This window comes from Bombus flavifrons, chromosome 5 (assembly GCF_040668555.2).
Source record: "Bombus flavifrons isolate JBK064 chromosome 5, iyBomFlav1_principal, whole genome shotgun sequence".
Taxonomy (NCBI): domain Eukaryota; kingdom Metazoa; phylum Arthropoda; class Insecta; order Hymenoptera; family Apidae; genus Bombus; species Bombus flavifrons.
In genome coordinates, this window is record NC_138446.1 from 8,748,139 (window position 1) to 9,272,435 (window position 524,297).

The window sequence follows — 524,297 nt, forward strand, 5'->3', positions numbered from 1 at the left end:
TACAGAAACGACTACAGTAATTCTAGTAGCAGTCACAAGAGGTGCGCCGATCGTCTTAGTGGAATCAATGAGAACGAGTCGAGCGTGAATGGAGTCGAAGACTTCAATTGTTCGCGTCCGATAAATCTCGATTCGGTCGACGGGAGCTCTCGATAGTGCGTATATCGGCGATCGTGGCCACTATCGATATCGGGAGGCCACGCACCGTCGTCAGAGCGTAGAAAGTGCTGCTACGGATGTCGAACAGGTGTCCCCACTACGATAGCCTAACCTCGGCGCTGCTTTCAGTGGCTCTGCAGTGTCGGATGTACACGTATGTGCGATGTACGGGATGTGCACCTGGAGGCGTTCTTGTTACTAGGTCATAAGAGGTGTGTATCAATGAAATTCGTGCTAATCAGTCGTTGCTTACGAAAAGTAGATATTTACAGTCATGAGAACCGCGTGTGTCATGTAGAACGCCGTCGTGTGAAGTGCATTCATCGCCGTCGTCATCTCGAGAGAGAAGTTTGACCGATCATTTGCTTCTAGCACCTGGCGTCTCTCGCCAGTCTGATCCATCACTACGTCGTGTGTGTTGCATTCCTCGTCCCGCTTTCTTTTCGTGTTGCCACAAACAGTCCGGTGCTCCATGAAACCTTTCGTTCGCGTGTATAGGATTACAAAAAAAGATCGCGTGAATATACCTATACGTGCGTCCGGGATCGCAGTGACGTATCGATACCTCGTTACGTGCCGAGATGACTCCACGCCGGCTATTTCCACTATGGGCTTCTAATAACAGACTTTTATGTGGTGCTTCGTAGAGCACGAAGTTCGACGGTCGTTTATTTCGCCAAGTAATATCACGTAGTGTTGCCCGGGACGAAAACGAGACCGAAGGCGAAACGGAGGCTAGCCAAACAGCGATCGAAAGAGCGCGGTCTCGACCGAGGATAAAACTGGGTAATATCTTTTTAGCTCGTGTCACGCGACCGATACTCGACCATGTGGTGTTGCAACGTAACGGTGCTGCGTGGATAGGTATATATAGGTATAGACGGGACAGTTTCTTCGCGTAGACGCGACTACGCAACTAATTATGCGACTTTTGCAATGATGTGTGTTGGCTATTTGGTGGATACAATAGATATACGGTAATCGTATATCAAAGCATTTACGGAACATCCATTGATACAACTGCAAGTAATATACACATTTTCTTGAACCATTTTAGATCTTGTGGGTTGATGTTTATCTCACAATCTTTTACTAAAATCGTTCCGTATTACGTTGTCGTTGTCGCTTAATAATAGTAATTGTATTAATGAAAATTAGCTTGTACGTTTTAAACTTATTATAGCATACTTTCACGCTATGTACTTTATTCGATATAATAGTATACTTTTGAAAGAGACAAGAAGAAATAGTACTTCAGATTTGCATCGCTGCCAGTCCTGATAGGGTCTCGTGGCCCGTATCTTCTCAAATACATCTCAAATTACACATTTCGAAACAGTCGAAACGTATAAACCTTCAATTTCCCACTGATTTTACGGCCTCTCTATATCGTTTTCACCTATTAAGTACACATATATCGTTTTAGTGCGGCGTGCGTTACGCATTTCCGATTCACCGTAGAACCGTACCGCGCGGATTCCATCTCGTTCTTGCCAGTCCGGTCGTGAAGCGAGTAATCTTATTCTACCGGCTATGTCGGTATTCCGTTTAAAGGAATGCGGCACACCTGCTCGTCTTTTACTGTATTCCCAAGGTCTTCCATCGAATCCCCATAATGTATTAACCCTTGTCCCTTGACTCATTTTCAACCTAATTATTCTTTTCTTCTTTTTTTGTTATTAACAAATTCTCTAATCTTATCTAAGATCAAAAAGAAACATTAATACACGCGATTTCTTATTTTTCTTTTTAAGAATCTTTATCTATTGAGACGAGAACAAAATTGAAATATAAAAATTCGTAGACAATATATCTGATGGATGGACGAAAGGGTACATACGTTATGTAAATCAGATTTTGATCAACGGAATAAATACGCTAATATTGTCTGTATTGTTGTCTTTTGGTACAGGTCAGTTTCATTTCTTTCTCGCTCTTTTACCTGATATTCTAATTATATATCCTGTAAATCTAACACCTAACCTTACTTTGGACTTTAAACTGTAAAACTAATAGTTCTGACACTTACACTCTTTTGCCCGCCCACCAGAGATATAAGAGCTTCGAAGCACGCGTGAAAATGTCGAACAATAATAATTTCTTTTTCCTGTCCTTACGTGGAACAACGTACGATCTATACCGCGGTGGTTCGCCGCGAATAACCTTCATTAACGGATGGATAAATAATTCATGAAGACAAAGCCGGTTCTTTCCATCGAAGAACGTTAAATAGGTAAATGCAGCATACCTCGGTGGTGATTAATAAAACGAGTGAAAGGTCTGGCCGTGTAAAATTCTCTCTCGTCGGTTGATGAGTGAATTGGCCAGTTCAAGACGATACGTTATTCGACCTGCAAGGACACGTGTACCGATCGGCCGGACCCCTATGTGCAGTTAGAACAAACGATTGCCATTGCGGTAATAGTCTTGGAAAACGTGATCGCGGGGCTAACGTGTTAAAATCACGTTTTGTCGTTCCGAGATGGCATTCACGGAATCCCATACACCTGATAATGCCAATGATTAGCATATTTTACTTTGAAGCAGCGCTTTGTAATGCTAACGATAAATACACGAACGATTTGCGTTCGGCTAATCACGTTATGATGAAATTTCCTGCCGGCATAGCGTGCAGTTCAGGAATTTGGAAAATTGGGGGCGCATCGTGCGCACCGGCTCGGTAAATCTCGTTTATCTCAGAGGTTAGAATAACAGCATTATCTTTTTAGAACATAGTATCGGCATTTATAGTAGCTCACGGAAGTACATATTCAAAAACTTTGTAACGGAAACTTGCGAATAGGTATATCATGTGCGTTATAGGAAACTTTTTAAAACTTCATTAGTACTATAATGAGGCATGGCTATCATGATTACATATGTACGTTGGTAAAATTTTAAGCCAATCCGGAAATTTACATAAAAATTACAAAATATTTATTTCAAACATATATTTTGTTGAAAATTAATATACAGTGTGAACAACCATCTGAAACACATAATAGGAAATGAAGATAGTCAAATTGAATACTATAGCTTACTAATATAGTGAATAAATTGGATGTACAAATAATTTGTCTACTTCTGTTAAGTATCTAAGTGTTTGCAATAAATATCTTGTAATTTCTATATACATTTTCAAATTCATTTCAAATTTCACCAATATAATCACGTCGTGTCACGTGTAATCGTGTCTCATTATAGTACTAATAAAATTTTTTAATGTTTTGCATAATATATTTGTAAAAAGTTTCTATAAATGTTCAAATACTTTCTTGAGTCACTATATATATATATATATTGCTTTTAGACGATCCAGTTACAAAAAAAAGACCCTGATTTTGGTAACATACAAAACGAAGAATATTTTTGGGGAATATGCACTGATTAATTTTTAATATTTGATAAGATAAGTTCCATTAATAGATACTAATTTCTACAACTACCGCGATCTTCGATAATTTTATATCAGGCAATAGATAAGGTTAATATCTGCCATTTATACTGAAATGAATATTTCATTGTCGTCTATTTGGAAATGGGACGTCCTGACTAAATTTAACCTTGCTGCATAATTGGTTCTAAAAGGATTTTTCTTTTTATGGACGCCAGGAAGAATATAGTTATTAAACGTTGCTAATTAATCCGTTTTAAACTGGGCTCTAGCATCGCGCGATGAGATTAAATGGTTCCAAGCAATTGCGGTAAGATTTTATTGTTAGAACGTATTCCCTTCTCTGTTTCTCGCGTTAATTATGCGCGAAACGGTGAAATGTCGACTAACCTCATATTTTATGCACTACATCCGCCTCGTTTTTGAATTCGATACGTGTCGAACGATCTTCGTCGCAGGGTATTTCGATTGCAGGTGCTAGCTAGTGAAAAATATTTTCTGATAATTTAGTGAAAACAAATATAATTTAAAAAATTGAATATACGTGTTTCGTTTTATTTTTTCAATATTTATTAACTATTTTTCATTTATAACTGAAAATAAAATTCTATCAATAATTTCATACATTTAATTTATTACGGTTAACAAAAAGTTACTTCGAATCCACAATTTAAATACGGAAGATAAAAGAGGAATTTAGATAATAAAAAATAAATCCAACGATACAAAGAATCGAAAACAATATCATAAAAATGTTTTTATTTCCCGTTTAGCTCACGCCTTCATAAAGCTGTAGAGAATATTATCCAAATATTGACACAAAAAGGAATACTACAAATAATTACCTTAATTAACCTAAAAAAATGTCATCTGAAATTACCATTATAAATCATAAGCTTAAGGTGAAACACACTGAATTCACAACCTAATTTAATAGGATTTGTTTCTGCTAACATCTAAGTAGTAACAAGAACTCTTAAAGGGTGTTCCACCTAAACCTATTATTCCATGTATACTAATACTACGTAATTCTCAAGAAAAAGCTTGTTAAAAAATATTAAAGTTAAATTTGTCAAAATATTAACACATTTCGTATGCTTTTCTATTCAAGCCACGTGTATTAACTATTAATGATCCATGTAGCATAGATTGTGTTCGATACATTAGTACCTTAAGTACGAATTACAATTTTTCTTACAAAATTGAATTATTCTTTTTATGAAACTAACTTTGCTTTGTCCAGCAAATTATCCTTTAACAAAGCAATGAGTAATGTAGTTTAATTCACGCGAAGGGCTTTCGAACGTGAAACATTAACGCTAAGGTAACGCAGTGTGTCGCGACAGTCGCAAGTGCTGTGATGCATTCGACAAAGAAAAACGATGGGAGGGAGAGAACGAAACGGGCCGCGAGACGACGACGACGACGACGACGATGACGACTTTCATGAGTGAAATAAACCGTGAACAAAACGTGCATTGAGTGAAAAGAGTAATTTGTAAATTCACGAAGTCTTTTACGTGGACGTGCACGCACAGGTCTTTCATAATCGGTGGATAAGCGGCGCGTATTATTTTTCGTGCGCGCCGGTATTATCTGAAACAAGCGATTTTACTGGAAGCCTCTTAGAAACCTGTGTTACGCCGCCGGTAGTGCGTCGTAAAATTCGCGACCACGATGACAATTATCCATTTACAGATATACGCGCAATAACTAACTTGGCACGAATAACCTTCAATTTTTCTATTTATTTTTCATGTCTTTATCATACAATAGGCCAGGGAAGATACATATTTATCTGTTACTATAAAGAGATTTTATAAATATAGAGGTTATGTATTATGCAAAAGATCTTGAAGCTTGATTAGTACATTTCGCTTTTGTTTCTTTGTTACGTTATACTAAAGATTTTGAGAGTTGACTAGCTCATCATTATTATGGTTTAGAATTATGGGGTTTAGAAGAAATGTGTAGGTACGGAGAAGTTGTAGAACATTTATTGCAGGCGTACATTTGGTAAACGTCACAGAAGTATTTGATCAGCTAATCATACATTTTATTAAATAAGTATTATATTATATATATTCGTGAGACCGTTCTGGTACCAATGGATGATGCATAAATTACTTTTGTGACTTACACGAAATACATGTAATAGAATAACATTTATATACATTTTTATATTTGTTTCATACTTTAGCAACATAACTAGGATAATCATATCTCATTACGATGTTAACGAACTTTCGAAAAATTCTATTAATACGCATAAGATAAGTAAAAATGTTCTTCGATGAATATTCATAAACTTTCATAAATCAGTCTGATATTGTAATCCAGAAATGCATTGTTAGCCTCGGCGTTAAAATTCCTAGAATGTCGTACTCTGGAAGTTTCGACGACGATTTAATCAAATTTCGATCTCATGTTTCAAAGCAAAAAACGAAGATGATGGACCGATACGTTTGAACTATAAGGTATGTTTGCAAAAGTAAACACGCCTAAGCGAGCTTTATGAAAACAAGGTTCGCATGTACATATGTGCAGTTTATCGATGCTCGCACGAGAAGCCTTTAAAGACTGCTCGTTGTACTGTAACGAGAATTGTTCACGACACTCGACCCACACGATCGCGGCTTTCAACGAGTCACGCGGACCTCTTGTGATTGGATTTGTAACACTACGTGCTCGAACATTATAGTCTCGCGTATATGCGGGATGCTTGATACACTGTATGGATCGATAAATTAGGTATACCACTTATATACGATAGCCCCATGCTTCTTATCATTTCGTGCATTTAATAGCTGTTGTTTAGTGGTAGCCTTTTTTGGGCCTTTTTCCTTTTTCTCTTCTGCCCGCCCCTCCCCCTCTTCTTTCTGCATCTCATTGATCGCTAGGGACTTTTAGAAGTTAGGAAAGCTTGAGATGTTAAGAAAATTAGTTGGCTAATGTATTGTCAGTTTGTGTTTATCATGTGATTGTAGATACCAGAAAACGTGATTCTTTCTACTACTTTGCAAATGCTATATATGTAGTAGTGTGCGAAGTCTTAGACCATCTATGATAGAAATCTAATAATTCAAGTATGTATTATATCTATAGGAAAAATCAATTGGTAGAAATATGTATATCTATGAGATACAGAGTAAATTATGAATAATAATAGTAATAGCAATTACAGCTAATTATAGCTAGGAAATATTCCTATATAGTGCAAAAAGACACGAGTCCTTGAATGTCGTCTTTATGAACATACTTATTTGCAGCTTGTTTTGATTTTGAAAAATTGTTTGAAATATTAAACGTAGGATGATAAATAATAAAAATAAGAAATATTAATTATTTCGAATTAATCGATGTTCTTTATTAAAATGGAATTAACAATAAATTTAAAAATAAACATCAAGCGTCTTTATATTTATTATTCATTTGTAAAAGCAATTTTATTTGATACATAGCTTTGCATGGCAGTGTATATGTGCCTAAATTAGCGCGCGAAAATTTTAAGTGACTACTAGAGTCAAGTACACCGGAAGTATATCCAATCTTGCAGTTAATATTACAGTTTGCTTTGAACTAAACAAATTTTCTTACTTCAGCACACGTACGCACGCACATAAAATGCATATACAGGGTGATTGGTAACTGGTGGTACAAGCGAAAAGGAGGTGATTCTACGCGAAAAAGTAATCGAAAATATAGAATAAAAACCTTTTTTTATTTTTTTTTTAATTTCTCCATCGAGACAACGATCTACAGTGAGATCCGTTATAACGAGACGCGATAAAGTGCACGCGTACCAAGCGAAAATTCAAAGTCGATTTTTTCGAAAACAAAGCCTCAAACGAAAAATTTTTATTCTATATTTTCGACTTCTTTTTTCGCGTAGAATCACCCCCTTTCCGCTTGTACCGCCAGTTACCAACCACCCTGTATATACACATTTCCATTATATAAACATTAGGAAAAGTTAGCGCAGCTATATTTTTTTTTTTTTTTTTTTTTTGTTAATTATGAACTAACATGGAATTTCGGTCGGTGATTTCTAAATATAATGCAGAAAGTTTAGTATCAGTGGAAACTTTGATCTATGCAGTTGGTATGCAATTCAAAAAAGTTCAACCGCCACTCAAAAGCAAGAAAGGTGGTCTTTCTTTACACGATAACACTCGGCTTCGTGTTCCTTTTTCAATTCGTCAAAAAATAAAATATGTCAGATAACAATTTTTACCACATCCTCCTTACAATCCAGATCTGTTCTCTCTAACTACCACCTATTCTTGATCAGTGTCAAACTTCTTTGTAATTAATTAACAATTTTAAAAATGATACTCAGGTCGAATCAACGTCAGTTAGTTCGTGTTTTGCAAGTAAATGTCGAGCTTTTTACAACGAAGAAATACACGAGCTTGCAGAACAGAGTTGTCAAAGTAAATAGTAATTATAGCGTTAAATGAAATTACGTTACGAAAACGTTCAGAATATTTGATTTTCTTCTGGAAATCCTCGCGAATTTTTCCCGGCATCTAAGAAAAATAATAAAAAAGCAAGATACAAGATACGATAATATTATAATAATCAGGCAAGATATAATAGCATTGTACAAATTTGGGTTGGAGTATGCGTGATAGTGCGTCGCGATATTCCAACTAATCTGCAGAGCGTTTAAAAAAAAATATATCATTCAACACATTTCCTGTATAAATTCCGTTGTTAATTTAGTCGCTATTACCCGGAAAGGTTTCTGCCGGTTTTGTGACCCGTATAAAACGGCGCGTAATAACGGTATTCGTATGATACTGCGATCTTCATTGTATCGCTTGTATTGTCGAGGTTCGCCAGCATAATTAGAAATATAATACTACCGGCATTACGAATTTAGAGTGCGAGATAAGAGGTTTAAAAATTGTACCATAGTGAAGGATTATATTATCAAAACTATGATATAGAAACTGTGAATACGAATCGATCGATACGGAACTGAGGAAATGTTAAAGATAATGGTTGGTCAGGGAAGTGTAATGCTAACTGCGCGTTATAAAAGAAAATATTATTTGTTAGTAAGGGATACATATTGACAATACTTGTTTCGTTGATATGTGTGTATTTGTATATATATATATTTTTTTATTTTTATATTATTATTATTACATTATTACTATTACTATAGTCATATTACTATAATTATTATTACATGCGAAATTTGATTATTATGTAAATTATATCTTCAGTATAATCTAACAATATTTATTTTTGTTAAATGACATGATAACGAACTCCATTTCAGTCCATGTATTATTTTTGCAAATAATATAGCACCACGCGTAACCAAATATTTATCTTTTATTATTAACACCTGTGCAAACGAGAGCTTTTAGTCGTGAATACACGCGGTGTTAAAAAGTGACAGCTATAAAATTGCGAAAGTTTATATTTGTTGAAAGGAATAAAAATTAATTAACGATTGATAATATTATTTTACTTTTTCAGAGATATTAATACACGTACACATATTTAGTTTTTCAGGCATGATTTTAAAAAAAGAAGAATTATTGCAACTACTACCTGTACTATCACGCATAGTTCATTCTATGCTGCCCTGTTTTTGTGCGAGCTTTAGTTCAAGCCATTGGCTTGCACACCACAGGCGGTGCACATCGTCGTTTATTTTACGAACCTTAAATATGTACGTGAGCGACTTTAATGAAAAGTATAGTATGAGCATATGAGATTCATCAGATATAAAGCGTCTTGATAAACGCCCAATTTCTGCACATACAGGATGTTAAACAAAAATAGGCAATATTTATAAAGCATGAATTTAGACATCAAGACAACGAGAAAAATTTCTATACAAAAACGTCGTTTAAACTTTCTGCGTTGTCTTAATATCTAGAATACTTTGCTTTTTAACACACCGTATACGCAGTATCTTTTCTTAGAAAAGTAGGAAATAAAAAAGAGCACACAAAGAGAATAAATATTCCTATAAGAAATTAGACAAAAATATTGATCGAACATTTAGTATTCCTTGCGGTGAATATTATGAACTTTTAAAGACATTCTCAACCGAATCATATTTTTCTATGGTTAACAAATTTCTCAAATTTGACAAAAATAAGAAAGAATTGTTATTAATATTAGCGATTTCTCGTTACAATTTCATGTGATTAAATTTTTCTTAAAATTCTAAAAGTCCGTCTTGAACTAAGAACAAGCTCGATACGTGAACAATTGAAACATCGTAATAAAGTCCAACTCTTTTCTATGACACCTTGTATGTTCCATATCGTAAAAGCGTATCTCCAAAGCGACATTTTCTCGCACATACACATATATTAGACTGCAAAGTAACGATACTTAATAAAGGCCTCGCGTGCATATTATTTTAACCTAGTTTTATCACCTTCGCGACGACGTTAGCCGGTTTCTTTGTCGATAAATTACTCGGTCGGGACGAAGAACGAATGGAATGACGCGGGCAGACGCGATTTTCAATGGAAGAATTTCATTCGCGGGCCAAACAATGAACGGACGCGAGGACTTGAATCGCCGCGCGAGTTAATTACGCCAGGAGCACTCGTGTCGCGAATTGCATCGCTCCCGAGGATGCTTTGCCATGAATTCTCTCGCGTATATTGGATCGGCCTTGCTTTACGGCTCATTTCGTGCCGCAGCAACCGGAAATGGAGTGGATCCTCACGCGAAAATAAATTGGACAGTCACGAAATAATATTTTCTCTGTCTTTCTTCCTCTTCTGTGTTTTAATTGAGTGAAATTTTATTTTTTTGGCGAAATGGCATTTTCAGAGTCAATCGAGAATGGGAATGGTTTTTCGAATGGCGTGATAAATATGTGCAGAAAATTTAATCGAAACGTGATTCGCGTTGTTTGCGAGAAACGTTATTTCGAATTTTATTTATTGTTCGCATGTAACTCCTATCGGCACGTTTCGTTGATTCATATACTTCGCTTCGATTTACGGTTCTGTTGCGGTGTTTCATATCTGGAAAAATTGTAATGATGTTATCGTTTATTTATAATTGATACAACAACGTTGTTACCGTTAGTTACGTTTCTGGAATACTTCCGTGACAGGAAACTTGGAAATACGTATTATCGTTAATTTTGCATATATAATATTTTCCTGAACCAGCTAAATTCTTTTTTTCTTTCTTAATTTTCCAAGTCACAGATACAGAATAGCTTTCTATTTCGGAAATGAATAATAAAGTGTTTGTTAATAAATTCCTGGCCTGTTCTTAACGTTTTTAATCTTAATGTTTTCAACATGTAGAGATAAAAATTCAATACAAATTTGGCACGGTAATTCGAAACAAATTGTTGAACATTCTGAATAAAGGAATTTAGAAGACAACGCCTGCATTGAAAGAAAAAACATATCCAACCAATCGTTTTGTCCAATAGAAAGCTTTTCTTCTGAGAAGCTCACAGTAAAATCATTTATCCGGGCGAATGGAACTTTAATTGAAATTCCTTCAATAGTTTGAGAAAAATAGGTCGCAGAGTTTGAAACTATTCCTTTTAAAAAAAAATGAAAGGACACTCAATTATAGATTTCCTCAGAATACATAAAAGTTGAGGATATTTGTTCATTACATACATACTACGACATACTTGAAGTAACTTTATCACAACTTTGCTTTGTTATCCAAAAGCAAAGATACAAACGTGATAAAAGGTAGGATACTCAAGATGAATCGCAAGATTCGCGTAATAAAATCAATTCGCTTTCCATAGGGACAAAGAGAGACAAAGTTACCCTTTCAATTCGCGTTTAATTTTCTAGCAACACCTAGTTTCACCGGCAGAAAATACGGCACGGTACATTAGAAACTTGTGCTCCAGCTCCCAGCAACGTCGTTTAAGATTCACCGCGATTCCGTCGATGGAAAATCGATGTCTCGAAGGGAACAAAGTAGCACGTTGCTCCATTTACGATGCACGCTGGCGCGTTATTGAACCGTTAGCTCTTAAACAATGGCAAATCCCCGGATTTGTTTAGTAATTCCCCGAAAGCAAGCTCGAAAATGTGTTTTTAAAATGTACGCTGCGAAGTATACACCGACTGATGAGGATATTTGAAAAATTTACCATAGAAAATTTTTACCATAGAAATTTTTTAGGAAGTCTCGTTAGCACTGTAATGAGACAGGACTACGATGGTTATATTGATAAAGTTTAAAATCTGTCTGCAAATGGACGCATGAGTTCATTTATTTATTAAAAAGTCAGTGTACAATATAAATAGTCATTTTAAGCATATAAAAAGTAGCAAATATTGAGGTTTATTAATATAATGGATAACATACATTGGATATTCAGAAAAGGTGTCTACAAGGTGTACGAATACTTTCATGAGCCGGTAAAATTACAGAAATACGAATATTGGATCGATAGGTACTGACGATTACAGTGGAAATCCAATTACATAAATTTCATTTAATTTGATGAAATTACAGTTGGTGCCTGATTAATTGAATTCCTGGATTGAATCTACATACTTATCTAAATGCGAGCTTCTATTATAGTCACTAGCGCACTTCTTTCGCTATGTTGATGTACGAGATCATTGAAATTCTTGAATCTTTAGATTCGAATCCTTCAATTCACAATTAAGCAAGTGGAATTTAGATTTGAGATGTGATCAGATATCGCGATGATTATACACGCTCGTCGTTCGATCGTCTCAAGGACTCGTTCACATGACAATTTCAAACGCTCTTTAAAGATTCTTCGTTTGTTTCGCATGCAGTAAAATTTCATTTATTCGCTCAAATGGACATCTGACTATTGGATCTCAGATATCCGGACGTAAACTTCTATAAAATAAAGATGAAAAGTAATAGACGATGGAGGAAATCGATGAATTTATAATTCCAATTATGCGAATTGTCTGTCTCCTCACAGATTCAGTATCCGAATTTTTGCAGACATTAGACCTGATTGATAAACTTGAAATTACTAAAATTTAAACGAGTTCCATTGTTGTCGTAAATTCTATTGCTTTCGCAATATTTATATACATATATATATATATATACACACACACACACACACACGACTACTACGAAATACTTTGAAACCCTTTTAGAGAAAACGTTCCTCCAATGCATTACGTTTTCACAAATCGCACAAAAGAAATCGTTGTTCCAGAAGGGATGAAAGGGGTTGATCGAGAATTCGAAGTTATATCGAGATCGAAGAAGGGAGTTATAGGCGCGGAAACGATATATCGATAGGACGTTGGCGCGCCACGGGCAAGTTGAAAAGCTCTTTTGTAAAATCCATAACGCGTCCGGCATGAACGTTTTGTACGTGTTTTAGGAAAAGTTATTGCAGTCGCCCGGCGAGAAACACAGCGCGAAACTCTCGGCCGAATTCGCTGCGGAACGGATGAGACGTGCCTCGAAAGTGGCCGAACATCCATCACCAGGATGAAACAGAGAAATGGAAATTGCGTTTGTTAAATTCAACTTCTGACCGATATTTCTGACGAAACATCCTGCTTGTGATCTATGATCGATCCTAGCGATGCTTTGATCGTTCGTGTTGAAGCATCGATCGATTAATTAAATTTCGATTTTGACAAATGTATTTCGAAGTACACGTTATTAGGTTGTTGGAAAAATTCTGAGCGAAAGCTGAGGAAAATTTAACTAGAATTATACGCTCTTTGCCATCTACGATTTACAGTCTTACGATCTTTTTTTTGACAAATTTTGCCAATGCTTTGGCATGGTTTTCATCAGATACGTTCTTCTCTTTTCATGATACTCCTCGAGTATCAATCTGAATAGAATAAATCAAAGCGCTTCCTTGGTAATTTTCATAAGAATTTCATAAAGAATCAAAATGTTTTTATGTTATCAATCCGCGAAGGGTTAACGTTGCAACGTTTCTTCAACATTGTGTTCTTAGTAAAGAAAACTCGGAAGAATCGCTTAATAATTTTTTTGCGTCACTATTTCTTCCAATTACTATGTATACTATGTCTCATGTAGTTTAAGGAAGTTGGTGTATTTATAATGTGATAAATTATGCGTATATTACTTGGTTCTTAATGAACTGGATATTACAATCGTTCTTAAGCTCATAATTCCATTTCAATATTGTAAAGCTTTTCTCATATTTGTCCTTTATAACGAATTTTCTGAAATGTCTTTTACAAGCTTCTACGATATTTCATTTCTTGTCCATTGAATAAGTCCATTAGCCAGATTTAGATATCTTTTAAATAAGTTTTATAAACACCTCGATAAAGAATAATGAGATTATAATACACACAGCGATCGCATGATGTTGTTCGAAGCATGCATTTGCTATGTGCATGTAATTGCGTCGGTAGAAATATTGTTGGTTTATTGCTGTATTATCTATTAAAAATTCAAGTGCACGTTGTACAGGCGTCACGCTTAAAGTCACGGAAAATGAAAGAAACATATAAAGAATGTCATTTACGTTTCCATCTATTTATTATGATTACACTTTGAAATGATGTTTTGTATTACATCATATTATTACAGCATTATCTTGTGATAAGAAATATCTACGTTTATATAAATTCCCATTTCCAAACGTATCAGTTATTGCAGGTTAGATTATTTAATAAACTACATACACGTAAGCATACGTAATAGTATTGGTTTGGCAACTAAGTGATTGCAGATTTTGTCATTATCACCTAATGACAAAATCCGCAATCACTTAGTTGCCAACCCAATAGTTTCTTAAGACTTTGTTTGGATGCTCAGAATTTTAATATCAATATCATTTCTGGTATAAAACGTTAGGAAGGAGAGTTTGAAAATGTAAAATTTTGAGGATGAATTAGAGCGAGAGAAATTTGTGCAAACTTAGGATTGCAAATATAAGAGAAGGATTTTTAGAATTTCAAGGTAGAATCATCTTGTGGTTGAAATTCGAGGAACAAGGCAAGAGTGTTTCGAGATGTCAGATTCGTGTGTAGAATAGAATTTTACGTAAATTCGAGTCCCCAGAAAAAGAAACCGACATAAAGAATTCATACAAGATAATAACTTTTACATTATTCAATTTCAAGCTCGATGTTTTTAGCGGACGAATCGAAAGACAACGTCGAAATTTTGTTACATCTCCCATTTAATATACAGAGTAGAAATTAAACGAAAAGAAATGATATTCAACTCTTTGTTCTTCCATCTAAACGGTCATTCGATTCTCTCTAAACTCATTTTCACAAACATTCGAGATCCGGATTCAACGTGAGAGTTTCACGTTTATGAAAGTGGAAGTTGTATCATTAACTTTTATTCCCGGCTGCTATCTCGCCGTGTTCGGAATGCTCGTTTCGTTTAAATTCAGAAACAGTTCAATCCTGTCCGGTTTCTTCACGAGCTTGAAGACTGACATGGAACAATTTTTATTATGTTAAGAATTAATTCTTTCCCATTATAAGCGCGCCTGCATGTTCGGTGCTGTTTCGCAAGCTGTGACTTGAAAATCCTTAAAATCCGATTGTGAATTGTAAATATTATTATTAATAATAATTGTAAATAAGGCGAAAGGTGGATTAGACGTTTTTCAATATTTTATGTTATCAAAAATGGTTACATACATAATCTTTTTAGCCCCTTGACAATGATATTCAATTTTACATGAGGATGATTAATCTTTCTTAATCTGCGATATTTTATGTTATCAGAAATGACGTCGCATAATTTCAGTATCTTAAGAATTATTTTGTTTAATCAATTTAATCAATTCATTATTCATTGATTATTCATCAGATCTCTTACACAATTTTAATGAAACCAGAATAGAATTCTGATAGAGGAATGAACTTTGCGCTTTTATATATAGAACATGCATTTTATCGATTAGCATTATATGATCGCCTTCTATTTTTTTTTTTTTTTTTTTTTTTTGCTTTTTAAGAATAACGATAAACAATATCATTACGTAACATTATCGATGATAAAACGATAAGGAATATATTTTCGAGATTAAATTTTTAAAATCGAAGAATGTTCAAGCATTCCAAGTTGAAGTGAACTACATGATAAGACAAGAAGTTTCTTCTCTTCTCTACGTTTTAATATTTTATATTTCCATTCGATGTCATCCAATTCTAGAGAAAAATCGCATGCTTCGACATTCCAATTAATTACCTAGCCGTCGCCATAAATTTCAATTTTCGTTTATTACTCTTTCCTATCATATGTTTACATGAAAAAGCTTTCCGATTAAAAAAAAAGGTATTCAAAAAAAAAGTGAAAAATGACACGATTAACGCATTAAAAGCATCACGAGGACTGTTGCACACGTGAAAGCAGAAAACGAAACGAATGCCGTTCGAAGGTTGGTTTCCATTCACTCTGGTGCACGCAATTTCGCTCGAACAATCGAGGCAACATAAACGATCGAATAATTCCCGTTTGTACGATTATTTGTTCCGAACTATGCACGCGCTGCTACCTACGGTTTAAATCGTTTCGAACTGTACGCCGCTGGCCACCGTAAAACCAGATTCACTTTAATTCCCATCGACGCGATGAAACGAACTGCAAATTAGCCCATGTACCATTTTGTATGGCAACGGTTCTCAAACTATTTTATAAATTCACTTACAAAGCAAGAAGAGCAATCAAAAGTCGCAACAGCAAGATTTGAAAATGTCAATGCTTCTGACAAAAATTTATTTTCCATGAACATCATCCTACCAGTTTCATACGTTTCTATATGGAAATTAGAAGTTAAGATAAGAAGGTACAGCGGTGAATAGACTTGTGCATGTGCATGCGGATATGCAGATTTAAATTTTAGAACGAAAGAGATAAAAGCCGACAGTAAAGATTTTTATCTCGAAATATTACAACGAGTATTTTACTTTGGATACTTTATATTTTATATTTGTCGAATATCTTATGCGTTCTGTACATGTTTTCGCACAGGCTTAATCACCAGGCTGCGACTGTTCATGCAAATCCATATTTTGTCAATACAAATGGATCTTAAATAGCATTCGGCTATTGTCATTTTACACAACTATTGCACGAAACTGATAGCTCTACTATTTTTGGCTACAGTTACCAGTTCCTCGGTCTTAAAACTGTTACTTTGTTGATTCTACGTTGGCCCGAAAATTCTTGTAGAATTAATTACAGTAAACGATGGATTTCAGATTTTCTGTTTTCACAATTACTGAAAACGTACAGGTATATTTGCCAAAATTAATATTGGCTTTTATTTAGGCACAGACATGGCTATATAAATCTACTTATAATTAATAATCCCTCGAATTATAATGATTTATATGTGAGACATTTAGATATATATTTTAAACCGATTCTAGCGATAAATCTCGTGTCTCTCTAAATACACGCGTACGGTTCGTCATATATTTTCTACTATTTATTGTACTTTAATAACGATGATGAATTACAATATATTTAATCTTTATATTGGAAAGTTATATTTTACGAGCAGACTAAAGATAGAATTGTAGATTTTAGAGATAGAATCAGATTTTACAGGGAAATCTGATCTATGTCGACACATCTGTTCATCGCTACACAAATTATTCACGTAGAACCAGTTATCTCTTCCATATTGAGAACCAATGTCCTATTTCCCTTTTCTCTCTGTCTGTTACTAATTGGATAAGAGTTACACTCACGAATCGATAGGATCTCTCTGACGATATCAGATGATGCTCGAATATTAATTTGACTAGAAATATACAGATACCCTATCCAAGAGAAAAAGGTTCTTTTCATCAGCATTCCTATCGAAATGCACGTGTTATCGTCAAAGGATCGTCGATACAGAGCGATGCTTCTCACACCGCATCGTTGCATCTTGTGAATAGGATCTCGTGAAATTGCATTCTGGTAACGACTATTTTGTACGCGAGCGGATATTTTTGCAAGTTGAATATATGAAACGAGAGAAATGATCAATTTTACAAGAAATCGATTTCCCGAAGTTTTCCTTCTTAAGATAAATTCGTTACTAGTAGTAACTGCGAATTTGATATGCAACAGTATGCAAAAATATGTAAAATGTTTAAAATTTAAAATACAGTTGGCACATGAAACAAATTTCTGCTTAGATTACATTTCTTTAATTATGTTCATATAAATATGGAAATATACGCGATCTAGATTTATTAAAATCGAGAATGGTTTGTTTGGCAAGATTGGATGCTTATTTTTCAGTTTGTGAAAAATTTTAAACGATACGAAACTGTACATTTGATAAAAATACTGACTGTTCGATTTTCTAAGTTCTGCTGTTGCATGATAAATTTTTGTCTAATTTCGCGATGTATAAATGATTTGTTTTACAGTTTGTGCAAACTTTGAAATAGATACAAAAATCCAGCTTTCAGCGACATTTAAAATTTAAAAGTATTCGAATACCAAGTTAAGAATTCTATTTATTTGTAGAAAAGAGAGGATACCGTCGCGCGAAGGATAAATAGGGTTTTCATATTTTATCATCGGCGTCGAAAGCGGATGTTTCTTTCGTGAGAAATTTCATTTCTCGCGCCCGAGTGTATCAAAGGATGAAAGATGCTGATAGAATTTTTTAGTCGGTGAAGGCGCTGTGACGTTATCAGACAAGTCGCGCGTTATCTCGTGTTATACAGCGATATAATATTCGATTGCACTGCGATTCTGTGCAAAGGAAGGTAGAGTAATATTCAAGGACGCTGATAAAGTCAACTTTTCTACCTACGTTGACGGAATTTGAAACGATTATGTTCAAATTTACTTAAGAGTCACTGCTGGTAGATAATCGCATTCTTTTAGTAATTCAATAGAACTAATATAAAAAATTGGTAACGGAATTGATAAAAAGTCACGATTAGGGTTGTCGATAATTCCATATAATTCCATAGGTACTTGAACTTCCGAAAATTATGAGATCATCTCTAATAAAACTGTATTAAACTTATTACATATGAATGACGAAAATAATATTATAAAATAATCTTCCGATGATATACCTGTTGTTCCAACTATTTTTTACTCTAAACTATTTACTTATTTGCCTTTTTATCGAAATTTCTTTTGCCTTTTTTATCGAGATATTATATCACTCGAATTCTGCTCGTTTGTGAGAGAAGCAGGATTATAATTCGTTGATTGAATTGGTAATAAAATTATTACCATCACTCCATGATTAATATTTATTAATTAATTCCTGACGTTTTAGCAAAACTCGAATGGGAAATACAACTGAAATAAAGCTGTTTTTATCATCGAAAGTATTTTTACTTTTGTAGTATTGAAAACCATGTAACATTTGCAATTCTTTTTCATTTCACTGCTCCAATCTGAAGTCAAAGAAACGATAATTAATACGAAAAAATTCCGATGTTATTAGTTAAATACAATAACAAACAGAGATAGAATCTTTGAAGCAAAAATATACCGATGAACTATAGATAATTATATGTATTATAGATATTAATCGATAATTAAGATAAAATTTGGAATGCCAAAAATAAGGAAAGTGGGTAAAGCAAAATATCTGGAGAAGGATGAAGTAGGAAGCAGCTACAAACTAATAGCAAGGGACAGGATACGAAAACGTTGAGGGACTTTAATTACTAATTGGCAGAGGAACAAAGAAAATGTATTTTACGTAATTTAGAAATGAGCACATTAAAATATTTATCAAAAGGCTGCTATAGGTTCGATGCTATCGTATTAAGGAAGAAAGATTTATAAGAAGATGGAATAAGCGAAGCAATGATAAAATAGTTAAGTTTTCTGAAAAATGCAAATATAGCTATTGAACTAATTGTAAGCCAAGCACAAGTATGTGATGATATACAGGGTGGTTGGTAACTGGTGGTACAAGCGGAAAGGGGGTGATTCTACGCGAAAAAAGAAGTCGAAAATATAGAATAAAAATTTTTCGTTTGAGGCTTTGTTTTCGAGAAAATCGACTTTGAATTTTCGCTCGGTACGCGTGCGGTACGTTATAACAAATCTCACTGTAGATCGTTGTCTCGATGGAAAATTTTTTTTTTTAGTTTTTTTTCTTTTTTTTTATTTTTTTAAAAATCTACAATGAAATCCGTTATAACGAGACGTGATAAAGTGCACGCGTACCGAGCGAAAATTCAAAGTCGATTTTCTCGAAAACAAAGCCTCAAACGAAAAATTTTTATTCTATATTTTCGACTTCTTTTTTCGCGTAGAATCACCCCCTTTCCGCTTGTACCACCAGTTACCAACCACCCTGTATATAAAATCAAATGTTGAATAGTATAAATAGGTGAAAGAGAATAAAGATACATATTGATTTTTAGTATTAGATATAAAAGGGAATAGATACATATTGATAAAGATACATATTGATTTTTAGTATTAGATATAAAAGGGAATATCTATGTGTGTTTGGAGTTTAAGTGTAGATGAGTGTGAGTCTTTGGATGTGATGGGTGGTTCTTAGAGTTATATGGGGATGAATGGAAGTTAGAAATATGTGAACCATTCCCTTCTCCAAGCTGTAAAACCGAAAAATAAATAAATAAATATATATATATATATTTATATACACGTAGGGAGAGAGGAAGAAAATCGATACCTATGCATTTTCCAAACATTTTATTGGACAACTGACAGAAATAAACGCATAAAGGACAGAGAAGTTCGTCGATAAAAATTTCTAAACGACCCGGTTTCTCGACGAACCATATAAAAACACGTTGGAAAGTCTCGTTTCGATCGTTGTAACTATTTTCATCGAACCGCCTTCGATATGTTCCTCTAAAAAAAGGCCAAAGACTCATAAATCTGATGAGGTTGCGGGTCGATCGTTTAGAACACGAGCCATAAAGAAACGACGATTAAGATGGTCGATGGCACGGCATCGAAACCGCTATTTCGCCGCAGTTTTAAAAGTTTCGCGTGTCTCCGTGAAACTTACTAATCCGTTATGTCAGTTATCGTAGTTGATCAAAGTTCGGAACAGATTTTGTAGGAAATTCAATTAAGTGGTTGAATTTAAAATTCTCATCAAGTTATTAATGATACGTATACCTTAACGTGTCATCAAGAGGTTGATAATAAATTGATACGATTAATATATATCACCTTAAATATCACGTTAAATATGTAATGTTCACCTATATTATTTATTTTAAAACATTAATACGTAGTTCGTATTCTTTAATCAAATAATCTAGATTTCAAAATTACATTTCCAATTTTAATCTAAAGCCTTGATACACAGATTCGATACCTACTCTTACAAATACGTACATGATAACTTTATTCTATGTTTTAGTACAGTAGCACTGTGTATAACGTCGTAACATTAGAATGAAAATGAAATGTTTCTCGAGGAAATAGTAGAAAATACCAAAAGAAACATTTGCAAAGAAGAAGAACGTCGAAGCAAACTGTAATCTCTACAGGATCCAATTCGCATTCACGAACCTGGTGTTCTGTTTGTTAACATGGCCATTGAGGTGAAAATAGACCGTGTCTCTCATCGGAACAGCGTTGGAAAAATTAATTGCGTGTGCACCAGTTTCGAAAATAAAATTCAGTTATTTTTACTCGTAGCTCCGCCGTGAATTTTTCCATTATAAATTTCCAAAAAACAGACTCTAGAAATCTGTACCTAACAAAAATTAAAATATATACTCACGATAGAATAAAAATTGCACATATTTTAAATAGGAAAATAACATACGAGTTACCCTTTATTACACGTTCAATTCTCTTGCGAGTTTTATAAAATTACACTTTATACTTTAAACTTTCTTATGGTCGTCGCTGTATCTCCTGCGTTATGGGGGGTCCTATCGTATTTCGCGTGTGCATTCATAGGACCCTACGAAACATTGAGCAACCAGGTTCCTTTCCGTATCTCATTTGCACAAGTGCATTGCACCTCGACTCATTATTATTCCGCTAATTTGCCTTCGTAAATGGCCGGTGTTCCAGCATGGGGCTGCACCTTGCGAAACACGATTCCTTCCACGAGATATTCGGCGCCTGATTCTCAACCTGGCGATTTCAATTTTATAATTAACTGTTCTCTGTTGCAACATCCGATTGCGTATACGTGTTATTTTGAAGAGATTCGAGGATTAAAAGACACGGTTCCTAAATGTCTCGATAAATTCGCATTCTCTGGAAGATGTTACGGAATCGGTGATTATTATCTGTTGAGTAATCGTTTCACGATCTGGTGCTGTTGCCAAAGATCGAATTATTACGATGATTGGGACAGGTTCTCATTGAAAATTACCATATTATTTGATCTTGTAATCGAAGATGTATTTCGAGAACAATGCTTGTAGAAAATATCGTAAGTGCGAAAAAACTGAAAAATGTTGAGTTTTTCTATTGGAAAATCTACATACCAGTGAGAATGCTGTATCATAGAATTTAAGTGGAATTTTCTTTCCTACAATAAATAGTTTTTAATAACGTTAGAAGATGGTGTCACAATATTGCCTTTATAGAAAAATATCTAAGTAGCAATAAATATTAGTTAATTGTTTTTTGGTCTTTGTCTGTGCCATCCACTGAAATTCTAAATGAATGGAATATCGAATTTTTTTTGCAACCAAGAGATGGCACAGACAGGATTTTCTACAGATTTGACTTGCCTTTCTCAAGAATTTATTGATACATTAATGCAGAAGTTTTCTTTTCCAACTGAGAAACTTGTTTCTTGATACTTACAGCGTTCTCTGCAAGCGCTCTGCAATTTTAGAGTCTGATAAAATTTACCTTCTCTGAAAGATGGCACGATTGATCGATAATTGGCAATTACAGTCTGTTAGGTAATCGTTTCGCGACTTAAAGATGTTGGCAAAGATCAGGTCATTATAAGTTTTAGATAAGAAGTTTTGCGAAGGAAAATAGTGGGCTTTTGTAAATTGCACATCTTTAACTTGCATTATTTATTATGATTGTTTTGCGACTCGAATATACTGTCAAAACTCGAACAATTTTTTGTAAAAATCTTGGGACAGTTCATTGGGAGATTCTCGGCGAATTTCGTATTTTCGGATAATTACAATCTAAACGAAAGTTCTAAATATCTCAATGTCCCAATAAGAGATTACTTCACCTGTTGAGTAATCGTTTCACGATTTGCAGATGTTGCAAAGATTTGGGTTACGAGATTTCTTGATGTAAATTCGTCGTTGTAGGTGTTTTGATACATTTGTTAGTTAAAGATGGCTGTAATATCAAGAGAATTTTGAATATCTTGATAAATTTGCATTCCAGATACAAATACATGTATGTCCTCTTAAATGATTACTTTGTCATCAGGAGAAAAACTTATGGAAAAAAACTTAGAATAAAATTGAGAAATCTCATATAATTAGGCGATTAAATAAATTCATTGTGTTTTTAAATTTCGAACTTTGTATCATCATAATATGGAAGAAATTCCCAAGTGTTTAGATAAAATTCTATTTTTATTTAACATCGGTAAAACAACAACTTCATCGCCTTAGATAATCGGCTCTGGATTTAAAAAAAATGTTGCGAGACGATGTTAAGACCATGAGAGTTTTCATGCAAATTCAGGATTTTACGTTAGATGGGTAGATAAACTATCGTTAGTGCTTTTGTTTTACTATTACAGGAATTCTCGAATGTTTCAATAAATTTGCATTCTCAAAGGACTTCTAAATAGTTCTGAATCCACAATTTTAATCTCTTGGGTAATCGTCCTACCGTTTAGAAATGTTACGTGAATATATCGGAACCGTGAGAATTGTGCTATAAATAAACTCGTTAGCAAAGATTCTGTCAGATTTTGTAATTGAAAGTAATCGTAGTATAGAGACTAACGAAAATTTCACAGCGTTAGAGGAGAATTAGGGAGCATGAAATATTGTAGTTAATTTGCATCGCTACGTGGCTAGCCATAACGTTGTTGCAGAACATCTGCGACTCTGAATTCCTGTTTAATACTGAAACGTTAACAACAACTTTAAACTGCTCTTAGCGAAATTTATACAGAAATAAAGATCGTTCGTTATATTTCAATAGTTGTGATATTTTTGGAAATTTCAGAGTTCCAAAAACTTTGTGTTTTGTCCTTTTTCCTTCTTTTTTTCCTTTCGAAAATTTATGAATATACAAATTTGTATTTGTATATTCGACAATTTTACAATTTTAAGAACATACAACTTTATTTTCTTAATTTTTGATCTTTAAAACGATTCGTATAAATCAATAGAATGTTTCATGCAATTAAAGGAAAGATCAATATTTGCTATTCGATTACAGCTGTGATTACAATGTTATCAAGAATTTGTTTTAACTTTATATTTCTTTATTCTTGTGTACTTTCGATGTTACAGTCAATGGCTTATTAACCTCGGAATAAGAAACCTAGAAGTATTAAAGTGGTATTTGTAAGTACTTAAAACACTCGAAAATATCCGAAGATTAATCTTTATTATCGTCGTGGCATCTCTTGAATTGGATTTGAAATATAAAAATACACATGTACTGAATGGCCTTCATCAAACGAGACGAAAATTTCTTTCGTATTTTTAGTCATTGAAAATTCGTATACACATAATTAAACACGTTCTTCATTCCATTTAAACAATTTATTAATGCATAAATTATTTTATTATATCCATATGCATCAACGTAATACAATAATTCTATATAAAATAATTATATTACATATTATTATCGCCAAGATTTTCAATTTAAAAAAATTCTAAACGAATATCCAAATTTCGTCTCAACCTCAAAATTCTCCAATATCCTAGAAAACTATAAAATACGAATTATTCATTCGATACGACAAAACTGCACCTAATAGAGTATCGTACTGCGATCAAAAACAATTATTTGAAATGTTAACCAAGCCAAACTTCCATCGATCCTCGTGTATCACGATTTCGAATTTCTCGACAGCGCTGTGTCAATTAAAATAAAATAGTTTCCCAGCAACTGCGGTTGTTCCTATCGAAGAACCTTTCGTGGGGTTGCTGCGCGAAATCAAACAAAATTCCGCATTTCCGAGAAGCCAACGTAAAGCGTAAAGTATCGCGAATTCGCTCGCGGAGCTCGACTCCAGAGTATTTTGTTTGACATTCCCCATCCATAGGGTCGAAGTTCGTCCAGCCGCTTATTGCCTGTGCAGACTTGGCTGAAGCCTGAAGCCGAGTCCTCGAGGCGAGTGCTCATCAAACTTCGTGCATCCCACCGGCTGTGGCTGGTTGCTGGCTGCTGCGCGAAACTTGCATTCCTGCATGACAAACGACTAGGATTTTATTAATACGAGCCGCTTTGTCTTTTAGCGAAATTGTCCACATGAGTGGATGAGTTTGAAATGAAGGACTATAATGGAACTTTTCAAAAAATCGTGATGAATTTTTTCATGGAAGTCTCATGCAGGTTTTCTTTTAACCTTTTTACAGGTGAATTTCATAATTGCAAAGGGGATGGCTGGTTCTCATTTGAAATATGTTTGTGAATATTAATATAGGTATTTTGAAGAACATCCTCCTCGCTTGTGATCGAGTTTAAAATTAATTGGAGCATAAAGAATTGCAATGAAAGTTGTAGAAATTGCCGTGATTCTTTCATGGAAGTTTTGCTTTACATTCTTTAAGGATTTTATCAACGACAAAGTCGATTCTTCTTTCTACTTGATATACGCATCTCTGAATACTTTTAACAAGATTCCCCTCGTCAGTGGACGAAATTAAAATAGAAGAATTGCAAGGAAATTTTTCTGAATTCTAATGAATCCTCTTACGAGCATTAGATTTTCTTTTAACCTTTTCACAGGTGAATTTATTAATGTCAAAGACGATAATTAACTTTTTACTCGAAGAAATCTGCATTTTATTGTAACACGTCAAACAAGCTTTACCACTCTTGCTACTTGTTTAAAAAAAAAAGAAAAAGAGGGAAACCTCGCGTGGTAAGCATCGCCGTTTCCGTTGCATGAATTTTCTCGGTAGCAAGCAATTATCAACAGTTATTTACCGCGACACTCTATCCCGATCCCGATGAAAGTGAATGATATGACTGAGACTTTAATTAATTAGCATCTGCCAGGTCTGCCATTGGCTGCTGCTGTCTGCTCGCGTCGTTTTCCCAACTACGTTCTCGTTAGACTATTCTCTCGTGTGTTGAGCACAAGCACGTGCACACATCCACGCATAAATTTGCCAGTTACTCGTTTGTTTCCACAAATTTCCACGGAACACATGCAACGTGTCACGATCGCTCGATCATTATTATAATCGCGACAACGAGCGCGAGCTTCTCGCTTTCTGTGCACGCTCTTCTCGCAATTCTCTGGATCTCACTGCAGGCGGCCTTCTAAGCAGCTTATGAACTGTATAAGTAATAGACCCCATTCTCCAGTTCTGCTCTTCCTTCCGCTTCTCTTGTTGCGCCTCTTTTATCTTGCCTCGCAGCTACCTCTGGGAATAGAAAATTGTTTCTACGCTGGTTTAGACTACGGCCAATCAGACGTCTGAGAAATGGTTAATTTAGCGAGACGAGAAATCTCCGGATTTCGTAAGAGCTATGGGATGAGCACTTTGAGGATAATTGCTAAATTGGCTTTTGACTTTCTTCTCATCTCGCATGACTACGTTTCGAAACATCTTGTTTCCTTCTTGACTTTTTAACAGGAATCGTTGGTATTTTTACCGGCTTGACGGAAGAATGAAATAATCGATGAGACGAGGAAATCAGGAAGTTCTTACGTTTACTGTAGAAATTGGAATAGAAGGTTGGCGATGGTCGATAACCTGGCTGCGAGGTTCGTTCCTTTCTGTGGATATGTATCTCGTTTATCAGATTTTGCTTCTATTAAAACTTCATCTCTACAGAAAGATGGGTACTTTAAGACGATGAGAAATTTTTTGCGATTGTTTTTCTATTAGGTTGTCCGAAAAGTGTCTGTCTTTTACAACGATGCATCTTTATATAAACATGAAACCTAATCCGTGGAACGTTGTGATGTTTATCTTGATAGAACAAAATCAATCATACGTAATTCGATAAAATAATATAAAACAGAAAATATTGTGCATCCATTATTTTCTTATAAAACGAAAGAAACTTTTCGGACGACCTAATACTTATTTCTTCTGATTTTAAAACGTCCTACTTTCTTCTGGCAGATTTGCCAAACTTCGGAACTTTCTATTTGATGAATTTGAGAATACGTTGAGATAGGAATTGGTATTTTTAATATTTATTGCTTTTCTAACAGGTTTTGAAGAAACACGTATTTTTGCGAAACTAACAGAGTGCTAACTAGATTTATTTAGAAATCCAGTTAGCAAGAAGAATCGAGAAAAGAACATCCTCTTCAGATTGATATCACGAGATCGTGTCCCTAGAAGTCTAATTACAAGACAAAAATGCAACGCCACTCATATTGAAGCAAAACTCGATTACGTCAATTGCGTTACAGATTTATTTTAATTATACCCTTCCAATTAACACTTGTTCCTGCTGTATCTCTTCATTCCACTTCATAACACTTGGAAAATTCTCTCTCCTGTCCTCTCGTAAGATCAGCAACAGATATAAAGTCGTGCCTTGAAAATATTCGTGAGACTTGAAAATATTCGTAAACTGATACGTGTGATACTGTAAATTAACGATAAAAATCTATTTATTATAACAATTTTATATCACATCTAACTGAGATAATAATCTTTCAGGTATAATTTAATTTAATTCTGTTTTTATAAGAGTCTGTAAACTTTGAACGCTGAAGCAAGATTCTACAAATTAAGTCGAGCTTCGTTTAGCTGGATTATGTCGAACAATATTTACAATTCGTCAAAAGCAATTCTTTAAACGAATTCTTCGCAACTAGCATTAAGATCAAACGATTCTGTTCTTAAATTATCTTGAATCTTGCTTAATGGATATCTTATTATATCTTGCTGTTATCTTCTTCATCATACATATACTGTTAGATATGGTTAATTAACACATTCTATTCCGATAAAGTTAACAACTTTTCTAAGATTATTTGTAAAACGAATTTCTTTAAACTATATACGATCTACAGGATCTCGTAATGAGTAAATTCTGTTCCAACGTCATTTTTAACTTTCTGCCTGGATATCTATAAATCGCCCGCTCCCGCTGTCAATTAACTTGCTCCGTTTCGATAAAAATAACAATATCTCTGTAAAATAATTCTAAAGAATTGTGTAATAATTTAAAAGAAACGGATATCTATAAATCTCACGATGCTGATAATAATTTTATTCCATTGTCGGAACATCAACGAAATAAATTTCTCTAAATTATATAATATTTGTCATCGATTCACTTTTCAGTTTATTTCAAGAAATCTTATTTTTAATATTACACGTCCAATCTTCGAAACAAACTCCGATAAGTCTGACAGTATCGTTAATTAAATTACTCAACCGTTCTAAAATTATCAAAACCAATTGTTTCGACGTATGATATTTACGATCGGTTCGCTTTCCAATTTTTAATGCGATTCTTTGTCTAATTTTCCTTTTTTTTTTTTAATATTTTTATTTTTTTTAAGTAAAAATCCTAAATCACATGATATTTTTCGTCACGTCGTTTTATTCCTACAGATTTATCAATTTCGTTAACGAATGTTTACAACTTATCTCGCTCTTGCGATCTAATAAAATATTATTACGTGCATTTTTATACCACTATACAATAGTGCCATAAATCTGCCAAATCCATAAAAAAAGTAGGTTTATGTATATAGCAGAAAAATGAGAACAATGACTGATCTTCTGATATCTTTAATTCGTAAGGTTTATTGCTGGTCGCATTCAAATAAAGTATAGATATGGAAACAATAATAATAACAATAATAACAGTCGCTTATTGGTTTTCGTCTATCGCGACATTATCTCGACAGCTACAAAGATTTTTCTTCAATTTGTCTTTTTATCAAACCAACAAACGAGTTATTATCGTACTATAGTAGTAGTATCAAGCATTACAATTGAAATCAAATAAAAATTCATTTGAATACCTTACAACGTTACTATGCTATATATTTTTAGTTTCCATAAAATTTCGAACTCTTTTACGCTTCATGTTGCATATACACAACATACTGTACTTTATTTTACGTTGTACATCAATAATTTATTAATTACTTAAACGATAAAATTAGTAAAATTCGGTAAAATTAGTCTCAAAGTTTATCGCATTATTTATTTTCTAAAAAAAAGAAACTTCGCTTTAGAAAAAATGTTGCCTTGTGTCCTCTTTGACAAATTTTTCAAAGAGAAAAGCAATATCTTTCAACATGTTTTTCTTATCGATAAATAATAGAAAGAAAATTTAGTAACAATATTTAATGGCAATTTTAAAACAAAATTACTTGCTGCAAGGATTAGTCGCACCAGTCGAATTGATTGGTTTTACAAATTTATTTTCAAATTCCTACTTCGTGTTATATCTTTTTCCCCCAATGATGTAACGAGTTTCGCAACGATAACTAAAAGAATAATATAACGAATTTTCTTTTCTTTTTTATGTATTCCAACTGAAAATAATTTTGTATCAAGGTTACTTATACCAATAGCAGTCAAAATGGCTGGTACTTGTCAAAGTGTACAAGGGTCCTGCGATCTGTTTATCGAAACCCAATTAACAAGTTTCCTCGTTTTCTACAACTTCGCACACGTTCTCCAAATTTTTACCGCGTATCATTCGTTATATCAGGAAAATTCCGGATCAATCGCTGGATCGCTAGATGCTAACGCTAGAAATATCGCATCAGTCAAAATAACTGGTTCTGCAATTTTACAAATTTGTCAACCCTCGTTTAGGTCGTTCATGGTCCTAGATGGATTAATAATACCAAAAATGTACTACATAACATGGAATTGTTTCTGTGAGAAAGTAATAAATCAATAAATATAAAAATTTTTATAACGTTTAATAACGTTTTGTTCTCGTACTATTTTAGATTATCAGGAAAAAAAATCGACAATTTGTTGGAATATAGCTCGATCAGAAAAATCGCAAGTTAGCCAATTTCTTGCTCAGCTTTTACCGTCCTCTTGTTCCTTTCCAGAGCCATAAAAAAGCTGACCAGCCGGTGAAACAGCCTCTCGATCCATCGTCGATCAAAACGCATAAAATGTGGCACAGAACTGTCTTTGTTCCACGCACTCGAAATCCCGCTTCGTTCAGGATGAGTTCGCCTCTTTTTCTGCCCATTCATCCGGTGTAATATTCGCGGTGCATCGACGAGAACACTCGCTACGAACCGCGAGAATGAAAAGCCAAAGATATAAAACGTAAGAACGAGCACAGTGTGCGCTTAGGTGTCGCAGAAGTCTGTTTCACTTTGTTTTCTCTTTCTGTCACGCGTACAGATATCGTTTGAGCGATATGGTACTTGAGTTTCATGGACACTTGTATAGTTGTGCAAAAAAGTTGTAATGACTGATGAATAATAGATACTTTAATAATTAAAAAAATAATAATATACGGAATATGATTCGAAAACTATAATACAAGTTAAGGGAACGTAATTTTTCACGCAAAAATGATAAGTCGATTTTCCGTTCTGTGGTTGCCTTTCGACAAAATTGAAATTGATAATTTGTCGAGTACATTTGCATTTGACTAATTTCTCACCGAACAAGAATAGCCAATTGGCAGCAAATTATTCCGAATGCAAAAGTAAATTGAAAATGTAGATAGAACGAGATTTTTTCATTTGATGTCTCGTTTGTAAGGAAATTGAATCTGAGGCCGTGTCGGGCACGTGCGATTTTCTGAAAAGCAAGGCATCGTGCGAAAGCATTTTATTCCGTATTTTCCACTTATTTTCGCGTCGTTTCTCATTGTATCGCGATTTCCAAATCACTCTGTATATTTGGTTTTCGTAACGTCAACACTGCGTAGGCAAACTAGAACTCGCATGCCGAACCTAATTCCTCTGGTAGTGTAGCCTTTCAAAAAAATTCTTCCAATGCTTACGAATGATTTCACTGATGTTAAGTCAATTGTTTGATATCTTTGACAAAGAAATAAAGATCAAGAATAAAATTTCACTGCACAAAAAAACGAACGAAACGTCAGTAAATAAAAAACTATTATTCCATCTATTTACTCGATACTGGTGTAGGAAAGAGGCAATGTGCCTCCTAATTAATAATTACCACCTAATTACCTTCTAATTACCACCTAATGACAAAATCCGCAATCACTTAGTTGCCGAGCCAATATTATTCGACATATGCATACATTTACGCAATACCAGTGAATATAACTAAAAAATAAACAAAGTAATAATAAATAAAAGAATATCAATTTTATACGGACTTCAATTCAACGCTATTCAAGAGATACTTATGTAATACATATCGCGAGAAACGAGTAGAAACGAATCGATAATGGTAAATGGTCCCCCATATATTATGCACGTGATAAAATAAACGGCCTCGCGTGACTTCCGGTTCGATTGTAACCCGCAAGAAGTCTTACAGGAGTCGAAACGACGTTTAGCTGGCCTAGCGTTACACACGAGAACGACTTATTTGTGCAGCACATTAAAATACTTATAACAGGCTGTTTAACTCGAATGGCTGGAACGAGTGTTCTATCTATTTTCGCGGAAATCAATGGTTCGATTGCAGCCTCGGTAGCGTTCCAAGATGAATTTCAGGCTCGTTTAGAGGATTCAGTTTGCTCGAAGGATTAATCTCGTGGGGATCGAAGTTCGTTTTGGGTTTGGTGATTCGTTGGGAGGAAAGAGGGGCTTGTGCATTGTATCATGAGATTCTGATACATCGATGGACGTGTACTCGTTTGTGTTACACAACTATCTGCAATCTGGATTATGCGAGAATTAGTGAAAATGGTGAGTCAGTTACGAATAGATTTCAGAATCGTGGATTGTCATTTACTTAAAATTCTGTAGGCGTTAGAATAGGTTCAACCTTGATGTTATTCTTATTTCTTCTTCACGTCTCTATGTCTCTTCAGATATCTTCCTTTTTATAAATACTTCGTTCATAAGAAGCGTGGAATACAGAAGAAATAGCGAAATTCTATGGAATACCAAGAACAAATATTTTGAAATTATCTACAGAGTGGTTGGTAACTGGTGGTACAAGCGGAAAGGGGGTGATTCTACGCGAAAAAAGAAGTCGAAAATATAGAATAAAAATTTTTCGTTTGAGGCTTTGTTTTCGAGAAAATCGACTTTGAATTTTCGCTCGGTACGCGTGCACTTTATCACGTCTCGTTATAACGGATTTTATTGTAGATTTTTAAAAAAATAAAAAAAAAAGAAAAAAACTAAAAAAAAAAATTTTCCATCGAGACAACGATCTACAGTGAGATTCGTTATAACGTACCGCACGCGTACCGAGCGAAAATTCAAAGTCGATTTTCTCGAAAACAAAGCCTCAAACGAAAAATTTTTATTCTATATTTTCGACTTCTTTTTTCGCGTAGAATCACCCCCTTTCCGCTTGTACCACCAGTTACCAACCACCCTGTATATTTTAATGATACCTATCGAAGTATAACATTCATATCGGATTATACAGGATAACAACGATTTAAAGAATAAGGAAAATAAAAATTAGTCGAATTTTCCATTGCGAAGCACAACAAATTTACACGAAAAATTCTTAATCCCAAACTACTGTAGTCTTCAAACTCTTTCAAACATTTAAATACATTCCTTCCATTTGAAAACACGAGTTCTCTTTCTTCGTTAATATCCTCACACGTTCACAAAAAATAAGCGATAAAATCCTTAACCAACAGAATAATCCAAAGATCAGATTTCCAAACTACCGTATTCTTCGAATACCTTCAAACTTCTCCAACTCTAAATACCAGTACGCATTTCGTTCAGCCCAGGAACATCGCACAGACCACACTCGCAAACTACAATTTCCTTCAAATTCTCTGTTTCTTTCTTTCAGATCACGAAAGTCTTAGCCAGCGTAGTCATGTAATTCAGTGGATCACGATAGCTCACAGTGTGTCTGATCTTCCCTGAGTGACGGGTAGCCGAACGGTCGTTGAACGGCCGGTGCACAGAACGGCCTGGTCGGACAGGAAGCTCGTCGCGTCTCCAACCGCGAAGGATCGGGTGATGAGCTCAGGGTACCAGGCAACCGGCCCCGACACAACATGTTCCGCTCTAAAATTCGCATTCACACGTGTCGAGTGATACTGCTCACGTCGCTGGTATGGTTCCTGGTGGACGTGATGGTGCTGATGCACTATTCGGATTGCATCGGAGGGTCCGGATGGGGTTGCACGGAGAATAACAAACAACAGCAAACGTTAACCGAAGAAAATTTACCTCATTCGAAAGAAGCTTTAATGAAAGAAGAGGAACAGATACAGTCGGCTGGACAAACGAGCAAAAGCCGATATAAACAATCGGAATTACATTTATGGAGGCCAGCTAAGGTCGTCCGAGAGAACAAAGGGATGCCTGGCGAGGTGGGTGCGGCGGTACACATTTCGCCGGAAGACGAGGCCAGGCAACAGGAGCTGTTCAAACTGAACCAATTCAACCTGATGGCCAGCGATATGATCTCGTTGAATCGGTCACTCAAGGATATTCGATTAGAGGGCTGCAAGACCAAGAAGTACAACAAGTACCTGCCGGATACTAGCATCGTGATAGTGTTCCACAATGAAGCATGGAGCACGTTGTTGAGGACTGTTTGGTCGGTCATTAATCGGTCTCCGCGTACATTGTTAAAGGAGATCATATTGGTAGATGATAAGAGCGAGCAAGGTGAGCCTGAGAATAGTTGGTGGTAGAGGAACTGGGATGGTCTGGTCTTGGGAGTGGTCTGAATAGATGGGTGCGGTTTTGAATGAGTTCATGAGGTTTTGTGTTCGTGCGCTTCTCCAGTAGAGAAACCATTCCATTGGTGGGTAAATCTAAGGTTAACGTGTATACGTTGGTTAAGGAATATAATAGCATTTTTAAGTTTAGCATCGTGTTAGATATTTTTGTTTCGCTTTCTTTGAAGAAGTGAAAGGGATTATATGTTCTATATATATCTTATAGATTCTAAGATACTTTTCTATATGCTTTCTTATTTATATAATTGCCATTCTATTTTTTTCTATATTTTAAAATATCTTTCATTCGGTCTAAGCAAATTGTGTAAACATTCTCAAAATCTTGGACGATTGCACACTTTTCTTTCACATTCTACTTTCAAATACTCGATCCTTCTATACTGATTTCTAACATTAGAAACTCAACCTAAATGATTCACAATAAACATTCACACCAAATGTCTAGAATGTGAAAGTAGCAGGGAAACGTAGCATTATATAGAATTTAATTATTGTCAAGTCAACCAGTTCCTACTGCCGCAATGGATGTATTATTTTTCAATATTCAGTCATTGTGATCTGGTAAACATTGCTTTCACTTCTCTACGCTTTTTTGCTCACGCCATGCACTCGATTCGTAGATCACTTGAAGCAAGACCTGGAGGACTATGTAAAAACGTTACCGGTCCCTACATATGTGTACCGTACAGAGAAAAGATCTGGTCTGATCAGAGCTAGGCTCCTTGGAGCGAAACACGTGACAGGACAAGTTATAACGTTCCTAGACGCTCATTGCGAATGCACAGAAGGTTGGCTGGAGCCTTTGCTATCCAGGATCGCTGAAGACAGGACAACCGTTGTCTGTCCCATCATTGATGTGATTAGCGACGATACCTTTGAGTACATTCCAGCCAGCGATATGACGTGGGGTGGTTTCAATTGGAAACTGAATTTTAGATGGTAAGGACCACTGAATTGACTTTGTGAACAAAGTTCTGTAGCTGAAGACTGGGAGTTCCCGATGTGACAATTTCCAAGAGCCGAGGTCATAATCACTTGAGTTTATGTCTGTGCATCATTACATAGCTATTTGTTATATTTGTTTCACGCTTGTTTAATAAACAATTTAATGTCGAACGATTTCTAAAAATTAAAGTTCTAATGACTCGAACTACATTAGATTATCTTCAACTTATATCTAAAGCAAGGTCACTATTTCTATATAATTCCTATGTATTTTATCTTTTTAAAATTATTTCCTATATTTGTTTTACATTTGTTTGTTAAACAGCTTACTTACTATGAGACGATATCCAAAAATTGTAATTCTAATGATTTAAGCTATGCGGATTATTTTTCAGTTTAACTTTAACTTTTAACTTAAAAAAAAAAAAGACTAGCCTTTAATTCCACAAGCCTTTATTGTCATCTTCATGACGATATTTTCTACCGATAGATTGAATTTTTTAATTCATTTACTGACGCGAAGTTTCGTTAATCTTCAAGGTACAGGGTGGCGCAAAGAGAAATGGACAGAAGATTAGGGGATAGAACAGCCCCTCTGAGAACACCGACGATGGCCGGCGGTTTATTTTCTATTGATAAGGATTATTTTTACGAATTGGGAGCGTACGACGAGGGCATGGATATTTGGGGCGGTGAAAACCTCGAAATGAGCTTCCGGGTGAGTATTGATCGATGACAGTATTTACTTTATGCGGTCAGACTATTTAAATGAAAATGAAGTTATAAAACGCGAGTAAATAAAAGTGTTTTGGTCACGGAATAGGTGCGTGTGCTATTCAAATTCATATCTAGTTAATAATAAAATAAATAATAATAGTAGTAAAATAATAGTTAATAATTTATATATATAAATCGTTTCTTTTTTGTTTTATCATTTGCTTTCACAGCTAATTGCTCGTTCTTAATGCTGTTGGCTCGATGAAAAACTTTCCTTTCTCTGTTATCTATCTGTAGCTGTTTGTTCGATCCTCTCTTGTGTGGCAGAACTTTTATTCGATAATTAACACGAGAATTTGAAGAAATTAAAAATACAAAGGCTTCTTGAAAGTTCTAGAGTTAAAAGTAATCGATAATTTTGATCAGAATTGGGCGTTTTGTCTAAAATAATTATCCAAATATTATTAATTCCATTTCATCGAATAATTCATCCGGATAAAACTTGTTCGTTATATCCATAACAAATTATCTTCTCCATTTCATTATCATTTATTGAGATAATTAACAGAATAATTATTGTAAAATTATTCAAATCACAATACAAATTATCGTTAATTGTTTTTGCCCCCCCCCCACTTAATTTTGTAAGCGTGTCTTCATATCACGTGAATTGACAACACGCGTTTCACGCATACTTAATCAATTGCTGGGTATTATTATTATTGATATTATTTAAATAGTACTAACTTTTCATCACCGCAGTGATTACTATAACTAATTTAATAATAACAATTCGATTAAATTCGTAATCGAATAAAGTCTAATCCGGATAAATATCTATTCGATCGAATATTTTTGATTTGTTACTTGCAATTAAAATTTCTTGTTTCTTTATAATAAATTATCGTGAAAAGATTTTGCCCAACACTGTTTGTTACACACATTGGATCTATTTATTAAATAATCTAGTGAAACGTTTGAGTTTGTGATCCCAAAATACACGGAGGGTTTAGCTATGGACATTTTCATCTTCATTTGTGAAGTCATAAGTACCTTGTAGGTATGGCAATGCGGTGGGACGTTAGAAATCAGTCCATGTTCACATGTTGGACATGTGTTCCGAGACAAGAGTCCGTATACATTCCCTGGTGGTGTCAGCAAAGTAGTTCTACACAATGCGGCTAGGGTGGCCGAAGTCTGGATGGATGAGTGGAGAGATTTTTACTATGCCATGAACCCAGGTTAGATAACAGCGTGTATCATTTCATTTGTATACTTTGTTTTCTTTCTTAATTCAAGTATCAATTAATAGACAGTTAATTATAGTTAGCCAATTGATAGTCAATTTGTTTGACCCTCCTCGAGTTTTGCTGTAGAGAAGTGTGCATTTTTTTTTCTTTTAATTATCTATAAACGAAAATATATAATAACAATAATGTATTGTAAGAAAGATAAAGAAAGTAAAAACAATTGTAAGTTTAACGTTTGCCATCACATGCTAAAAAATTGTATAAACTAAAAGTTACATAAAATACACTAGTATGTATAACTTAATTAAAAAGTAAGATTGCGAGCATTTACATGTACTTGACGGGTATCTGATACAACCAATGCTATAATATTATTCAGATAAAAACGTTGTATTATAGCACACTTTTTTATTTACTTCGAATAAAAAATTTGATAGAGTATTAATCTAGCGTATCAAAATAATTTCGTAAATATCTTTATAGTTAGTAACGATCTATATATTAAAAATATTAACACCCATAGCTATATGTAGTTGATTTATATTTGACTCTAAAATTAATCTCAAGTGTGTTTTTTTTTCTTTTTAGTGTGATATTAACCAAATTATCTTTTAACATTTACCATCGAATTTTATATTAACATAAATGTATATCACATATTTTTATCTAAATATATAGTATATTTTTTTTTCTTTGTGTGTATATGTGTGTGTGTGTGTGTGCGCGCGCGTGCGCACGCGCGTCCGTGCGTGCGTGTGTACGCGTGTGTGTGTTAAAGAATTCTGGATATTCTAGTTACATTTAGCCATGAGATTTAATTTGCAGGAATACTGTTGATTTGTTTGTGGATTTACAAATATATTTTGGTATAGTCTTAACCACTCATCCATCCAGCCGACTAACAAAATAAGTTTGCTTGCTTCTTTGTTTGATACATTTTATAAGCAACGATATTATAGGTACCAAGAGAGGAGAACACGAGCGTCCATCTAATCTGAACTTTTTTAATGTATTAGATCTTTTTGTTTCTTGTTTGTTATAAACTATCCATTTGTAATTGCTAACATACTAACAGAACTGAGTTGGTTAGATATGGATGTGTGGTGGGACATTGGAGATCGCAACGTGCTCGCACGTCGGTCATGTATTCCGTAAGTCAACACCATATACATTCCCTGGTGGTACCAGCAAGATAGTGAACCACAACAATGCGCGACTCGCAGAGGTCTGGTTGGACCAATGGAAGTACTTCTATTACAACATTAATCCAGGTAGCACTAACACCAGCATTTCTGGAAAGAGAATAGACTGCAATATCGCTAACATCATCTTAAACTTTCTTTTTTCTTTTTGGGATTCTATCTCTATCTCGCATGAATTTTTTTCTATTGGGTGATTGGTACGCTTTTATAAGTTGCATTTAACTATAAAGCTTAAGTGCAGTTGGATACCAGCTACATGCGCATATATCAGATACCCGTTAATATTAGGAAACTAATGGAGAAGTTCCTTTTTGTTTCGTCCATCTCTAAAGCAAGAAAATGCTCTATATAATAGATGTAATCTCAAGAAAGAGGGTTATAATAGAAAATAAAAGACACAGTGAAGATATTACTCTATTCAATCTAAAGTTTCCTTACATTTTATCTTGGAAGAGGTACAGACTTACTTTTTCAAATTTAACATGTTAAGAAAGGTCAATGTATGATAGCACAATTATTTCCAATAGCAAGCATATAGCATCAGTACAGCACACATGGCAATGTCTTTATTTTGGCACATACTTTTAACACACATCCGTCTTTCAGTGAACAGTTATATGTATAAGCACACTATCGCATTATAAAGTCTGTAAATATTAAACAAATATTATTATTATTCAATTGTTCCTTCTGTTCATAGGAGCCCGAAACGTAGCTGTTGGAGATGTATCTGAAAGAATTAAGTTAAGGGAACGTCTTAAGTGTAAAAGCTTTAGGTGGTATTTGGAGAATATTTATCCAGAATCTCCTATGCCACTAGATTATTATTATTTGGGTGATGTACAAAACGTTGAGACACAATCTTGTTTGGACACTATGGGTAGGAGAACAGGTGAAAATGTTGGAATTAGTTACTGTCATGGATTAGGTGGTAATCAGGTCAGTAACTAAATCTTCTTGATTTCTTTGAAAGTAGTAGATTTTTTAGTATTGTTGAAATATAATTTTTTGTTTTAATTAGGTGTTTGCTTATACTAAACGACAGCAAATTATGTCTGATGATATGTGCCTTGATGCAGCTAGTCCCCAAGGTCCTGTCAAAATAGTGAGATGTCATGGTATGGGTGGAAATCAAGCATGGGTTTATAATGAAGAGGTACGATGTAAATAATTTAAACGCAATTTTTTTAAAAAAGTAATGATATTTCAATAAAATATACGTTTATTTTTTAGACAAAAATGATCAAACATACTAATACAGGACATTGCTTGTCGAAACCTCGTTCAAACGACGCAATGCAACCTGTATTAGCACCTTGTGATCCACATAACATCGGCCAAAAGTGGATTATGCGCAGTAAATTCAAATGGCAAGCCAGCTAATACGAGGTGTTTACAAGTGCAACATTTATATGTAATACTTGTTGATTTATTTAATGCTACATTGAAGGACTGATACTCAAGAGACTTCCATACATTGAAAAATCAAGGAGAAGCACTAGTATTGTACTTCATAAAAACAATTCAGTATCACGTTTTGTCGATCTATTAAACGTCGATGGGATTAATAGTGATCATAAACAAGAAATTGATTACACCTTGAAACTGAGAGATTGAGGTTGATGCTTTTTAGTTATATAGGATTTATTTACTGTTACTAGCAGTATCGTGTATTTACTGTCATTTTTCATGGTATGCCTTCATTGATAAATGCACAAGTGTTGAAAAAAAGAAACCTATTTCCGACTGTGTATGGATATGCACAAGTGATACAAAGAGACATGTATGCGGACATTCTTCTTTTTTTTCTTTTCTAGTAAACAGTAGAGAGGAAAGCATATCAGACCACTGTTATAAATAAATAATTGTTAATACAAAAGAGAGACATATTTGATAATATGGGATGAGTGCAATGCTGGATGACTGGAAGATATATCAGTGCACTGAAACACAGATATGTTAATGGTATAAATGACGTATTACTACAGGGAATGAATGATGGAATGCTAGTGGAATTATTGTGACACTACCGATTACGATTTAGAACTTGTATTGTACAATTTTCTAGCAATTAGGGAAGAGCACTGGATCTTTTTATACTGATATTTCTAACAGTTCCTTGTTGCATCTCGTTCATATATAATTTAGTTGTTACTTTCTTTTTATTCGTTTAAAAAGATAAATGTACTTATACCTGAATTCGCCATAGCAATATGAGATTAACGAGATATCGTTTAAGAGTATAAAAAAACTACTATTGACTGTTATTCACTGTACTGTTATACTTTAAATACTTTCTTAAATTCAAGACAAAGTGTCTTCCGCATTTTCTTAACAAAAAGAAATGCTAGATATCTTTATGATATTTTAACATTTTACATAGCTATAATTCTTCATAGATTTGGACCATTTTTGTTTTCTGCATATTTAAAGCGTGCTAAAAATTTAGAGTGCAATATTCTTGTCGAATAAGACACAACGGAAAAACATTTCGTGTAACTAATGTAAAAATGTTGTTATTAGATTCTGGCGCCCTTCCCTTGCATTACATTAAACTAAAATAAAACATCTTTCGTACTTTGAAAGAAGAGGAAAGGTAGTCAACAAAGTAAAGCAATGTTTCTGGAAAATGTTCGCTATTAGTTATACTTACATTCAAAGCTGGGGGAAGAAATTAACTGATTCTATAACTTTAAACGCGCGCGCGCGAAGAAACGCATTAAACTACATTTATAATATATTAAAATATATATGACACTAAAATTTCAATTTAGGAACGTTAATGTCAAGGAATATACTCAATCTTAAGTTACATGAAAGAATGGTGATGGTGCAACAAATTATCGCGTCTTTACAGCTTAATTATATATTTAATTATTCGTGCAGGGCGATAGTATTTATTTTTGTACAGCAGTTAATTTTTATTGAATCAATATATTATTTGAATATGCGTTTAATTGTATTAGCAGAATTTGTAGATAATTTGTTAGTCGTTTAAACATTTAGTTAAATTCAAGTAAGTGCACAAAATATAGAAAAAAAAAGATAAAGTCAATAATAATTTGTAAACAAATTTTAATCTTATAAATTATCCATCGCATCGTCAATTTATACGTATTGTTTTATCATCTTTATTTTACTTCATCTTAGGCTTAGAATTAGAATTATTTATAAAAATTATATTATTAACAAAAATAATTGTAAGAATTACATTGGAACATTAAAGATTACTTATTGGCACACACATACGAATTAATAAAATTTATTTTTAAGAAATTTTCTGTTTCATCAGAATATTTATGCATATGTATGTAAATACCATTTAAGTAAAAAAATCTACTTTTTCTATCGTTTATAATAAAGTCAAATACTAGAATGAACATACCTTCAAAGACAATAAAATATTCTATATATGTTCTATTGAATTTAAATAATATATGTGCATAATATTTAATTTCAACAAACAGTACTTTTAATATATTTTTTTTAAATTCCATACTTCTTTAAATATTAGTTAATTTAATCGAGATAATATGTATTCCTTTTTAATGAAAAGTTTTCATCAAATAACCAAAAGAAAAAAATTTATGAGAATTATAAAATTATTCTAGCGGAATTTAATATACATTATTAGACCAATGAAAACATAAATATAAGTAGATATATCATAATTTTGATGTGCCTCCAAAATAATTTCTAAATATTCTTTCTAATAAAAAAGAAAAATTCTACCCTCATATTATCAAATATTGCTTCAAAAAATTTAAGTCTTATGTATCATGTTAAATTGTCATGAATCTATTAAATACAACACAAAATAATCTTGTTTTTTAATATTATCCCTTTACCAGAATAAATCTAGTAACTAATATCTTACAACAAAGTAGTATTAAAGAGTCAAAGGGTTAAAATAAAATGGACAAAATATCATTATGAACTACATATTACATTTATTTACTGTTCTTTAACTTCACGTAACCTCCTGACAGCAGATCTAACAGAAGCAGCAGCTGTTGTTGAATATACCCATGCACCTCCAGCAACAGTCCTCTTGCAACGTTTGCAGGACCAGATACCCACTACACTCCGTTTCATAGCATCCTATAATAAAAGAAATAAAATAGAAATTGTAATCTTTATTTACTTCGCATTACTGATTATAAGATTTATCTCTCACCTTGCCACAGAAGGTGCAGGTGTATTTGCTGTGTTGGGTAATTTCCATTTTCTTAACCATCTTTCTGAGAGAGGCACCATATCGAGTACCATATTTACCAGTGATTCCAACCTTCTTCGTGCGTTTGGCCTAATAGATAAGACATAATCGTATTTCATAAATTAAATACATTTACCATTTATAGCCTAAATGTATTTATAGATCACAACAATTGATAAAACATTTATTTACAAAAAAAAAAACACTTGTTTGACACTAATAGGTTAACCAACCATAACCATCTTTATAATATTAATCTTTCTGACAAACTTTTATTATAAAAGAAATTAAATATATTGCATTATTTTGTTTCTATTTTATAATAATTAAAAGTTTATTGCAATATGACAATTAAATAGCGATTTAACTGTAAATGCAAACATAACCTCAAATCACTATTTCTACACAAATTATTTGCAATAAATAAACAATATATACAGAAACATTTTGTCGGTGATCCTTTTCAACGCAAAATTATTAACTTCATCAATATTTTAACAAGATTCACAAAATATTACCAAATAACAATTCTTACCATTTTGCACAAATATGATATACGTTCCAAAAGAACCGGAAAAGAGAAGAGACTTTAGAGTCTGATATTCACTACACGTCGTCACCGGAAATCGTAATGCAATGGTGCATTCACGAAAGGCGCGAATTTAAATCGCGCGTTATAGAAAATAAAGACATTCTCGCGCGTACTCTTAAATAAATACTAGAATAAGTTATCACGATCATTTTCATCATTTTCGAAATACCTACAGCGGCTACAAAACGTATCGACAGACCATTGTATTTATTATAGTATTCACCTACTAATTAAATAGGTTCAAAGTACATTAAATTTCGTATTACGTATTTAGTAGTACTCTTATACAACTACAAAAGTTGTAATGACAATTAGATCTGATACTATAAAAATGAAATGCAGAACCTAACAAAGAAACATTGAAAAATAAGGGTGTATGCCAATACTTTTTGTCTAAATCTCCTAATACAAGAACATACGTTTAGGTACAGTGGATATGCAATCTTAAGTGACCAAAAAATTTCTATATTATATATATATTTTTATTATATATATTATATATGTATATATATATATTTTTTCCATGAATCATCTGCGTTGATCATGCAGAGTGAAAAGATGTAAATTCAGCTTTAAAAAACATTTCTCCTTCTATATCGCCACCTGTATTCTTATTCTGCGCGCCATTTTCAAACTTTTTCATTCCTCATTCCTATTGTACAAATCTGAATTGCTCTTTGAAGTCTGTCTTATATCGATTTTTACATTATGTTCTTATTCTGTTCGACAGAACGATCTTACAGAGTAACTACGGTTTTACATACAGAGTCTTACAGAGTACTTCTTACTCAGTTGTTCTTATTTTTATTTACTTAAATGATTATAGAATTATTCGATATTGTGACATTATAAAATTACAAGTAAAATATAGATATAAATATGAATATACAGCGGCTGACAAAAGTATTCGAACATTTACCATAAATGATTTTTATAAATATATTATGTGTATTGTACGAAACTTAAAATTTCGTTAGCACTATACTGAGACATAACTATCGTGATTATAATAGTCAAATTTGGAACCAGTTCGAAAATATATATAGAAGTTACAAGGAATTTATTACAAACATATACTTAGTGAAAAATTAGTATACAGTATGAATAGTAATCTTAAACATGCAATTAGAGCTAAAGACAATATCAATACATATTGTCGCTTATTAATACAGTAAATAATTAACTGTTTAAATATTTTAGTGGCTTTTGTGAAGTTAATGCTTTCAATAAATATCTTACAACTTCTATATTTTTATAACATTCCCAACACTGTTTCAAATTTTACTAATATAATCACGATATTCGAAATTCCAATACGTAATTTATATATAATGAATAATTTCAATATGTTTCGTGTAATATAAACATAAAAAGTTTCTAAGAGTGTTTGGATACTTTCATGAGCTAAGTAAATAGTTTCTAGTCTCTTTGTCAAGGCTGGTCAAGGATTCGTTGTGTACACTGTGCAATGACGTGCATGAGAACGTTCCTATAACTGTCCTAAATAGTATTATTTGTTTCAGTGTCCTTCATAGTTTGGTCAATAGTAGACTCTACACTACTCTGCAATCTCTAATTCATCACAAGTGACAAGCACCCCGCCTATAGAAAAAAAAGAAGAAAAAAAATAGAAACAGTGACGTGTAGACGAACATTGAGAACGCTCGAAAACTGGCCTGAAATGACGTAGCCAGTGGATCCCAGACTAAGACTAGCCAAACCCGTGCGCGTTAAATCAGTGTTGCTCACTGTTGGCGATCCGCGGGCTAATAGTCTATAGTGATTCACTGATCGCTTATCACTCCGCGAAACCGCTAACCGTGGCACACGTCGAATAGAAGCGCGAGAGTGTCAATTGGTAACAAAAGCACCGGTTAACGATGGTTGTTAAAGTCTACATATCGGGTATCAGCGGCAACAAGGAAGTGAGTGGAAAAAGAACGTAACCAAAGAATATCAAGATATTTTATCCCCGAGACCGAGTAACGAGAAAGAGAGAATGTGTGCGTGCCTGTGTGTAGACCTATTATATATATGTGTATGTGACTTAGAAGAGAATGCCAGATTTACGGGCACCTGAATTCTTATTCGATATTTTCACATTGGATCGAGTTACGTCGGAAAAACTTCACGGTCGAGGCGTCGATTAACGACCGACAATGTCATCAAGTGAAAATTCTTATTGAACGTGACACACTACACGGTTTATCGATCGAAATGATTCATTTATATACGCGTCTAACGAAATGTAGTTATCCTTTGATTGGGTGTATTAAAGAACATATATATGTTAGATTCAGTTAACATGATTGCCACACGAATTTTATGTACATATTTTACACTGTCAGTCGTAATGGATTAAAATATACTACACTATAATTTTTGCTGAATATTGTGTTGTATTTGCCCACTTTCTCTCTGACAGTGTTATCAAAGTCATTGACATTGTTGACAATTTCTTAGTTCGCGAAATTTATTTTAACCTCAAAACTTTAGTAACGTAGATCATTGATGACCATCGTGGCAATCAACGTGTTAACAAACTGATTGTACCTCGTAATTTTGTGAGAAATGTATACATACAACGAAGAGATACACAGAATGCCGAGGGATATGTATTCCTGGAATATAGCCACAGGTTTTGGGTAATCGAATCTTTGGATTAACAATAGGGTTGTTAAAGTGAATCTATTTGAAATCGTTCGTAGATATTTAGTAGATTATAACGACGCAGTTTCAGAGGTCTGAATGACATTTTGTAAAATGAATAAACGCTTGCTTTTTTGTTTCACTTTCCTTTTATGTATCTATTATTTTAACTATTTTGATACATATTTTGTACTTTAGTCGTGAATGGTTCTATAATGTTTACGTTTGACGTTGTAAGGAGAATTTATGTGCCTTTGATCTTTTACTCGATTTTTACCTCAATCTCGATCCATGATCAATTCGTACCCATTTTTTCGGCACCATTTGTAATACCTTTAGATTTTAATAGTCGCTGATAAGATTATAACGGCATACGTTTTTGTTCAAATCGATACGTTACTTCATGTTGCACCAGAGACTGAAACAGATGAAGTTTCATTTACAACTTTCGAAACTTGCTCTTTTACTAGTAGACTGCGGAGTTTTATGCATTTATGAAAAATTAAAAACTGTAAAACGCACAAAATACGTATAGTATGCAGAAATACATATAATATCTAAAGTATAATAATCTGTAATATTCAGTGGATGAAACACTTTTCTACGCAGGTTCTATTTATTTAGTTGCATTCATGAAAATTAAAATTTGCACTTGTCTACTTTTGTTAGTGGACTACTAATGTCCATGTGTTTATGGAAGATTTAAATGTGCAAAAGTGTACATTATGAAATATAGGAAATATTCAAACAGTATTTAGCAAGTGAAATAAATTTTTATTTAAGTTCTATTTTTACTTATGATAAAAATTAGTATATGAAATAAAGATATAAATTTGCATAAACATTCATAGTCTACTTATTAATAATTAAGCTTAGATCGTAAAGAAAATATCCAGGCTTTATATTTAACTGAATTCTTTTAGGTAAAAAAGAGGCAACAACGAGTATTGATGATATTAGATAGCAAAAATGTAGAGTATGAGACAATTGATATAACAGAACCAGGAAAGGAGATGGAAAAGGAATTTATGCAATCTAATGGTATTGCGAGAGATAGTAAATATCCATTACCTCCACAGATATTTAATGAAGATGAATACTGTGGGGTAAATGTCATTATATCAATTTTGACAATTTGTAATCTAAATTATAATAAACAATAATAACAATAAAAGCTAAGAAAATCTAGCTTCAGAAATTAATAGTAGCTTATACAAGATTCTAAAACTTAAACTAGAAATTCTCTAAATGTCACGCTTGAACTATAAATGATTATCATGAATTATCTTACAGGATTATGAAGATTTTGATTTGGCAAATGAAATGGATGAATTGGAAGAATTTTTAAAAGTGGAACCACCTGCTAGTGGAAAAGAAAATGTTCCTGATTCAAATCAAAGTGAGGAAATTCAAGAAAATGGAAATACTACAAGTCGAGAGGTAAATATTGTTGGTAATAGAATTCTGTTTAACAATTGTAAGGAGAATGTTAAATGTACCCACATATGTTACTTAATCTATACGTATATATTTTTTTAACATTATTCAAAAACTTGATCTGTAATCATCTTAGTTATGTTTATTTGCCGGTGTTTTGTCCTTGGTACTAAATTTGTATCCTGTCCATACTAACTACTACATGTTTATTTTAGCCTTCCACAGACAAAGAAGCAGCTGCAATACAAGCAGAAAGGTAAGCACTATAGATATATTGATTGCATAATTTTGTGATCAATCGTTTAAATTGGACAATTGCTATAGCTGTAAATATGTGTAATTGAAATTATTTGTTTTTATTTCTACATAACAAATTGTTTAAAAAATAAGAACTGTTTTATTATAGATATTTTAATTGCATTTTTTATTTGTTATCTTAGTGTTGAAGAAAGAACAACTTTACCAAGTGAAAATGTACAGTCAGATGAACCTAAATCTATAGAAAATGATGGTGAAACAAAACCTGAAGAAGATACTACGGAACATACAGAAGAAAATGTTGAAAAAAATGAAGACAAATCTGGTGATCAAGAGAAAGAAGAGTAGATGTGAAATAAACCCATATGATCGTGGGACATTTTATATTTCTTTAAAATCCTTGGTTTTCCACCGAAAGGGATATTTTATAAAAGCTATATTTATCACACTTCTAAGGCTGAGTGAAGGTACTGCCAAGATAATATTTCTGCTTTCTGCAGAAAATATAGTTAACAGTATAAATGAAGCATAAACGATACTTTTATAGAAATATTTTATATTTGAAATCGAGCATGTTTTCACCATCAGATTTTTTATCTGACTAGAAGATAACAAATTTCACTTTTCTTCATATCAGTAGATAATATAAATTTTTTAATTTCTTATGCTGATATTTTACATTGTTTATATTATATTTTATTCTTTACTTTTAAACAAAGCTCTAATAATGTGCTAGGAGTAATAAATTTTCAGTATTGAGAACGCTTTTTTGTCCTGTTACTCGCTAAAACTATAGCAATGAATTTTAGATAGATAAATCCTACTCAGAAATTTATTTTTTTGTCTCAAATTTCTTATTCATTAATTATTCTTAATCATTTTATAATTACATTAAACTGTTTTTAAGAGTTTATTAAGTGTCCTTGTATATTTATCAGTGGTCCAAGCTATAAATTGTAGACTTACCATTTGTACTAAAGAATGGCTTCCATTTACAATGATTTGGTCTTAAATTGTACTAGTGTCATTTGATTGGTTTTGTACGAAATTTCTTAGTGTGTAGTAAGTTCGGACAGTACGACACTCAGTTTTGTATGAAATGCAATTCTTATAAAAGACGACACGAAATTAGTTATAATAGGTTGTACCGATGATATTGTATGCACTAACAATTTTTTATGGTCAAATGCATCTTAAAATAATTCTTGCTATTACTTCCAAAAAACGTTAGGCTTAATATAGGTCAGATTTCTTAGTTGCACGTGATATATCTGATAAATTTGTTTAATTTGTTACGATTATATTTATAATCTAATTCGCATAGATATTCCTTAATTGGAAACAGGAATAGGGTAACTTATAGCTGATTTCCTTTTCTCATGCTGAAAATGTTTACTTATGAGATCAAAAATGAGTGAAAGTTTAATGGAGACGTTAAAACCCTTTTATCAAAGGCCTATTCATTATTGTTTGTACAAAAAATTTAATATTGACTACATATATTTATGCAGTGTTACTCATCCAAACAGCTTGACATAGTTTGTTTTACGATATACACACTTACTGATCAGGTAATAGACGGGTATTAATCACGAACAAATTCAAAGCTTTATGCGAGTGTTATGAACTGTTTTATTATGAAATGAAGGTGTAAAGTATCAAGTTCATTACACTACGTTTATGCATGAGATAAAAAGCCTGACTAATTTTAATATAACGTACCGCAGCTTTTGAATATCAAATATATGCTATTAAAATCAGACTAGGAAAAAAAGAGAAATTAAAAAGCTTTACACATACGAATCAAAATGTCCACCTCGTTCTTATTAAAGAATGATATATTCACGAGCAACAGGTGTTGGACATGAGCATCACAGTTAATAAATTTTAACATTATATGTATTGAAAATATATATTTACAAGAACAATGTTCATTATACATGATATATATAAGTCATGCCAATCATTGTTACATACATATAAAAATTTACTAATAAATACCATAATAGAGAAGTTTAAAAATTTGTCTAATAATTCCACATATACAGATTTGTCATCTATGTAAGTGTATCATACGAATCTATCCTATGTACCTGTCACTAATCAACATTCGCTGGCCATTAATTGAATTTATACATTCTAGGAATGTTTTTTGGTAAGTAAATTACTTTTACTTTATAAAACCTGATATTTCTCTTTTTAATAAAAAGCAATTTAATATACTTCGTAATGTTATACGTCAATTTGATGTTCAAAAATCGATCTAACTATCGTATTAACAATTTTATATATATTTATGTATTCTTCATAGCATTAATTTTTAAAAATAAATATTTGTTTTCCATATTAACAATGAATAAACGACTAGCATTAACGTTAATAAATACGAAAATAAAACATCGAGTATGTAGAAAGTAAGTTTGTCAAGTTTAATAGATAAATTAGCTATTTTTACGTAATAAACTGACTACAGAAATATTTTAAACGTATGGCATAATTACATTAAAAAAATATATTCCTTAACATTTTGGTAATTATTTTCAATTGAAATTTGTTAAAAAATGAAATTAAACTCTAACATCTGCATAACGTGTGTGTATATTCGTAACACAAATTCTTCAAATATCTTTCCCTTGTATGTTTGTAGTCTCCCCTACGACGAAACGAGAACATCCTGGAAACAATAATTGTCGTGTTTTTGAAGTTTTTATGAAGATCATCTACAAAATAACTGTATACAATGAATAAAATTTTATACACATAAATTGTTGAAAAATATTAAAAATAATATTTAAACAAGTACAAAATTTTTCAACAAAATCAAATTCTTTTTAAATATTTAGTAATAGGAAGGAATACTTCAGCTATAGAAAGATATCACTTTGTTTAAAATAAAAGGCAATGTACCTTAAAACATTTGCTTTTAAAGTATGTCTTTGTATTCACAAACGAATAAAAAAATAAATCACGTTTCATTTTTGTAAAGTTTTGTTTATTTTAAATTGTTTATGTTGGGTAATTAGTACTTGCTGTGAAATTTTATTCATATTTCTCAAGATATACATATTATACAATATTTTCACTAATATAAATTTATTGTGAATGCTATAAACGTTGAAAATTACTCTGTGGTAACTTACAGTATAACAGGTGTACAAGTATTGTTCGTAATAACAGACATCTGTGTACACTCAAATGATATAATATAATGCACATATGGTTCTTAAAATCACAGCTCTAGATACTGTAATGCAGCTCTTTTTATAGGCACGTTTCAAGGTAAATTGTTTTTTGAAGGGTCTACGGGCTTTCAGAGTTTAAACCTTGTATGTCTCATAATAGAAAAAGGAGCAAAAAAATAAAAAAAAAATAAAAAGAATGAAATTAGTAAAGAAAAGTTATAAAAGATAATATATAATAATTATACTTTTAAAAAAGATTATTACATGTAAAAGCTGCATCATCAATTCTAGATACCATTCAACAGTCACACAAAGAATCTGATTAATATGATAGTGATAAGCTTCATAAATTTACATTTTTTTAACATTTTCCATAGTTAAAAAATTTGTATGTACTTTAGTAATACATAATAATTATAAAAATGGTTCTTCATTTTATAACAAATGATTTTAATTTGGTATATGTGACTATTTATGAAAAATGAAATCACATATTAGTATCGGTAAGTAACATTGTCATACATCATTTTGGTGTATGTTTTCAAAAACTTATGTTTAGTACTATGTTGAATATTATGTTAATATTTGTACTTATTCACACACTATTAGCATGTATTAAAACAAAATTAAACTCAACAGTTGACACTATTATAATGAGAATTAGGAGAAAATCGAAATACTAATGCCAAACATATTGTTGATGCAAAATATCATGTTTCGTTATGCAGATATTAAATGTTCTCATATCATTAATTTCATTGATCCATGATGATCCATGTTTACAATAAAATACATATCTATCTTGATATACAATACTATTTATATACAAATTGAAGAACAAGATGTTTAAATAATAAATAAATAATATTATTTAAATACATCTTGCAATACTTATTAAATTCAATTTAAGACGTGTACTTAAAAACAAAGTAATTCTATAATTTCCTTATTTATTAATTATATAATTGCTTTAACGACAAATTTATCCCAAAACAATTATCTAAACCTGTAGAGTGACTACCACATTATTATGCAAATTGTATTTTTAACTATTAAGTAAAAATTCTGTTTTATCATTCAGATAATGAAACATTCTGCATTATTTTATATTTTTTTGCTACAATTGTATGAAACTATTGGAAATTATCAAATAACTTATGTCGTATACAAAATTTCCAATATTATAGTTCATATTATAAATTAATATCATTTTTATAAATTTTATAAGTTACTATTTATAGCAACATGAAAAAACTGTGAGAAAATTAATATTCTTTTACATAGCATTTGAAAAAACATTATATATTGTTACTCTGTAACAAAATCATACTTTGTGAAATTCACAAAACATTGGCCTAAAATATGCTTTAAAAAATTAACTTTTTGTTGCTATTAAAATTGTAACAATCACTGAACTATAATTTTAATAAATAATTACATAAAAGATATTTTTCATTACACTTTGCGCATCATATAATGCATGTTTTACTGTGGGATTACTTGTTCTGTTGAAGTTCATAGTTCACAGTATATAGAGCAAAAAATAGAAAAAAGATTGTAATTGTTATATTATGCAGGAAAGATCAATCAATCTATATATGATTGATTTATCTTAATTAAATAATAATAAAACATATTACTTACAACTATACATTAAGAACAGAAAATCAATCTACAGAAGGTTCACATGATTTCTTAAATACAAATATAAATACACAGTTTTTAAAGTATATACTCTGAATACATGAGAACAAAATACATACATATCTGCATACATTCACTCAGGTATTAGTTGAAGAATAAACATAAAGCGTTCTTTCACGTTTTTTATACAATATTTCGGGAATATTGATTTAATAAACAAAGAGGTTTTTTTTATTATTGAAAATTATGAAAATTATGAATATAAATCGCAAATTGAGAATCATACATGAAAAGTGTTTCTAAAGTACCACACTTTTAAAATCTATATTTATACATTCTGCAATACCATAAAAATTAATTTGTAAAACATACATAAGATAATAAACAAGATAAATGCTTTTACAAAACTTGAATTACATAATACAGTATTGCCAACGCTATGTAAAATTCTCAATACTTTTTAAGAAACACTTTTCTTCTACATATAACTTGTACTATATTGATTTTTTCTGTTTAAGTATATTAATAAAATTTTATATATATGCTATTTAAGCGTAATAATAGATATCAATACTGAAAATTATTAAATAATAAGGTTAGTTGTAAGTAATAGTCAAAGCATTTTCTTTGACTATTTTGATAAGTAACTTAAACATTGTGCAAAATTATACATTTTTACTATGTGCAATTTTAACAATTGCATGAAGATTTTTTGTACTAAAACTTATGCAGTAACCATGTTTAATGAATTTTCATCTTTTTTATGTATAAATATTTAAATAAAAAGTTAAGAAGGTATTTGCAAGTCAGAAGTGTAATGATAACAGAACATGAAAAATGATGTTGCTATTTTAAATATGTACTTCTTGTATGATGATGAATTATGTATTATGATTACACAATTGATCACACTGTTTGATATTTTCTTGCAATAAATCAAAAATAACTTACAAAAGTTAGCAGTGGTAATGATATAAACAAAATATTAATATCTTTTTTCCTGTAGGACTTCTTTCTAAACTGTATTATGCTTTATGATTATACTTTAGAGAAACATGTTACCTTCTGCACCTGATTTTCTATCAATTCATCTATTGTAGATACTAACTTATGATATAATATGCTAATAAAATATAATTAATCCGTACCAAAGTATTTCTGTCCAAAATGATTTGGAGCAATGCTATGAATCTCTGATGTTAAAATTTTCATCTGTAAAAGAAAATTTATTTTCATTCAAACAATTAAGATATGTTTACAATATAAAAATAATTCGAAATAACTTAATTAATACATTCAGTAAAGAATGTCTTAAGGCAGTTGACTTTTTTAAAAGCTGTTAAAAAGTTAATATTTGTTATCAAGCTCATGATTTCAGGATCGGCAACTAATCTGCCTTTTGGGCTTAAAGTGAACTTAAAGAAAGTTTAAAGCCTAATGAAATAATCTTATGATTTGTGTACAGAAAGAAAGCATCTAATAAGATACTGTTATAATCAGAAAGTATACACACCTGAGGAAAGGCAGTGACTAGAGACTTAGCTGCAATTGGTGTACAAAATAAATTTGATAAAATGATATTTTCTTCAATTACGTTATGTTCTTTTAGGACAGCAATTGCTTTTATCACAGTATTCCCAGTACCTTTCATTTAAAATAAATCATTGGTTTTACAATATTGTACACAAAAGAACTTAGATGTATGATCTAAAGCTGTTACACTTACTCATTATTGGATACATAAGTAAGACTTTCCTTTCAGATATATCATCTGGAAACTTTGCATAAACTACTTTGGCTTCATGGGTGTCTGCATCACTTTCAACTAATATTTTTCCAATTCTTATACTACGACAGCAGTCTCTTAAACCCTGAAAATGCATTATAATTAATATGCTTTTACAAATCCAGTTATTAATAAAATATACCTGTTCCATGGCTTCTCCGCTTCTTACTATAGACACACCACAATTTCCTTTCTGATACTTTAAACCATTGTATTTGGCACCAGTTGGTGTAGTTACCACACATTTGGAAAAAGGTAATTGATTTAAACTTTCTTCTATCACTAGTCTTATCTAGAAATGTTTAATTTGCTGTGTACATAATTCACAACTTATCATAGATATGTAAGTCATAAAATTAAAAAATACTATTACCATAAAAATATCGATTTGATATAATTCAATTACTTGTAATAAATTCTACAGAAAAAATATCAAATTAATATCATCTCTAATTACAGGAAATACAAAAATAGATTTCATTAGATAGAATTAACTATATTTTTCGGTGAAAGCATGAAAACACGATGCGTACAGTGGACGAATGGCCACGTCTGACGAAACGATTTGTTCTCGAAAAAGAGACCAATATTATTAAATTTCTACTCATTATGAAACACATGTTTCACTCACGATGCATGCAGTTTTAGTCGTAAGTGCTTAAAACAAATAAATATTACCTCGAAAATACATGACAATGCGTCAGAACATATAATTAAATAGAAAAACAAGACTCACCAGACGGTCGGCGTAGAACTTGAAATCGCTCCTCGTGGTGTTTCTGTAAACGGATATGCATTGTGTCCATTAAATTGTTTAATTGGAGGCAAACGACACAATGACACAATGCGCCGGCATCATGCCGGCATTTTAAAGCTAAAAAAAAATCCTTGTATACGTCGATACACGAATCATTTTCGCCGTCGGTTTACTTACTTGTCTCGCAATATAGTCTGCAGTTCCTTTACTTGATTATTGCATGGAAGGATTTTTAAGTTCGGCCCGTAAACATCACCGATATCGTTGCTTTCGTTTAATTTCTTTGGGATCGGTGTTACCTCCGTGCTACCCATGCTGATTTCTTGTATGCATGTACTAACTTCGTACTATCAGGTACTATACTAAGTACTATGCGTAGCACTAGATACTATTATATTATGCAGAAATGAGAAGATGGGTAGGCAAAGGAATGTGGGTCTGATTGGTTATTTCTTGTAGACCCAATGCAATCATAAAGATATGCAATTGTATTGGTCAAAAGTGTTATATATATAGATACGATAATGTAATAACGCGTGATGGTAAGCTGGGAGATAAATACTGATATATATATATATTTAGTATACGACATAATATGTATACATACTAGACATGTACATATCAATGGCGATAAAGAGCAGTGCCTCCCATGTTCTTATGCCGACCCGCTGCTCTTTTCATGTCTTTACAGATTAGTGTAGGTACTTGTCTAGATGTTGAGTAAACGATGTTCACAGTATATATTCGCAAAAAAATCCGGCAGACCAGCCATTAACGTGTTAACTAGAGTATCTATTTAAGATTTTATATTGCAATGAAATAATAATAATAATAAAAAAATCTGACATTTAACTTATTTTCCAACATTTTTTCCTACATTTATTTTATTTAAATATAATTTTATGTTACCTCAATTTTATTTACTATCAGATCTTGGTAGAAATAGAACAATTTCTATTTAATCTTTTAAGAATAATTTTTGTGTGTTAAGTTAATTATGTATCGAGAGATATAAATTAATAGAGGATATTTTTTGAAATTAATAAATACATAAGCTAAATGTTGATTGGATGAGGCGTGCACCAATCAACCAGCTTTAGAGTCGCTTTTAGTGAAAATTGAGGATATAGTGTTTCTAAATAGAGCGGCGAATTTGTTAATATTTAAGTAGTTAAAAAAGAATGTGTAACGAACAAATAACATTAATGATTTCATACGATTAGTTAAAAAAGAATGTTCCGTCCTTACAAACCATTTTTAGCACAAAAAATGTATTCGAGACATAGATATGGTAAATAAAATTATTTTGAAGATATGACAATATAGTTATATTTGTGCAATTAGTCTATTTTTTGGAATTATGTTTCATATATTGTATAATTTCATTTAAAGTTAAAAAATTGATAATATATAGCATCTGACTTATATAACATATCTAATTATTTTTCCCATGACAATGTCGATTATTTAGAGGTTAGATTTTTTGAGGTTTGATACATACAAATAAGATGTTACAATTAAATGTAATAATTTTTTGTAGTTTTTAATAGGATTTTATATTCATTGCATTTTATGTTTAATGAATATTTAGGAGGTAGAGGTGAAAGTTCTCAGTCAGGAGGGTCACATTTTGAACGTGACAGCCATGGACGAGGCAGAGGAGGAGGACATCCACCTTGGTTGAGAGGCAAAGAAATAGGGCTTTATTATAGAGATAAGGCCAAACAAAAGACCAAGAAAAAGGAAACTCAAGGTATTAAGTTACCTGAACATCTTCAAGAAAAAATTGAACACGTGTTAAACAATTCTAAAGGATATTATGAAAAATTATATAACAGTGCATACACTGAGGATACGTATGATGTGTTAGAAAATAAATATGTGCACATTCGTGACTCCCAATTTAAAAGAAAATTCATGAATATGGTATCTGGTAATATGCAAGAAAATCTTGCCAGAGCTTTGCTGGTTAAATCAAAATTAGAAAGAGATATTGAACTAGATAAAAAATTATTAAATGAACATAGGACATTGCAATCAACGCAGGAGTATGAAAACATGAAACAATTCAGATTAAAGTTACCATCATATCATAAAAGATCAAAAATATTAGATTTGATTAAGGAAAATCAGGTTATTGTAATAAGTGGAGAAACTGGTAAGTTTTTTGTATTTCATTGCAGAGTTTATATTAATAATACAATTGATTTTATATAATGCAAGGTTGCTAATATAACATATTCACAAGCTTTTTTGAATAGTTTATTACATACAATTATTATACAGATGCATTTCAGGTTGTGGAAAAACAACACAGGTTGCTCAGTATATATTGGATGATCAAATAGAACAAGAAAATGGTAGCATTGTGCGAATTATATGTACTCAACCTAGGAGGATATCAGCTATATCTGTTGCTGAGAGAGTTGCAGCTGAGAGAGCAGAAAAGCTTGGTAAATCCGTTGGTTTTCAAATCCGACTTGAAAAGTATGTTATTTCTTATTTCTTCTGTTAAATCAACTTTAGGTTGGATTGTGTTGTTTGTTTTTTATTTGTAGAGTATTGCCGAGAGATAAGGGCAGCATAACATTTTGTACTACTGGAATGTTATTGCAATTCATGCAAGGTGATCCAGCCTTAAAAGAATTTTCTCATATTATATTAGATGAAATTCATGAAAGATCTACTGAAAGTGACTTCATCCTTGCTTTACTGAAACTAATTATCCCTAAAGTACGTTTAATTACATCTAGATTAAATTTAATGGTATTAATTCCCGTTATATAAAAAAAATCATTTTTTAGAGACCTGATTTGAAAGTTATTTTAATGAGTGCAACACTTAACTCTGAAAGATTTTCCAGTTATTATAATGATTGCCCAATGATTCATATTCCTGGCTTTACTTATCCAGTAACAGAATTTTATTTAGAGGACATCCTATCCTTTACAGGGTAAGTTCATATTCGATAAAAACAATATAAGTAAACAAATGCGGTACAAATAAACTGAACAATACAATTAAATTACAGATATCAATTTCCCGCATTAACTGCAATACCTCAAGATCATAAAAAACATATCAAAAAATATAAACAGGAACAACGAAAAAGGGACGAGTTTCATGATGTGCTATATCCTTATGTACAACAGCTTATAGCTACGGTAAGTATTCTTATTCTATGATTATTTACACTGTATTTATTCTTTCTCTTATTTGTTTCATTTATTGCATTATAGAAGAAATATTCAAAAGAAGTAATTGAACAATTACGGAATCCAAACAGTGAGAAATTGTCTCTTGATCTTATAGAACTATTAATTAGGTACATTTGTAAAACTAAAGATCCTGGAGCTATTTTAGTTTTTCTTCCTGGTATGATGGATATAGTAAAGCTACATAAAATTATGCTGGAAAATAGACAGTATCCACAAAGTAAGTATATTTGATATAGCGCTTAATGTAAAACTCTTATTTTCATCATAATTTTGGTTTAAACAAATTATTTAATGTTTGTAGATCAGTATGTTATTTATCCTCTTCATTCTCGTTTGCCAACTGTCGATCAGAAGCTTGTATTTAAAACACCACCCGAAGGAGTTCGGAAGATAATAATTGCAACTTCGATAGCCGAAACTTCTATAACTATTGAAGATGTAGTATATGTTGTTGATTGCGGAAAAATGAAATTTGGTAAATTCGATCTCCAAAAAAATGTTCAAACTTTGGAACCTGAATGGGTATCGTTAGCTAATGCTAAACAAAGAAGAGGTAGAGCAGGCAGGTAAGACATTCAAAGACAAAATTCTAAAAAAAATTTTCTTGTTATTTAAAATATTTATTATAATAATAGTATGTTATATTCTTTTTAGAGTAAGAGCTGGTGTTTGTTATCATTTGTACTCAAAAGCTAGAGAAATGGCACTAGACCAGTATCCTTTACCCGAAATGTTAAGGACGCGTTTAGAGGAAGTTATTTTACAAATAAAAATATTACAATTGGGAAAAGCTAGAACTTTCTTAGCAAGTGTTATGGATCCCCCAAATATGAAAGCTATAGATCTATCTTTGGATTTACTCCGAACTCTCAACGCGTTGGATGACGAGGAACAATTGACTCCTTTGGGGTATCATTTGGCTCAATTACCTCTAGATCCACGTACAGGTACTATTCTTATATATTAAATATAATTTTACATAATTTATATCTTTATTAATATTTTTTATTAATAAGTCTATATAATAATCATTTTATTGTTTATTCTTACTAGGGAAAATGATCATATGGGCATCATTATTTTCGTGCGTAGAACCAGTTTTTGCAATCGCGGCGAGTCTTAGTTTTAAAGATGCTTTTTACTGTCCACTTGGAAAAGAGGAAGACGCACGAAAAAAGAAACTCGAATTAAATATGAATCAATTTAGCGATCATATCGCTTTATCTGAAGCATTAAGAAGATTTGAGATCGCGTATAAAAAAAGTTATGCAAGTTCTTTTTGTAGGGAATATTTCCTCTCTTTTAGTACGCTCAAACTACTTTCTGAAATGAAAACTCAATTTGCTCAACATTTGTGTCGAATGAAATTTATGGATTCAGAAAATCCTGCTGACATTAATGCTAACAGGAACTCCAGTAACATAACCTTAGTGAAAGCAGTAGTATGTGCTGCATTGTATCCTAATATTGCTGTTATAAGGTATGTCTAGTTTTTAGTACAATAATAAGGATAATGAAAGCGGAAATATACCTTAAATTTTATTTTATGTTCAGGAGAGTTACAAAAAGTGGAACCAGAGCATGGACTCCAGAAGATGGCACCGTTACTATACATCCGTCAAGTGTAAATGATAAAGTTAAGGAATATCCCAACCCATTTATTACATATTTTACAAAGCAACTCTCGACAGCAATATATTTGCATGATACTACATGCGTTAGCGCGCCAATTTTATTATTTACTGCTCCAAAAATGTCTATAAGTACGTGCCTTCTGTTGCTTACATAATTTTTAATCGTATATATAATACAATATATATTATGTATATATAATTTACAATTGTGTATATATTGTGTATATAATACTTTCAATTGTTTCAGGAAAAGAAAGAGGAAACTATTTTATCAGCTTAGCAAACAATCAAATGTTTGCTTGCGATTTGCAAAGTGCACAACTTATTCAGGTATAAAAATAGATGTATCTGTAAAATAAAATTTGTACTTAATGAATTTGCATAATTATCTATAATTTAATTACAGAAATTACAAGAACAATTCAATAATATGTTAGAGTATAAAATAACACATCCGGGAACAGTATGCTGGAATAGCTTTGAAGGCGATGTATTAAAGTAAGTTTTATGTTTTAATATTTCCTTCATTTCTTACGTATTTCTAAAAAGCGCTAATATCATTTGTTGATCATAGTGCTATCATAGAACTGGTCTCTCAAAAAGACGAGGAATTGGGATTCTCTAATTCTGATATTCAAAATTGTGAGGATGATATGCATGATAAAGTTTGAATAGGATTTAATAAACTATGATAACTATGGCTTTGAAGCATAGCGAAATAGCTAGAGGAACTTGGTTTTTTAATTGTCTTAATTAAGTGAACCCCTAAGATATTCTAGTAAAATAATTCCTCCTATAGTTTTATCTAATTATAATAAGTAAAAATATATCAAGTTTGTAATATATATTCAGAAAATAAAGTTTTGGAGATAAAACAAAAAATTATCAACCTTGCAAATTTAATTTTCAAATTTACTCGAATCCTACTACATGATTATGATATATTAAATACATCGTTGCACGATTTGAATATAGAAGGTATGTTTAACATGTATAGAATTTCATTTATTTATATATATATATTTATATATAAATCATAAACTCTCTCTCTTCAGAAGGTTAATGATTTGTGGAGAAAATGCAGTAATTAAGAATATTCTATGCATTGTTTTACTCGACGTAAATTCATTGTGCTTGAGATCGTATCACATACACCGTTTCTAAATATTTTTTCATTTACCTCAAATTTTCAGAAATTTAATTCAAATTTCAAATTTTCATAAAGAAAGAGAAGAAAAGAAACAAAATTAGGAAGACAATTGAATTGTGCGTAAGAACACGTATATCTTTCCTAAATACTTTTTCATTGAATTCAAACTTTCAAGAAGTCAATTCAAATGTACAAATCTTCGTAACGAAAAGAAGAAAAAACATATTAATGAAATTTGCCAAAGACTGAAGTCAAACAAAAAAGATAGTCGCTTGGTAACGGAGGTTGACCATTTAAATATGCGCCTATTGTGTCGTCATCCCATAATCCATAGGAAAAGTAGGAAGCATCGTTTAACAAAAAGATTTTGAAATTTCACGAACGAGCCGCCTCCCCTCCGTTCTAGTTGTACGTTAGCGCGTCGCCGTCGCCAGTAAAAATGAGCCTGGGGTCTGGCACGAGCTGATAGCCACCGTGAAGAGAGAAGTAAATAGGGGGAAGAGAAAGAGGAACGAGTGAAAAAGAGGGAGGGTGGATAAGGGGAGGGACGTTCTGGCAATACACGAGCGAGGCACGTAGCGTCCGATTCAGTCTGCATCCGACCGCCGCGAGTGTCGCGTCGTGAAGCTGTGGTCGAACTTCGGGGGGGACACGAGACTCCAATACGAGTCAGAGTCTATACGAGTGCTCATAGTACAACATCGCGATCCCGTATCCTATATTTAAATCGTATACCTATCGGTTATACGTCGTATTCGCTTCTCAACCCTTGAGTCGTGAGCTGTAATACGAGAGAGAAAAGAACTGGTGAAAAATCGTAGTCGCGTGTATTGGTGTTATATAGAGAGGGAGAGAAAGAGAGAGCGGGTCACTGAACGACCGTACGAAGGTAGAAAGAGGGAGAACGAGAAAATAAAAGAGGGACGGAGAGGGATTTTCGTCGCGACGTATACATACGTATATACACGTGCGAAACCGAGGAGAGACGTGAAACACGCGCGTGCGCACCCGCGTATCACACATATACACATATATACGAAAAAGAGGGAGAGAGAGAAATAACGACGACACGGCGCAGGAAGAGGTAAGAGAACCAGTGACACCGGGAGGGTCGGGTGTTCCTCGTGCAAAACCGCCACCGGAATATATGTCGTGAGTGTGCGGCCGAAGATCCGCGGATAGAGGCCGGCCGATAGTGCGTTCCGGGGTTTAAGAAGGGAAAAAGAGGCGAAGACTCTCTCGGTTGAAAAGCAATGCGGGTTCATTGACTGCGTGCCGCGCAATGGCCGCATGTTCGTGGCCGATGCACAGTGCATGTGTGACAGGAGCTACGAGGAGGACGACGCCGAGGACGACGAGGCCGAAGATACCGGCTACGACCAATATCAAACTCGAGACCTACTGAAAGTTCTTCTTCTCCTTCTTCGGGTCCCTACATGATCGAGAAACTCATCTCGATCACAGGCAGCGATAACAGCGAGGAGCACTGGAATTTTTCGTGCTTTTTACGTGAGTAGCTTTCATACTACCACCTTCCACAAACTGCATACATATTTAGTTACTGTTCTCTGTTTTTCATTCGTTTCGCTGGAAAGTTGTAAAATCAGGAAACCAACCTCCTGCTGATATTCGAATCTCGATAAACACGTCCGAAATTTCGGGACGAAACGGCATTTTCGAATTCTCAAATATCTTCGACTTATGATTATCGAGATCGGTGGGAATACCAACATTCGGCGAGACGTGCAATGTGCTGCTTTAACACTAGAACTACCAACGATTAAAGTACGAAAATTAAAGATATATAAAATTTTATAAAAAGTCATTCGAATCGGCAGAAATGCAACCATCCAAACCGATAAATTTGCGAAAAATTAGAAAATGATTATTTTGTGCATTATGGTGGTTCTAGTGTTAAGAATACTAATTCTCAAGATGTTGCAATGCATTATAGCAACAGCGTTAAATTTACCTAATTTTATCGCTGCTTTTACGGTATTTGATAATTGAGGAATTCAAATAGTACTAAATTTTATACTAGATACAGATTTAAACGTTGTAAGAATTTGTTTCAGCTTTTTAGGGTTATGGTAAGGTACAGTTAAAATCGTTAGCGGCATTATCTTGAACCAGTACATTTCTTGTTTATATTGAAAATCTGCACTTCTGCCACTTACATCATTTACCATTTCAACTGTTCAATTTTCCCTTTCGCGTTGCGCGAGTACTCGTTTTAAATGTGAGTTTCAAACGGAGTGAACGTGTTTCGAGAGTATCAAGGGCGTAGGGTCATTCACTGCAACCGGTGTTTTCTCGTTCAAAGGTTGTTCGTACGTCAATGCCCTATTGTAGGAAAATATCTTGATCGGAGAATATCGATATTCTTTTTCGAATATTGCTTCACATGAAATTATTTATCATAATAATTTCACTAGCTGTGCGAACGACAATATATTTGACCCCAAAATTTGTTTGTGATATTTAAAAGTCAAATAAAAAATGTATAGTGGCTCAGTAAAGCATTTGAACATCTAACATAGGAAGTATGTATGTATCATATAAAACATATTAAAATTTTTTTATTACTGTAATATAATATAATTGATATAATCATAATAGTCAAGACTTATTATAGCGCTAATAAAATTCCAAAATGTTTCGTATAACACACATAATATACTTATAAAAGGTTTTTACAAGTGTCTGAATATTTTTGTGAGCTACTGTAAGCCAATTTTTTTTGTGTAAGCTTCAATGAAACCAGATATTTTCTCATTAAAAATTAATTCCTTTACATTCGAGGACGAACAGCCGAAGGACGTGTACGTCATTCTTGCAATGACCTTATCACCAATACGCTGACCTTACCTACCGTAGGTATTATAAACATCGTACTTTCGTAATAACACTTAATCGGGCGGTTTTGTCGCAGTGCAGCCAATCTTCTTTCAAAAAATATCTTCTGTACATTGAAAATCTATAGAACATGTACTGTATCTTATTAAGAAGAATAATAATATAATATTTATGATTTCTTTAAACGATTGATACCGTAGCTCTATTTCGCCGCTTTGTTCGTTAAGTTCACGAACCTTTATAATTTCGTATCTAATCAACGAATGCTAGACTTTGCCACGAGTCGGCAGCATCTTATCTTCCAGCTTGTCGTTTCTATAGCTATGGTTCTTTTCTCGAAATTCGAACGAACTATCTAGATCAAAAATAACCACGAAAAAAATTTTGAATATATGCAGATAATCTAAATATAGAGTTGGTACTCGTCCTTTTTTTCTATATCGAGACAGTTCATTGTTCGCTAGTGCAGAGTAATTTTCATCACCGATGTTCGTTGAATGAACAGTATTATCGGTGTCAATGACAAGAAGGGACGATGTTGGTCCAAAGAATCGCAGACATGTATCTTTAGTGGTGGTTATGCGAATTAAGCGTGCATTTGATTTCCTATGCTCGAAAACACCGATTAGGCCGGATGGTTGTACCGTTGAAAGGAACAACTTCATTTTGGAACAAATCCAACCGGTTGACTTGTGTATTCTAATCAAGTAAATCAGGATAAGTACGTGTTTTTGCCCTGTTCGATTTTGTGGTAATTAACTAGCGTGGAACCGGAAAAATGAAGTTACACACTGGTTGCCGGCCTGACAAACGGCTATTTGCATTGTTTATGTTTCCTTTGTTCGTGCCAAATTAGTTTTTCCCGGTGTATTGTCATTCACCTATTCTTATCTTACGTGTTTGAGCGCGCACACCTTTCTCTTTCTATCGCTCCATTCGTAAGTTTAATTATGTGGTAAGTGGCTTGTTCGTGGGTTTCGATATAAGTCTCTTAATGCCGTTGGAAACAAATCTGAAACAATGTTTATTTTAATTTACTTATTCATAGCGTCTGCAACGAATAGGTTAGGTGACACTGATAAAGTTTGTTTATGATTTAAGAAATGAATCAATTTATGATATAATAATGTTTCTAATTACTTATGTGATGTTTTATAAAAACTAACAAATTCTATAATCATTTCGAATAAATGCAGTCAATTTTATAATAATTGCTTTTTCATAGTGTAAAAAATAATATTATGGTGGATTCCTTAAAACGACATTTTTAAATATTGATCTAGTTCGATCGACACGAAGATAATCACCGAAATTCGAAGTCGTAATCTCGTACGCAGTTATCGGTCGGCCGGTCGTGTTCATTGATCTTGCTGTTTAACAGACTGAGATCGTTGCACCCGTGACATGAAACGTACTACTCGCGATGAGATAATTGTTCTTAATCATCGTGTATATTCTCATTGATAGTACGCGTGACTAAATATATCTTGAGCTTTCTTAAAAATTTCAAGCGATACGGATCCTATTTCTCTTTTCTTTCCAAGAAAAAATAAACGACATCGAATCTGGTTCGCACGTCAAAAACGTTGCCAATATAATGTACGAGCCATTCGCCCGGTATAAAAAATTCAAATTTACCGCTCACGACCGTAAATAAAACATCAACACCATATGAAAACTGTAAAAAGAGAGTAACGATCAGCTGGAATCGGCCGATTCTGGATACGTTTATCTATTTTTCGATATTGTATTTTCGGTCGGCATTCACTCACGGCCGAATTAGCGACCGTTACTTTCGGTACCGGCGCCATAACCTTTCTCAACGTTGTCGATTTCGATCAGCGCCACTAGGCGCGTCGAGGGAACTGAATATCCCACAGTGACCTGTTCGCATTAAAAAATTTAATTATATTTAATTAAGATAATTTATTACTTCGATGTAGAATGAGGAGGTAGAGCAACTTTGTAATAATAAATTATACATACATAGAAGTTTTCTGTGGTAAGTGATCAAATTCTTTCGTGAGTCATTATATATGTAGTACATATGTATTTATGACCGTGATACCTAACCCTTAATTGGACTTAACCCTCGTCTGGTTGTAGATGAGATTAGAAACCCATAACGATCTCAATTAACATAATTTTAGTTTACTTGATACAAAGTGTTTTCTGTATTCTAAGTTATGAAGGCTATCAAAGCCATTGAGGAAGACACAGAATATAAATTGAAATTAAATATTCTAAAATTAAGAAACTTGATTCTAATCTAACCTAAACTGAATGGTCATCTACTATATAACTCAGCAATATCAATTAAGAGTTAATTATCCCTGAAAGTTTAAAAAATCGTCTTTTGACCAGTTTTTCGTTGTAAATACTACCTACCCACTCCATAGTGGAATAGGTTGCGTGACCACGTCGTTACTAATTTCACGTTCGAAGGTTGACGCATCGACAAAATCGTCGAACGGAAATGAAAACGTTAGCAGGCCATTGGTGGTTTTCTTGCACGCGAGGCCATGAAAATTAAAACGGTGTTGGTTGATCGCGCCTTAGGCCTGTACAATTCGCCTCGACTAATTAGAGACGCCTGTCAAAATCATCTCTGACCGGAGCGAAGGAAGATGTCCACGATACACCAGCGTTTCTCGTATACTTGCCACTCATCCGTGACTAATGCCTAACAGTTGGCGGGTGAAAATTGGCGCGATGTAAATATGGGACGAGTTCTCATGCGCACAGCGTATGTCCGCTCGATTTACTTCGTCAGCTTCAGACGCGACATACAGTGCGACTCGTTCGCCCCCACTGTATTCGTCTTTGCTCGTGATCGCTGCTACTTTGCGACTTTCAGCGACTGACAAATCTCGTCGATAAATAACCGACTATCCAGAGTGTAATGGCGGCGATTCGGATTATGCGAAGAATTCGGAAGTCGATCGCCGCAAACATGCAGCCGCTGCTAGTCCGCGCGTTGTTGAACAAAAATAGGTGACCTATATATGTCGCATGTATATGTATCAAATGTGTGTATACTGTATACGTAAATGTATGTATGGTGTATGTATTTTTGTTTCGCGAAATTGAAGCAGATTTTTTAAATGCTTCTTTGTCATCGAGCTTCGGAAGCTGTAAACGTTGTGTTGCGAGAAATGTTGGCAGCATTTTTTATTTACGTTTCGCGCGGTCTGTTTGGAATAACTTCTGGCTACAATAAGCTGCCTCGACGTAAGGTTCTTCGCGTCTCAGTTTCGTGGTGCAAGATGAATCATGTTTTTTACGAACGATAAAGTACATAGTTCTTCGTCTGTTTTATAAATCTATGAAATCTTGCTATATATACATATACATATATGTATAAAAATAATTTTCTTAATATTGTATATGTACTTTGGCTTTTGAAATGAGACTAAAGGGATGGCGCTGCAGTCGTCTAATTAATTTACGATACAATACACAGAGGGTGTTCCAAAAGTCTCTTCTATTTCAGTTACGTTACTTTTTGTAGTTAGTTCAGTGCGAAATATTAACAAATTTACCAAAAAGAGGAATATTAATGGTTACGTGGTTTCTTAGAACAGGCAAGAGCCGTCAGAAAAAGAGCAAGATGAGAAACAATAACAAACGTGCGGTAGGTAAGGTTGAAAATAATATCGGAAATAACAACGCCTTCTTTAGGTGTTCTTTATGGCTGTTCGATCAGAAAGCCGCTATTTTCGCGCGAAAAGCTTGCTCGTCCCGTTTTTGTGCCGACCTCGTCTCTGGTAACGGATTACCCAGCGGACATGATTACCTTCGGCACTGCTAATAGACGATCATGAATGAACGCGTGAACGCGAGTCGTTCTCTCGCGCGAGTACAGCGTATTCCAGATATTCGTTGCGCGAATATTAGTTATACGGGTCGCAAGTAGCTCAAATATGGCGTAATCCATACGCCATATTAAGTTACGATTATACTACGGATATTTACGCATTTTCGAGAAATTTTATATTATATTAATAATTAACATTATAAATCCGTTTTGCTAAAATGCGAGATTAAAATATGAAAATTCGAAGACCATAGCAAGGTTAAGAATGTAGAAGTCTATAGAATACGTAAAATATCCGAACTAGAGGACTTGTTACGAATTAATTAGAGGACTCCTTATTACGAATAAATAATAAATAATGCACTTGAAAGTAGAGGAACTAGATATTCGCTGGAAATTTTTCTCCGGTTCCCTTTTTTCTATGATTCATTTCTTTGTTTTCTGACGAGAATTGAATTGGATTTTTGCAGAGATTATAGAGCATTTCCTGCTGTGTAGCGGTGAATTTTGGTAGACGCAAAGTAAACACGTTTCGATGTGAATATTGAGATGTAACTGTTCAAAATTGACTGATTAATTTTGACCTGAATTTTTGTGCATCCGTCGCCACTGTATAGTGGTCTACAAATATTGACATTACCTAGTTGTACCATTTTACCGCGTCTTCTTCCGCCATGTTTCTTTTATTTTCTAGAAACTGAAATTACGTGTTTATATTGGCAATGAAGACTTTTGACGATTGCTGGGATAAGCATTCACTAATTTAAATCTTAATTGACGAATTCCCGTAACATCTCTATCCTAAATTTCATCGTAAACACCAGAAATGATATCATAAAATTATAATCTCTATGAAGTAATAAATTTTCATCAAATTTTCAAATTTTTACTATGATAGGTACATTGTAGAGAAAATAGAATCAGGTTGTTCACGACCAGAAAAAGCAACAGGTTATTAACCAAACAGTCTGTGTTTGCTTATTCCACGAACTATATTCTATCTCGCTCTACTCTTCAAAATTCGTATCATTCCTTAACACAAACTTTTGAAGCTTGCTTTATGATAATGTTCCAAAGATGTTAGGTATCCGTGATAACAACTCCTATACTTACCATTAGCTTTGATTCAGAAACGTAAACAACTTCCTCTTAAATATATCACTAACTCACCTTTTGTTTTTTTAGACAGTCGCAGCCGATCTCCGCAGAACTCTTCCACGGAACGCTGCACCTGCAAGGATACTGCTAATTTACCAGGATTCGTCAACAAACGCAAAACTTCCCTACGTTTTCGCTCGAAATTTCACGAACTTTCATAGTTAATCTCTTAATCTGCGATTCCGACGACTCTACCAAAGACACAGAGAATTCTGACGAGAACTTGAACGATCTCATTTAAATTATCTTTGAGAAAAGATCACAAAGAACACGTTGATTCACTCGGAACCAGTGCACCGTGCACCGTACATCAGCTTTATATCGATCGGTTCGTTCGTTTCTAAATTTTATTCGGACTTAATGCTCGCGACTAGGTGTTTGGACAGAAAATCGGCACGGAGTCGCGGGAATAGCTGGCGAAAATGTTCGTTTGCTGACGAGAGACAACAGCAGGGAACTGATCGCGGTGGAAAATCGTCGTTGGAGATCGCGTTGAACGTGTCGAGGTGGCGGGACTTAGGTGAGGATATTCCGTCGCGTTTGACGTCGTTGTCGTCGTCGTGGTGCGTTGTTCAGCCTGTGGTTCGGCAGTGAGAGAAAGATAAGAGAGAGAGGCGGGCAGCTATAACCGACAACCACACGGTGGACATGATTATTTCAAAGGATCTGTTCCTCTTTGGCGACCAAGATTACCTGCGCCTTCCCAGCAACGAGAAGCGCCAGCAACGGGCAATGGGCCGACCGATCATCAATGCTCCCAGGTAAGTGATTCTTTTACCGATACTTCGTAGCTAGATTTACTTTTTTCCGATATTTTTTAGACGACGGTGTGGAAATAGTTGACTGACGTTTGCTCGAAACAATTGGAAGGCTTCTTTCATTAGATCGATGTTTTTTAAAATCTCGACGATGATGTTGGACGGAATAATCTTTTACTGTGAAAAGATTTGAATTTTTATGGTTTTGATATTCCAAATGGAAATAATGATTTGAAGAGCAGAAATAATTCTCGGTTCGAGAAAGAATAGAGTGTAGAGTAGCGGATTTTTGAAGACACTTTATTGTTTTCTACTTTATTACTTTTTTTTAATTAATTAACAATAATTGTTTGTTCAGACTTGTCAAGTTTCGAAAAACTAATAGTGAATTGTAGATGTTATAAGTTTGTTGTGGTATCGTATGATATATGTAATAGTTTTCGATCATGTTAATGTTCTTCATTTTTGTGAAAAGTTTATGTGGTTATTTCAGCTATTGAGTAGATTTTGAAAAACATTGAGCAGGCTGCGCTTACAATTGTTTCGAGCAACGTAATCACAGTACACATCTGCGAGTGTAAGACAAGAATATTTCTTCCAATTCTATTTAATTCTATTATTCTAGTAAAAAAGCCTTTCTTATATCAATATATACATTTTTCTAATTTTTGAAAAGAGAAAGAAAGATCAATTTGTCAATAGAAAATGAATTATTTTTAAAGACTGTATGATATTAGGGTTCATCAGATTTAAATTAAAATCAGATAGACGATAAGTTGTTGTTAGATGAGTATTTAGAAATTAAATACAATTTGAACAACGTATAATTTAGCAAACAAAGTGAACAAAATATACCGAACAAAGACAACCAGAGCTTAAGATAAGAGGACATATCACGTTTCGCGTATCATGGAAGGAAAAAGTCATTATTATATTTGCGAAATTCTAAATTTAAACACACGCCCGTAGTTAATTTTCTTCAACTCAAAACTCGATCTTTCTTCACTAGCTTCTTCACTATTTTACCTATTAACCAAAATCTCCAAATTATTCTCAACCTCTTGAACACATCACAAGAAAAATTCACGATTTGCTAATGCTTATCAAGAAAATCAAACTACTCGAAAAATTAGTATGATATCAATGTCTTGCTTATATTTAGTATATTTTCCAGTATAGTGTCGTTAATAACATGCGTAATCGATACGATATTGAACATTGGTAATGAAAAAGGAAGAAAAGTAAAGACTCGCAAATAAAAGACGAAGAAAAAGTAAAGAATAAAAAGAAAAATAGCAATTAACGTCATGTACGATCGTGCTCGCTAAATACCTTATCACGACTGATACAGTCGATGATGTCTTTCGAAAGAAAGTGCTCGCCCCTTATCTATTCATGTCGTAAAAAAATATATCATCGACTAATACGTCGGCAAATCTCAGCGTGCAATAAAAAGCGTCCAGCATTGGCACAACCATGTCTCGTCTCACGACCTTCCGCCGTGTCATCATGTTCCTCGATGATTTCCAGCTCCTCTTTTCCCCCATTCATCAACTTTATATTCACGTTTTCATATTTATCGAAATCACTGTTGTTACAGTTCTATACATACAAAGACTAGAGCAGAAACACACGATAAATCGCATTTTTCATTTTCACAGAGCAGCAATTTTAAAATTCACATTGTCCTTTTCTTTGATTTTAAGGCTAAAGTGTATCTTTCCACTGTCTTAATAACTTTAAAAATATTGTCTGTCATAATATTAAAATATCAAAGACGTATTAAGGATCAAATAAAGAGAAAGAGAGAGAGAAAGAGAGGTTTATCACAAAGTTATAAATTATTTCGATTTCTTCAAATTTCACAAATCTGTAGGATTTATTGTGGAAACAATAGAGACAAGAAAAATATTAAACGAACGTTAAAAAACAGAATTTAATAATGTAAACCGTCTGAAAAAAGAAATTGCAAACGAAACGTTGCGTTTAACTCGACATCGGTCTTTAAAAAGTTAAAATACTGTTTGTTCGAATAGTTCGATCTTTAGCTTCTACGAAACTTCACCAATTACATCTTTGGCCCTTATCGTGTCTTTTTCCGCTTTTAGCGGCGTACTTTGCACGAACATATTACAAAGTAACATTGAAATTAAGAGATCAACAAAAATGTACTTATCATATCTTTTGCCTGTGATCTTTATATACACATTGCTTCTCTATCAAACAAGGAAAAGAACAAAATCATCCACCACATCTTTTCCTATCTTCGTTACTTAGCATCTCCGTCTCTCTTCTTCGGTAAAATTTATTTATAACGACGCGGTTGTTTATCGTGGTTGATTTCACGAGCGTCGACAGTGCTTGCTTGTTTGCGCACGTGTTTGTTTGATCGTGCCTTTTGTTCCGTTGCCCCGTCGTTCGATCAACAGTTTCGTTAATACTAAGTAATGCCGGAACGACGTTCGAGATCTTGAAATGTTCGTTCCTCCTTTTCCCTCTGATTGTTTCTCGTGATTTGTAATTCGTCATGTGACGAAGCGTTTTTACAAACAATATTGTATTGTTGGATTTTAATTGTTCATATATTAACAATCCTGTCTCGCGATGGTAGAAAGCTGCAGTGAACTGCAATGATCTATAAAAATACTTAATGTTACTTTACGAAGCGAAAACACACAGAATAGCTTTAACCATAACGCGAATAAAACATTGCGCTTTAGCATCATCGGCTGGTTCTTCTTCAGTCAATTGAATTGATCCTTTTTTACCACACTATCCCCATTGCATCTTCAAATTGGAAAAAATATCTCGGTCCATCCCTCCTTACTATGTAAACGTACATCTTTTGTTTGTTTGTTTTACTTCATAATCTATTTAAACAAACTATTGGCTTGGCAACTAAATGATTGCGGATTTTGTCAATACCACCTAATGATAAAAATCCGCAATCACTTAGTTGCCAACCCAATATTTTTCACTAATCTTACGATAATCTTCCTTCGAAATGTTTGGAAACATTGTGCGAATTTTTTCAAATTCTTTCGATGATTGCTACTTATTGAACCATATATTTAATATAATACGCCTTAAGGATACCATAGCCATGTCCACATAATACACATTTACACGGTAAGTTGTACATATGTGCAACACATGTGTACATATGTATATGTGTACATATATATGTACATATATATGTGTACATATGTGTATGTGTACATATATATGTACATATATATGTGTACATATGTGTGGATGTACATATTAGCGTATTTCGACAATTACAGAGGAACAATTTTATTAGATGAAACGCAGACGAACGCTGGCCGTGAATTTTCATTACGATTTCGCTGCGGTTTGCTAGGTTTTCGTAGGGATTCCGCAACTTTGGGCGACCATTCTTTTGATTTTAGGGTTTCTACGGCTTTCCGTGGGGATTCTGCAATTCTTAGTGATTCCGTGTAGCGACTCGGCTGCGCTCCATAAATTTCTATACGCATTCCATAATTTCCTTCGCGAATCTTGGAATTCTCGTTCTCTCGTATTTCCTGCGACTACTTTTCCAAGAGTTTTCGATTTTTAAAGATTCTATAACCCTTTGCAAACTGACCTAACAATCTTTTGATATTTCACGCGTTCCCATAGGAAATCTCAGAAGCTTCTTTGCGGATGTTGAAATCCTTGGTAATTCTATAGTTTTGTGTATTTTCACGTGTCTGCTGGGTTTCGTAACTTTTCATTAAACAGTCTCGGAGGTTCTTGAATTTTTAAAGATCCCATGACTTCGCATAAACGGTGTATGACACCTTTCCATAGGAATTTCATATTTTCCTTCGCGAATCCTCAAATTCATTCATAGCGCAAGGATCAATTTTGATTATGCTTATTTTTATTATATGTATTATATGTATTGTATATATAATATTATATTATATGTAAATTTATATTTATATTTATTACATTTATATTATATGTAAATTTTGATTATGTGGAATCTTTTATTTTGTGATTTTTCGCTAGGATCCTCGAATGTTCCAAAATTTTATATAACTTTGTACAGACTCACGTAACAGTTGTTTAATACGCCTTTCACCCCATAGAAACTTCATACACCTCATCTTTACCTATCGGCTACGTAACTGGTATCAATTGGGTAGTTTCTCTTCATCAAATTAGTTGAATTGACTTGTTCCGGCGTTTGGTCGAGTGAAATCGAGCACTTTTGATCAGGTTTTGGAAACGGACCCTTGAATTACCACCAACCTTACTCCATTTGTGTTTAAAGGGTCTTCAAGAGAAAAGAAAGTGGAGTCCGCAGGCCGGATACGCGTAAAACCGCAGTTCCCAGAAATGATATATAAATCGTATTTCGACGATCATCAGAGACCTCTCCTTGCTTTCCGGATCCAAGTTTCGAAAGTATTTCGAGGTATCGATTACCACTTCGCGTCTCGTCCTTTCGAAATCGTACGCAGGTTCTGTATTTTCCTGCGGCTGGTGAACGAACGAGGTTCGACGCAGAGGAGAGCGAGCGAATTTTCTCGAATATTTCACTCGTGTTCCAACAGTCCACTGTACATACAGAACTTCAATACTAAAATTCAATCTCTTTTTAACATTTGATAAAGAGTGATTTCTCTGCTAACTGACAATTCTTCGAAGTTTCGAAATCAGCGCATATTTTTCCTTTCGAAACTGCACACAAAATGTAGAAGCATGTAAAATACTCAAAGATAAGATAAAATAAAGAATTAAAGTATTAATGCTCGTTATAATAATTGATAGATAAAAAGACATTTTTCATGAACATTAGAGCACAAGTTCTTTTCGATTCTCTTTTTATCTCAATCTGTTTAAATCGTGATTTGTAAAATAACACTAATAATATTCGTTCAATCGAGTGAAAGAGGACCCAGAGGTCTGACGTTTCTGGAACGTGAAACTTCAAAGAGAGCAAAAAAAAAAAAAAAAATGAAAAAAACAAACTGGAAGTTGTTGTTACCATAATCACGTTTCGAAAATGTGAGTGTCAAGAGATTAGTTGCTGGATTGTTTATCAGTGTGAACGCACCAAATATGAGCTGATACAGAGAACACTGTCTTGGCAAATTGTAAATAAAAAAAAAAATCGGAAGGAAAATAACGCGTTGGAAAGCACGACGTTATCGTAGAAGCCACGGGATGTGGTCCTTGGTCTTTAATTTTTCCAGGAAAACGTTCGTAAATCAAGCTTTGTTTCGGTAGAAAACGACGTGACTGATAACTTTCGTTTTATCTGTCACGGCTATTATCAATAATGCTACCAGCAAATCAATATCCAAACTTTCGTGCAACGCTGTCCGCTTGTGGTCATTTAGCTTCCTGCGATTAATTTTATTTTTAGGTTTGTTGATGTTGGATAATCAACTTAATTATTGTTTTTTCGTTTTCCTAATCAAATTTATGGGATATCAATATTTATTAGATTTCACCTGTTTGTACGCGAAAGTACAGGTATGAAATCGTGGAATGAAGTAAATTATATTATACAAGACGATGTACAAATCACAAGAATAAACAAGCAAAATTTGAATTGTACCTAAATGTGTAAATATCGCTGCAGGCAAATATTCCATGTTGTCGTTTTAATTTGAAAATTAATTTAAGAGAACGTTAATCAATTGTAGCTTCTACACCACGAGTAAATGAAAGAATGTGTAAATACCACGAAGAAAAATTCCTCGCTAACTGTTAACTTCCAAATTAAAACAGACATCGTATTCTCTGTCACAAATAAATAAACAAAATTCCAATTACGAATACGAAAAAACAGCTCGTTTAAAAAGAATCTGTCGACGCGTTTGACGTAAAACTCGTTCCGCTAATTGGTTCTGCCTTAACCAATTCCACCATTCATTCGAACATTTCCGTAGAAAATCTGTCCATCTAACACGCGACCATAGAAACGATGTCGTGGCCGGCAAGAAACCGATGAGATACGAGATCTCCTGGACTTTCAACGGTTCTCAATTAGAACATCCTGCTACCTGGCGAGCAACGAGAAATCCATCGACTTTTCTTCCTCTTGGACCGGTTCACGCCCCTGTTTCGCCTGCTTACTTACTAGCGCCGCTGATAAGGAGAACGCGAGCGTGCACGCGCGTATCGCGCTCCCTTCCCATCGCCGAGAGTGGGTCACGCATGGGAAACTGGAACGGTTTCATCTTAAGGCGGAAGACTCGATTTTTCTCCGGAGGAGAAACCGCCGATTTTTCTTTCGATCGGTTTACAGTTTCTAGGTTAGGCGTCTGTAAATATTTATATATATATATAGGGTGTTTTGTAATTAATGGTACAATGGAATGATTGTACGCCAGTGGGATACAGTAAAACGGTTAGACACGAGGCTCCGTTTTAGAGAACATTGATTTCAAGTATTTGTCTAATCCGATGTGACTGGTTTACGGTTTTCAGGGGAAGCGCGTGTAAATATTCGCAAATATAGGGTGTTTTGTAATTAATGGTACGAGGGAATGATTCTACGTCAGAGAAAATTGATTTGAAATATTTATCTAACCCAATGTCTTTCGATTGGTTTATGGTTTTTAAGTGAGCGTGTAATATTCGTATATATAGGGAGTTTTATAATTAATGGTACAAGGGAATGATTGTACGCCAGTGGGATACAGTAAAACGGTTAGACACGAGGCTCCGTTTTAGAGAACATTGATTTCAAGTATTTGTCTAATCCGATGTGATTGGTTTACGGTTTTCAGGGAAGGCGCGTGTAAATATTTGTAGATATAGGATGTTTTGTAATTAATGGTATAAGGGAATGATTCTACGTCGGAGAAAATTGATTTGAAATATTTATATAATCCAATGTCTTTCGATTGGTTTACGGCTTTTTGGCAAGGCGGATGTAAATATTCGTATATATAGGGTGTCTTATAATTAATGGTACAAGGGACTGATTCTACGTCAGAGGGATACAGTAAAATGGTTGCTTACGAGGATCTGTCTTTGAGAAAATAGATTTGAAATATTTATCCAATTTAATTACTTTCGATTAGCTTACGATTTCTAGGTTAGGTGTGTGTAAATATTTATATATAGAGGGTGTTTTGTAATTAATGGTACAAGGGAATGATTCTACGTCGGAGGAAGTTGACTTGAAATATTTATATAATCCAATGTCTTTCGATTGGTTTACGGCTTTTTGGTGAGGCGGATGTAAATATTCGTATATATAGGGTGTCTTATAATTAATGGTACAAGGGATTGATTCTATGTCAGAGGTATGCAGTAAAATGGTTGGTTACGAGGCTCTGTCTTTGAGAAAATAGATTTGAAACATTTATCCAATTTAATTTCTTTCGATTAGCTTACGATTTTTAGGTTAGGCGCGTGTAAATATTTATATATAGAGGGTGTTTTGTAATTAATGGTACAAGGGAATGATTCTACGTCGGAGGAAGTTGACTTGAAATATTTATATAATTCAATGTCTTTCGATTGGTTTACGGCTTTTTGGTGAGGCGGATGTAAATATTCGTATATATAGGGTGTCTTATAATTAATGGTACAAGGGATTGATTCTATGTCAGAGGTATGCAGTAAAATGGTTGGTTACGAGGCTCTGTCTTTGAGAAAATAGATTTGAAACATTTATCCAATTTAATTTCTTTCGATTAGCTTACGATTTTTAGGTTAGGCGCGTGTAAATATTTATATATAGAGGGTGTTTTGTAATTAATGGTACAAGGGAATGATTCTACGTCGGAGAAAATTGATTTGAAATATTTATCTAACCCAATGTCTTTCGATTGGTTTATGGTTTTTAAGTGAGCGTGTAATATTCGTATATATAGGGAGTTTTATAATTAATGGTACATGGCAATGATTCTACGTCAGTGGGACACAGTACAACGGTTAGACACGATGCTCCGTTTTCGAGAACATTGATTTCAAGTATTTGTCTAATCTGATGTGACTGGTTTACGGTTTTCAGGGAAGGCGCGTGTAAATATTCGTAAATATAGGGTGTTTTGTAATTAATGGTACAAGGGATTGATTCTACGTCAGAGGGATACAGTAAAATGGCTGGTTACGAGGATCTGTCTTTGAGAAAATAGATTTGAAATATTTATCCAATTTAATTTCTTTCGATTAGCTTACGATTTCTAGGTTAGGTGTGTGTAAATATTTATATATAGAGGGTGTTTTGTAATTAATGGTACGAGGGAATGATTCTACGTCGGAGAAAATTGATTTGAAATATTTATCTAACCCAATGTCTTTCGATTGGTTTACGGTTTCCAGGAAAGGCGCGTGCAAATATTCGTAAATATAGGGTGTTTTGTAATTAATGGTACAAGGGATTGATTTTACGTCAGAGGGATACAGTAAAATGGTTGGTTACGAGGATCTGTCTTTGAGAAAATAGATTTGAAATATTTATCCAATTTAATTTCTTTCGATTAGCTTACGATTTTTAGGTTAGGCGCGTGCAAGCATGTATGGCTTTACATATATATGTGATGACTTGTAACTTGAATTACAATAGTTGAAAGAGGTGATTCTATTAATATTGAAAAAATAAATTAAAGATGTGGAGCGAAGCGTTTGGATACAAGGTTTGGTTTCTGAAATATTTATCTAACCTAATTTCTTTCAATTGGTTCACAGTTTCTAGGTTATAGACGTGTAAATATGTGTATGTCGAGTGTCTTGCGGCTGATAGTTCAAGAGGATAACTCTATGTGAAAAATAAGTCGAAGATGTAGGATAATGATTTTTATGATTCTAGAGGAAAGTAATTTGGAATATTTATCGAATCTAATTTTTTTCAGTCGGTTCACGGTTTCTAAGTTACACGTGTGTAAATACACGTATACATAGGGTGTTTTGTAAATAATATCTCAAAAGGATGATATCTACGTGAAAAAATAAGTAAAAAATGCAAAGTTCTTGGGTATAAGTTTTTGCTTTTAAAAAAATCAATATTCCTTTAAAAAAAGGAAGCGTTTCATGTATCTGAAAGGTGGTCGAATTTATAATTTTTCGGCAACTTATGCAACACCGTACATAAAGCCACGGGGACTATTTAAAGAAACGCATCGAGAGCTCGCGTTATCTCACGAACGAGCGCAACCAACGCGTCGGGATTCAAGTTCAATTCGGTCCGGTGCAATGCACTTTGGCCGTGTTCTTTCGAGAGTAGATGGAATGATTCATTCGACGGAATTAGTCAGAGTCGCAAGAGATCGATCGTTGGAAACCGCGCTCGATTTCACGGCACGTTTCGACGTCTCGGAAACCGTCGTCGATCGTGTCTCCATTCGTTTCTTTGTATCTCCGTCATTCTCCCATCTGAATCGGTTCCTTTCTTTCTTCGATCCTTCGAAACCTAATTTTTTCGAGTTTCCACGATATTCCACCGATCGATCAAATCCATTTTCGGAAAATCTCTCGTTTAAACGATTAGATTTAATTTCTATTTAGCCGATAACGATGATCGATTCTTCAGAAATAAGACGATTAAAAGAGCAACTGAAAGATAATCTGTTTCAGATGATACTTGAACGAGCAAAGGAATGAAAAATATAAGAGTAGATTATTATTACTATCATTTGTTATTAACGCTTTGTCTGTGCGTTATCCAAGATGATTCATTTTTTAATTAACTCGTAGGTATTTATGATCGTATCTTTGTGAAAATCATTACGTATTGTTACATTTAAATTTCTCGCGAAGCATCAAAGATCGAGACGTTAATATTTTTAAAGACCATTATAGGGTTAGTGATATATAGCGTTAGTTAATATTAAGAAGGAGCGATTTAAAGATAATACATACGAAAAAAAAGAGAGAAATGAAAAGAAACGAAGAATAAAAGAAATAACTGAATTATTCACGCAGTGTAGAACGTGAACGAGGAATTCGCTTAGTTGGAAAAGACGCGTGTGGCGTTTCGCTGCAGCAGCCACGACCTCTCCATAAAAGTCTCTCGATAACTGGGTTTCTCTCGACGTTACTTCTCGCGACATCGCATTCAAAACATGATCTCCTTTCTTTTTCGCCTTCTCCGAAGCGCTTGGCCATTTTTCGTCTGCCTTTCGCGAGCCTTTTCGTGTGGCTCGGTCGCATAAAATCGACCATGGAACCTGCTCCGATGCATAATGCTTAAACATCAACGTTAGCTGCTTAATTACTTTCTCAGTTTTGCGTTATACAAGTCGATTATTTCGTTAATTTTCTATTTTGCGTAGTTTCTCGAATTTGAAATTTCATACTGACATTATGGTCCATCGAAGTATGAAATTTGTACGAAAGAATGGAAGATACTTGAGAAAATGTATCGTTCGAACGACGAAACAAATATTATTCGTTTACTTTCTACAAAATCGTAGACAACTCTCGAAAACGCATAAATTTCGAGAATTTCTATTTCTTTACAAAAATGAGGAATCTTGCTTTCTTTTCTATGGTTTCTATATGATTATGGAACTTTAGAAAAGGGATCTATGTTGGACAGAAGATAGGGAAGGTATAGAAATAATGGAACGAAACAGATTTCTACGTAAAGAGGATTTTGTATAGAATTTCGTTCATCCATGCGAGGTACGATCTTTTGGTTTTGATTTCCAGTTGTTTTGAAAATTCCTCACAATATTCGTGATATTGATTTTATCCGTTATCCCCAGGTTGCTAAATCGTTCGCTATCAACAAATATATATTAGACCTCTGGAATATGTTAGTCGTAGGAAAAAGTTCGAGGTATTCGAGTCTGGATACCTTGATAAACAAGTTTCAGGCTCAGCGACCGAGTCACTTGTGTACACAGCATTAGAAAATGATTGTGAGAGCCACGTTGAATATAGCGATATAAGAAAATAAATTATTTTCCAATTTCAATACAATTTTCTTTTTCTTTGCATACTTTTCTCAACGGTTCTATCTATATGACATTCGGAACAAAAATCTCTTGATCCATAAAGCTAAAAACACATACACCAGACATTTCAAACGATCCCATTTGCAATCGATCAAAGTCAGAAGAACATTTTTCAAAGACTTTCTAAATCCTTTCAACCGCAGATAGTCTTCAAACGTTTCGATACCATTTCCAACCTCCGATCGTGTGTTACAGCGTTGAACAGTCGTTCGTTAGATTTCCTAAATATTTTCATTCGTAGTATCAAACCAATGGTCAAAACCGTAGGAATTTCTCAGTATATCGTGTAGATTTTTCGATAGAACCAGCGTGGCAGGTGCAACAGTCTTCAACCTCGTTTACAGTGGCGAAAAGATAGTGACTTTTCAAACAAATTTCCATTCCACGGTCGAAACGAAATTACAGAAACATCCCTAATGCGTTTCTTCGAATTCTTCCAGCCGAAAATTGATCAATAATTCTCAGCCTTCATTCCTATTACCGCAAACCTAATCACGAGCGATCGACCTACCGAAACTTTTAGTCAAACGTTTGCCAAATTTTCTAGACATTTCCGTTGTTAGCTAAAAGAAAACCATACAAATCGTCTCCCGATAAACTTTCCAACTTCTTCAAACTATGAGAGAACCAACAAGTGTGTTTTATCTGCTTGCATTATCATCGTGACAGAGATGGTAATTAAATAATAATAGTAACAACAACAACAATAATAATAATAATATAAGAAATATAATATAATATAATAAATAATAATATAAGAAATATAATATGATAAATAATAATAATAATAATAATATAAGAAATATAATACAATAAATAATAATAATAATGTATAAATGTTATATTATAAATTAACAGAAAGAACAGTATGATAAACACAATATCGTTGCACTTTCACAAAATCGAATATAATATCGCGTTTCGCGTATTCGTTACTCACTAATTCTACGTCACAACAACACGACGAACTTCTCTCGACCACGATAAATTCAACTCTGACAGCATTTACCACGCTCATTTCTCCCTTAACAAACCTTGGTAACGCTTGCAACACTCCTTGACAACATTAACATATTTTGACAACGTTTATAAACAATCACCCCTCACGCCACTTCCTTCCCTGACGTCACACCATCCCACAATAATAATAATAATAATAATAATAGAATAATAATAATAATATAAGAAATATAATATAATATAATAAATAATAATAATAATAATAATACGAATAATAAGAATAATAATCATGGAGGGAAACCGTGTTTTCTTGAGGCAGAGTAGGGAAAAAGGCAGCGTGTGGAAGCGGGGCGGGGAGAGTGTATTTTGCCTAGGCGCAAATAATAATATAATATAATATGATATAATAAATAAGATATATAATATAATAATAAATAATAATAATACGAACAATAAGAATAATAATCGTGGAGGGAAACCGCGTTTTCTTGAGGTAGGGTAGGGAAAAAAGCAGCGTGTGGAAGCGAGGCGGGGAGAGTGTATTTTGCCTAGGCGCAAAAGTGGAACGAAAAAAGAGCCACTGAGGCCCGGTATTCCAACGGCCGAGACGGTGAGATGAAATCGAGGACGGTGCACGCAGGCAACCGTGCTATTAAGTAGATTGAATATTACCCTATATTCGGTAGACGCAATCAATAGCCTAGAAAAATGCGCTATTCTCCTCCGTAGCCTAGCGCGGCCTTGAATGAACTATCAGCTTCGCGTCTAATTTACCACGGAACAGCGTCTCTCGCGTGCGTACGCGATCTTCCTCCACGGAGAGACGCCTTCGATTTGTAGCGAAGATCTGAACACAATCTTAAAGACACTTGAGCTACATAGAAGCCAAAAAGTCAATAGGTTGGAACTTGATCGTTCTATTTCCAGAGAAAAACAATTGTTTCAATAGAACTTTGTGCCGAGATATCTGAGCTACAGAGAAATCACACTGATTTACCTTGTCGGTTACTTTAGCTGTTTTAGAATACTATGTGATTGCGTATTCTGGGTCTAAGATTAAGATCTTCTTGAAAAAGTCGAGCTATTCTTCACTTTGACTTGTGAACTCGGTTTTTGCAATTTTTTCGTGTTTTCAGTGGCTGATGGGAAGTTTGAAAGATCAACGATACGCACAGGCTATTGTTGGAAGTTTAAAATTGGTTTTCCTCGTATCTTCTGATTCTGAAATGTATAACTCTGATTACGTATACCAAACGTAACATCAAGGGCTTGTTGAAAGACCAGAAACGATTTGGATTCCGAGTGATTCGTTTAGCTTTCGAGTTATTCTTTTTATAGCGTTCGATGAACTGTTGTATTTAAGTTGGAGCAGTTGGTTAATAAATTTTTCAATGGGATGATTCTTCCGGAAGAAATCGATTTAAAGTGTCACGATAATACCACGAAACTTGTATACTTTCTTAATATTTACTTTCTGAAGGAATACTCAAATCTGGAAATTCGATCTCGATTAATCCTTACTGTATAAATCTTTATCTGATTATTTTCTTAGAGGATTAAGAAATTAGAAAAGCATCGCAAAAAAGAACAAACGTATAACATGTACATTTTCCACAGAAGAAATCTCCTCTAGAAATCCTCCACTAGATTTAATTAGATATTTATATTAAGTAATATTTACTTATCTACAACACTTACTTATAAATTATACTTATCTATAATAAGTATTAACTTATTATAAATAATTAGCCATTATTGAAAATTCTCAATGCGAGAATTGATTGTAAATTTTAATAAATAAAATAAAAAAAAAAGAAATCTCCTTAAGCTTCCAAAATAATTTCACCGAAATTCGATCCTCTTCTCATATTAATTTCTCAAAAAAAAAAAAAAAAAATTCAATTTTTTAACATATACGTAAATCTTTTGTTTAACTATATCTTCGAAGAAATAATCGCAAGAAATACGAAGAACACCCCAGGGAGGAACGAACTCGAGGAATGTCCGATGTGAATGAACTTCTCGTACGTTGCCTATGAATGACGAGTGTTTGGAGTAGCGTAGAAGGGATCGAGTGGCTGTTTAGGGTTGAGCTTTGGTTTCCAGTGAAACCTGCGACCCGAACGACTTCTAGGAACGCACTTGGAGCATTCGGCTTGGACTTCAACCATAGCCAACCTTGTAATCAACTATAAATTATCGGATCGAATCACAATTAGAATCAAGTTACGAAAGGATTCTTGTAGTGGGTGTCGCTTTCACGTTACACTTTCCAGCTTCTTTTCTTTCGTTCAAACGCGCGTTCGAACGTTTTCTACGTCGGTTCCCTTTACACACATAGGAAACCACGAAACCTGTTTCGTTCTCACACGATGGTAATTTTCGAGTTTGGAGCTTAGACGTTTTCCCAACGACAACTCCTTTCTAAGTGGCGCGCTGATTACGAATGCAAAGAGCACTGTTAGTCGTGTTTAAATGGTAATGAGAGTAGTAATTGAATGATTTATGAACGATTGGCGTTACGTCGCTCTATAATTTCTCTGTTATAAATATTCCAAGCTACGAGTCCGTAATTATCGTTCGGGATCATAGGCAATGTGATATTTCGAAAAATTAGTGATATTTTTATCTCGTACGTTCGAACCATGCTATTTTCTCTGATTTCTAATTGTATCGTTGATATATGTACGTATTTTCCTTCGACGTCGTTCATCTCTGTTGTTTCAATAGAATTTTACACTATCGTTTAGCTTTTTATCCGGAGAACCGAGTATCACGAGTGGTGCGAATCAGATCGCTGCTATTTCTCGTAAAATAATCTTGTGTATCATTAGAAAAAATGACTGATATTCTTTCAAATTATGAAAACGTATCGATTGATTGATTCAACCGTTTAGAAGTGATCGATCGATTCCATAAATTGAAACGTATAGCGATGACGTTAGAAACAGTTTGCTTTAGAATTTGCTATTTTTCGTTATTATATCATATAATTTATAATTTAATTATAATTTAATATTATTATCCTCCCGCGATAAATAAATTTACGAGAGCATTACTCAGAATCGAAACTTTTCGTTTTAAAATTGCCCAAGTCTTCGACCGTTTCTGAATTGCCAGTCATGAGTTCAATTTGTGGAAGAACAAACAATTGATGCGGCTGGACGAAAATACTCGCTTAAATTGTAGCCGTGCTCCTATCGAAAATCGATTCATCGTCTCGTTCGCGAAACTCTGCAGACGCATTGTTAGATCGCTGCTTTAGCTGAAGCATCGAATGAATTTCATGCAAGCTCAGTCCGTTTGGAACAGTTGGTTTTACCAACGAAATCATCCGCTTTATCCCGTACCCCTTCTCTCATTACAATCCAGGAATTTTTCTGATTTTTCCTGAAATTAAAAGCGTCGGAGAACTTTCATTTCATTTCCGGGAAATAAACATTCGACCTTTCTATTGAATACATACGAATTCTCTTGAGATTTAATCTTCGAAATGAAAGGAATTTTGGGAAATTTGAATTTCTATTTAATGTAGACCAACCTTCTTTCATTATTTTGATTTATCCATAGAACTCTTATTTTTCATAAGACCTTATTTATTTCTATAAGATTTTCTATATATCTTATTGCTTTAACTTATTAATTTTATTACTTTTCAATTTAATTCTAATTTTATTATTAATCTTATTACTTTCTATATACCTTAAGCTTTGCTCGATTCAAAGATTTATTCGTCAAAATAAAAGATATTGGAGAATCTTATTTTCTATTTAATAAGAACGACGTTTATTTCATATCGTCTTTCTATCGATCCAGATCATGTTCGACATAACGAACGAAGAGTATGAATTTTGTAATGATCGTATGACAATTCTAAAGATTCTGGTAGTCTCGAATTGTTCTTATCTTTTGATATCGATACGTAATACGTACATTATGATGTGTGCATTATGATTATCGTTCCAATATATTCTATCGAATCGCCTATCGTAAACCGTGGCCATTTATTTTATTTCTCTTTCGATTGGTCTATCGACGATCGAAAGCAGCAAACAAGAGATATTCAGTTTAATCGATATATAACAATGCAGTTATCTCGGTGCTCTATTTTCTGATCTATGAAAGAGACACTTCAAATTTCAGATCGAATGTAATGATAAACGGAACATCAATGATTACTAACCTATCCTCTTTTTTTTATCTATCGTTCTATCAACAATTATGTTCCAAATTCAAATCTACAAAGAGTATTTAAGATTGAATCGATCATGTTGAAAATTTTCCTTCTTATTTCATTAAACACAAGTTTCAGTACTTTAGAAACACGAAATTGCATCTATTCCTTATTTTATCTTATTATGCTATTACATCTATCAGAAACATAAATTAAATTTCATTCTGAGTGATAACATTTGTTTCAACGTCATTTCTTTTTTAAACAATATTTTCTTCTCTTTCTGATAATATATCCTTCGTTTCGGTATTTACGTATTTGCATATATTTAATATTTCCATGTTGAACGTAACACGATATGCAACATTCGTAGCAGCGAATGTATTCAAAGATTCACATATTTTACAATAATCGAACATGTAAACGTGAAATTTATATGTAAAATACTACACATTTAGCTGGCTAATTGCCAACTTGTGAAACCCCATGTTTTCATGCACGGATTCTAATAGCACGATCGAATCAACGAGCGTACAGTCCAATCGGCTACTGTACAATCTACCTTCTGCTATTCGCTTTATTTACACCGTTCTCCATTCACGGTTATCGCGGCAAATGCGTACAAATTCGACGCAATCAGGCCCGTTCTTGAACCTGTATTATACCCACTCCATTTCTATTTACTCTCTCGGTTCCTGTGCCTCTGTAATCAGCAGTCGAGTCGCGTTCCTTCAATGTAACTCGAGGGAACGCACGTCCATTCGAATCGACGATAGTTTCAAGGACTATGGTAGTCTTCTTAACTCGCCAACAATCAATAGTTTATCACGAAATGTGTTCAAATTGTGTCGATTTTTTTTACTTTCTTTCGAATATAATCGAGGACCTGGTCGCCAGTGACCAGGCAGCTGACGCGATTTTTAATCGCTATGCATGTAAATTTCTATTTTAATTGTAAAAATATTTGAATTTTAAAAATAAATGTGATCGAATAATACGGGAAAGTCTATCGTAGAATAAAATCATAAAAAACATTTTGATAATGTATTTAGATTTAATTAACTATTTGATCGGTTGGAAATGTTTGTTTAAATGGTTTTACAATACCTGACTATTCACGCTTTCGTATACTTCGTGTTAAAATTTCCTAAAAAATGGGATTATTGTAAAGTTGGAAGCAGTTGGAGCTCGAGTAATACGCAGCTTCGGTTTAATGGAACTTGGATAATCGAGACTCCGCTTTTAGTTTCCTTAAATTCCATAAAATTAAAGACCGCACAACAATTTACCGCATCGTTGAAAATGTTTGTCGATTTCCTTAAGTTTCGATTTATCATAAATTTCATATCGTCTCTTTGTCACCGTGTCATTTCACAATGCCTTTATGCTCTGATAGCCTTTAAGGGTTAAACTTCGCAAAACTGTAGAATCCAGGCGGTAGAAAGAACGACGAAAAGCAAAAAAGACACGACAATTCAATAACGTAAAGTGATAAAAAAAAAAGAAAAAAAAGAAAATTACAAATGAAATATTGCGTTAATACAAGCGACGACTTAGCGCCGAAGATCCAGTTTTCCATCTAGATAACGCCTCGATACCTATTTACGGTCTTCGCGATCTCTACTCGATATATACTTGTCTACTTTGTTGGTTAGCAAGGGGCAAGGAGACGCCCTGGTCTTGGAAGATTCATCGCGAACTCATTACAGTTAAAGCTATGATATATGCGTGCTCGTTTCATGGGATTATTTATGCCTGGATGCAGGTGTCTTTTCTCTGTGTCTGCAGACGTTGCATGCTCGTTCCATACTCGTACGCTGTTATTTTTGAGAAACGCTTTTAACGAATTACGCTTCGCTTTTACATTGCTCATTGAAAAACGCTTTATTATCTCTGATCGCTTCGGGTGACCTTGGTCGGATACATTCTTTAATTATCCCGATGCACCTCGAGCATCGATAGAATAGAATAAAGCAAAACGCTTTCCCCTCGTTACACCTTGATATTTCTTTTCATTTTGCCCGTAACACACGATAAGTTAAGCTTCGGACATTCACAAGCTTCTCTCTGATCCGCATAAATAAATCCTCGTTAAAGATCCACGATTGAATCATAAATTACGCTAAACTGAGACCTATAGAAAATTCAAGAGTGCAAAATTATTCAAAGGGATATACCCATCACTATATTCGTTGGCCTCTGCTACCACTGTTTCACGTTAGTTTCTCGATCGTAGCCACGGAAATGCGTATCTTCGTGAAATGCTCAGTCTGCTCGCAGACCTACGAAAGCCCACAGACCCAGTTCCTCCTAAAACGTGCTCCACGTCCTATATAAACACACGAAACATACAAAATTCCTTGTTTGCTAGTCTCTCTGGAATTCCGTGTGCGCACCGGTGGCGAATCAGGGTCCTGCGAGTCAAAAGCCGGTCGACGGAACGACGTCCCTCGTCCGGACGAGTTATTAACCATAAATTTGTTCCACGGCTACGAGGCACGACTTGCTCCCTGAATAAGAAGCGCCTCGAACAAAAGACAAACACCGAATGCTTGAGCATTGTTCGGCTGCACCTTGTGATTTTCAGCGTGGTCTTTCGCTACTTCGGCCTGGCCTCCGTGACGTGATTCGTCTTAAACGAGGCATTTGCATTCCTCCCTTGGCCTCTGGCTCGTCTGATTTAAGAAGGGAATATACGCCCGGGCCCGTTCCTCGTCCCGGACGTTTCTCGATCGCCTGTTTCGAGCGAGTGCGCGCTCGCGCGCGCACTCGCTCACGTTTGAGTAGCCTTCTCTTTCCGGCGCGCGTAGAAACGAGTCTGTCTCGAAGAGACAGAGGTAGAAGGAGTCGCGTGAGGCAGGTCAGGCGTCCTCGGCCACGGAGAATGATTCATTTTCAGAATGGGCCTCCTCTTCATCGAGGTATTCGCATGCCTGCTGCCTTTTCTTCCACGTCGACGAAACGTATACTGTTGCCGATGAAAGTATCGCGACATTCGTTCCAACCTTTTGTCCATATACCGCCTGCGTTTCGTGAAACTTTCTTTTCTTCCAGGTGTCGTTTGTTATCCACGTATAACTGTCGTTTATTATACAGGCACAGCTGTCGTCCTACACTCCTGATATTTTAAAATATAATACGATGTTTGGAGACTCGGAACGGTAGTGTTAGATGCTTTTGTCAAATATTTTGAAATTTCATTAATATTGTAAAATGAGACGTATCAGCGTATCGGTTGATCTTTGAACGAATGTGAATACGTACAGTGACTGTAAAAGGTACTTTTAAAAAACTTTTTTTTTTATTCAGTTCTACATTTTAATTTCGTGGTATGAAATTTCTGTGGTCATATGACAGTAAACGAATCGTCCACAAAATGGTAAACTCTACTTTTTGAAACTTCCGTACTGAAGCACTTGACTGATGCTTATCTTGTGATTCCATGGATTTTTTTTTTTTTTGTATTGTGTACTTTGTGGAATTAACCGATTCGCCAAATAGGAGGATCAAATGGTGGGGAATTTAGTATACTTGAACCTTGGTAATTAGTGTGCAGACATACAAAGGTGTGTTAGAAGTTACAAGTCATTTGTTAAATATATTTTGCTCTGAGATTGACCAACTATTTCAACTGTTATTTATTCGTTGTGTTAATAATAAATATTTTGTATCTTCTATATACATGTATTTTCAGATTAGTTTCAAATTTCAATCAGTATAATCTTCATAATGTTTACGACGTTTTAAAATGTTTTATACAACGCACGTAAAATATTGACAAAAGATTTCAACAAGTGTTGGAATATCTTCATTGTCATATTACTGTCCCAATGAAATTTCAAAACGTTTTAGAAAACATGAAGGCATTTTATTTTTTGTATATTAGGTTGTCCGAAAAGTTTCTTTCGTTTTATAAGGAAATAATAGACGCACATTGTTTTTTGTTTTGTATTAGTTTATTGAATTGCGTACGAACGTAATAATAGAAATGTAACGAAATAATTCAATAAAATAATTTGTTGTCCATTTATTATCACCTTATGAAACGAAAGAAACTTTTCGGACAACCTAATACTTTCGCAAACCACTGTATTTGACTATTTGCGAATTATGTTTCGACTTTCTTCCCGATTCTACGTTTTCTTTTCTTTCTTTTGTCCTTTTCCTATCCTTTTTTTTCAAGACTTCTACTTTGGTTTCTTTTGAAAAAGTTTCCTTTGCGTGCGTAGTGATTGATATTTCGGAGGTCTCAGGACACTTCGTTTTGGGAGAAATTAATCTCAGTGTCCGTTTTTAGGTCAGTTTGATGCAGATTGTTCAAAATTATTTATTAGTGGACAAGCGATGTTACAAAGAAGAATAGGAGAATCGAGAATTCGCGTCTTTCGACGCATGAACGTGTCTCGGAAGGTTTCTGTTAATGTTAATTATTTGACTGATGAAAGCTTCGATTAATTATGATTGGAATTCGTGACACGCAGAAATGTAGAAAATTTTATACTGCGTAGAAAGAAATGTCAAATGGAAAACTGCGCTCCTGGAATTTTCTCTCTATAATTGAAATTTTGCTTATCAAAAAACAAGCGCATCGTTTTAATTGTATTGTTTAATTTTTTATATTATGACTATAAAATTAATAATAAAAACTAGGAATCTAATCCCTTGAAATTCACATACCGTGTGCTCATATTGCTCTGTCGTTAATATATTATTATGTCCTACTAATGTACCGTTGCATAATTGTAATATTATAACAGGAAGTTCTTAAGGAAAATTGACCTTTGATCATCGATTATATCGTTCTCGTTGAAACTTTGATAATGAACTGTCGAAATTTCGTTTACGTCAGTAGACTTGCTCATTAAACTTAAACCTTCGTAGTAGTTTATACGTTTTATGGATCTTGTAATATTCATTAAAAAATAGCGTATAACCATAATATAACAAGAAAAAAATGTTCCATCTCTTGTTAAAATCTTTCGTGATATGCCTATGTCACGGTATAGTATGTTCATAACAACGTAAAAATATACCAAATAACATAGAGAGATATCCGTAAAAAGTCAAAGACCAATCATACTTATTCACTTTGGCTCACTCTTCTCTGAAACAATTAATTACCTGTTTTTCCCATGAATCCAGCTTTTCCTTGAACGACAAAATTACTTTATTTTTAGTGCATACGTAGACAGAAATAGCGTAGAATAATTGCAATGATAAGGGCAAGTATAGAATTATTCTTGTACGACTCGGTTTGCAAGGAACATAATTACGGAGATAGAAAAATTCGTTTCGGTGAAACGACCGTGGAAGGCCGTATGTATCTACCTTGGATTCGTTTCTTCGATGGTCACTCTGGATGACACCGTGTGATTACTCGGAATTTTAATAGTTTTGTCATACGAGTGAAGGGTACCGAGAATGATTTCTCCCGTGAGAGTGACACTGACCCGCTTCTCGACTAATCCGTCCCGTTAGAGAGTGATTTTCCTCGTGAAAAGCAACGAACACGAGGAATCGTCCAGTTTGATGTAGCATCGAAACAAGAACTATCACTGTGTAGTTAAATGTATTAAATAGAAATTTCAAAAGTAATTTGTTTGAAGTAAAAAAAAAAAATAAAGAAGGAATTGGCGTATATATAAAGAAAGAAGAGATAAGTTACATAGCTGAAATTAACTTCTACTAGTTTCTACATCTAATAATACATTGGTATTTTTACTAAACCGAAACCGAAAATTTTGTAAAATAATTTGCTACAAGTTGTCAAACACTCATCGTTATAAGGATCTTTAAAGAAAACACGATCAGACGTTAATTATCCTTCAGCATCTTCTGTCATTTAGTACATCACAATGGGACATTAGTAGAATACAATAATACATTAACATTAACAAACAAACTATATGAGATTTACAAAGTATAACAAAAATATAATAATAAATAATATAATAAAAATATAATAAACAACAACAAAATATAATAAACAAATATGAAGTATTTCAAGGAATAAAATACTCATCAGAAGTTTAGCAAGAAAATGACCAACAAAGTCTCCAATATAGTACCTATTGCGCGAACAATAAAATTTGACAAAATTTAATAGAAGGATGTGTCAAAAAAATTGCTAACAACGCATCGACCGAAGAATAAAATTTAGCAAAAGAAACTATCAAACAAATATCCAATATATCACTCGTCATGCAAAGAATAAAATTCGATGAAATCGAAGAAAAAGATCTGCCAAAAAGTGTCTAACAACGTCTCGTGCGAAGAATAAAATTCGGCGAAGGAATCTTCCCAAGAATGTCTAATATAAACACCTGGATCCAAAGAGTAAAATTCGAGCAAAGTATCTCGTAAAACTGTCAAACGCTCATCGTTACAGGAATCGTCAAAGAGACCGGCGAAATAATAACCGAACTGCAACTAGATTACTGAAACTAGTATATGGTGTCTGGTTCTGGAATGAAATAGGAGTGTGCCAGGGATTCCTCCGGCATCGAGTGTGGGACGCTGACCTACCTCACGCGAGCCACGCCACACACGCTCTTTCCTCTTCTCTCCGTCTCTCTTAGGAGAGTGTGGCGAGTTTATTATAGTTATCTATCGCTCGTTGTTACACGAGCACGTTGTGTGAGCGCACACGCCTTCCGTTTCGAGTTCCGCGGAGAAGATCCCAGAGAGAAGTTGAAAGAGAATGAATAAAACGAGGAAGAAAAAGATAGAAGAAGCCAAGGACGCGTGGCGGAGAGGCCGAGTACGAAGAAACGGAAGTCACGTTCCGTCGTGCTGCCAAATTCGAAAGTGTAACTCCGCCGAATTTAGTCGACGATTGGCGTTCGACTGTGATTGGCGTGTGCTCTCCGTCGTCGTTGTTCCATCGTCCACGTCTGTCGTTCCAAGTATTTTAAACGAGACTCTGCTCTCCGTCCGCCGCCAAATTTTGACGACAGAAGTGGTCCGACCTATACGTAAGAACATAATTTAAAAAATCCGCTATTATAGTTGTGTAGTTATTAAACGGGGAATGTTTGTGTATGGCAAAATGAAAAATTTGAAGATATACAGAACGCGTATGATATGCAGCGACGAATAAAAATAAAATATTCGAAGTAGAAGCTAAGACACAAGGGATAAAATAAATTTCTATTTAAGAGCAGAGGCTATAACGATAATGGTATTTTAAAAAAAAATAATAATCGCGTACGATGAATCAATTTCGATTAAAAAATCATTCAAAAACCATTCACCTTTATTTAAAGACAAGAACTTGCGAATAATTATATCTGTTAATGAGAACAATAAAATAAGTACACTGTTTTGAAAATAATCGCTAAAGAACATTTGTTACTATTTTAAGTAAAACGTAGAATGGAAAACTTGCGAACAATTATATCTCTTAACGAGAATAATAATTCCTGTCATTTTATTAATGACAGAAAATGAGGCAATTTTTCGATATACAAAAAGGCGCCAACCATAAAAGGAATATCCTTTTATCCAGAAGTCCATTTTCTTTCGCTCTTCCGTTCTATATCATCATCTTCTCTCTGTTCTTGTTTCTCGTTACGGTACGTACGTACATCTTCCTTAATCATGTACTATCATCCACCACAATAATGAATCCATTCGATTACGATGCGAATGTGGTGCAATTTACACGCGAAGCGAACCAAATTTCTCGCAAAATCATTGCGCTACGTATGTACGTTACAGACCTATCTTTCGCAGGATTATTTACGAGCCGATGCCGCGTCCTCGAGAAGCCGCGTCGAGAATGAAATTATGACACGAGAGCTGCCATGCTTTCGCCCCGATTTACGATATCATCGTGTCGTGCCGTTAAATTCGGTCTCGCGTCTAAAATTGTCTGTCTCGTCGTCCCACACGATCAGCTTATTTGTATCGCGCGACTTGCAGCCTTACGAATCGCTGAACGTTGCTTTCCAATTTTTCCTTCGATTGATAATTACTCGTTTGTTAGAGATACGGTGTTTTTTTTTTTTTTTTTGCTTTTTCGTTGTTCGTTAATGGGAGTTGAGAACAAGTCTTTCGAGGATGCTAATTATGTTTGAAATATGGAGATAAAGGGCGAATGGAAGGGACGAATGACGATCGACGTGCAACATCGAATGGATCGGAGTAATACGTTTTTACCTGCTACGTTCTTTCGGTTATTCTCGATGCAATTATATTTTTCTAACGTTACAAGACATCTTCGTACGCAATTTGGACGAAATACGAAGAAGATCTTATTGGCGTGCGTGATTTCTCGTTGCTATTTCGTGTTGAACTTTCGATCTTCCTAAGACGTTGCAATTTGTTGGGGAAAATTGAGAGCAAGATAGAAATGTAAAAATTGGAGTTCAGTTTTTGACGAATGACAAAATATGGTCGGAGATTATCAAGATTATTTTATAAGCTTATTGTTTAACAGAAGTTCGACGAGATTAAATTTTTATTTACGAAACGTATCTATAAAACGTCAATTAGCTACTATCTGTATTATTATTTCAAAAGAAGATTCAGATAATTTGGAAGAAACATACTTCTATTGGAGTAAAATTCGCTTTTAGTGACGAAATCTTTGAAAATATATTTTCGTATCCTTAGAAAGATACGTGGCTCAGTTCGTTTAAGATATTTTTTCTTCAGGATAGAGGTAGACGTCGTAATTAAGCGTGAGTTCACTGGGTAAAGTGTTCCACCACGGAATAGACCAGCCATAAACTAGTATTAACGCAACTAAGATAACTAGAAAACCTGAGTTACCTTATCGTTGGGTCGTTATCGAATCCCTGTCCCTTCTACGACTCGCCGAGCTTTTAACTCCGATAAGTGAAGGTGTATTTCGGAACGTTACTACATAACGATCCTTTGCTTTCAGCCGAAGTCTTTCAGTTTTATTCAGTTCCGTTCCGATTTCGCGTTCAATCTAAAATGGAAATGAAATTTTGTTTCGGTAATTAAATATTCGTTCGGAGAAATTATTCAGAGAGACGTTGCCTAATTAATCGAAACGTTGAAACAAGAGACGTTTCGTCAAAACAATCTCATTCAAATGATACGTTCAATATGATTCCGTTCATTTTCACGTGAACTCCGTGCACTTTGCATTTTCGAATTTCCCATATACTAGTTAATACGAACTATCACATATGTACACATATTCGTTTCACCATTCATACGATACACGTGTTTGTGGACACATGAAACTTATTTCTAACTTACAAACTTGTCTAGACCTGTACGATTGAATATATCTTACCCATTAGCGTGAAATTGTCAGCGGACAAATATTTGTCACACACAATTGGAGTTCACTGTACAACGCGTAACTGGCTGCTGCAACTACCAATTCTTCTCCTTCAATTCACATAATATGAACCTCGATGAACGGATTCAATCAGCAAAAATTCGTTCAATCCAGCACTGACAAATATAAATATGATTCATATAAAATGATGTTCTATTGGCGTGGCAACTAAATGATTGCGGATTTTGTCATTACCACCTAATGAGAAAATCCGCAATCACTTAGTTGCCAATCGAATACTATGAATAAAAGCAAAGAAACGTTCGCAGTCTACCAAATTCAAAGGCAAAAGCGATCGTCTCTGGAAATCGATCGACCGGCGTCGGTACACGCGAACTTTAGAAAGACGATCGGTAGGGAAACTACAGGCGCGGCGTGAAAAACTGGTAAAGAAAAAGAAAGTTAGCCGGTGGAAGGAAGGAGGAAAGACAGCCACCCAGCGGGGGGACACGCGACGCGAAGAATAATGCCCGGGAGCGCGACTCATTATGATTACGCGTAGCTGCGAACGCCGTCGGAACACGTCGTCCCGGCATAAGAGTAAGAAAGAGACCGGTTGATATCGACCGTCCCTAATACACGCGCAGCTACGTTAGTGCTTGCACACATTCGCGTTGCTTCACCAAAGCCGCTATTTATTCCGTGTGCGTATTCGTATGAACGGGCCAACGACAGAGAGCGGAATACCAGACGTCAGTGTGGCTCTGGTGCGAACGTAGAGACATCCGATGACCGTATGCAAATCGCATCCTTGACTCGGCGAATGCAAGTACATAACACGGACGTGTACACTCCGTTAGGCGTTGGTGTATATACCTGCGTCAACGGGCCAACGACCGGCGCCGTGGACGTCTCTCTTTCTCTCTAAGTCTCTCTCCTCTCTCCTCTTCTGATCTCTTTGCTCTCGAGACTTTGCTTCTTCCCTCTTCATCATCATCGTTTTTTGTCTTCGTTTCTCTCTTGCTCGGCTGTCCGTGGTCTCGAGGGCTCGAAACCAGCAGTGGAAACTTTCTCCCTCGTTTCAGATATACATGGTGTCCTGTAGTTGTGCTCCTATGCACGTACGGTATACGCAGATTGCAAGGGGGAATTTCGTTTTTCACGAAAAACGAGAACGGAAAGTTGGGAAGAAGTTTGATTGCGTAGAGGGTTGTTTTCCAGAAATTTACTGTCCTACGTTCGATGGGTATGCGCGAGTTCGCGATTCCTCGTTTTCGCATCTTTGCTGTTTCGCAGGTGTTTGGTGGATTTAGTTGGTCGTGTAGCGAATTTTTACGCTTTACTCGTATTTGCATGTTTGAATGTGCGATTGGATTTATACGTTTGCTGGGTATGTACGCGTTGGATCTTTCTCGCTTGGCATTTTTGTAGCGGCTACTTAGTGGATTTGGTTGGTTACTTAATGGGCTAATACCGAGTTTGATGCGGAATGGTGAAATCTTACGTAGAATTTGTATTTGAATGTTTGCACGTGCGATTGGATTTGTATGTTTGCTGGGTCTGTACGCCTTTGATTTTTTCCTTTACGAGTTCTGTATTAGCTACTTGGTGAATTTGCTTGGTTACTTAATGGTGTAATACCGACTTTGATGTGAAATAGTAAAATCTTATGTGCAGTTTGTTCTTGGATACGCGTAATTGATTTCATGCGTTTGTCGAATTTGCACGTATCTGATTCTTTGCTGTAGTATTTTTATAGCAGCTGTTTAGAGGATCTGGTTGGACGTTTAATAACGTGATACTCGGTTTGACCTGAAATAGTGAAATTTTACGTGTAGTATGTATTTGGCAATTGTTAGTTTGAAGAACTAAGAGTGAAATTGGAATTGAAACTAAATTTTCTCGTAGACCTTTCGTTAAATCGTTACAATAATCATATGAGAGATAAGATATTACAAGCAGTATATTAAAGAAATATATTAAAATATTACCTGCCTCGATAACTATACCATCTGCAACCAATTCTTCGATTGTTCTTAATATAAAACTTACTATACATTACAAACGTTAATAAATAAAAATTATTTTGTAAAGCTCGACATCTTCGAACCTAACAGATGATTCTCATTCTCCGTTATATCATGATACTAAAATCCTACTGTTTGACAATAAATCAACGAAAATATACTTATCACGTTGTTCTTCTCTGATCTTCGTACGCACCAGTTACGAGACACTCTGTATACCACGTGACGATGTAGTTTCTCCCAAAACGTCGACGTTCTTTCGTAGCTGGTCGAGATACGGGCGGGCGCCGCTCGTTTCTACGTGGATATACCAGCCACGGTTATTTCTCATGACTTTTATGCGTCGTAACTTAGCCCGGGATTAGGACCTGGAGCCAATGTTCGTCGCCGTCGCTCGTCGTAGGCAGAGAGTCGGGTTTCTTCTTCCTCAGGAGCACCAGGGGAACCATCGTCGCCTGTGCCAAGTGCGCGACAAGTGCGCTCCTTCTCCGTTCGTTGCCTCCAAGCAGGGCCACGAGACTTCGAATAGAGGGTGGATAAGAGGGAACGTGGTTTTGCTTCGTTGTAAATAAGTCTGGAAGGTTTAAAGACGGTAGAACGATGGAGCATCGAATTCCATTGGGATTTACATATCGTCGTTCTAGTTCTTCACCGTTTTATCTCCACTAGCTTGTAAACCGAGAAAATTAAGTTTAAAGTTGATGAGGCAGATGAGGTTTAGTATGATCTAACGATTGGAATTAGGACTCAAGCGAACCGAACGTTTGATGCTCTCTGAGTAAAACTTTCGACATATTATCACAAGTTGAGATATACTTGGATTGGTTAATTGCACTTCTTTTTGTAGAAATGAAATTAGAATGGTTGAAATTAAAAGCTAGGGCGATGATATGAGGCGTTGGAAAATCACGTCGATCAACTCTATGAATCTACAGCGGGAAAAGGGTGATGGTGTCGCAAATGTAGCTTTTGAAATTTGCTTTAAAATGTACTATCGTTCGTGTTATCTTCTCGCGATGAACGAACTTGCGCAAGCAAGTCTGTTTGTTTTATCAGAGTTTTCGGCTATACGTAATAGACGAAAACAGAGTAATCTATTGTACCAATATCGAGATAAGACGCTTCCAATTTACAAAAGAGAAGTTTCCCTAACGATCAATCACCTTTCCAGTTGGCAATCGGTGGGGAAAAAAGAACCGCTAACAACCGAGTAGAATCGCCGCGACTGTTCAAGAACTGTCGGAAAAAAGTGTGAACCACGGTGACCGATTTCGTGCATCGTTTTTTCCATTCTCAGATACAAGAACCGTGTATTGCAGTCGTGCGAACAGTCACATAACGTAGCCGACTCATAGAGCCAGTCGTAGAATGAAATTCATTTGATTTTTTCGCCACGCAAACCTATTTAACGCATCGAAAGATTCAAAAGAAACGGATTAGTTTACGGATCAATGATAGAAATTTCCAAAGAAAGCTGCGTGTGCAAAAATGTAAATGCAATTTGCTGGATCATTCGAATTGATCGATCAACGCGATCAACGATGGTAAGATGGAATTTTCTTCGGTTTACTGGGATCTTCGAATTTGTATTCGAGTGATGATACTGCGAAGAACAAAAACAAGTTTCATCTTCATCTTCCAATTTTCTGATGGAACGTAGTGATAAAATGGCTATTATCAATGGATGAAAAATATCTTTGCGTTTGTCGAGATTTTGAAATGTTTCCTTAATGGTGTTGCGAAGATCAATGTTCTTCGTCTTCCAACTGTCTGACAAAATATTACAAAATATTCTTAGCTTTAACGAGATTTTTACAATTTTCGACCGTCGATCTACTCTATTCGACTACTACTTAGCTCAGATTGCTCAGCTCGATCCAATTTCTATTCCACTGACTCGAACAATCCTATCTTGCTCTGTAACGCGCGAGAAAGATTCGCGACACTCTGTCAGCGAGTTGTCGAAAAAGGAAAAATATTGAACTAATCGGTTCAAACGGCGACGTACGGCTATCGTCGGACGGATCGTGTCATTGTTTCAACGGGCACGGCTCAAAGCGACAGTATTGTGCGCCAGTATTGAAACGCACTGCGTGTATCGGACCGAAGAAACTGGGACGGCAACAAGAGCGATAACAAAGAAGCTACTGCAACATACAGCGAGCTTGCGACCACATTTCATGCACCTATATATCTCTAATATGTTATATTATATTGAGATACTGAGCAGCGATTGACTAAGCGACTGACTGAGCAGCGAAGACTGGCGTAATTCTCCGATGGATACGATTACTTTGGATTAGATTTAGGGGAGTTACGAAAAGTTTCTATTGCAATATATATGGAATTTCCTTGGGTTTACTGAGATCTTGAAATCTTCATCTCAACGAAGACGTTGGAAGGTTCATTTGATTTCATATAAATAAGCCTGGTCTTTTCTTTTCTATAATTATTTATAGCAACCGTGTAAATCTTCTTTCGTATTGATAATACTTTTAACTCTATTCTTACAATCTAACAACGACGTAAGAATTTTTACGATAGCTATACACTGTCCAGCATAAGTGTTGGTATACTTGCTCATGTTCATTACAAGCTCCGTGCTTCTAACTCTTTTTACTTTCCAATTACATTGTTATCAATCGTAATCGTATGAAAAAAGCGTGATCGTCGGTTATCCTTCATAGTTTCACGGGATAATCAGGTTGAGATGATCCAACGTGTACTTTCAACAATCGGCAAGCTAAAGGTCAGGCGAAGATGAAGCGATTTAAAAATGTCAGTCTAACAAATTGGATGAATTTCTATCAAGCGTTACTTCTCTTCTGGCTTCTTGCTTGTTCCTTTCTAACTTCCAAAAGTGTTTTGTCCAACTTCTTCAAATATCATTTCCTCGCTTTTCATCGCGAAGAAGAAAAGAGACGGACCGAGTCGTTGAACCTGCGATTCTCTTCGAATGGAAGCCTTTCCCTTTCGGTTCCGTAATCGCGAAAATCTCGAGCACGAGGGATAGGAAGAGTCCTCCCGTGAGGATCGTGCACAGAAGGATGCAGGATCGCGGGAAAAGCAAGCGGTCTGCCGAGCAGCGGCACACCGATAGACCGCATAACACGTCGGGCTGTAAGGCTATTTCTGTACGGGCGCGAGGCGGTCTCCGGCATGTAAGAACCCCTATATACAGGGTGGTCCATATAAACGATATCGTGTCTAAACATGTGCGTTATTTATACGAATATTTATATAAATATTTGGCCGAGAATATTTCGTAAGATATTGTTACATCGTTGACGGTGCACCGTGAAATAAATCTTACCTCATTTTCCGCATATTTTTCGAGAATATGTCAATGTCTGTAAGATGAACAACGTCCATTCTTGACGTTTATAAAATAGGAAATGTCAATATATGTTTCTCGCTTTCGACGTTTAAAGACGTCAAACCGTCGATTCACGTCATAAAGGTCGTCGCACAAATAATCCAGAGATTAATAAAAGTAGATCATGAATATTTATATGTAAATGTATTAAGTTTTTATTAAACATACGTTTGCAATGAATACATATCTTGCAACTTTTGTATACATTTTCCGATCAAAGTTTTATCAATAGAATCGTGACAGTCGTGTCTCGTTAAAGTGCTAATAAAATAATAAACGAAATTTGTACACAGCGCATACGATAGGAAGATGAAACTTCTCTGTGCAGTCGTGTGACGATAATAGGCGTCACCGAATTGAAAGAATTTAAAAAATAGATTGCATATCCTCTGTTAGATGTTAAATACCTCGTCCACGATTTTACGCGTACCAAAATCAAACATTCACCGGAACTCTTACATCATCGTGGAGAGTCATATTTGAAAACGTTCGCCGGGAAACGTATTCACTGTTTATTTCCAAGCGAGGGGAATGCGTAAAAGGCACGAGTAAACCACGTTTTAATCAACGTTCGAGTCTCGTTTCTTCGTCATCAAATTCCTGACCAGTTCCGAAAAGCTGGCCAGCTGGAGGCAATAAACGTTCCCGTTGACACGATTATTGCAACGCAGCCGACGTTCAACTATTAAAAGTCTCGTCGATGATGCGTATCTCGTCGCATCCCGTCGTAAAACGTTTGTTTACGAGAGCAAAGACGCGGTCTTCGTTCGACGTAATCATTAGGGCTGTGTTTCAATGGGTCGGAGGACGCGCTACGTTTCTAACCCGTTACGATCGATGGAAAGGCAATAAAGTGTAAAAAAAGAGAGGGGACAGGTTGGCTGGAACTATTGGTAGGCTGGCTCGCGACACGAAATTCATTTCCGGCACGGTTAATCCGGATCCAAGGCGAGGAATAATCGCTGGCCCATTGTTCCCACGCGACGCTTTCAATATTCGCCAACGATTGCTGTTCTCGTTTAAACGTCGCTACGTTCCCAATGATGGAAAGATATTGGAAAGTTACTGCGGTTTGGCTATGGAACTTGATGGGCTTTGCGAACGACAGCAAGGTTATTTAGGTTGAATTGTGTTTGGTAGCTTTGAAATTGGCTGCAGTTTCAAGCTTACTGATGTGAATTTTTGGATTCTGCGTGGATAGATACATAGCTAGGTGTTGGAAAGATATTGCAGTTGGTTGAAAAGTTATTGGGTACAAAACTCGATGCATTTTGTGATTGAAGATATGGTTTTTCAGGTTGATTTATGTTTGGCAGCTTTCAGATTGGCTGAAGTTTCAAAGTCACTGATGTGGATTTTTGGACTTTGCATAGATAGGTAGGTAGCTAAGTGTTGGGAAGTTACTGTATACAAAAATTGATGGATTTTGTGATTGAAGTTATGGTTTTTCAGGTTGATTTATGTTTGGTAGCTTCCAGATTGGCTGAAGTTTCAAAGCCACTGATGTGGATTTTTGGACTTTGCATAGATAGGTAGGTAGCTAAGTGTTGGGAAGTTACTGGATACAAAAATTGATGGATTTTGTGATTGAAAATATGGTTATTCAGGTTGATTTATATTTGGTAGCTGCTAGATTGGCTGAAGTTTCAATGTCACTGATGTGGATTTTTGGACTTTGCATAGATAGGTAGGTAGCTAAGTGTTGGGAAGTTACTGGATACAAAACTTGATGGATTTTGTGAAGATGTGGTTATTCAGGTTGATTTATGTTTGATATCTGTTAGATTGGCTGAAGTTTCAATGTCACTGATGTGAATCTTTGGACTTTGAATAGATAGATAGGTGATAGCTACTTAAGCTAGCTGTTGGAAAGATATTGGCAAGTCACTGAAGTTTAGGTACAGAATTTGATGGACTTTGCGAGCGAGGGTATGGTTATTCGGTCTGAATTGTGTTTGGTAGTTCTCAGAATGGCTGCAGTTTCAAAGTGATTGATGTGAATTTTTTGTTTTTGGATAAATGTTAAATTTAGTTAAAAATATAGGATTGGATTTTACAAAAGAAATCAGTCGCTAAAAGATGCTTAGCCTAGGCTACAAACATCAATCAACCAAAATAAATCAAAACATCCAAACCAATATATTATTCAATCTTCTACCTTAAGCAAAGAAAAGAGAAACAAATGTTAGGTGGAGGCACGGAATTAGAAAGTGGCGAATGCTGTCAACGGGCAGCTAATTATTTATAGTAGCACCTTGATAAATCAAGCTCGACGCAGTCGGTGTGGGGCCGCGTCTTCTGTAACCAGACCCACCAGTTCGTCGAGCAACCAAGATTGTTTTCAATCAAAAGAATCCGTTTGATTTACGACGTGATTACGAGCCGCGAAATTTAAAGGATCCTGCAGCTTTCTCTTCCTTACGTACGAGGAATAAAACAGATGTAAAGAGGTATGTGTATGCGTGTGTATGTGTGTGCAATCGACTCAAGGAAGAAAGGCGTGCGGTGTTTCGAGAAGAATTTTCATTCCGGTTATCGCGTTGGTTTGAACTTATCGTCGCATCGGTTAAAATTCTGCGCACAAGGCCACGCCTTCAGCACAGCCTGTGGATCTGGGACGAAAAACGTGCGCGAAAAAATTGGGGAAAAGAATCTGCTACAGGCCGTGGGACACGAGGACGGTCTTATCAGATACTATTATAATGTTCAACAAAATTTTTCCATGAAACAATTGTAGCATCTCTTGGTTTAACTTAGGTAGTTTTTTTTTTTTTTTAACAATTTTACATGTAAGTTTGGGATGCAAATTTGCCTAATAATCTACATCAAATACTGAAATTTTATTAGAAATAAAGGATGTTCTATAATTTTTGAACAGTATGTTATATGTAAAAATATACCGAGTATTTAGAATAAAATATTTATTATAATATTTAGAAGGTGAAATACGCCTTTAGATGTGGATTTCCATTTTGTTGTATTTGTACTAATACAAATTTGCATAAATTTGCATCTGTAGTCTAATTATAATACGTAGGATATTTAAGAGATGATGTTACTGTATGAGAGTGGGTTTCTTTATGGCGGACTAATGTCTGAATTTTATAGTATAACGTATTAGGTCATCACATAGGAAAACGATGGTTTGTTGAACTCATCTTCGCACTAGCCACGTACAAGACTATAAGATTCGAGTTAAAAAAAAGAACATTGATGACCTTGGAAATAACATTGAAAATCGCGTGAAACGAAAAATTTATTTATACATTATACCATATTTGTCATCTTGAATAGCGCAACTTTTTTCGTGGAGCATCTTCGACGGAGATATTTAGGTGTCCTGTTTCTCGTGACTCATACCGTGTGTCTCATTTTGACAGGATGTAACTTAATTACAAAATTACGGATAAAAGGATCTGTAATGATCTCGTTCTTCGTGGTCATTGCAACTATGTATAGCAGAGCATCATGAAGCGGTAAATTTAATTTATAAAAGCTGACCTACAATAATAAGAAATGGAATTCGTAATCGCGAAAGCTATTTCATCGTTTGAAAAACCGTTTAAATCCTTATCTTCGCGACATTATTAAGATATAACATTGAGATTTAATTATATAGCTTAAATTATAATTCGGACAAAGAAGAAATAATTTTTAAATTATAATTCAAATATTCAATATTCTTTCGAAGTGACAACAAGGCTGTCTGCATTATTTCGAGAAAATATTTTCTAAATTTAAGTACCACTCGAATTCCTCAAAATGACTTTTGCAAGACACGAGCAAACGATAGACGATATGAATTACGAGTTCCACAGAGAGAGAGTTTGGAAACGTTGATCAAAACCAAACACAGCTGTTCTTTCCACTTCTTGAAACCGCGTCTCCAATCCTTTGCAGAACGTTGCATCCAAAGGAAAGTAAAATTAACAAAATTCTCCTTGGAATCATATCAATACCACGAAGTATGCACGAATTTGTGGTAAACAAAGGATTAGCCTTAAATTATTAAATCAATCTTAATTTAAATCTTCGCATAGTTATAAATAACGAACCAATAAATGTATTTGTTTCCGTTGAAAAGATTTCAAATAACAATATCAACATTGGTGTATTTTTTATGTCTACTTCGTAAAAACATCAGAGAAAATACGTTATGATTATCCAAAACCGATAAACAAATATCTTTTCCCGAATGCAAAACAAAATTCGGTTCTGCAAAAATGAACTACAAACAGCAGTCTTCGACTGTTTCTCGGAAGAATCTCAACTTTTATTTCATTACCATATTCCAATGAGGGAACTTAAACGGAAAAATTTCGTCATCTGTGTATCTTGTAAAGAGAAATTTCATGGTTCGTGTGTACCTCGCAAAGGAACTTTTCATCGCTTCTGCATCTTTCATTATCAAAAGCCTTAACAAACGCTTAAGACAATTTATAATACAACATGGTACAATATTTTAACAAACAAATTCACCAAGTCGTATCAGAGATCATCAAACACTCTGTGCTATTAGAAACACCCTTTAACTAGCTAGCTATATTAAAAAAAAGGAATTTTCCCAAACTCTCAACGACTGTGTTAACTTCACATTGCATTAATTTAAAATAGCTTAATAATATAGCTTAAAGTAAGACAATAATTTAACAAATCAACTCGCCAAGTAACATCACAGACTATCAAATATTCTGCGCTAATGGCAAAAACACGGACGTCTGTAGTTAAGGGTTAAACTCCAACGTTTTACTGCCAGGAGTATCTCAATTTCTTCAATTTCGCCCCCACTGGCGAGGTTGTCGACGAGAAAATCGAGCAGAGAAACGATCCCTCGACGGCGACGAAAGACGACGACGACGATGACGATGACTATGGCGGCGGCGCGAAAGAGTCACGAGGGGAAAGTGATAGGATTTAATGCCCACGGCGCGCCGTTTGATAAGATGGCCAATATATGTACAATCATGGTGGTTATCGAGTCGTTAGCACCGCGTCGCACTGACCTTTAAGCGCGGGGGTCAATTCTGGCTACTCCTCCGGGCCCGTGTCACGTACGTACGTGCTTATTTTCTCATAACGCGCGGCAATTGACGCGCCTTGCCTCGATTCCGCCATACTTTCGCTCGTCGTCGAGATTTTCGACCGGACGTTCCATCGTCGCCATTCATAATAACACTTTTGAGAAACAGAAAGAGAAAGATCTCGCAAACTCTGCTCGACTCGAATTCATACAGCTTGAACCGTCTATTATCGCGCAGTTTCTAGTTGTTTGATAGTTTTTTAAGGATTTTTGAGATTTTTATCTTTGAATTAATTATTTAAATTACGTAAACATTTTATTTTTCGTATATCGTACATCGTAAATATACGTATTTATATAATTAAGTATTTTTTATAATTAAATACGTTATACACTGCTTGCCAAAAGATTTGCAACATCCCGCGTACGAAGTTGCACGAGGGTGTTGCAATTTTTTTGGCGAGCGGTGTATATTTATTTTAGAAAAGCCTCACTATTTTCTTACGTCGACTTTTGCTCGTGTTTCGGCGTTGAGATGCTCTAAAAGTGTCCCACATATTTTTTAACACCCTGTATATTATACTACACATAGCCCTTATTCTGAGTAACTTTAAGATAATATTTGATTATTTAATAAAGTTGTCAAAGTAAAGTAGTAGGAGATAGTTTTGGTTTTTGAAGCTTTTTTGCTACGAAATAACCGTCTCATTTTATAAATAGGTAAAGTTTTTTCTTGGTTTAAAATGGATTTAAAATACTTTCCTTTTAGTCAGTTTCTATTCTCATATCAAGTTATGTGACCTCGATGTTTTAATGCTCAACGTAAAATTGTCAATTTGCAATTCATATCTAAGAAGAATCGAAGCATTGACATTTATAGCGCAATAAAATATGATTTTGAATGGGAAAAATCTCGTAACCGTGAATATTGAAATTAATTGCAAATCTTTGATCTCTCGGCATTGAAATAAACCGTGTTCAAACCCAATTCAAACCTAATTCTTTTTTCTAACATCATTTATTCTAAGTGTTTTCGTTGTTTTTAGAAAAGACATCACTTTCTTCCCAGTTAAACATTTTTCGTTGTGAACAGTTTCGATCATTTTTTATCGGTAAACAGGAGAAAAATACGTATCCTAAGGGCCTAAGTTAATTGGTGTTTAACAGAGAATATTAAGTTCGTAGCTCGACGGAGATTAGAGTTTCTTGTGCTCGAGCTTCGTAACCCAATTAGTATGCATGGAATAATTACTGTTAGCGAATGCACTAGAAAATCGAAACTGGTACATCATGAGGAAATATGGTTTTATGTACTAAAACCGAACGACATAATCCAACTAGACAAAACAGTGATTCTACATGAAAAAATAAATCAAAAACGTGGAATAACATTTTTCGATACAAGCCTTTGATTTTGAAAAAATTCGCTTCAAATATTTGACTGGTATGTCCGATCTAACTCCGCTCGATTCCCTAATTGTAATACTAGCAATGGTCCATTAGTTACAAGAGGATTTGTAATAAAATTCATAATAACACTTTTACAACAAAACTTTATACAAAAACATTGAACAATTATTGAACAATTTTTTATTCAAATAATAGAAATAGGAAATAGACCACCAAATACCAAGTACCATTACTGGGACACGACGACGTGTTCACGTTGCATACCTGCGACTCCCACGTCGCGTCGCCTCGAATCCGATCCACGATCAGCTGCGATAAAGTTGCACCGGACGTTTCAGCTGGTCGCGATGCATCGACTGCATCCTCGTGGATGCAAGTCGTCCCTTGCACACGCGCGTATCCACATGTCCCGTACGGTGTTAACCAGGTGAATATACACGAGAATATATACATACAGGGTGTTCTATAATGAAATTGACAAGTTTTATTAATAGGTATATTTGGGGAGTTATTATGAATAAAAAATGTCATAGATGCAATAGGTTTTTTTAAATTTATCATGTATATATGTAATAGAATATTTGTTAAGTAAGTTTGGAATCCATAAAATTACAACTAATAGACTGTGAAGAGTTATACCTTTATGAGCAATTTAAAGATACAGTAGCGTCGACGATGTATATAATATGCAAGGATATATAAAATATTCATAGTATCTGGCGTTAGGTTTACAATAGGAAAAACAAGTTTCTATTTAAGTCTTCTCTCTTTCTCATTTGTGTTCATAAAAATGTCCAGGCTACTGACGATGTATTTGATATCTTACAGTTTTGTCGTACTAGTACTAAATTCTATAAGAATTTTATAAGATAATTTTATAAATGCCTAGGTTCTATTATAGATCTATTTCATCGAACATTTTTCTATAGGATAGCTCAAAATCAGTGCTGTATCGTTGATTTATGTATTGATAATTTATATTGATAATTAATTCTTTATACTTTATTGACATAGCTACAATGATATCGAAAATCCGAAACTTCTTTCTTTTATCATTCTCACTAATAAAAGATATAAAATCTACACATAAAAATGAACCAAAAAGAAAGAATAAAGTTTTTTTCTTTAAAGCTTCATTTTCGAAAAAATCTAGTTTGAAGATTCGTAGGATATGTATAACTCTACGAAGCGCCAACCTCACATATTTCAAACTCGATTATCTCCAAATCTAGCTTCTATACGAAAAAACTTTACTCTTCTTTTTCGACTTGTTTTTACGTGTAGAATGACCTTCTGTTGCTATACAATACCAGCTACGGGACACCCTGTATATAAACACGCGTAAAAGTACATATGACGTGTACACACGGTCGATAGAGGAGCTAGCTAGCAGCTACGTTGCCTTTTGTGCGTGCGCGTATCTCGTCGTACTCTCACTTTCGACGGTGTTCGTGGCACGCACACGATCACTCGAACAGCACGCTCGCCGTTTCACGTTGTTGCATTCCGTCACATCGGCCTCCCTCCGAATATACGCGCGTTTTATTGCCGGCCGAGATGATTAGCGTGCGCGGCGTCTATCGAACGACGTGGCTGGTGAAATGGAATGAGGACGCGGTTCGGACAGATAAAGCAGTCGCGCGGTGGCCCCTTATCTCCCTCGAAAACGCGTCAACCGACCAACTCGGAGAAATCGTCGACTTTCGCGAATTTTAGAGACCCGAATTTACGAGAAGTTAATTTTTTGGAAACATTCAGGAGTAAAAAGGGTGAAAAGAGAATGGTCGGAAATTTGATGCGTTTCTTAGGTGAGATCGAAGACTTTCCTGGAGAAATTTTTATATTTTGTATATCGGAATAGGAGAGTTAAACAATGTAACTTTCTTTAGAGTATTTTCAGTTAGTATTTATTTTATGTATGTGCGTCGTTGATGAATGGAAAATCTATCCCTTAACAGGAAGAGCTAAGGAGCTTTATCTTATCCTTTATACTAAGATGAGTTCTTCTGAATCTCCTTTGGATCTGTTGCCTAGATATTGTTACAGTGAATTGCTTCTATCGATTCTACTTCCATATTCGATTATTGCTTTGATTACTGGCGCGTTGTGAGTTTGCGGATTTAATTTTATTTTTCTACGTCAATAAGGAAATTGAGAGGATGATGAAATAATGATATGATAGTAGTGAGATTGACCAAGTGATATAGGGATTATCGAAGTTCTTGTCAATTTTGTTATCGGTTTCTTAATGTTATTTATATTAATTAAACCAGGCTATGGAATCTTTTAAGTTTTTCAAAATAGAATTTCTGCTCCGTGAATTACATCAATTCCTGATAAGAAATATACTATACTGTATATACTAGATATCAGTGAATTTTGCAACGAAGTACGTATATAAAGCACAAATTAATTTGTCTAAAATATACGGTTTATACGGGCAAAAATTTCTTGAAGGAACTGTATAACGACATTATAAGCGATACAATAATTATTCGAGGTGTGTTGTTTCAAGCATCTAAAAAATTACACTTCAGTGCAGTCATGAAAAAGATTATACCTTTATTTATTTAGGGGGAAAAAAGAACTCTAAACGTAACCTTGTAAAACTTCAAAGAAAAGGAGCACCTCATAAAGGTATACCACAATCATCTTAAACGTCCCTTTTCAAAGCATATCGAACGACACAGGAGAATTTCGATCGATCCACTAACGACGGAATAATCCCAGGTAATCACGTTACGCGGTTCACCCTGTATTCCTGTGAGCATTAATTACGAATCGGTATATACATCGGTCTGATCAACTACTGAAACTATTTCCCCGATGCTCGAAAAGGGGGAGGCCTCGGGTATATCCGCCCCGAGGACGGACCGAATCTCGATCGGCCTCGAGATCGATTCCAGCCGGATCATCGAACTTTCCCGCGGTTCAGGTTCCGCCGCCGGTGAGCTGGTCGGACTTGGGTCTCGCGCGATCTCGCGCGCCGCGGCTCGATTCGATCCGATCCCGGCCGACGGTTGCCCGTTTCCTCCTACGAACTCGAGGGGACGAAGGGGCAACAGCAGCCAGCCAGAGCAAGCAGCAGCCCACGGAAAGGTCCATTATCGGTCCTCGATATCCCATTCCGCGTTGCGGCCGCGAGAAAGGGGGTCTCCGGTTCTCTCCTCTCAGACATTGCACTCTCGCGCTCCCGTTCGACTGCACCGAGGGCGCGTTGCGTTCGCGTGAAAGATGGTGAAAGAAGAAGGGAAGGAACGAGAGTAGCCACACAGTGAACCGTGCGGCGGGCGACCAGCGTGGACGAGTCGTGGCCGTCGAGAGGGAAAGAGGGGCGGGAGGGAAGGAGGCCAGAAGGAAAGGACGAGTGACAGGAAGAGACAGAATCGACGAGCGAGTATAAGAGAGAGAAGCAGGGGAAACGGTGAACCGAAAGAAAAGGAGGGACTTGATGGCGGAGGAACCGAGAGGTGGTGTACAGAGGGAACGGAGAGATATATCCAGCGTGTAGAAAGAGAAAGGCGGACGGTGTAAGGAGGAGGGAACGAGCGATACGAAAGAGACACGAAAAGTTAGCGAGAGATAGAAAGTCGTGTGGAGAACGCGCCAGCGCGAGTGAGCAACGGAGATGGAATAGGGGTGGGGGGAGCAAACGGCTGGGCTCAGGTGGTGGGGGGGAGGCGCGAGAGGGACGAGTCAAGGGATCGTTGAACTCCGGCAGTGATCGCAGTCTGTGCTCAATGCGCGGCTGCGTGAATGTGCGCGCGTGCGTGTATGCGTGAAAGTGCATCGGTGTGTGCGTCGTCGCTGCCGCCGTCGCTGCACCGAGTGCACCGTGCATACGCGCGCGCGAGCTCACAGCCACATCTCCTTGGTCGTGTGTTGCGCGGCTGTGAACGAGAATCCACGAGAGAGAGAGAGAGAGAGAGAGAGAGAGAGAGAGAGAAACGACGGAGGAATCGAAGAGAAGGAGAAAGAGAATTGGCGGAGGCCGTGAGCATGAGCGAGAGGACAGCATAAGGCCAGGCCAGTCAGTAACGATGTCATTAGTTTAGTCAGTCAGCGAGTCAACAACTACGCTGTTTCGCGGCCGTTTCGTGTGGGTCCCTACGGTCCCCGGGCTTTTTACCCCGCCCCCGGACGTTAGCCCGCGGATCTCTCAAAATTCATGACAGGCATTGTGTCCAATTGGTGGGCCAGTTTTCGGTTTCGAGAGCAGGGAAACCGCTACGGGGCCTCGCCGTGTAGTTTCACTCAACCCGGTTTCTCTATTGAAAATCATTTTCTTCCTTTTTATTACATTCTACGTTTTTTGCACCTGTTTCGTTTAAAGATAGATGGAGGTTTTTTGCGTGGAGGTTGGAAGGACTCTTGTTGATCTGTTTGTTGGTTCGCGTGGCACGCGATAGATATTGAAATAATAGAGTTAGAGTACCACAGAAGCGTTACGTTAGCTGGCAATTAGAGCTGAGTCGCTCCGCGGTTAACCCCGCAATTTCTTAATCGACCACGTTTTCGCAAATAGGACACATGGCACTTCCACGATGCCGATCTAACGTTTGTTTGTTATCGTCGCCGATCCTGCGTCGGAGGTTGAGTTGGTCTCGATTATAGCCCGACTTTTTGAATTTTATTGTTTCTTAACCTTCTATAATTGGAATCCTGTCTGTTTCTGAAGAGGTTCCCGTTTTAACTTGAAAATTGAGAGGCAACAACTGTTATAAATAGATTGTTTTCTAAATATGAGACTACAGTCAAAAACGAACGAAAGAAAACGTTAAAAACTCCGTTATCGATAAATACACGTCGTAAAAAACAAATTTTCTAGATTGATTACTTTATCTATTAATTGTAACTGAATATATCTAGTATCTAAATAGCTCCGATAAACAACTATTCCAGAAATATATATGACCATAAAGAAATTTTTCCATGCGTTAATTCGTAATAGAGTAACAGAGAGGCACGCACGGAAGGTGTGCACGCAGCGCGAGATAATCAGGGTAACGCCTACTCAGACAATTACCGCGTAGATTCTAAATAGAGCCAGGTAGCTGCACGCGAATATTCCGTCGAGTTGAATCACCGCGGCCCTATACCTACACCGCTCAATATAATTAAAAGATCCCTCTGCCGTTCACATAACTCAGATGCCCGAGGAAATACTAACGCGTTAAGCGCGCAGTATTTCGTCGCTAACATTCAATCTACCCTGGCCGAATTGGCGAGAAACGCGATCCCCCTATTATTCTAAGCGATTCGTCTTATTATCCAGCTTCTGGACCTTACGAGACTATCATTTCGTAGCAAACAGGTAGTATGGTTAAAAATAATTCCTCTACCTAGCAACGATGGCCATTTGATCTTTCCTTAAATCAAAACCGTAATTCCATTTCAAAGCTATAATTCAAAACATCCTCTATTATCGGAACTGCTTGGTTATCCCCTGTTCTACTGAAAACGACGATTTACCGTACATTTATTCGTTCATCGACCTTCAAATGCTTCATTCGCTAAGATAACATTCCGTCAGAATACGCATGCACTGTCCACAACTAAAAGCTTCGCGATATCAACTGCGAGACTCGACATTACATTTTCTATGTGATAACATAATATTGCGTATAATGTATATATTCAACCATATATGAATATATTGTACTATAGTTTGCTGTTAAAATATTGCAGTAGCAGAAAGCTGCACAGTGATTGACAGAGACTGACGAAATGAGGGCGGATGGATTGGAACAAAAATTCGAAAATACCGCGGACCGCAAAGGGTCAAAAGAATGAGAAGTCCACGGTATATTCGAATCTTTTGATCGTCATCGTAGGCCAGCGAGGTTTCCCAACCTCGCGCGCCACGTTTTCGCGTCTCTCTCCGCGTCCGTAATAATAATAACTGCGAGAAGAACACAATCCCCGCGAACACACGATCCCGCGTTGTGCAATGCTGCAACTGCAGTGCACTGCACCACCACCACTCTGAACGATACCGCCGCCCCCCACCACCGTTATTTTACCCCCGCCATCGTTATTTTACTCCCACCATTAGTAACGTAGCCGCCGCCCGAACGACCAAGCGACTCGCGAACGTATGTATGTATGTATGTGTAGGTGTTAACGCGACCGTGTGAGTGTTTTATACGCGGGTCAATGACTCGTCGAGTGCATAGTTTGCGCATGCGCCGTGCTGTGTGCGTGTGCATATCGGCGTGGCGCGGATTGCACGTGCAACCACCGCGTTTCAACTGTGTACCTCGCGACACTAGCTCGGATATACACGCGTGTGTATATACGTATGCGCTTGCCGCATTAAATATGTTAATGTATGGTGGCTCTGACTCAATAGTACGGCCAATATTCCATTGGCGTATCGACCCGGCGATATGCGCGCGTATTTTTGCACCGACCACCCTCTCCGACTTTTTCCCTCTCTTTCTCGCTGTTTTTCTCTCTCAAGCGTCGTTGCTCCGCTGCCGGTGCACCTGCAAAAATCACAGACCGGCAGGATGCGGAGGAAGGACGGTGCACCGGTTGTTGCACGGAGGGTTCTGGTGGGTCTTTGCTGCGTGTGCTATTTACTGGGTTTTTGCAGTAAGACGGATTGGATTTGAGGGATTGCAGAGATTAGATTTGGCTTAGATATATGACACATGGTGGCTACAGGAAGTATTAGCACACCATTGTGTTTATCGTTGCATTTATATACTGACTAATTGGGTCTAAGTATATTAAATATCGTATCGTTTAGTATCGTTTTCATATGACTAGTAGAATTTGATAACGGGAAATGTAGAGCCTAACAAAGGAATACTTCATTGGATAATAAGGATGTGCTATATGTGTGAACATTTTTTCCATATGACTGTACATGAAAAGTACAGAAAAGTAACGATGTTACAAACGTGGTTTTCTAGATTTATCTATACGTCACTTTCCAGCGATGAATAAACTCATAGACGTTTGTCATCTGTTTCTTGAGAATCGAGTATTTATCGTGTATACCTATGTATTAAAATTAAGAAATTGATGAATAGTGGAGTCGATCATGATCTGAGAGGTTTAAAGTCCCAAGGTTTAACAGTTGAATTTTCCAGCTGTATTCTATGAGTGTAATCAAGCAAAAATTATTCTTTGAACATATGTAGGTCATTTAAAGCTTCATCGAAAGGTTACGATACAAATATGAAATATAGAGAGAGAACAGTAATTGGCAAAACATAGATGGCAAAAAGTCAAATTTTATTTAAATCTTTCTTAACTTATACTACGAATTTTTCGAACTTAATACCCGAAGCAGAATGTCCCGAACGATTTTCTTTTTGTGCGAGACTTAATCGTCGATCCTATTACCCAAAGTGTTCTCGGTGCCAGCGAAACTCGTCAAGATCGACGAACTCGGTCGTTGAAGAAACGAGGCGCGCAATTGTCTCTTATGTAAAGCGAGACGACAAATTACACGCCGCGCGTTCCGTAACGTAATCTTCCCTTTCCCTAACGATGTTGCATCGACTTGCTGGCAAAACGGTGACGCTCGTCGAAAGGTGTACACTGTGCACGGTCTCGCGCGCTCGTTGACGCGCGTGCGAACGCGGACTTGCGCAATTTTTCGGCTCGTAAAATTCAGCGGGATGAAAAAACGTCGTTCCACCGTCTGAACGGTACGGTGGGATTTTGAAAGGGAGTCACGAAAGCAAAGCGATACAAGGACTTAGTTTCGTTTAGTCCTATAGCCAGTAATTTTTCGGTATTTAAGATCTGTGGATTAGAAAAATCAGTGCTTTGGAAATTTACAAATTTGCATATTGAAACCATATATATGTATCATAGCAATTACAAATGAAATATTTTCACCCTCTACATTTTATTTATTATCGATTTGTTATATTTAGACTAAATTGTTAATTATATTCGACTAATATATTATATTTCAACTATTTCGATCAGAGAAATTGATATTGATGTACTGGAAATTAAAAAGTAATACATTTGTTGTTAGAAACGTAGCATTTCGCAGGATGGCTGGAACTTAGCGTCAATCACGTCATTAAAAATGAATCAAGTCAAATCTCCAATACTAATTCGTGCAAGTAAAAAGCAGAAGATATCCAACAAAATGCGATAAATTATTATATCTAGGATACTGATAATCCGGACGACTGTAACTCATCGTTCTCAATTAACCAAACAAAATTACGCTATCGATAATATATATTCATATATTCCTATAATTATGCGATTGCGAAAAAAAAAAAAAAGAAGAAAAAGGAAGGAAGAAGGAAATTGGACATTGGCGCGTTAATACCTGGTGTTTTTCTTCAATTAGTACACGACAAGTTATCTTAAGAATGATCGAAAATCCCGTTACTAGTAATCCTAATGACGCACGTCGTTGAACAAAATTCATTCGATTGGAGTTTCTTTCGAAAGGCCGAAGTAGGACTTGTCTGTTTCTCTGGTTTGCGATATAGAAGGTACGCCATTAGCCCCCGCGGGCATGTGATACACATCGAGCATGCAACTGCCGGTGCGTACGCATGCCTCTTATATCACGGCTCATTAACGTGGTTAATTAGTTTACTAGTACAACCGTAACACGGCTGTACAACTCGATTCACGTCGTCGCACGTTTCATTGGGAATTTATAGCGGTCGCTTGTGAATAAAGTTCCGTCGTAGGATTCGCGGCATTCCTTTCTTTTGCCCTCCGCGTTGCCTCTTCTTTTTGTACTTCGCTGCATCTTCTGTTCTCTACGCGACAAAAGTCTCTCTTGTTCATTTCGCCACGTATGTGTTTGATATTGCAGAAAGGATGGAATACAAATTTTCCTTCAAGAACATGAAACAGTAGAGAAGATGTGATCTAATGAGGATTTTAATTAGAATTGAAATTCACAGAAGTAAAGAACAAGTAGGGTACACGATGTATTTTTGCATCTATCGATTTGACCTGCGATTCTTTCTTTAGTATTCGTTGCATGTGTTTCACTGATCTTCGCTGATGTCCTTGCTAAAATATTCTCCGCTAACATGTTAAACGCATTGTTAAAATCAAAAGGATATATATATATATATTTAATGTAATTATTATAAAATTTCTGCGTAGTATATAGACACTTAAAATAGATATTTAGCGATTTTCGTTTATCAACTACTGTAGAATACATAGTGCAGCGTCGCAGAGTCCAAAACAAATACATAAAACTTTAATACCCGAACTCCAAATTTACATCCGCCTTCGTTCTAAATTTATTCCCGTCTTTGACCCAGCTCCACTAATTTTTTCTTTCTCTCAAATCACTTAATGAAATCCTGTTTATTTCCTGTACGGTATTTAGTCATAGACACTTGTCTATCTTTGAGAAAATTCTTATTTTTGTAGCAAAATTATGGACAAATCTAATTGCAATGATTTTATTCTTTATAATCGTCATCGCGATCTGATTAAATTGATAATTAGAAGCGAATATGCAATAACAAAAATGGCGTTTGCAATTGTCAAACTTGGCAAACTCTTTATACACAGATTCCTTTTCTCTAAATTGTAAGTCAGATTAAGAAGGTTCTTTCAATCTGATAAAAATACGCTATGATGTAAGCAGTGAAATTTAGGTCAAACTAATCAACTCCGGATTTTATTAATTTCTTGATTTCGACACGTATATGCGCGATTAGTGTTCAACTTTCAAGAAACAAATGACTCGTGTACTTCTACGGGTTCGTTCGTCGCAAGAAAATCACATAAATAATAGCAAATTCGAAGCTTAGAAAATCGTGTGGTTTCCAAACTACTACCAGTAACTACCAGATATCCAGTTCGCATAGTAAATAGCAAAAAATATATTACTCCTATGTTTACTGATAAGTAATTTCAACGATAAAAAGATAATAAATGTTGCTTCTAACTACCGATTCGTTATTAATTTGTACACGTTGGCCAGATTCAAATACTGTTATTATAAATCGAGTAAAGTATCCATTTAAAGTACATATGTATATTTATGAAGAGTAGTATAAATCAAGCACATTAACGTCGATACAGACAACTGTCCAGCGTTTGAACTCTGTCTCGAGTGATTTTCGCCGGAAGGGTTTGCTGTTTATAGTTGTTGCACCGAGTCGTTGATCGATGTTGTTATTCGCTGGTTGCAGCCGGTTTTCCTTAAAGATTATTAAGGCGGCGCGTACCGACGTCGTCGCGCACCGTCGTCTAATGAACCCTTCTGCTCGAATATTCCAACCAGAAGGTGACTGACCTCCATCAGTGCCTTGAACATTCGACCAACGCGTTCCTTCCGTCTAACAGTCACGACGTGGTTACTGTTAGTTCGTCAAATTTGCCCGAAACACCGTGGCCTCGTTACGCAACCAGGGAACCACCGAACGAAATCGTAAATCGCCGTTTCAAAAGGCAATCTCGAGGACTGTGAATCGGTGGAAGAAATGGTCGGAACGATGCCTGGAATGTGCCAGCCGGTGTGCGTTCCGTTTCTCTCCGCAATTTTTTAACCAGGTTTTGTAAACAAAGAAAGAAGGAGGATGATTAATGGAGACTCGTCGAGGAATCTCGTTTTTGTTAATGGCTTTTAATAGCAGCGTTTTTCTCTGTTTTTGACGATCATTTAAAATTAGAGGTCTGGGCTGATTACGGAAAGTTTGGTTTTTAGGTCGTGTTTTTTTCCTCTTTTTCTGTTCTAGTTTCTACCTCAATTTTTGCTGGTTACTCGATCGAGAAATTTTTATTACATTGGTTTATTCAATTGTTACGAGGTCGTGAATATTTACGATCAAAATAATGTAGTAATATAAATACGAAAAGATGTAAGTCTACGTGTAAATATGTAGGACACATGTAAAATGTAGATGTATATGTAAAATATTGCCAGTATTAATAGTAATCATATATTATTCCGTAAATGAGATACATTTCGTACAGATTGTAGCTTTATACGAATGTCTGTAATGTATGGATTTTTATAAAAATCTGAAGTCCAATTTTTGTCATCTTCTCGAATGAATATTTACTGAAGTTCCAAGAAGAGTTTAATTTCGATGAAATTTTGTGGAACGAGTCAATAGGATTATTATTCTTCCATATAATATTTGAAGAGAAATTCCTCCTAACATTTCACCTTTCCCTCGCTTTTTACATTTCATACACGTCAAAGCTCCAAAGATTATTACTATTCTAGCTTTAGTAAATTAATTCCTGAAAATATGCCGCGAAATATTTCAAGCGCATACTTAATTTACAAAAATCAAGGAAAGAACTAAAACGATTGTTTCCAAGTAAGCAGACTGATTCAGACAGACTATTACACATCGTGTGTCATAAATATAATTCGAAAGCATTGTTTAATTATCACTTTCTTAATAAACGCGTTATTAATTTTCAATTTCTTCTTGCAATATCGCGCCTTTCTTTTTGTTTCAACAGGTGTTTACCGTCACACGGTTACAAAACAAATTTATGTGTTTAATTCTGAAAAAAAATTCTAAAAATTAATCTATATATATATGATATCACGCAAAGTAGATTAAGTTTGTCATTAGACAGTCGTCGACTTAAGATTCAGAATCTTTCGTTGTATCAAAAATAAGATCGACGGAGACGTATGATACGTCGATCAGTAGGAGAAATTAGAAACTGGAAGTCGTATCGAAAGTAAACGACCAGATAGATCGGCTTATCGATTTGAATGAGCGTTGAGTGTCAAGATCGAAAAATCAGTTGCAAGACAGTAGCGGTTGGATAGAAGGAACGAACAGAAGCTTAACGTAATCCTCGTCTGACTGGTATGTGTACCTAACGATACGAACACTGCTAACAAAACCTGCCTGGCGGAAGGTCAGTGACCCCTTCAAACACTCGAAGCCGCCGCCTAATGACTGGAATCACCGCGAACGGATCAATTACTCTGCCCCCCTGGTGCAATTAAATCACGACGTGGGGTGACGCGGTGAAACAATTGCCACGATCTGTCTACCTTTAACGTTACATCGTTACATGTTGTGTTTCAAGGGTGGAACAGTCTCTTAGTTATTTCAAATTGGTTTTGCAGGTCGTTTATAAGGAATTTTGATTGCTTGCGAGGGAAAGAATTATAGGATCAAATTAATCAACAAGACGTCAAAGCGTAAAACATTCCGTATCTTCAAAACTGAACTACCTCATTCGTCTAAATAATGTTTCGAAATTTATGAACGAATAATTAAACAATCATGCTGAAGCGTAAGGCGTTCGATGTTTAGGAAACTGAACTACCAATAATAATGTTTCCAGACTTGTGAATTAATTGTTAAATAAGGATCTTGACTCGAATTAGTGTTAGATGTCTAACATGCAGAGATCGTGTAACAACGTTCCTTTATATCGATTTAGAATTTCGTCAATCGTTTCTTGATTTACATACAAATATCTCGAAGTCACTATTTTCTAAGATTTAGATCTTCGACAAAGGAAAAATTTCAACCGAAGCGGAAAAACTTCATGTCAGAACAACTAATAGTTTCATTAGAAGCAGGAAAAGGGAATATAGTTACAGTCTACACCTAAAACGATTAGAATATCGAAAAGACACACGTAGGGATAAATTCTCTCCAAAATCTGCTCTAATTCAACCGATATTCCATTAAAAGTTATCGAGACTGTAACTAAAATTCTCCTGGGAAGTTCATCTTAATTCGATCGAATTTTCATTTGACATCTTCATTCTATCGACTAAAATTTTCCAACCTTCAACAGCCGATCGCCTAAAGAGTCACGTACACGACAAAATTCAACGACAGTCGGACGAAACGACCGACGCCAGAACATTCGCGTCGTACTGAAAACGAGGCTGGCCTCTGTCACTCGAATCGCGCCAATTACACGTTTATTCCGGTTTTGAAATTCAGATTGCTCCAGCCGACGGCTGTAACAATGTAAGCGTCGCTCGCTGTCCGCTCCGCCTAACGCCAATGACTATTGAACCTCGACGACAGAGTAGACCGAGAGAGAAATAGAGAAAGAGAACACACACACACATTTAAACATACACATACATACATACGCACATGCATACACATGCACACACACGGTCGTAAACTTTAAACTCTAACAGGTCGGTGACCCGACGCGACGACCAAGTTGGAGCCGCAACCGCGTTCATTTCATTAGACGACGGATACTTAGTGAAATTAGTATTAACACTCGAACGAGGCGGTCGACTCTCACTCTCGAGCTATTGTGGCCGACGTTTTCCGGAAAAGAAAGCTCTTCGCGTTGCCTCGCGGAAACCAGCGCGGCCAACGAGTATCGCGAGCGCGCATGCGCCGTTGCGAATCGATTCGTTGCGCGCCGTCCTACAACGCCGATTTCACGCGTCCCGAGTATTTTCGGAGGTCTCTCGGTATTTTTAGGCGGATTTTTAAGTTTATACGAGACGTTTCGGGGATTTTCCGGCGATATCGCGGAAGAAATACTTATATGTGGAAGGCCGATGCTGGAAAATTTGGGAATTTTTAGTTCATCGTTCGGAGGTGGTGAGAAGTTTCCTTTGCTCTTCGGCTCTGAAATTTGATATTTGAAATTCGACGCGCTGAAATTTGAAACGCGAAATTTAAGATTTCCAGATCGAAAATTTGAGGTCCCGAAGTTTCTAAATTTGTGATATTTACATTTGGAGTTCGTCGTTCGCGTGTTTAAAATCGGAAATCTAGAAATCTGTATGTTTTTACACTCGATATCTCAGAATCAGAGCGACTGAAATTCGACGCTCTGATATTTGAAACGCGAAATTCAAGATTTCGAAATTAAGAATTTGACGTTTCGAAATACCAAACTTTGTAATACTTGAGTCTGAAGTTGCTCGTTCGCGTATTTAAAATCTGAAATTTTGAAACCTGAACGCGTGACATTCGAAATCCTAAAACCTGAGCGATTGAAATTCGTAATCTGTAAATAGAAGTAGGCTTCAAATTTAAATCTTTTATATTAGTAACCTCGAGATTTAAATGCCTAGAACTTGAAAATTTTATATTTGTAATCTCTTTTGAAATTAAACATTTATAAATTCATCGAATTTTTTCTTTTATTCTCGCGTTCTACCGCAACAAAATTTTTCCTGCATGTTTCAGTAACCGCACAAGGACTCGTACCGCCACCTCGCACACTACGATTTCTCGCGTATTTGTAAAATCTTTGAGATCGAAGACAAATGAAATGAGATTTGATAGGGAGTGTACGAAACGAACGTTAATGTACGAACTTATACGGCAGGTCAGTGACCTCGTTGGACACTTGGAAGCCCGTTCTCCTGTCTAATAGTCACGCTACGACTGTTAGTCATACGAATAGCTTGCATTTAATTTTCTTTTCCTCGCTTATTATGCACCCGCGTCATTAAGTCCTTTTTTTCATCTACGATCGTTACGGGAAAAACCGTGAACATTGTCGGTCGTTACTGCGATTTTTGCGAGCAGTTTCCCACTCGAAAATTTCCACCCTGTTTCTTTCGACCGATGCAATTAAAAAATCATTACCATTTTGAATAACTTTGGAGGATATCTACAGAGAAGAACGATTTAGAAATTTAAAGAAACTAAAACAGAGATTAAAATTTGCTGTGCTAAAGAAAATAGAATAACATTGAACTAATAATTATCATGGAGAAGCTGATCTCGGTCTTCTTATAATTAGCATTTCATTCTTCAAATTGTTAATGATCTTTATGGTAATGCGTGATTTTTTAAACATTTTACACGACGCGCTGGTACACTTTTAAGAGCAAAATCGATTATTTCGTCATAATCGGTGGACGTGTAAACTTTCTACACTGCCGTTTTTATATTATTTTCTCGGATGTTGTATAAGCAACATACCAGCAGGCAAGAATAAACGTATTAAGTTTGTAGAGAAACCTGTATTTTCTTCGTAAATATAAAATGCAGCATAAAAATAAAAGAATAATGTTCATTAACTTTATTAAAATACAGCAGGATATTTGTAAACCAATTTCTCATTGAAAAATTATAAAATCACATTAAAATCCTACGTTTTATTTAAAAAATTATACGAACCTGCGTACATGCATAAAATCTTAGAAAAGGTTCTCCGATATAAATAGGTCAATAACATTTTATGGGAACGACTAACCGCATCCATCGATGTATTAAAACATATGCGATTTCGTTTAGTGGAACGTAAACAACTTTCAACTAACCTTAATATCTCCATCTAATAACACCTTATTTGTATCTTCTACATCCCTGTATCTGCTGCACGTCTCTAGAAACATCATTTTCTACCTATTGTACTTGCCAATATATCTACTAGAAAATATGAAAATAAGACATCCTATATATTCGATGAAAATAATCGCTAGACCGCGGATATTTATGCAAATTCAAAGTCTCGCGAACACGATTAAAACGTCGGAAGCTAGATAAAAAAAATCGTTCTACCTACTAACTATTACAGAAAATAATATACTTTTCATATTTAATACCACGCTGTGCTCATATCGTGTATCTTTCGATCTTCAAGCTCCCTATAAATGCATCCGCAGTCTAATCACTGGATCGCGGATTTTTATGCATTCGCGGGAAATTCGAAGCTTCCAAAATGCCCACAATTATGCAAAGATATGTAAGAAATTTGAAACCAAGTATTTATTACCATACAAATTTCTATTTACGCTCCATTTCTTTTGTTAGTATGCCTATAAGAAAAAAAAAAAAAAAAAAGAAAAAGAAAAATATATAAAAAAGCGCCTAAAAGTCCAAGTCTACTGATTCGCTATACCAGTTACTGACCAACCAAAATGGAACGTTCTCTACAGGAAGACAATCGAGAAGGTTGGAAAACCGAATCGCGTGAAAGCTGTACAGAAGCTCGAGCTTGTCGCGTCCCGCGCGCTGGCGCGTGCAACGTGCCGGCGACATCGATCGGAGAACTACTTTCACCAAGGGTGAATGCCTTTCGACTTTATTCTCGCCTTTATCCGCGTTCGCGACCAGGCCTTCGAGAGCAGAGAAAGATATACGGCCAGCGTATAGAGAGTAGGTACATACGTCACGCGGCTCTCTTGATTCCCGGGCTGCTGCTTGCTTAGAGAGCAGCGAAACCTGTTGCTCTTTAATGGCTCGAACTCGGTCGTTGAACGTACGCTGATTCTTTTTTTTTTTTTATCCCTTCCTCCCTCCCTTCTATCTCATGGATATATACTGGGATCGATGCAAAAATCTCAGCCATGCTCGGTTAGTTAAGGGTAGATAGGGATAAATAGGGTAGCCCGTGAGAGCATATTATTCTAGTGGATTATGGTTTTTATCAAGGAGTTCTTGGGGTCAGCGGTGACAATTGTATATAGGAAATTGGATTGATAAAAGAAAGGGAAAGAAAGTACACTTCGACCATACATATCAGCACACTGGCTGATGTAGAGTGCAAACTAAATGCTTTTCGCTGCTTTTATTTTGCAGTTATACGTTTGTTACTCGATTCGCGTTGTATGTACCTTGTAACGTAGAATACCATGTAAAATTTGCGAATTTGTTAGTGGACATGGGGTAGAGATTGATTTAGATTATTTAGGTTTATGTAGAGGAATTTTGACAGTTAGTTTAAATTCTTATTTTTATATATACTGTAAAATATATTTCATTTAATACACGTTAATATTTGTGGAGTATTTATGTTTTGTATTGAATGTACATCGACATCTCTGGTATTCGCATTTTCTAACTAATTGTATGGTACGTAATACACTGTGCACATAATTTACGTCTGATACCTGCGCTCTTTACTGTTTCCTCGAATGTAGATCTTCTGATTTCTAAATCAAATATGTCTTCAACTGTTAGATATTTACTCTTAGGTATATCTTCCTGTTGAAATTTCACATATACTTCCAAAATTCCTGCAGGCACATGGAACACACGAAACAGGTCTTGGCGTTTCAAATGACTCTTCGATCCCTTCTAATGCCCTAACGTTTGTCATTCGCACCTAACACGCTAACGGTCGTTCACACCAAATAGACGAAAGGTTCGCTCTTACAGTAAACATGGCTAAGTTATAACCATGATTCCAAGCTATCACATGTTAACGTGTTTCCAGCAATTTTCATTAGACATATACGGTATTCTTGAAGCTTACAACATTGTCAGTACAGTAGAATGTCGACTATGCGAATTGATTATGACGCACTCCTCTTTGGATAATCGATCCTTTCAAATAATCGAATAACTTTGATTTCACACGAGAGAAGGTAATTTGTTTTCAATTGCTTTATAAATATTAATACATCGCTTACAAAAATTGAAAATCGTTACTACGAACCGTTTCATTGCGCATTAACCGAGCAAGCAGAAATACAGAAATCCAGTAGATTTAATAAATCGACATGCCACTCGTACGACGTTCCAACAAAAGTTGTGTATAAAATAAACGTTAAAAGACTGGACAGACACGAGTGATGGATATAAAAGTCAAAGTGACGTTGTTAATAAAGAATGGAAACTTTTGAATAAATGTGCGACAATCTTCTTCGGTTTCTATTTATGTTTCACAATTCTTCTCACGACACTCCGATCGCGAAGTATTTTGTTGATCGGTTAATCGATTTACGTAATTCGTTTAATTTTCTGAATAGGTGTACTATTTCGTTTGGTACTCTTTCCTATTAGAAGACAGTGGAATTGTAGGTATTTTTTGAGAATATCAGTTGGTTCGAAAGATTGACCAATCAGAGACCTATTTTCGTATTCTGATATCCTTGGCTCACCCACTTCCAGCCAACTGTGCGCCATTGTAGCACCGGTTTCCGACCGTCAAGGTACGATTCCCTTATTAAGCTATATCCGTCGAGACTTCTGATTTTCATCGACAACGCCGTTCGAATGGGACACGCTCGTGGACCGTTTCGTGTCATCTCGAAAAGAATTTCAATATCGATCCACGTTGAAAGTAAAACTCGTTCCACGGTTGAGCATTATAGCGTGAACGATTTTCCAATAGATGCGCCACATACGTACTTTCGTCTATTTCATATCTTTGTCACGACTGTACATACGTATACACACAAGTACTTGGACATTTGATGCAATTTGATCAAAACATTGATATTTGTACTACGTTTTCAATATCATGATAGAAGAATGTCTGTCTATCGTTTATTCTTTAATTCTTCCCATCACTCGGATCAACTGTTCTGCCAAAGTATGTGATTATTAATATTGGCTTGGCAACTAAGTGATTGCGGATTTTGTCAATACCATCTAATGACAAAATCCGCAATAGTTCTAATGGTTCTGATACCAGTCCAGGCATTAAACGTCGAAGTTAGAAGGAAAAAGAAATATAAAAACGAAATCAGGCAAGAATAGTGGTGTACGTGAGCTAGTAGCTTGCTGAGCTAACGGGTCCTCGATATTTCTCGCGTCGGCCTTCGGTGTCATAGTCGGAAGCGGCATAGTTACCCGAAAGAGAATAGCCGTATCCCGTTTTGCCTGGAGGCATCGTTTTACTCAGCCTTCGCCTAGGTCGCTCGAATTTTTGCCAACACGTGTATTTTACTATGTTACTCGTGCATGCGCCCAAGGACGTCCGTAAAATATGGACATTTTTTATGTCACAGTAACGAGAACGAACGTTTTAGTGTCATTCGGGGATTTTTAACCAAAAGAAGGAAAATACTTTGAACGTGTGTTTTATTATTATATCATTAATATTCATGTTTAATAGTCTCGCGTTAATTGAGTCTCTTAGAAGTTGAATTGATCAGAAAATATTACAATTTTCGAAATTTTGTCGTTCCGTCTGAATGAACATCTTCGACCATGAAATGACCCACTCAACATCGTAACGATAAGACAAAGCTGCATTTTAATAATTATGGTGTTTGGTCTGTCTTTTTTTTTTTTTTTTTGTAAGGTGGAAGATGTCGTTTGTTAATGGACGAAAATGATGGGGTTCGAGCCGCGGAATAAATATGAAAGTTTTATTATAACGATGAAGTACGTTTCGGGTTTCATCGTCCCTGAGACAGCTTAAAATTTAAATAATCATGCATCTGCAGGGATTTGCATACTGTCAGTGTTAATGCTGTTTTATTCGATAGGCTAAAAGGATGAATATCGTGATAATTTGGGATAAGTGACGATACAGATTTGCAATTATCGGTCCATTTATCATTTTATTAAGAGGAATTACATAGCAGTGTGCAAGAATCCGTTTCATCTAAGTTCTGTCGCTTTATCGCTAAATCTACGCTAAAACAGAGATTTTTCTTTTATTAAATCTGTTGATTATGCGATTACTAAAAGCATTCAGATGTTCACTTCTATCAAGATAGCTACATAATTATACACACACTATTCTATTCATTTTTATTATTTTTATTATATCACTTTGATTAGATTTTTTGTGGATTAAATATGATCTATTTAAGTTACCCCAATTCTATCGAGATGAAACATTTGGCTCTTAATAAGCCAAACACCATCCATTCGTTTCATCTAAAATTTAAAAACTGGTAAAAAATAGTTTGTTTCTTGTGAAATACCACGTAGCATATTTCATTATTAACGTTAAAATTTAACAAATCTCCGTTAATATCACGTTTCATCTGGCTCGCAATATCTGTATATCTAAAAAATAAATTAATAGATCGATGATATCAAATATCCGTTTATTTATAACAACAAACTAATGATATATGCAAATAAATAATAAATAGACTTACATCATGAGATATTTTTCCATTCTCATACTACCAAATTCTTATCGATATCGCGTTTTATCAAGTTTCCAATATCTTTGGCGACTGCGTGAAGAAAAGATCGTACATTTATATTAATAAATATCTTTCCATCTGGAATCGAGCAGGCGAGATTTCAATGTTTCAAAGAAGGCACCGGTGCGCGTACCCCTGGAACCTCGTTAAACCCAAATCCTTGCATCAGCACGGAGAGAGAGAGCAAAAGAAGAAACTCGAAAGCCAAGGTTCCACCGTGGCCAATCCGCACGCAAGCGAATCGCGGACGGCCCGTGACAATGCAGAACGATCTCCCGCCAGAAAGGGGACGTTTTTTCCCCCTGTCGCGTTACGTAAACCCCTGGAAAAGAAAACGGTCCTTATAACCGCTTTTTCGTTGCTACATCGCATCCGCAGTTTCATCGAACGCGCGAGATCTCTTCGAAAAGAGAATTTTGGCTGGTTGGATCAATGAAAGACATTTCGATGAACTTGGGGAAATCTGATCTTATCAGAAGATTTTTTTTCCTACGTCCATAAGTCGCGAAAGAAACTTTGCTGGTTTTAACGTCAACGTTTTGTTAAATATATTTATAAAATAGATTAACAAGAAGTTGAAAATATTAAATAATTTGATCTACTTTATAACGTAACTCTTTTTTTAGAATGTTTCATTGTTGCGTATAGAAGTTGCATGTTTATTTCATGACTCGGATCCTATCATCTGGACCCGTTAAGAAAAGCATCTTCCAAACTCGTTAACTTTCAAATTTCAAGTTTGCTTTGGAAATAGCCTGAACTGAACCGTAGCCCAGGAATCTTCGCGCGTCGTTTCAACAGCCACATGAATTTGCGAACTATTTCAAGAAAAGTTTTAGTATAAAATTGAAACGAAGAATCGCTCGTATAAATAACAATATTGTTGTACTTTCTTCGAACTCGAGACAATTCTGAACAATAGGAAACGCATCTTAGAGACTGAAACTTAAGAAAGCACGTCAGTGGCAATTTTCTACGTAAATAACAGTCGATGAAGAATAACCAAGCGTCCGATGATATATTTTCTGTCCAAATTTCGGTCGTATTTACCCCAAAAATCGACTCAGCTCCGAAGAAACGAACCACGAAAAGAGGCTAACGTAAGAAGAAAAAAGCCAGGCAAGAAAGGAAAAAAAGAAGGGAAGGAGAAAAAGGAAGCAAAAAGAGGATCGAAAAAGGAAGCAAAAAGAGGATCGAAAAAGGCATCAATCCTCCCAGGGGCCGATGGATCGACGATCGTTGCGGTGCCCAGCGCGATGATGATCTACGAGCGTTTTCTGGAAGGCCCGGCAGCAACGATCCGGCGATGAACCGCGAGAGACCGCAGGAGAAGAGAGGAGAGGCACGTGGCGAAAAGAGAGGCGCCTCCGACGTTTGGATTAGTTCGAGAGAGAGTCCTTGACTTTTGGAATGCGGACCACTGGGGTCCAGGTACATCCAGGTAGCCCAGTGCCGCGGTTCATCGTCTGTATATATGTATATATACATATATAAATATATATCCTATATACTGAATCCTCTATACATACACTACCGCTCAAAAGTTTTTGAATCGTTCCTTTGACAAGAGAGAATTTTTTCGGATTTTTTTTTTTTTTTTTTTTAGAGGAAAAATATTCCTGGTGTATTGGACATTTGATGTGCTTTTACGTACTTGATGTGTAGGTATAATTACGCGAGTTATTTGTGACGTTACACTCTGACCATTTCTTCAGGTCGAAGAGTAGAAGTAAACGAGGATATTATAAATATTATTTTTTCATTTACTTATATCTTTAATATACTATGTTTGCTACATTATTTTCTATATTATTTATAACACTTGTATTTATTTACTTTTAGACGGATAAGCTAATATACTATATATTTTCCAAACGAAACAGCCAGGCTTATTATTACAAATCACGAATACGTATTGAAAATGGAAGAAACAGGGAATCATATGATTTTTGAAATTCGCCTTTCTGTCGTAATTAAATCGCGAATATCTGCAGTGACCCGAAGCGAACCAACAAACTGTACTATTTCTTATTTTACTCTGTCTTATAAATAATATATCACTGTATAATTTCTCATTCGTTTCTTCTTCTTTCACAACCTATGAACATCAGAAGTATGGAATATCTTACATTTCTGAGGGATAATATATACATATGTATCTCTTTCTCTATATATATATATATACTTCTTTGAATGTATACGCGGGCCAACACATCCCCGTTATTCGTGGGCCGACAAACCAAGATAAAAGGACCTGGTGGCTCTTGTGGGGTGTAACACTCGCTGCACTGCACCTGCTCCTCTCTCCAGGCTTAATTATTGCCGTGCAACGCCGGAGCGAGGATTCCCGGCGCGTGTGTTACCTCGTTCTATGTCTCGCTTTGGAAATGGTCGATGAAGGTAGAGCGAGAGAGTGGGCTTCGAGGAAGTTTACCCCGGAGAGGGATGATTGACGAGGCTTTTCGACGAATTACAGGCCGACCTCTGCCGATTGTGGGAACCGTGGCTTGCGGATGGACGTTGATAGTAGGCCGAATGTGGGCCACTGGCTTGGAAAAGCCGCTTTCCTTTCGTGGTGAGGGTTCGCTGTTCTACAATGACGTAGATAGACCCGGTTCGATGCAGCGCGGCTCGATGAGCTCGGATAGGACGTTCAATGGGGGTTGAGCTTGAATTTCGACTTGTTTCGGCTGGGTTACGTTTCCAGATGTCGACCGTTGGAATTTGAAACAGAGTGCCGTAGTGGTAGGAATGTGCATTATAATGTATAGGGTGTCTTGTAACGATGGGAAAGGCGATACGTATAAATAATGAGGGTGAGGTGAAATGGAAGAAATAGATCAAAAGCTATTGAGGTTTGAGTGCTTGGAACTTGAAATTAAATATTGGCGTGGTGAAATGATAAATAATGATAATGTACGAAGGTGCTTTGTAATTGATGACACGACTGCAAAGGCAATGGTATAGATATCTTTTTGGCTGCACTAGGTTCCCAGATTTCGACTGTTGGAATTTTAAATAGAATACTGGGCTGGTTGAAAGATCGATCATGATTTATAGAGTGTCTTGTAAACAATTGTACATTGGAGGTAGTATAGTTAATAAGAAATGCATAAAAAGGAGAAATAAATTATTAGGTGTTGAGGTTTGAATCGTTGGAATTTGAAATTACGTGTTGGAGGGTGGTGAAATTATGAATAATAATACAGAAAGGTGTCTTGTAAGGTGTAATATAAATGTATGATAAAGGTTGATACAGAAAAATAAGTGGAGAACTTTGAAGATTTTGGTGAAAGGTTATAAATTCCAACAAATTGTTATTCTTATCCTAACGAAACTTAGATTCTTAAATATACGATATTGCCAAGTTGAACGAATAAATCTATCGACAAGCTAGAAATAATTTGATCACTGCACAGTATTAAATAAAATATCTATTACGAATTCCAAAACAATGAACAATGACACATTCATGGATAATAATCTCAGCACAAAGAATTCTGATACTACGTAGGAGAAGAAAAATTACGAAATCGAACAGATGAAGATCTTTGCAGTAAAAGAGCCTTAAAGAACAGCTAATTCGCGGTTCGTCCGTGAAAAAGTGCACGAACGTTTTTGCGTAACAGGTGTAAAAATAGTCAAGAGACGATGTTTGCCTAGCTGTGTTGCAAAAAAATCGGACGAATGAATACACCACGTCCGCGTCTCTTCGCTATATGCACAATTTCTTTTCTTATTCTTCTTCTTTTATTTCTTTCTGAAACTAAAATTCTTGGCGTACGAACGATCGAGATATATTAACCAGATATTCGTTGTGTTTTTTCTTGTTTCAGGTAAGAATCCAACACGGAATTACATTAACGTCTTCATCGTCGATAACGAGTAAGTCGACAGGCGGCAAATTAATTATTCTCTTTTTTTCATTTTATCGATATACGAGCAAAAGTTGTAGCAAACAGGATTAATATATTGTCGTTTAAGAGATTACGTTCGTTAACCAATACTCGTGAAATCGTTGGACAAATTGCACGCGATATTTAATGGTCTAAAAGGATAATAGTGTGTTTTTATCGTGGCCATGCTAAACGTTTGCAGAGTCGTTTATCGTGAATGGCGGGCCGTCTAAAAACTGCAGAAAATTGATTTGTAGCGTCTGCCATGACGCTATTATATTATACTAATTATCTAATTTCGACTTACCTTCGAAATCTCCTCATAAATTATTCGCCTTTTATTCTGACGATTTTATCGGAGAACGACTGACGTGTTCACGACTAATTTTGACTTTTTTTTATTAGTTTTGCTTTTTAGGACGTTCCTTGGCCCATTGGAATATTAAGTTTCTAGGTTATTTTATAGTAGAAGCATAAAGTTAATGATATTTAAATAATAAAATTGCTATATTAAGAATTCACGAACATCACCACTTCTTTTCTTCTTTTCTATTTCTTAAATTGGCCAATTAAATAGGATGATAATTCACACGAGTGAAGCGAAGGAAAGAGACGTTCGTGAATTGAATTGTTATTCGTTCGTGGTCCCTGTACTTATTTTTACAAACAAAACTCGCCACCTTTAATCGATAACGTTGAATGTTCCGTCTACCGTGTGTCCCAGATTAGCATCTTCATATTATAGAAGAATATTTTTAAGAAAATATTCCAGTGGAAAGTATACCGAAAGATAAAATATTCGAATGGAATCTTTCAATCCCATCGACTAGAAAGAGAGAGAGAGAGAGGGAGACAGAGAGAGAGAGAGAGAGAGAGAGAGAGAGAAAGAGAGAGTAGCCACGAGGGTTGATTGGTTAACGTCAAACGTCAGTTTGCTAAACGCGGCGAAGCTGCATAGCAACTCGTGGTGGACGTTGCTTCCAGGAAAAAGGCTGATTATTTACCTGACCAGGTCAGCGGCATGAGGTGCTAGAACCTGATGTCCAGACATTGCTAAACGATCGAATTTTTATCTCGGACAGATTGGCGAAACATTCAGAAGTTTCGTCTGCGTAACTCAAAAGATAGGAATTAAATGCATATTTGTGTTTCTCTTATAAATATATTACACGTTATAACGAATACCTTATCCCTGTTATACGATGTATTTTTATATATCATACGTTTTGTACGTCGAATTAGTTATCGAAACGATACACTTTTTATGTTATACGTTGGTTCGCTTCTACCACAAAAGGTAATTTCCACGAGCGAAAGGAAAATTTAAATGGTTAGAAGCGAAAATCTATGCGAAACAATTCGATAATATAACGCGCTCCTTCACAAGGAACTTAAAAAAGTCCATATAAGAAGACTCCATGGTCATCTATGATCCTCCAATTCGAAAATTCTTCTGAATTCTTTGGAATTGTTCAATTTTTAAAATTCCTCGTAAAAAAAAAGAAAAAGAAGGAAAGGAATGTCATATGCGAGACTCGATACGATCATATAATATTCTCTTAGGAAGAAAAAAAAAAAGGAAAGATCTGTGCAAAATGAATCGATCATATAACGTGCTCGTAGCCGAAAAAATGATAAAATGTTGCATGCAAGATGATTCGATCGTATAACGTGGTTTTACACAAAGGAATTAAAAATAGAGAGACAAAAAGAAAAGAGAGGAAAGAATGTTCGGAACAAGATTCGATCTTCGATACAACGGAGAGTATTCTCCGATCTGTGAAAGATTCCGTGGAACAAGGTGGATGAATGAAAACGCGAGATCGCTTATAATGAATCAGCTTATTTGCGAATCTAGTATGCAGAACGGGTCGATAAATACCGTTCAAGGCCGAGCATTTACAGCAGCCTCGGTGCTGGAACGCAAGGTGTTCGTCTGCGTTTTAACCGCGTTTCAACGCATAGAATCCTCCTCTGCTCTCTTCTTCCTCTTCCTCTCGCGAATCTCCAGAGATCTCGTGATTCGTCGGTGAAAAATGAAAAAGACGATTGCAATCTGTAGTTCGCATAAAAAGATATTCCTCTGGCGAGGTTTTCATACGGCAGTTTCATTCTCGCTGGGAAATAAATTTTGATTTACGCGCGCTTATTTCCGCTACGAAATAAAGTATAAGAAATCGAAAGAAAGTCGGTTTTTCTTTTCTTCTTTCTCTCTTTTTTTATTGCTGCTTTTGCTCTTTGTATCTGCTCGTGTTAGACAGATTTGTCCGAAGGATTAATGGTTTAAACAAGAGTTCTCGTATCGCCGCTTTGAAGTCTCGACGTTGTTGCTGGAATTACGTGCGAGAAAAAAAAAAGAAAAAAACACTAGTTTGCTTTGACGGCTTCCATCGAATGCAACGAACGAACAAGATTCCCGTGCCAGAAACTCTGTAGATCGTGGAAAACCGAAGCACGATCTAACGTTTCGGCGTTCGTCTGTCGGATCGTCGTCGTGAATTATTCATAAAACGACGAAAGACGAGGCTGTTGCTGTCGTTGGTGACGGATCTGCGGTGTAGGGAATTTGGTTTGACACGGTCAGATACTAGATTAGATTAGAGTAATTTATGGAGTGGATTAGCGTTGAGATTTTCCAATAGATGTCACAAAGTATAGATATATTTCTAGCATTAAATTGCTGATTTTTATGCAGTTTCATATTGTTGTTTTAATAACAACGGTCGAACCTTCCAAACTCCTTAACTCTTCAACATTCAAACGTTCTTCAATACTTTGATAGTTCAGTATGTACTCGGTTTTCCAATATTCTCGATGCGACATTTTAATGTTCCAACTGGTTACTTCAAAATTCTCAATACTTCAACACTCTACTGCTCAGTATTTTTACATTCTTAATCTTTCAACATTGGAATATAATATTCCTAATATCTCTTTAATACCCTCAATCTTCTAACATTCCATTGCTCGATACTCAAAAATTTTCAATTCTTCGCTACACGATAATTTAGTATTCTCAATGTAACATTTCACTGATCGATACTCTAATATTTGCAAGCATTCAACATTCCAACGCTGAATGAAATTTTGATATTCTCTATTCAATATTCCACTACTCAGTTCTCCAATATTCCCTATGCAACATTCTAATACTCGATACTTTGTACTCTTAATCTTTCTACATTGTACTAGTAACTCAATTCTCCATTACTCGATACTCAACAATTTCCATCAACATTCCACTACTCGATACTCCAACATTCCTAGTCCTTCGATCTTTCATTACAAAATACTTTAATTTTCTTCATGCTTCTACGTTGCACAGCTCGGTATTTAAAAAATGTCCGATCCTGCAACGTTTCATTAATTCAGTATCGTAAGATATTCCGTAGCCTCAACATTTCGCTACTCGATACTCATCTAACATTCCTAATCCTTCAACGTTTCACCGCTCGATACTCCGATATTCTCAATCCCCACCTCCCGCAACCACGTTTGCCTGTTTCGCGTTAACTTAAAATGTTATAGCACAAGATCTACACAGAGTACAGCTCAGTGTCCACGTCGTCGGGGCCTCAAGGTCCAGTTTCGCCGTTTGCTCGGTTCTCCTGAACAAAAAAAAAAAAAAAAAAAGAAAGACAAAAAAGAAGAAGAAAAGGAAAGAAGAGGAGAGAAGAGAAGTCTGCGTAGAGAAGGAAGACTTATGCGGAGGGGCGCTGGGGATTTTGACGAAGCCACCGTTTTTTGGGCCACGTCATTGCCTCCCAGATTACATGCATACTCCTCTCTGGTAGCGTATCGCGTGGTCGTGGTGTTTGCGTGCAACGAGAGGGGCCCCACGGAGACGGATACAAGCGCGCCATCGCGCATAGACGCGGCAGAGACACGCGCGACCGACCTTGCATTTGCTTTGCATATATACGACATGGCTTTGGGCATGGTCACACGGAACACAACCTTGGCGAGAGCATAAACGAACGAATGTAAAGCGGGTAGAGAGAGGGAGATAAGGGGGGAAGAGGACAAAAGGGGGAGCAACGGGCCCACGTCACGCTACTTTCGGTTTTATCGTCGTATATCCGGTCGCGGCGCGATTTCCTCGCGGCCTGGTCCAACCTGAGCATCGTGTTTTCTCGCTTTTGCACATAGTCATTCACGGATTTCGAATCGAACGATGGTCAATTTGCTTCGTAGAAAAATTTGTCATGAGGTTTTCGGACGATTCATTTTTTCATGATTTTCTTTTTAGCGGAGGTATGATGGATTTTACACCATTTGTGATGCTGTAGTGTAGATTCGTGAGAGATGTTGGAAAAGCGTCTGCCGGATCTGTGGAAAATTTTTGGAACAATTCTCGAATATCTGTGACGCGGTTCTTTGAAGATTTCACTCGTACGCGGAACATCTGGAAGGTGTGCTCGATGGATCACGACCTTGACGATCTCTCTGGAAATTGTTGGAAAATTTTGTCAAAAATCTTCCAACGATCTCTAATGCTACTCTACTAGATTTCTCTCGTATGCGAAAAATGTCGGAGATCTCTTGATGGAGACCGATTTCTCCGGAAAATCTTTAGATTTCTCTCGTATAAAATAGATTTGGAAGATGTTCTCCTCGTGGAAAACCAATTGATGATTTTTATTTCAGTGAAATTCTCTGTCCGATCGACCTTGCTTTGATATTTATTTCTCCGCATAGATCTTCTTCGGCAGATCGTTGGGATGATTTCTTTCTCTCGTATGCGAAAGATTTCAAAGATGTTGTCTTGTTGGAGAACGATCAGCTTCTTCGTAGATTTGTCTTACGGCGATCGTGAGAGTTCCGATTATTTTTAATCAGCTGGAATTATTTTTTATCGTCTCGATTAAATATTCGAGTTGTAGGTAGATGGCGAAGTAATTTGCTAGAGATTTTTGCAGGAAGTTTTGAATTTTCTGAAACATTCGAGAGGTTGAATACCTGGAAAGGATTTTTAGATGAATTTAGAGCAGTTCGATGGCGAAAGAAGTTATAAAAAAGATACCTAGTACTGTTATTAAGAAGATTTTGAGAAATTTATGTTGTGAAAGATGGATGAAATATTTATGAGGGTTGGTTCCAGATACTTCGATCGATCGCAGGTAGTCAGTTCCTTGATCCTTTGGAGAAAGTCAATGCATTAGCGAACCTTTAGTCATTCTCAGGTAATTTTTTAGGCGGCCCCTGGTATTTCGAAATTTTCGTCCCATGTCTCGAAAGTTCTTCAATTTTCTACTATGAAAGAAACTACAAGCTACGACATATCTTCTGTATAATAGTTAATTTTAACATACTTGCTCGTGCCACATTATTCTTAAAAAATTATGTCATCAACAATTTTCTTTAGGGCAGAATGATAGGAAATGGCCAATTGATGTATAGCTCAGAATATGAAAAATATTTATAGGACGTGATTCTCTAAATTCCGAAGAATTACAAAAGCACAATTTTTTATCACCAATATCATAGGACAGTTGTGAAAATAAGCAGTTGGAGGACAGAGCGAAAAATTGGATGAAACAGATGGATGAAATCCAAAAACTCCAACGCTACTTTGTGGATGAAAGTTGATATTCGTATTGTATATAAAAAATAATTGACAAAAATATCTTTCGATATCCCTAAAAAGTTATAATTTACAATAACGAGAACAAGTTTGGATATATTTGATATTACCGATTACGAGAGAAAATTTTGAAAATTTCTAATAGTTTTCTTTCATTTTAGATGTCTGTAATATTTATAAAATTTCTAATATTTCCAATATTCCAAGTATTTCTAACTTTCCAGTATCCTCAGAATTTCCATTACTTTCAATATTTCCAGTACTCTGCATTTTTCGATATTTCCAATATTCTCCAGACTTCAAGTATTTCCATTGCTTTTCCCATTTAACTTTCTAATGTCCCTAGTATTTATGTTATTTCCAATATTCTGATCGTTTCCAATGATTCAAAAAATATTCCCAATTTTCCAATATTCCTAGTATTTGCATTACTTCCAGTATTTCCAATATTTCCAACATTCCAATAATTTCCTAGTATTCCAAGCGTCTTAATATTTTTTGTTTTCCTAGTTCCAGTAAATTCGTAATATTTCCACCGTCTCGACCAATTAATATCGATTCCAATATTCCAAATCGAATGATTCGGCGGTTAGCCAGGTGAGAGAATTCTCACCTAAACGGCCAAAGAAAACACAGCATCAGCAGCCATTCACTCGAATCTCTTCTCACCTCCGAAAATCTCGCCGGTCTGTCAGTGTTGCACCGTCGCGTCGTCGCAACAACGTTCCAATCTCGAAGTCAAGGCTGATGGCAAAGTTATCGGTAACCGGAACCAATTGCTGCCAGTTGCGCATTTTCGACAGCCTCTTTTACTCAATGTCTTCTATTTATACCGTCTATATATTTCCCTTGCCCCTGACGACAATTTCAATTACCTCTGTAACCTTTGTTTAAATATAAGAAAAAGAAAAAAAAGGAAAGAAGGAAAGATAAAAGAAAAGAAATACATTTAAATTCCTTTGGAATCCACCGCGTTCGATTGTTGGACTTGGAAATCTGCCTTTAAAGAAAGAACCTCTGAAACGTGGAATACATTTAACTGGAAGCGATATTGAGAGAGACGTGGAACATGGTGGAATTTAATAATTGAAGGGTCGAGTAGAAGAATGATTCGCGTGTATTTTTTTTTTTTTTTTTTTATTGAATATGTATGTATAGGAAGAGTAGAACACATTTGATGTAGTTTCTAGTCATCGAATTAGCTTCACCGGCAATTTTTTACGATATCTTTTTATTCCTTTATTCTTCGTATTTTCTATTCTCCTATTTTTCGTATTTTTGAATTAAATGATCTAAATTAACGAACCTTGTATACTATTGTCTACGTATTTGGTAATAATCCGGGCGTTCAATTTTCACATTTATTTGCCATTTATATTATACCATTTGTCACGTGTATGGTACATAGAAATTTTTGAAATATGACACAAATATCTTTTCACTGATCACATAGTGACGTCTGATAACTAAGGTATAGAGAGACTCGTATCAAACTTTACTTTACTCTTCCATATCAGCTTTAATTATTATATTAAATTATACGGATGATATCAAACTGAAATTATTACCCATAATCTTGCAAAGCTTGCTAGTGCCAATACAAACTTTGTTCATCGATGACATTTAATATCTTGATATTTCTACCTAAACATAAGCAGATTCTTACAAAATACCGAAGCTTAAATTTGTACTACAAATCTTTTCAAATTAAAAGTCTCGTCACTTTCTTATCACTTTTTGCCTGTACTCTTTAAATTATTGAATTATACGGATGATATCAGAATGGAATAATCATCGATTAACCTAAAAGCTTGCTCCAGCTATTACGTGTTCGTGGTGTTGGTTCAGATGAATTGAGATTCCTCGAATTCTTCAGTTTTTCCAGTTTGATGGCTCGTGTGTTTGAAAAGCCGCGACGACCAGTCCTCGTAATTGGTAGGAAACTCACCAATAATCGAGCTCAGCTGTTATTGAGGACGATGAGAGTTATATAGAAACGGTAATAATTTAGAAACTGGTCACTGACGATTCCACGACTGCCATTTCGATGACGTTTCTCGAGATCTGAGTCGTTTCTCGTAATTGTTCACATTTTCGCAAATCACTTTTTCGTCGATAGACACGCGAATCTTGGTATATATTACGCGTATTATACTAATATCAAATATATTAAACTCGTATTATATTACTCTCATACATGGAATATATCTGTAGCTACAGCTACATTCAATTCAGAAGAATTTTCTATCGAAATTCTCTGATTAAAATAAACGAGAAAAAAGCACAGTTTCTGATGAGAACATAGCGAAGCTATTGGGTTGGCAACTAAGTGATTGCGGATTTTGTCATTAGGTGATATTGACAAAATCCGTAATCACTTAGTTGCCAAGCCAATACAATAACTGTTGCAATTAAACTGAAGTCATTTTTTCATTGTCCTTTGCTAATATCTTTTTCAAATTTTATACGCAAAGTCCTTATAGTTTCCTATTAACTTCGACTAAATATAATTTCAAAGAAAATTAAGAATTAATAAAAAGAAATTAAGAAATAGTACAATATTTCAACTATAACGATATCGTCGATTATTTTGCAAAAGAAGGAGTTTGTATATTACATATATAACATATTTCATTCAGCTAATATTTTATTTCATTTTATTTAATAAAAGTTTCATGTACGGCTCAGGATTTTTCTACGATAATATCCTTCTTTCTTTACTTTTCGATATTTACCGTACTTTATAAGACATTGTCTTCTCCTCTTTCTTAATTAACTACATCCATCGTCGTCGTTATTTTCTCATACAGTCTTAGGTATTCGTATAGCTCATTGTCAAACTAACGCGATTAATATAACATTAAGGTAATACAATTTTCGAATCTTCTCTTCCCAATGGTTGTCCGAAAAGTGTCTTTCCTTTCCAGACATGTCTTTTACAACGACGCTTCATTATACAAACGTGAAACCTAATCTGTCGATCGTTGTAATCTTTATCTCGATAGAACAAAATAAATCGTACGTAATTCGATAAAATAATATAAAACGGAAAATATTGTGCATCCGTTATTTTCCCAAGGATATCCGCAAAGTGTGTACACAAAGAGTTACATAATTTTCCATTTACTTGGATTTAAGACCGAGAGCGTAAAACAGAATTCGAAGCAATGGCATCATAGCTATTTTGCAGAAGGAAGTCCGTAGGTGTTCACCGATACGTAGAGCGTGCTGTTCGCTCATCGCGTTAACCAAGACTGAATTTCGAAAGAGCATTTATATTTTGTTGTCAGCCAGCAACGTTATCTTCAACCTTCGCATTGAGTTATCATGCTCCTTTTGCAGGCCGATAGCGTATCAGGTGCGTGGTTAAATTGCATTGTTTCAAAGCGCGTTATTTTCGTTATCTATCTGGCAGAGGGCACGTTTTTACCGATAACCTTGCGAAAACTCATAAAATCGAGCGTCGAACACCGAACGCTCGCCTCTGTGACGCGCGTAGCTTCGTAAAACAGAAATTCACAACTTTTTATATTGCCGTGTTTTACGCTCTAAACTTTGCCGAGGAAAAAAGTCGAGAAGAAAAGAGGAATATTTTACAAGGACTTATCAATGCATCTTCGTATCCCTTTTAAGAGTATCGAGGATACAGTAAATGTTAGAAAAAGATTTACAATTACAAGCTTCTATATTCAATGAGCAACGATTTTTGTTCCATGCTTATAAGTTTTTGAAATTGTCTCGATTTTCTCTGTTTTTCTTCCAATTGACGTTTTAATCTACCGCCCGTGACCGAACTTGCTACGAACTCACGACCGACCCATTCGAATATGGATACGTCGTTAGTGTGGTAAAAAGTCGATTAATATGCTCGCGGTCGATGAGCGTTCCCATCGAAAATCCTATTAATAGGCTTCCGCTGGGTAAAGTGTTAATTGTTCTTTCGGTCGAGTATTTCATTAACGAAGAATATTGGAATATACAGAAATTACACGTAAATCGTGCTTCAAACGAACTGCGATATATTTTCATTAATTGTTTTATTGAAGCAATTAAAGTTAAGATTGGACTACAATTTTATTGAGAAACGTGACTTCGTGTTACGAGATAACATGTCGGAGCTATAAATTTTCGACGAAGCAGAAGAAGCTTCAATTGTTATCGGTTAAAATAAAAATTCGAAGAAGAAATAAACAAATAAATAAATATACACGTATTGATAAAATATTACAAAAGAGTTTAAAACTACCAAATAAGAGATCCAATATAGAAATTAGGGGGTGAGATAAATTCTATTAGCAGTCTACGCTAAAATCATTGTACATTCATATTTTATTTCTTTGGAAAAATATATAAATTTACATAAACGTGTACGATGTACCAGCGGCAAATAAAACAAAAATCCGCAGATTTATTTTGCTTTGCAAACAAAAAGGTAGAACGTCTCCATTCTTCTAGACGGCTGGATGTGAACGAAAGAAACGCCGACGATTAAAGAATAAACGTGAAATGGTTGGCCCGTTGGTCGGTTCTGGCTATTGCTCGTCGCCTCCTATGTGTTGTGTGTATCGACATGCACACAGCACCGGTTTATTTTCGAGTCGTGGCGCAAAGTTCGCGTCGATAAAATCTCTGGCCGTCGAAGAGTCCAAGCTCTGTGCCCGCGTCTCTGATTGACCTATCCCAAAGTGGCCGTTTATCACCTAGGTTGCTGTCTTCTCGCTGAATAGTTGGGCAAACGTGAGCGCAGCGAAACGTGCGTACCCGCCAAAGTACACACAACCGAGAGATCGTCTGGCGGACGTGCTATCGTTCGCTCGTTTTCTCCGCAATATCTCGGCAAAAGAATAGACGAATGGCTTTTTAAGAAATTTCCAATGGAAATAGTTTTCCGTATAATCGAGAAACAGATTAGTTTTCCGTATAATCGAGAAACAGATTAGTTTTCCGTATAATCGAGAAACAGATGTGTTTTACGTGTTGTGACGAGGGATGGAATTCCGAGGAAGTTTAAAGAGAATTGATTTCAAGAAAATCTATATAAAATAGACGAACGATTCGTTGGAAATTCAGTATTTTCTGTATGACAGAGAAACGTTGGATTTTAATACGATAAGGCATGCAATCTCGCTGCAGCTTGACGAGCCAAGCTGAAGGGAATCGATCTAAGGAATAATCACGTAAAATAGACGAGTGGTTCGTTGGGAATTTAACGAGGAAAATGTATTTTAATATCTGGCAAGAAATGGGATTTCGAAATAGCTCAAGGTGTTAGGTAATGGAGGATCAATGTAAAAACAAATTATGCAAGATAGTAACGATTCCTTCGTCATTGGAAGCGATAACCAGTCCAATTAAAATTAATTCACGAAACATCAACCACGTTTATCCGCGGATTGTCCTTCCCGCGGTAGACTCGTCTACAAGAAAGACGGTTGAGCTCGCGAAGAAGATGAATCGGTGTATCATGGTTAGCCCAGATTCGTGGACTGTACGAGTCCCAATTTGGTGAATCAGTGTCCGGAATTTCGGACCGGGCAGACGGGCCAACCTCAACGAGACCGAAAGTGAGAATTTTAGCGCCTACCAAGGCTGCCGAATCTCCGCCGATAAACACACGAACCGTGGCCGTCATTGACATTCAAACACGCAACACACACCGGTGGTACGTTCCTTCTGCCAGTCGAATCGAGAAAGAAGATAGAGAATGGTAATGGTAGAAGAAAAGGGGAAGAGAGAGAGAGGAAAACAGAGAAGAAAAGGAAGGAAGAGGAGAAAAGAGCGTGAGAGGATGGTTGTGGAGGAAGAAACAAAGGGAAAGGAGAAAAGGAGGAGGAAAGCAAAGGTCGTCGTTGACCGGAGAAACCAGCGGAGATGGAAGAGGGACAAGGAGGTGACTCGCGCCGATTTCCGACCTTGAGGGGAAAAAGTGGCGAACCGAGGATTCCTCCCGTGGCCGCCATTTTTCTCTTCCAAACGCGTCGATTTTTCGAGTTCGATGAGATTCACGCTATATTTATTACGTAATGTTTCATAGAATTATCATTTTCTGTTCACTGGTTTGGAAGATTCACAGGTAGGCGTTGACGAAGATTTAGGGCTGTTTGAAGCAATTAGAATTTTATTGCATGTATGTGACTCGGATCGAGTGGTTTCTTGATTCCTTCTTCGAGAAGGTTCGCCTTTCCCTGTTTTGGCGATGGCCTGTTTTACGTATTTCATTAGATTTCAAGTCGTTAGGACGAACGAGACAGCCCGCGACTTAAACTGACTCCACGCAAGCCGGAACATCTTGTCGCTGAAATTAAAATTCCAATCCTATAAAAGTCAGAATACAAAAGATAGCCGTCAAAACAGGCAGAAGAGTAAACAAAATAACTCACCCCTAAATCGACTCTATACGATTCCAAGCAAGAAGACGATATGTACGTTTATCAAAGACGCTAGAACCGCCAACAATTTCCAAGCAACGAACCGAAGCACGAGAAGATATCTTCGGAAGAATAAAAACAGATGTAGTATCTCGTCGTTCTAGAAGATTTTTTAGAAAAAGCGAAACACAAAATATATCCGTTAAATGAACGGAATAACTCACCCTTACGTTAACTGTATATTGTATACGATCCCAAAGCAAGAAGACGATATCTACGCTTATCAAAGACACTGGATTCAGTTTAGGTTTGCAAATTGGGATTAGGTCTCCAAAGATTTGCAAGCAACCGGCCGAAACACAAGAAGTCACCCCCAGAAGGACAAGAAGACCGGTATTCCGTTGTTTTGTCGGCATGCATCGTCGCCTCCTCCCTGCTCGCCCCGAGAATAAGCATCGTAAAGATCGGAATTGCTTCTTGGAACGTTCTCCGGCCCCGCCAGATGGATCTCTTAAAATATACCCGAAATTCCACGTCCGTCCAATATTTGCACGGCCCGACCGGCCACGGACAGGATATATATCCGGAGACGCGGGATGCATCGGGGTTTAAGCTTGCGACCAAGACTCGTCTGCTCTCTTCTTGGGCCATGTGTACTTCGTTTCTATTGTTGGAAACTTTCCTCTCTTTCTTCTTCTTCTTCTTCTTCTTCTTCTACTTCTTCAACTTCTTCGTCCTCTGTTTGTTCCATGGAAAAATGAGACGCGGGGTGGATCGTTCCTCGGGGAACGAGAAAGGTTCGCGACCGAACGAGGGGAAAAGCTGTTTTCTCGAGGGGAAAACCTTGTTGTGAAAGGAGAGCCTGATTTTTAGGATACGTTTTAGGGGCGATTTCTTGGGGTTCTTTTTAATAGAGGTACTCTCGGAGGACGAAAGGGTGAATCGAGCAGCCTTATGCTGGAAGTTTCTGGCCAAGTTTCCTCTGTGTTGGACTATTCTCGATAGCGTTGAGGTCTCGTCCACGAGAATCGAATTGCCGGAGTTACACAACTGGCTAATAGATTGAATTATACGGAAGATTTTGTATATTTATTCGAGTGTTTATGTGTCCAGCTAAAGTCTAGAATATCGTGACGGTACATCGTTGAACGTACGTTACGTTCAAATCTGATAAACTTGAACACACGTTCTACTGCTGTTTCTAATGTTTTCATGCTCAGGATCTAGAGTATAAATATAATGTATAAATACTGTATGAATAGTATTTTAGCTTTAGTATTTCCTCTTAGAGAATTGCTTTTATCGTGAAAAGACCACGTCTATGTTTGAACTTGTTTGAAGTGGTTGCTACGTTGATAAACTCGAACGCACGCTTAACTCTCACGTAGAATAGTTTCACGGTTGCTGTGTACGGTATGCTCTGTGTATATTTTTCTATATTGCGTAATACGCTACAGTACATGGTATTTCAGGTTTAATATTCCTTTTTAGAAAATTGTTTCTCGTCAGAAAATTCGAGGCAAGTGGATCGTGTTTGTGGAGGCTGCGAGGATGTTGAAAGGTTTCTTGGCGAAGAAGCTGGCTCAATTTACCGCTTTTCTTCGAGACTCCGGGTAGAAGGGTCACGCGAAGTATACTTTACGGTAAAAGTTTCGGAAAATTCTGTCTGAACTACTTTTTTCAATAATTTGCCGAGCTACGCCGATGAAGGCAATTTATCAGTGTGTATACTGTACTCTTTAATCAACAGTTTGGAGCAAAGTCGACGTACAAGTATCCCGGTAATTAATACTCCTTGTAGAAAAGTTGTTTTCTCGGTAATGTTGGATGGGCTTTAACGAGAATACGCTTCAATGAAGTTTTCTCGTTACAAAATATTTTACAGCGGCCGTTTGAAAAGTCGATAACCACGTTTCGACAATTATTAGGAATCACCTGGGAATTTTAATCCGATCGTTTTCCTCTTTAAGTTTAACACTTGCTATTTATGATAATTAGTAAATAATTTGTAATAATTTATAGTGGAAATATATAGAATATCTATGTTATAATAACTTGTAATATAACGAAGAAATTGTTGTAGCATTATTTATGGAATTATTAGCATATTATTATGGAATTAGCATACTATTATGGAATTATTAGACAATTATGAGGAATCACCTGGAAATTTTAATCCGATCGTTTTCCTCTTTAAGTTCAACACTTGCTATTTATGATAAATAGTAAATAATTTGTAATAATTTATAGTAGAAATATATAGAATATCTATGTTATAATATTTTGTAATATAACGAAGAAATTGTTGTGGCATTATTTATGGAATTATTAGTATATTACAGCATGGTATAGTTATTTGTTAATTAAGAGGTAATTATAGTATGTTTATAGCGTAGTAATTTAATTATAGATATAAATATAATTATAAGAAAGTTAAGGCGCGTACGGATAATTAGTAAGTCGATGGTAACCAGTTTAACAAACGTGTCAAAGGAGCGGTCAACTTTATATCAGGACAAAGACGAATGAACTGTTATTGATAGCACTTAACGTGTCGGTCGGCGAACTACCACCGCTCTTCTCGCCCCATTTTTAACACGCTGATGCTTAGCGACGAGTAAAATTATTTATGCGTCACTGACACTTCAGGGAATTCGTAAATCACCAGAAACGCGAATATTATTCATCGATTTCTCCGCGAAAGTGCTCCAACGTTTTTGTCGTTCTTCTTTCTTTCGTCCAACTATCGTAGATTTTCCCTTTCTTTTTATTTCGTTTACTAAAAAATCGTTTCAAATGAATTTGAATTTTTTACTATTTTAGTTTTAATTTTTACCATTTTCCGTGCTTTATCAAGTTGCCATTGATTTTTTTTTTAAATTGTCTTCTTTTCTTTCTATTTCGTTTATTATAAAAATAAAAGCGTCTCAAGCGAAATTCTACATCCTCCGATTTTTCCTCAGTTTTCTCGGCTAATTGCATCGCATGGTATTCGTTTCTGCTGACAAAAATTTCTTCTTCCTTTCCGTATCTATTTTTTACAAATATGCAATCGAATTTCAATTTTCTCGAAACGTTCCATCGCCTTTAATTATCCACCGTTTTCCTCGTGTCGTTCAGTGTAAAAATATTTTAATCGAATTCTAAGCTTCTTGCTCGTACGAAAGTTTTTGCTTTTACATTCGATCGAAGCTATTTCGATAAACCATTTGGCCATTTTATCTATTTCCAACATTTCTAACTGACTTCTCTTCTATTTTTCTTTTCTAACACAATTGTCCCCTGTCGCTGTTAAAACTGCACAAAGAAGAATAATTTTAATTACGTAGGTGAATATATAAATCGACATTTACTTTCAACAATTTCACGATGTGCGTAAATACAGAAGGTCTTCAGAGATATAACTTATCGCGTCTAAGACAGTGACAACCTGAATGACGAATTAATTTGACGTTTAAGACTCCCAGTTGATGGGTTGACACTTTATAATTTAGTGAGAGAACTTGTTTCTTCAATTTGCCAGAATACGCGTATATCTTGCGTTAGATCTGTTAGATCTGTATAGTTTCAGGCATTTTTTCTCCGCTGTATGCATCGGTTTCTGACTATGCATTTGGAACTCTGCCATCTCGATAATGGGATAATTAATTTTCGTCGTGTTACGTTCACTAAGTTACAATATTTTATGTTACCACGGAATTATTTAGCAAGCTATTACTTTGTTACAATTTTTACAACAATTATCCAAAGAATTATTCTGCAGTTCTGAAAAATTCCATTTAACTTAGGTTTCAATGAAATTCCCAAATAAGTCACGCTATCTAAAAATAAATATACTCGAACTTATGGACTAACCTGTGACAATTGTATCATATTTTCCAAGAAGACTTTTCTTCTCTACAATAAAATCGCCAAGATTCGTTGTTCTCGAGCCCCGAAAAACTCGGTTTGGCTTAGATCCTCAGGATCGCGATAGTTTACGTTGCGACGATTATTTAGCAGAGACAAACGTACGGTTGTTTCACTGGCCAATTTTTTACGCCTTTACGACGAAGCCCCGAAGGAATTACACCGAAGTGGCGAAAAATTCGGCTCGTTTCCACGTTCGTTTCGCGATGCAAACCGACAGCCGCGCCAATATCTTCGATACTATTCTATTTCTGAATCAACGAACAACGCAGACACTTTAAAATAACAATGCCAGCCACTCCACCCCGTATAAAAGATTTCACCGTTTGCAATGTGGCCGCGTATCTTCGAAAACAAAGAACCGAAATAAAAGAAGGAACCTCTATCGTTGAATCATTCAGCAGAAAATCGCTTTTGAATCGCAGACAAATTTCAATATTTCTTCCTTCAGACCTTTACCAACCTTCTATAGAAGCCGGTGCATACGTTTTTAATAATATTTTCCAATACCATACGCTATATGAGAAATTAAAGAATCCAAGAACGTACAAAATGTACGTAATATGGAGAAATATATCAAAAGTATTCAAAGTGACGCAGTTGTTATAATTTTTAATAGCTGAAACCTATCTTTGCGTGTACCATCGTTCGTAGATATTAGGACATTTACAGAAAAACTAGGCAAAACGTGAGAAACGATCGAACAATAATTGTAGAAAACGCTGTAATTGCGAAGAAACAATTTTTCACGAGAAAGAGAAAACATACGTTTTAATGTAAATAGTCCAAGTTCGTGGAAAATAGAAGTTTGCCTGTAGAAAAGCTTCGTATGTGCCAGCTCTTAATTGCAAAGGAAAGTCAATGTTCCATTCATTTAGACTCAAATGGATGGCATAGACAAAAGCTGAGAAGTAATTAACTGACGTTTATTGCCACTTATACTTCTTTTTCTGTCTCCTAGCATTATTAATAATTATTTAGAGGGAGAAAATGCACTTCAATTCCGTACTATCCTCATTGGTACGTTTTTTACAAGCATTTCAGTTAGTTCATTTAACCTAGTTTGGAACCTCAAGCTTGACGAACTTGTATGTCAATATCGTAATAAATATTTCTCTGCAATCGTATAACAAACATCGATTGTTTTCAACGTTTCTATTCATTGCATATCTGTCGATTATTATTTTAGTCAATTTTAACATTATTGTATTATTACGTATAAAAATATTATTAGAATATTATTAGATTCTTGACTGTATTTGCTATCATATTTTCTGTCATATTTTGCGTTACGTTCTGTATGTTGTTATTCGACCACAGGCTGCTAGAAATGCTTTCATAAGCCAGATTTTAATTTTGGCCAATTTTGTTCACTCGATGTTCCCCTAACATAATTTCAAGCAAAAAATTGTGTAGCCGCCAGCGTATAATTCGCAGTTCACTGCAACCCTGTAAAATTCCTGTGAATAGCTTTCGTAACTTTACATCGTGTGTTTAGAATCGTTTTTTTCTTTTTTTGTGCAAATATAAAATTCTGATCGATTAATTACTCTTCCAGCAATGTGGATCAACGTTCTGTATGAAATCATCAGATGTCGCATTCAAGAACAGGAGTGTAGATTCCATTTTTTTTTTTAATTGTGTTAATAACAATATGAATTTGCATAAAAATCTGCAATTTATTGATCACAGTAGATCGACGAATGGTACAGAGGCTGTCGTCTCCTGGTCACAGCTGGCCTCTGGCACCTCTATTTCACGGTGTTCCATTTGTCGGCGGCTAATCTGCTCGCGTACGTGGCGCATCGCTTGATTTATCGCACAATTTCTTGCTTAATTTCGTGCTGACCCAGGAAAATTCGGTCGTTTCGATCGACCTCGAGAAAATTTCCTTCATCGACTGTTCTCCATAACGAATTCTTCACAATGGAACGTAGCTCAGTGAAAGAGCTAAACAGATTGTCTTATGAATTACGATATCGAAGTAAACACTAAATCGAACACTATTTTGCAGTAGAATCTATACACCTACGTATATTCAACTCGTAATCATCTGTGTTACTTGTTTTCTGCTAACAAAGTCTTCTCAAACATCATCAAACGGCAACAAACCTTACCAAAGCAAACGGAATTATTTCTCTAAAACTGCTATATCAAATACACTGCAATTGTAACTACAGAATTTTATTTTCATTGCAAACAAACTCACAGCGTCGACCAACAAAGCATCCACAAACACCATCAAACCTTATCAAATCGGAATGAAAACGTTTTCTCTAGAAAAAGCCGGCCAATCGTTCGATCGGTCGGCAAAAAGTAACGATTCAGCGTATCATCGAAGGGTGAAAAAGAGAAAAGGCGTTGGTTGGCAAGTGATGGTTACTTGGAAAGGGGGCGTAACGTTGGCCAACTGTGTCGCGGATGCGGGTCTTGAATGAACCGGAAAGAAGGGACATTTGCCACGGACGGATGTAAGAACGCGAACCGACCACGAGGTAAATAATAGAAGAATCGACGCTTATACGTCGTCAGCGGGTTCGGTTGGCACACTCGGTGTTTCTTCGTGTCTTGTGCGACCTACTTCCGGCGCTGGTCGCTGCATTCTCATCTTCGTTCGCTATAATAAACGCGACGCGACGTGTGTTCACTACGATGCACACGAAATGGAAACATACGTGCCACGTGAACGACTAATTACGAAAGCGAAACTACCACCTTATCTGCCGTTTTTTCCCCCAACAGAACTGCGCTTGGAAACGCGACGCAACGACGTCGTCGTTTCTTTTTGCACGCGCGAAATTGCACGCCGTCGAATGTAGCCGCCCTTTCCTCCTTTAAATCGTTGTTCTCGATCTAGAAACAGCGGACGAATGTTTCGCAAGAAGCGGAGAATCGCAGTGTAATTGAAATGTTTCGAATGATCGAGATTTAGAGTAGTTTGATAAGGTTGCAACGAAGGTGAAATCGCTCGAGGTATGGAAGCACGTTCGCTGGGCTCGTTTGCAGACGTTTGCCGAGGTTTGCGGCGCGGTTTTAGCGATCTGCTAGTCGCCTAGCAGGTCTTCCGCAATTTATGTTTGTCTTGTGTACGTTTAGTGTCGCAAGGTATCCGCGCGTTTGGTTATTTTCAGTGAAGGTGCACTTTTTTTTACAAAATCGTATAGACAAAATAGCTTGAAGAGCACGGGAGAAAACATGACGAATCTATGTCAAGTTTACGATCCTGAATGCCATTTTATGATTACAGGTGTTTGATATTTTACCATATTTTACCATTTGTTTCGTATGTCATTTCAAACGTTCACGTCTCCGAGACGCTAAGCGTTGTACGCAGCTTTTAAGTCGAGCTATATTACACGATATTTTTAGTTTTGTTTGTACGTCAGCGGGATAATACGACATAGCTGAAAACGGAAACAACCTGTTAGGTTCGGAGATATAAGCCTCTTAGGGCTAGCTTTTCAGTCGACCAGATTTTTTAAAAAACGAGGACGCAGCTAATAAGACAAGAAACATTTTAATATCTTCGATAATTTTAATATCGCGAGAGGCAACGCTTGCGAAGCTACATAGAAAATGGAGCAACGTGTGTTCAACTACAGAACCAAGTAAAAAGGTAATTTCCTTAACGCGCGCAGCAACCGAGTTTTAAAACTAAGCTGAATATATTACACAGAATAGAACCTAGTTCCCATCTATCTCGTCGCTCTAAAGTTCCGCTAGCAGCCAAACAATCAGAAAATTTACAACAAAATCACCAATTACGTAATTGCGTAATTTGAATAGAACATTATTCTGAAATGAATTATCAGAGAATTATCGCGGAGACGTTGCCTAAACGACGCCATTGCGCGATTACCGCGAATTTTACGTTCCCAACCCACACGTTCACCTCCATCCTCCTATTGTGTTCACACGCGTGTCATTCTACGCTCGCACAAACGCATAAATACTGATGGTCCATGGTCAGACCTCTGTGAGAGGAACTACAGGCAGAAACACACACACACTCACAGAAAGAGAGGTAGAGGTCTGGCCGTTTGACTGGAGGTTCGCGTAATCACCACCTCCCATGTAAACGGCCTGGCAATGGTAATAGCTCGTTTAGAGCACTTGCATGCAGTTAATTTCGCCCTCCCGGGGAGAACACGTCTGGAGACGAGAGGAGACAGCGACGAGATCGCGACGTTTCTTTCCGATCCGCGGCGACACGCTCCACGAGAAGGACGAGAACCACCGCGCCTCGTCCTGCCGTTGTTCTATTTCGGAAGCGACGCGTAACATCGCCATCGAACGCGGAATCAAGCTTCGTCGATTATTCCTGCGTGTTCTTTCGCGATTGACGTTTAATTGGTTAATTGGTTTGTTCACGCTGCTTACGTCTGTTCGATGGTCGGATGACGATGGTTTCGCAGATCTGCTTGACAGTAATGGAGATTTCCATCCGATTCGATTTCCAACGTTAGTAAATTATAATAAATACGAGCACAATTATCTGGCGAAATAGAACGGCTAGCGTGTCCGATCATAAAATCCCTGAGCTTTTTCGTCATACGAGACTGACAGATGGAACGTCGATTAACAAACGATACCTCTTTATTCCTAACTTGTGCACGGTGCGAAAAGACTCATCGACTTGCCTCTGTAAGTCTCACCCTGTACATTGTACATGGTGCTGCATACAGAACGCAGGACCTACAAAACGTGCATTCAACGAATTCACTGCCACACTCTTCTTTCTCAGTCTTTCTGAAGCCGAGGATCCAGCAGAAAGCGAAGCCAAACTAAACTGTGCTACGTTCCAAAATATCTGTTTCAATCCGTATGACACGCGGAATCGCTTTAACAACAAAGCTTTGGCTAAGCTGAGCCGAGCTAAATTCTAGAAATTCGTGCAAGCAAATATTTGAAACCTGGCATAGCATTACCGACGATGGGATCCGAAACACTTTCAATCGCTTTGAGTCTGTATGTACAGATATAGCGAAAGATCGAAATCACCGAGTCGAACGAACGAACTGAACTGCACTGAAACGCGATTCGAAGTTTAAAACTCTTGGAAATCTTGGTAGTTTTGAAACTGTTGACAGTTTAGATACGTTTCCAGACATTGACTAGCGTTCTATATTTCACGAGCTTCTCAATTATTTTTCTCCAAACATTAAGCTTTGGAAAATTCGAGTTACGACAAATACAAGACCCAAGACTTATCGTACTTTAGAATCACGTTTGCATCGATTGGTAGCTCGAAATTTCCAAGCCCCGATAAGTGTTGAATCTTTTCGAGATTCGAATCATGTCCGAAGTGATTCAAATTTGTCGCAACGCATACAATACAAATGCGAAGTGATTCGTTTCATTAGACCCAGTGACGGACGAACGAGAGTTTAAAAGATTGTTTCTATATAATTTTACGATAATTCTACGACAATGCCATTTTACAAAAACAAACGTGATATGTATGCCAGAGCGGACAATTGTTACTAACATAGCGAAAAATGCGTAGCACGAAGTTGCTCATAGTCACTTGCAAGCTGCAACTTTAAACCTTCTTCTTGCCGGTGAATCGCCGTAACCCCCGTGGCAGCGTTGCTCTCCACCGAGAAATTCATCGGCGCGGATCGTTTCAAGAAGTCAGCCTTGCGAGAGAAGAGAAGATAGTTTACGCGAGGAGAAACACATCGAACGAGCGGTCAATTATGCTCGACCAGTTGTTCGACGTATGCACGGACTGTTCATCCGTCTGCATGGGGTCCGGATGTTCCGTTCTTTCCCTCCTTGTCGGCGTGTCGACGATGTTTCGTTCTCCTCGTCGGTCATTCAGTTGCTTGTCCACCTATCGCGAGAGAGCCAGTGACGAAGAATTAATTGCGGCTGAGTCCTTGGCGCTCCTCCTCACGGACGCGACGTGGGGCGATCCTCTTTGTTCGCCTGGACGTGGCTTCCCGTATCAGCATGCGTGCTGCGTACAAGTGTGGGTTCATCGGGTGCAGGAATGCACGCAGCGCTGCGCTGCCTCCGCGTGCGGCGATCGCACGATCAGCCAGAACACAGTTTGCGGAATATCGATGGGTCACAGCGAGGTTCGCTGCAGACCAGCGATTTCCAATCTTTTCCAATCTCGCGGCACACGTACCACACTGCCGGCCAATGAGTATTACCAGTTATTGTTAATACTGATTTCACTTTGTTTGGTATATTTACGTTAAGGCGATACGAATTGATTAACAGATTCGTTATGAAATAATTAAAAAGTACGAGCAGTGGACAAGCAGTGGATTCAAGCTAACGTCACAAAGTGTCCAAATATGTACTTACGGCCGCCAGTGCAAACTATTAGGTTGAGTAATAAGTTCATTCGCGTTTTCTTAACCCATTTAAAAGGAAGCGAAATAGTACGTAAAAGTTGTACGTAAATGCGACATTATCGAGCAATAAGTAAACGGCGTGAGTCGCTGCTTTGCCAAGATGTGGAAAAATGTATCAGGAGTAATGGATACGTTACAGAAGCTCGCTACAGGAATTACAGGCACGAAAAGAAGTTGTATAATTCGAAGGAAAATATTGTAAGACAGTAGTATAAAATATTTCAATTTCTTTTATTGCTGTCGAGAGTCGATTGATGAGCAACGTTAACTAGACAGAAACAGCGATTCTCGTGTGATCTTTGACAGAGTCGACTTCCAGTTCTTCATCCGATGGTTCTCGATCAGAGAAACTCTGCCGATAGTGTCGAAAGGATACTCGTTGGAACTGGCGGAAAAAAGGTTCCTTCGCGAAAAACTCTGAGAAATATCGATAGTGTGATTTAAAAATTGATGGAAAAGAACATTTCTGCCGTTAGAAATTCACGAGCAATCGAAGTTCTGTTCACCACGCACAGAATTCACGACGAAGTTAATCGCTTCGTTTGGAGATTAGCGAAACGTTGAAATTCCTCGCTTCGGCAAATTTACAGCCGATCAAATAATTTCGCTGAGAAATTCTTCAGGACTTTGATGAGGAATTCTACGCAAAGATGCTTTAAGGGTCCGTAATAATTCATTGGAAACTACACAAAACAAGCCATACTACTCGGGAAAAAGTCAAAATACTTCAATTTCAACTAGAATCTCTTGGCGAAGTCAGGCATTCGCTTGGATAATTGGCGAAAAAAGTTGTTCGCCTACTCCAAGAACTCTTCGACGAATATTATTCCTATCCTTAGGTTATACTGGTGTCTTTGATGAAGTTATCAAAGAAATACATAGCTTCGTTCAGAGATTAGCGAAACATTGAAATTCCTCACATGAGAAGATCCACACAAAAGGTGGAATAACTTCACTGAGAAATTCTTAAGGAATTCAACACTTCTGCTCGAAGATTCCTTAAAAATCCATAATTTACTGAGAAACGCGCGAGCAGACTGATACAGCCCCTGGAATAAAAAAATTCCGAAAATGTCGAAAGTACTTAGTTTTAACTAGAATATCTTAGCAGAGTCAGACGTTCGCTTGGATGATAATTGACGAAGAAAACTGTCCACCTTTTCGACGAACTCCTCGACGAATATTATTCCTAGTCTTAGCTCATATTTGTCCCGACGTACGTCTCGTGCTTCGACAGTGGAGGCAAAAGCCACATCTGGAGTCGTCGCGAAGAGAAGATCGTAAACGACGCAGGGGTTCGAGCGGGCCAAGGAACAAGAATGTCTGGTGGTGATGTAAGCGCAGTTAGGCGTGTTAAATCGAAAGAATAGTCTGAAATATCTTGTGGATTCAGCAATTCCGTACTTTCCAAGATTACCTTTCGTCCTCGCTTCGACAACTTCTTATCTACCTTTACGTATTATTGCATCTTCTTAGATAAACACGCTTACAATCTTCGAGCAGACTACCTGCAGCGTTTCAACGTAGAAGATGAATTTTGTCTACAGCTATCAAACCGTTAGTACGATTTCCCTTTTTTACAACTATCGAAACGGATATTTTTCCCGAAATGAATACCATCGTTTACGGAGAAAAGTCTGGCTTCACAGTCATATTCCTCGTTCTCGAACACGAAATTCGTTCATTCGCGTTTCCATCTCGGAAAGTACGTTTTCCCAATACCAAATCGCAGAACTAAATGCGAGTAATTGCCAATAAAAAGAAAAAAAAAATACCTGAGAAATACGAATATTTCTCGCTACGTTGTGCACGCGCAAAGTTTCGTGAAAATCGGTGAGCCACGTTTCGGTTCTCGTATCGACTTTGATCGATAGTCCGGCATCGATTCGCATAATCAGGCGTTGTTGGTAAAAATCGACGAAAGCTTCCGCGTACTTATGGGCGACGGTGTATATTCCGAAATGAAGATCGGATTTGCTTCGGTTACGAGTCCGTGCCAAAAATCCGCCGACGACCCTGACGCTGAAGGGAGAGAACGCAGAAGAGGCTGAGGGCATCATCAAAGCTCACCGTGGCCGACCCGTGGGTCCCAGAAGAGGCCAGCAGAGTCTCTCTCGTGATCCTTGGAGGCGGCAGAAAGGGGGATGAGGGCGATCCATTGCAAGGCCCTCCCCATTATGCCCGAACAATGTAACAAATAACCTCATCAGACTATCTCAGACGCCATTGTGAGGCGTCGTTCAGCGTTCGTCGGAGAATGCACCTTCGCCGCCGGTCCTTCTGTTTTCTTTTCCCTTTTTTTCCCCTCATTTTTCTCCCCCTTCTTTTATCGTCCCTCTTTCTACCTTCTTTTCTATATATTTCCTTTTTTGTTATCTTTGGATTTCGCGTTAGTCAGAGAAACACGGTGGTTCCAGTCGAGAGAGACGGATGTCTGCAGGTTTGAAGTTTGAATAAGCAGCCAGAAAACGTTCTTCGTACTACCCCCCGGTAGTAGGTTTCCGATCGAACGTGGTAGTAGTAAACTATGATTCCAGTTATAAGTATTAGGATACTTGTCGATACTCGCTATAAATCCAATGCTCTTCTCCGATTTCTTTTCATAATTATCGTATTACAAATCCGTTATATCGTTTCAATATAATAATAAATATTAGGGTACTTGGTCGTTACGTTGAAAAACTTTGACAAATTTTACTTCATTTGGTATCGTAGGTTATAAAACAGGAACGAAATACTTACGTTAAAATACGTAGGAAGTAAAAGTTACGAGAAGCGTACAGTTTCTACTAAACACCAACTGGTGCGTTAAGCTACCACTTGGTGTTGGACTGCAGTGACGTGCCTTATAACGTAAAGCCTCGTCTCCACCGAAGCAACGTCGAACCACCTTTCGCTGCTGTTCGGGTTTCTTGAAAAAGTCGCTGCTTGCTTTTCACTCGACGTCGAAATGTCTCTTCGGTGCGAACAAAATGTTTCCACAAGCTATTGTTCCTTCCAAATGTCTTGGAACATTCGACAACACGAGGCAACAAAAAGCGTTGCTCGATGTTGAATGATGACAAATACTATTCTCTTTGGGGTACAAAGTATCGTACGAAAATAGCGTATTCTACGGTTTCGACTGATCTTTTTCACCGCAGAATCGCCACCTTGCCGGTCGTTCCATAAATACCGGGACACCTTGTATAGGGCTATGGGGCCTGGCAGTTTTGTAATTCCCTCCGGAGGCAGATTTGTCAAGTGTCCTCGCGTAGACCGTTCAAAGGGAATAGAAAGAGCAAGAGAGATTCTTCTTTTGATGTCAGACAGGATTTTCCTCCCTCGGAGATTAATCCGAAGGTCGGTCATTAGGCGACGTTGGCCAGGAAAGCTTGGAAATTGGCCGACTAGCTTCCGCACGGTTAACTCGCGTCTCTTTCTATCTTTTGCCTTCCCACGTTCCTTCTTTTTCTAGTTCTTTCACCGGCCCACCCGAGAGTGCGGCTGTTTAAATTTAACCCGGGCTCGATCCTCCTTTCTTTCGCTTTTTCTTTCTCTCGTTCTTTGCCCCGAACAATAAGGTCGGTGTATAGAACAGCCTTCCCTGGTCGACGAGGACGATGTACCAACCCTTGTTCCGGGATAATTCCGGCCGAATTGGCGCGCTTCTTACGTAGACGACGTCTTCAACTTCCGTCGTCGAGCACGTTTTTTTAAAGGCTGTCTCGGTTTTCGGGTCTCTGGAAGAGAGCACTTGAAGGAGATGGAGGGAGGTCCTGAATTCGAGGGCGAAGGTTTATTTTAGGACGTATGTTTTATGGAACAGACAGTTTCGACGAACCTTCTGTGGAAGGATTCTAGTTTATGGCTCGAGTAATTTTTTCACAAGACTTTTCTTCTTATTTGTTCATCGTCTTGATATTTTTCTTTGTTTATTATATAGATTTACGAATACGAATTGCAATTGGTATCGATCAATCTCTTTTAATTGCCACGAGAGTTACCTAACTTGCAGAAAACATCCCACTTATACAATGTAATAATGTCACCCTACTTCCACCAAAATCGACCCAAATAAATTTCAACGTACCACGATATTTCCAACGTTATTAAATTTATCTAGAATTCCACCTTTATCTACCAGGTTTTTTATCGAAGAAAAAAGAAACATGCTATTTATACGACAAGTAATAATCACAACCTATTTTCAGCAAAATGAATGGAAATAAATTTTAATACACCATGATATTTCCAATCTTATTACTTAAATTTATCTAACATACCACCCTTATCTACCAACTCTGTTACCAAACAAAATTTCCAAGCAAACTACTCTATTTATACGCTATTAATACTCATTAATCGTGCAAACCCGAATAAATTCCAATGTACCGCGATATTTTCACCCGACATTCTTGCTACTTAAACTCGTCTAAGATTCCATCCTTATCTACCAACTGCCATATGAAAAAAATCCCCAAGTAAATTACTCTGTCTATACGCTATTAATACTCATTAATCGTACGAACCCGAATAAATACCACCGTACCACGACATCTGCACCCAACGTTTTTACCACTCAACTTATCTAAAATTCCACCCTTATCTACCAACTCGTTCACCAAAAAAAAAAAAAAAAAAAAAAAAAAGAAAAAGAAAAAAGAAAGAAAAAGTTCCAATGAAATCACGCTATCATCGCATGCATAAACGCACATAATCGGCGACGTATTATTTAAAATTCTGAAAAATGCCGCGACAGAAAAGATGGCCAAGGACACCCTATCTACACGGTACAATAATCGCCAAGCTTTTCACCTCTGCCTGTGTGGGCTCGATTGCATGCAACTATTGACACTAAACGTTGTTTAGGTCGGTCAGTCCACTGGTTTAGCCAGGAACAAGAACTCGGCCCTGGGTTTTGGCTGTGGTCCACGAACGTGGTCCGACTAGCCAAGCGGACTAGTCCGATCGATTCCAACCGCCCACGCGTCGCGATTCCCCGGTTCTCGTGTTCGCGGCCTTTATCTCGGTTACGGTTTTTTACGTTGGCCAACCTCGTTCCACCGTATATAACCGTTTGAAACAAGCAAGCAGCGCCTAGTTTTTCCCCTCTTCTTGCCGCACTCTCTGTTCTCCTCCCCCCTCGCTTTTATCGGGTTTATCGCGCGATTTCTCGCGGGGTGGCTTCGTCCATCCACTTCCACTCGCCTCTCCCCCCGCGCGTAACCGTGTTGGATAAATTTTCTTTTTTCTTTTTTTTTTTTTTTTACCACGCTCATTATGCGTCCTGCGTTCTGCTAGCCGATCGGCTAGTCGCGTTTTACAGCCTTTTTTTCCTCCGCTCTTTTCGACGATCTTAGATTTTTAAGGCCTTATAAAAATGTCCGAACTCCGCGCGAATTATACGACGATTTCTTTTTTGTTCTCCGGTTTAGATAGGTCTCGTTGGTTCGTTTCAGTGGAACGTTTTTCCTGGGATTTCTCGACGGTGTTGGGTTACGTGGCTGGCATTGGATGCCTTAGATTGGAGGAACCATGGGGTTCGTTTTTGGGGAATTCAGTTTTAAGAAAAGAACGTGGAATTCTTGAATGGGAGTTTCCGACTATTTCCGAGTTTGTTAGTTTTCTGATTCGTTCATTTGCGAATATAACGTCGGCTCTACTTTTACGTGTGATAATTATTTGAAATAATAGCTAGATATCTTGAATTGTGTGAGTAAGGTTAATGCTAATAATAATTCATGCTCCGTGTGTATACGTTTTATAGACTATAAATGTACAAATGTTTCTATAAATTCGGTATTTATCAGTAATTATTGAAATTTCCCAAATCTAGAAGCAGTTCAATTAACAATAAAAAATCAAACTTTCAAAGCTTTCAAATAATTTAGTTAGTAATCGATAATAAAAATCTACAAACTCTGCAACAATTTATTTCCTAAGGAAAACATAAACCTTCGGTAATTTCATTAATGAATCAATCGTTAAACCTTGCAATGGTTAATTAATCGATTCAATTAAAAGAAAATTAACCGATTACTGGATCGACAGTAAAACTTTGTAAAACTCCAAGTAATTTGATTAATGGTCGAAACTGTCCATATTCTGATAATAATCTAGTGAATAATCAATAGCGACATTTTCCAAGAAACTCACACAATTACGAACGTTTATATTAGACGATTGATGTTAATCGAGATACGCCCTGACATTGTTCGTTAATTTCGGAAAATTTGCATGAAGATTCCCATGGAGAAGACGAAGTTCTTGCAACCTGTGTAATATTTCTCGCCCTCCGCTTTTATCCTGATAAAGAATTCCCGCTACCGACGCGACGCGTTAATTCATTCGACAATTAAATTAATGCAAATCTGTCCGACTGCTCATCCATTATTCTCGAAGCATCGCGATCATGACAACGATCGATCGTTAATCGTCGAATCCTCCTGTTTTTCTAAGAAACGCTCGACGATGAAACCATCGATGGAAACTCGTAAAAGCTGAGCTATTATTTCATGACGTTACTCGGATGATGTGCAAGCGTGTCTCTGACTGAATGTTATTATGCAATGATGACACAGTCGAGCTGTGATCACCACGAAAACGGCGACGGAATTACAGAGGCGGCCTTTCATCGTTGCTAAGTCTCGAAAACCTGCACACCGATTAATGACAACGATCCAGTCGTTTCTGACTCTTCATTGCGGTCTTTGTTTCTCTCCTTCTTTACATTTTTATCCTTCCTTTTTTCTTTCTTTTTTTTTTCTTTATTTTTCATCGATGAAAACGTGATCGAGATCGTCGACTATCTTCGATCTTGATATTGTTGACATTAGTTGCCAACCCGATACATTTTTCCCTCTGTACAGGTAACTCGAGGTTTATTTGATCACCTGAATTAATTAGCCGATGCTTAGATAGATAATCTTCTAGATGATCTTGCGAGCGAAGTTATGACCACGTTTGACGCGATCAAGTGTAAGGAATATGATACGTAGAAGTAAACGTGTCGTTATGTGGATTTATAAGAAGATTCGTATTTTCCAGAACATAATTAAACGAGATAGAACCTTGGTAGAAAATTATTTCGCCTATCAAGTAATATAAAAATTCCTGTACTTTCCACGTTTCATATATTTTTGCTTATTACGTGAATTCTATTTAATTCTGCTCTTACAGGTTTCCTGTAAATTCATAAAAATTCGCAATTCAGTTTTTCCAATAAATCATTCCAATGAAACTAGGGAAAGATCATAGGAAATCAGAGAGAGAGAGAGAGAGAGAGAGACGATGAATGATTGGAAGAGTACTATACTTTCGGGCACAATTGCATTGTTTTCTAAGATAGGAATATATTTTTTTTTTAATTCTGATCTCATACTCGTCATTACTTATTCTCGCTGTCTTTTCTCTTCACATTTTTCCTCGTGCTTTTTTTAAATTTTCCCTCAACGAGAACGTGATCGTGGTGGAATTATTTGTTCGATGTAAGCATAAGTGTCACTGGACACGCAACGAAGCGACCTTTCTTGCACGACACACACACGTGTCTCGTCGTTTTTGCACGATCATCAGGTCAGATATTTGGGTCAATTGGTATTTTGTTAATTAATCTATCGCCGCCGTTAGCACGCAGGGATTAAAGCGAAATTAAAGTCGCGGGGTTGAAATATCGAACACGGTGAACCAGTTTGAGATGGATTTCCATCAAATGATTGGACTCTGGTTTTGCGCTTTGCTTTCTGTCCAAAGCAAATGGATAAGTTTCCACTGTGGTACTTGTATTTCACTTTATCGATTCTTAATCTGCGATAAATTAAGATTTCAATCTTTCGATCTGTCGGAGGGAACTGTTTTATCGTTTTACGAAATCTACAGAAATACATTTTACGTTCGAACGTAACGAAACGATCTGCATTTACTTTTGAATTATATTTGAAGAACGTTTCGCATAAAGTCGATCGTCCTTACGTTTTTCTAAAAATATTTGAAATTCCAGAATCACCGTAATCTTAAATCAAATCTACTTGAATTATCTCTGAAATATATTTGACAAATTTGACCAAAAATTACATTCCTAATGAATCGATAAATAAAAATGAAAGTTATTTATCCGATTTTCCAGATAAACGTAAACAATCTCGCTCTGTTTGAAATGTTCATTTTCGATTACGTGGATATTAAGATTCTTCGCTTTAATCGTAAACCGTGAGAAAAATCAGGAAACCAGCGAAACTGTGTTTAATCGTATTTTTTCGTGGGAAAAACTCTGCTCTTCGGTTGTAATGGTTACACAACGATTCACTCGAGTTTCTACGAATCAAGTGAAAGGGTTAAAGCAGAAGGGAAGAAGAGAGCAGCGTCCTCCACTTGGGAAAATACGTCACGTACGATCGATCTAAGCCAAAAATCATCGATGTCGAACGACAGTCAGGCTAATTTTAGAGGCATGTTTCAGGATCGATTCGACCGGCAATTTATTCCTTTCACGCAGCCGGCCAACGCGGAGAAAACAATAGTGAACGTGCGCGCGCGCTATCGTAAATAGCCAGGCGTGATTTGCATAAGCGCCGCGTTCACAATTTACGAAGATTCAACGTTCTTTGGCAGTTTGGCGGCAGTTGCGGATCGCTTGAACTTCTGTTCCATCAAATATTACGCGTTAAAATCGATTCGCGCGAAATATCTTCTCTTTCCCTTTCATTTCCCATCGTATTTTCCGTCCTTCTTTCATTTACAACAATTTTCGAATTTCGTGAGAAACACAGAGAAACCGGAAAATTTCAGTTCGTACGCGATCCAACAGTAGTCACTTTTTCAAGGCAGAAATTTCTTCGTAGCTGAACGAAGGTTCAATTGGTAGCAGGATCAATTGCATTATATTCGAAGGAAGTAAAATGCATTGAAACGCGAGCACGAATATTAAAAATGTTGCATCACGTTCTAATTTGCAATTGGTTTCGTGTAATTTCCTATTCAGAGATTTTGGAATTTAGGTAATACTAATTGGATGTATAGTGAATAAGCGATAGTTAACACGAAGAGCTATTTCTAGCAAAACCAGTCGAAAGGACTGCAGAATATTTTTATATTTACTGATTTATTAATAATTAATAATTTTATATTTACTGATTTATTAATAGCAGAATATTTTTATATTTACTGATTTATTACTTTCTTACGGAAGGAATTTCATGTTATACAGTACATTTTTGGTATTATTAATCCATCTGGGACCATAATCCCTAAACGAGACTTGACAGATTTTCAAAAATTGTAGAACCGGTCATTTTGAGTGCTATGGTATTTTTAGTGTTAGCATCTAGCGACCCAGCGATCGATCCGGAATTTTCCTGATAACTGATATCGTCATATCGAATGATACGCGATAAAAATTTGAAAGACGCGTGTCAAGTTGTAGAAAACGAGGAAACTGGTTAATTGGGGTTCGGTAAACAGATCGCAGGACCCTTTTACACTTTGACAAGTACCAGTCATTTTGATTGCTATTGGTATAAGTTGCCTCGATACAAAATTATCTTCAGTTGGAATACAGAGAAAACAAAATAAAATTCATCATATTATTCTTTTAGTCATCGTTGCGAAAGTCATTACATCATTGCGGGAAAAAATATAACATGAAGTAAGAATTTTAAAATAAAATTGTAAAACCAGTGTTAACAAGTATCGGATGGGTTCTGTGTAGTAAGCAATTGTGTTTCAAGGTGTTGTTTGTCATAACGCTTACTTTCTATTTTTAAGCCTAACTTACGCATCCCATTACCGAGACGATTAGCGTGATTATTCCTGCTTTTTCTGAAAATATTTATTTCCCCAAAAATTATATTTAATATACGATGTGACATGTTACATTACGTCAGTCGAGGTTTGGCCAAGAAGCGATGCTTTCTACGATATTATTATCGAAAGATAGAACAAATTATTTGCTTCTTTTTAATAGAATTAATTCAGCTTTGAAATCCCATTATTTTCCATGCAATTTAATCTGCATGAGTTTTGACTGCAATGCTTATATGAGAATAACGCAATTTTCAGTTTTATTATTTTTTGTCTAATTTGTACGCAATTCCATCGTTTTCTATACAGGTTCATTCAGGAAATCTTCGGAACTTTCGTCTGTCAGTAATTTCAAAAATTAAAGTAATTTCTAAATTTAATTGCTTTCTGTATCGTATACAATTTTTGGCTATCGGATTTTCAATTGAATTTTTGCATACATTTTTAAGAAATTGAAGAAAGTAAAAATTATTTGCTTCTTTTTAATAGAATTAATTCAGCTTTGAAATCCCATTATTTTCCATGCAATTTAATCTGCATGAGTTTTGACTGCAATGCTTATATGAGAATAACGCAATTTTCAGTTTTATTATTTTTTGTCTAATTTGTACGCAGTTCCATCGTTTTCTATGCAGGTTCATTCAGGAAATCTTCGGAACTTTCGTCTGTCAGTAATTTAAAAAATTAACGCAATTTCTAAATTTAATTGCTTTCTGTATCGCATACAATTTTTGGCTATCGGATTTTCAATTGAATTTTTGCATACATTTTTAAAAAATTGAAGAAAGTAAAAATTCCAGAAGACTCTGTTATACGTCTGGTTAGTAACCACTTAATTAGCAGTTTAACAAATTGCACAATTTTACGCACAAAAAGGAAGCCAGATTTCCTCACTTTGTCGGAACGAAAGTTCTTAACGGGCGTTTAAACAGCAGAGAAAATACACGGAACACGGTGGTCGGAATATTTGTCGAGCAATTATTTATTCGCAGAGAAAATGTGCACATAATGTTCGGAAAGAATTTCTGAAAAATGTCTTCCAAGTTCCTCGTTCAACTAAATACGAGATACCAACAAAGATAGTTTTTCAGCAATCGAATGATTATAATTTTGACGGCTGTAAACAATGAAAGAGAAAGTTCTTGCCTTTGCTTTTTTGAAATAGCCAAATGTTACTCTTACCTTGTCAAAATCGTTCTATTTCTTAATTATTTAGTTTCCTAATTAATAGATATTTAACATCTAATTCATGTAAATTACAAAAAGATTGATAGAATAAATAATAGAACGACTAATAAAAATCGTTCATGACATTGCATGCTTTGTGAGTTTTCTAATACAAATTGAAGCAATAACAACCATAAATTTTATCGATACAATCAATGACAAACAAAGCACAACTAATAAAATAATAAACTAATTGTCTATCTAAATTCCGTCTTCTTAATTCTATTCAGAAAGATGTAAATTTCCATAAATATCTGCGATTGTCTTGTGGAAAAACTCGTGAAACTTATGAAGCAATCTAGTGTTATCTGATCGCAATTAAAAACCATAATATCCTTTTACTTTTCACCGCAGACGAAGATTTAAATGAAAAGTAAATACAAAGTGGTGGAAAAAGACAATATAGGTAGGGAAATGGCATTTTATTACGAACTTTAAATGAATCTCTCGCTAAGATCTCGTCATCGGTGCTTAAAGAGAAGAAGAGAACCTGTCGTCGATCAACAGAATCTTTCGCAAGCCGATATTAAAACCGATCCCAGTACTGCCATTAACACTTATCTCATCGAATCGGCGCGAAACAATGGTGAAAAGGAAAATCAACGACACGCGACTATCATCGTCACGCTGTCGATGCAATGTATTTTCATCGATGATGACACGGACGAGCGTCGTCTAGTCTGGAGGGAGAAAGAAACACTTCCGTGGAGGGATCATTTTCATTGATCCGCGTGTTGGCAAACGTTTGCGCAATGTTTTGTACACTGTCGGCTATAAATATTAGGACTCGTTACATTCATTGAAAAACTCCCATAAATTCTACTTTATTTATTATCTTTCATTCTAACACACGTATATACGAATGAAATAACAGATTCATAATAAAATATCTAGAAAACACAAGCAATGAAACGCATACAATTTCCACTGGATATCGGATGCTGGCCTATAATAGTCGTTTCATAGTTATAGTTTGTTATTTTATTGCCCTAAGCTGATAGTATCCCACGGAAATTTGACGAAATCAGACGAAAGTGAAATTTTCTTCTACAAAGGTGAACATATACAGTGGCTACAAAAAGGTATTTGAGCAGCTTTTACATTTCATTTTCATAGTGTCAATTTCTTATTGTCATATGGAAGCATTATCAAGTGACACAAAATTAAGGTTTGATATACTTGGATCTGATCAATTAAATAAATATTAATATTAATAATATTGTGGTTAATAATGGTGGAAATGTACCTTTTGTGGCCACTGTACAACCTCGATCAACAAATTTTTTGGAATTTTGGAAAATACGAGTGTGATCCAGCAAAGGACGAGCTGTATTGGATAATTCAGGGTGAAAAGAAGATTTTCCCCAGCCTTGAAAAATTGGCGAGCGGGAGAAGTTTTTACAGGCGATGAAGAATTGCAACTTTCATCTGGACTTAAAAACTCGCGAACAAATATGGTAAATTCGTTGATATTATTGATCGATGAAATGACTTGTGTCTCTCTGAAGTTCGTGTACGACACGAAAGATGAATTTACATGAACAGGTAAACGAAAGTTACCCAGCGAGATTTCTCCACATAAACAAAAATCAGGAAAAATAGAGTTTCAGTCGCATAAATTGTCAGAAATACTCGCACCTACAAATAAGCGTCAATTTCTAGTAAATTACAGCTCAATTAGCATAAGAGCAGCAGCTAAAGTACAGCATGAAATAAATCTAGCGGATTATATATCTACAGAATTATAAACTTTATTCCTTAGCACCATTACACCAGATATGACCGTTACAATCTTCTGCCTTGTATCGGATGTGCCATTATCTCATCCGCGCAGAATTTCCATTGTTTCTCAGCAAAAGCATGCCCTTGGTAGGGTTTAGCCCTTTCGCTTCGGCAGTCCAGTCCACCGAAGTACTGTCACTGTGTGAACGGAAACGCGCGCCAGAAATACGCATAGTGTGCGTGGTTGCTGTATATACGTTTTCCTAAGTCTTAAATAACAATAATTCTTGTAAGAACCGTATATGAAATATCGTTTCACTGTCAATGCTTTTAATAGACTTTCTAGCATGAAACAGTATACGATCGTTTGGATGTTTGAAGTACATTGCGTGAAACGTTTTCATGTTGTTTCAACAATGAGTAATTTTAAGAAGTGATTAATCCAATATGTCAATAAAATCAACAGAGAATGTTCTCTGTCGATAACGAAAAAATATATTATCGACTACAGATAACATTTGTATATGCATCATTTGGATGCCGAGCTTGGGAGTTGTCGCGTGGTTGTCACGTAGGAGACACTAGAAATCACGAAAATGATAGATCACCGGTGATCTCCTCGCGCCGTACTTCGAACGTTTCACAAATAAGGTGAAGAAATTGATTTTTGTATATGGTAATAAAATTTATTGTGGAAATCCAACAGAGTGACGGTTCAAAGTGTTACAACAGAATGATTCAAGGTGTTTTAACAGACTGGTGTGGAGCGCTTATTTTGGGGAGGGTTTTTATACTGAGGTTTTAGTGCCTCTGGAGGAGTTGTCGTCTGGTGTATCTCAGAGGCGGCTGTTCCGTTACTATTTGGTGTATTGTTTCGATGGCTGTGGCATGCAAGACGTCTAGCCTATCCTATTATCGTTTCTGAGCGTGTGGCTTTCTTGAGAGTGTGACATGGTCGCCGCCTATAAGCGGCGCTCGAGGTGAAAAGGTTAAACGACTCAGAAACCCAATATTTATATTGTAGTATCGTAAACTATTATGATTAGTTTTATTGTTTTGGTATTTGACTAGGTTAGATGCGTAGTAGTGATATATGTATGTGAATATCAGTGTGTGGAAGTATGTTTGTCTCGAAACAAATGAACGTAAACTGTTCAGTCGGTTAACAGCCGGGTATGGAAGAAAGTGTTGAGACGCGTGCAAGTGCGTATCCATGAATATCTTTGCAATCGCTTATCAAATAAAAATATAACTATTCTAATATGAATTCTAAGTGTAAATTTAGTGTTCCTGTACCATTATTTCGGCTATTGAGATCCAAAATTCTCAACAAGTTTATTTATTATGAATGAATTAAACAGATGTTAATTAAACAGGGAACGATGGTTATTTAACATGAACTAACCACAACAACGTATTATAATTAAGACAATTATTATAATACGTTTTTACTATAATGTAAATTTTATTATAATAGACAATTATTATAATAATAATATTAAGATAATTAATTAGCAACTCTCGTCAGTATGGATTTAACTCTCAACAACACTAGCAACACTATCTCGACAACGCAATTCGCACTCTCTGGCTTCTCAACTCATATTGCTGTTAACCCCTTAACCTACAACTACGGGCATAGCCCGTAGTACGATGATAGGGCCAAATGTAAATATTACGTGCATAGCCCATAGCAGATGATCGGTCCAAGCGTAAATATTACGGGCATAGCCCGTAGTACGATGATCGGGCCAAGTATAATATACAGAGTGGTTGGTAACTGGTGGTACAAGCGGAAAGGGGGTGATTCTACGCGAAAAAAGAAGTCGAAAATATAGAATAAAAAAATTTTTTTTTTTTTAATTTTTCCATCGAGACAACGATCTACAGTGAGATCCGTTATAACGAGACGTGATAAAGTGCACGCGTACCGAGCGAAAATTCAAAGTCGATTTTCTCGAAAACAAAGCCTCAAACGAAAAATTTGTATTCTATATTTTCGACTTATTTTTTCGCGTAGAATCACCCCCTTTCCGCTTGTATCACCAGTTACCAACCACCCTGTATAATAGCATGTTTACGTTTTCGGCCCAAAATTCTCGAACTTAAATCGTAGGTCAAGGGGTTAATTCGTTTATGTCTCTTAGCAACCACTCGTCTTTTGTCTTAGCCTCACCACGCACGTGCTCAGCAACCGGCTGTTTATAATTCGCACTACACCCCTCAGGCCCCTCGTCCACGATACCGCAATATAGAGCTACAGTATTCTCATAGAAGAAAATGTTACCTTCCTCGCGTACGTTCTATTCCTCTGAATCGTTCATGAACTCTAAATAACTGCTGTAACAGTTTAACGTGTGGACGAAACGCCGCTAGTGTGTCCGCTGGTAATTCGCGGCTATTTCATCGGTGGAGGCGTGCGTACGCGGTCGAATAGCGAAATGTAGGACACTCGGGTCTAGGCTATGTTATTCAGATTAATTGTCTTTTAACTTTGTCCAGGCAGAAACGATCCGGTGGTAGCGTGACAATGCCAGTCACGATGTCAACGCGATCGCTTTCGCGACTCGTTTATTTTCATTCGAATCTGTCGCGGTTATTGAGGAAGCATCGATAGACCAAGGATAACCGCGATTCAGCGGTCTCGATCATATTTATGTTTCACGGGTTCAACCTTTCGACCCGGACACTTGCCACTATCTTTTGTTATCTCGTTTCTTTTACGATTCAAAGGCTGAATTTTTAGACATCTTTGCTTGGAATTTATTTATTTTCTCGTACGAAATGATCATGGACGAATGGTAATTCTTCAAATAGTTTCTTAATTTGTATTTATTTATTTTTTCTTTTTAAAGCTTTTCATGAATTCTCTTGACTATATCGACGAAGACAATTAAACTGTTCTTGGAGTAGAAATTGAATCGTAATGGAAATATATACGATGTTTTTTCTTTAAATATGTGTTTTGGTATAATAGAGTTTGACAGTTTATGGATATATGTAACAATCGGTGGTTAAAATAATTAAATCGTAGTTGAGCAGGTGCGTCAGGTGTGTGAAACGCGTGCATTCGGTGCATTCACTAAGTCAATCTATTTTTAAATCAATATTTAATTTCCTTCCCTCTCGTGTTACATTTCGTACATTAATATCCAATTTCATCTCTTTTTAATCGATTTTTAATTGAATTTAAACGTTCCAACAAATTTGCTAAATAGATAGAATCGTGAGAATCGACCACTGCGGAAGCAATTCTCTGCGATTGTCCACGATGGGACCAGCATTCTCGCGAATATAAAACTGGTGAGAAAAGAACTGCTAAATATTCGATATCGCTTTTAACGTGTGTAAAATTCAAATTTTCGCTGCCATACGCCTGAAAATTTACCGAAAATCGCCTCTTTCTATTCAGTTGATAGTCGGCTGGACCGCGAGTCGCCACCGATTATCTAGATATTACCATGAACGAAAATGGTAAATGGCGATAAATTTCGGATGAAAGGAGGCGAGCCACGAATATCGGCGCGGCGCGAGCACCGAAAGTGGGTCAGACGTGTCCAGCCACGGTGGAATGTTAAAAATCAGCATTTGCAATTCGCGCGCGACCGTTACTTCTCTTGATTCATTAAATTAAGCGTAACCGGAATGATAGTCGGATGCTCGATGTGATTGCGCAATCTCGTGAGACTTCCTTGTTTTAGAAAGCAGAATACGAACGCGTTCGGCAAATATTTGTTCCATTTAATTGGTCAACGTTCGCACTTTCTTTTTCGCCGCAGCTTTTCCCTTACGTTTGCTCTTTGTAAGAAAATTACAATTATGTTGTAACGTCGAATACGACAGGTTGATATTCAAATGTTTCTTTTTTTTTTTGCGCTAGTTTTTAATTCTTAAATCCTTCGAGAATTTTTGCTGAAATTTTGTTTTTTCGTTAATTATTATATTAGCAGGAAGAATTCTGATCTTCTGTGAAGAACATGCACTAAAAATTAGAATTTATGTCTTATATATATGGAAAAGATTATAAAGAATTTTTGAAAATTTCTGTCCGAGATCTCCGAGCTCGATAACGAGATATCTAAAATCTGTCAGTGTCTGTATAGCGTAGAAATATAATTCGCAGAATTCTCGTATGAAACTTCTATTCCTATCTTTCGAGATATCTGGAATTTCTTTTGATCTGGTCCATTTAAGAAGCGATTAAAGGGAGCTTTCGAAGGGTGAAAGTGGTTTCGTTGAAGTTAACGGGTTGGAACGATGTTGAGGCTGTGGCGGAGTTCACGGAGCCGGTTATTCAGCGACCAATCGCAACTGTAATTTATCAAGCAATAACAATTTTATAGTCGGTTGAGCACCGCTCGTTTGGCTACATTGTTGTGTCACTTCTCGCGCGTAAGTTTGGCAGTATTCCGCTTTGCGCTCTGGCGATTTTCGACATTTCGATAAAATTATGAAATTTAGCTGAAACGAACTCGTAGACGACGTCGGACTAAAAAGTAAGATAACCGCTGAATATTAATAAAATATATAGACAAATTAATGAGAAATTAATGGCTCACAGCCATCTTACTTATCGCCCTATTATACGATCACTAAATACGATAAATTATAATTATTCGGTTGAAAGCTGACTGACGTCGTATTAAAATTCAACAAGCTATTATTCGTCGACGTAACTACTTTCATTAACGTCGTTTTCATTCAAAACAGGCGTATGAAAATTAAATCGTTTCGCAATCGTAACAACCATTGAAACAAAACAGCAAGGTTCTAATAAAAAGCTTTAAACAGACTCTTTAAAGAAAGATATCCCTAACATATCTGTTGAACTAATTATTTCAAGAAAAACTCTACACATTTTCTTTTGTATATCCGAGACCTGGAAACCGCTGTTACGAAGAGAATAGAATTTAATGAAAGGAGAGGACCATATTATTATGCCATTGAATATAAATTATGTTTTGGGTTACAAAGCCTAGAAACAAAAGAGCTACAAGTAGATTTCTATTTCTTGTAGCCTCCAGCTAGAGCTACAAGGTCCACTTTTTGGTAATGTCCGTTGCTATAAATATGATAGGTTGTCCGGAAAGTGTCTTTCTTTCGCAAACGTGTTTTTTATAAGAATACACCTTCGTACAAACGTGAAATAAAGTCTGTGAAATGTCGCGGTGATTATCTCAACAGAACAAAATGGATAATAAAATAATAAAATAATATAATACAAAAAATGTTATGCGTCTATTATTTCCTCATAAAATGAAAGAAACTTTTCGGACGACCTAATATGAACGTGCTCCCTATCATTTTTCCTATTGTACTGTAACACTGTAAGAGTGAGAATCTGGATCAGCATACACTATACATGTACTTATACTTATTTCAATATATTTTTCTATTACAAATTCACCTATCAGCCAACCTCAACAATATCCAATTCATGCGTGTTCAATTCGTTCAAAAACATCTAAAAGCCGGAAGAAACGGAACACGCAGGAGAAAATCCCACTGCGTCGTGCTAAAACCGTAGATTAATTCAACGTAGCCATACCAACAATTGAAAGAAAAGAGCGATCGTAAGACTCGTAAGATTCGTAAAGTTAAATAAAAAAGTTTCATGGTTGATAAGAAGTTAGAGACGTTTCAAAGAGATATTTCAGAAACTTAGTCCCCGATGTAATCAATTCACAGGTGTATTTCAAAAGCATTGAAACGTAGAAAAGATCAAATGCGAAGGCGGAACTGCGTGTTCTATCCAGGTCGTCGTAATATCATAACGCCGTGACGAAGGATCTAGGAAGAAGAAGAGGCAGGGCCTTCTGATATATTGCGGACTCCGGTCTCCACGTAGCTTAGAGAAGGGAACGGGGGAGGCAGTGTGACGGCGGTAGCAGTTATAAAGATTTGTAGGGACAGGTTTCCGACTACCTACGAGCAGCTGTTGCGTCCTAGCTAGGAGGAGATCGTAGTAGATCTTCGGCGGTGGTTGCTCGAGAGACCGGGTCCTCTTCCTCGTGGTCTTCGTTCTCCTCTTCGTGGTCTTCGTCCTGTCCGCGTCCTCAACTCTCGTAGGTCGTTCGAACGCGCACGTTCACCCGTGTATACACCTACACTTCTGCGGAGAAGCACGCCACAGCTACCCGGCAACCTACCTACCTACGTGATCCTGCCCGGCTAACACACTGCCACACTAACAACCGCCATTCTGTCTCGTAACGGTACATCAGTCCGCTCCTATGCGGTCCTTTCGGACTCTGTCGCTCTGCGGAGGATCGTGCCACGGAAACTTGTGCACGAGATCACGAAAACATGCAGAGTTGAAGCTCGCGATAGGACTTTTGGCGGGTTTTTGGAATATTGGAATATTGGCTTTTTGGTGAATGACAATTTTAAATGATAGTTAAAGATAGAGTGTATAGTCTTTGGGGATGAGAAGACAGTCTTTGGGTGATCTTTGGAATATTGGAATATTGGCTTTCTGATGGATGACAATTTTAAATGATAGACATAGGGCATAGAGTCTTTGGGAATGAAGAGACAGTCTCTGGGTGATTTTTGGAATATTGGAATGTTGGCTTTTTGATGGGTGATAATTTTAAATGATAGTTAGAGATGGGGCGTAGAGTCTTTGGGAATGGAGAGACAGTCTCTGGGTGATTTTTGGAATATTGGAATGTTGGCTGTTTGGTGAATGACAATTTTAAATGATAGTTAAAGATAGAGTGTATGGTCTTTGGGGATGAGAAGACTGTCTTTGGGTGATTTTTGGAATATTGGCTTTTTGGTGGATGAAAGATTTCAACGATAGTTATTGAGGTGTAGAGTCTTTGGCCATAAAGAGGAAATTTTGGGACGATTTTTAGAATGTCGAAATATTGGATCTTAGGTGGGTCAAATTTTGAAATGACAGTTGTTGGGGTGTAAACCCCTTAGCGATAATATCTATACGAGAGCGTGAATTTTAAAAAATTCTCTTGTGCAAGTTAAAAGTAATATCCTTTTTCAAAGAAGTACACAATCCTTGTCAAATTTTCAAGAGTACGTGCTTGCGATGATAATTTGTTTGACCGATGGAAGAATCTTTCAAATGATGTTTATTATGGTTTTTCAAAGAAAAAGGAGCAGTATCAGGAAGGTTCTGACAGATTCAAGGTACCTGTTAAGAAGCTTTTTGCGATCTACTTTTAGAAATTTACTTTTCACCAAACTTTCGACAAAATTTTCCAATTAAATAGAGTACTAGAGATTTGCGGTGGAAAAATGTTTACTTCGGCGATCTCTCAATCTATTATTCCATTTAAATAGAGAGATAATCTATTATTCCATTTAAATAATGTCAAGATTTCAACAACTATTTCTAGAGCCAATATACGTAACGCGTAACAGGAATAAGTAGCTGTAGGAACCAATTGCCACTGAGTGGCTTACTTTGCTAAGTAAGAAGCGCTTCTCGGGCGTTCAATTTGCAAAGTTAAGTTATATAGTGGCCGGAGCATCGCAGTTATATGTATAGGTAGCCATCTGAACAGAAATTCTCGTCTAATTAATTCCACGGCTGTTTTCCAAGTATTCCCTATCGAAGACCATCCTCTGTGTAGCTTACGAATAGTCGATGGTCCAATCGCAATTGGCCGTTCTAACGGTCGTTGAACCTAAATTGCGCGATCGTTAGAATAGAAGTTGTAATGTCGAATTCTCCCGTTCTTCTATTCGCCGATTCTCCTTTCTCCGCTAAGATTTTCCCCTCTCGTTTGTGTTTCAACTGGTCGGAGATCGCCACGAGTTCACGTTCTACGCGGCGCGTACACGTGTTCCTTGTGTCACGTTTGAAACGTGTTCGACACACGGCAGTTGCATTTCCTTGGGGTTCTCGCTTAAAGATTTCCCTGTGAAATGAAAGGAGAAGAAAGACGCGAGAAAAATGGTTAATCGAGTGGTTTGGAGACGGAAGATCGAGCAACTCGAGAACTGCCTGTCGAGTTAATATAAGAAAAATTGAAGAAAGGAAGGAAATAATTGATTTAAGGAATTTTATAAGATTTAGGGGTAGGAAGAAATAATAAATTCAGGATCGTTGGAATTGGTTTAATTTATGCGTAATAAATCGAGTAAAAGAAAGGATGGAAAATTAAGGGTAGAGAAAAGGAAATTTCGGAATTAGTTAGATTTGTCTAATGTAGGAACAATTGGGAGAATACGAAAGAAATAGCCGAGTGAAAGGTTTTAAAGAGCATCTGAGGATGGGAAAAAGGAGATTTGAAAAGCAAATAGCTAGGGTAGAGGATTAAAATCGGAATAAAGATGCAAATGATTTTGTGAAAGGATTGCTTTGAGAAGAAAGTAGATTATGAAGTCAATTTAATGTAATTGTAATGAAAATAAAAATAAAAGAAAAAGAGGTGATTCTAAGAAGAAACTTCAAGGAATTCCGGACCAGATTCAGACGCCTAATCTTTGGTACATTCGCAATAAAACTGAAAACAGGCTAAAGAGTAAAATAACGATAGATAAACGATAGAAAAATGTTGTTTCAAAGGAACAGAATAGGAATAATAAACAGTTGGAAATAAAACAAATAAAGAAAGCAGGAAGACTTACAAAGAAGACGAATGAAAGTGAAAAGAGTAGCGCAGAAAGCACAATGAAAAGGAAGAACAAACGTGACTACAGTCAACGACCAACATGTTCCAACGTAACATCGAAAGAAAATAGGAATATTCTTTAGCGAATTCAAAAATCAATTGTTTACCTGTCCATTCGGCTCGTCCACAAATTCTTAACAACAGCAATCCTTCCGAATCACATCATCTGACACATGCTGACCCTCAAACCCCATCAAACACGAACATTTAAAAATACTCGAGGATACCGATGGTGTAGAAGACTGAATAAAAAGATCCACTAAAAAAATACCACTTTCATCCCAAGTCAACGTCTCCTGACTGACGAATTCTAAGCTGACAAGTTCTGCCACGCTGTGTCTATACGCAAAAAGGATCGACGATGGTTCCAACGTACACACATACAGGCTGTATGGGCGAGTAAGGAGAGAAAAAAAAGATAGCAAGAGTGTGTATGTATAGTAAAGGGAAAAGAGAGGAAAAGAGTGTAGAGGGGGCAAACAAAAAGACCTAAACAAGAAGAGAGAAAGAGTTTGAGGCGGGAGTTTGCAAGAAGGAAGAGAGACGACGCGAGATAGAAGCCGGTGCACGCGCGAGCGAATCGATGCACGAGTGTGCGTGCTCGCGTATGCGTGCCGCGAGTACTTTCACACGGAGGTGAACAACACGCCGCGGTATCCAGGCCAGGGGTGGCCAACCACTCCTCTTCCACCGAAGATACCAATACTCTCTCGTTTAGTCTCTCTCTCTCTCTTAATCTTTCAATTTTTTTCCTTTTCTCCATTTCTTGTTTGTTTTCCATCGAAGCTACCGCAAATTCTAACGAAAACGTTTTATTCCACTTAATCCACAGAATGCTTCTTCTTAAATTCTGATTATATGCGCGATAATTAAAATTTCTTGTCCGATCGGAATTTCGCCATCTAACTACGTATGTACGTTTCGTCTTAAAAATTATTTCGAACGGAAATGAAACTGTATATTTGATTCAAACTCCGAAATTCTTCTCCTCGAGTCACGATTATATTTAGATAACATAAATTTCTAAAAACGCTGTTTATTCCCTTGACACACAAATGAAATAGAATTCGTTGTGCATTAAAGATTTAATATAGCTGGACATAAAATGCTGTACAATTCTTGGAGTCTCGGAGACGTCAACGTTTGAAATACCAGGCGAAAATAAATCACGTCACCCCAGACGTGTTTGTACGTCAAAGGGCTAATATCAAAATAAGAACAGCAATTCTCAAAGCAACTGTCGATTTCTTGCCTGATCAGGATTTCTCCAATTAATCGCAAACCTCTCATCTCGAGTATCGCTTTAAACAATAATTTATTGCATTCAAACTTCGATATTCTTCGCATCTCTATTATTGGGTTGGCAACTAAGTGATTGCGGATTTTGTCAATACCGCCTAATGACAAAACCCGCAATCACTTAGTTGCCAACCCAATATATTTAACAGCTGTGTAACGTAAACTCGTAAAGACAATTTACGCTAATATCAAAGTAACGACAATAATTCTGCGAACAACTGGCAATTGTGATTTGTTTGAATCGAATTCAAACTCATCTTTCCGAACCGTAAGCATCGTTCCTTGACCTGGCACAACGTAGATAAGCGACGATCCAGCCCTTCGTTCGAATCTCGTTCACCTGGTGCTGCGGAGGGCTCGTTATCGCCTTTCGAATCGTGGCGTATTCACTCGATGAAAATGGGACGCACTGCAGCTCTGATTCCCTCGACGTGAACGCGACCCAAGATCCTTAGGATCGAGAACGATAACCTTCCTTCCTTGGCAGTATACGCTCTGCTCTGGCTTTCGACGTTCCTGGTATGGAACTCGGTATCGAGAGCCGGCTCTCGATCGAGATGGAAACCGCCGTGACTTTGGGTCGATCGTCCGCACCAATGGAATTGTCCAGATGCAATCTGACTTCGTTCGTTTCGCTGCAAGGATCTCCAACTATGTCGAGTATCAGACGATATGCGTCGTGTTTTGAATACGAGAAACTGAATAGTGGTTACAGGCAGACTGATTGATTAGGTTTGCAAGAGGTTTCGATTGTTCGGTTTGGTTTGATTTAACCAACTTAACGCGTTCTTCGTTTGTAAATTCTTCTTAGTAAACGTAAGTTATGCCGAATGGAATAGTTTATTTGTGATAATTCATGGTTGAGCATATAGCTTATTTGCTGAGTTAAGTATAATTTGAGGTATAAAGTATAATTATTATATTAATAAAATAGTAAATTAATATATTAATTAAACGAACGATACGTTTTATATAGTGAAATTAAAATAGTAATACGTCGCTTATTGTCTTTTTTGTATACTCTATAAGGTAGATTACAATGTTCGAGATGGAAGTATTTCTGACGCGTGAATAATATTAGGTCGTCGGAAAAGCGTCTTTCCTTCGCACACGTGTTTTTTACGACAGTGCACCTTCGTACAAACGCGAAACCAAGTCTGTGAAATATCGCGGTGTTTATCTCAACAGAATAAAATAATATAAAACAAAAAAAGATTGTGCGTCTATTATTTCCTCATAAAACGAAAAAAACTTTTCGGACAACCTAATACTTATCATGTAATTTATAAATGGAAATTTTACAATACACAGTCCTCTAAATTAGATATAAAATATGTGATTTCCGACTTTGAACACTTGCAACTTCGAGAATGGGTTGGAAGACGTATGAATCGGAATTACGTTGAACCACACGGTGAACACGTTAAAACACGTTCGTGAAAGATTTTCAATTTATTTTTCCTTTTCGTCAAAATTATGTAAGCTACGCTCGATCGTACGAAGGAACTCGATCAATTTGGAATTTCGAAATTATATTTCAAGAAGAACGTACAGAGAGCTGGCGTTATCGATGTGCAAACAGTCCATTTATAAATAGGCTCCTCTTTATCCTAGAAAAAGTCTAGCATATATGTACACCATGACGCAACGATTCTAACAAGAATCAAGATAGAGCGAATACGAAAAATCCGCGATACTTTTGCACCGCTACGTTTGCTCGTACGCCTGCCAGTCTGCAAAAGTCTTATCTGTAAATGAGCTTCAATATTTGCCGCGTGCCACGGAGGAAAGTCGAGCGTCGAACCGGCGAATAAGCTGTTCATTGTGTTGGCGATAAAACGCGTCTCGGTTCACGGATTGCGACGTGAATCGCGAAAAAATTCGTCACGAGCTGCCCCTCTGGCGCTCCACAACGTTTGCTTCTGAATTCTCCGTAGCTTTGCCTTTGACGCTAGCTAGGCGAATTTTATACTCTGAATTTACTCGAATTTTGTGTATTTTATATATTTTACACGGAAGAAGAATTTTGTATATTTCACATATTTCACCAGAATCTCTTACATTTTATGTATTTTTATATTGGAATTTTTATACATTCCGTATATTTTATTTGATTTTTATCTGTTTCATATACGGGAAAAAGAAAATGGAATAAAACGGCTGAAAGGTAGATAAAAGAAAATAGTTCGTAGGGTTGCAAAAGATCGTGACGTGTGGTGGCGTAGATACGATAAAAATTGGTATTTCTTAGTTACAACAAAATTAAAAAAAGTAAAAAGAAAATCAAAGATTTTTCTCTCACGAACTCCACTTTTAATTACCAAATTGACATCCATCTCAAAGCTTCCCTTTCTATTTAATGTTTCGTATCTTTGTGATATATAAAATCGTCTTACGATGTCATTCAGTTTGTCCAAATCAGACTTCAACACTTTGCAGAATTTATTATATAAAAAATATATCTAACATTTATTATATAAAATATTATATCCTGCATAGAAAAAAAAATTACTCATTAATATAAAAATATCGGAAAATGTTTCCCGTTTATGTAACGAAAATATCTAACGAGGATATAATTAATTTCTTCATCTCATCTACAGATAGGCTTATAGATGGTAATTTACACGGTAATTAACACCAAGTGTTTCTCTTTTGTCAGAGCAAAATAGGAAAATCAAAGTGGTCTCGTGGAAACGTATGTAACGTGTTTCTATGACGCGGAAGTCGTTGCCAATTACTTTGACGTCGCGTGGATCGCAGCTACACGAAACATATGTCACTGCCGCGGATGATCGATGTCGTTGGTCCATGTTACGCGACCGCTGATGAATGCAGCCAATGACTCGAACAGGGTGCATCCGGGTCAATTAAGATGGACGAAATTAATATCGGAAGCCAGCGGCGCCCGCTTTGCTTTCAACCCTCGATTTGGCGACGTGGGATCGAATCGCGTGACCTCGTTGCATCTTCGTGTTCCTATCGCTTCTCCTTATTTAATTTCGTGTCGAGAATGATTTATTTTCTTATATCAAAATTCGGAGAAGATTCTTCTATTCCTATCTTTCTCATCACTTTTAAATGCAAGTAGAAAATTTTAAGATATTCAAATTGGATATATTATGGATATTATGGAAATAGGATGCAAGAGTAATCGTTGGAGGAAGGTGTAGGGAATTCAGGAAATTTACGCATAGTCTGAATTGTCGATAGAATTATTCTTTCGTGGAGTAGTTTTCTTTATCGAATATTATGCTCGAAGAAAGTGCAAGGTTGTTGTAAGGTGTTATATCGTACTTTTTATAGCACGTAATTATATATGTAATTAATTTGCATTTACTGACGAACCTCCACTCGTTAAATTCGAATTTTTGGAAAACTTCGAAAGTACGTCTAGTATCATATTACGAACTCGAAGAAAAGTTTTCTTCATTGTCGTTATTTCGTAATTTATTTCTCTATAACATCGATTGCGATAAACTATTCCTATGTTTATTAATATATTATTCGATGTCTTATTTGTAATATATCGAATCGTAATTTGAACTTTACTTCAACTTTATCAATGAAATTTCTTCGACTATTCCGCCTTCTGAATTAATCTACCGTATCGTATGACTTGCAAATTTCACATTATGTATCAGTGATCTATTTATTATCATACCGTTGCGTCATCGCCAAAACAATTTATTTATAGTAACAGTTGCTATATCCTATTATTATAATTCTTCCAATAAAAAAGAAAAATTCCAAACAACTACGATCTTCTTAACAAATTAACATTGAAAAATCCAACTACTGATTAGATGTTTATAAATTAGGGAAATATTTGATATTCTTCTGTCAATTATTTTATACATCGATATCCTTTACGCGTTCGAAATATTTATTCGCGTCACGCTGAGTAGTTAGTGGTTCTACCGACAATGCAACATCGTTAGATTGTCACAACGATGCCCTCCCGGCCATAAATTAACGTGATACAACCATGTTGAAACATTGAATTACGTAGGAGTAAAGAACACGATTCTCAGCTATGCAGTTGCTAAAAAGACAGTGTTTCCTAGCAATGAAGAGTATAATCGTTCCAAGAGTGAAGCGTGACAGCTAATGTCTCGGCGACCTCTGTCTGACTCAGCCGTCACTTTCTCCTTAAAACGTTACACGTTCTCCTATTCAACTACCTATTCCCTAAAACCGTTTCAAGCTTCGACATATGCAACTTCTAATTTTCCCCAACTTACGAACGTATCATTTACCTGGAAAGTTTTACAAATTCAATGTTACCAAACATTATTTCGAACTGGTGTGATATTTCATTGAAATAATAGCAGTTAGTCTCCAAAGTCTTTCAATCGTTTTAATAGACGTTTAAGATCGTTCATACTTTCTAGGATGAACGATAGGACCTGTTACATGTGAAAATAACATTTGTTCTATCCAAATGTTATTTTGGAACAATAGTTCTACTGGAAGATATTGGCTTGGCAACTAAGTGATTGCGGATTTTGCCATTAGGTGGTAATACGGTATTTGATGGAGGCCGACGATTTTACGGCGGATGGGAATGTCAGTTAGATTCTGAACTTGTCCATACTCGTTCGTAATCCAATATTCTTCGCACGACACCTAAATATTATAAAACCCGTCTCTACTCTTCCAATATTTAACTCCCGTGTTTCCATAATAGAAACCTACGTGCGAATAGAAATTGAGCCATTGGGAAATCAGGTTGACTGGATGAATTGGAAACTAAAGGAGGATGACGATATTATAAACGATATTTACTATTCTTTATATCATATCTTCCTGTAGATTGTTAAGAATTTTGGATCTTAATAGCCGAAATAATGGTATAGGAACACTAAATTTACACTTGGTATTCATATTAGAATAGTTATATATTTATTTGACAAGCGATTTCAAAGATATTCATCGATACACACTTGCACGCGTCTCACCTTCTCTCATACCAGACTGTTAACCGAACAGTTTACATTCATTTGTTTCTGAGACGCCGCGCACACACATACTTCCACACACTGATATTCACATACAAGTATCACTACTACGCATCTAACCTAGTCTAGCACATACAATTATACATATCTCAATGTAGATAAACACGAAGCTGCATAATTACAGATATTACAAAAAGTAAATAATTTTATTTTATCAAAGTTCCACATTAATGGAATACTCGAGTACAATCAGACGTGTCATTGTCCGGTTTGGCTTTTGAGAGACTGTCGTTGTCAGCATCACCATAGGGCAGCAAGAAAAGATTCGTTCGTGTGGTTACCGTCGATTCGCGAAGGATCGAGGAGATGAGCGCAGGTGCGGAGGAGAATTTAGCGACGTCGTCGGCATACCAAAGGAGAGCGAGGATTCTTAAGGAGCGTGAGCTAAGTGATGCGAGTCTCTGGCCGTCCGTCGTGCATACGCGGTGCATTGCCCTCGGACTTAGATAGAATCGTCTACACCCACACCGGGCCCCTTTATGTCACTCCCGCTGTGCTCGCCTCGCTTCGTTTCTCTTCGCGCGATAACACTCGCGGAATCAGCTTTCCAATGCTGATCGAACGAAAGCGCTGGGAAATGACACTCTCGTCAAATGTCTTTCCGGACAAGGATTTTTTTCATGGCTCCAGTTGAAGTAGTTTCGTTAGGATTCTTGGAGAAATTCGATCGATCTTCGATCTTTTTCTATCTCGATCGTGGTCTCATTTTAACGAACAGAAAGAATTTATAACGCGTTAGGAAAATTTGTAGCATAAAATTGGAACGACGGAATACGCGCACATCGATAATCCTTTTTCATATCTCATTCAAATTTTGGAGATAAATCAGTTGGCGTTAGGAAAATGTAATCTGATTGAAAATAGTCGGGAAAAAGGTGGCAGGGTTGGTAGAAGTATGGAAGGATGTGATGTTGTTATTTTTCTTATTCGATTCTATTCTGGAACGATATAATAATTATTTATTCATTTTTGTTTCAGGTATTTCTAAGAGGCATGGTACTTTGTTGTTTAAACCGGTCAGAAGCCATACTGATCGACTCTATAAGTTGAGAAACAGAAGTAAGTGACGATATTTAAACAATTGTTCAGAGACAGTTTTTGATATGAAAGTAAGTGAATTATTTTTTGAGAAATTGCACAGATAACAAAGTTGAGTTGATCAGTTTAGCGTCTGAGAAACTCGCGCTTCTCGCTAATTTCCTGGTATTGGAAAATCTGTTGCAAGTTATTTTTCTATGCAATAATGTGTAACAAATTCGTAGAATATGTAATAGATTTAAATTGTACTAATTCTATGAATCAGATTTGTTGGTAGGACTCGTTATGGAGATTATTATGTAGCGGAGAAAGTTGTGATTTAAGCTAGAGAGTCGAGGTTTTAGTTGGAGAAAGTGGGGTTTATTGTTCATAGATTTAGAATTTTACTGTTATTGCCGCGTGGCAGGCGTTTCATGTAAAGATTTTAAGAAGCTGATAGTCCAGACAGACGATTTCGAATAATCACTGTTTCATGTTACATAGAAATTGAAATTAATTTGAAGAATTTACGAAAGTCATCATAGACACCACTTTTCTAAATCTACTATCAAATCACTTAACAATAATGAACTGTAATTCACTAAACGCGTGTATCCGTAATTCACGTATCCTTTTCGCTGATAGTCTGAGCAGCTGTCGCGACATTAATTAATAAAAAACCACATATATGTCATTTACGAGTAACGCTATTCACATGATATTGGGTTGGTAACTAAGTGACTGAGGATTTTATCATTCGGTGGTAATGACAAAATCTGCAATCACTTAGTTGCCAACTCAATATAACTCTTCAAATAAATAGAACAACTCATTGTAGTGGTCATTACAGTACTTGTAATATAAATGACGAATAATAGGAAATATTATTGAGAAAGATAAAAACAGCAAAAAGCAACTTAATACAAAATACAATAACATTATCTTAAACACATATTATATCTAGTAATTGTCGAAAGTAATTTCATTAAATATCGAGGCTTACTATATAATGCTGTGTAATGGACAATTGATCGTTTAAATACATCTGTGATTTCTGCGAAACACAGAGTTGCAATAAATATTTTATTGTTGTTATTGTATACATGATAGTCGTGTTTCGATCTTACAGTGCTAACAAAATTTCAAGATGTTCTGCATGATACGTACAATCCTGAACATAACAATTTTCCATGATAAGTGTTCAAATATGAGTCAGTCCATATCAAAGCTCGACAACAGCGTGACAACGTGGAAAAGTAAGATCGTCGACGTTGGTAACGAAATGCTGTACACCTGCTATTTTAACACAGTAATTAACGCTAAATATACCAGATCAAAGTAAAAGCTGGTATATCAGACTTCTAATTTCTACAACTATTATAAACATACAAGTGTGTTTAATCGTATTAACAGCTTACCTTTATTCTGATAGAAATATGATTATATATATTAAACAGTTTCTCTCGTACTGCTTTAATTCCAATGAAATATGTACAAGATGTACAAGATGTATATACAGGATGTACCGAAAGTACACGAGGACAGTTGCTCATGCAAAAGTAAGTCGAATATGTAGAGTGTAGAATTTTTGATACGAGACCTCGTTTGCGGGAAAATCGACGATGAAATTTCGTTAAGTACGCGCGCACTCGACAGGTAACGAGAGTCGGTTCAATGGGTTTCTTCGCACTTAGGCGCTCCGTTCTGTGGCAGAAACCGAAACCAGCTGATTCTCTGTGCAAAGTAAGTGGAAAATATCGGCGCAAGATCGATACGAATGACAATTCTTCATACGAAGTTTCATCTTTGAGAAAATCAATTACAGTTCGCATCAGTTCAGTGCACTCGACTCTCGTTGCTTTCCAAATTCACACGACGGCACTTGATGACTTTCTCGTAAAAGGAAACCAGAAATTGTCACCACGATTTTCGGTACGCTTTGTATATTAATTGATCAATGGTTCTAATATTAAGCGCTGCGAACCTCCCCTTTTCCTTCTTCTTCTTTTTCTTCTTCTTCCGATTAGCATCTCGTAAACAGCATTTCTACATTGATCGTTGACGGTGATCTCGCGTGCAAGGATCGTGTTCCGGCGCGGTGTGGTATCGCATGTTGCGTTTCACCGCAAATAGTGGCAAACGACAGAGGAGAGAAGTTCGGTGTTCGGTTTACCGTATCAAGGGGACGCGACATACCGTCTCTCTCGACGCACCGGGCTGCGTGTCGGTGTCTCGGTGCGCAAAAGGCCGCGAATAAAATTCCGACCGCGAAGAAAAGTGGGACGCGCGTGTGCTGGCCGGCGAACGGCCGCAGAAACTGCACATTTGCATCTCTGAATAACCATACGTCACCGCGATCGCTACCAGCGCGGTGTAATAATTACTCGACTCGAGAGATTTCACCCGGTGCGACTAGATTCTCGCGCCTGTATCAGGCTAGCTCGTCACGTATTTCCTAATCTTTTATGGCAAATGATACACGAATGTTAGTATTTTGACAATAAATGTCTTAAATGACGTATGAACATTGCTATATAATATGCGTATACATATGTGGTCCATAAGTATCATATTATTGATATTTAGTGTAGATGGAATGCTTTGATTTTCTATCTGTTTTGCTCCAAAGACAGTAACGACGACAAAAACTTGATTATTTTGAAACGAAGTGAGGCTTAACGTTGCTGGAGATAATTAACAATCAGATTAAAGTATGGCAGTCGTAAGTACATATATGCGCTTAAATTCTTTCTCACGACATAACAAAACAATATCTCTTGGCATATGGTCTAGAATTTTTGCACAGCGTGTATGTTGAAGGGATAGACGATGTGTTTGCACAGCTGCAAATGGAACGGCCGTGTAAAGTGTAAGGAGAACGGATGATAGGATATTGTCAGCGAATAGATTCTTCCTTCGTTGGTGTTGTTGGGTATTTTCCTTAACGCTGCGAAGATCAGTCGATTTGTTTACATTGCAGAATTCCATTAAAGAATTGGAAAAAGTGATTCTCCCTGCCGATTCGTAAGATCTGATTTCGAGTTATAGGCGAGTATCGCAGCTGGATTGTTAACTGGGCTTTTGTTTCTCTAATGTCTCGATATTAATGTCGATGTTGCTTTCAGTAATGAATTAATAAATCCGAATAATAAATTATCAAGTTATTTCTGAAACGTTGATTCGTACGATTACGCGATAGGATTTAAAGTTACTAATAACAGAGGTTTCTTAACTCGAAGTCGAACGAAGTATCGTTAAATCTTTTCTTCCTTCGACAGAAATTTAATAAGAATTTCTGAAGCAATAAATAAATTTCACAAAAGTATCGAAGAATGTTTAGTATCCGAACTAGTCCGTATCCGACTAACTAGTAGTATCCGAATTAGTCTTACGCGATTGAGCAGCCTCTACTATTTGATCTTATAAACAAATCTGCCACAAAATTCTAAAATATTCAATATTTAAACTAACCAATAAATTTTCTGCAAAGTACAAGAATGTCCAATATTTAAACTGCTAAATAAATTTCTTACGAAACATGCAAACACTCATCCTCGATTCCAACGTATGAGAATGATGGAGAACGCGGATCATCGTTTGAATAAAGAATCGCGAACTATATCGAAGCCTTTGTGATGAACGCCTTCGCGGTGTGTAATTAAAAAACGCCAACGCTCGGACAAATCAATAATCCAACATTTCCATAATGGACGTCGCGGCTCATTATACTGTCAGATTCAAGGTGCAACACACGTGTCCCGTCGCGATTATGCGATCGGTGACTCGTGCATCGCATTGCAACTCGTCACTGCATCGTTCGACGATATTTGGCGATCGTGGTCCCAATAATCGAACATAATCGAATCGTACAGTTCATTAAAAACCGTACAATCTATATATCTAATCGCAAATATTATTCGTTTTATTTTTATATAACAAATAAAAGAGAATTTTCTGATATTAATATATATCTATAGATATAGATATATATACAGGGTGGTTGGTAACTTGTGGTACAAGCGGAAAGAGGGTGATTTTACGTGAAAAAAGAATTCGAAAATATAGAATAAAAATTTGAAAATTTAAAAATTTAACAAATTAAAAAAATAACGTCAATGGAGACAACGATCTACAGCGAGATCCGTTATAACGAGACGTGATAAAGTGCACGCGTACCGAGCGAAAATTCCAAGTCGATTTTCTCGAAAACAAAGCCTCAAACGAAAAATTGTTATTCTATATTTTCGACTTCTTTTTTCGCGTAGAATCACCCCCTTTCCGCTTGTATTACCAGTTACCAACCACCCTGTATATATAATATGTATATCTATAGTATTATGCAAAGAAATTGAAATTAACTTAAAAAGAAATTCAGGTACCTACAGAGAGATTATTTTGCAGTACAGTAACATCGTAGAGTACGTTATAATATTATCGAATAAATTATAATTACGATCTATTATTACCATTAGGATAAAATTATTAAAATACCAAGATATCATTACGGCAAATTTGAAGATTAAAGTACTAAAAGATAGACGGAACTTCTATATTTTAATTAATTTAGTTGATAACTTTTCTCATTTTATTTCATCTACTTGCCATCCCTTTTTCTATTACATTACATTTTATTAATATATTATTACGTCTATTATATCTACAAAAACAGTAATTAATACTTTCCAATTAAGGGCAGAATTGTGCAACAGAAATGTTACAAGAATCCTATTTCGCCATACTCAAAAGACCTAAAGAAGAAAGTTACTGAATCACCGAGTCTGGTGATATTCTAAAACACGTATTTACAATCGATTAAGATCAACCATCTTGTCTCTTTTCAATTTCTTTTTATTCTAATGCTTTTTCAATTTTTTTTTTTTTTTTATTAAAGCTTGGAAAATTATAGGCTACATGGTCGAGATCTTAGTTTAGCGTGCGCGTATTCCTATCATGGATTGCTCAGACAGCGTGAAATTTATGTGAATAAAAAGAAACGTTGCATGTATGCAAACGTGTACGTGTAACCGGACAGAGAAAGAGATGTTTTCCAGTTGCTGATTACACGAGCATCGGGAAATTTGTGCCAGCAAAAATCCAGCCAACAACCAGAGGAACTGCTTTCTGCTTGTAAACGGAGTTTAATGACTCTGTCAGACGATAGACCGATTAGCGTTGGACGTGCTAGATATTTTTGACGATAACTCATTTTCCCTCCCTTCCTCCACGAAATTTGTCTTCGCAACTGGTTTGTCTAGTTTTCGCCGTGAAAACAAGACAGAAGGTTCGTTAATTACATCGAATATCATTTTTAGATCCGAGTATTCAATACAAGAATTCTAATCTCTAAATGGAACTGTAATTGAGCACACACGATATACGAATAGGTGAAGTAAATTAAATTCCTCTTACGATATTTATTACTAGACAGTTATTATACTATTGTGAGGGTTGCGAAATAAGTAATTATCGAGGAGAAGCTGTATGATGCGTGATAAATTAAGGAATTGAATGAAAATTGATAGACAGTTGCGCAACTGTTTGTATGAAGTTTCCAAAAATAGGAAACGAGAAGGTATATTAATGGCTATTTAGGAATATTTGTAGACAAATTTCTGTTAATAAACAGTTTTACAGATATACAATACTAAGTAGTGTTCGCTCTATAAACAATTCTATAAAAGAAATATATAAAGATTCATCTCTATATGTCTACGTATATTCTTTAAGAATTGCTTTGTATGTCCATTACTGTACTATTTTAATATCGCATCATTGTGTTGCTAGTAAACAACCTATTTATAGCAGTCACCAGTTTCTATTTCTCCAATCAGAATGAGATGCAATTTTCTTGGTGCGCAGGAGAACATATGAGAAAGCATTTAACGATACGTTATCTGCTATTGAAAGACCAATAATGCAGATGGCTCAAGATTTTTGCTCAGAGTATTGTACATTCTCACTTGGATCTTTGGATATTTCTCATACCTATTTCGAAACTGTAGAAAATTAATTAGTCGTGAAACAATACAACGGAATATTATTTTGTCATACTTGTTCTGATAGTTAGTATAGATACTTACATGGTTTTTATCATGAAAAATATACATAACATCCAAAGTATAATATCAAAAGTATGACATCACAGTATAATATTTCTTACAATATCTAGCGGACGAAATGAATTTTTTGCTTGGACTGTATCGCTTCAACTAAGTTATAAGAATATGAATTTGCATGAACATCCGGAGTCTGGTAATAATATTTGCTCCGATGCATTGCCTACCGCCTTCTTTGCATTTATAAGTTGCTCTATCAAAATGCACGAAACTCAACGTGTAACAGTTACATCACTAGCATATGTATCAGTAGCATCGGATGTATTAACTTAATACTTTACACGATGAGGGAAGTATAAATACTAATAGAGGAATAATTTTTCTAAAAATAAGTCCATTCAGCAATTTTAATTTGATAAGCTTTCAGACGTTCCTAAGATTATGTGAAAGATATAGAAAATGTGCTAAGGATTTTTGCATGGTGGTGTAATATTTAGTGGGTCGGTCGCGTGGTATCCGGCGCAATCGAATTCGCCGCGGTGCACCGTTTCGACCCGCGAATTCCCAGACTTTCCAAAGCTGGAAATGTCAGGAGGCTGTGAAATGTTCGCTGCCAGCAGCGACCTTTGTCGCGTCTCGCCTCGCGGATACGTCGCTGCCAGAGATAATTGCTGACTTGATCGGTGCCTGCTGTCTACCGATTCGAGTCTCTCACACTTGAATTATTTTTAGGTATATTGGGAACTTTGCAAATTTGCAGACACCTTCTGTATTTTTAATATCACTTTAGCAGCATTTAAGGTAGATTTTCAGGTTTAAATTAAAACTGTAATTTTCGAGGAAATATTATTTCGTTTAGCTTTTTTCATTCCAAAACTTTGCTGGTTCTTATGGAAAATTTTTTTGGATGTTTAGGTTCTTGGAGTTTATTCTGCGACAGGCTCGTTTATCTCAGTTAGAAAAGAAACTGTAGCAAACATTGGTTACCTACATGTAACGTATGTGACATGCAAATGAATATTTTAATATGAACTGATAAAATTGCAGGAGAAGAACTGTTAAAATTTTTTCGAGGATACCCTTCTTTTATGGGAACAATTAATATTCCTTTGTTTTTTTAAATTTTCTAATATCTTCTTATTGTTAGATAACTGGATTATATCTTTTAGTATTGATCTGAGGATTCTAAAATAGGGAAATCAATTGTCCTATTGGATTTGTGATATTACGTATTTCCGTTTAAAAGTAGATTTTTAAGAAAATTGATTACAGCTTGTGATATACTAATCAGTATATCCTTATAAGGATATGTAAAATCGAATGAATATTTTTACACGAACATTTAAAATTGAAAGAATTACATAGAATGTAGTAGTTTGGCACACAATTCAATAACAACACCAGAAGATTGGTAGCAATGAAATCATGCTAACAAGGTAACGAATAAAAGTGTCAAAAAGTATAAAAATTTTTATGTAGAAACACTAGATATTATTCTCCTACTATTCACTTGGTCGAGTTAAAAAAAAATATTCGTAAAAAGGATAGATCACGTTGTGTAAAATTAAAAACTCTTTTCTCTCTTAGTATCGACATGCAGTGGTCTGAGAGCTCGAACTCGAAACAAGGCGTGTAGGAGAGAAATAGGGAGAAAAAAAAGAAAAGGTTCAGACGGGTGGCATTCCATTTCGATTACCTTGGCACAGATCCTTTCTTCGGAATCGTTCCGACCAGACTGTCGTATCACATTAAAATTTACCTCGTGCGCGAACTCGGTTATGCATAAATAAAAGCCGATGCGTTTAAGGTCAGTAACTCGTCGATCACATCTAATGCACTCCACCAATTTTTTCTTACTTTCTTGCTGACAAACAAAGAAAAGGAGAAAACTTATTTGAAATCAGAATATTTTTATAGATAAAATTGGAAAATTTGGAGATTTGAAGAATAATTAGGAAACTAAACAATTTTTAGAAATATACTGGAAAATAATCAATCTTTTCATGGTATTTTCTTGGCACCAGATTTTTGCCATCATTTTTAATAGAATACTTTTTAGTTCAGTCGCGTTTTATCGCTACGATTGTTATTTATCTAAAATGTTTCTTTAGTTTACTTCATATACAGGCATTTACATATATATATTTACCACATAGATCACATAAAAATCAACTTGATCGACTTTGTGTTGTTGCTTAAAAAATTGCTTGATTCTAATACGAGGATGCATCAATAACGCTTAGAAATCGAACAGTTAACCTGGAATAATCGAATTCTGCAATTTCATCGTTCATCAGGTCACATTTGATTCGATCTCAAACCTGCGACAGCCTCGAGCGTTCTGAAACATGCATTAAATTACAATTACAAGCCTCTGAACACAAGCTCGTAAACAAGCTCCTAAACAATCGATACCAATTTACTTTCCCCAAAGACAATATCCATGCACACACTACTTGGCAACTTTCACCTATAGCAATTAACTGAGCAAATACGCGTCATCAAACCCAGCCAAACCTCGTCCAACTTGTCCGTGTAAGAAACTTCGCGGCTTTCCCTCGCCCCTCGCCCATTTTACCGCCGTTTCTCTGAAGCAACTTAACTCGAAAGAAACTTCTCAATACCGGAGAACTCCCTTGGCCAAAATTTCCACATCGCCGACACCATACATCAGACACGGTAGCAGCCTCAATTTGCAATAATATCAAGCGTTACTTCATCGAGGATGGAAAGTCCACTCTCGAGACGAACAGTTTGACCCGTTTCTCAAGGTACAAGAATTTAACCAGTAAAGACAGCCCTCCCTTATTGGCTGGTCTCTCGTCTCTCGGGTATAAATATTGTCCGGTAATCTCGCTTGGCGCATCGTAACTCAGAACATCGGGCTTTTAATGGGTGCAACATTTTGTCCAAAATTGTTACCGGCTTATTAACGAACCTCTCCACGTTTCCTTGCCTCTTCTCCTCTTTCGTCTGCCTCGTTCGTTGAGGAACGCTGCTTTTACGGGACATTACGTTTTCATTATACGGAGACGGAAGACTCTCCGACCATTTCCAGTTTCTAAAAGAGATCGTGATTTACGTTCGCTACCGATCATTTTATTTGCATTCCACCTCGATGAGACAATGCTTTTTCTTCGCAGTAGGGGGAATAAGGTTGGGCTTGAATGAGGTTTCTAAGAATGTTGAAGGATTCAGGTTGGTTCGGACAATGGTTTGTTAAATTTCAAAGAATTATTGCGGGCACTATGTTAGGTGAAGTATTGAAAACTTCAGTTTTATTGAAACAATATCCAAGAACAGTTGAAACGAGGGAAGCTCGACGATTTGAATTCGGTTGGAGCAAATTATCACATCTCATTTAACCACATTAATAGTCACCACCCCTAGTTCATTATATGTATTTTGGACTAAATCTGAAATTCTAATGAGAAATCAAGAAGTAACAAAATCTAATTAAATGAAGCAACGAAATCACCTGAATACCAACCAGCCAAACACCAGACTCTAAATCATCATTCGGAATAAAAACAAGAACTAACCAGACACGAAACCAAAATCAGCTTACAGAACCAACGCAATCTGTCTAAACCAACCTGTCTATCTATTAATTTAAACTAACCAAAAGGCAAACTCTAAATTATCACCTAAAATCCACTCAGAAGCAGCAAACAACCAAACCGACCTAAAACCACCTCGATCTATCCCCAACCCCACTTATCTATTTAACCCATTTAATCGTCCTGCTTGGCAATTAAACCTCCCAAAATCAAAGTCCAAACTCTAAATTCCCACCTGAACTTCGTGCAAACCCAAGAAACAGCCAAACGACAAATCAGTCCAACTCCGATAAATCAAACACAACCCTCTAAAAGACCAGACTCCGCATGGTCCGTCGAAGACCTACCCTTTCCACTTCCACTTGCGCGGGAAGGAAAATTCATCCCCATGGAACACCCCATTCGTCCTGCAGTTGCAGTCACTGCAGATCAGTATCTGAACAGCAAAGTCAATATCATTCTGCGGTGGCTAATATCGCGAAAGATGTTGGCGAGACAGGTCTGCGACGACGGAAACGGGACTCCACCCCTCCGTGTTGTCGTCCTGGCGGCGTCGATAATTACGAAATGCACGGCACAGGTTGCGGCTGGTCTCACAGCCGCTCGCTCCAGATCCAAATTTCTGGCGGGGCGAGGTCGTTGCACCCGCGGTCGAAGAGCGACGAGAGCGAATTCGAGAGATCGAGGGGGGTTCCTCCCGGCGTCCGTCCGGCGCGAGGTTGCGGAGAAGGGTGACGGGTGGTAGGCAGAGAGGTTGATGCCCGGGTTTACTTCCTAGTCTGCCGGTTGCCTGTATCGACCGGATAGCGTCCCGACGTCTATAGCGTTGGCCGACTCGGCTCTCTGCCCTGTACTCTAGCGCTGGCGAGCTCTCTTTCTTCCTCTCCTGCGTCCTGTGTGTCTCTCTGATTCGTGGAACGAGGGATTCTATCGTCTGCCGCTGGAAAAACGTAGGTCAGTACTGGACCCACGTCTGGAAATTATTTCGGGGGTGGATACTTTGAACGATGCTGACACAGGTGACTGGCTCGGACGCGTTGCTGAGTGATGGGATTTTTAAGTCAATTTGAATGTTAGAACTTGGTTTTTGAAGATTACTGGGATAATGTAGCAGGGATGGAAATATAGCGATATTCATACGTCATTGGGACATTGTTTCATTTAGAAGATGGAATTTACTCATAGCAGAATGGAGTTAAACAGACGTATGGAAGTCTTGATCAATGTACAGGAGTCTTGATCGGTGACATTCTTGTAATTATTTAATTGACAGGTTGTCCGTGTTTGATTATCGAACAATTAATAGTTGATGGGAAATTTTTGTAAAGTTTTAGTTAGTAAGTTAATGGTGTTTCTTCGGCCGCGCGTGATATTTTGCACGGTGCAAAGCCGGATGTTAGTGTGTTGAGATTTAGGGGCTATTCTGCGTTCTAATGATACGGTATTTGAATCTCTGGCGGTTTGGCTTGGTTAGTCTATGTTAAACGCCAGCTATTTTCGGATGCATTTCCAGACTTGCGTAATTAAAGGCGTACATTTAGTTCCTTTTATGAGATGGAACAATTCATTTCGTCGTTGTATCCTCTTATTTCCGAAACCTTCTTTCGAGGAGAAAGATTATTTTCCAACAAATCTATCCAAAAGCTTTTCTTCCAAAACATTCGTCATCCATAGCGACTCAATAGAATCATTTCCACTTACAAGCAATCGTCTTATTTTTCTCGTCGTTCGCGACGTTGATCATCGATCCCAGGAATCAACTCGTCTATGAAGATTGACGTTCACCGAGTGTAACTTTCCAGGAATCGAGGCACGTTAAGAGGCAGAAATACCGACATATTGAAACGGGTTAAATGATAATCAGAGACCGTGGGAGTGGTAGTTCCTTAGGGTGCGCCGGTTGTTGCTCGTCAAAGAGCATAGCATCGAAGACCACTGAGCGTGGTCGTAGCATCGTTTCGGCCAGCTTTTTACTTCGGCTAACCACATTGTTGTGATCATCCGGTGAACCTGTTTTCGGTAAATTACCGTATTTGCCGGTAGTGTTGCACGGTTGCAACCGTGTTATTAGAGTCGAAACCTGGGGACCTTTTTGGACCTTTGCTTGTCAGGGGAATTGGTAGACATTCTGCTGAGATCTGGTGCAATTGTGCCACGAATAGTCTTCGTAAATTGAAGCTCACAGCTTGCAACTCAGAGCTGTACTCTTCTCAAGAACGTGGTACATTGTAGTATTGTGGGTGAACTATTTGGGTTAATTCCGAAGTCGAAGTGGAAAATCGTGTTCTGAATTCACGTTGTAAGTTGTAGAACTACTTTTTATTTGGTTATTTAACTACAAAAATTGGTGTAATATTTAGAAGCACCGTCGTAGAGTACTCTTAACTGAATTAATATAGAAGTTAATACTATAATAAAAATAATAAAAATACGATGTTGCGTTCTCTTATAGCAAACATAGTCAATTTAATTCTTCACTGAGATACAAAAGGGACTGTAGTAAATATTAAAATTTTAATTTCACATTTTTACAATAGATATATGTAGAGATAGATATTCTACGTTGTGTTATTGATTGAGTTATAAAAGGGATGCAATATGTAGAACTACTGTTATACAATATTCTCAATTAAATTAAAATTGAAGTCTAAATCTACCTAGTAGATCTTATAAATAAAAGTACCAATTCTTTCTTGTACTTTTTATATACCAAATGGTAACACGTGCATTTATTCTATTATATTGCTACTGAGACACAAAAGAAGTGTGATATATGTTACTGTTGTACAGTACTCTCAACTAGGTTAACGCTGAAACTAGCGAACGAGTGGAAAAGAGTGTTCCATGACGTTTTCGTAAAATTGTAGCTCCAAACTTGGCTTTCGTAGAACAAACATAGTACTACGTGTTTACGTTCAGCGATTTAATTGAGAGAGAAAAAATGTGTGCAATACTCTTCGCATTGTTGGGTTTCTTATTTAGGTTAATTACTAAGATGCAAATGAAATCGTGATAATATTACACTCTTTAAGATCTGTGCTGAGTTGGTGAAGTGTGTTTGCATGAAATACTTCATGACATTGCGTGGTTAAATATCTCCTGTAATGTGACGTTCTTTTTAGTCGTAAATCTGATTAGAAAAAGATAAGACAAGATTCTCTATGATGTTGAAGGATACCGTAAATGGGTCGATATCAATGAATAATGTATGTGACCTATCGCTACAATTACTATAATATTGATGCTTAATATTTACATTAATGATCGATCTAATTGTAAAAAATTGTAATATATATTAATATTGTGATAAAAAATATAATTACGCGATTGTGGGAAGCTGCTGTGGATGATGGAATACTAACAAACAATATGTATCATACACCTGCGAATAATATATAAAAAACGATTTAACTTGTCGAATCATCTGGATTAATAATATTCTGTATAGTTTTAAATTTACTCATTCACTCATCCTCTGCTTCTTACAATTAATATCTTTTTACATCCGTACAAAAGGTTGTAACGCTCATATTTGCGGCGACTTAAAACATTCTTATTGAAAAACGAGCGAATAAACCTATCCTATAGACCTATAAACCTATAGACCACATTATTTTTCAGAAGTTTAACCTGTTAGCGAGAAAGAATTAATTCCTCGTGTAAATTAGTTGTATTTTGATTGTCATAATAATAATTTATCTAGCTATAAATTTAATATGATTGTATCTCGATTTACATCTTGTACTTACATCATCGTTTTCATTAACATCCTATCATCGGTTTTAGTTAACATATTTATGGACGACCTTATTAAAAAGAACAAAATTATTCTATTTTTCATCGTACATATTTAAAACATAATTTCTAAATATTATATCTTGAAATATTTAGAGGAAATTAATATACACATTATGCAGTTATTGTACTTTAGAATCTTCGAGGATTGTCAAATAAAAATGATCTATACACGCATTTATCAAGATCTCTTAAGAGGTTATATTAGTAAATATTACTAGCAAATACGAACATGATGCAACAGATGTATTCTGAATATGCATACATACATAATAAATGCCTGTGAATAAAAAATTACTGCTTCAAAAATACCAACATTTTGGCATTTCTATTGTAACAATTAACTCGTGTCAGCCAGCTAACAGGTTAATGCGACTTGATACAGCCATGCTTTCACACAACACAAAATCTTCATATTTCCAGTATGTAATTCGATTGTGTCGAATAATTCCTTTCGATCGGTCGCTACTATTCTTCGAGTATAAACGAACGTTCTCTTATGTAAACTTCGAGAATCGATTGTACGATATCTAGCGATAACGCGAGAACACGAGATAGTCTCGTCTCGTACCACAACAAGAACTAACGAGGATTTTCTTGGGGTTACGCCTGAAATTCGCGGTTCGTTAGAGGTTATGTTGCGAATTTGCGAAACTACAAAGTGTCTCGATGTTTCTCACGTTTGAAAGCGACGGGGCCGCGCGGTGCAACGAACAATTACGTAACATGGCAGCGGCGAGCGAGCAGAGTTGGCAACCCTGTTCTCCTTTGAGACGCGCGCACCTCCTGTATTTACATATATTTACATGCTAATATATAGGGTGCATCGGTTAGTGTTACCTCCTCGAGCGATTCGTTTCTTAGCCGCATTTACAGATCGAAAACCGATTCAGAAAAATGTGAGGAGAACCGGGTTCGCGCCGCATGAATGAATGGTGATAGAGTGAGTTTTATCGGGTTTACCGGTGTTTGGTGCTTGCATCGTGTTGACTCTGTATAGAGCAGGTAAGACGAAAATTTGAAATTCGTTTTTCTTCTTTTTAGTGTAGATCAGACTTCTATGTAAATTTATATTTTCGTGGATACAATTGAAGGAATAGAAATTAGATGGAGATTCGTTATTCCTGCTAAAGATTATAACGATTATTCTATCGTATGTACATATATGCATTCTGTGGATTTTCAATACTCATATTTTGAATGAATACATGAGGATTCGCAGTCTAGTTATATGCATTTAAACTGTAATTAATTCAATTTGAAGTTAATATATTAATAAATACTTTGAATCTATTATTTAGACTCTCTTGTATAATTGAAATAATATTAGTGAAACTTTACACGTCACTATTGTAAATTATTTATACTAATAGATTTTCTTTAATTGGAAGAAATATAGTAATGAAATAAGTGAATTCTATGTTATGTAAGGTTATAAAATTATACGGAATAAAAATGTCTATAACCTACAACTTCTTACTTGTCGATTCACTAATATTATCATATATATAGTTAATAAATCACAGTCCAAAAGAGTTATAATGAATTTTAGATTATCTTTTAAATTAAAGAATACTACTTATACAGTATTCGTTGTATTAAATAATATTATATGTGTAGCAATGGTACATCGAAAATATATAATTAGATTAAATTATTATAGATAAAGATATTTTTTGATATTGAAACATATTAACTTTGCAAGAAATAAAATTGTTAAGAATTAGAATTATACAAAGCAGAAGGTTATTTTAAATAACGAATTCATTAAAAATATTAAAATTAATATTTACAAAATATACGAGTGATGTGAATAAATGGTAGATATTTGTGGGGATAATTTTCGAGCAGAAGTCAGGTATAGATTTCGTATGAAGAACATTCATAATAACATCAGGTTATGCGAGAAAGGTAAATAAGGGTGGGGAAGTGCCGAATTCTCGCAGTCTTGAATTGGGCGGCGTTCTGTTTACTTCGATCGCAGCTCCGGTGTATTGCGTGTAATTTCTATTTTACAATATATCTTCGTTTATTCGTATTATGCTGATTATAAAATATGTCTGTTAATTATACATATAATTATACATATACGGTGAGTACAAAAACTATTTACGAAACATCGTATTTATTTATTACGACATTTACAGTATATGTATATGCTAGTTAATTAAATCCAAGTATATTAAATTTTGTATTATTTAATAGTATGTTCATATAAATACAAAAGTTTGATAGAAATTTCCATTCTACGTTACGACACAATTCTCAATTTTAAACGATATTCGACGTCTCGTTTTTTTTTTTTTTAAACGACGTTTAATATTATTTGTATGTAGTTCCGAATAAAAGTAGGCTAAACTAATAATACTTTTATTTGGGAGACCCAGAGCTAAAACGATTCTTGTTAAATTCATCGTGTTTTTAGATAAAAATGTGTTCCAGTAATAAAATATTCGAATAAATGATTCGAATATTTTAAACGAATACGTACTTCTAATAATAAAAGTTACATTCATCACTTGATGTGGGTAATCGATAGCATAAAGAAATGATCTATATCTTGATGTATTATCTAATGGAAATTAACCAGTTTCATAAAAAATTCTCTTATAAGGTCTATGATTTTACGATTAGATTAATTCTAGCTTTTCTAAGATATAATTATAAATACACGGACATACGATTTTCTAAGATACAATTATGTAATCTAATGAATATTCTACATCAAAGAATTGAAATACATTGAACATCGAATTACGAATGTTACAATATTCTTTTGATCCCCTGGTAAAAGGCTAAACACGAACAAAGGTTGTTTTTCTCACAAGTCCTACACGTTATGCAAGAGATGCTATGCTAGATTTTTAATCAAGAACGGAAACATAAAAGATATGCAAATCCACAATATATCTTTTAAAACAAAGTTTTCGCATCTTTTCGACGATATCGAGGATTGTTTGACGAGGTTCGAAATAAAAACTACCTTATCGTTAATTTTCAAGCGTCGCTCGTTATTCAGTTGCGCAATCGGTGTATCGTATAATTGAATCAAGCTTAATATAGCCGTAATGAGAATGCATATGCGTTGCAGACAGTATCGCTAACTGATATCGTGTTTCAATTTACATGCGCTCGATAATATTACCCGACGCGATATCGACGCTGTATTTTAATTACCTGCCGGCGTCAGTCCGTAGAACTCTCGTCAATTTTTTATTCTTCGTTCTTTCTTTTCCTTCGTAGTTCTCGTTCCTTGCTTCCTTTCTTCGTTTTTCCATCCTAAAGTGCATATGTCAAATAAATATTTTTATCTGCCCTGTGACAACTGGTATAACCGTTATTTAATACGAAATCGTTCGAATTAATAATCCCGAGATAAAAGATCAGCGACGAGATACGTCAGTCACATTTCTTACCTATAATGGCATACTAGTTTCCCAATCGATGTTGAATGTTTCCTATGTCGCGTGTACGTGGAAATGTTGGTAAAGTTTACCATTCTGAAAGAAAAAGGATAGTACTTGTAGTAGATATCGGGTTCGAAGTGTCTTTTGCGATTCTCTTTCTTATAGTTTAATGATTGATATCTGGCTTAAAAAAGTAGATTTATTGTGTCGTGTAGATTCTTCTATAAAGAGCTGATAAGAGAATTGTAAGAATATTGTTAATTTTATTTGAAAATTTCTTTTCTTCTAAGATTCTTTTTTATTAGTTAATTAAAATAAAATAAAATATCCCTGTATTATTTAAGAAACATTCCTTTTTTTAAAGTCTGAGTGTTTATATACAGGGTGGTTGGTAACTGGTGGTACAAACGGAAAGGGGGTGATTCTACGCGAAAAAAGAAGTCGAAAATATAGAATAAAAATTTTTTTTTAATTTTTTTTTAATTTTTCCATCGAGACAACGATCTACAGTGACCAACCACCCTGTATATATATAATTTTTTTTAAAGGGAGGATTCATTGATTTTACAAATTAATTAAAAGGTGATTAATTATACAGTTCTAATATAATCTAATAATATAACATAATATACAAAATAACATAGCTTCATTTTCGAATCTCAATTTTACCATGCTTTTTATCATACGATTATAGGAAAGGTAGAACCAAAGTTATAAACTCCTCGATATAGTATTCACTAACATAATAAATTTCCTACTGTTCTGAACAAACTGGGAAAGTATAAGAATACATTATGAGACATTTAGCGACAGAAATTTTTCATAGCCTAAACACGATGTAAAAAAGCTAAACGAAATATCGTCCATTGATGTTTTTCCTGTATCTGGGTGCATGTAAAATCCGGCAACTCATTGACGACATTCTAAGACCTCTCAATCTCAGTTTCCTTGTATTGGTGGGCTGTGAATTATTTATGGAATATTTCAATGTACAAAAAAAGTACAATAATATGTAGAGTGCACATACTACACACACGTAAAAGAAAACATTTCAATTCTCTAAAGAACTCGTGTTCTACTTCTTCAATTGTATGCGTAAGAATATAAATTTGCATAATCATTCCCAATTCAGTTATAACCACAAGACCCTTGGCGGTTCATACTATTTAAAATAACAATTGTGACGATACTTATACCATGCGCAGTACTCTACTACTCCTGAAAACCAATTGGGAATGAAATATCCAGGAAAACAGCCAGACAACTTTTTAGGTAACCTAATTCTCCGCAGTAAATATAAACGCAATTAAAGTCGAAAACGGGAATCACGCTAAATACACGATCATTGGAACCGCTGGAGAACGTTGTAGACGATAATGGCGGTTTGGCAAGTGGATATGGGAACAACGCGGCAGCGTCTCGTAAACTTTTATTGCGCAAAGAACTTAAAGGATGCAAACCAGCCGACAAATGAAAGACACGCCCACCGTAACAATTTCACTTTTGCGTGTTTTACGGGCGAGCATTTCGAGCCATTAGCGTGTAAACTGGTTCCGCTCGCGCCCTTAAACAGTCGACGAAACAATCCCCCGTGAAAAGTTGTCGTAAACTGACCCATTTAGGGTTTCGACGATTTTCCGCTCGTTGATTATATCGAGCGTGCTCGTTTGTTCGCGTGGATGGGAAGAACGTTGTCGAACGAGGATTGTTTTCGAGGCTCGTGTAATGAAATTCGAGTGGATTCTTGCAAAGGAGTTTCTTTTAGTTGCATTGTCGTCCTTTGCTGTTCGAAACGAAGGGAACTTTTCAATTGGAGTTTCGAGGATCGTTGTTGAGTCGTGTAATTAGATTAGAATAAGAGCTTCCTCGGGGCAGTTTCTTTTAAATTTGATCGTGTCGTTTCAGGTTTAGAATTTAAATTCGAAGCTGGAATTACAACCTGGAATTGGAGATCAGTCGACTCGAAAATTACAAAGTTAAATTTTTAACGCGGCACGTTAGATGCAACGTAGTTCAATTCTCGATTCTCTTTATCCAATTACTTCCACGCGTTTCTTCAATATCGGAAAACACCGACAGATTGCAGCGATTTCCTAAACAAAGAAGCAAAGTACAAATGGCTGGTGCAATTGTAAAGTTCCGTTTCAGTGGTACAGCATCTTTCAATCGATCTGTAAATTTCGTAGCACGATCATTTGCCTAATGGCGAGTTCCCATGGACGGAACTGCGGCGTGTTCGGCGGCAATTCGCCCGCAATGCTTTTCGTTACAGCTGTTGGGAAACCGACAGCAGTGTTTTCGATAGATAGCGAAACATATTCGCGGATCGAGTCCATTAATCCTTTCTCTCTGCCGAATGCTTTCGTTAATAACGGGCTCGAGGCTTTTGACCGGGTTTGTAAAGATTCGTAACCGGCAATGGGCTTGAATTTACGAGAATAATATAACGTACGGTACTTAATCGTGCGTTTCAAAATATCTGTTAGCCGATTGGGGGGGGGGGGATGTTGAAATTCAGTTAACTGAAAAGTTTCTTCGAACCGATCTTGTTCAATCTCTTAATTTTGTTCGTCGAATACTTAGATTATTGGCTAATTTGTTGGACATACATGTGGAATGCTGGAATGAAATAAGAATTATGATCTATAGGATTATCAGCTGCTGACGTTATGCGAATCATTTATATCTTTCGTTGATATTGCTTCATCGAGTTTCACTTGAAAACTCCTGTTAATAAACTAAATCAATACCATGTTTCTTTATAGAGTTACATACCATAAGGATACCGAGCCAACTACCATTTGTTTCAACATGAGTTTCACTATCTTCAAACTTATTACTTTCCATCTTTGAAGGAGCATCGTATCTCTGATAAATAGAAACAGACCCGTTGCTTTTAGTTTCTACCCGCCGGGCATCATCTTCGATCTCCATCTAAAAATCCTACAATATTCTCCAATGAACAAACCGGTACGCGTTGCTACATGGTCTTATCTGCATATGTGGCACTTTCGGCCAATACGCGTCGACACGAATAAGAAACCAGAACCAAATGAAACATTGCATAATGAATTTTCCGATAGATAAAATATTTAAGAAATAGCCTTTCCTCGCAAGAAACGTTCATCCACCTTCGATAATTACATGTTTTATTCATACTATCTTCTACTATCCTATAATATCAACTATTGTCTTTATTCACGTCGACTGTATACCGTTGCCTGAGATAAGATCAGAGGCAACAATTAGATTAAAGAGCTTGGTCCGCAGAATATTTCATACATTTGCAATAATTCGCAAGTGTCCAAGTACTTACACACGATACATTTACATAAATTCGAAGAAGCGTCGCAAGGTGGATCAATGAAGGGTGTCGGGGTTGAGGACATCTGGCAGGGTTGAGAGCTGCTGGCGGGCCAGGGTGGCAGCAGAGAGCGAAAGAAGAAGGTTAGCTAGGTTGGCGGGGGCCGGATGGAGGGAGGAGAGGGCTGGCCGACGAGGGATGGCGGAAGGTTCAGGTGGAGGGGTCGATGGTGGCGGAGAAAGGTCGGTGAACCCGGGGTCGATATCCGCACGGCGACCGACCAACCTAACATCCACCCCAGACTCCCTGCCTCCACCAGCTGATCTACCTGATCTCTCCGATTAAATTGCGCCAAGGTATACGCTTTTTCTTTCCGGCAACCGCGCCACGAGCCGCATCCTTGCACCCGTCTCTAAATCCAGCCACGTGATCCGGCCACGAACTTTCGCGACCATCACTTTCGATAAAATTGAAAAGCAAAAAGTAGGAGGAATCGAAAGGAAGAAATTCCTCTTTTTGTCTTTCGTCACCTTTCGCTTTTTTCCTATTCTAGTCGTTTGGCAGTTGGCTTACTTAGTATTTCGTGGAAGTTCCTCCTCGGGTTTTTAACATTCCAGTGAGCGACAGAAGGCAGCATTTTTCTTGCCTCTCAGACTTTCTGATAATCATCTTTCTAGCTTTGCACGGTATTAGAATGTTTTTTTCATTTTTCTTGTATTATTCCATTTGGAAGACGGTACTGCAATGGGCACAAATCAGCGCGGTTCCCAAGACTCTTGCGACATTATCGTCGCTGGTTGACAGTAGAAAGAATGGGCAAGATTTAGACGATGCGTTGTCTTTCAGAATATTCAGGGTTTTCTTTGTAGACCTTAGAAACGATTTTTCGTTTGGGAAATGGTGATTGAAAGAGGAAACGATGGATACTTTAGTATTCACCTGTTCTTTGAGAATATTCTAGGATTTTTCGATGGAGATTGAAGATGAGATTCGGTCGCTAGTTTAGACTTGGTAGAGAGTTTCACGTGCTTTGTGAATATTTTAGGATGTTTCAGAGGATCTTGGAGCTGGTATTGGGATGGAGGAATAGTAGTTGAAAGCGAGAAGGATACACGTGTCCAGTTGACGTTGACACGATAGAACGTTTTCATAGTTTTTGGATGATTTTCGAGAATTTCGTAAAAATTGTTTTATTTGTGTTTATAGAAATTTTTGTATATAAATGAGACACCGTATTGTAGTAGTTACCGCATTATAGAAAGGTTTTTCTATACCTAACATATTTTTATCCTTGTTATTTATATTCATAATACACTTTTGATACTTAATTTTCAACATGAAATTGTAATTTAGGAAACGCTCTCCTGAATATTATTTTTAATTTTCATTTCGTTAAAATCCAAAAATATTTATTTTAGTAAAAAGGTTCTTTCAGTACCTATTTTAAAAAAATGTGCTTAAACACACATGACGTGTTTTCATGTAGATTAGTAATTTCAAATTTTTCGTCCACCTTTATTCATCACTTTACCCTCTGCCATTTTATAATCAGAGGGTAGTTTAAACTTCCCCTCACGACAAAATCATCGCCATTTTCAAATAACCTTTTCAGGTGAACGTTCTACTTTTACGATTTTTCTCGCGTCAATCTCTCATTACCTTTCCAAGGCATCTTTTTTTTTATCAATTTCCCTACGTTTTTCGATCACTTTTTCCTTGTTCTTTTTTTTTCAAAAGCTTCTTTGACACCGCGCGGAAAACAAACCCATTCGAACTTTTTTCCAGATTTTTATCTCAACGAGGGTCCCTTTTTGTAAAATGCTCTTCCTTTGGTAGCGAAGTCAAGCTCACTTGTTTTAAATGTGTACGTAACCACTTAAACCCCCTGAATACTTCGTGCAATCTGAAGTCTAATTTTCTTTGCGAAATCCTGCTGCTTCACGACCGGTATAAAAGAATTCGCTAGCTCTTCTAATTGGAGTGTTGCAAGATAAATGAGCAAGAGCAACGAAACTTGAAAAAAGAACGCCCCGATACGCTGCTGCTGTTACAAAATTATTCTTTTAGTTCGTACCTCGGATCAATTAACCCCTGAAGTGTCAACATGAATCTCAAATGATTTTCCGCTTCTTTCCGGCTTTTGTACCTTCCTAGTAAGAAATTCATTTTTGGAAAATTTCCATTCGATTGTTTACCATGCCCATTAATGTATTAAATTTGTATCGTTGTTATTATGTATTGTGTATTATTATCATTTTTAATTCGTTTTAAATCACTGTCTATCACATTGAGTAAATTTGTAAAATATCATTCATTTGAAATTTATTCTTTTACTACCCTTTTAGTGTAAATTTTGCTTTCAAATATCTTCTAAAATTGTTTCTACGGAAATATTCATTTTGTAATCATCAATTTTATCTCCGATTTCTTTTCATGTCGATTCAAATAATTTCCATTTGCCATAAATTTTTAAATTAGAATTAAAGATATTCCAGCAGACAAATACCATTTATATCAAATATCTACGTTTTATTTAATCATAAATTAATCTCTCAATTTTTCCTCCTAATATAATTTTCGATATTTTATCCCATAGCTGAGTCGCTTAAATTTCCAGAAAATCAATACCTTAAAGATGTACTTTGCACGTAGCCTCCTATCATTTCTGATCTTTTTATTTCATTAGAAATTGCTCTCTAATCGTTATTCTCTCTGAAAATAGCTTGCAGTTATTCTACCACGGAAGTGTTTCTTAAATTTCCGCGAATATCCTGTACGTTTTATATCTACAACGAACGGGGTACATTACAGTTTCTGAAGAATTTAAAAGTCGAATTCTCGTTTCTGTTGATTAACCTTCATCGATTTGTGAATAACCCTGGCGTTGTAGTTCCCTGGATTGGATTAGCGTGCCGGGTCCGCCTTAAGCTCCCGTGTTCATATCATGGGATCCTGTCGATCCTTCGTGATTAAACCTCCTCGAACACATACATCAACCACCCTGGATTATGGTAAATGCACGTATTATGGACGAAAGACGCCTTGAATCCATCTGTTTCTTGCTAAATAGTTTCTGCTTTCGACGTTATCAACGTTATCTTTACTTTGTTGAGATACAAGATTTCCCGATTTTGGTACTTGTCTTTCATTTGATTTCAATTTATGTGTTTCATTTAAACATGGGGTGTTCGACGCTTGGAAATTTTATTTTACAATTCTTTTGTATAAAGAGATAGAATTGTGAGATTTATATAGAATAATATATAAGATAGTGTAATACTCGTTGTGTCACATTATGAACAGTTGTGTTATCCATTAAATATCATAAATATGATGAACACTTTACTGTAGATCGTCGCTTCTTAGACTTTTCCCATTCGCGACCCCATTTTTCTCGGAAGAATTTTACGCAACCTTAGTCGTATACATAAAATAAATACTCAAATAAAACGTGAATAGATAACGATAAATCAAACAATTTTAATTTTAAACAGCTCTTTGTTATATTTATAACTCTGTCGTTTATTACCACTTACAAGGACAAAACTAAATTTACATATTAATGAGGTAAATGCGCTTGTTTATTTTTGCACGAAGAATTTAATTCTGGCTGAATATCTGATGCAATGGAGCATCTTTATTTTAGTATAGATACGTAGCAGAAGATGTCAGAAGTGTGTTTAAGACAATTTTAGAAGTGATTAGGTATTCTGTTCCAATTTCAAGCAAAAATTCATTTAAGTGACTTTTTGGAAAGCTGGATTTTTATATCTACGTCGATTAATAACTTGGTGAATTCTTCTTGATTCTTTAATGACAGATGATTGGCATTTTAATTTCAGCGGTGTGTGGCAAGTTTCCCATAAAAGCGTAAAAATCTGCAGTATATGTGTCGCAAATTGCGACTATTTTATCCTAATTTAAAGAAAAAAAGAATAAAAGAAGAAGACACTATAAAACTAAACAAAGACTAGAGTCGACCAAAGCCTCACTACACTTTGATTAAAATGATAGTTCTTCGACACTGAAGAGAGTCGAAGGGTCAACAGTTGGACCTGTCGGTCCCGTAGCCGCATTACGTCTCATTATCGGTAATTGTAAGAATAAATCTTTGCCGACGATCTTCCGTCGGTGTCCGGTCAGTCTGGCCCCGGGGTGCGCATAATTTCCTCCATGGAGCGCATTTAAACGCTTCCTCCCCTGCTGTCTCAGCTTCCAATTCAGTCCGGAACGTCGCTAAAAATACCGATACACCGAGTGAGGAACCCTCCCGCTAAACTCGCGACCATTTTAATTTCAAAGGGAACACCGATCCATCTCCATTTATCGAACCTGATTCTCTTCTCAATCGATCGACGCTGTGTAAGCAAGCTGTAACAGGCTGGTTGCGTTTAATCGAATTAATTGGTAAATGAGAGTTTGAAATTAAGTTTAAGTGGAATTTAAGTTGCAGATATAATCTTGAAATAGTTATAGTTTTAAATATACATAGCGTTCATAGTGTTGGAAATAAGTGGTGGATTGATAGGTTCGATATTAAGTTTCAGATTCAATTTACATTTAATGAAATAGATCTCGTGGTTATGTTTTAGTACTTTAGAATGTAAATTTGTATTAGCTTTTGTTGCGAGTATTTATTGAGAATAGGGTTGCTTCAATATGTTTAACGCGGAATTTGAGATTATTTGACGAGAGTGACTTTTAACATATTAGGTTCGAGTGAATTGATGTTGACAATTTTTAAATACTCTGATCTTCCAGATAATTCCTATCTAAAGAAAACACTTCTGGAATGTGGCACATTAGTTACTCTAAATCCAATTCTAATACTATAGTATCGTACGTACATAGTATGTCGTACTCGAAAATTTTTCAAAAAGAACGTTACAGATCTGTTAAATAATTAAATAGAAATAACAGTAATCAGTAAATAAATGTTTCAGAATTCTTCTTACAATCGTTGCAAGGATATTTAGAACATCGCGAAGATGTGAAATAAGTAGAAAAAAAACCAATTATACTATGGACGGTTATCTTTGGAAATTTCAATCGTCACGTATGTACATCATACATGTACTACACTATGTTCATGTATTATGTTTTGCATTGAATACTTCCATAAAATCTTTCTCAACGTAGCGGCCCGATACGAACAATCAACCATTTCAAACCTCCTGAACTCACACTATCGTCTCGACGATTACAATGCTCCCGTTGTGCCGGTTATTCTAACCAGCTGATCTACGCAAACACTGACCAATTCCGTTATTAGTCTCTGATAGGGCAAGACACATTGCCCGCGTGGCTGCTTATCACTCGTGAACGTATTATGCCAGTACATGTCCACGAAGTTATGGCGCAAGAAGTGTATACGCGTGTATGTATGTGTATACGCGTAGTAAGAGTCATATGCAGTAATATAGTATAGAACACAGATACGTAAAGACACGTAGAACGGGGTCTCTGAACCCCGCAGATACAATCTCTCTCTGCGCACGCTATCTATCTATCTGCTTGGCTGGCGAGAGAGCCGGCCTCACATACCTCCCGTCCTACGTAACGTAAAAATGCGTCCCGACACGCGTACAGAAAATATACACGGAGTGGCCTCTATTCACCGGCTCCTAGATACGCTGATACGCGGCTGCTGGCTCGTGCCTACCGGTATCTCGATCTTTTTCCTTCTATTCGGCCTCTCGGTCTCTTTCATTCGAACAGGGTAGATGCGAAGAATCACAAGTATATGTATATGTGCAGCGGAGGGTTTGGTCCATGATATTGATCATGCGGAGAATCGAAATTTATTTGTCAGTGTTTGAAGAGGTTTGTGAGTTGTGTTAGGTTTGCTTATTAGTTATTGGTGGATTGAGGATGGGTTTATAGAAATTTGTATCTTCGTTCAGAAAAGTTTTGTTCGTAGGAGTTTGAAGAAGTATGTGAGTCGGGTTAGGTTTGATTGGTTTACGATGATAGTGACCACGTAGAGAATCAACATTTCTTTGTGAATGTTTAAAGAAGTTTATGAGTTGGGTTAGGTTTGCTTATTAGTTATTGGTGGATTGAGGATGGGTTTATAGAAATTTGTATCTTCGTTCAGAAAAGTTTTGTTCGTAGGAGTTTGAAGAAGTATGTGAGTCGGGTTAGGTTTGATTGGTTTTATGATGATAGTGACCACGTAGAGAATCAACATTTATTTGTGAATGTTTGAAGAGGTTTGTGAGTTGGGTTAGGTTTGCTTATTAGTAATTGGTGGTTTGAGGATGTGTTTATAGAAATTTGTATCTTCGTTCAGAAAAGTTTTGTTCGTAGGAGTTCGAAGAAGTATGTGAGTCGGGTTAGGTTTGATTGGTTTACGATGATAGTGACCACGTAGAGAATCAACATTTCTTTGTGAATGTTTGAAGAAGTTTATGAGTTGGGTTAGGTTTGCTTATTAGTTATTGGTGGATTGAGGATGTGTTTATAGAAATTTGTATCTACGTTCAGAAAAGTTTTGTTCGTAGGAGTTTGAAGAAGTATGTGAGTCGGGTTAGGTTTGATTGGTTTTATGATGATAGTGACCACGTAGAGAATCAACATTTATTTGTGAATGTTTGAAGAGGTTTGTGAGTTGGGTTAGGTTTGATTGGTTTACGATGATAGTGACCACGTAGAGAATCAACATTTATTTGTGAATGTTTGAAGAGGTTTGTGAGTTGGGTTAGGTTTGCTTATTAGTTATTGGTGGATTGAGGATGGGTTTATAGAAATTTGTATCTTCGTTCAGAAAAATTTTGTTCGTAGGAGTTTGAAGAAGTATGCGAGTCGTATTAGGTTTCATTATTACTTGGAGAATTGGGGATGTGTTTATACAAATTCATATCTTTTATTAATGAGAATACGGTTTTATACATATTTTTAGCAATAACGGATTTATTTGTAGCATTTGAGCTTAATGGAAAAGTTTGTGGATTGGGTTTGAGTTAGGTCTGTTTACTTCACGCACAAGTTCATAACACAAGCTGTTTAGTTCGCCTGAATTGTTAGAGGATTGAGAATGAGCTTATGCAAACTGTCATTTTTATTATTCATATATCGATGTGAAATGTAGATGCTAGTTCTGTGCCAATTTTGTAAATGTTAGAACAGGTTTAGGATATCAGAATACAAGAAGTACCAATTATCATTTTTAACGTATGAAATCTTCAATAGTAATTTTCTTTACAATAAATAACGAAAGAGAAAAAAATATTGAAAAATATTGAAAAATGATGATGGAAAGAAAGAAGCAGACATGCGAAAGGAAAACGACTGGCTAAGAGGAAGGTGTAGTTGAATTAACTATAAATCAGAGCGAATTCAGGCGATGAGAATTATTTATGGCCGGCTCGATCGGACTCGCACAGACCTCTTTGAACTGTGTTTCTCTTACGGTGCACCATAAATACGATAGCCGTGAAGAATAGGGACGGCCGTAAAATTCAAACGGTCTCGCGACCACGATTCCTTCTCTCGTTATAGCTGTAATATAGTATCTATTAGCGTAGAAAACTCTTGCAGCTTCTCGTGTCGTTGACGTAGGCTCCATTCGAGCCTCCAGCTCGAAGTTATCTTCCAATCAAATTCTCAATTTTCAGCAGCGTTTTACTTCTTGTAAGGAAAAATAGAAATTTTCTTTTTATCGTCATTATATCGAACCATTATGTTGTTTCTTTTTTGTCAATTTCTAATACAATTATCTTGAAACATATTTTTAAAAAGGCTGATGTACATTATTTGAATTTGAAAGATTCAAATTGAGCTCAAATTTATATTAGAATTTCAATGTATATTTGCGATTTGAAATTGAAATTGGAATCTACATTTAAATTTCGCAAACATGCACTACTTACGAATTATGAATAAAATAAGAATATAATAGGAATTGATTCAAAACGAACAATAATATTCCATCCGTTCTTATTTCTAGTGAAATAAAATTCTACGAATTTTTTATTCGACTAAGGAACATCTAATGTTACGTGTGTTATTACATCAGTGTCGTTTCAACATTGTATTCAACGCAGTATTTAGGACTCTATAAAGAGTTGTTCACCTACTCTGTATTCTGAAGTCAATCTTATAAATACGTCAAATTAATAATTTGTTCCCTATAGAAACAAGTAAAAAACGATCTAATAAATCCAATATATTATTTCTCCAAAAGAAGGTACATATGATTATGAGTTTTTAATCTACAGTCAATCTGATGAATCCATCACAATTTAATTATTTCTTTTCTATAAAAACTACTGAAATAGTCTAATAAATTCAGTTAGAATTAGAATAAGTCTAATAAATAAATATAATATTATGCTCTCTCTAAGTATAATAAAACGCATATAAATCAGCTACATTCTAATCTGGAATCGATCAGATTAAATCAATCAAATGAACCGTTTCTTCTCTATAAAAAAACTACCGAATTAATTAATAAATTCAATATATAATATCACATCTCCTCCAAAAACAACAAAAATAATACCCATATTAATTAGCTAGACTATAATCTGGAACCAATTCGTTAAATCAATCAAATTAACTAGTTCTTGGCTATAAAATGCCACTATGAAACAATCTAATAAGTTCAATCTACTACATTTTCTCCAAGACGAAGAGCACATACGTATCTGTGTCGATCGATTTTTCTCTGGCTGACGAGAGAAACCACGGAAATCGTTGGTTCGGTTGGACAGCCGACCCCAGGGGTCGAACGATCACCGGGTCGCGGGTTCAAGCGTGTGGTTCGTGCGCGTTCCTCCGGCGAACAGGCTGGCTGAACATCGGGCGAAGGGGTCGAGATGTGCATTGGCCGGTTAAAATGTGGGGCAGTGCTGCGATTCGTCCTTGGTATTCGTGCGTTTCACAGTCCACCTCGAATCCGTTCGTCCTTCTACCGGGTGATTCTCGCGGTTCCAAACTGAATTCGTGACACGCTTCGCGATCTCGATTTCCATCTTGGCCTCGATTCCCCCGATTTATTTTATTTGTCCCGGCAGTAGATGTTTTGTTTAATTATACGCATACATCCACACGGATAACGATTTTATTTAATCGTATGTCGATCGTATGTCGATACGATTCGAGTTTGAATTTTAAATCCGATGATTACAACGTTGCGTTCCATACAGTTTTTATGATCTTAATAGCTCCAACTTGTGGCTCGTATCAGCTCGTTTCATTGGAACTTTTATGTAAAGTAAAGGTCACGGAGGTTAATCGCTTTGGAAATTTCAAATCCAGTGGGAGAATTTAATACGTTTGCTCTAAAATTCGGGGATTGACCCTTCGTCGTTGTGACACGTGGTTCATGTACCTTCCAGGTCTTTTAGATTAACCTTCCCTGGTATTAATTCGGTTTTGCTGTATAGTATCCATTTACGATATTTTATGCTCCTTTCCTGACAATGATCTGACAGCATTTTCTAATTTTTCTATTTTTCTCAGCCAGTAATACGTAGCAATATAAAACATCAATACAGTTGCAAACAGTGCTATAAAAACATCGTACAAACCGGAATTATACTTATCAAGATTGGTATAATTTCTGTTCCAGGATGTTATACGAATTACTGCAAGAGTAAATTATAGAATATAAATGACTATTACCCATATGATAATTTAAAACCAATGTTATTAATACTCGTAAATATCAGTTTGAAACATACTAGGTTGCCCGAAAAGTGTCTTTCTTTCGCAAACGTGTTTTCTACAACAGTGCACATTTATGCAAACGTGAAACCAAGTCTGTGAAATGTCGCGGTGTTTATCTCAACAGAACAAAATGGATCGTACGTAATTCGACAAAATAACACAAAACAAAAAACAAAACAAAAAATAAAACAAAAGTCTATTATTGCGTCTATTATTTCCTCATAAAAAGAAAGAAACTTTTCGGACAACCTGATAGAAGTGAAAATAAAGGTAGAAGAGTAAATCAATAAAAAAAAAAGAAAAAAAGAAAAATGGAGGAAAAATAAATAGTTAGATCGATAAGGGCGAAATAAAACCATTTCAATTCCTTAGAGATATCGAGAGTATCGATACAATCGCACAGCTACCGAGCAATCAATATAACTAAATTGATAGATACAACGCTATAAAGCCGTTATCGGTTTTTCTATTAGAATGAAAAACTGCAATCAATCGTAATCTTTTTTCCGATAATCAGCGAGAAATCCGGTTATGGAGGGTTAACAGTCCTCTCGTTCCCTCTGAGATAGCAATGGCGAAAGAACGTTGAAAGTCTCGTGATCGTTCGCGCGACTAAAATTTCCTTAGAACACGCGCAGCTGCGATCTATAGTTCGCGTGATCGCTCGCGCGATCGAAACTTACGTAATTGCTACTCGCACGACCAAAATTCCTACCTGCACGTTGCTGCAATTGCCCGTGCTATGTATGTACGGTTGCAAATTGTTTTCTTGTTCTCTCGTGATTGATTTATTAGCGATCTTTGCAAGAGTTAGAAATTCGATTTCTTGTTCGCAAAATCTTGGGAATGGTGATCTCTGTGATCGTTATTATACGCAGAGATTAATGCACTCGTATGTCTGCGAAAGTCAGGTGGTTAGTGTTAGAATTTTAAAAATTGTAGATTTATTGGTACTTTGTGAGTTGATGTTTGTATTTTATCATTTTCTGACTGGCCTGTTTTTCATTTTGTTCGAAACAGAAACGAAATCTAAATGGCAAGTATTTATAAGACTATTTTAGACACCGTAACTTTATCTTTATTACAATTCCCACAGTTAAAGTATCTATGGAACTAACAGTGTAAAAAAGCCAACAAATTACCTCCAACTTTTATAAATATTCGAGACCTTCCCGTTAATGTATATATAATCCATTTATTTAGATTACAAAATGAATAATTAGCAGGTAAAACTATCTTTGGTATTATACTTTTATCTCTACCGTAGTTCCAAAAAATCCTACATATAACACTCATAGCTTTAAAAAATCTACAAATATCGACGAACTGTTCCCAGATTCCACAAAAAGAATTCGGAATATCCCAATTAATTTTTCACCTGTTCGCATCTCAGAAGTATCTTTCACATCGTATCTTTCCCTTCGTAACAGTTTTCAAAGATAGAACATACAGCAAATGTGTATTCAAAGTCCGACAGAACAACATGCAAGAACAGGAATGATGTGATTGCTCGTGTAAAAAGAAGCAAAATACGTAGAATAAAATTTGTTTCATTTTCGAATTAGTTTCGAAGAAAATCGAGCTTGAACATTTATCAAGCGTACTTGACAATACTAAATTCGAACTGGACAGGACTAAATAATCGACAGGAGGTTATTCTACGTGTGAAAATAAGTCGAAAACGCGGAGTACAATTTTTCACGGGACAATTTGTTTCCGAGAAAAAAATTCTGTTCCATATATTTTTCTTTTTTTTTTTTTACACAAAGAATCACATCGTTTCTGCTTTTACATGATAGTCGGCCGGACTTTGCACATATAGATACATCACAAACGACATCCAAGCACGATCAACACGCAATCCCCACGAATACCAATCAACACGTTGAAATTTGTATTTTCCTGCGTCATCCCTCAACCTGTCCACACCTCTACGCACTCTCATCGTCATGGGTATTACTATTCTCTAACCACAACCTACACCATTCACGACAGATGTCAATACGCGTGGAAATGCTAACGAGCACTTTTCACCATGCTGCACACTCTTCTCCTTGCTTGGTATCGCCGGCAGCGTAGAAGAGTATCTACCACGTCGATATGCAGACAGAGAGAGGATCGTGGTCGTCGCGTTCATGACTCGCGGGACTTGCGTGGCTCGTGATTTAGTCACGTAGCTGGCTCGTTTAGCCGTGATCGTTAGCGGTCGTGTTATATGGGTGTAACGTGATTCTCGTGTCACGTAGCGTAACGCGTAAGCCCTTCGTGCTAGCGAAAACGAGAGAAGGAAACGACCGTATTGAACGAAACGAGCGGTAGAATGAAAAGGGTTGGAGGGTAGACTTCGTGACGTTGTGTCGTTCGAATGGACTGATATTTGGAAATAACCCGACGCGTGCTTCAACGAAAGTGAAACGAGCTTTCGTGATGTTTAATGGACAACCTGCTGGGGCTCACGAGGCTTTTGTCGAGGTCATTGGTTCTCGGCTGATTTTCGGGGTCGTTGAAAGTTGGATATTTGTATTATTGGCTGACACGTTGATTTCTGCATCATCGTTGAAGCTACACTGACGTGGTCAAGTTTTGATCAGGCGGTTTCTGGGAAGGTCGATTTCTGTATTTCAGTTGAGAATCTGCTGATTTCTCAAATTTACGCTGAGAATCTCTTGATCTCTGAATTTTAGTTCACGTGTCAATTTCTACGTTTTTATTGGAAATCTGTCGATTCCTAGGTCTGATTAAAATTATGTCGATATTTAGATCAAACTGTTCGATATTGTAAGTCTAAGTTCGAAGTGGCTGCTTCTAATTACTTAGACTCTGCTTCTACTAATCTCCGTAATCGAGGTGCCCGTTGTAAACCTAACACGATCATACATTATATCAGAGAAATTTGTTCCATTTAATGTTGTAACAAATAAACAACAAGAATAGGAAATTGATCCAGAAGAAGAAAATGAACAAAACCAACACTGACTATGACAGAGAATATCATAAATCTACAGATCCTAGATCCTAAAAGAAGCAAAACTTCCGTTGATTCCGCGATGTTTACCAGGTCGCGGGAACAAACGAGAAAGTACATTGAACCTATGGTAGATCAGCGGCTGCCAGTTTCGTGATAACTAGCAATGAGTCAGAGAGGGCAGGCTCATGGGCCTCGATAGCCTTTACCGGCTGGCTGGCAGGCGCGAGATTGGGAAATCAGACATTACCGGCGTTTCCGTCTGCTTGTGCACGTATCACGTGTACCGCGAACAGGATAATTTGTGTCGAACGCGTGACCGTGCTGGCTGAGATTTATGCGCGGAATAGCCACGCGCTAGTGTGCCTCGATGTTTATCTAAATCGCTGTCCGATCTCTCTCCCTTTCTCTGTATTTTGCTTCGGCTAACTGTTTCTCTCCTCTCACGTATATGATTGTTGGTTGGTTTTGTGGCTTTTGCTTCGAGAATGGGGACTAATCTTGGGCCGTTTATCAGATGCAAATGTTCCGTCTTTGCGAACGAACGAATATGGATAAGGGTAATTGGTTCGTAGCTGCAATTTTGTTGCTTTAAGGAGCAGTCCAGTAAATTTGCCTATAGTGTTTGATTAGATTAAAGTCGATTAATGACTCGCAAGGTGGTGAACGTTTTGTAATTTAATGAGCTATCGTTTGTACATGTTTGGTAACGTGTATATATGTGTTTGGAATTATCAGTAGGTAGAATTTATAATGCAAGTTTTCGGTTTGTGATTTTACATGGGATTATGAACCACCGTGTTTAACGTGTATAGTACGTGCATATTAGTTGCATTAGGGAAATTGTGACAACTTTAAGAGTCGATTTATAAAGAACTTATAATAAGCATGTATAGTGAATAGAATTTATAATGAAGTTTTTAATAGAGTAGCTAAAAGATTAATAAGGGAACGTTAATATTAGATGATATTATCGTCACTAAAATCTGGTTAATATAACATGGTTACAGAATGATGTAAGCCCGGGAGCTAAAACACATCCATTATCCTTAATGACGCAAGGAATTATGTTCGTCGCAATAATTATATCCACTTTAAAACTACCAAGCGATCAATGACATAACGCCTCATGTTTTTCTGCTTTCAGGTAAGAGTCACATGTCATCGTTTACAAATATTCTTCCACTTGCAATTTCGAAGGCATTTAAACACTGGACCTGACAAACGTAACATCTTCAAGGTACGGTATATATATATAAAATTGTTAGAAAAAGTGCTCATATTCCATTTTATTTATCATAGCATTTACATACCAATTAATTAAGTCCAAGTATATCGAGTTTCATATCGTTTGGCAGTACTTTCATATGACTACAAAAATGCAATACTATGAAACGTGGAGACCTGATAGAGAAACGTTTCATTGGAAAATAAGAGTATGTACCTATAAATACTTTTTATGGCCAGTGTAATTGTAGCCACTTGGCTAATAACTTTTACTCGAATGTACATTTTTAATAATTATGTCTGAAACGTAAAACTTGGATGAGTAGTTTTAACGAGCCCGCAGCTGGTATGATTGATGCACACACGTGGTCTAAGCTGCTTGTTAGCGCATTAGTAGCGTACCGAGATTTCCTCGAAACGATGTCAAGGCCGTGACCTAATGCAAGGTTGTTGTCCCCGGCGCGTCTTTCTCCACCCCTTCCCCCCTTTTTCTCTCTCTTTCTCCGTAACATCTATTTTCCGGTGTTGGAATTTTCACCGTGTACGAGTCAAACTCGTGGTGGAATCTATGTCGAGTATGTGGAAACTCTGACATTGGTCGTTCAGAATCTGATTAAAAATCTACTTTCTTATAGAGAAACATAGTTGGGATGATACGGTTTTTTTATTTCGTTGAAAAGTCACAAGCTTAGATACGTTCGCAAACAAACCATCTCGTACATAGGAAATTAGAAACTTCTGTTCAATATCCTTCTGTGTCGTTTATTCTGTTTTATTCTGTTTACGCTAGAATTGTCGAAAGTAGCAAAACGATCCAGATTTTTGATTATTATGATTATTAAAATCATGTGGGTGTTTTATTTTAATTATAAAATTAATGTCATTTTTCACTGAAAAGATTCCTTATTTCCATCATATCAATGCGATTATGACAATTCACTCATGTATAATATGTTTGAATACCTAGACACGTTCTACTATATGATTAGAACTAAATCGATATGTTGAACATATGTCGAGTAACGTAATATACAGGGTGGTTGGTAACTGGCGGTACAAGCGGAAAGGGGGTGATTCTACGCGAAAAAAGAAGTCGAAAATATAGAATAAAAATTTTTTTTTTTTTTTTTAGTTTTTCCATCGAGACAACGATCTACAGTGAGATCCGTTATAACGAGACGTGATCGAAAGCCTTAAACGAAAAATTTTTATTCTATATTTTCGACTTCTTTTTTCGCGTAGAATCACCTCCTTTCCGCTTGTACCACCAATTACCAACCACCCTGTAGAACAATAGCGAAATTCTGTAGACAAAATGTACCAAATATTTCTACTAACTGTTAATATCGAAGCAAAATGAAGTACACGTGATATTATACGCATCTTATAGATGCTCCTCGAATCTCGGTACTCGTTGTAAACATTATTCGTAAATTGATATTGTATAAGATGCGTGCGTTTTATGAAAAATAGCAAATTATGTCATTACATCGAGGAATTTCCAGAACCTGTTTTTCAAATTGTCTGCCATATAACATTTTTTTTTACGAACTCCTTATCTTGTCTTACATATAGCAAATTGTCGTCTCGACGCACGAAACACGTAAACTTGAACGACTTCCGACCGATTTTACCATCACAATATTTCAGTTTCATCAAGTATATAGAAAATATTATCAAAATGTATCCGGTTGATAGTAATATGTATCTTATCCAATACATTCTCTCTTTCAACTCTTTCAACCCTTGTAAGGCGCATACGGTGATGAAGGAAAATGTTGGCACAGACCAGACTTTCTTGTAAAATCCTATGTAAAATTCTAAACTACATACAGTCTACAGTTTTTGTGTCCATTTGTTCATATATATCAAGCACCAAGCCTATAAAACGTAGAAACACGACAAAGAAGAAGCTTTATTATTTACGCGTGATTTGTTTTTCGTGTAACGTGGCTATCGATAGATTTCGCAGAGTTTGTCGTAGCCGCATAAATTTAAATACACTTACGTGTATGTTATCTAAATAACAATAAAATGAAAAGCAATAATAAAAATTAAAAACATGATATACTATAGTACACGACTTAAGGAAACGCATTTGTACGCTATAATACCAGACGCTGTATAGTCGAATAATGCATGTCGAAATAAAAAGCTTCTTGCCTTTCTCCAGAATCTCAAGAAAAGCGGCACAAGGGTCAAAAATGGACTGTCTCTAAAATGTCTAGCATAACGACAGCGCCCATTTTTCTGGACCTTTGGCATCTTCCATGCGCCGTTTGACCTCTTAACACACAAATCTTTCCTGAATTTGATTATTCCGTGAAAAATTTCAAAATCGAATCGTAAAATGTTCGAACATGACTGACTCGCATAGTTCTACCTTATTACGCGCGTCAAATGTAATTTAAATGCAAGAATCCGCTAGAATCCTGTCTTCTTCGATCGATTTCCACGGGTCGATTCCCCTGGCGACATGAATGGAACAGAAGGCACGATTCGCATTTAGGTCTCGTAGAACTGCTAGTCCGGCCGATAAATATGCGACGCCGCACGTCCGCGGATCGTAGGAAGTTCTCGTCGCTTTCTTTCCTCTCTGGCTGCATTCCCTTGCCGCTCGCGTGTAGAAGCCGACGACAACGACAACGACGACGACGACAACGACAACGACAACGACAACGACGACAACGACAACGACAAGGACGACGACAACGACGAGAACGGTGAGGATCGCCAGCATCGCCGGATCGGTGTCGGTGACCCGTCATCGAATCGACCAGCTTGACAATTAGCCGCGTCAGAATCCCAAACGACACCGTATCCGACATCGACACCTTTCTAATCTGCATGATAAAGGGCCGATGTAATTAAACGCCTGGATAAACGTTCAAGACACCGTATGAAGCCTATTATGCCACCGTGAGTCATGCCATTCCTATCGATTATCGTTTTGGTGCGGCTAATTTAATGAATATTATTACGCGATATCGATTCCTTTCATCTTCCGTTTCATTATTAATTGCTGGTTTCCAATTGACGAATTAATGAGCCTTTGTCTAGGAATTGTTTCGAGCTGTTAAAGCACGATGAGCTGATTCGTCGTTTGGATTGTGGATCTTTTCGATAGAATGGTTTCTCTATGCCGACGTTGTCTGGCATATTACGTTTTAATAACCTTCATTCTAATTTTATAGTTTGTTTTATGGTGTTATTAGAAATTAAATTAATAACAGTCGAAAGTGGTTCATTATCGAAATTCATTTGCCCGTTAAATTTTTATTATTATTTTATATTTATTATTGAAGTTAGGTAATAACTCTGTCGCGTTGTTTGGTTTCTAATTAGAATTACGGTTAGATGGGATTTTTCATGCCATCAGATTGCTCGTAGCTTTTTCAGCCGGTTATAACAAAGGTAAATAATAAAATAAATAGTTACAGGTTGTATTTTTTATTTGTTTTGGGAATCGTGTACATTGCAGAACGATGAAATATTGAAGCGTTCAGGGAATTTTAGTTTGTTCTGGTTTCCCAATTTTTGGTCACCTTCTCGTCATCTTCATTAAACTGTGTAAATGATGTCGAAATGGAATTTCTGATAAGATAATTTAGTTAGAATATGTGTCCATTAAAACACCAGGACGAAGTATAATCTCTTGCATAGTGAACAAAATTAAACATAAAAATTAGTAACTCGAAGATGGAATATTCCTATGACTAATGAATATTCACAAGATGCGTTTAAACATATTTCAATATTTGTATGATCAAGGAAGACTAACCAAAATGAGACACAATGATCATTGATTTAAAAATCTAAGGTATCTTATTAAACAAGAATTACATTACTTCAAACTGAGATCTATAGCGATCAATGAAACTAAAAAGAGTAATTAAACACCAACTAAAAGGACAAAATAATTACCGATCTAAAGTTGTAATGTTCTATCAGCCAGGAAATATATGATCAATGACTCGTAGATCTTTCATCTTCCATCGTCAAAAAAAAAAAAAAAAAAAAAAAAAATTATATCAATTCCAAATATAGAGCTCTCAACGATCAATAGAAATCATTCATCAAAAACGAAGGTAGTGCGACCAAAGACTGGAAGATCTAAAATATCCTACAACGAAGATCGCTAGAACCAAACACAAGCGAGACATAAGAACTACTTGGCTACTGCGTGGCTCAAAAATTTAATGTTCTCCATAACAAAAGCAGTGAGAAACAAAAGAATCCAGTGACTCAAGAACTTAACGTTCCCCGACGCAACCAACGAAAAAAGCAACCGAACGTTCCAGCAACGTTTCACTCCCACTCTCCCTTTTTCTCTCTTTCTTTCTGCCGCAAGTAACGAGGAACGCGTGCTTGAAAACGCGACTGTAGACCGTGGCAGACTATTCTCTCGCCTCGGCAGTCGCCTCGCTGTCCTTCTCCTTCGGCTCCTTCTCCTCTTCCTAGTCCAAGGTGGAGGAGGTTGTTGCACCCTCCTCGAGCATTGTGCATGCGTGCACGAGGGTGCCTAGCCCCCTTCATCCTCTATTCTGTATGCAACCCGTCTCTCCTCTCCGCGTTGGTGCAATGACACAGCTTCGTGGAAAGGCATCATAGCGGAAGCATCCAGGATTATCGATTGCTCCATGTCGCAAGCAGCGCGATCCTGCGCTCTTTCGCAAGGAATAGCATGCTAATTCGGCCAGCTTTTTTCACCAAACTTCATTCTTACGGACTTTCCCTTGAAATTCAGTTCTTGCAGATTTTTTCTTGAAATCAAATTCCCTTTGATTTAGGCATTTATTTTATTGTTAGTTAGACGTTTTAGAATAAATCGTTCAATGTCAAGGATCAATCACTAAATTGATTAATTCGATGTGATTGATCAGTACATAAATTAGTAGCTGTTTTCGAGACAGTTCGACGTGTGACTATCGTTTCAGCGTCATTGATCGTCCTATCTCGAAAAAGGTATCATGACGAGAGAATCCAAAATTATCTAGCGCCCAGATCTTCCTTTGAAATTCGATTTTCTCCGACGTTTTGGGTTCATTTGCTTTGAATAATTCGATCAATTTCATGTGATTTCATCGACTGAAAAATTAAACCATTATCTGAATAAGGATTGTCTTCGAGAGTTTTATTTGTGGTGATTGATTTGTCATTATCGGTCGTTCTATCTCGAGCCATGCAACTTTGCGTTCTTTCCTCGGAAAGTACCTGTTCTCCGAGATTATTCCATGAAAATGGAAACAATGCACGATCTTTTGCAATGTACTTCAAACAAAACCAATCGTCTTCACACTTCCACTTCTATCACTGCTCCTGAAAAATCTATAAAACACCCTTTTCCAAACCTATCGGAACATCGCAAAGGAAATCTTCATATTACAAATAAACTCAAAACTCACTCGAACCTTGTCAAAAACCTACGGAAACCGTTCAAACTATGCGAAACTCTGCCAAAACCTTCTTGCAATCAGTCAAAACTATGCCAAAGAGAATCGTGATATTTCAAATGAAAGCAATCGCCTCCACGAAATAACAGTCTCCAGAGATAACTGTCTTCCACATCCACCATAGCTTCTCAAACACAAGCTTACGAAATCTGCTGTTCTAAATCTACCAAGAAGAAAAAGATCTTACTGCAAATAACATTCAAACTCGTTCAAACCTCCTCAAACACCTACAAACATCCATGAAACATCGCGAAAGCCCATAAAGTTTTCTCCAACCAAGTAAAACGGTGGAAAGAAAATCGTGATATTTCAAAATGAAGGTTGCTTCAAAACGCATCTCGTGGTCTCGCGCGGACGGTTACCAGCTAACGCGTACTCCGCTTTTATTATTCCCTTTCGGGTGGTTGGCGCGCGCGTGCGCGCGCTTAGAAAACTCGCGTATACTGGCCTGGCTTGGTACTTCGCGAGCAGGAATATAAAGCGTTTTATGGGTCTGTCTGGAGTGCGAGAGCGTGGCCGGCGCGGCGAAGAACCCCGCTCCGCGCGAGTCCTCTCCGCGTCGGCGAACGCGAGCGCGCGGGGTCCTTGCGCCCATCCGGCTGGACTGGATCGAGAGCAGTACGCGGCCCGTTCGTTGTTGTCCATAAACGCGTAGAAGCCGCTATAAATCAGCCCGTTTATCGAGGAACGAATCCCGTTCGCGGTTCGTTAGAAAATTGCTGCGCTCCCTCGGACGAACCTTCGCCCCTATCTTCTTCTAGATCCTTCTCAAACGTTCCACTGTGTCTCTGTTACTCCTTGAAGCTGTGTTGGCGCTGACGGTATGGTGATAGAGTGACCGGAAGTTGTAGTCGGAGCATGATGTTACCGGCGGAGGTAGTTTGGCGGTTGAGATGAGATGTTGCAAGGTTTGCTGTGGTTTTGTGGTTTTTGCTAGAGGAGATTATTGCGAGGGGCTTTTACTTTGGTCGATTTTGACTTTGAGAAGCGTAGGAAAGTATGGCGTGGCTATGTTCTTCTAAAATTAACAGACAATCGCTTAAAATTCCATCGCGTCCACACTATGATTACAGAAATAATTGTTTTACCAAGTGTAGCAATCTTTCGTTCAGCTCCGCGGAGATCAATCAAGAAAATTTTAATCACCAGACGGTAAGATTTACGATGAAGGTGCAGAAGTTAGCCAATACGGAAGGTGTTCTCCTACAAACGTCTGTTCATTGACTTTCCACAAAATTACTCAAGTTGTCTGTGGTAAACGTATACTGAACACCTGTCATGTAATAAAAGTTCAAAACTCAGACATTCTTCCATGATTCTTTGGCTTTCCTGAAACTTGGCTAATAAAAGAATTTCACGATATTGTATGATAGAACAATGTGTACTCTGTAACTTGAATATTTCCAGTCGTCTGTGTCTTTGATGTGTGTGAATTTGATTTTCTTGAATATTTTTTTCGGTCAAGAAAAATCGAGAATTCCATATCCGACTTAAATATTTAGAAAATTAATTCGAAACATTTTCGAACACTATTTCTTACGAAACATTTGCTTCAGTGTAATATCTATCTACATATTTCGTCAGTCATCAAGCTCTTCATCCATGTTATTAACTTTCTTCAAAATTAATGAAGACGACTGCAGTAATACTTCCTCCCTGACATCTACATATTCTATCAAAGTCAACGTTTTTATCCATGTAGTTAACTTTCTTCAAAATTAATCGAGAAAACTCCAATAACGTCCTCTGCCTAATAAAAGTTCAAAAGTTCATCAAGACATGAGAGGTCATAAAACTAGCAATCATAAATGTTGTGACACTCATTTATTACAATTATTGGAGAAATAACAAATTGTACTTTATTGAATAGTTAGAATACGTGGGATGCGAATTAAATAACCAATTTGATGGTATTAACTAAGACTAACTAAAAATTAAAAGCAATGAAAATCATTCAGTTTATACTAATTTACGTAATATACTAATTATAGCGTACAGTATATTTAACACATTGTTGATTGCGAAATAAATTTCGCCGCAGTTCCAATATATTTTTAAGAAATATGTCAACGTTTATGAGACGGAGAACGTCGATTTGCATCTCTCGTCCTCGTTTATAAATAGACGGCGGATGTTTGTACGCTGTCAGGAAATTTAAGAGTGAAAAAAATGTACAACACGTCCATAATACATAAAATATCCAAGTATATAGTCAATAAATATTATACAATTTAATCAATGAAACACGTTTCTATTCTAAACTTTCGCTCCTTTCGTTACAACGTTCGTGCATTTTCGGAAAATTTCAAGATACAAAAGTCCACAGCGTGTGTCTAACATACAAAGATATATAACATATCGGAAGAAAATTTATTACGATATTTAACAAACGAGACACGTTTCCATCTAGCTTTCACTTTTTTTTAGTTACATTCGTGAAAATATGGAATTGCATAAACTGTCTTGTCCGCAGCCTACTTATAAAATGAAATACGTCGATTCACGTACGTTCGCTGTCAACGATGTGCCTTGAAGCTCGCTTTCCAGAGATAACTAAACTCTGAAAAGTCCTCGGAGCGGGTAACTGCGGGGCGCGTTGCCCTCCGCGATCGTCGGTGAAGCGGCGTGACACGCACACAGGTGCAAGTTGGCGCATTTTTCCGCGGCGCGTGCAGCGTGATGCCGCATCACGTGTCTAGAATGTTACTTTCACTCGAGGCACTGCGTGCGGCCGCCGCGCCGCGGTCCGTTTTGCAACCGGCCGCTCGCCTGGCAAATCCGTCGTCGATCGCCCGCGGAAATCTCGCCAGACGATCGTTCGGCAACGGCCGCTTCCATCGGCCAATCGATCAAACGCGTTTTCCTCGCGACTCACGTCGCGGAAAGGTCGGAACACGCGTCCAATCAAAGCTGAATATCGCGTTATGTAACGTGCACGTCTGATAATGGATATCGAGTTGTTGCATTGAGTAACGTTGTGTGTTCAAAGCGAGGAGGTTGTTGAACTTTTGCTTGAATCGTAGTGGTGCAGCGTGATTTTGCAATAGGTTTGCTTGATTAGCTGCTGATTCGTAGTTGTGCTTTGCTGTGTGCAATTGTGCAGTTGGCGTTGGTTATGGCGGAGGTTCTTGACTTCTCAGCCGTTTTAAGGTTATTACGGTTGGCTGCATTGGCCAAACTGGGTTATTTGTTGTTGTAAAATTGGCATATAAATCTGCAACTTAGCCAAGGTTACAACTTATAAATAATTAAACAAGAATTTGATAAAAGTCGGAAACCCACGCGAATTTAGAATTATTGAAAATCTATCGAATCAGTCGTTGCAGTTTATTCGATTTTGGTTATATCTGAATTTTAAATCAACGGAACTGAATCTAAAAAAAATCAACGGATATGTAGAATTTCTAAAGATCTAACGTGATAGTCAATTAATTTGTCCTTAATCCGGAGTCTTCCACCTAATTTCTTAGTCTTTTAATTTTGCAATAGAAATTTCTACAGAATAATTTATTCGCCTCTAAAGACAGACGAAAAGATATTTATTTTTGCTGAAATACAATAGAAGTTCGATTATTACCTGGCTTGCATTCATGTAACTATCTGATCAAGTATTTATTCACCCTTAAATAGAAATAAAGAAAATCAGAAATAAAGAAAGTCACATTCCTGTACATCTATATACACTTGTGTGCATTTACTCAAGCCCATTAACATTTGCTTCTGAATTGCTTGCACAAACAATTTCCAACACAGCTTCCTCAAAAAGAAGAAGCAGCAAGCTCAAAGAAGAAGCAACCCCTCGGCTCATATTCTTTGCACAACGTTGCCACCAGCCAGTCAAATACGTGCGCGATTCTTTTCAAACGAGACAAGTACCTTGACCTTTTCCAATGACCGTCAGCGAGGCACGATCCCTCTTCAGCAACCCTTCTATGCATCAAGGTTCTCTGAAAACCCCATGCGCGCGGATTTCACGATACACATTGCCTGCAAACATCGACGTCCCTTTGAATCTGAGAATCCAATGCACCCTGACCTTCTTCAATGACGTTTCAGTTGAAGATCAACCCCGCTTCGAGCCTCTGTACTCTTTAAAACGACGCGTTGATATATCTTCGCTCTCTTCTTCACGAGTTCCAACAATAATCAATTCCATCAGCAGGACAAATACGCAGGAACCCTCTGTGAAACTCTCGAGTTCCAGGCGTGCAAATACCTTGACCCTCGTCTCGGAACCCTCCTGTGTCGTGTCTCGGGCATCCCTTCGACGATTTCACGTTGATGAAAGTCACTGTTGGTCGTATAATGCTCTTGATCTTGGAGAACTTTAGTGATAGATGGTAGAAGGTGTCTTTGGATTGATATTGATTACTGAAAGAATAGTTAGATTTAAATAGGGGTAATTTAAAGAGTTGTCGTTCTTTTTGTCTTTCCTGGCTTTCTACACCCACTGTAAATTGATACAGATGAGACTCGCCGGATTCTGCAGCAATATTCAGAAAATTGGTATTATTGCAATTTCACGTTGATGAAAGTGAGTTGACTCGTGGATGTACAGTGCTCTTGGACTTGGAGAAGCAATAGATGGTGGTTGATGATAGATGATTCTTTCTGGGTTTTATTCTTTTTCTTTTTTGTTTTTTTGTTCAGCTGCGGTTAATATAGATGGGACGTACTTGAAGCACTTTACAAAAATTTTCAGAAATTTGTGTTATTAAAATTTCACTTTTGATGAAGGTCTTGTAGTATTCTTGTCGAGTAACAGATGATAGAAGATGGTGTGTTTGGATTAATTTTGATTATTCAAAGGACGGCTAGATTCGAATAAATGTGGCATAGTCGGCACTTTTTTTGAGTTTTACTTTCTTTTTTTATTACAGCTGTAACTGATGGATATCCATTTACGTAGATATAAAAGAGATTCGCGGAACTCTGCACACATTTGTATTACCGTGATGCATTGTAATTTATTCAATTATGCAAATTGTATAAATGCAGTTACTTACTATCTCCAATAGTATTTCCATATTTTAATATTACGTCAGGCAATATTTTTCAAATCACAAACAGAGTGAAGAAATATGTTCCAACTGTTGTGTATTTTATTTTTTCCCTTTCACATGAAAGTCTTCGTATGAAAAGCGCAACATTCGAAACTTTCTCCCGCGATCTTCAGCTATTCTCCACCAAACAAAATCTCCAACTCTCGAATTAAAAAACTTCACTCTCCTACTACGAAAATTATTTTCCTGAAACCACGAACTGCCTAAAATTATATTCGTCCGATCGACTACGCACGACCAAATTGTATCGAACGCATTGGCGAACTTCGCCTCGTCTCGATACTTATTTCTAGCCTTCGGTACAGGGCTCGCGTAACAGCAGTAGTAGCGCTTCGGTAGTTGCGTCCAAGTGCATTTCACCGAGATTACGGGTGTATTGACCCCGGCGTCACCCCCTCGTCGCCCTTCCGCCACTTTCCTCCGGCTGCATCTCCTCTCCAGCCGGAGAGCGTTGCCTGCCTCCTTCCTCCATGCATTGCCTCCCGGCCGGAGGTCGCCGACGACGACAACGAGCCCCTCCCCTCCCCCCTCCCTACTCCCCTTCGCCATTTTCCACCACCCCTCCTGACCCTGCACCCATTAAACGAGAGCTACGCCGCCGGCAATCGACACTGCGACATCTCTCGCTTCAACGAACCTCTGTGTATTATAGCTTTGTAGTTCTTCGGGGGTGGATTGTCAGCGATGTTGCTCGTATTCGTGTTTATCGTTGTGTTTTATATTTGTTTTATTTTCAAATAATCGAAAATATTTCCTCGAGAAGGGAACTACTGATCGAACCTAAATCAAACATCAACGTTGTAGTCGATGATACGAGAAATCTTCTCTATAGATAAGAATTATGGGGAGAGAATTATGGGAAAAAAGGGAGCGTGAGATAAAACGTGGATGGAGTGAATTGCCTTGGAAGGTTTAGTTTCTTATCTTATTATTAAAGTTTGTTTTATTCCGTAAATGTTAGAATTAAAATTCCATGAAGTAAAGTATGTATGCTTTTATGTTTGGATAGAAATACACTCAGTTCGTAACGAAGCTTGGAAGATTAGTCTGAGAAGACATCGATCGATCTTCCGGCGAAATTAAGAACCGAGTGAAACCAAATACGGACATTGAGAAACAAATTTGAGATTCAGCAGAAATCGACAAACGTCAACGCTATAATGCTAAAAATCTTCCTGGTTTCGCCTAATTGCGATATTGCAGCACCCAGTCTCTCGCAGTGAGAAATGAGCAATGAAGAAAAAGCACCCCATCACGGCCATTCCTCTGAAACTGTGTCGACGCCTCTCGAGCGTGGTTTCCCTGTGAAATTAGAAAGTCGCTCGCCGATATTAGAATCACGGCGATTACCGGTGATCCGCGATCGGGCCGCAGCAGATTCACGATCGGTATCTCCTCCGTAAATCCTTCTATCCCGGATGAAGCTCTCGGGTTTCTCGTTTACATGCTCGTGTCGTGGAAAGCAATCGCGTGCATCTCGTCGTTTTGTATCGAAACGACGTGCATACAAATAAACTGTATACACACACGTGTTAGAGGCACACATGCACAAGCTCGCTAAGGTATTCGAACCTTCCTGCACACCTTTTACGAGTATGCATTATGCGTGTTATACTTCCACATTTTGAAATTTCATTAGCACCGCCATGAGACTCTACTATCGCAATTATGTTGGTAAAGTGTGAAACCAATCTGAGGAAGTGTATAAAAATTGCAAGGTATTTGATATAAATAAATATATATAAAAAAATATATATTTTTACAAGATATCGCAAAAGTATTTAAACAGTCAATTATTTATTATCCTAATAAAAAGTTCATTTTCAATAGAATTATATTTAACGCTCGTTGGACGCTCAAAACGCCTATTCATGCTGTGCACTAATCTTTTTCATACTAATTTCCACATATTTTACATAGACGCATCATTGATGATTGTTAACGAAATTTCCAAATATTTCATGAAAACCGTTAACTGTTCGGTGTTTAACAACATTTGAAGATATTTTATACGTCGCGTATAATACGAACGTAAAAGATTTCTATGGTGAGTGTCGATGTATTTTCACGAGCTACGTGTATATACGTACACGTTGGTCGACACTCCCACCTGCAACCTAGTTCGCCTCGATATTTATAACGAGACACCTCGAGAACGTTCATGCGTTCTGAGGGCGGCTCTGACCTAGAGGGATGATGATCGACGACCGATTAGGCGAGCCTGAATAGCTCGGAGAAATTCGAGATCGAGATGGTCGTTTTGGAGAGAGATTCGTGTCAGTGGAACTTGTGGGATGAGACGTGGCTACATGGTGGGGCGTTAGAGAACGATCGCCATGCGTTTTGTGTGTGTTCGTTGCGGTTTGGTGGTCTTGCTTATGTCAAGACTTACGTCTCTTTTTTTGTGGTTTTGATTATGAAGGGACGTTTGGTATGAAATCGTACATGCAGAGTGCTTTATATCCTATTTTTAAATTTCTTCTTTTTATCGCATTTTATACGTAGCTTTTTACGTTTCTTGCTTCGTGTTATAGATAGGCCTGTTAGAAATAAATTGCAGATTTGTGCCTTGTTTCGCAGATTTTTATGAATGATTACTTCTATTAAGATAAATTATTTGGTTTTTTTTCAGAAGTTAAACGTTAATTATTTGTTTTTTTAAAGGAATTTTATATGAAACTTACATATACATTTTACATAAACATTTCAGACATACATTTTATACTTTGGATTTATATTTGGACCATAAAGCACATTCTTCTGCTTGTACCATAAACACTTGCCACCCCGTGGATAATACACAAATGGACAAATAAAATACAGCAGACATCACAAGATATAAAAGACTAATTCATACGTAAAGATACGTAGACACAATGTTTATATGTATGTTTATACGTGGGTTATTAAATATCATAATTCATAACCTCGTTATGTATAATCATACGGGCGTATTCTCAAACAACGAATAATAATGGATTCATAAATACGAAGTATCGTATCTTTTCAACTTGTACAATAATTTTCGATACACCTTTCGTATAAAACACAAATACGAGAAATAAACTACAACGTATAAATATAGCATATAAAGGCACCGTATTCAAAACTATAATTCATAAGTTGCGTATGCATAATCATAAGGGTGTATTTTCAACTAATAATAACGACACCGTAATTAACATACGCGATGATGGCCAGCGTTGATATGGAAGGAGGGAAGCTCGTGATCGGGCTTATTAAACGGCAATATCCCTCAACCCTTTTAATTGATATATAGCAATGCTGCATCATAGTAACAGCACACCTCGCAACCCGGTATTACTATGTAATAACAACGTGTATAATAGCTCTGTTGCAAACAGTGACATCCCACTTGACGATCGCTCATTTTGCCTATCTTAACTGTTATCTAACCATATAAAAGAAAGACACCCGGTATCAAGGTAGAAGTAGTAAACCCGAATAAAGAGAAGTAAAAGTGAAAATTGCGGTAGAAGGGGGTGAAACTCGACGAGCAAGCCGAGTTCTAACAAAAAAGGAAAGGTGCTCGTGGGGTTTCAATAAAGCGATCTCTTGCTTCTTGGTCGACGATTAATTGCTGCTGATAATTTATTACGACGACGTGTTTCTAAACAAGCAAACGTTTTACGACGTTCGCGCGTTTGCATACACGTTGATTTATGAATGACGGAGGCGAAGGAGTTCTGTTTTATCTTCTAATTTGGAACATTGCGGCTGACTCACGAATGTGTCTGAACATTCATCATAGAAACTTTTTCGTGTTCGTACTGTGTCTGATGTGTAAAACATTTTGAAACTTCCTTGGCACTGTATAATGCACGCCGTGATGTACGTTGCATCGTATACCATGCACGTCGCACATCATGCCACGTTATATATTACGTTCTAAATAATACAAAAAGACAACGAAAAGTTAAACTACATATAATATCTCCATAATTGTCCGCACACGAAAGAGAAAATACATTATTTTGTCACTTTATCATCGTCGTTCACCATCGTAAGACACCACAAACCTCACTGAAAATATCAAAAACTTTGCAAGAGATCAGACTATACTATGAAACATCCACATTTCTCGGTGAAAGATCATTATAACATTCTCGCGCCGCGATAAAAATCACAAAAATTAAACAACACACATTACGATTCTCCATAAAGGAGAGGGAAAATTCTTTTACGCTTTAATTTAGAATTTTCCTCCTTCGGCTTGTCAGCCAAGCGCAGCCACGGGTTTCCTCGAACTTCGACACTCGCGTGCGTTTAAAACCCTAACCTCGCACAATTTCTACCCACTTTTTATTCTCTCTCCTTCTCTCTTTCTCTCTCTATCTTTCTCTTTCTCTCTGAATTTTACCACCTTACGCTGAAATCGAACACCTGGCGGGTTCATAGGTTTCAACTCCCTCGTTACACCACCGATCGAGGGGCTGTTATCGCGAAAAGCGACGCGTCAGGACGCAACCACGTTCAAGGCTGCGGCGAGGCGCATTCCGCCGTGGCTTTTACCACCTCCCTGCTCACGTACGCCGGAACGAGCGCAACCAGGAACCTGTTTCGTCGGTCCTGCCGGTTTTTCCCTTGTCCCTCTTCACTCTGCCGCCCTCCGCTTCTTCCTTGATAGCACGATACACGACTTATGTAAAACGTTGACTGCGCGCGAGCTTTTGCTAACCATCTTCGCCTTCTCCACCATGAACTTTCTTATTCAACGATGTTTGTAAAGATAGAGATAATTGACTATGTTTGCGACTAGTGTTGGTGGGCTTCTTTATGAAAGATCGGTTGTTTCTGGCTTCTTGAGATCTTCTCTCATCATTTTGTTCGGCATTTTCGTGTTTCTAGTAGCTAGCGATGGGTGCCTTAAGCGATTTGAATGATTTTAAGTTTATGTCAGAATTATTATTTCTAGGCATCTCTGTGAGAGATTGGTCTTTTATGAATTTCTAAGATTTTCAAGCATTTCCTATTCTGATAGTAGCTTTCGTGCTTGTGTCACGAGTAGAGCGTTGGGTGCAAAGAATGGGCGATGCTGCAAGTGACGTGGATCATTTTGGGGGAACCTGAAGTAAAGTGGGTAGGGAAGATAGTAAGTGGGGTAGTTTGTATAAAATTTGAATTTTGAGATGATAGAGGATAGAGGATATATTTTTAAGATGAATAAAACAATTTTATATTACAAATATAATAATTATTCGAAGAAATAAATATTTCGCTATTATCAACAACAAAATATGTATATTACATTGTCTATAATATATAGAAAACAATGTGACTGTAAAATCGATTGTATATAGATAGCATGGTATGTCCTCAAATTGAAATACTCGTAGAATGAACCGACGAATCTAGTAAGTAGTATTAACCTTACATAGTCGAACATTAGATATCCTTTACTACTGACGCACACGTTGCGTCGATTAGATGATCCAATATAAGTAACTATTGTATCTTTATTCTTAAATTATTGTTTTAGTTTTACAACACAAACTTCTAATATTACCGACAACGAGTTTGGTAAGAAAATAAGTAAAGTGTTACAAGTATATTTTAAGAGATTGGTTCAATTTTATGTAACATTGTTCATAGCGTGAAAATTGTTCAAGCTACACGAGTCTATAAATGGCGGTAAAAAACGACGACAAATAGAAGTAGCCGCGAAATGGATATAATGGAGGAGATAGAGGAGCACTTTCTAGACTGTATCGTGGTTCATTAGCGATTAGCGAGCGTTCGAACCGTGCCCGTTTCCATCTTCTGTTCGAAAGTCCCCGCGGAGAGCGTTCCACTTGCGAATGGATCGGTGACATGTAATTTTCTCCGCGATATTACGCGGCCGTCTTTAATTCGACAACTGAACCGTGTCGGTTCGCTTCCGACAAAACTAGTTCGCATTTTTATCGATCACGAAGGGAAACCGGGTGACACCGGAAAAAGAGAAAACGATTTCCAGCCTGCAGTTCCTGACAGTTTGATCGATCCTTTATTTACAACTTTGTTTTTCTATGAAATTCAATTTTTGCAGGAATTTTGCAAGTTTTATATTTTATCTAGTAGTTGGGAGGAGTTTTTTTTTGCAGCAAATATAAATTTTCGAGAATTTGACAGTAGTTTTTAATCAAAGGATTCGTTGTATGAATTTTGTAATTTATTTGTTATTGCTAAAATACAGTTATCCTAGACGTTGTGTATTATCTCGTCATTATTTTAGATTTAATTAGTTTCGATAAAATAGTGTATCTTGGAGATATTGACGATACAGCGTCCATATTAAAATCAAAATAATTCCAAAAATAGTTTATAGAAGAAATTTCTTTTAGGCCAATCTAGAATTACGAATGGAAATTGTGAATTATAATGAACAAAGTCGAAAATTAGTATGCGATGTTTCGGGTTTCCCTTGCTTATTTCATTTCTTTCTTACTTGCAATAAAATGTCATAAGAAGTATCGTAATTTAATTAATTGAAAGACCTTACTTCGACAATCGACATTCAAGATTCTACGAATTTATTTTGAAATCTTTATGACTTCACAACTTAATTAATACCTTCGCTGCATTTGCTATTCACGTCCTTCTTGCGTTTCTCAGCCAACGTAAAAACCATTCAATTTAATCAGCACTTTTTCAACTAACTTACAATGAAACACGGCGATGAAAAAATTTCTGTAACTTAATTAGCTGGAAAAACTGGCGATGGTGTACCAGGCACTGGGCAAAACTTTCTTTCGAACGAACGAGATCCTGAATCACGCGAAATTCTCTTATTCGTGGCGACACGATAAGGCGGTTTTCCGCGCCACAGTTTCTCGGCTCGTTACGAGGAAAAGTTTCGAGAAAGAAGAGAAAAGCGTGTGGCGAGGAAAGTTCCGTGGCTCGTTAATTAAGCCTTTTAGAACAGATCGCTGATAGAACCGATTGGAAACCGGTAGCTTCAACTTGCTACGAAGTTTCGTATCAGGCGAGTCCTCGTGGGAAGATCGTGTAACGCATTACGTAGCAACGATATGGCTTGATTGCTTTCGTCAGATCATCGTCGATCTTACGATCAGAATTGCACAAAATCCAAAAACAAGATTCACGAACATCGCTATTCACCGGACATAACTAAATCATTATCAAATTTTCATCAAGCCCTATTTCATCTAAAGAACACCAAGAACAACGTCTGGTTCCTCTAATATTCTAAACTTGGAAGAATTATTCGACATTGAAAGAAAGCATCTATAATATCTAAAATGCATGTGTAATATCATACGCCTAACATTTTCGAGAATTTCAATTCAGAAACAATTTGTACCATGCAAAACCTATAATCATATCCACCTAGCCAGGAAATATTATCAAAATCCCTTTATGAAAATCCAACAAACAACAGAAGCAGCATCTACAACTCTAACAATCACATTCACGAAACTTCCAAAGAAGATTTCGCTCTTCTGAAAAAGCGCCAAGCCTATCGTCAAACCGATCTAATTCAACTACAGTCACCAGCTCAGTATCTGAGAACCACGCGATACTTGGTTAATACTAAACGCTTCCACCTACTCAGGAAACATAATGCATTATCGAATTCTGAACAATCTACAAGCCATATATCAAAGACGAAAAACAATCATGAGAAAGAGGGAAGAGCGCCCACGGGCCTAACCTCGCTAACCTAATCGGTCCCACGATCCATCCTAACACCAGCGTACACCGATCCAGGGCAGCAAATCGTCTCGGAAGAGCAAGTACACGCTGGCACCGGCGTCGCAGAAAAATCGGCAACGAGAAGCCGGGGGACGAGAAGGGAACCCGGACGCCCGGTAACTGGGCAACGTCCCACATCAAGCGGCTACGTCGCGTCGGAAACAATATCCACCTAAATCTGCCTATGAATCCAAGTGCCTGGCTTGGTATCGTTGCCCGATATCCGAGAAACGCTCTCCTCTCCACTACGTCTCTCTTTCTCTCTCTTTCTTTCTCTCTGCTCTTTCCACTCTTGGCTGTGTGTCCCGTTGCAGGAAAGCTTGGGCTCGGCTCGGCCAGCCTGTAATCTCTCTTATTCTCTCGCTGTTGACACGGATGGAATTAAACGCTGGCTGCTATACACTGTCTGTCAAAAGTTCATGGTTGCTGCAGGCTTCTAAGAAGGTTTCGGGAGATGATGGAATTCGATTAGGTTATTAACATGGGATTAAACGTAGGGCAGTGTGTTATTGTTCCAAGATAAAAGCAACTTGTTTGTAGTTGCTTGAAGTTGTTGAAAAGCAGTCGTTTGTAGTCGTTAAGAAGAGTTTCCGATTGTCAAGGGTATCAAGCAACGTGGAAATTTTTGGACATTTAGCTGTGCTAGGTGGTTCAGAAGCTTTTGTAGGATGAGGCGATTGTTTAAGTTTAAGAGATCGTTGTGTTTGGTTCAGAAGATAGGATTAAACGCAGCGATGCGTACATTGTCGAACGTTTAAGGGTTGTCAAGGGTTTTAAACAACCTGGAAATTTTTGGAAATGACATTTTTAGAAATTTACCTTTGCTAGGTGTTGAGAAGCTTTTGGGAGATAAGATAATTATTTACATCGAAGGTCCAAGGAATTGTTAGATGATGAGACTGAAATTAAGCAAAGTCGAGTACACGCGTTTTGTTAAAAGATTAATATTCTAGAGAGCTTTAAAACATGCGAATATTCTTGAAAATTGGATTTGTAAGCTGCTGACAAGCTTTTAAAGAACGAGATCGTTGTTTAAATTCGCAGTTGCTGGGCCGGATAATCAAAATGGATTATTTGTGTTAAACTACTACTTCATAACTTCACGTTCTACATGGTGTTGTACGAAATGTAGTGTCTGTTGATACAAGCACCATCAAATGCATTTCTACCATTACGACAATTACTCCAAACGATTCCAAACAGAAGTTGAAACGTTACTGTAGTCAAATCAAGATCGATAGCTGCCTTTAATTTGAAACTAATCGTACTGATAGCTTCCATAAAACAATCTTGCACCAAGTGAGTTACTCGATTATCCATAATATCTGTGCCATTAAATTTTGATCTGCAACAAAACTCGTCGAAATCCAAGCTCGTAGAAGTCCGTTTATCTGAATCCATTGAGAAACAAACGGTTCATACAGCTGGACTTCATTGATTCACCCCACTACCCATGGTTTCTCATTCAAATCATAAGACCTCAGATTCGCATGATCGTACTCGATCGAATCAGAATTTCAGTTAATCCTTCCCAGAATGAATTTAACAATATGAAAAAGGAAACCACACGTTGGTCACTTTCTATTGATTTTTATTATCGTTTATCGTACAATGCACAGACAATATACACCGAAAAGATTAAATACGAGTTCCTTATCGTACGATAAATGGTATTCCAATGGCTACAAGAAGTATTTACAGCATTGCTATATTTATTACAGTATTTACACGCTAATTAACCAGGTGCAAGTACAACGAGTTTCGTATTACCAGCATTTTCAATGGCACTACAATTTGATACTACGAAAATGAAGTATAGAACCTGAAAAACAAAATTTACTTAACCTTTCTCAGTATATAGACAAATATAACAATTAAACTGAGAGTGTTTACGCGTTTACGGCAGATTTGAAGATGCAAATATGCGCGTAACAGGGAAAAATATACCAACTACCCAAGGCATACGTAAGGTACACTTTACGATATTTCATACATCTCCATCCAAGTTCCATTTTTCCAACTACACTCGTCTAATTAAACACATCAATTCCAACGAATATCCATCCCAATAGCAATTGCCCTACGACTTTTGAACGGTGGTGTACGCTGTTTGAGCACTCCGCGACAATCCCTGTAAAGAGACATACACAGAGAGCACCCATGGATGCAGCTGCAGCCGCAATTGGCTTACCTGTTCACGTGCTGCGCGAAGGTGACCGTGCCTCCTAGTCAGGAGTGCATCGAACGAGGTATCCAGGCTGACACCCACGCCAGAACGTTTTCTGGGCCGAAAAATCGCGGGAGAGCGCCGTTCACTTCCGCGTGGCCTGCTGCACCGCAGTTGGGAGAGCGAGAGCGCACGCAACCGAGCCAGCCAACAACCGATCGACTCGACCAACCGAGAGCCAGCCAGAGTGCAGGCGAGCGCAGAGACCCGGGTTCCGGGTCGGTTTTTCGCCCTGAAAACGTCGCGATTGTCGAGGCCCAGCCTGGGCGAGCCGGGCGTGACCAGTTCTCCATTTTTCTTTCTCTCTCCTTTCTTTCTTATTCTCTCTTTCTATCGTATCCTGGCTTTCTGTGATCTCTTTCGTCGCCCCTTTTCTCTCCGCGCCACTCTCCAGAGAAGCCGCCTTCCACTCGCCAGAGAAACGCGTGTCCGTCTTTCGAGACGCGTCGCCTTTTCCTTTTTTCCTTTTCCCTTTCCTTTTTCATCCTCCTTTTCCTTTTCCATCGGTGAATGCTTGTCTACAGAGAATTTTACGTAAGACAGTCGAGGCTAGGATGAGGTTAGCCGAGGCGTGAGGTTCGCGAACACTCGTTACAGCTTGATCATGCATGGTGCACAGATACGTGAATGATTTTTCCAAATGACGGTAGGATGGCTGCGTTTACCCGTCGAGTTTAGTTGTTGCGGCTATTGTTGTTGGATCGAGTGTGGGCTTCGAAGGTGGACTTTTTCGACCATGGTAGGGACTATGCGTCATTGACGATCATTTGCTTCTCGTGGGGACCCCTTCAGCGGGCAGAGAATTTTTGTGGCGCGTAATCTTCAACCGTATGAAACACTTGCAAATTCTCGTATGGATGTTCGCAGCGTTAATCCTTATTTAGGATATCATCCTTCGAAGATTTACGAGATTCAATCGTAAACGGATGAAGAGATGCGAGCGGATCAGCGATCGTCAGAGACTCGAAAATTGCTTTCGATGCTCGTATTACGATTGATCAAAGGATTTGGTAGATTCAGTGTAATCACATTTTCCATCCGCGCTGGATCAGTGTGTGCTTCTTCGTCTGGACGTGAAAAAAAATGCGTTCATACTCAAATTGTTTCCAAATTTCGATTAGTCACGCCGGCCGTCACAGACGAATCGCGAGAAGCAATCTGATCAGATGTGAAGAGAAACTGAGAAATTACTTTCGATGCTCGTATTACGCTTAACGGTTCGTCAGAGTAGTCAGGTATAGTAATCACGTCGTAACAAACCATATTTCATCTCCACTGGATCAAACTGAATTCTGTCCCCTGAACAGCAAAGAACGACCGAAACGCGATACACGTTCATCCACCAGTTGTTTCGAAAATTCGATCAATCACGTGCCATAAATGGATCACCGGTGTGCAATCGTATCGGTCATCCACGGAAACTCTAAAACCTGTGAAATACTTACTTTCGATGCTCGTATCGCGATTAACGATTCATCAGAGGATTTACGTATCGTAATCACGTCGCAACGAGGCATTCTCCACCTCCACTGTATCAAACCGTGTTCCCTCCCCTGGACACCCACCGCCTGTCCCAAAAGCAATCTCCTCTATCCCCTTTCGCCGTCAGGCAACAGTGGAGCCATCCAGTGAACAGGCGTCGCGTGACAGTAAAAGGTGGAAGAAAAGAGACGAGAGCGCGCGAGCGCTCATCGACCAACGCGATCGACCGTCCAGAGAAAAATCGATTTCGCGGTGTAGGAAACGCCAGAACGCGCGGAATGGCACGCGGTGCATCGATCGCTCGATGGTCGATGGAGCGGCGTGCACTGGCGTAGTCGTCGATCCGTGGCCGGCCGCGAACATACATACGCCCACGGAGGTTTTTCACCGTGTTGCTCGCCGGTAAACACGACGTGACGAGAGACTCACGTTCCTCATAGTCGTTTACAATTGTCGGATTGTTGGATTTTGCCAAGAGGCACGAACTCGGTCAGACGACACGAATATCAACGGTTTTCTCGTTCGTCGCGTTTAATTAGCGCGGACCCCGTTCGGCGATTCGTGTTCGATTTCGCGTCTCTTTCCAGCCTCTTCTTCTTACTCTCTTTCGCCGTCTTTCCGGTAGACATGGTGGCCGGCTGCATCGACGAGAACTCGTACATCAAGGTCCTCCTTTTGGTCGAGAGGTATTTTGTATTTTATATTTTTCCTTCTGATATGTTATGCCTGTTAGTGTGTTAGCGTGTTCGTGGGTGGCTCTGAGAGATCGTACGTGTGGGTGGGTATTAGGCTGGTTTTATACGCGTGTTTTATGTACGAGAGTGCGATGAAAGTTATTATATATTTACGTTGATGGGAAATTGAAAGAGAAAATCGAGCCAGGTGATCGTTGGGCATTCGGTGTTCTCCGAGATGTTTAGGCACGTTAAGAAATCCATTTTGAAGGTTTAATTGAGATTTTATATTTGGAAAATTGTACGTATGAGTGAGTACTAGCTTGGTTATATATATGTATATAGCTTGTATACGAGAGTGCGATGAAAGTTATTATATCTACGTCCGTGGGAAGTTGAAAGAGAAAATTGAGCGAGGTGATTCTCTGATCTTGAGTGTTTTTAAAGATGTTTGATCTCCTAACGTATCAATTTTCAAGGTTTAATCGAAATTTTGCATTTGGCAGATTGTATGGATGAGTGGATATTAGGTTGATTTCATAGGTTATTTGTATATGTTGGTCGCCATTACTTACGTTGATAAGAGGAAATTGAGCCAGGTGATTCTCGAATCTTGAGTGTTTTGAGGGATGTTCGATTTCCTAACGTGTCAATTCTGAAGGTTTAATCGAGATTTTACACTTGGGAGATTGCGTGGGTGGATGGATATTAGGTTGGTTTTATGCATAATTTCTGTATGTTGGACTTGCTTACGTTGAAATTGCAAAAACACAGGGTGGTTGGTAACTGGTGGTACAAACGGAAAGGGGCTGATTCTACGCGAAAAGATAAGTCGAAAATATAGAATAAAAATTTTTCGTTTGAGGCTTTGTTTTCGAGAAAATCGACTTTGAATTTTCGCTCGGTACGTGTGCACTTTATCACGTCTCGTTATAACGGATCTCACTGTAGATCGTTGTCTCGATGGAAAAATTAAAAAAACATTTTTATTCTATATTTTCGACTTCTTTTTTCGCGTAGAATCCCCCCTTCCCGCTTGTACCACCAATTACCAACCACCCTGTATATTGGTCGAAGTAATTTTTGCATCGTGAACGTTAAGTTTGGCTCCTTATGGCGTAAATTCTAAAGCTTGAAATGGGGTTTTGCATATTGTAAGTTAGGTGGATATTAATATTAGAATAGTTCATATTGTCATCGATGGTATTTGTTAAGTAAAATAAAAGAGTACAACTTAGAACAAAGTACTCCGACGTTCGATAACTTAACTTGAAATTGTTACGCTTATTTTTCGTCCAAGCAGCACCTTGGTAATCTTTGTATTATTCGTAGCTATTACCTTCGATTGGTTTACATAAATTTAATCTAATAATTCGTTGCGTCATTTAAGAACAAATAAATCGTTACATAAACTTGTTTCAGAATGTTAAATTATTCATGAATCTTCAATAACTAAATCGAGAACATACGTAGACACGAGAAAAAGCGTAATTCATCGTCGATTTTCGATTATCCTCTTGTTTTTCGATTATCTGCAAGATTCCTGGGATGTTTGATCGACATTCATTAATCATAAGCTTCTCGGAATATTCTTTGAATCTCGTTGGCGCTAATACGTCGAGCTGAAGACGGTTGAAGACGAGCGATTAAGAAGGCGCGGTTTCCTGTCGATCCGCGAGATTAAACGGAAATACGTGTTCCATGAATGTCAAACGAGTCGTTTCGAATTGAGAGTCGAATTTAGCGCCGGCAGAGTCGATAACCAACTATCACTTGGATTATTAATATAAATAACCCATGTGTCGGTATAGATAGCTCTCAAATAACGCGATATTTCCGCGCGAAAATCCATGTACTATTATTACGATTCTGCGTTTACAATAATAAAGATCCAAAGATTTAAAGAACGCGGATAATATACAAAAATATATCCAAGGTGGAGTATTTGTCGATTGCTAGTAAACAAATTATTACGAAGATTGCATTTCTTTAGTCTTCGCCAGAAAAACCTTCGTGAAATCGCTCAAAAATACGCAGTCTAATTACGTATAACGATTGTTATCGAACACTTGGAATTTCTATACTTGAATGTTATACATATTTATTAAAATTCAAATTCTTAGATGAAAGTTGCATTTTTTTTTCTTTTTTTACATAAAAATAGATAGCTGAATAGAAACGAAGATGTAATCGTTGGAAGGTAATAATCTATTCTTCACGCCACTTTGATATTCACCGTCGTTTCGATTATAACCCAGAAACGATTTCCAAAACGAAAACAATCGGTAACACGAAATCTGCAACTTTCATATACCTATCCTCCTTATTCTGCGAGGAAACCTACAGTGTAGGTCAGAGTAAGAGCGAGCGATAATAACCATAATCAGCCAGAGCAACGTCCACCGTATCCTCCTCTGTTTAACACCGAGAGATCGAAATCTCTCTTTTTTCCCCGATCCATTTCAGACGTAACTCGATTTCTTTCTCCTGACCGATCTTCCATCTCGATGTTTTCTAATCGTTCGCTCGGAAGATAACCGCGCAAATAACCGAAACGAACAAAACAAAGGAAAGGAAAAAGTGGAGCGACGATCTAAGGAAACGATATCGAACGAGGGGAATTTCTTCAGCACACTTTTCCCGCCGCGCCGGTTTGCTTTTCATCGGCTTCACCACGTGTTCCGGCGTGCGTCGCTCGTAAAACGTACTTCCTGATGATCGTAAAACGATTTCTTGCGCCTCTCGCGACTCCCTTCACGGGCAATTAAGGGGAATTGGGTCGGCTTTGGTCGGTCGCCTCTGGTGAAAGATAGTTTCGCCCCTCTTTCGTCATCCTCGCCGGCTGCGGCCGCTGTTAGATGCAAATACACGGCCGATAATCGCGTTCCCAGTCGATGCTGAGGTCGTTGATCGTGGAAGTAGGAGCTTTGTGAAAGGAAGGGCTAGAGGTGACGCTGTTTTCATCGGAATTCATTTGTTTTGGTTCGCTCGTTTATTAGAGGCGGTTAGCTTCGTTGCATTTGCATTGATAGCCACGCGACTCAACAAATTTCAAAGTTGCTTTTACCGAACGGAAGGTCTACGTTATGTTTCCTATTTTTATCGCGTACAACGGTATATTTATAATTCCATCAGTTTCGCGTCAGAGGGCAAAATTACTATACTTGTGCCTCCATCAGCTTGGCCTTAGTTTCGCACCAACGCTGCCTCATCTTCGCTTGTTTTGCGACGCTACGAGCGGAAGGTCGCAGTGTTCTCGCGGATAATCACGTACCTTGTCAGCCTTACAACGTCCATGGAATTACTCGAGAACATTTCTCTAGAAATTTTCAAATGTCTCTCCTCTGCAGTTTACAATGTTCGAACTCTGCCGCTGTCCAAGCTAAGCAGCGATTTCTTTTATCGACGCACGATAGAAGAGAAGCGCGATAAAAAATACGAAGAGTTTTAGCCTTTCGTGGTTCGTTTATTCGTGAGATTGCTCGGGTCTAACGAAGAAGAAATCACGTCGAGTATGAAGACTTTTGAGATTTTTTGGTCGAAGAGCTAGAAAGAGCTTTTAATGGAAATTAATTTCCTTTGATTCGTTCGTTTATTAGAGAAGATTACTCGAGTATAGTCGAGGATTAGTATGTCGAATATGAGGCATTTTGCACCTTTTTGGCTGATCCATTTACGCTGTGATTGAATAAGAGAATAGTACGTCGAATATAAAGAATGTTGGAATTTCTCTAATCGAAAAGTAAGAGTGTAAGGATGATTGGTATAATTTGCACTTCGTTAATCTCCAGTCTGAATAATCGAGACTACAGTTAGAATTCCAAGCGAAGTTTACAAAAAAATGCATATTCAATCCGAAGAATAGAAAGTACAGTTAGAACTCAAAGCAAACTTCGTTACAAGTACATAGCTCACAATTAATCTTAGTCAAATTGAATCTTGATCATCATTTGTACGAGAAGAATGACTCGATGTTCTAAGGCGAACAGTTGATAAAACGGTTCCCTTTATTTAGAAAGAAAATTCGTTGACGCCTAGTAAATTCAGAGAAACGTTGAAAAATCAAGAGAATTAGAAAATTGAAAGGAAGACATTTGCATCGAGCAAACGATAAATAATAGTCATCGACGCTCCGAACTACAAAAAATCCGAAGAGGAAATCTATGGAAAACGAGTTTATTCGTTCTTTCCTCGACTAAAATTAGAATTAAAATAGAAGAAACGCGATCTACAAAGAGATAACGTGTTACCGTATAATAACCATCAGGAAACAACATCTCTATCGGGTTGCACACGAGGTTGTACACTGTACACGCTAGAAAAGACAGTCGTTGAACCTGTGCCGTGCACAGGGTGTACCGGCAACTGACGTGGATTAATTGTTGCTGGCGACCAGCGGGGTTGTCGCGATTTTTTATCGGATCGCGGCGAAATGACTTCATCGTTGCCTCCGCCGCGTTCGATTGCGTTTTATTAGCGGCGGCCCCCTTCGCTTATCTCGATGCAACTCGCAAACCCGACGACGCTTCTCCGTTGAAGACTTAATTGCGCCGCTAGGCTTCTCCTTTCTCGTAGTTTTACTCTGCTAATTCTGACTTACAGACGCTGCACGTTTTCTCGCTTCAGTTGCCTCGTTCTTATCTCCGCTTCGTTCTTCGTTCCCTTTCGGTTTGCTTTCGCTTCGATTTCGTTTCGTTTCCATTTGTTTCTTTTATCGTAGATCCTCCTTAACGTTTTCCCTTTCGATCTTTCCATTTGGTTAACGAGAAACAGATGAGCGATTAATGGTAACGATTGTCTCGGTAAAAATCGTTGCTACGTTGGTTCGGTTTTAATGGAACAATCGAGACGCTTGCGAGAGACCGTTCGAAGAGGACGGAACGAGCATCGACTCTGTTTATTGGGAAATTTTTACCACACACTACAGATCGCTTATTTTAACACAGTTTTACAATGATGGTTTTTTTAGGTTAAGAGCTTTGTTTTTAAGCGGAAGACATTGCTAAATGTTTGTAGGTTTATTTATAGAATAACTTTCTCTTCTTTTCGATTTTGTATCGGCGAAAGTAACGGACACGTCGGACAAACATAAAAAAGCACTAAATATTTAAATGCACAGAAACTTTATATTGTCGTTCGCAACAGCAGAACTCGCAAATTTTTCTCTTTATTTCTTCGTTGTAACCATCGTTTCCTATTGCGTATATCGCGTCAACGTCATTTAAATCGCACGAATAAAATAACATGTTTCTCCTCGTTTATCAAGCAACGAATTAAATCGAAAAAATAAGATAAAATAGTGTTCGTTGCTTCGAAACGAAACTAACGAAACAACGTTGTTGCTTCTCCGCCTAAAATACCATACGATGTACGTAAAGCAACAAATTAAATTGGAAAAGTAAACCATACGATGTACGTAAAGCAACAAATTAAATTGGAAAAGTAAACCATACGATGTACGTAAAGCAACAAATTAAATTGGAAAAGTAAACCATACGATGTACGTAAAGCAACAAATTAAATTGGAAAAGTAAAATTAAATATCTTCGTTACTATCTTGTCGTATGAAATAATTTTTCACCAGAGCTCAAGTTTATTGCACATCTAGCGGTTATCGAGATGCACTGGCTCCTTTGTTCCTCGAACACGCTGCAAACTAATCGGACGAGACTCGTAGCATGTACGTGTCGTTTGATTTATATCGTCAGAGCGATCCATCACGAGGGCGCGACAATTTTCTAACCCAGGCGAACGTTTCCTCTTGGCCGCGAATGTTGATCAACGTTGGTGTTCATTACGAGCAATTAGAGGCGGACGTAAGGGAAATTACGAGGTATCAATTATGTGAACCGACAGGTCGCGTCGGGCACCGGAAACTCGATTAAACCCTCGTCTGGTGCCGCGACGAATTCTGAATTCGTCGCGAATAAATCCGTCCAATTAAATTCACACTTCGCTGCAGAAAATTCCGCAAGTCGGATAATTCATATTTAATATTATCCGCCATAGGAAGTTGATTAAAAATTTGCAAATTCACGCGATTTCAAAATTCAAAGGAAACAAACTTTAAAATTCATCCTACGCGAATTTCTCCGGTTACATTTTTAAATCGTTACGAAACATCGTCAGCTGGAAATTCACGTTAAACGAGAACGAATTGCTCATTTTCCTTTCAAAAACATTCAGATTCGGTATTATCGTCTTTGTGAAATTGTTATTTGAAAATAAACTTCGAAATTCCTCTCGTATAAATTTTTCGAATTACATTCTCATGTTCGTTTGGAAAATTGTTTTTACTAAAATTATTAGAAGAATCCAAGGGAAACTGTACCGTTTGTTTCAAATTTGTCGTGAATAAATATTTGCAAATAAATTCGCTGTGGAAAATTCTGCAAGCCGATATTAAAGGCAAACGAAAGTTAAATATATTTCAGGCTCGTCGCATTCGTCGAATTACAAAGTTTGTTGAATTACATTTTCAGCTTGGTGCAGAATCTTCTTTGTTAAAAATGCTTTGTTACAGTTGATGGAAAATCGAAGTTCGATACTGTAGCTCTTATTTCACAAACTATTATTAAGATACTAACGACCAGAAGTGAATATTAATGGCAATGTATCGGCTATTGCTCTATCGCGTTTGTGAAATCTTAAAAACATTATTTATATAAAATTTTCTAAAGAAGGAATATTGATTCACGAGGCTTCCGGTTTCGGAGGAGGCAGAAGAATGTGCTCGTGGAATCCAGGTTGAGTTCCGACGTCGTGAAAGTGTGCTTTTCTTTCGCCGGAGAGATGAGATCGCACATTTTCTGCCGGGTCTGGCAAAAGACGCGCGTCGAGACGCTCGATCCGCATACGTCAGGTGAATTTCGTGGTCTCGATGGTCGAATACTGCAGTCTCTACAACCATGAAATTTATGCAGAATACGATCGAATAACACGTACAAGCGAGCATCAGACGATTCCTTGCGAGAAGATGAAAAGAAAATGTAAAATAACATTTTTTCGTCCGAGACTTAGCTTTAGAGAAAATTAACTTTGGAAAGTTCGATACGTATACGCGAACTTGGCTAGTTACGAGCAAATAATCAGAAACAGATTATTGCACGTGCGAAAACAAGTGAAAGGTGTGAAATAAAATTTGTTCGAGGTTTCATTTTCAAGAAAATAGAGCGCCTTCGTGTTTGGTTGATAATCGGCCTGGTAGACGCGTACGGTACATTTTCAAATTTATTTTTCTCCTAAACGAAAGGTATTATGAGAAAATGTTACTCCACATTTCCCACTTATCTTCGCATGTAGAACAATATCCCACCGATTATTTTCTCATCTCTAGCCTGGAACCAGTCGTGTTCAAGTATACTCGATGAAGTTTCAAATTCGATTTTTTCGAAAACGAAGAATCGTACGAAAAATTGTATTTTATACTTTTCTCTTATTTTTTCATCAGGACTCGTCTCATCAGCGTGTTTGTGCATGTTATTCGGCCACATTTTGTATATATGGAAGAATATCAAACACATTTGCAGATAGAATGAAGACTTATGTCAATTTATACACACGTATGCGCCGATTCATATAAATAACGAAGGAGTTTTCAATCCTCACAATTTAAAATTCCTCTCGCGACAAAAATAGCGTTTAAGCAAAGACACTTTCGTTTTTTACATGCACAATATCGACTATATGTTGAACTATCACTTTTAACGATATAAATACCAAAGCAAAGTACCCAACAAATTTCATATACAAACGTAAGTTGATTTTCCTTTTGTCCAAAATTATCCAACCCTTTCGCCAATTCTCCGATTCGAATCAGAGAACGCCGCAAACGATTTTTATCGACGAAGAATTACAATCTTATTTCTAGCCGACCAATCTTCATCCCCCAAAAGCCTGCACGAATATCGACGAGAAGACTTGAAAGAATACGAGAAAGTAAAAAATAGCGCACTTTCTATTCTTCTTGCTACATGCAACAAGCCCTGGATACAAAAGGGCCAAGCAACAGGTGCAAAATAAAGGCGTGAAACGAATTGCAACGATCGATGGTCGGGACGCGGACGTCGAAGTGCACGCGAAGTGCAAATTGCATCGCGTAGTGCAACAGCGAGCCGGAGAGAAATCGGTAGAAATTAGGCCAGTCGGTCAATTGGAAGTAACGAACCCTCCGCCAACGTATTATTTCGAAAATGATCCGTGAATGGCGGCAAGGCCTCTCTTGACAATTAAGCGGAACCACGGCAGAGTCCCTGCCGATCGCTTTGCTCTCGTGTAATTTTCGTTTAGAATCCACATCGTCTCGTCTCGTTTCTATCAATTTAATCTCTTAATATTGCAACATTTAATTTCGCAGGTGTAAGTTTAACGATTGCGACGAGAATTATTCTGTTGATTCGAGGTTGAAGATGAAAGGGGTGAAATTAGGGGAGAAACTGTTTTAAGGGGGTATTCTGGTTTAGAAATTTGAAAAAATCGAAAAATTTTTTTTTCATATTTCCAAAGTTTAGACATTCAAGAATGTGACCTTAAAAGAATTTTTCAAAATTTCAATTATTTTATGTGTTACAGCCATTTTTGTGACGCGGCATCTGCTCCGGTCTCGCCGGAACAAATGAATAGTAGACGGTAGACGTTGTCCGAGTAAATTTGTCTCAAAACTTTAAACGCGTTTTTCTCGAAACTACTTTCTTCGAGTTGGCGTGCACGATATCTCAAGTTCTAATGAACCGATTTATTTTAAATTTAGTCTGAATATTCCTTATATACTTCTCTATCGTCCGGACCACGCACAGCTTAAAATCTTTAATATTACTATTTTTTAAACGTTCGGAATTGTAAAAAAAAACGTACGAAATAAGAAATTTCTTTTCAAACGGCCGTCATTTTGTGAAGAAATGTTGTATTGATTTTTCCAAGGTTCAGACGATAGCGGCATCCATACTAATTAAGAATCCGTTCGCATTTTTTGTTTCAAATGACCAGAAGGGTTGATATCATGCACGCCACGACACCCCATTTTTTTGGCAGCACCCACTTTGACAGCTCATAACTTTTTAAATATTGAGTTTTTCTTCAGTGAATTTTTTACGTAATCTCGAAATATCAATAAACAAATGCTAAAAAGAAGGATGGCAAAAATATTTTTTGTTTCGCTTGTACAGAGCTTCAAAAATCGCCCGAAATTCATGCCTCTAGACCAGAATACCCCTTAAATAGCTTGTGTTATATTTTGTTTAGAATCAACGTCGTTCTATTTCTTGTCGATTTCACCAGCTTTCTTTTTTAATTCTGATGCGTTCTTCCCGTCTGTTTCAACTAATTTTGTTTCACGGATATAGGGAAGGTTCTCAAGTTTGAAAAATTAGGCTTGAAGATACGAAAGAATTGTCTTTGACAAGCGTGATTGCTTGTTTTTCGATTTTATGTCGAACATTTTCTTCGAAACATTGCAAGTCTTTTTATTTGTAGAAAGAAGAGTAAGAGCGCGGCAGAAAATTTATAAATTCGAGAATCGCGGCAGGATTAATATGATATGTTCAGTTTCCTACAACTTTTCAACATTGCTTCGTTTCTTTTTTCTTTTCTACTTTGACCAACTTTCCCTTTTCACATCGAATTACTTGGAATCGAAATCACATCATTCGGTTTCATTCTTTTTTTTTTTTTTACGAATTTCCGTATTTTCTTCTAATTGTGAAACTTTAATTTCGAGGCTTGAGTTTAACGATAGCAAATGTTAAACGCGGAGAGCAACGTTCGAGGACAAACTCTCTCGCTTAACTTCGATTCTAGTCGATACTATATCGTCGCTTTTCATATTTTCTCCTTCGATACCGAGTCGCTTGGAATCGGAATCACCTTATTTCGTTTCGTTTATTATGAATTTGTTCATTTTCCGAAATTGCCAAACTTCCGTTTCCAATGGTTTAAGTTTAATGATCGCATTGGCAGTTATCGACGAAAGGAGAAAAATTAGAAGAGGTCGATTGGAAGAACGTGGCTCTGGAACTTGAAGTGCCATCGAGATTATTGAATTTAAGAGAGAATCCTTAGAGATGAAACAAGTTTCCCCGCTCATCGAGTTTCAGCTTTTCTAATTTTGCCTGATGAATTAGGATGTGCGATTCGATGAAAATTGATCTCCCTGATCTCTTTTTTGTTCAATTTAAACATAAATATTCATCGTATTAAATTTCCTGAAAATTTGATTTCGTGTCAACTCAAAGCGATCGTCTTCGGACATTCGTCTTTTATATTTCTATTATTCGATTATGATTGATCGAAGTTCGATTCGACTTGTATCTCTGCTCGGTTTCAAATCAATTATTCTTAATATCATTTTTTTATTCCATTTAACACAATTCCGTTAATCAACGTCTTCGTCGTGTCTTGGAAATATAATTTCTCCTTGGGAATTTGTAATTTCCTTTGACATTCGATTCTCGAGAAATCATTTCGCCGAGTATCCTCTTCAAAATTTTTATTCTAAAAAATTGTTATTCCATTTAACATAATTCCGTTAATCAACGTCTTCGTCGTGTCTTGGAGATATAATTTCTCCTTGGGAATTTGTAATTTCCTTTGACATACGATTCTCGAGAAATCATTTCGCTGTGTATCCTCTTCAAAATTAACGTTCGGTACATTAGCGTTAATTTATATGAAACAGATACTGTGGAAGGAAAGATTTCTAAGGAGTTTCGCTTAGTTTAGAGAACGGAAAATGTTAAATGATCGTAAGTAAGATAATCGAAGAACATTCTCGAGGTCTAAAAGGAAAACGATAGAAAGCGCTGCATCGCGTTTAAAAACCGCATCCCGCGAGTGAGCATCCGCGATTAGAAGCGAACTTTCACGCGTCCGGATATTTTCTCCGCATTTCGCGACTAGCCTGGTCGTCAACCCCGACACGTCTTTCCTAAACATTGCAAATAAAAAAATACAGAAGATTAGAAACAAAAATACGAGATTAACTTGATAAATAAATCAAACGAACGATTCGTTGCACGCAGATACAGTATCAAACGATCTTCTTCTTCATTTAAATTCCCTAAATGCATCCCCTTTCTATTAGAATGAAATTATTCAACCAAAGATTATCTCGTTACCTTTTTACGTCCACGACGAGAAAATCGAACGTGAGGATTTAAAACATCTAAAAGCTAATTCATCGAGTTTGTCACGATTTAACACGCCCTCTTTCATAGTTTAATTGTATTTCAATCAAATTCTCTAAATGCATCCCCTTTCTATTAGAATGAAATTATTCAACCAAAGATTATCTCGTTACATTTTTACGTCCACGACGAGAAAATCAAACGCGAGGATTTAAAACAACTAAAAGCTAATTCATCGAGTTCGTCACGATTTAACACGCCCTCTTTCATAGTTTAATTGTATTTTAATCAAACTCTCTAAATGCATCCCCTTTCTATTAGAATGAAATTATTCAACCAAAGATTATCTCGTTACATTTTTACGTCCACGACGAGAAAATCAAACGCGAGGATTTAAAACAACTAAAAGCTAATTCATCGAGTTCGTCACGATTTAACACGCCCTCTTTCATAGTTTAATTGTATTTCAATCAAATTCTCTAAATGCATCCCCTTTCTATTAGAATGAAATTATTCAAAAGAATTAAAAGATTAAAAGATTCAAAAGAATTATCCAAAGATTATCTCGTTACATTTTTACGTCCACGACGAGAAAATCGAACGTGAGGATTTAAAACAACTAAAAGCTAATTCATCGAGTTTGTCACGATTTAACACGCCCTCTTTCATAGTTTAATTGTATTTCGATCAAATTCTCTAAATGCATCCCCTTTCTATTAGAATGAAATTAATCAACCAAAGACTATCTCGTTACATTTTTACGTCCACGACGAGAAAATCGAACGTGAGGATTTAAAACAACTAAAAGCTAATTCATCGAGTTTGTCACGATTTAACACGCCCTCTTTCATAGTTTAATTGTATTTCAATCAAATTCTCTAAATGCATCCCCTTTCTATTAGAATGAAATTATTCAACCAAAGATTATCTCGTTACCTTTTTACGTCCACGACGAGAAAATCGAACGCGAGGATTTAAAACAACTAAAAGCTAATTCATCGAGTTTGTCACGATTTAACACGCCCTCTTTCATAGTTTAATTGTATTTTAATCAAACTCTCTAAATGCATCCCCTTTCTATTAGAATGAAATTATTCAACCAAAGATTATCTCGTTACATTTTTACGTCCACGACGAGAAAATCAAACGTGAGGATTTAAAACAACTAAAAGCTAATTCATCGAGTTCGTCACGATTTAACACGCCCTCTTTCATGGTTTAATTGTATTTCAATCGTTTATTTATTTGTATGTGAATTTTATTTAAAGTATCCTTTCATCGACCTAACGCGTTTCGCTTGAAATATTAAACCAGTCCCCGTAGAAACTTGCGTCCGTAAAAATTCCTTCGCAAAGATCACTTTACAATTACTACGAAATTAAAATCAACGACCTAGCAATCTGGAACTTAATTAATCGAAACGGAAATTCGATCTGGATGCAGATCTCGAAGGGGTTCGCGAAGAAGAAGAAGCTTGTAAGTAAGTGTGCCTCGCGATGTCGGTTCAATTAAAGGGGACGATAAACAAGTCCGCGGGCATACAATGTGAAAGGAAGCATCCGCGAAGTTTCTCTCCGGCCTTAATAACCAGGATAATTGGAAATTAAGGACGCCGGCTTATCGAGCGGAGCGCAGCCGTGGCCCGAGTGCCTCGCTGCGTTGATAAACTATTCCCTAATTAAGTAACCTCAACGATGATAAAAGCCTCTTACAGGGGAGTCTTTCCCTCGACTCGCTTCGAACGACTTGAGCCACTGAAAAGTTGCCAGAGTACCATTTCGCTGACGAAACAGATGAAAATAGTCGTCGACCCTTTCGACTAATTTTAGATACTTTAATACCAAATTTATGTACTTGGAAATTTTAGGATAATTAATATCCGATGAATTTTCAAGTCGTAGGAGCGGATAGAATACACGTGGTATCGTAAAAATATGTAAAATGTCCAAACAATTCCACGTCAGGCCATAGTTAACCCCTTAACCTACAACTACGGGCATAGCCCGTGGTAGTGATCGTGACAAACGTAAATATTACGGGCATAGCCCGTAGTGCGATGATCGGGCTAAATATAATATACAGGGTGGTTGGTAACTGGTGGTACAAGCGGAAAGGGGGTGATTCTACGCGAAAAAAGAAGTCGAAAATATAGAATAAAAATTTTTTTTTTTTATTTTTCCATCGAGACAACGATCTACAGTGAGATACGTTATAACGAGACGTGATAAGTGCACGCGTACCGAGCGAAAATTCAAAGTCGATTTTCTCGAAAACAAAGCCTCAGACGAAAAATTTTTATTCTATAATTTCGACTTCTTTTTTCACGTAGAATCACCAGTTTTCCGCTTGTACCACCGGTTACCAACCACCCTGTGGCTTGTTAAGGTTTGCCACATAATAGCTTGTTTACGTTTTCGGCGCAAAATTCTCGAACGTAAATGGTAGGTTAAGGGGTTAAAATTTGACATACAACGTCAAGGGTTGCTTGCAATTTAATTTAGACGTCGACTTATCGGCATGAATCGACGTGGATTCGCATACAACCGAAGGATTTCATCTGCATTGCGCCTTAATGGCAAATCAATGGATTCGCGAGGAAAGATGTTTACACAACTGTTGGATCTTTCAAGAGGAACTTTGAATTATCCTATTAACTTTAAACTATTTCGATAAACCTCCAAATAATCTACACTTCAGATCGCACGATCACGCGTAATCTTAATCAAACAGAACCAAAGCAGAGTTGAATTTATCGACGTAAAACCACACGACTGTTATCTCGAGTTGTATTTGGAGATCAATAGAACTACGAGGAAAACCGTCTACGTGAAATAACACAGTCTTCCAATCTTGAAAAAAAGAAGCTTAAACCATTTTACGGTCATGTGCGCGCCGGTTCTATCCAAATCAACCGCCTTTCGATAAACCTTCAAATAGCTCAATATCGTGCTATGCCGCACCATCTTAACCAAACTCGACCGAGCATCGATTTATCGATAGAAAATCCCGATAGTCTTATCTTCGTGGTATCTAGAAATCAATAGAAACAAGAGAAAGATCGTCTTTATGAAGTAACAGAATTCTCCGGTCTCTTAGAGAGAACTTTCAACTATCCCATACGATACGCGTGTCTGTATGTGAATCAATTCCACGCGAACGAAATAAAATGAAATAAAAGTGAAATAAATGGAAAATCAAATGAAAGAAAAATTCACGCACGACCTTACAAACTTAATCAAAGAAAACCACGCAAACTTCAAACTTATCGATGCAGAATCCCAATACTCTTATCAACATTGTACTCAACCGCCTCGATAACGCGACCGTTGGTTTCCTCGCTCGAGGAAGTTAACACCGTTGTTTATGCACATCGCCAACGCGACTGTTGCGCTCACTTTCTCTCTCTCTCTCTCTCTCTCTCTCTCTCTCTCTCTCTCTCTCTCGTGCACACTCTGTTAGACACACTCAGACACGTAAACGGATACATGCGCGACACGAGGTCAACGGCACGTTGGAAAACAACCGACAGTACAGTATTGCACACGCGTTGCATACTACTGCACACATCTCTCTACGTTACGCGTATTACACGTACTATACATATACGTGTGCATATATTGTATAGATGTGAGTGTATGTCACGCGGTCGTCCAACACTATCGCAGCGATTTCGATTGCTTTCTTTTTTTTTTTTTTTAACCCCTCGGCACGTGTCCTTTGTTCATTCTGCACTCCGGGAAATGCATCGAAAGTGTCGGAAGAGGGAGTGAAACAGAAAGAGAGAGAGAAAGGGGGGAGGGAAAGATTGTTGCAGTCGAGTAGCAAGTCCGTTTTTATTTATGGCGCTGTTTGCTCCGAGTGCCTCTTTATTCGAGCGTTTATCGGAGACCGCTTGTTTTCCCCGGCTTATTTCTCCCTCTGCCGATCATTCGATCGTTTTGCTCGTTTAGAACGTACCGTGGAATTGCCTGGGATTTGTTCGCTATATTTCTGCAACGGAGAGAGGAGATTCGGCTGATGCAGCATTTTCTAATATGATTTCTTAGGGGTACAGGTTGCTGGTTAGTTTTAGGCAAAGTTGACGAAGCGTTTACGAGATGAGTCGGTGTACGATGCATTTAACTGTTAATATCTTGAGTAGAATAGTATGGATTTTCGCGTTAAGATTTTTAGATTAGTCTTACTACGGATTCTTTATGTTTCATTTTGCGACTCGCTTTTGTTTCAACGTTAGTATCGAGAAAAACAGGGTCTTTGGCGTTTTAAGAAAATCGTTTGATATACGGCTGCACGATTAGGTAAAACGAGTCTCTTTATATTTGCCTCAAATTGGAGAAATTTTCCTGCGATAGGAAATACGAGGAATACATTCGAATGAAAATGACAACCAAAAAACAGCAGGTTCACAGGTTATATATCTACACAAATGTATAGAAAATGTAAGAACGATAAGTCGCTTATCAACGCTCAGCCCAAAATCACTGTACGTAGACAGTTGGACATTGTACTTCTTTTAGGACGCAGCCATAGGAAAAGATTTTTGGAAATACGGATCCTAAAAGAATAAAAAGAAATGTTATCTTAAAGGGATAAAATTTTGTTTAAAGAATATCAAAACCTCCTAACGAGTTGTTAAAGTCGGAAACATGAAATTCGCTGTACGAACTTCTCATTAAAAATAAACAAACAAATTTCGAGCAAATTTCCAGTTCCGTTCCAGCAAATTTCGAAATTCATCTCTTGTGGGGGTGAAAAATGGTATATATTTTTTTTCTTTTTTTGTCAAAGGGCAAACACGTGAAATTCAAACAAACAAACAAACTCTTCGTTGAAACTAAATAGACACGTGTCCCAAGGTTTTTTTGAAATTCAACTCTTCAATGGCATTCAATCAAAGGATAATAAACATAGATTGGCATAAAAACTAATGTTGTGCCGGCGAAGCAGCCAGTGTTGTACAAAAACTCAATAATGTATACATAGCTAATTTGATTAAACTCCTCTGTTATAGACTTCCTGACTGTAAACTGCCACTAACATGCCCAACTTACTTATTCCTGTATAATTCGCTCTATAAATTGACTTAACGATCGAGTAGTTAAATTTTCTTCAAGAAACAAACCGGATCCGCACAAAACGCAATGACGTTGAAGGAAAAGCTACAACATTTGAAAACAGAGGCGAGATAATTTAAAGTTGAAGAAAAATGCCAATCGTCCTCGTACTCCGGCAGAACGTGCCAATTTGTCTAAAGAGAGCAGAAAATCTAGAAAAATGTAGAAAACTATCTCCTTCTCACGAGCAGCACGCATAAACTCCCACTCACTGGCAGCAAAGAAATAACGATCTTGTTTATTTACATCCTCCTCGGCGATCCGTGCTGGTAGATTCGCAAAAAGAGCATTAGGTGAGTAAGAGTAGGCGGAACGCCGGCTGATGAAAGGGGAAATTGGTGGGGACAGGGAGAAAGAGAAAGAGATTTCCACGGAGGAAGAGGAAGGGAAAGAGAGAAGTAGAATTTTTCCCGGACGGTGAAACTGTCCTACGATCGACTTTCCGTGCGACGACCCGTGGTGCAGCGATAGAGTCGAACATCTCCCGAAACGACATCGATCATTCCTTATCGATAAAATATAGACGAATGTTTGCGCATTTATGAGAAATTCGAAATGTGCAAACACGCGCACGATGTACATGATATCCATAATACAATGTATAGAATATAACATACATGTATATCATATACATTTGTACGATATACATTTTGTACATAATATACAAAAATATGAAAGATATCGAAAGCAGAGTACTCGTTATAGTATTTAGGAAGCGAAAAAACCTTTGCCCAGACTTCATTTCTTTAATCGCGTCTAGCAAAATACGAATTTGCCTAAAGAGTCGTAGGTTACATTTATCGGAAATCGATCCATTTAACGTGGGCCACTCTACTCTAAATTGTCTAAATTTATAGTTTTAATTGTGCTATTCCTGATGTTTGCTGTTACAGATAGCTTTTGAAATTGTTATTTCATGGCACCTTCTGTTTTTAGTTTTATCGAATATCGGTGAGAAACGTTAAGATCTCCGGGAGAAATTTAAAGATCTTTTAAAATCTTAGTAGCTGACACTGACTAGCTGTACACTGAGATTTTTGTGTAGTCAATTTCCTCGCCTAAACTACCAGATTTATATCCTTTTGTTCGTATGAAGATAAACCGAAAAAGCGTTCAGCTTGAAAAGAATGTTCAAATTGCTCTGCAGTTTAATAACTGTCGATTAATTGTTGCTATGTAATTGAAATCGAGAAAATTGAATATGTGAGATTCGAATAATAATATTTTAATTGTAGAATGTTCCAAGGAGAACTTTCAGTGACTACATCAAGGATTCAGAATGGAATACGAAGGTTTCTGACAGAGAGAAAGAGCAACTAGTAACGAGTATCAAGCATTTTTCGTACGCGATCGAAAGCTAGTAGAATAAAACTACGGAGAACGCGGCGGCCATCAAAGGTTGCACTCCTTAAAGTATTATACGGAAAAATAATACGAAACCACAGAATTGGAACGATCGCAAAGACATTTTTAATCACTCGACAAACATATATTTACACTCTTATTGCCTCAATTACCAATTTTATTCTGCTTTTTTCCTCTTCTATTTCATTCTAGTTTATTTAACTATAATCACGTAAATCTCTGAAACGAAGCAAATTTCGTAAAAGAAATCCATTTACAGCAACGAATGTTAGAAATTGCGAATCAGGAAAGTGTAACAACGATAGTTCGACGAAATAAATTAAGGAAGAATATAGATTGCGTTGAAAAGTTTCATTTGCAAACGAGTAAACCACTGAAATAGGATATTAATAACGTAACAGCGTGGAAGTGGAATCGTCCTAAATCTAACAAATTCTGAATATAAATTCTGGATACTAATTAAAATTGTAAACGTTTTTATTTTATAATTCCTTAGTAAATCCTTAGTAATTTTATAATTCCTTATAAATACAAGATTTGAGGCGAATTTTCTATAGAAATTTCCCATTATATTTGCCGAGTTTCGAGCGTTAATTTTCTATGAAAACTGAAACAGCCTGTAAACTACAGGTCAGTTTTCACTGTGATCTTTGCCCACAATCTATCACGATGACGATGATGAAGCTACTCGAACGCGTTGCGATTTTAATGGCCGCTCGTTGTCGGGCATAACTAATGCCTTTCGTTTCTGTTTTTCTCTGTTACTTTACGTTATGAATCTTCGACGCCTCGCCGATCACCTCGAAGCAGTATTCCTTTTCTTTCTCTCTCTTTTCCATCGTTATGCTCTGTTTCTGTGTAAAGGGTACATTAGGAAACGAAATATAGATCAGTGGAAAATCCTTCGATCATCCATTAGGAGCCAGTTGTCATTTAAAGTAACTTTCGTTGCTTCGAGCCAGAAATTCTTTAAATTTTTTCTTATCGATTGAATTTTACTATTTAGTTTAATTCTTATATTTTTATATACTATGTTGCATCGATTGTGTTTGCTGCGTTAATTTCCTGTATTCATTTTGTAATTCACTTTTTCTAACAACTATCTGTATATCTTTCATTTTGTATTTTATATGTAGTTTTGAAACTATACATTTTCTTATAGACAATAATTTCAGTTTTTAAACTTTTACATTGTGTTGGCAAGTAACAGTTGTAAGTAATGACAAAATCCGCAATCATTTAGTTGCCAACCCAATATGTGTACATATAAACACATTTCTTCAGAATTTAATGGATCATTAAAAAATGTAGCATTTTATGTTACCTATAACCTACTAAATCATTGAATTATACTATTATCGTGAATTTCATAAATTATATCGTAGAATTTATTAGATTGGACAGAAATACGAATTTTAGAAACGTTTCACTTTAAATATAGAGTATACATTTTTCAATGAACATATATATATCGATTTAGATCATTTAAATCGTGAAAATTCTAACGAGTTTTACAATTTCGTGCTCTGATTCTGTCTAAAGGGAGGAATATAAATTTTCAAGTAGATCTTTTAGCCATCCGCTACGAAACCATCGACATTTCCGATATTTCCTTTCATCGTTTCATTATTTTTTTAATCATTCAGAAGGTAGACGATGGGTTTTGAAACGAATCGTAGTATCAGTAAAATATTACGCGAAATTAAATTTTAGATCATTTCATATTATTATGAAAATATTTTTAACTGCACTTGATTCAAGCCACCATTCACTCTTTTTTTTTTTTTTTAAACACATCCAGTGTATTCGAGTGCCGACGAATCAATCGGAAAATATCAAGAAAGAGAAGAAAAAAGAGAATGAGTTTTATATTGTTGGCGTTCTCGTTATTTTTAGCTTTTATCGTGCCGAGTTTTATTTGCGTTTACAGTATTTCTCGCGTAGAATCAAGCCAGCCGCCAACTTTGAACTTGAAACACTTACGCGACGTTTGCATTTTTCTAATTTTCCTTTCTTTTTCTGTTACAGGTAAGAATATACAAATCCGTACGAATTCCACCCTTCAACCTTGAACGATTTGCATATTCTCCGTCATTTTGGGCAAGTAACACTTTTATAATTCTTGTTCATTGATTGCAACAGTTTTCATTTTATACGGTATTTTTTATATATGTCTTTGTGTTGCCATCTAAAATATTCTCTATGGAAATTTTTCCCACGGGGATAGCTCAAAATTTGTTTAAATTGACGCGCGTTGGTATTATTCATTTGCATAGTCTACTGCAATTATTTACGTTTAAGTTGTTCGGTTCCAAAGTTCACGTCACCGTTCCAAACATTGGCTCAATGTTAATTGACACATGTGTTAGGAAAGATATTAAAAGATTTTATCGACACTGTTACTACGAGGCTCGACTATTATAATCGCTAAAACTTTAAAACAAAATCGTACATTTTAATAAAAAAATATTACGTAGTATTAAATATGCATTTAATAATATAGAGCACAACAGCAATGATAATAAATTATTCATAAATCTATAAGCGTTCAACTGTAATACTTTCGTTTTAACGGAATCATGAGACTCAAACAATCCATCTGGACTGCAATTAAATTACAATTATTTACTGCATAATTACAATGGTGATATCTTTTGTCATTGGACGGTAGACGATGAAAATCGTCGTTTCCCCGACACATGACGTTCGACGAACGACCTTTAGACCGAGACGTCTACGTGGTGGTTTTATCGCCGCGTTGTTGCGTCTCGTCTTCACGAAAGAGGAACGACGACGAGTCTTGTCTCGGTGACAGACCCTCGTAAACTCTTTACCAGCGAATTAAACCAGACACCCCTTTCCTCTCGTCGGGGCGAGAATTGAAATCCATCCGTGTCGACGAATTGGCCCTTGTCAGCCGTGTTCGAGGTCTGAGAACGTCGTTGACTGCGACCAAGGACGCATGGGACATTCTAAGGGTGTTTCGTGAATGAAGATCGAGAGGGTGTGGATTAGGTCTGTTTGAAGAGTGATTAAGACAGACAGGTGTTTTTAGAGCTGTTTAATCGAATATAATATCTTACAAAGACAGTTGAACAATATACTTGCGCAGCAAAGAGGAGACGATAATTTTTTGTAATTCGAGTATTGTTTATGGGAAGATTTATTTTAGCATGGGGCGTAACAATGGGAAATTTTGGTAATTTAGATGCGAAAAATACAGGGAATTAATGACTAAATTTAAGAGACCTCGTTAGCTATATTCAGAGAGGAATTGTTCGCGGCCATTGATTTACGATGATGAAAGAACAGATTTACGGGGCCCGTTAGAAGGAATTTTCTAAATGCGTATGGTATTAATATTCCTATAAAATGTCCTGCTTTTATGAATTTTTTAAATCCATTTATCGACTGTGCGAGTATCTTCGACACAACTAACTTTACGCTTTTCGATCAACGTTCCTCGATTTCATCATCAAACTCTACATCGTCTACGAAGAAAGCCAGCAAACTCACTACAGAATCTAGAAACCATTTTACCTATCTGCATTCTCGATCTATTGATTTCAACCAGCTGCCGCAACGACTCTCGATCATCTTCGTCCCGTTTGCGCTTAAGAATGGTATATCTAAATTTGCTCAGAAGGGAGGTTTAACCGCCATTTAAAAGACAAATTCAGAAGCGGCAGAACTCTGTAGAAGAAGCCAATCCTGTATTGTCTTGCCATCTCATGAACTGATCGGAATAATATACTTGAAAATTGTAAGAGTTTGGTAGGAGACGTAGAGAACAGACAATCGGTTGGATTCGAGAAATGAGAGATTGGACAGGCAAACAGCTTTTAAGGGGTTGCAGTGAAAATTTCGATACTCACAGCTGCGTAAATGTGTGCGTATATTTTAAAGTTTAAATCGATACCCTGTCCGGGTGTATGATTTACGATTGACGAAGAAACGATACAGGAAAGTCGACTAGAAGCAATTTAACAAATAAATAGATATTCCCCTGTGGCCGGCGCGTTTCAATTGAAACCTTGGCGAGAAGACAGCGACAGGAAAGGATCGATTCCCTCCCTCTCGGTGATTTTTCTCGTTAGCCGCGTCCGGAAGGGCAGGATGTCCCTCGGATTGTCGGACTATTAGAAGGCAATCGAAGGGGGTGGCGGGGGCAGTTGCGACGCCAGCAAGAGGAACGATGCACGGACCAGCATGCAGCTACCAGCAGCGGAAGAGAAGAAAGTCTCTCCTCTCTGGTTGGACGAAAGAGAGAGAAAGGTATAGGAGAGAATGTGTGCAGAGATATCGAGGGGAGCGAAACGAGCCTCCTCCTCTCTCTCGCTGGGGTCGTCGAAGACCGAGGGACGGATGGAGAGGGAGGGAAAAATAAAAGGAGAGTGAGAAGAAGGGAGAAAGAGAGAGGGAGAAATCGAGCGAACAAGGGGGCGCGAGAGGGAGAAAGAGGTAGCGAGAGAGAATTGCCAAGAATATCCGAGGGCCGATGACCCGTGACACACAGTCGTATATATACTTGATATCATCACTCAACGTCCGACTTGCACGCACGCGATTCTCGTGTATGCGTGTTGGTGTGTGTTGCATCGCGTCAAACGCACCGCCGAATATGTAATTTTTAGCGTAGTTTTGCTTTGTTTTGTTCACGTTGGTGTTTTCAACAGATTCCTAGGGAAATTTCAAAGAGAATTTAGTATTTCGTTGGATGACGTATGGAGGAGAGGTTGGCTTGTTCTTTTTCCTTTTAAGGGCAATTTTATTTTACTCTGTTTCAGCTCTTTATCTATCGCACCGTTTGGAAAGCTTGGAAAGTAGGAAGGTTTAAGAGAAAGTATTTTGTTACGTAACACGTAGAGGGAGAGAGGTTTGCTTCTTTTTTCTTTTCAAAGATTTTCAGTGACTTCACGGAGTCTCTCTCGAGAATCTTTTCATTACATTCGGTAAGCAGATACTTTAGGGTATAATGTTTTTTTTTTTTTGTGACGATATATTGGCATTTGGAGGATGTAAATGGCGTTGTTGAGACGTATTAACAAATCTTCTTGTGATTTTCTAATAAGAGAACAATAAAATAATATTTCTGTATTTACGCGATTGCGTGACGACCAGTGTCCTAGTTCTTTTATTAATTGCGAAATTTATGATCCTGCTTGGTTCTGAATTTGGAATTTTTCTTCTCAAAGTAAATTGAAACACTGCATTTCGTTTAAAAATAAAATATACGAATAACATTACCGTTGACAAGAAGAAACCAATGTAAATGCGAGTAATACGCAAGAATAACGCAATAGTCTGCAAAATGTGTTTCGACTGTACTGTTCTCCGAGTACGGAGAGCAGAATCGTGTTCATATAGAATCGCATAACAAGTAGAATTTGCAGCACATGGTCAGCCAGCGTCCAGACTATCCTCGATACTACACTTTCTACTTCTTTTCTTTGTGTTACTCTCGGTTACATGGCTCATTTTGAATCATCTTTAAAAATGTGGTATACAGCTCTTGATAATTTATGTAGAGTATGAAGCACTGAATGACCAACTCACCGTCAACCTTGACTCACTGAGAATTCGGTCATAAGACAAATGATCTTGACGATGCGACGATAAAATTATTCACGACTGCTTTCATTGCTAAGGTCGAAACCTTCTCTCCATTTAAGTATAATTCTACAAAACATACGTACAATATAGAGAAGAAAGAATGAATTGTTGAGAAATTGCAACTGTCGTACTTAATTTATTATTGTTTCTAGAAGAACCCGTAATTTATTAACGATAAATATAATAAATACATCACTTTTGTAAATAATCGGTGTTCGTATTTTCGCTGGATTTCAATAGCGCAGACAATTATTCCGATAATTTTAGCGATAATGTTACAATTAAAGTTACGTGCTTTGATACGTGTTGTAAACACAAGCTAGGGTTATCGAAGTAACGTTGTCACAGCGAGACGATTGCGTAGTTGGTTAAATGGACATTCTACAATCTGATTTCCGTTCGTTTCTCTTTTCACATAATAATTTTTTCTGCATTAACTTACCAACTAATAATATTAATCAATTGACGAATTGTAAATTGTCGTTTGTTTTATCGTAATATTTCACTGATGATATTAATTCGACTGTATCGGAAGACTCGTGATTTGGATGACCATTATTTTTCAAAAATTATGTCATCGCCAAAATGATTATGTACGTATGAATCATAACTTCTTTTCCTATCTTAAGTCAACTTGCTAAAAATTTTAACGTTTTCAATTAATTCTATTATTCTTGTAGCTAAACCAAATACGCACGTGATATTTGATACAAATTGAATCTCTTCACTGTTTTTTTTTTTTTTTTTCATTCTTTTATTACAAATCTGTTATTCCCATACATACAACACACGTGTGTTGTAACGTCTAAAACAATAAACAAAGTAAAATTTTTCAACAAATATTTAACAAAGCCTGTGTCATAATGGTTATACCTATGGTTGGTTTTCCACAATTGTTTCTCTAATTAAATAGAACAGCGATCAAAAGCAAACCGAACGCTGATTAAAACAAAATGAAACAACGGTTGAAACAACAATTTGTTTATAACAGTATATAAAATAATAAATTCGCTATAATAAATCACATGGTATTACAGAAAAGAACGTGTGACAGAAAAATGGTGTTACAGAAAAGAATCGGCGTGAGGGGAAATTTTTCACAAACGGACAGAAAAGAAAGAGATCTGTTTTGTCCCACTCGATTCCCGTATCGTTCTCTCGCAAAAGCGATACGCGGGTAGTTATCATCTCGCGAGAGAAGTGGAAAAAACGAGATCACGCCACGGCGAAAAAATACGAGTCTCGCTGTTGCGATTTATTTGCAACGACACTCGTAACTCGAGGCTTCCTTTTTTCTTTTTTTTATCGGGGCTAAGAATACTTGCCAGGCTGCTTTGTTTGATGTGGCTCGCTTTGGGCGGTGATAACGCCGTGTTATCGTCGGCGACGAGTTCAGCGTCGTTGTTATTGTAAAAAGGAAGGGGAGAAAGAAGAATAGTTTCGATCGGGAAAAATAACGTCTCCCGATCCATTATTTCTTTTTTTTTCTTCTTTTTTTTTTATTCTCTTCGGTTCTTCGATTCTTCTTTTCAATTCGGGAGCTTCCTTCGGTTCCAATGAGATAAAATGAAACATGTTGGGAAATGACTAGAACTTTTGTTATGTACCTGTGATGAGAATAAGAACATTATTTGCTTTCCATTTGCAAGGTTTTCAGAGACTTCTTCTTCCTTCAGTTCTTCAGATATTCCGCCGACTTTCTTCGATTCTAACCAGACGAAATACGTCGAGAGATAATTGAAAATTGTTATTAAATGCTTACGACGCGAAGAAAATTCTTTCAAGATTGGTAGCTTTCGAAGCTCCCTTCTTTTCCTTCCTTCAATTTTTCAGACTTTCTTCAGTTCTAATAGGTTGAAGAATGTTCGAAAACAATGAACAGTTTTACTAAACATCACGCTTACAATGCAGAGAAAGTTATCTTTGTTTTACTATTGCAAGATTTCGGAACACGTTTATAACTTGCAGCGCACATAACGTGCAATGATACATAAGATATCCTCTTAGTATAGCACTCGTCATTTCGACAATATATAAATAATATATACATTTCGTGAAATATGTAAACCTATGGTTCAATTCCACCTTTTCCATTTATAAAAGTACAAACACGAGCGATCTGCTTATACGAACGCTCTGCAACGTCTTCGATCTTCCTAAATGAACAAATATCGCTGCACGTCGCGCGTCAAAAATCCACCTGATCGATCCTTTTCAATTCTTCCATTACCATATAAACGTGTGTACTATCGCGTCAGCCTGCTACCCACCGACACATACATCGAGAACGTCGTCATCGCTCGACTTTTTCCCGATACAGTGAACGATCGTTTCATCTAGCCGTGAGATGGGAACAATCGTGGACACCCACTAGCTGGGAAAATCGTGGAATGCCAGATCGACGGGCGTCAAACGTGACGCCATTGACAAACGCGGAATAACTGCGCTGTGATATGGTAATATGGTGTTGCGACAGAAAACGGCTACGTCAGTTCGAAGGGGCACCCGATTTGTCCATGGGGAACGGGCCGCTGTCTTTTCACCCGCCATCGGGAAATTTGATTTTTGCATAAACACGTGGGTTCGCGGCAGCGTGGGCGATCAAAGTGGGCAGCACGGTTACGGTGTTCGATGATGCGTCATCCTTTGCTATGGTCCGACGCACGATCCCCTTTCCAATGGTACCGGGGCCCATTCGCCAAGGAATTTGTAATTTATTTTTCGTTTTTGCGAGAATCAATGAATATTCTAGGAACATTTATTTCTACTTGTTTTGTCATATATGTATTTATTTATTTGTTTATGTCTTCTTTCTTCATATTGTTTCATACGTGTACATCTTCGTCCTTCGTTCTTCATTATTCGTAAATACTCACTGGTTATATCTCGTTGTTATAATTAAAGTTTTGTAAATTGAAGATCACAGATAAAGGATACGATGAATCATATTTTCTGTGTTTTATAGAAGAGCGATTGGATATTTCATCGGCCAGTGCCACGTTGATGTACGTGTTTCTATTTGATTTTGACTTCGTTTGTTTTTGAGAGGATCTGTGAATTTTACGAATATTTCGCTGTACTTGTTTTGTCATATATTTATTTATTTATTTATGTCTTCTTTCTTCATATTGTTTCATACGTGTACATCTTCGTCCTTCGTTCTTCATTATTCGTAAATACTCACTGATTATATCTCGTTGTTATAATTAAAGTTTTGTAAATTGAAGATCACAGATAAAGGATACGATGAATCATATTTCTTGTGTTTTATAGAAGAGCGATTTTAAGATTGGATATTTCATCAACCAATGACACGTTAATGTACGTGTTTCTATTTGATTTTGACTTCGTTTGTTTTTGAGAGAATCTGTGAATTTTACGAATATTTCGCTGTACTGGTTTTGTCATATATTTATTTATTTATTTGTTTATGTCTTCTTTCTTCATATTGTCTCATACGTGTACATCTTCGTCCATCGTTTTTCATTATTCGTAAATACTCAGTGGTTATATCTCGTTGTTATAAATAAAGTTTTATAAATTGAAAATTACAGATGAATTATATTTTTTGTGTTTTATAAAAGAGCGATTTTAAGATTTTATATTTCATCGGCCAATGACACGTTAATGTACATGTTCCTATTTGATTTTGACTTCGTTCGTTTTCGAGAGAATCTGTGAATTTTAGGAATATTTCGCTGTAATTGTTTTTATCATTATATACAATATGATTTAATAATATCGCAATGTTATTACTTTTACAACATTGAACACTGAATACTAACACTGAATACTAACAAAACGTCTGTCAGTCCTGTTCGTTTGTATTAAATCTTTTATTATGTATTTTCATGTATTTTACAAAGTATATTAACTGTAACCATTAGTTTCTCGATGAAGATGATGCGCTGCTATAAAATAACCTCTCACCCGTAATGACTTTTAAGGGTACATTCACAACGTCGATCCCTTCAACATCCACAATAACTCATACAAATACTGACATTTTCTTTTTTTTTTTTTTTTTGATAGTCATAGAAACTTTTCCAAAAAGGAAAAAATAAGAAATAAAAGATCATCTCATTTATATAAATTTGCGCATTTTTGCTTGCAAACTGTTGCTAAGGAAATAAGAAAATATTCTCGTTTACGGAATTGACGAAGTTTTGCGCAAAAGCGTGGTAACGTGGAATATTCGAAGGGAAATTTCGCGGGCGATTTCTCCGCGAGGAGTGCGTCGTCTCCCATTGTTCCTGGCAACTCGTTAACGTTCTCGCCTTACAGATCCAGTTCACGGGCTGTAAACGTAAATCCCGGTCAGCTGTATTATTGGGTCATTATTCCGGGTAAACCGTGGGGAAGCACGCGCGCAAAAAAAAAACGAGGAAGAAGAAAAACGAGGGAGACCCTTCGGGGGCTGGAAAACGAGCTGCAGAAGCGAGAGCGTTCGCGCGAATTCACGCCACCGGATCAATTTTGCTCGAGTAAATCGATTGGAAAAAGAGTGGTGGATTGAGGAAGATTTTTTTTTTTAATTTGCAATTTTCTTGTCTCTTCTTGGAAATTACGTTATTCTTGTCTTATTCTGGTGGTTATATTATTTTATTAAACCGTATGATTTTGGATCATTTGGTACTTTCAGTCGTAACTAATGTATTAAGTTTTCTAATGAGTTTGTTCATATTGATATTATATTAGGAAGTTGATTTACTATATTGACCGGTTTTACGCGTATGTATGTAATAAAAGGATTTTGCAAGAAGTAAAATGTTAATGAGATATTAATAAGATAAAATATTCTCACCATTAGAAAGTTAACCTTATTAGATAAATTGCGAATATATAGAATATTGAGAAATTCTGTTGACAAGAAATACTTCTTACTCAACTTTCTCTCCAGATATCTGCATATTGCCAACTACCAATAATTACTTTTTCTCGATAAAGACAATCAACATTGATATACGTAAGAAATACATAATTCCAACTACAACGATAAATCTCTGTTAAATCGATCGGTTAATTGCAATCGATTAATTCACCCTTTCTCCTCCGATAGGAAATCAACTTATGGTATCGTCTTAGATATCAAAATTTTCGAAAGATCTTCTACGTGAAATCAATTGGTCGACTGCGGTCGATTAATATATTGGCAACTAAGTGATTGCAGATTTTGTCATTAGATGGTACTGACAAAACAATCACTTAGTTGCCAACCCAATACACCAGAAACGTGTGCTTTGAACGTGACGTACATAACGAACGACACACTTCACACGAGACGTTTTTAATCCGTGAAAGTAACGCGTGAAACGAGGAAATTAATGGAATCGCGAGCAAGTGGAGAAAAATTCAACGTGAAAAAAAGCGTTTGCGTGGAGAGGCCCTTTTCTGGTAGGCATTCCGTTCAGTGTGGCGGAAAACCGGCAGGGAAAGCGAAAGGGAAAGGGTGCGCTCTTCCTAAGGGTAGTACGGGTCCGGTGGTAAGAAGTGAAAGGGAAACGACGTGGCCAGGGACACGTGGACATCCGATTGTTTTCACTTTTCGAGAAGCAAGGGTGGCCGAACTGGGGCAAACGGTTATCGATCCGGAACGAGCACGATCCTCGTTCTATGTAAAATAGAAAATAACGCCACTCTAACGATTTGGTGAATCGCTAAATATTTTCAGAAAAATTATAGAAATTAATCAATGATCGTACAGTAGCTACAGAAGGTATTTATTTTTCAATGAAGCGTTTCTTTTCCACAGGTTTTCTTTTAATTTATTTATTTAGAATCGCATTCACCTCTGAAGGTTATTAATCACCTTAGTAGTATGCAAGTGTATTTCATAGAAAAATTAATATTTTAAATAAACATTACGTTAGACTGGTACGCTATTGTTTGGTCATAAATATTTACCATATTCACATTGTATTAGTGAGCATGTTTATGTATGTACCAGCTACCCTCACGCAGTTTCGCCCGCACAGTATTCCAACTTACGTTCAATAGCCTCTGTTTGAACAGACTTTGGTAGCTGAATTTGGAAAAACGTCCAAACATGCGTTTGTTCATTTTTAATCAATTTACTTTATAGACGTACAATATGTTTTCTGTTTATTATCAATGGAAGATGTCGTGTGCGTATTTGTAAAACTTCAAGAGAGGATTTTCCAACATGAAATCGCTTTTAGAAATCTGAGAAACCTTCAACCAGAAGATGCTCCTTTCGCATTGCTGCCTGTAAAGTTTCAAAAACTTCGATCTTGGCAAACTGAAAGTCCCTTTTAGGAAATTTCAAGAATCTTCAAACGAAAGACGATTCTTTCACATGCAGCGCTTTCAGGCGTCCGGAGTTACAATTCGCAAACGGAAAAATTAGGGGAAAGAATTTTCTATCTTTTCGGGTCACGACAAATTTATATTCGGAGGAATTATAACTTTGTCAAACTTGCAAACTACCGCGAAATTCTTTTTTCTTCTATTGTTTTATCCGAGTGTCGAGTACTGAACAGTTTTGCAACAGTACAATTGTCCTGCACGTTTCAGGATCTGCCACAGAAACTTCGATCAACCCCTATTCAAGGGTTGGACCATTAAACATTTGTATCATTTATTCATTCGTTTTTGGGCTCGTTTATATTTTTTGAAAATGTCTTTATCAGTCTATTTTTATTAAGCTTTTGTCAATGATTTAAACGAATTATTGTTACCACACTCGACATTTCTCGACTCGTTCGAACTAATCTTACTTCCCAATTTTCTTAACTGATACTATTCACTCACTTGATTCGATTCTTCTTTTTTTCATTTTATTTTATTTCATACATATATCATTTCGCTGTTATTCTATCTTATCTTAGTTTATGTCCATCACTATGTTTTTACCTTCTGTCCACATTATTTGTTTATAACAAAAGGTACATATGCTACGTTGAAGGGACCAAGTAGAATTTCGATTAAAAATTTTAATACTTCCCTTTTTTTTATCTCATTTTCTTCTAATTCACATCCAGCGATATCTCTATCTGTCTAAATAAAAAGTCTAAGGTATCTCAACTGTGTCGCAAAATGACAAACTACAAAGTAGTTGCACTAACTAACAACGCAGAATCTGTATTTGTCTAAAATCAATAAACAAAATTTCGGTTGAAAACTTCGAGTCCGAGACATTAAAATTGCTTTCCTGCTTTCCTAAAATCTTTTTCTACTACAATTCCTAAACTTGCGAGAGGCAAACACATTTATTCTCGTACTTTTTCTCCTGGATGGAGAAGCACCAATATATACAGGGTGTGACCGAATAACGCGTTCAAGTGATTCTCCGTGACAAAGTAAGAAGAATACACGCAATTTTTCCACGTGACGCTTCGTTTTCGAGAAAATCCATTTAGAACATTCATCGAGCATACCCGAACATGATAAATGCTACATTGAACAGGAGCAAGTAATCGACGGAACGTTACTCTACGTGTGAAAATAAGTCGAGAATGTAGAACAGAATTCGACCGCGAGACTCTTTGTTTCCCAGAAAAATATATTTGAAAGTTTATCACACGCGTGTACCAGACCAACCTCTGACCAAATTTTATTTTCTTGAAAATGCAGCTTCGAAGGAAAAAACTCTGTTTCGCATCTTTGATTTATTTTTCCATCTAGAATAACCTTCTATCGATCGTTCATCCGTTTAAGTATACTCGATCTCAAGTTTAAAAGTGTACTTGACAAATTTTCTTCAAACTCGATCTTCTCAAAAAACGAAGTGTCATACGAACAAATTTCATTCCATATTTTCCCCTCTGTATCTTTCCACAGCGCATCACCTCAAGCCCGTTTAATACTAGAACTACCACACCAATCAAATTGACTGGTTTTAAATTTTATTTTAAAATTCCTATTTCGTATTATATTCCTTTTCCACATTGACGTAACGACTCGCAACGATAACTAAAAGAATTATATAATGAATTTTATTTTGTTTTCTATGTATTCAAACTGAAAATAATTTTGTATCAAGGCTACTTGTACCAACATCAGTCAAAATGGCTGGTACTTGTCGAAGTGTAAAAGGATCCTGCGATCTGTTCATCGAACCTCAATTAACCAGTTTCCTCGTTTTCTACAACTTGCCACACGTTTTTCAAATTTCCTATCATTCGATATGATGATACCAGTTATCAGGAAAATTCCGGATCGATCGCTGGATCGCTAGATGCTAACACTGGAAATACCACAGCAGTCAAAACGACTGGTTCTACAATTTTATAAATTTGTCAAGCCTCGTTTAGGGATCGTGGTCCCAGATGGATTAATAATACCAAAAATATACCACATAACGTGAAATTCCTTCTGTGAGAAAGTAATAAATCAATAAATATAAAAATATTCTATTGTCACGTATTTTTTAAAGACCAGTCATGTTGACTGATTTTGGTAGAAATAGTTTCGTGTCAACTATCGGTAGTTCTAGTGTTAAACGTGTTCTTCGGCCGCACCCTGTATACAGGATCTCGCGACACCGTGTATAAGGCAAGAAGCCGAGAGAACAGTCGAGCGTGCTCTCGCAGTCGTGGAACAGTGACCCCCTGGACCAGAGATACAGTTATTGCGTTTACTCTCCTCCGTGCCGGTGCACCTACCAGCCAGGAACACACAGACACACGCGTGTACTCGTCGCACCCAGACCTCCGTGCGTTGCACCGCCGCTGACTAGCGATGGGTGCACAGTGCACACGATTCTCCCGCGTGGAACTTTTCGACGCGTTCGGCAGATGCTTGGAGCCGGTCGCATAGCTTCAGTCGCTGTGAATCGTTCAACATTGGAGAACAATTATTACGGAAAATGGACATCTTTTGGAAATTTTTTAGGAAACTCCCAAACTGCAAAGTCTTTCTTTAGGAGAGAATTTTTGGAATATATTTTTGAAATTTTTTTTTCAAATTACTTTTCGACGACTTGGAGATTTTTGCTTCTTTTGTTTTCTTTTTTTTTTTTTTTGTGAAAGTTTGAAAGATCGCGTTTTAGGGATTTTATGGAATTTCTCTCTCGGGAGTTAAACATTTTCGTTGCATGAAAATTCCCGTTAAATCTGAATTGTTCAGGGAAATAGGAAAAGTGAAATTTCCATTGTTTTTTTGGCTTTTTGGAATAAGGGGGATCGCAGAGAGCGGTTGGTTGGTAAAATTAGATTCGATTAGACGTGTTAACCCTCCGTCTGTAACCTTATTTTTATTGACGTCGTCTGCATACTGGGTCGTTTAAATCCATGCAGGCTTTTTTTAGGTCCTTGCGTTTTAAAAAGTCCTCAAAAATTCACCGAATATTCTTCCAAGTTTCCAGAATACCATCCAATACTTTTTACTGGTATTTGTTACGTTCATTCGCCTAAGCGAATCGGAATTTCCACAAAAATTTGAAGAGAATGAAAAATTGCTTAAAATTATTAGTTAAAAAGGATGCAATATGCAGAGTGGAGGATAAATATCGTGCTAAGTGTCGAAGGAAGGTTATTAGAATAATTCTAGCCTGTTGAAATAATTCTACTAAGATTGTTAAAATAGATCTTTCAGAATATTTTAAGAAATTAAATAAACGATATTCGTGATTGTCGTTGATGGCTAGAAAAACTGCTACGATACTTCCATTTTCCCTATCGTCTTTTCCTTATTTTTCAATTGCATAAACTAGAAACAGTTAACATTTTTAAATTCCTCCGCTATTCTATTTTTCCCTTTCTCATTTTCTATTTCAAACGTCAAATTCTTGACGTCGATTCTCTTTCTTTTATTTCATCCACTTTCTCCGACGTGCGTATTTATATTAAAAAACTACAACCAATCTTCTCTATTGTTCTTTATATATATGCATATATATATGTGTGTGTGTGTACACGCATGTATTTTTTCCCAATCGATTCCTTCAATATCACAAAAACAACACGGAACAATATTCAAACAGAAAATTGGAAAACCATCGAAGTTTTTCATTTCGAAGTTCTGTTATCTTCGAAGCGATTCGAGGCTATTGCTAGTTGTACGCGAATCGATCTCGATCGCCTAGTCGCGATCGCGAGGAAAATCGTGAAGGAAACACTGTGTGTGCGTATATTGCGGAGTCGTTGGCGAAAAATTACGACGCTTTGTTTCGCGCGTCCCTGTTTTTCTCCTCTGTGCGCCAGAAACGCTTCTTTTTTATCTTTCTTTCGCTCGAACACGTTGTACCCGATTTTTTTCTCTTTGTGGTCTTGTTAACTGGACATGCCTCGTTTCTCACGGACCTTTTTCCTCCTTTTCTTTTTATTTTGCAAATTGCATTGCATTCTTAAACAAATAAAACACGAATCCAGATTGACTCGAAATTGGTTTACTTCTGTGTGTATGTATACATGAACGTTTAAGGTTATTGCAAATTTATTATATTTGTTTTATATATATATATAATTTATTATTAAGCTGCAAATTTTTTATGCATTTACAGGCAATTTGAAAATTCAAAATTACATAGCACGTAATATGAAGAAATATCCAGAGTATAGTACTTTCTGTAATACTTGATACGTTAAAACAATTTTCTACTTAGCTTCTATTTTTGCAATTATATTCTCGAAAACGCGAATTTGCATAAAATTTCAGACTTCTTGTTACATTACGATCGCAACTTAAATATAACTTATTGTACCGTAAAGAGGGAATAAGAGAAAACCGTTTTGAAGAAAAGTTGTTTCCCGTGTAGAAAGTGTAAGAAAAATTCTTGCGCAGAAGAATTCTTTTCGTTAAAATGAAAACTTGCAGTCACGAATGCAGGTTAATTAAGAGAATATTTTTTCTACGGTGTTCGGTTCTCGATTCTCGTGCAGATCGTCGATGACTCATTTAACGGGAGAAAAAGCAGAGAATCGCAACGCTACAAAGTGACCCGCTTTACAGTTTTATTTCGAGCTTGTCGAATTTAGAAACAATCCTGTATGCCTCGGTCTCTCGATTAACGCCAGTGACGCGACCAAACGTATCTCTTTGTCCTGGGTAAACGAATCGATACGAAAAACGTTCATAGAACAACATCCACTGAGAAAACTAGCCAGCTTTCCCGACCTGCCGATTAATATTTGAAGATTTCAAGAGAGAAATATCTTTCTCCTCGAATAAATAATATTGTTTCTAAATTTAATCTACCGCTCTTACTTCAAAAATACCAGGCAAAAACGTGTATTTTTATTATTAACGGCTGATAAATGGAAATTATTATTAATTATTTATATTGGATTTGAACGAATGACTTTTGCTACAATTTGATATTAACATTTGATATCGCTAGACTATAGATCCCTATGAATTTATACGAGTGGAAGGCGCAATGATAAACAGAACGCACATATTGTAATATAAAGAAATATATAAAATGTCGAAAGTATAATACTTTGTATAAGATTTAGTAGATAAAACAGTCTTCTATGTAAGTTCCATTCTCTTAATTATATTCGTAAAAATATATATTTGCATAAATGTTTGCAACCCATTTATCACAGGTTAGAAGGCTTCAACTAAAGAACACACACAGACCATTCTAAGTTTATCTCGCATCACTAATCAAGATTTATATTGGCTACATTCTCATTCAAAGAAATTCATTGAGGGAGATTACGCTCGTTTCCATTGGAAATATCGAAAATGGAATTCCTTCGTCTTGCTGTTGCAACGGTACGCAGTTAGAGGTGGTGGTGGTGGGGGAGAAAAAAAAAATGAGAGATGAGAAGGGATAAGAAGGGTCGTGGCCGATGTCGACACGGCAGAAATTGTGCGGAATATCGAAATTACACGCGTGGTGCACGCGCAGCTCGGTGAGAACCGAGATAACCTCGTTTTGGGTGCAGCGAACGAAACGGGTTTCCTGCAGCCGGCTTTCGTCGTAGGGAGACGCTTTTGCATTCACGATGCCTCCATAGAATGCTGTTTCTAGAAATCAGAAACTCGCGAATCTTCCATAAAATTAGCCCAATCTCCGGGTTTATTTAAGACTCTCCTTATTTCGAGAAATTACGAATTATCCTTTTTCTTGGTATTTTAGAACGACAAAACGTGGTTCCTAGAATCATAACGAGCAATTAGGATACATTTTCTCTCCTGAAAGTGTGTAGCACCGTGGTTCGTAGAACGTATGGTTCATAAAATTATCCTAAGTTTATCTAGGCTTTCTTAAAATTCTTCTCATCTTACTCGAAAAATTACGAATTGCTCTTCTTTATTTTTCTTTCTTACAAGCACGACAGGGTAACTACGTTACATTTTCTATCCTGAAGGTACGTAGCATCGTGGTTCGTAAAATTATCCTGATTCTCAGTTGTCGTTAAAATTTCTCTCGTTTTATTCGCGAAATTAAAAACGAAGGATAATTGCTTTATACGCAGTGTGTGAAATAAGTGGGTTTAGAAGTGACAAAGAGGAAACACCAAGGAATTTTTGAATTCACGTAGAAATTATTAATCGACGAGGGAATAATACAAAATTGTTACTACCGCGGAAGAATTTTAGATACGCAAGAAACACTACGTTAATTGAAAGAATTTAACTCAAATGTACTATCTATCACTCGATGATATCGTTCAAGGGTTGAAACTTGAGATTGCAACGAGGGTGTATGAACGAGATGAGAATTCGAATTCGAACAGATATTAAAACAATTAAACGTAACGTTAGTCGAAGGTTTTAACTTACATATAAATACATTATTTATGGTATTTTATAGCACAAAAACTTTTGAACGAAACAGAAACGAGCTGGTTATTACCCAACAACATACTGGCCAACAAAAATCCGCTGAAAAAATTGTATAAGATAAACAGGAACATAGCATTATGATAAATACTTGATGCAGAAATAAATAAACATATCCACGATATAAAAACAAGTGGATAATTACGTGTGTATAGTAACCCATATAGACAGTCTGAAATCGTTGCATCGTTTCGCCTTTCCCAGTAGACGGGTTAAAAATTGTCACGCACGCGAGACACACAGAGAACGCGGTGGAAAGAGAGAAACGGTGAGGCGGGAAAGCAAAAGCGCGATAATAAAATGGCTGCGTGCAATTCGCGTACACTGGCCCCGGCTATCTGATCGTGAAAGCTAAAATACAACCACCAAATGCTCGTACTTTCTACTACGCTACTTATTGCGAGCTATGCGCGATAGCAAAGTGATAAAACGTCCTGCAAAACAAAGAGAGGGAGAGGGTGAAAGAGAGAGAAAGAGAGAGAGAGAGAGAGAGAGAGAGAAAGAGGAAGGTTAAGGGGAAAAAGAAGAAGAAGAGAGAAGAGACAGTGGTCGAGAAAGAGAGAGAGAGAGAGAGGGAGAGGGAGAAGAGCTGGACGCAGCGGCGTCCCACTTTCCAAGCAAAAGATACCCGCGAAGATAGCTTGCACGGTCCTCGGACTCTTTCCAGCTAGGCGAAAAAATCGAAATGTGCTCGATAACTCGATTTACAGGCCGATACCACAGCTCTGCCGTGCCACTGTTTGCTCACGGCAATGATCACAGGCAATCACAGCTCATTCCATATTTTTAGGATTTTTTGGATTTAGAACGTTGTATAAGGAGAATTGCGATTTAGGTTAAAGCGAAGTGGAATTTTTCATACGCAGCAATATGATGGAGATGCGTATGGAAACGTGATAAAGGAAAAAGGGAATATGGAAATGAAAAGGAAGAATCTTTGTGGGGATTAGAAGTCATCCTGACGTTTTTTGGATTTTTTTAGGACTCACGCGGTGATCAGAGTTCATTCTGGATTTAACAATTTCTTCTTTTTTCTTTTTTTTTTTTTGTACAGGCATAATAGCAATTTATGTTGGAGCAAAGTTGATTTTTAATAGGTGGAAATTTAATAATAATAAATAATAGTGAATAATGTGTGTAGAGACGTATATCAGTGAAGAAAGTTCTTAGGTAAAGAGGGACTTTTGGCGATCACATGTCAACCTGGGTATTTAGGATCTTTTTATGACGAATGCAACGCGACATTGTGCAACAGTGATTTAGATTAGGGTAATGGTGGATCTTTGATAAGTAGAAATATGGTATTGATAGAATAGTAGTCGATAATATAAGATAATGTAGGAAGATTGTTGGAAAGAAGAAATGCTGATGAATTTTTGAATTTACTAAATGGCTCTTAAAGAAATGGTAAAGAGAGTATCAAGTGAGATGTGAAAAGATATATCAAGGAAAATAAACAAGTAATAAAGAATGTTACATAATACTAAGAATATTACATCTACAGTTTCTTACGGAAGTTTATTCCGAAATTCCTGAAATCATCGAAAATTTTGAAGAATGTAAAACGAAAAAGATACTTAGAGAATCATTGAGAATGTGAAATGTACAAATACTCCAATATATTTAATTGGTAATAATCTGTGTTAGACACAATGTTCTTAATAATATGAATATTAAGAAACAGCCAAAATTGTATTCGATTCATTAAAAACTATGTACATAAGCAGAGTAAACTCTTCTAGAATTTTCGAAACTCGTCGTTTCCGCGAAAGCTTCTCTTAAACGTGTTGACACGGAAGATCGTAGATGTTCCTCGAATTGAAAATTGACGATTTTCAAATGGTAATTTAAAGTGCAATTTTTCAAGGTTAACAAGGAAATAGGTTCACGAATTAATCAGTCGGGTACGAACAGATAAGAAATTAAAGTTGAGAAATCGTTGTACGGACTTTCACGCTTTAGAAGCCTAGATCTGTTTCTTTCAGTATAGTAAGCTATTTAATCGCCTATTCAAGACGCAGTATAATATGCAAAATCAAATGAACGTTATCAATAGCCTATTAAAAATTCCTCGATAACACGGATTTATTGCGAGTTGTTAAGAAAAAAGTGAAACTTTTGCTAGTTTTTTTTACATACCATTAGAACAACATACATACTTACTGTGCCATATAAACGTCAATAGAAGTGTAAGATAGTAATTTGTTACACGATCAAATCACCATACCTTCGCTTCAGCCTATTTAACCTACATATTATCTACATTAATCTACATATTTACTCAAGAATAACTACTAGAATGAGTCACGAGCTCTTTCACGGTTTACATCCTCCTATTTTATCTGCTGATTATTTTCCTTAGATAACATTATCCACACACGAAAGAATAACATACAATTAGCGAAATGACGGTGTAAAATGTAGCACATCCTAGAGCACTCTGGTTAAACGCTGGCTGTATCACTTAAAATACTCGTCGTATGCATCTTTATAGCATGGATACATAATAGAGTAAGAATAAATATCATAAGGAATAAATAATAGGAAAAATTAATTTCATAGGAATAAATATATACAGGGTGGTTGGTAACTGGTGGTACAAGCGGAAAGGGGATGATTCTACGCGAAAAAAGAAGTCGAAAATATAGAATAAAAAAATTTTTTTTTTTTATTTTTCCATCGAGACAACGAGCTACAGTGCGATCCGTTATAACGAGACGTGATAAAGTGCACGCGTACCGGGCGAAAATTCAAAGTCGATTTTCTCGAAAACAAAGCCTCAAACGAAAAATGTTTGTTCTATATTTTCGACTTATTTTTTCGCGTAGAATCACCCCCTTTCCGTTTGTACCACCAGTTACCAACCGCCCTGTATATAGAATTAGAAAATATGATGAAAACACAAGAATAGGAATGAAAGTAAATTTACAATCCTCTTAGAGAATAAAATACAAAACAGAAAAAGATACAAAAAAAAAGATCAATAATTAGCAGCTTTGAAATTTTTCCGCAAGCTTGAACATTATTGTTAATACAGTGCAATCGATCATCTACGATAATTTCCCATAACGTTTAACATTCTTCTTATTCTTTAATGCTATCGGAAACTCCTTTCTCACCACGGGATTAAAAATGAATAACGACGAATTGAGCTTAATCGATCGATTCCAATTCTTGAACTGACTCTTTCAGTTCACGATGGATGGATCTTCTGGTGGTTAGAAAGCGTAGGTTTACAGATGTTCTGTTTTCGAAAACTTGTTGTGTATAATTCTTACACATCGGATCTGTTAATTTACCTAATTGTTTGCTGCGTGGTAATTGAAATGGCATATATGTATTTATGTAATGTAATGTATTTATGCATATATGTAATTTATGTGATAAAAATATATTTGATGGAACTAACCCTTGAAAATGACAACATAGGTTCGCGCTCGCCATCCATATACAGATGCGCTAATTAAAATAAATAGTAAGTAGAAGGTAGTTCTATATATAATCGATGGATTTAATCGATAGATTTAAGATATTCTTTTGTTTTTATCCCTAGTCCATGTAAGAAAGTGCGATAAACGTTTGATAGATTTATCCAAAGAATAAAATAACAGCTAAATACCTCTAAATGCAGAAATAACAACACATACATACGATGAATAATCGAAGAATCTTTTTATTTCAAGTATAAAACAACACGTAATCCTATAACCGTTCTAAATATATTTTAATGTCGACGTATGAAACTTTTTAACGTATAAGACCAGAGATCGCTCTAGACACACGCTGTCTATCTATTAGCTACTATTAGTATGCAAAACGAAGTTTCTCTGGCTGGCAGACGAAAAGAAAATTAGAATTTGTAGGGGGTAAACGTGGAACGAGCAGCCGATGAAACGCGCCGCTGATAACTCAATTTACCGACAATTACGCGATTGTGATACGGTTAGTCGGGCGAAACGATAAGCACGCGCTTCGACCATTTGCATATCGGTATTGCAAATTTACGATCCGTGTACGATGGAACCGATTCCGGCTTCTGTCGAATGAGACGCCGCTCTTGAAAGACCGCGACATAATTATTCATACGAGAGCGAGAAAACCTCGTGATCAGAGCCGGCGAGAACGACCATTCGCGATACCGCTTACAGAAATTTGCATATCACCGAGGAAATTTATGAACCGGCACGGTGGATCGATCATCTAACGCTCGACGAACAAACATTGTCGACGTTGTCGCTGTTCCAGCTGTAAACGAGCTGACATCCAATATGCATATATACAATATACATAGATATACAGTGGATATGAAAAATACTCGAACGTACAGTAGAACTTCATCTGAGCTTGTCGGAGAGCAAACAGTTTATACAGGGAGTCTCACCTGAAATTATCACCTTGGTTTTTCTCATTATTATTATTCGCAGCGAGAAGCGTTGGATGGAAGTTGAACGTTTCGAGGTTTGCATGTTCGGACATTATTTTTGTCCTCTTTTCTTTTTTGTTGATGAACGTGTCAAAGACTTGTGTAAGACAACTTTCATTTTTTAAATGGAATCATAGGGGTGTTTTTTAACGCGCTGATCGATGCAGCTCGCTATTCCCTGTGTAAAAGTTATTTCTACCGACAAAGTTCATCAGTTTAGCCGATATTTTGACATTTATTTTGTTAAATTTAACGTATAAAGTAAGGAAGGATGAAGATGAAACCAATGCTTTTTACGATAATCGTAACATCAATCCGAATCTTATTGGCAATTTAAGTCTGTTGCTGAAGATTCAGAAACAGATGCGAAGGCTCACGATCGAGGATTAGAAACAGACGCGGAGAATATTTTCCCTTTCGTGCGTTACATTTGACAAATTCAAGTTAAAATATCCGTTTTCCGGTACAAACGTGTTAATACTTTTATCAACGAAATGACGAGTTGCATTAACAAAATATATAATTCCGTTTAAAAAAATCGAAGTAGACCTTGCTAAGTTCTTTCTATCTTTCTAACTTCTAAAAAGACAATATACATCAGAATACGCAGCCCTCGAAAACATTCAACCTGCATCCAAATATTTCCCATTGCAACAATAACAATGACAAAAATCGAGGCTATGGTTTTGGGCCAGACGAATTCATGTAATAGGACCAATTTTTCTATTTATTTCCACGTTCAAATAAGTGAATTCAAGCAGTAAACGTTCAGTTAATCGGACGTCAACTAAAAGTCGCTTCCAATAAATAGCGTTCGGATAAATGGAGCTCCACTGTAGCCTTATTTCCCGACGAAGCTTTTATCAGTCTTTTTATCAGGTAGCACGCTTCGTTTTCCTCGTATTACGTATCGTATAGTCATTCGAAGACACCACTGAATAATGGAATATAATATATCTTTATACATTTGTAGCTCTTCTGCTATGACTAATTTTTTCCTCTCGTCCTCTTTCTTTTATCTGGTTCACAGGTATTGGTAGCCTTCTATCAAATAATTTGACAAGACAAAATAATTCGCTTTTTGTAAACTCTGTCAGGAATGATTTTTAGGACATTAGAAATCACAGGTTTACGAACAATTCTATTTTGGGGAAATTCAGATTTTCTTTTTATCGAGCTTGTTAATTTCTCTGTTCGTAGTTTTGGCTCTTCATACGTGTAGCAACGTGGAGCATTTGAAAAAATTTCCACGCCATAAAAATAGGCCAACGAAGGCACACGAGAGAAGCAACCTTGAATCGCAATTGAACCCTCAATCGCGATGTCAGAAGACACCGGGGTCCAATTGTGGCTTTGAAGCACAATTGAACACTGGTTCACCATTCTTCCACTAATATATTTGAAGTCATCGAAATCACAGCTTCGTACTTCATCTTTATCAGTTGAGGGCCGATTGGGTCAACATGATCCATTAAGGGATCGGCGAAAGCTATTATTTTCACCTATAGTAAATCTTCGACACCAGCGAAACATGGAAAAGGAAGAAGAATGGACGATGACTTGTGCGAAAGAGGAAGGGAAAGAGCGAGTGATCGCAATGGAAAACGATCTTGGAAGAAGAAAGTCGACATCGGGCGACAATGTTTCGCGGGCATAAATCAGATCGGAGAAAGTTACAACCCCAATTAACCTCTGTGATACGGGATGACTCGTGCTGCAGGGTTCGTTGAACCGATCTCCGAGGAACGAGAGAACGCCATGAGCGGCAGCCCGTTTTGGTCCGTTCACCTGATAACAGACCGAGTAATGGCGGATAAATATAGACGCGGCCGGCCACCGTCTTTTCAAATTCGAATTTAGATTAAATCTAACCACTGTGATATGACGAATAGGAAAATAATCGTATTTAGTCGACAGAGAATCCGAGGATTAATAAAAATTGATTTGCCTCGCAGATTGCTTTGATAGTCAAAGTACTGAGAATGTAATTTAATGTACAAAAATATCATAATTAAGCTACACATCGTGTTTTTAAATTCGAATATACATTTAATCTAACCGCTACAATATAATTGATAAGAAAATTAATTTCCATAGTTAGCAGAGAGTCGAAGGATATTGATTATTTCGTTTTGCGAATGTAACATTAAAGCTACATAAGTGTTGCGTCTCTTTAGAATCTTAAACATCGCAATTGAAATTAAAAAGGTTCGTTTTCGATGTACGAAATTCTAAATACATAAATGTACCGCGTAAACTACTTTTCCTAATTTTCCATCGATATACCTTCCACGTATCTTACATTATTTCTCTTCGGAAATATTCCAATGTTTTTCGTACGGTACAATGTACGTACTGGACACGATATACATGAAATATCGTAGAAAGTATTTGCAAAATGATAGGATGTAAATTTTATCACATCCCCTGTACTACGATTATTCTCTGGTTCCTCAGGTATCTAATATACATATTATTGAAATTTAAAGGATTCCCTTTCACACGTAATACCGCGATTTCCATGACAATAATACGAAAATACTTGGCTCCACTCTCCCTCTGTAAGGGAACTTAATCCTCACGCAGAAGAAACTCACAATGGCCCCTTTCTACGTAATATTACGTCCGCCATTGCCGTCCTTCGCGTATTACTTCGTCGTTGAACGTCGCCCGCCTTAAAGCCGGCAATTTCTCCGATTTGACGGAGCGAATCGGCTGGATCGAACTCGCGCCCGCTCACAAAGGCTCCGTTCCACTTCTGAAAATCGTTCCGCCGGCAAAATCGTTCACTGGAACGACACGATAAACTTTCTACGTGCGTGCAACGACGAAACGCATCGAGTTCTCGGTTCCCTTTTGTGCACACGCAGCACACTCCCTTACACAGTGCGCGCAGCCTCTGTTTACGATGATGTAACTCTTCCGCGATTTATTCGCTCCACCTTTACCAACATCTCGTGTAAACGCCACAGAATTCATTCGTTTTATTTTATTCTTCTGTTCGGCCGTCGAACCACTTTTTGTACGTTTCTGTCTTACAATTTCCACGTACATAATGGACGCATAAAAATTCCTTTCTTGTGTCACACAAAGCTGTATTATCAGTTTAATTGACTTTGCGCAGATCGAAGATATTGGTAGTTGATATTCGGCTATTTCTAGGTACCTTTTTCTCTTTTCTCTTTCTTCTGTATCGTAACAAAGGTAAAATATTGGAGGATATTTGCTCGCAATTGGCAAGATATTCTGTAAATTTCTATCTCGCAATTCTCGGATTTCTTTGTTTTAAGAACGACAGTTATAAATTTGTTTGCGGAGATTGAAGTTAATATTTAACTATTGATTATTCCTAGCTATTTTTCGTGTCATGAGAAAGATCGTAGACTGGAAAGTAAAGTGAGATCGTTACAATCTCTTTCTCGCAAGTTTATTTCTGTAAATTTTTGTTTCGCAATTTGGAAATTTCCTTTTCCAAAAAGACAAGCATTATCGATCTTTTTAAACAAGTTTGCAAAGATTAATCTGCAATTGTTTTCCACCCCAAAAGAAACATCAGATACTACAGAGTAAGTTAAGATTCTTTCTCTTTTGTGGTGACAAGATTTCTCGTAAATTCCTCTTTGACAAAGAATTTACGCTTCGAGAAAAAATTTCGTAAGACGAAGATCACGGGCTTGTCACAAGGAAGATTCGAATCGATACCGAACGATTAGCTTCGATTGTAATTCAATTGTCGTTTCTCGCGACGCGCAGTTTCGGGGCGGGCTGATTCTTTATTGGGGTGATTGACTGCTTCTCGAAGGTTGATCGGTCCATTCTTTTTTCTTCTTCTTGTCTCTCTCTTTCTCTCTCACTCTCTCTCTCGTCGTCAGTCGTGAATTTCGAAAAGCCTATCGACAGAATGTGTTTGGTCTGTCGATGGCGCTGAAACACGCGCTCTGTCACGTTCCGTGTCGATATTTTCGGCCGATGAACGAGAGCGGAAAGAGGTGGTTCCTTCCTTTGGAATGCTTAGATCGATACTCGAGGAAATATGATTGCTTTCTGGAGAAATCTTCTGGAATTTAATCTTCAAAGGTTCGAGAAACTTGGTCGAAACGAAGTTTTCATAATAAAGAGGAAAACAAAAGAATTTTGAAGTTTTTGAGAAGCTGCACATTGTACGTTAATTAGATTTTGTTCGGATCTAAGAGGGAAATAACAAATTCTTGAACAAATATATAACAAGGAACCGAATATTAAATCATTGTTAATGTCAAATATTTCGTTAGAATTTTCCAACATCGATGTTAAAATTGTAGTTAAGAGAAAGGAATAAAAGAAACGTAACAAGGAAAAAGATATTATCATTCAGAATTGTAACTTACAGTTCTTATTTTCAAGACTAAAGATGCTCCTATTTTTCTCCCTCGAGGTGTTCGAATACCTTCGAACGAACGAAAAGTTGCGCACCTGTGAAATCAAAATGAGACGAATAATGAAACGAATGGCGCAACAAAAGAAAGAAGAAATGGGAGGGGGAAAGGTCAAATGATTACAAGTTCGCCGAGGGAACAGTCGAAATTCGTGGCTGTAATTTGCATGCACAGGAGGCGGGTTCAACGAACTCGAGATACTCGGGGTCAATTCGTGGAGGGACCCTGGAACTTCCTTCAACGAGACCTAACCCCGTGAAACCTCGACCCGGCATTGAGGCGATGAATTACGAAAATGATCGAGGGAAAAAAAGACGAGGAAAGAGAAGGAGCGGCAACGCTTACGCATCGCGGCCCAATTCCACCAATCTAATGAACCAACCTATTGTCCGTGAAGTTGCAGGAGAAATCGGAGACGTTACGCGTGGATAATCGGCCGAAAACCGATGAAAATTTTCATTTCGCGCCGCCTTGACACAGTAATTGCTCGGATTAAGCCTGCAGGAATTATGGCGAGATTATGTAAATTGTAAGTTAATTTTGGTACCGTGGAAATTTCGTTCGGCTGGTGATGCGAGAGTTTTTGTTCGACGAGATTGGGCGAATTTGAAATTGAAATTTGTGGTACAGTGAAAGGTGGGATCAGTGAGGTGGACAAGAATAATTAAAATAATAACCGTGGAATAATAATCACGAATATAATAATAATAATAACTAATATAAGAGTGGAAGGTGGAATTAATAAAACGGGCAACGATAACAATTGAAATAATAACGATGATGAAATATTAATTACAGAACAACAACTTCAAGATTCACTGTATTGCTATTTAACAGTATTCTTGTCTTTTCATTTTAACATTGAACATATATTCTATATATTCGTAAGTTCAGACACATTGTTTAACCAAAGTTAAAATTTTTGTCTTCTATTTTTATTCTTTTATCTACTTTTACCTGCTTTGTGTCAAAATATTCCTTCTTAGCCGTGAAATGACGTCACGCTAAGGATAAAAGTGTGCTTATTACATTACAAAGAACAATTTCTAAAAATCTACTCGCATACAATTAAAGGATGAAATTCTATAAGATACGATACTGCAAGCAAGATTTCATATTTAACTATTTCAAAGTTGGTTGATTCGCGAGAAATCGAAACGATAGAACGCTATAAGCAACGATTTCTACCCCTAATTCTACGCTTCAGTTTTATTATACCCAAGTTCTACAGCTCAACTTCGTGATGTGTAATGTCTATAATTTAGTTTCGTGAGCCAATTTTGAAGATTCGCGAAAGACCTAAAAATTATAACACCGTAACGATCGAACGATCTCTACCCCCAATTCTATGCTCCAGTTTCGTGACATCCGATTTCTGCAATTCAGCTCCGCGATAGCCAAATTCAAAGTTTCATCGACGATTGGTTCGAAGTCGAAAGATTCACGGGTGCTGGTGGAACGCGTCGATAAGTATCACGAAACGAACTTCGCCTCTCCTCTTCCCTTCGTCATAGGATCCCCCCATCGCCCCGTGTTCCGAACGTCTTCACCGACGGTCGTTCGTCGTGCAACGTCGAGGTTCAACGAACCCGGGATGACGTGATACTGCCATGTTGGGAATTTATTATCTGACTCCGTTGTCCAACGACCCCCGCTTTTTGTGTATCGCGACGCGACCGACCGTTCCTCTTTCTTAGTTCCTTTCCGATTTCACCGGGGGAGGATCGCAAGGCGTGCACGCGCGAACGTGGCACCACGTGGCACGCGGCCGCCATCAACGATTTCCCAACGGTACCAACCGCCCAGGAACACGGTGGCGAACAGGTTCGTGGAATTTCTTTTTCAATTCGAGATATTAGTAGAATTTAGTTGGAATTTAATCGAACATTCTACTATTTTTGATTCGATAGTCGGTTTGGAAATTGGTGTGTTAAATAGAGGCCGCGGTTAGTAGAATGCTGTTGCGATTACGATTGATTTTTTTCTGAATTGAAAGGAGTTTTTCGGCGTTAAGTAGGCACTTGAAAATGACAGGCTTTCTGAAGATTAATCGTATTTGTGTAAGAGAGAGAGAGGTGGATCGAAGGTTTCTTTGCGACTCGAGATACCAGTAGAATTTATTTGGAATTTAGTCGAAGGTCGTGCTTTTTGCGTTTAGGAGCGAGTTTGTTAAGTAGAGCTTACGATCAGTTCTGCAATACTGTTGGGATTACGATTGATTTTTTCTGAATTGAAAGCAGTTTTTGGGCGTTAAGTAGGCGCTTGAAAATGACAAGCTTTGTGAAGATTAATAGAGAGCTCGGTCGAAGGTTGAGACGATGGTGAAGAGATTCGTGAAATTTCTTTGCACTTGCAGATACCCATGGAATTTATTTGGAATTTAGTCGAAGGTCGCGTGTTTGAAAGTTGTTTCGCTAAGTTGCTAAAAGTTGAGATTAGTTGTAGAATGTTGTTGGGGTTACGATTCATTTTCCGTGAATTGAAATAAGTTTTTGGATGTTAAGTAAGTATTCAAAATTGGCAGAGTTTGTGAAGATTAGTAGAGAGTTTGATCGAAGGTTGGAACTGTGGAGAGCAGGTTTCTGAAATTTCTTTACGAAATATAATTCGAAATATTTTGTCGATTGTAAGTTGCTTCGAAAATTCATTTGAAAATTGAATACTATTGGATTAATATAGGGTTCCATCGAAGGTTTGTGAAGTTTCTTTTTATTCGAGATATTGGTGGATTTTATATAAAATTTTGTCGAAAGCTTTTTTTTTTATTTTTGGTTTGAAAATTGGTTTGAAAATTAATTTGTTGCACAGAGGTTGTGATTAGTTCTGGAACGTTACTGGTAATAATTTTTAATGGATCGTGACGAGTGTTTGAGTTTAATTATTTAGAAATTGCAGAGTTTGTAAAAATTAATAAACAATTCGATCAAATGTTAAAATGGCGATGAGAAGATTCGCGGAGTTTTTATGGAATTATAATTTAATCGAAATGGTTTCCAATTTGACAGTTGTTTTAAAATGGACGTTGTTAAACAATTTTTGATGAATTGAAATCAACTTGCCGTGTGTTGATTAATTATAAAGGTAGATCGATCGAAGGTTAGAACGGTGGTGAAACGGTTCGTGAAATTTGTTCGATATTCGAGACATTTGTAGAATTTCTTTCCAAAAATTGTTGGAGTATTGAATTTCCGAGTTTTTGAAATATTCGAATTTAAAGCTCGAATTGAAAAAAAAAGTATTCAATAGTTCATGTATAACAAACAGAATTTCTATAGAAAATTCAGCATTTAGCTGAGAGTATTATATTACATTTCACGTTAACTGAATGTAACTTAATACGAATTCGTATTTTCCCAGCAAAGAATCTTTAACCTTTACACAAACGAGCTATACTAAAGCACGTGGTTATACGCGATAGAATCGCACTAAGAATTTCAAAGAATTTTTCTAGCAATAATAAATGTTTCTCAGCTAATTAATCTCGCGTCAGACATGCAAACACAAAATTCTGATCGAACGTCTAACGTTGCATCGTAATGGCAAAGCATAGAAACTGCTAGGTTTTTAATTAAACATTCCAACTACGTATCTCTAACTGAGGTCGTTGACGTGTTTACGCGAAACATGATTAAAGGTCCTCTATCTGAAAAATTCACGACTGAAATTCCATCTAGTGCAGGTGTAGAAATTACCAACAGTACGATATTATTGATGTTTACTAGGAAATACTCAAGTTACTCGTATACAGCTTCTTCACTATCATAAGCAGCGTCGTGTTTCGTCAGTTTATCTACATACAAATAATGCCATTATATAAACGCTTTGTCAGGATGCTATAAGAATTTTGTGTTAATTATTTTAGAACATTTGAAAATACCGTAGAATAGTTCCACTTTTCTATAAAGAATCCAAAAAAAAAAAAAAATCGTATTCTATTAAAACGTTTAATATTCGATAATTTGATTAGAAATAGCAAAAGAACGCCATAAGGATACTACGTAAAATGCTATAAAGTATCAATGAGACACTAACATTATATAACATCGATAACACTGTGAATAACCACGTAACATTAATTCTACTGTAAAAATTCCCATCGCTAATTTTAAGAAGAATTATTAAAAATATCAAAACATTTTTACGAAAAATACGAAAACATTAAATTCTATGAGATATAGAATAATTCTCCACTTGGACTCGTCGTTCCGCTATTTTAGTAGAAACAACTCGTGATAACCCGAAACGTTTTCCAGAAGAATTTCGATGGGAACGATTCACTTCCCTCTTACGACGCGGCTTTCCTATTCTCCTTGGAAATCCATTGGAAAGTCGCGAGATTGATTCCGCTTATATGGGCTGGCGCGAGTGAAGATGTTCGCCGGCCGCCTTAATTGACGGCTCTGGCTTTATTCGATGGCGCGTGCAGCTTTCGAACGGCCTTGCAGAAACCGTTTTCCCGTCCCTGATCGCCTCGCAAAACATCCAGCCCCGACTGAAAGCCGATCGGATCGAAAGCTGTTCTCTCATCGCGTTTCTCGTCGTTTCACGGGGATTTCTATGAGTCCGATCTGGTTATACTGGTTCCTCCTTCGTTGGAGAATTATTTTCGAGAAGTACGAGGAACAGGGTTGCCGTGGAATTTTTCGAACTGACGTAGTCATAGCTTTGCTTCGAAATGTGTTTGAAATGTGAGGAACGTGGATGGTTTTGAAGAATCGAAGAGACATAAAAGCAGAAGTTGGTGGCTGTATCGGTTACGTCGATCGTCGATTCTTCGTTGGAATATTATTTTCCATTACGAAAGGAGAGGCTTTCCTTGGAATTTTTCGAATCGATGCAACGCCAGGTTTGCTTTGCGAGGCAGACAATGATCTTCGACCGAAGAATTTCCAATTGATGGACGATGCATGTAACGATGCGGTTACATTGAATCTTCTTTTGTTAGAAAATTATTTAGAATCGATGCAGTGAGTAGGTTTGCTTTGAAAAGATTTTTGAAACGCGAGCAGAATAATGGTTTTTCGTCGAAGAATTTCAAACGGAGAATGATGGATGTAGTTTGGAAGATGCTTAAGGTATAGAAAACGCAAGGTTGTTGTAATTCTTTGAAAATTCCTGGGAAATTAGTTTCGTACGCGGTGGAAAAAGATCCTTTGATTCTTTGATTCTCGAAATCTTTGAAGATTCTTGAAAAAGTCAACTAATCAAGCTAATGTAACATTATCGCGATTTCCGATAGAATTTTCGATAGAAAAGAGTAAGACGAATGCTATGTTTTATTCCATTGAATTTCATATAAATTTCTATTAATCAGAAACTAGAAAAATTAATTATTCAGAGAACTTATAAGTTACATCGGGTTTGCGATGAATCTATTTCCTCGTTAAAAGGCATTTACGATTTAAAAGCAATTGAAATCGATACGAGAAAAGTTTGGATTGCCCTCTCGCCGGAAGAATTTCGATCCAACGAACCGAGTGCACGCTTTCTCGTCTTCGAAATCGTTCAACTTCCACTTCCAAGTAATTTTGCATCGAAATGAATCGTCGTAAAACAATCGAGGTTGCCTCGAACGGAAGTTCAGTTTACCGTCTTGCACGGAGAATTTTAATGAAAGAACCTGCTATTACATTGCCTTTTAAAACAATCATAAAACTATTTAAATTGACTTTAGAGCTAATTCTACTACTTGGAATTTCAAATAAATGTCATGCCTAATCCATGTCCTAATTTCATTTTCTAGAACTGCCTTTTCATTAATCCTTTTACTTATCAACAAGAGGCGACATTTTACCAATTATTAAAACTATCGAAACTATTTTCAATTATCAGCTTGATTAAAACCGATTATTCCCGATTACTAAAATTATTAAAGGTAATTATCAAAACTATTGCAATTATTACAATTGTCCAGAATAATTAAACCTACTCCCAATTATATCCAATTTATTACAGGTAACCGTGTATTTCTAAATACACTAAAAAAGGCTTATTATTTAATTTAGTATTTTTATTTAAAAAAGATAAAGAAAAAAGGTATTATTTAAATTATTAAAATCATTTATTGGGAATTGTTTCAATCGCCAAAAACGTTCGATTCGATCATAGGACAGGATCGTAGAATGATCGAGACTTAATTTGTCAACTTGATAGGAATTTTAATTAAAGAAACGTCGATCGAACGGCCGATTCTCTCAGTTTTTCCTCTCATCGACTTTTTCCCCTCAAACGAAATTGAACTTTTACTCGATACAACTATTACGCCATGCAGTTTGACAACATAATTGAGATTAATACGAAGACCGCGCAATTTCTTCCCTGTACGAGTACGATCATATTAATCGAGAGAAAAACGCGAAACGATCGTTCCTCTTTGATCGTCCAGTCTTTTCTTTCTTCCAGGAAGACCAACCGAGCGCTTGCGAAACCGATATATCGTTTTATTAAACGTGTTCTCCCAGACGATGGTCGTTAAAGTTCTTCCCAAGTCGATGTAATTGAAATCGACACGAAATAATTTTGATTACCATCGTTAATGGCGGATAATTATCGACAGTTTCTTGCCAATTCAACGTCACTCACCGTTTTCAACGCGATTAAATTAACACGTTTCTATTTAGATGTCGAACTAGGAGCATTCGTTAACCAGTTGGTTTCTTAATCAGATATTTCTTTAGACACGAAGAATTACGCGAAATTAATGACAGGGAAGTAAGCAGATTTAGCTAGATTGATCTTAACTTTTGTAAATCGACGATGACGTAATGTGTTTGTAATGCAAGTGAAAGGGTCGCATAGGATGAGTAAGTTCTTAATTGTAGAATAGAAATGTTAATCGATACGTATTCGTCGGTTACAGAGGTTTGTAGGATTTTTCTTTTTTTTTTTTTTATAATTATTGCATCATGGATGTTCGAACAAATTCGTAATTTCGCGAATATGATTTTTAGGAAATGTAACATGGAGATTTATTTTAGCTGGTGAATATATTGTCACGTATACTTTATCTTGGATATTGTATTATATGTATTGTAAATATGGAATTTTGCAAATTTTAGCAGCTTTAAATCTTCTATAAATACATAAACATTCGCGATCTGATAGCAATATTTTTATAACAACTTTCGCGATATGATATCGCATATATTGTTGGAACCTTTAAATTGCATACTTTTCATTCTTTTCTAATTTGTCTATTATACCGAATAATTTACTGTGTATACCGTGTACGCTTAAATGCATAAATATCCATGATCCAGCAATTAGTGATTGATGTGTAACAATTATCAAATCGTACGATCTTCAAAAATTTGAAAAATAAAGAGAGCTAATAAAAAGCAAAGCAACGTTATAAATCGATCTCTCTTTCGAAAGTAGCAATAATAATATACAGATAGGAATTCTTAATACAAAACTGTTAGTAATAAAAATTCTACATGCAAAATATATTTCAAATATCATAGCATTCTAATCGTGTCTGTATTTTATAAATATTTATTTATTTTCATTTTGTATGTTGTAAAATGAGTTGTTAAATTCTTCTTCTTTCTTTTTTTATCTTTAAGATATAGTTTCGTCTTTTTTAGGCAGACAAAAGTTAGGTACATCTGCATGTAATTTCCTCTAAGCCACATGACGTTACAAGTGCCTAACAGATTAATCAATTTCACGTCGAAAACGTTTTTTATCAAAGAACCTACAGAGGCACAGCTGTTTTACGTGTCTTCCTAAGCATCTCTTTCTTGCCTTTCTCTTCGACGAACATCGTGACACGTTGCGAAACGAACTTTTTGCCAGCCGCAACTGGATGATCCCCGTTTTTGCGCTCGTTGAAATCTCCGCTGGTTTATTTTGAAATAAACTGAATTTTCATTTCGATTACACGTGCAGAATCACGGCGAACGTTTCTCGTGAAAATCGCACGCTATTTCTCGTTTACTCTCCACCGAATAATTTCCCAAACTGAATATCTGCTTTATTTATTGTTATATGAAAAAGCTTCTCGTGATAAGGTTGCTCCATTAAAAATAATTTTTTATCACCGTCACTCTTTATACGAGATTTTAAGATCATCGATATCATTATAGCCAGATCTCTATATCTTATTTTTCGATATCTTCGAAGTGCGTGAAAAATAAATTCAACGATATTGATAACTATACCGTCGTTGTTATCCATTGCCATCGTTCAATCTCGAGATATTCGCGTGTAAAAATTGAAATTAAAATTTCCCATAGATCTGTGCAGCGCGTTTATTCTAATTTTTATATCCAGACACGAATGTGCGAATCGATGAGCCGAGCTTTCTAATTATTCAGAGCTTTATTCTATTCTCTGTTCCACCTTTTTGAACAATTAAAATCCTTAAATTTGTCATTAGGTGGTATCGACAAAATCCGCAATCACTTAGTTGCCAACTCAATAATTCTCAAAACTTCTAACAACGCTATCGTCTCCTAAATCGATCAACGTACAATTTTCTCGTTTACCAAAGAAGATCGTTGTCAGATTCACACAAGTCGCTATTCTTCGTTTCGTCGAATAATCGTAACAGTGTGTGGCTACGTAAGACGTTAAGAATCGTATAGCAACCGAGAATAAGTTCGCTCAGAATCGACCAGTTTAACAGTGAATTTATGGTTTTACAGTGCCTGTAGTAGATCTGGTTCTAGTACACACAGGTTGCAGATATCGCGTCAGCAGGCGATTTAATGTTAAACACTGGAAGCACGTTTGGCGCTTGAAAGTTATGGAACAGCGTAGCTTAAAAACCACTTTATCTGGAAATGTACTAAATGTGGTTCGGACCTTTGTTACCGGTCGCCATTCAATTTGATTTGTTATTTTAGATTGCTCAATGTAATAATGGTCGTACGTCTGAATGTACTGCGAACGATGGAAAGTACTTGGATAGGAAGGAGAAGGAGGTTATTCCGATGAGGCAGAGGACGAGGAATGTGTAGGAAATTTCATTTGAAAGCGAGCCAGATCTTGTTCGACGCGGTCTGATTCGTGGCGTAACGCGTGTCGGTCTTTAATTACTGTCGCGAAATAGCTCCGATGGCACGTCATTGTTATTATGAAGCCGAGCGTTTGTCAGACGGTTGCTCTGGCAGCTGGTCGGTTCGCTAAAAGGTTTCGAAATCCTCTCCGATTGTATGTCAGAAACAAACTTCGTCTTCAAATGACAGAATTTGTCCGAATTACGTATTAAACTGTATAGAAAAGACGTCGAAAACTACCGAAAATTTTCTATGACTAACTGTGTCAGTGACTATGAAAGTGATTTCGATCGAGTATACAGGGTGGTTGGTAACTGGTGGTACAAGCGGGAAGGGGGTGATTCTACGCGAAAAAAGAAGTCGAAAATATAGAATAACAATTTTTCGTTTGAGGCTTTCTTTTCGAGAAAATCGACTTTGAATTTTCGCTCGGTACGCGTGCACTTTATCGCGTCTCGTTATAACGGATCTCACTGTAGATCGTTGTCTCGATGGAAAAATTAAAAAAAAAAATTTTTTATTCTATATTTTCGACTTCTTTTTTCGCGTAGAATCACCTCCTTTCCGTTTGTACCACCAGTTACCAACCACCCTGTACATTTTACGTAAAAATTCTCGCATATTGTCGTAACGTAGATCGATACGACGTTCAAGAAACGGAGAATTCGACTTCTTTTAGTTTCAGACTTACGCTATTTCGTAATCAATTTAATTTCGTAACAAATTAACTAGAATTCTGTTAATCTCCACTTATCCACTGAACCGTGCATTACGTTAATATTAATCGTCAAGTACTCGCATCTACTTTAATAGAAATTTTCATTTATGAAATCTATCTCGATACAAGATCTATTGATCTATCTTCGATCTATCTCGAAGTTGTATTTTAAAAAACTTCGTCTTTTAAAAAATTTATTCAACGCCTCGATACCAAAACCTTACGTTTCTACGTGATTCATGCGAAGTATATTAAACAGGTAACTGTATATAGAAGACGACAAAAAGTATTGCGTGAAAATGACAAACAAACGGATTAACGTGACGAACAAGTAAATAGAAAGAAATTCGAAACGACGAAGACGAGGTACATCGAAGAAGCGAGCTCGTCGATTAAATAAATCCTTCGGGAAACTTTCCCTTCGACCCAGACACATCGACGAGCACGAACCAATCCTATAGAGAGACATCTCCGCCAATTTTCCAATGGAAGATCAACAAAGGAAATTAGATCTCTATCTTTGAAATCGAAACGAATGAAACTAGAGCATTTCGATTGAACCTTCTATCGTTTGTTGCAGAGTGGAAAGCTCAGCGTTGCAGTTGGTGTACCCGCTGGATTCTCGTCCGGTGCAGCTAATCTTCCGGGGGTTGCAGGTGGTCAAGGAGAAACGAGCCCTCCTCCGAGATGTCTCGGGCGTTGTTAAACCCGGCGAACTTTTGGCCGTCATGGGCCCCTCAGGTAACGTACATTCATATTAACAAATTAATATTAACCCCTTTATAATGTAAGCTTGCATGAACTTGTTTGCATCAACTGTCTGATAGAAAAATTTCTAAAAGCTATATGTATCTATATTTTCATTATACGAATTTTCTTTACCATCGTGCGTCAAGTTAGACGTAGTTCGACGTCAAGTTAGAAATTAAGTTGGTAGACTGAGGGATGGATGAGGGTTAAGAATACTCCACCCTCTGGTCTCCGATCCCCTGAATCGGAATAATCCTTCAATCTCCCGACAGATTGGTTGTACGAAAGCTGGCAGCAATAGTTTCTCTTCTTGGCAGAATTGATTTAGCGATTGATCGAGAGATAAAGGAAATCTTCGTTGGTAGAGGTTTAGGAATTTTCTCTGCGGTTTAAGGGATTTAAGAGTTAAAAATGATTTTACGAATCGGTAGGATGTCATTTATTTCGTGTTATCGAATCCTCTATTGATGGATTGGGTAAATTTTACTTCCGAAAGGGGATGGATGTTTTATTAATGTTAAGGATTTAGTTTATCGAATTGAGTTTCTCGCTAGTCAAATTCTTTGTTAAAATCTGCGGCTTATTTTTTAAACAGTCTTCCGATATAAAGATATATGCAATGTAATGATTTTTCATGTGGAAATTATTTTTTGACGTTTTAACGTGCAACTGTATCGTCGGTTCAATTATTCTAGTGCGTGTTGTTATTTTTACATTGGACTAAATTCATCCATGCCGCGTCTTTGCCCTTTCCATCGCTTGAAAAGTAAACTCATAGGACGATCGTGACGCGACATGCATATTTATCACGACGTAGAACGATCAGCGCAATTTTTCGGCCAGAGAAAAATTTCGTTCTCCTCGTTTAGACTAATTGACCGTTTGTTTCGTAGCGATTCTCGCGAATGCTGATGACCCGATCGGGTTTCCGTGGCCCTCTATTGGACAATTTCGTGGCAGTTTGCGTCATTCGTTTATTTCGCGGCCTCTGCTTCAGCCATTTCGCGCTCGTAACTCGTCCTCCCCCTTCGCTTCTATTTGAGAACTTGTGTGCACGTTCGCCATATTTCGCAACGTTCATCAACGATGCCTTTAGCTACCGAGGACAAGGTTGGAATTAAGAGACAAATTAATGGAGTTCATATTCTTCATATTATATTTGGAAGTTCCAGAATATATATTTAGCAAGCATTGTAGGACTTCGATCAACCCTCTCTGAGTTCTGATTAAAATGATCAAAAGTCGTAAAAAAACGTCCAATTCCTCTTTATGACAAAAATTGCTCGTTGGTTGTTGTAAATGATGTAGAGAGACGTGTTTCTTTTCTTGTGAATATTTTAACTCATTTTCGTTTATTTCAGTAATTGGAATATACAGGGTGGTTGGTAACTGGTGTTACAAGCGAAAAGGGGGTGATTCTACGCGAAAGAAGAAGTCGAAAATATAGAATAAAAATTTTTTTTTTAATTTTTCCATCGAGACAACGATCTACAGTGAGATCCGTTATAACGAGACGTGATAAAGTGCACGCGTACCGAGCGAAAATTCAAAGTCGATTTTCTCGAAAACAAAGCCTCAAACGAAAAATGTTTATTCTATATTTTCGACTTCTTTTTTCGCGTAGAATCATTCCCTTTCCGCTTGTACCACCAATTACCAACCACCCTGTATTTTAGAACAGGCCATTCATAAACCATTGTCAGGGTTTATATTTCTGTTCAGAACGCGTTATGAAATTCATTGTGAAATTCATCGTACGCTATTAGCTATACATAAATATATTTATTTATTTACTAACAAATAATGAACAGATTCCAAATAATATATAATACGATACTTGCCAGATCGGATCTCTGCTTGCACCATATTTCTTTTATCCTCTTCACGGAAATTCGAATATGCAAAAACATCGATCGATACATACATAGGATTTGGTAGCAAACAAAAAAACTGAAATTCACCCTCCGCTAATAATGAATCGCTCTAATCGGTCCGATGATCGATGTATGCTACGTAACGGTAAAGGAAAAACTGAAATTCACGCTGCTCCAATAATAAATCGGAATCAATCAGAATCTAGAAAACAAGATCACCGCTCTTTGTATTCACCACGCGTCGAATGGTATCTGATCGCTATCCTAAGGGTAAATTCACGGCGGTTCTTCTATGTTTAAACGCGACAAGGATCGCTGGCTACGCGAGTATCGTGCCTTGGTAACAAGCGATACGCTGGCGCGATATTTATCGCGAGATTCGTCGTTTCTCCCCTTGATATTCGTTTAACAAGCCGCAAGCCCGCGTGTACGGGGCACGCGAGTACAAATCATCCGTGCACTCCGGCCGTTTCACGGTTTGTCGTTAACGTCGCCGGTCGAACCGAACGCGCCAAGCGTATTTCCACGTCGGACATCGTATATCTTGGCCGAATGGCGACGATTCTAGGAATAAAATCTACTATTCCGACCCTCGGCACGCTGCTTGTTCAAGACTTAAGCATTCAATGGGCGAACCTCGTCCAGTCGGATTACATACATTTTACCCTTTCGATATTGCATACGCTTTCCTGTCACGAAAGACTATGTTGCTTTATGTAGGTTTTCGGTTTCCTCGGTTGGTAATTGGTGTCAGTGATTTTCAGCTGGTTTCTTGGTTTATTTATGCTTGGTATTTCTAATGCAGCCATTCGTGCACGATTTTATGAAATAAGAGAAAGAGAGGGAAATATTTTCGATTGTTAATTGGTGTCGGTGGTTTTAAGTTAGCTGCCTCTGTTTATTCACCGAGCTATGTGATGTGTAGAATTGTGTGAAAGAAGAAGGAAGAAAGGAAGGAGAAGGGGGAGATAGATCAGTTAGTTTCTTGATTTATCGAAACTTGGAATTTTTCTGGTAAGATTTTGTTAAAGGGAAAAGAGAAAGAGAAATTTTTCCATTCGGTGATTTTAAATTAGTTCCTTCGTTAACATTAAATTGGCGAGATTTATTGTTAATGAAGCTAGGATTTGTGTGAAATTTTGTGCAATAAAAGGGAAGAAGAAAGAATGAGGAATTTTCTTCAGTTTTGCTAATTGGTGTCAGCGTTTTTCAGCTAGTTTCTTGGTTTATTTAAGTTGGCCATTTTTAACGAAGCTGGGATTTCTGTAAAATATCATGTGTTACATATTATGAAATAGAGAAGGAGGGATGAGAACATTTTTTTTTAGTCGCTAATTGGTGCCAGTAATTTTCAGCCAGTTTCTTGGTTTATCCAAGTTGAGTATTTTTAATGACGCCAGAATTTCTGTAGAATTTTGTGAAATAAAAAGGAAGGTGGAAGAGTGAGAAATTTTTTCAATTGCTAATTGACGTCAATGGTTCTAAGTTAGTTTCCTCGTTCATTTAAGCTCGACGATTTTGTGTAAGATTTTGCGAAACAAAAAGGAGAAATAGGAGAATTTTTTTAGTCGCCAATTGTAAGCTACTTTCTCGAGTTATTTAAATTTGATGTATTATTCAAATTTCGTACAACGAGAAGAAAGGCTGGGTGAAATGATGAAAAATACGAAAAGATGATACATATAACGAAATTTAAAAAATAAATGAACTTGATCCAAAGACAGTTTGCTTCTTCAAATTAAAGAATTAATGTCATCCGATTGTACAAGAATTAAAATTCAAATAACTTCCACTTGATATGATATAAGAGTAACATTTTCTGAACGTCTGTCCTTCCGATAAATGTAAATGTTGATTTTATTTGAACAGGTTGCGGCAAAACGACGTTATTGAACTGCCTGTCAGGCCGTGTAGGCGTGGACGGGGGTGAAATCTGGCTGAATCGTGAAAGGCTGACGAAAAGATGGCGCAGAAGAATCTGTTACGTGCAACAGCAAGACGTTTTCTTTCCCGATCTCACATTACGACAGACTCTCGAGGTCAGTCTACTACCTTTTATCTTTCTCAACAATCACGTCTCACACGGAATTAGTCGATTTACTTCAACGTATTAGCAAAATTTATTAACACGTCTACAGAATATCAGAGAATATTGAGAAACGAACGAATTGATTTGTTCAATAAATGAGAAAGTACTTTTACCACGGTAATTTCGTATGGAATTACTCTTCTTGTAGTAAAAAAATTGCTACATTCGCAGAAAATATATTAAAGCACGTAGAAAATAGCAAAGAATGTAAAAGTGGTTCGATCGATGAGAAAATATTTGTATCATAGTAATTTCATATAGAATTAAGCTCTTTGTTTCGAACTGTTATCTCCTTCGTAGAAAATATACCAATACGTTTACAAAATACTATGTCATATAAAAATGAACGAATGTATGGGTTTAATCGGTGAGAAATTATTATTATGACAATAGCTTGGCGCATTTTGTTAAAAAGAAAAAAAATTGATACTTTCGTAGAAAACGTGTTATAAAATGAAAATATAGAAGCGAAGGAATTTATCAGTTTAATCAGTCAGAAATGCTCGTTTCGTGCTTTCGAATGTATTTCATAGAACATAGAAGCATAAAGATGACTATCTAATCGAATGTAGTTGCGATCGTTCCGTGAGAAATAGGGAAAGAATCGAAGCAAAAGAGAAAAGCTTTGATATTTATATATATTTATATATTGTGTTCGTAGCGAAATCTTTCCTCGTAAAAGCGAGCAATTTCCATAAAACCGATCTTATCAAATGGCAAAAGTCTAAATATTTCCCTCGGCATAATAATGTAGCGGACCGATAAATTCCAACGATCACTCCATCGAACGATAAAACCGATGGAACGAGTTCCCATTAAACGAAGCCCAAAGATCCCTGTCATAAAACCCATCGAATTTGCATTCGTGTACGCGATTACGAAAAAAATGCCGGACCTTTTCTTTAGGCTCTGAACGTGTCATAAAACAATAGATACTAAAAAAAAAGAAAGAAGTATTTATCCTTCAAATTATAACGAAATTCGATTCGATCGTGTGTTCCATGGAGTTTATTTTTAATTCGACCAAATAAATTTCATTAATCCTATACTAATTAATAGTACGAAGTCTAATGTAAATCGGCTAAATTAACACGAAATAATTTCGATTCTTGCGATAGTAGAATAGTAGAACGAGGAAATTATTTCATTAAAATATTTTATAATTTGACGTAAAATGTTTACTCCTGTCATTAACAACAAGGATAAAGAATTCGTTTCTCAGATCTAATTTCTTATAAATTCATTCAATCGTATATTAATACCACATCGGACGTTGATTACTGTACTCTTCTATGCTAATTTATTCTTAGCGTTCTTATTTACGGCGAAATAATGATTCTTGAAAATATTACATTCAATTCATTCGCGTTATCTTTCTTTGTATCGTTTGATTCATTTATATAGAGAATATATAAAATAATAACTGTTCTACAGCGATGAAAACTAGTCATGTAGTCGTCAAGATAATATCGTACGGAATATCCATAGTTCATTATAATTGAATAGAAATTAATCAGAATACAGCAAATTAAATATCTATTCCCAAACAAATAAACATAATATGAATAATACTTTAATTAGAAGACTTTAGAAAAAAGTACTCGTATCTAACGTAAATATTATAATATAATAGAATAATATAAATAACATAAATAATATAGAAACAATATAAATAACACCTAGAAAGCGATATTTAAAAGCAATTTTCCGATACATCGATATTTTAACGTAAATGACGATACAAGTACCTCGTCAGAAAATAAAATAAAATAAAAATGAATCTTCATTATATATATATAACAAAGAATATATATACCAAAAAACAAGGATCAAAGTGAATTAATAATCGACAAATAATCTTGTTACCGTCGGAAGAAAGAAACGCTTCGATGGCAGAGAAACTCGTAAATCGTCCACATTTACCGCCAGACGAGAGCAAGTAGAAACAGAGAGACATAGTCAGACACGCTAGACAAGATCGGCCGATTCCGGGGCCGACTGGCGAAATAGGAAGCGACTGATTCTGGCCCGCGGTGTTTCCCTGGTTTCCAGGAAAATCGGCACGCTGTGTGCGTGCCAAGTTCCGCGCGAAATTTATGAAGGCTTCGCGACAGAAAATTAGGAGGACACCTCGGGCGCGGGATCGCCTGGAATGCGGGCTACAAGCCAACCAACCAACCGTTGCATTTTCGCGGATTTAACACGCTAGGAAGGTGTCGCAATCGTCCATTAGCGAATTCATTCAATTTATTGGGGATTTTAGATTTTAGACTGTCACAGCGAACGTTCGTATGGACGATACGTATATTTGTTATTCTTCGGATTTCAATCGCGTTATTAGTAGGTACGTTGCGCTTTGTTTTGACGTTTCATTTTCAAGTTTGGTCCGAACAAGTGAACTGGAATGTTCACGAAATTAGACACATAAATTTATTGTGTTTCACTTTAGCGAGATACTCTTTCAAATTACAGACACTTTCCTGTGTTACGAATTGCAGTGAAGCAAGTTTGCTGATGCTTCTTACTTTTCACAGTACAAACAAGGAATTCTTAAAAGATGTTTAATGGAAATTACCATACTCCTTAGATCGTCGAAATAATAGTATAGCGGTTGGTTGTAACCTTCTAAATTTATTTGTCGAACCTTATATTCGTTTTATCGTTAAACTTATTAACATCGTATAAGGGAAATTGTTACTTTTGATCGGGAAATTTTCACGAAAGAGAATGTACCACTAACCAACTGGATTTTTGAAAATGTCCTAACTACAGTAGCTACTGGAGTAAGTAATTACCGTTTAATTTTTCGCGAACCAACCAATTAACCTTAATAAACTCTGTCCTCCTCGTAATCTACGTAACAAAACAGTCACGTAAAATTTCCCCAGCGCAGAAACGACGAAAATTCTTAATTCTATCGTTAGAGGACGATCTAGAACGACTAATATTTCATTCTTCAAACGATCGAGCGATCAGTCTTCATAAACGTGACGTTGATCCCTTTGCGCTTCCAACAACGAAACTGCCAAAAATAAAATTTCTTTAAGCACAGAAACGAAGATAGATATACGTCATACGTGTCGAAGAAACATTCACGGTAGCAAGTACGTACGTAAGTACTCGAGAAACACATGTGTGTGACACACGAAACCGATCCAACGGGACGTTGGCCTCTCGATTATGGCAAGGGAGACAGGAGTTGCCCCGTGACAAATAGAGGGTGGTAGGAAGAAAAAAGAGATAAAGAGAGGTGAAGAAAGAGAGAGAGAGAGAGAGAGAGTTGTGGTGACGTCATAACTCGGTCAGTGAACCGCCGAGCGCGTGTCTTACGTGTTTCAAAAACATTCGGCGCCGTCTCCCTACGTGCATAATACGCTTAAAGCAACCGCTGCCATCGTTTATCTCGCTCTTTTTTTTACCTTCTCCGATTCTCTTACTTTGTCGTGTCACGTTGTTTTCGTTCACGGGCTCGTATTTCTTCCTCCTCGTGCCTTTCTCTCGCCGTCAACGTATCCCTGTCACCGTACTTACAATTATGGACGCGCCTTTACGCCGACTCTCCACGTTTTCTCCTCCTCCTCCTCCTCCTCCTACTCCTTGTAGATATTTTAGCCGATTGTTCAACGAAGATAATCGAGAAACAAAAACAAACGCAATTTAGTAAGGTCTTCATTTTTGTGCCGTTTTGGCTCGTAGAAGAATTTTACAATTTTGCATCAGTTTGTCGTTTTCGGATATTCTGTGTATCGCCGATCTCATAGAAAACTGCCTTGAATGGGACAATGATTTTTTAGACCAGTCACCTCTTTATTGAACTCAACTTTGTCAAATTCTACTCTGTCGTTCTAATCTTTTATCGTATTTTCTATCGTAGTATCGTATTAAAATATTATTCATAAGATCGAACAGCTTTACCAATGGTACCAATGGAACCAAACTGATTTCAGTTTTCCAGATGAAAGTGGAAAACTACGTATTTGATTACAACTTCCATCCTTCGTTTCCTAGAATTTAAACCATCTAGAAATAATTCGTTTAATTATGTCAATCGTGTGGAGCTAATCCTCGACTCGCCTTGTCTGCTTAAGAAGTCGAACAAGCCTGAATAATATAATATTCTACACTTTGTCCCCTTGACTCCGTCATCCTCCTCTCGAAACGTCCCATTGTTCTCTTGTTCGAAATCTTTTTCCTGGATATTTATAAAATCGATACTCTATAGATCGATCGAAAAGCTATTGAACGAATGGTTCGACCACCTCTCACTTTCCCTTTTCTCCGCGTGCAGCGTGATGGCCGACACATCGCCGTCGTTCTATGGAAACCAGCCGGCGGAGATGACGTTCACGGTCGTGCTCCGTTCTGGAGCAGTCCAGTTTCCTGCTGGCCGAGAGACGACCGCTATACCCGCAGCGAAATATCGTCGGTCGCCACTTTCTCTCTCCGCATAACGGATCCTCTTGTGTAACGGACTCCCAGCCGTCGAGAAAATGGCACGTTCGTCCGCGTTGCCCGCCGCGGCCAAGGCAGGGTGTGTCGACCGAGCCGACATCCACCTTAAGCCGCGTGCACACGAAAATAATTCAAAAATAATCTGACCACGCGCGATGAACTAACAACGTGACTAAGGAAAAGTTCGATTTTACAAGCCGTTTATCTTGTATCCGTAAGAGATTGGAAAGTTCAAAATAATGAAATTGCACGTGATATGCGAAAATGTATCAATGTCCGACATTGATGGCAACGCAACTAAAAAGAATGTGGAGATTTTTCAAAGTTTACAGGGAAATCTTGCTGGGTCATTTTCAACGGCGTTATAAGGCTGACTTAACGCAAGATACGCCACTATTAGCGAAAGCAGTACAACTTTCCGCCTACAGCGTCACGAAAGAACCGAAGATCAACCGATACTGTGAAACTAGGGCCATGGTGGTATAAGTAATAATTTTACCCTCTGACGCAAAAGTGATGCAATTATAAATATAGCGTTCTACATAATAAAGATAGAAACATAATGTAGACCTTCTGTTCAATAAGCCATGCAAAGTAAGATACACACTTGTTACGATATAACTGATATGTATGGAAAAATCATTTTAGTTGCGTTGGTGGAAATGTGAATTTGCATAAATATCGGTGTGATAATTATTACAATTTTCTAGGGTGAAGTTGCGTACGAAAATAGCGAGTTTGTGTTTTCTTTTTATTTGCAATTGATAAATTAATAAATGAATAGAGTGGACGCTTTTGATAAAATTAACACATGCGCAACGAAGCGGGTTCGCACAATATGCCGCTGCTGGTGACGGCAGCAAATTTGCAGAATTTTGCGAAGAAGACTTGTGAACGCGAACATGTGCGCGTCATATATAGAGCATAGAGCGCGTATAGAGAAAAACGGCACTCGTGTGTTAATATTATGTATGCTTATTTTATTTAAGTCATAGCATTTTTAAATACAGTTGTTCAGTTGTTTGTTAATTACAGTTGTAATATTGTTGTTGATACAGTATACCCGTACTCAGGTATTTACTAAGGGTTGTTTGTTTCAGAGTAAAAATTAGAAGAATTTTTCTTCTCTTTTCTTGAATACTGAAAGAAAATTGAGGCAGATATCGATAAAAATAGATTATTGTATTTTTTTTCTTTTGAATGATAGTACCATAGTTTCCTTACAACTTTTCAAAAATGGCACACTAATATCAATGGAAAAAACAATTAGTGTATGTTCTGACACAAGCAGATCCAGTACGTACTACACAGTCGATCTAAACTAGAACAAATATTTTATTGAATTCTCACAGCTTTCTCTCGTAACACATTTTTCTAAAACACCATTTCTCCCTATATATTATTCAATTTTCCGAAAGAAAGGATAAACCGTTACCATTTCTCCCTGATCGTTTTTACGTTTCCTAAATGAAAAAGCCAACGAATCAAAGTTTCCTTGATTGAATCCCCGTACATAGTCGTCGACGCATTAATCAAACCGTTTCCGACGTAATATCCGCGATAATAATATCCGCGAGTGCTGTTCCAGTCGCCGTGTAAATTTTCGCGAGCAACACGTCGATCACCAAGAGATGAGAGTCGAGTTTCCTTTCATTAAGCCTAATGCTTAATGGTTTCGTTCGAGCGGAATTTCAAATAGGCGGCTAGAAAACAATGGGCTGTTTAATTGGCTGCTTTACATTGATTTAAGTTAACCAACCGCGTCGACCACCATTATCGGCAGTTTCATATAGTTGCGCATACTTTCGTCGAATGATTAAGTGGAACTATTAATCAGGCACATAATAGAATTTTAAAAGCCCACCAGCGAGGCATCGAACGCCTGATTCCAGCCTTCCATTCGAGCAGAAATACGAGTCAACGAGGCTAAGGAACGATCGATTTTATTTATCGTTGGGCCTTAGCGATCGAAAATTATTCCAACTATCGTATTCCATGTAAGCGTTTCCTTTCGAAAACGTTTCTATCGTGATGGAATTATATTTTCTATTCGGTAACTTGCGCACGTATTTATCTACGTAGTAATAAAGAAACATATAGACACGTGTATGTACATAAAAGTCTATCAAGTTACTAAGGTATTTGTGTAAAACATTTATAAATACGATCATCAACAATGTAGATAGAAGACGAAATTTTTCGTGCATTCTATGAAAGAGTTATTCTTACTCAAATTAATCTGCTATATTAATCTTCGTATAAAATTATACTTAACAATAAATATCTCGTAGTAAAATGTATTCTGTATAAACATTGAAACACGTAAGGGACTATAAGTTACGTTAATGTTAGGAAACTATATATTTTGTTAATATTTCATGCAAGCGTTTGTCCTCTCGGTATCGAATACGGAATATACTAACTTTCCTACGAAATTTGGTAGAATTTTATTTTAGTCGAAATAGCCTTGTTACGTGGTGCACGAAGGCTTTCTAAACTGACTGTATATAAGTTTTCCTGTTATCGGGATATTTTTATTTATTTGAAGGGTTCGTACGATGAAAAAGTGATGTAAATGTACCTTCTGCCAAGTATGAAACATATTGAACACAGAGTTTAATTTTGGTGCACCTTTTCTCCGAGTTTCCTATTCGTCAACCTTTATCCTGCATAATTAAACCTCCTAAACTATTTATAGAAAGCGTCTCTTCAAAAAAGAAACACAATGTCCCTTAATTTCCAATTTTGATCACACAGCTAACCTGGTTCTGTCTTTATTGAATTTCTAATTCCCTTCAAGGAATGTGTTTTCGAAACACGACATGACCAACAAGTCAAAACCTACAAAAATTCCACTGCACGAATTAGACTTAAGAATGAAAGATAAGATATAATTAAAAAAAAAAAATCTAATATAACTGGACGTCGCTTGAAACTCCAGTACATGGAAAATAAAACAAACAGCTTGGAATTCATTTTGTTTTCGGTTGGTGAATTTCTCGAATTCCAGGACAGAATCCAGGAAAAATTTCAAACGACGTTCATGAAAGAATTCCAAAGGCGGCAGAGGCCGCGCGTTTCCCTTCGATACTAACACGCTTGTCCTCGCGTGTCCCCGAATTATCGAATGCACGTGAACGCGTTTCAAGACGAGGAAAGTTCATGCGCTACGTGCAGAATCGCGTAAGACCGATGGTGGCTCTTTCCTGATCGAGCTGTCGAAGGTGTAGCTCGTTACAACCTGACACATGACACGTAGCTTCCTCCTTCGCTGCGAAGTTCGCAGTTCCTTCGTTGCATAATTCGTGTGTTGTCTAATTGGCAAGTTGATGGTAAGATCGTCGTTGGGACAGCGTTTCTGGTTTTCCATTCAGATCTTCCCATTTCGCTCGTTGAGCACAGATGTTGCTTCGAAGCAACGTTTTGCTTGTTTTAATAAACTTGCATTATTATTGAATTCGATTTTTTAATATTATGATCTGCAGTTTGTTTCTAGTTTTCTAGTTTGATTTTCTTGTTTAACTCGCGAAGCACAAATGTTGCGTCGAAGCAACGTTTTGCTTGTTTTAACGAACTCGTATTTACTTGAATTCGACTTTTGATACTGTGGTTAGCAGTTACGCCAAGTAGACAGTGGTTATACTTTCGTAGCTACGTATTCCTTTACTCGTTTATATTTTGTAATTTCTCGAAGTTGTAAAAGGTTGGAGTATTAACTTGGAAAAGTTGGATACACCTTCTAAAGAGATAACAGTTTTATGTCGAACTTTCTGTTTAACTCGTTAGGCACAAATGTTGCGCCAAGACGACGCTTTACTTGTTTTAATATAAACTGGTTTTATTGAATTCGATTTTTAATATTGCGGTTAGTAGTGTGGTACTTTTCTAAGTATTTCTTTCTCATTTACGTATTATTATTTTATGGACTTTTAAAAAGTTGCAACGTTAACTTCAAAGGACCTTCAAAGGATTAACAGGTTTAAGGAACTGTCCTCGAATTATTGAAACTCTTTCTCCAGTCAATTTCATCAAAAGGAAAAATTCCCGATAGATACAAAGAACCACTTTAGAATTATCAAAATAATCCATTGATCCAAACCCATCGATCTTTAAAGAATCCAGAATAACCAAAGAATCATTCACAAACCACTGAAATTCTTCCTGCAAAAATTCTAAATTTCATCAACCCCCCCAAAATATCAAAAATACTCAGGAATCAAATCGATTGAAAATAACCAAGAAGCCAGTAGATCCAAAGAATCATCTACGAATTATGAAAATAGCCTATTCATTCAAACCCATCGACCTTCAAAAAATTCAAGATAGCCAAAAGATGCTTCTCGAACCACTGAAATTCCCTCTTCCCACAAACATGTCTTTAAGAAGTTAAAAACGATCAAAGATCCAGCAAACGGAAGAAAATCCATCGTTCAAACGACCAAAATTTTCTCTTCATTTACCAAACCTACCAACCTGAAAGACTTTCAAAAGCTTGAAAGAATCTACGGAAAGACGAGACTAGGAAACAAAGTGACGACCCATCCGGATCGAAAAATGGCTTGTTGGGTGGGTTTCGCAAGGAACGTAACGGCTGCTGCAGCACGTTATCGTAATTGATTTAACGATCGCGATTACGAGCGGACCGGTGCATCCCCGGGGGTACGTGTCAGATGGTAATAATAGACACAAAGTGGGCTGGATGTTACGAAACGGAAATGCACGTCCACGCCGCCGGCTTTTGCTTACATTGCTGTTTAATGCGTAAACGGGGCCGTGGCTTGGGTTAAAAGGCGGTCTCAACTTTCCGTAAAGTCCGCCACGATACCGATCTTCCTTCTCATCGTTCCTATCTACCGTTTTCTGTTGCACGCTTTCGCCGATTTAATCGTCGATCCGACATTTTTCTCTTCTTTCTCTTCTTACTTCTTTTTTTTTCTTTTTTGATATTTTTTTGTTTCTTTCGATCTGACAGTTCTTGTTGTTCGTGTGTTTCAGTACCAGGCGAGGCTCAGGCTTCCGGACACGTTCTCGCACTCCCAGAAGATGCAGTGCGTGGATCATATCATCGAGGTCCTCGACCTCGCCGCCTGCCAAGACACCAGTGAGTATAGATCGGACACGATCGACGGATCGTGCCAAGCCCCTGCGGTCGTTCTCTACGTGGCGGCCTGCTTTTGCGCGCCACGGTGTCTCACTTTATTGCATTTTTCTTCTTTCACCTTCATTCGATCGTTTTATCTTTTTATTCGGTCGTTTGAAAAGACTTACGATATTGGATTGGGTTGCACACGAAATGATTATATCGAATTTTCGTGTTTGACCATCGTATTGAGGTTAGGAGTCGTTAAAAGGAGTAGGTAATCGGCAATTTTTCGTAGAATGAATTATGGATTTAGAATTTTGTCGAATTTCTTAATTTTACTTCTTGTTTATTTACTCTTTTTTGTATAATGATTATTATAAACAAATTTACAAACGATATTTTGATGTCGGATTTTCGTTTTTGACTATCGTTTTGAGGTTAGGAGTCGTTAAAAGGAGTAGGTAATCGGCAATTTTTCGTAGGATGAATTACAGGTTTAGAATTTTGTCGTATTTCTTAATTTTACTTCTTGTTTATTTACTCTTTTTTGTGTAATGATTATTATAAACAAATTTACAAACCATATTTTGATGTCGAATTTTCGTGTTCGACCATCATTTTGAGGTTAGCAATTATTGCAATGAATAAATAATATATAATTTTTGGTAGGAATTTTATAGAATCTTACTGAGGAAAATTTACTGAATTCCTTACTTTTCTTTCTTTTTTATCTGATTGTTCGACGATGCTTGTTATAAACAAATTTACACACGGTATTCTTATATCGAGTTTTCGTGTTCGACTATTATTTTGAGGTTAGGAAAGCGCACTATTTCACTTGATTAATGGTAAAACTATCTGAACGGTTAAAATGGATAATTCATAATTTTATAGATTTAGGATTTTGTTGAATTTCCTGGTTTCCTTCTTTGTCTTTTTATTAGATCGTTTGAATGTGATTGTTATAAGTGCACTTGTAAGTGCGCGATACATTCATATCTAGCTTTTGTATTTGATAATAATTTTAAGGTTAACAAACTATGAGATCTTAAAGTTACATTGTACTTGATTAATGCTAAGAATATCAGAAAAATATTCTCAAATTTGCTGACTAAATTCAGGTCCAAGTAATTCAGATTAAGAAAACATATTATGCACTTTACAAATTTCATGATAAAGGAAAATGAAAATTGAAGTCAATCAACTCCTGATATTTCGCTAATTTCCTTTTTAATTTCATTGTTCGATCCAATTTTATGATACACGTTTTATTTTAACTTTTTATGTTTCACGATTTTATGATTATAAATAAAAACGAAATATTTTGAAAAAAAAATACGTAAAAGGATATAAAGGAAAACATGGATTTTATATGTGGGTCGAAAGGGGAATTTTATTTGTTATTACAATGTTGTAACAATGAGGTCAGATTACGTGGCAACCACGGTATATTTTCCTTTGATGCATTGTTAATGTCTTTAATATCGAATGAAAATAACACCGTTATCGCTGCTACTATTTTTTAATTAAATTTGAAATTCCTCACTCCAGAGAAAATGACTGTATATTTAACTGAATTATAATTCGCGCGTACCTATCTACATGCTGAGAAAGATAAAAACAGAATAGTTATTTGCTGCAATCGTATCCTTATGCAATTAAACATTTCGCAACAATTTTTACCCTCCCGAATTTTTATCAAGCGCCAACATTTACGTAACAAGGACAAAGTAAAAAATACCGTAACCACACACGCAACATGTTTAATTATACAATGTTATAACATATCCAATTACGTAAATCAGTTCGTTGCAACGTCGACTGTACTTCAACCCCAACCAAACGCTACCAACATAAATCAAAACTCGATGCAAAAATTTTACCATCAATTATATCGATCGATTACAAGAATCATGATTGCTATAGTTTACATAATAATTAATGTTAATATAAAAATATTCACTCACCTTAGATTTTCTTTTACATAATTATACTACTATAAACTAACATGTTTTCAAATTCTATCTTCAAATACAATGTTACTGTTCAATTTTATCTTGATCGAATCGCTTAAAATTTATATAACATCGAATATTATATGTTATATTCCTTCTACACACGTGCTAATTTGTAACTAAACGTATCTTTGCAGTAAATATCTTACATTTTCAGCATGTTTCCTTATACATTTCCAGATCGTAACGTCATATACATTTCTTTATATCTTCCTTTTCATTTCCTGATTTCTTTATACATTTCCTGATCATAACAGTCGTAACGTGTCACGTTATAGTCATAATACAATTTCAATGCGTTTTTTCAGACAACACGTACGACATATACGTAAAAGTTTTCGAATATCTTTGTAAATCACTTTGCGAAAAAGCACCAATTTCACACGATTTCTCGCATTTGTTTCCACGGAGATCAAAGCGTCTGCGCGGGCTCGCGAAACTGGGACGATCTCTCGCGTCGCAGCCGTGTAAATTCGCCATAATTTGTTTATGGACGCAGAACGAGGAGTCGGTGGCGATTTATGACTTCCAGAGGTAAGAAACGGGCCATCAGCAACGTAGTTGGTCGCGTTGCCATCGCTGGTCGCCATCGTTGCTCGCCATCGTCCTCCTCATCGTCGTTCGGTCCTATGATTTTGATCGACGATTTCCGCGATCGTAATTCATTCATCTCTTCTCGTAAAGACTCGCGAAATCGTTTGTTATCGCGACGCGTTACAGCTCGCTGAATCACGATCGTTTCTGCCAGCATCGATCGTTTATCCCGATTCCTCGAAACGCTTTGAAGTCCAACCAAGATTAACTTAAAGCCACGTTTCGATGAAAGTTGCTTCCTTCAAACTACGTTTGACCTGATTTGACTCCGGTTGAATTTAATAGCATTGTGAACGTATATTCGTACGAGATCGAGAAAGACATATTTATTTATATGAAGAAGTTATTACGTAATAAAGTAGCCGTTAACGTTTCGCAAATTATGAAATCGTTTGGCATCTGGTTCTTCGATTATGAAATCTCGTGGAAGATTAACTTCTTGATTAATTAATGCTTCGGATCGATAGACATCGATATTTTCTTTTTTCTTTCGAACGAAATCTTCTTAATATTAATATTCCTAATGATATTTTGTAAAATTCTCTGAAATTTCTTTGTTCGTCTTATCGACAATTTTTCTCGCGGAAAATAGATCGACACTGTTCGTCGATAAAAAGCTAAAAACAGAGTTAAAAATGGAGTTTAGGAAATTAAAGATAAACATAATCGACGTTGAACGTTAAACGAGAAAAGAAGAGTGAAAAAAAAAAAGACGCAAAAGAAATACATCAAGCGTCATATTTGTTTCATTCTAAATTATTTTCTGAATCAACGAAAAAGTGAAAGGTAATAAAAAGTGATCACAAAACTTGAATAATGTTTTTATTGGGCAGCAGCCAGTAAAAAAAACCATTTTTCTCTGTTAATTTTTTGTTTGATTTTTTCACTTTATTTCGTTACGATGGAGATATCCGTTTGACCGATGTGTTTCATCATTGATGAGCAACCTAGCAATTTTTTCCATTTAATTGGATAGGGAATAAATTCGAATTGAATATTTTTTTTATTTCTGCCTTTGCAGCAACGCTACAGGTTTGTCGCGTTCGTAATCCAATTTGGAATCGTTTTCAGGACCAGACGAAACGATTTTATATTTCAATCGAGGAAGGACCGATGGAACGAGAATTTTCATTCGTTTCCTTTTTTGGTCGTTGATCCGAAATTCACCTTCATATCGAGTTCCGATAATTTTCGCGACGAGAAAAATGAATACAGTAATAGTAGCGGAAGCGTTGTAGCGAACGAAATGGGATTTGATTGTTGATCGATTTTAATTGTTAACCCGGGACGAGTTTGAGAGTTATGAAAGGAAATGAAGTAATTAGGATATTGTATAAGTAAATTGAACACAGTGACGTTTGAACTCTGTTTCTATAGCAATGAATTTCATCCTTTTTATTGTTAATCACAGCCATGGTCATTGTATATTTTGTTATTGTATTATATATATATATATCGTATTATTATGTATTATAGATTTTATTGTACATTTTAACTGTACCACTTGTAAATGAAAATACGTCAAGCTTTTATATAAATTTATATTATATTATTTTTAAATATTATATATATATATCCTATTATTATGCATTATAGATTTCATTGTACATTTTGACCTGTAAATGGAAATACGTAAAACCTTTTCGAACACATTTCTGTTATTTGCGAAAAAAACTATTGGAATTATTCCAATAAATTAATTTAACAAATACTTTAAAATAAACTACTTTAAATAAAATTTACTACTTTAAGATAAAAATGTAAACACCACTGGAAAGTAAGGAGCAATTATTTACAAAGCAAAATGAATTTCCAGCACTACACACAAGCGTAGATATTCTACTAAAAAAGCTTCTTGGAATATTTAACAATTTTAATTCGAAGAATCACTACAAACTTTATTTTCCTCTTTAGAAGCAAACCGCTCAGTTTTCCCTTATCTACGTCACAAAGAAAATTTCAAAATACAGAAACCATAGATTCACCTCTCCTTCATTCAATTTCCCTCCGGTTCTACTAACATCTACTCTACTATTCATACATCCTACCTTCTCCGGTCCAATATGCCTCTAAACTACGATATTCAAGTTGTACAACATGAACTATTCAGCAGTCGCGTTGACTGACTCTGCAAATTGAAATGTGTAGGGAAGTAGCGATGTTACACACATTACGTTTTACAGTTACCTTAAAATTGGCTATCATTCGTGTCATCTTTTCGCTGTAAACCAGCATACAAAATTATTAATTTATTATTTTTAATTATTTATTAATTAATTCTGAATTTAATTATCCATTAATTATTTTTTAAAGAATTAATCACTTACATTTATGTAACGAAACTTGACAAATTACCAAACAGCGAAGTTGATCAGTTTGGCTTGTAAGAAAAATTCAACAAAGTTCGAAGACACCGTGTGCAGAGGAGATTAAGTTCGCGGAATATGTATCGCGCGTCTTGCATCCCAATTACGTATTTTGAGCGGCGTATTTTTAACCACGGCGCCCATCATCATCGTGTCTTTCCGCGTGAATTAAGGTATCCACCTTAGTCGCCGGAAGATCGAGGATACATCCGCCAATTAGTGTTAATTAATTACCAAGGCGAGATAATGGCGAGCCAAAAGGTTCGCCCTGTTATATAGACAGCCGTGTAACTGTGTTCTTCATTTTTATTTTTCTCTTCTGTTCTTTAGTTATCGGGGATTATACGAAACGAGGACTGTCCGGCGGCGAGAAGAAGAGGACGAGCATAGCCTGCGAACTTCTCACCAATCCCTCGCTCATGTTGCTCGACGTAAGCTTCTTAATGTTGCTGATAATAGAGAGGAATGAGGATTTTCTATGTAGCTTCTTTAGAATTCTTTACTTTTTGTTCATTTCCGTTGAAACGATTTATTAGTAACAATCTTCTTTAAAAATATTTTAGTGGTGGTAATTTCCTGTAGAATTTTCCTTGGCATCAATATTCCACAAGATTTCGTATTTTTCTCTACTTTAGAAGCTTTATTATCATTGGAGTATGCTTGATTAGTTTTTAAATATTCTATTGTTACAGTGTGGCATATTTTTGAAATTATTGAAAATAGATCATCTCGAGCAAGTTATTTTACAAAATTCCATATTCCTAAAATATTCAAAGATCGCATATTTCTTAGGATTCTTAAATAAACTTCAAAGCTAGAAATTATCTAGAAAATTTCAAAATATCTCACAATTAAAAACTGCTATATTATACAGGGTGGTTGGTAACTGGTGGTACAAGCGGAAAGGTGGTGATTCTACGCGAAAAAATAAGTCGAAAATATAGAATAAAAATTTTTCGCTTGAGGCTTTGTTTTCGAGAAAATCGACTTTGAATTTTCGCTCGGTACGCTATAACGGATCTCACTGTAGATGTTGTCTCGATGGAAAAATTAAAAAAAAAAAAGAAAAAAAAATTAAAAAGAAAAATTTTTATTCCACATTTTCGACTTATTTTTTCGCGTAGAATCACCCCCTTTCCGCTTGTACCACCAGTTACCAACCACCCTGTATATTCTTCAATTACTTCTGGTAGTAATTAGAATTGAATTTCGACGACAAAAGTAGTAAAAATTCTAAAGGAACAACGCTTTGCTAGAAAGGATAAAAATAGAAAAAATAACGATTCTGAAGATCCTTGACCCCTATACCATTGCACAATGCAAGTAGAAAGTAAAATAATTAATAATACGATTATCCAGGAACCAACGAGCGGACTGGACTCGCATTCGGCACAAGGATTGATTTCACGATTGAAGAAATACGCTGAACAAGAAGGCAAGAGCATCGTGGTAACAGTGCATCAGCCCAGTTCCAGGATGTTCCACAGTTTCAGCAAGATCCTGCTGTTAAGTCGTGGCCAGGTGGCATATTATGGCCCTACAACGAATATTGGCAGGTTCTTCTCTACGATTGGACTCACGCTACTGCCACACTATAACCCTGCCGATTTTATACGTGAGTTCTTCTTGTTCATAAAAGAACAAACGATGAAATAACATGTTAAGATCGTGCAAATACATATAAAATTATTGTGTACTTTTAAAGTGAGGTAAATATTGTTCTGATAAGATACAAGGAAGTAAAGTAACTTATACGTTGCTTTGATAAAATACAACAATATGTTAGAGTAATAAATACTTCGTAGAAGTTCATTATACAAATCAGACAATAAACTTAGACTTAGAAATGTTAAAACTGAATATTATGGAATTAATAAAATCACGTAACACAACTGAATATTAATTCCTAAACAAACTAAGAATAAGAGCCTCCTGTTTAAATGAATAGACTTATAAACACGATTGGAATATAGAAGCTGAAAATAAGAAAAATCACTGTACACGTTGAAAGAAGGTCGCGATAGGCGAAAGCCGATAAGTTACTATTGATGTTACTATTATATCAATTCCTAAACCCTATACATTATCTTTTCCCTAACCCGGCTGAAATAAATTTAACTTCTTATCGAACGAATTATCAAGACCAAGGAAAGGTAATTATTTAAAGGTAATTAATTCATCAAAGGATTATTTATTCCGGAATATATTTATTCATAAAAATATCTACCGTATCCTTCAGATTCATCTTCGAATTAAAGAAAAATTCTGTGACGAGACTAATGTCTTATTTAATACCATATTTTAACATCTTTAACTCGATATAAATATTCAATATTTAACTCAAAATCAGTGGCCACTCTATTCGCTTAGAGAAAAATTCTGAAATTCTGCTAAGAGTAATATTTGAAATCTAAACCCAATATGAATATTCAATATCTAACGCCAAACCTGGCAATTCTAATCACCCAGAGGAAAATTGTTTGAGGAAACGAATATCTTATTTAATGTCTAACGTCTTTAACCCGACATAAATATTCAATATCTAGTCCAAAAGCAGCGGTTGCTCCAACCGCTCTAAATTTCCAGTCAAAGCAACCACTATCTCGTCATCCTCATGAAAATTCCCTTTACCGTACCAGCAAATCAGGTCGTGCAATTACCCAAGACAGTCTTAACTCGCTAATAACAATTAAAGTTAAGCGTTTCGTGCTTATGTCCAATTTCAATGTTCCATTTTCGATTGTTAACAGTGGAGCAAATAAAGGGGCCAGAAGAGGTTCGCGAGCGCATCGTGGCCGCGGCGAGGAACACGAGACAGGGACCTGACTGCCCGCCAGAACTTCGTCCGGAGTACAATCCAAGCCAGCATCCGCTTTGCGACCATCTGATCCATTATCACGAACACCACATCAGCCACAACGGTATTGCATAGTGCACGACCGGTCCATGGTGTCGGCTGTATGCACGCCTGGGGACTATCGCGGATATATCGAGCTAGAATAGTTGCGGTTCCGGTTCAGCCGCTTAAAACTCGAAGATCGTGTTCACCGGTGTTTGTGGGTCAACGTGTCTGCGAGATTCGATCGATTTTTCGAGCCGATGCTTGCCACGGGATAAGGATTTAAGCATTCAAGAGGATTTTTAATTGTTTGGGATTTTAAGGATATAGAGGAGTCGAATATTGTTTCCTTCTGTTGTCAAATAGATTGTATTTCCTTTGGGAATTTCTAAGTTTTATATTGTGTTTGATTTCAAGTAGTTTATTTTATATTGCGTTTGGCTGGAAATTGTAGTTTTATATTTCGGAGAGGGGAGACTTGTAAGGAGATGAATATTAAGATTTTATGAAGCGTTTGGCCCAAAATTTAGAAGGTTTCTTCCATTCAAAGAGCTCACTTAAAGAGTTATAATATAAAGGAATAAATATACAGCCCTTAAGAAACTGCTAGAACCTCGAATGCTAATCTTCAAATACTCCTACTATTGCGAGTAATATTACAAACGTTTATTGAAACATTTACCAAAAATAAAAAATGATCTTTCAATATATACGAACAATACGTTTCACACGAAACAGGAAAATTCGACCAAGTCACCGATAGATTGTGTACAAGATTTATACAAGATTATATTTTCTTCAACAGAATCAAAATGACACAATTTATTTCGCTTACTAAATACAAATTCTTTATATACACACATTTGTACAGAATATACATTCTGTACATTTGTACAGTTTAAACAGCATAAACAATCACAGTGTAACTATCAATAAATCTGCAGACACGTGACCTACCACGATATCTTAATTCTATCCAAATTCGAACGAGTATAAACGCGGTTGGATCTCGCGGGAGGATTATTTTCCAGGTCTATTCATCGTTGAACAAACGTACGTTCGTAAGAATCGTTCGATTGGACGATGAATGCGGATCATTGTAGTCAGTAATCATTCTTCGAGATACGGGTATCTCGCTCGGCCGAATATTTCCTCCGGCGTCGATTGATTAACGGTTTATAAATGGACTGTCTAGCAATAACACGGGGATTTTTCGCGGCGGAGAAGTATGTCGGGCCGAGGGGATGATTCTTTCGTTTCCCCCTTCGCGAGCAATCAAAGGTCGAACGATCGCCTAAAGGAACACTGCGAATCGAGAGAAAACTGATCGATTCGACTCGCCAATAATAATTGTTCGACGTTTCTGATCTCTCTATTTTGTAGTTTATGTGTATCGTGATCGTAATACGAAGAGAAATTGTAGAAATTTGTATAACTCTCTCGGTACTCAATTCGATCGATCGATTTATGTGAATATTCGAGTTTCACGATTTTAGTTCGTGTCATTCTTTTAATTAGACCACTCTTTGATTAGAAAAATTTTAATTGACAGGACGAAGAGAAACCGTAGGGATTTGTATAACTTTAACTTTTATAACTACGTTCGATCTTTGATTTGTACAATATTCGAGTTTTACGATCTTAGTGTAGTCTAATTTTTTCTTTTTTAATTGTTAGAAATTTTAAATCGCTTTTTCATCGGAGAAATCTTAATATATAACTTAACTTAATATATAACTGATTTTTTGTTTAGAGATGTTTTGCTTATTCCAATGATTCCAATTTTATAACGAACACTTTCTTAGAACGTTGAAAATCTTGTTATTTGTTGAGATATGAGCAAGATTGAAATACCAAAATTTGAGTATTGCGTTAAAATTAAAAAGTATTCTGTTTTTGATTTTTTGGTATTTTTCTCTTTTCGTGCCGCGGTTTGAAATGACAATGTTTGAAAAATGAACAAACCTTCTCTAGCCCTTTCATTGTGTCGATGATTTACAGTGAAAGAAGACGAAGGTCGTACGCTGTGGTTGGACACACAAAGCCATGCCAGCAGCAGTGCCAGTTCTGCGGACGACGACTATGCCTGGCAGTGGCCCACCAGTTTCTGGTCGCAATTTAAAGTGAGTACCACTTTGCAGACGTTTCCAGCGGTTAGGCGTTGAAACTGCGCTGCACTCAATGTTCATGCAACATGTGTGCAGTTTGTAGCGATAGTAGAGATATAGAAATTGGTGCCTTTGTCACGAGAAATCAATGAAATATAAGAGGAAAAAGAAAGGAGGAATTTTTCAAAGATTGACGGATTCTAATTCCTTAAATTTGTAACCATCCTTGCAAGATATTATATTAATAATTTTAGATTAAATACAAATTATTTGGCTCAAAAATAGGAAAAATATGATTTCATTTAAAAATTTATTTTATTTAAAAGATAATAAAAGAAGCAAATAGAGATACAGAATTCTTTTACAAAAAGTCTTAAGTCTTTGATATTAACATGTTCAAGATATTCAGATCCTACAGTTATATAGGAGAGAATATTGATAAATTTGAGATGTACGGTTGCTACAATTAATAGAGAACACTGATGTATTTAAGATGTACAAATTCTACAATCATCAGAGAACATTGATCTGTTAAAACATCTACAAGTTTTACTTTCAGTAGGGGACATTAAGTAGAAAAGAATAATTGTTTAGAATACGTCAAATATTATTAATATATCAAAGATTGTTAAGAAATGGCTGAGAGGTTGGACAAAAATTCATTGAATATGCAAATCAATTTGATAATTCTCAGTTACCTTTAAACACAAAATAATGTACAAAAATAACGAAGAACAAATTTGTGCAGTATATACAAATGAAAAAAATGTTTTTGTTAAAAATTGTTATCTTTAACATTGATAGATACGTTCAAGATATTTGTACAGATAAATATTCCTATTACATTCCGTTATATCAGAGGTAATTTTCAATTAGAAAAGCTATAAAGGTTGAATAACTGAATGTGTAGAATGGCAAAGTTTATACAGTTCAGAAGGCCAAAGAGGCGTATCGTTAGGGAACGAAATGAACCGGACTCGGTTCCGTTATTTCCCGAGAAGAAGTGACGTCAGTTTAGCAATTGAAAACAGAATCGTCATGAGATCGTCCCGCATGATGCTCCGGTTCTCGTTAACTTTCTGATTTCACTTCCCTTGCCGCGTTGCGTTGCAGCGTGCCATCTTGAATATTTCCCTTCCGTCCACGTAACCTTAACTCTCTAGTGCTATCTATGCAGCAGACGTACTATCAAAATTCAGCAAGAGGTCAGCTTCTTATACTCTTAAATGAAGAGAAGAATTTTATAGATTTCTTACTCTAAAAATACTTTGTAACACTTGCCTTCCAAACGAGACGTTTACTTTTAATATTGAATTGTTTATTAATATTGAATTATTAATAGCAATTCATCTGTCAGATTTCTGATCGACGATTTTGATCATTACACTATGGAGAATATAATTTTTGATGAATGTCAGTGTCCAAGTACAAACTTGAACGCATATGAATATTTTCTTACAGAGAACATCTCTGTTTATAAATGCATGACAAATACGAAGGATCTTTATGCGTGAAATAAATTACAATAAATCTGAATTATCAATAAGGATAAGGGGGATAACACGAAGAAGGAGGAGAATATTCAGCGTGACAGAAACGAAAAATTACCAATCGATTCTAACACCTTGGAATTTTTACATCCGCAATAAATGGTAATAAATCCGAACCAATGATTAAAGAATGACAAAAGCACTAGGAACAGACATTTTTATTGCGAAGTAAAAAATTATTAAGAAATACCAATGCCTGCTACAAAAATGTTTAGAAAGAAAGAAATAATGAAAATTAAAAATAAAAAATAATACATAGAAATTTTCGTCATAAGATGAAAAATCGTAGATACCAATAAATGCTACTAATATAAAGAGTGTTTATCCCTGGAATAAATCGCCGCACATAAATCTCGATAAACAACAATAAGAAAAGTGCAAACAATATACAAAAGAATTCTCGGAAGATTAAAAATAGCAAATACCAATGCCAGTGTCTCTAGTACGAAGAACGTTTATTGAAATGAAGTAGCGATAAGTGTCGATCGGAACAATAGTAAGGAGAATAGGGAGAGAAATTTTCTTGGTGAAATGAAAAATATCCGACGACATTCCACGAAGCGAACCGCCAACGTTGAGAATTATGTAGGGCAATAGCGTTGATTTCCTCGGAAACGCAACGCTCGGCTCGAATTGGCCTTAAACGCAAGCAAAGAGAAGCGGTCGTCGTCGTCGTCGTCTGAAGGAGAGATCAAAAAGTTCGATTGCATTGCACGGTTAATAGAGCATGCAATAGCAATATGAAAATTTAGATGAGTGGCCTGGTATGCAGGGGATAATAGGGAGGCAAATGGAAATGACATCAGGATTCGAGTTTAATGCTAGCGTTAAATTCGTATCGCGAGTCCTCGACGTTTATCTGGCTATAGCTGTAACATAGTCGTTCCAGATAATATTCAAGGTGCTCCTGCTATTTCTTCCGTTTAATCCTCTGGCGCACGATCTTTCACCTATTACGCCTCATCCAATCATTTTTCAGATTGGCAACAATTTTCCGAACAATATGTTTCTTTGGATATCAAGGACTAAATGAGAATAATGAAAAAAAAAGAAAAAGAATATTGGAAGCGTGTGTGATCAAAGGAGCTGAAAATATACCATAGTTTTTAAATTGTTTATCGTAAATCGTGATATATGTTCGGAAAGGGAAGTACAAGTTTCGAAACAGGTTTCAGATAAGATACAAAGCTTCAGGGGATCGTCTTGAAAAGTGAAATATAATGACGCGTGTACGAATTGTAATAGAGAATAAATGATACAAACATAATGTAATAGTGTCAATATGATACTCGTTTTCATCGATCTTATTGGTTATTTTATTTTAAATAAAGTTTTATTAAATTATGTTGAACCACTTCATTCGCTGAAACACGAAAACTGTACTTCAGTAAACTTACGAAGAAATCTGTAAGCAACAGCAGATTATCTATGTGATCAACTATTCTTCTGAAGAGTTTACATCTACTAAAATAGTTTTGCATCAAAATCACGAGGGAAATTGCCCTAAACAAGCTTTTAAATTAGTCGTACGATCTAATCTTTACTAAATGTTTCAGGATAATATAAATCACATATTTTCTTGGAATGGAAATAAGAAGAGAATCTTAATAATTAACAAATTGAATTTTAACTTTACTTAATTACCTTAATAATAAATAAGCAAGGAATCTCTCAGAACGAAAATAATATTTACCAAACTATATTTGTTGGCTAGGAAAATCGATCAAAAATTCACTAACTCACTCAACAATCGCTAATCGAATCTCAATAGAAAAAAGAATCTTAACGAATTCAATCTATTATTTCACTTGACCTCACTGAAACTCTAGACTATACGGTCTTACCAAATATATAATCGAAAAGAAATTCATTCGCCTCGAAGAAATCTTCATCTTCCATAAAATTTCCCAACAAGCGTCTCGTCGATCAGAAAAGCTTGGATCGAACTTGAAATTACGTCTTCTCATCAAAGTGACGGTCGAGAAGAAATTCGTTCACCCTGAAGAAATCGAGCGATTCCTGAAGAAAGTGCGTGGGTGCCGTGAATTGGAAAAGCCGGAGATCTGGAAGTGAGACGAGCAAGAAGATAAAAGAAAGAGAATCGGCTCGCTAAAGAGGATCGAGCAACGCAGAAAAGAGAACTAGGTCGCGTTTACGCGATTCGCCATATCCGGATAATTACAACGACCGGTATGTCTGTTCGTTGTGGCGTGCTTTGTGCAAACGCATCTCGCCACTTGCATCACTTTTACCCGATTCAACTATTCTTCGCGCAGCTGTGTTTTCAGCTCGATTCACGATAGAGAAAGTCCCGCCCCTCTTTTTATATTCCGTGTCACTTGCGTGTTGAGATTGCGATGTTGAGATTTAGAAAACGTTTTACGATAAACAGTAGAAAATGGAGGAAAATATTTTTTAAGAAAATTGATATCTTTTAGGGAACTAATTTTTATGGTAAATAATTAATTGGAATGATATTACGTATAGCGTGAAACGATCTCGTGAGATTATTTTGTTTTTGGACAGATGATATAAGCTGCGTTATATGTCATTTGTTTTGAAATGTATAAGAAATTATGTTGAGGTAGAAATTTCAGATATTTTTTTTTTTTAATAATGACCGAATTTCATGGGACGATTTTGTTAGAGTAATTTATTATATTGGTATATTTTATATCACGTGTAACTTATGTTTAATTGTTCTGTCTTTATCGGATCGTCGATTAATAAAATCCCAAAATTTCATGGGATTCTGTTTCCTAATTAATCTTACAAAGAGAGATTTCACTAAAATTCAGTAAAATCCCATTCGCCGGTATGTAATGCCCAAATTTGTTTTTGATTACTTAGAAAACGCTGATTGAACTTTGAAAACGTTTCCAAAGGTTTATATTTTGTTTTACAATTTTTCAATATGAAAATAATATATATAATATATACATAAATTCTATTATACGTGTTTCTCAACTATCTGAAAAGGTTCAGTTTAAAATATAAATGTATCAGGTCGTGGCATAAATTGGCCTTGTCTTTAGACACGCGTATCTTGTAGTAAGCGTAAAACAAGGCCGTATTTATTTTGCAACGCAATAAATCAACAAAATTCAGATATAATAGACAGCTAGATTACATTACAGATAATTTGAAGTTAGCCATTTGAATTTAAATGAAATTCAGCCTGACTAAGTATACAAGCGTACCGTACGTTGTTTAGATCGATGGCTGCGATCGATTTGCCTGCTAATTGAGTAATTAACGATAACGTGCTCGTCATATGGTGAAGTTGCTCGCGTACTATAGTTGTAATTTAAAGAGACCTTCGAAACCAGCATTGTGAAACTTTGCGTTCTATTTCCTCACGGCCGCTGATATAATTGAGCTGCACCAAAGAGGTGTAGCTGAGCAACCTTGCATTGTGACATTGTCGCGCACGGGGGCAGTGTTCATATCGTTCCGAGCACGTAGATTAATAACCAAGTTGTGTATCTGCATTTCAGTTGTCCAACTCCTTCAATTTTTATGACAGTACCTCCATCAGCCTCTGATTAATTACATATTCTTGGAACCTATCAAAAAGTCAGTTTCCTCATACATGTTCGCAATTTGAAAGAAATTTTTCGTAATGATCAAGTCGTGGCCATTGTTGGTTTAATTTTATGATCAAGTTTGCTATTTGTACGTGTTGCACGATGTTGCAAGGATGACTGTAAAGTAATTTTATTTTACGATTTTTTGGTAAACAGTGTTCGTATCGACCAATTTTCTTTTGATAGATACACACACACACACGTGCGAAATTTTAATCGATTCATTCGATACTGCAAATATAAAAAAATTGAAAGAAATTGTCAAATTATGATAAATTTCTATTCGCGTTGCATTATTCTAATTTCCGTATTTATAAAGTAGTTGATATAAGTGTAAATTAAAGCGTAAAAATAAGTGTAAATGAAGGTAACAGTAGGTGTAATATAATAAAGTAATTTATGAAAAAAAAACAAATTCTCAACTTTTCTATTACTGTATGAACATTCACGAATTACATAGAGTTCCACTGGATTTTAAATAAAATTTCCATTACTATGAACATTCATTTAGAAATAACATAGAATTCACTGGTTTACATATTCTCAAAACTTGTTACATTCAAACACAAGCAAAAAATATATGATTCTCTAGATACAAGATGAAACATGTGTCAGATATACATATACATAACGCAAGATTATGATTGATGATTTCAGGTATTATCAGAAAGAAACTTTCAAGAGGCACGGCCACGAATGCTGTCTCGTCTGAATTGGCTGCAAACGATAGCTCTCGGCTTACTCGCTGGACTGTTGTGGCTAAGGCTTCCCAGAACAGAAGCGGCACTTCATGATATCCAAGGCTGGATGTTCTTCAGCACCACGTACTGGATGCTCTTCGCGCACTTTGGTGCACTCTCCAGTTGTAAGTCTTTCATTCTCCATCTATATTTACTTGTCCAATTTTAGCAATTTAGCGGACCACGGTTTTAAGAAATTTAATCCAATTTAACGAAGAAGTATAATTCATCGGAAAATACGAAATATTCTCGCGATTTTTATTTTACAGCAAAAAGTATTTATAGATTATTCAGCAATTATACCTAGTATCGTTGTAAAGATATTTCCAATATACGACATTCTGATTTGTTGTTTATATTCTCATTGTCGTTCATATCTTCGATTTGTCTACTTATATCCTCAGTTTGTTCGTCGTTTACTCATTCTCACCTTATTTGTTTATCTACACAGTCTGTGCATGTGCAATTGCTACAGATTTTTCAAGCACCAAAAACTCTTAATTTCTTCAAGTTTCTGGCCAACAGATACCAACGTCCTTGCAATGTATAAATAAGCAAACTGGCGATAAATTAATTGGAAGAATCCAAGCTATCCAAGCGATCGTACAAGCTTCAGATAAGTAAAATTTGCAGAAAAAGAACACTCGATCGTCGAATTGAATTTTCTAATTGCTGGCAGATAAAAAAGCAAGTACTACAACTTATCAACTAATTCTACCACGTCTTACGAACTCTTTAATTTTCACTACACGTTAGAACCTACTAACCAACTCGAACTTCTGTACAAATACTTGCAGAAGTTTCGACCCAAGTCTGTCAACAACTCCTTAATTTCTCCCTTACCTATCCCCAAGAGTTTTCTCTTGGAAATTTCCTGCCATCCAATCAACTAGTCGAAAAACGTTCCTGAACATTTACGAAAGGAAGGAGAAGTAACACGACGATCGAAGCTCGACGATGGAAAGTTCTCAGGTGGTGATGGACAAGTGGAGGCAGTTGCGCAACAACGCGGAGAGTCTCAGATATGAGGTAGATTGGTTAATTGAGCGGCGACGACGTGACGCTCTGAATCGGCCATTCAGTCGAACGCGCGTTTTTTTTTATTGCAAAGAATTGCAAAGGACCAGAGGAACGGTCAATCAAGACGTTAGTATGTAGGTCGTGCCGTGACCCACTTATCATCCGGCACGGCAATTGAGACCCTTTTGTCGTACCCGGTACCAAAGCTCGAAACGGCCGTGACGAATTTCAGACGGTCAGCCTGTCTTTGAAACGGCATAGAAATTTTCTACTAGAAGAAACTGTGACGGTCGTAACGAAACTCTCTGTCTTTGTTCAAGCTTTCAATTCCTTAACCCTCAACCGTCCCTCGAATTCGCGTCTTTACGTGAGTCCCTCGGTGTCGATTCGATACAATGGTAAAAAAGTGAGCGAAACGGAAGGATAATTAATTAATTTTGAAGATTATTTTATCGGGATTCCTTCGCATATTCGTCGCAAAGAATATAGAAAGAGAATTAGATTGAGAAGGTTCCGGACAAATTGTTCTATAAATGGCCGAATATTATAATCTTTGGCCGGAAAAGTGTGTCAAACTTGACACGGGGGACGGATGAGGGTTAAATAATCAGCTGTTGAAACACTTCATCCTTATCGTTAGCTAATTGCCGGCTAATCGTTATCACAAAACTTTGGGATGAGTCACTTAATCTTAGAGCGCTTTAACTTTTATTCTGACTTTTGCGTAAATCATTAACATTTATCTGTTGTGAGAATTAAATATTCTGTAGAAGTGAATTTATACCGATGTTCAAGTATGCGATTGAAACATATTTTTCAAGCAGAATTTGTCTTATTCCGAGGGGAATATCTCGTAATGGTTACGAATCTTGTCTAGATGGGCTTCTGATATTTCAAGACGACCCTTGCTCTTTCTTTTTCAATGGAACTATATATTTTCACTTAGGTAGTCGTGTAACCCGTTCCGTAACAAATTTATCAACCTATAATATGGTGGTCTTGCAAGGTTGTTCGAAGTCATTTATTATTATAATCGAAATAATGTAAGTTCTGTTTGAAATACTTTTTTTAATAGAAAATAGTGCAAAACTACAATGATAACAACAGTACCAACAATAATGATAACAGATATATTGACAACGATAATATTGAATAACAATAGGGAGATAATTGCATGTCAAATTTCAAATGGGACTTGTAGAATGGATATTCTTTTCAGACAAATTTGTATCTGGTGAACAGAGGTTCAAAAAAATACATATATGAATATATATTATACTGAAGTACTTTTCATTGCTTTACAAAGAGATAAGGATTGACCAGGATCATTGTTATTATCAGCCCTTCAATTTATTCGGTTCGTTGCACATTTTCATTTTTCTGCCAGAAAGTTCCATCGCAGTTGAGGATTCGCAAAAGCGACATGACCCTTCTACGTTGGAAAACCTACAGTAAATGGAAGTAGAAAATATTGGACAGATATCGCTGAACAATACTAGAAAACGTGGTTAAGTAAAAATTGTCCGAAGGCAAGTTTGCTAAAGTTCTTTTATCGTTGAATATTGTCGTCCGCATTGGTATCTATCTGATCTCGAGGGAAGTCGAGTGTTTTCTCGTGTTCATGGCGAGGAGAGACCAATGTTCAATGGTCGTTTCGGATGTATAGATTGCAAAACTAAAAAGACTGGAGAGAAACTTTGGTACTTTTGGTGTCAGAAATTTTTCCACAGAAATTTTGATAGCTAGTATGACATGAATGACTAAGATACTTATTTAATAAGTTATCGTTTAACCAAACAGTAAATATTAAAACCACCAAAAGAAGAGAAATGTACTTCTATTATAGTGGTCAATAGAAAACAATTTTTCTCAGAAAGAAAAAATGATTCTAGGAGAGTCAAGTTATAAAGTACAATGAAAAATGTAAGAAAAACATACGAAAAACTATGCTATCCTCGCAAAAGCTTAGAAAGAAAGGAAACATGAGAAATACTAAATTCTACATAAGTAGCCAAAGATATCCACAAAAAGGACCAAACTTACAAGAGATTTTCTTCAAATGAAAGAATATTGTAGAAGCCGCTCTTTCTACTTTATATTTAACGAAAAGAAAGAGGCGAATCCATCGTCAAAGAAACTCGTTTCTTCAGGAATGCCAAAATTTTGCACCAAAAGGCAAAGACTAAGTAAGTTGAAGGCACAGAATTTCGACTTTGTAGCCAGAAGCTCGTGATTATAGTAAGGGTATACATACTAAAGCATAAGAGGCGTAGAAAAGAGTAAGAAACGAGAAAGGAAGATGAATAGCCAAGAGATGGAAGAGGTTCGAATGGAGAGGGAATCAAAGAGGATGCTAAAATCGGTTTTACAGCTCGCTGCGAGCCAGCATCCCTTTTTCGAGTTTGCTTTCATCGTCTGCTTGTAGCCATTTCACTTTCTACTCGAGGATGAGGGACGATGACTGTAAAATGGCAAACTCGTGCGACTAGACATCGCTGCTGGCTCTATGATTAAGTTGTGCGCCTCCTAAAATAATCACGAAACTACTAACTTTTCCATTTTATCATTTACTATCCTTTGTTCACGAGAATTTCTCGTTTGGATTCGGTCGTCACGTTGTATATCTGTTGTTGACGGTTTGTTACTCTGAAAAGGAATTCTCTGCTATGTTTCAATTGTATAAAACGTTCGTTGTGAGTTGTTAGGATTCTGCTAATCGCGGGAACTTGAACTTGGAGCTGTAGCGTTTATACTCTTTACAGATTTCAAAGGAAAATAAAGAAATAATAATAGTATACCGAATTAGTTAAATTACGATTATACTTCTCTCCTGTAAGGGTTCTTACAACTAAAACAAACGATTCTAGTATTTATAACTTCTTTCGACGTATTCCACATGGGATTGATATAGGAATACCTTCCCACTTCAAATAAATTCCCATTCCAAATACGTCGAAACCGTACAGTAAACATTTTTCAGTAAATTTCCCTAGTAAAGCTTCTTCATGGAACGTTTCGTTCGCGAGAAAATTAAATTTGAAACTTCGTTTAGATAGGTCTGCACATATCAAACTGATTCTTAATTGAACATGTTGAAACTCTATACTCTCGAAAGCAGGGCCCCAATTGGAAAAATTTTATTCCACGTTTTTCACTTACTCTCGCATGCAGGACATTCTCCTTAATTGTTCATTCATACCCAGTACGGAATTAACCGAGTTCGCGTGCGCTAAACAAATTTCCAAATTCTGTTCTATCCAAAACGAAGCACGCAATGTGTGACAATTTTATTCTACATCTTCGATTTATTTTTTTAAACCACTGCCTCGCCGATTGTATCGTAATTATCGAAACACTCTATACAGATACACGTGAATTAATCGCGAATGAAATTCTGTTTCAGTTCCTCCAGAACGCGAGGTGATCAACAAGGAGCGACTGTCAGGATCGTATCGGCTCTCGGCCTATTACTTGGCGAAGATGGTCGGCGAGCTGCCGCTTACGATTACGTTGCCCGCGGTCTACCATATCATTAGTTACCCGATGTTGGGCTTCCACAGTCCGGCAGTTTTCGTCACCCTGCTGGCGTTCCTCTTACTCAACACCGTCGTCGCGCAGGTAGGATCCTTTTTCATCTTTTTCGCTCATTTTCTCTCAGTCGGAAAGTTTACTCATAAGCGGACTGCGGATTATGTCGCGTTTGTAGGAAATTCCACAGTGGAAAATTACACAGAACGCGCGTAATATGAACAAATATTTATAATATATATATATACAGGGTGGTTGGTAACTGGCGGTACAAGCGGAAAGGGGGTGATTCTATGCGAAAAAAGAAGTCGAAAATATAGAATAAAAATTTTTCGTTTGAGGCTTTGTTTTCGAGAAAATCGACTTTGAATTTTCGTTCGGTACGCGTGCACTTTATCACGTCTCGTTATAACGGATCTCACTGTAGATTTTTAAAAAGACTTAAAAAAGACAAAATTTAAAAAAAACAAAATTTTTATTCTATATTTTCGACTTCTTTTTTCGCCAACCACCCTGTATATTGGAAAGAAGATACAGGATGATATGAGCAACTTGAGATACAGATTTACATAGATAGATATTAATTTGGATTATAAGGATTGTACGTATTAACGAGTTGAGTATTTATTGTACGTATAGCTAACAGAGTCGAACTATAATTATTTTTATGATTTATTTATTACGTATGTGTTTTTGTGGGAAGCTTGTGTCTTCTGGTTCTGGTTCAACGCGCATTTTATGTCTATTCTTATATCTTGTAGCTTGGATGGTAGTCTAAGCGGAAATAGAGAATTCTATTAATTCAATATATTTATTGAATAAACTGAGACAAGTCGCGTTAGTGTACATAATTATTGCAGTGAGTGTAAACTGCAAGAGCCGTAGGCAAAGGAGCTGTATCCTAAAGACTTGCAGATGATTGGCAACAGAATTTCTAAAGGAATTAACGTCGCGTAGGAAAATATGCAAAGCCACGGTAGACGAATTCGCAGCAGTACATATGTGCGGTTTAGCGGATCAAAAATTAGAAAAGACCAGATGTACAGCGATGCGTGAGAAAAAGTTGCTGAAGATCTAAATGGTCTCATAAGAGCGTAAAAATGAATCAACTGAAGAAGCCGTGGCCAACAAGTCGTGATAATACCGTTAACCGGCTTGAATAGGAAAAGCAGATCCGCTAAAGTCCTTGGGGGTTCAAGCGGTTCAAGGCTAAGCTGACTCATGATCTGATTGTAATTATGATCCGCAAAAGCCATTCCATGACCCGACTTAAAGGTCACGTATCTTAGCGAGTTATGCTGTATCCTCTCTATTAATCGTATGTGTTTAGCTTGATTTGGCGACCAAATTGCCGATGCATACCCCAACCACGGTCTAACAAGCGAGCAATGTAACAGCTTGATAGCGAGGGGAGGACTGAAATTTCAAGCACAGCGCTTTATAAATCCTAATATTAATATTTTCTTTTTAAGCGATGAATAGCGGACGCTTAACTCACGAATCTCTGATACTTGAGACAGAGCCACGTTGTCGAGTTTATACTCTTACATAATCGTGCATAGTGGTCGAGATGACCTTGTTAAATGGAATTTAGTAAAATTTAGTGACACGCCGTTGATTCTGCACGAGATCGATTTGCTATAGGATACAATCATCGGCAAAGTCTTTTTAAAGATTTCAAGATCGTCGGCGAATAGCAAACACCAGCTATACCGAATTACCCTAACTGTGTCATTAATAAAGTTAAATAGGATCTAAATGGGACCTTTGGAAATCTCTTGTACAAAATATACGAAATATGCAAAAGTATAGTAGTTTATATAATACTTGGTAGGAAAACAATTTTCTATGGGAGTTCCATTTTTTAATTATATTCTCAAGAGTATGAATTTGAATAAAAATCCGTGGTCTACTCGTAAGATTGGCGAAACAAACAATTTTCTCGTATATTTTCTATTAGTCAGAAGCTTACCCGTGTAAAATCAGTGAGACATTCGAGAAACATTAAATCTCGATTAGCAAGATACGATCCAAGGATATCTACGTCTTTTTATTTGAAGTTTAACGTAATAGCGTTTGGCTCGCGTTGATCGTGTATCTACAGGCGAATTTACATGGTTTATTTTTTCATTCAAGAGAAACGAGGTTGATTCAATAGGATTCAAACAATGAAATTGAAACACGAATGTTTGTATACGCGTTTCAATGGAATTGATTACATTGGTTTACTTGAAAATGGGGCAGAAGCGAGTTGTATGCATGTTGAGATAATTTGTGAATATTTAATGGCAGCGTACTAGAAATTTGCAAAGAAGATACTATATGTACAACTGTGTCGTTCAAATGTAAATTAATAGCTAAAAACGAATTTCAAACCTTCTCCATTTTTACACTTTTATTAACGCTATTATCCACTAATAATATTCGTTTATTTCTTTCATTCTCGCTTATTTTATTTTCATTTATCGATATCAGGAAATAATTTTATCTTCCAAATTATGCGAACAATCAAATCACGAACCAGTAATCGCACACCATAAACCCAAGAAGAAAAATCGAAATCGACTAAAATTTTATTTCTCGTAAAGAAACGAAATTTCAATTCTCATACAGATACGAAATTTCACTTTACAGACGTCAATCTTTCAATTCTACTTTAATCGTTAGATATTTGTGCCTTTTTCGATAAACGAAAAAAGGAACGTTTAACTTGCAGCAAAAAATTTAGCAGAGAAATAAAAGAAAAAAATCGCGCGAAAACGATATTTTAAATATTTTTCTGAAATTTAAATACTTAATGAAAAATAGAAAATAAAATTGAAAAATGATTTAAAGAACGTGGTAACGTTAAATAATGGACGCAGCATCAATGACAGAACCACAGTGCGAGTAACGACAGCATGCTGTCGCAATCATGGCAAATTTCTTTAGTCACAAGAAATATAAACAGCAAGAATTTCGCGGTTTCCTTTTTTTCCGTCCCTCCTCTTCCTCTCCCTTCGTACGACCAGCCCTCGACACTGTCCACCTACGGTCAATGTACTAAGTCATCGTAGCATGAAAGGCGGCCGCGATTTACTTTCAAAACCACCTACCTATTGACGGAAATGAGTAACTCGCGCGTTTCACAACATGCCGGTGTGTAATGTCGCGATCAACTCGATTTCTATAAGTTCAATTGCTAATCGACCATCGCTTAAACGACAGTTTATCGTGTTCCTTCACTCATCGATTAAACTGCCATTGATTTATTATTCTAAGATTTTGTATAGAGATTTTCGCGTTTGTAATAAAATCTTTGTTGCAAGATATCTACATATTTAATAAATTTAATGATATAACGTATTTAATCAAGTTTGCAAATTTTTTAGAAATTTCTACTTTGATATTAAAAAGTGATCAGGAAGAAATTAAAATGAGTAACCGAGGACGTCTCAGAATCGAAAGATAAAAAGAGAAAACAAAAGAAAACAATAATTTCTGCATTTATTAAAATATGTGACACACAATCAGGAGCTTTGTTACGTTCTTAATTGTAAATCTAGTCTTTTCTAGCTCGATTTTAAAAGTACATTTTTAGATTTCCGCATAGAAATCTCATGTTTTACTTTCGTCCAAAGTTACGTTCTTTAGTTTGCCAAAGGCAAGTTCATCGAATTCTCTGTACAATTTCTATGTACAAACCTGATCTTCCACTTCATCGAGTTGCAAAGTTACATCAAAATCATACTTTTAAGCTACGAAAGATTTCATAGATTGGTACAGTGTGTTTTTAGATTTGTCCAGCTAATCGTGTCTTTCTGAAAGAATATTCGCCATAGATGGTTTGTTTATTATAGTTACTATCACGAATTATATTTTAATAATTCGAAACGCCACTGTGTTTTCTGATTTCAGAGCGTGGGATTCTTCGTTGGTGCATGTTGTCTGGACCTCCAAGTTAGTATAACTGCGTCCGCGCTTTACACGCTCGCCACACAATTACTTGGCGGTTATTTGGCGACGGCGGTTCCACCATGGCTGGCATGGGCCAGATACGCGAGCATGGTGCACTATGCCTATCAAAACATGCAGATTCTGGAATTCGGCGTCGGTGAGCCGATCACGTAAGTAACAATTTCAAAGTCTATGAAGAGTACGACATCGTCAATGAATACGAATTTACAAGATTTTTCTTGAAAAAATAAGTAAAAATTATGATTTAAGATAATTGACTTTAAAAATTCGTAAGTTCATTGTCTACACGAGCTGATTTTCCTTGGAAAAATAAATAGAAATTATAGAATATGTTTCTTCTGTTGACTGAGGCTCTATTTATAGGATGCTCGATTTCAAAAATTCGTTCAGTTAAATTCTGCAATTTACGAATTTACACGAGCCAATTTTTCTCGAATAAACACGTACAAATTATGGAGCAATTTTTTCTCTTTCGGACGAAACTGTAATTTACGAATATACGCGATTTGTATTAATTTTTTAAACAAGTAGAATCGGCGAAGGAATATTTTTTTTGCGTTTGAAGGTTCGTTTGTGGGACAATTGATTTTTAAAATTCGTCCGTTTAGATTCTGTCACTCACGAATTTAGAGGAACATCGCGTATAAATGATAAATGAACCTCTACTGCGACGCGATACGATGCATCATTCAACGATCACGTCTAACCGCTTTAGAGCTCACGCTATGGTGAACGCTAGATTCTTGGAATCGATGTCATATTTGGTTCAACGATGCGTGGCAACGCATTAATCAAATCCACATTGTTCTCTTCGATGTTTACAAAATTCCAGTATCAAGATGAGATTGAGGGAAGAGAAAATGAAATTGTGAAGATGAGTAATTTATATTGAAGAGAGATATTAAATAAAAAATTAATATTATAACTTCATGCAAATTTATTTTATTTTTATGAACACGTCTAAAGAGATAGAATAGAATATTAAATAAAAGATCATCTTATCTAGCTTCAGTACTTTGGCTATTTTATATATCTCTGTACATTATATTCGTTCTATATATTTTTACACCCATAAATGAAATGGAATTTAAATATTGCAACGAGTACCTTATTTTACATACTCTGTATATTTTTCCAAATTATATATATTCGACACAATTTTTCACGTTTCAATGTCCCACATATAAATACACAAACTGATCCATAGCATGACTCAACTACGTACATAATACGCTCAACATGCTACAAAAGCAAGACTCCGGCACAAAAGCTCTAGATTTTCTGAAAGATATTGGTTTATACGACCTATTATAGGTAGGCTCTGTGCTACTGATCGTTCTCATCGTGGTTACGGTAACCTTGAAAGGCGCGTGTAATATTGAACACTCAATGAAAAAAAAAAAAAATAAGAGAAAAGAAAGAAAACTCAAAAGAAATAAAAAAGAAGCCAATCCACAATTTCCAAAAAAAAAAATGCCTAAACCAAACCGAGAACGAGACCAAACTAATCAACCACGATCCATCCTTTGATTTGCAGATGCTCGCAGCCGAGCAAGTTCCAAGAGTGCAGGAACTCGACGACTATACCGGTGTCTGCGATTCTAGAAAGCCAGGGCGGCGCCAGGGGTTCCGGTCTTCCACTATGGGCGAACACGGCCGTCCTCCTGGCGTTCCTAGTGATATTCCGCACCCTGGGCTACCTGGTGTTGCGCTACTATCGCGTGCCCAAGTGAAACGGCGTACGATGAGAAGAACCGCCTTTCTACTGCCGCCTTATCCACGAAATGTTGGATCATGGCCGCGATCGACGGACGTCGGGACGGCCTCGCTACGCTAACGGGAACGTCATCATCGTCGTCGTCGTCAACATCGTCGTCGAGCTTCCCTTTGACCCTTCGTTTCGCCCACGGGCAGCGACAAAGTAGCTCGCGAAACCGAACGGAACAACCCGAACAGAAACCGCGCGCGAAAGTTTATTTTTCCAGGATGCCACTGGTCGTCTCGAGACGGCGCAGGGCTTGGAGGTGGTGGTGAAAAGATAATCCTCGAACTGGCACGGGTACGTTTTACACCCTCGTAATCATTTTCCTACAGAATTAGGTTCGTCGAATCGAACGAATCAAGCGGTTCGAAAGAAGCTGAATCGAATAAAAGAAATCGAGTCGAACTGCATAGTAGGAGGGTTGAGATTGCAGCGGGGAGAACGCGATCGGAAAGAGGAATCTTTAGATTTTTTCCTCTGGCAGAAACGTTCCGTCGTACGCCTGTTCCGTGTATTATATTTTGAGGAGTAGAATGAATCTTCAAAGGGGAGAGATTCGAGGGGAGATAATTAGTGGAAGAAAGTTTCTAGAAAGCGGAATAGCTTGCCAATTTTTCTGGGATTTTTCTCTTTTCAACGCCGCCTACCAATCTATTGATACCGCTATTTTAATTACCGAGCGATTAGCTACTATTTTTATTAATTGTACACGCATCTCGCAGAATAGAATACCTCAGACAGACAGGGAAAACCAGCGACCTAAGCGAAACGAGGGGTTAACAAAGAAAAGAAAAAAAAGAAACCAAGATAATAGGGGTTGATAGAGAGCGGAGAAATATAGGGGGTTTCCGCTCGTTCCCGCTAGCGGCGGGCGATGAGATAGAACGCGCGAAAACGCGTGATCAAGAGACTTGGCGAAGACTATACATAAGATTGTACACGTAGAGACTTTATATATATATACATATATATATATATATAATAGATAGATAGATATACATACATATATCACGCTATCACGTGAAGTAAGAGGAATACGAGAGAGGGTGGATGAACACGAGAAAGAATGCGGAGGGAACTCTTCTGTTTTAATTTCTTGCGGAAACAAGGGTATAATGATAGAGGAAAGAATGTCTGTATCTGTGTGTTTACGTATAAAACCGCGAAAGTATGTAAGAGTGAACGAGAACGAGCGTGAGTGAGAAAGTGTGAGAGCCATTTCTTTTTACTTTTTCTTTTTTTCTTTCTTTCTTTAATATCTTTTGAAAGAATCGATGCGACGTCGTGGCGTCGCGGTGCCGACTGAAAGAAAGGAATCACAAAACGGACACACACACACACACACACACACACGCACACATGACATTTGTACGACGAAGCATATTTCTTAAGCTCATAGAAGAGGGAGATGAGAAGAAATAGGCAAAGCGGAAACTCGCGGAGATAATGAAACTTCACGCCACGTCGAGAATCACCCTACACGAAGAAAAAAGAAACGCTTAGGTTTAAGAGACGTGAAAATGGAGAAAAAGGAGAAGAAGAAGAAAAAAAGAAAAGAGGAAGATAAGAAAACGGAGAGGAACTTTTTAAATCGTTCTTAGCGACTATCCACGTTTTACTTTCTACATTTTTATTACCGCTGAACAATCTATCGCTGCTAAGACGATATTCACCCCTAGCTGATAAGATGGACAAGCTGCTGCTAATTCTATGGATTATGATAAAGCTACATCTCTACCACTTAGTACTTTTTATTATCGGACGCTGTAAGTTGCGTTAAGGGATATATCGAGCGAAAAACGACCGTTCATATACATATATACATATATATATATATATATATATATATATATATATATATATATATATAGGCTGCCAATTTTGATCGGTTTGTAGAAAGAGGAAAGCGATGAAACGAGAATAGAGTGAGAGAGAGAGAGAGAGAGAGAGAGAGAGATACACGTGTGCAAAGAGCGAGAATGGGGAAAAAGAATTTTGGAAAGAGTTTGTGAATGGAACAATTCGAATAGAAATGGAGAAGGGAGAGCGGGGAGAGGTTTATAGCAGTTAATTGTTTGCACTTGTCGCGCATTTTAAACATCGGGTAACGACATATAAAATAATTGGAGGAAAAGCAAAGGAAATACCCGACGTATGAAAATATGTACGATTTAATAAGAAGAAGGTTCGTAAAATGGTTAGGCTGGCTATGGGAGATTCGGGACTCTAAGTCGATCTTAGAACGTTTGTTGGTCTCTGACGTAATCTATGTGATGTTTCTCGAGGAGCTCGACACGTTATGGGGATCTAAATGAAACATTTAACGCGCGGTATAATAAATTCATTAGGTCTACCTTGTGTATATAGAAACATATATATATATATACACATATATATATATATATATATATTTAGAAAAATCCTATATATATTATAATAATTATTCTTATCATTATTATTATTAATATTATTTTTATTATAACAATTTTAATAATTAATATTATTTTTTATTATTATTCTAATTATTATTATCATTATGTATATGTAAAAACCGCGGACTGAACGAGGAGGCACGCGACGTTTTTATTTTCCCTTTCTTTTTTATTCATTCTTGTACATTCTTGCACCGACAGATCGAACGGGAAAAAAAACGGGAAACGATACGATGAGTAAGAATATTATAACACACACGGGCGAATACTAAGCGAACCACAAGTATGTTTCTATTCAGAGACTTTTTTACCAAACGATCCAGTTGCGTTACTTGCAAAAGTTCGAGCATATTCGAATAGGAAAAAAGGAATTTTAACTACATAGCACACAGGGAGGAAAAACGCGATCAGACGAGATCAATTATCCTTTTTTTTTCCTCCCCGGAAGAGTGAGAAACCGTACAGCTCACCGTACAAAACCTTCAAATAAATTTATGTATACACACACATACATATACATGTATGCACTAGACATACATATACGTACAGAAGTCACGGAGAGCCAGTGTTTGTTATTAGTAAGTAATTAAATAGATTAGGTTGGCTGACGTGGATCGGTCAGGATCGATCAAGAGAGGAACGCTGTGTGTCTTTTAGTCAGCCAAAACGAGTTACGTTTCGATTCTGTGCGACGAACCGGACGACTCGCCGGATATTTATACCGTGGACCGGTCCACGTAATCGTCCGCAGCTTTCCCGCGATGTTAACAAACAAAATTAGGACGAATTAGAACGAATTTTGGGGAACCATCGCGCGTCCACGATCTCTATTGCATATCCTCGTTCGGTCAGGCTACCGTTAATCCCCTTTCGGTTCTCTTCAGAAGCCAATTTTTCGAAAATTATATAAAAAGAATATATGATACAAAATTATACTATATGAAAAGCAACGAGAAAGAAAATACCCCTCGCGTAGGCAACCAAAACTCCATGGTTATCTAATAAATATATAAAGTTTGAAGCTTGGATATTTAAAAGTTTTACATAAATTTTAGGAATATTCAAAGGGAGGAGATCTTTGTTATAATCGTCCCGGAGGAATATCTTCGTTAGGAAATGAAAATTGGTAAGAGAAATATAGAAATGGATAGCAGGTTGCCTACGTTAGGGTTAAATGAGCCGCTTATTTGCCATTTATTAAATCAGTTAAATGCACGAGACGTAAAACGAGGAAAATTAACACGTTCCATACGGGAGGATCTCTACGAGTCCTATCTTCTGTGACAAAAACAATTCGTTTTACTTGTTCCTATAAAAAAAAAAGATGAACACGTATTAAGTCGTTTAAAAATAAAAAAAGAAATAGAAAAGAATAACGTCGATACGTATACCGACGTCGTCACCGTATAACTTCCTCTTCCTCGACATATGTGTCGACTTCGCATTGAACGTGTGTTGATCAAGTTATATAAGATAAGCGTCGATCAAGTGCTTCAACGCTAACATTTCAGAAATGTCGAAAAGTGGAGGTAACCACATTGGCCTGTAAACGGCTCAAATACAGGTGAACCAGTGGGAAGAAATGGAAACGAAGAGGGGAACAGGTGCCGACCGAACGATCCTCGACTTTCAAGGCCGCGCGACGGGATTCGTCCGGTGCACGCACAACGCAATATCCACCAAGTGTTCAAAGTTGGTTCGGTGTGGAACGAAGAGAGGGTGGGTGGAGAGACGTTAGGACGAGGAGAACGAGTTGCTTCCCAATAAAAGTAGGATTTAAGGGGAATCGGTCCAGAGTTGAGATTAGGTACGCTGTATCGGAACAAACAACACGAAGTGACAGAGACGTTTAAACAAAGATTTGGCTGTGTCAATGTCTCTAACGATTTTTTATTCGTTCGTAACGCTTTCTTTTTTCTACTTGAACGATTTCTAAACAAAGAAAGAGGGACGCAATGGAAGAGTGAAAGGGAGGGAGAGAATGTGGAAGGAAAAGTCGACGAGAAAGCCGGAGAGAAAGAGAGAGTGCAGGCGAGAGAAGAGAATAAGAACAGCGCACACCGGTTAGGAAAAGAGAGAAGAACACCACGTTCGAAAGTCGTTCGCCGTCGTCGTTCGTCGAACGACTCGCTCGTTTTTTGCGCTACCGAAGTTCGGTTTTCTTCTTTCCTGAGGCTTCGTTTATCGTTGCTACCGTTCGTCAGCTTCAAAAGAGACATTTTCATGTTAAATCTCTACTGTTACCTCGGCGATGAGGTTGTGCAGCTTCATGCACCTAAGATATTGATCACTGCCAAGGGAGAAGAGAAAATTGGGGTTACTTGGAGAATTTGACGTGTCAGTTTTTTGTGGAATTTTCAGGTTGAAAATGTTCGAATTGTGTCAATGTGTTCGATGAGAAATGAGATAAAATGTAATGTAAATGGAGAATGGTACAATGGGTTTCGATATGGAAGCCCGGTAGGATAAATTCATACTAGAAATTATTGGAAAACTGTATTTAACGATTGTTAGAAATTGTAAGTGCGATTTGCACATAAAATATCACTGCCAGAAAGACTAAGATCATTTATTAAGAAATTCAGCTTTTAGAACCTTGTAGAATTTTTAAACGAAACTCGTTTTAACGACTGCGTAGAAGTTGTTTGACGCGAGTGGAGAAGTTCGACATCGTTGAATTTTAATTTCATGTCGTGTCAACATCTTTTTTAAGAAACTAGAAGGCGCGTGATATCTTGCAGTAACTTTATAACGAAACGTTTCTCTTTTTCTATTTTTGTGTTACATTTATATAATACATCGTATCTAAATCTACGCCGTTAAAGCTTCAAAAGAAGTTGCTTCATTCGATGGAAGAAATACCGCTTTACCTGCAATCAATGATACAATGCAATACAAAAATTCCATGCAAAAATTATGAAAGAAAATGTACAATCTACGCGAAACTTCTCCGTTCACAGCAAACGATATCTACATATTTATTTAGGTATAGCGCAATGTCTGTCAAAGCATAAAATAAAATATAAAAAGATAGAAGGCTTTTTTAAAAGACATGTTGACACAGTTCAACCACGAGAAAATCGATTAAACGATCGTCGGATAAAATCAAGACAAACGATCGGTACCGTAGCAAGGAAGAAAACTAACGGAGGAAAAAGCAATCGTCGATGCTTGAGGAGAAATCGACACAAGTAGCGATAGCAAGAAAAACACTTTTCCCACCGTTCGTTGCATTTTTCCTCGCCGCGAATCGTCCTCGACTTTTTCTGCCATTGTGCCAGCGAGTAAACGGAACACGCGTTTTCTCTTACGGTTCGAGAAAGAAAAACCTTTTCTTCGAAGAAGGTTTCCCTTCTCACTCGTTCAAGAGTACTTCCATCTGTTCTATTTTACCGTTGTTCGATGGACGAACGGGACAACGTCGTACGGTATTGCTTTCTCTACTTGTAAAACGACTCTTTCGTAGACGGGTTATTCTAGGACATGCATTGCTGACTATACACTGCGGGCCATAAGTATTAGAACACAGACTCGTTACATTTATTGAAAAACTCGAGTAAATTTTACTTTACTAACAAATGTTTCGCATTCTAAGGTACGTATGACGCGAACGAAGCAACAGATTCACAAATAATTAGAAATAATTAGAAGATGAAAGAGGCGAAGAACGTTCGATTCTTACTGAATATCATCGGGTGTCCTAACGCTTATGGTCGGCTGTGTAAGTATTAGGACACCTACTCGTTACTCGTTATTAATCTTTCGACCGGCTCATTTCTTAACCAGAATTTATAATCAGACAGCTTTTGTAATCGTTAAACCGTGGATGTTCGTGCATTTGTGAGAAATTTAAATGTGCAACAGTGTACAGAATGTACGTAATTCATGCGAAAATATAGAAAATATCCAAAGCGAAATACTCTTTATAATATTTCAAGGACGAGACAAGATTATCTATTTGATATTCATTTCTTTAATTGTGTCGATAGGAAGAGAAAATCGCACGAACATCCACGATCTAATAAGCGTGAAACTAAAAGCAAATACAGACAAATTAATTACAGCCAGTACAATTTCTAGACTTTGTAACGTAAACACAATACAATTGATTTTTAAGAGAAATTATGAGAACATAATTAAAAATAGGACATCTATAAGTAGAGAAATTATCGTATCCAAAAGATTGTTAATCCGAGTAACGAGTTAACTCATCCTACCTCCTGGTTAAAGGGTTAAAGATCTCTAACAAATTTTACTTTATTTAATACTTTATATCATAAGGCATATATGATGCGAATTAAATAAAAATAAAAGCAGTAAAAAGCACTCGATTTGCACTGAATATGAACAAGTGTGGTAATACTTGTGGCTGACGGAACCTATACAGAAAGAAGGAACATCACTGGCCGGATCGTTTTGGAATTAAAAGATCGTCTTTTCAAAATTTTGATACTCGTATTGTATTATATACACTATACACAGCGTCCCGACATTTGTATACGTTTACAAATTACCCTTTTTGCGGAGGAAAGAACGTCGAACCTCGACGATCGACGTAGATGTCGGATCCTAAGAAGCATATAAAATAACGGAGAAAAATAGAGGGAAGATAAAGAATGAAACACCGTGAATCATCAAGAGTTTTACGATTTCAAACTCGCCCAAAAACTCTGGTATTTCTATGAATAATAAAACTGCCATTCTTTGATAATCACATTCCTGGCAAGCAGATTGCGAATTTTTATGCATTTATATGAAATTTGAAGATGCTAAAGATTAAAGTAATACGCAAGAACGTGTAACATATTCTAAGTATAATACTGGTAACAATATTTTCTGGCAAAAACAATTTTCTACTTAGATTTCATTTATTCGATCATATCCATGAAAACATGAATTTATTTGAATAGAAAGATATTAGTAAATTAATCTACATGATTTTAAGGCATAAAAATGCGCATTTTATCGACGATATTTATCCACCTGAATCAATGCAAATCCGGAAAAGAAACGTGAATTTTCTAATCGATGGGTAACAGCGTTCGAATCTCACGAATACCGATCATCGATCGTCGAGTTCGATGGAAAACAGTATAATTCTCGTATCGTACAACGTTAGGCAGACAGCGATCGCACGTAATCCGTAGTTCGAACGAAACACTCGCGATCCTCGAGTTGATCAGTTCGAGGAAGTTACACACGCTTTTTGCACTAAAACTACAATAAGACTGAGAAAACGATTTTTATACATGTTGACGTGAGTCACGAACCACGACACCGTCTACGAGGGACTTTCTCGTAATTCAGAATCTTCGTGCGTCGCACCCTTGCGGTCTGTACGACCGAAATATCGACGAACCAGCCATACCGTGATCTCTTCATGGAGCTTACGATGGAATTAATACAGCCAAATCCTCTGCGGACGATATTTTTCACGTTTCTTCTAGCTCTGGCTTCTTCTTCGCAAACACGAGTCGATGGAATATGTAATCGAGCGATGAGAATGGAACATAGCAGACGTGAAGATGAGAATTCGAAAGGGGATGTTTAAATTAGACTTTTGGTTTTTCATGGCTTGTGCGAGATTAGTTTGATTATCGAGGCTATTTGCTGATTTATTACTGCCAGATCTTAGGAGTTAATATAATTATAGGAAGTGAATGTAGGAGAATGGAAGATAATAAATCTATGGTGCTGGAATTTCCTAAGTTTTCTATGATATAATATCGCAAAACGCTAAAGTGATTTAGATGAAAGTTTAAGATATTACATTCACTGTATCTTCGCTTTTAGTCGAATCAGGAATATAGATGATCGCGTATGTATTAAGACACCTTTTGCTTCATCTTTTGGATCATTTTTTATTCGTGTTTTTTTAGCCGTTAAAAACATTTCTCAAGTTAAAGACTGGTATAAAAGAACCGTTAATATGGATGATTTCGTTGCTTAATATTTCAATTTTATTCAAATGACTTCCTTGAAACGTTAAAGTCCCTTCGTTCGTCGAAACGAAAGAGATCGAAGAATATGGAAATGTAGAAACCATAACAGGATTAAGTATAAATACCTATTGCCTAATTTATACAGTCGTCTTCTCTCGAGAGCAAGTTGATTTTTCTATTCGTCTAATAAATCAGCGCTAGAATTTTTGCGAATTTGCGACATTAAAACAAGCACCAGATGTAACTGAATATTCGAACAAAAGGGTGACGATAGACAAAGATGATCTTGATTAAATATAAATGTTAATGTCACTGTCTCTCGTAAAACTAAATTAATCCCCTTACTTCCAACTGATAAATCGGTAGCAGAAAGAACTAAAAATCTACAGAAATAAAATAAAAGAAAAAAAAAAAGTATTCAAGCAAAATGAAGGGAGTAGACAGCAAAAATGGCCTCGAGCAAACGAGTGAATCCGCACAGACTGTATCTTCCCCTTCTCTACGCGTCTCACGGGAGGGACCCTGCTTTCCTGGGGTGAGAATAGGAATGTTGAGGGCGACGAGACGTGATATAACGCGTGAATGTTTCGCTTTACAAAAATAGTGCCTTTTTTACAAAGACTCTGTTGTTTGTGCCAAGTCGAGTTCAAGGAATGCGAATGCGTACACTCTCACATATAAACGTATAACACACGTAGACATACATAAAGACACATTTTACACACACACACACATACACGCACACGTAGGCGAATATCTGCGAGACTTACGAGAGAGGGAAGCGACCCAGGGGGAAGATGTAGATTTAGAAAGAACGAAAGGAAGAGGAGGAAGCGTGGAGGGGGTAGCGTTGAGCTTAAAAAATAAGAAGATGAAGAGACTGACGAGTCGAGGGTGGAGAACGGCAAGGACGAAAGATTGAAAAGCGTAGCGTTTGGTCGTCTGGGATTTCTGAAAAGATGTCGACGAAGATTCGATGAGAATTCTTCTTTTACGAAAATATTAAGCTCGGAAACTTGATATTTTCTAGATTCTTCAAATCTGCTGCGATTCTTGCATTTCTATATTTCAATATTACTCTCATTTTGGATGACAAATCTAGAATGTTAAAAGATTGTTCAGAGTGTTGTACGAAGAGGATTTTAAAAAGTTTTAAGCGAATAAAGACGCGGAATTTAATGACGTATACGTTCCGAAATACTCAATATAGCATATTCGGAATATTATCGAAATTGTCCTGATGAAAGTTTCGATAATGAATCGTTGTTTCGATCCCCTGTCTCGATGCACCGATCTCTAACCGGTGTTCTACCTTTTAGAAACATCCTCGTTGCTCGCGCACGACGATCTCGAAGAAGAAAGAAATAAGTAAATAATAGAACAAAGAATAGGAAATCGGAGGAAGAACAGAGACTAGGAAGAAACTGAAAATGAGGAGGTTTGCTAGAAAACGTAGAAATATCGAGCATCATCTTATACATGCGCACATACGGTATGCCAGTAACAGCAACAACAAAAGGAAATAGGAATAAAACGCACGTACCAACACGCACGAACATAGTACACGGCCACGATGATATTGTAACACAGAGAATGAGAGCGGAAGAGGGTGCGTTTCTTTCTGGAGAACGGAGGTCGAACAATTTACGTGTGAAAGTGTGACAGCGAGAGCGATATTGTTATATGTGTGTGTATGAGACAGAGAAGAAGAGCACCGCGGGACTAACATAAAGGAAAAGAAGACAAAAAATGCAAATGCCAAAAAGTGTTCCACTAATTAATGCCGCCGTGGATCCCCAAATTAGTACCTATTATAAAGAAAAAAGAAAGGAAAGAGAATCGAATGAAATTGCGAGTAATAATCGAGTACATATGTAGAATGTGTGCTAAAGAAAATGAAGGAAAAGAAAAAAAATATGACGAAAGGAAAAGAAGTTAATATATTAACTTTAGTTACGGTTATATATATATACGCATATTATATTCGTGTATATATATATATATATATAAGTGTGTGTATATACTTGTGTGTGTATGTGTGTGTGTGTGTATGTATGTATGTATGTACGTACGCGATATATACACGAGCGAATGAGGAGCACACGGACACGCGCTGTACTGATCAATCGTTCGCACAACGATTGTCATAAATTATAATACACATGCATCATACGTACACGTGTCATATATATACATATTATATACGTACACATAGGTACACACACACACACACAGAAATTCTGTTTTATCGTCATCCCTCCAGTCTATCAATCTTCGCACATGAAAAGATATTTCGAGACTGCGTATTGTACATACCATAAATATCGTACAAGATATACATACATATACATAATTATATATGTATATTAAGACGGATGATAAATACACTTAGCACTAACACGATTACCCTATATCATTAATATGATTATTATTATATGAGATGATATTAATTAACTGATAGTATTATACCTGTTGTCCCGATCAAAGGACAGACGCGGTTTTTCATGGTAGATTTACCTACTTCCCCTATCCCAATCCTCCTCCCCCCTCCTTCCGCGCCGACAATTTTAGGAGGAAATTGAAAATCGTTATACATATATACATATATATAATATACATATATATGGAGAGAGAGAGAGAGAGAGAGAGAGAGAGAGAGAGAGAAAGCGTTATCACACTTTGATTTTACCGATAATCGTTAAATAATCGTCATTGATATAAACGATAAGGATTATTATTATTAATTATTAATATTATTATTATTATGATTATTATATTATATCAAATTGTATTATTATTATTAATATTATTATCGTCAGCATCGCCGTTGTCAGGGTCGTTCCGTCGGCCCTCCATCGTTCATCGTCGCGAGATCATCGTCATCCTCATCGTTTCAACCTGAACGCCGGTTTCTTCCGATTTCTTATCTCTTTTGCTCGCCATTTTTTCTTTCTCTTCTTCGCGAATTCGTCGAGTTTCATTCGAGAACTTTCTCCTTCCATTTTTGTTTTTCAATTCTTTCTTCTAATAATGTAAATTCCCATAATTTGGTCATGGAAATTCGCTCCCTTCTTCCTTCGAACCCGCTTCTTCGTCGCAGGCCCGATTCCTTCTCGTTGCCGAAGAATGATCTCAATTGAAGAAAGGAAGATTCGAAGACAGGAGATCGTATCGTCCCGTGAACGATAGCCGATTTATTCGAACGATCGCTACGTTCGGGGCGAGCTGTCTTTGTTTCGCGCCTTTTGACGATGGCGTCTGCGCGCGGCGCGCCATTTAGACACGTATAACGATTCCTTCCACCTGTTTTTCATTTTTCTAGAAACGTTCTAAGAGTCGTGGCTGTTCGTGGAAGGAACCCTTGCACGATTATCATCTTGTCCTTCGGGAAGAAGGGGTAATATCAACATTTCCTTTCGATTTAAATATCTCTTCTTCTCCAGCAACGATGATTCCAATGCGCGGCACGCGTGGCGTTATCTTCGATAAAAATGTGATTCCCCGACTTTACGAGCATCTCCTGCAAATTAGACTGATTTAAAAAAATGAAATAAAATTCGGGGAATCGATGAAGAAGAAAAGTGTTCTTTGAACATAATGTTTGAAGCGGCTTGTAGGATTTTGCGAGAGTTTAAGAATAGTGGAATCTTTGATGTAGATCGAGGATCTCGGTGCCAGAGATGCGTGAGAAGAAGAAGCACCGAATCCTGTTATCGATGTTATCGTCCTTTATTGTCCCCCTTTTCCCGTTACTTTGAGGCGTGCGTGTGCATGTGTGCTCGGTGAGAGTAATGCGCGTGCGAGCGTAGGCGATCTTGAATGGAGTTGAATCGAATAATCAGCTTCGATATCGACGACTAGCCATTGAATTTCTTTCTGTTTCCTGTCTTTTTCCTAGGTAAATCGAGTAACTACTGTTCGGATGATATTTTGACGTTGCATATCGCAGAAAAATAGTGTTGCAGGCCATCCATGTCTTTAGAGCTGCACTTGTGACAATTGGTTAATATTATTTGACATAATTTTTAACGAAACCTTCTTCGAAGCTCATAGATATATATAAAGGGTTTCTCGATTTATTTAACCTGTAAATAAAGTTAGGTTTAATCCAATCAATGAGTTGTACGGTATATTATACGGTCGATTTTGTATTAAATTAAGAACTTTTATGAATGTAAAGAAATGTAAAAGTTATAGAAAATACTTTCCTTCGGTTATTACTGAAACACTGCTTATTTAATGTTATTTCGTTTTAATCACTTTTGTAATACCACATTCGAAAAAATCGAATCTGACGAAGTTGAAATTGAATGTTCGATTCGACGACCAAAGGGCGAGCCGAGTAATGCGAAACGCTCGCACGTGTCCCAAAAGAAACTTATAGCGAACTTGGCCCTTGAATGTTACCGATGTTCTTCGAGCACAGTGAATTCACAAGCGAAAACTGTGCGGCTTCGAACTCTGAAACGTTCGTGCGCTTTCTTGAATTTGAAATTACGATAAAGTAGACACAAATTGATCATGATATAAATCTCGTACAAATTCAAGGACGCGAACGGCCTTCTGCTCAAAGCAAGTGTTACCATTCTGCCGAGCACAATTTGATCTTGTATAAATAATTATTAATAAAATTAAGAAAATGCCAATAAATTACTGTATAGTTACAAAAATAAGTAATTGTATAGCTACTCTTAATTTACTTATCGTCTGTATATTTCGAACGATCGTTGTCAATTCGTCTCTTCGGATCCAATATGGCGGACCAACTATGGCAGTCGTTCTAATAAAAGGAAGAAAAAAAAGTCAAGTGAAAAAAGCGTTTCGATAGTGAAATTTTATGAAGGATTTGTTAAAGATAGTGTGTCTGTATTTTCAAAGCTATTCGTTGGTTATTGCATAATAATCTACAAGCTCAGATTGTGCGCGGCCATCATAACATTTATTAGTGACTAAAAAACGCGCTGTTGCATACTCGAAATGTTCGCTTCGTAATTTATTGTAACCGTTAAAGAAGGGGAGAAAACGAAAAAAAGATAGCGAGAGATTGTCGAAAAAGCTGTTTATCGAGAGAGAAAAAAGAAAAAGATTTATTATAACGTAGTTCTTCCTCGAACTGATGTTGAGAAATGTGAAAAAAATAAAAGAATTAAATTATCGACATCGTGTGCCGGATCAAAAAAATATGGACGGGGATGTAAATAGATGGCGTCGCTGGCTGTGCTGTGCAAATTGTTGAATAGCGATGTGATACACACACATATATATATACATATATATGTATAAATACATGATACATATGTATACATATATATTTACATATACACTAATTTGCGGACGCGGTATTACCTCCAAAAAAAAAGATTGTAGAACTGCAAAAGCTGCTATTGCAACAGAAACATAATTCGATGGCAGATCCACGTTATCGGACGCCATTGATTCAAGTAAAGAACGAATAAACGATTGAACGACTCTTCGGCGTTTTAACTTTGCGATAGGATCAATGTGAAACAACATTCGAAACGTGTGCTTGTATCGATATTACGTTATCGGATAATGGATCGAACCATCGATGTTACTCTTACACTCGAAGCCAACTTCAATCGAAAACAGATGAGTGTAACGAACGCAATGGCGACTTTTGCAATGACACATGTTCATACCGTATACATGCAAGCCATGGTCGTGCGAACTGTATTCGATCAAATATGACATATTCATCGTCTTCGTTCTTGTGCTCTTCGTTCACGTCGTGTTCGTTTCATTTTCATGCACTGTCAGCCATGCGAGGGAACGCTTGGGGACATCTGACATTTGATTCACAATTTATAGCCACCATGGAAAATACGAGAAAAGAAAAGGTGCATAAAAGGACACGTGAACTGAGTGGCGCAATTCTTCGATAAATTCGCTTTTGAATAAAGTAGATAGCACCATAGATCTAAGAAGTGTTAACCGCAGATGCCATGTTGAGAAAATGGGCCTCGTTGTAAAAGAAATAGGGATGAGTAACGGGATTTCTCTTTCCTTCCCTATCTATTAAAAAGAAATATCTGTTAGAAAGAGAAAGGGAGGCAACGTTAAATATCTTTATTTCTCTTTCAACGAGGACCGCACTCTTCATAAGACACCCACGGTCTATACTTCTTACATATGTCCATGGATAGGATACGTGTAAGTGAAACCACGTTCCAATTCGAGCGGAGACCACGCATTTCGATTTCGATATATCGTCTCGATTCAACAAATCGGACGCTGTCCCCCCGTGTTCACGTCGAAATAGCACGTCGCGAATCGCGCTGGAATTGGAACGAATAATCGGAAACGATCTTTGTGGCGGAGCGTGTGATTGTTGAAGCGGTTCGAGCCTCGAGATATTCGAGAATCGAACTCGCCTTTAATCGGTCAACGTCGAGTCGAGGAGAACGGTTCATTAGTCTCAATTACTAGTTGGAATGTCTCTCGTGGTAAAACAAGAGAGGCGCGCTAAGCTTGAGCTCGTATGTATAGTCGCAAACAATCGACTTTCGATCTATCGCTGTAATCACTGCCATGTCGGCGACGCAGAGTCAGTAAACGATGGCGATTTTGTGTAGAGATACATACTTCGTTGATTTGAACCCACGAAGCGATGCGCGTTTACGATATTGTATTTTATTGTTATTTTTCTGCTTCGCGATGCATTTACTTTTATTCCGAATTAAAATATGAAACACTTGCGAATTTTTCTAGCAATAATTCCTTTTTTTTCTCTTAAATTATTCACTTATTTAAATAAAGTTACTACCACCCAATTCACCCAGTACTTTATTCATTGAGTATTAACATGCTATAATAAAATGCGATTAAATATTCAAATAAAATTATCGTATTATTTTATGGACCGCATCGTGTGTGGCTTCAGCAACAGAGTGGCGTTTCTTATTAACTGTGTCTCGCAAACATTTTATCGCCGGAACAACATTGTGTGTCCAGTTTGTTAAGAGACTTAAGTCTCTTTGCAATAAGTCTCACTCCTCAAGAAACTTCCGATTGAGCCTTCGAAGTTACTCCATATGAGCTACTTCTTAGGAATACCATTATGGACGTTGTATCGTGAACGGAGCTCCAATGCTGGTATTAGAGAGTTGCTGGCAACTTACGATTAAAGATGTGACCAAATAGACGATATTCCCTTTCGATTACGTCTTTTGATCCGCGAATTATATTGGAGATTGAGAGGTACCAGTGGAGCGCTGTCCACGAAACTGGTTCATTTGTTTCTTGTCTATAGCATCACCAATTCATATAATGTGTCAATCTCGAGCGATTCTGGAGCAGCGATTTTCAACATTTTCATCTCATAGAACACATAAATTGATTATTAAAATTCTGCGGCATGACAGAAAATATATTATGTTTTAGCTGTTGTCATTCTTTTATTTGACAATTTAAGAAAAAAGAGGCCAATGCTCTTAATTAAATAGTTAGATACTACATCTTTCAAAAATTTTTACGGCACATGGTTGAAAATCGTTGTTGTAGATCCTACAGCATAAGAAGTGCGGTGATCGGAGATTTTGGTCACTCGATGTTCACAAGCGGAACTCGGTCACTGCTGCGCAATACGCACGCGCAGTCGTCGATGGCGGGCAACAACATCGGTTCGATGCGATGGGTCGAATCTAACCTTTCGATCTTCTCTGATTTCGTTTAATTTCTTACGATATCATATAATTATTAAACGATAATGATTCTTATGTAAGATCTACTACGCATAAGGGTGTTATATGTTACGTTTCTCGAATTTTGTATGGGCCATACGAAACTTTGTTCCTTAGAACATTGTTGAGTGAAAAAGATATCTTTCGCACTGCATTCCTAATGCACATTGCGTGCTGGAATTTGGTGCATTTATCATAATTGAGCAGGCATTATTACGATTGTGTTATAAAATAACAAACAGGAAAATGAAAGTGAAAGAAATAAAAAGAGGCGCATGTGCATTTATAAAAGCGGAAGAAATTCAGGGAGAGGTATGAGATAACACGCGTGATTGTACATGTGTGTATGAAAGAGGAAGAGAAAGCATTTGCAAACGATCATGTTTATTCTTCACCAACTGTACGCAATATGAAATTGAGTATACAAAGCAGAGCAGCGAGAACCATTTGTCCTAGTCCTAGTATTCAAACTCATCACCATAATTTATAACCGATTTCAATTTAAATCTAATAAAATGATGTTATAATACCAAACATGTCTTTTTTATTATCTTTCTATACCCGAAATATAAAGAAACTTAAATTCATCATAACGATTAATTGACAATAATATGGGTTTGAAACCGAGATTAATTTTAGTACTTTCCTTACAGAGCCCTCTGGTGGGGGATATAGATCACTGCATACATGAACTTATTGACTGAGTTCTCATATTCTCAGTTACGTTTTAATCGCCGAAAGGAGCATGTGTTATTAAATATAATCTTGAAATCTAACCTTATTTAACAATAATAAATGTTTGTATTTTATAAAAAAAAGTAATAATTATATTATTAGCGATCTTGGAAGATTTTCTTTACATCTATCACAATGGTAAAGAAAAGAAGAGGTAAATATTATTATTGCACAAAAATAGTTAATATATGATCATCTATTTTGCAATATTATTTATAGAAGGAATAGTTTTACTATTTTATTAAATATGTGTATGTGTATTTAATTTTAGAATTTGAACAGAGTAAAGAAGAACGTATGGTTATAACTATTGGAGAAATTATACAAGAATTATTGAAAGCGCATGATGAAAACAGAGATGTTGATTTAAATAAATTAAAAACTCGAATTGCTTCTAAATATGGCTTGGATAGCTCACCGAGATTAGTTGATATTATAGCAGCTGTACCTGTTGATGCACGAAATATATTAGTACCAAAATTAAAAGCAAAACCTATTAGGACTGCCAGTGGAGTTAGTATTTAATTTATTACCATATTATAATTGCAATGTAAAATCTTTAATAGAAATTCAACAACATTTTCTTCAAATTGTTGTAAAAAATATATTCAGTGAATAATTTGGTCTTTACAGATAGCTGTCGTGGCTGTAATGTGTAAACCTCACAGGTGTCCTCATATCAACATGACAGGGAATATTTGTGTGTATTGTCCTGGTGGACCTGACTCTGATTTTGAGTATTCCACACAGTCTTATACTGGTTATGAACCTACATCAATGAGAGCTATTCGAGCCAGGTATAATCCATTTCTACAAACCAGGCATCGCGTAGAGCAGGTGAAGTTAGGAATTTATTAACTACTTTTATATAAGAAACATTAAATAATAATCATAAAATACTGTTGCAGCTGAAGCAATTGGGACACAGTGTAGATAAAATTGAATTTATTGTTATGGGTGGTACTTTCATGTCTCTGCCAGAAGATTACAGAGATTACTTTATTCGAAACTTACATGATGCTTTATCTGGTCATGTAAGCAGTAATGTTAACGAGGCGGTTAAATTTTCTGAACGAAGTCGTACAAAGTGTATTGGTATTACTATAGAAACGCGTCCTGATTATTGCCTTAAAAAACATCTTTCCGACATGTTACTTTATGGGTACACGTATTATAATAATTTATATGAATAAATATTTTTTAATTTCCTTAGACTCATATTTCGAACAAATTTAACAGGTGTACTCGGTTAGAGATTGGAGTTCAATCTGTATATGAGGACGTAGCACGAGATACTAACAGAGGACACACAGTTCGTGCAGTGTGCGAGAGTTTTCAACTATCGAAGGATGCTGGTTTCAAAGTAATAGCACATATGATGCCAGATTTACCAAATGTCGATATTGAAAGGGATGTTAACCAATTCATTGTGAGTTATAACTGTATTCCTAAAACATTACTTATTCACTTCTTTTAATTATCAAAGAAATTGTGTATATTTTAGGAATTCTTTGAAAACCCTGCTTTCAGAGCAGATGGTCTGAAAATTTATCCAACATTAGTTATACGTGGTACAGGCTTATATGAGTTGTGGAAGACAGGAAGATACAAAAGCTATCCACCGAGCGTTTTAATAGATCTTATAGCTCGAATTTTGGCTCTGATACCACCTTGGACTCGTGTATATCGTGTACAGAGAGATATACCTATGCCTTTGGTCAGGTAATATTATTTATACTACATTACACCTTATTTATTTGGTATATTTTGGTCATTTCTATTTAGATTAAATTTAATTTTGAAATACGCAGTTCGGGCGTGGAACACGGAAATTTACGCGAATTGGCATTGGCAAGAATGAAAGATTTGGGAACTGATTGCCGCGATGTTAGAACTCGAGAAGTTGGTATTCAAGAAATCCATCACAAAGTACAGCCTTATGAAGTAGAGCTTATACGTCGTGATTATGTTGCCAATGGCGGGTGGGAAACATTCTTGTCTTATGAAGACCCCACACAGGATATTTTGGTTGGTTTATTAAGGCTAAGAAAATGCTCGGGCGATACGTTTAGGTAAAGTAAAATTACAGAAATTACATATAATATATATTAGTATCGGAATACGATTATATTAAATCAGATGCGTTTTACAGGCCAGAACTTAAAGACAGGTGCTCAATAGTAAGAGAACTTCATGTGTATGGTAGCGTCGTTCCAGTAAATGCTCGTGATCCTACAAAATTTCAACATCAAGGATTTGGAATGTTATTAATGGAAGAAGCTGAGCGGATAGCGAGGGAGGAACATGGATCTCATAAACTTGCTGTCATATCAGGTATAGATCTTACATATCATAATCTTAACAATAAATATTATAAGTATTATTATAAATCTATTATTATTATGATGTATATAATTCTATCCAGGTGTCGGGACAAGAAATTATTATCGAAAAATGGGATACGAACTCGATGGGCCATACATGTCAAAAATGCTTATAGCTTGCAAATAAATACTATTTTCTTCATAATAAAAAAGAAGAAAAAACAACAAACATAATATTTTCTCTTTTATTATAAATCTTTATTAGAAAACTTTGGAACAACCAATTATCGATCAAACATTAAATTTATAATCTTAACAGTACACTGATTCACAAAAGTATTTGAATACTTTCTACAGAAACTTTGTGTGAGTATATTATGTGCATTAACCGACTTTTTTTTTTTAATTTCGTTAACACTGTAATGAGACAAATATCGTTATTATAGTAGCAAAATTTGAAACCAATTCGAAGATGCATATAGAAGTTACAAGACATTTATTGCAAATATAAGTTTTTAAGAGTATTCGAATACTTTGAATCACGATATATAATGGGATATCAACAAGGTCAAGTATGGGAAGAACGTATCAAAACCCATATTTATATACGTCCTGCTCACTATCAACAGTGTCCAAAAAACGCACTCTTATGTCTCTCAATAACTGTGTTAAGTAATCGAGTAAATCGAATCAACTGCCGCCATAATTTGAATTTTCACAGTATTGAAATTATCAAGAAGCTTTAATTTAAACATCAATATAAATTGAAATTCTTCATGGTATTGAAAGCCTGGTTTAAGTAAATATAATTTCGATATCTAGATTTAAACACCGATTGTTATTAATAGTTTCCCCCACTCTCTCGCGCGCCACCTGCTGACGGCGCTCGAAGAGAATAAACAAAAGCAAGTCGCATTCGTGACACCGGTGTCGATCAGTGAACGTCGTTGTCTGAGCTCGGTCTGCTTTGTAATGTGCATTTCTTCAGATAGAAGTCGATCGCAAACGCGCAATTCGGTAAAAACGAATTATCGCGTGTTTGTTCGACGCTTGAACGTTTGCGCGGCCGACGCGAGAATGTCGTGGAAGGAGTGGGATGGTGAACGGTAGATGCTAGAACATTTGTGTCAATACAACAGGACGACCAGGCGTCTACAGAGAAAGCGGTATTATCCTGGCGCCAAATCATAGGGGTAAGTGAAATGGCAAACACTGATTAAAATTTAGGTTAGGTCTGCCGATGTATAAACATTCAAAAATTTAATTCCTTGTAATATTACTAGACTGCGGATTTTTATACACTCATAAGAAATGTAAGGGTTTCAGAATACACATAATATAGAAAAATATGTAAAATATTCAGAGTACTTATTATAATATCTAGTAGTTAGTAGATGCTGCTTAGGTTCCATTTCTCTATTTGTAACTGTTTATCAAAATATAAAGTTGCATAAATAACTGCAGTCTATATGTTACTGCATTATATCTGCAATTAATAGATATATGGACTTATGTATGTTTAATATTATATTAGAATTTTGTATTGTACAAATAGAATGATAAATACAGATACATAAATGAAGTTCAGTTGGAAAATTTCGGATTTAATAGATTTCGTGCTGCTTCAATTTTGTAACTTGTCACCAAGCCGCGTGCATTACTAATAACCCATGCAAAATATTTGTTAAATAAATTGCGTTCCATAATAATTACAGAATTGTTAAAAGAATTATTTCACAGAAGTCTTGATTTGCATAAAAAGCCACAATCTAGTTATGTCGATACCAAACCTATACCATGAACAACGTTACACCGTTATGTAAACAAACATCGTTATCTTAACTCCATAATGAATTTTTACGTGTACTTTGTAATTTTCTTCTTGCTGCATAAAAATTATTTATCAAATAATTATTCACAAATTATTGTGATAGGTAAGGTTCCAAAGGTTATGTCATTAAGAAACATCAGCAACATTCGTAAAGTAAAAAGCAATTGTTTTCAACGCAACAGTAACTTTCTTAAGCTTGCTCGACCAATAAATTACGTCTACAATTAGAGTTACTTAACATGATATTTTTTAACGTCCGTGAGACTCGATTGTATTTCCTGAACTCCTCGGAATTACTTGCGCGGAAAATTGTTTTATTTTGTTGCGTTTTATTACTTACAGAATCTAAAACCTCAAAATTCAATCTAAAACATACAAATCACAAAAATTCGAAAGGTTATAGTTTATATTTTCTGTTTTTCTTCTTTCGATACATATTTTACGAAGGTGTTTATCCATGTCAAAACTGTTTCATTTGTTTTCATAAAGTTTACGATAAAGTAAACGACGTATTGTGTTCGTTCAAAAGTAGATTCTTTTATCGACAGAGAAAATATTTCTGCTATCATGTTACATATTCGCGAAATTCTAATAATACCGATGAAAACGAGAGATATTAGATTTCCTTTTTGAAGTTTTGCTTCGTTAACTTCTTTAATGCGAATTTTCAAGGAATTATTCGCATAGTCCCAATTTTGCAATGTTCAGTTAAGTAATGTGCAAATGGAAAGTGATGTTCCGAGTTCGACGACCTCTAGTGTCATAATACTCTAATTACGTCACTATTGTATCGGAATATCAGCAAAGAAGTTAAACTTACAAGAATTATAAATTTATAGTATTGATCATAGTAAAAATTAAGTATTGATTATAAAAGAATCCTTCAATTTTCATAGGCATTTATTCTTATCTATTCTATGTAATATCGGTAAATTGGTAATTTACCGTCAATAGAATCTTTGTTTTCGTTTGTTCTTCAACTACTTTTTCCAATCTATCACAGAAAAAGCATGTTCTATATCACGGTATTGTTTTTCTTTTTACCATGTTAAGAAATAGACAGGTATGTATAAGCTATATTTGAACTATATAATTACTATGTATATATCACTCTAGAATTAATAAAAATTTGCTTCATTGCACTATGATATTAACTATAGAAATTTGAAAGTTATAAATCCTCAAAACCTTCAATAATATCATTGAATATCAAATCATTCAAATCATTCAAGTGGATAAAATCTCACCATCCTAGAGATTTAAATTCGTATCTTACAGTATAAGAATTTCCCCAGCTTTTCTTCATATATTCCTATCGTCACGTTAACAATATAATCATGTAATTTCATCAGTATTATGTTACTCGCGTCATTATTTTAATTAGATACATTTCAAACAATAAATTATCTCGAAGATTGCATAATCTTAATTGCCGATTAAGAAGCACGGCAAGAGCAGTTCCAGGCGAGCGGTAATTCCCTCGTGCGTGCACAGGTTGCACCCACGCAACCGTATACAGTGTACAGTAGTGCTACGTTAACTGGTCAGGGTTTTGCTTTGTTAACTGACCGTCGCTAATCCCACCATTTATTGAAACTGACTTAGTGAAATAAGTTTCTCTGGTATTATATACCAGACCCGCATTCCTTGCACTAGTCATCTTTCCAGCAACGCATTATACATTGGCTTATGAAAGTATTTGAACAATATTTTGGTGAGTATCTACGTTTATATATATTAGTATATTAAATAAAACATTTTGAAGTTCTATTAGCACTGTAATAATTATAATTATCATGAATATATTTTTAGCTACACATAGAAACTACAGTTCATTGTGTTAATAAGCCAAATCTTTACCGTTAATTATATGTATGTTTGAAGCAATTATTCATTCTGTATGCTAATTTTTTATGAAGCATTTATTTATGTTAAATATATATACTGTACTTCTATATACATTTTTTAATTAATTTGGAATTTTATTTATGATAACTGTGTTTCATTAAAATGTTTCTAAGGTTTCAAAGATTGTAAATAATATACTAATAAATATCATATAATATATATTACAATATTATGTAGCATATTCACCAAAGTTGTCTATTGTAAGTACTCAAATATTTTCACGAATCACTATATGTAAAATAAACAAATGTGTCAAATACCATTATCCCACTCATACTCAATGTAGAATAGAGACACCCGGAATTCCCCAGAAGTATCCTACTTTCTTTAAGTGATCCGATAAGGTGCCGATACTTTACCAAGATATACGTATCTACAAGATATTTGCATTTATATGAGTACGTTACTATTCTTTACAGTGTATATCGTATACCTTTCATAGGCCGTGAATCTGTGTTTCGTCCGACGATTTTGGCTCGATGCTCGCGATATATTCACAAAGTGGCCGCCAGTCATGAATTCGTCTTCGACCGGCCAATTGGACGACTCGCGATCTATAGTAAATATCCGGCTACTATTATTAAGTTTGTCCTTAACGATCGTTACGGGTATCATCTCGCAACCATTAGCTCCCGTCACACGAATGGCATCGGATCCGTTCGTGAACTTCGCGAAGTTATCGGATCGTGATCTAGTGATTGTGTGTTTTCACTGTTCCCATTAAGTGGTTCCAGGATCCGCGCGAAACTTCATCGGGAATATCGTGTATATTATTTTGTAGAAACACCGTACCACGCCAACTGTCGTATAGGTAAGTCACGAACCGTTTACCGTAAAATGGGAACATTTAGTTGGCAACATGACTGATAATAGATATAGAGATAATAGAATTGATTTGGACATTAATACTCCATAAATTTATGATCACGTTGAAAATTGGTATACTTAGAATCGCAGACGCTGCTTCGCGTTGCTAACCAACCACTCTTCCGGATGAATCATTTTGAGTCATCTTAAACGCTCCTTTTTGGAAGTGAACTGAAAATAAGTGAAAGTTTAGGAAATAATTCTAAAAAAAGATATCTTACTCTATTATTATCTATTAATTTTACTCTAATTAATTAAAGAAAAACTTTGCTTGTATTTGTTACGTTAACACGACGAATATTGTAATAAATAGATACTGACCGATAAAAGCACATAATAGATACCGAAGCAAACATACGCCTATATTATTGCGTCGTTATTTATTCAAATAATACGCTATATGCATGGCAGCTTGTACCGAGAATTTCTGGTATCAAGTTCGTATGCCTACATGTCTGACAGATAAGGGATCGATGTGTCCATACAATTTTCGAGGTGTAACATTGTAAGGCAATTAGTAGGAACGTGTATGCTCGTGTTACCAAATGTACCAACACCGTGTTGTCCAAATGTATTGACACAGTCAGGGACACGATCTCTCGTAATAGCTAAAAATACCGAAAGATGGCGACTACTAAAAAATTCACACATTTCTGTTTTATTTCATATTAGAATTGCATAGTATTTATACCTTATATTATTACAATATATAATAATGATATATATATTCTAATATACTAATAAATACGTTATAAAATTCTATTCTTATGCTTTCTACGGTGTATAAAGATGTATATACTGTAAGATCTTTTATATCCATTATGAATAATTTATGATCTATGATAGGTAAAGGTCCTTTTGTTTTCACCACGACAGTATTTAAAACATAAAAATTCGTAAACAAGATAATCTACCTAATTGCTACTTCAGGTCGATTCTTATGTAAGGAAGTATAGATAGATAGTTTCCTCATTGAATACCTTATCTACAGTAATTAATATACCTCGACAAGTTTATCGCAAAATTGTTGATTTAAAATTGCCATCGCAAATTCTCGCCGTTTTTTTTTTAACAAGTACCTCGATTGACTTATTATTTGCGCCGTTTGTTTCATTTTACCAAGTCTCTTAGGATCTTCGCGCCATATTATGTGCAACAATTCTCGAATTTGCATCTTTGTTCGGCAAAGTGGCGCGCTACGCGTTGCTGCGCTTACGAGGAATGCGGTGTTATGCTTGCACGCCCACGTCGACATGTGCGCTGAACATTGCCGGAAAGTGGGACACTCCTGGTTGACCATGAATTTCTTGTTAAGCTTCGTGGATTTACATTTAAGCGCATAGTATCGCGTACCATGGAATCTAGATTGAATTAATAGGAGATTAGTTTGAATGACGTTTGCAAAAGACCGCCATCTTGGAGACCCTTTACGTCCGTTCACCGTGAACGTCGTAATAACGGTCATTTCGAATTTAAAAGCCAGAGACACTTGTATCAACACCGATTAGAATGCACGGGCATTTAACTTTTATTTTGATATCATTTTACTACACAAACCATAGGTATAAGAAGTATAGATCGCAAATGACGTGTTGAGAAAATGAACCTCTTTGAAAGAAAGACAGAGATAAATAACGAGGTCTCTGTTTTCTTTCCTATCTGTTGCGAACGAATATCTGTTAGAAAGAGAAAGAGAGACCGCGGTAGATATATATATATATATATATATATATATATATATATATATATATATATATGTATAGCATAAGAAAGTGATGTAGAAATAGAAAGAAAATGGTGCATAGAGACCCCTTGTGTCCTTGTCTAATAACGCATACACGTTCGTATACAGTAAATATATATGTGTAACACCGATCAACGAGCGGCGTCAGCGTCGTTAGTGTACATGCCTGATTAGACAAGGACAGAAGGGGACTCTATGTAGCGTTCTCTTTCTATTCCCGTATCGCATTCACTTACATATATGACTCGTAACATATGATTCGCGTACTCTATCTTTATATTTCTATGTTTGGCGCACACTGTCTATATGTGTATCTTAGGTCTATCAACTAATGGTATTATTAAATTGACAAGTTACAAATGATTTGTAAGTTGTAAAATTTATTTGTGCAGAACTTCGTATGTTTCATTAACAAACTTGTTGCTGTTATGTAAGAGAATTTATTAGTACGGATAACTTGTAACTTCTGACTTCTAAGATTTCGCTAGTAGATATAATATTAGTCCAATTGCGCAATAGGACCTAGATTAAATTCTTAAACGTGTTCAATATTATGGCGATAAGGTAAATAAAAATCCAGACAGAATTGTATACAGAGTGTTCCAATTTCTTCTATCTAAACATTGTGAAATGTTAGAATGAGTATGAATAAGAAAAGTTTGGAGCACTTTGTATATTTCGAAAGAGCATACAAATTTTAAGTGGATTTAAAAAAACAATTTCGTTTCGATATCATTGTTATTTATCACCGACTTTTATCTTGTCCAGGGGACACGGGTTGAGAATCGATGTGCTAAATGTATTGAAAGATCGATGGACGCTGTCCAATTGCTCGACACAGATCGATACATGTCGATACAGATCTAAAACTTTAATTCCGTGACGAAATTGGAGCGCCATGTTGATCGCTTGTTGTGCAAAGTTATCGATACTTTACAGTGTCCTTACATTGCATTTAATCCATAGAGCTACTGATATATAGCAAATTATAATGTCGTAGTTACGTGACATTGGAATTCCTCAAAGATATTTACTTCCACATATGTTTCAGCGGTCGTCATGAGATCGTGGTAACGGTATTGTATTAATCGAGCGTATTTATTCATAACTTTACGAATACTGGTTACGTGGATTAGCGATTTCTTCAACAGATACTATGATGACATCAGTCGACGTCAGAGAAAATTAATATTGTGAAATTGCCGATAAAAAAGTAAACTATTTACAAATTACGGATATCAACATCACTAGTATTATCATAATTACGGAGATAAATTAACATTTATATTTCTACTTATCACATTTCTAAGCATTTGTACGGATCATCTTTAAATCTAATGTGTCTATTTATCGACTGAGAAATAGACATTTCTTTTTTTGATATTTCTGGATAACCACTTATCAATGGATTCAGAAGTATCTCTATGTATATATGTATGTAGTCGCAGAAATGGAATGAATGTCCTATTTTTATCGCGAGAGGAAGCTGAGATAAACGTGACAAAATGAAAATATTTTCAAGTGCAACACGTACGAGAGTAGGCAAGTATAGACGAGCACGCAGGAGCATGTAATCTCGCGTGACATATTTTAATCGCCATAAGTTACGCGTTGGCCGGTAATATACAGAGCACGACGATAAATTGCACCACCCAACGAGCCTCTGTATCTCGTAAAAAAATAATAAAAGCAGTGTGCAAGTACCGCTGGCATTAATTCCCGAGAACCGGGCGAAAATATGGCGAAATTGGTTGCGACGTCCAGCGAATATTTTTTAAAAAGCGCTCCAGGCGCACGTAAAAATATTTGACGGTACTCTCGTGAAAGGTTAAATCGGTTTTCGCAGGTAATTTTCTTCTGGAAAAAGTGATATTTTGTAATGAAATTTTAGAAGATGAGTTTTGAACTAGCGTGTGCTACGTTTTTCTATGAGATTGAATTTGCCATACACGAACCTTTCAGAAATCAAACTAGTCAACTTTAACTTTTTATTAATTTCCCAATTTCATTATATAACTATACGATTAATATTCAGTACTCAAGAAACAAATGGCTATCTACATATGTCTTCTCCTTATTTATTTATTTATAGTCGCATCAGTAACGAGATTATTGAAGACTACTTTTGGGTTGAAGAACATGTGTAGTATCATTGTGGTATTCGCGTAAATCTAAACATGTTATAAACAGTTAATCAGAATTAATCAGATACAGATATTAAAGAAATGTTCAGGGAATATCAATGATTTTGGTCTTGTGAACAATAAAGAAGAAAAATTAGTGGAAAACGAATTATTTCCCAAAAAGCCTCGATAGCCGTATGAGTGTTGAATTCGTGTTAACGAGCTCCTACGTTTCTGCCAGTGATCCAAGAAATGATTGTACTTGGATTGTCGGGAAGGTGCCAAAACGGGTGCACGCGCAAACTACTGGGATTTCGATCATTTCCCCCGTTTCGGCATTCGTTGTACACGTGCACCGATTACGTAACGACGTAACGCGCACGATGCACTCACGCCTATGCACGTATAGATACGTGATTCTATTTTCGGCGGGGATACATTTCGTAGTCGAAAGACTTGAACGATGTGCAACATAAACCATCGAACAATATTTATTCCTCGGCTGAAACGCGGCCAATCGATTTATATGTTTAGCGTACGTGAAAAAACGTACAAAGATAAGAGAGAATCTTCTCCCTCGTACTTTGTCGTTCTAAGCTTTGACGTCACGCAGATAGACCAAACTGTATTACGACGAAATTGGAAAAATAAGCAGCTCGCATCTATAGTAAATAAATTTTAGTCAATTTGAAATGCAAAGATTCATCGTTCTTAATAAATACATAGAATGTAATTGGATGAGATGTATCGAATGAATCGCGTTGATAACTTTACTTTTGTTGTACAAGTTTAAGGTTATGTATGAGGTAGAAGTAAACGTTTCTACCAATGGGAAATTAGTTGAATATAAAAATTCGAATTTGAAATTTATTTCTGTGGAAGATACACTTAAATGGTAATTCTAATTTTTAATGTTGGAAATACGAATTTTTGTATTAGTCTTAATAAAATGATGATTACGGTAGTGACAATTTGTGGAGGTCATTTTGATATCAAGCAATCAAATGATCACGCACTAGAATTCAGTAAACAAAAGTATCTCAGAGAGGTTCCTTATTTTAATTTCAAACGATGGCTGACATTTGTTCCATAACTCGAAGGACATTTCTTGGAAACATACGACCGCGTGGTCAATTGTATCGTTGACTTTTGGCCCTTATCGCACTCTGTGCAACGAATGTATAGTACCTCCGTTAATAATAAGAGGAGGCAGTTGAAATTACCCATTACGTGTCACAATACTCTTTATTGTTATTTTAAATTCGAATTCTTCGAAATAATCTAAGTAAAATCTTCTATTATTTAAATCACTTAAATTAAATTTAAAATAGTAGGACGTGACTTAAATCGAGATTAATTCAATGTAATCTTTTTTATTGTACATGCGCTTAGTTAAAAGTTTGATAACGATCGTCTAAGATTTATTGCACAAGACAATGATGCTATCTATAGCATATACATATTTCAAAACATCCTATGCAATTGAAGATCACACTTGAGAAACGATCTTTATAAAAGAAAGATCTTTTACAAAGGAGCAATTTGTAAGTTTAATGTTTCGTCAACCTATTCCACATCAAAGCTATCCTTGCATTTCAAGAATTCGGAAATTCAAAGGTTAAAAATTCGAAGATTAAAAAATCCAAAAATTCGGAAATTTCAATGTTCGACAACAAGATAAATTCAAATATAAAACTGTAGCAATTAACTGTATCTCTTCTTTTCAGTTTTCACCATCCCCTTTGAAGAAATACGTTTGAAACCAGAAACTTCACCCCCTTGTTATCAATAACGAGCATGCCAGATTAACCGAAATTAATAAAGAGCCGATAAAACGCCTGACGCATGGCGCGTTATCATTAGCGTTGCACGGCAACCGAACATGTTTTTTCTTCTCTCTCTCCCTCTTTCTCCCTCTCTCTCTCTCTCTCTCTCTCTCTCTCTACGACTTCTCCGCGTGTTAAGATTGTCGGCGGTCGAGTACACGCCATTAGAAGACGCCACTCGACGGTACTTGGTCGGCTTCAAACGAGGACGTGGCAAAAGAAGAGGGTTAATAACGTAGAAACAGAGCCGTGCGTCGTGAAAAAACCACGACAATCAGTCGTAGCGAAAACAATGGAAACGAACCGAAAAAAAAACTACGCCTAACCTATTCAATGTTCGACCCGTTATCGCCGATTTATCGATTCGTTAACGATATCGATTCTTCTCACCGAACTATTGTCACATTCCAATAGAGCGCAGTAATAGGTATCAAAGACCATATAAACAAATATGTTAAGATTATTTTTGTTGCTTTTTTTTATTTTCGCGTCATTATATTTTCAAATAATTGAAAAAGAGAATAACCTGGTATATCAGAAAATGATTGATGTTCTTTGTATAAATTTCTTTATTCTTATCGGTTGTATTGTATTCGATAAAATACTTCGTTTCTCAGTTGATAAGTTAATAAGATTTAATAAGAAAATTATTAGTAACGTCTAGTATAATTTTTAATCTTCTTCTTTGTACTAAGTTCAAATATCGATTAAATTCTATAGGATTTATAAAATGAGTATCGTTTCTTAACGCAACAAAGTTTTTAAGGTTATGATAATGCGATAAGTTCGTAATATATAATAATAAGGTAACTAGAATAAGACGCTATAGATACAAGATTTTCGAAAATAGGGAATAAATCAATATAATGTTTCGTAAGAAACGAATCTGTGTATATTCAATACTATTGATATCATACTTGATCGCAAATTCAAATTTTTGAATATTGAAATATTTGAATTACCGAATTTTTAAATCTTTGAATTTGAATTCAAATTTAGATTTGACGAAAAAAACAAAATCTCTATTATCTTAAATTGAAATAAGGTTATAATAGAACATAAAATGAACCCACGAAAATGTACCGAACCCTACCATGAGAAATGTAAATTCCTCGCCGCGCCATGTTGCAAAAAGATATATAACACGTTCATAGGTACGTACGGTAAAGTTGGCGGAAGGGGTTTAATTAGTGTGCAAGGGGTGACTCGGTTACACGAAACAAGAAAACACGGTAGTTTTTACTATTTGTTTAAAATGGGGGAATGTAATAGGATGATTACAGTAGTCTCATAAAATTTAGATAAAACCTCAAAGTGGTTAAACTACGTGAAAAAAATTTACTGGGATATTCAAGCAGCATTTTCCTAGAATTTTAGTTACGTTATACTCTATCATAATATCGTAATTAGGCAAATTATTTAATTATGTTCTATTAACCTAATTATACTTTTTTGATACAATGCTTTTCCCTTGTAGAATATTTTTCTGAGGTTGCAATTAAGCTCTTTGCGTAACAGATTGATAATTAAGAATACTGGACATAATCAAAGCTATTAATCTTACAGTTTAATGAATTCAAGTCAGGAAGAATCGACCGCGTTGAATAAATTTTGAATGAATTTAAGGCGAAAATTTAGATTACTAAGACTGACGTAAAGAGCTGAGGAACCTTTTTCTTATGGCTGTTATCAGTCCGGATTCTTATCAGCTAGATGAAGGTATTGCATTATTTCGAACTTTATTGCTCGTTAAAGCGGAAGGGATTGTTGAGATTAATACCTCTTTGGAGCGAGGTGTCCTTGAATGATGCATTCTCTTCGAGACGAGAATGCAATCTGCAATGACGATGTCATCTTATTGTTTGAACCACGTTGCTTTCATCGATTTTGCGTTACCTGAAATTGATAATGAGATACCGTTCTTATCTTTTCTAATTTAATAATGCGATGAAAATTGTAGGCTACGTCTTAAAAAATATAAAAATTCGATTCTTCGATTCTTAGGTTCTTTCAATACTTTTGCACTTTTGAATTTTTAAAGTTTTGAATGTAATAATTGTCCACAATTATTAAGAGGTACATCGTCCTGATTATCAGATTTTGATTCTGATTTTATCACTGGTTTACATTTTCTTATTTCATATGAAACAGCAGTATAACAATTCAGAAAATCACTACTGTTCTTCAGAAGGTCGCAAACAAAATAATTTTCCAAGAACAGAGATCAGAGGAAGTTGACAATATAGTTAATCAAAAGGTTCTATTTTGAGTAACTAAGAGCAAGAGAGATGAATCACGGAGCTCTTTAATCATTGGACTGATTCAATGTCAATCTGAGATTTGTTAAATACTATATTTTCTAGCTTAAAATAAAGGGATGATGTTAGGATACAAATATATGCTATTCAGAGTACATCACATGACTTTATCAGAATACAAGTACATATGTATTTATCAAATTGTCCAATTAATGTTTCTCATCTTCTCTTAACCCTTACAGTTGTTAATATCTATTTTCTCAAAGGTATGTATATCTTATCTTTTATATCAAAAATGCAAAAGATGTTGACAGTGAGTAAATAATTATTTTCCAAATTATCTGTTCTGAATTCTTCGTTACTTTATTACGTTATCAAAGAGTTAGACACCCTAAAATATTTATTCCATTAAGAGAGATGGAAAATAACGATTCTATGTCATTGCTCGTTGAAACAAGATCCTGTCGGATACAATTATCGCAATTATGCAATCACAATAGGACAACGAAACGAAAGGACCTTTCATGGTTCATTGGCACACGTTGGTATTCTTACTGCATTCCAATGCCAGAGAGCTCGGGATACTGTTACTGTGGCTGCTACCAGTTAAACTGTTCTATACCATATTGGTAAACCCTACATAAACTCGTATCTATCACAGCCACACTTATCTCGACTTTTATTCCATTCTACTTATACCACTCCTTTCGAATAATACATTTATATGCTTCATATTTATTAGTCGGAAGTTCCAGTACAATTCGAGAATGGTATTATAGTTAAAGCCGTGTTTCTAATAGATGTATTGTAAAATAAGACCAACTACTTATCACAACCAAAACTCGCTTTTCATTTCATTCCATTTATACCGGTTCTATTAAATAAGACATTTGTACGGTTCAAATTTATTAATCAGGCTAAAAGCGCGTATCCATTAGATCAGTATATCTATATCAATATATCTAGAACAAGGCTAAATTGAAATTTATTAATCAAGAGATCCAATAAGATTTGATAGAATTCCAATTACTAAAATTCAGAATGTCATGCATCGCTTCTTTCTGTCTTTTAATAGTAAAAAAAAAAAAAAAAGAACGGTATGACTTAACTATGACAAGATTAACGTTTCATATATTCCCTACACGTATGTATCTATCCGCGCATAAATTTAAAGTCCCGTTTTCTCGAATCCTCCTTACGCTCAGCTACCAACCGTTTCTCAGTTTCAAATAATGACCTAAAGGAGCTGATTTAATTGGAAAGCGATTGGTAACTCTGAAACGGTTCATGTGATCCGTTAAATTGACGTTTAACAAGCTCCCCACCATTTGACCGTGAAAAATGTCTGTGACGAAACGGTGGCGGGATAGGACAGACCTTGGAGTCAATGCGAGTGCGAGTACATCGATACGTGCAATAATTACGGTTGCGATTGTCTGGAATGAAAATCGCTGTTGCATCGAAAGACACGAATACTCGACGTTCGGTGACGCAACGACATAAACCGGTTCCTCTCCGCGACCGATTTGTTATTTTTCATTAACACCGGTGCGATCGGGCAAAACATGTGCGACGTGTGAAACGGTACGAACCGGATTCTTGAACTGTGTTTAGCGTAAGACATACTAACAATCTTTTGAATTGGAGGTTATGGTACATAACCTTTTATCGCAAACCTAAGTATTGGATTTTTTCGTGTTATAGTTTTAGATTTGTTAGTGGAAATGTGAAAATAGCATACCACAGGACTTTCGAATTAGAGGTTACGGTACATAACCTTTTATTACAAATTTTAATGCTGGCCACTTTTCTGTTATAACTTTAGATTTGTTAGTCGAAATATACAAATAGCATACAGGAGGACTTTCAAGTTGGAGGTTAATATTGCAGATTTCAAAAAAGAATTAATTAATATGAAGATATCAAAGAAATGCTTATAAAGAAGCGTTTTCAACTTTAGTAAATTAACATAATATTAAAATATCAAGGGATTTGTAAAAATATTGAAGTATTTTCAACTTGATTATAGCTAACAGTAAAGCCTGGATATCAAGTTGAAATTAAAATCAGTTTTCATTGATGGATTTATATAACTGTTTAAAAGTATGGCTTAAACCATGTTTAAGTGTAACTGAAGAGAACTTGAGATTGCACGCCATCTTGGTTTAACCCTATTGCCATTAGCGTCGCTCTCTTTCCAGAGGTTTCATTCTTCCACGAAGTTCCCGTTTCTGTGGATTAACAGTTCCATTAGTTCCTAAGCCTCTTTGACATACTGACATGGTATCGTGTTAACGAACGCGTTCGCGTGTAAGAAAGGAAAAATTTCGCGGACCAATTTCTTGACGGCAATTTACGATCCCGCTAGTAACGCGTCTAATTAAAATTCGATTCGGTGAACAGGTCGCTTGATGTCGTTAAAGTAAAACGTTTCTATCGTAGAATTTTCGTTACGTAATGGTTTGTCTCTTTTTCTTTCTTTTTTTGTTCCTCTTACATTTGCGCGATTTTTTTCTCATTTGAAATTTGTCTAATTTAAATTTGACACAAAGGTGATCGAATCGTAATTTAAATTTCGCGCGCATGGAAGTTAAAAGTTAATTTTAAAAATGACGCGAAAAGTTTCGTATGTTGGTTTGATAACTAGAACCACGAATTTTTAACGATCGGAAGGTAAAGCGTCGAAGTTAAAGAAAAGCAATGTTTATGTCTTATGAACAGACTATGTCTGATTCATAGAGTGATCTGAATAATTGTAATTGCATACAGATAATGTTAATTGCACCTATTTTAATTTTGCGCATTTTTTTTTGTTAGCCTAAAAGAAAATAAAAATATTGATTAGGATGTATACATAAATATTGCAAATAGAAAAACGTAAAAACGTTGCACGCAATGTTACTACAAAAGAAGTATGACTAATGCAAATAAAATATTTTCTGACACATGAACATCAGTCAAGATGTAAAAATAATTGTGTAAACAAAATTATTAAAAGAATGTAGTGACCTAGAAGAGTCAAGATCGGTCAAGATTAAACGCAAATGTTAAATAGCGAAGAAAGACGGAATATAACGAACATGATATAAATACATAGAAATCAGCAATATTTTATGTTAATGCATCGCATATTCACGCATTCAATCGGAATGATAACAAGAAGGGGTATGTGTATACTTGGAATCCTGACGTCTGCCTCCTACGTTAATGCATCAATAAGATGTATGTTACTGAAATAGCATGAAGAGCAAGCACTGCCGAATCTACGCTTCTAAATACATAAAACAATTGTTTGCCAGGTTCGAAGTTTGTGCCAATTTTCATCTTTCATCCTCAAGACATTAGAGTAACAGGTGTTTTGATCCTTTCTGTAATCCTGCATATTCTTATTTCCTTTCTGACGTTTCCTTGTGCTGTAATAATAGTAACAATATTTATATTTTGAAGCATCTAGGATAAAAGCAGCAGTGAAACTATAAATGACATAATTTAGGACATAAAGGATTCCGTTAATTTATTCTTATCCCCTTATGACAGATAAGACCATCAGTCTTACTGTGTATACACGTTTAGGGATCGGTTAAATGGTGATGTGTTTTTGAATGTAAGACACGAGAGAGTAGAACCTTACCTGAATTGCAAATGATCTCACAATCAGTAAAATATACGTATGTATATAGAACAAGGAAAATAATAACCGTTTTATACAGAGGAATTCTATTGTAGAATTTGTACCTTTTGAAAACCGGTGACTTTTATTGACATTCAAATATGGCAATGTTTACCATTTTTGTAATGAAAGTAAAAAGTGCGATAAGAATTTCAGAGGATTATATGCTTAGCTAAGAATACTTTAGCGCCCTCCTTGTTTTGGTGGCGTTTACAATAACTTAAATGCGATCACTTGCACGGTACAATGAAAACAATAATATCCGCTTGAAATAATTTCGTTGCAGGTTAATCCATCGTTGAAAACAAGGCAACTAATCTTGTGCTATTAGAAGAGTATCCGTCTCATATTATTTCTTCAAGAAATAATAAACATATAAATTTTAACCTATCCCAAATAACATACATCTTTCACCGATGATTTAGCGCGTATGATGAATCAACAAACAAATTTTGTAGCATTCGATTTTCACTGTTCACATAAAAAAGATTAGCAATGTGCACATCGAAATTTGTCTTTCCTGTTTCTTATAATGTGAGTAGTTAATATGGTTACGTAAGTTTTATTTAAGAAATTATATTTATTATAATATTTTCTTCACAAAAGCGAACTAAATTTTCCAAGATGGCCGATTAAACGAGGCAATGAAAACTCCGCCAATCGAATGCGCCTCGTTTGACTTGCAAATCACGTTGCTTACGAATAACGAGCTTGTAAAATGTTGTAAGTGTTCGGGCACGTGCGTTAAAAAAATCCAAACGCGTGTCTGAAGGAGGCACGTACGTTCTGGTCGTCCTTATCGAGGTTTTCGTACGGAATTGCCTCTCTGGAATGTTTGTAATCAAAGGTGCACTATAATTATATATATTGCTTGACGTAACCAAAATATCGTTCTTTATCAGACACTTAATTCTAGATAAGTTGGACAAAAATGAGAGATACACGCATTGTTACCATATTTTTTATCTATTTTCATAAAAAATGTAAACGTAAATTTGCTCCAAGAAACTCGGAAATTAAATAGTTGAAATAGAATTTTTAAAATCATCATTCTACGACTTAGTGATTTCTAAACATTTTGGAACGACGGACTTATATAATAATATTTCACATTTGCGCGCAAAAAGGAAAAATGTTTGTTCATAGATGTCCTTGAAATTACCGATGCTTGATTTTAAGTTTAAGTATTTATTATATATAAGTTTAAGTAAGATGCGTAGTTAAGATGCGTAAATCTATCAAGGTGAAATCAAATGTATAAATGCAATATATTATATGAAAATGAATTCGTATTCAACGCAGACTTTAAGGCAGCAATTAACGGATGATTCTTTCTCCCAATGAAGGTTTATATTATAATAGTAACCATCGTGATTTTATCCATGATTTAACAAACATACAATGGTGTCTGCGCGGGAGTAATGAATTATTAAAAACCTCTCACACTTGACTACCGAGTGTGGCATGCTAGCTACTACTTGCTACGGAGAAAACAGAAATATATCTAGAAGTAACCTTCGATCATCGTTATTGATTCAACATTACATAAGTGTATCCTGCAATTGGATCCATTCATAACAAAGTACATTTAAGATTGTAAAATTAAATTATTTTTCGACTGACATCTTGTTACTAACTTCAAATTTTATTTACAAAATATGTCTTATGAGTTAATGACGATTATCTTTATAAAGTAAACTATGTTATAATATACCCTGTGATAACAAATGACGTCTGAAAAATGAAGACAACATCTATAGGGGGTAAACAATGCGAAGCAATAAACGTTATGAGCTTAATAAATTAATATCGACAGAAAATGTTTGATAACAAATGGTTGAGAATCAATTATGACGACAACCCTTTTAACGGTGTTTTTCATGAGTATAATCCACTGGTGTTACCTGGAAGCGCGCGACAACCAATGGAGAGGTCCATTCGTCTGTTTAGGTCTTTAGGCCTTAGGCGGCGAAGTGCGCTACGCGTCAGTCGATGTTTGCTCGTCCGTCGGTAAAGGTGTTACTAGTTCCGAAGCAAGAAGTTCCGTCAACTCGAAAACAACGTCGTTTCGTTCTACTAGAAAAGTTCGCACGCTAATCCACGATTAGATCAGTGCAATGCTTGTCTTGAGACGCGACGGTTCGCATCGCGAGCTCTCATTAAAAGTATCTGTGAGTGACACTAAATGAAACCACATAGAATATTTTAAAGTACTTAAAAATTACTTGAATATTACAATCGAGGAACTAATATTGATTAATCAGTCGAAATTGCGTCGAATAAATAGAAAGGTTATTTCAACGGCCTCCAATTGGAACATTGAACTTGGCGAAAGATTTAAATTTCCCGCGTCTTTCGATGTACTGTAAAAGTGTTAAAAAAGAACTGCAAATATTTGTAGTTCAATTATAAATACTTTGCTGTAGAAATTTCGAGATCGAATTCGGTGATATATAGCTCGTTGAAGGAGAAACGAGTCTACGATTGTGAACAGCCTTGAAAGGAGACGCACAAGTTCGGTCGAAAATAAATCATTTTCTACTCAGTGGCGACATATACCAAACTTCGCAAGAAACTTCTGAAATCGTTTCTGACAATCTCTATAGATGCAAAATCGTGCTTTCGTCATTTAACAGAAAATTTATTCGAGTAAGCGTCACAGGTGAATGAACAAAACTTTCGACGATAAATCAGAGTCAGTGATTACTTGCTCGCGTCCAGCTGCTGGCAGATCAACGTGAAATTAGAGAAGCGTAATAAACTCGCTCGAATAGCATCGCTTTGTCATCGTCCCGGAAGGGGACCGTGCATCGTTCTCCCCAGAAAAGTCGTGTCGCCGGAAGTGGCCCTGAAAACGTGCCAAATCTTCGGTTTGAGGAAAAGCAACCGCGGTGAACGTGGTGACTGGGCTTACGTTCGATTTTTTCGGCCGTCGAATGCTAGAAAGGTGGAGAAGCGAAGGGCGGAAAAATGATTACCGTGCCGATATCCGCTTCCAGTCCTTACATGAAGGTTACATCCTACAGCGATGCAAGCGCTATTGGCAAAAAGCCTACAGTGAGTAGATCAAGAAACCATTCACAGTCTGATTTTTTACTTCGAGGTCATAAAAATCGGTTTTTTGTTCCATTCTCTTAGCTTCTGTTTCTTAATTTACTTGTGTAAATTTTAAGATCGTGGACTGACTTATGAAGTTGAAAACAATAGACATTTAAAAAGTTTATTGGATTTTTGGACAATATTAGGTTTTAATGCTTATTTATTAATGTGGGGATGATAGTACCAATTATATTGATATTTTATTAATACAAAGCCGTAAGAATCGGTTTCTTGTTCCGTTCCTTTTTTTCCAATATATTACTTTCTTTGTGTAGATTGTAAGATCGTGGCCTGGTTTATCAACTTAATTAATATTTAAAAGATTGATTGGATAAGAATATGTATGTATTAGGTATTATTGTTTATTTATTAACATGAGGATGATTATACAAATTATGTTAATATCCTATGAGTACAAGTAAATTGTATATTTACGAATATGACTGATTTATGAATGAGTAGGACTTAAATATCGATTTATTTTATCCTTGAAATACTGTAACCTCACTTTTGATATTTTGTATATCTTTGTATGCTGTATGTACTCTGTACCTGTACTTAATTTAAATTTCTAATACATGCGAAAATATGCTAACCAATCTATTAATAATGCAATATCACAGCAATAATAACATACTATATGAAATAAAATGTGCAATACAAAATATACGACGCAGAACAAACTACAGTGCATAATAAATATCTTTATATACTTTTAAACACGCTGTAGATTAAATAAACTCTATATGAAAGTAAAAAACAAACCTAAAATTGATAGCATGAATTAATGTGATGCGTGCTATTTGGTCGCTACGCTCGTACTAAGTCATTTCTTCTTTCTTCCTTGCATTATATAGGGATATTTTGGGTCTAGCAAAAATATAGAAAGCGCAGGTCAAGATCTGACAAAATTTTCTAGGCGTTATATTTTAACATTCTTCTTCAATGATATATATGTATATATATATACATATATATATATATATATATATATATATATATGTATGTATGTATGTATGTATGTATGTATGTATGTATGTATGTACGCATACCTATGTATCTGTGTATTCTAACAGATAATTATGGAAATGAAATATCCAGTGTTTATTAATTCTCATTTGAAATTTACTAAAAACAAATGCGCATTTAGTGCTAGATAATGAAGAGTTCTAGGAAGTTTGTTGTTGCAGGAGTTAATTTAATGATCTTGTATAGAGATATGTACTATGGGAATTATGAAGTTATTCTTTGTTTGTCTCTTATTGTGAATGGGGAATAGATTGAAATAATTTGCTATGTACTTATAATGTTGATGATTGTATTGTATCTTCCATTAAATTGAGGAAGAACTGTCGGTAATAATAATTTATTCCTTAATTATTATCTATTACTTCATGCATATAAATTCATTTTTAAGTTACTAAATTCATGTATCATTAAATTTTTGTATATAATGTCTCGATGTAAATATTACATCGATTCATTTTAAATTCCACAAGAGATTATCTCAAATGGCGTATGGACAAAGACAAAACGAGACATTACGTGTCTAATTTTCCCGTTTTCTCCGCAGTTTCTTTAGTTCATTTCTTCTCCTTGCTCTTCCTTCTTGCTTTCTAAAACGGTGTCTATCATTTCTCGTATAACATTTGGACCATCATTCGCCCTATTTCTCAACAAACCTGCCAATCCGATCTTCCCATGTACCACGTTAATCTTTTAATTAACCCTATACAATCATATTATTATTATATATCATTATTATTCAAATTTTATATATTAATCACTGACAAAAATCTTTAATTTAGTGTTAGTTAATTTTTCTCAGATCCTTAACAAACACAGTGAAACGTGTTTCATAGTCAGATTAATAACAGAAAATCATGTCTGTTTTCAATTTAAAAAATAATTTAAACGTTTCCCTAATAAATAAAATCATTATATCGTATTTTACCAGATCTTACACAGATAGATCGAGATATATGTCATAGTCAAATTACTACCTTGAAATTCCTGGCACGATTCTTCATTATCTGGACCATGATAGTAGCACACAAAGGTGGGGATAATTTATACCGGAAGAGAAAATGTGTTTTTTCCTATTCAGAAATTCGATCAAACATAATCACGACGTCAGTCACTATTGATATTTCGCCACGAATATATCTAGTTCTATGGTAGTAGTCTTAATCTCATGTCCGTTATTTATTCTTATCGGCTTATCAGGAGATTATTCATCTTTTGCGACTAATCGCGTGTGCGACAGAGGATATTCGCTAGCCTGGAGGCTGTTTTCCTTTCTTCTCGTTTCCGTCTGTCGTCGTTGGTAAGGCTTACGTTCGTGGAACCAGGCGTACCGTGGATCTAAATTTACAACAACGAACAAACGAGCAAGAATCCCAGCTCTCTGCCAACGTTCGGTTCGTCGAATGACCGTGTTCCAATTATTCCGTAAAAAATATCGGTTTTCTTAACGCAGATGCTTTTTACTTCTGTCGTATTATTTCTTACATATGACGCAGATTGGATGGTTCTTAAACGTTTAAGAATATCGCTGCATTCTCACGTCTGCTTTGTACGCGGCAGTGAAAGTTACGTAAAGTACTAAACGCGTCTGAATGGAGTTTGACGTAATTATTTCTTGATCGGAACCGCTCACTACCACTGTCGCCCCTAGCGGACGTTTTGTGCAATTTATTCATTTTAAACCCTTTTTCTATTCTAGAACTTACGACAATGCTAATTTCTATTTTATTAATGTGATCTTTATGCGTTCCATTCTATTTGAATAGTTTAAGCTATTCATTTGCGTAAGAAATTAGTTTTTTTTAATTCAGCATTTGCCGGGAAAAGGACGGGATATTAGTGTAGAATGTAGTAAAGTTTTTTATTTTGAATCTATATGGTAACTATACTAGGCAGTTGATCTACCACAATAATATTTTCCATAGGTATTTACTAATAATCTAAGAAACCTCGTGGTTTGTAATTTATGGGAGGTTAGAAAATAGAAATAGGACAAGTTCTTGACAACAGTTAGGAATTCCACGATTCATTTAAATTTAAATGACATCGGAGTGTTTGTATGAAAATTAGCTCCAAAATTATTTGTCGATTAGAGACAGGATTAAATTTGCAATTAATTAACAGTATGTTGTAAAACACTTTCTTAATCGTCTTACAGAGCAATTATTTCAACTTCTTTAGCAATATATTTTCCTTATTATTCAAACAAAATAATAGATACTCATTTTTATAATTTAAATCGAAATAAAAATATTAAGATCAGACATAAAATATCTAACCGTAATAAAAATATAGAACGAAAGATAAGTTATGAAAAAATTAAAAAATATTACAGACCAGCAATATAGGTAAACGACTAGTTTAGAAGATTTACTTCTATTTTCTTCTTCAATTCTTTGCAACTTTTTAGCTTCGTGCCGTGGGAACTTTACTCTCGAATTTACAAGCCAAGAAACAGATGACCAGTAGAAAATTCTGAGATTGCATCGTTAACAAGAAAATAAATGTTATTTACTTTGACTGCTCACGCGAAGGTTGCTATGTACATATTAACATTTTATTTTATATTTATACAGCTAAGTAATCTTTTCATTAAAAAAGAAGTAGTCGGAATTAGTTTTATAGTGTCGAATAAGAAATGCATGAATTTTCCAACAGCCTTAATGTTTCTGCAGTCCGTATCTTGTCATTTCATCTTTCACATTCCACGTTCCACGTTTTGCATTCCACACTCAACATTCTACAGCCTGCATTCTGCAAATTGTGCTCGCAAAAGTTACTAGAGGTATCTTCATGTCAGGTACAATGACAAACAGAGGTATTGGCATACACCAGATTTTTCTGTAAAATTCTGTCTACATAAAAGATTCATTATTCTTTATTTAACTCTTCCAGGATCGAACGTTTGTAGGGCTCTAAAGAAAACTTCTATTTTAGAAAAGGAAGAATGTATTTCTGTTGTTAAAAGGAGCTACAATTTGAAAATCGAGTTTATAGATCTATGGTAAACGTCTGTATTTTCTAATCCAATAATTTAATTATTTGTAAATATAAGAACAATAAACTTGTAATAAAACTTAGTTAACGTTAAAGACTATAACTAACATTTTTAATGCAATTTACTTAACTCTCCATTTCTATGGGTCTTGTGAAATTTTCTGGAAAAATCCTCAATTACTCTGTCCATATAATTAAAAAATTGTTTTAGCTACTCAATATTCAGTGCTATATTTCAGATGTATATTTTTGTACATTATACATGCATTATACATTCTGTGCATTTTTTCACCTTAGAATTTCCCATAAATGCTAAAAAAAAGTCCGCAGTCTTATAATTAATAATAGAAATACATTTTCCTTAATAATTTTTTTTACAAAATACGTAATGGACTAGAATTTATCACCAGTTTTACCAAAAATAAAAACCTAACCTCAACCTAACCCCAAAAATAAAAACATCTATCGTTTACTTAATAAATAGATTATTAGAATGCAATTGCCTGAAAGGTCTAATCTTTATGTAAAATGTCACTTTCAAATCTAAATATTGCACCGATGAAACATGCTGGTTGAAAACATCCGGCCGGATTTCTCCACATAATTCCAGTAAGAACCAGAATTTAGTAAATGTGCGATAACCTAGAGGAGACGCTCGATCGACTTGTATCCGAGTTCCGTCACGAATTTTGCCGGTATCCAGGAGTCTCGTGCCAAAGTTATGGCATTTCGATCACGTACCAGTATCTCTGCTTTCACGATTCTTTGAATTCTCGATGACAACGGCAGGAGAAGGCGATAGTAGGACGAGAAGAAACCGAGTGTCTCAATGAATATCCACAACACAGTTTCAAACCAGTTTTTCCGTCTATGGATCCGGTGGTTGCCGCAAAAAACGTGCTCATTAACGCGTAATCGTGTTAGAGTGATTACAGTACTTTCTGCAACAAAGTGTCGATAATAAGGCGTAACAGTTTGTTCACTGCTCGCTCGTAGGTATTATGTTACCTGTTCCGTCGACATGACTACTTGTTTCGGGCTTAATGTTAATTTGGTCACGTAGACAGATACGTTGCATTCTTTCCCTTCCCCCTTTATTGCTGTTTCACAGTGTATGCGTACGTGCACGAGGTACGCTATGCATTCTTACGCTACTATCTTTTCATAGTTATCTTATAAGAGGTGTCTTGCTAGGTGTCTTATTATAAAACATTTACATTGTACTGTTAGCTATAAATATCAGGATACCTACTCGTTGCATCTACTTTGATAAATACCATATTTAGTATTTTACATTATAACGTAGATTGTATTTATATTATTGCAATTTTATTATATTATTATAATAAAATATTTAGAAAACTAAAATAATAGAAAGCAAAAGTTCTGCAAGAGTTCTGCTACTTATAGCCAGCACTGTATGCTTTTATCCAGAAGCAGGAAGTGAAATATTCTTTCTTGTATACAACATTTAAACTAAATTTATCTGATACTTGCACACTTTTATTGGAACTAGGAGTACCAGATTAGGAATAAATCACCAAATGAAAAACATTTGCATCTTATTTTGTTTTATGATGCACATTCAGTATATTTGCTTACATAAATTTGTTTTGATAAAGTTTGGTTGATGCACATTTCACAATAGCACATTTGCTATTGCACATACGATATATGTAGGGATTTTCTAACATGTTTACAGAGATTGCAGTATTTTTGGCCGATTAGCAGAAAACATAGTCCAGCAAGCAACTCGCTAATTTCTAAGTAATTAATTCAAAGAATCTGATATAATCGTTTTGGTAATAATGGAAAAAATCGTGAGTCAACAGATCTAGCAACTTGGAAAAGTATGATCCTGGTATTTAAATAACACAAGTGAAAGCTTGGATATTCGTGTAACGTTTGGGAGAGACAAGCTGTCTGCATATAATTAGACCCATTGAGTGCCATACATTTTTAGATGGATTCCTCTGAAATATTTCTGTCCTCGACCGCTGCCATTTGCATAGCAAATCTATTTGCAATAGCAAATGTGATTTCCTTCGTATTATAAACCAGATCAATTACAAATAAGGAATAATGTAAACAAAAATAAAATGTTCCTTGTATTTTAATCATTAAACTTGCTTATAAATTATGTTGTAGGTGTTCCGCCACATTAGTTACAAGCTTGCTATAACGTCCATTAGCACACATTAATTAAAATCATATTGTATTAAGTTGCAAAACCAATTGATAGATATTAAAATATACATATACCGATTCAACGATACTTTTAAACGAAAGAAAATTTATGTGCATTTATTCATGGTGTTCGGCCTCAACAATTCTTATTTTAATCTGTAAAAGTGTCGGCAGACACGCGTGACGCATTCCACGACATTTCAATGGAAACTATGTCAACCAAGATCAAAGACCTTACACGTACGGTTATCGACACTATCCGGGTTTTCTTTTTTTTTTTTTTTTTTAGCGTCAAATCAAATTAAGTCTGGCTCCAGCAATTAGGATTTAATTATGGTCGATACATGGCACGTATGAAAATGTAGCTCCCGTCTCTTTTCACATTGCTGCTCCATAAATGAACGCTAGGGTGAAAGTATCTGTATAGTTTCAATGTTTCAACGCGCAAAACACTTGATTCTAAACATTAAGAATCTCTTCATTATTTTCATAAAAATAAATATTACTTCCTATGTATTTAGTTTGGTATATAATACATATATATATGCCTTATAGAGCAGTATATTGTATACTGTACAATGTATAATCTAGTTCATAGTATAATTTATGGTATACAGTGCATACTTTCATACAATACGTGTTATATAACTTTTTAATTATATGTATGTCTTCAATTTCATTGAATCAACTTTCATAACAGAATTAATAGGTCTGTATTTATTGTCATTCATAGGAGATCTCTAATCGTCATAAACATGGTTTTCATTAAATTCCTATTCATCAATAATTAATGCCTGGTTGTTTGCATCGTAGAAGATTTACGTAATAACATGTCTACAGTAGTTGCTACTGAAACTCTGCAATTTAAAAAAAAAAAAAAAAAAAAAAGGAATGAAACGAGGGAGATTATTCTTTGAATTCCATGCAGTCCTTAAAATACACTTATGAAACACCTTGCCTTCGTTCCGTTCCAAAAAGTAATTGCTATGTATATCTGGAATGATGAATGATTGCACGCGCAAGGCACATTCGTGAGCGATCAGAAGTTCATCAAGTGAGAGTTGCTTTAACAATCTCCGACGTATATCTTCGCAAATTGATTTAAACTCCTGATTAGTTCTACAAAATCCTTCTTAATTCCTTGGTGTAAGAAACTTTAATCAACGATTGCAATAAAATATATGTATATATATATATATATATGAAAGTTCTAACTAGGCTGCGGATTTTTATGTAAATTCGTATTTTTATGGAAGCAACGAAAGAAATGGGACTTAGGCATAAATTTGATTCACCTTCTAAATACTGTAATAAAAAATTTTGCGTTGGAAGTGTCATGTACTTTCGGTACGTTAGGTTTTTGCAAATTTAAAAATCCATAGTGGGATCATAAAGTACTACTTGTAAAAAATTGCAATCATGAAATTAAAAAATCTTTCAAATTCTTAAAAATATCGAGGTGGTAACTCTGAAATAATTATCATATTGCAATAATTTCGAACATTTCTACTGGAAAGTTACGCGACATCATTCCCATTCCACTCACACTGAGAAAATATCCCTGTAGATAGCAGAAATCCGATAGTTGAAAAAAGAATATCATCCATCGTTGACTTCACAACGAAGATTCCATTCACAGACACGAGATCCGCGCGTGCAGAGGGTCTCATTAATTCTTGGCCGTGAAGCGCGTTGGAAAAACGGACGGAAACGATTTCTCCGCTGCGCCTTTTCTCACGATCGTCGATCATGCGAGTGCCCTTGGTCCAGGAGCACAGCTTACGAAATACCCGTTACCATTTAACTACAACTCGATGAGGCGGTTCATAGGGTCTTTCTCGGGGATATTCAATATAATTTTCCACGTGCACTCAATCGAGCAGCGTCACGATGCAAAACCGTGCTTCTTTTGATGATCACGCGTGCTTTCATATTTCGAATTAACGATGATCAATTGGTAGTGGACGGAGCGAGTGTCAACAAAGAAGATGGAGAATCGCGACAGATGTGGCGTGCACGAGCGCTTGAAGACCTTGTGAAAATTTCGCGATTATTCTCAGTGGTGGTATTTATAGCTGAAACAAGAGGAGATTCAATGAATGCGAATATTGAAAAGTTAAATGAAATTTATTGCCATTATTCGTCGAAAAAATTAAGCTAGAAAATACTAGATATATTAGGAATAATAGAGAATTAATAGTCTTATCATTCTCTTCTTTTTTTTAAAGATTTATTCAGGAGATGACTGATATGACTGACTGAGATGACGTTATATGACTGATATGGTCACATGTGATGACGGGAAACAGGTTATTTATATCCGATCCAAGTATCCTCTTATTAAGAATGATTAAGTCCTGAAGTAAAGACGACAGGAAGTTAGTTTTCTCGCGATCCGTTAAACCGTTACTTTACAATTAAATATATATCTGTCTGCTAATGTATATTCGATATACATACATTAACTAACTCGGTTATCTAGGCACATTTCTGCATTTGCTGTAATTCTTTTATGACCATTCATTTTCCATTGCATCTAAAAATATAACACGATATGAGAAATTTAATCGATCCATTAGAAAGCTAGAACACGTCTCTTCAACTATGCAATTGTTTTCTATGGTCATTCATCTTTTATTCCGTCTAAATAATTCAAAATAGAAAATTAGGAAAGTAAAGCAAATCCAAGAACTACATTTTAATATGCATTCTTGCTAAATTTGCATTCTTCCAAGTCTCCATAAAATTTAAAAAAAGATTTGTAGTTAAGGGATGAGACATTAAGATACCCCAGTTTCAATGTCGCGTTGCTATTCATCGTCTTGTATAGATTGCAGTCAATGTGTATCAAGTGTCAGTCGTACATATTTTACAGTATGAGAAAGGGCCGGCCGGATAATAAAAAGAAAGCTTGTCTGGTAATTGGATAAAGGAAGCCCCGCCGCTTTGTGCCGATCTGTGTCAGCAACTACGCTAGTGAGATTCTCCTGTCGCAGCTGAGAAGACCTCTTATGGTCGTCGAGATAACCACCCGTCAAGATAATCTTCTTTTCATTGATACAAATTGTTCTCTGATCGATCGGGTCATCCGACGTATTTTCGGCTTGCTAATCGTTCTCGATATATCGCGTAATCGAGACCTAGCCACAGTTTGCATAATAAATTGTTTGCTCTTAACGTGGCTCGTACTGTCAGCCACGTTTATACCGAAGATCGATGATTGCTTGCTTTTCTCCTTGTTTTTCCGAACTTTCAATGATTATAGGATTCAACTTCTTTTGTTTTCAGCTTTTTTCCATATTTTTAATCTTTCTCTTTATTTCTTATATAAATGCACGTGTTCGTTAATAATATTGGATTGTAACATAAATAAGTTCGGTCAATAAATATATTGAGTTTATCCGAACTTATGTTACAACCCAATACGTACACATACTTTTTAGTGTCATTGTACGTATCCATCATAGTTCGTAAATGGCAAAGAACTCGCGTGTCTCACGCGAGATTGCTCATGAAAATTGGTGTAACAGTGTAACCCAACGCTTGGGCAGCCTCCAAGGTAACGCTTGGATGAGCTCGTTGTATGAAGAATTTGTCGATGCACGAACAGTTCGTTATTTCTTAGTTTGAAATTCTACCTTAGTACACGCTGGTAGCAGCACTATGCAAGTTGCATTTGCAGGAGAAGCCGTTTATAAAATATGATAACGTATCGCACATGCATTTCAGAAGTTCAATCAGACAAGTTCTTCACGAGACAAAAGCAAGAAAGCTATTTGGAAACTTACAAAGAGAGCTATTTAAGAAACACATAATGTTAGCGATATTATGGTGTCTAGGAAACAATAGTCAAATATCATTTTTGTAATTTTCCATTCCTAGCGCTTGAAACCACGCTTTGAGGGTTTTAACATTCTTCTAACACGGAATTTAATTATTTTGAAATGCATATGGAGAGATGCTTTTGAGTTATAAGAAAGTTGTTTCATAAATCGGAATGATGTAGATGTCGCACTAGTTCAATGGCGTTTTATTATTGTAAATGACTTACCGATTGATCTTCTTAGATTCTAGATCATTAAATGGTAAACAAAATACCTATATTGAATTACTAGATTGCGAATGTTTATGCGCATTCAAACATGCGTTTATAAACATAGCTATAGAAATGAAACCTAGACTGACATTTGTTTCATCTTTAAATATTATATATCTATCACTGATTTATACAATAGTAGTTAAAAAATAGGAATAAAACCTAAGAAAATATAATAAAGTCTAAGAATTAATGATGAACAAACAATGAATCTGGAATTGTTTAAGAGGAAAGAAAAATATAAAAGAAAGAAGAGAAAACCATGCGGCCGGCGAGTGCTCTCGAAACAAATTTATTTTGGTCCACGGCCATCGGCCACGTTTGGACCACGTTTTCTTGCGAAATCGGTTTGTATATTAATGGTGCAGATAGGATGCTACATCCTGGATTATTTCTGGGAAATTTCTGACAAATTTTTACCTCGAAAATATATCGTCAATATATAACGCATAGGTGATGCACGTACACCACACTCTAGTGTTATACAACAGTGTGAATTATGCAAATCGATACATTACTATGTAAATTGGCGAGCTTTGTAACTAAATTGGAAGGAATCTATTTAAAAACCGTTTAAATCGGTCTTCTCCATGATTTTTAATAAAATACATTCTTTCTTTCGTTTGTAATTATTTAATTATAACCTATAACTCTAAAATTAAAATAAAATGTTAAATTTATATAATTTGTAGTTTTCGCGAGAATTTCGAACTCGAGAATTAAAGACACGATTGTTGTCTGTGTCGCGTGACAAGAATTAATTTACAACTTAAATACCATGATGTCATGTCACGAGAGAGAGATTGCAATTCAATGCTTCGCTTTGTTTCCAGGTTCAACAATTCCTCAGAAATATGAAGGAAAGTCGGGATGTCCCTCAAAGATCGCAAAGTAGCGCGGCCAGCCTAACGTCCCTAGGTGCTGACATATCTCCAAGTTCTTCCCATTTCTTTGAGGTGATTCTTCGTGTTTCTTCTTTCTTCCTTTTCTTCTTTTTATTACTCTATACATCTATGAAGTTAATAAATGAATAAAAATAAATACAAAATGAGATTATTTAAAAATAAAATTTGTAGACTATAAATAAACCTATTAGCACTTCTGTTATTAATACTTGTAGCAGCTTCTAAATATATACACTTTAATTAGAGCAATAATGATCTTTAAAAGCTAGAAGTCCTTGACCTCAGTTTTAATTTAGATGTATCTAAATAATTTTTAGATGTATCTAAACAATTTTTCTCACTAAATAATTTTCTTTTAAAATACAGATTAATAATCAATAACTTTTAGGTGCTCTATGTGGGGAAAATCAGAGTGTCGCATCCAAAGGTATCGGAGGGCTTCATAGACGATGCGTTAGTAAGATTTCGCGTTCACGGTCTTGAAAAATCGAGACCGTCGGTGACTAACTTTCTTTCCGAGAGTCAGCGCCAATCACTTTTAACGTCTTCCAATAACAGGAGAAATAGCACGGTAAGTTATCTTTTCCTAATTCTATACTAAATTATACATATATTCTAATTATAATATTTATTATAATATCATTATAATTGTACATGTATATTAATTATAATTCAAAAAGTCAGTATATTAGTTAATATCAAGAAACAATTTTTACTTCAGGAATCTAGTGCTAGTGAGATCGAAAGTATAGAAAATGTCTCCGGAAATGGGGTCATATCGCCGGTTAACTCGCTGGGTGTACCGTCAACACTCACCGGTTCGGTGGAAACGTTTCCAAAGACACAGAACCCCAATCTCGCCGAGAAAGACGAACGCGAGGAGAATCGAGATGTTACAAACAATAATTCAATGCAAGTACCGGAAGTTATGCGAAACCGGGCTTCCTCTACGGGTAGCGTGTTGAATGCCAGGAGGGATTCCATGGCGAGAGGGGGTGACGAACATAATCGCACGATGCTCTTCCAGGTTTGAAATGATTCGATATATATATATATATATATATATATATATATATATATATATATATATATATGTCGGAGTTACGTCAGGGGTAAGGTTATGGGTGGCTGAGGTATCTTCTTGGGAGTTAGCCATTGATGCGGCACAGACATAGCTTATTACAATAATGAGGTAGTTACAATCACTACGGTCAAGCGCTCGCAAGATTAGTGACGATGGTTTCGGTTTCGTCCACGAATCCACGGTAATACTCGGTTCAGCAATTCGTCCAACGACTAACTAACTGTCTCTCTACTTTTCTAATCCCCGATCCAAATGAAACTACCCTTATATACTCCTGTCCCCGCTTCTCGGGTCAATCTTTGTTCTTAATGAGGGCCATATAATCATTCCATACCTTTGTCAGGTACACGTCCCTCCCGTGACCGTGGCTACGTCTAATGACCCGCTATGTTACTTCGAGCCCGAACCCATCGTCATAAAGCCAGATTGAAACATTAGAACTATTGCTTATTTTTATTACTTAACTGTAACTATAGTAAAACTCTGGATTAGGGTATTGGGGTTTTTCCCAACATTCCAGCCGGGAAATCCCGATGTTCTTTCATCTCCGATATATATATATATATATTTGTATATCTATAGAATCTGTATTGAATCTGCTCTGATCTGACATTGAATTTCAGGTAGGCCGATATGATTTGAGACTAATCAGCCCGGATAGGAAGCTGGTATTGCTTCACAAGCAACTCAGAGACGTGGCGAGTTGCGTGCAAGGCATCAAGAACCCCGAGCACTTCGGTTTTATTTGCAAAGAGAATAACGTGGATTTTTTTGTTGGCTACGTATTCAAGTGCCAATCGGAATCCGTTGCAGATGATCTTGTCGCTGGTAAAATGAGTTTCTTATTCTTTATTGATGGCGTCTGCTACGATGAAATAAATCTGGCATTGCAAGGAGAAAGTTCCTATATATATATATATATATATATATATATATATATATATATGTAACTCACTTCTTTTTTATTAATTAATATAAGAAATTAAACTTTATATTGGCTAACATTTGATAATAAATACATTAATCATTTTTCAGTGTCGATTTCAGATAAGGCAGATTCCATCACTAATAGAACACCCTGTATAAACAACTAATAATGTAGAAGTTCCATTATTTCTAATCAAGTACATCTAATCTAACAATATAAAAATACATTGAAATATCAATTTACTAAAATCAAACAATTCAAACTCATATACGTATTTTTTAGCTATTTCACAAGCGTTTGTTGGAACGTGCGAAGTTTCAAGGAAAGACCGATATTCCGTGTTTTCATGCGAACACTGCCCCATGTATTGGTATAACAAGTTGTGTCAGGAAATCGAAGGTAATTTACGAGTATACTTATGTCTCGGCTTCCTTTTAATTTCCAACAAAATTATGGACAAGTAAGAAGTTAGCATGTTCTCCTGCGGAGTTTAGGACAGAATGACAGGAGGACCCAGAATATAATTTTTTCGCGGATGGAAATGCTGCCGGAGGACGAGCAGGAAATCGTCGTTAGTAAATACAAAAATGCTGAGGCCGCCGGCGGTACAGGGACATCTTTACGCGAGCAAAATCAATTTTTAATAAGACTGTTACGTGCTCATTGCGAGACGAAACAGGCTAGGCACGTTCATGACACAGCCGAGAATAGGTAAGATTTCTTTTAAGAAAAAATTGCTTGAAATGTTTATTAAAAATACAACTTTTATTTATGTTAACAATTCAATCTAATCTATAATACATTTCAGGAGTGAATTTCTTAATCAATACCTAGGCGTAGGTGTCGGAAGCACAATATTCATGAAAGCGAAACGCTCGCTTACAAATAGTTTTGATAACCTCATAAAGAGAAAGGGTTCGCGGGATGACCTTGGACTTGGACATTTAAAAGATATGAGCCACCTCAACACTGTGATACAAAAAAGCGGTAGCCAAAGCCCCGATATGTCGCGACAGCCGTCCATGGCAGATATTTCGCCGGATTCTAGTAGACCCAAATCTTTAAGGGTTTCACCTGAACAGCAACTGACTGTAAATACTGGACCAAAGAGTTCTATGATGGATATGTACGTATAATTTTTGACAGTATGTAACTACATAATTATAAACTTATAATATATATATAATATAATTATAAACTTATAATTATAACTTGAATTTGTTTTATTATTTTTATGATATTCTTTAATAGATTCCTGAAGGTGGGAAATTCACCAAAAATGTCTCCAACTGAGACAGATGGAAACAATTCGGTACAGTCAAATGGCTCATGGAGACAAGCTATATTGAATCGAGTTGTAACTCCCAATAAAGATCACGAAAAAGAAAGCGATAAAACAGGAAATATTGGCGTCATCAAATCACCCCAGGCGACGGCGACGCGCAGAACGAAACAAGAATTAAGGGATCTGTGGAAGAAAGCTATCAATCAGCAGGTGATACTTATACGAATGGAGAAGGAGAACGCGAGGCTTAGAGGTAATATAATGCAATATTTAATAATATACTGTCTAATATTCTTTTCTGAATAATAGAGAAATACTTCTTTCAACTTGTACATAAAAATGTACTTAATTTCAGTTCGTCAAGAAGAGGCGACTGTTAAGAGAATAAAATTGGAGTATGATGAACTTAACACTTGTGGCCGCGAGTTAATGGAAGTATGGGACCTTTTAGTAAGCAAAGAGTCGAGGATCTCTACAAAATGTGATAATCAAATGCTTTTACATGCTATTAAACAAGGTAAGTGACCATAAAAATTTAAATATTAAGGTATTTTTAGATATAATGACTTAACGATTTAATAATTATTCATATTGGTACAGGTGTACCAAAAGGCAAAAGAGGAGAAGTATGGCAATTTTTGGCCGAACAATTTTGCTTGAAGCAACCTCCAATAGACACGCGCGACTTCCCTAATTACAATACACCATACGATTTGCTTTTGAAACAGCTTACGTCCCAGCAACATGCAATTTTAATAGATTTAGGACGAACATTTCCAACCCATGCGTATTTCAGCTCACCTCTAGGACCTGGACAATTAGCTTTGTTCAATTTGCTGAAAGCTTACTCGCTTCTGGACCATGAAGTTGGTTATTGTCAAGGTCTCAGTTTCGTAGCTGGCATTCTTCTTTTACACGTGAGTTAAATATTTTTAATTTTTGTTATTTTATTAATTAGTATTTAATTTGTATTAATAAGCATCTTTCTCTTAAAATATGGTTTATTTTTAATAGATGTCAGAAGATATAGCGTTTTTCCTTCTACGACACTTAATGTTTCGAAGAGGCCTAAGGAAATTGTATCTTCCTGATATGGCAGCTTTACAATTGTACCTGTATCAATTATCCAGGTTGTTGCACGATAGATTGCCTGCCATTTATAATCATTTTGACAAACATGAGGTTTCGCCCACATTATACGCTGCACCATGGTTGCTAACTTTGTTTGCCAGTCAATTTCCACTTGGTTTTGTAACTAGAGTTTTTGGTAAGTACAACAAGATGAATACAAATTTATACACACGTATTTATTTTTACAGTTTCAGGTATTTATTTTTTATATTTATTTTTATAGATTTACTTTTCTTGGAAAGTACTGAGGTACTTTTCAGGGTAGCTATGGCGTTGTTAGAAGAGCACCAAGATCAATTATTAATGTGTGACAGTTTTGAAGAAATTATGGAATATCTCAAAGTATGAGAAATTCTTTTTTTTAAATGAAGCTCTCGGATATAACTATAATACCTATGTTCCTTAATTTTTGTTAATTATAGACGCGCGTACCAGCTGTAGATAAAGAAATTCTGGATCGAGTTATGAAACGCGTGTTTTATCCGGATCAAGAGATTACGAAGCAATTGAACGAATATAGAGTGGAATACCAGGTGTTACAAGAAGAAATGATATCAATGAAACCGCAAATGGAAAATCTGGAGAAGTTAAAAGTACTTAACAAGCAACTTACGCAAGAAGTCGGTCAGCTCAGTGGACAACTCGAAGTAAGATCTTTAAACATTAATCTTACTTAAAAACCATAAGGTTTTACTGCTTCTAAAATTAAATAAATATAATTATAATCACAGATTACTATGAACGACTTGCACCGTTTGGAGACAGCAAGATCTATGCAGCAATCGACCCTGCACAAACTTGAATCTCAGAATCGCAGTCTAGAAGTGACTGTCGCCACATTGGGCGCATTTATACAACAACTATCTGAAACTCGCCCAGACATCGAATTTCCTGGTGAAATTCGTCGAATAATCGCTCAGTTAAGCATCGCTGAGAAACGAAGAAGCACAGCCAATAGATTGTACTCCCTAAAAGTGCTCGAGGATAGTAATAAAATGGGAATGATCAAGAGTAACTCCGCAGGAAGAGAATCTCAAAATTTGTTAAAAAACAATAACGTAATGGATACTCCGTACCCTTTAAAATCCACGTTGAGCCAACCAAACTTGGCTACAAAACTGGAGAGAGTCTCGTCGTTCTTCTCAAACTCGCATAATCATATTCAGAAGCAACGAGCACAATTGGCCGCTCTTAGGAATGAGTATGCGAATGAGCAAGGTGTTAGAAATGACGAAAACGATCCAAAAACCGTCAATATAGATATTCGGATCACTGATACGGTAAATTCAACCGAAGAGCAGAACATGGTGCAGGACGATAATCACTTGAAGATCCAACAAGTCAATTTGGAAAAATCGAGTTCGCTGCCATTAAATTCAAAAATGAAGTTGAAGTCGTCGAAATCAGCTTATGAGTTAGGGTCTGTTCAAAAAGTACCAATTACGAAGTTGGAAGTTACAAACGATGATAACGTGACGAATTTAACTGGAACGATGCATCCTCTGGATACCTGCAGTGATGTGAATTTTAGATATGGAGGAACAACGAAATTGAAGTCGATAAAATCAACAAGGTTATCGAGCCCAAGCGGCCAAGATGAAGGTATGAGCAAAAACGCTCAGAACCAGAACATAGAGACGTTGAACAGATAACAATTGCTGATGATGTTGCGCTCAAGGAAGATGCCTTGGAAGGTAACTAACTTGAGAAAGGTCTATCCAAAAAGCTAACGGAACAGTATCATAATTCATGTTTTACTTCCACATTTCGTGCACGTGTCCTCTCTTGTATACAATTTTTTGATACAACAATCAATTTTTATTTTTTAACAAGAGCTCGGTCTACAAGAGGTGGACTGCCGATCAAAATATGCTGAGACTCGCACTTCCCTTTTACTTATACCAATGATTTTAATACCATGCGATAGAGAACAGAAAAGAAGCAAAACTATATATAACAAAGAAGTCAATTTATAATATTTAAAAACTTGACGCGACTTTTGTGTGCGCGTATGCCTGTGTGTGAATGTATCAGTATCAGATATAGTGGAATATGTTCATACGTATATATGTATATACATAAACAAAAAACTTAGAGAAAAATTAGGAAGAATAAGTACAGCAAGTTAATAACTATCAAAAATATTTGAATGTAGAAAGGAGTAAAAAGGAATATTTACGTAAATATAATAAATAAACTGCTGACAAGAAATTTGTTTAAAATGACAGTAACATAGAAAATAGTTTCTATTGAATTTTGCGAAGTAACGGAATTGTAGATAATTATAATTTATTGGTGAATATTATTTGGCAAAATACATGTTACTGGCGTAAACTAAATTTCTTAGAATCAAGCAAATAGAAGTCATATCTGTATCAAAATGTACATTAGATTATTACAAAATTGATAGGAATTCATTTAAGAAATAAATATTGAATTAAAGGAATAAACGTTGTTTGTTCGATTAATGATATATTTTTTGTTGTTAGTACATAGTTGCCCAAAATTTTTATTTATCAAAATAACAAATTTCAGCGAGCAGTAGCCCTAATAGTAAGTCAACTTAAATTTTTGACAAGGTTTCAAAGTTACTCAAAAATTCTTAGCTAACAATACAAAATATACCGCTGCCTTAATTTAAAAAAGTATTTTCAAATAATAGCTAAACAATATATTTAAAAGATTACTGTTTTTAGTTACGAAGAATTCCTATTACTTTTGTATAAATCATCGAGAGAAGTGCCAAACTTTCTAGAAAAGAAAACAAATTTTTTTAAATTGTATATAACTAGTAGAGAGGAAGTTTTCTAAAACATATATTGAGGTGTAACTGTATCGTGTATATTATTCGAGACATATTTATAAGATGTAATTTATATAATTATTGTGCACTATGTAAGATTCGAGAAATCATCAAGTATTATTACTATTTTTGCACAAAGAAAAGCCTTGTGATATCAGGGATACTATATACTATGTACTATAATCAATGCCGTTCAACCTTCTCATAAAGAGAAATCATTTTTTAAATACGAAATAATGACGTTGATAATTTGTAAAAATACTCAAATTGATATCAGTAGCGAATCATGCTGTCATCATAATTGATCAAGACTTCTTTCATTTAGCAAGCCCATAAATATTTTTAATCTCATAATAATATATCGTACTAAATAAAAAGCAAAAAGATAAAAACAGACAATGTTCAGTACGTTTGTACAGTAATTATTAGAAAGGATAAAATATTTTGTAGTACCGGAATTTCTACCTTCCGAATAGCAATTTGTACAAGTAGATAACTAGGAACTTTAATCGTAAATTGTGATGAATAATTAAGAAGTAATGTTAAAATATTTATAGCTTTTATGCACATGTTACTGTTAGCATATAGAAATCGTATTATTCTAATGTCGATATAAATAAGATATAATTGTGAACATCGTTTGTTCCCTACACTTAATTTTATTGTGATAGCAGTCAATTTATTTGATTAAAAACTAAGATGAAATATTTTAAGTATATAGAGTATCATTATCGAAAAAAACTGTGACAAAATATGAGTTTATACTGTTTTATATATATCGAGAGAATGTAAGTAATTTTCTCTGGTAACTGCATCGATATGTACATATATTGAAGATTTCATATATCAATTGAGCATATCTGACTTATAATGTAAGCAAAGCCTTACAAACTTGTCTGTAAAATATAAACACAATATTTCAATCATATCATACGCGAAAATTAAAATTGTAATGTTCCCATATAACAAAACCTTAAAAATAAAATAAATAATTATATTATTTAAAAAACTAATAATCTTTTCAATTAAAAAAGAAAAGGGTCCAAAGAAGATTAGTTGTCTTTGTAAATTCACAAATGTTATTTTATTATCGTGTAAGTAGATTAACAAATTAAAGGAAAAATGTGCAAGTATTCACTTTCCAACGTCCTATTCTGCTGAAAAAGTGTACCGACAAGGGATTTTTCTCTGTCACTATATTATATACAGTTCTTACAGAAATTAGCTTTAACTTAATGCTTTGACTTCGATATGCTAGTCCTGAAAAAAAAATATTCATAAGTATTACGAAATTAACTTCTAATTAATATCTACTAGAGTAATATAAAATTGCTTTACGTTTGCATTTGTTTGCTTCCACTGAGTACTATATATGGCGACTGAGTTTCTTTTTGTTTTGCTTGTAATAAGTTAAGCGTTCCTAGAGGGGTATCCGTAGATGACATTCGTTTCATTAAAACTTCTTGTTCTGCTTTTTTCATTCGTTTCTCAACCTATAAATTATGAAGTTATGTTCAGTATCCACTTTGCAGTTTAAAAAGGAAAGAGAGTTTTAGGTAGGATAATAAATAAATTGACCTTATTTTTTCCTGGACCTTTCCCATGAAATTTATGTGAGAGATATCGAAAAGCTTCCTTTGCACTTAAAACATGACCATCGTCATCGATGTATTCCAGCTTGACATTTGGTTTGAAACCATCCTTCTCTTTGAATTCTGACGTTGGACCATTGAAACGATCCCTTCTACCAAATTTATCATCGTCTCTAAAAAAACAAAGATAAATACAAATAACAATAAATTTCGTTCAAGTGTAAAAATTGATAGTAGCTCATGGAATTCGGTGTTTCGAAATTTACGTTACCGCGAACAAAAAAATTATTAAATTTCAAAGATACATTACATTATGCGATTAAATTAACACGAATCTAAACAAGTCGATATTAACTATCGTAATCAATAATATGTTCTTATCAAAGATATACTTAAGTTTAACCAATTATATGTATATATATGTATTAAATTATTTGTTATTATTTCCTCAAAGAAGATTAACTTTTATAACATATTTGATAAAACGTATAACCATAAATATGAAAAAGGATTTCAGCTCAAACCAAGATTATATAGAGTCCGTATCCTAAAGGTTATTTTATTACCCATATTTGAACATGCATGTATAGAATGCAATGATACAAAATTATACTGTGATGTGTATATAGCAGATGAACTTTTTTTCTTGCTACTTATATTAATGCAATTTCAATCCATACTTGGACTTGTCTAGAATGCTCGTACAGATCTCGCTTGGTACAGTAGAATCGCATAATATAAACATACCTCTATCAATCCTACCCTCTTCTTAGGCCTTTCATCATCTCCAACAAAGTAGTTAATCTCGTTGCGGTAGCAGATCATCCATTTTCCGAGCACCGAAATCTGAGCTCTCTATTTACGACTGTTAACTAACAGTTTGAAATTCACTAGAGACTCGTCTAACAAGGTTCGTTGGTATGCATTCAATAGAAGAATATTTCTCACATTTGTTTCTCTTTCCAAATATGTAAGAAAGCTTCTTGTATTGAATGATAGTTGTTCCATACATACCCGTAAGTCTTGTCCTCTATTGAGTAATTCTGAGCTTGTAGATGTGCGAAACGAGACGCAGATGGTCTACTACTATCTTCTTTTTGCAAATAACCTTTGCTCATAGCAAGTTTTAACGCTCCACCTACGCCATGTCCGAGCGAAGGTTCTGCATCTAAAATCGCGGCTTCCATTGCTACTGGTTCTGATGTACTTTCATCTGTTCATAAAATATAAAAGATTATACACAATGTAAAAGATCAAACAATCTGCTTGGATGTTAGAAATACCTAGGTGCACGGTATTCCATGCGCCACGGCCATCATCTTCATCCTCGTTTGCAGGAGGTTCCTCTTTGACTCCGTCCATTTCAAAGTCCTGCATTTTTTATTAAAAAAAAGAAATAGGAAAAGGAGATTAGATAATACCATTTCAAGAGAAATATAGTAATAAAACATTCAATACCATCAACTCCTGTCCATTTTCTTCTCTATTTCCAGCAAGACCATAAGTAGGTATGTCTCCTAGTGTTCTACAAAATTCTGCAGTGGCGTTAAGAACAATATTTCCAGATTGACTCTCTTCAGAACCCATAGACTCTTGTTTTATAGTTTCAACAACCTTTTCGATATTTGATAATTGGGATTCTTTTAGTTTTTGAGCCTTCTTCAATGCTAATTGTAATTCCAACTCTTTGTCATCTTCTTCCAATTTTATTCCACTGAGATCTTCAGTGGGAGCTTGAGGATGAAGAAAAATTGGCTTATGTATTTTTAAACAATACAATAGTAATATAACAGTGTTAATAATTAATATAGTTAACAGTAATAATTAACGGTACATAATACGCATAATAATAATTAACAGTACAATAGAGGTTCAAATGCTAAAAAGTAATTATAATCTTTAAAAAAATATACTAAATACCTCCCAAATCATCTACGTCCAAAACATCGTTTTCTTTTACGTCCTCGGTTTTTTTGGCTCTTCTACTTCCAAGATCTCGAAGATAATCATTGTCTTCAGGAATTAAATCTTCTGCTTTTAATTTCTTTCTAATCTTTCGAACCTAAAATAATATGACAAAATATTGAGCTTGTGCATTATGTAAGAAATAGCATAAAATCTTGATTTCAAAGAATTACCTTTTTCTTTGGCTTCTTAAATTTCGCAAGTTCTTCTTCATTATAATATTCACTAGCTAGTTTTGGCTCTGTTAATTGTAATGATTCTAATCGTTTATTGGCTAAACGTTGTTTAACGTAGTCAAGTTTGTTCTGTTTCATGTCTTTGATGTTATTAATTCCCAGTGTAAAAGTATCTTTTTTCGTTCCTTCAATCTCTTCATCATATTTTTCTAGAATTGTTTTCTTTGGGAAACCGAATTCATCGAAGTTATCGTCATCGTATGCATCGTAACCAGGCTTCTTCGTTTTATTGAAAATATTACGTTGATAACGTTCCTCGTCAGTTATATTTACGTTAACAAGCACGTCTTCACCTTCTTCTAGCACTTGTCGATCTTTTAGCGTTAAGACAAGTGTTTTGCCTTCTTCAAATTTCTCCTGTTAAATATCATTCAATTGCTATAATTTTTAAAAATATACATAAATGTAGGTACTTACAATATTGTGCTCCACTTTGAGGCCCTTTAAATTTTTTTCAGTATAAGCCGTATTACGTGCAGCATGAATTTCTTCTTTAACCAAATTTCCAATTCCAAATTCTTCATCTAACTGATCTAACATTTTTGCCTAGCATGAAAATAGAAAAAATCAAAACATTAATTATAAATATGCTAACTGAGTAATATACATTTGGAACACTTTGAAAATACCCTTTCTTCTGCTTTTTTCTTCTCTTCCTCTAAACGTCTGGTCTTATCAATCCAATTTCTGGTATCATCATCAGACTCGCATTCTCCTAAACTTTTCACTTTAGCTAAATTAGCCTCAATTAGTCTCTTCTGTTTCTGAGTGCCAATCTTTTCCTTTAATTTTTGGGTCTTTAACTTTTCGTTAACATCAGGAGCAGGCTTGTGATAAAACTCTCCCAAGTCATCCTTAATCTTATTGGGATCATCTTTTGGTCCACTATCAACTTCTAATGGTTTTAAACCTAACTTTGCTCTTAACTTGTTAGTTTCTTCAATCGATAGAGAGGTTTGTGTTCCACCGCCTTTGCTTGGTGAGGGGCTGTGCTGCTTAGAAATTTCAGGAGGTGGAGGCGTTGACGGATGTGAAGACTTAGAAATTTTTGGGGGTGGAGGTGCATTAACTATTTCAACTGAAATAAAATAAACGCAGTATTAACTGATATTAACTATCGTATGCTCATCATAGTAAATGCTTATGTACCTATGCAAAGTATATATTATTATTTGCTTTGATTCCCTCCAAATTACTTAATCTTGTACTTGAAATTGATAAATATGTTTCTGCGCAGACGAAACACGATATTATTTTCGAAACGATGACAAGGAGAAATAACAGAGATAAATGAAAAGTATTTTAGCTTATCTAACCGCTCGTAAATAATTACATTTTTGAAGCGGTGCGCGCGTAGTTAATTTTTTTACTAAAACACGCGACATTGAGAAAAGCCACTGTGCAACGTATTCGTATAATTTAAAAATAATGAATCAGATAATAACCATCACTATCATAATCCTTGCGTTCTTTTCTTCTATGCTTTTTGTGATGCCTGTGCTTTTCCGATTTCTCGCGCTCAGGCGTGTAGCTTCGTGAACGGCTACGGTGACGCTTCTTCTTAGCGTCCCGACTCTTCTCGGTCTTATGTCGTTTATTCGAGCCCATTTTCAATCTTTTTAGTTACACGTCCACCGTGCGATACACCGTTTTTCTTAAATTTTTCTAAAATTTACAATTTATTCGGCTCTAATTTGTCAATTCCTACTACCATCCACCATTTTTTCAATGCGCACTTCAAATGACAATACTATGCGAAGTATGATGTACATATTACCAACCATGTTTAGGAAAACCTAAAATATTTTCAGAAACAATTGTGTATCCAGCTTAAAAATCCATTTCAATATTGGCGTTTTAAATTTTATGAAATATTTATTCTTTAGTTTATATTATTATACATAGGATTTAAATATCGGTTGAAATTTGTTTTTCAAGCTATAAAGAGTTTAAATTTTCGCTGAAGACATCCGCACGTGCGCAATCCACCATACATCAGCTTAACCATTTGAACAGGGAACGTTCAGTAATGTAATTTAAGATGGTTTCGAAAATAACCATTAATAACTACTACTAACACTACTGTTAATATTATGCATAACGGTTCTGATTAATATAAAGATATTCTAAATGCTTGGTTGTTATGAAAAATTAAAATTTCTATCTATATCGGTTTCTTTTATGATCTCTGTATCAATCCTTATATCGATCTGTATATAGGACTGTCTTTTTCATTTTATATTTCATGGCAAAAAAAAAAAAAAATGCAAATATATATTCTCGCTTAAAAAATCATTCATAATCGTGAAATCTAAGAAAGTATAATTGTGAGAAAAATTTGTATATAAACTTGAGAAGAAACGATCCTAAGACCGATATGAGGATTGATATAATATATTATTTATTATATCATTTACTATATTAAATTTAGTATTATTTAACACTAATTTCATATGATTATCAAAATTTGATGCTATGAAAAAAAATGTAAAACTTGACTTCTTGGGAAAATAAAAGTATGTGTTTATACTTTTTGTATGCACTGTATTCATTAACATTCTTTATTTTCGATACCTGCGTACACCCATGTAATAAATTAAAAGTACTTAATTTTGTCCTAAAAATATTAAAATTATTCAAACAGATTCGTAATTGTATTCATGATCTATCAAGGCGCATACGCAAGAAATATTCGCTTGCATAATAAACTAGTAATTTTGTTTTTTTCATGATGGTTATAGTGGTGATTATAATGCAATATAACCTTGGTATTCTGACGTTTGGAAATTTGACGGCGGTGTTATTGTAAAAATGTAATGCGTTGTAAATAATTAATTTTCTTCGTTTTTCGCGTAGGGAAAAAATAAATACGTTTCGACGGAATGCGTAATGTGATATTTAAGCTAGATTACTTTTGCAATCATTTATTTTTAGCACAACAAGAATTTCTTAATAGGCAAATCTTTCTCCTCGTTAACTATATTATTTTACAAGTGCATAAATACAGGTATAATATCTTGCAATATATTCATAAATATTTCAAGCGTTATATTACACGATTATAATAATAAATAACATAATATGAATATTACATCTTATGTAAATTTTTCCACGATCTCTTAGATTATGTATATTACAAATAATTTATTAATTATTGATTTAAATATGTGTAAGTCATAGAGATTTATGATCTTTTTCACCTATTTATTTTTTTTTTTTACTGTATTATATTTACATTTTTATGGAATTAGAAATTTGATAGATATAAAATCTTGTATATCTTAAAAAATTTAATAATTACATTATCTTTGTAGGTACTGATTAAGTTTGAAATTTATAAAAATATATATTGTACTGTCTTCTGGTACCATATGATAATATTTTTAATAAAATCTCTTTAGAGAATTTAATGTAATATTTTATATTTCAGGTAGTATTAAGATTACCACTTGCCATAAATATAATGATTGCAGAAATAGGCACAGAGGGCTTTCAGCCAATGACAAGTTTTACTGAAGAAAGGCTATTTAAGTTACAATGTTTGATTAAAGCAACAGAGATACAACACAGTGCACAATGTGAATATGGAAAGAGATTATTTTTAGCACTTACAACGGGAAATGCTGACATTTTTTTATATTATAAGAAAGATTCAGTATCTACTGCAGTAATTAAAAGAATACCTTGGTTCCAAGGATCTCACAAACAAATCTCAGCTCTATGTTTTCACTCTATGGGATCATGGTTGCTCACTACAAGTGTTGATGGATCTGTATATATAATCCCTGCTCTATACTTCGTAGATGAAAATTGTGAGAAGGACAAAAGATGGACTAATGATGATATAACTTCTTTTCCTTCTATTAGTTCACAGTCATCCCATTCAAAGTACATATCATAATTGAATTCGTAATGAAACATAATCATGAGTTAATGTTTCACTTATTATATTTTTATAATTTAAAATTTCTAGACCTACTGCAATTGTATGGTGGCAAAGTACAGTAATACCAGCAGAAATTGGTATTATTGGAACTGAGTATGGAGAGATTATATTTATAAATCTTGAAACTGGCCATCAAACAAATGTCACACAAATCAAAGGGAATATTGCCAGTTTGCATATTTGTCGCGATCAAAGTAATGATATTGTATCTCTTCTGATAACAAGCCAATCCAGAGAACAGTGGAGATTACTTTTGGAGCAGCGTACATACAGTTGTTTGCATCATTTAGAGAATGGGGAATCATATAATACGTTGCATACAAATGATAACATGTATGATAATACCAAGATATTTGCTTCTACTAGATCCAGATTGCAAGGACTCAAGCAGTTGTCTGTGGAAAAAATTGCAATTCTTAGACAAAAGTTAATAGAAACAAGAAATCAAACATTAGGAGAAAATTTACAATATCATGGTTTGTATATATACATAAAATTCAATAATTATTTAATTTTGTTATAGGCCATTAATGAGAATAATTTAACTTTTAACTACCGTTTTACTAATTTTACAGATATTACGAGCAATAGAAATACACAAAATATAACTATTAATTCTGACTCTTCTACAGAGGTAAATCAGAATCAGATAACACCAGAAGCAATGTCAAAAGATGTATTTCTAATGTCTCAGTTAGATAGGGATGGACAACAATTCTATACATGTTACCATTCTATTACAAATCAGATATTGGTATAGTAATATTTTATTAATTCTTAGTTATAATAATAAATATGACATAGGAACGATTTTAAAATTGCAGGTATATGGACCTAATTTTACTACTGTACCTTTATCAGCGCATAAAGTATTTGAATCATGTAGAAACGTTCTATTAACTCAGCGATTTTTTTTTATTACTGACGTCAGTCAACGTGTAATATATGTAATATCAGACAGATTATCCGAAACTCGTAAGAGTGATAATGGTAAATTTAATCCAGAGTGTATTGTTGGTCACTTTTCTTTGGTGAATAGTAAAGAAGTTATACGTGCAGTGTACAGAGCTATTGATTGTACAAATAGTGCACCAACAACACTTTCTGAAGAAATTAAACATAAATACACGTTACCAAAGGGAGTAAGAGATATTAAAATCGAATTACCTCATGTGGATACTTGTATAATTGTAACAAATCATTCTGTATATAAAATTGTTTTAAGGTCAGTGTTATATCCTTATTATATCTTATCAGTTTCATCAAAATTCACAATAATCATATCGTTTTCATTTGCAGAAAATCAATATTATCAATTTTTATGGAACTAGTATTAAAAAATAATGAACTTGAAAAAGCGGCAAAGTTGGCTATAGTACTCGGTATTAATGCACAACAATTATTAGAGCAAGCTGGTGATATACTTTTAACTAATAAAGAATTTCCACGTGCTGTAGCTTGCTATAAATTGTCTAAAGTAAATATAAGAAAGATGTTAATATTGTTTCCTCATTTAAATTTGTATATAATTTTTATGATTACTGTTTTTTCAGTGTAGAATAATGAAGAGTATGTTAAAATTTGCTTCTGTTGGTTATACAGCGGATTTATTACGTTGTCTTACACATTGTTTAACTTCCCCGGTTATTAGTGAAATGCCTGTTGCACCAAGAATACATCTTTCTAACTTATGTGTTCTCGCTTTTATCGAACGAACGCTTCGAGCTTCATCTCAGAAGTCCAAAGCTATATATAAAGAATTTTTGTAAGCATTTAACTAAAACTCGTTCAGATATGACTTATAAGAATTTTATGAAGAAAATATTCAATAAAAATCATTTGAATTTTAGGTATTTCTTATCTACAAATTCTTTTTACGATGAATTGTTAGCAGTTAATATCGCTGGACAGACGTGTCTGTGGGAAGTGTTACATCATTTAGCAACACAGAAGGGTCTTTATGGACAAATGTTAGATATTCTTATGAGGACAATACATACTTTCAGCACAAGCAATTTCCAACCAACACCATGTAATACATAATTATAATTACAATATAGTTTAAAGATAGTTATGTAATTATTCATAAAACAATTTTTTTAGATGGTTTGTTGATATGTATAAGTGAACCAAGTCTAATGCAAGCAATGTTAGTCTATCCTGAGTTAGCTAGAAGTCATATGTCATTTATTCTTGATAATCTTCAAGACTCTCAAATTTTTGTACTTCAGGTAGGATTTAAATTGTGTTTATAACATAAATACGTTAATAGTACATAATATAATATAAGAATAATTAATGGAAATATTTTTATTGTGTTTTAGAGATTAGTAACACTATACGATCCAACGAATCCAGTAATAAGACCTAGGGTAGTGCGATGCCGATTACGTCATAGAACTACTTCGCACAGTTCTCAATCTAGTCAATGTGATTCTATAGATCTCGTGGAAAATGTATGTATAATTAATTTATTATTCAATTAACTCATTCGTTTATTCATATAATTATCATCTATTTCTTTTTCTTATGTAGGATGAGGCTGATACACTCATAGAAGAAATTATAGAAACTTTTTTACTAATTTTACTGACTTTGATTTGTAAAAAATCTATTTTACATCAAGAATCTATTACATGTAACATTGAATTATTAGAATTTAAGAAGGTAATTATCACATAAACTGCACAGTATTTTATGTTAAACAGATAAATAGATATACTTATATAATTTAAACTAGGATCATAGAAATACTAATTCTGGTGCTGATTTCAAAAGAAGACCATTATGTGCTGGATTCTCTCATGTTGCTCTTATTAGGAACGGAAATGTTTATACATGGGGAAGTTCTGTGCATGGATGTTTGGGTAAATATACATGCAATTAAAGACATATTTTTTATAGCCTTTGTATGTATTATACTTATATTAATTATTATTAGGAATTGGTCCATCTGTATTGAGATATGGTTCACCTCAAGCTATAACTTTTTTCTGGCTTATGGAGGTTGAGGTTCTCAGTGTATCTTGCGGTCACTGTCATACTCTGGCAGTAACTAATAACGGCGTTTACGCGTGGGGTTCAAGTCAGTTTGGTCAACTAGGTCTGGGGAAAGTCTTACAATGTTCAACCCCTGAATTGATCACTTCTTTGGCTCAAGAAGTCATTATTGATGCAGTAGCTGGACAATACCATTCAGTAGCATTGACTGCAGATGGTAGAGTTTTCACATGGGGTTGGGGTGTTCATGGCCAATTGGGTCACGGTAATACCGACAAAAAAATGACTCCCACGTTAGTTACGTCTTTACTTGGTACCGTTATACGTTACATTACTGCCGGTCATGCACATACATTAGCTCTTTCAACAGAGGGTATTGTGTATGCATTTGGTTGTAATATTTTTGGGCAATTGGGTGTGGGTAGTAATGTTAAGAGTTCAGTGCCAATGAAAGTTTCGTTATCAGAAAGAATAACTCTTATCACAACTGGATATTTTCACAATGTAGGTAAAAAAGTTTATTGGATTATGATCATTTATCATATTAAAGTAAATAAAAGGAAAGATTACACATGTTCGCTAATGACATTATTTTTTGTTAGCTTGCTGTTAGTTATACAAATAAGTTATATATATGGGGAGCTAGTCCCCAAGTTCTCCGATTGCAAGCACAAACGCAAAAACGAACTCGAATATTAGAACAACGAGACTTGAAGCAGTTTGAAAATATTGACGAGTTCGAAAAAGTCACGGATACCGCAAACATGAATGATACAAATGAAGAAGTCTTAGAAAATAATGCACAAAATAGAAATGTACAATCAAAAGCATGCGGTATTAGTACAGAATCGCGAAAAAAATTAGATAACACTTGTTTAAAAAGTGTAAACGTCGGGTCCCTTGAAGAAGCTCAAACACATTTAAAACCAACCATTGTAGATACGAGTTTAGTCAAAGGGGATATCATCCGGGTTAGTTGGAAGAATCTCTTTAACAAGATTACTATTTTATCGTATTTTATCGTTCTTTTTTTTTATTTTGACATTTTTTCTATATTTAAACTTTATAACACATCTATTAATAATAATGTAACAGATATCGGCTGGTTGCCACCATAATGCTCTCATGACGAAGGATGGATCTCTTTATATGTGGGGCAGAAATTTGGATGGTCAGATAGGCAATGGTAGCAGACGGGAAGTGCCGATTCCTACGCCATTGTGTTACAATCCTGCTTCGATTTTTGCACAAGTACCACCAAGGCATAATGCTTACAAACGAGTGGAAGAGGAACAAGATTTAAACGGCGATGTAAAGAATTCTGCGGTGAACGAGAGAAATGGAAATGTACATGATGAAGCCAGATCATTCCAGGCAGAAAGTAGTAAATCCAAGGAAAAAATAAACCCTATAATTAAAGCTGTTGCAATTCACTGCGGATACGATTATACAGTCGCTATTCAACCAGGTATCTAAACTGCATAATATGTTGTGCTGACGAATGTTAAAAAGAGCTTGAAGAAAATAAGTTTTATTTTTATAGTACAAAATTTAGCTTCATTATCCCCTTATGCTTCTAGATGTAGACTTTTTAATTAGTTTAAAGTTAATTAGTTTAAGTGATTATTCTCGTTAAATAGTTTCAGGTTCTGCTATCAACAATATTTTCATTTTCCGCTGTATTCTCTTTCAGGAGGTACAGTTCTAGCTTGGGGTAATAATAGTAGAGCACAATTAGGTCGGCTTCCTGCAAAAGATGCACGTGACACCGACGATAAGCTTGTGTTGATTAAAAAGCGAGTTGTACGGCTCCCTCACGCATCGCATGTAGCTTTGGACGTGCCTAGTCAAGTTCCTAATATTCCCGCTCCCATTATTTCTTATCAAAGTTATGACATACCCTCTCTGGCGGGTATAATTCGTCCTTTAAGCGTTATCGAAAAATCACCAGGAGAATTGACGCTACATTATGCATTAGAATATTTCTCTGGTTTATATGATTCCTCAAGAATTATAGAGAAGGTTGGTTTTTTACTATCTTACATAATTTTTAAAAGAATCAACTAAAACTTATAGTTCTATAGCGATATATTAATAAAAATTTTGTATAATTAATAATTTTATATCTATATTTTTAGTGTGTCGAGTTGGGAAACTATCAAGCTTGCTCAAAAATAGCTATGCTACAGCATAATATTTCCGATGCGTTTTCGTATCAATTGAAAATTTTACACGTATTGAGTCTGCAATCTTGCTCAAAAGTGAAGTCTGAAAATTTGCGCGAAAAGACAGAACGAAAGTCTTTGGATGAGTGTGATTTAAAGAAGTCTTCATCAGCACATCACGTTAGAAAAAACACTGAACTTTTTAACAAACAGATAGAGAAGAATCTGATTGATTCTGTAAAAGATTGCGCCGCTAGGAACAAAATGAAAATTCCTGCAAGCAAATCATTGAATAGTCTGCAAACGCTTCAACAAGAACTATACACATTCGATTGTCAAGGTGGCTTAGAAGAACTGTGCAGAGATATTAAATGTGAAAATGCACCTATGGGGATTTTCGGGGATAGTTTCGATTCTGACACTAGTTCTGATTCAGAAGAATGGTTGGAAAGTCTTATTTTCAAGGAAAACCAATTACCAAGGCAAAAAAAAGCAGAGACATCCACTAAAGATAGTTCTTCTCCTCCTTCTACTCCTATGAAGGAAAGTGTAGATCAGTTGCCCAAAAGCAACGAGACATTTTATGAAAAGAAAATTGCTCGATCTCGGCAGAATAATATAACCAATGAAGCTATAAAAGTTATTAAGTTTTTCTTGAATGAAATGGAAAACGAAGCGGACACTATCAAGTGTAAAATGTTACAAGATGCGCTGGAGTTCTGGATTAAACACGATTTACCGATACAAAGTATAGAGAATATATTTTTGGAACACATTCAATCAATCTTTTATCCCCTTGGATTGCTGTTATTCTGGTAAATTTATTATATTTATCTATTGTACGTTTTTAAATAACGTCGTCATAATTGTAAAATATTTTTGCAGCCAAGAGATCATGGATAAATATTTGGATATAAATAAAAATAATAGCGAAGCTAAAAACTTTATTGCAATTAACTGTTTTTCTCTTAAGTTTTGTCTTCAAGTGTGTTCCATGTTATTACATCATATTGATCAAAGTAAGCAATCTTACTTTTTGAAATATCATATTGAATATAAATACTTTATACTAAATTATTATCTATTTATCTTAGACCAACCTATGCCTGAGTTCATTAAACTATTATCTTCCTTAATGGCTGACCAATTTGGACCACCATTGACTGGATATCCAGGCTCAAGTGGAAATAATACTCCAAAAGAAATGATGGAAGGAGTTATAAGCACTGTGTCTTCTAATATTCATGACTCCAAATCTTTTGTACACATTAAGGTAGATTATAAAATTATAGTACATTTATTTTGTTATTTAAAGTATTGCTTAAATTAACAATTATTTTTATAAACATTTATTTATGAAATTAGGATCCGGATGCAGTATATCGATTTCTCGAGGCTGAAGAAGATACAATGATATTCACGTGTGGACATCATTTTCCATTAGCTACATATAAAACCGAAGTAATTCCAACGATGGAAACCGAGTTACTGGGATCCGAATCATTAGTTCTTCCACATACAGCCCAGTACTTAGGAAAAATGTTATCTCAGACTACTAAGCCGGAAATACTATGTCCTTTGTGTATACCGAGAGCATTGGAAACATTGGCGAAGAAACATGGTGGGTGAGAAGTATGTACCTGACATTTTATTTTAACGAAAAAGAACAAAATGATAGAAAAAAGTGACATATAACTTTTTCTTAGGATCTTAACGAACTCTAAAATTGTAGACGTGAAAGAGTGAACTTTTAAATTAATTTTAATGAATTAAAACATTAAACCAATACTGAAATGTAGTTAATGTAAATTAAAATAACAATTACGTTTAAATTTACTGACACCACTTGCCATCGCAATTGCGTTGTATTCAATAAACATTACAAAGCACTGCAAAGAACTAAAGCTCTCTATATCTTTGAAATTATATTTTTTAGATTATCTATAGATATAGGTAATTCTACATAGACATCATTATAATGCACTATATGTTTCATTACTTAAGAACATGCATTTTGTCCAATATCAGGAGGATTATTTCATTATGCACTTTGAAATTGAACATATTCACTGAAACTAGATGCATATTATGTGTTCATGAATTGTCAAGTGATATTTCAAATACTTTACTAAAACGTATCACGAATTAACAAGGGATAACATTAAGCATTAACATTTTGAGTATACATATTCAAATTTGTGAATCTCAGAAAATTAAAAAAGATGTAGTGAAATATATCATTTTCAATTAATATTCAATATCCAGTCAGCACTATATTTTAAAAGATAAGTTAGAGATTCAAATACAACGATGTAACGTGAAGAATAGCGAAGCAGGAATGATTTCCTTTTTGGACTTTGTTTATGAAACGATTTTATCTCAGATTGTACAAATTTTAGAATTGATATTTTACAAGTATTGTTTTTTATGAATATGAAATAATATTGTTAGTGAATTTTAATTTATACTGCTTGAAATATTCCTTTTAGCAGATGTTACATTTTATTTGAGAACTAATTGCTTATCATTATCTGTTATATCTTATTACAGTTTTAACTTTTAATTCAACTGAAAGATCCAGATATTGTGTTGTAAAATACATAAACGGCTATAAAGAAAATATGTCAATAAGATATAAAATTTATTAACACTTTCGTGATCGATGGCAGGATACTACGTATTTTTCTTTTTTGTTTCATGATTTTATCAGACCTCAGGGGATACCCTTTCTACAATTTTCGTAAAAGAGAGAAGGGGTAGATATATGCATAACAGAGTTGAATGAGAAATGAATCAATGCAGGCGCGAAAGTGTTAATATATTTGTTAACCAAATATTACTTACTGTGAAGCCATAATATAGAATTGTACAGTAGTTATAGAAACATTGTAAAATATATAAAGAAAAGAAAAGGAGATAAGATTAGGAAATGGACACAGCTATTATCTGTGCAAACTTATAAAATTGGTGCAAAGTGTTAAGGACTGATAAAAAATGTATTGATCTAGTCTTCAAAGTATATGCCAGAATATATTAGTTGATCGTAGAAGTTGGAAAAAATAGATCATTAATAAAAAATATATACATATATATATATCATGTGATTCTTTGTGGACTTATGTTGATTAGATGATCAATGTATTGACATTGTAAACGTGTAGAACTTGTACATAGAAAATTGTTTATAAAGTTAGAAGCTTTTGGTTACAGATGGAGCAAGTTCATAGACATATTCTGTTGTATTTTTTAAAGTAGAATTGCATGGAAGTGGAAAATAATACTTGTGTATGTGAGGAAACTTTTCCATTATCATTTTAGTGACCAATATAAATGAAGGTTTAGAAATTAATTAATGCAAATTGTGGAATAAAATGAATATTCTTTATTGTTAAAATTATATTATTAAATTGTAGAGCTAAATGAAGGTGTAAAATTATAATAGCACAAAATGAATAAAATAAATAGTATATGTATGTACATCCAGTTTCTCGCACAAAATAATGTAAGTTAGAAGTAACAAAAAATTAATTATTGACATGCAAAAGAATTACTCACAGATATACATTGTGTTGAGTCATTCAGTATCATTCAAAAAAATATTTAAATAGTGATCAGTCTCATTAAGAAGAAAATAAGTAAGTTTAAAGATTTCGTAACAAAATGATAAAGAGAAGTAGAAATATTGTGAAGTGATCTTTAATATTCTTTGGCGAATTTTTAATACTTCCTTTATATTTAAAAATTATAAATACCTTCATTTAGTTCACAGGAAATATTTTTTTTATCACAGACATTTTACTAATTTCCTAAATGTGATATTAAGCAAAATTTATATTACTTATTTTAAATGCTTGAAATTGTTGGTTTTATTTTTCCTTTCATAGAAAATTTAAAATTGTAAATAAGGAAACAGTATACGTATCATTTAAGAAAGTGCAATATTTTAAGCAAAAATAACATTGAATAATATCTAAATCCTTCTTTTACAAAATTTACGTATTTAACACGTGTGATACTTTTTTCTATTAGCTATTCTTTTTAAATTGTATAATATATTTGAAAGCATATAATATATGTATAGTATATATTATATCCTCGACATATAGGTCCCCAACTTATTTCTCGATACTTAACATACGGGTATAGTGTTATTAAAATAATAATCAATAAATTTAAACAAAATTTCTTAAAGATAATCTATTCTATACAAAATATATAGATTATGTTTTTCTTCATGTAAATTGCATTATTCTTTATGTATATTAAACATATAGTATGTATTGGCATACCGATTGAAATAAATTGTTTATTTAAGTTCCAACAAGAAATATCGATACATTTCTTTTGTGTAAGTTATATTAAATTCAATATACAGTATGAAATTGTTCTTAAAGTTCTAATTTTATGTATGTGAATAGCTGCAATATTCTTGTAATATACATCCGAATGTATAATTTTGAATGTCTTATACATATATGAATTACGAAGTCTTTCACTGATAGTATTTAAACAATTAAAATATTGAATCACAATAAATGCAATTAAAATAATTTTTTTTCTTTTATTTCAAATAAAATCCATCCAAATATTGCCTTCCAGATAAATAGCTAGAATTGAGTAGCTTTAAAAAGAACTGTGAAACAACTTATTATCTTCTTAAAATTTTTTATTAGAAAATACATATCCAAAAATACATATCTTTCTTTAAGTTACAAATTGCTTTTTTCGCTAGTTTACACACTATTATCCTCACACGCGATTCCTTACAAAAAATCTGTTCTTACTTTTAAAAAGTATTTTCTTATAATAAAAACGATACTGTAAAGTGTAAAGAAAGAGCATTTGTTTGAAAGAGTAAACATAAAGAAAAATGTTTTAATGAATATGACAATTATGTTCGACGTTCAAGTAGAAATCGTCGTAATACTACGTTTAGGTTCAATATAATAAAAAAACCTGACAACTATCTGTTTAATCTCTGTACGGTCTACGATCTCTGTACGGATTCAATTTGAATTTTAATATGATCCTTAATTTGAGAATCTCTCTAGTCCTCGTTGTAAGTACCTTACTTTTGATAAAAAAAAAAAAAGAAAAGAAATACAATTAGATGTATATCGATGTTACTCAAATTTTCCACGATATTTAAGGATCAAACGATTGGATTAAAGCTTATCCACGTTAGAAGCGAGACGATCGAGCTCTTCACGAATGGCTGCAGGTAAATCATCGCCTACTTGCGCATCGAAATATTCCCTAAGGTGTTCAACTTCCTTTTGCCAGAAATCTTTCGGTAAACTGAACAATTCTTCCATATCTATATTCTCCTTCAAGTTTTCCAAATTGAACGACTGTAATTTTGGTAATAAACCTATGGCAGAATCTACCGCAACGTCTTCGCCGTCGAGCCTTTGAAGAATCCAGTCTAGGACGCGTGAGTTCTCGCCATATCCTGGCCAAAGGTACTTGCCATCCGCATCCTTCCTGAACCAATTCACGTGGAATATAGCTGGTAGCTTGGCATTTTTCACTTCGGTCATATTCAGCCAGTGATTGAGATAATGTCCGAAATTGTAGCCGAAGAAGGGTCTCATAGCAAACGGATCGTGCATGATTGCTTTGTCCTGATTATCAATTGTTATACAAATTAGTTTCTCAACATAGAGTTGAAATAGAGAAGCATGATAAAGAATTTATATCTTCCTTTTAAATTTCTCAATACATTCGAGACTAGCGTATTCTAACAATAATTTTCTAGTTGCAATCGAAAATTGGCTGATAATTAGACTGAGTATTTATTCAAATTCAGACTTTTATGAACACACAAATAAAAGAAATGGAATCTAAGCAGAGATTCACTTCATTCATAATAGGTACTGTATTTTTGATATTTTATATACATATTTTTGCATATTTCTACATTGTGTGCTTTTTCACATCTTTAAATTTCTCATAAATGTATGTACAGAAATTCGTAGTCTACTGACAATATAAATCTTTGCAGACGACCCATGCGTTAAGTCCTCAGTCATGGATCAGCCGTCATCATTAGTTTAATCAGGGATCGCATGATTTAACAATGTCTGAGTCACCGGTCTCGAATTGGTTAATGAAGTACTTTGTATAAGTAAAAAATAATGATCCCAATTTAGTATAAAATAATTCTTTGATGATCTTTTTTCAAATGATTCTTCTTCGAATTATTACGTACCGTATGTTCCGCTGCAGCAGTAGCTTCAGACCTCATCGAAGCTCCAATGAAAACACCATGTTGCCAGTTTCTAGCTTGATATATAAGAGGAATACCTTCTGGTCTTCGTCCTCCAAACAGAATAGCATCGATGGGAACACCTGTTGGTTCTTCCCAAGCAGGATCGACAATAGGACATTGTTTGACTGGTGTACAGAATCTGGAATTGGGGTGCGCTGCTGGGGTCCTGGATCCTCTGGTCCACTTTTTGCCTCGCCAATCGGTGATCTATACAAATATGTTTACTTAGGAAAGTTTTAGGAAATGTTGAGTTTTTAAATTTCCTATAAATAGAAAAACATCCGCAGTTTAATGATAAGGATTTTTTAAATACTTTCATGCGTAATAATGAATTCCTACTTCAATGTCATCGCTGATTTCTTTTTCCAATCCCTCCCAGAAGACTCCTCCGTCGCTGGTTGCGGCCACATTGGTGAAGATAGTGTTCTTGAAGATAGTTCTCATAGCATTAGGGTTGGTAGCGCCATTGGTTCCGGGTGCCACGCCGAAGAATCCATTTTCTGGATTTATAGCACGGAGTCTGCCTTCCCGGTCGAATTTCATCCAGGTGATATCATCTCCCACGCACTCGACTTTGTACCCTGGTAACGTCGGCTGCATCATGGCTAGGTTGGTCTTACCGCAAGCACTGGGGAACGCTGCAGTAATGTAACGCTTTCTACCTTTTGGATTTGTGATAGCCAGTATCTACAAAAGGTAACTGATACAGAATCTTAAGCGACTAATGTACTTGCAAGTGCCAAGTAACGATTGAAATTGATTATAAAAGTAATAGTGAAGTTGTCACTGCTTTGATATTTTAAAAACTAAAAATTTTTACTTTTATTTAAAGTATAGGTTTTGATATTTATGACAATTGTCTTTAATCTACATTGTGAGTCTTGATATTTAAGACATACACAAAATTGACTTTAATCTATATTATATCAATTTAGTGTTTAAAACAATTGCTTTTAATTTATATTAGAAACGAAGTTTAGTATTTGAGATAATTGTTCTTAATCTATATGATAGTAATCTCTGTAAAATTAATCTTTGATACAATTGCCTTTAAAGGTCTCAACATATTACATGCAAGGTAAAGTTGCGAATTATTATACAGTGTTACGTACGAGCATATGTTCTGCAAACCATCCTTCATCCCTAGCAATAGTCGAACCAATTCTCAGAGCGAAACACTTTTTTCCAAGCAAAGAATTGCCACCATAACCGCTACCGTAAGAAACTATTTCATTCTTGGCTGGTTTATGAAGAATGACGGTCCTTTCAGGATCACAGGGCCAGGAAGAGTTAACTTCAACCTTGGAGTCGCTTTTTGGTACACCGACAGAGTGCAGACATTTGACGAAATCTTCATTGCCAAGGGTTTCTAGGACCTTTCTCCCCATCCTGGTCATTATCCTCATGGAACAGACGACATATGCGGAATCTGTGATCTCTATTCCAACCTTTGACAGAGGTGAGCCCATTGGACCCATGCTGAAGGGGATGACGTACATTGTTCGACCTGGATTATTAAAATGGAATTATAAGTTTGTTTTATTTACTAAATTGATTAACTCAGATTATCTCGACATCAGTATTTGATTATGAATCGATTATTGCTTGATTATCAATCAATCCTTGGATTGTAAGTAAAATAATTGTTCGATTAGAAAAGTGAATTATGAAATAGAGTTTGGAGTGTAAAATAATCGTTTGTTCCAAAATTAGGTAAAACCAATAGGGGCAATCTTAGCAAAATATGCCGGTCTCGGATGTGTTAAGGAATTAGATGTACTTCTTCAAGGTTTGGAGTTACCTTTCATGCATCCTGGGAAACGTTCAAGAATAGCTTTGTCCATGTCAACCGGAGAAATCCAGTTACCTAGTTCTCCGGTAACACCGTTACGTGGAGTAGGAATAGTATCGCGTTTGCAGTCGGTGCTGATGAACGTGCATTTCTCGACGCGCGCTACGTCCGCTGGATTCGTTCTAGCAAGCCAACTAAAAGTACAATTTATATTACGTTAATTATGTACATTGAAAATTCCCTTTCAAATAACTACGGAGTTTTCATTAGAATTTTGAGAGCATAGAAAAATAGTTTGCATACTGTGTCCTTTAACAGCAAGTCCAAGCAGCATTTTTTAAGGTTTTTGAGTTACAAAAAGATCCCCAAAATTCTTAAATAATTTTCTAAGTTTCTAAAATATCATTGAATAGTTTTTATTGTTACACGTTACCTTAATTTTATTAAGCAAAGCAAAATTTAAACAAAAACAGATATGGAAAAAATGGAAAACCACTTTGAATCACTGGTCGAAAACGACTTATTATGCAGATGGAGGATTAAACATTCGCATTTTAATTACCCTTTCACAGCTATTTTACCAATACTATCTATTTATATATTTGTCATTATTCTCTTTTATTTGATGACTAGCTCATATCTTGAAAAGTATTTTGAAAATTTCCTAAGTCTTATGTTGCTCAATTATATCTTCAAATCCTTATAAGACAGACGTTATTTAAGAAAATATTGGCAAATGTCCAAAGAACGACTGCTCAAAATAACTTACGTATTCAAAGAATTTCCTAAATGTTATACGCTCTCGTATGAATTAAACACGTACCAGTTTTCATATTTTGGTAAAGGCGATATTGTTCCATTCTTTTCCATAAGCTTCAACAGATGATCGTATTCTGCATCGCTTCCATCGCAAATGTAAATGTCCTTAGGACAGCAAAGGGATGCACATTCCTCGACGTATGAACAAACTTTTGGAGCAAGGGGTTCTGTCAGTGTATTCAGCAACGGTATCTTCCCTATACAATCGTAACTGTTGCTGATGGATGGATTTTTCGCCACATTGGTGACCAACGTGGACACTCTGTAAAATAAAATGAAAATTTAAATACTCTTAACGCTTATTAACTATTTCACATTCAAATGCTTAGATTTTTATATCTTTCCTTTAATCCTTTTACTTTTTTTTATAAGTACATTTTTTTGCGAGATATTAATATTTTTTAACGCATTACCTTCGCGATATTCATTCTATGAATTCGAAGTACTCTACGTTACTCTACTTAACGCATAAGAGCCTGATTACTAGCTTTCGATCAGCGTAACAAATCTTATATAGAGCGTCTTACAGAGTGTCTGTTAATAACATGTCGACTTTTACTTCATCACTATAGAAACATTGATTAAAGGAAAAAATGAATTTTTACATTGCTATTTTTCATTGCGATATTTCGTGAAGTAACAGCCTGTCTCTATAGATCAAAGTATGATCGAGAGTTACCCGTTTACTTTTCATTGATGATGTTGAAAAAGATCTCGCAACTTTCATGCTGTTGCATACCGTACATGAAAATGTACCCTTTCCTTTTACCGGCAAACCTGTTGCCTTTATAAGTACATGCTGCAACTGCATTTAAAAAATTTTCATGCTTCGACGAACATACATAGTTTAGAGTAGACACTATGGAGTACTTTTCTGTTAAAAGAAAAGTAAAAGCATGACGAATACTTTAGACGTAACTATTATTTGTCCACATCGAAAAGCAACATCGAAGCTTCGTTATTTAAAAATAGTTGTCAACTAAAGAAAATGTAATTGTCTAACTAAAAGCAATTTCTTATAATAAAAGGATAATAATGAAATTATATTCGTTTAGAAAATATTCGTAACAGAGAAGTAGAGAAAAAAAGTTTTAAATAAACGACAATTTTTCGAAAATAAAAATTGACTGAGATGTAAATAGTAATAATCTTATAATAAAATATAAAGTTAAATTATTGGTTAAATAAAGTTAAATTAAAGGTGCGTCAGTTTCCGCAAGTGGCAGATCAGTTAATTAATATATTAATATATTCTGCGTTGTCTTTACTAAACATCATCGTTTTATCTCAGTTATTCCGTAAACACTATGACGGTACTAAACTATATTTAGAAAACCTATTTCGTATAATTATCACTATTTAAAAACAAAAGTCAGTCGCAGACGATAAAAGGTGATGTCTGTTTTCTATAGAAAAATAGCATTAATGATACTGTAAACAAACAGTGCACGCAAATTGTGCAACGATGATGCTGTTGTATTGGATATTGTGATACATTATGCAATAGCAGTCAAGTAGAGTCAACTGAATAGTTTCTATGTTAATAGTAAGTTTCATATCTATCTCTTATTGTTCGAATCATTTTATGCAGCAATCGCTTCGGAACTTTTCCAGTCTCTGACCCAAATTGATTCCTCTTTTAGAAATGATTTAAAAATAATATAATTTAGTTATGCATACTTATGAGGACGTGTATTATAATTTTGCGTGATACTTGAATCGTATCTGCAGGATGTTTAAGCTCTTTATGATATTGCGAACCACAATGTTTCGAACTTTTACTTGAACGTTTTTGTAACACACACGTTATTAATCGAAATGTTTATCCAATTTAGTCTTATTTATCTCAAATAAAAAATATCAAATGATCACAAGAGACTCTTCTATTTAAATTCTATTTCAAAATTTTATTGAAATTTTTCCTCGACGAATCTACTTTTAAATAACAATTTAAAACGAGAAATCAAGTAATCTCACCTTAAAAGAGCAACTCAAATATTCTTCAAAACAAAAAAAAAAAAGAGAAGAAAATACCAAATAATTCCATCTTCCCCTCCAATTGAAAAATGTTCCAATTTCATTAAAATTCCTAAAAATGAACTCAAACATCCATTGAAAGAAAAAGCAGGAATCGAATAACGGTCTTTTCTACAAATTTCAAGTTCCCTTCAATACCAACCAGCAAACGATCTCCCAAAACACTCACTGCTCATCATCAAATTCTGTAAACGCAACCAGGATGACATTTCTTCATCCGAATATCATACTCACCGCGGATAATACACGTCGATCGCGTGCGGCATCTCTGCAACGTTTGGAATAGTTCGCTGGCTCAAAATCGCGAATCCTGCTATCTTCTGTTTGTTCCCAGAGACGTTAACACTATCGATCGGTCCAAAATATCGAAGATTCTTCGGGCTGCCGATCAACGATCCTCTGACGGAAGCTGTAGCTATGGAGAAGCTTCTTGAAGTGCGGAAACTGGTGCTGGCAAGATTCGACCAGCGTATCGGATCGATTCTCGGCGACATGTCCTGTGTTGCTCGCTTTTATACGATCGACAAGGATTTTGCGCGAACCCTAGAGATTTGCCCCGGGGATTGGCTGTATCTACTTCCGGTGAACAAAGTGGGGGGATCGATGCGGAACGCCGGCGGAATCGACGACGGACTTTGGGTCAGTCCGCTGCTGACGCGGTTCTTCGCCTTGCCGATTGTCGCTATCCAGACTCGATCTCAAACGATCTTTGATACTCGGCTTCTTTATAAGAACGAAGGGAAACGCCGTGGAAATTTTAGAAGAATCTGCTTCTTACCGATTCTCGAGAAACGTAAGATTATTTTTAAACGAACTATTTAAAGGAAGATCCTCGATATTTGGCTTCCTTATAAGAATGAAGATAAACGCTGAAGAGATTTTAGAAGAACTTCGAAAGAATCTCAATTATGAAGAAACGTAAGATTATTTAAAAGATGATTATTATTTTGAGAAGAAAAGAAGATGTTCTTCAGGATCCTCCGACGTCTATCGATCGAGCGAACAGTGAGGCGATTGATGGAGCAAAGACGTCGAACGTGATTGATCGAGCCTTCTGTATTCTCTATCTCGTGACAGTCTGGTGACAGCCTTAAAGTCGTCTTGAGGTGAACATACGAAGAGGTTTTATGTAGTAGTAGGTACTTAGCAAGTAGCAAGCCGTGAATTCGTAGCGGCCGATGTATGAAGCTAGCGGTAATGGTCGACGACACTTAGAAACAAAGGAAGGAATGAACTATTTAAAGAAGAACATAACGCACTATTACACGGTTTTGAATGCACTGCACCCGGGCGAGTCGATCGAAGTAAAAGTAATCGCGGCACCGTGATTGATCGGCCCACGCGTTGCATTAAAACGAAATCGGTTGCAGTGGCCGTGTCGTTTTATATTGAAACCGTTACCCGCCACTCGTTCTTCTATTTTTGCGCCAACACTTTCCCTTTCCTCTATCTAGCGCAGCATGCGACGCGACGCGACATCGCGAAAGATCAACAATGTGCTCTTTCGCTTTTAATTATCTGAACGGAGTACCTTTGTACGGCTTAAATATCGTCACGGGAAACGGTTAATAATAAACTTTGTTTATGTCTAGTGGAAACGACGTAGCATCAAGATCGTAAATATCAAGTATTTTTTGGCGGCGGTCATTGGTGTATATCGTTGAGCTTAGGATTGTTTTAACGTTGTAAGCGTTTCGTAGGAGTATCTTGAGGTGTAGAAGTATCATTCGTACATAGGTTTTGCGATTATGATTCCTTTGTCGATATCTTTCAGGTCCCGTGTTGCGTGTCGTATATGTATCATTGTAATTGAACAAGTTATTATTACTAGGTCGTAATGAAATTTCCGATTCTTAATGATTTATACTTCACTGAATTGTAGAGTGGTTATATATATAAAGCTGTTAAAAAGTTAAAATTACATATGAAAAAGAATTGTTAAGAATCGTTATCAAAACCTCGAGGAAGATCGATGAACAGCTCAATTCATGATCGATCGGGTTATCCCCGATTATCGAGCGACTTTTTACCATTGATCTGCGCTAATGCGTCGAATGCATGTTGTATGAATGTTGAAAGAAAATAAGAGATAAAGATTGTTTGATATTTTTGGAATACTGAGTAAATTGAGATTTGGAGAAATGATATTTGACAAATTGAATTATTAAAACTCTGATTATTATATGTAGTCGCATGAGAGAATTAACTGTATGTAAATAAAACACTTGCTATATTGTAGTATTAAAAAAAGTCGTGAGAATTAAGATTTTCAAGAATAGCGTTTAACAATAACGAACGAGCAAGTTTTACGGATATTTTTAAATTTGCCTTAACTTGAAAGCCTTTGAAATGTGCGTGCTCAAAATGATTTCGAATTTCGACACATTTGCACTGAGGTGTGACAAACTGAATACACGATAGCGTGATTTGATTACTGTAGTTGAAGTCCATAAAATTGTTCAAAAATTAGGAAAATGTAGAAATTTCCTATAAAGAACGGCACGCCAAAATATTTAGATAGATCGATATATTTTCTGTTTCGTAAAGATCAATAAAATCCAACGATTGCTCGACCGGACAATAGTCGATTAGAATTCCGCCAGTTTCAAACGGTACCAGCTCGTCCAGGGAACAATTAAATTGCTTATAAATGAACGTTGGATCGATGTGGATCGTGATGTTCGTATCTAATCGATGGGATAATATGTAGTTCAAAGTATAAGCAGTAGAACACTGTCAGAATTGCTGTCCTAAATGAATCAATTCTGATAACGTGAAGCAAAAAAACTTCTCTGGAATTTTTACTGAAACTTCCAATTGCACAATAGAGAACGGAATATTCTCTAATGTCATCAAATACTATTAATCGCATAATTGTATATCTGTCTAAAAGTCCAATTTTAAATGGTAGCTAATATAAATTATTAATAAAGTTGGCAATATAATTAATGATATGAAATTAAAACGATCTTATAACAAATGTTAAATCGTTTTTTCTTCGTGCCAGCGTCCTTGGCACTTTATCTGCAAGATAACTGATTTTTCTATTGGTTAAAGGAACAGTGAATAGAATAGGATTTTCTATTAACTCTGAAATCAATAGAGCGTTCACCTAATAATTTCTATGTAATCGCTGCCTTGGTGAATATGTTAATCGTCGCTGTTTCTATTTTAAAGATTAAAACTGGAAAAATTCCAATTTTCCTCTGGCTCAGTCGCTACAGATTTAGATCATTTTCTTATTAAATATTACGATAACTATTCCAAAAACAATATTTAGTTTTGAATTGCGTATCAAATTAATCATAATTAAAAATTGTTCATCCTCGGTCCAATACATCTTTCTTTAATTACCAATCATTGAAATTCCTCGCAAATACGAAATTCACTGTTAAATATACGGCTAAGTATGAAAGTTTATTGTCAACATAACGTATACTATGAATATGATGAATGTATGATCTTTAATTTTAATAACAAGAAACGATGGAAAAATAGATAAAATAGCGTTTTCGATGGTAAATAAAGTCTAATATATTTTTTCCTAAATCATGTCAATAGGTTTTGTCGTCCCTCATACTTTATCGCGAAAAATGTGGCATTCGCGAATTATCGCGGTCAGACAGTGAACTACGGACCAGACTACAGGCAACGAGATGCATTCTGCATGTTCATTTATAATGGGACCAAAAAATGAATAGAGAGTTGCTACAGCTGAGCATGATAAATTCATCAACAAAGATTGCGATCGTTTGGTCATCGTATTTTTCTTATGAATGACTTTTTTTTTCTTTAGCGATTATTGTTTTTATAATAATGAAGAATATTAATAACTTCTGATAAAATTAATATTGACTTTTGATCGTACATATCCATTTTCTTTCATTATGTCACTTATAACTATAATATTTTTCTATCTACAATATTTTTCCATAATGAACCGTTGAATCAAAATATTATTTCAACTTTATTATTAGACATTCAATCCATTAACAGGATTTTATCTCGTTAAAATTTCATTTCCTTAATAGAACCGTTTAATTATAATCGTCTTTAATATATATTTAGGTACGCGGTAAAAATCGATAGTTCTATTATTAAATAACATTTTCTAGATACTATATTACATGTATTGAGATGTTTTATATCTTCAGCAACATAATAATTTGGCAAACGTAATATTGATGCAATAGTATGTACACGTAATTGAAGAAACGTGAATTAATATCGATTATATAGAAGAAATCGATCGAGCTGGCTCTTCCAACGTTCGGAGAAAGACAACATCGAGGCGAGATTACTGAGAGAAAGAAATTATGTTCAAGCATTGTACTTTGATCTAAGCTGTCCACTATATGCGATTTATACAATATTATTGTTTACAGAGACTTCTCGAACAACATCGCACTTTGTTTGGACTTTGCGGACCCGGATTGCCATTAATCAATCCAGAGAACGATTAATTTCCTGGAAGAATCATTGACAGAAAAGTTTTAAAGGTTTCCCCCAAGGAAAGCCAGACATTAAACATCGTATTTATTTATATGTACATACTTGTGACCTATATCTCTGGTACAAGTCAGCCTCTGATAAATCGATTATTTAATTCCTTTTTTTATAAATATCAGAAAACGAGGTAGCATCGTATGTTTTGAAACAAACTGAGTTACATTCTGTTCACACGAAGTTGAGTCAAGGTTAATCATGTTGAATTAATTTAACTTTGGAGCTAAGTTAGATTGCATCAAATTGAAATAGATTGGATTAGCCTGACTCTATATTAAATTACATTATGTTAAATTAAGTTTAAACTGAATTACATTCAGTTTGAGGTATGTTAAGTTGAGTTACATTGAGTTAACATTTACTGAAAGTTGAATTAAACTAAGTTATACCATAAGCTGAATTAGATGGAAATAAATCGACTTAAACTAATTTAAATTAATTTAAATCGATTACATTGTAAAATCAGTTATACTGAATCGATTTAAACTAAATCTAATTTGCATTGAGTCGAGCTCTCAAACAAAGTGAAACTGAGTTAAATTGAAATTGCTTATAAGTACAACTGTCTGCAAACACAGCAATCGTATACTTCATGATTTTGTTGCAATGATTTATTTAGCTAATGTCTCATTTCAAGGTAACATTCAGCGAGTTTATCAACATCCAGCATTTTTTTTCACCCCGTCCGATTAATTAATGATTAGCCCAGTGGTGTTTGCGTGTCTGCGCGAGCCAGACCACGGAATATAACACGAAGAATCTCGCGAAACCATCGGGAACGATAAAAGGATCATGACCGAATGCTTTTTCAGCTGAGTAGAGATAACAGCTTTTGTATTTCAGCCACTCACGTTGCGTGCACGTTGTTCCTTTTTTATCGAAGAAAATTTTTTTCTCCGAACAGCTAAAGCTTGCTGATCGACCTCTTATCCCTCGTATAAAATGCTACGTATTAACGTCACAAAATTTCTTTTCTATCTTCGCGATATACGAAGATTATTCATCGATGCATCGAGATGAGCAGAGAAAGACAAAGAAAGGTTCTTAACGACAAAGTAGTAGCTCGCTTATGCTGATCTAATGCGTACAAGTATGTAAACAAGTCTCGAATGGTGCACGAATTGCCCAGAAATTTATATAGAAATCTAAACGATATTTATATCGTTTATCAGTCAAATTACAAACATAAATAAAGAAAGATAACAGGCACGAAGATGAATTTTTTTTTAATCACTTTTTCCATCATTTTTATTGATAAATATTTCACTGCAACAAAAAAGATCAAAGGGTAATTGAGAGTAATAAAATACATTTTCAGATTGATTTCAAATACAAATGCAATCATACCAATTGAGTCACATAGCAGTGTTGATGAAATTTCAAAATGTTTCACATAACACACATGATAATATTCATGAAATTTCAAAATGTTTCACATAACAACATGATAATATTCATGAAAGGTATCTACAAGCGGACGAATATTTTTCGAGTCAGACGACAAAATTGAACCGTGTTAATAAAAATAATGTTGTAATGTTGCAAAGTCCTCTTGCCATGTCATTTATCGATGTTTACGTATTAGTCAGATACGTAGTTGGTAAACAATAATGTGATTTTTGAACGTGTTATTTATTGTATTTTGTTTCCTCACAATCTTGCAGTTATATGTATATGTAGTTCAGTAGATACAGTTCCATAGTTTTGGTAACGTTCTTTCTCGATCCACAAAGATCCTATGTCAAGAGTCATCGATGAAGCCGGATCTTTTTAGTAAAAAAATGTTTACAGATCAAGATGAGACATTTGTACGACGTAACATCGATATGCGTACTTTGTTTACCTGAGCCTTTCGTAAAGTTGATACCGTGGACCTTGTCCTGTCAAGCGATCGTGTTAATTGATTCGAGCTAATAGGTATATTTTTTAAAATTGTACATAAATAGTTATAGATATATTGCGTTCAATCTCGTATTAAATTTACTGATAGTGGTTTTGTAAACACATGAGAATATTAATTATTTTGTTTTCAGTTACCACGTATGCTAGTTCATTTCTTTTTTCTGATTCTTTTGCGATAGTACAGCATTGAGGTTAATTAATTTGTAAAGATTTATTGCATATTAAACTTTACTAATTTTTACATTACAATTTTTCTAGTTTTTCCATTTAAACTATCGTCGAATTGTATTCTTTTTATTCAGATATTCCCAAATCTTTTTATGATGTTTCTTCAAATAATTTCATTTTCTATTTGAGTTCCAAATTAAGTATGTTTATTCAGTTTTTGTGTTATATGTGCATTTACTAACATTTTCCCTAAAAATAATTAAAAATTAATTGTATAATGTAGTACAGACTTGAGTAGGTATCCTAAGGTTTTCTTAAATCTTTTGGAAATCTACAACAGTAAAAACATTACTCATGAGAATATTAAAATATCGTTTGTTATATATTTAGTTCCTATAAATCTTCATCGACTATATTTTGAATCTAATAGGTTCTTTCCATTTTTATCTACTATATGCTAAAATATTTTCCTTTAGTCATAAAGTGACATTAAGATTAGAAAATTAACAAAGATACTTTTTGTTGAAAATGACAACGTGAGTTCGTGCTCGCCATCCATATGCAGATTCGTTAGTTATAAGAAATAGTAACTAGAAGATAGTCCTAGTTACAATCGATAGATTTAATCGATAGGCTTAAGATGCTTTTTTGTTTTTATCCCTAGTTTTTGTAAGCGCGTGCAATAAAGGTTTTTTTGGCTCAGAACGGTGTGATAGATTTATTCATTCAATAAAATAATAACTATTATGATCCTACCTCTGAGTATAGAAATAACAACACTTTTGCTTGTGGTCTTCGTGTAACAATGAAATAAATGTAGTGCTTGAGAAAGACAGATAGAATCGAAGATGGAATTGAAATAAGAGTCATTGTGTTTTGGTTCGAATGAATTCCTCGAAATCGCTTGCCTCTTATCGCCTTCATTCTTCCCCTTTTCATCTTTTTCTCATATTTTTCTAGACTTCGATAGCTTCGACCCGGTGTCACAGAGTTATCGATATATTTTGCATAAACATATACAATATACACAATACGGAACGCATACATATTCGCAGAAAAGTCACGCGTGGCTTGACGTTTCTGGAGGCTCGACTGTGTAGCGCATGATATGGTTATCATAATTGATTGCATAACACGGTGGGCACGACTGCACGATGTATGCACCAACAACCGTTTCACGAGGAAAAAGTATTTCAATTGTAACAATGGCGTTTTGTTAGAACCTGTAACTCTACCAAGTGCTATTCACATTCTTCAAATGTTTTCGTTCGTTTTAAAATTCTTTCAGCCGACCGATAAATTTATCTGTAGTTTCAACCAATAATAGTAATTATAGTTTCAAATATCTTTCTAATGTAACAATAAGATGAAAATATTTCTGTTGTAATGGCGATGTAGTGTAACTCTCTTAACTTTACCAAGTAGGTACGACTCACATTTTTCAAGTATTCTGCTTGGTTTTGAGATTCATTCAGAGAATGATAAATTTATCTCAATTGTTTACTAACGATGACAGTTAGTTTCGGATAAATTTATAATATTTATTGTAGTAATGGTTTTATGCAGCAAAAGTGTTTCAGTGCTGCCTTTTGTAACTATACTTTATTGGGTTATTAAAAAGAAGGTTTATCTATTTTGATTCACGTTGATCGCAAAATTTATCTAAATTCGTTATCTCACGATGATATTGATTTCAAATAGATTTATAATTTCTACTACTTATTCAGTAGAAAGTTAGAAATTTCTTTGTATCAGAGTAGAAACATTGATCTTCCTATAAAAATAAAAAGGTGCATTTGTAAAATTTTAAGCTTCGATAAAGGACAGTCTAAACAAGATTATTTTTTTATTTACAGTTTTTAATTCACACATAAAATATACACATGATCTTTATATTTTTTAATTTGTCAATTCGTAGGCAGAATCTCTCGCAGACTGTTATCTTAAGACCGCACTTTGTTATCCGGATGATTTTCATTAAGAATGCGTCATATATATCTCAGGAAAGATTATTTTATGTTTTGACTATCTTTTGCGTTACATTCTCAAATTTCTAACATATTTATCACAAACCTTGATATTTTCCATAAAATGAATTTTTACAATCGAGAAGCTTTTTGTTTACATCATATTATTTCTTTCTTTTTATGAAGAATCGAAGTATTTTGTAAATAATCGAGCAATTTTTCTATATCTTTTCTTCTTTCATTTCTTTTCTATTGTAACAAAGTATGATTGGAACGATTCTTTCATGCTAAGATTTCCAATTGTTGTATCGAAAGTTTTTTCGTGTATTCACGATCGTAAAACCCCCCATGGCGTGGGTTAACAAAGAATACAAGATTCTATTATCTATGATCTTTAACCCCGACATCTTACAATAAAGGGAAGTTGTATCGTTTTTATTGCAAACTTGTTAAATCGAGTTTTCTTTGTCTGCTTATTAAGAATCTTGTCTATTATTCCAAATTTATTTCGTTCAACTTCATGAAACTTGGAATATAATAAAATGAAAAAATTTCGAAAAGAAAGGAATTATTAAAATAGGGAAACATAATTCCGGTTGTCCGAAATCAACACGTATCTGGTTACGTCTTCGTACAATGTAAAAGGATTTAAAAAAGATAAGAAAAAGAGTAAATATTTACTACTAAATTAAATTTGAATTTAGAAAGATCTCAGGCATGTTTTACAATGCGGATCTCGTAATTGGAAACATCTGTACACGTGATTGGTATCGCGGCGCGAATGAAGAAAAGATACGTCAACATGATTAGCATGTGATCAATGAAAATAATACGTAATACGCTTACAAATCAAATCATTTTCTCGTATATGCTTTATTTACAACTCGTATAATTACATAAAACTTCTCAATCAATATTTCCAATTTTCCAATGTCGATATACATTTTTTTAAACAACAAATATATTACGACATAATGTAACATCGTCTACATTAAAATTACAAAATTAAACATCTTGAATAAATAGCAAAGTAATTATTGTTAATTCAAATTTTTGTTGTTCCTAGGAAAAGGTTTTTGAAGCAAAATTCAAATATTCGCGCTACTAATTTTAGCCGACGGAGTCGCATATGTGGCGGCATCTAAAGCGAAAGAAACGAAGTTTTTCTTCGAAATGGCGACATTTCCGTACACAGTCGATAGTCTGATTCTGTTTCACGTAATTCGCGGCACGTATCAGCTGTTCGGTGACAGTTTGCTAGCAGTGAGAGTAGAGTGTTGAGGTTTATTGTTTAGGAAAGCAATATGGCTATCTGGTGATTAGTAACAGTGCGATACGTAGACAAAGGAACAACGCAGTTCTCATGATATTTGGAGACGCGTGGTGCACTCTGTTTTAGTTTAATTTATAAAAGTAAGGGAAATAACAAAAGGAATCGGTTAGAGATGTTGGAACTCGAGGTAGTGCCCGAAAGATCCCTCGGCTGCGAGCAGTGGGAATTTATTTTAGGCAAGTGACGAAATACTCGCGATGTATCGCGGCTACGTCGTATTACGCGTAATTTTGCGATCATCAAATTAATTCATAATAATTTGGAAAACGAACAGAGAATTTCCGTTATACTCTCTCCTCTTTTTCAAATTGAACTTTATTGATGTTGTCGTCATGTCAGCATTCGTACTTTGCTATTTCATTCTATTTGTAAACACCTCGTTTGACAATCGCGCGTAAACAAAGAAAATGGTGATCATTATGAATATTTTGTTGCTTATTATGTAATTGTTTACACGTATTGCCTCGCTATTTGGACTTTTGCTGCTGGATTGTCAATTAATTGGCTAATAATTAATTGGAAATTGACGCTTTAATAAGATATCACTTTATAAATAGATATGAGTTTAATGAGAGTCATGATATTATTTGAAATAATTATGTTGATGCGCATATAGTTTAATATAAGCAATTCATGAAATAACGATAATGTGTGGTCTACTTTTAAAAAAGAGTTATTCTTACAGGCATGCATTTTTCCCAATCTGTATCAATAATACAATCCCAAGTGGGCATTATAAGGGGAGTACAAGTACTTTATAGTGATAGTGTAAGTATATATTGATAAAAATTAGATTTATATGTTATTATCGTATTCTTTACTTCTGCATAATTAATGTGGAATTAAATTGTATGTTTTACACATGCAGAATCCTTTAGATGTAGATTTAGTAATAAACTTACCTCATGATGGAGTTCGGCTTATATTCGACCCAGTGGTGCAAAGGCTCAAAATAATTGAGATTTATAACATGAAATTAGTTAAACTCAAATACTGTGGTTTGCCATTCAATTCACCAGAGGTTTTGCCATCTATTGAACAGATTGAACATTCATTTGGAGCAACCCATCCTGGTGTTTACGATAGTGATAAACAAGTATAGTGTTTCCATTTATGTAAACGATTAGTAAAAATCTGTGCAATCAAATAATGTTGGTTTTTAGGTATTTGTGTTAAATTTTCGAGGACTATCGTTTTACTTCCCCATTGATTCAAAGTTCCAACCTGGATATGCACATGGATTAGGATCATTGCAATTCCCAAATGGAACATCTCCCCTTGTGGCAAAAACAGCTATTTATGTTGGTAACATGGGTGCTGGAGGTGGAAGCGATGAGCACAACTTAAAGGCACCACCACCACCTCTACCACTTGTAATTATTTTTTGCTGGTGTATAGAACAGGATATACGAATATCTAAGCAAGATTAATATTACATAATCACATTTTGCTAGGTTTGCTATCATAACAATTTGTATTTAGAAAAGGCAGATGTCATGCGAGACAAAATGCGTACACGAGGTCTTAGATTGCACCTTTTCACAGAAGGTAGCTCTGTAACAAGGGTATTACTGGAGCCAAAAAAACGCTGCTTAACCAAAGAGGTTATATTTTATAATTTAGTTTGTAGTAGAATTTTTATTCCAAAGTATCGTATAGTCTAAACTTCTTTAAACATTGTAAGTGCCCTTTAAAGTGAGCTGTATGATCGTTATAGCAATGAGAGAACTTTTAAATCTATAACAATTAAACTTTGCTGTATGCTGCATTCTTATTTTTTGTACGATATATGCAATTATAGGTGTTATTTGGTGACACTTGTGAAGATGTGCTGAGTGCTTTGGGAGCACCATCTCGAGTCTTTTTCAAAGCCGAGGATAAGATGCGCATTCATAGCCCTCACGCACACAAACGCGATAAAATAAGACGTTCGGATTTCTTCTACAACTATTTTACTTTAGGATTGGTACATTTTTCTCTTAATAACTATTCCATACTTCAAAAAAGTAAATCAGCAAATCGAAATAAATATATATCTAAACATTCTGTCATTTTTTGTAGGATGTTTTATTTGATGCCAAAACCCAATGTGTTAAGAAGTTTGTGCTACACACAAATTACCCGGGGCATTATAATTTTAACATGTACCATCGTTGCGAGTTTTCTTTAACTCTTCCACCAGAAAATAATTCCACCGAATCGGGGAAACTTATAGATGTTTCCCCTTCTCCAGTTACGGTACGATATATTTCTGAATGAGATGTATAGAGATGTTAAGACAAATAATAGCAGCTTCAACGAGTCTTTGATAAATGTTTGATAAGTGTTTGAGATTAAGATAATTTCAACGATCGTTTGTTTTTTAGATCACTGCCTACACGAAATGGGATAGAATAAGCGAACAGTTGAAGGCTAGTGCACGGCCAGTAGTATTGAACCGTGCTTCCTCGACGAACACAACAAATCCATTTGGGTGTACGTTTTGTTATGGTATACGCGACGCGATCGTCGAAGTTATGGCGAATCAACACATCGCGAGTGTAACTTTATACAGAGCTGTGTGACCTTGATAATTTATACAATATGGTGCATTATAAAGCGCTCTTTGAGGAGCAATTAATGGAATGATGTTTTTGAAAAGATGAAAACAAACAAAAAATAGGCATGTTTCAACTCTGTCGGAAATTGCATAACATCACCTTTGAAAAAAGACTGTATGATGCAAAAAGAAGTAACGGGAGTGCAAATGCATGCAAAATCCTGATGCAGTTTCTTTTTTTTTTTAACACTAACGTAACAACATTGAAATCGTGAGGACTTTACATAAAAACAAAGAAAAAAAAAAAGAGAGGAAGATTACGAAGGATGCAATGACGGTTTCAAGCTCAGAAAATCAAGCGATATCATTTTGAATATCATGTACTGTTGCTTGTAACAATATACATAAATCTTTTTTCCTGGCATATCCAAACCCAGAGAAATAAAACAAAACAAAACAAAAAAAAGGAATAAATATCATGAAAAAAGCAAAAAGACGATCAACTAAGGGGTACAAGTGTCTGCAATATTCAATAATATCATATTTAATATACTGTTTTTATCTTTTGGTTATAAGTTTTAAATATAGTTAAAAATTAAAAAAAAAAGATCTTGCGTGAGCGATGAATATTGTAATATCTGAGCTCTATAATAAAAAGAAAAAAAAAACGAGAGGGGAGTAGTTTCAAAGGATAATAAGAATTTTGATAGTTAATGATAAACCTATGATAATTATAACGACAGTAATGATTAATAACACATGACAGTAAAATATTATAATGTGCTTAGTGCAAGTAAAAAAAATGATATCTAACTTTCGAGAAACCAAAATTTTTTAACGCGTGTTTAAGATAACAGACAAATAGAAACAAAAAAAGATAAATGATGATTCAAAAGCGATGTTTTGGGTACACAAATTAATAGGCATAATATATATTATACATATTAGAATGGCATTATCCATTCAATCTGTGCAGAATTGAATGTAAAACTGTAAAAGTCTATCAAAAAATGATAAAACTATACATTGAATAACAAAAAAAGTATTTATCAGAACGGGAGGAATTAAATTCATGGCCTGTTTTTTACGCTTTTATCTATCAAACTCTGATCATTGTGATACGTGACGAAAATTCAAAGCGCAATACATTATATAATATTTAAATTGCAATATTTAAATAAGTTACTTCTTTGCATTAACACAAACAAAGAACAGAAGAAAAAGAGAAAGGATAATTAACTAATTACTTTCTTATACAATTTTTGTGGCATTACATAGTTCTTGTGATTATAAGTGTACTCACAAAACTGAAGTAGTCTTTAATCTTTTAGTCGCGTAATATGGAATACTATATCATGAATTTGTCATTAGCTTACGATGCCAGAAGGAAAGTTTTTTTCGTTTCTTTTTCTATTCTATAAATTCGAGATTTCACGTTGATGTTAAATTGCACAATTGTATATACCCTACATGAACTTGTTTCCTGCTAATCATAGGGTATAAAAGCGAATATGTTTTATGTATCGTATAAACTTTGATAGTTGATAATCTACAGCGATTATAAGATCTGTAATGAGTAATAATCGTAAAATATAAATAACAAAGAACGCGTTCGAGATTGGAGCGCGAAGCATGAACGATGAATTACTTTGATTGTCACTTTTAACTGCACAGATTCGTGACGATTTTCCTTCCTGTTTACCGAATTAGCAGAAATTTTGTGGTCCATGAATTATGATATAAATCACTGTAAATTGTACCCTTCTGTTTCCACCGTTGGACACAGATGATATTTCCTTTGAAGTTCAAACTTGAAATATCGAATGATCTCAATATATATATATATGTATATATATATATCAAGATTCGATAGCGATTCAAAAGTGAAAGCGATGGAATAAATATTGTTGTTGAAGAAAAGTGCTAATTGACGCATAATTGTACAAAACAAGCTTTAAGAGACGCGGATCTGCGTGTTGATCTGCAGTTGTTCTTGTTTCTCAAAATCCTATTTTGATGGAATATCTCCCGTTTTTGTCGATTTTTGTCGAAACAGTTTTGCGTGGAAATTATTTTCAAGTAAATATATAGAGCATAAAATTCTCTAAACAATCTTCATTGAAGCATTCACCGATGCAATAACAAATATTCAAAAAAGAAAAGAAAAGGTAGGATTAAAACACAGAGGAAGAGAAAATCAGTGGATCTTTTAGAAATTGTATTCTCTATATAATTATTTCTGATAATTCTTCCCGAGAAATCTCTCTATTTAGTTTATACAAGGACGAATCATTTTGTATTGAATGGATTATAAAATCATGTAAAAAAATTTTCTATAAATCATTTTTCCTTCAATATTTCTTTCAGGCTTTACTGATCCTCGTGTATTTTCTTTTCAAAAAATTATATATATATATATATATATATATATTATATATATGTTAATTAATATTATATATTAATTAATATTATATTATATATAATTAATATTATATATTAATTATAAAAGAATATATACAGGGTGGTTGGTAACTGGTGGTACAAGTGGAGAGGGGGTGATTCTACGCGAAAAAAGAAGTCGAAAATATAGAATATCGAGACAACGATCTACAGTGAGATCCGTTATAACGAGACGTGATAAAGTGCATGCGTACCGAGCGAAAATTCAAAGTCGCGTAGAATCACCCCCTTTCCGCTTGTACCGCCAGTTACCAACCACCCTGTATATATTGTATGATATGAAAAAATCTCAATTATAATTCAAATTAAACTAGGAAGAAGTAAATTTCGTGTTTGAACGAAATAAAATAATTTCTTTTCTTTTATGTTTACTTACTTATTTCCTTCGACGCGCGTTTTTCAAAGCGTCCAATCCGTAAGAGATGCAATTCTTTTGTCGCGACTCTGAAGTTCGAGATGGTTTGAATTTGTTCATTTTGATTTCGTTCAGTCTATCTCCTTGTGTCATAATATATGGATCCGTAGCCCTGTATTTCTGTGGAGTTCGTTCTGAATCGTCTGTTCCGCGGAAATTTCTTAATTTTCCTATGGGCAAGAAAAGAAAAAAAATTGTATTATAATACCTGCATAGCATAGGACAAAATTTATTTATTTATTCAACGATGTAGATTAGGTACATAGCCTAAATTCTTTTTTATATTCTTCAAGTTTGTAGTTTACCTTCTATACATGCACTAAAAGATACCTTTACAATGACTGCATAATTCAAGTTCCGTCGTAATGTCGATAAATAACAAGAAAATTGTATAAGACAAAGAAAACTACCACCACGTCAGAAATTGTAAATTAAACTAATCGAAATTGGATGCGCGCGCAGAATGCTCGGTGTGAGATCTATTGGCGCGAAAACTTGTTTTATTGATATTTTCCTTTAAACTCATAATATTCGCTGCAACATATTTTAATGATTCCCTGTTACTTTTCTGAGTCGTCAGTTCTCATAAATAATTTTATTTTAATTTAATTTCGATTCATTATTAATTCCAATTCATATTGGTTGCGCGCGCAGCTATCGATAGATATGAAGTATTGAATAATCGACAAGAAATTGATAATGATTGTTCTGTAAATAAATGTCCTCTTACGTTGAAATCTTATAAAAATACATTTTGTACTAATTTTTTGTTTCAATTTCTATGATTATTTCATTCGTTAAGGTATCATAAGTGTTAAAATTGTATATATATTTCTACGTAGTAAGAAATCTCGATCGATTAGTAATCGAAATTGAGATGCGCGAGCATGTTTCTGAAGCAGTTTTGGCGGGCGGTTGTTCATTCCTGCATGCTTCGACGTACTCTTGAATTTTTTCCTAATTTTACGTTACAAATTACGCCAACACTCTTTCATAATGAGGATTTCAACTACTATGGTTTGTATAAAAGTATAATAATATAATTCAATAGTCTTTGTAATGTAACAGAGCAAACTATTATATGTTAGTTTTTCAAGGTCAGCAGACCTATGCTAGACTATCAAAGATTTATTAAAATTTCGATATAATTACATGAAATTAACTTAGATACACAATTTTCAATCAGAAAAGAATACTTTGTTAAAAAGTGTAATGTACTACATATATATATTACTTTATTCCAGTTATATAGTAGCATATTTTTTACTTGTGTTTTTTAAAAATTAAGAAATAAAGTATGAAAATTATAAAATATTGAATAAATACCTAAAATTCTCGTAAATTTCGTTTTGCCTTTTTTCTCTATCGGCAGACTATCGTAGTTTGGTTCTGAAACAATACAAATTTACATTGAAAAATTTCCACCGTAATTTAATGTAATCCTAACCCTAATTTAAAATTAACATTTTTCACCATTTTTTTCTCTAATTATTTTCTTTTTTTAGATCATCACTTTCTCGTCAAAGCAAAAATTGAAGATGTTCGATACAAGAGCTGCATTGAAAATTACAATTTTCATAGGTAAAATCTTTACTAGCCTCTAATAAAAAATTCTATCGCTTTTATACTCTTTTCTTATACGATCATTGGATGATTTTAGGCAGAGACATAAAGTCCTACCTGTGCACCCTCCATCAGGCATGTAGTGTATTTTCTTTTCCAACTTGTCTGCGATCGAATATATTCCGCGTTTATGGTGCAATATTACATCACCATCGCCATAATACTTCAGTCTGCGAATAATACATCACCATGATGTATATAGGTATGTACTGAATATTATTTATACGTCAAGTGTTCCTTTTTTATTTTTCATTAAAAATTAATAGTAAGAAAGGCAATTCCTCTCTGTATTAATCCTTTCGAGACGGATTTTCTTTCAATAATAAATGCAATGATATAACATACGGCAATAATATAATGGGATAATATAATAATAATAAATTAAATATAATTTTTAAAATGAAATAATTTCAATTTACAACGAGATCCTATGCTTTAATAAACTTCAATGATGCCAGAAATATACAAATTATAAAGATTCAGCGATCCTTCTAACAGTTATCTTGAAATATTTTGTCCTATTAGTTTCTAAAGGGTTAAGGTTGTTTTTTTGATTCAATGATCAAGAATTTTTATTGCAATATTACTATTTATATCTAATAAGGGAAATATGAATTACTTATATTGTTGACCAGCGTTCAACAAATTTTTCTCTATATTTTCTAACCAGGTTTGTTGGTGTCCAATAACGGAACCAGGTCTGCAAATCCTTATCCAGGCAATAGCTTCTCTTGCCGTCATTTTATAATGCTTTATTAAATATGCGGCAATTAATGAACCTGTCCTTCCTAATCCAGCCTGAAATATTATTCTTATAGTAAATAAAATAAATAAAATTTGAAGATAGATTAGAAAATTGTTTAAAGAACTTCAAATAACTTTGCAATGAACTGCTATCGGACCGCTGGTATTTTCGCTTAGTTGCAAAAATTCATTCAGTATTCTTCTCGGTGGTACCGTGCCGTCTGGCATGAACATATCGTAATGCGTGATCCCTACATCGGTGAATCTATTTTTAAAGCATCACTTTAATTTCATTCTAAACTTAGAATCATAACAAATTATGTAACCGTATAATTTCTAAGAGTTTCAGGGAAATATAATTCTTTCAGTATTAATAGAGTAATAAATCTTAAAGATTAGGAAATAGTCAATATTTGCAATAAATAATGTAGTTCTTCTACAATTAGATAATCATATAGAATTTTTGAAAATCATCAGTTGAAATTATTAAGAACTCTGTGATTATGGATTAGATTTGTACCTCGATGCACTGTATGCTTTTTTATTCAATCTGATCACGGTTGTGACTTCGTTCTTTAAAAAGTAATCAATGTAGCACTCAGGTGGATGATAAGGTGTGCCTGGTTCCGTGCTTGGACCAACGAAAGCCAGAAACTTTTGTGGTACCATCCAATTCAAAGCACCGTTTCTCATGTCCTCGTACTTTTCATACTCAACCACATCAAAGTCGCAGAAATTAAAAAAGCCGAAAGAAACTGCTTTTTTAAGAGCGTTCAAACAATCTATTCTTATAAAATAGATTATATAAGATTAATTTCAATTAGCAGAATTAATTTTCCAGTTTATAATTTCCACGCTAAATTGTCACCTGACAAATGAATACTATAAATTGCTGATCCCATAGAGGCATCTCGAAATGGCTTTATAGGAATTTCACCTCCCATAAAAAGAATGTTGTAAGCTTCTCTTGGACTTTTGTTCAGGTATAATACCGCGTAAGAGGCAACCAGATATGCGGAATTTGCCCTTTTGTGATCTCGTTGTGATGTATAGTGCACGATTTGTCTATGCTCATTTCCTGGGCTCTCGAGCTTCTTACTTACTTTGCAGCAGTATCTGTAAAAAACATTATTAACAGTATTACGATCCGATAGTAGTTCCAATGTTTTCAACCTTATTACAATTATTTCTTTTTAATTAATATTGTGAATTTTTATTCAATTATTTTTATTTAATTATACAAGCTATATAATATCGTATAATCTGTATAACAGTATAATTAAATACAAATTCTCTTAATTATAAGACAAATAATTCTATGAAATTATTATTTCAAATTTTGTTTTTTTTCGTATAATTATAAATTATTACAGATATGGTGGACGCTATAAAAAAATAATACTCGAGGGACATATGAAAATATTATTTGGAAGTATAAAAGGATTTTAAATTCTTACTTGTATAAACAAGCGAGGTTTAAAGGGCCAAAATCGTAGTAAAAATTATTGTAAATCAGCTCGTCATCGATTGTAAAGAAATGGATATTAGATGTACTTTTGACATCCTTTCGACCGTTGTATAACGTTGCAAAATAGAATTTGTCTTTTATATATTCACAGATATAAGTAACATCTGGATGTTTATAAACTGTAGTAATTTCTAACAGAAAAAGATAAATATGAGATAATATAGAAAGAATACAAAACAAACAAATTTCTGTCAGTATTCATTTCGTAAGTACCATCTGGGTTGATGTTCCTATTATCGCAAGTACGATAGTTTCTTTTCGACGGTGCATAATTTGTTTGTTCGTACATGATGAAAGGATATCGAAACGTGCTCTTCCTATAAGCGCAATTATTTTCTATAAACCACACAGCTTGTATGACAATTAAACAATACCATGTTATAACCTTGATAAATCATTTGTAAATTATATGAAAATTATTATCGTCGTAATTTCCTTGTGATTGGTCATTGATTTTTAAAGACGTCCTAGTCATATCTTGCACAGAAAACAATATGCTTCTTTTTAATTTATTATCGTGATATATATTAATTTGGGGATAGTGTCATAGATTTGTCTGTTTTGTTGTCAAAGATAGTTTTTAATTACAAAATTGTAATTAACCAAACACATGATTCTCTGAACCTGGAAAAACAAATGAGATGAAAAGGGGATGTATTTCTTTCTCATATTTTGTCATTCTTTTAGTTGTAGCAGAGAATTTAAGAGTTACTGATTCTATAATACGTGTACCTTGGACAATTTTCATTTTCTAACAAAATAAAATCTGCTCCTAAATTTATCGTTATTTGCCACGCCAAATTACTGATCTCATGTTTGCCAGATGTCTGTCGAGTCTCCACGTTTCTCAACTTTTTTTTCTAAAGAGTTGATTGATCATTGGTCGTTTCTTTTGGATCATAATTCGTATACAATACACTTTTAGAATAATGTATTTTATATTTTCACAATACTGACGTTCCGACAATTAATTTCTAACAATGTTCTGATAACGTTCGCAGGATTAGAGACGAGAAGAAGTTGCAGAAATATCAACGCACGCTACAAAGGGTGAGTCAAAGTTTTTCATTTTCTCTGCTTTCAGACTATAATTACAGTTGCGTTACTTTTAATTAAAGCGCACGTCCTTGCATGCCTTGATCATTTCTTTTGATGTCTTTAAAAAGTTTCGTAAAAAGTCGACACTGAGGTGTATCATTTTCATTAACTCATACGTGTTAGGAAATATTTATAATTCTAAAAATGTTGCAATATGTTCAGTAATGTAAATAGTCCAATAATAATAATAATTCCAATAACATTAAAATATTACGGAATATAAAATCCATAGATCATAAGTCAGTTTAAATTTCGGAAACTTAATTTTATTAATTTATCCAATTCCTTTGATACGCCAATTTAATAACGTGGATCATCGATGACCATCGTTAATCTCAACCTCTGACCCTACCTAACACTCTTTCTGCAATTTTTATGTCGCAATCTTGTTCTCATTTGAAAAAGGCGAAGAAACAACCAGCCTCAGATGGCAATCTCTCTTAAATCTTCCATTCTTCTCGTACGAAGAATCTCAACGTATTCCACCTTGACCATCTTGCGTAAAACTTTTCCTCTTCTCCCCAACCACTGTGCCTCCACCTTGTTTTTCCACTATGTCACTGCGGTACAATTTGCGAATGCACCGGGAAGTGGTTTAACATGCAACGTGAGGCCTAACCGGTAAAGCGACTGATCGGTATTTACGATTCAAGAGAAATCTTTCGCGGGACAACAAGGCGGCTCCGTCCATCCGTTCCGTGCATCCATTCCCTGCGTCCGTCAATCCGTTATAATTTCTCCGTTAATAGAATCCGAGATTTCGTAGCGATCCGTGCGATGCATTCGAAATCCGCCCAGTCGCCGTTCTCTCTCTCCCTCCTCCGTGCTCCTCTTCCTCTTCTCGTCATCTTTCGTTCCTTCGCCTCTTTATCGATCGAACTATTGCTTTCTACTGTTATTTTTCACCGTTTTTATGTAAGAGTTTCACCAATTTCGTTATTTTTGAAACGGTAATTGTTTCTCAGTCACGCGTCCTTGCGAGTTTTTACCCTCCATGAGTTAAATAGCGTTTTCATTCTTGTCATCTTTTTCTTATTTTATTGTTTTTTTTTCGTACGATTAACGAGCAAATATGATCCTTATTGTCCACTATTTTTTGTTTATTTATTTATCGTCTCGCTTGTCGTCGTATTTAACTGTCCGTAGCTTGCGTACGAATATTGCGAAATTTCGTCTACCATTCTAGACTTTCGTAAACTTGAGAAAATTCTTTCCCTCCTCCGGTGCTTCTCTTCTTCTTTCTGTCGTTTTTCGTTCCTTCGCCTGTTTACCGATCGAACCGTTTTGCTTTCTACTGGTATTTTTAGGCGTTGTTGCGTAAGAATTTCACCAATTTCGTTATTTTTGGAACGTATTTCTTTTTTCGTCGTGGCCTGCGACTGGTCTTTCGAGTTTTACTACTTGCTTAACACTCATAGGCAAATGTATCATTTTTAACAGGCAAACCATAGTGCTTCAGGTGGAAGTTTCATCCTCTTACTGATATTTAGATTTTTTAGCGATTTGGAATATTCGACAAAGAGAAAGATTCGTAAGGACAGAATTAAAGAGCAAAATTTCATTGTCTGTCTAGGAAGCTCACCATTTTTATCTCTTCCAGATTTATGATATAATTTCGCATATTTAAATCAAGTTAGAGAACAGATTAACAGTTGATACAATCGTAAGTCTTATTATAATATGATTATAATTATACATTTGGAAATTTAATGTTACAACCTAACAGTTTCATGTTTGCTATCTTATTTGTCTTTCGTTATTTGTTATATAATTTTTCATATTACGTACTTACTACATTTTTCGTCTCATTCTTCATCTTGATCTTCTTCATTCACATTTCTTTCCTCATCTTTCTCCATTCCAATCTATAAACATTCCACGTGTTTTATTCCTCCATAATATTATTCACAGCTTCTTTATATCTTTCGCTCGGACATTCCGTTTCTCACGGTTTCCCCTTTCGTTTGCCTTTATCTCCCTCGTACACGATTTATCGTTTCAAATTTCGTTTCTCCATGGCTTCGTTACCAAGAACGTCTCCCAGTCCCTTCATCTCTTCGGTTTCTCCGTACTCTCCGTCTCCTGCTGTTCTCCATTTCCTCCCCTTTCTGCCGATAAATCTGCCCCTCTCCACGCCTTTCTTTTCCCACTTCTCGCCTCTCTGTTTCTCTATCCCTCTCCTTGTTTCTCCGCCCTCTCGATAATTCCATTCCCAATGTCCCCCTTCGACAATTATCTCGTCGTCGCTCCTTTTTTTCTGTCTACCACGACTTTCCTCGTTGCATCTTTTATTCTTCGCGTCTGCGATATCCTCTTCCTGTACTACCACCCCTTTTCTTCCATTTTCTCTTTTTTCATTCAGCTTCCTACTTGCACGATGGTTGGACTGCGGATTCGTATGCATTTTGAAGGCATTTTAAGTAAATAGAACATCGATAGAAAATTGCATATTTTATACATTTTATATTTTTGATATATTTCTGTCCATACGTTTGCCTATATATTCTACCTTTACGTATCGTTTGTATTATTCGCATTTTCGAATTTCCCTTAAGCGCGTAAAAATTTTGCGGTCCAGCCACGGCGTTAAATTTTAGAATAAAATGTACGATGGAATTTACGACAACATTTAGAATTCCAGAATAGAAATTTATTAAGAATTAAAATTCTTGCAATAAAGTCTTTCAGTTGTAGAATAGAAACTTAATAAAAATGTATTTGTCTATTCTAATGTATAATCGAATGCAGCTTTCAGTAAAAATGAATAAATATACAGGGTGTATCCAATATCTTTTGATTTAGCCTTTTGTTATATTTGTATTTAGTTAGTGGATCGAGGATATTTCTTATTAAAATTATTTTGTAAACCTCTTTTATTTGTAATGTTATAACGAACATATTTCATGTATTCATTTTGCACGGCATATGCATTTTCAAATTTCCCATAAACGCATGAAAATACGTAGTCTATTAATAAACAAATATAAACGTCGTTCGTTCTCTGCGGCTACCTGTCGTCGACCTGTGCAAGAAACTATTCACATAATCATCTTGTTTCTTAAGATGAGACTACATAAGGTTATCTTATAAGTTGGAGTCTCGTACTCGGAGTATGTTATCTTTATCGGAGAGATGATAAGTTGACACGTGTAAGAGTAACTAAACAATGATAAGGTCGAGTCGAATTCGTTGGAGTTATTTGTTGGCATTGGTTATTTAATACTATCTATCAGTGTTGTATAAATCTTGCTTTACTCGTTTATCGTTCCATTTGAATTCAAGGTAGATCCGATTGCGAGAACAGATTTATGTATTATATGTATAGTACAGAAGCTGAGAATATATTCTTACACGTATAACCGTACATGAATTATTTGAGAGGTTTAGACAAATAATGTGGCAAACTTATCAATTTGAGAAAAATTGTAGATAAAGATGAGTTTTAAAACATTAGTGAAAAGTAAGGAATTTTAAAAAATTTCTATGACAATTAATAATCAAAGAAATTTTTTCTTTCAAAATATACGTATGCCTGCTATGACTAATTGAAATTCTATTTACGTCTGATGGATTAATTTATTTAAGTTAATTCTTAGTTATGGTTACTAGTACCGGAGATAAAGGATAGATCAAGAAATCGTAATGAAGCAGAGTTTTTGTTCTCATAAGCAAAGGGAAATCCAGTTATGGACGGTTAATTAGTACTCGAGTCGCGTGAAATTTCGACACCCAATTCGTCTTAGTCCTCTCCGCGCGATGATGTATTCCTTTTTGCGGTTGATTCGGTCCCAGACTTCGAGTGAAGTCATTGTTTGGTTCGTTGGGGAATTTGGGATGTTTAATTGGGAGAAGTACTTGCAGCATTGTAATGGATTAGTTACTGCGAATACAAGATGAATCACTAGATAACGATAATGTGTCATCTGTTCGAATGATTCAGTTCAAACTTGTCGTTTAGTATCGACTACCGTTCCTTGCAATATTTGTAAATTCACCTCTTTCAAACACCAAGATGCTTATAGGTGGTACATTTTTAAACTTTACGGATCATTTCTCTCGGATCATTTCTTCCGTAGATTCCATTCATCGTTGGCTACTTTGGTTATTCGGTAATTTCTTGCATAGATTTTTATCTTGAAAACATAAATCGATGTAATCTGTATCGATGCAATGTGGATATTTCATATGTATAATATACTATTTAATATTTAATATTTATTCAACTTATAATATTCATAAAATTTTCATAAGAGCATAAAAATTGTCGTGTTTAATCGTTCCAAGTATTTCAACTACAAATATCATTCTTCTTGTTCGTCTTGCGTATCGAACTATTTAAGACAACAAAAAGGTCTTTAGTTGCACGGAAATTTTATTTCAAATTACGACCGCTCTAAACGAGTTGCGAGGGTGTATCGACCAAACTGATACGTGTCTTTTGCGCCCATTAAGCGTGTATTAGTCATATCTGTGACAAAACCAGATCGATGGGATATATTGGAAAGCGTTGTGCTCCGAGTTATCTTGATGCTTCAACATGGGGCGAGAAACATCTCACTGCGCTTATGCGTACCCACGTACTAAAAAGGCGGAACCTTTCTTATCCCACTATGTCCGAAAGAATTCTAACATTTATCATCACATACACGTATACACGCGTGTAGAGTATTTCCAATTTCGATTTTGGGCGCGGTAGCAATTTTCTGGTCGCGTTATACGAGCACCACGTGACACGTGCTGCAGTGATTCTCTGAAGAAAAATGAGTCGTAAAATTTCGCAGACGCATGATGTACAATAAAACAAGCATAAATACAGATTGTTTGAATTCGATTGATCGGCTGGCGAGTAAGGAATAAGGTTTATGAATGCGGCTGGCATTGTGCGGTGGGTGGGAGGGCCGAATATGGCCGCGAGTTGGAAGATGAGCGTGGCCGATCGAGACGATGCCGGGCGAATAAGGACGTGACGTAGTTATATCCTCGCGTATAAGGAAAAGCGGATTCGCTGTTAATAGTCAATATGCATTAGAGAAACAATGAGCGGATCTTCGTGCCGCACACGACGACGACGACGACATATGACCGCAGCAGAGGATGTTGGTCGCGAGCGTTCTGTCTCGTGGCCACCTTCTGGAAATTTTTAACGACCGGATTATGGTCGACTCATCGCGCTTGTCCTTCGAGGGAATTCCTCCGATGAGTTGTTTAATCATAACTCAGCTTTACAGAGATTAACTTACCAGATCGATATCTGTTACTGAAAGTTTCGTGCGCGTTTAGGTACGCACATCCCTGTTCACAAAGCGTTAGACGAACACTTTCTGGTTTCATAGAAAGCGCGACGGTCGATTAACTTGTTAAGGAAACGATTAATCGACCGGAATTCTGCGTTCCAGCGAAGATGTTGCAGGTACAGTTCAAGATAACGATTTAGGAATTTGCAAAAATTATATTCCATGGAGTTACAATCATTCCTCGTAATCTCCTAATTGGAAGATCATTGAAAAGACGGTGAACGTATTAAGCGCGGAAGTTAGAGATTTGGAGTACGAATCAGAATTCAGAACTAGATAATAATAATAAATATAGTGGGAAAATTAGTAACACGAATGATAGATTTGTTTAAGACAATGGTCGAGAGGAATATTTAGTTTCATTGTACGCAAAGCTATAACATTGAATATTTCTTTGTTTGTTTATTTATCCAAAGTTGATGGAAATTCTATCTACATTTTTTGTCTTTTTTTTGAAGATTTAATAACATAATTCTTTTCCACGCTGTGGTTAAATGTTTTAATATGTTTGAAGAGAGGCGCGTAGTCATATACGAACGCGATTGCGTACATCGCAAATGCAAAATTGGAATCCAGTTGTCGGTATTCAATAGCCTTATCCAGCTCGCGTAACGTTACCCGAGATACGTTGCGCTTAAAATAGATCCCGAACGATACCAGTTGGAAGCGTAATTAGCCGGCTTAGAAATCGCTTAACCGTAGAGGGAGATGTTCCCTTGATTCCTTTTCTTCTTCTTAATCGACCTGGTTTTCAGCTGTCCCGATTTCTGCTTTCTGCGACCAGGTTTAAGCAACTATCGAGAGGATCGTGAAAAAAGAGCATCTTTTAGCAGCTAACAGATCTTCTATCAGAAGAATCAAGAAAGGAAATATCCTTTATCAAACTAACAAATCTCATACCAAAATGATTATCAAAAGAATATCCGAAGAATTGCCGAAAGAATTTTACTCGTCTCGCAAATCCTTGATCAAAGATGTAGCAGAAAGATAGCCAAAAGTCGTTTACCAAATAAGCCTCATTCATTCGACAAATCTTCTATTAAACTATCATAAAGATTATCAAGCTATCATCCTTTATCAATGTAATTCTACTTGTGTAACAAATTCTTTATCAAAACGCCATCAAAAGAACAAGTAAAGAATAGTCGAACGAATCCTACTTATTTAACTAATGCTTTACAGAGCAACTACCAAAATGATCACCAAAGGAAGCATGTTTTACCAAACTGACAAATCTTCTGCCAAATTATCAGAAGGATCAGCAAAGAAAATATCCTTCATCGAATTACCAAATCATTCATCAAACAATTATAAAAAGCATCACCAAAGGGAACGTCCTTTATCAAGCTATCGAAAGAATCACCGAAGGAGCATCCTTCGTCGAACTAACTCAACTCGTTCGAGAAAACCAGCCTCCAATCCAGTGGAACCCGCCCATCAAAAGCCACGATACAGACTACATTTCACTTGGCGAAATGTCATCGATCGGAATCGAGACGAGCTCCATTGGAATGTTGGTCGCGAAAGCATCGTGGCTGGCTCTCCTATTCGATAATTTGGACGTTGCAGAGCGGCGTGAGGCGAAGGTAACTGGCACATCCACGCACCGCCGCCAAAATACCGGCATACAAGAAGAGGCTAAGGAACGTGTACGGGGACACGAGGTGTACGTGTTCTGCGAGTGAGAGGCCGATCGAGGGATAGATGCTCGCGAAGCGGTGGCTCTGCTTCCGCGTGGACGGACAATCGCCTTTGACGAGCTCGTTCGTGTGCACGCGCTCTCTACCAGCACGGATTTCATCGTCCCGCCAAACTACCACGGCATAACAATCGTCTCTATGCGTGTACCGATACAGGGTGTCCTGTAATCATGTTACTATCAAGATTATTAGGATTCTATATGTATGATATATATATATACGGAAAAACGAATGGATAAATTGTGAGATTTTTAATAGAAGATTTGTTTTAAGTAGGCTTATCGTTAGATTGCACTGAGTCGAGCGCATTTGAACATGAAATCCAAGTGCATATGTAAGGATCTGTTTCTATGTATTAATTATTGGAACAAGCAGTATGTTTTGGACGTATTTGTATATTTTTATATGTTACGCGCATTCCAAGCGTGGAATCCCTAGATGAAAAGAAAAAGAAGTGGATTTAGTACGAGTCCTGGGGATTCCTCCTTAAAGTGGTTCGGCGCATCTGGATGGCTTTTTTTCAATTCCTGGCTTCTTAATTGTCGTTTTATGTAATTTACGTTACTCGTGCCAGAGAGATGCCAGAGCTACGAGTTTTCCTCCTTTGTCGTGCAAATCTATCGTTTAAAAATCATTCTTAACGTGTATTTCTTAGGATCTATACTTTGGCATTATCGCATGCCTTGCTGAAACAAAAATCCATCTCGAAAGAGATGATAAATGATACTCAAAGATACCAAGAAAAATTTCCCAGTTAAAATTCCTCAAAAATAAAGATTTCGTTTGCAAATTTTATTAATTCCTTGCTAAAATTATTCTGTGACGTTCTAAGACATTCACCATAGAGACGCATGTGTGCAGAGATAAATGAGACTCAAAAAAAAGTGATACCCAATTAAACTTTCTTAAAAAAGAAATCTAACATAACACATACTAGAAATTTCACTCAAAAAATTTCAATCTATCGTTACACATAAAGTGATTCTATTTCTGGTTGCGTGTCTGATCGTGGGACATCCTGTAGGTGTGTGTTTCGCCTGAAAAACAGAGACACGTTAAGAGAAGAGTTAAATGACACCGAAAGATACTAATAAATAATTGTTCTAAGTTTTCCTAATTCATCGTTACACATCTAATGATTTTATTTCTGGTTGCGTGACTGATTGTGGGACACCCTGTACGTGTGTGTTTCACCTGGGGGACAGAGACGCGTGTGTACACGCGTCGAAGAAAGCTCTCCGCTCGAGCCACGCCACGGAACTCTCTTGTCTCTCCTCTCGTCGCTGGATGACCGCGGTCGATACGCATGAGCATTCGAATCACGACGACGGAGCGGGCACGTAACAATTTCTGTTCTTGGGACTGGAGCCACTGGATGGATCGTCGATCCTTTCAGTTGGCCGTGTTGCACATCCGCGCCGCTGTCCCGCCTTTTCAATCTTCCTTGTTGCAAGAGAAAACTGCCAGCTTTCCTCTCTTTCGTCCTGCTGTCATTTCGATCGATCGAACCTTTCGTTTCAAAGAATTCTCGAGCAATTGCTCGAGTACGCAGGAAACCGATATCTGTTAACTCTTTCGAGATAGAGTTTCCTTTTAACCTATCGAAGGAAAATGTTGAATTCGAAAGCAACGTTTCATTTATAATCTTTTCTTCAATTAACTTAGGCTGCGGATGTTCGCGTGAATTTTTCACGAATACGGCTAAATAAGTAGAACCTATGCAGAGATTTATTTCATCGCTAAATGTTATGAGAACGACTATAGTTCAGACATTTTATGTATCTCTGCATATTGCCTTGCATTCTATCCATCGCCGACCAATATCAAATATATCGATCTTCGTTTATTTTTCAATATCGTGGTTTTGGAAGAAGATTCCAAAGATGTGCTCAACATTTTCTTTTTCTCTACTTGTCCCAATTAAATCTTACAATTTTATGAAAAACAAATCGAAGCGTGGTAAACTATGATAAACTACTTTTCTCTAAATGATGAAAAACCTTTTCGCATCCTTCGTTTGTGCGCTGGGTGTCTGAGAAGTGTCTCTTACTTTAGCACATATTTTGTATCCTGGCAAAACAATGTTTAAGTTACTTTATTTAGATCCTTCGACACCGTTGCATTTACCTAACTCTTACACGATATTTGAATACTTGGTCCCTGATAGTTTACACCATGTTAATGTAATGTTCTTTACACATTATCGCAGTAACATAATTCACCGAATTTGAATTATCCTATGGTTTGGAAGAAGCAGTTTAGTTCGAAGAATAAGGGTTGTTTTCGATTGAAACGCGTCAGAATGATGCAAGGATTTATCGAAGACAGGAAGTTGAAACTACATGACGTGATAGTGGTCATTTTAACTTATCGCGATTCTACGTGATTCCCGTTAGGATGTTGGACATGCAGCTTCATTCTGTTTGGACGACGCTGCAAATTTATCTTCATAACTGTGCGCGATTCGGGTCGAGACAGAGCACACAGAAGGTTTTCGATTTAATATTCTGGAACTGGCTCGATATAAATTTCGGAAATCGGGCCTCCTTGGCCTTGGACGATGAGAGTCAAAACAAGGTCCTAAAATGAAACTGGTACAGAGCATCCTTACAATCTTTTGCCTTCGTGCAGCTGCTGAAAACACGAACCATAGTGATTTAAGAATAATACTTTATAGAAACGATAGCTTTTAAAATATCGATAACGTTAGGAGACTCCGGCGAGGAATTCCAACCTTCGTATTCTGGGTTAGATAGTTTTATTCTCAAGCTAATGTCTTCTATGTATAATTAATATTAAGACCTGGAAGCGAGATAAATGAAATTTAGTAACTTAGAAAATAATAGCATTATGAATAACTATAGCGCAATATGATTCATGGATTATGAATAATTATAGTGCAACACGATTTACAGCTTATAAATAATCATAGTGCAATATGATTTATGGATGATGAATAATATATATATAGATATAGAGAAAATAATAAAATTTTGATCGTTGACAATTTTTTAACGTTCTGCGAAATGATGAAACTCTAGTATCAGAAATATTCTAATTCTTCCAAGAACATCAAATCTTCATTTTTTTATTGCTAGACAAAATATCAAGCTCTGACGTTAGACGCTAAATTCTTCGAAACGTATTCGATTCTAACGTCGAGAAATTCCAAATTCCAGGGTACTCCGTCTTCTTCAGAACCATTAAACTTCAGTATGCAAAACATTCCAACGTCCATTCAGACACATCAAAGGGGTTAGAATCCCCACTACTGGATTCTCTGAACAATTCAGCGATTTCCTCTAAGCGAATCCCCTTTCCTTCCAAAAATACACAACTCGCAACTCGGGCCTACCCTTCCCAGAAATGTCCGATTCGAGACTTTGTATCTACGATGTACATCGATGGACCTGTTCGGACGATCAAATACCTACCGCTCTGACAATTCCACCATTAATATCGAACATATTATATTACAACATAATTGAACATAATCGTACTTAATCAAGTACAGCGGTATGCGTTCTCGCGCTTAAAATAATCATCGAGCACAAAAATACGATACGATCGTATCATATAATAACTTGGTACTTATACGTGAAACCTGGTCGAACGATCAAATACTCTGACAATTTCACTGCTAATAAACTTTCATTTGGAAAAATGGCACGAATCAATCCGCGTTACTGGACGCTACCGAGTACCTAAGAGGCGGTATATTCGCACGTACGAACGACAGATCGTCCGAGCTGTAGCATCACGGTGGGTGAACGTAGCCGTCCCCCGTTGGTTTCCAATCGTTTGATGACGATATTTCAACATTCGAACGTCGCCGGGTGATCATGGTGCAAGATTTAAGTCTTGATTCACCGGGACGCCGATTGATACGCGGATCATGTACACGCTGAATTCTTATGCTAATGCGAGAAAGGAGCCGAGAAGACAATACATCCACATCCAACACCGGCACGCTGCCGCATCTGTATACACTCTGCGTCCCGTATTCTGTATTCTGTCAAGTGAATTAATACAATCACGAGGACCGCCGGGTGATTTTAGATGCGGTGAGATCGTGATCGCCGCCGCCACCGCCACCATAGGCCGTGGCCACGCCATGCTACGCTTTATCGAGCTTTCTCGTCGGGAAAACGGAGATGGTCCCGATCGTGACCTTGGGAAAACCATTTTACCAACGCTATAATCATTTGTCCTATCCTCGTTGCTGTAATATCGCGCACGTAATCGTTGCATCGTTCGAGATGCAAGCAGAGATTGCATTGAGTTATGGTCGTGCGGAGATGCAAGTGTCGACGACACTTATTTTTGGTACTTTGGTATCCTGGTATTCCGATACTCTGATATCTATTGGTACTTTGTTGTTCCGTACTTGAGCGTTTGGCTTTTGGAGTTGGACAGATAGTTGTGAAAAATAGGAATATCGAACGGCCTTTGGAATTTTCTTTCTCTGTTATTCATATCGTTATCTAGACTTTTGATCATTATAGACATTTTGATCTAGACCATGGTTTATCAATTAATAGTATCAGAGAATTGACAAGTTAGAGGAGAAGCGGAGACTACATCGTGCAATATGGAAATACAGGTTTTGGTTGTTCGGATGTTCGGTTTTTAAAGTCGCAAATATGATTACAATTTGAGATTATATTTTTTGTTATAAAAATTATGACTTGGTATTTGACTGGTTGACCTGGATATGCAGCACATAAACTGGAAATTAGAATGCGATTACAAGTATTCTATCTGAAAATTATCTTCGGAATTCGTTATTGTCGCGATATGTTTCAAGGATAAATAAAAATATGGAAACGAGTAATTTGTTTGGAGAAGTTGGCCGTGAATGACGTATCTGATCAACGAACTTGATGCTTCTTCTAAGGAAGTCGTGTTTCATACGTATTCGTCCTAGACAAAACAACACGACTAACGATAACACAAAACGTAGTAATTCAACAGCTCACTAACGCCGAAAACACTTGTAAAGCCAAGCAACATCAAATTACTGGGCATGTAACACGCATTAAGAATTGCATCAAGTATACTAATGCGCGTAAAGACGCAACGACAAGGTGTAACGCTTGCGAAAGCAGCCTCTTCTTCGTGAAAATTAATCGACGTCTGGCTAGGGGAGTCTTTTAATAATAACTCATCATACATATGCAAAAACCATTGCGTATAAGTTTCTTTTACGTGATTGATTTATTGAGTCGTTCGTTAAGAAAGTCTCAACTGTACTGTGACTGACTACCAGTCTCCTTATATCCCTTCCACTTCTTTCGTTCTCCGTTTCTTACGCGTCTCTGTAGCACACGTGGGACCTGCTTCCGGTTCGCCCGGTACCCGAACATTACGGTATCGACAACTTCCGGTCATCAGGCGTAGCGTGAACCTTCTAAAACGTTCGTCGATCTCATGAACCGAATACATATCTGCCTTAACGTGCATTTAGATAACGCGTGTGGTTCTGCATTTTTCTTCCTTTAAAAGTCCCCTCACACACGTACGAGATAACAGAGGATGGGAAACTCGAACGTGGTTGCGGATGATAAGTGGACTGCGGATATTTATGCATTTATAGGAAATTCGAAAGCGCGGAGTTGCAGGAAATGCACATGATATGAAAAGGTAGGATAAAATATCCAAAGTACAGTGCTCGGTATAATACTTGACATGGATAGATAAATTTCTCATCGAGATTCGACCTTTCTAAATGTATTCTCAAGAATAGGAATTTACATAAAAATCCGCAGTCTAACGATGAGTAAGTAGGAGAAAAAATATTTCAACGTTAGAATTGGTAAACTTGGTGCGATTGGTTTCTTCTTCGTCTTTTCTTTTTTTTTTTTTTTTGATTGCCTTTTTCGATCTTGAGGTTATCGATGTTTTTCAAATTTTATTATCGTATTACATGAGATCTTTTTCTTTTGGTAAGTTCGTGTAAAATTTCGTATTTATTTATTTTCTATATCATTTAATTTAAAAGTAAAGGTAGATAGATTTTATCTGGAAAGAGGAAAAAAGAAAAAAGAAGAACGTGTTCTGAAACGTGCACAGTTGTGTCGTACTTTTATTCAGATCACCGCTCTCCGAACTGGGTTTCATGGATCATTGGTGCCTCGTCGACTCGTCACAGATTCCCCGGCGTTCTGTGAAATTCGAAAGGAACAATGTTTTAGTTTTCCAATCATCGCTTCGACGCTAAAAGCGCTTTCCAATGTAAAATCTCACGTACGAAATTAAAACATCGCCAATTTAAGTTCGCTGTTATTTATCATAAAACATTCTTCTCTGTTACGTATACAAAATCCATCGCGTTTATTTTTCAGGTATGAAAAGATTAGAATTAATCAACGTTAAAAATCAAACTAAATGTTTAACAATTGAAATACGCGACCAAATATAAATCCTTAAAATCTTCACTTATATTACTTTCATCCCATCATATACAATCTTCAAGCTCATGATATAACATACAAATAAATTAAATAAATAAACAAATAGACATATCATCATTTATTAAAATATTATTTTCCATAATAAATGTTAATCTATTAAAAATATTCATAAGTTATAACTTAAAAACTATTTAAACGAACTAATCATTCTAAATGATAAACCGAACTGTGACAGAAAACTATAATCACACCGTGAAATATCTCATTTGACTACGATCTCTATTTCATAAAAGTCTGTATTTAAATTACGTAGTCTCTGCAAACGGAGAAATCAGACGTAAGATGCTGTTTATCGCAGTGCGCATCGACGATATGGTCGGTTCATGGAAATTACCGGTGTTCGGAGTAGATTTTCTATTTTTTTTTCCTTTTTTCCACGATTGACCATTGACGCAGAAGAGAGAACAGCGGTAAGGCCGGTAAGAGCTCGCGATGTAACGGTCGTTCTGCCTGGCCAGGGTGGATGAGTGTAGCATTTCCCGTATTGCCATCGTAACTCGCGACTACTATCCGCGAAATGACAACTGCTAAACAACGGATAGTGGTTCTCGACCATTGCGACCAGGGATTTCGACTTTCTACCGATTCCAGTGACAGACATTCGCTTGCTCGTCGCAATTGATCCGATCGTAGACGCGACCAATGCTTTTACATCGATCATGAAATAGATAGACCGGAGGAAAATTGAGATTTGTTGAAAATTTGGAGGAAATAATTTGGTAAATAGGATCGACGAATTTCGTATCAGATACGGAGTAGATACGGTAGAGGAAGATTAGGATTTGTTGAAGAATTTTGAGAAATTATTCTACTAAGCGAGATTGACAAATTTTATTTCCGATTATGGGACAGATAAGCTTGAAGGGAATGGAATCGTATTCATAAATATTTCCATTAACTTTGGAGAAAATAATTCACTCAGTGCGATTTTGACGAAGTTTGTGTCTACGACGGAGTGGATAAGCTGAAAAGAATTTGTTGAAAATTTTCAGAAAATAATTTATCAAATGGGATTAACACATTTTATTGCATTCATAGAGTATTGAAGAGAAGAATTTTGAAAAGATAGTTTACTAAATAATACTAAAAAACAGCGTTTGTGATTGATTGAAAATATTTATATAGCCGAATATCAGACTATCAGACGAATATGCTGTTGACAGTTTTTAAGACATTTTGTTTCACAAATAGAAGGATTTAAATTTTTGATCTCTACTAATCTACTTCTTTTGTATATGGTAAAAGTAACGAGTACTTGTAACATTTGCAATAAACACGACCGACTATTATTAGAATCACGATATCAACTAGGAAGTTGTAAGTCTTCTCGTAATAATTGTCTTCTATATTAACAAAATACATAGAACATACTTACGTTAACGTAAGAATTGCTGAATCAATCGAAGAACCACTGTGTTATCGAAGTGGAGATGGCGAGTTCCCAATAATAGGTGCGACGTTAATCAGACTATATAAAATGATATATTTCTCGATCGAGAAACAGGCACGGAGAAAATTATGAATTGCATGGCCAGTGACGGAGCATATCTCGATTTCGTAACTGTCAACACTAGAAACTACGAAATATTGTCTGTAGAAAAAAGAAGGCGGAATAAATTCACGAATCTCTTTTACCATCTTTCGACACGAACAAACAAGTGGGCCATAAAGAAAAGACACTAAAATTAAGCAACAAATTTGTTGTCAATAATAATTTATCGAACTTATTACGGTTTTATTCGTTTATAGAATGTAAAATTGCTGTAACATTGATTCGTATAGTATCAACTATTTTATTCGATTAGAACCGTGAGGAAAGGGTAGGTATAAAAACGGCATAACGAATTTATCTGGCAAGTTGTCCATTATTTTGCTGGCTCTCCGACAGATGTCGCGTGGTTTCAATAAAACCTGCAATTTTATTCTAAAATCATTGGACAGAATTACGAACAAAGCCTATATCCGCGAACGTCCTAACTCGGGGACGATTTATATTCAGTACTCGACGTCATATTGTCTGCGTCCATTATCTCTGTCATCGATTTCGTTTGATGTTACGTCCTAGCGTTACAAGACCGATAATAGCGGCAAGCTTCGCGTTACTCGCGTTATCGATGATTTGTGTAAAATGGAATAAAGTACGGACAGCAGGAAGAAATACGTACCTGTATCTCGATCGTAGAACGACGAATTCAATTTTGGAATTTTATTTATTATTTTTTAATTTTCTTTGGAAAATATGGTCGATCGGAATTTTTATATTTTCTCGTATTATGTAACTCAGATTCAAAGCGGATGCGCTTAACAGCGATTCTTTGGTCGAAAATTTTCTAATGTGTGAACAAGATCAACTTTTTTAGGAATAAGATTATTATTATTATGGCAGGAATTTAATTATTTTCTTGACACGTTTAAGTATCTTCTCCAAGCAGGTATTATAGTCATTTTCCGTAACATGTAACGATTGACACGTAGTTGTGCAATACATACGATGTAATCGACTCGGATGCAAGATCTTGAAAATTAGACAAAATATTTTCACAATGTGCTTTATACAGCATTTTATGTACTAAAGAAATAGAATTTAAAACGAACAATAAATGATAAATAGATCGGAAGAGGCATAAAGCTTGCTTAGGAGGAGGATGTGTTCAACGAAATCGAATTTTATTATAAATATGTCTCTTCTCTTTGAAACATTGCAGTATATTTCTCGGAATAAAGATATATTCCTTAAAATATACATATAAATATGTGAATAATTTAACGAAAGATTTCTGTATATTTATAAAAAAAAAAAATTGAAATAACTTGATCTCTAATTAAATAGATTTTATACAAAGCTAGTAACGCGTGGTGTATTTTCTTTTTTATAAAATGTGTACAAATCCACTGAACCTAATTTGAATTCTTCTAAAAATATGTTGGACGATAAGAAAGATGAAGAAATCAAGTTTTATTATCGATACGTCTCTCCTGTTGAAATGTTCTGCTTCATTGACACAGATGCATTCCTTTGTTTCGGCTTGGAGCTTTTAGTTTCCAAACGAGCCAAATATCAGCTGAGTGTTAAAACAAGCTGACTGGCACACAACGGTCGTGAATCGAGCGGAGACGATTGTAGCAAGCGAAATCATTATCATCGCCAACGGTTGACAGACGAGTGGCCGTCGCGCTGTCTCGAAGAGGGAAACCGTAGAAGGTGGGAAACCTCTCTGAGTCTCCCAACTCCAAGCTAGGAATTAGCATTGCTTCTCCGTGCATCTCTTCTCGTCTCTGTTCTCTTCGCCCGGCCTCTGCTTCCTTTCTCCTCTCAGGAATGGAAAAAGAGCAGAGGTGCCCTCTTCTCTCGAAAGAATAAAAAAAAAGACGCCCCGCTTCCCGCGATTATTCCCATACGCCCTTTCCTCTCCGCTTCTTAATTCCTCGCCAACTCGGTCGTCGCTGCTCGAGCCTTGGAAACTTTCGAGCTGCCAATCGAGATCGTGATCGCTTCTGAATATATGTGCTTGCGCTTGACGAGCATTGGATTATACGGTCTCATCGTTTATGAACGTAATTCAGATTAATTGGATTTTGATTACGGACATTTGAATTTTATATTGCGATAAAAAGATTTCGAAAATTTCCCTACAGTAACTCACGATATTCGTTGCTAGACCGAGGATTTTTATGCAAATTCACATTTCGACGGATACGATATACTCGTGCGAATGATTGTACGAGTATAATGGAATCTGGATAGAAAATTGTTTTACCTATTATACTGTGAATATTTTATAAATTATTCTAAACTCAATTTTCCACGTGTCCATTTTTCTCAATTGTTTGCACTCCGCGGATTTCTCCACTTTCAAATTTCTCGTGCATTTATAAAGATCGCCGGTATATTCGTTGCACGATCGGATAAACCTCGTATGAAGAAAGAGTAGTTAGATAAGCTGCGTATGGAGTTCGTTCGAAACAGCTAACTGTTCATTGCGAACTAGACGCAAGAAAGACGTTCGCCTGGTTCGAGGAAGATCATTTCTAATATCGGACAATCGTATAACTTAAGTAACGAAATTAGTTGCCACATACGTCGATGTTTCTAAAGCTGAAGAGAACGTCTAGTTTGTCGGTCTCTTCATCCGATTAAGCCCCACCAACCCAACCATTCCGTTGTGCTATTCCATCTCCGTAATTCTTTCGTTTCTCTGGTTTTGCTTCCATTTTCATTCTATTCCGTTTATTCGAATGCGAATACGCTTTGTTTTTGTTATAAATAATAGATAGATGGAGAAGTTGAAGGTGATTCGTTGTTTAAATGATCTTTGGGTAAGTTACTCTTTTTAACAAATCTGAAATTATATGGAAAAAATTGTAGAAATTTGTTATAGGAAGATACTAAAGTACTTAATCATAGAAGAATAGAATAACATTTCAATATCGAAGAATAGTTCATTAGTATTTCGAAGTAGAATATTCAATTCTAATAATATAGCTAATGTATTCAAATTTCTCGGTCAATTTTTATAGAGATATTTAGCTGAGATTAAATCGGAATATTTAATTATATGCACAAGAATAATGAGTTAAATACCGAATTATATAATTGCAGAAGAATAGAATGTTTATAGATATAGAGAAATATTTGGTCGTTATTTTTTTAGTTTAGCAACGTTGCAACGCTATCAACGTTTTAGATGATTAAATATAATTAACATTTTAAATAGAACTATCAAATTTCCAATAATTTAGCTAACAGTGACACGTGTCTAAGAAAGACGATGATCTGAAAATACGTAACCATCAGAATATTGAAAGTCGCAGAATTAACAAAGAATATCGTAAAGAACTCTTCAACTTCCTCTTGCTTGAAACTGATCGACGTAAAAGCTATTTTACCGAAAGGGGCATGCATCGTTGCGAAATCTAAGAAAATCCTCCTTTCCAGCACTTACGTGGGTCGGCTTAGTTAGTCTTGCGTGTAAATAAATGCGGGAAATGCGTCTAATCGTGTAACAGCCGATCATTCCGTTGCTTCGTTGTATCGTACACCTGCACGCCGCTTGTTACCTTTCGAAGACACATCGGATTCATCGCTATGTAATACGTAATGCGAATTTCACCGAGTTTCATGTCCCCTTTGCATCGGTTTTCTTCTTGCCTGAGACTGCGACGCGCCGTGCATTGGGAGCAGTATCATCGACCAAGCAAACCATTCATTTCTTACGCGAGATTTTTCTTCCATACTCTATTTTCCTGAAAATCTCTGGATTTTATTGTTTTATTCGTTTATTTTAACGAAGAGTAAAAGAGTTAAAGAGAGTAAAAGAGTTTATTCGATCCTATTTGGGATCAGTATTAATATATTCCTTCCGTAGATTTCTTTTCAAGAAGTTATTCTTCTTAAAATGTGTGTAAATTCAATGACTTTCTTTTTATTTTAGCGAAGAGGAATGTCCCTTGAGATTTAAGAAGACTGTAAGTTTTTTTCAAAATTGTTATCGAACTTAATTCTTGTTGAACTTTCAAAGTGTTTACCTTTTGGGAATTGTTTGCGTCGATCTGTGAATTCTATTTATTCGTCGAGTTTTAAATATAATATTTTATCTGTAAAATTACTCCGATGGAGAGAGACGCGCAACGAGTAGAGTTCGGTTCCTTTTTAACACTAACGTTATGTAATTCTGTTGTTTTCTTTTCCATCTAAAGAGCTGATTGAATTTATTTGCGTCTGAAACGTCTGCCTTCGTTGGATTTAGAGCGTCGTCGGTGACGTGGTGACGTATTCGGTCGGGCGTTCGATGAAAAATTAACATTCTCATTTTTCAGCTCTGTGAAAGGAAATTGCTTCGAGCAGAGCTGTGAATCGAACAGTTAGAGGCCAGTGTGTATAGCAGGTGGTACACACGTTCGTTGTCTAGCTATAAGCTACCAACCAACGATTTTACGTTATTTCAAATAGATACAATGTGTATATTCTCCTAACATCATTTTCTTCTACTCTTTCTTTAATTGAATTCTTTCAATTCCTTAGGAAAATTGTAGATTAAAATTGACGTTTACTCGATTGTCTTATGAAAGTAGAATCTTCCATCGTAGTATAAGGAACTCGATATAATTTCGTTAAAAACTTTATAAATCCGAAATTATTGTGACAAGATTCTAGATTAAGCCTGATCTTCGTATATGTTGCAGTAAAAATACAAAATTTAATAACAATAAGTAATATATAGTTACAAAACAAAACTATTTACTCAAACACTAACCAATAAATACATTTCTTACAACTCATCGCTATAATCCTACTAGCAAAAGTTCAAACTTTATTTCTAACGAGTACGTGCACTACGTGTATCGTATGAAACGTGCACTATGAGTTTACACGTTAGGTAAAAGCTGAACTAGACAGAATTCATCGAAGTTAATCATTGCTACGAAACGAAACATTAATTACGTGTTCTCGTATGGAACTTCAGAAAACGTCGTGCTATCGATTTTCAAGAACCGTAATCGGTCAGTTCGACAAGTTCGAGCGGTTTCGCGATACGCGTTCTACGATCGCCAAAGATCGAACCTTAGAGAAAATCTAAAGAACAGTACGTGATCCGACGTGGCAAACTATCGAACGTCAACATCCAACACGCTGTCTACGTACAATGCCATTCTTCCTTCTCAACCTCTACGAACCTCCCCTGCCAATGCAACCCTTCGTCCGCAACCTCCGAAACGTTGCCGAAAAAAGAAAAAAAGAAAACCTTAGCGCCGCTGTCACGGATTCACCGTTTGGTCGATACGATTCGTGCGATCGAAATTTCGGTTAATCAGGCAGGGAAACGCAGCCGTTGCAGTGTACGTGGTCTGTAACCGAGGGAGAGACCAGAGCCGGGGAAATAAAGAGAGGAGCGAGACGGGCTGGTGCACGCACTCACGCAGGCACGCACGTTGGTACGGGCGAGGGGACAGACCGACAGAGATAAAGAGCACTTCCGGAGGTGCACGGGGAGACCAAGGTCCGCGTATCTGTTGCTGCTGGCAAGGAGAGGCAGGAGAACCCGCGGGAGAGTCACACCTGAGTGCCCACGCTTCCTCTTATCCGTTCCCTCCCCGTTCTCTCCCTCGTTCTCCAGTTGTCTCTCCTGTTCTCTCGCTCTCTTCGTCGCTCTACTATTCCCTTTATCGAAGCCCTGGTCCGGCCCTCGTCGTTTTACGGGCTACTCCCCGTCCCTGGGGTATGAACGCTATCTCCTCCTTTTTTCCAACCTTCCTTTTTCACTCGCTCCATCTCTGTCCCTTTCTCTGCGCTCTTGTCTTTCCTCTGGTCCCCCTTGCAAATGCGAGCAAACGCCGCGCTCCATCTCGTTCTACACGGTATCCTGCGAGCCTTGTGAACCCGGCGTACGTTGGAATTGGTCACCGTGAACAACGGCGCCGGGGATCACATCTCGATGGAGTACGAGCTGCAGTTTTAGCTCTATGGCTTGCGATATGGTTACAGCGGATGCGCGTTCTGACCGATAGTCGATTTGCCGAACGAAACATTTGAACGTCGTAACGCATAGGATCGTACGAATCTGTGTACGTGTTTTATTCGGTCGACGCGTCGAGTCGAACTTCATTGAAAACAGGAAAATCTACGGATTTACTTAAAGAAAGCGAAACCGAAGAATCTACGGATGTACTTAATATATATGTTAGGTTATCCGAAAAGTTTCTTTCGTTTTATAGGGAAATAATAGACGCACAATGTTTTTTGTTTTATATTAGTTTATTGAATTATGCACGAACGTAATAATAGAAATAAAACGAAATGGATCATACCTAATTCGATGAAATAATATAAAACAGAAATTGTTCTTCTTCTATTATCACTTTATGAAACGAAAGAAACTTTTCGGACAACCCAATATATAGACTGCGGTCGAACGACATGTACAAACGGACACGAGGTGATTCCTTATGAAAATAAGAACGAAGTATGGAGTAAAATTCTTTTCACTTAAGACTTGGTTTACGAGAAAATCGAGTTTGAAAATTTATCGAGTATACTCGAAATCGCGGAGTCGTCATTTGCCAGAACACTGCATCCACTGTAACGATGGCCTTAAAGTTGGTTGGATATGGAACATGGTGGATTTTGATAGGTTGTGTGTTTGAGATTTTTGGAGAGGAGGCTTCTGGAGAGATATGAATTGTTTGGTATAGACACATTGGCATAGATTCGTTGCGAATACTTTGGACAATGAGAGTTGATGTTTTAATCGATTTGGTATAATTCTGGCGGAACAATTTGCATGGAGAAGGATGATGTTTGGAGAAATTCGTGGAATTAGTATGAATATATCGAGGCAGTGTCTTTGTTATTTGAGGATTTTTAAAAATCATGTAGAAATGATATTTTTATAATAATTATGGAATATCTTATAACCTCGTTGACAAACTAAATTAGTATGTATTTACAGATCCTATCGGACTCACTTTGTAAGTAATTCCTCGTCTCAACCAATTAAACCTTAACGATCAGTATTTTATATCACTCACGTACACGTTACGAAATATCAACTTGAAACAGGGAAAGTAGATGACAAGATAAAGATACTATTAACGCCATGAAGTCATCGATCGATGATGGATCCAAAGAACCACGTGCTCGATCATCTTTCGCTAATCATTCTACGACAAGATGGCCTGTAACAAAGGCTAAATTAACACGAATCGAGGTATTACGTGGCACGTTCTCTGCGTATATCACGCAATCTTATCGAATCACGTTGATATCAACGTACACTGGCTCGCGAAAAGATTTGAACGTTTACCATAAAAAACATCGATGTATGCAACGCACGTGTTGTATAAAATATTTTGAAATTTCGTTGGTTTTGTAATGACGTGCGATTTTCACGAGCATATTGCCCTTTGAAATCAATTCAAAGATTTATATATAGGTATAGAGGTTACAAGATATTTATTGCAAATTGTGTGTCTAATAAAAAATTAAAAAATTAAACATAGAACGATAATTTCACTGAAAATATTTAGGCTTATTAATATAATGGATTACTGGCTGTTTAAATACTCTTACATTATATATTTATTACTTAATTATATATTTATTACATTATATATTTATTATTAAATACTCTTACATTATACATTATATACATTTTTAAATTTGTTTCAAACGTTATCAATATGATCATGATACTAGAATGTCATCGCATGCGTGGACGTATAGCACAGGCATAGTGTATTTGTAACAAGCTCTTATAAGTGTTGGAATATTTTCTTAAGATATCGTAGTTTGATAAAAGTTTGAAGGATTGACAAATTGTCTAGGCAAGGACATTCTGAATTTCATCCTCGTTCTTACGTCAAATAAACGTTGGAAAGAATGAAGCATAAAGGATTGTATAATATATGACGGACAAAAGTAACCAAGAAGAACTGTAATATTTCCATAATTCGTCACGCTTACTTCTCACGATTCACTTTCTACGCTCTTCTCACGCCCTGACACGTTTAAATTCCTCTTTATCTTCTCATTAATTTAAAAAACATGAGATCTCTTCAGATACTTCGATCTTCCCAAAAATCGGTCTCTGAGATGACCAGGAAACTATAAAATGCCGTCAGTCTTCATAAATATGCGTAAATCTAAGGAAGGATATAAGATAGTCATAGTGTATCTGAAATATAATAAAAATTGGAAAATTTCTAAAGAAAGAATAGTATAAGTTACGTAAGACGTATATCAAGTTGCGCGTAATACATTTGGGTACGTAATATTATATAGAACAGAGATATTATTTATTAATTGAGATTTTACAATTATTTATTATTGTTAGTATATTTCCGATCACGATGTAAATTCCTATCAAAATTGCAAGAAAATATAACGGAAATTTACTCGAACAAAGTATACGGGATACACTTACAGAAGATTGAAAACGCTGCAATATAACAAACTTTATAAATACTAATAATAATATTATTATTATTATAAATATCAATCGCGATATTAATATTTCCATGGTATAAGATTTTTGTAATTATACGAAAGCGCTTACTAAACGGTACAAAATTTATCATATAACAGTTGTATCTTATTAATCGATATATAGAAGCAATAATAAATTTGCTGGCGTACAAATATCGCCCATTGTACACTGTCAATTAAATTCTATAAGAAAGAAAAGAAATAGAATATGAGGCAAGATTTTTCCAAGAAAGATCTTCTTCACTCTTCTTGGAAGTTTCCCCGGTTGGAAAGGAAGAAATAAATGGAGACAAAGAGGATTGCAGCGAGTGTGTGACCGATGAAGGGACATGCTAAAGGCCTTCCTCTCCCTAACGTCGGCAGGGAAAACAATTCGACGGGATATATAAACGTTCCATCCTCCGTTCTCCAACGTTCCTCTCCCGGACGTAGTTCTCCTTAATCGAAGAAGGATGTGGAGTCGGTTAAGCCGAAGTCAGTCAGTCAGTTTCATTTGAACGTCAGCTGCCCGGATGTCTCCCCCATCTGTGGGACTCGTGTTGCAGGGAACAGAGGCACCCATGTGAGACACCTTCTCCTCCGTGCTCACTCGCTCGTCTGCTCGCTCAGGTGGACCTACACACGCCGTTTCAAGCCTGTGTAAAGGTAATGCGCGCGTATCTCCACGGACGTGGATACATCTGCACGGGAAACGCATCTGCGGGCCTTCGTTGCCGCGCGAAAATTCCCTAGACACTCGAAATTTTATAGATCACAGGGCAAGAGATATGGTTTGTACATTTGCATTACATCTGAGTTACGCTTTCGAAGATGTCTTATATGCATAGGTTCGTTTTCTTCAGGGTGATGGTGGGAGTAATTGAATTTTTCGGTTATAGGCGTAATTCGTAGAAATAGAAAATTCTAGAGAAAATTCTGCATGCTTCGAATTTGATAGACTCTTGAAGATTAGGCGGAAAGGTATGGTTTTCAGCCTCGCGCTAGATTTGCGTTAGATTTGCGTTAGATTTGGGTTATGGCTCTGGAGATGTTACAATACTCTCTTCGATTTTAGGGATAATTCGTGGAAATGGGAAATTGCAAAATGACACTGGCTTTCGCGATATTTAGTTCTGTCCTAGGGAATTTTTTACTTTCAAAGGATGAATTTGACAAAATTTACAATCCTCTGTGAAATATTTTCGGACTCGAAACTTGCAATTTCTTTTCTAGTGATCATTTCTAATTCAAGCATTTTGCGATTCCAAGGTGCTTTCTTTGGACGCGCGTGCTTTAAGAAAGGTGATACGGTAATTGAATTATAGATTCCAAGGATCATAGGAAAACAATATAATTCCTGCAAGATCCATCAGATGTTCCAGAAACAGAACTCTGAAAATACAAATTTAAAAACTAAGAGATACGGAAGAATCGGTTGCTATAGCTCGATTGTTTCACGATGGACAATACGACGCATGTAGATTCACCGTTTCCGATGATCATAAAGGAAACACATCGACCGGGTTCTTCGTCGTTTCACGGTATTCATTAAGCCGCCACGAGAAGATGTTTTCGGCCCAGGTGATGAGTTTTTAGGATGCGCGACCGAGGACGATGAATAATTCACGCGTGGTCGGGTACAAGAGGTGAGGAGGTCAGTAATCAAGGGTCATCCAGCGCATAATGCCGCATGATTATTTATTCGATCTCGGGACCGTATCAGCCGGCCTAGAACGATCGAATACATATGCATATTAATTCCGAGAGCCACCGGTTTGTTTATGCTTGATGAGTAGTGAAAAAACGCAGACGAGTTTCTGGTTCCACAATTTACGCGGAGTTTGCGTTCCATGTAGCTTTTTTATGTGGATGTGGGTAGTTAATAAATTGTAAATTTTATTTACTTTAACAAAATATTTTTCGGATATTTTAATAAATGAAAATTTGTTTATTGGCATCCAGAAAAGCTAAAATAAGTTTTAATATATATCGATATATTAAATATAACGTAATATCAATATACTAAATAAAGTATCGCATTCCAAGATAGTCGACCGTTTCGTTTTAATTGACTCGAAGTTATCGTGTTGGTCACTCGTAATATATTTTTACCACAAATCGATCAAAAGCTATCAGACTAATGTAACTGGTACGAATTTATTAATAATTAGGTTGTAAAATTGAATAATTTGGAATTTATTATCGATATACGTATGATAAATTCGATAAATATAATAGGAAAATATGTACATTTAAAAATAGATTAAAATGGAGAATTGAAATTGCAATAAATCGGCAAACTATATATAGTGAATTAGCGTAGGTACCATATACGGTTTTGCACGTGGCCGCCGCATCATCCTTTCTGTCCTCGACGCCGAGGGTGTTCCTCGAGGGTTTTCTTTCTCTTCTGCCCCTCGACCCTCTTCCTCTGGTCCCCTTAATTATCCGCACGGAGAATTACAGTGCATTAAGAAGAACAGGATACCTTTATTTCGATGTTTTGCATTTTTTATGTTTCACACTTCGTCTGTGTGCGAGTCTGCTGGACGAGCACGCACATGATACTTGTTGGGATATTGAGATAATGTTTCATTTAGATGTTTAAATAATTATCATGAGATAATGGAAAATTTTTAAATATTTATACCAATGATAATAATTATATATTTTGCAATTGTTATAGGTGATTTTTTTACTCTAATCAATATTTTTTCGAACGAACGCACATCTTCTGAGAATTCAACACTAACAATACGAAAACGTAATTAATTCAGTATAGGGGGTTCGGTATTAATTCTTAATAGGTTCAAATGAATCGAGAGGGGATGTCTGATTCGTCAGATTAATACGACAGTTTTGTAACAAATATTCTTTTGAACGACGCGTTATAAAGATTGCCGACATAAAGACCTCACTTAAGAATTCACGATGAAACACAAAGATTGATACGAGTTTTGCGAGTCCTGGTTACCTTAGGATTTACGAGACAATTCTCAATTCTTTTTAACAGCTTGTAATTCGAAAACAACCGAATCAATCTCCTAAGAAGAGAATTACATTGGTGGAAAAATGTAACCCGTGCAACACGGAATTAAAACGTACGGCATGTTTTTTTGCGGAATAATTATTCAAATTAAAATAAACTAAAAGACTCGCTGTACGTAATTAAAGACAGAAACGTGACTTGATAATCATCGATTAAAAATTGGTTCCTGTCAAAATGACAGCCGAGACGTGACTTTGTATCGAAAGTATGCTCGGTGAAAAATTACACAGCACGAGCAGACAAGGAACAGATGCAGAACGCGCGCAACATCTCGCATTTATATCGGCGATATACTTTCGCCAATAATTCAGTGGTATTTGCAACAATTTACAATGTCTCACGTCCGGTTATCGTGCATATTGAATTGATCACATTGTAGCCTCGCACGATGTCATGCGCCGGCGAATTTATGAACGATAGCGGTGATAATTACACGGATGTCGTTTATTACTCTCAACATTTATTACCATCGGTTAATTTCTCTAGAGGTGCGACCAAATAAATGAGAATTATTTTTATGATGTGTTACTTGTTTCTGCGTAACACTTTGTACACGTATCCTGTCAGCTTCTCCATTCAAGATTTTTCGTTTAAAATACGACAGTTTTTTGGAATTCATAATTCTATAATAAAATTGCCAATTAATATTTGCCCTTTTAACGTAATGGAAATTTTCTTTTCTTATTTTTATATCTAGAAGGCTTCCCTTGGTTCGATTTGCATATTCTTATTACACACGGACTGCCAAAAGGTGAATTATTTTATCTTGGTCCCGAGGATTCGAATGATAAATATTAGAATGAAATCGTTCATCATTTAGAAAATCATCTGTTAACTATGCAACAGCATGTTTCATTTGATCAATGTGATGAGAATTTTCTTGCTTTTAAATCGGAAAAGATTTCTATTTCTTTACACGGGTTGTTAAATACTGAGATATTTTCTGCATCTTGACAATTATAATATTAAAGAAACGTTAGAATAAATTTATTAGTAGAATTCTTTAATCCTTTTGGTAGCGAGAACTTCATTGTTTATTTCAATTTTCATAGGTATATTATTAAGAAAATATATCTTTTGAAACTCGAGGATAGGAAAGATGAGGAAACGCGCGTCGTGGATATAGCGCGATGAATGTGAAAAGACACGAAGATCGTGAATCTGTGTAAAGTCTAGAGAAAATTGTGCGAGTTTAGCGATCTTTCGAACGATCGTGTTGCGTGTTACACGTGGCTCGGAAATATTAGCGCCGCATCCGTTTTCTCAGAACCGTTCTCGTATTATACCAGCGACAATTTGCTTCGATGACACCGGTGCAAATATAGCAGATCGCGTATCACAAAAGGCAAGTTGATAAACGAGAAGCATAACTTCTGCACGGAAGATATTCACCGTGCTGCGACAGCGTTGTCGCGTGTAAATCCTCAGACACCTTTTCTCGTCAGAAAAAAAAAAAAAAAAAAAATGAAGAAAAATGTCCATTTATATTAATATTCATATTAAAATCTACTTGTGCACGAAGACTGCATAGAAGAAACATATCTCGATGACTTTTCTGAATTTTTTTATTCGCATCTGTTTCTGTTGGTTTCTCTTGATCTTTCAGTGTAACTTGATGGCTAACAGGAAATATTTGAGTATGTTTGATTCAAAGACGTAAGATTTTCTACTAAACCTACTGGATCAATACTAACGCTAAATATCACTGAACCTATATTTATCTATTATTATATCTGACTTTGGGATTACGTATTTGCTTTCGTACTATTAACAAATATCGAAGTAATTACGCCGAACAATTATGCTGAAACTATCAATGAATTACTTTCGTATATACTGTTTTGCTTGATACTACTTCTAACATATACAGAAACGAAACTCTGTGTATCTTGTTTAAATTTTCGTTACGAACCCAGATAAAAAAGTTGTAAAAAGCGATCTTCACCTTTTTCTTCGCGATTCCGACCAGCTACAATTTTTGCAACGTTTCTTCTACACGTCATCTAGCAAAGTAATCCTCATTCCTAAAAAAAAAAAAAAAAAAAAAAAAGGAAAAATCAGGTGGTTTGGTCAAGTTTGAAAAGAAGTTATTCCGTGTTAAAAAGTCTGTCATTTACTTTTGTTGATTACCTGCGGTATCTTTTACTCTTTTATTCTCTTTTTTTTTTTATTTCCAACTCGTTGGTCGGAACAAAAGAACGGCATGAAGATGGATAGAAAGACGCGATGTCGCGATAAGGGAGTTATGTATGAAGGATATCAGCTGATGAATTTGTTGGACGCAGTGAGTAACGGGAAAGTCTGTCGAATGAGTCATGGCGTCTGCCGAAGGCTGAGTTCGCTGTCTGTTTCCGATGGCGAAAGATGCATTCTGTGGATGGATGTTCACTCAGTAGGCTTTCTTATTGGCTCCTTACAAACGTTCGATGATAAAACGGGATGGAATGCAACGTAAACGTTGCGTTTTTACGATTAAACGGTGCCAGTGAGATTATCTACCTGCTTTTACTTTCGATAACGAGATAAAGTAAAATTAAAAAGTAAAAGTGAAATTACCTAATAGATTAACAATTAACTTAAAGTGGAAAGAATTGGCTTTTTCTTTATCTGATCTCGAGATAAATGATAAGGCAGATTGCTTTTTTTATCGGCGAATAAAATCAAAAGGTAATGGAATGTGATTTTATGAAATTCAACGTATTCATCCTCAAGAGAGATCAAAGTCAACGATCACTTTCTTCGCTGTATTTTTACACCAACATCATAGAAAAGAAACACGATAAGTCATATTGTTCACTCTTCACGAAGAAACAATTTCAATTCTTCTTATCTTGTAATATCCGTACAATTCATACTACGAGCAAGAACTATAACGCAGAAATTTAGTTCACATTTCATTTAGTTCAGAAAATTGGAAACCGTTAGACCTAAGTTACGTCCAATATTTTCATGATTTTCATGTTAATCGCGTTAATGTCTTCAAAGGAAACAGTTATTTTTAACGACTGTAGCCGATAAAACAAATCGTGTGGGTTAAAATTCAATAGGAAATATCTCATCGTTCATGTCCTAACAGATTAAGATTCCAATTTTCCTTTAGCCTGGCCTGAGAAAAACAAAGGGAAAACGAGGAACGAATGGCGTGGAAAACAGAAAAAATATTGTATTCTTGTAACAACTAGGAGGAGGACGGTTCCTCGTCAACGCGTTCGTCACTAAATATAATAAGATACTTAACAAACATAATTAGATACCTAATAATTTGTCTTATTTCCGAGCAGGATAATTTCAACAATTTCATATACTTTCGCATATTACGTTGCATTCTGTACATTCTTGAACCTTAGAATTTCCCATAGACGCGTAACATTCCACAGTTTACCTTATGGAAGAAATGATTTTCCTGCTGAGAAGACCTTTGAAAATCCATTAAGCTCGCGTGTATTAATTACGACTCTCGAGACTCTACCGAGCTTCTCCGTTGCTCTGTTCTGGAAGAAATCGGTTTAATCGCGTTTTGCGCACCGCGCCGCGCCATGGTGAACGCATGATATATCCGCAGGTGCATCGTTTCGCGATGGTAAGCGCGGCACGGGCGAAGAGATGAAAGAAAAGTAGAAGGTGCGCGAGGAGGCCGGGCCAGAGGCGGTCGCGGAAGATGAAGGAAAAGGGAAACTTTATAAGAAACGCTTCCGGATGTGGGAATTCTAATCTTGATCAATTCTCGCGGACGAGATAACCGCTCTACGGGACTTAGCTTAATGCATTCGTGCGTTTGCTGAGAAGCGATTCGAGATTGCTATGGAAATCATGCCCTCCCTGCTTCTCGCCCTCTCTGTCGACTTGACAGCCACTCGTGTGTACTTTATCCTGACGTTGGATTGAGTTATAGGCTCGTTAGGCCTGGATAAACGATGATGGACGAATAACTTCGGCAACCTAGGCTCTTTTTCCTCTAACGTTGTGGTCATTTAGGACTGCGGAAACAAAGAAGCATGATGAAAGGACTTATAGTTGTGAGAGGGGATGAGGTAGCTTCGAAGGTTAACCTTGCTTTGGTATTTCAATAGTATTTAATATTTTATTGCGACTGATTGTTGTTTTGCGGCCTATTTCTATTCCTTTATCCAATTGTAAGTAAATCGAAGGGCTATTTGTAACTTGATTACGATTATGTAGTTCCGTAACCGACATAGGTTTCTCTAATATCCTTCGAGACGATGGTCGCAACGACTATAGTTGTAAATTTTATTATATTTTATGATAGTTTGAAATCAATGGCTGCCTTTTTACTCTTAATTCACAACTTTATGTTGTGGACATCTATGCAAATATTAATTGATAAGGTTGGTAAGAGGGTTTATGGCTCTGACAGAGGCCGAGGAATTATAGTTTTCGAGCTTTATCTTTGTACCATTCAATGTTTTGTTGTGATCGAATCTTCTTTAATAGGTTGAATTCAGATTTGTTATTTGGTTAGGAATATCTTATTCCGTAATTGGCTATATGGGATCCAAAGGGATTATTATATTTTCTGAATAGGTCATAGGTACTAAGTAATTGAAAGGCCGTTTTTAATTTATGAATTATAAGCTTGCGGTCATTTAAGAAATGAGGAAGAATAGCCAGAAATGGTTCGTGGTTGAAAGAGGCCGTGAAGTAGCTTTGAAGTTTTAACTCTTTTCTACTTGAGCTATTTGATTTATTCAATATTGTGTTTAACGAATTAAATTCAAAGCTTATTTGTAATTTGATCGTAATTATATATTTTCACAATTGGGATGATCGATTATTTGTCGAAGACCAGTTAACAACGCAAATAAGAAAAAGAATCTCGAGAAGGAACGAATGATTTTGAAATAATCATTAAACAAATTCAAGCAAACGTGGGTAATATCTCGCCTGCATCATATACTCTTATTGAATTATCTTTCCATACGAATTGGTTTCTTTCTATGCTAAAAGTAAGAGAAATGAAACGAAAGACAACGAAGAGCAATGAAATGGAAATTCACGAGTAAATGGTCAAGAAAACTGCAAGAAAGGGAACAATTTTCTATATCTTTTTTCGTTCACCTGCTCTACTTCGCGGATAAATTTATTATAGAACTGCTGCTAATATTCAAATTCTGAAGAGAAACGAAAGAATCGTTTGTAAGGTCTATACACTGTGAAACCTATATTTGATCATCGCGATCGTAATACGTTTGTACGTACCAAACGGAGAAACTGGTACTATTCCACCGTTCTGGCAGCGTGCAGAGCGTGAAAATGGAAACGGGAGAGCTATACCAGGCATAAATTATGAAACGACTATCGAGTTTGGTTTTTCGCAGAAGTACGGGGAGAATGATGGCGGCTGGATCGCGTGATAGCATCCAACGAGAACGTTGAACTCGAAATGCCACTGACAAAAGACAAGTTTCCTTGGCTTTTGCTTCACAGACACCTCGCTATAGTTCCCAGCCTGCAGCCAACGTCGATTCTTCTTCCTCTAGTTACTTTCTATATTCTCGATTTCTTCCGAAACGTACACGTCGATCGCAATTCTCATTAATTAACATTCAATGCAACACAGCGCGTTACCTGTTCGTTCGTTCTCTTCGCTGGACTTCGTTCTACCGTGAGCCTCTTCCAACACAGCCATCCTTAATTGGACGTGCAACTTTGTTTTTTTGCAACTATCAACGGTAATTCTATCATAGAAGCGAGTTTAAAGAATATAAAAATAGACACAGTGTAAGGAAGTCTCGTTCGAGTATTAGCACGATGTCTTTCTTTCTTGAATACTCTTGTTAAATATCGATCCGTGGTACTGGAAGATATGGATTCGAAGCTTTCTCGAGCTATAGCTCTTCTGGGATCCAGACACTACCTCAAGTTCGCTTAAAAACCTTCTACCACTAGTCCGTATAGGCGTTCTCCAATACGATATTCCTTTGTACAATACATTCTTTTTTTTTTTTATTATTCCAACTTTGTAACAAGAATTATGATTAGTTTATTAGTTTATATTAGTTTATATTATATATATATTAGTTTATATTATCTTCTATAATATGGTCCGAGAGACTAGAGCCAGCTACCTAATATAATATTATAAATTTCATCATACGTACATATAGCTAGAGTGAAGAGCGAGTACACACATTACAAGAATAAGGTTCATGTAACATCGACTTACCTATATTTTTTTCTACTAATTTCTATTTCTATATACTTCGCATCTTTTCAACGTTTGTGCAACATGCACGTATGTATAAGAACTTGTGAATATATTTTGAAGCGTACGCTCGCTTGGTATTCTCACTGTATTCCGATTATCAATACTCGAATTCCATAAAAAGGCGAAACCATACGTCTCTTATATCTGGTAGTAAAAATAGAAGAAAAATACAAGAAATCTAGGTGAAAGAGATAATTATTTCCCAAATCCTCAATTCTCCATCTTTCCTCGTTTTATTACACTCTTAAAGAGTTAAACGACCTTTGACTACCGATGACCACGAGTTTCATTTCTAAAGAAACTCATCCTATTTGGCGCCACAATACCCAAGTGCTTACTGTATATAATAGAAAAGCGAGAACGAGTACAACGAACGATTGTCTGGCTGTAGCGCGTTGGAAAAAATCTCCATATACGCTGGACGAGGAACAGTCCGCCTTGTAATGTCGCAATCGAGTTCCAAGCCGCGTGTCTGTCTAATCGGCGACGTGTGGGAGCCGTTGGAAACGCTGTTGGGAAACGGTTGATGTTTAAATGGTCGCCACAATGTGGATCGAGCGCACGTTCGCCCACGTTGGGGTAAGGAAAACGAGCGAACGGAAGACAGGTGAACGCAGGTGAGCAACGAGGCTGCGGCGAGGATGTGCACGCGGCTGAAACCGAGGAATCGACTCGCCTGCGGGTACGTTGCTGCTCTTCTCTGGATGAGGGCATCGTGTATAACTTCGCCTTATGAATATGTATTTCGATCGATTCGTGGAAAAACTCGATGGGATTGCTGGGAATTCAGTTTCCCGTGGATGGGAAGTATACACACCCCGTTGGAAAGTTTCAAGATAATTATTGTTAGACCGCGGATATCCATGCAAATTTATTAGGTTGTCCGAAAAGTTTCTTTCGTTTTATGAGGAAATAATGGACGCATAACGCTTTTGTTTTATATTATTTTCTCGAATTACGTACGATCCATTTCGTTCTGTTGAGATAAACACCGCGATATTTCACAGACTTGGTTTCACGTTTGTACGAAGGTGCACTGTTGTAAGAAACATGTCTGCGAAAGAAAGATACTTTTCGGACAACCTAATGCTATATTATATATTATATACTTCCTCTTGTTAGGTTTTACGTTTCATTCTCGCAATATCAAACTTTTGTGTTCGTATTAAGATACCACTAAACGATATGAAATTTAACGCGCTTGGACCTAAGTAAGCAGCATACGAATATTGTAACAGATGCAACGTGCAAATAGTTTTTCCAGTCGCTGTGTAGAGAAATCACAAGATATTGGGTCGCTCGGAAAGTTCGTCGCGATCCTTAAGGAAACTTGGTCGACGTGAAAAATCGTATGGAAAAGTTTCTCGTCGAAAAACCCGAGTTTCTGGAAGGATGGAATATTCGAGTCGCGTGAAAGATGCAGGAAGCTTGTGGAAGAAAATGCCACCTGCATAATTCGATAAATGTACATCGGCTCGAAGTGTAAATCGAAATGTATTAGGTTGTCCGAAAAGTGACTTTCGTTTTATGAGGAAATAATAGACGCACAAAGTTTTTGTTGTATATTATTTTGTCGAATTACGTACGATCCATTTCGTTCTGTTGAGATAAACACTGCGACATTTCACAGACTTGGTTTCACGTTTGTATGAACGTGCACTGTTGTAAAAAAACACGTTTGCGAAAGAAAGACACTTTTCGGACAATTTAATATATTTGTTCACGTTCACGGAACACATCTATATATGTATATATTGAATTTAATATAATTAGAAACACTGAGACTTGGACAAAAAATCCCTATTTATTGTATATTATAAAAAATTATGTATTTTCGCGTATTATGTGCATTCTGTGTGCATGTCTGTGGAAATTCATATTTTTACGAATATATTTGAAAGCCTTGAACTTGTTTAAAAAATTCTTCTGTTTATTAAATATTATGAAGATATGCTTTGGATATATCGTGTATTTTTATATTATGATATTTTATATATCATGTGCGTTTTGTTCATTTCTAACAGATTTGTCAATAGATCAAATGCTACTTAAATAAAATATTAACAAAGTGAAATAGAATTAGATCCCTCAAATATATTAATTATACTGATATTACATTGGAATTCCTTAATATTTCATCTAGACAGATGTGATTTAAATAGCAAAATTAATATAACATATATGTTTGAATGATATTGATAATGATGTACTATATTAGTACTTTTACGTCTTCAAACTTTCCATCAATGCATCAAGATCGACAGTCGAGTTGCCGTATTTGCTTCAGAAGTAGGAAGAGATAAGTAATTGTTGGAAGATACGTATAGGACACTGTATTGTTAATTGTTATCTACAGGGTAGTTTATTTACTATATTCGTGTCATTAGAAGAACTGTGTCTGTTGTAACATTAGGGAATCTGTTAATGGTTGTAGATTAGGTTAAACATCGTTGCTTTCTCCCGGATCATTAGGAGCTCTTTAGCTCCTGGCGTCTTCGCATTTCGATTATAAGAGAGTCTATTATTCATCTTAACGAGCTGATCTTATCGGATGATCGTTCGGAACTCAGAAACTTTGGGACTAAGAAGTTTCTCAGTCTCGGCTAATCTGCACCTTCCTGATTAACGTTAACAAAATTAACGAGAATTTGCCGTTACATTTACACGTGTAGCGATTAACCATATTGCGTACGTTTTGAAAGACTAAAAATTCACTTTTCGGTGTCACTACAATTTCTCATAAATCGCCAAATGTGGAACTGTGAGTTTCAGAAGAATCAAATTCACCAGAAATTTCTGCTTGAATACTATCCACAGATACTACGATCTCGTCCTCGAATGACTTGTTACTTCACCAATCCCCAAACATCGGTTGCAAGAACTTCCCTGTCTCAAACCAAATTCTAAAACGTTAGAAACAAACAACACAGAGAATGAGAAGGAAAGTGTACTAGTAGCAGCCTTGTCGGCGAGATTATTCATCATAGTGAATAAAGTTAAGTGATCTTGCCTTATCCGTGAGAATAGTGGAGGTTAAATCAAAAGAGAGGAAAGAGATGGGAAAACCAAATCCAATAACAATTTTCGAAAACTGTTTCCTATATATACATATCTGATGCGACAAAACATTAAGCAAATTGGAACCTCCATAATCCTAAGAAAGAAGAAGAAAAGCAACGAACAGCAAAAGGGTATCTCGACGGTGGATGCGATCTAGTCAAAGGCTTAGGTCAAACTGCCTTAACAAAGAGAACACGAAACCCTCTAGTCCCCAATTTAGTTAAAATTCTGGACAAACGTGATCCATAAAACCACCGTATAATATAGTAACATCATCGACATCGACCGTATCTCGTCAACATCGTCCAACGTATCGAATGCGTCTCGCACACTATACACAATTTTGTGCACGTGCAAGCAAACCGCAAGTAGCCGCCAGGAAACTCGTAGCTAATATAACGTAAGTAGGCGAGGGAGTGTCCCTGTCCAGGCGACCTTTTACCATGAGGAAAGGAAGCCTTGGTCCGAATGTGACGTTGTCATCGAGTCGAAAAATGGCGCGCTGGTGGAGCAAGCGAGAAGCATCGGCCCTCCGTGTGCACGGGGGATGCACCGACACGGAGAGAACGTGTGTTGCGTGTTTGCGGGTGGTGCAGAGCGAGAGCAAGGTGAACGAGAGACAGAGAGAGGGGAGTGCACCCCTTTCACTCGTCCCTGGGGCTTCACGGGGCGCGGGGCGACCCGTGGCTACGGTTCCCGGAAATAGGTGGCTGGCTCGGTCGCCACGAAAGGAACACGCGTGAACACGAGTACGCGCGAAGGGAGATATCGCCTGTTCCGTAGATAATTTTATTGCGGAGCAGCCGCGCTTAGGGGAGCCGAGCGATCGACCCAGCTACCGCCACTTCCGGTTTCATTTCGTTTTTCTACCTTGCTGTGGATCGAATTTTTTTTAAATCTTCGATGGATGGCTGTTGATGATCGCAGTGGTTTTCGCACTGAGGGGAATTAATTTTATTTCTGGAATTTTTAGTAATACACATTGGAGGAGAATATTTATGGTGGCATGTATTCTTATTTTTCTTTTTTTTTTTGTGAAGCTTCCTTTTATCGGGTTTCATATTTCATTTTTATTGTATGTAAGTTCTCGCAGCCCTACGCATGGTTTTATAGTCTACCATGCGATACGAAACTTATCGTGGATATATTTCATTAATTAATTAATTTAACTAATTAATTCAACGATGGTACATACGCATGTACTCGCTATATGAAATAAAAGACAGAGGAAACATCATAGTATGAAATGTAATTATATGTAACGAGGTCAATTAATAGATAAATATGTACATCTCTGAATAATGATTGTTACCGATATAGTAGAACATGTTCAGCAACAAGTTACTAATACTTGTATCTATCATGGTGTATCAGTTTTGAGCTTTCTTGTGTTTGCTACTGTAGTCGATAAATTTTTATCTTTAATCCTCTCGTGGCTCTTAAATCGTGTTCTTAGAAGTTTGAAAATAATAGTATTCTTCGGAATTGAGTTTCTCTTTGGTTCTTCGATTATACACAAGTGTGCATTTAATATTTAATTATTGTAAATTGTGAAAAAACTCAACTTCCTAAAACTGAAACACCGATCTTCGATTCATCGAGTCTTTTAAAATACTATAATAATGATCGACGAGACGCTAAATGCAAGATGCTAAAACCCTCCAATCGAATAAAATTGGAAACGTGCAACGGGTAATTTTGAAGCTTCGTTAATGATACGGGGACGTAGAGAGCTTATTAAAATTAAGAAGGTCGTGCAATTATGGTTCCGAGAAACAAGGAAGAAAGGTGGGCATAATGTAATCCGAGGCATGGACACGAATATACGTATGTCGGTAGGTTCGTGCGTTTAAAATGCGGAGAGATACGCCGTTCGATACACGTGTGTACGTAATAATTAGTACAAAATTGCATAATGCTCGGAACGATCTTATCGAGGACATTGATCTTGAACACTCTATTCTCTTTCCTATGTTACATTTCACTTAATCCATTGTGCATTAGGAAACTTTGGACTGGAACGCGGTACGGATATCACATCACCTGCCTACGAGTTCGATTGAAATTCACCTGAATGCACGTAAATTTCATTTGATTTGCGGAAAAATAAGAATTATACACGTTGGGTACCGTAGTTTTATTTTGAAAAAGAAGGAATTTTGTAAAGAATTTGAGGAAGTTTTGTTCCCTTTCTTTTTTTTTGGCGGAGATGATAGATAGGAGAGAAGATTGTGAAAGAGAACGTGAAATTAACGTGAAATTTAAAGGTAAGAAATGCATAAAGTACAAGTAATAGACAGAATCTGGAAAGTAGAATTCTCGTTATAGCTTTTAATAGGCGAGACAAATTTTTTAATAAATATAAAAATTTGCAGTCCAAAGAAGATTGGAATCTTTAGTCAAATATTCGGTATTATCGAGATATTATTAGCATATTAACCGAGAAGAAATTATAGTTAAAAGACACAAAGAATCGTTGAGAAAAAAACGGATATTCTCCGAACAAATGTGTTTGAAAGAGAAGCTTCTAACGTAACGTTAAAGCCCAAAATGACTCTATTTTCATTTTCAGACCTTAACTGACCCCACAGAAACTTAGCCTACCTTGTTAACACAAGCTGTTCACATCACCTGATCAACCTACATCCACCTCCGCATCAACCTGCGCGCGTTGCATCATGGGATTAATTCCATTTAGTCACGGCCTCATTTCCTGTGGAAACACGCGTGGACGTTAGACTACAATGCCACCCCCACGAAAAAGGGTGGCGGATTCGTGTAATATGTTTTTTCAACAGAAAAACCCAAGGAATTTTCAATCTCCATTAGACGTGAAAAAACAAACGTGAAAATACAAGAGCAGAAAGAAAGGTTTGCATTCTGTACAATCCTCAATATCTTCGATTCTTTGAAATGGCCACACCCTGATTCTTCTTCACCATCCCTATCATTGTTCTATCTTCTATCTGAAATACCTATCCTTTTTGTCACGAACGTCAGACAAATCTATATATAATTTCAAATTAAAAAATGGAGAAAGCGAGTACAGAGAATTACGCATTCCTCCTCCTCCTCGACACCTTCAAACTTCCATCACGACTCAAAAAATTCCACTTCACCCTCCGACCCCGTGAACCTGCCTCTTTCGTCCGAGCTCGATATTTACTTGTCCAATTAAAAAAGATTGATAAATAAATTAATTAAAAAAAAAATCTTTAAAAGTCAATGGAATAAAGAGAACCAAAAAGGACAAAAAAGAAAAAGACCCACGAAGAAACGAAGAAATAGCAAAGGAAAAAGACAGAGATAGATACGGACGAATTGTTAGCGGTCGAGGATCGTGAGAATTTACCGAGTAACAAAAAAAATTCTCCAGGGACTATAAAATGAGAAAGAACAGCTCGAAAAACTGCTAGAGAAACATAGAAAAATCGAGAAGCAGATACAGATACTATCGAGAGCATAGCAGCCGTGTGTGATAGGAACTTCTGTCTGAAAAAAGATTCTCGAAAATAACTAAAATAAAGAAGAACAGGGGCGAAAATATCGGCGGCAAGAGAGAAAAAGAGAAAGATAGAGATAAATACGGATGAGGGGTTAGCGGCCGTGGGTTATAGGAGCAGAAACGCGGTCGGGATGGTGGCGTGACACGACGGAGGGGGACGTTTGCGCGTCCTGGTGCTGCTGCTGGTGGCGGCAGGGTCGGGGTGGGTTGTCGGTGGGCACAGGGGCGTGCGGGAGGGGCTGGGACAGGTGGAGAGAGCAACTCTCCACCGGTGACGTTTTAGCTCATGCGGAGGTAAAGCAGAGGCGAGGTATTGACCGGTTGCCTCCCTGCCAGGTAGCTTAGCAACCGTTTGTAGCCAACACACCTATAAAACCTTGGAGATCTGACTTTAGCGCGAGCGGGGCGCCCGTCCACCCACGCCTCTCTTCCTCCCCTTGAATCAGATTCCCCCGGGTTCGTGGAAGAAACGCTCGATCATTAGGGCTTCCTCGCGAATTCTCGCATTCGTACCTCCGCCCACCTTACCAATCGCCCGTAAGATGTTCAAGGGGTGGCTGAGATCATCACCAGTCTCGTCGAATGGGTTCGTTAGTTTCTCATACGTATTGGTTGTTAAAGGAACGAATGTTTTAAAGTTTGGAAGATGTTGGAGGTATGGCTGAGATTATGATTTGTCTCATGCAGTGGATTCCATATGTTCTTATATCGGTTGCTAAAAGGTTGAACTTTTGCATGTCGAAGGAATAGATTAGTCGAAGGCGTGACGTTGAAGGGATGAATTTTTTGAAGCCTACAATATGTTGATGAAGATGTTGAAGGGGTGTGACCGGGACCGTCGTTCGTCTCGCGCAATGGATCCCACGTTTTCTCGTATTGGTCGATAAGAAGTTGAACTTTTGCACGTCGAAGGAATAGATTAATCGAAAGCATGACGTTGAAAGGATGAATGTTTTTGAAACCTACTCGATGAAGATGCCCTCATGTTGCTATCATTGCCCTCGTGCAATGGGTTTTCTTACATTGGTCGTTGAACGGTTGAATTTTTGCAGGATGTTAGAGAATGAATCTCTTACCTAAAGCCTGGATGACTCCTTCTTAAAATTATGATCTTCTTAGTAGATGAAACTGTGAGAAATTGATGCTGAATTAAGAACTAAAAGAGCGAAAAATATTCGACTGAAGTTGGTATCGATCCAGTCAGTCGGCGGATTATCAGACGGTAATTGAAAAGGAGAGAGAGCATCGAAATGTAGGTTATCCAAGCGCAAACGCTGCAACGATCCAGGCTAGCTGGATCGACCGTGCGGCTCATCAGAATCACACACTGCGGCGCACAGTAGCCGACGGTTGTTAGATGAGTAATAAATTGGTCAATCGAGGGTGTGGTTACGGCTGGAACTAGCCCAGGTTGCCAGGCTACGAAACCACCTACCTTGGATCCTCGCTTCACCGCCGAGCTCACCGGCCCTCGTTGTCTGCGTCGTTTTCCCGTACACCAATCCAGAACTACTGATAATAGTTCCTCGTTTCTCCTAAATTTCGTGGAAAATTTTATAAAAATACATCTTAGAATTTTTCTCTTATAATTCTCATTATCTTTTTAAAAGAAGAATCACTCAGACGAGACTACTAAATTCTCTGAAATTTCACGAAAGAAATGTGTACATAATTCGGTTTATTTTTTAATAGGAAAGTTACTCAGGCAATTCTACTAATTCTTTTTTCTTAATTTCATAAATGAAATTTATAGAAATATTTGTTAGAACTTGACGCTGTAGAATTTTCTTTTTTTCGCGATTCAAATTATTCGTTTTAAATGAAATCGCGTTGGATCATTTTTGGCCTTTTGGAAAATTCCTTGAAAGAAATTCGTATCGTTCTCTGTCTTTACTCGCTCTATAGTAATCGATTACGTAAAACCATCTATAAGTAAAGCAACCTTATACACCATCCGTGAAATCTTCGTTAACGTCACGAAAATACTCTTCCGGCATTGAGAAATTGTTCTCGCGATCGATGATCGTTCCCGTTTCTCAAACGAAGCCGGCAGCTCGTATCAGCTTCCGAACCGGCCGAAACCCTACGAGACGACACCTAATCTTCGTTAAGAGAATAACAGCGTCTAAGCCACCGCACAATTCTATCGAGCGCCAGCCAAATTTAAAGAAGCTGCAAATAAATAACTGCAAACTGCCTGAAAAAAATAAATGAACTATTGTAGCAATCGAGCAAACAGAAGCTCCTTTACTCTGACATGTTCGTCGAATATACCGATAAAGATTAACAGTGTAATGAAATGAAGAATTTAGAATGAACGATTTAACAAATAATGACATATTTTTTTACATACAAGAAATACATACTTCGAGCTTTCCATAGGAAATAATCGTCGATAATTGTGTTACATATGATGACATTTAAAAAATACTATAGTCGTAATATTATAGTTCGTAAGAGGTCGAGACAGTCATTTAAAAATTATGTATGAGCGGTAGTTAGAAAGATCAATATAACACGGAGGACTGTCTAATTGTTTCGAGTAGTATACGAGACTTTAACAACAAAAGCAGACTAAAACCTCAATATTCAACAAGCTGAGTGAGTTTGCTATCTGAAATAGATACCAGCACAAAACATTCGGTGTAACTGGTTTCTAATTTGTATTATCCAGATCTGATTTCTTAAAAAATTAATTCTTCCGCTTTTACGCAATAAATACTGCTCGTTAAAATACATAAATTCACAAAAACGTAACCAACGAGGGAAGTTGCCTATGTGAAAAATTCAAAAAATTATGAATCTTTCAGTACATGTATAACGCAAATAGCGATACACAAGAAATCCTATCATAAAATCGCGAAAGATTTATCAATAGTTGGGACGATTAGACAAAGGCTGTTGGTTTTTTTAGTACACATCCGCTCCCAATACCTCACATATCGTCACGAACACATCTTTGGACCGGTTGTCTGATAATCGAACCGATATCTGCGTCATGCGGTAATAGCAGCTTACGTGTAGCTTCCACGTACAGCTGTGGGTGTAACTGGTATACGTATAGTCGACCATTATCCATACCACATCCAGTATGGTCCTCCTCAGGCCGGGAGTAAAATCAACCCAGCCAGCCAGCCAGTCAGCCGAGCCAAGCCAGCCAGCCAACCGATCAATAACCGGGGACCTCGCCAGCTCCACGGGCTGTCTTCCGTGCTTCGGGTACACACCTTTCGTGGAAATTGCGTTAACGTGAACGCAGGCTCGCAGCTGAGAAATCTAGACGCGAGTTAGGCGCCGCGTAATGCCGCCATTGTTCGACCGCAAACGGGAGATGATGCGAACGAGAATCGAGGTTATCCCGGCTGGGTAGGGGACCAATTGGCATTTGCGTAACTGGCGCCGCCAGAATCACCTCTTTAAGGCCTTATTGAAGGAGAAATTCACCGTGCTACGAGAAATTCTTGCGTAATCTATGTAATACGAAGGAATGGGTGCTGCGTGGGTGGTTAATGACTGTTTTTGGTTTGCCGAGGTAGAACGTTGCGTTTCGTCGAGTTGGCAAGTTTGCTGAACTGGGATGCATTTAGCTGCTGGCGGAGAACCGCTTTAGGAGGTTCGCGAGAGTCGATAATGGGAGAACTGTTGGGATTTCGAAATCATGAAATACGCTAGAATCGGAGAATTACGAGTGGTGATTTACAAACTGCGGGCTCAGATTTCGATAAATGATTTCTAGAGCCTCGTAATGTTAGGATGCTGGTACTGGAGAAGATCGTTTCACAGGTTTGTGAAGGTTTGCGGTGGCGGAGGGATTTTTGTGATTTCGAAATTGGCCATTGCACAGAGACGATTATAAACGCTGGTTTACAAATCGGTGGAAGGTTAGCTCCTAACAGAAGATTCCCAAGGTTGAGCAGAGCTTCATAAGGTTGGTGCGTCGATAATGGTAAAGAACTGATTCGAGAGTTTTGCCAAGGTTTCTGCATGATTTCGAAACGAACGAGGAAATTCTGTGATTTACGTTTGTTTGTGTTATCTTATATCTGTGTTGTCTGTGTTTATCTTATGTTTGTCTGTGATTGATCTTTATGAGAATTCTGTAAAATTAGGACGTTGTTGGTACCGATGGCGAACTATTTTGGAAGGTTTGTGAAAGTTTGTATCGACATGAACATTGTTATCTCAAAATGGATCGTTGAAGCGAGAGAATTTTGCGATTTATTAGCCGAAGAGTGGTAAGGTTCTAATGGAAGGCTGCTGTGAATTTTTCAAAGTTGAGAATTCTACGAAGTTTGCAAAATTTTCGCGAAATTTCGACGAAAAGAGGAACTTCGTGATTCAGAAATCGGAGGAAGATTCTAATTGATTTTAATACATCACGGTAAAACCAAAATACGTATTTCCTTCTTCGTATAACGCTTCCAAGAGACAATAGTAGCCGTAAGAATCCGGTGTCTCTTGGTCTCTCAGACATCACGTAATCCGAACACTTACATTTTCATTAAATAACGATCAACGTACGTTGTTGTTAGAGAGGGAGGACGAGGTCCAGGTACACGTTAGTCATCGTATAGTGACAAAGCTACACTTAGAACAGTAGCAAACTGGCTGCTGATGATCTTGGGCGCAGCAATGCGGAACGGAGCACCGACAGTCCTGTGCATTGTTCTGCCTGTTGAATAAACACTAACACTGGCAACCCACGCTCTTGAAAGATACTACACCAGTTCCCACGATCCGCGGAACACGCGAATTCAAGGTACCATACATTCTCTGTATGTGTGTCTATACAGGCTGCTAAAAAATAAGTGAGCGATATTTACAATGAAAAATGTTCGTGTACAAACACGTCGATTGAGCTTTATTTTTCCAGATATTGTATAGATAATTTAATTTTATGCTAAGGGAATACACTATTTGCCATTTACGTATAGCCTCATAGCAGTCTGTCTTTGACAATTTTTTCGTTTCTCCAAACAACTTTTACAAGCTTTTTATTTCAGTTTTCGTCTGTATCTTTTTGAACAAGTTTTGCAACTAATAATAACAATGCTGTATTATATTCGACGAATAAGACGGGTCAAAACGAATATCCCAGATACGATTTAAAATTTCGTAGATATACCATACCACACCATACCATACCATACTATACCATACCATACCATACCATACCATACCATACCATACCATACCATACCATACCATATAAGCGAATTTTCGATGCTTCTTCTTAATTCACTTTAGTATCCGATTAAAAAACGCTATTTGTCCGAACGTTTCATTATTTCATAGAAATTCCTAATGGGAACACTATTTCGTTTTACTATGAATTTTAATTGAATACGACAGCCGGAAGATTCTATTGTCATCTGTTTCTTCAGAGTAGAAACCATGAAGTATAAATGAAACAGAGAGAAAAGAAGCTTCATTCATCAAAACCGATTCATTGACAATACGACAACTAACAACTGTACATATTTTTAGCGTAAAATTGAATCGTTTACGACTTAAAAAATAAATGTCGAGGGATATTTCTGTAGGTGAATTTTCCTCGCTGTATCGATGATGCTTACGATCGCATCATATATTGTCCACGCTTTTTTAATCAGCCTGTATACGTGTATATACGTCTACGTGTGTGTGAACGAGTGTGATTACAGGCATCTTGTTGCATGACGTTCTATGCGAGATTCGAGACGCGTAATAAGCCTTCGAAAAATACGCTCTCCTTCTCTTCTACCCTAATTCACTGACGGACGAGCTGGAGAATAGGTCGCCATTATTGTTTCGTGCAATTCATTCGGGAGCACTGTGTCATCCTCGTCCTGCAGCTCTATGCGGATATCTTTAATTACATATTGTCTTCGAGGAATTCTGCCGTCATCACAGAGATGCGATAAACGCGAATTCTCGTTTTAAGCTGGAAATTTTTTATCTGGCTTAAGTCGTCTATTTAAGGGCACTAAGAGAAATAGCTTTAAATGGCTCATGCATTACAGTTCAAGATAAAAGCTATTAAGAAAAATAGTTTCAAATAGCTCGTACATCACAGTTTAGGATAAAATCGGTTTATTAGTATAGCGTGCTATGTAAAATATTTGGTTCCAGTTTAAACTGAGAAGTTTAGAGCACCTTTCATGGTTACGTATGGAGCAGACAAAGTCTATTTTTGGCCAATTATTTTATACGAGTTTAAACACAGTAACTTGAGATTCTTTCTCGTCTCTCGTATTTTTCAAACATTGCGCGATCCGACTATCGTCATCTTCGCTCACCGGAAACTTATCTAAATGGGAAAAAGATGAGATTTCTTAAAACCATTAAAAATATGATTGTCGTGAAAAATACGTTAGAAGATCATCGAACTGATCTTCTATATCCGAAATAGCTTCATATAAATCTTCGCTTTACTTGCTTTTTTAAAAACTCACATTTAATCGCAACATATGAAATTGTCCTGTATTTCTTGCAATTGTGTCAAGAATTAAATGTTCAGCTTCCAGTAGGAACGTTAGAAAATTCTGGAGAGGAAAACGGCGGAGAACTCGCCGAAAGGCGCTGGAAAGTATGAAAGATGACGAAACGAGTCAGCAAGTAGCATTATCGTTTCTCGTTCCAAGGTCGTAAAAAGCTAGAACGAGATCGCCTATCGAGCTCGTCTGATCGAAATCACAATATGAGCTTCTGTAGTCAGGTATGCAGAGTTGTATGGTCCTAAGGTATTGCCGATGAGTCAGGCAACAACGTGGAATGTCGCTAATGAGTCGTGCCGGTCACGAGTGGAAACGGCACAGACATCATTGCTTTTCCCAGTTTCGCGAAGGCACGCACTTCCCGCAAACCATTTCCACCGATCTACCCGACTCCATATGAATCGCATCGGCTGGCTAATCTACGCGTTTATCAGCATCGTTCACAAACGTGGAATTTACGGAGGCTGACGAAAGAAACTTTTAAATCGACGCTTGCGTCTATGAGATTAGTAAGTTTTGTCACAGACATTTTTTCCAACAGTAAAAGGAGTTGCTAATAATTATTTATATAGTTAGTTTATTTAGTTCAGTTGTTTTGTATTGTATCTGCGCATTGCTCTGGTCAATCGTAACGTCATTTTCTAAAATCATGGTGATCGCTCGTGTCACTGATCTTTTAAAGTTTCTCTTCTTTGCCATCGTAAATGGAAATTTGATTAAACACGCTATTAAATCCGCGGTCTGTACATGTCACTATAGCGGTTACAAAAAATATTTGCGCACACTACTATCCTTCAACGAAGCGTTTCTTTATTCTGCTCTTCTTTTCTTTCTCACAATATCGAATCTTTATAGTCGTATGAAAGTAGTACCGAATGATACAAAATTGAATACAGTACCTGGAGCAAATCTCCTTTCATTTTTCACTATAATCGATGATACGCGAAGTCTAATTTTCGTTTATCTGATTACGGTTATGTTCTATCACGCGTTAAAAATACGGTTCTTCTAAAAAATCTCGAAAGAAATCGGCTATTTGTATGTTCGATGTTTGAGTTCCATTTTCGATCAACTATTTTTTTACGCAAAGCGAATATTCACGGCGAGTTGCTCCGTATAGAGGAACCATACCCGCAGCCATCTAGTCGTAAAGGAGAGTTAATTAGTATGTAAATGCTATAACAAATACAGCGATGTGCAAATACTACAAAAATTCTAATCTTCCGCTGCTTTAAATTTGCATGGCCGTTTAACCGAATTTTTGAACGAAAAATAATAGCGGAGAAAATAGCAGAGTTCATGTATATGTCCTCCAATTATATAAACTGTTTATCGCCCGACCAGTTCAGATAAACGGAGTTCTACCTGTAAATACCGGACTTTGCGTAGCCCGTGTGCAATCAAAGCTTCCTATAAAGTCGTTTAATCGCGTCGACACGCGCGAACGTTTATATTTATAACGCGTGAAACGTAAGGCCGATCTCATACGGAGTCGTTTTGCCTTAGATAAGATCGTTTTCATTTCGATCGAATGGCCGTAGCGGGAGATGTGCGTTCTTCAGCAACGAGACACGGAGCAAATCTTCGTCCGCTTGAAAAAAGAAGAGGAAAAATATTTCTGCTCGTCGTCTGTGCCTTCTTCTTTCGCTCCTCTATTTCTTTTCTCTCTGTTTGCGACGCGAACGTTCCATAGTAGGCCGAATAACAGGATATACGGTGTCCGATGAACATCCAACAGTTCTGCGGCGTCTCTGTCCGTTATCGACCACTGGTGGACACATTTGCACGCCGATAGGTGCACGCTCCTCCTTTCGATACGCGCGACGATCGTGTGTGGGTGGCCACGTCACAGAGAAACGGGGAAAAAATGTGACACTCGGCCGTGCGCCGCTCGACTGGCCGTCTCCTCGCTCTGGAACACGCTCAAAGTATCGCAGAATCGAGGCACGACGACTCGTATTTAATAGTCGGACAATTTTTTCAAATAGTCGATCGTCGTTAAATAGTCGTCAAATAATCAATCAAATAGTCGTTGATTGTTACTGTCAATTTTATATATTTCGTCCTGCGATTCGCGATAGATGGAAATATACTACGCTGTAATATTTCATTTTTACAATTTGGAATTATCTCATTTCAATGATCCTAAATTTAGTAGCGTGAATCACTGTTTGCTAGTCGAATATTTCGATACGTATATTTAAAAAAAAAATATCATGGTTCGTGGAGAAAGAGATATTTCCTTTTTACATTGAATATCAAATGAGAAGCAGTAAGATATATAGCGTTCGAATTTTATGAAATATTGGAATATCGAAGCGAGTCATCGTGTATTTGTGAAAAGGCATATGGTGAAGTTGAAAAATAGATTAGGTATCGAAGGTTACGTGTTCCGAGAATCGAAAGAGTAATTTGGAACATGTAAGGGAAGATAAGGAGATGGAGACTTTGTTCAAGACCATACAGTGTCAATTCGTTCCTTTCCTACAGCACATAGACAGAGTAAATCTGTTGAAATTTAATCACTTTCAATTATAATTAGGAAAATATAGAATATTTAGATATCGGGATGTTGAAAGAGTGCGTGTAATATCACTTACTTGAAAAGTGTTAATTCTAGAAAATTATATTGTTATTTACGTTTAATTGCGTGTAATTTAGTTCGTTTGAAATACGTATAATTTAACCATACGAATAATTTAGACGTTCGCAATCTTCTAGAAGCTCTACTTTTTATTCCTAAAGAATATGTATGTAGTATTTTCCTCTGATATGAAAATCATAACACGCAGAACTTTATTACGCGATACAATCGTACGGTTGGAAAAAAAGTATATAACTGGGAGACACAGTTAACAGAGTAGGTTAATGACTGAAATAAAAGGCGAAACCAGTCACAGAATGTATTTTTAATTAATATAATTATCACTGATCGTAATCTTTATTCTTGAATTTACACGATAGTTCGAGCAATGATTCGATGACATCTCGTGATTCCGAGGTGGATTCGATGAGCAAGTTGAAATTTATCGCGTGCAGAACTCGTTTTTTGATATTGTATAATCGGTTCAGCGTCTCGTCATCGAGGAAAGTTGCCGTTTCACGGTACGGCAGCGTAGCAGAAAGAACAAAGGCGATTCTTGCGAGCTCGAGTCGCTCCCTCTTGCCTTTTCTCTCGTCTTGAAATTTAAAAGCATCTTCGAACCGTGACAGAATGCTGCGCGAACGCGCTCGAAAACAAAGATTCCTAAGTTTCATCCGTCTAAACAACGCGATCGTTTCCTACCACACGATAAACGAAATGCCTCTCGGCTCACGAAGCGAGGAAAACTCCGCGGAATTTGCATTTTTCCAGATGCGATACAATTTTACTTTCCATTAAATTATTCCTGTTAAAAATTCTCACTTTTCTCAGTTCAGCTAATACCATTGTTTCCCGTTATCAGATGAACGAAGTGCCGTTTGATTTTCAAAGTGGAACCTACATCTTCCTTAATGAGATTCAACGAACGTCGTTAATGCTAAAAATTCATATTTCCTTTGCAACAAGATAAATGTGGTTCTACAGGAATTTTATAAAGTTGAGAAACTTATATTCTTCTCCGATTAATTCGATTTCTGCTTTAATTAATTTTAACTAAATCACCATTTATCTTCCAATTCTTCTGTTATTCGATTAAAATTCCCTTTTAATAGTAGCTCATTTTTCTACTCTTTCCCAAAGAATCTTTCATTTGTAAACCAGCAGAATATAAAACTACACCTACATCTTTCGTTAATATTCTAGTTAACCTCTTTCCACGTAGAAAATTAAACTTATTTCCAAAAATATTTTACAACCACAGCGTCATGTTTTGTCAATCCCTAAATTAACTTTCATCTTTCATCTTCCCGTATCTACTAATAAATTTAAATAAACTTCTTTCTTATAATTTCATCGTATCGTGTAATTACCTGCATGCTTGAATTTGTTCCAAAAAAATATTACATAACACCCACCATGAAAAATAAAGAAAAGAAATCTACGTGATAAAAAAAATATCTTCGAAAGCATCCCTGCTCGGCGTTAAAAAAGGTGAACGAAAAGAGATGGTAAGGGGAAACCTTTTTACGTATCTCACGGTTCTCCCCTTGTGGCTTACGAGCAAAAAGATGACCCGAAACCGTGACAAAGTAACTTGATGAACTATACATCGACAATAGGTCGGCGCCAGAATGGTACGTATCAGCCTATTAGAGGGATGCTGTTCTGACATTTTAAGAGCGTGGCATTTACGCCTCTACCCTCCTCGTTAAACATCCCTATACAATTTCCTATCTGATCACCGGAGACCGATATTACCAGAGAACATTTCCCGCCTTTCCGGATGACATAATACCATCATCTCTTATATTCCCTTCTACTTATTTTTTTTTCTCTCTTTTATTTCTACGTGTATTCACGTGTGTGAGTAATATGAGCGTTTGATTGTGTGCTCTTCCCACACTCGGTTTCAGTGGTACGCGCGTGCCGAAACCACCATAGCGACACGAAACACGGCCCCCGGATGGAATTGCACACTTTGGCTGCGTCAAATATTTGCGTTCTATCTGGTCAGCAGAGAGGTGTATTAATTGCTTGTCGAGGATAATCGTTTCTGCGGTGGAAATACACTGGATTCGGTTGTTAGGTGTATTGGATACAGAATTAGTTTAGAAGTCGGAATTCTATTAATAATTAAATAGAAGAAACGCTTGTGCTTTGTATTTCCTTCTTCTTTTTTTATTTGTTGCGAGATAGGGTTCACGGTTAGACGAGAGATATAAATAATACGCGTGAAGTACAAATTTCTACATATTTTCTGTGTTTTCTGTTAATAACGAATCTGAAGAACGAGATTCTTTTTGTTTAATTATTTGGTTGTCGAGATTGTTGCGTGACGATTTTGAGCTGACCAGGTTTAATAAAATTGTCCAATCTAAAGCGTTTTTAATCTCGCGATAAATGATACATTGAAAGGTATGAAATAAAAATTGTATAAAATGAATAAATGTAAAAATTCAAATTTTCTTAGTATTTGCACGTAAATAATTTCAGACAATTTGAGGATTAGAATAAATTTCAAAATAAATTTCAAACTTTTTTACTAATAATTATACTTATAATAATTTCAACTGGTTTAAAATATACGGTGAAAATACTATAGTTTATGCGATATTACGTAGCTAACATTTTCACTGGAATCGAAAGTGGGTATGGAGTTTCTGATAGGACCGGAAACAAGTTATCTCGTTGGCTCGCATCATCCAACAGCATTGAACAGCGTTCCTCTCCGAGTCAGCTGTCTTCTGGGTACCCACCTTCGATGACGATAATAAATATCCATTAATGCAGTTGTGGCGAGAAGGGGGAATAGTTATCGCATCGCGAGCTACACAAGCAGATGACTCGAGGAAGGTCCAGCTGCCTTCGATCAGTAGGTTATTGTCAGTTCCATCCTAAAGATGCGAACGCGTATGCGTTACCATTTTTTCTTACGTAACGTTATTTAAATAATTCGTATTGTACGTTGATTCGTATTTAATTTCTATGAAAAGGTATCTCATAATAATTCACATTAAACGTACATTTACGCGTAATATGTAAAGTTTCGCAAAACAGTTATTATACAAAAATTATTTGTTAACATACAGCGCTGTAAACAATGAAAAGTAAATCCGCAGCGAACGTGTTAAACATTGTGCCATCCTCTTCGCTTGTATTTCACATTTTTCTATCCCCAAGCGCGTCTTCCCTACAAATTGTCAAACGAAAGTCGCGTAGAATACATACGAGTTACTAAAGCCAAATATTTAAACACAGTGTTCATATTTTAATGGATACGTATCTGGCAAAGCATAATTTTCATTTTGGGTTATACAAACTCAGAGAACGACGAGATTAAAACTTCACGGTCTACGAAAATGAAATTAGGTAACACCCAAAACCCATAATGATATCCCATAAACATATTCTTGACTCGTAACGACCCAAAAATCTTCGTCTCTCGAAGAACTCTAATTTATCCCATAATTTCAAAATACCTTTCGCACGTACCCTTTATTGCCCAAAATGAACCAACCAGTGTAGTCAGTATATTAAAGCGAATTTTCAGTGGCAAAAGTTAAGTACGGTAGAGCCGCGGCTCGTTCAGACTTTGTCACAGATGATAGTCTTAATTAGGTTGGCGGCTACGTTTCAGGCATTATCACGATCGACAACGTGTGATTACGGGCGAGGATGATGAACGGTTTGGCGGGAAATTCAAGGCGGGCCGAAGAGCCGGGCACCCTGTCGTCGGATGTTGATACGCATCTCGTTGTGTATCCGCGCGGCTCGACTGAAAGCCAGCACCGCCGCCTTCCTTCAGCCAGCAGGTGACATTCATGAATTTAAACGGGCGTTCGCAGACCCACGATACAGGTAGCGCCGGCTACACCACATCAAAGATGCGATCTTATCGATATCCTGCGCGAGATCTTCTTCTGCGGTTCGAAAGGTCGATCCGTATCACGTGTTTCTTCGTATAAAGTATATACTTGGATTATTGCTTGGATAGCTTGGATAAGCTTGGATTATTATTTTCTAGTCTCGAGTTCTCGCGATTAAAATTGTCGTATTTACTACGTTAAGTTGAATGTTAAATATAAAAAGCATTTTTGGGATTGAACTTAGCTTTGGGGGGAAGCTTCCGCAAACAAATGGCCTGTGGGAACGAATCTTTTGGCGTTTTTAATTTTTGCGTTTTTATAGCGCAATATTTTATAATTGAAGATGACAGGGAAAGGAGCATAACCAGCACGTTTCTGTTGTCTTACGGACGTTAATCTTTAGTGTCGTTCTGTGTTTTCTTGGTATCGCAGGGTCCAAGGCGAGTAAAAACCTGTTTATCAAATCTTCGTTGGTATTTTCCCTACTCTCTGGCTTAGTTGAAATATCTTGGATATTTCTTCCGTTGTCTAATTACACCCGGTGATATTTAAATAACTAGTGCCAGTGACAATCCAGAGCAAGCTTCCCATTTTTTCGTCAGTGCAATGCAAAAATCATTTATCCTCTCCTCCGTTTCGTCACATACTGCGACGACATTTGGTAAAGAACAGAGACTTTGTGTAACCTTTAACATTTTCTTGGAACAAGCGTGGTCAGTAGTCCAATTCATTAAAAAACAGGACATTCAACGTAGCAGTTTGTAGCAGGAAAAAGTTACACGCCAATATAATGCAATACCTTCTTGACACAGAACGATCAAAATTTCAGAACAGTTTGAACCGTATTCTTTAAATTGCTCTTGGAAATTATTGGAAATTAAAATTACACGTATGTTCGCTCAAATTCTCCACATTTAAGGTATAACGAACATTACCTAACAAAACTCAACGAGCCAAAATGTACGACAAACGAGTGCAAATTCTGCATCGACGTTCGACGGAATTATTGTTTACATTAAACTTGCTTATTCACGGACCGACGAATATCATCGAATAATAAGATCAAAATCGAACGACGATTATTTCCATTTTTGTTCACTGTGCAAGTCGCGTTGTGCGGCGGCGTGAAAGTAAAAGTAAAGAATTGCTTGGAAATATCTGCGGACGTATCTGGGTTAAGGGAACGACGCGGAGCCTGCACTCTTCGACTCGGCTCGCTTCGGTCTCCATCTCGTCGTTGTTTGAGTGATAAAAAATGTTATGCGAGGATCTTCATCCGAGCGAGAGCATTGTTGGGCCAGGTAGCAGGTGCTACCCTTCATGCTCCGGGATGAATGCCGCGATATACGACTCGAGAGAGCTGACTTCTTACACACGCGCAAACATCGGGTCCCGCATCTGCAAGATGGTCGCGCGATCTTCTGCACTCCTCGCAGATGCATCGCTCCCATTCACATCCCCTTCGGTGTATTTACTTTTATGGTGGACGTGTTACTCGCGTTTATTGTCTTTTACGCGACGGTTGTTGTTTTACGCAGGGTTTTATGACGAAGGGAAAGTGGTGCAGTTTTCAGACTATATTTCCAAGCTCATTGGAGCAACATAAAGTTGATGTAAGGTTAACTGCATTGGAATTCTAATTTATAATAGCATGTTCTTTCGCGACCAAATTCGAGACCAAAGATATATCTATTAGAATTATTATATCTTGTATTATATTAGTACTATGAAATTGTTTATACTTAGAACATAGAAACTGTTCCCTTTGTAATACATTTTTACGATGTATACACGACAGAATCGTTTGATCTATACGATATTATGATAATACAAAGCAATTATATACTTTCATTTCATAGAAAATTTCTCAATAATATTATTTCTCCTGCAGAAGAAGTTAGATTTATTACAAGCCAAAGTATCGATGGCTTGCATCTTCGATCAGGAATACAGAGACAGTGTCTTGCAGAATTGCACGGTAATATATTTACCGAACAATGTGATAAATGTGGAAGGATGGTCTTCTTTCCCCAAAAATTACATTCTACAATTATAAATTTGCGAAATATTCTATTCTATTTCTTATTTATAAAAATGCAGTCAAGGAAGAATCATAACAAATTATATACTTGGATAATACATAAAATACTTCGTACATATCAGACACAAGTCATTTAATAAGAGTCATGAAAAAAGTGAAAGAAAATTAAAGGAGTAATCCTCCACTCATAGTACGCGAACTACGATAATTCATCCGCAATAATAAATCGTAATAAATCGATATAGAAGGAGCATGAAAACGACACACCAGTAGAAGTAGAATTTCCGTGTCTGTCCAAAGAGCGAAATTTCACCGGGTCCGATTCTAAGAGATAGAAGCGAGAGGGCAACGGCCAGACACACGAAGGATCTCGGTATTCACATCTTGAAGGCTGCCGGCACGCGTCTGCAGCAAGGTGTGCCTCTCACTTTATTCATCCACCTCCGGTGTTCGCCGCGAGAGCAGCTGTTGCCTGGGCCGGCGCGTGCCACCAGGTACCTATATAATAAACCGGCAGATAATGTCAGGGTGCGTGGCACCACGCTACCAAAGGGCCCCTCCACCTTTTTAGGGAGATCGAGGGACTCGAAGGGGGATGAGGGAGTTGTGAAACCGGCCGAGGAACTTTTTCGAGTCGAGGGGAGATCGTTTGTTTATCCTTCTCCCTGGATCGAGCGTGGGTGGACCTTCTGCCACTTCTGACTATATATATAGCTTTCTTAAGCTTCGTTCAGATTAGTTTACAGGCCTAAACCTCGTTCAGATTAGTCGAATTAATCGAATTTTAATGACTCTAAGTACAATCGTTCAGTTTGCTTTCCACTTGGGTCCAACCGAAAGGAGGAGGAAACGATGCTTCGTGCGGTATCTAGTTTTTATCAGACAGATATACTTGCAGCGAGGTTACTTAATAATCAGATAAATTTAGTCTTGAAATTACGTAACTTGACTTGTACGAAGGCAAACTTGAGGTCCAAGCAACTTGATCGACGTATATGAACATAAACTTGAAGTCAAGTAACTTGATTCGTATGAATGCGAGGTTCAAGCAACTTGGCTTAGGTATATGAACGCAAACTTGAAACCAAGTTACTTGGTTTGTGCGAATATAAACTTGAAGTTACGCAACTTGATTTAAGCGTATGAACGCAAACTCGAAGACAAGTAACTTGATCTTTACGAGCAATAACTTGAAATCGAATCACCTGACTTTTTCGAAATGATTGGAAGGAAAACTTTTGTTCTAAACGTTCGAGACATTTGAAACTTGAATTCTTGCGGTTTCTGTTCGAGTAACTTGACTAATCTGAACGAAGCTTTATCCTCGTTCTGCCTGTTTCTTACTTGCTTCCTTTCTGTTCGCTGTTTTTTATCTGCGCTTTCGACGTTCACCCTCCTGCACACCGATCGATCACCAACTTTTTGCTCTAATTGGCTTCCCTGGAATCGATCTCCGGAGGAGAACACGGAGGAAGTTTGCGAGATCGTGGGTGATCGTTGTCGAAGGGAAAGTGGAATGGTGTGGGAGAGTTTCGGGAGCATATTGGGTGATTTGGTGCAAATGGAGGTAAAGGTGATTTGGCGATGATCGAGGTTGGTGTCTAGCAGAGTTGTTATTGGAAGAAGAAATTTCAGTATTACTCGATGAATTTTTCCTTTACTTTTTTTTGTTAAGAAATTCAAGTCACGTGGCTGCTGCTGACATAAGCAAAATACACAGTGACTATTTGTGGAAATAATTAGTAAACTGAATCTTTTATAAATTAATTGCAAGGTTAATAGAAGACTGATAAAATGACGCTTGAAAGAAAATTGTAATTTTTTAAGTATTTTCTTTAAGTATTATCGATTAACATTCATGATACAGTACTGTCAGAATAAATTATTTTTATTACACGATATACGTAATGATATTGAAATATTTAAACAGAATGTAAGTATTAAAAAGAGATCGGAAATATTTTTAAAAAGAGATAATATCACGATTCACGCAATTTTATGTTTAAATTCTCACGAGGTTAAAAACCCCAATTTCCCCAATTTTATTTTTATCCAAACAATGAAAGTTTACTTTTCACAGGATTCTTCTCGCTTTCTATATAGATTTAGATATCCGTTACAGGGTAGGCAGAAATCACGGGGGATCGAAAGGGCACGAAGTCGAGAGGTTGGGTATCGCCCTCATCCCGAGTTAATAAAACTAAACGAGCTCGATAATCATCCCTCCACGCCCGTCATTCGAGCATCCATTCCTTCCTCCATCAGATTAATTATCTAATACGGTTGCAACATCTGTCATCGCCTCATCGTTGTGGGCGCAGCTTCGTTCATTCACTTAGGAAAAATAAAGCTTCTTTCTCTATTCGTTTTCCTTCGTCATTTGTCTTCTCTTGTGATAATTTTTCGTTTCTTCTTCCTTTCTTTTTCTGCGTCAATATAATTTATCGTATGGACGTCTTAATTACCAGAGTTAATTAATCGTCACTTTTTGTTCGTTTAAAGGCACGTTCGCGTCGAAATTTCATGTTTAATTACCGATCGTTAACTTGGTTATCTCGTTTCGATATTTATCGAACCGTTCTTACCAAAGTTGCAGATACATCAGCAATTGTTTTTCATCTGGTAACGTGGTCGTGCGTTATTCATCAACTCGAGACAGTTCATTACTCCAATTCATTAAGCTCGCAGTAATCAAGATATTAATGCGCGTATAAAGATACGCAACGCGCAAAAGTCCACTCTCTTTCTCTCTTTCAATCCGAAACTCTCTCACGTAATGAGATGATAAAATAGGAAATTATTTTCTTTCGAAACAATTTGGTTTCTAATAAACTCAAAAAAAAAAAACAAAAAAAAAGAAACATTTCTGCGAACCTTACACGGAGTTCGCAGTTAAACCAAGTTAAATTCGCACGAAATCGCGTATGCGATTCCAAGTTGCCTAGAGAATAAAGATTTAATCGAAGATCTGCAGACTGCTTTATCATGGAACATTTGTCGGCTGTGTGTCGCAATCGGGTCACGCTAAAGCCCGTATCGAGTTTATTACATTTAATTCGACGTTGTTGGCGCACGGTCGTTTATTAAATCGCGATCTAATCACAGAGGTTACGTTAATAAATTGCCGCTAGACCGACGGGCCGAGCGAAAAGAGAAGGCATCGTCGGTGGCTCTATTACCGGAATCTAAGTAACGAGGTATTTTCTCATATTATATGCCATGCGCTCGTCCGCGTATTATATGCGGGAGCAACAGGCCTGTTGTTTAGACCTAACTGTAACGTCTCTTTTCTCTTTACAATTCACTAACCGCGTGCGTTCGTTTCTCAGACTCGCTCGATTGTGACCCTCGTGGTTTCTTGCTCGCCGCTCTTCTTGCGCTTTCCTTTCGGCTCCATCCAGTCCATCGCGTTCGCTGCAATTCTTTTTATCCCAGGAAAATAGCGCAATTTGAGTTTGTGATCAAATTTAGAAGATTTAGGGTTCAGGCTTCGAAGGAAAGACGCAGGGAATTTTTGCTTGCCGTGAAATTTGCCAGGGATGAATTTTAATACGTAATATCATTTTATAGATAAATAGATATGCATAGTATTGGAAGATTAGGCACCCGCATGGTAAGAACTACAGATTTGTTGTGGAATTTATGACTCGTTAAAACGTATCGTCTAGAGGAGAAGATGATGGAGTTTAGGTTCGTGATGAAATTTAAGGGTTGAATTTTAATTTTCATTTCTCATTTCTGTTATAGATAATAGTACGACTATACAGATAGAAGGAAATAAGATTTGGATGATGCAAGAACAGTGGTATGGAATACTTGTTGGTTTTACTTCCGTAATGGACAGTACACTTTTCATTTAGTTGTTTAGAATATGCATTTCATGCAACCTTGGAGATTCTATTAAAATGAATGAGATTCTAATTAAAATGAATCTCCAAGCGACAAAAGTGTAAGACGTGATAAAATATTCTAAACGTTATCTGTTAAAATTTACCTTGGAATTTACCATTAATTTTACCAATTTTTCTGCGATAAAGAAACTCACGAAGGTAAATCCTTTGCTATTTAGAAGTGGAATGCCAATTGTATACCTGAAAAATGAAATTGAGAAATGTATCGAACGCGGAATTGATCGATTTGATTTCCGATTGTCAGAAGGTCACATACGATTTCTTCGCCATTTGCCCGTCGTTAAAAAGTTTGAAAATCTACGATGATTTAATCTCGAACGTATCAAAGGTATACTTTTAGAAGAGCTTGTTCTATTCCTGTCGATGATAAGGTGATTTGATGAGAGAATAATGAAATGTAGAAGCATTCCACGGCGGCGAGCCGCATTAATTTTCTCTTCCATTTGATCCGAGTGACCTGTTGACCAAGAATCGACGGATTGATTGGTCAAGAGACTTCCGCCATGAAGTAGGCCTGCAGTGACAACGGTCGCCTTCTAAGTCGCGATTCTTATTGTCAGTCCTCCATACGAGCTGGGATCTATCGATATGCGTGATCGAAGCTCCGATAGACGACGCTTGGACACCACTCAAAACCAAATCAATTTAAATTTCTTTTCATTTCCACGTTCAAGTTCCGTTCCTTTCTCCCTGTCTCTTTCTCTCTCTCTTTCATGTCGTGTCAGATTCAGAAACATGCTCGTCATTAGATAATATAGCAATATAATACAGCAAGCCGTTAACCTAACTTACTAGCTGAAAAAGTTTACCAATCACTTGAACATAACAATTCCTCTATTTACGACTGCCCTATCTTCGTACGTGTCGTAAATTGCTGATGGTCACATTTACACGCACACGAGTACGAAAACCAACGTAATCTAAAATTGCTTTGTCAATTTCTAATTTCTCGTTATAGAAATTTCTACTTCGGAAACGGTATAATACGATTACAATACGTCGCTTTGACGAATGCAATCAGTGGAAAAGGTAGTTCAAGCACAGACGCCAAAAACGTATCTACTTGAGCGAAACAATTGTCGAATTTCTCTAGGCGATAAAATTAGATTGGAAGAGAAGGAGAGGAAAAGAGAGAGAGAGAGAGAGAGAGAGAGGAGGTCGAAGACAGAGATCGGTCTTTAAATCCCGTTACCTTTGGTTTCCAGCGCCTTGTTTATCGACGGCGAGGCGTCGTGACGCGTGCCACGCTTGCTTATGCGGGCGCCGTGACACGACGACGCATCCGATACATTAGGTCGTCACCGAACTATGCGAGCACACGCATCCGAAAATAAAGTGTTAACGTTCTTAACACGTGCCTGCGTCTGTCTTACCAACTGCATAAAGGGGTACCCACCTGGATCAAATTTATTGCCCTAAGCGTGAATCTCAGTCGTGCTGACTCGCCAGAAAATCCTCGAAATTATAGTCTATTCAATATCACAGGCCTCTCAAACTTTCATAGTTTCCAGATCCACTTTCGTAAATAATTTTTCGCTATTTATTCTATTATCGAATTTCTATCGTGTAATGTGTTTCGATATTTAATTGTAGCATTTAATCGTCCGCCTAAAATCAACTGGCGAGCCACGTGCTGAGAGTCTACGGTCTACGACGAATCGTCGATCGAGGATCTATTTGACCGTGTGAAGTTTCCAATACGTTTACCTTGTGCACGTAAATCCACAGCATTCGTCGTATTGCGCGATAATTTCTCACATATTAAACGCCACATATCGAACATCCTGTTTAAACACGAAGCCTGTTAAAGATCGAGTGATCATCAACAGGAAACTTCTATGAGCCTCTCGAGAACTCCTTGATCCTCTCTTCCAACTTCCTCGAGCCATAAACTTCCGATCTATTCGCTGATCAAACGAACTGCAATTATCGATTAGAAACGACCGGATCTACAAATCACCGCTACCTAACTATATCCACAGTGTTCTCAAGAATTCCTCAATTTCTTCCTCCCTAACCTTCCCTAAATTCAAACCGCCAATCCGAAAATCGTACAGCCCAGCCATTAAGCATTTAAAAAAAGAACACCGTAACTTCTCGTTCTTCTCTCCCTTCCAAAATTGCCAAACCTCCGCAAGAAGAAAAAAGAAAATAGAAAAACAACAAACAAACGGAAAGGGTACAAGAAGAAGGAGACTCAGAGATCAGTCACCTAATAAGAGCGAGTCTGCTAGCCTTGGTAGGTGGGTAGGTGGTTATAGATTCAGCGGACAGGCAAGCAGGCAAGCGTACGAACTCGAACTCGGTTCGCGAGTTCGCTGTAACTCGCAAGCAGGCAGGCAGGCAGGCAAGCAGGCAGACAAGCAGGCAGGCAGGCAGGCAAAGCAAGTAGGCAGGTGCAACACTGATGTTGCCTCAGGACTGAAACAGCTGTCGTCTTGCCCTGCCCTACTGCAGGCGCACGCGCCAACCGCATATCCACATTTCCATTACGTTGCGTTACCTTTCTCCTCTCTTTCTCTCTTCTTCACTGCGGCTCGTTTCACGTTCGTTCACTTTTAATCGGTATCTGCCTCTGCTCTTGTAACGGTCAACGATCCTCTCGTTCGTTTCCAGCGCATATGAAAATGTCCCCGGGAAACAGGCCAATGGCATGGTTTCCGTGTGTGCGAGAAACACGTACACAGGGGGACACAGTGTCGTTGCACTTGTCACACGACGAAGGAAAAATTGATGCCGACCCGTAATTACCAGCAATTTTCGCTAAAAGCGAAAGTGCTCTGGCCTTTTACTATCGGGATCACTCTGGCGCCGTATGAAGCTCGTCGATCGACGCTCGAAGGGTTTGTTTCTCGGTTTTCCTTCAATCGTAGCACAAACGATAGATAGGGTGTGTAGCACTTTGAAATTTTCAGCGCCGGAGGTTCTCTAACAATAGAAATATTTTGAGCAGCGTTGGAAATTTCATTTGCCCTGCACTGTACCGTAATTTGTAATTTTTCCACACGAAGGCGTTTTATCAGTGAAAATATTTTATGGCCAAGATGACATTTTATTAATTGTAGGATATTGGTGTTTGAAAATCTCATAGGTGAAGGTTTTCTATTAAAAGGAATATCTTGGAGCGCGAAAGAAGTTCTACTGGGTGTCGTAGGGTGTTTTTGAAATTGTCACAGGTGCAGGATTCTTATTAATAAAAATATCTTGAAACGAGGAAGGAATTTCATCGAGTGTTATGCTTCGTTTGTATTTTAGAAGAATAGGACGTACGTGAATGTAGATATGTACTGATATCAAAATTGTGATTTGGTATGATAATCAGATATTTTGTGTCTTGTAATTTTGTAAGAAAAATGGTAAAAGTTGTTCCACGTTATGTTCGATTTCCATTTTTATTTTTAGAGTAGAGTATATTGTATAGAGAATAGAGTACATATAGAGTATATCTACAGATACTATAGTTATAGTTACAGTTTATGGTGCGTTGCTCCTGTTATTACGTGAAAAGTAAGGTGAACGTACGAAAATAATATCATAAAAATTGTATAATTAATAAAACCTATCGTTACTATCTGTAAGTTCCATTTAATGTAAAACACTAGAAGGAAGTTAACCATTTAAAGAAGCTTAGCAGTTGTTTCCATGTTTCACCAACAGAATTCCGTTTCACTTTTCCCTTCTTCGACGCGTTAAATCTAGACGCTCGGGTCGATCAAGATACGTGCGTACAGTTAATTTGATTAATGACCCGGTAATTACCTATTTAGTATGTTCTTACGATTATTCAGAACTCGCGATTGAATTTTACGCGAGTAATCAATGGAGTGATATCGAGTGGGAAATATAGTTTTACTAGAAAATGAAATTATACTTGAGTGGACTAAGAAGCGATCGTTCGATTATCGATCGTCGAAAATTGACGTCGTACTCGCGAACGTTCGCGGAAAATGATCTTACGAGTAAATTTGCTCGAGAGTGGATTGGTGACAAATTAACCGAGTCATCGATTTGACACTTGCAACGATATTATTACGATTAAAGAGAAATGTTAAAAGTACGAATTTTGTCCAGCACAGTGGCGAACGTATAAAGAAGAAAAGTTGTAATATCAAGAAATTAAAGTTATTTATTTAATCTGTAACGATTATTCGAGATAAATATTTGAAAGTCGTTGTATAATTTATAATGTTTTAAAGTATAGAAAACGTATTTTTAAATCCGACATTATAGAAAAATAGAAATAACAAATATTACGAGCATGAGCGTTATATCCTGTTTTTATCCTCGTCGTTGCATTACATATACGTTTATTTTGAAATTATTATATTGAATATATTTATTTTTTAGATTATATTGAAAACATTATGTGCAAGTAGGTGAAAAAATAATCAAAGATCGATGATATACTTTTTCGATGTTTTCATAATTATTTTGATTCGGTAATTCGTTGACCTATTCAAATTCTTTGTTTATTCTTCGCGATATTGCGAATACGATGATCCCGCTTTGGAAACCAGCGTAACGAAGGCTATTAAATTGATTTACATTAGAACGTAAGTGAAAATGTTTTAAGAAACAGCGTGCATAGAGGTTGGAGTGAAGATGTTTACGTGTCTATTAGCCGCTATCACTTCCTCGACGCTTTATTGCTCGATACTCGATACTGAACCAAGGAAGGACATTTTACCGTTTGCTTAAACTATTCCGCGAAACATGACAATCGACTTGTCCGATCTCCCGTATCGTCAAGTGTTGCCACGTTATTTTACCTTTCCCAGATGTATCTGTGTTTTATTTTTCCAAAATACTTTTGAAAAAAATGCTCCAGTAAAAAGCTTTTATTTATTAACTTTGCTATTATATCGACAGTTTTATTAACAAATTTGGCTCTTAGGTATAACTTCATAAAGTAATTGGTAGATATATTATAATTTATCAAAATATTTTATTAATTATCGTACATTTGTCAAGTTTACTATTATACGATATTATATATTATATTATTATTGGTAATGACAAAATTCGCTTACTATTATATCATAAAGGATATAACCTAACAAACACGAAGATGGTACCCCACTGGGGGTAGCCACCCACATGATAATCAAACAGTTAAAAAATTCTACCAAATGTCCAAATTGGACAAATTGTGAATGTGAAATATTAAATAAAAAGAAAAAAGAACTTACTATTATAGACACTGTTACAAATTTCTAAGTTTTACAATTAGCCACACTCTTATCAATTTTATATCGAAAATTAATAATATTAATAAAATAATTAATAAATTAATAAATTTCATTATCGTTTAATCACTATCGTCATCTGTTGCTACAGTTTCACGTGATCTGGCATTTTCTTGCTACGAAATAAACAATAACGATACAGAAATCGCAATAGGCGATAGAGACAATAATTCAATAAAAACTTTCTTTCCATATTTGAGATGGCTACATAAGTACATATGAAAGTTCACTTGTTCGCCATTGATTCACCTGTTACTTCTTCTGCTGGGAAAATCGTTGAAACGGTTCATTGGTTGCCCAAAGCTCCATTCTATCGAATGTGCGCCATGGGAGATCGAGGGTGATGAAATGGCAGACCCTTGTAGGCACTTGGGAACCGAAAATTAGGGGCGTTCGATGTGACGAATTCCAGGGGTTTTGCAGGCAGGTTATTGGCTGCATGTAATTCGTAATAGCTTCAGCTTGACAACGTTTCTGACGTTTATATCATTCAGACGTTTATGGAAATTCACGTTCTTGTATATTTGTTCAACCGCGCTGTCGAAATCGCTTGTTGAAAAATAGAGAAATCAAAACTATATAACAAGCATAGTATTAATTCTATATATTTCTATATATTTCATAGTATATTTCTATATTTATTAAATTACATCGAATCGATGATCATTTGGAGCTACGGCATACATATTCGTTTAATTTGTAAAAAGAACAATTACTTCAGCGACGTTTTAATCTGTAATTTTCGTACGTCTGTTTTCCTTAGAAAAAAGAAAAGCGATTAGTTTAATTTGATTTTATGAAGAAACAAGAGTGATTTGTGCCTGCAAGAAAGATCCTCCAGGAAAGTTACTACGTTTCGGAACAATCATCGAGCGCACAGACGCGTATGTAATATATTATCAAAGATACCGTGACAAACATGTTTGCCGTAGAATTTGCTAATTTCCATACGTTCTGCATAGAATTTGCATGGAATAGAGAATCGACAGATAGATTCGTTTCCACGAGAGATTTCTGCGCGTCGAGGACATCTCGGCGAATATCTAATGGGACCGGTGACTTTGTTATCTTATTTGTCACTCTTGAGAATGATTTATTAATATCAGTAATGGTAATGAACCTTTACGAAACAAAAATAACGAACGGAATTCGATAATACAACGTTTTTTTTTCTTATAAGTGGAACTTAGTTCCAGCAAATCGAACGTATACGGTAATGGAAGGAAATTGAAATGAAAATTAGAGTCAATTTTTTTTTTTAGAGAAGTTTGCGATAAATTATTATAGATAATATTCACCTATCTGGCGGATATATGAAACTTAAAGATTTATGACGAAGTGGAAGGCCATATTTGTGCATAATGCGATCAGTCGACAATGGAAAGCTGTTTGTAACAAGGGGCGAAAGGAAAAAAGGGGGCCGACGCGATATGACGTTTATCGTTATCAGAAGCGTCTTTTCTTCGCCGCTCCTCCGCGGCCATACCTGTTCACGAATTCACAATCGTTGCACGAGAATATGTCGGCAGAATAGAGCGTAGAGTGTAGAATACAAAAGCTCCCTTGAAATCAAACAGAAAAAGATACGATCGTTTGATCGTGGACATTCCTTAACGATTTTTTAACAATAGAATTTACTTGTCATAATATACTTACTTTAAGAAGAATTTTACGAAGCACGTGGTATTAACAATGTAAGATAAAAAGGTTAAAGTTGAGAGTTTCACTATCTAAAAAGGAAAGCGGACTTTATAAACGATCGAGTTGCATTTATTTAAACGACATTTACAACGGAATGGTAATATATCGAGGTAGATAAGGTGATATACAGGGCGATTGGTAACTGGTGGTACAAGCGGAAGGGGGGTGATTCCACGCGAAAAAAGATGTCGAAAATATAGAATACAAATTTTTCGTTCGAGGCTTTGTTTTCGAGAAAATCGATTTTGAATTTTCGCTCGGTACGCGTGCACTTTATCACGTCTCGTTATAACGGATCTCACTGTAGATCGTTGTCTTGATAGGAAAATTAAAAAAAAAGAAAAAAATAAAAATTAAAAAAAATTTTTATTCTATATTTTCGATTTCTTTTTTCGCATAGAATCGCGCCCTTTCCGCTTGTACCACCAGTTACCAACCGCTCTGTATAAATCTGGACATTATGTCATGTGATATGACGATAGAATTATATTTATTGGATGAAGATTCAGAGTGGGATATTAATTAGATAAAATAATGAGAATAATGTAGAAATAGAATTACATTTACTCGAAGAATATTTCATAGACAGTGTCGGACAAAATTTTATCTACCTATTAAATAATAAATAAGAAACTGAAATAATATTTTAGTTGTTATACGGGAAATAAATTTCTTATTTGAATAAAAGTGATTTAAACAGTGGTAAAAATTATTTATTCGCTATTTCTTATTTGTATATGAAGTTTTATGCTTTATTTGAATTTAATGGAAAACAAATGGTAATAGTCTTTGTTTTTGTCTTCTACCTGTTCCATTTCGTACAATGAAACCATCACAAGGTTGATGTGCTTATTTTTCAATAGACAAGTCGCAGTTCGCATTTGCTTTTAAAATCGCTCGCTTTTGGAACAAGTTGTCCGGAAATCTATTCGAATTTAGCGTATTCATCATAGATAACAAACATTATTAAAAATTATGAATTGTAATTTACAGAAATCACTCATATGCTACATCTTTTTGAAAATAAATTTGTTCAACGATCGATAAACAATAAATAAAGATAAAAAAGGATAGTAAATAAAAAAGAAAATTGCATTTTAACATTTGGACTTATTCAAGTAAAAAATAATTTATTTTTACTTTTTGTTTGAGCTCTCAGATAGCAAATGACTCTCTTCTAATCTTAATTAACTATCCTTAAATAATTACATATTTGAATAAAGATTTATTCAATAATGCCCACACACGGTTCACAGCAGACAGGGAAATTTATTGAAATTAATTTTCGATAAAAGGAAAAACAAACAACGACTATAACAGCTTATGTATGTGTAGCGAAATCATAGGCCAAACGAATCGACACAGAAGGGGAAATAGTGAATTTCGGCAGTCGCGAATCGTCGCTGAAGCGAATCAGACAACGTTACATGTACACTACGGATGTCGTATTAATTCTATTCTACAGTGTCATATCAAAGTGAAAATTTACCATAATCGTTGAACAGACTGAATAAATCGTCACTGAAATTTTCTGAGAGCATTGAAATTTTTATCACATCGACACAATTCTATTACGTTACTTTACATATGATTCAGAGTATCGAACAATATAACGCATGAATTGTACGAAGAATTGAACAATGCCACGAAAAATTGCCATAACTTTCGACCGACCAATCCACCCGGCCCTTCGATTCGTTGCCCTTCGAACTTTTCCGTATAACGAACATGCGAACAATACGCTGTGAAATTTTAGGAAATTTCAACATACGAACAAACTAATAAGTCGTAAAGTATGTATGTACGCAAAGTATACGGTAAATCTTGGTCTTTCCTTAAATGTACACAGATCATAAATCGTGAGGAAGAAGAAGAAATTGCGAGGCGGAAGCGTGTTTGGTGAAGGAGGCCCTAATCTCGTAGGTACAGTTGAATTTTGTACGGGGCTGTTTGTCTGTACGGCAGAGTTTCACGCGAATTACGCGTAAACGATACAGCACTGCAATGTGAGACGGATAATGCTGCTCTCTATGCAAGCACATTGGAATGAAGTTTTCGATAATTAAATTATAACTTTTCTTAAGGATACGATGCATATACTTGAACTTTAACAATTTAATTAACACTTAATAATTAATTATACATAATTAACACTTTAATAATTAATAATACAATTGAGTATGATATATTTTATATTGTGACTCACGTAACAATTTTCTTCAAACTGTTCTTTGTTTTCTATTTTGTAGCGAGTTTCTCGGGTTGGAGATTTTAAAAGATCATAAGGATACGAATCGACATGTTAAAAACAGCGTCTAATAATGGCATATTTATTTTAACGGAAAGCAACAATTGATATCTGACACTGGCGTATCAAAAACAAAGACTATATATTCTGTCTGTATATATTGTTAACGCTGTTATAAAACATTGCGAGGACAAAAAAGTATGATGCAAGACAACCGAAATAGATCATTTAGTTGAAACGGTGAGCGAATGAGTCAGTAGAGTGAGCCACTATAGTGGCGCGTCGTAATATAAGATGACATCCGCGAAGCCACTATAGTGGCGCATCGTACCTAAGAGGTTAAATCCTGGTTCACGTTCGACGAACCAATGTTATAACGAAAGAATATTCTTTGTCACAACACTTTTCTTCTTACAATATCTATATTCGTGCACTGATCTTACTATTTGCACACTTTTTACACGATTTACGCTTATTTTACTACCATTCACTCGACCCATTCATTCGTTCCACTTACATATTCTTATTAGAACATGCGATAGAAAATCATGTTGATTTGTCCCAATACGATCTGCAGAGATATTTAAACTGCAATTTGAATTTCTATCTAAATTTCAACCGTTATATCCACTCTACCAAATATGAGTGCATTTTATATACGCACTATCTGTATATCTTAAATATCTTCACAAAATCTTCGTGTCCAAACCTCTTCAAACATCGCCAAACACAAGCAAATCGGATCGTCTCGCTTCGACAATTCATCAAGTGTAAATGCAGCATAAGTTTGCTGATGGATTTGCAGAAATAAAACGGTTGAATCGTTTAATATAATAGAAACGTGTAAAACGGTGCAGACGATCGAGCTGCGTAATTCGAAATCGAAATGGAGATACGAGAGTGGAGGCGCGCACCGATGCACGATGCGGCGTTTTTCGCAATCGCACGCAATAAATAACTGGGCTGATGAGCGGCCCTGCATCTTATTGGCCACGCCGATCGTTAACTAACAAGCATCCAGTTCTAACAAGCGTCTGTTGTTGTACTTTCACTCGACGCCCCCACGTGATCTCCAGTTTTCTTTTTTCGCCCATCGTCGAGGAACACGCGGAAAGATTCTTTCCCTATCGCGGCCATCGCTCGAACCGTTCGTGCCGGCCTTTTCCTATCTCCGAAATAAATTCCGCCCGAAGATTAAATGTGTTGAGATTTTTCAAGATTGAGACTTTTAATCCTCGCTTTTTCCATGATTCAGAGGAATAAATTATTTCGGAAATGTTTTTCGTGGCTGTAGATTACCAGGGTTTTTAGAGATCGTGATTCTCGACCTTTTTTTTTCTTTCTTAATGATAACGACGAAATTGCGGAATTTCTAAAGTTTTTGTTTCTAATGATTTATCGTCAAGGAATACATTATGGAAATCTTTCTTTTTTTTTTTTTTTTTTTCGAAGGTGTAGAATGGACACTTTTAGAGAGTGTAACTTGTAATATTCTTTTTTACAATGAATTACACAGGAGGATAAATTAGTGCAACGTCTCTTGAGGCTACGGATTGGAGATTTTCAAGGGAATGCGGACGATTTAGAGGAATAAATTACCGTAGAATATAAAATTTACGTGTTCCTCGAGGATAGAGATTATAACGTTGGAAGATTACAATTCTAAAAATATATTTTTTAAACGATGTAAATACCAGAATAAACTATTCGAGTGTTAAAGTTTCGATAATGAGGACATTCGATTAGAATGTGAAATATGTTCCTTAAATGATTCGAACAGATACGTGCAAATAATAAATGAGTTTGAAACATCAATTTGAAACACGTAACACCATTAGCGATCGTGTTAAAGATGCAGAACATAAAAGAGGAAATTAAATCGGTAGCAAGAACGATAAAGGAATCAATTTCATTTTCATCGTAATCAGCAACGTCGAACGTTTCCACAGTAGGAAAACAAGGGAATTAGGAAGAGCAGACGGGGAGGGGAACGAAAAATCGGTGAAAAACGACGTTTTGCGTCCGCGGGCGTGTAAGCGAGCAACCATATTTACATAACAATCGCGGATCACGTAACGATGTTCGCGCGACGCGCTTCTCGGTTTCGCGTGTGCGTTCGTCTTTATCCGTGGCCGTCGCGGAGCCGACGCGACGTGTGTGCATACCGCGACGTGGAAAGTCGTGTAAAACGCCTTCTGTTGCGCGACTGCTCCGCTCCGGCTTCGTGGAACGATCGAAAGCGTGCCCGAGGGTCGCCGAAACTTCCGTCAAACGATCTTCCGTAACCTGATCTAATTCAAACGTAATCCAAATAAAAATTAGAAACAGCTGAAATCAAACTGAAAGCTAAATTGTAGTCGAAAATGATGCAGCTGAATTCTACGACGAATCTACTTTGAATCTAATGCGAAATTATATTTCGAATTTACATGGTTAGGTATCTGGTGGGAAACTTAACGTTTGAAATAAGTTTAATTGAAACTTGAGCAAAGTTTAAATAAATTTCAATGTAACCCAAAATTAGTCTAAACTCGTAATACAAACTTGACTCGAAGATAGATAAAGTTTGAACTAAGTCTGATTTAAACTTGTCTCAGGTTTAAGTAAAATACGATGCAAATATAACGGAAATGTAAGATTTAGCTGCAGTGCTTAATCGAAATTCTAACTGAAATTTAAACCGAGTCAAATTCGAGGCTGATCCAAGTTTACGTTAAGCGTAATGGAAATTTAATGTAAAATTGATCTGAAACTATGTAATTCCTTGTTTTAGCTGAACTTCTTGTTGTACAAGTATTATTTAAAATTTGTATTATCGATTATATATTCCTGCTACCTTAATGTATCTTCGAGGTATCTTTCTTAATTTGTTTCTTTAACATTGAAAGTAATCGATGTTTGTAGTTACTCGAATATCTCATGGAAATAGAATAAGTAGTTCTGCGAAATGTTTTTCATACATAGTGGTCGCTTAAACAGCAAAATTCCTATCTACATTTATTAATATCATACCTGTTAACAGAAATTATCCAGCTGTATTGCTTAAGTCAGAGATAAGCGCAGTTGCTAAGTCCTTTTCTGTGTTTCTTTCGTTTGAAATTATCGAAATAGCCAAATTTTTCGAACAAATTAAAAAGTCACTCGCGGTGCTATTTCTCCCACCATCATCAGTAGGAAGATTATATATTAATTATTTATTTATGAAACGAATTATCATGAACAATTTATCGCCTTGTCCAACAACGATACAATATCTTTCCGGGAAGTTTGTTCGAAATTTCACTGTTCATTGAATATATTCGTACAATTTTTCTTTTCCCCAAGACGCGTTACTTACGTGGAAAAAATAACAATTTGAAACACTGCTCGAAACTTTCTTCGATTATTTCTTAGAATTAGAAGAGTTATACTATGTTTAAGTCAATTATAACGCAAACACAGTCGAAATCTAATCTAAGACTGATCCAAACATAATTCAAATTTAATCTAAAAATAATCAAACATAACCATTTTGCAGTCAAAATTACATAAATACGTAGAACTAAAAAAACATTAAACTGTTGCTAGAATCAATATGAAACCTGATTAATTTTTTAATTAATATCTTCTCTGTCTTAATAATGCGTTAAGACGATTTAAATGAAACTAACATTGCAATAACGTTAATCAAATTTCACGAGCTTATTTTTCAATTTTCTTACGTAGCGGATACGTAGCGCGCGTTTCCGTTAATTTCAATTAATCTCGCCTGGCACGTGGCGAAAGAAAGTTGGTCGGAGTCGCGAGAGTTTTCGACTTTATCGAGCAAATGGAACCGTTCACGGCCGTGTGGCGTGTGAGCTTGAACTTGAGATCGTTATACCTAAATGCACACGTGGGTACGCCTAAATACCTAAATATCCGTGTGACGCAGTGCTTATGCGTTCGTTGCACGAACGTCCAACTCGCAATGTGCATGCTGACGGTGGAAAAAATCCAACCTAAAAAATGTTCCCTATCCATTGATTTTTATTTGCGCGATGAAACTCGAAATCGTGCGCTGTTTTTACTTTAAAGCTAAGAACAAAAGATAGATCGGAATGATAATTGGAAAGATAGCTAGATAGCGGAAGAACGTAATGTCGTAGTCTGTTGAAAAATTAGACGAAAGATTTGAGGCGAGCGGAAGAATGAAGAATTTGTTAAAAAAAAGAAGACAGGAAATTGATTGGAAAAGTAATTCGTATAATACGAAATTTATTTTCGCAACGTACGAATCAGATATAGCTACGAGATGATGATGAAGTGTTCAGTTCTGTACGAGGAAAGAAAATTCGAGCAATCTTAACGTAAAGAGACGCGTGACGTTGGTTAAAGAATTTTGTAGATCAATGGAAATAGAAGAGAAATGTTCGATGAATAGAAAATTATAATTCATCGAAGAAGAACATCTAAATTCACGAGAAATCTAAAAGAGGATGAGAAAGCGAGTGAAGAAATTGCGACAAATAGAAAAAGTCAGTTCCGTCGATCTCTTCGATTTTGTAATCTTACGACCAACAAGATTCTATCGACATTCAGATAACTACACGATCAATGTAAAACCAAGAAGCAAGAAATATCTTAACACCATTTCCAGTCTAACAAGTGCGAAGACATTTCATTAGAATTCGGCGAACCAAGCAACAAAATTCAAAACTGAGGAATATCCTGATATCAACCCGATTTCGACGATTTTCAACGTCAATCGAACCTAAACAATATCCACACGACAGAGGCCATAATTCGCCAAACGAATGTTACGCGTGCCTCGTCATCGAAGGTACCATTAAACAAAATTACGTCGACCCAACAGCGGTCAGGTTCGTGGTGAACCCTTTCTAAGAAAGTCATTTGCCCGAGCAAGAAACAAGCCGACCAGAAAGCGAGCTGATTCAACGTGGATCATGAACGTTCGCCGATAAAAATTACGCTTGAAAACGGAACTAACTTTACCATCGTCGATACGAATATTCGATTTATACATCGCGAGTCTAAATTTGTTACATCTGTACTTGGGTGTGAAATCTACAGGAAGATTCTACGGTACAAAATAAAGGAAAAGAAATCTGAGTTTGGAGGTTTGAAGCTTCGTTGTGAAAGAAATGGTCAGTTCAAAAGGTTCCAGTGTTCCGGATTCGACGCAAAGGAATTTTTATTTGGATTATTCTATCAGGTTGAGCAACGAGTTCGTCCGTATTTTCTTTAAACAGCATACCAAGTGTTATTTCGTATAATCAAGGATTATAATATATCGAATATTATATACAGGGTGGTTGGTAACTGGTGGTACGAGCGGAAAGGGGGTGATTCTACGCGAAAAAAGAAGTCGAAAATATAGAATAGACATTTTTCGTTTGAGGCTTTGTTTTCGAGAAAATCGACTTTGAATTTTCGCTCGGTACGCGTGCACTTTATCGCGTCTCGTTATAACGGATCTCACTGTAGATCGTTGTCTCGATGGAAAAATTAAAAAAAAAATTTTTATTCTATATTTTCGACTTCTTTTTTCGCGTAGAATCACCCCCTTTCCGCTTGTACCACTAGTTACCAACCACCCTGTATAATACAAGATATTATCTACAAATATTATATCATTATCACAAGACAGTATATATAATTTTTACTGAACTTACTGCTCCAACCAATATTTCCAGAAGTTGGTCAAACACGTACACCTATGTATATAATTGATCGATTTTCAACATCGATTTTCCGGAAATTGAAGTGTGCAACACGGTTGTGCTAATTCAATCACACCGTAATTTACTTACGCTGTACTCGATTACGTTCTAATCGAATTACGTAATCGAAATTTCTCGATTAATTATAGTTCGCAACTCGGAAGAAGCGAGATAAATATTTATATTTGCCTTTCACGTCTATACTCGTTGCATGTTCATAAGGCGTTGTCATCCGTATTCGTACGTGACTCGATCTTGCATTTATGTTTTTCAATCACATCGTTCAATTCCAAATTCCAGCGCGATCTAATCGAACGAAAGATTCGAACGAACGAATTACGACTCAAACGAGTACGATACAATCGAGTTACCTGGTAATTATAATTCACCGAGTAATTCAATAGTAATTCTACGCTTTGGACGCTTTTGAACGTCACTTTATCCTCCATCTTGCCTGCTTCATCCCCTCGTTGTATCGCGTCACGGTGATCATCTTGCTGATTTCCCTCGTACCACGAATTACGCCCACGTCTATCCATAGATATATAGATAGGGGGACATAGCGAGAGGACGATGAGGAGGGTGAAATTGATTCTGATGTGGCATCAATGGCCCGAAACGAATCGTCAAAGTGGCGATTTTATGTTGTGCCTAAGTATCGCGATGGCAACCAGCCCGGTGGCCATGGTAACGTTGGCTGGCTCATTCGGGCTTTAATTCACAAACGTAGAGACGGCTAGTCGGAGATATTCCGGCTGTGGGTGAAAGAGGTCGGAGGGCGAGGGTAGCTCGCGTTGCTCGCTGAAAAAGCACGAGCCACCGTGGCCAGAGTGAGCCAAGAGTATATAAAGAACGAAAAGGCAATGTCGAGAGGGAGGAAACGAGCGAGGGTGAAGAGAGAAGACTCTGCGCTGCTTGTTGGAAGAGGGTGAATATAGAAGGGGGAGGGGAAACGGTAGACGTATGGGTGCGAGGGAGAGAAAAAACGGGAGCGGGCCGCTCTACAACCCCACGTGTGTTTCTCCACGGGTCGTCATGGTGACGCTTTGGTGTTCGTTATAGTAATGGGTTGGGAGTTGCGCTGGGTGGCGCTCCGCTCTCCCACGCTCGTCGGGGACACCTGCTTTAACGATTATCCGCTGAAAGAGAGGAAAACGACGGACGAAAAAGCAGCGAGGGGGGACGGGACAGCTCTATCTATGCGGACGCGCACTTTCAATCACGATGGAACTTCGTTTACGTGAATCTGTCGCACCACTTACACGGTTCGTATTTGATATTTCCGATCGCTAGTTTTCAGATGCCTGTGATCTTTGATAGAACACCGATATCTTTTGCGAAGACGATTCAATTTCGCTAGCCGGTATTACGGGAATTAATTACACGATCTTTTAAATTGACTGGTTAGTAGACCGTGGATATTTATGCTGTTTCGTATAATATAAATATGTTAGGTAGAAAATTGTTTCATGTACTAGATGTTATCGAAAGTATTAAGACTTTGGACGTTTTGTATATCTTCCTAAATTACGCGCATTCCCTGCACCTTCAAGTTTTCTAGAAATTCGCAGCTTGATGGTAATTAATATTCGACGTTTCAGAACACGAAGAACAGCTTAGATGGTCGTAGATACCAAGGAAAATTTTCGAAAGTATAGTCTTTTTCTGTGCTACTATCTATGAAAATTAAATTGTTTATACCTACCTTTCATAATAAAGTTATTCGTTATATGTATAAGAATTCACGTCTTCGATGAGTTCGTCAGATGTGCATTAAAATTTCGTTCAAATGGAGCTGAGGTCATAGCGCTGGCTGAGGTATAGCGAGCTTGTACAGTCTCTGCAGATCGAATTAAAAACGCTGAAGCTTTCGGTATTTCTCACATTTGTAGGAAAATTGAGAGGTATCAGGAAGGAAACATAGGAAACATTTACTGTTAATTATCTCAATAAATTGAAAAACAAGTATCACGCGATAGTAAAGACTCATTTCGGTGTAAAATGGAGCATCGTAAATTGTGGATGAAGGGTGGTTAAGGCTGACGAAGAAAGAGTTAGGATAATCGATCAAATGATACGAGTCTACCAGTTCCTCTTGTTTCGTTAACGTCGCAGTAACTCGATTTTAAGGGGGGAGGGGGTAAGGTTAATTCGTACGAAACAAGGCATGTTTTTGTGAATTATTTGTGACGACACAGTTAAAATCTCTTTATTAAAACCAATAGTATATTAAAGTATGACATTCGAAGAATATTGTATAAAATTTTCACGGAGAAATATTAGAAAATACGGCAATGGCAACAATTATTCGGACGTGTCTCGGAAAAAAGGTAGAATTACGGTGGCCCTGATAACTTGGTGCTGGATCATCTGAAATCAAAAAACCAAAGTTCATTCGTTAGGTAACAGTTTTCCCCAGGTAACGCTGGGAGTGTTTTTCGAAATTTCAATTTTTCACTTTTTTGGAACACTTTGAATGGATAAATTAGCCGATTTTGCGAAAATTTGAGGCTAATTTTCTCTTCAAAGTGTTCCAAAAAAGTGAAAAATTGAAATTTCGTAAAACCCTCCCAGCGTTACCTGGGGAAAACTGTTACCTAACGAATGAACTTTGATTTTTTTATTTCAGATGATCCAGCACCAAGTTATGAGCAATTTTACTTTTCTCTGAGACACGTCCGAATAATTGCTGCCATTGCCGTATTTTTTAATATTTCTCCGTGAAAATTTTATACAATATTCTTCGAATGTCATACTTTAATGTACAATTGGTTTTAATAAAGAGATTTTAACTGTGTCGTCACAAATAATTCACAAAAACATGACTTATTTTTGTACGAATTAACCTTACCCCCTCTTAAGGGTTGAACTTTATACGAACGCTTCGTCATATTCTTCGGTATCAAAGAAGCTCTCAAATTTTAAATACTTTTTTTAATGCTAAAAATCCTGTAGCTTCGAAGTTCCGTGTAACTTAACTGTAAGGGTTGAATTTTACATTCGAGTGAGAACTTTCTTATTTGCTTCGCTACATTGAACAAGCTCGTAAGTTGCGAATTCTACGTACATCTTGAAATATATAGAAATCTTTATTTCGAAAACTGGAAACAGAACCTCCATATTTTTTTAATGCTCTAGCCGGAGAGCACGCGAATTCTTTGCTACGTGTTCGTCACAGATACGCGACGATGAGTCACGCGTTTTTCAACTCTAGATATGCCGAATATAACCAATGACGGGCATTAGCCGAGCATATCGCCGGCATACAGCTATTTGGTTCCTGTTTTTCTTACCTCAGAAAGTATCTGCAACGAGCGCTTGAAAAAAAAAAAAAAAAAGGAAGGCATTAACGTCCTCGTTATCGTGACTAATTATACAACTATTAAGCAAACGTACAATTAGCCCAGGCCAGAGAAGCTAGTGAATTTACCTCGACTTAAGAGTCGATTATTGACTGGTAACGACAAGGATGTAGCAGATATATATGTAGGTTTGAGTTAGTTTAGCTGTAGTTCGAATGGTGGTTTAAATAGCACTGATGGAGAAACGACCGAGTAATAGATAATACTCGTCATATTTTTCTGTTCCAAGGTGGCACGTGTTGCTGTTGTTGCGATTATCGAAGAATTAACGTACCTATTGGTGATATCGTTGGAAATAATGATTTCAAGAATTGTCGTAATACGTTTCTGTTATTTCCTTCAAGAAGTTAAAGCTTCCTTTCATCTACCTATCTCGTATCGTTCGATCACCATCGAATTTCATGTTTCAAAAATGTAATCTAGGAATTGTAGAAATTATTCGATACGCAGGAAACATTACGTTCTCTACCATCCGTTTCAAGCGATACGAACGTAACGACTTCTTATTATAATTCCAATCGCAATTTTTAAATTCAATACTAATCAAACTCTATCCATTTCGATGCGTTCAAATCTATTTCAATTATCAAATCTATTTCTATTACAATTCCATTAAACTCCTCGGAACAAATAACAAACCTCCGTGAAACTTCGATTTTCCCCAACCAAAGCGATGATTTTCTTGAAAAATTCCTTCCACTGAAACGCGGTTTCTCATTTTCTGTTAATTGCCCGGCACGATCATCTTCAAGTTTCTCCGCAGCATTTGATCGCCCTCTCCTTCGCCCGAAGTCTTTTGCTGCAAACGAACGCAGTCGTTTTCTGACACGAGTTCCCACACACTGGGATTGTTTGCGACGACCTACGACCCCATTCGGTACGCGCAACATCATCGTTACATTCACGCGAATAAGTCGTGGTCGGGCCGATGCTCGAGGCTAACCGAGACGCGTCGTTTTACCTTCTCCTTTCCCTGCTCTTTTCCTTTTTTGCCCCCATAGTGTCGTCGCCTCGTCGAATCCGCCATGAATATGGATCATCGCCGATCGATGTCGATCATTCATTGATCCTCAGGTCAGGAGGATACTCTATCGTCTTGCGTCTGATTATGTGTTTGTCCCGGACGTCACCCGCTGTTCATTTACTACGTCGACCAGCTTTTCTTGTTGCGTCCTTTCGTTTTGTCGCTTCATTGAATGCAAATTGATCGGTGATAGGATTGTCACGTACGTGAGAAGCTCGCCAGAGAAAGTTATTTAATTTAATTTAAAGTTAATCGAGAAACAGAACCGCCAACTCGATCGTTCCTTCTCGCTGCAAAATTATTTAAGAGCGACGAACAGTCTATTGTTTATCAACGAAAGTATTCGAATGTAGCGTATCGTCCGTGTTATGCAAAACATTTTGAAATAACGCGAACGTTGTAACACGTCTTGGTTGAATGATTGTATCGGTATTTGAAATCGATGTGAAAATTACATTCACAGGTTACGATTTTAACGATTAAAGCGAAAGATAGTGAGAACCGAGATCCAACGAGCCGAGAGTTTTCCAGGAAATTTGAATGGCATTGGTTTGGGATTGTTCTAGTCGCGTGCAATTCAATTAATCGACGTTCTTGCAATAGAATTTTAAGAGAATTGACGAGAGGTTAAGGTGAGACTGAAAAGTGGAAATCCTGACAAACTGTTTGCGAATCTTGCCTCTTTGAAATTGGAACTGAAAGAAAGAAGAAATTTGCGTTAAAAATAGAAGAAACTATGAACGGTGGGAAAGGCAAAGAAATTACGAGAGGTTACGCGAAACAACAAAATGTTCGCTTGATCTCTCTACGTAATGTTATATTTTAATACGTCTTTAAATGCAAATATCTTTAATTGAATAAAATTACGTTAGTTTCGTATTTTATAAACGATTTTCACGCGTGAGAAACATAAAGACACAGATATTCATCTATGTTGAAAAAAGAAAAGAAATGAATATTATCAAATTAAAATCTACACACAGGGAGTTGCAAATACTTACGTACGTTTATCATAACACGCGTATTTAAATATAAAATTGGTATTACCAGCTATTATACCTAATATTATATAATATCTGTTATGCAAAACAGGTAGATTTCTCTCGGTTGTTAAACGAGCACGATGCATCTATAGAAATAAATAACGCTTAAGAATTAAGTGTATGCAAAGCAGACAGTTACCACGCTGATAGGCAGTCGCAGGGCAGTACACCGGACGTTCCGTCTGTAAATTTATGTTAATCGCGATGTATCAGTAGTTCTGGAAGCTCAAACCGACCGACGAGTTGGTATACTTTGGTAAAGAGACGCGATACCAAGTACTTACCTGTTAACGCGACCTGAATATTTTCTTTCTTAAATACTCTTCACCGTATACCATCCAAACGCTATTCTCCATCGAACACGCTACGAAAATTCATTGAGCAAAATTTTATTTTACAGTTTTCTATGTGCAACGTATTCTGTTAATATAACACGATCGAATTTGGACAGGAAATGGTGATTTTCTTGATAAGTATAATACGAGGAAACTCGGACGAGAAACGATAATTTCGTTAAAGCGATAGGATTAAACTTGACCAAGAAGCGATAATTGAATTTAATCGAACGAACGAGATTGGCTACTCGTGCTGTCTCTTCTCGTTTTCTATGTCTTTGCCATTTTGCTTCTGTAACTACATTGTGCGTATTGAAACGCGAAGAACAGTTTTAAAAAATGACTAATTCATGTTGCTTCGGATCCTAATTACAAGAAAATAACGACCGCAATTCGTCTCTATGTTATTTACGCAAGAATGATAATGATATCGTAATAAGTTACGAAAGATAGTCGATCTATATTTGAAAACAAATTACGAAAATTGACTCGTCACAAGTAACGTCGCTGCAGTTCAAGCAGCAACGTTCAATGAACGAAGCAAGTTACTATACATTTAATATCTTCGTAATCGCAAAACTGTGAATTTTCACACTTTCCTCCCTATCCTTTCTTCTTTCTGTTTCCCAATCCACTTGCCGCTAAGCCGGAGATTTGTATGACCACCGCTAAAACAAGTCGAGCTTGTGCGAAGATTCGTTTTACCCGCTAAATGTTACAATCAACATTATACTTTACATATTTTGTACACATTTGTCGCACACTATGTACGTCGTACACGTTACTACAGCTTTAAGCGTCGCATAAATGCACGAAGCATAGCCTGTTCGTCATAGCTAGCTGAAACCATCTTAGACCGAGTAACCCATGGAAACCCAATAACTGGTGCCGGTTTCCCATGTTCATCCCCTGGACCATGGCCACGTCCACTTCATCCTCCCTTGTAACCTACCTGTACACTATCCTCCCCAAACAAATCTCTCATCCCTGCAGAAGAATCAAAAGCCCAAGACCCGGGAATCTTCGAAGAGAAAGGTCCCGGGGACGTGTGCTACACACCGGAGACGTATCAAGACCAAAGGGTTGACGATATTCTAATTTCGAGATCGACTGACCTATGCGAATGGTCAGCCCGGCCTAGATTCCCATGGATTTCCCATGGACGGACTCTGGCTACCTGGAAAAGGCAAATTTCTCTGCCGCTGCGAGCAAAAAGGAACGCGCGGTCATCGAATTTTACCTGGACATCCCCGTACGTTTCACTGTGTGCGTGATATATATGATATATATATATATTGTGATACGACGTGGAACCTATTTAAATCAGGTCGAAAAATTCCGTTAGACACAGGTGACCTTCTCCGTGTCCAGCTCACGCGTATCCACGGACGATGGGAAACACAGCGAGAACGCTAATGCGATGAACCGTTGAGGGATGCGGGATATCCTCGCACCTGGACGAAAACCTTCCAACTTTATTGGCCTTGTCTTTCGTTCCTCTTCTTTTCCTCTCTTCTTCTTTGCTTCTGGACTTCACGGCATTTCGTTAACTAGAGCAACGGCTATCTCTGTCCCCACTTTCGTATTGTTGCTTCGAACATGGACGATGCAGTTTTGATGGTTTGGAAGGACGAACGTTGGAATTTTTGACCGTTAGAATGTTTACAGGGTGGTGATTAGGGTGGTGACTCGATCTTATGTAGAGCAACCGACACGTAGCTACGTGTAGGTCGGATATCGTGAGCAGTTGGGCGCGGAGAAGGTCGCCTTCGATGGCGCAACGTGAATTTCCGTTGCAGACCTCGAGAATTTTTAGTTCGGTTGTTATTTTCTTTTTGGGATTCTGGCGGGTTTTCAGGATTTCGTGGTGTTTCGGCAACTCTTTTCTTGCAGAATTTTCCGCAATTTTTTAATTAAGAGGATCGAGCGTTAGGTTACGTTGGAATTGATTTTGAAGGATCGACGCAGGGGAATTTGAATGTTTGTCGGTTTGAACATTGGGAAATATGGGAACTGGAGATTCGGAGATTTGGAAAATCGGGAAACGCTGGGATATTCGGAAATTTGGAAATTTCAACGGTTGACAATTTCGAAATTAAAAGATGTGCGAGCTTCGAAATTTTGGAATCTCGAACGATCGATAATCTGAGAATATAAATATTCAAACCTTCCGAAATTTGAACATTTAAAAGTTTAAAAATTCAAATGTTTCGACCCTGGAAATCTACCTAAATATTGGAAAATTTCAAAAAGTGAGAAACAGATTACTTGCTTGGTTTCTGTCGCGGATATTAAGAACACGTGTTGTAGGTCATAGATTCGAGAACGTCGAGCGAATTTTTCTCGGAGAATTGCACGCGTTCCGTGCAGAGCCTTGAAATTTAACCAGGCACGTCAGTAAAAGTTTATCGCCTCTCTTATCATGACCACTACATCGTCATATTCTTTACATTATTCAATAGATATATCTGGAAGAAATATTTAACTTTAGAAGCTGAATCTGTAATTCTCTAGAACGTCCATTACCGATAAATTTTCCGATCTACGAGTCAAATTATAACCAACGAAGCAAAATTCCAAGCATTTTACCATTGCTAAATTCGAAAGAGAATTAATATGCGTGTAGCGATGCGTAAAAATGTATAATAATCGTTGCAAGACATAAAGATTTTTCGAAGGCGAGTATAAAAATTTGTAATCTGCGAAAAAGAAAAATAAGTAGATTTTTATTGTAGCAAGTTATACCGCCGTCCATCGTTCTTGCAACCGTTACTTTTATCTTTATTTATTTACTACCTACAACGTGACTAATGCTACCTTTGCAACAAACCTCGCTTCAACACAGTCGTTCGTTTTTACCGTGACAATCATAGTTTCCCTCTGTCGTTTGTTTTTTCTTTTTTTATTTTTTCTGTTTCATCATCTGCGAACCTACTTTTCTGCATAAGAAATTACATACTCGTTTCGTTAACTTTATTCCAACGTACGATTACTTGAAAAAGGAATACAGAAAATCTTATTTGTAACCATGACCAGTTGAAACCAAGCCTTTTTCCTTTTATCGTTAATTTGTATCTAAAATATCGTCGATCATTGTTTCTCCCGTTTCAACGTATAAGAAAAATCATAAGCTTGCGTTTCGCAATCGCGAAGAAATTCCATCCGCCGTTTCCTCTTACCCCTTACACGCTTTCAAATAGAAGCAAAGAAGACGCACAAGAATCCTATCTGCTATTTCATTAGCGACGTATCAACGCTGAATATCGCCAATCTGATTCTACTAATTCGTCAATGTATACAATGCCCATTTGGGTTGCAACAAATTAATCAGCGCGAAATTACATCAAACCAGAACCAGTCGTCATCGATCAACCCCTGTCACCCTAAAAGAACATGACCCGATAGATCGTTCTCTTCGTTGTTCCTCCGCAAACACCCAACGGTTCTCTCCACCCCATTGTCCATCTTCTTCCTTCTACGCAAACGGTTTCTAAACTCCGAGCTCGCCGATGTCTGCGCCCCCTTCCTCCTCACCTTCCTGCTCTTCTGGCCTCGCATTAATTTCTTTTCTTCGCCAAGTGTCCTCCAATCGGAGCACCCGGTCAACGAAACGCGGTATACCATATTTTATCGGAGATTTTTTAACATTCGCGTGTCGAAGAAAGGGTTAGCGCGAAGTAAGGGCATTTAAACGGGCCCCTTGGAGGGTTATGTACCTGCGTGACCCGCAACGTTTCACCCTTGGGTCTCTTCTGACCTGCGTACCTGACAGCCTCTCCCGTTATACCGGATGATCGCGTCCCCTCAGCCCTTCGACAATCGACGTTTCCACACGCGCGTTGCCGATCGAACAGGTAGCGGACAAAGTCCCCGTGGAACGTGCAGGTATACGAACCTATGACCCCAGATCTTGGCCTGGCCCACCTCTCTTCCTCGCCTTATTTCCGGTTCTTCTCTCCTCGATGACCCTTTGCTTCCTCTTCCTTGTTTCTCTTGGATGATCTTGCGGGAAAGATATTGGCAAAAGCGATTTAACGTTTGCTGGAATTGTAATATTGTGATCATTACAGCGTTCTTGTATTTTGATGGAGACAGTCGAGTGGAAGGTTTGTTTGGTTCAGGGAAATTGAGAATTTACTGCACCTCTCTATCTGTCTGTCTGTCTCTTAATTTGGTTAAGATTGGCATTAATGAGAAAGTTATTAAATTGATGATTCTTAATTGAAAGAGCGAAGATTGAAAATAAGTGGACTTTATATTTTTGTTAATTGACGTATCTGTAAATACAATTTGCAAAATGGGATTCTGAGATAGAAAAATGTTTTATCTATTGAGTATCGATAAAGTTATTGGGTTTTGGATATTTTATTCATTTCTATGTGGTACATGCGATCTCTGCATTTCTGTATCTTCAAATTTCTATAGAAATCAGCAGTAACTAACAATGAGCAAGATGAATTTTTAACGAAAATGGTATAAGAGTCTCTGTAATGTACAATGAACAAGATTGATATCGTTATTTGTCAATATTATTCCAAATATTGTTCGAACGTTTAAATATCAGAAAGAGTTTACAAAATGGTACAATGGTAAAAATTATAATTTTAATAATAAGCAACTAGAAGTTGTAATGGAAATGGTACAAGAGCGTGTAATGTAAATAGGATATGGACAAGATTGATATTGTTATTGGTCAATATTATTCCAAATATTGTTGGAACGTTTAAATATCAGAAAGAGTTTACAAAATGGTACAATGGTAAAAATTATAATTTTAATAATAAGCAACTAGAAGTTGTAATGGAAATGGTACAAGAGCGTGTAATATAAATAGGATATGGACAAGATTGATATTGTTATTGGTCAATATTATTCCAAATATTGTTTGAACGTTTAAATATCAGAAAGAGTTTACAAAATGGTACAATGGTAAAAATTATAATTTTAATAATAAGCGACTACAAGTTTTAATGGAAATGGTACAAGAGTGTGTGTAATGTAAATAGGATATGGACAAGATTGATATTGTTATTGGTCAATATTACTCCAAATATTGTTCGATCGTTTAAATATCAGAAAGAGTTTACAAAATGGTACAATGGTAAAAATTATAATTTTAATAATAAGCGACTACAAGTTTTAATGGAAATGGTACAAGAGTGTGTGTAATGTAAATAGGATATGGACAAGATTGATATTGTTATTGGTCAATATTACTCCAAATATTGTTCGATCGTTTAAATATCAGAAAGAGTTTACAAAATGGTACAATGGTAAAAATTATAATTTTAATAATAAGCAACTAGAAGTTGTAATGGAAATCGTATAAGAATTTCTGTAATGTAAACAGAATATGAACAAAATCCTGGACAAATATTGTTTGAATAATGTTCGAGTATGAGAAAAGATTTACGAAATGGTACAATGGTAAAAATTATAATTGTAATAATAAACAACTAGAAGTTTTAACGGAAGTGGTATAAGAACGTGTGCAATGTAAATAAAATATGAACAAAATTCTGGACAAATATTATTTGAATATGAGATGTTCAAGTATGAGAAAAGATTTACGAAATGGTACAATGGTAAAAATTATAATTTTAATAAAAGCAACTAGAAGTTTTAATGGAAATGGTACAAGAGCGTGTAATGTAAATAGGATATGGACAAGATTGATATTGTTATTGGTTAATATTATTCCAAATATTGTTTGAACGTTTAAATATCATAAAGAGTTTACAAAATGGTGCAATGGTAAAGATTATAATTTTAATAATAAGCGACTACAAGTTTTAATGGAAATGGTACAAAAGTGTGTGTAATGTAAATAGGATATGGACAAGATTGATATTGTTATTGGTCAATATTACTCCAAATATTGTTCGATCGTTTAAATATCAGAGAGAGTTTACAAAATGGTACAATGGTAAAAATTATAATTTTAATAATAAGCAACTACAAGTTTTAATGGAAATGGTATAAGAGTCTCTTTAATGTAAATAGAATATGAACAAAATTCTGGACAAATATTGTTTGAATATTGTTCGAGTATGAGAAAAGATTTAGGAAATGGTACAACGGTAAAAATTATAATTTTTAATATCACACATTAATATTAAAATTTATTTTGAGATTTACTTTACCTCATAAAATCAATTACTACTTTCTCACAACAGCATTTTATTCAATACCTTTTGTAATTTTGTTTTATCATTCCGCTATATCCTTTTATTATTCTGCTTTACATCTTCATTTCGTGAAAAATCAAGTATCCCCAGAGAGATGAATGCCGAGAGAGATCGGATGCTGCGCAAGCGTAATCTTCTCGTTTCCTATTGGTCTCTGGACCATAGCCAATCCGGATATTTATCTCCCCACTTCTCGAATGGTCCAGCCTCTCGTACACTTGTCAGACTCACTTCAATACGATCTCTTATCGCTTCTCTTCCACTTAATTCTATCTTTCCACGTTGAACTCAAATTTAACCACGATAAAACAGTTTAAAACGAACAAAAGAGAAAGCATAAAATCAATCATTTAAAACGATCCTTTCTAACGCTCCACTTTGTACGATTCTAAAGACGAAACGATGTAAAACGAATTTTCTGCCTCTTTCTTTGAACGCTTACCGACAATCTTTCATTTTTCCGAATACCTGCAACCACCTGTTTATCATATATTTATAATATTCTCGCACTTATTCTTTTATAAATATTCAACGTTATCGCAACGTGCAAATTATAGTTTCCAAGATCTCGAAATAATCGTTTAAATTAGATTTATTAACAAGAAAAAGAAACGAATCTTTATATAAATATTAATTATGCATATATAAATATTTAACGAAAGCGTCGACGTATCGGCGAATAAACAAAATCTAGAAAACTCGTAGAAAAATATATGAAAAGAGTTGGACTTCTTTACGAAGCAGAGAAAAAGTAATCTGCTTGTACATTTAGAACGATGGAAATAAAAAGAAAAAAGGGGGAAGCGAAAGAAGAAACGAGCACGTTTTTTTGCATACGAAGCACGGTTTCTCTGGTGCATAATAGTTGCGCAAGCAGCGGACAAGCGCCTGACTTATCGTCACGATGATAAAGACGACCGGTTTCCTTCGGGCCAGTTCGAGCACGAGGAAAAATCGCGCGAGGAAACACCGCCCGTTCAAATCACCGGTTGCCTGCGTTGCTTTCCTCCGACGCGATTGCCAATCGCCAGCCGGTCTACTTTCAACCTCGTAAATCACTTTTGAGACGCATCTAACGCAGTACAACACCTTTTCTTTCGTATTTCTTCCTTTCTTCATTTTATTCCGCTTTTGCGTTTTTCACTTTCGAATTGCTCGGTGGAAGACGAAATACGAACACGTAACTGAATTCGCAGTTTTACTTTATCCGAATGGCAACAGCTCTCAAATCGAACAGGCGAATAATTAGAAATATTACGTTCGCTTAATTCTACCTGGCGCTACGTCCAATCGAATTATCGTTCATCTCGTGTGAAAAATTTTGCAGGAAGATTTCGAAGGAAAAGTGGCACAGGTGAGACAAAGGTGAGGACAAAGGTTGCAGAATTTAAAACGCAGGCGTACTATCGTTGATGGAATAATTACAGAGAACAGAAATGTTATTATCGCTCCTCTTCCACGGAAAATTTTCTAGGATGATGTCAATGGAAAAGCGAGAGAGTCGATGTTTCAAGAAAAGACCGAAACCGTAGAATTTATATCGAAACAGGAGAATATTGTCGTTAAATGAAATTCTAGAAATCTGGAAGCTTTCAACAATTCCCGCAACCAAGCTCTGCCCAATTTTTATCATTCCAGATCGTTGGAGTTTCGAAATAAACGTCGGAAAAGCGAATGTTTGATGGAAAAGCTTGTTTGCTTCGAAACGTCAAATCTAAAGACAGATCTAATTATTGTAATACAAATTTCTAAAATTCATAACGAAATCTTGCTTTGCGAAATCAAAGATTTCCTTGCAAAAGTTTCTATTTCGATCGGTTACATATTTAATAAAATTTCTCTTGCAGCGATTTTTCCTCTTTATTTCATCTTATAAGATACAGGACACGTCATACTTGCGAGAATATAGAGACCTTTGGCAAAAATTCTGTAGCTCGTTTACTTGCTACTTTGTCGCTTTGACTGGAAACTTGCAGCCACCGCTACAGATACAAATTATTTTGTACATCGTTCTATCTATCGCGAGTCTTTGCTCTGGTTTTCCAAACTAAACCGACCTCCTCCTACGATATTTCTCTTGCAACGTAGAATTCCACCGATGCGGAATTGTCTAAGCGGAAAAAGTTAAAACGGTTGGCCAGACACACGAAACGATAACGACGAAACGCAAAGTGTCTTCTTTGCTCGTAATTACGTGAAAAGCAGGATCGCCTTGGTACTCGGCCGATAATACGCCTCCACCAGCGTACGTGCACTATTCTTAGAAATACTATCGCTACGTGTAAATAAACCGTGCTCGAACCAGAACGGAATGCCGAGAGAAAGTATTCGATTTTCGTTTCCGCCAGTTTCAAATCTTCCTCGAAATTCGAATAATCTGACGATGGTGGGCCGTAGACCTTTTCTTCGAATCCTTTAATCTCCCATTACCTTCGATTCGGACTATTTGTAACCAGACAACAACGTGTTTCTGTGTCGTCTGGACAGTCGATATTAATTCGCGTAGCATATGAAAATTTATTCTCCTTCATTGCGAGATAGGATAGCTGCGTTATCGGTCTTTCACAAGTCACGTTGTTCGACTTGTGATTAAGAAGCGGAGGAAAATAATAGTTTTTAAAACTACTCCAAGCTTTTCTTCTTTTTTCTTTTTCACTTCCGATGGATACACGCGATTAGATTGTGATTGTTCATGCATTTACAGGAAACTTGAATGGTCAGAATTATTATACGTAATCAAAGTATCTGTAACATAGTAGCTACAGAATATTTAGCGAATGAGATTCCACTTCTCTCGATTGCGTTCACGAAAATGTGAATCATCTGCAGGTAAGACGTATAAGCGTGATACGTGGAATTACACGTTAGACGATTTCAACGTTTTAGATCTTAAACCTTCGGTTCTGCCCCGGGAAAACGAATCAGAAGGTTCGCGATTCGTCGAAACAAAGCTCAACGTACCGTGAGAAATTTGGTCTAAACGCTGGATTCAATTAGTTATCTAAATTAAGTAATATTTACTTATTTATAATACTTACTTATAAATTATACTTATCTATAATAAGTATTAACTTATTATAAATAATTAGCCATGTCACTGCGCCACGCCAGAAAAAATTACTGAAAATTCTCAATGCCAGAATCGATTGTAAATTTTAATAAATAAATAAAAAAAGAAATTTGGTCGAAAGCCGAGGAACCACGGACACGTGGAAACTTTGAATTTTAAAAAATCTCCAAAACATCGATATATCGGCCAGTGTTTGAAATTTGCCGATAAGCAAACGTGTAATCGCGAAAGGGTTGACATGATCGAACAGAGTAAGATTAATTTTATTCAGCTTCATCGGTGACCGACATTTATTTTCTAGGTTGCTTGCAACGAAACACGAAACCCGATGCGCTATTTATAATATCGATGTTAATATTAACGAAGCGATTATATCGATTTTGAATACTCGATGATCAATACTTGATTCGTTCTAGATACCTCGGCCTTTCTTCTGGATATCATCCTTTAAAATTTCTAATTCGCATTATCATACGATGGTATTGGCTTGGCAACTAAGTGATTGCGGATTTTGTCATCAGACGGTATTGAGAAAAACCGCAATTACTCGGTTGCCAAGCCAATAGATGCTTATCTGCTTCAACGAAATACTTTTCGAGAACGTTTAATCAGACGATTATTTAATGTCTCGTTATTACGTGTACTAAGAAATTCAATTGGATATACAGAGTGTTCTATGGTCGATTATCGAATAAATATTGAAAGAAGATAGGAGTCTACGTTGGAGACGATTTTTTTCTTCTTACTTTCACACGTACCGTCCGGAGCTTAGCATCCGACTTTATCTAAATTCCAAGTATCTCGCTGACGGTATTCTTTCAAATCTTGCTTTTAATTTGATAAAAATCAATTAAAGATGTTCAAAAATTGTCGAAGAATTGCCAAAATAATTTCAAGTAAAAATGCACCGTGAACGTTTCGTGAATTTAAGACACGGCTCGTACAGTTTGTTCCTCGAATTTTCAGAAATACTCGCCGCGCGTTTTTATTCCAACGTTTCATAGATTTTAATTGACATTTGTAGAATTCAATAAACTGCGCAAAATGCAACGTACAGCGGAATTGAAGAAACAACGGCGTTGAGAATATTTTGAGGAACGAAAACAAACAAAGTACGTAGTAAGTTGGATAAACGACATTTTTAATTGAATCTAACAATATGCTACGTATGATAGGTCAGGAAAGTTCTATTTTTATATACAATGCTTCGTATAAATTATCATGAAAAAGTGTTTTTCAATATACTTCCGCAATTTTCAATCGACAACGTCATTTCAGTTGAAATCACATATCGAAAATATTCTTATGCGTTGAAACGTATTCAGCAAGTAGAATGTTAATACGTTATCCATAATCATAATCTCGATCTTTTACGAGTGATGTTTCGCTTCGGACGAATGTTTACGGAATATTCAATATAAAATATGATAAATGCTATACCTAGTACAAGTAACATTTTGTATAATCGATAGCATCAGTCATCGATCGAACACGGTACGAAAACATTCAACGATATTTCTCGAAATATTTCACCACGATCCTCGACGGTCCTATTTTCTTCTTTTTCTCAATTCACTCATTCCTCTACGACGTAAGTTGTAATCTGTATTTGTAATCTAGTGTGTGATGTAGAAAAAAAATCCTGAAATACTCCAAACACGAGATTTCCTACGAACATCAGATACTTTTCAACGTCGGATATTTTTTTTTTTTTTTCTTTTGTTATAACACAAGCATGCGACATTCGTAAGTAGATACGTATGTAAATTCGCGTTTCTATATCTAGATAGAGAATTTCTTTACCTGTTAATTACTATGCCGAGTACTATGTTTCGGATACTTTTAATATTAATTTCTCTCTCTCTATCGTACGTATTTTATGATTTTTCTATTTTCAAATTCTTCGTAAATAAATAAAAATTCGCGGCGTACCGATGGAAAGTCGCTGTGAGCGAATGCTGCGTTCGATTTGTAGGAAATTGCACGATGAAACGATCTCACGACGAACCGTTTTCGGCTATGTTTTGCAATATTTGCAAATATTTGCATCCGATCCTCTCGTCTGTCTCGTTCTAACTTACGTTTTTCTTGGAATTCTTATCTCTTAAATATTCTGTCAAACCTCTATTTTTTCTTAATATATATTCCGCAAATAGATACCTGTCTTATTTAGCAATAATTCTTGCGCCACTTGTACGCTATCATAATCGATGACAGCCAAAGTCGCGCATATGTAACACGATCTTTTATGCAAAAATTTGTTATTCTTTCCGCGGAATTCTGTCGCGTTCTCGTCTACCTTTTTAACATTCTGTCAAACCTCTATTTTTTTTCGATACATATTCCGCAAACAAGCACTTGCCTTATTTTCCGATAACTTTTGTCCGACATGTACGCAATGATAATCGCTGCCAGCCAAAGTCACGCGTACGTAACACGATTCTTTACGCACTCCTCCCGCCCAAATCTTCTACGTTCTCCTTCAAATCCACGTCGAAACGTTCGTATTCAAACGTAGCTTAAACACTCTGCCATATCTCTATCTTTCCTCGATGCTCCGCGAACGCCTTACGTTTTACTCTGCGACGCAATTTTCGCGCGATTCGAACATCGTCGTAACCGCTGCCAGTCAAAGTGGCGCGCACGTGACGCGATTTTCCGTATAAAAATTTCCTCTTACCCTTTGCGCGAAATTCCGCTACGTTTCCCCTTAAATTCGTATCTTCTCAACATTCTCACGCGCCTCTTCTATCTTTCCTCCATGTTCCGCAAACACCAGTTTTACTCCGCAACGATGTTCGCGCAACTCGAACACTGCCACAACCGCAGCCAGCCGAACTTTCACCAATCGTCGAAGCACGCGTTAAACAGAGGATCGTTGGAAAAATCCGTTGCGTTTGAATACGCATATCCTGCATGCGAAACGCTGAAAAAGAGGGTCGTCCCTTCTTGCGAGGAAAGGAAGAATCGGCCGTCCCCCCGATCGTTAACTGGAGCACGAGCGAAGGGTGATTCCGCGAAGCTACAGCGTGGGGATCGACCGGTATTCATTCATACGCGAAACGTAGATCGCCGATCCACCGTGTGTTCACCTTGAGACCCTCGAATGACAGTCTCGTTGGAATTCTCTGCTGAGGAATTCAGATCGCTTCTGGACACGGTCCAGGAATGTTGCTCGTTCTCTCGCGTCTGACATAACGGTGAAATACTAGCGACAGTTCGTTTATGCAGTTATTCCTTCTTCTTTTTCCTATTGCCTTCCAATCGTTTCTTCTTTCCAACCCTCAATACCGTTGTTTGTACATGGTACCGTTGTATTTTTGCTAAACGCGAGAGTAAACACGCGTGGATGATAATCGTTGCCGCG

General features: G+C 36.1%; 13 protein-coding genes and 1 long non-coding RNA gene across 30 annotated transcripts; 9 read left to right on the forward strand and 5 right to left on the reverse strand.

Annotated features, from left to right (window-relative positions):
• Window positions 1-230: 230 nt before the first annotated feature.
• On the forward strand, window positions 231-40,776 carry Pgant5 (polypeptide N-acetylgalactosaminyltransferase 5). 4 transcript variants are annotated; one of them, XM_069112860.1, is made up of 9 exons: window positions 234-371; window positions 1,914-2,004; window positions 32,515-33,344; window positions 34,039-34,357; window positions 34,904-35,081; window positions 36,141-36,321; window positions 38,233-38,471; window positions 38,554-38,688; window positions 38,766-40,776. In XM_069112860.1, exons 3-9 carry the CDS (start codon window positions 32,726-32,728, stop codon window positions 38,913-38,915), a joined length of 1,821 nt encoding a protein of 606 aa, XP_068968961.1. In that variant the 5' UTR covers window positions 234-371; window positions 1,914-2,004; window positions 32,515-32,725; the 3' UTR covers window positions 38,916-40,776. The 4 variants fall into 4 exon arrangements, with proteins under 4 accessions (XP_068968960.1, XP_068968963.1, XP_068968961.1 ...); XM_069112859.1 differs by lacking the exon at window positions 1,914-2,004 and having other exon boundaries at window positions 231-371; XM_069112862.1 differs by lacking the exons at window positions 1,914-2,004; window positions 36,141-36,321 and adding an exon at window positions 37,421-37,601 and having other exon boundaries at window positions 231-371.
• Window positions 40,777-41,459: 683 nt separating this feature from the next.
• Window positions 41,460-42,408, reverse strand: RpL37A (ribosomal protein L37A). Its single transcript, XM_069112886.1, has 3 exons — window positions 42,284-42,408; window positions 41,710-41,838; window positions 41,460-41,633 (listed from the first exon to the last, which is right to left on the reverse strand). The coding sequence occupies exons 1-3, from the start codon at window positions 42,284-42,286 to the stop codon at window positions 41,487-41,489; spliced, it is 279 nt and encodes a 92-aa protein (XP_068968987.1). The 5' UTR covers window positions 42,287-42,408; the 3' UTR covers window positions 41,460-41,486.
• Window positions 42,409-43,840: 1,432 nt separating this feature from the next.
• On the forward strand, window positions 43,841-48,706 carry LOC138179610 (SH3 domain-binding glutamic acid-rich protein homolog). 3 transcript variants are annotated; one of them, XM_069112575.1, is made up of 5 exons: window positions 43,841-44,265; window positions 45,913-46,095; window positions 46,283-46,429; window positions 46,642-46,682; window positions 46,867-48,706. In XM_069112575.1, exons 1-5 carry the CDS (start codon window positions 44,221-44,223, stop codon window positions 47,030-47,032), a joined length of 582 nt encoding a protein of 193 aa, XP_068968676.1. In that variant the 5' UTR covers window positions 43,841-44,220; the 3' UTR covers window positions 47,033-48,706. The 3 variants fall into 3 exon arrangements, with proteins under 3 accessions (XP_068968676.1, XP_068968677.1, XP_068968678.1); XM_069112576.1 differs by lacking the exon at window positions 43,841-44,265 and adding an exon at window positions 44,393-45,082; XM_069112577.1 differs by lacking the exon at window positions 43,841-44,265 and adding an exon at window positions 44,393-44,985.
• A 475-nt stretch (window positions 48,707-49,181) lies between these two features.
• kri (uracil phosphoribosyltransferase krishah) lies at window positions 49,182-54,487 on the reverse strand. Of its 3 annotated transcripts, none has more exons than XM_069112571.1 (8): window positions 54,231-54,486; window positions 54,033-54,075; window positions 53,670-53,714; window positions 53,439-53,588; window positions 53,237-53,381; window positions 53,024-53,154; window positions 52,659-52,722; window positions 49,182-49,358 (listed from the first exon to the last, which is right to left on the reverse strand). In XM_069112571.1, the coding sequence occupies exons 1-8, from the start codon at window positions 54,365-54,367 to the stop codon at window positions 49,303-49,305; spliced, it is 771 nt and encodes a 256-aa protein (XP_068968672.1). In that variant the 5' UTR covers window positions 54,368-54,486; the 3' UTR covers window positions 49,182-49,302. The 3 variants fall into 3 exon arrangements, with proteins under 3 accessions (XP_068968672.1, XP_068968674.1, XP_068968673.1); XM_069112572.1 differs by lacking the exon at window positions 49,182-49,358 and adding an exon at window positions 49,761-51,371 and having other exon boundaries at window positions 54,231-54,487; XM_069112573.1 differs by lacking the exon at window positions 53,670-53,714 and having other exon boundaries at window positions 54,231-54,470.
• Window positions 54,488-55,152: 665 nt separating this feature from the next.
• Window positions 55,153-59,788, forward strand: LOC138179607 (ATP-dependent DNA/RNA helicase DHX36). 2 transcript variants are annotated; one of them, XM_069112569.1, is made up of 14 exons: window positions 55,155-55,344; window positions 55,645-56,211; window positions 56,351-56,540; window positions 56,612-56,786; window positions 56,858-57,006; window positions 57,085-57,217; window positions 57,293-57,488; window positions 57,573-57,837; window positions 57,926-58,218; window positions 58,325-58,751; window positions 58,826-59,034; window positions 59,153-59,235; window positions 59,312-59,403; window positions 59,480-59,788. In XM_069112569.1, exons 1-14 carry the CDS (start codon window positions 55,287-55,289, stop codon window positions 59,574-59,576), a joined length of 2,934 nt encoding a protein of 977 aa, XP_068968670.1. In that variant the 5' UTR covers window positions 55,155-55,286; the 3' UTR covers window positions 59,577-59,788. The 2 variants fall into 2 exon arrangements, with proteins under 2 accessions (XP_068968671.1, XP_068968670.1); XM_069112570.1 differs by lacking the exons at window positions 59,153-59,235; window positions 59,312-59,403; window positions 59,480-59,788 and having other exon boundaries at window positions 55,153-55,344; window positions 58,325-58,755; window positions 58,829-59,035.
• Window positions 59,789-60,659: 871 nt separating this feature from the next.
• Window positions 60,660-333,211, forward strand: E23 (ABC transporter G family member E23). Of its 6 annotated transcripts, none has more exons than XM_069112852.1 (13): window positions 60,660-61,564; window positions 67,914-68,647; window positions 292,125-292,285; window positions 296,038-296,207; window positions 305,705-305,810; window positions 311,098-311,198; window positions 312,127-312,382; window positions 313,518-313,688; window positions 315,608-315,729; window positions 321,509-321,716; window positions 326,015-326,229; window positions 330,037-330,245; window positions 331,634-333,211. In XM_069112852.1, the coding sequence occupies exons 2-13, from the start codon at window positions 68,535-68,537 to the stop codon at window positions 331,827-331,829; spliced, it is 2,028 nt and encodes a 675-aa protein (XP_068968953.1). In that variant the 5' UTR covers window positions 60,660-61,564; window positions 67,914-68,534; the 3' UTR covers window positions 331,830-333,211. The 6 variants fall into 6 exon arrangements, with proteins under 6 accessions (XP_068968953.1, XP_068968954.1, XP_068968957.1 ...); XM_069112853.1 differs by having other exon boundaries at window positions 67,918-68,647; XM_069112856.1 differs by lacking the exon at window positions 60,660-61,564 and adding an exon at window positions 64,790-64,913.
• A 15,465-nt stretch (window positions 333,212-348,676) lies between these two features.
• Elp3 (elongator complex protein 3) lies at window positions 348,677-351,225 on the forward strand. The gene is made up of 9 exons (XM_069113172.1): window positions 348,677-348,821; window positions 348,939-349,180; window positions 349,301-349,504; window positions 349,576-349,829; window positions 349,907-350,096; window positions 350,172-350,389; window positions 350,479-350,739; window positions 350,820-351,001; window positions 351,093-351,225. The coding sequence occupies exons 1-9, from the start codon at window positions 348,803-348,805 to the stop codon at window positions 351,176-351,178; spliced, it is 1,656 nt and encodes a 551-aa protein (XP_068969273.1). The 5' UTR covers window positions 348,677-348,802; the 3' UTR covers window positions 351,179-351,225.
• A 672-nt stretch (window positions 351,226-351,897) lies between these two features.
• plx (PTB_TBC1D1_like and TBC domain-containing protein plx) lies at window positions 351,898-390,233 on the forward strand. Of its 3 annotated transcripts, none has more exons than XM_069113165.1 (15): window positions 351,898-352,184; window positions 381,457-381,579; window positions 381,917-382,099; window positions 382,250-382,555; window positions 383,236-383,440; window positions 383,823-383,939; window positions 384,035-384,251; window positions 384,349-384,666; window positions 384,792-385,078; window positions 385,181-385,342; window positions 385,426-385,742; window positions 385,840-386,092; window positions 386,180-386,298; window positions 386,379-386,603; window positions 386,688-390,233. In XM_069113165.1, the coding sequence occupies exons 2-15, from the start codon at window positions 381,478-381,480 to the stop codon at window positions 387,606-387,608; spliced, it is 3,732 nt and encodes a 1,243-aa protein (XP_068969266.1). In that variant the 5' UTR covers window positions 351,898-352,184; window positions 381,457-381,477; the 3' UTR covers window positions 387,609-390,233. The 3 variants fall into 3 exon arrangements, with proteins under 3 accessions (XP_068969266.1, XP_068969267.1, XP_068969265.1); XM_069113166.1 differs by lacking the exon at window positions 351,898-352,184 and adding an exon at window positions 355,388-355,541; XM_069113164.1 differs by lacking the exon at window positions 351,898-352,184 and adding an exon at window positions 369,245-370,275.
• LOC138179904 (U4/U6.U5 tri-snRNP-associated protein 1) lies at window positions 389,816-394,293 on the reverse strand. Of its 2 annotated transcripts, XM_069113168.1 has the most exons (11): window positions 393,998-394,293; window positions 393,182-393,630; window positions 392,970-393,098; window positions 392,490-392,909; window positions 392,272-392,413; window positions 391,810-392,084; window positions 391,635-391,722; window positions 391,366-391,564; window positions 390,338-390,524; window positions 390,098-390,252; window positions 389,816-390,019 (listed from the first exon to the last, which is right to left on the reverse strand). In XM_069113168.1, exons 1-11 carry the CDS (start codon window positions 394,158-394,160, stop codon window positions 389,992-389,994), a joined length of 2,235 nt encoding a protein of 744 aa, XP_068969269.1. In that variant the 5' UTR covers window positions 394,161-394,293; the 3' UTR covers window positions 389,816-389,991. The 2 variants fall into 2 exon arrangements, 1 of the variants encoding a protein (XP_068969269.1); XR_011173157.1 differs by lacking the exons at window positions 389,816-390,019; window positions 390,098-390,252 and adding an exon at window positions 391,099-391,223 and having other exon boundaries at window positions 390,386-390,524.
• Window positions 394,294-395,316: 1,023 nt separating this feature from the next.
• ca (RCC1 and BTB domain containing protein claret) lies at window positions 395,317-405,796 on the forward strand. The gene is made up of 20 exons (XM_069113144.1): window positions 395,317-395,559; window positions 395,983-396,440; window positions 396,526-396,974; window positions 397,074-397,252; window positions 397,323-397,723; window positions 397,798-397,975; window positions 398,052-398,263; window positions 398,349-398,530; window positions 398,602-398,729; window positions 398,823-398,954; window positions 399,034-399,165; window positions 399,239-399,365; window positions 399,440-400,002; window positions 400,101-400,469; window positions 400,594-400,966; window positions 401,192-401,520; window positions 401,637-402,478; window positions 402,549-402,682; window positions 402,758-402,936; window positions 403,029-405,796. The coding sequence occupies exons 2-20, from the start codon at window positions 396,016-396,018 to the stop codon at window positions 403,290-403,292; spliced, it is 5,598 nt and encodes a 1,865-aa protein (XP_068969245.1). The 5' UTR covers window positions 395,317-395,559; window positions 395,983-396,015; the 3' UTR covers window positions 403,293-405,796.
• Window positions 405,797-406,308: 512 nt separating this feature from the next.
• On the reverse strand, window positions 406,309-413,264 carry LOC138179906 (phosphoenolpyruvate carboxykinase [GTP]). Its single transcript, XM_069113170.1, has 7 exons — window positions 412,817-413,264; window positions 410,550-410,807; window positions 409,736-409,920; window positions 409,047-409,441; window positions 408,274-408,621; window positions 407,875-408,141; window positions 406,309-407,287 (listed from the first exon to the last, which is right to left on the reverse strand). The coding sequence occupies exons 1-7, from the start codon at window positions 413,074-413,076 to the stop codon at window positions 406,829-406,831; spliced, it is 2,172 nt and encodes a 723-aa protein (XP_068969271.1). The 5' UTR covers window positions 413,077-413,264; the 3' UTR covers window positions 406,309-406,828.
• On the forward strand, window positions 413,238-413,877 carry LOC138179931 (uncharacterized). Its single transcript, XR_011173162.1, has 2 exons — window positions 413,238-413,375; window positions 413,538-413,877. It is a non-coding gene; the product is annotated as an uncharacterized LOC138179931 (long non-coding RNA).
• Window positions 413,878-422,337: 8,460 nt separating this feature from the next.
• Window positions 422,338-425,088, forward strand: LOC138179771 (PHAF1 protein CG7083). The gene is made up of 8 exons (XM_069112906.1): window positions 422,338-422,634; window positions 423,144-423,226; window positions 423,327-423,554; window positions 423,622-423,831; window positions 423,913-424,062; window positions 424,260-424,424; window positions 424,520-424,696; window positions 424,825-425,088. The coding sequence occupies exons 1-8, from the start codon at window positions 422,571-422,573 to the stop codon at window positions 425,020-425,022; spliced, it is 1,275 nt and encodes a 424-aa protein (XP_068969007.1). The 5' UTR covers window positions 422,338-422,570; the 3' UTR covers window positions 425,023-425,088.
• A 2,745-nt stretch (window positions 425,089-427,833) lies between these two features.
• Window positions 427,834-432,056, reverse strand: LOC138179802 (dual specificity protein phosphatase CDC14A). Its single transcript, XM_069112945.1, has 8 exons — window positions 431,981-432,056; window positions 431,697-431,898; window positions 431,113-431,412; window positions 430,760-431,026; window positions 430,375-430,504; window positions 430,115-430,293; window positions 429,553-429,665; window positions 427,834-428,042 (listed from the first exon to the last, which is right to left on the reverse strand). The coding sequence occupies exons 1-8, from the start codon at window positions 432,054-432,056 to the stop codon at window positions 427,834-427,836; spliced, it is 1,476 nt and encodes a 491-aa protein (XP_068969046.1).
• Window positions 432,057-524,297: the final 92,241 nt, after the last annotated feature.

Coding starts and splice junctions, on each gene's coding strand:
- Pgant5 (XM_069112859.1), top strand. CDS start 32,726: ATGTTCCGCTCTAAAATTCGCATTCACACGTGTCGAGTGATACTGCTC. Junction 34,358..34,903: donor TGGAAACTGAATTTTAGATG/GTAAGGACCACT, acceptor TTAATCTTCAAG/GTACAGGGTGGCGCAAAGAG. Junction 36,322..38,232: donor TTACTATGCCATGAACCCAG/GTTAGATAACAG, acceptor TTCTGTTCATAG/GAGCCCGAAACGTAGCTGTT.
- RpL37A (XM_069112886.1), bottom strand. Junction 41,634..41,709: donor CCTGCACCTTCTGTGGCAAG/GTGAGAGATAAA, acceptor CTTTTATTATAG/GATGCTATGAAACGGAGTGT.
- LOC138179610 (XM_069112575.1), top strand. CDS start 44,221: ATGGTTGTTAAAGTCTACATATCGGGTATCAGCGGCAACAAGGAA. Junction 46,430..46,641: donor GAAATACTACAAGTCGAGAG/GTAAATATTGTT, acceptor TGTTTATTTTAG/CCTTCCACAGACAAAGAAGC. Junction 46,683..46,866: donor GCTGCAATACAAGCAGAAAG/GTAAGCACTATA, acceptor TTGTTATCTTAG/TGTTGAAGAAAGAACAACTT.
- kri (XM_069112571.1), bottom strand. CDS start 54,367: ATGGGTAGCACGGAGGTAACACCGATCCCAAAGAAATTAAACGAAAGC. Junction 53,155..53,236: donor ACTTATGTATCCAATAATGA/GTAAGTGTAACA, acceptor TTTAAATGAAAG/GTACTGGGAATACTGTGATA. Junction 49,359..52,658: donor TTTTGGACAGAAATACTTTG/GTACGGATTAAT, acceptor TATTGTTTCCAG/GATGTTCTCGTTTCGTCGTA.
- LOC138179607 (XM_069112569.1), top strand. CDS start 55,287: ATGTTCCGTCCTTACAAACCATTTTTAGCACAAAAAATGTATTCGAGA. Junction 55,345..55,644: donor GTATTCGAGACATAGATATG/GTAAATAAAATT, acceptor ATGAATATTTAG/GAGGTAGAGGTGAAAGTTCT. Junction 57,838..57,925: donor AGAAGAGGTAGAGCAGGCAG/GTAAGACATTCA, acceptor TATTCTTTTTAG/AGTAAGAGCTGGTGTTTGTT.
- E23 (XM_069112852.1), top strand. CDS start 68,535: ATGATTATTTCAAAGGATCTGTTCCTCTTTGGCGACCAAGATTACCTG. Junction 296,208..305,704: donor CATTACGACAGACTCTCGAG/GTCAGTCTACTA, acceptor CGTGTGTTTCAG/TACCAGGCGAGGCTCAGGCT. Junction 313,689..315,607: donor ACACCACATCAGCCACAACG/GTATTGCATAGT, acceptor GATGATTTACAG/TGAAAGAAGACGAAGGTCGT.
- Elp3 (XM_069113172.1), top strand. Junction 350,740..350,819: donor TGCTCGGGCGATACGTTTAG/GTAAAGTAAAAT, acceptor TGCGTTTTACAG/GCCAGAACTTAAAGACAGGT. Junction 351,002..351,092: donor TAAACTTGCTGTCATATCAG/GTATAGATCTTA, acceptor AATTCTATCCAG/GTGTCGGGACAAGAAATTAT.
- plx (XM_069113164.1), top strand. CDS start 370,189: ATGATTACCGTGCCGATATCCGCTTCCAGTCCTTACATGAAGGTTACA. Junction 370,276..381,456: donor CTATTGGCAAAAAGCCTACA/GTGAGTAGATCA, acceptor CTTTGTTTCCAG/GTTCAACAATTCCTCAGAAA. Junction 386,093..386,179: donor TTTTGTAACTAGAGTTTTTG/GTAAGTACAACA, acceptor TTATTTTTATAG/ATTTACTTTTCTTGGAAAGT.
- LOC138179904 (XM_069113168.1), bottom strand. CDS start 394,160: ATGGGCTCGAATAAACGACATAAGACCGAGAAGAGTCGGGACGCTAAG. Junction 392,910..392,969: donor TCAAAGTGGAGCACAATATT/GTAAGTACCTAC, acceptor GATATTTAACAG/GAGAAATTTGAAGAAGGCAA. Junction 390,020..390,097: donor GGAAGCAAACAAATGCAAAC/GTAAAGCAATTT, acceptor TTTTTTTTTCAG/GACTAGCATATCGAAGTCAA.
- ca (XM_069113144.1), top strand. CDS start 396,016: ATGATTGCAGAAATAGGCACAGAGGGCTTTCAGCCAATGACAAGTTTT. Junction 400,967..401,191: donor TACAGTCGCTATTCAACCAG/GTATCTAAACTG, acceptor ATTCTCTTTCAG/GAGGTACAGTTCTAGCTTGG. Junction 402,937..403,028: donor AATCTTTTGTACACATTAAG/GTAGATTATAAA, acceptor TTATGAAATTAG/GATCCGGATGCAGTATATCG.
- LOC138179906 (XM_069113170.1), bottom strand. CDS start 413,076: ATGTCGCCGAGAATCGATCCGATACGCTGGTCGAATCTTGCCAGCACC. Junction 409,442..409,735: donor TTTCCCAGGATGCATGAAAG/GTAACTCCAAAC, acceptor TTAATAATCCAG/GTCGAACAATGTACGTCATC. Junction 407,288..407,874: donor CTGCTGCAGCGGAACATACG/GTACGTAATAAT, acceptor ATTGATAATCAG/GACAAAGCAATCATGCACGA.
- LOC138179771 (XM_069112906.1), top strand. CDS start 422,571: ATGTTGGAACTCGAGGTAGTGCCCGAAAGATCCCTCGGCTGCGAGCAG. Junction 423,227..423,326: donor AAGTACTTTATAGTGATAGT/GTAAGTATATAT, acceptor TTACACATGCAG/AATCCTTTAGATGTAGATTT. Junction 423,832..423,912: donor CACCACCACCTCTACCACTT/GTAATTATTTTT, acceptor ACATTTTGCTAG/GTTTGCTATCATAACAATTT.
- LOC138179802 (XM_069112945.1), bottom strand. CDS start 432,056: ATGTACGAACAAACAAATTATGCACCGTCGAAAAGAAACTATCGTACT. Junction 431,027..431,112: donor GCAATTTATAGTATTCATTT/GTCAGGTGACAA, acceptor CTATTTTATAAG/AATAGATTGTTTGAACGCTC. Junction 430,505..430,759: donor AAAGCATACAGTGCATCGAG/GTACAAATCTAA, acceptor CTTTAAAAATAG/ATTCACCGATGTAGGGATCA.